The sequence below is a fragment of the Neofelis nebulosa genome, chromosome 11 (genome assembly GCF_028018385.1).
Source record: "Neofelis nebulosa isolate mNeoNeb1 chromosome 11, mNeoNeb1.pri, whole genome shotgun sequence".
NCBI classification, from domain to species: domain Eukaryota; kingdom Metazoa; phylum Chordata; class Mammalia; order Carnivora; family Felidae; genus Neofelis; species Neofelis nebulosa.
In genome coordinates, this window is record NC_080792.1 from 61,227,708 (window position 1) to 61,778,693 (window position 550,986).

A 550,986-nucleotide genomic window follows, 5' to 3' on the forward strand; every position below is an offset into this window, starting at 1 on the left:
GTTGGAAGTCTGTTTCCCAGACTCTGTGAGCTTGGGGATTTCATGTTTACCTTCTTATCCTTGTGCTAAAAACAATTGTCAGGGGAAACATTCCCTCTAGGAACTGCCTTGCTAATGGGAACAGATATTGGCAGTGTATCGATTTCCTTTTCTATTGCACAGTGTTCATTTGGTCACTGGAAAATGCTATTCCCACTCTCCATACTTTTCTATTCTTTTCTGAAGGGCACTCATACTCCAGTCATTGCCCTGTGCTGGAGGGAGAAAGCTCGCATTCCCATGTACTAAATACAATAGGAGATTTGAATCTCATTAATTTTCTATGTCACTTCTGGGAGCATAACTCCATCAACGCTTCCATTTATCAAGAGATCAAGAAATAAGACTTTTTACGACAATACCTTATCTTCTGAGAGAGATTTTGAAGATCACAAGACTCTGCAGATTGATCTTGCCTGTACATGCTTTATATAACAGTATGTCTGTGACCGAAGGTGCATCTATTTGCAGAGAGGATTTTCAATATTTGGCTCTTAGTAACATGGTAAGCTAGAAACTTTCGTCTGGCTTTATTCCTACCTAACTCCCAGGAATGATTTGCAAATTAATGAGATAATGTCTGCGAAGCACTCTGAGCTCTTAAGAGAAAGGAACCAGATAAACACAAGGTATCCTCATCACAGTCACTACATTCTGCTTGACTTTCATGCTTCTGGGAACACAATTAAGCTGCTTCTTCCTTTCCAGCAGTCCTGTACCCAAGTGGCCAGATCCTTGATTTCTGTACAGATTGTGAGCTTGCCGCTCTCTCTGGCTGCATTTCACCTTCATTGTTTTAACAGAAACAAAAATACAAAACTTTAAGTAGCCAACCGTAGGTGGTATAGCTTCTAAGTGCACGCTCTGGGATTTGACTGTTGATACCGTTTAACCTCAAATCCCTTCGTCTCTCTTGTTTTTCTGAGGGTAAGAAATAGCTTCCCTAGCCTCCCCCGCTTCCATGATGAGGAGAGGCTGGAAGAAAGTGAATGAGTTTGAATAACACTGTGTAGCGACTTCCAGAAGGGAGGGGCAGGCACACTCATGTTGTGGTGAGGGCTTGGGGGCAGTGTGTTTTCACCTCACAGCGCGGGTCCTGTCATTCTCAGTGAATTCTTGAGTCCTCCTAAAGCCTGTGTTCAGGAATCAAGATGTCATCCTTCTTGTAGTGGATCTCCGAGGTCAATGCCAGGACATGGGTGCTGAAGGTGGGGGCACAGTCCGAGTCCTCCCACCCCCCACCCCCCAGGATGTGTTTGGTGCCTGCCTGTGACATGCATTAGTGCCTGCTGTCCTGGAGCCACCATAGGGCTGTGGAAAGGACTCTGGTCCAGACTGTCCATCCAGCTGATGGCCCTAACTCTGCCTCTTGCTCACCAAGAGAACTTGAACAAGACAAACCTCTGTGCAACTCGGGTGCTACGTGAGCTGGGGACCAGGTGGCAAGTACATTTTATTTTATTATTATTTTTTCCTGAAAAGTACATTTTAGAGGCAAGGGAAAGGGAGACTAAATCACAGCCTCTTAGCCCGAGGTGCTTTCTCTTCAAAACACACCTGGATGCACTAACCAGTGCACATTTGATGCCGTTGTCATGATCTTCTTCCAGCCTGGAGAGCAGACAGGGCACTAAGGGTGGAGCCAGCATCTTGCACACATGAGTTACCACAAGGAGGCAAATCAGTGGCCAACAATGACAGGACGGAAGTACCAAAGCAGCCTGAGATGCCGGAGGTGTCACCGTTCGCCTGCACCAGCCCAGGACCACCCGTCTCGGGACACTGGGCACATGAGAAAAATTCACTCCTGTTCACTTAAGCCACTACTGTAGGGTTTCCATGAAAGCAATTTTCATTCAATCAGATCTAACAGGAACTGGAGAAAAAAATCAGGTCTACGAAGGAATGTTTGAAATATGTCTTATTAATGACGATCCTTGTCCTAAATTTGTTATGTGTCCTGATTTATTAGTCAGTGATAGTGAGATGTGTACATATATGCCAAATACTAATACCATCTATATAAAATATAAAGATAAATATCATATACATATATTATATAAGTTTACTATTTAAAAATATATAAATATTATGCATATAAATATAAATATCAGACATAAAACATACATATAAATACAAATACCGTATATAACAATATTCATTTAACTATTACCTGATATAGATAAGGCATACAATACCTAAATATTTAATTCATAACTTACAAATATATAATTACTCAGAGTTGGCGCATATGCACAAAATGTTCTACTGATAGCTGTGTACGTGTGCGTGATCCAAAAGGCACGGAGACCATCTTTCCATAAAGTCTCCAAACTCAATGGTAAGAGTCATACAAAGCTTTATAGTTTCTGGTACATTTGATATTCATAATGACTCTGAGACCTAAGGAGTATTAATATTGCTTAGGTTTTATAGCTGCCGAAACTGTATCTCAGAAAGGCTCTGTGGCTTGTGCCGTCTTCCATGGCAAGGAAGCTGTAAGGGCAGCCACACACCCAGATTTTCTGGTTTTTTGGCTCATGTCCTGTTGCTCAGTTGTATTCTTTTTCCATTCTGAATCAGAACTTCTTCCTGAAATCACTATTGCTGACACGTTTTTAGAAATTATCTTAAGAAACATATTGCTCACTCCATGGTGGGGCAGGGTGGGGGGGGGTGGGGAACACCCTAAAAGTCACTCTCCTTGCATCTAAGTTCCTACCACGTTGTCGAATCTCATATGATTTGCTCTCGTACATAAAACAAACGGAGTCAGGACACATGCGGAAAAATATGCTTGATACTTATTATTTGTTACAGAATTCTTCTCAAAGTTGGTGGCTTCGAAAGTACAGCATTAACTGGGGCACCTAGGTGGCTTAGTTGGTTAAGCATCCGACTTCAGCTCAGGTCATGATCTCACCATACATGTGTTCGAGCCCCATGTTGGGCTCTGTGCTGACAGCTCAGAGCCTGGAGCCTGCTTCAGATTCTGTGTCTCCCTCTCGCTCTGCCCCTCCCCTGTTCAAGCTCTCTCTCTCTCTCTCTCAAAAATAAATAAACATTAAAAAAATTTTTTAAGTACAGCATTAATGATGATGATGATATTACATATTGGTTTACATTTCATAGTTTATAGGTTATTAAATATGATCAAATGTGTTTTTTCATTTTATTTTTTCAAGAACCTTGTGTGTTTAGTTGGGCTTACTTATGCCAAATCATAAATCAGCATTACCATATAATTACTGAGAAAATTAAATGGTATGTGAATTTAGCCACAATAAAGAAACTGTGATTGCCCAACAAATACCATAGAATGTTGCGGCAATCCAAGATTAAAGGGGAAAAGACTACAATCTACCACTGACTGGATCAAACTATATTAATTTGTTCTGTTAGCGTATTTCATTTTATATAATGTAATTGTAGCTTAGCTAGAATTTTGTGTTTTTTTAAACATATCAGAAATGTCTTGCTACTGATTGTTTCATAATTAAAATATGTGAATACTATTCCATGAGTAACCTATAAATGAGATCAGATCTATTAATCCATTTCATTATTGCTAGATAATCAGGTGTTATCTCTAGTTTTTCACTAATATTGTACAACGTAATGAACATTTTATGATGGAAATTTCTTCCCTGTTTTGGATTAGGTCTTTAGGAAATGTTTATAGAATTTATGTGGGATATATTTTCCCACATTCCTTTATGAAAGGAGTCTTCAAAGTTACATTTGATTAAACAAGAAACACATGTTTGCATTATCAGCATAATTTTGCCAACTTTGTTTACTACATTTCAAAGTTAATCATTTATTTCATGGGTGAAAAATTGCACTTCATTTTGGTTTTAACTTTTCTAATCTTAATTTTAGTGTGGTTCTGTATCTTCCCATGTATTATTTTTCTCCCAGGTAAATTTCATGAATTATTTAAACAATATGGATAGCAGCTGCAACTCATTGTCATTTGTGTGGTGACTATCCCCCTTGGTCTATTGTTTTCTTTTCACCTTTTCATGATGCTAATTCCTATTATATGCTTTTTTTATCACATGGTTAAAGTCTAACAACATTGAAAAACTTTATGTATGGGTTTGTGCAAGCCCAGCTTCATGAAGGTGTATATGGTGAGATAATGGGGGAACTCAAGGGGTTTTTGGAATGAAAATATGAATGAGAGTTATTTCCCGGGGCCCAGGAATGCTCGCAGGGAACCTTGAAACCTACAGTTTTATGTCAGCAGCTTGCTTTTTTATTTGTTTATTTATTTATTTATTTATTTATTTATTTATTTATTTATATATGAAATTTATGTCAAATTGGTTTCCATACAACACCCAGTGCTCATCCCAACAGGTGCCCTCCTCAATGCCCATCAGCCACTTTCCCCTCCCTCCCCTCCCCATCAACCCTCAGTTTATTCTCAGTTTTTAAGAGTCTCTTATGGTTTAGCAGCAGCTTATTTAGAGCAGAGCCTGGAACTACAAAGCTGAATCCTAAGTGGGACAAGCAGGTGGACAATGATAGATTTTGATTATATGAGAAGTTGGGATTCTTCTGGAAACAGAATTAGATGTCCAGGTGAAGCAACACGAGGGGCCATGCTTGGACACCCTGTTGGAGAGGAGAAGCTGAGTGAAGGATCGGGAAAAGGACGCCGAGGACTGGATTGACTTGTGTGCCACCTGACAAGTCACACAGCCTCTCCCCTGCCCACCCTCAACCAAGAAAAGCTCCATACTTGGTTTAATGCTCCGTTCTTCCTACCTTGAAATTTTTAATAATTTTATCTTTGGGCTTGTGTTTTGCAAGTGAAGTCCATGGGACAATGGAGCATGACGTGAGCAAAGAGATACATGTGATATGCCTGTCCACTGTACCTTGCTGCTCTGTTCACATTTGACGTTCCTGATGCCTGAGAGCACAGAATCCCAGTGGACCACGATGTATGGGAGAAAATGGCAGGTGTGTTATCTATGACTGAGGAAGTTGAGGGAGCACTGACAGCTCCCAGAGTCCACACTTTCTATTTGAACAAGAGGGCAGAAAGAAGGCAATTGTATTGTAAAAACACTAATGGCCAAGGAACCCTATCTGTCGTGCCCTTTCTTATGTTACTTTCCTGGGTTAGCCAAGCACGTACATTCTAAGTGATAACAGAGGGACAGAGGAAAAAAAGACAACCCACAGTTCCTTTCCCTTTTAGTCTGTTCCTACTCATCAGAAAACTGGAAATACAGAGTAATGGTAGCATGCGTGCGCACCAAGAAGTGAAATAAACACAGTTGAATTACAGGTGCCTGGGTGGCTCAGTTGGTTGAGCATCTGACTTTTTTTTTTTAATGTTTATTTATCTTGAGAGAGTGAGACACAGAGTGTGGGTGGGAGAGGGAGACACAGAATGGGAAGGAGGCTCCAGGCTCTGAGCTGTCACAGCACCGAGTCGGATGCGGGTCTTGAATGCACGAATGGGGAGATCATGGACTTGGTCTGGAGTCAGACGCTTAACTGACTGAGCCACCTGAGCTTTTGATTTCAGCTCAGGTCATGATCTCATTGTTTGTGGGTTCGAGGCCCGCCTGGGACTCCGTGCTGACAGTGTGGAGCCTGCTTGGGATTTTCTCTCTCTCCCTCTTTCTTCCCACTCCCGCCCTTCAACATAAATAAATAAACTTAAGAAAAAATACAGTTGAATTAGTTTCATGTTAACAGTTTGCTGAGAACAAAATATGAATGTATATACAAGCTACAAAATGTGAATTATGCTGATTTCAATGATTCTGCATATGATGTACATGCTCTCATATTTGCATTAAAAACTGGCATTGCAGAATATCATGATTTGTGGTTAAATCCATGCTAATTTTTTTTTCATATAAAACATCATTAAATGGCAAATTAAAAATGCTATGACAGTTGGAGAGAAAGGCCATGGAAGAAAGAGAAAAGCTTTATATTCTAGTATTCTTAGTAACACTTTTCTCCTGCTTTTTGAACAAGGAGACCACATTTTGCACTGGAACTTGCAAACTATGTAGCTGGTCCTGGATTCATTCATCCCGGGGGAGACCAATTATTTTAGGGTGTCTCAGAATGCTGCCGCCGTATTAAGATGTATAACATCAGCAACTTGTATTTTAGCAAAGGCATTTTATGCCAGTCATGGTTCGCTCACCTTTAATTTTGTAGCACTCTTTGTTTTTAAAATGTCTACTTTCGGGGCCCCTGGGTGGCTCAGTCGGTTAAGCGTCCGACTTCGGCTCAGGTCATGATCTCACGGTCCGTGAGTTCGAGCCCCGTGTCGGGCTCTGTGCTGACAGCTCAGAGCCTGGATCCTGCTTCAGATTCTGTGTCTCCCTCTCTCTGACCTTCCCCTGTTCATGCTCTGTCTCTCTCTGTCTCAAAAATAAATAAAACATTAAAAAAAATTAAAAAAAAATAAAATGTCTACTTTTCTCAGCTTTTTAACAGGATACAAAAAGAGGCGTTTTCTCCCCAATTGGAAATGGAGGGAAAGCGAACCCTGAGGCTAGCTCTGTGCTAGTGAGAAATAGACCCTGTTCTGCTGGGGGCTTCTGACTTGGATGCAGTGCCTCAGACTGGGGAGAAAGGAGACTGGTGTCTTATGTTTAGTTTAGTAAGAGGGGCCATCTCCTCACATCCCAAAACAAACAAGCAGAACGCTTGTTTGAAGGACCTAAAAAAGTCTTGGAAAAACCCGTGATGTTTATCTCATCTTTGGGCAAGCAGAGACAGTTTCACGCTGATCCACGGAGAAAACGGGATTGAACTTTCCAGAGTCAGGAAGTCACCAACGACGTCTGTTTTGCTTGTTTGGCAAGGGTGGTGAGACTGCTCATAACCACCAGTGTCTTCCATCTACTGGAGTGAATGGACAGCACAAATAAATTCTGGGTCTAAAGAACAGCATCCTATTGGCTACATTGTGGCCACAGGCCCAGAGAACACACATAAATATGCTCTCCCTGTATAAAGGTTTAAAATAAGGTAAATTAAGCACACAGAAACACCAAAGAGGGGAAAACCTCCACAAAATCCAGAAAGGTCAAGCGATTTATAGTCATTTCAACCAAGTCAGCAATTACCCAAGTCTGGAAACTGCCTACCACTATCTCTTTACTGCATCTCAGTGAAAAGCAGCTGAGCTGAGACAGGCTAATGTGGACTGGGGGCGACCATCCTTATTTCTTTAACATGCCAGGCTGTGTCCATTATTCTACTTGCTCTTTGTAAGTGTTTATTACTGTTACAATTGAATTAAAAAGAAGATATAAAGGACATGGATTGGAAATCCCCGTTGAAGCTGAGGAGGACCCATATTGGTAAAATATGGAAATTGACCATGAACTGCTTATAATGCCTTCACATCATGTCCTCTGTTTCCAGGAGGCTGGTTGTTCTTCCTGCCTCCTAATGTTTGTCTTTCTTTCTCCACTCACCTAGAGAACTCTTTTATTCATTCAACAAGCCTTTATACAGTGTCAGCCCATGTCCTATTTTAGGTACTGGGGGTACAGCAACAAACAGAACAAAGTCCCTGCCCTCACGGATCTTACACTCTGGAAAATCCACAGTCACCGTCCAAACTGCAATAAACAACTCAGATTCTTGAGGAATCTGTTCTCCTCGAACTCCCTGGGAGTGAGTTCATTTCACCGTTTATACTCTCCCATGATGCCTAGTACTTGTTCAGTCCTCTGCACATCTCTATTGTTCACTTAATTTTTTATAATTACTTGATTATTGTCTGTCTTTATAGGATGGATGGTCGCTTCCTAAAGGCAGTGGCTACTTGGTTCTGCTTACTGGTGTATTTCTGAGCCTATCAGCATATCTCCGGCTGCAAGAGACATTTGTTGTCATACCTAATTGCTTGCTCTGGACCCTATGGGCTTATATTTTTTTCAATATACTTTTAGCCAAAAGGTGGCACTGCAGGAGAATAAGTGAACAAAGCTTTAAACTAGTTGACTCCCTGGTCCTTGAACGGGATATGTGAGTCCCAGTTACAGGCTAATGTTAATAACTAGAAATAACCAATTCCAAAACTTGCTTACACTCAATGTATACACATATCTGAAACCTCTATTAAAGACTAATGAGTGAAAATTACCTAGGCTTACTGAGAATATCACCATTTCTTTTTGTAAAGTTTTTCTTTTTTTTAAATGTATTTATTTTTGAGAGAGAGAAAGAGAGAGTGTGGGTAGGGTAGGGGCAGAGAGAGAGGAGAACAGAGGATCTGAAACGGCTCTGTGCTGACAGCAGAGAGCCCGATGTGGGGTTTGAACCCATGAACTTTGAGATGGTGACCTGAGCTGAAGTTGACACGATCAACTGACTGAGCCACCCAGGCGCCCCAAGAATGGCACCATTTCTAAGACCATTGAAGAGATCTTGATGGAGTTCCAACAAATACAATTGGCATTCAAATCATTCTGAAATGTGTATTTAGTAACTAATACATATCTACTAGGATATAGGCAGGGAAGCTATTGGTAAAGAAAAAAATCTTGGGATTTAGTTTATGAACTTGCTTCAAACAACTGTAGTTACTGTTAAATTGTTCCCCCAATTCCAGTTCCCTTTTTGAAACTCTTCCCAGAATTTGATAAGCCTTTTAAGACAAAGTGGTGTTAAAACCCATAGTTTTAACAGTACAGACTTTAGCAGCAAATACACAGAAAGCAGCCAGACAACCTCTGAGATAAAAATCTGCTCACGGTGTTGGCTGTGAATAATGAATGGTGGTTTCCATGTTCAGTGTCAACCATATGGGTACCTGTGTGCCCAAGGCAAGGCACCAGCTTTGGTGGAGCACCCTCCCCATGAATTCATAATCTCTTCCTTTATGTATCAACCTTACAAAAAAATAAATAAAATTTTACATCCTCCATTATTTTCATATGAGATCTTTCTTACCCAGTCATAGATATTTGTGTGTGTGCGCCCCAAACTATGTGGTTCCTAACTAAAATAACTTCTCAGTGAATATTATGACTTATAAATGAAAAAACAGAAATGGATACATCTAAAAATGTGTTGGTACATGTGTAAGGAGAACCTATGTTACCAGTGCTAGAAGACATCCTCCAGCTGCCAAGAGGCACCACATCCCCTATGGGCTAGATGGCGCTGAGGAATTCCGGCAGATTTCACTGGGAGAAGAAAATGCCGGGTTGACAACCTTTACGCTCCTCTGGGAAATAACTGGTTTGTAAAGCTACCATCTGAGACAATATCCACCCCTGAGATCTTCTAGTATTTGAGGGAATAATAATCAACATAGGGCAACACACGATATAGAACAGTATTTGCATATTGAGCATGTCAGAGAAAATTAGCACTGGGGACAAAGGTGGTGTTTCTGAATGATCTCATCAATCGGTGTTCAGAAAAGATAAGAGCTAAACCGGTGGGATGAAACCCACCCAAGGCACAAAGTGCCATATTGTTTATGGCGAAAACCAAGCACTTAGGAAAATGTCTATTACTCACCTGTGTCACAGGTTTTAAACATATTACTAAGAGAGGGTGTGTTTCTGAGTGTCGGAGCAGGCTGCTGAACTTCAGCTTGACGGTTTCAGAAATACAGGACCAGACCTTGCTTTCCAATAATAGCCATGACAATGGTAATAATAGTGGTCGTAATGGCAGTTAATATTCATTGAATGATTACAGTGCACCAGGCACCTTGCTTAGCACTCTATAGATTGTCTCTCTCTGCATAGCACTGCGTATTTTGTAGATTTTATTACATTCTTCAACTTAGATGAGGACTCCGAGGCACTAAAGTCTCAGTGGTCATCAAAAGAAGCCATCAATGGATTGTCCACGTAGATACAGAGGCACAGGGCGATTGGTGCTTGATTCATCACCTGTGCTAAACGTGAGGCGATAGGCTTAGACACTCATCAACTATCAAAACAATGTGTGCATGCATGCGTATTCTATGTAGTCGATTTTCTCCCCAAAGTATTTTCTACCTCATGCCAGGTTTCACGCTCAGATTGAGGATTAAGGTCTCTAGCATGCAGGACTCCTGACCGAAGGGATCAATATTCTTGTGGGCTGGAGAGTCCTTAAAAACAAGGCTGTCTAGGTATTAGATACTGCTTCTCAGTTTAGGTAAATGTTAGGGTAAAATAGCCCTTGTAAAGACAATGCCACTGACTACTGATATGCATGCTTGGGTAACCCCATTGTGAAAATGTAGCTCTAGAAAGGTGGATTTGGTTTGGTGATGCTGGTTTTGAAAACCAATAGCACATTTCCTGAGTTCTTTTAAAAAATTTTTTTTAACATTTATTTATTTTTGACGGAGAGACAGAGAGACAGACGGTGAACGGGGGAGGGGCAGACAGAGAGGGGGACACAGAATCCAAAGCAGACTCCAGGCTCTGAGCTGTCAGCACAGAGCCTGATGAGGGGCTCGAACTCATGAACCATGAGATCATGACCTGAGCCGAAGGCGGACATTTAACTGACTGAGCCACCCAGGCACCCTGACATTTCCTGAGTTCTGATATGTAAATGAGGACAGTGATTCTCTACTCAGACTGCACACCTGATAATCATGTAAGAGCTTTCACAAAAATACAGGCATGGAGGGGTAGGTGGGACTATTAAAGCACAGTCTCTGGATGTGGAGGGGCACCTGGATGGATGGCTCAGTCAGTTGAGTGACTGTTAATTTTGGCTCAGCTCATGATCCCAGGGTCGTGAGATCGAGAGCCACATTAGTCTCCACACTGAGCATGGAACCTGCTTAGGATTCTTTCTCTCTCTCCCTCTGCCTCTCTGTCCCTCTCCCCTGCTTGCATGTTTTCGCTCACTCTCTAAAAACAAACGAAAAAACAAACAAACAAACAAACAAACAAACAGAATCTCTGGATGTGAAGACTGCTGAGTATTTAGAGTCCCTAAAAAGCTCCCCAGGTAACTGCTATTTGAAGTTGGGATGGAGAATCCTTTATATGTGTAGTCTAGACAAAGTCTGTGAGTATATGTGTTGGTAAGACTAAGAAGTGGGATGCAGGTCTTAGAATCTCTAAAAACTGAACAGACATCTTGGCACACTTTGTGGCAGAGAAAGCAAGAAATACCCACCTTTCCGCTGGGTTTCTTGTCTCCTAACTTAAGCATCCAGATAGTTATTTTGAGGATACCTACACAGTTGGTATATGGAAAACCTACCAAGAATGTGACAAAATATTCAGAGACAACTGAGCATTCATGTCATTTCACAATACTATTTGAAATCCAGGAAGGCTTCCTGACTTCTTAGTTAGGTCCCAAGAACAAGTTGTACCAGAGAGGGAGGGAGAACGCCATCTATGAACATCAAATGTTAGATATGTCAGAAAGGTGCAGATTCTACCAAACACAAAACATTTCTTGGTAGTAGTCAATGATGTGCTGATTATGTAAGTTTCTATTGTTTCCTTCACTCCTAGGTTTAAGCTCGTGACTGCATTTGAGATTTAGATATCCAGGATTCTTCAGGGCTCCGAAGCACACACAGAGTCTAGGTTTTAGAGTGTCTTCACAAGATTTTGCTACCTCCAGTCTTCAAAGAAAAGTAATGGTTCACAGTTTGTTATTCTCAGAGATTTTGCAAAGGCATCTGAACTTATTTTTACTTTATTACTTTTTTAATGTTTACTCATTTTTAAAAGAGAGAAAGAGAGCACCAGCGGGGCAGAGAGAGAGGGAGACATAGAAACTGAAGCAGACTCCAGGCTCCGAGCTGTCAGCACAGAGCCGGATGCAGGGGCTCGAACCCATGAACTGTGAGATCATAACCTGAGCCAAAGTCAGAGGCTTAACCGACTGAGCCACTCAGGTGTCCCAAGACATCTGAACTTAAAATACAAGTTTACTTTATCTCAAAAAAGGGAGACCTGGTTAACACAAAGAACCAAGGTTTGTATAATTTTCATCAACAGATTTTCCATCATCTCCAACCAATTCAAGCCTAGAATACCGGTGCCGAATGAAGTTAAATTCTTCCCTCTCTGTCCTCTTGATGGAAAGACCAATTCTGAATGGTACCCCCCCCCCCTACAAATTCAAAATTCTGGTTCTGAGAATTCCAACAGTGCTCCAGCAGGAGCAGATCTCCGCAACTCTTGGATGATGGACACATCCCAGATACGCTGGCATCTCCCTGCTGTTACCAGATTTCTCTGGATCTCCCCTGGAAAACAAGAAAACGGAGATTTTTAGGAGAAAAGGGAAACAGTATACTCTCTTTCCCAGGAATCATAACAAGCAACGACCAAAGCTGAGGCGAAAAGAATAGTTCTCCAAAATGTATTAAGTGTGTGCATATCTGAACGCCATACCCCTTCTCAGCAAGACCCGGGATTTCCCAGAGTCCATTCATTCAGAGTTGAAATTTCTCTCAAGTTAAATATGGACGGGATCATTGGTCTGGGTTGATTCCGGTTCTATTCTTCAGCAGTGCAAGTGGGCACGAGAGAACCTGGCACAAGTGACAGTCCCGCAAAGTTGTTCAAGCTCCTGACTACTCCCCGTGCCACGCCTGTGCAGTGTTCCTGGAGCACTCGAAGATTCTCTGGGTTTGGGTAAGCTCAGGGGCACCCCCTGTGGACAGGATGCCAGGAGGTGTGGCTTCTGTTTCTGCAGAACGACGGGACGGAGCAGAGCGGAGGGTCTGCGGGAGCGAGGAGCGGTGGAAAAGCGCGGAGCCCGGACGAACGAACGGTTAAAAGTCCGCGGGGCTGGAGAGACCCGGCTTGTCCGTGCGCGCCGGCGCTGCGGGAGCGGACGTGCCCGCAGCGTCTGAGCCCTGCGCCCGCCTCGAGAGCCGCCGCGCGGGGGGCGGGCTCCCCGCGCGCCGGCTCCGGAGCCGCGGTCCCATTGGCCCGGGGGCACGCCCGTCTCCGAGTGAGGCTTCGAAAGTTTCGTTGAAGGTGGAGAAGTGCGCGCCCGCCCGGGAGCCGGGGCTGCGCCTCCAGGGCGAGGCTGCACGGCGGCGGCGGTGGTGGTGGCGGTGGCGGCGGCGGCGGCGGGCGGGGGGCGCGCTGGCATCCGGACAGCGTTTGGTTTTCATTTTATTTTTTTTTTAAATTGAGGCCGTGGAGGAGGGAATTGGAGTCGGCTCTACTGGCTGTGTGCTTTCGTCTCGATTTCTGCCCACGCTCGCACCATTCCTCCTGGTGAGGGAGGGACTCGCACCGCCACCCCGCGGACCGAGACTCGAGCCCCGTGCAGGCGGGGATGGTTGTGCGCTCCTGGCCGCTCCCTCCCGGGTCTCTTCGGCCCGAAGCTGGGGGACGCAGAGGCTGAGCCGCGTCGCCATTCGGGGATCCGCCGCCAGACGGTTCGGGACCGCCGGCAGTTACGAGAGCCCGGGCCAAAGGTCGCGGCGTGCGCAGGCGGCGGGGCCCCGGCAGCCGACGCACGTTGGCTTCAGAGGGGATTCCGCAAAGAAAGCTTCCCTTCGCCCCTGAGCGACGCCCCAGGAGCCAGACGGAACGACAGCCCCTGCTAGTCCCCTTTCCTCGCCGTGCCGCCCCCCGGGACCCTCCCGAAGTGCCCCCGTCCAGGGCTCTGGCCCCGGCCACCCGCTGAAGAAGCCGCAGCCACCGGATTGGGGGATTTCACACTTCATGGGCCGGCCGAGGGGGCGCCGGGCGCCGGGCGAGGGGGCTACCTAGAGCTTGGTTAGGGGCGGCCGAGCGCCGGGCGAGGCACTGCGGAGGGACCAGCGAAGGGTGGCGGAGAGACCTGATAGGGGCGACCGAGAGCCCGGCGAGGAGCGGTCAACAGCCCGGGGAACGCACCCTCGGGGCGGACAGCGCGGCGGTCCTCTCCGAGGCGATGCCCGGGCGGCTGCGGGCAGCCGGCCGCCCGAGGTCCTAGGTGGGCATGGACCTGGCGCCCCAGTCCTAGGGACCCTCGAACTTCTCCGCTCTGCTTGGACTCGCCGGACCAACGCAATGGCCTCGGAAGTAGTGTGCGGGCTCATCTTCAGGCTGCTGCTCCCCATCTGCCTAGCAGTAGGTGAGTGTGGTCCTCTAGCCGAGGTTACTTGAGGGGTGGGGGGGATGAAGGGGACTCCTGGGGAGGGGGCCAGGCTAAGGAGCAAAGGAAGTTCAGGGCTCTAGGGCTCAGGGACTGGGGAAGTCAGCGCCAAGGTCCCGGTGCCGGCGGAGTCAGACGCTTGCTGCTGTGTCGAGTGCCATAGCAGGGGACTCTCTTCCCGCGCTGGAGCGCAAGATCGGGGTCTCGCTTAGTGACGTGTAGGGTCCTGGCGCCCAGGTTCCGCATGTGTTGGAGACTGTGCTGAATTTAGTTACACGTGGAATTTCTTTCGTGGAGTATTGCCTTGTGCATAAAGGATGCAAATTTAGCTGGAAGGCGTTGTAAACCGTCTTCCCAGATACAGTGCAGGATCCTACCAGGGTCCCCTCAGCCCCCCTGTCCCCAGACGCACAGCACATGGTGCATGCAGAAGGTGTGGACGCCATCTCGCCCCCCATTCTATAGCCCAACAACATGACGGAAGAAGTGAAGGACTCCGGTCGTTCTGAAAAGAAAAGGAGGAGGAAGGTATAGGGAAACAATGTCCTGAGCTTGCTTACTTTCTTTTATTCCACCAAAGCCCCTCCAACAAAAGCGCTGGATGCTGGGGTCCTATGGAGGACCACGTCCCAGTTCCGCCCTCCAGACACCCACCCTAACAGATCTTTAAAGGGTCAGAGAGCCGGACTGGGGCTCCCTGGGACCGGGGAGGGTTAAGGGAAGGCCAGAAGTGAGCCTCTTCCACTCCCAGTAAAGGATCTCACTATTTCTACAGGGCCTGCTGGGTATTAAAAGCAACTAACTGGGTGTCAGGTCTAAAGACTGGCATCCCGCTTGGAGAGTTTCTGCGTTTCTCCTCTAATGGAAGGTGCCTGTTTCGCTGAATCCCACTTCTAGGAATGACTGACAGCATCGAACTTTTCACTTCCCCCACCAGAGCTAGAAAACAGAGCACCTTTTACCAAGTAGCAGTTGCATTTACAAAGAAAACGTGGCCTTCGGAGAAAAGACCAGCTTTTTGCAGATTGCTAGAGGTTGAGGACTCAAGATCACACCTGTGCTGAGGGTTTTATTTGTGTGAGCAATCGACAGGGGGGCTCTAGAGTGTTTCGAGGGGGTCAATCCCAGCTACCTGGGAGGATTTTGTAGTGCCAGAAACTCCATGGAAAAACCAAAGAAAGCTTTCAGGTGGAAATAGTCTGCAGCAGAGATGCAAAATCCTTGAGCAGCTGGAGGGGTCTGCATGCGTGTGCTCACCTTCCTTTGCCATTTATTCGAGTTTCAAGGCAGGACCATTTTTCAGGGATCTTGGTCCTTAATAACCAATAACCAAGCATGGAGAGGAGGAGGAGCCCAGCATCCACGAAGTTGATGTGGACCTCTCTCCACCAGTTTGCTTAAGTTTGAACAGGGAAAAGACTTTGGGAGAGTTATTTTGGGGAAAACAGCACCAGGCTACGTCTGGTGCCTTACATACATATAGGCTCTGGGCATCTTCTGTGTATCTGTAGCGCCTGGCACCGTGCCTGGCATGTTTACTGTTTGCCTAGTGGAAGCCAGTGCCTGAGTTAAACAAGGGGCTTTCAGTATGAGGGTTGATTTGTGGTTGTCCTTGCAGACTGGGCAGGAGGCCTGGGGAGTGGTCAGAGGGTCAAAAGGCAGGCTCTTCCTCTCTCCACAGCTCACCACCCCCCCCCCACTTCTTCCCGCACCCTAGCTTCTTTCCCTCTGGGCCTCTCCTCAGGGTAGCAGCTCCTCCTGGAGTTCTGCAGGTTGTTACCTGCCGCCAGCTCAGGCCACTCTTGCCTGAGCGATGTGACAGCAGGGATTATCCGCCCTTTGCCACACACCTCGCTCTAGGCTTCTGCCCTTGCAGAACCTAGCTCGCCAGCCCGGAATGTTCCGCGGCTGCTGGGGCCGTGTCCTTTCGATAATCCGGGGGTCTACACCGCAAAGCCCGTCAGTGAGACTGTCGAGCTCTGCCCTGCAGATGGAAAGGGGCGCGCGGCACGCCCACCTCCCGCGCCCCGAGGCTCGAGCCGGCAACTCCAGAGCTGCGCGGAGGCTCCCGGGGTGCAGGGCGGAGCGGGGAGCGCTGCCCGCCAGCCCGGTCCGGCAGGACCCCCGCCCTCCGGCTTGTTCCTCTGCGCCGCGTGGGCCCCGCTCAGTGGCTGGCTCGCGGGACCGGACCTTCCTGGAAGGAGAGCTGCTGCTTCCAGGAACTCAGGCGCTAACCCCGGCCCACCCGCCACCCCCAGCCCCAAGGCCTGCTCCCCTAGCTCCCGGGAAGGCCGGTTCGGCCCTGTGATCCCGGGCCACCTTCCCTTTCCCGCTCTCGCTTCTGAATTCCCGTGGGTCTTCTGGGCTAACCGAAGGGAGGCTAGCCTGTGCGCCTCTGGGGGCGGCAGGGGGGCGTGGAGGCCCCCAGCTGGGTCTGAACCTGTTGCTTACCCCACCCTCGTGGAAAGCCCACCTAAGGGAAGGTGAAGGAGGTACCAGGACCTGGGACCTCGCCCCCTGCCTGCAAGAGAGCAAAAGCCCCTTGGGAGGACCTGAGGGCCAATTCCCTGAGGACCCCCTCACCCCTTGGCTTAAGAAAGACAACCACTTCCAGCGAGGAGATGCCTTCTAATCATTGCACTTGCAGGGACAAAAGGGGGCTGGGTAGGTGTCACCTGATTTGGGCATTCAATTCTAAACAAGAAGTGGATCTTTTCAAGGTTATTGGAGGGTTTTCAGGTCTGCTTGCTCCCAAGGTGCTACTAAATCAAATATTCAGGTTTCCCTAATATCCTGGTCACGGAGAGTGCAATGATCTGTTTGCCATTAGAATCGATTTTTACATTTTAGACATCTATTTTTGTATCTGGACAAGGCAGCCTTCAAAGCCAGGCCTTTGCAGAGGCTTGTGTATTTTTTTTTTTTTTTTTTAATTCTCTAACATTGATGTTGAACTTTTTCTGCACGGATATGCTGTAGCCTTTGGGCCTAATGATAGATGCTAAAATTAAGTGCCATTGTGTTTAAACTGATGCTTGAGGTTTTTCTTTTTTTCCTATAGAAAGAAGTTTACAGAGAAGTGGTAAGTGATATCAGACCTCTTTTATGTAGGTCTTGCGTGGCTCTTGAGTGTTAAGAGCAAAACAAAAACTATAGTTTAATATGAAATAATATAAATGTTGCTTCCCTTCAAAATGAACATCCAGTGATAGACTTTCCCACATCGATAGAAACTGAAAATTTTAAAGATCTCCACAATTACTTATCATTACTTGAGTGGCCATTCTGATTTTTTCTTAAAAATAATAAGTGAAAGGGGTGCCTGGCCCAGGTCATGATCTCACTGGTCAGTGAGTTCCAGCCGCACGTCATTGGGCTCTGTGCTGACAGCTCAGAGTGTGGAGCCTGCTTCAAATTCTGTAAATCCCTCTCTCTCTGCCTCTTCCCCACTCTCTCTCTCTCTCTCTCTCTCTCGCTCTGTCCCTCAAAAATGAATAAACGTTAAAAAATTATATAATACATGGAAGAAAAAAACAGACAAAACCTTCCATAATAGTATGAAATCATTAATAATTATAATAATATCTGGTCATTGTTGAGTACTTTAGACATATTTTTATACTTCTTTTAACATGATTGTACTGTCCCACCCATCTTAAAGTATATGATATGAGTCTATTCCTGGGTCAGATCTGGATTTGTACATTTTAATTCACATGCATCTGACCCATTCATTCCATTTTGCCTAGTGTTGCTTGGAGTTTCCTAATGTCTTGCCTAGAAGAGCCAACTTAGCCAATGTCAGGGCAATGGTCCAGGTGCCGCAAGGCCACAGTGGCCTCATACCTTGTGCTTCCCCTAAGTGAAGTGACTGGAGCTTAGGAAAGAACAGAGCAGAACCGCAGACAAAAAGAATCAACCACCCAACTAGTGCTCTGAGAAAAAAAAAAAATCACACTTGGGTAATTGTGCAAATCCCGGAATAATTTCTGAAATTCCCTTTAGAGATAGTTGGATTAACATTAGAGCAAAAACATGGAGTCACTCTTGAAATATGTGTGGGTAGGGCTATCTAAATACAATTTTTTTTCTCCACGGCATCATATGTTTCTCCCTGTGTGGTACGTGCCATGTGGGAAGTCACACACACACCCCAAGAATTCTAGATGATGCCTGGTCAGAGGTCTCTGCTTTGTGCTGCTATAGCTCTCGGTGGTAGGAGGTTTCGGCTGCTGAAGGATGCATTCACAGTGTTGAAAGTTACTTTCTTTTCCTGTTACACCTTCTCAGCCTTATCTAGGTAGATAGTATTTATTACTTTCAGAAAGGAGAAAAGTTAATCGTGGAAAGGGTTGGAAATACATAGTTTAATTGTAAAATAAAATATTTTGTATGCACAAGCGGACATGGTCATTTTGTTACAGGAGTCGTGGAAGCTGGAACTATGTGTCCAGCCTGTGGTTTATCAGTGTGTCTGTTGCCTTACAGGCAATATACGCTTGTTCATAGAGATAAGCAGGATGCTTCGGACTTCACCTTTGGGGGCAGACGTGTTGTGACTTGGCAATTTCAGAGATCTCTGTTCACGTCCCAGCTCTGCCCTTTACCATATGATCATAGAGTTGTTTCTTCCTTGTTTCTCTTTTCTTCCTGCAAAAGGGAATTATTAATGCCTCCTTCCTTGCGTAGTTGTGAGATTGTGGGCACTGCACACCTTGTGTAATGTCTGGCACTCTGCAGGGGCTCAACATGGGAGGTATTATTATTGCATTTATGTAGATGAGCAGAAGAGCAGTGATGCTTGAGGAACAGCTTAGTAGCAATTAAAACTACCAGCTAGTGACCTGGGTCATAAGGATACTGATAAGAGTAGGTAGGATTCATAAGAAAGCAAGTCTGTACCTTCCTACAGCCAAATTACTCCATTGAAAGTTGGTGTGTGTGTTGTGGGAGAATTTTTAATTATCAGGAGTTTTCACACCAGTTTTACTCATCATACTCATGGACAATTGTGTTCTTCTGGTTAAATATGTTCTCCTTAGAATTGTGCTGACAGTGCTTACTGTTGCCTTTCTGATGCTACACCATTATTTTCATCATCTTTATTGAATATGATTTCATTTATTTATTTTTATATGGGCATCTTCCTTTTAGACCCTCTGCTACTTTAATCGTATATGAAGTTGCACGGTAACAGTATATACTGTTACGGCTTTTCTATTCGGGAGAACTTAGAATAGTGTAGGCACACCTGGATATTTAAGAGCAGTTGATTAAGAACTATATGATGATACAATGTATATAACGTAAAACATTAAATTTTGTAACATTTTTAGATTTACATAATTGTTTTTGAGGATATGGAATCAGGTATACAAAATAAAACAAGTGTTCCATTTGAATGGAGGCTAAACACAAAGCTGTATCGGAAAACACTTGCAAGTATTTGGCTGTAAGAGATAAGCGTATATGAGGCTTATCACATTCACCAGACCCTCCACTTGGGCCTTTCAGACCCATCAGGACATGGCAGGATCAAGGATGATGCATACTAAGTATCTGTGGAGAGAGCACATCAGACCTTTTTAATAATTTCATAATTGTGAACCATCCCATAATTATCTAACAGGCATGGAGCATTTAGCTAAATCATTTTTAAAACTTGAGTATAATATAAACTTTTGCACTTTTTTCTATATATTGGTAGATTTTTAAAAACTATAATAGAAATCTAAAATGTGGTTCAAGTTTCCTGCAGAATATACATTTTTTTTGTTTGTGTGAAGTTTTCTGATTGCTATTTTTGAATTCTCCATTCAAAATATACTGGTAGGCACAGTTCTGCATTCAGCTAGGATATTGTGGATGGACATATTTAAACTTTTTGCTATGTGAGTTTCAAATACTTGATATATTTTATTAAAAAAATAGTGGATCTGCTCTGTGTGATTAGTTCTGGCTTCCTGTGGCAAATCCACTAGCCCTCTGGGGGTGAAGGTGTTGCTGAGACTTTATCTAGTCTCTATTTTTATTTTTATTTTATGTTTATTTGCCAGTTTTATTGAGAAATAACTGACCCACATCCTTGTGTAAATATAAGGCGCGTAGCATGAAGGTGTGATTTACGTACATGGTAAAATGATCCCCACAGTAGGTTCAACTAACATCCACCTTCTCAATAGATACTGTACAAAGAGAAGAAAGAAGAAAAGAAGAAAGGAGAAAGATTCTTGTGATGAGAACTCTTAGGATTTCTTTTCTTAACAACTTTGCTGTGTCTCACACAGCAGGGATAGCTGTAAGCATCATGTTGTCCATTACATCCCTAGTACTTGTACATCTTATTATTGAAAGGTTGTATCTTTTGGCCAACTTCCTCCAGTTCCCCTACCTCTCTCACTCTCCACATTTTTTAAAAAAGATTTCACACATAAATGAAACGATACAGTGTTTGTTTTGTGTTTCTCTGTCTGACTTACTTCACTTAGCATAATGCCCTCCAGGCCCATCCATAATGTTGCAAGTAGTATGATTTCCTCATTTTTAATGGCTGAATAGTATTCCAGTGTGTGTGTGTGTGTGTGTGTGTGTGTGTGTGTGTGTGTGTGTGTTTCCATATCCATTCACGGACGCTGAGGTGGTTTCCGTATCTTGGCTGTTGTAAATAAAGCTGCTGTAAACATGGGAATGCAGATACCTTTCTGAGTTAGTGTTTTCATTATCATTGGATATATTCCCAGAAGTGAAATTGCTGGATGATACAGTAGTTCTACTTTTCATTTTTTTGAGGACCCTTCATACTGTTTTCCAGAGTGGCCGCACCATTTTACAATCCCACCAGCAGTCATAAGGTTCTCTTGTCTTCACATCCACACCACTATTTGTTAGCTCTTGTCTTCTTGTTGATGGGATGATATTTCACTGTAGTTTTAATTTGCACTTCCCTAATGATTAGTGATGTTGAGCATCTTTTCATGTGCTTGTTGGCCTCTTGTACATCCTTTTTAGAAAGATGTCTATCTGGGTATTTGCCCATTTTTTAATTGTTTTTTTTTTTTTTTTTTTGTCTTTTGCTGTTGAATTGCAAGGGTTCTTTATCAGATATGTGGTTTGCAAATATTTTTCCCATTGCATAGGCTGTCATTTCACTTTTTTGTTTTGTTTTCTTTGCAGAAGCTTTTAGGTTTGATGTAGTCCCACATGTTTATTTTTTATTTTATTCTTCATGCTTTTGGTGTCATGTCCAAAAATTCATTACCAAGTCTCATGTGAAGGAGCTCTGTTTGGATGTTTTCTCCTAGAAGTTTTGTGGCTTCAGGTCTTGCTTTTTAGTCTTTAGTCATTTTGAGTTAATTTCCTTGAGTAGTATAAAATATGGGTTCAGTTTCATTCTTTAATATGTGGCTGTCCAGTTTTTCTATAGAACTATTTGTTGAAGGGACTGTATTTTCTCCATTGAGTATTCTTGGCTCCCTTATCAAATATTAGTTGACTCTATGTGTTTGGGATTATATTTGGGCTCTTGATTCTGTTCCATTCATCTATTTGTCTGTTTTTATGTCAATACAATGCTGTTTTGATGACTAGAGCTTTATAGTATAATTTGAAATCAGGAAGTGTGATGCCTCCTGCTTTGTTCTTCTGTCTCAGGATTTCTTTGGCTAGTCAGGGTCTTTTGTGGTTCTATATAAACTTTAGGAGTGTTTTATCTACTTCTGGTAAAAATGCCATTCGAATCTTGATAAGGATTACATTGAATCTATAGATGGCTTTGGTGGTATTGACATTTTAACAGTATTAATCCTTCCAGTCCAGGGATATGGGATACGATTCCATTTATTTATATCTTTGATTTCTTTCATCAATACCTTACAGTTTTCAGCATAGAAATCTTTCACCTCCTTAGTATTTTATTGTTAAATTTCTTCCTAAGTATTTTATTGTTTTTGATGCCATTGGAAATGGAATCTGTTTCTTTATTTCTTTTTTGAAAACTTCATCATTAGTGCATTAACTACTCTCTTAAGGAGTTATTTATCCTGTTACCCAAACTCAGGTGGATTCTCCTTTAAGTATTTTTTCCCAACTCTGAACTCTCCAGTTCACTCCCCCGCTCCTCCCTGCCTTTTGACTTGGTTTGGTCAACACCAGGCTTCTTATCTTCCCCCTACAGCCATCTCTGGTGAGCTCAGTGCAAGCTTCCCCTCCTCTCCTTGACCTGCACATTTACAAAGGCTGTTCGTGCCATTGACCCTCAGGTGCAGGTGCTTTACAAATCAAGTATCTCATTCACAGATGCTCTTCCAGGTTTGTCTTTGCTCTTTCACCTCAGTCAACAGAAGGGTTGCCGTGGGTTCACATCCCGTGTGTTCTGCAGTGCTGGAGAACCTCCAGTTGCCATCTTGGCCTCTTGGCCTCATTCAGTCCTTGTCATGTGCTGAGCCAGGTGTGACTTCCCCCTTTTCAAAGCCCTCCAGAATTGATTCTGTAGTATTTGGGGCTTTTGTCAGCATCACTGACATTCCAGCCTCACCCAAGTCAAATCAGGCAAACCAGAGTTGCCATTCTACCTTCCATACCGTACAGGCTTGGTCATCAGCCCAGGAAGTTTGTATTCCTCTCCTGGGAGCAAGTAGATTCTTTCCTCCAGTTGATAGATGGCCCTTTCAGCAAGTTTAAAGCAAATACAATTCAATTCTTCCCAAGTCCTTTTTTTACTTACAGGTTTCCCAGAGTAGTGAGGCTTAGATAAGATAAACTTTATATCTCTCACATGATAGTCAAGATGTAGGTGATCCAAAGCTGGTATATTAACTATTCTCTGTGACGTTGCCAGGGGAAGCCACATTGCTCTGCTACGTTGCAGGTGTTGCATTCATCCCTGTGGTTCAAGATAGCCTGTTCCCATGTTAACGTCAAGCTGAGGGATGGAAGTAAACAGAGAAGGGACACTTCTTCCTCACTCTCTAAGGACACAACCTGGAAGTTGCACGAATCACTTATGTTGTCATCCTGTTAGCTTGAGTTTAATAATATTATTTACCTACCTAACTGCAGGGAAATCTGGGAAATCCATCTTTATTTTGGCTGGTAATGAGTTCAACTAAAAATGGGGGAGGATGGTTCTGTTACAGTGATAGAGAAAGAGAGAATGAATATCAGCATACAAATAGAAGTCTGTGCCTCCTGTAGGTGAAGGTAATTTAATGTGCTTTGCAGACGCTGATTTTCTTACCAACCTTCTCCACTTTGCTTCCAGGCCTGTAACTAGACTCAGGTACCAGCAGGCTCCTAAAGGTAAGGTACAAAGTGTGATCCATGAGAATCCAAAAGAACTGAGTTTTCTAATTTATACAGACGGAAATTTGAGGAAGATGTGTAGGAATGGGTGTTAAGGGTATGGGATAATATAAAGAAGAAACATAAGGTTGGACCTGGCCAAATTTATTGATGTGGAACCACTAAGAAGAAATTCTGGATTCACTGTTGTTACTCTAGAAAGGGCTATGATTGGATGGTTGGTTGGTTGGTTGGTTGGCTGGAGCATGGACAAAAAGGTGACCTACACTAAAAGAAGTTGTAATGCCAGATCTGTTTTAGTAAACTATAGAGGAAGAGATCCAAAGGCTTAGGGAGATTGGAGCCATAGAGTGAATTTACCATGGAAGACCAGTGCACCCACCTGGTCCAGAGGACACATGTTTCTCCACAACTGAGAAATAAAGTTGTGAGGAGACCCTCAAAATTCTTGAAGATCTCTGTGGTTGCTCTTCTCTCTAGTACAATACAGTGGAAACTGCTGCCACTAACTGGGGATCCTTAGATACCATGGGGATATTTGGGTTCCAGGCACCAAGTGGCCCACTTAATTGCCAAAGCCAAGATGGGTGTGGTTATCGTAATGGACAGTGGAGTCAAAGCAGTAATCAGAGTAGTCTGACTTGAGGAGACCTTGGCCTTTGGCTCACCGTTCATGGTGTTCCTAGAAGTTGAATTCTGACTTGGTCTGTATACATGGGAAGAGTTCTAGGTGAAGTGAACTGAAGTCTGACTTGAATCACCAACCCAGAGTCTTGGCCCCTCAATCAGTTGCCAGGCTTGAGCTAGTTCACAGACTCAGAACCTGAGTGAAGGGCTTGTGAGGAACAGAATTATCTTTGCTTAGAAATGGCTCAAAGGGCTCTCTGTCAACTAGAACAAAGACTCTACTTGCTACCAGGACAAGAATACAGACTTTCTGGGCTGATGGCCAAGCTTCGTATTGGAGGTGGAATGACAACACTGGTTTGCCTGATTTGACTGAGGTGAGGCTGGAATGTACTGTGCTGAGAAAAGCCCTAAGTACTCTGCTCTCAGGGTAGCAGGCTAGGTCCCCTTGATGAAGGACCCTCTATACTACCAACTACACTTGCATTTTGCTTTTCCCATTGTATTTCTTTGGGTAGCGAGTGTCTTTATTTAAAATGTAAATATTTGTGGAAAGATAAGATGACTATTTTGTCATCCACATGTTACTATAAGTTAGTTCAAATAGCTTATTTTCCCTTTTTCACTTTGTGATGGAATGGACACTTTAACTGAATGGGGAGGCGTAGTTGTTAAATAGTGGGTGTAGGTATGGTCTAGATTCCAGAGATCTTTTTTTCAAGGATCCATAATACCATGGGTCACTTAGGGGCTTACCAAAGTATGCCAATAACAAACGGAGCACATTTTTCCTAGGGCTAGTCCTATACACAAGAGACAGAACACAAAAAATCCTTCCTCTCCTCTTTTATTTATATTACATGGTTTCAGACATCCAAGGAGAACCTGTTGTGATGAAGTACAGCCCTAAAGTCTCGTTGTTTAGGTACAGATCTTGGCCTGTTGTACAGGCTGTGTGACCTTAATCAAGTTGTTTAACCTCTCTGTTCTTCAATTATTTCATCCATAAAATGAGTTGATAATAATAGTACTTAGCTCAGAGGATTGTTGCATGGCTTAGATGATAGTGCTCATAAAGTGCTTGATGCAGTGCCTGCCACATAGTAAATATTCAATAAATCTTAGAGCTGATGATTAGTTCCAGACTGAGAAATTAGGCATTGCTATTAGCCAAAGGCTGATTTGAGGACCTGCTCATCAGGAACAACATACTTTCAAATGGGCAGATGCTTTGGGGTTCTAATCAACTTCCAGGGGAGCTTTGGAATGAGACCTGTTGTAAATTGAAAACTGCCTTTCTTGGGGCACCTGGGTGGCTCAGTCGGTTAAGCATCCGACTTTGGCTCAGGTCATGATCTGCTCTTTGCGGGTTCAGGTCCCGCGTCGGGCTCTGTGCTGACAGCTTGGAGCCTGGAGCCTGCTTCGGATTCTGCATCTCCCTCTCTCTCTCTGCCCCTCCCATGCTCATACTCTGCCTCTCAAAAATAAATAAACAAAAGAAAAAAGAAAACTGTCTGTCTGGACCCCCTCCTGCCCCCGTCATCTATGCTGGAAGCCTCTGCACCACTGTTTATTGCTACTGCTGGAACAATGTGACATTCGTGTCTTTTCTCTAATTCCCCTTCCCAGGCAGAGTGAGTTGTTCCCTCTGTGTTCACCTGGCACTTGGTTCATATTATCACAGAGTTTTGTACTTCGTTATATGATTGCTCTCTTCCCTCCCATGTGTCTGCAAGTTCAGGGACCTCACGTAATCCTTCTAGATATCCTCAGCACTCACTTACTGCCTAACAAGTAGTAGATATTTAAAAATATATATCTTATTTGAATTATAGGTTTCTTTGTCCCGTCATTATACTTCAGCTGCCTAACAAAGGCTATAACATCCTGTGAATACTGAAGCAATACTTGCCAATTGAATAAATAAGGAATTCATAGGCTAAACATTTTTCTTTTGAAGGTCTCAGAAGTTGGAAAATCCAGTTAGGTCTAGCATCTTATAGCTATTGGTTTCTACGTATTTGACTAGAACATTCCTAACAGTCTAATTTATACGCGCCACAGCTTTTAAACTGTGAATTTTATCAACATGTGGATGAATAAATGGTACTTGCTTTGCAGTGAAGAGGGAAGGAAAAACACGTTGATGGTGGTAAAGCTTGACCGGAATGTCATCCTTGAAGTGCATATTATTTTTGAAAATGTTTTCAGCTCTCTTGGAACCACACAAATCGATCTGTTTTCTGTTGTGGCCAAATCCACTAGGTCAGCAGTTCTGGCCACAGGTGCAGGAAGGAGGAAGAGTGTAGAACCTTAACAAGCTGGTAATTTTGAAGCAGAGCTCCATGCACATGAATTATAGATCTGTGCAGCTTTGAGTGGTTCCTGCTCCTGCCATTTTCTTTGTTCCTTCTGTGTTGCCCAGACTGTACCTGCCTGCAGCATTTGCTCTGGCATCCCCTCAGGAACACGTGCCCCTGCTGGAGAATCTAGACTGCGAGTATTCTGGAAAGGGCCCTGGTCTGAAAGCCTAACGACCAAGTCTCAACCCTATTAATAAAGAGGTTTGTGACTTTGCCAAGTCGCAGAAACTCTCTATTCCTCAATTACATCATCTAGCATATGAGGTGTTCAAGAATGAGAAATATTTTCATAGATTCTCAGAGTAGTATTTTTGCACATAGTTCTTCTCGTTATTAGAAGATATGACTGTAAAGCATTGCTTTTTAACCGGCACAGCAGAATTTTTACATCTAACTTGTTCTCGGCTCTTAATAACCATCATACATAAATCGTTTCACACTTTGACCTCAAAGAACTATTAGGAAAGGAAAGGGAAATAATTTTGTATCACTTTAGGTACTTGAGGGTTTTTCACAACGGTTGGTATGAAGGAGAGTTTAGGTTTTGTAATCCTAACATTTCAGTGACTCTCCCTCACTTGCCCTCGACACGGAATCATGCACACATCATCATTGGTGATGGTAATAACAAGAACCACAAAATGTGCGGTCAGATCTGGTTTAGAATTGGCCATGTGTAGCTTTGCATAACAAAGGAATTTTACCACCCATCACTTATGGTCAGACATGTGCCTATAAGGAAAACCAAAACACACAGTTATTAATGGAAGCTAAATGAAAGTGTAGAGACATAGAATTATGGAAACAAAATTTGAATCAGGAAAAGATTTTGAGCAAAATAGCAAATTTATCACAAAACGTAGCATTTCAGTGACATTGTAGACCTTACGAGATTTTAGCTGGATGGTTCTATTATCCAACAAAGGACACAGGAGAGGCACAAAACTACAGGTGTGTGTAGATAAGAGTCCAAGCTTGGGGGGGGGGGGTGGGAACTGGCGTTGCTCTCTCTTGGCTTCAGGGATAGCTGTGGGGGTGTGAGCTTCCTGTGGTTCAAAGCCTCTACCCACTCCTCCTCTTTTCAGTCTTTTTTAAATTTAAGGTTTTAAAAGCCTTTTAATTTTTCCCAGCCAGGCAAATCCTGACTCTTGTTGGCCTTGGGGCCTGAAGTCACTGCAGCTGATAAGCACTGAGGCATTTCCAGCTAGAGCCAGGCTTGATATTCCCCTGCCAGACCGAATTGCTGTAGCACACAGCCTCTGGTGGGTCATCTTCAGGCAGGAGAGAGAGTGAAAGGTCAGATTACAAGGCAATGGGAAGAAGGATAGTCATAAAATCGGGTTTGTTTCCGGGGAGCCAGTATTTTCCGGAAACCTCCAGCTCCCTAGACTTTATCGTTAACAACCACAAACCTCTTTAACAATAATTTCCAAAGCATCATCATTCTTGCTGCCGCATTGCCTTACAGGCATGCTGTATTCTGACCCACGGTGGCATGGTCTAACAACCCCTACCTCATTTCACACTTTGGGCTACGTTCAAACATGAAAACCACTCTTGGCATGCACAATCTCCTACCGTAGAGGTTAATTAAAAGGGATGTGATATAGGCCCCAAAGGCGTTTGTTGAATTGGATATCAAAATATTTTGAGCAATCATCTTTAGAGTCAGTGTTACCATCCAAAGGTATTATCTTATCCTTATGACATTGATCTGTTATCTGTTCCAATAGTCAGATTTGCATATCAGATCTGGTCCCTACATTTACATTTTAAATGTAGTGCTGGTCTGCCACAGCGGGAGCAGTGTGCTAGTCATATTCAGTTAAAGCATCTCTGCAGTACGAGCCCCGCTACAATCATATTTCATAAATTTGAATATGTGTATAATGCAATTCTCTTAAAAATAGCATATTAAAATTGTCATTTTAATAGTCCTTGGTGACTTTGTTTCCTTCATTATTTTTTATTATCTTCTGATTTCCACTAATTTTTTTTTGCCCTTCTCCTGTTATACATTTCCCAGAATGCACTCAAATAATACAGTAATCCAAGACTGTTTCATAATGTGCCCAGTCTCCCTATCTTAAAATAGCACTGGCTTTTGTTTATTCCAATGTCAAAGAAAACTCATGGTGGGTTTTTTTTTTTTGCTGATTCACCTCTATTACTTTTGACTTTATTGCTTTCTAGGTTTCTTTTTTGGCAAATGCCCAAGAGGAGTTTGACAGTTTCTTAAAATCTTATTTTTAAGGTCTCAGAATATTACCTTTTCGACTTTCCCACCGGTGTATTCCTGGCTCAATTAATAGCACTTCATTTCAATTCCCAATGAGAACATAAGGAAAGATTTTTTTTTTTAAGTCACCCATATTCTTTTTTCTCCTTAAAAATTAAACAACATGGAGGGACACATATAAGAGAGGCTTAAGGGTGATCCATGGTGTGGATAGCTCAGTGCTGACCCCAGGCTGTAGTCCTCTCTAGATCCGTGTGTGTCCCCTACTATGTGCAGTAGCAGGGGACTGGGCTCCTAGGGCTCCTGTTTCTGTGCTGGCAGTAAGCTGTTAGGTGTTCATGAAAGGCCTTTGTCATGGATACACTCATTGTTGTGTGTGTGTTTCAAGCAAAACTAATTAAATTGCAGTTTTTTCATGACTATGCCCATCATTGAGCACCACAGCTCGTCTTCTTGATATCGTTCCTCCATGAGTCCAGAACAAACATGTTTTCTTTTGTTTTCACCATTTTCTCTCTAGAGTGTCCTAGATATCCGTGGCTACGTAAATACGAAGTATGGTTGTCTCTCAGCAAGTAGAGTTCTAAAGTTTAGAGACTCTCAGAGGTACAGGGTTTCCACTTAGAACTACTCCGAGGCAAAAATGGAACATGCCCGAACAAGCTCCATGCCTTCCCTCTGAGCTTTTCTGCCTCCAGTGGTAACTACTTCCTCACCTTCTCTTCTCTCCCTTCCTGCATGGGCTTCCAGGACTGTTCCAGCAAGGTGACAGGTGAGGGAAGAACACGGGCTTTGGGGTTAATCAGACAAGGTTTCAAACTTTTGCCTAACTGCTCATTAGTGGTAAGATGAAGACGAGTTGAAGTTGTATAGCTTCTCTGAGCCTCAGTTTCCCAGCCTGAAGAATAGCAGAAATCCCACGTATTTCAAAAATAATAGTAAGAAATAAAGGAAAGGATGTGAGTCAGGTGCCTAGTACAGTGCAGACAAATGAAGGGCTAACCGAATTTTCTGGTTAACTTTTCTCTTCCTTTTTCTTCCTCGTGCCTGGGGTCTCTGTCTTCTGAACACTTTACCCTGACTGTGGCCTTGGCTCCTCGGCTTCAGAGCCTTGTGGATTGGTAAGGCTTCAAGGGAATGTGGTTGCCTCCCAGGGGTACCTGGTGTCAACTAGACAAAAAGCTGTGGCCAAAAAGAGGGCAGTTCTGACGATAGGAATTCAGTGACTAATGAGGCTAAAAGAAGGCCATTTCTGTTTCCAACCATGGTGATAAAGTGTGTTTTCTGTGGAGCTCATGGTGACTTAAATTCAGTTATAATTCTTTACAGTGGTCACTTAGTCAAATATGCAAAGGGTAGGAACTAAGGTGGATCCACCTTAAATGATGGTAGATGTGGGTGAAGGTTATCCAACAGTGATGCGTCTCAGGTTTGCTGTGTTAAGGCAGTGGTGGTACAATATGCAATAAATAAAACTTAGTTCCAACTCATAAAATATCAGGGCCGTATAATACTTGAGTTGTATTTCTTGATATTTTAATTGTTATTTCAGACACGGAACTTAATAGCCATGAAACGTGTTATGTTTTAAGTTTTGGATATCTTATTTTCCCTAATTGTAATTCTTGTGATACTCAGATTTAGTGAACATATTCCCACTTGGGGTTTAAATGCTAACAGGTAATTTCATAAAAATCTGACTGGAGTTGAATAATTTCCTTTGCCTTTACAGCCTGGTTCCGATTGAGTCTGTTGGGTGTCGAATTAATCTTCCAAGAGTTTCTTTTTTTCTTTTTAAGTTTGTTTACCTTGAGAGAAACAAGGGAGCAAGTGAGGGAGGGGCAGAGAGAGAGGATGAGAGAGAATCAATCCCAGCAGGCTCTGTGCTGTCAGCCCGATATGGGGTTCCATCTCGTGAACCGTGAGATCATGACCTGAGCAGAAATCAAGAGTTGGACACTTAACCAACTGAGCCACCCAGGCACCCCACGAGAGTATTTTTTAAAGGATTCCTTTAAGGATGGCTTATTTAAGTTGGATAGATTTAATAATTATAGTTTTCTGATTTAAACATTTGTTAGCAATTATTGAAAAATGAATGATTTTATCATAGTTGTTAGGTGAGCCGAATATTGAGAATTCTGTAAGGGTATCAAAGACTATCATGTTTTGCACAATTTAAAAAAAAAGAGAAAGAAAAACTTCAAAGACATAATATAAATGTGATTCTCTGTGCTTAGCTATAATATAGAAATTAAAAGTTTTTGTAGTAAGTAAAAGACATTAACCAGAGTAAATGAATATTTGTCGGTGTTAAATTAATTATTTAATCTTATATAATCTTATGTTCTGACGATATTTTAAATACCATCAGGGTGTCAAGAATTTTAATAACATCAGAACTCCCGCTAAAAAGACATTTTCATTATGTGTCACATGGATTTCTAGTATGTGGGGGCAGCCGGCTATGCTATTTTAACTCAGCTCCCAATACAGTCAGACTGAGTGAGTTATATGGCATTTTAATGCAATTGGCCAAAGGTTGAAGCTACATTTGAATTCCTACTAGGTATCTTATGCAGCCTTATTGAGAATTCCGAGTGGAGCTTGTAGGCACACTACAAATGTAGGATTCTGTTAACTTCCAGGAAGAGATGTTAAGGGGTCATAAGCCTCCTCACAGATCTCCTGTGATGTATTGAAATCCATGGAAGCACACCTGTCAGAATGGCTAAAATCAACAACACAAGAAACAACAGGTGTTGATGGGAATGCAAACTGGTGTAGCTATGGAAGCAGCCCAAGTGCCCATGATTGGATAACGAAGACGTCACACACACACACACACACACACACACACACTGGAATATTGCTCAGCTATAAAAAAGAATGAAATCTTGCCATCTGCAATGATGTGGATGGAACTAGAGAGTTTTACGCTAAGCGAAATAAATCAGTCAGGGAAAGACAAATTCCATATGATTTCACTCATATGTGGAACTTAAGAAACAAAACAAACAAGGCACCTGGGTGACTCAGTCAATGAAGTGTCCAACTTTGGTTCAGGTCATGATCTCATGGTTCGTGGGTTCGAGCCCCGTGTTGGGCTCTGTGCTGACGGCTCAGAGCACCTGGAGCCTGCTTCGGATTCTGTGTCTCCCTCCCTCTCTGCCCCTTCTCCGCTCACGTTCTGTCTCTCTCTCTCTTTATTTCTCTCAAAAGTGTATAAACATTAAAATAAAAGAAACAAAACAAATGAGAAAAGGGAAAAAAAATAGAGACAACCCAAGAAACAGATTCTTAATTATAGAGAACAAACTGATGGTTACTAGAGGGGAGAGGAGATTCAAGGAGTGCACTTGTCTGATGAGCACCAGGTGATGTATGGAAGTGTTGAGTCACTATATTGTACACAGGAAACTAACATAACACTCTGTTAATTAGCTTGAATTACAATAAAAACTTATGAACAATCGATGGACTCACTACAGAGTTGTTCTGAATTTGTATGTCTACCAGATGTTAGCCAATTTCTCTACGTGAGAAAGTAACGAGCAAATAAATGAAGTTAAGCTTTGGATATTTTATCAGCATGGACAACAATAGTTAACTCAGAACTAATGCCTTAATTATTGCAACTCATTGACACAATTGGGGAATTCAAGCATCTTTGTAAAAATCTTACACATTTTCTTATATTCACAGGCATTAATCTGAGTGGTTCTAGAGTGGGTCACATCAAGGCAGGCCTTGATTCTGCTTAAAAAAATGAAGTGACTCATTTGAGCTTCTCACACTCTATGTCACCATTTTTCTACTTTTTTCCACCTGCTGTCAGTTTCATCCTATGCCATTGCAAGTCACTACACAGAGTGAAATAGTCACCAGTTCAGTGACGGCTGAGCATCTGGTACAGAGCCAGCCCACCTTGGTCTGATCCCATCTCTGCAACATTGGATCTGTGTGACATGAGGCATGCTACTGTGCTCTCTGCACCTCAGTTTTTCCCACGTATAAAATGGGGAGAATTATAGGCCCGGTCTCACAGCGTCGTTCAGAGGATTAAATTTAGATATGCCTGACATGTTTTAAACCCCACTATGTAAAATATCCGGCATGTATCCTATGCCTTTGCTGTGGAAAACTTGAAGCACCTGAAATATGAAAAATTATTTGGAATAGTTGATTGATTTATTCAATCTTTTAATAAAATGTAATAAGTGACTGTTTTATGTGTGTGACCCTGTGGGAGGCACCAGAACAAATGAGCTGAAGGAGAAACCAGCTGGTCCTAGGTCCCAGGTATTTTGCGTACGTCACTCCTTATTCATTCTTAGAACTCTCCAAAGCTGGCATTAAATCTTACTTTATAGGTGAAAACACTGTGTTTTAGATAGTTCCGGTGATTTTCCCAGGGTCACAGAGCTACCACTTTGTGTTAAAGTAAAACAAAGATTCCAAAGACTCCAGATCTGTCGTGCTCCCTGACTGTTAACTGAAGACACAGGCCAGGGTTTAGCTGCTGGCGGAAGGGGCTCATGGCAGTGTGCTCCCATGGGTTTGGTAGACCAGCTGGACTCTAGACATTGTCCTGCCTCACTGAGGCTCGCTTTGTGATCCTGGCCAAGTCTGGTCTCGAACTCAGCTGATGGAATATGGAGTCCGGCCGTGTATCCCAACGCTAATGGCCTTGTGACTCAGTTGCTCCCAGAGGGGGTGGGGGGACCTACCCCAGCCATTTCAGGGTGACTTTGTGCCTCAGAGAGAATGATGCTCAGTAAATCATCCACTGCTCTTCCTCCCCCATGGGACCTTTTGAATTTTATGATGTCATTCCTGTCGGGAAATATTTTTGTTTTACATAAACGTTCAATATCTCAATCCGGTTTTAGGATAAATACAAAGAAAGAGTTTCATAATTAGATATTTTTGAGAAACACAGGGCTAAATGAATGTAAATGTTTGTTACGGCAACACCATTTAGAGCATAGTATCTGATGCAAAGTGTGAGTTTCTAAGAATTTGGTATAACATGCAGAGTTGCCCAGACCTATTTGACCTGGAGACTCTACAGGTTTCCCTTGGCCCGGGTGTCCTTGGGAGCACATACGGGAACATGCTATAGGAACTTTGGACTAACTGGCAGACTGATGAAGGAGTTTATTTGGGGGTAGGGGTGGCTTTCAGAAGACCCACAATCTCCTTTTTAGGTGTGGCATGAAGCCAAGCCTGACTGGTGGTCCCTGTCAAACCTACTATAGGACAGAATAAACGTGATTGTTCTTTTCTTAACCGTAATTGTTGACTTATGTTTGCACCATGGCTTATTGTAAAAGCAGAGTGGTCAAAGGGAGAGAAACCAGTTAAGAAACTAGACATTCCAGCTGTTGTAGAATGCCTGCAGATAAGCAGGCTCTAAACATTCCAGGCCCAGCAGCACCCAAGTGAAAGGGCAACAAGGGTTAAAATAAGCCCAGCCGCGTCCCGTAACGTCCCATCTGGTCTGAACACTGCAGTGGCCTCCGGAGGGTCTTACTGCATTGTCTGCCTGTGTGCACTTCCTTTTCCATGTGCTGGCCACAGTGATCTTTTACACTTAAGTCAGGTAGTCAGATGTCATCCTCGGCTCTAAGGCCTCCAGCATTCGTTGCATTTGAAAGGAAACACTAAATCCCCGACTTGGCCTCCAAAGCCCATGGTTCCTGCACCCTCTGACCACCCGGGAATTGTCTGTAAAACTCAGATCCAGCTATGTTTGCTCTAAGGTCTTTGCCCTTGTTTTTCGCTCTAAGGAGCAGCTCCCTCTAGGCCTCGGTGTGAATGTCACCTCTTAGGGACATCTTTCCACACCACCTGAGACCCCAGCCCTCACGCACTGCCACACCACGCCACGCCATGCCATGCCACGTGGCTGTAATGGCCTTCACAGTGCTTACTACTCTCCTCTTTCATGTTAGTGAGTTTCTGTATGATTACGGGCATACCTCCTTGTATCGTGCTTCCCTTCACTGTGCTTCACAGATAACCACGTGTTTTTGCACATTTAGAGGCTGTGGCAACCCTGCATCGGGCAAAATGTGTCAGCACTGTTTTTCCCACAGCATTTGCTCACTCTGTGCCTCTGTGTCACATTTTGGTAATTCTCACAATATTTTAAACTGTTTCATCGGTATTACGTTTGTTACGATGGTCTGTGATCGTGATCTTTGACGTTACCACTGTAATCGTTTTGGGGGCGCCACGAACCGCACCCAGACAGGACTGCGAACTTGGTGGATGTTGGGTATGTTCTGACAGCTCCACTGACTGACTGTCCCCTCATCCCTCTCTTTTCCTTGGGCCTCCCTATTGCCCGAGACACGAGAGTATTGACATTGGGCTAGTTAATACCCGTACAGGGGCCACTAGGTATTCAAATGAAAGGAAGAGTCACGTGTCTCTTAGTTTAAGTCAAAAGCTAGAAATAATTAAGCTTAGTGAGGAAGGCATGTCAAAAGTTGAGAGAGGCCCAAAGCTAGACCTCTTGTGTCAAACACTTAGCCAAGTCGTGAAGGCAAAGGAAAAGTTCTTGAAGAAACTAAAAGTGCTGCTCCAGTGAAGACACTAATGATAAGAGAGCAAAACCACCTTATTCCCGATATGGAGAACGTTTCAGTGGTCTGGATAGAAGATCAAGCCAGCCACGGCATTCCCTCATGCCAAAGCCTAATCGAGAGCCAGGCCTTCACTCTCTTCATGTCTATGAAGGCTGAGAGAGGTGAGGAAGCCACAGAGGACAAGTTTGAAGTTGCCAGAGGATAGTTTTGAGGTTTAAGGAAAGGAGCCGCGTAACATAAAAGTGCAAGATGGAGAAGCAAGTGCTGATGTGGAAGCTGCAGCAAATTATCTAGAAGGTCTAGCTAAGATGGTTCAAGAGAGTGGTTCTACAGCTTCCGATATAGACAAAACACACTTATATTGGAAGAAGACACCATCTAAGACTTTCAGAGCTAGAAAGAAGTTAATGCCTGGCTTCAAAGCTTCAAAGGACAGGTTGATTCACTTGTCAAGCACTAATGCAGCTGGTGACCTTAAATGGAAGCCAGTGCTCATTTACCATTCTGAAGATTCTAGGGCCCTGAAGAATTATGCTAAATCTACTCTGCCTGTGCTGTGTAAGTGGAACAACAAAGCTTGGATGACAGGACATCCGTTTACAACATGAGACCCACTGCTTAGGAACAAAAAAAAAAAAAAAGATTCATTTCTAAATATTACCTGGTCACCCAAGAGCTTTGATGGAGATGTATGAGATTAATGTCGTTTTCGTGCCTGCCAACACAACATCAGTTCTGCAGCCCATGGATCCTGGAGTAATTTTGACTTTCAGGCTTTATTATTTAGGAAATGCATTTTGCAAGGCTATGGCTGCCATACATAGTAAACCGTCTGATAGAGCTGGGCAAAGTCAATTGAAAATTTTCTGGAAAGGATTCACCATTCTAAAAGCCATTAAGGACATTCATGATTCATGGGAAGAGGTCAAACTGTCAACATCAACAAGAGTTTGGAAGAAGTTGATTCCTGCCCTCATGGATGACTTCAGGGGGTTAAGGATTTCAGTGGAGGAAGTCACTGCAGATATGGTGGAAACAGCAAGAGAACTAGAATTAGAAGTGGAGCCTGAAGATGGGACTGAATTCCTGCAATCCATGATCGAACTTGAATGGATTAGGAGTCGCTTCTTATGGAGCAAAGAAAGTGGCTTCTTGAGATGGAATCTTCTCCTGGCGAAGATGCTGTGAAGGTTGTTGAAATGACAGCGAAGGATTTAGAATATTTCATCAATTTAGTTGGTAAAGCAGCTGTAGAGTTTGAGAGGATTGACTGCAATTCTGAAAGAAGTTCTACTCTGAGTGAAGTGCCATCAAAGAGCATCTCGTGCTGCAGAGAAACTCTTTGTGAAAGGGAGAATCCATTGACCTAGCCATCGACACGTCAGCAGCCACTGACATTGAGACAAGACCTTCCACCAGCAAAAAGATTATGACTGAAGGCTCAGATGATGGCTAGCACTTTTTTGGCAATAAAGTATTTTTAAATTAAGGTGTGTGTATTGTTCTTTAAGACATAATGCTATTGCCCACTTATTAGACTACAATATGATATAAACATAACTTTTATATGCCCTGGGAAAACAGGGACTTCTTCTGACTTGATTCATTGCAGTGGCCTAGAACTGAACCTGAAGTATCTCCAGGATATGCTTGCATAATCCTCCCACCACCTTTGATGTTCCCCCAAATGCTCAGATTTCAGCATCTTGAATAGGGCCTTGCCTACAGTAAGCATACAATTTAGTACATTACATTAATGTTTATACAGTAGCAATGTAACGGTGTCATCCTGTTCATTCATTCGTGTCTCAGTTTCCTCATCCATAAAATGGAGATAATGATAGTATTTATCTCATAGGGTAACTGGGAAATTCAAAAAATAATGTATTCAAAGTGTTATTCACATAGTATCTGGCATATAGTAAGCACTTAAAATTTTTTTTAATGTCTGTTTATTCTTGAGAGAGAGAGAAAGAGAGACAGAGAGACAGAACACAAGCAGGGGAGGGAGGGAGGGAGAGAGAGAGAGAGACATAGAACCCAAAGCAGGCTCCAGGCTCTGAGCTGTCAGCACAGAGCCCGACATGGGGCTCGAACCCACAAACTGCAGGATCATGACCTGAACTGAAGTCAGATGCCCAACCAACTGAACCACCCAGGCACCCCTATAGTAAGCCTTCAATAAATAAAATTTTGATGATGTTGATATTTCATTGGTTCATTCAATAGTCATTTACTGGTCAAGCAGTATGGCTAGATTCTGTGAATGCAAGAAAATGTATAAGGCATGGTTCCTGCTCTTAAGATTCTTCCCAAACTTTAGGGAGCCCAGATTCACTGCAGTGCTCAGAATGGAAAACTGCTAATTGTGTCCATCCGATTATGCCACTAAATGTTTTGAATGATGATAGGAGGTGAATAAGAAACTGAACCAAAGCTAAGGAAAGGAGTTCCTGGTGTGTGAATGTTAGCTCTTTAATAGCAGTAGGCGACACGAATTTGAAAAAGTCGCAGTACTTGCCAGCTGGGAGCTCAGCCTCCAGTGCAGTACAGGGAGATGAGTCCTAGAACAAGTTAAAGTCCAAGGAGAACAAGCATGGAGGGAAAGTAATGCTTGGCTAATAACAGACCAACCTCACCAGCAAGACTTGTTTTCAGAAAATGTGTAATGGACAAAACTGTGACCGAAAAGAACGCATTGACACTTTTGGGAATATTTAAAGCAGGGGACAGAGACTTTAAACCAAAGAATCAAATGTCAAGGGTGGAGTTTTACACTTGGGTTACCTTGCCGTAGGCCCTTGGTGGGCATAGACAGAGGGGGTGGTGGGGTCTCCCACCTGCCCCCGATGTTGGCAGGGCTCAGCTGCATAGTTGTTCTTCCTGGAAGGCAGATCCAGGGGTAAGTCCAGATTGAAAGCCAGCATATTTGGGGAAGTAACTAGAGTTACACATTCTTTGATTTGGAGTGAGGACAGCACTCCATGCATAAAATCATAGTCACTTCTTCTTTGTCCAGCTTCTGGTAGGCTGTGTCTTCCTCTGAAGTTGTGTGCCAGAATTGCACCGGAAGTCCATGCGGTAGGAGACGTGAATGACTCTATCTGTAGTTCCCTTGAAGGAGCTGATCTTCCCCTTGTCTTGGACATGCCTGGCTGCTTCCTGCAGTCAAACTGCTGAAAAGCCAATGCTGGCCCAGACACCCGAACACTTCAGAAAAATTGGCGTTGCTCCAAAAGAGGATCCAAAGTTACTGTCCGCCCGGGCTAGGAGGTTGTCTGGTCTTGGGCTCGAGTCTCTTTTTTTTCTTTGGCATAGATCTGCTTAATCCTGGCTTTGAAGTTTCTTTCTTTCCTCATGGTTACCACAGGCCTCCGTACAAAGCAGGCTCTTCCCTGAAGGGTAATCCTTTATTTGGAATGGAGCGTGTTTCGGTTTCCTCAGACATGTGGAGGAAACAATGCAAGAGTTTAATGAAGTGTGCTGGTCTTTTAGCACTCAACAGGAGTTCTGTCAGTAAACAGAGTGATCCAGTTGTATATGTGACTGGAATGACTTATTTCCTTCCTTAAGTGTCTTGAGATAAGGGCCAACGTTAGATTTTAACGACAGCTTCATCGTCGCAAGTGTTCTGACCGCGCTAGTGACGAAACATCGGTGTCTTTTATCTAACACATTGCAGGTCACATGCGTTTTGCCCTATAAGTTCAAGAAGAAAAGGGACTGTGGTTTCCTTTTTCACATCCCCTCCCCACTCGGGAGCTGGGGCAGCCTGGCAGGTGCATTCGTATGTATCCATGCTTGTGTTCCTGTGTCTACGGAAGCCTCCTCCTCTCTGGCATACTGCTTGCAAGTGCTATGGTGAATTTACGTTCCGGGGATCGGAAGGAGGAAACCGATTTCACATGGGAAAATGAAAACTTGGAAACATTAACTTTTTTGTGTGGTCCACTACCGAGAAGGGGCTGGGCCTTCCAATATTGGAAGTCCAGTATTGGGCTTCCAATATTCTTTCTGAAGTTTTGGTCTAGTCTGCACAAAAAGTGATCCCCAGCTACAAAATAAATAATAAATAAAATAAAAATAAAAACAAAAAAAATAATTTAATAAAATGAAATAAATCTCAACAAGTACTGACTCTCATGAATGTTCTTGATATGGATCTTTCCATCAGTTTTCTCCATTTCTGCCAGAGTCATCTTTCTAATTGAAAATCTGACCAGGGAAAATCCAATGCATAAATGTAGCTTTAGCTTTTAGAATAGAATGTGTCACTTACTCTGAGGAATGAATAAAGGAGCCCATGTTCCCTGCTTGGATTATCCCGGCTCTGCCAACAGGAAGGGACTTTCTGTGAGGGTCTTGTCCCGCCTGCTGGACGCTTCTGCTGGCACACCCACAGGAGTCCTGGCTGCTGCCTAGAGGGGCAGGTAGGGTGAGGTCATGGTCATGGTGCTTCCTCTTGTCCAGCTGTCCTCACTTGACAGTCTTGGCTTTAGTTGCTAAGATTTAAGCGGTTCAGCATTCTATCCATTTCTTCGGGGGACATCTGTCACTAACACATGTCCTGTAGACATTCAACTAGCATATTTGGATTGTTTTCCATCTCGCACAGTGCTGTTACAGTTCTATGGACTGACACCATAAATGATTACTTGCATAATAGCAGTGCTGGGAGGGACTAGGAATTCAATTCATGAATTCATTGTCTTCATCCATTTTGGGGCATCACATTAGCCATTGTGATCCTGGAGGAATACAAAGTTGCCAAAAGATAGGGTCTCACGTTGAGTAACGTTCATATAGTCAACTGCAGTTTGCCCGAAACGTCCTTTATTAGACTGTCGTTCATTCATTTATTCAAGAAATAGGTGGTGAAAATGCCTCCTGTGTGTCTTACACAGTGCTGCCTATACTTATCTGTGCTCTAGTTGGTTTATCTTTATAGCGAAGGAAACTGTGGGATATCTGCCTGGTGGAGATATTAACTTAATTAAATCTGTTTATGTTCCTGAAAATGAAAGGGTTCCTTCCTAAGTAATCGGCGGACAGGGTTTATACTAACACAGAATGGTCCTCTACCAATTAGCCTAGTTTAGTGAAATTTTACTTGTCTGGAAATTAAAAAGCTCACGGAAGATTTTTCTCTCCTGGAATTAGAAAGTCTCCATTTCACTGGAAAGTGTTTATCTTTGAAGCCATCTACTTCACCTGCTCTGTTTGAAGTTAGTTCATTATTGGATGGGGGGGGGGGGAGTGTAATTGTGTCTCAATGCAAGACTAATCTGTTCACGTTAAAAAATACCCACAAATTTTAGATATATTGATCAACTCTAATTCTCAAGGAATTAGATGGTAAAGACCTTGTTCGCTATGTAAAGATTTTATAAAATTATGTGATCAGTGTATTAGAATGATGCTTCTGGCTGCTCTCGGATGAGTAAAATCTTATCCAAGTGTCTTGTACACACAGCTTGCTACATTCAAGGACAAGACTCTGAGGCTCTCCCTCCCTACTAATGTTACTAATGAATTTTACCTCATGTTTTATGGATAAAAAAAATCCACTTGTGAATAGTTGTTTTGAAAAATTTATTTCAGAACTTTGGTTTGTTTCCTATGCGATATTGCTGCTAATTCTCATGACATTGGATCTAAAATAAAAGTAGACTGACCAACTATATGAGGTGGAATCAGTGTGTGAATGTTTATTCTTGGGCTGGAATTTTAAGGAAGGAAAATGATCATTTTAGTGTTTTGTATAAAATTTGTGAAGTGAAATTCTCAGTGATGGTATTCATTTCCATTTGAATCTGCTGTGAGAGGTTACAAAGTGATTCCTGACTAACTGTTTAAATCATGACTTTTGGAAGGTAAATCCTGATAGTGTCTATCAGAGGCACTGGAAAAGAGGAAAAGTGCCAGGTGAGATTGAAAGAGATCTTCTCATTTAATGCATGATTTTGTCATGAAGTATATACATCAGTTCACAGCATCATTGAAATGGGCCATCGAGAGTTCAGAAAGAAGGATCTATCCACCGTCCTACAATGAAGGGTTGAATATACCTGTATTTCGGTCATGGGAATATGTGCAAATATGTCCGCTCATTGCTGGATCTAATGCTGTAATAGAAATAGTTTTCACTGCTTAGCCACATTTGGCATCAGAGCAGACTTTGACTTTTTAGACTTTTGGAGTTTTTGGCTTTTTGGAATTTGAAGGAAAGACTTGCCAAGAGATATTTGAGAATGTTGGGGAGCATGAGCCACTATGGAGCAAGCCCAGTTCCTCAGATGTGTAACAATGAAATATTGCTGCATCAGCTTTATTGATTAATGGGGAAAAAAAGAGCTGACATGACATTTTGCTGAATTTTGTATTTTTAATATAATTTTATACTTCTTCATAAAGGTGATTTGTTCAAAATAAAATGTGATTTAATTTGCATATTTTTGTCATTAAAAATACATGTAAATTATGAACAGAAAAGATACATTCTGTCTCTGACCATAGGTCCTAAAACTATAGATCAATAGAAATAGTAACGTGGCCTTGCAGAGGTAGGTATTTGATTCATAATGCCATGAATATCCTCAAAGTCCTGTAGTCATGGTTGTAAAGATATGTCATTAGATTTAGATTTGATGTGTAACTAGAATTTCCATAAATTGCTGATAATTTTTCAAAGCTTTCCATTTTAATTTTATTCTTTTTAAGGTTTGGGGTCACAGCGTGCATGGCAGTCTTTTAAATCCATGGCGGGTAGAATTAGCTGTTTATTTTCCTATTTAGTAGCCCTCCCTGACCTCCCTTGCCCCCCGGGCACCTAACATAGTAGGTGCTCAATAAAACGTGTTGCACTTTTCTTTCTGCCAATTCCCTGGGTAGGAACCATGAAGTGGGTAAGCATTTGTCTCGTTTAAATGCTGACATGTCTGACTTCCCTAACAAGGTGAAGAATGCACTGAAGAAAATTTAGCCAACAATGCAACACAACAAACCATGTCTTTTGGAAGAGAATCTAATTTGTGGTAAATATTTTTCAGTAAAAAAAAATTGCCCCCAAACCCACATCTGGGTCATGGTGCTGTGATCTCGCTGGTGCTTTGTAACAGATGTGAAGCCTACAAGAAGGCTGGGTGACTAATTAACCGACTGTGACTTGCTGTTATTCTGGGTCGGTGGTAACCGTGGCTCATGGTCATTTTAACTACACATGGGTCTGGAAGGCTGATTGGTACTATGGTAGAAGCATGAGCCCATAGGTGGGGAGATGTAGTGCCCTAGGCAATTCTGCTGAATGCAGTCTGATTATCCTGATCATTTTATAATGATCCCAAATTAGGACCTGCAACAAACCCAGTCTCTACACTTACATTTTGGGGCACCTGGGTGGCTCCGTCGGTTAAGCGTCTGACTACGGCTCAGGTCATGATCTCACAGCTTGTGAGTTCGAGCCACACATCAGACTCTGTGCTGACAGCTCAGAGCCTGGAGCCTGCTTCAGATTCTGTGTCTCCATCTCTCTCTGCCCCTCCTCCACTCGTCCTCTCTCTCTCTCTCTCTCTGCCTGTCTCAAAAATAAATAAAAACATTAAAAAAATTAAACTTACATTTTGGTGACCAAAATCACTGCAGTTTTATGAGGTATCAACTGGTTCGTAATTCCAAGCTGTGGTTGTTTTTCATTGCATTCACATTCATGAGATTATTTATTTACTGTGAGAAACTCTTGAGACTAGTAGTGTAGTATATTGTAAGCCACGGGAAAGAAAGCCGTTCGAAATAGGCACCTCCTACATTGATGGTCCTGGCATGATCTGGTGCTGGCCATGACCAGGGGCAGTGTTCAGATTTGTTTGTAACAGCTAGATTCAGGTACATGCCGGGTCATGTTCAAGAACCAAGTTTTGTTGCCTTCTCCATATTCTGCAACCCTACTGTCTTTATATTTCATTGTTAGTATAAACCATAGAGGTCAAAATCACTTCTGCAAGGAAAGACGCACACAGTTCTTCTAGAACATAATTAGGCAAAGGCAGTTACCGTTGGTGATTTTTTGTTAAATGAGCCATAATAACTTGGTTTTATTTGTAATCAGTTGCTAGTGTTTTATTCTTTTGCATTTCTCCTCATCCACCCAAGGAACTATTCTTTTTATGTTTTCAGTATTGTTAGTAGTCAGCAAGAATGTAGATTCAACTATCCTAGCTTCGTCCTTGCTCCCAACTATGTAACCACGTGACAGGATACAGGTTTCCCTGGGATAGATTTTATAAGCTTCAGTTGTTCTCAAGGCAAGGATTTCAAAATTCCCCTGCAGGTTAGTGTCCTGTTCTGGGTCTTTCTCTGCCCTCAATCCACCCATTTACTGGAGCTGCAAATTCTTTCAACAGAGTCTACGCTAATGTCTTTTTGGTGTAACTAAACTGACATGATGGATGGATCTGACTTATTCTCTACATTAAAACACTCTGAGACAATGGTACTACAGAATTTCTGTCAGTGATTCATCCTTAGGACACTATTTTATAATAACATAAGGGCGTGTGAGGTGTTTCTTATACTTCTCATTCCACTTCCGGACGGTATTTTTTTCTTTTTACATTATTTCTATTATGAAACATTCTGGCATTGTTTGGCATTTGGATGAGATCCGAAGGTTAGGTGCGATCGATCGTGCCTTACTATTTTGTCTGATGTTCTAATGCTGTTTGGAAAAGGTTTGTTCTCATCTTAGGCCCATTGGAAGTGAATGATGCTAACACATCTCAGGGTTCTCTCTCCAGGCATCTCAGTCAATTGCACAATGAAATAGAAAGGAACAGGTGTGGAAGAGGACGAGCCTACGGGGCAACACCTGCACCCCCAGAGCCCTTCAAAAGCACAGCATTAGTAGAGGCAGATTGTGTAGTGGTAAAGATCATGCAAAGTGAAACACGAGTGCTTGGGTTCACGTCTGCCTCTCGATGGTGGACAGTTGGCATAAGCTGTGCTTCAGACGTGTCCACTTGGAGTGATAACAGTACCCCAAGAAATAATTTACACAGTAGAATGAGGTAAAAATAAAACATGAATTTGGTGGAATGTGTCAAGAAGTTTATGGGGATTGAAGGAAATATAAAAATTGGTACATGTGTGCTGACAACATAAACCTTTAGCCATCCAACTGGTAAATAAACAGAAAGCTTAGTATTCTGAATCAATGGAAGAGAAGCCAACATGTTGGTCTTAAGAACGTCTTTGAATGCAGCCTCTGTATCCCTTGGCGTTGAGCAGCTGTATTTGAGCACGAATATCCTTGTGGAATTCAGTCTTTTGGAAGCAGAGGGCACTGACTTCATGTCCCTCTGTTGGACCTGGTGATGCTCCTGGTGAAGATTGACACCTAAAGAAGAACCCCATTGATTCAGCAGACTCTTCCCATCCAACCTTCTTTTAAAGGTTAGTTAGCTGCGTCTTTCAAGTGGATGCCACATTTTGATCCCGTAGACAAACATCTAAAGGCAAATTTCTGTCTGTCTCAACTCGAAATATTTAAATTCTTAGACTTTGGAAATTTTGAGACTTACTGATGTAGGTGATGAGTTAAAACGTAGGGGAGCAAGTCCTAAGCAACTTGTTTTATTGCATCAAACTTCTATAAATCAGCACAGGATCTAGGTCTCCTTATTTCTAAGGAAAAGTAGCACTTAGGGCCGCCAGTTATGTCTTGCTTTTCGGAATGCCGGGATTAGTTTGTAAATGCTTTTGGGAATTGGGAACTTGAGGATTCCCCAGCCAGCCAGACAAATGCTTTGTGTTGGCTGTTTACAAATCACATTGCAAAATGTGCATACTGGGATAATTTCGTAGAGTGTCCTTAAGATGGCAATGTAAATTATATTTTCCTAAAGTGCTCAATAAAATCGTGACTGCTAACTTCAGCCACGTGGAGTCTCTCAGTCATGTAGCTTATCAGCATCTGTTTTTGCTTGCATTCTGATGACTTTGAAGTTTGAAGACCTCCCTGGGATTTAGCCAGAGCTCTTTTAACTTTAGATATAGTCCTCTTTTGCACAGAAAATGATTTTCAGCTCGTACCAAAGGATAAAAAAAGGAAGTTTGCAAGTCTTACTCATTTACACCCAGGGGGCAAATGAAGCATCACAAAGGGACATATTCACACCTTCTGGAAGCTGCCTTCTCAAGGTTCCAAAGTACATCTTCAATCAGTGCCTCTGAGGCTTGTGTCCACTGCCCATCAGGGGGCCCCCACACCCTTGGAGGTTTCCAAAACCAGATACCATTAGGATATGTAAGGGCAGATACTGAACACTCGTTTTTTTCACTTTTATAATTCTTTTAACATCTCTTATATTTTGGAAAATAGCAATTATTTTAGCTACTGTATTTTTGCAGGGTACTTTTTCAAGCCTTTTATTGTATTTATTACTCAGTGCTAAACACTGTGAAAATGCTTTTCCTGACCCTTGAACAACATGGGTTTGAACTCTGTGGGTCCACTTATACATGTTTTTTTTTTCTTTTTCAATAAATACAATGCAGTACTTTGTACTTTGTCAATGTACTCTGTCTTCCTTATGATTTTCTTAATAATACATTCTTTTCTCCCGGTTACTTAATTGTAAGAATATAGTATATAATACATATGATGTACAACATATGGGTTAATCAAGTGTTTATGTTATTCAGTGAGGCTTCCAGTCAACAATAGGCTATTAGCAGTCAGGTTTTGGGAAGTCTGAAGTTATACACAGATTTTCAGCTCTGCAGGGGTCAGTGTTCCTAACCCCTGTGTTGTTCAAGGGTCACCTGTACTTATGTTTCCTTTTAAAATAGGTCTGTGAAGCTCATCCCAAATCAATGAAAAGTGAAAATATCTATTGGAATTTAAATTCTTTTCAAAACGTGTATGTATTTTGCTATTTTGAGGAATAAAGCTTCTTTTTTAAAAAATATTTTTAAAGTTTATTTTTGAGAGAGAGAGAGAGACGGTGTGAGTGGGGGAGGGACAGAAAGAGAGGGAGAGAGAGAATCCCAAGCAGGCTCTACGCTGCCAGCACAGAGCCTGATGCAGGGCTCGAACCCATGAAACTGAGATCATGACCTGAGCCAAAACCAAGAGTCAGACACCTAACCGACTGAGCCACCCAGGAGCCCCTAAAGCTTCTTTTTATAGTCTGTGATGTTCTTCTTTATCCTTACCATCAACCTAGGACACAAAATTGCTTAATTTAACATAATGCTTAAAATATTTTGAATGCTTATTAGTGCAAGCATTTTTGTCTCATATATGACAGATAAAATGGAAGATTCTCAGTCAAATTTGAATTTCAGATCAACAATGCATTTTTTTTTTAGTATAGTATGTTCCTTGAAGTGTTTTGGAGGGTTACATATGGTTTTATCCATATTCATGTGTTTTGTGCGTAATTGTGACACTACACATATGGGAATTTTGTTTTTTTCTTGTTAGTCTTCCAGCATAATAGTATTTTTATTTTGTTATACAGTCTTCCTAGTTATTATTTAATGTCTGTATACTGTTAACATGAGTTAAAAAGCATGCTTATTTAGCAGTTCCCTATTTTGGACAGTTGAATATGTCTCAACTTATTTCCACTTAGCGCTATAATCGCAAACCCCTCTTAACCTCAAAGGGATTTAGAAAGTGGAACACGGATAGGGATAAACACAAACAAGGATTTTCATTCTTTTGTGATGTTTCCTTAACTTATGTTACAGACTTTTTAAAGCCTGATAAATAACCATTTATACAAATTAATTGTCAATTACCAAGTGTGTAGTCAGTGAGCATACTTTTTAAAATCTCAAACACATAAAGTGTGAGCATTTATTTCTGAGTTCCATGTCTCCATGAGTACTTATTTAACTGTTCATGACTAAATCACCAATCCTGGATGTCTAAGTCTGTAGGTACCACGACCTTCAAAGCTCTTAAATATCATACAGACAACAACTGATTAACCTGTAAGACATTAGCTTTGGGGAGAGAGAGAAGAATAAAAGGAAAAGAATGCATGTTACTTGTTAAGGATTTTTATGTTTGCCCTCATGTAGGACTAGATTTAGGTGATATCAAAATGGCTGACCTATTTAGTTCAAAGTCAAACGAATTTGTCTTCTGTTGTTGATTAGTTAACTTAGAGTTAGAAATGGTCTATGAACTTCTTTGTGGGTTTTGAAGCCCACTAGCCTTATCTGACTCTTGGTGATAATTTATGATAATCTATGAAACTTTTTATGTTCAGTAGGGAACAGTAGAGCCTAGCCACCGTTGACTGTCATCTGCCTTTTTTAAGCAGGGAAGAAAAAGAAAAAAACACCTCTGCCTTGACATTGAAGAGCAAAAAGTAAACAAACCCTTAAGTAGAGTGGATATTTACCTACTGTAACCAACAGTAATATATATATATATATATATATATATATATATATATATATATAACACCTAGGACGCAAATATACGCAATATATACATGTATGTATACACAAATATACATGTATGTGTGTGTATATGTTCTGAACTTCGCTGCCTTATATGTTGAAAACCACCTCCGGGAGTTTCCTGATATATACAAAGACAGAATTTGTATATCTCAGTTTTGAACTACACAAATGAATCTCAGTTTTCAAACCAGCATCATCAGCATCACCTCAGATTTGTTAGAAATGGAAGAAATGTCCCAAGCCCCACCCTGGACACACGGACTCAGAAACTGAGAGTAGTGCTCAGGTACCTGTGTTTTGGCAAGTGCTCCAGGTGATCTGAGAACCACTGGACGAAGACAAGCATGGCCAAATGTTTCCTACCTCAGTTGAGAACCTTTAGGATGACTGTTTTTTAACTGAGATAAAATTGACTTATATATTAGTTTCAGGTGTACAACATAATGATTCAATATTTGTGTATATTGCCAAATGATCACAATATGTCTAGTTAACATCCATCACCACACAGCTATAATATTTTTTCTTGTGATGAGAACTTTTAAGATCTACACTCTTAGTAACCTTCAAATATACAACAATATTGTTAATTACAGTCATCTCGCTATACATTACATCCCTCGGACTTAGTATTTTATAACTGGAAATGTGTACCTTTTTACCCACCGCCACCGTTTTGTACACCCCCCATCCTGCTGGTGGCAACCACCTATCTGTTCTCTCTATCTAGGACTTATTTCTGTTGTTTAGTGACATCATATGATATTTGAGAAAAATGCTTCTAAAGTCTTCCTATGTTAGCTTTGTGCAATTTTATCAGTGTAAGGGCATTCAAAAATGGTTACTCAGCTTCAAGGCTGGATGAGCAACGAATTTGTGGGAGGGAGTCGTGTAGCTGAGATAGAATCAAGTGCATTTTTATTCTTTCATAGAGTCTTGGGGCTATAATTGGCACAAAAAGATGAGGGAAGATGATTTTGATGTTTATTTGGATACTTATTTTTCGTAAGATAACATCAAAAATTTGTTTCCTTTTAAATAGACTGTATTTTAGAGCAGGTTTAGAACGGTTCACAATAAAACTGAACAAAGTATAGAGATTTCCCATACACTCCTGCTCCTTGCACACACACCCCGCCCCCACCTTAACGTCTAGTACCACAGTGGTACATCTGTGCAATTGATGAACCTACATTGACACATCATTATCACCTAAAGTCCATAGTTTACATTAGGTCAAATTTTAAGAAATTCTAAATAATTAATTATTACAGTGAATCTGTACAGTGAATACAGTATTGTTACTGTAGAACATGGTTTTTTGGATAAACTATTTTCACAAAAGGAAAATATTTAATTAGGTTTTTGTAAAATTATTTAAAAAACCTATTGATGTAAAACTATTGAACTACTCTTGCATCCTTGGAATAAATTCCAGTTGATTGTGGTGAATGAATTTTTTAAAGTATTGTAGGATTCGGTTTGCTAATATTTTCTTAAGGATTTTTGCATCTGTGTTCATCAGAGATATTGTCCTGTAGCTTTCTTTTTGTGTAGTGTCTTTATTGAATTTTAGACTTAGGGTAATGCTGGCCTCGTGGAATGAATTTGGAAGCTTTCCTTCCTTTTCTATTTTTTTTGGAATAGTTTGAGAAAAACAGGTATTCACTTTTCTTTAAATGTTTGGTAGAGTTCACCTCTGAGGCCATCTGGTCCTGGACTTTACTTATTGAGAGTTCAGAACCTTCATGCACTGTTGTCAAGAAGGCAAACTGTGGAAAACTGTATGGAAGCTCCTCAAAAGATTAAAAATAGAATTACCAAGGGCACCTGGGTGGCTCAGTAGGTTAAGTGTCCGACTTCAGCTTAGGTCATGATCTCACGGTTCATGGGCTGACCCCCGCATCGGGCTCTGTGCTGACAGCTCAGAGCCTGAAGCCTGCTTCAGATTCTGTGTCTCCCTCTCTCTCTGCCCCTTCCCCACTCATGCTCTGTCTCTCTCTCTCAAATAAATAAACAACAACAAAAACTAGAATTACTATATGATCCAGTAATTCCACTACTATTTACCCAAAGAAAACAAAAACACTAATTCAAAAAGATATATGCACCCCAGTGTTTATTGCAATGTTATTTACAATAGCGAAGATATGGAAGCAACCCAAGGGTCCATCCATAGATGAATGGATAAAGAAGATGTGATAATTACATATATACAATGCAGTATGAACTCAACCATAAAAAAGGATGAGATCTTGCCATGTGCAACAACATGGATGGACCTAGTAGATGTGTCGCTAAGTGAAATGAGTAAGTCAGAGAAAGTCAAATACCGTATGATTTCACTCATATGTGGAGTTTAAGGAACAAAATAAATAACAACAACAACAAAAAATAGACAAAAAAACAGACTCTCGAATATAGAGAGCAAATTGGTGGTTGCCCGAGGGTAGGTGGGTGGCAAGATGGGTGATGTAAGTGAAGGGGAGTAAGAGTACAATTTATCTTGATGAGCACTGAATAATATATAGAATTGTTGACTCATTAGTTGTACACTTGAAACTAATAGAACACTGTATGTTAACGATGATTCAATTAATAAAAGTATTTGGAAAGTAAATCTCCTGAAATCATATGAAAGTTGGATGAACTTAGCCTCGGCAACTACAATTGTATTTATTTATTTATTACTAAAAAAAATTTTTTTACATTTATTTATCTTTGAGAGACAGAGAAACAGAGCGCGAGTGGGGGAGGGGCAGAGAGCAGTGGAGACACAGAATCCAAAGCAGTTTCCCAGGCTCTGAGCTGCCAGCAAGAGCCACACACGGGGGTTCAACTCACAAGCCATGAGATTATGACCTGAGCCGAAGTCAGATGCTTAACCAACTACTGAGCCACACAGACTCCCCAGCAACTACAATTTCAAAATATCTTTATACGGGGTATGATTTTTTATTCTGGTTAGAAAAGTTTAGGTCTAAAATATGACTTGGATTTCAGTTTGTTAAGCAAGAATCTAAAGAATTAGAGTGGTCATGAATCAAGATTTAGATTTATTTGTCTAACTTTATGAGCAAGAGGTAGGAGTTGCCTGTTATTCAGGTACAATGAAATTTATCTTAATTTGAAACAGTGTTCTGATATATTTTTCCTTCTTATATTTAGAAGCATTAAGTTCTCTGAATACATTTCAGCCATATGTTAAATTTCTTCCAGTGCTTTTAGGAAAATTAATTTTAATAGTGAATCTTAGAATGAAGCGTTCTTATTCAGACTAAGTTTTTCAATATAAAATTTCATTTAATCATTTCATTTTCTTCGCACGGAATTTATGGAGAATAATTAAATGCTTTAATCAGAAACTGAATCTTCCATTCAACACATGAAGTCATATCTTGATAGCATTTCATATAGTGTGTGTGGGTTAACTGTAGGTTTACTAAAATGCCTTTTTCTTTCCAGAGTGTTGCTATAGCACATTTTTCTCAATTCTGGAATGACTTCATCAGTACAAAATATTTCTATCTCTATGTGCTTTTTTCCCCAACAAAACAGGCAGCCACCTGCAGTGTTTTCATCTTGATTATCAGCCATTCTTGTTTATAATCTTGAAAATGTACCCCTATATAGGCTCCCTTGAATCTTTTCAGGAAAAAGACAAGGTGTATTAAAAAAACAAACAAACGGGCGCCTGGGTGGCTCAGTCGGTTAAGTGTCCGACTTCAGCTCAGGTCACAATCTCGCGCTCCGCGAGTTCGAGCCCCGCGTCGGGCTCTGGGCTGATGGCTCAGAGCCTAGAGCCTGCTTCCGATTCTGTGTCTCCCTCTCTCTCTGCCCCTCCCCCGTTCATGCTCTGTCTCTCTCTGTCTCAAAAATAAATAAACGTTAAAAAAAATTAAAAACAAACAAACAAACAGGGGTGCCTGGGTGGCTCAGTCGGTTAAGCGGCCAACTTCGGCTCAGGTCATGATCTCGCGCTCTGTGAGTTCGAGCCCCGTGTTGGGCTCTGTGCTGACAGCTCAGAGCCTGGAGCCTGTTTCAGATTCTGTGTCTCCCTCCCTCTGCCCCTCCCCCATTCATGCTCTGTCTCTCTCTGTCTCAAAAATAAATAAACGTTAAAAAAATTTTTTTAAATAAAAAACAATAAAAAACATGGTAAGATAAAAGATCTCCATAACTAAAGAATGTTGGTTGTAAGAAGGCAGCAAATCCTGCCAACTGGGAGAAAACCTGGGGCTTGAGTAATCAAAAAGAAGCAGGCTCTGTTTGGGCAGGATTTAGGGGTAGAGGGGAAGGTAGACATTGGAGGTTCTTTATCCTGGAGTTGAAACCAGGATTGCTTCTTGGAAAGAACCACCAGGATTTTTTTCTGCGTAGATCACCTGGGGCTCATGGCATTTCTTTTGGGTGAAACCAATCCCACAGCCCTAATCTGATGAATCAAATCATGATTCCTTTCTCAGTCAAAGACAACTGTTTACAGAAAAGTGAAACACCTCTATAGTGCCTGGTGCAGAGCTGAGGGGACAGGAAATACTCCATGTGGGATGGTGACCAGCTGACCTGAAAGGATCCTCTCTTTGGGGATCGTGGAATTGGAGCTGCACAGGGAGCAAGCTCACTGAACAGCAGATGGCATTCTGAGAGACATTGAACTATTTGTGTGGGCATCTCCTGAGGACTGCTGACCTTGGAAGTGAGTGTCTATGGCTAAGAAGATGATTCCTCAGATCTTATGTTCTCTGGTAGCTTTAGAAAAATGCCTTATTACTGAAGACAGTTGCACATGCCTCCTCCTTGTAAAGAGCCCTATTTTAATATGGCTAGCATTTCAAGATAAGCTTGAGAAGTGGTTTGAGAGGAGGTGTCTGAGGGCCTTGAGTGGGAGGCTAAAGACCTTGGGAGTTCATGCAGAGGGGACCCATGATAGACTCTCCTTTAACTTGAACATTATAAGGTGATTATTTTAAAGCTGTGCGTACAACTAGACTAGTGTAATGACTTATTAAAAGAGGCATACGCTTTTTGAAGATTATCAGCCTACGATGATATTTAATTACCTAGTGTATCGAATTACATTAATGTAGTGGACTCCAGTGCATATCAGCAGAGTTGTCACAGACTTGGCTTTGTGGTAGCTATTGAAACCACATGAATATTTCATCATAGGGTAGTAGTATGATAAATATTAAAAAAGGACAGTGCTAAAAAGTTGTGTCTGAAAGGGTTATGTGGTTGGGAACACACCAACAGTCTGGGCACAAATCTGGGCATCCTCTGCTTCTGGCTCTGTCTACTTCGGGCCGTTCCTCATTATCACGTCTCCAGGGTTGGGGAGGTGGTGGCTGGGAGCCATTATCTACGCCCTGCACTGTCATAGATAATATGTAAGGGGATAACCTACTTGCTGATATTTGAGCAGTTCCTTCTCTGAAATCAAAAGCCAGATTCACATTTGGGTAAGGAAAGACTTCATTCAAAAAGGCTTGTGGCAGGGGGAAGGACGTCCTGGCTATAAGATCTGCCAGCATCTCGAAGGTCAAGAAGAGAGGGCTTTTCCTTCATAGAGAGGGGTAAACAGATAAACAAGGTGTGGGAAGTGGGATGAGCAGGTGGCATCATGGGACAGCCATCAGTTGCTGGGGACCCTGAGGTCAGTCTGTTCTCAGGAGGCCCCTTAAGAAGTGGGGGGTTCTGCTCATGGGTGAGTCTTATCTAAGGCCCTATGGGAAGGGTAGCTGGCTGAAGTTTGGTCAAGTGAAGAAAGTGGGTATTTTGTCCTGATTGGTCAACGAGGACAAACAGTTCTGTTAATAATTTATGAGACAAAGAATGGGAGCATGGGGGTTCTGTGTGTCACCTTGTTATCGGTAGACAAGAAGAACATCTGAGACTTTCATCCAAATCATAGAGGGAGGGAGATTCTTTGCAGTGAGCCTTTTCCTGAAACACAAAAGGGAGGGGGCTCTTTTTTCTTTCTTTCTTTTGACAATAAATGTCTTTTAATAACATTACTTTTGGTAACTATTTGTACATGCATTTAAAAGTAACTTTGAACCCCTGGGCTCATTACCAATTGAGTACTGAACCATCTTCTCCAGAAAGTGAGCAACTCCGTTACTAGCAAATGTTTGCAAATCTCACTGTCAGAGACAGGTTATTTTACACCGTGCTGGGAAAAATAACTAAGAATTTAAATTGTTCATTGTATACACATACATTGGTTCAGATTTAATGGCTCAGATTAAACAAACATAGACTTTACACGTATAAATATTGTATCATTTACAGTTATGTCATATCTATTTTGAAAGGGTAACATTTGAAAGTTTGATTTTGCATGCAATGCCCAAATCAGTTTCTTACTGCCTGAATCCCCAAGTATGATTGAGCTCCCAGTGTCCTCATGGGCGGGGGAGTGTCTTCACCTGTGCTGTTTTCCAGGAGCACAGAGCTCACCTGAAATTCTATATTGTCACCTTATTTATCCGAAAGGCATATTTCTGACATTCCACGAATCAATTTGAGTCAGCAGTGTTTGAATGTCTGTGCTATGCTGGGTGTGGGATTGGGACAAAAATGAGTAAACAAACCATGACCTTTTTCCTCCAGGTCTGAATTGACTCTGAGAACACCTTAGGGAGGTAGTTAGATGCAGTAGACCCAGAGGCCGTGTTTGAGACCATCGAAGAATCAAGGTATCTGGACTCTGAGCAGCCTTGTATGTTCCTTCTTCTCTGGAGCACCGCCTTCTTCCTGTACGTGCATTATCTACAGGGGAAGAGGCAGCATCCAAATTTCTGGGCAAATCCTGAAGCATGATGTGTTTTCACAGCAGACAGCAGAGCATGCATTTTAGCTTAATTCTCAGAAAGTATTTAGACTTTTTTCCGTACCTGATGTGGAAAATGTTGATTTATGAGTAAATATGTACTTCTTCACAACCCTAGAAAGACCCTGATTGATATCAAATATTTATGTGATTTAAACAGCTACAGCAGTGCCAATCTGGGATAACTTTGTGGAGGTGCAGTGGACTCATCAGTTGGTGTGTAATTTGGAGCCTTGACTCTCAGTAGTACTATATAAGTAGATGATGGAGTTGGAGTATGTATTTTGGTCCTGACACTTAGATTCTGAGGTCGTAGGCCTCTTTGAGTTCCTGGTGGGGGGTTAAAGTATTGAACAGTTGCTCTCAATACAGATGCCCGTGCCTTTAGTTGGACAGATTGGATGGAACCTCTCTAATGGCATTTAAAAAATTTTTTATGTTTATTTATTTATTTTTATTTTATTTTATTTTATTTTTTTAAGCTTATTTATTTTTGACACAGAGAGAGACAGAGCATGAATGGGGGAGGAGCAGAGAGAGAGGGAGACACAGAATCTGAAGCAGGCTCCAGGCTCTATGAGCCGTCAGCCCAGAGCCCGACGTGGGGCTCGAACTCACGGACCGCGAGATCATGACCTGAGCTGAAGTCGGATACTTAACCGACTGAGCCACCCAGGTGCCCCATGTTTATTTATTTTTGAGAGAGAGACAGAGACAGAGCGTGAGCAGTGGAGGGGCAGAGAGAAGAGAGGGAGACACAGAATCTGAAGCAGGCTCCAGGCCCTGAGCTGTCAGCACAGAGCCTGACACAGGGCTTGAACTCACAGACCGTGAGATCATGACCTGAGCTGGAGTCAGACTCTTACCGGACTGAGCCACCCAGGTGCCCCTCAAACAGCGGTCTTAACTGATTTTAACTCAAACCATCTTCTTGATGCCAAAATGAATTTAATTAATTAATTAATTAAAAAAATTTTAAAAACAAAACACTCCTATTTGTTCAGAGTTTAAAAAGTCACCTTTATCTTTGCAAACACTCAAAATCGAATCCTATAGATACAAACTACCTACAAGATAAATTATAAATATGAATATCTGGGTGTTCACAAGAACACCTCATAATCCTCCAAATCCTGTTTCAAAGTTAAATTACTTTTAGTCTGTTTTCATCCTCTCAGTTATAAGGAGTTCTTTATTGGTATTACATACTGTCACGAGTATAAAGAATCCAGCCCAGGGCTTCTCAATCCCAGTGAAGAGCCTCACCCTTCAGTGAGAACTCCTGAATATGCTTGGAGACACCAGCCCAAGATAAAAGTTTATTGGAGACCTTGTGTTTTCCCTTGAAAAAGACACACTTTCCTTGTACGTCATAATTTATCCATAGTTGTTTTGATATAAAAATAATATTTTAAAAATGACTTCTTATCAAGAATAGCGTGCCAGTCAAGAAACCTCAGGGATATTGGCCAAGCTTCTGTCACGGCTGAGTGTGCACAGGTTACCTGCTTCAAGAAGCTGTGTCAGCTTCAAGTTTAAGCAGGGATTCGGTGTGACCTGAGAGCACGAGAGGAAGTAGGGGCGGCAAGAGAATGGACGAGGACTCTCAAGGTCAAGTGCCTGCAGGTACCAGGCAGGTGAAGGTGGTGCAAAGAGTGGCTTCAGTGTCACAGACCTGGGGGATGCTGGCCACTGGAGGACACGTGCTTCTCCAAAAGGGCAAGATGCCAGGACCATTGCTACCGTGTGGCACGTGAGCCTACTTCTGCCAGAAGCATGATGAAAGAAGAAAATTGGAAAACGGGTGTTTATAAGAAATCTTACGTCTGTTCAAAATTTGGTCGGGGAAACAGAGGCGGCTTTCTCTAAGTAAGGGAACTGCAAGTTTGGGTCTCTCTGGAAGGATGTGAGCAAAGAGAGTTCTCACAGACCCACAGTCCTCTGTCTGCAGTACCAAGAAGCAGCCGGCAGCCTTGGCTGATCTCCGAAAGCTCTGAGACTCTGTAGGTTGCCAGCCCCAGTGCTCCAGGAGCCCAAAGAATCTGCCGCCATCAGTCTCAGTGTCTATGGCACTGATGTGGGTCATTCCCGAGGACTGTGGAAGGCTGCTGAGACCCTCAGGTATGCCACCTGATCTGTGTCCCTGCACATCTGTGGGAGCTGCTCCAGAAGTATCTCAGCTTCCCTTCTCTTCTGAGTTTCTGTAGGGTTTCTCCCGATAGACTCTAACACAGACCCTTGTGGAGTAGAAGCTTCTGGGCAGAGCAGTCCTGGCTTCCCCTTCATGTGCAAAGAGGGCCTTAGAAGGGGGTGGCAGTGGTGGGGACTGGATGGCAGACAATCCAGCCCATTCCTGGACTTAGTGTTTTGGCAGATAACTCAAACGTAAAATGCTGTGCTAGCCAACACTGCGTGTTCCAAAGAAAATGCGTGTGTGGGCCAGGGCGCCTGTGGTCAGCTGGACGGGAGGAATGGCAGGAAGTGCAGGACACAGGACGGACAGAAAGGCGTCAGGGCAGGCTGGTTCAGAACAGATGGCAAGGCACTAAGTCAATATGATTGACTTAAGGATATGGCCGAGCCTGGCTTATTGAATTCATTTTGCTCCCCTGTTCCAAACTCCCAGTATCTCTGAGAAATAGTGGAGCCATTACCATTTTCCCCACATCTGTGATTACTGAATAGGTCCGATGTGTGTTTTCCCCCAATACCATCAAGCAATTAAGTGAATTCTGACATGATCTATCTGGAGATAGCATCAGATCCCAGAGGTTAAGGGCTCAGTCCCACAACACTCCCCCTGCCCTTCAGATGTCACTCATAAGTCCCGGTTATCATTTGGGTTTCTGAACAACCAGCTTTGGATGGGGGTTCCAATAACCTCCTGCTTGGGTTCCATTGATTTGCTAGATCAGCTCACAGAACTCAGAGAACCATTTTAGTGACTAGATTACTAGTTTGTTTTAAAGGCTCTAACTCAGGAACACCTATGTTCACCAACCTGGAAGCTCTCTGAACCCTGTCCTTTCAGTTTTTATGGAGGCTTCATTGCATAGACATGATTGATTGAATGATTGGCCATTGGTGATTAAGGAAATCTCCAGTCCTTCCCCTAACCCCCAGAGGTTGGAGGGTGGAGCTGAAAGTTCCAGACCTCCAGACACCTGGTTGGTTCCCCTGGCGACCAGCCTCCATCCCTAGGGGTTTCCAAAAGTCACCTCATTCACGTAAACTCTGGTGTGTTTGCAAGGGCTTGTTAAGAATAACAGAAGACACTGTGTCTCTCTTATCACTTAGGAAACTCCCAAGGTTCTAGGAGCTCTGTACCAAAAACAGGGGCAAAGACCAAATGTGTATTTCTTATTGCAAATCACAATATCACAGTAAGGTAAATGATTGGACTAAAATCACATGGGAACCCATTGGATTTGTGAGGACTCAAGTCCTCACTGCCCATCATAAAGGCCTGTCAGCTAGAATGTGGTAGAGGGTCAGTTCTTAACACAGAAAGTGATCTTATTTTCTTCTTCAATAAAAGGATGTTTTTATAGAGGAAACAGAATTGAGACTTACTTTTTAAGACATTTTATGTGTATGTTGATGGGAAAAGTGGGGATGGGAGGCCGAAATTCTGGAACTGCAGCCTCAGGAAAACGAAAAGCTTCCAGCCACTCTTGAACTTGTCTTCATCCCCCAAAGGTGCAGACGGATTGGGAGGGTGCATGGTTTGAGGGCTATGTAGTTAAAATGGGAACTTTACTTCAAGTCTAATTATCTACTTTCTTTTAAACTTCTGGTAAAAACCAGAATTGACTTGTTCCACTTTCTATGCCTATAAAGTCAAACTTATAAGGTAGAAACAGATTTATGCCAAAAAGTAGAAATTTTAGCAAAAGCAATACGAGAAAAGAATGGTCTGTAAACTAAGATTTTAACATCTCACCTGTATGAAGAATTGACCAAAGCATACAACTTTTTTACTTCTTGGAATTAGATTTTCAATACTACTGAATTAGTAGATTTTCTAACCACTAGATTTTTCAATACAGATTGAATTAAAGATGGCCCTCCTCACCCACAAACATGGCGCATAAACTGCCAAAGGAGTAAGACCATTACAATATATATAGAGTACAGTGATTTTCATCTCACAGAGATTTGCTAATGTTGTTTGATTCAGCAATACCTCTGCCAAAGAGGCTTTGGTCTCCCTTAACGGATCGCATGGACCATAAGGCACTGCTAAAATCTCTAGCTGTTTAGGTGTGAGGTTGGGGGCTCAGTGGAGTTCTGGAGCTGTGTTTTTTGACGTCTTCAGACTGTTCGCTCAGTGTCGCTACTGTTCCCCTGGCACGATGTCACCTTTCCCTGGATCCCTAGAGGCAGGGCACCTCAGGCAGCTGCAGACCTGGCAGGCTGACTGGTCACCCCACTTTGGTGTCCGTTGCACTCTAAGGAAAGGGTACCCTTCCTTGAAAATCTCTTGGGAAGAGTTCCTGTGTATGACAAAATCCACATGGCTCTGTAACACTTCCCCTGGTAATATTGATGTGTCTTTTACCCAGGTGTTGAAAGGCAATGTGGTGCAGTAGAAAAAACACTGGTCTTTAACTTGCTACCCCGTGCTGGTCACTTAGCAGCTATGATGTGGATGTTAACCCTTGGTGCCTAAACCTGCATCAAAAGTGGGACAGGGGTGCCTGGCTGGCTCAGTCGGAAGAGCATGCGGCTCTTGATCTCGGGGTCATGAGTTCAAGCCCCATGTTGGGTGTAGAGATTACTAAATAAACTAAAAAAAAAAAAAAAAAAAAAAAGGAGGGGGTAACAACAAGACCCACCTCACAGGGTTGTTGTGAGAATAAAATTAGAGAACCCATGAAAATCTGGTTTAAACTATAAAACTAAATGTCCGTTGTTATTCTTGGACTTTTGCTTAATGATTTCTTTTCCTCAACACTTTGTACTGTGATGCTTTTCCCTTCTGAAATTCTGCAGGTAGAATCTAGCTTTTTTTTAAGAATCAAAATATCGTGAATTTTGTTTCAGGCTACAGATCTGAATGTGTGTGGTAAATGTGTCCTATTCTGTTCTGTACCTTTTCTCAAGCAAATGCAGAACACAGCGATATGCTGGGCACGGAGTTTCAATGAGAACTTTACATCAGTAATTTCAGCAGCAAAGGAGTGGTTCAGATCTTTATTACATTAATATTATAATCATCCTAGCAAATGTGAATTCTTATGGCTTCTTTGTTTTTATGGAACCCAGGTGACTTGGATTTCCCCCCAGACCTGCTTACTCTACTTGTAGTTAAATCAGAGCAAGTTAATATAAAAGATGCAAGTTTGGTAATGTATGTCGTTTGCTTAAAGTCACTGTCAAACTACAAATATGTGTTCTGGATTTACCCAGTTTTGCAGAAACTCGGAGGGAAAGAATTTGCTTTTTGTTGGCGTTTTTGCTGCTGGCTTCCGTCTTAACCTTCATAATTAAACGATACTTCTCAGCCCCTGTCATCCAAACAAAAACACTGCCTTCTGACTTACCTAAATACAAAGTGAAATCAAAGGGATTTTTCGTGACCTTCCCCAAATTTTGGCAGGGTTAAGGTTTCAACTCACTGGTATTCAATTTGGGTCTCCACAATTTCAAATGTTCTATAATGCCATCATGTAGAACGCCTGTGAAAGAAATCTATTGACAGGGCGCCTGGCTGGCTTAGTCGGTGAAGCTTCCAACTGTTGATTTCGGCTCAGGTCATGATCTCACTAACTGTGAGAGGAGCACAGCACCTGCTTGAGATCCTCTCTTCTTCTTTCTCTGCCCCTCCCCCACTCGTTTTCTCTCTAAAAAAAAAAAAGTAAAAAGAAATCTACTGACTATTGCCCAGTCAACTCCATAATAGTCTATGTAAATTTTTGAAGCTTTCTTTTGAAAAAATGGACCCAACTGGTTTTTTTGAATGTTTTACTTTGGAGAAGCAAAAAAATATTTTCTTACCCACTAGATTCTTATATGTTATTTTATTCAAATACTTAAATTTGATCTGTGATTTTCAATTTATTGTCTTCCACCGCCTTCCCCCCCAACCTCCAAATTCCTGAAGGTTGATAGTCTAATAGCATCTCCTGGCCTGTTTTCTCACACTTTGAGGACAAAGAAAGCTTATGACAATATTTTGAAGTTTAATGATAATAGCCAACACCTTCACCGAGTGTTTTTGAGGGGCTATGCACTGTTCTAAGCCCTTTGCATACATCTAAGCCTCACAACAGCTATGGGGAATGCACACTATTAATAAGCACCTCTTCCTTCCCTTTTGAAATGTGATCTGTCTTTCAGATAATTCAGACAGCATTTTTATCCACTCCCCTCCACCTCCCCCCACCCCCTCAAAAAAAAAAAAGGTGTATGAAGTCACAACACTCAAGTTTGGAGGACAAAACCACCCATAGGTGTTGGCGAGGAACAATTTTATTCTGCTTTTCAAGATACTCTGGCTCATCAAATGATTAAATTGACATGAAACAGATTAACCGGAGAAAATCAAATGTAATTTCCTACATACAGGGAATCCACATACGCATGAGATTTCAAGCAAAATGAGGTATATATGTCATCCTGCACTAAGGAGAAGATTGTAGGGGTCTGGGACTGCAAAGAGAAGGAAAGCAGTTTACAGGAAGATGGTGAAGTAAATGTTTGGTAAGCCACTGTTCGCTGGACCACTCTGAAACAATGGGACATAGAATTTTGCCAGACTTTACTAGGTTCCTCCCTGTCTACCATGTCTAGTTGGCATTATACTATGGTTACCTATGGTGATAGCTCTCTTCCAGTAGCAGGGCCTCTGTTGAAATTCTCTTAGGCAGTTGGTGGGGGGGGTGAGGTCAGAGTTTCTTCCTGAGTCTTTTGGGCCTTGATTGTTTTCACCTTGAAATAATCTACATGCCAAAGTGGCACACCTCGTGGTGACTCATTCTGAACCCCTACACATGTCAACCAAACAGGATTTGTCTACTGAAGCTTTACCTGATTCATAGAACTCTCCCCAGTGGTCCATCTTCTTGGGGCTCAGGATACCCTCTGGGATGGTTTCTTTCTGGACAGCGTTGTAGTCCCTCTTTCCATTCCCAAGAACTGGCAGCCTCTGCTGGAGCATCATTTACAGGAATCCCTCCTGAAAGCCATTCCTAAGTCATTCCTTCCTGGGATGTCTCAGGGAAATCTGCCACCATCATCTCCAGATTTGTTTGTGAAGGCACTCCTTGTATGGGACCCTCCTTATAGTTTATGCATGAAAGAGAAGACTGGATAGGGCCCCATGGTTGAGTGGTCATGAGGAGATGGCCTGTTGATTAAAACAGCTGCCATATGGGGCGCCTGGGTGGCGCAGTCGGTTAGGCGTCCGACTTCAGCCAGGTCACGATCTCACGGTCTGTGAGTTCGAGCCCCGCGTCGGGCTCTGGGCTGATGGCTCGGAGCCTGGAGCCTGCTTCCGATTCTGTGTCTCCCTCTCTCTCTGTCCCTCCCCCGTTCATGCTCTGTCTCTCTCTGTCCCAAAAATAAATAAACGTTGAAAAAAAAAAACAAAAAAAAAAACAGCTGCCATATGAGTGTTGGCCTAAAGCAGCATTTTCCAGATATGTTCAGGCACAATGACCAAGAGATATTTTTTAAAATTTTATTTTAAAGAGATAGAGTCTGTGAGCAGGGGAGAGGGAGAGGGAGAATGCAAGAAGGAGAGAGAAAAAGAGTGAGAGTGAGAGAAGAGAAAGAGAGAATCTTAAGCAGACTCCACACTCAGCATGGATCCGGACACAGGTTCGATCCCACGACCCTGGGATCATGACCTGAGCCAAAATCAAGAGTCAGATATTCAATCTACTGAACCACCCAGGTGACCGCCCCGCCCCCCCCCCCAAAGAGACATTTTTAAAATGGATTCATGAATGACTTTTCCTCCCATGTGCCAAACAATGAAGCTTGAATTTTTCAAATAAACAGAAGGTTTCGGTCCTTTTGAGAAGCCCTTGAGACCACCTAATCGGTCAGATAACCCTACAGCAGAGGCACTAGATGTTCGGGAATCTGTGTGGTCCATTAGGCCACTGCTACTTCCAGCTGAATCTTGCCTGGAGGGAGAATCAATCTAAATGCTTTGCTGGTTGTTGTCCAACATAATTTTGCTTATATTTTATAATGTAGTTTTTATGCAGTTAGGAAACTTTACGGTCAAATCTCAAGAAGCAGTGGCATTCAATGACATATTCCCCAGTTCAGGCCATTGCAGGACATGCGATGCTGGGATACTGTTCTGTGGCTGCTTTCTGATGACCGCGGGGTCATGTGGGTCAGACTCTAGCACCCTGCGGATGATTGGGTCCGTTTTGCTAAAACCGCACACCTAAAGCTTGCTAAACTGTTAAGAGGCTGGGGAGATTGAGATAAACTAAGCTTGAGATCCTTGCCAAGTGGCCATTCTAAGTGTGGGAGCATGCGGTGCTGATGATGTTGAATGCTGGAATAACTTTCTGCATCAAGCTATTTCTTACACAAGCCTAGAAGCATTTTACACATGGGGCATATTCCTACCAATGTACAATAGCTTAGTTTCTGTCTGGTGACAGGCCAGAGGAAGAAGTTTGATTTTCAAGTTCCCTCCCTCTCAGGCACTGTCAGACAAGGGATATGAGTCTATTTTGGTTTGCAGTGTTTTGGCCCAGAACTAGGATTTTTTGGTTGCAAAGTTCAGAAGCAAAATCTTGATTACAGAAAGCGGATGATTCACTGGCACTTCCTTAATCATGGCAAGGCCTGGGGTCCAGATCTCACTTATTTTCCATTCCCTGGGGCTGCTTTTTTCTGTACTGGTGTCATTCTTCGTCAAGCCGTTTCTTGTCAAATGAGGCAAGGGGCAGTTCTCTGCTAATGGACATAGAGCTGGTGAGTCCCATGAAAATAATCTCTTTTTCACCAGCTCTAACAAAGGTCCTGGAGTGAGAGGGGACTTGCTGGGATTTCAGTAGGAATCGCGTGTGAGGGGGCTGGGGGGTGGGGAACTCATTGGCCAAACCAGGTCACAGCCGGCACTGGAGGATCTGGTCTACCACTTTTGAAATATACAAACCATGTTGGAACACAACATTCCCCAAAAGAAGGAGGTGCAGTTGTGCTACAGCAACACACGACCCCAAGGTCTCAGTGGTTTCCAACAACCAAGATGCATCTCTTGCTGGCCCTACGTGTTCAGCACAATTTTGCTGCAGCTCTGTCCTGAGGCCTCTTCGCTGTGGGACGAGCTCACGAAGCAGCCCATAGGGCAGTGCTTGCCTTGTGTCAGAGAAAGAAGGTGGCCAACCGCACAGCGGCTCTTAAAGCTTTCGCTCAAAAGTGCACTGTTCTCTCATATGGCTGTTCAAGCAAGTCACAAGGTCAAGCCTGGTATCCGTACGGTGGATCGTGTGATTCTCCTACAGTGGGGCCTTCTGGGGCTGCAGCCATGATGATGAACAGTCTACTGGAAAGGCAGTCAGAAAATGGCAGCCAGTAGCGGCCAAATGTGTGCAAGAAGGGTCCTCACACACCCCGGGGTGCAGGCCCACAGTAGGCTCTGCTGCTGTGGACCCGTTGGCTACAGTTGGTTCTGGGGCTCACCCTCGAAGAGCATGTAGACCAAGCAGGTGTGCTGAGTCATGAAGAGTGAAAGTATCTTGTCAGGTAAGGAGAATTCTCAGGAAAGGGGTATAGCTAGTTGTGGAATAGATGGTGAGCATCTGGCTAGTGGAAGGGATTCAGGAATAGGCCAGGAGGTTAGGCTAGATGCTTTTGGGGATCCTTTTATACTGAGAACTTTGCCTGGGACCATGGCAGTCCCGGGCAAAACTTCATGAGTACTTGTCCAGTGCTTTGAAAGGCTGAGAAAATTACTTTTTAATACATGCTGTGAAGTCTATTCCTGTGACTTTGGCTTGCCAATGAACTCATTTTGCTCGGCCTTTCCTCAAGACTTTTCTTCCTGGAGCTACTGTGATGTGGGTCCCGAGACCCCCCTGCTGCAGAAGGAGAGGTGAGAGGATGGAGATACTGGCACTTTCTGTGTGACAGGCTGACTGGATACAGCACAGTTACATGACTTTCTCTATGTCACAAACCCAGCATGAATGTTTGGTTTACTTAGATTTTTCTTTTTAATACCCGGAGGTACCACTCTCAGAAAATGGCTGCTTGAGGAAAGAGAATCCTCCAGATAGGTATTGTGGGAGCTAAAAAGAACGGGGCAATTACCTTAGCTATTACCTATTCAGATTTGCATGTTAGAAATTAGGACCCAGAGGCTCACTGAGGCAAAGAAGCCTATCGAGCTTCACCCAGCTGGTTGGTTCCAGAGTCAAACTGGATCTTCAGTGAAATTTGTGGCTATTGCTGGTCTAATCCCCTACTCCCTGTTAGTCACCATGTAGAGATATTAGATGAATCTTCATTACATTTATAGCAATGGCAATATTTACCTCACCAAAGAGTGGTGAGGTAATTGTATATATATTATTTGAACACAATCCCCTGGTACTGCTTAGAACAGGAAGAACATAGGATTCAATTTTGTCACACACAGGTCCATAAGGACCTCTTGCTTCCAAGTCACAGCTGTCTAACTCAGACTGCTTTAGACAAAGAGAAGAAGGCTTTGGAATATTTGTGTGATTGCAGGAAGATTGGCATCAGGGAAATTAGAACCAGGAATTCCAATGCCACCCGATGCTTCCCTCTATTCTCCCAGATCGGTGCACTTCATTTGGAAGTCTAGAAACTTGGCTGATCCATCCCTAGGGCACTGTACTTCCCAGTTTTTCAACAGGGAGTTATGGTGCCTCTTTTTCCAGTTATAACTCAAAAATCCCTTGGGGCGCCCGAGTGGCTCAGTCGGTTAAGCGTCCAACTTCGGCTCAGGTCATGATCTCGCGGTCCATGAGTTCAAGCCCCGCGTCGGGCTCTGTGCTGTCAGCTCAGAGTCTGGAGCCTGCTTCAGATTCTGTGTCTCCCTCTCTCTGCCCCTCCCCCACTCTCACTTTGTTTCACTCTGTCTCTCAAAAACAAATAAATGTAAAAAAAAATTTTTAAAAACCCAGGGAAGGACTCTCACTGGTCTTCTGTGGGTCAGGGATCTTCCCTGGCTCAATCATCCCTAGTCAGGGCCAAGGTATACTAGGATTGGGGCATTAGGAAAAAAATGTTTGGAGAGGCGCCTAAGGGGGCATTCCCCCAAACAAAAGGTGTCGCTTCTGGAAGATGAGAGGGAAGATGTAGAAGTAAACTAGATTTCTACTACATGATGTCATGGAATTGTTCCACTCTGCAGTTTTAAATAGAGAGGCTGTGTGTTCTGTAAGCTTCATATTTAATAATTGGTGCTTATTTAAATGTATAATCCATAATATTCAGTAACTTTAGAAGGCTTTGTAAGTATGCTTCATGCCCTTGGAAACAGTTTTATTAAAAAAATTTTTTTAACGTTTATTCATTTTTGAGGGACAGAGACAGAGTGCAAGCGGGGGAGTAGCACAGAGAAAGGGAGACACAGAATCCGAAACAGGCTCCAGGCTCCGAGCTGTCAGCACAGAGCCCGACGTGGGGCTCGAACCCACAGACTGCAAGATCCTGACCTGAGCCGAAGTCAGCCACCCGACTGAGCCACCCAGGCACCCTGAAAACAGCTGTATTTTAAATATCAAAGAGTTTTTATTTGTCAAGAGTGATGGAGACAGGACTGGCAAGGTCCATTCACTAAGAATCCATCCAACAGGCCAAATCATGTGCTTACTGTTAAGCCACTTAGAATTGGAAGTTAAAAAAAAAAGAGAGAGAGAAATTTTATGCACGACATTGATCCCCATGAGCTAAGCCTAAATCAAATAAAGAATACGTAACATAGTGTAAAGTAAAAAATTTAATTCTTTTATGATTATCTCTTTATAACAATTAACATCTTCATTTTTTTTACTCAGAATTTCCTCCTTCCTTCCTTCCTTCTTCCTTCATTTTTTTTTATTTTTGAGAGAGAGAGAGAGAGCATGGGAGAGGGGCAGAGGAAGAGAGGGATAGGGAGAGAGAGAATCCCAAGCAGGCTGTACACCCAGCACAGAGCCCAACATGGGGCTCAGTCTCACATCTGTGAAATTATGACCTGAACTGAAATCAAGAGTCGGAAGCATAAGCGGCTGAGCCACCCAGGTGCCTCTTACTGAGAATTTCTAAAATGATAATGATCAGGATATGTTCTATGACAACCATAATCCCTCCATCACTGCTGTGTCATGGGTCTAGAAAAAATACAGAGCAGAAATAAGAAAAGCAATGAGTGGGGTGTCAAGGAATTTTAAAAGGATATGGTTTTTACTGAAAAATACAGATGCTTGACCTATTTTTTATTCACTTTCAAAACACATTGACGTATAATTTCACATCTGATGGCTGATAATTAGGGAAGGCCAGTAGAGGGCTTGGGTGGGCTCAGTTGGAAGGAACCCAAAGTGGGCTTGAGTAGGATGAACCTAACCCAGGGTGGGGGTGCCACTTAACCTTGGGAAGCTTGTGAAGAGGTTGAACCAAACCCAGACCCCATGTGCTCCTAGACCGCTGGGGATGCTTCCATCGTTAGATACTCCCCAAAAGTGCATCTCTAGCCCGGCAGGCTGTCCCACCTGGAGTGAACTCTTGAATTTGCTATGGCCACCTGAGGTTACACTGCTCATTTCTACTTGCCTTTGTATGGCCCCAGGTGCCCAAGGCACTTCTTGGAAAATAACAAAAGTGAAAATATGGTGAGCATGTCCCTGGACAGAATCAAAGGGGGAGTCATGATATACAAGGAAACACCTTTTGATGGGGTACAGTTGAAATTCTCAATGGGCAGGACGGACCTAAAAAGATGTTGTCCTTGGCATTTAGGATAGAAGCCAGCTAGATCATCTAAATCGTCACTTTAGTTTCAAGAGTCATTTGATTCTGTTATGTGAATATTTTTATGGTAATTAATTCCATTCCTTCTTAAAAAGCTTTCATATGGAAGGAAAAATCAAATGGAACAATCATTTGAAACATCAGTTGTTTTAGCAAGACAATCAAATGCTTGTGGATTTAAGGCAATGGGTGTATTCAATTAAAAACCTCATTGTTTTTGAATAATTATGGAAACTCTCCCAAGTCTAAACTTTTAAATCTTCCCTGCAGAGCAATATGCAACTTAATGTATGGGTTGGTGAGGAAAAAATGGTCAAGGTATTGACCATTTTATTCATATCTGTTGAAAGCTTTATATTGATGTATTTTAAAATATCCTTAATTTTCTTAATATAAAAATAATAATTAAGAGCTTTTTATGATGAAAGACTTCATAACCAAAGTATAACGGCAAATGGTGTGCTAGGAAAAAAACATTTGTAGGGCATATAACTAAGGTTCACTTGTCATAACATATAAGAGAATGTAACAATTCAGCTGGAATAAAGAAGAAAAAGCCTACAAGAAAAATGGAAAGTGATACTTAGCAACAACTTACAAAAGAAGAAGTACAAATTACCAATAAGTCATATAGAAATAAAACTCATTACTAATAAAAATGTAAATTTACATATATATATATATATATATATACACATTATATAAATGTAAATTACAAGATCTCGTACCTCACCTGTTGAAACATAAATGGCACAAAATAAATGGACTCATTAGGTAGTGCTGAGGATGTATTTAATAAGGAACTTCTATATGGAGCATATGTTTTTCAACTTGTTATGGAGGCAAATTTGGTGTTATTTATCAAAATTTAAAATATGCCCATTTTGGAGGGGGGCACCTGGGTGGCTCAGTTGGTTGAGCATCCAACTCTTGATTTCAGTTCAGGTCATGATCTCACAGTTCTGAGATCAAGCCCCGCGTCAAGCTCTGTGCTGACAGTGTAGAGTCTGCTTAGGATTCTCTCTTGCTTCTCTCTCTCTGCCCCTCCCCTACACATATGCATGCTCTCTGTCTCTCTCTCTCAAGAATAAATAAATTAAAAAAAAAAAAAACTTTAAAAGTATGCCCATTTTTCTTCCACTAGGATGTTAACCTACAGAAATACTGGCTCACATGAGCAGAGACATGTGTATAATATGGTTGAATCCAGGACTGAAATCTGAGATCTGGTCATATGGGACTGGTTCCATAAATCATGGTAACTGTGGAAACTATGCAGCCTTTTAAAAAGGAATACAATACATATTTATGTCCTAACATAATAAATTGCTTGTTTACTGAAAAAGGCAAGTCATAGAACATAGCCTGTAAGATATTCTTGTTTTTACAAAAAAGAAACTGGTTGGGAAGAAAACACACTAAAAATTAATAATGAGTACTTGTGAGGAATGGAATTCAAAGTAGGGGGTGGGGAACTTTCTTTTTATTTTATGAATTTTTTAATGTTGGAAAATTTTATATAGAGCCTTCTGTTATTGTGTAAGAAAAAAAATTAGAAAATTGGAAAATAAAGAAACATGGGGGGAGACAAAGGTCACCCATAATTTCGCCACCTACATGTAACTATTTTTAACATTTGGGATAATACTTTCATGTATATATTTCCACGTGTATGTGTATGTCTCTTGTTTTCAGACGATTTTCCCGTGTCAATATTTTTGAGAAAATCCTGTTTAATAGTGGTTTATGACATCCTCCACCAGAGCAATATCATAATTAACTTAATTATTCCACATTGTTGGACATTAACGTGTTTCTAATTTGTAAGTATTACAGATAACTGTGGAGATTACCATTCTGACAAATAAATCTCTGCCTGCATCTCTGGTTGTTTTCTTAAAATAAATTCTTAGAAATAAGTTTACTGGATTAAACTATGTGAGCATTTGTTTAACTTTCAATTTTATAATTTCATCTTTATTATACAATTGTAATTATAATTTAATTTTGAAAATCCTTGAACAGAAGACTGTGAGGTGAAAAATAAAAGGCTCCCATGTTTCCTTTGTCACCAACGTGTAGTATGTAAAATGATGGGAAAAACATGTAAATTCCCAGATGTCTCTAGAAAACAGCTAAGTGAGTCAACTATTTCTGATTTAGGAATATTCATCTGCCATGAAACAGTATTTCCAACCATTTAATACAAAATAATCTTTCGTAGGCATAAACCAAGGTGTTTGTAATAGGAGAAGAGAGGTAATGTAGGGGTGCCTGGGTGGCTCAGTCGGTTAAGCGTATGACTCTTAGTTTCTCCTTTGGTCTTGGTTTTATGGTTCACGAGTTCAAGCCCCACATCGAGCTCTGCACTGACAGCACAGAGCCTACGTGGGATTCTCTCTCTCTCCCACTCTCCTTGACCCTCCCCCACTCTCTTTCTCTCAAAATAAATAAACTGAGAGAGAGAGAGAGAGAGAGAGAGAGAGAGAGACGTAGTATATTCACGTGAAAATGAACTGGAGCGTTCTGGAATGGGACAAGTTATACAGAGGGGAGAGGTCGATGAAAATGATTCGACTAGTGGTAGTAGGCTGTTTTGCTCATAAATAGCTCCTGCGCTCCTCAAACCGTAAGACAGTTCTGGCCAAGCCCTGTGTTTTGTCAGAGGGCTCCCAGCTCAGTGCTTGCTCTGTCCTAAATTCTGGACTCGATCCCTCTCCATCTGGGATCGGCACACCTTTTCTGCAAAGGACCAGACAGTCAGTATTTCAGGCTTTGCACGCCACACAGGCTGCGTTGCAAAGACTCTGTTCTGCTGCCGTAGCAAAAAAGCAGCTGTAGACAATACCAAAAAGAAACAGCGAGGCTGTGCTGCCATTAAGTTTATTTATGAATGCTGAAATCTGACTTTCATATAATGTTCACATTTCGCGAAATATTCTTTCGACTTCTTTCCCATCATTTAAAAACGTAAAAACCATTTTCAGCTTGCAGGGAGGGTTTGGCCCACGGGATGGAGTTTGCAGGCACCTGTTCACAGAATATGGAACGGGAACCTCTTCCAAGGAAAGGAGGGAATTGCCTCAGATACAAAAGAAAGGTCCTGCACTGGAGACAGGCTTTACTCATGAGCTGTTTTGGCTGGCATTGTCCTACAGGAAAAACCTTGGTATCTTTAGATGTGAAACCTTTCTCAGACAAAGCAGGTGAAAACCTGTTGCCCACTCTCATCTCCTGGGGTGGGGGATGGAGGACGGGCAGAAGCAAATTGCCGATCTGGGGGGCAGTGAGCAGCCGGAAACACAGGAGGATGAGCGCTTTTCATGTCAGTTAGTTCTTCCTGAATTACCGCGGATGACACACGGTTCCTCCTCCTCTCCCCTCGTCTTCCTCTGTCCCAGTTTTCAGACAGACTTCCTTTGAATAACAGAAATAGTGGTGGGGGGCTAGGGGTGAGGGCGAAGTGCAGAAAAGAAAGCATACATGTGAGAAGTTACATTTTCAAGGTTAAGTCGGCCTCCTGTTTCCCTCAAATCCTTGTGAAAAGGACTGGAAGTGGCCACATGGATGGCTTAGTAGAGCGTCTTCATTTAATCGATGAGCAAGCTGGAACCCAGGCACAGTGAGGTGTATGTCTCAGGTTGCCCGTCTCTAGTGGCGGAAGGAGCTCTGGAACTTAGAATTGGGGCTCCTGTGTGCCTGCTCAGGGCCTCCACCCGTTTGGAAGGAATGCCGCAGTAAAAGCCAAGCAAATATCACAGAAGCCAATGACATGGTATTTGGTAGCAGGATATGGAACCCAGTGCCTGGAGCCCGCAGGGTCTGTTTGGTAGACAGACTTGGTTGGAAAGGGCGCTGTGGGCCCTCTCCCATGGCTGCCTCCCTCAGCCCACATGCCGTGCCTAGGCAGGGTAGGTGCCTGGCGGTGGCCCAGCCGCTGTGCCGCTTCTCGGAAGATCTGCTGCCCAGGTACCTTTGGGGATTCAAACAAGGGACTGGAGCTGGCTTGCGGGATTAGAGAATGTGAACCATTTTAAGACAACTCCAGTTTTCTCTAGGCCCTTTATCCTGGAATCGGTGGGGGACGGGGTCAATGCTCCATTGCTCCCATGGTCTTTCATTCAGCCTGAAAACAAGAAAGGCTTTTCAATATTGAATTTGGAAGGATTGACATTTCTCCCTCATGGCATCTGAACTTAATTTATAGTCTTCTACTTCAACTAACTACAAATAAACTAAAGGCCTTACTGAACAGCTGGGCCAGAGTATTATTTTTGGATGTCATGGGGGCCAGCAAAGGAAAAAGAGCTCAATTCACTTCTGTCTCTCCTCTAATCTGCTGCGGGGGATTTCAGGGCTCTTTAGATCAAATCTTCCAGATTGGTTGACGTCCTGATTTAGGATCCAAGAATCCTAAGCAAGAGGGTTCATGTTGAGGTTATTAACTTTTATTAGCCGCGAAACAGGATATGCCTGTTTCTTTCCCACTCCTGTTTGATTCTTGATTGGGATGAATAAAGTAATTTTCACACGTGTTATACGAGTTTGTTATGTGTTCCGTACTGTTCCGAAATGCCTTGGACTACCATTGAGTTAATTTTAAAACATGAAAGGGGAAGAAGCAAAGTTGGGGGATGGAATAAATAGGATGCTAAGTTGATATTGACCTGAGTTCTGGTTTAGCTCTGACCTAGGACAAGTGAGTTTGCCTGGCTGGGTGTCAATTTCCTCGCTTTTCAAATGAAAGCCACCTAGTTCCAACACACCTTGATTCCAAAACACAGAGTGAGGGCCTTTTTCTTTGTAAGTAGCTTGTATCTCCTGTCATGGCAAGGAAGGAGAATATAATTTTTTTCTCACTGGGCCGCAGAAGACAATGGAAGGAGGCCAATGTCTAGACTTCAGCTCCAAGTCCTGATTTGGTATATGCTTTTTATTTGTGACTTACAGATGGGAGAGAAACGGCTACTCTCCCATGGGTCTCCACAGTTAGCAGCCATTTTCACTTAACCGCGGGGCAAACTTTGGAATTTCCCTCCCATTCAGAAGAACATAACCAGTAACATCTTGGCCTGAGCGGGAAGTCCCACCCGAGAGGAGCCAGCATGGGCAGTGGGAGGGGACCAGCGCAGCTCCCTTCCCTACCCCCAAGGATGAGGCCACTTAGACCCTCTTCTGCTGGATGGATTTCAGGTTCCTAGGAAGACCTGACAAGAGCTCCCAAGACAGCTTTCAGTCAAGTCCATCCCTGTGGTGTTTCACTTGACTTTTTATTAAGTGCTTCTAAATTTGCAGACGAATGTTTACATAGGAGAGACATTTTTATGAGAGCTGGAAAATGGTCCCAGGCAGTGTCTAAAGACATTTTATAATTTATGTAGAATAATCAGCTCTTCACCCAGCTCCTGTTTTTCTTTTCCTGTTTAGAATCTGTACAGAAAAAAAATTGAGAGGAATGTCTTCACTTTATTAAGAGACTTAAAAGGACAGCTGGCGTTAGTAGGAAGGCTTGGGGGGCTTGCGGGGGGCTGGTTGGGGGGGGATGTCTGTTTTCAGAAGGTGAATGGCTGGGCTTCTGAGCACCTGCAGAAATTACTTGATTTGGGGCCGATGCTGCTGCTACCTCCAGGCACCTACAACTGTCTGGTCTCCTGTATTCTGGCACTGTCTTTAAGAGGATGAAGTTGCTTCACCTGTTGAGGAAACTGTAACATAGTGGGAAAGTCATCAGTTTGGAGTCAGAGGCCAGGGTTTGAGTCTATTACAGCTACTTTCTCTCCATGTGACTTTATGAAGGTGGCTCTGCCACGGATTCCTCCATGATAACCTTTTCAGAATAAATGGCTTCCCCACTGGCTTGGGAGGGTTAACTATTACATATGCACGTGAAGAGTTGAACACAAAACAGCAGATCAGGTTATTGGAATGGGAAGGTTGAATCACTTCGGCCATCCAGTCCACTCGATTTACACAGCTGTGCATTTAACATTCTGTCACTGAATATCCATGCGTTGAGTGTTTACAATGCACTAGGCTCTATGCCAGGTGCTGAGTGTATGGGGATGAACAATATTATTTACCTTCAAGGTACTTACACTCAGAGAGAAGCCTTTTATTTAGCCTACAAATGCTGAGCACTTAAAACTTTTAAAGTGTCTTTTAAGGTAGTTTAAGATGTTGAGTAAGTACATTGATACCAAAGAGAAACCCATTTTTTTGGCATCTTCCTGGAATCTGTAAAGGGAGAATTTTGTAGAAGAGACTACCTAGTGCCCCAAACTTAAGTTGACTGTAATCATCTAATGACATCATCAGAGCAAGCTTGTTTTCTTCTTGGTGAATTCATATGAAGTTACAAAATGATGAAAAAAACAATTAAACCACATTTAGTTACTGTTTGTTCATTAAATTGTATATGTTAAGATGAAGTGATTTTAGAACTCTTTCGGGATCTTCATATTGGATCAACAGTGTTTGCCATGGAAGGTGTTTGTTGGGCAACAGCTTGAGTGGTGGGACTGGCCACTGCCCCAAAATGGTGGCCCTGCTTTTTTTAGGCTACACAACATTTCTGGAAATGGCAGGTCACCTTACAGACCAAAGAGAAAAGTTACTGTCTTCCCCTAAGCTACTTAATGACCTATTCCATATTATTTTTTCAATGTATCACTGAGAAGTAAAACTACTAAAGTTAGAATGTTTCCAGAAATCATTCTCTGGTTTGAAAATCTTTTGGAAACCAAATGACCTGGGTTCCAAACGTTCAGTATTGTAAATCCTTAGGCACATCAGGCCTTAGGGTAAGTGAGAATGGTGTGGTCTTAAGCAATACCTTAACCAGATATGAAACCATTTTGTTCTGAGGACAGGTTTCGACAGGGAAAGGCAAGAGAAAATGTGAACGTCTGCCACTTGCTGAAAAGATGGGTATGTGAAAATTGTGAGTTGGGGAAGGCAGGTATGGCAGCTCCGTGCACGATAATTTTCTCACTTCCAACCCTAATTATATAGGCAAAATTACTCAATTACTACAGGACAAAAACTGAAGTTCATCTGTGAATCCCTTTCCTGGTTTTACAATTCTCTTTTTGTTCACATTTTTTCAGTATGCAAAGTTGAATCCAGATTGCCCCACCCAGTTAAGTTAATTCTTGGTTGTGAAAAAAATGTGTCTAGGTTTTTTCATAGGGCTTAAAAAATTTTTTTTAATTAATAACTTCTTTTCCTGATTACAAAAATAATCTATGTTAAGTCTAGGAAATCTAAAAATAGACTGAAATCTGTAAATAACAGAATACCAATCAATCGTCTTCTCCTACTGGGTAATGACTACCACTACTATTATTTTTACCTTCCCTTACCCTAGCTTTTAAAAAAAATGAAGATTTAGGTATAACTTTTTATATCTTAATAAAATAATCATATGCTATACATTTTAGATAATTTCTATACTTACCTAGCAATCTCTTGGTAAATGTTCATTATTAACATGATTTCAGATGGGTGAACAGTATTTGGTAATTTAGAATTTCCTTAATATTTTAAACTATATTTAACTATATAACCTATTGTTATTTCCAGTTCTTTGCGTTTATCACTAGTGTTTGAAATGCTGTGTTTTGATCTTGGAGCGGAATATACTCCATGAATCTCTAGCCTCAAATCTCTTTTTACAGCCAAGGTGCCAGGCAGCCTCTTGAAAGCTGACTTTTTAGCCACCTCTCTCAGTGAAATCAAGCCTGCATCAAAAACCACATTTGCCACATACTCAAAGAGTCTTTTATTGGAACACCGGCTGTGTTTCACTTATTGCACGGGAAAACCCGCTGTTGTACCCTTTGCTGAACAGGGTGACAGAACACGTTCTGCTTTAGGAGGGTGTTGGGGTGGAAGGGGAACTTCCCCTGATTGTGCCTGAGTCGTGACTCGGACAGACGGGTGAGATGTGCTTTGTGCTGTTGAATTGGGGCTGCTGCCTTTGGAAGCTAGTGTCCGGTTGGTTCCGCATCCCTGATTCTGAGAGCTGAATCAAGGATTGGCAGTTATCCGGTCTTTATCCCAGAGAATACATTGAGTGCTAGGATTCCAACAGCAGCCGTAGCGTCCCGAACAAACCAAACACTTGTGCAGTGCTCCTGGTCACAGCCCTTCCTGGTGGGCATGCTAAGATCTTATTTAACCCCTCCCATGTCACCCATGAAATGGGTAGTCTTCTTATCCTTAACACTGCAGATGAGATGACAGAACCAATAACGTTTACACGAAATGCGTCATTAGTTGCTAAATGAGTTGTTAAACCATTTCGGTCTTGGAGTAAGTTTTCAATATAAGCATCCCTTATTAATGGCACTGTTCAAAACTTAATCTTTCCTGTAATTTTCCCACTATACCTCTGTATTTATTAGCTAATATTTCTTGTTTAATTTTAAACAGAGGCTGGCGAGGTGACATTTTACATACATTTAATTTTAAACAGAGGCTGGCGAGGCTCCCTGCGTCCCTGTATTTGTGTCTTTGTCAACAAATGTGTCTTCCCTGTGGAAATGTGTGGTGTGGCCTTTTACAGAAGAATGTGTCCTGCACAGACTCTTAAAGGAAGTAGGGGATGTGGTTGTGAAACTCTGATTGGAAAGATAAAATGGTTGCGCATCTATTTTTTGCCTTGTATTTGTACTTTAAGCTTGCATATTGGGCAATTTGCCTAGAAATAATTGACTTCCCTTGCCCTCCCCTCTCCCCTGAGCCCCTGTCCCTTCAGGTCCAAAATAGGTTTCCATGGTGTTTGGCCATCCTAGCCAGTGGATATTGGCAAGCCATTAGCTTGTGGCATTTCGTGCAGCCCACACTGAGGGTCTCCCATTCACTTCCATTTCCAAGCTTAAAGCCCAGTATAAATCCTTATTTGCCCCTTTGCTGTTTTGTACCTCCTTTTCCCTCACCCCTGTCTCACCCCGTGCCGCCTCCCTCCCCCCCCCGCGGCCCCCACCACCGTCCTTGCTTCCTTGCACTTAATCTGGTAGGCCAGATATGGCAGGTAACTGTTTATCAGAGGTCAGAGGGGACTTCTGCCGTCTCTTCCAGGAAAAGGCACCGTTACAGATGCTCTGTAATGGAGAATCGATAGAAAAGAAGAACCTTGGCAAGCTGAGCTGAACAAGAGGCACAAAGCGGCAGAATCTGGGCATCAGGACCATTAGGTTCCTTGCTTGGCCTCACCATCCCGCGCCTTTCAGAAGGGCTCTTCCTGGCTGGGCATTAGCTCGAGGCCCCTTTTCGAATTTCAAATTAAACCCTTCACACACTTCTCTTTTATGGAATGAGAAGAGACATTGGAAAGTTTTTTGACATCTTTTGTCATGATTTTGTGATCCCGTTTGAGACCACAGCTTATGAGATCAGTAGGTTCTCTTTGTAGAACTTAAAATGGCCTGGATTTTGATCAGAGCCCAGAAAGAGGTTGCAGTGAAGGGCCAGGCCAGGGGATGCTCCTTGCACAGAGCTCGGACACCTCTGGGTTTGAAACACTACTTACTCCTCAGGCCCTGCAGACATGGAAAAGAACGTCTCCTCCTCCCGCTAAGCACCTCAGCAGCATTCCTTGATCAATAGAATATTTGAGGAGGGAGATGTACCTTCCACCTGTCAACATTCTTGTGCTATCAGGTCAATAAACCATGTGCCAATTAGAAAGTTCTCTGATGGAGTTTCTAGGGACTTGGCAGGGTCCCTAGTGCACAGCTGGTGTTCCAGAATGCTAGATGGTGGTTATTATTCCTCGAAAAAAGAATGGTTCTCCCCTCCCCCCGGCCCCATCATTTCACCTGAGATTTGGTTACATTTGCTTGTCTCTTTTTTAAAAAGTTTTTTTTTTCTAATGTTTATTTATTCTTGAGACAGAGACAGAGCGCGAACAGGGGAGGGGCAGAGAGACAGGGAGACACAGAATCTGAAACAGGCTCCAGGCTCTGAGCTGTCAGCACAGAGCCCGAAGCAGGGCTTGAACCCACGAACTGTGAGATCATGACCTGAGCCGAAGTCGGACGCTCAACCGACTGAGCCACCCAGGTGCCCCATTAGCTTATCTCTTAAAACAAATTACAAGAGTTTGGGCAGTTAAGCATTGTACATACATCCTTTACCCACTATTTGCAGAGTCCTGGGATGGGAAGACCTCTTGGAAGGTTATGGAGGCTGTTGGTAATTCACTGCATTGGATTCTTTTTTTTTTTTTTAAGTTTAATTAGAGAGAGAGAGAGAGAGAGCAGGGGAGGGACAGAAAGAGGGAGATACAGAATCCCAAGCAGGCTCTGCACCATCAGAGAGGAGCCCAATGCAGGGCTCAAACTCACAAACCGTGAGATCATGTCCTGTGCCAAGATCAAGAGTCAGAGGCTCAACCGACTGAGCCACCCAGGTGCCCCTCACTGCTTTGGATTCTTACCTCTTGATGAAGTGAATGATTTCTTAAATTCAGTTATGGCTTTTCTATTGCAAATGTTTGAGTATACATTGTGTTCTGTTTTAGTTCAATCCAACAGCAGGTTTTAAGTCTTACTAGGGAGATCCTCAGTATATCCTGTTCAGCATTCTATTATCAAGATGCATTAAGACGAATTAAGCGCTGAGAGTTTACAGGGGTGGTCATCAATCATGCACACCCAAATTTCCTGGAACACTTGGGAAATTGTAGTTGTTGAGGCACAACTGCTGCAGATTTGGACTCCGTGAGTGCGAATGGGACTGTCCAGAAGATTCTGACATGTGGCCGGTTGTAAGGACCCCAAGACTTCACTTGCCAGTGAAGACGATACACACATGTGCACATATCATTAACACTAGGCCAGCTAATAATGGCTGTTAATTGATTTACAAACAGTATATCAGGAGCGCAGTTTCTATGATAACTAAATCAAATTAAATGTTATTTGTAGAGTTACCTGGCTGAGTCCCATAGGCAGTCTGTTTCTTGGTACTTGCTCGTCTCAGTGGACATTGGTCGCGATGTTGGAAATTTCCCATTTACTTCTCCAGACCTCAAGGCACCCTTGTGGGCACCGGAGGCTGCCCCGCATGGACTAGTCAAGCCCTTGCCATTCTGGCTTTGTTTGGCCAGTGAGCAGCACTGGCAAGGGGCCGGAGGGCAGGAGAAGAGAGTTCAGGTGCAAGTGGTCCCCCACTGTTAAGGGCACTCTGGTTCTCTGCAATCCTTTTTTTTTTTTTAATGTTTCTATTTATTTTTGACAGAGAGAGAGACAGAGTGTGAGTGGGAGTAGGGACAGAGAGAGAGAGGGAGACTCGAAGCAGGCCCCAGGCTCTGAGCTGTCAGCACAGAGCCTGATGCAGGGCTCGAACTCACAAGGGCTCGTGACTCACAAGAGGTCATGACTTGAGCCGAAGTCAGAGGCTTAACCGACTGAGCCACCCAGGTGCCCCTGCAATCCTTTATACCTTTTTGTAACCCAGACTACCCTACTGGATATGGCCCCTTCTTTACACTTTAGTTGCCTGGTTTGAGGGTACCACCTGTGGTCCACCAGGTCCTTGGTTGACATGGCCTTATGTATTTGTAGTTAGGAAACAATACATATGGTAAAGCATAAATTGATTACGCTAGGGATCAAAGAGTAAAGAAAATTAGAATACAGCAAAACTTCTCAATACAGTTCTCTGTGAGTCTGTCAGGAACATTTCTGCTCTGTAGAGACGAAGAAGTCTTGCTGAGTATGGAAATCCAATTACTAGACAGTCGCAGAGAATGTTCTGGACTTCTCATATAAGGGTGTGGGTCCTAGCACTTCATTTCATCTAGATTTCCTCAACCAAGCAGTTATTGTAAGAGCATCAGAGTGAGAGTTCTTCATTATTCTAATTGTCTTAGAATTTTGCTCTCATGTGTTGCTTTCAGGACTGTCTGTGTTAAGTCCCCAGGGATACAGGAACAAATAGGACATAGTTGATGCCTTTAGGTGCTTATAGTTTTGTGGGTCAGGGGAAGACTTGTAACCAAATAATTCAAGTGTTGGGTACACATACGAGTCTGTACAAGGCCTCATGAGAACACAGCCAAGGAAGTGCCTCATTCAGCATGGAGTGTTCAAGAGATGACTTTCTGAATGAGATACTTGAGTGATTAAGAAGACGACACAGGAGGCAGTATGTTTTAACACAAAGGCAAAGAGAAAGCCAGAAAAGAAGCAACAGCAATGGCAGTTGCCAGCAGGTTGTCGTGCCTGAGGGTTTCAGTGTGCTCAGAAGGGAGTAGGTGGAAAGGCAGAAGGAACCAGCACGCAGGAGTCTCTGGGCTGCATGGCAAGCCCTCCTCCTGTTGCCACACCTTGCTTCCTACCCTGGAGGGGTCTCCCTGGGAGGAAGCTCAAGACTTCATGTTGCTGGGGGCGGCTGGATGGCTCAGTCAGGTAAGTGGCCAACTTGGGCTTATATCATGATCATGGTTTGTGAGTTCAAGCCCTGCGTCGGGCTCTGGGCTGCTAGCTCGGAGCCTGGAGCCTGCTTCAGATTCTGCATCTCCCTCTCTCTCTGCCCCTTTCCTGCTCACACACTGACTCTCTCAAAAATAAGTAAATTAAAAAAAAATTTTTTAATTAACAAAAAAAAGATTTTATGTCGCTAGACAGAAGCACAAATGCAAACCTGTTGGGGCGGGGCGGGGGGGGGTTATGCACTCTTGGAGAAAAGTTGTAGAAAGAGTGCAGAAGAGAAGGTGAGCACAGTATTTTTTAGGGGATGTGAGGAGGTACGTAGACAAAGTGGGAATAAAATCATCAGCGTTCATAGAAAGCCCCAGAGCATAAAGCTGTTCTCTTGTCACTGTACGTCAAGGTTATACCCTCCTTGAACACCAGCCCCATGTTCTTATTTATTTGCAGAGGAAAAACACTTTTATTATCTAGAGTCAGATAAATATATTTACATTATGGTGAAGAATGACCAAGAGTATTGCTTGGAGGAGAGATGCTTATGCACAGACACAGGATTCTGCCTTCAGAGAAGGTACTTTGGCCCTGTGCTAACTCATCCGCTCTGACAGCCTCAGGGCCCGAAGGGACACTGATGGGTTTGGCCAACTTCCTGCCATGCTACAGATGGGATTGTCAGTCATTGTTATCCAAAACACACAAGAGTTAGTTATTCCCTGAGAAGAAAAACCTTGGAGATTGAAGTGCAATTTTGAATGAAAAAATCCTACTTCTCTTAAATGTGACATTTTCAGCTTCTTCACCCTAAAAAAATTCTTCCCATAAAAAAAAAACTTGAATTATTTATTTGCCTCAACTTTTGTATTATAAAAAAGTTTAGCTGGATAAACAGGGATCCATTATCACCACATGATTGTGTTTTGCACGTTGATCACTTCCTTCAGAATAATTTCTGGCAGATTTGTGAATTTGTTCTTATTGTTGGGTATTTTATAATAATATCAAGTTTTCCTCTTACTTATTTTTTCCACTTACTTGTTAGTCTCTTTAACCTGTTGTTAGGGATTCCATACTGAGTTTTCATGACACGAGAACAGGCACAATAATGTTCTTAAAAGTCAACTTCACATAAATTTAATTTTTATGACAACTGATAATTTTAATATTTCCCACTATTGACATACTCTCAATCTTCAAAAATCTGTGTATATGATAATAAATACTATTTTCTTATATGTCCTGTCAATCCAATTTAATACAACATATATTTGTTGGTCACTCACTCCATGCCAGGAAGTTGTATTAGATGCTGAGAGTATAAAGGGAATCATTTATACTCTTTGCCCTGGGTACTTCACAGGGCTCAGATCACCACATATACCATTAAGGTTTTCATTATGGGAAATATGCCTTTCCTCTCCCTCCCTCCCCACACCTTTCCTTTCTTCCTCCCTATTTTTTTTTATGTGTGTTCTAGTAAGCATTATAATTCAAGTGAGATTTAAGTTTCCTGTATTTTCATAGTGATGTGTGTTGTTCCATATTTAGCCTGCCATTAAGGTCTAGGAAATTGCAGCTTTAATAAAGAAGGGAAGAGGGGCTCAGGAAGAAGAAAGGGTAGGAGATTCATAATTTATCAAGCTAGGAGTACTGGCTCATCGTTTATGACCAGGAAATGGTTTAAAGATTTAAAGGTGTGTGTAAGAACCCCGCTAGGTCAGGGCGGGCGTGTGGGAGGCTGGGGTGGAGAGGCTTAGCCAGCTTCTGGTTTCACCAGATACATTTGAAGAGGAAGGAAGAGGAGGGGCTTTCCAGGAAACTCGACATCCCATCAGAAAGAAAGGAGGAATGAAAACTTTTGGGTATTTCAGGAAAAGCAGGCAGGTGACTGGAGCTTGTGGCATGGGGAGGCCTGAGGCTGAGAGGGGTTGTCCAGATTTTAGAGGGGGTGGACCGTTGTGGATGAAGAGTCAGTATAAGGAAGCAAGAAGTCTGAAATTGAGAGGTTGAGCCAGTTTTGATTCTTGTTCTGTTGTCTTCTGGTTACTGACATGACTTAGGGCACGAGATCCTTTGAGAGTCATATCGTGTTCATCTTTAAAAGGAAATGACAGTACAGCACGGGACTTTGTGCAGATAAAAAATATACTCACGTGTGGGTTCATTCTGTCATTGACTCATTTACTTAGCAACTGCTGTGTGGCGACTTCATTCTGGGGGAAACAGACCAACGGAAGAACCAGATGATGTCGAGTCTCTAACATCAGGATGAATGATAGATGATACAAAATGTATATAAATAATAATTGTCATTACTCTTATCCCACAGCTAGTTGAAGGCAAGGGAAGGGGGTGTTCACATTTATATCCTAGAAAGATGATTCTGGGAGCCTTGCACCCCATTCCCTCTGAAACCTGATTTCTTGAAAATGGGACCTGGGGAAGCTCACATTTGCTAGCGGAGTGATGTCTTAGAGGAGTTTCTGCCGTCTCAAATTATTAGGATCGGGGTCTCATTAGATAAAATAGTCAAAAAAGTAGGGTGTAGGCCTCTAAGAGTAAGTAAAATTAAATCACATGGGCAGCCAGACCCAAACCCTGTGCGTTCGAGGGGAAGGATGAGAAAGGAGGAAGTCCACGGGACAAACTCACTGTGGGTGGGTCCCCATCATGATGGATGGCCAGTGTGAATGAAGGAAAGCTTCTGGAATCCAAGGTTTGAGTTCTGGCTCAACGTCCTAACCCTTGTGGGATATGTGCTCTCTGAAAAGGAGTGTTGACAATTCCTACACTTCACAGGACTGTAGGATGTATCAAATGAGATAAAGGCTTTGTAACCTGAACAGCTCTAGCAAATTATTTTCCCCAGAACCTGGCAAATGCTTTTTAAGATATGATTGATTCACCAAAGGGTTATAAAGAGAAAATTAATTACATCAGATATCAAATAACTACCATTCCCTTTTTTACCTCCTCTTTCTCCTAATTGAATTGATTGGCTTTTAAATAAAAAATGGACTATGCAGACTGGTTATTTGGTAGCAAAGACATATACAGTGGCTGTCAAATGAAGCTTCCCTGTCCCCTGAGCCCCAGTTGCTTGGCCTGTGAGAGCCCAGGGCTCTCTGAGGATGATTTCTGCAAAATTCCCCCAGTCTTTCTGCCTGGGGGCTTCTTATATCTGTGGCTTGCCTCAGTTCTGCCTCATGTCAAGTCGGATGCAAGGTGCAATCCTTTTAGGTGCTTTGCACTGAGGCTTTATGAGTTCCCTGTTTCCTAGGAGGAGGTCACACCGTGTCCTGCAAAGCTTACACAGCTGAGTGCCTTCACTTCCATGCTCAGGGTTATCTCTCTAATCTCTCTCCTTTTCTGAAGCTCCATCTAGGAGAGCCTTTGTGCCCTTTCCTGGACTCCTCGGGATCTCCCATTCAATCCCAAGAATCTATCACACAAAATGTCCAAACAAATACAGTTCTTTTTCTAAGAGAAACCCTGGTCCCAGCTACTAATTGAATAAAAAAAAATACTGCCATCTTATAATAAAACACAACAGATTAGCTTTTGAGAGTAGCTAGACATGAAATAAAGTTAAAATATTGAAGTCAGTCTGCCTCATACTCTTCACCCGTAAAGTGATGGTATTCAGATTTTCCTGAGGGAGAGGACTGGCCTTGCACCAGCTGCTGGTCAGGAAGGAACAGGAAGAAAAAAGACTGGCCTGGGCTGGACCCTCCGGTTGTGAATGGTGGGGGACGGGCAGGTAAAACAGGTTGCTGGGCTCACCTGAAGGAGTTCTGCAGAGTGAAGGAGGTGACAGCCACTCTGGTGACTGACGTCTGTGACAGAAAGGGTCACCTCTGATTCACAGGAAGCTACAGATGAATGGATTCATTCCTGTGTGTTTCCACATTCTTACATGCTGGTAGAGGAGTTGAATATAATTTACTAGGACCAAATTGTGCTTTTTCTCCTTTGAAATGCCCCCCCCCATTATTGCAGTATGGAAGAGGACTTGGGGGGAGGGACTTGGGGGCCCCAGGGTGTATTGCTAAAGAAAATGAGTAGGAAGAAGAAAGTTGGAGTTTGCTTTCCTTTACTGTCCCGGTTGTATTTCTAGGCAATCTGCTGCAAAAGTTAACAAAAGTTAACAGGTTCCAGATGATAGCTGAGGGGAAAAAAAAAACACAGAAACTGATTTTTTTTTTTTTGAGACAAGACCAAGAAGGATCATTTGTTCTTCAGGATCCATTTGTGCCAAGGAAGGGCAAGCCTATTTAAAAATACCAAGCCACCTCAGGATTTCAGTGGAAGGTAGTGAGAGCTCCTAATCTCTGTTTCCCTGCCCTTGCCCTCCTACTTCAGTTGTTGCTACGAAGGTTTAGTTGGCTTACTATGCTAGTTCTTACTGATGGAGTGGTTGGGGGTGACTTATTGGCCATTATGTGATTCACCCCAAATCACGTACGTTTCATTTTGCAAATTTCCTGCCCGTTTTTTAAAGTTAATTTTGAGAGAGAGAGAGGGAAAGAGAAGACCACGCGTGCGCGAGCAGGTGAGGGACAGAGAGAGGGAGAGAGAGAGAATCCCAAGTGGGGGCTGTGCTTTTTTTATTTGCTCTTTCAGTAAATATTTACTGAGTGCATACTGTGTTTAGGAATAGAAAGTGGAGGGGCGCCTGGGTGGCGCAGTCGGTTAAGCGTCCGACTTCAGCCAGGTCACGATCTCGCGGTCCGTGAGTTCGAGCCCCGCGTCAGGCTCTGGCCTGATGGCTCGGAGCCTGGAGCCTGTTTCCGATTCTGTGTCTCCCTCTCTCTCTGCCCCTCCCCCATTCATGCTCTGTCTCTCTCTGTCCCAAAAATAAATTAAAAACGTTGAAAAAAAAATTAAAAAAAAAAAAAAAAAAAGGAATAGAAAGTGGAAATAGAGTAATGAACAGGAAGGAGCCCCTGTTCCAAAGTGGCCAAGGGCCTGGTGATATGCAGGTTTGGGGAATGGCTAATAGGGGGCTCTAGCTGGAATGGAGGCATATTTAAGAGAATGCATTGTTGCTAGAGCCTTTGCAAGACATAGGTAATGGTGGCAGGGTCTGCAACCTCCCTATCTTTCAATGAAATATTACCAAGTGACTTAGCAAAGACATTTGTAGAGGTAACCCGACCTCTGTAGAATTTTGATATGAACCACCCAGCTGAGCCTCACAATGGCTCATGAGTCATACCTGCATTTGGGAGATAGACCAAGATACCCAAACAGTCTCATCTGAGGGGACTCTGGGGAAAGTTCTGACACATTGTGGATCATCTTGTAAATAATGGGGCATAACAATGGGTCAGGAAGGGTCAAATGTCATCTTATGCCTGGAAACTTAGGAGATCCAAGACTTCTTTATCTATTGGCCAACAATCAAATGCTTTATCAGGTCAAGGCTGAGAGCTGATGGAAACAGAGTCAGCTTAACCGTGTTACTGGAATTGTTACTCTCATTCTCCAAATAGAGCAGCCTGTCAACGAGTTTTAAAGTATTTAATTTCATAAGTCAGGAGGATGTGGTATATGTTGAAAAGAAGGGTAGTAAGGGAGAGAGTGGAAAAGGCCAAGGCAGTCTGGGGAGTGGGATGTGGTTGGGTGGGCAAGCCTAGAAGTCTCTGTAAGGATTCTTTTGTACCTACTCCTTTGTCAGTGACACAGACTTTGCGTGCAATCGGCATTTGGAGTGATGAGGAAGGGACGAAATCCAAGGTCAAAGATTCTGCATACAGAGCAAAGAGATCTGGCAGAAGACGCTAATCCATTGTTGTTTTGGATGTTGTTCTGGGAGCGATGGTTTGACACTGTGGCCGGAGGCTGCCCTCATTCGTGTGGTATCATAAGCATAAAGCCCAGACATGGTCGAGAGCTGAATCGGTGCCACGAAAGGTGTGTCTGCTTCTCAGGCAACAGAAATATTTAAAGGCAGTAACAATAGCTCCATATATGTCAGAGAAGAAGGTGTTCCCAGGAGGAAGCAGGCAGGATGTCAGAGTAAATTTATCAAGATAAAAATGGTTATCTTTCATCAGTTTTCAGCCTTATTAGTTGTTAAACAAGATCTAGCTCTGAGCAGCATCGTGTGCTGAGGATGAGAGAAACATGAACTCATTGATTTCTTCTTGTGTGAGTGCACATGTCAGTCCAGGAAGGATGCTACTGAGAATAATCCAGACTGTTCTACAGCCTATGGTGAAAGCCTACACACAAAAAAATCTTACTTTACTAAATCTTTCAAAAAAGGAACTGTAGGAGGTAGTAAATTAACCCTGTTATTAAAAAGTCACTGCCTCTTACACAAACCTACTTTTTATACATGCGTACACCTATGTTCCAGCCCTGGCTGTCCCCCTTTTCCATAGTTGTTTCAAGTGGCTTATAGATAGAATAGCACTGTGGCTGATTCTCTTATTTCTGAAATGGAAATATTATTCTCCACTTGTAACACGGTTTGAATCATGAGAACTTAATAATATTTAAACATTAGTGGCATATTAAGTTCAGTGGTTCAACCTAGTACTTTAGAGATGCTGATATCCACATAGATGGAGGGTAAATTTCCAAACGTGAAGTCTCGATGAGTCTGTAAAAGTAAACTTGTTAACAAATCTAAGCAAAGTCCAGTAAGGAACTTTGCTTTATCATTAGGTTCCTAAGCACGTCTTAGTTTTTTCAGAGGACCAATGATGTAAAAACCCAGCTACAGCTATTAAATTTGTAATACAACCCAGCTATTAAATGTGTAATATAATAGAATTTATATTTTTTAGGAAGAGAAGTTAACCTTTGGGAAAATTACAGAAAAGTAGCATTAATTAAAAATCAATAAGATCGAGTTCATAAAGACAGAGTTAATTAGAAGTCAAAAACTGGAAATGAAAAGTTAATATAAAATTAGGCATGAGTGATAATCAGCACTCTTATTTAAAAATAGTGTTTGGGGCACCTGGACGGCTCAGTTGGTTAAGCGTCTGACTCTTGGTTTTGGCTCAGGTCATGATCTCATGGTTTGTGAGTTCAATCCCTGCATCGAACTCTGTGCTGATAGCACGGAGCCTACTTGGGATTCTCTCTCTTCCTCTTTCTCTGCCCCTCCCCTGCTCATATTCTCTCTAAATAAATAAATAAATAAATAAACTTAAAAAATAGTTTTTACTGAGCACAATAAGTTTTAAATTCTTACAAATAATCTTTTTACAGGTTAAGTCTTCATTGCAATCAATAATTTGAAACCCTAGAAGAGGGTCTGCATTCTGCTAGTCACAGCCTGCTAGAGAGGTAGCATGATCCATAGCTTTGTAAAGTGTTTAGTTACACAGAGGTGAATCAAGATGGAGTTAAAAGGTACTTTCCTTCCTTGTGAATAAATGTGTGTATGAAGAAAGGGGAGTGATTTAGTAAACGTGGCGACACACGTTTCATTCGCAAATTCATTCATAAAAGCTTTGTTTTGTTTCATTCGCAAATACAGGAGACAATCTGTGCTGTTATTCTCTCACGTGAGGAGGGGTGAGCAAGGTCAAGCTTGAGCGGAAGGATTTGTATTTTCAATATGACAACTTTCTGTGGGTAAACTTATAAAATGGTGAATAATAGGTTCAAAGATATTTATAAACAAGGAAAAAGTACCATAGTCTTTAGCATTCGTTTTATGCCAACTGTATAATCAATCAGGATGTGTTTAGAAAACTCAGTTAAACTTAGAATTTTTTTTAAATGTTTATCTATTTTTGAGAGATAGACAGAGGGCGAGCAGGGGAGGGGCAGAGAAAGAGGGACACACAGAATCTGAAGCAGGCTCCAGGCTAGAGCCTGATGCAGGCCTTGAACTCACGAACTGAGAGATCATGACCTGAGCCAAAGTTGGAGGCTTAACCGATTGAGCCACCCAAGCACCCCAAGTTAAGCTTTTAATACTGTTAGTAATATTTGGTATGTATTAAATTAATTAAAAAATAAAACGGAATCCTACCTCTTAATAATTTAAAAGGCAATGAATGTTTAAAATCAGAGGCCAAAAAAAAAATCTAACTAAGATTTTAGTGACCGTCTGGTTCAGCTTATGTTTTACAGATAGCACCCCAGGTTGTTTTGAGTTAAGTAGAAAACTCAGACCAAAGGCTTCTATCCTTTATAAATGAGATGCTTTCACCTGATCTTTCCTTAAACTGGCTTAAAATTTTAGCAAACTGAGTAATGGTTATGATTTTCTGCTACTACAGTTTGATTCTAAGACCTTGCAATCCATTGCCATGTAAAAGTCTTCTTTTCTTTGATGCTTTATTCTAAAATTACATCCTTTTAACCGACTTCTTTAATGAAATTAATGTACAGTATAATATTGCTCTTCTAGTTTTTCTGAGATATATTGACATATAACTATTGTATAAGTTTAAAGGTATACATTGTATTGATTTGATACACTTAAATATTGCAAAATGATGACCACTGTAGTGTTAGGTAACACCTTCATCATGTCATGTAATTCCATTTCTTTTTTTTTTTGTGGTGAGATATTTCTATTTCTTGAAGTGTGACAAATACCTGATTGATGGATTCAGGACTGGACTGACGAACTCCGTGGAACGAAGTCAGCTTTCATACATCTCTGGACAATGTTAAAATATAGGGACTATCCCCAAATGTGACGGCATATTCTATTATTTGAAAATTATTTCTATTAGCTTTTTGTGGTACACATGTATGAACATTCTTATGGTGTGCAGAAAGGAGATAATGCAGGTGTTACATGATAAGAATAAGTACGCAAGCATATGTCTTGCCTTTCTGACCTGTAGGGGGAGAGAGACCTTTTGGTAGCATCTTTCTTTTTTTTTTTTTTTTCTTAAATGTTTATTTATTTTTGACAGAGACAGAGACAGAGTGTGAGCAGGGAAGGGGCAGAGAGAGGAAGACACAGAATCCGAAGCAGGCTCCAGGCTCTGAGCTGTCAGCACAGAGCCTGATGCGGGGTTTAAACTCCTGGACTGCAAGATAATGACCTGAGCTGAAGTCGGACGTTTAACTGACTGAGCCACTCAGGCGCCCCTGGTAGCATCTTTCTTGATGAAATATTTTTGAACCTTTCTGAAGGCAGGTGTTCTTGTCCCAGCCTTGTCCAGCCTCTTGTGGACAGACATAAAGGAAACGGGAAGAACTGGGTCTTGACTCTCAGTTCTAAAGCATCAGTACTTGAGACATTTATAACTTTAACCGGATCTAAGACACGGGAGTGTATAATGGGAAAAAGAATTCTACACAAATAGACAATGAATCAGGTGACATAACAGCCTTTTTCCTGTCCCTCTTCTTTGATAGCTTTCCTTAGGAAAAATCCACCATTGTTGAATTTTTTTCCCTGCTCCATTGTAAATACTTGCAGCTGATTCTCTTGTTGTCATTTTTTAAAAATAAAATAACCAGGATTTTGAGAGGACATCCTTTTAAAAGCAATTAAATGGCTCCAGAGCAGAGAAGGAAAAAATATTAAAAGTACGAACAAACAAAAAATTTCTGGAATCACTGAATGGACAGAACTCTTTTGTCACTTGGTGCTGAAGTTGCTTGTAGGGTAGGGCTGAAAAGAAAGAAATGTTCCAGTTGTTTAGATGTGTATTTTGTTTACGGTTGTGTAAATGTCAATTGTGATGTTTTTATTTAAATGTCCATTGTGGTGTGTTCCTGCTGCCCGGCAGGCTGCACACTTGGATAGCCTGCTTCTCTTTCTGGATGCCCTCACGTCTTTTCCATTCCATTTCATTCATTTATTCACTCTTCGTGATTCTCATGGGTCTGAGCACCTCCTGTGCACGGGGCCCTGGAGACAGCAGAGGTGGTCACCGGCATCTGTACTGACGTGTGTGACGCTGAATGAGAAGTGACCTGGAAGAGGCACCAGGGGGTGAAATGCAGCTGTTTGGGAGGCTGTGGACATGGGCGATGAGCCAGAGGAGGACACACGTAAGCCATGTGGCAAGATGCTTGGTGGAGGAAGGATGGGAAGGTGTTGCGGTCGGAGGGAGGGGTGCGGGCGAAGCCTACAGGCAGGAAGCAGCATATGGAGGGTGCTGGCTCTTTAGCTGGGCAGCGGCGCAGCACGCAGGGTGTGAACTGAGGCACGGAGCCGCGGGCGTAGGCAGGAGCTGGGCTTGCAGCCTGGAACTGTGGGTGAGAACCAGCACAGAACTGACATCTGAGAGTGACAGCCAGTGTCTTCTGATCCCTTCCTTGTAAGGTGCACCTGGTCTGGCCCCATCCAGGACTCTGCTGGCACACTGGCGCCCTGTGGGACACTCTGGGGTGGGTCACCCAGGCCGGGCCCGCTTCTGCTCCAAGTCCCCGCCCCGGCACCCTCTCCCACGGGAGACTCGGTCAGCTGGCTCACCTGCCTCACCTACCCCCTTTCCCTGCGGGCTTCCTCTTCACGTAGTGCTTGTTTTCCAACGTTTCTGGTGGTTGACCTTGTGTTTGTTGTTCCTCATACATCTCCTCACCAAAATGTGAGTTCCCAAAGGCAGAGGAGGATCTTTGGGGGTCCCGGCACATAGTACACACTCAATAAATATTTGTTAGCTGAATGAATAACCAAATATCTTTGAATTGTTTTTAAGGAGCTTCAGCTGTGGATGAGAAATAAGAGACAGAAGGAAAAACAATCTAGAAAGCCAATTCAAGCATATGTTTTTATTCCTTTACATTGTCCCATTTATATATTTTCCTATCAGCCCCATCAATAGTGTGAAAGTTTATTCCTGCTTTGGGTCTTTCCATAAAGGAGATTAGGAATGTCAGTGATGGTGTAAACAGCTACAAATATGTGTGCGATTCTTTTGGAATGAAAAAGCACGTTTTCTGAATTCCTCCTTTCCTTAGGATACCATCCCTCACTTTGCCCTACTGTGCCACTGATTGCTGGACTCTAGAGTAAGCCACCAGAAGCGAGGGCTGGGGGCTGGCCTATGCCATGCTCCTGCTGTTCAAATTCTGTCTCAAGATCAGCCCTCCTGGATCTGGTCTCCCTGCGTGGGAACCATGTTTGTGAGTCCCAATGTGCATCCCATACTGGATTGTCCTGTGGTTCCAGATGCTCCACCCTCTGACCAAGGGCACCCAGGCCTTGCCCGTGCCATGTCTCCCATACTCAGTCCTCTCGGGCTCTCCTGACCCCCCCGGACTCCCCTTCTCGCTTCCCACTTCTTGGTTACCACAGTGCTTCTCTTGCATTTACATGTGACAACCTCCTCCTTCAGAGACCTTTGAAGACATCCTTGCTGGTGATCAATTCATCTCTCTGTCATAGTGAACTTTTTTGTGAAAACTTGTTCTCTTGTGAAACTGGACCTTCCTGGATTTTCTCATGTCTGTCCTAAATTCTCTGCCGCTTTTTTTTTCTTGCATACCTACCAGTTTCCCCTCCATCTTTACCCCATATGCAGGCAGCAGTCGAGGCAGATGCTTCTGTCTTGTGTACATCTGTCCATTGCTCTTGCCTTGGGAGAATCTTTCCCTTCTTGTCATTTCTTCGAACACTTTGCTCAGGCTGCACCTCCCTTTCCCCCTAGAGCCCTAAGCAAGGATGCTGTCCATGCTAACGACTGGCTATTTCCATCTGGTCCCCACCCTGTGATTTAATTCTGTGAGTTTGTCTAAAGGTAAACTCATATTTTTTAAAGTTTATTTATTTTGAGAGAGAGAGACAGAACGAACAAACAGAGGAGGAGCAGAAAGAGAGGGGGACAGAGGATCCGAAGCAGGCTCTGTGCTGACAGCAAAGAGCCCAGTGTGGGGCTCAAACTCACGAACTGTGAGGTCATGACCTGAGCCGAAGTTGGGCACTTAACCAACTGAGCCACCCAGATGCCCCTAAACTTACCACTTCTTAAATCACTTTTCTCCATGGCAGTAATCCTTATCATTGCCCGGGTTACAAGCCTTGGAGTCACTGTTGTATAATTTCTCTTCACACCTCTCCATATTTATTTTACAAAATGCTTTTTTATTCCATCTGCTGCTTTTTAAACTTGCTGTCATCACTGCTCTGTCTGGAATCCTCATTTATTCCCCAATTACCACAACTTTTCAGTTTCACTCTCTCCCAGTCCAAATTTCTCACACAGTCACCAGATCATCATCATCATCGTCATCATCATCATTATTAGTATTATTTAATAGTAATAATTGTTATTATGGTTATGTACTAACATCAACTCCATAGTCCACTGCCTTCTATTTTCTCTCCTCCCAACTCTCATTCCAATATGTTTCCATCTGTGTAATCATTAAACAGATTTCCTCACCTCACAGGTTCATATTCAGTCCTTCTTGTCTTTAGTTTTTCTTTAGTCAGCCAGTAAATTTATTTCTTATTGCTATAATGTGCTCATTTTCTTTCTGCATGGAACACTGCACACTTTCTTCTCCCTGGATAATAATGAGGATGATATGATAAATGCTTATATTTCTGAGGGCCTCCTGGGTATAAGACGCTGAGCCATAGGTATTATCATATTATATATTTCTATTTATCCCTCATAATGAGTCAATGAGTTAGAGACAGTTATCATGTGTGCCTCACAGATGGGGAAATGGGAACCTGGAGAGCTAAGGCACGCACTGGAGCCAGTCGTTGGAGCTCTGTGTGTCAGATAAGCGATGCAGAAGAAGGAGCATAGGGTCGGGAGCCTGGCAGATCTGAGCTTAATTCTAACTCGGTCAAATCCTAGTTGGGAGATTCAGGTGAGCGGTTGAGTCTTTCTGAGCCTGACTGTTCCTACTCATAAAATGAGGATTAAATGACAAAATTTGTGTAAAGCCCTGCCATGGAGCGTTTACCAAATATCCTTCTGTTGTCTGTCTCTTCTGTCTCCTCTCTTCCATGGAAAAACCTTCCCCGCGCATCCCAAACCCTCCCCAATCCCGTTGCCTCTATATTTCCGTAGCAATTTTAATTTCTCCAGCTTAACTTATGACTCATTTATGGACTGCCTTCATTCAGGTATGTGGGTGCTGCCTTCCTGGGTAGATTTTAAGAGCAGGGATGATGCATTTTAATTCTGCATTTCTAATGGTGCTCGACAGAGTGAGGAACACAGAAGAAAGGCTGAATTTTTACTTCCTAATTGACTTATCTGCTTAGGTCACCATTTGATCTAGCGACGGCTGATGCAGTCACCCACGCAGGCCCGTGCACCCTGGTCCCATCAGCCTGCCATTGTTAATGACACTCTCCCTCTCATTTCTCTTCCCAACCGCAGCGTGTGCGTTCCGGTACAATGGGCTCTCCTTTGTCTACCTCATCTACCTCTTGCTCATCCCCCTGTTCTCGGAACCAACAAAAGCAACGATGCAAGGTAAGAGACGTGTGCTGTTCTCTGCTGAGGTCGGAATGCATTTCGCTGGGCTTCCGGGTCTGTCTTTATCTGATACGAGAGATGCTGTCTGTGCGTCGTGCTGGTCCCGTTGGGAGCGGGCGTCAAGTGTTTGAGCAGCTGCAAGTTGAGTAGCGTGGAGCTGGTTGGTGACACGTTTTTGTCATTTACAGAGCTATCCTCCCCCACAAGTTCCCAAGTCGGACTTCGTTGGTATGCTTGCAGTGTATCTGGAACATTCTGGCTGGTTAAGGTGAACTCAGGGTATTTTCAACAAAATAAGGCAGAGGGCGGAGCAACATTGGCACACGCTTTGCATATTGGATTGCTGGGGAGAATGTGGTGGCAAGTGGAAAGGAGGCAGAGCACCGTCTTAACATTTCCAAGCCACGTAGCAGGAGTACCGGGTAGGAGGCCGGGTCCTGGTCATGACTTGTTTATACATCAGCTGAGATCTCTTCCATATGCCTCAATCAAGTACTGGAAGAGAGTAATCTGAGTCTGGAGGAGGGTTTCTCAAGCATGTTGCTGCAAAATTTTGGATCCATTTCCCATTGCCCTGCAAGAATCTGAAGGCATAGAAAAGAATGTGACAATTTCTTCTGAGGTTCAAATTAGGAGGCATGGTCTGCCTTCTAAGTTTCCATATTTGAAGTTCTTCCACAAGTATAAACATTAAACCACACCAGGTCAATTTTTCCAAACAATACCGTCAGAAATAAAGACTGTGCCCAGTGTCTCAGGTGAGATGGCTGTATATTAACATGGAAAAAAAAGGAAGTTGTGTTTGGCCCAACCAACAGGGTGGTGCGGGAAGGGCCATTGGTCACTGCCACCAACTTATCAACTTGTGGTGAGTCTTCAGGAAAAGAGGTGACGACTTGGTGTATGCAGAACAGCAAATAATGGCTCTGTCTTTCCTGAACTATTGCATTTATAATGCATATTATGATTCTTCATCTGAATAGTGAGGACTGCAGATGCCGTGTTGACTTTCCTGCCTGAGGGAGAACCGGAGTAACCACTCTTGTTTTTTTTTTTAAGTTTATTTATTTATTTTGAGACAGAGAGCACATGAGAGTGGGAGAGGAGCAGAGAGAGAGAGAGAGAGAGAGAGAGAGAGAGAGAGAGAGAAAGAGAAAGAGAATCTCTCACTGACAGCCCAGAGCCCAATGTGGGGCTCGAACTGATGAACCGTGAGATCATGACCTAAACTGAAATCAAGAGTCAGATGCTTAACCGACTGAGCCACTCAGGTGCCCCCCTAAGTAAGGACTCTTCGAAGTCACTTAAATCCTTACTACAACAAGTGACGAAGAGCTGGAGAAAAGTGAGTGCAAGCATAATCCTTATCAAACCTCAAGATCCCTTGTTCAGGGGACCACACCCACTCTTGCCTCATTCCTACAGTTCAACATAAACGAAGACATTGAAACAGAGTAATTTCTGGCCTCAGAACCAAGGTTATAACATACGGGCAACTTGTATTTCATGGCTTGGCCTGGAGCTCATGTTTAAAAAAAAAAAGGGGGGTATCATACACATTCAGAAACAAGTGCTTTAAAAATGAGTACCTGGGGGCACCTGGCTGGCTCAGTCCGTTAAGCGTCTGACTTCGGGTCAGGTCATGATCTCACGGTCTGTGAGTTCGAGCCCTGCGTCGGGCTCTGGGCTGACAGCTCGGAGCCTGGAGCCTGCTTCTGATTCTGTGTCTCGCTCTCTCTCTGCCCTCCCCCGCTCGTACCCGTCTCTCTCTCTGTCTCTCAAAAATAAATAAACATTAAAAGAAATAAAAAAGGAGTACCTGTATATATTCAATTAAATGATCTGTTACTTTTATATCAAGATATCTCCTTATGGTTTTATCTGAAAATCAGGTAACTGGAATTTTCTCCCTTCATACTTAGATGACAGTGCCCGGCTTTGCCTTCTTCCCAACTAACCAGCCCTGCTTTCTGTCGAGTTGCCTCAGTCTCTGCAGGGGTGGTCGTGCGACTATTTCAGAAGCGAGGGACAATCGGCCCAATGTTTCTACCTGGTGCACCAGGGACTGACACTGTTAGGAGGTGAAGCATGAAATCAAAAGCAAAAAGCCGTTCTTCTCTATGTAAAGAAATATCCCGAATTCACAAAATGTTGCAAGGTCAGTGCCCAGGCAAAGCATGATCAGCACGCATGTCTGCTGGTGCTGCTCCTAATGGGAGAGGGGGAGGCACTGGGCTTGAAACGGAAACCCACAGGCATCTGTGCAGTTAGTATAGGGAAGCACTGTTGTGAGTACTTTCCTCTTTCCTGCACTTCAGGACCAAGGAGCTAAGATACAGGACTGATATTCAGATACAGTAACCTCACTTATTTATTTGTTTGCTTGTTTGTTTGTGGAGACACAGAGGGTCTCTAGGCGAGGATACCCCACATATTTTTTTCTGAACGTGCAGGGCTCACAATCCAGACATTTCTAAAGTCTGTGTTTGGAGATACCCACACTGGGCATTTCTGGCAGTGCGTGGTCCGGGACCTGCAAGCCGACGTGGCATAGACACAAGCAGTGGTGGGTCTGGCAGAGTGACCACAGTGTGGCTTTTCAGGAAGAGTCAGGCTCCGACATGCTCGGACCTCCAAATTCGCGTTCACCTACGTTTCTCATGAATCGGTAGGAGAGCATGTTGTCAAACCGAAAGAACTGTCAGCAGCCTCTGTGCTGCCTGCTCGCAGACTGTCTGCCTGAAGCCACAAGTGAGTTTGGATTGCCCCTGGAGCCAAAGGCGTCTGTGCGCATTGCAGGGACCACATAATGACGTGGACCCCCTAGACTGGAAGCATGGTGCTGACATGTAAAAGTTACCACGTGACCCCGTGCCCTGCATTTGGTCTGTTGGATTTCTTTCACTCTTGTGTGATTATGTTTCCTCTAAGTGTATCCATAGAGGGACAAGCAGGTGGAGAGTTTCAGGGTTGCAGCTTGGAGGGTGTTTCTGTGGCTTAGTTCCCGGCCTCACGATTTCGTGGGTTTGAGCCCCGCATCGGGCATCAGGCTCTGTGCTGACGGTGCGGAGCCTGCTTGGGATTCTCTCCCCGTCTCTCTGCCCCTCCCCTGCTCACACTGTCTCTGTCTCTCTCAAATAAATAAACTTAAAAAACTGTAAAAAAAAAAAAAAAAAAAAAAAAAGAGTCAACAGGGGTGTCTGGGTGGCTCGGTGGGTTAAGTGTCTGACTCTTGAGTTCGGCTCAGGTCATGATCTCGTGGTTCGTGAGTTTGAGCCCACATCGGTCTTTGCACTGACTGTTTGGAGCTTGCTTGGGCTTCTCTCTCTCCCTCTCTCTGCCCTCCCCTGCTCATGCTTGCTCGTTCTCTCTCTCTCTCTCTCTCTCTCTCTCAAAATAAATAAATAAACTTAAAAAAAAAAGAGCTAACAGAGGCTGGAGGACTATAGTCATTAGAAGATTATATAATTACATTATTGCAATATTGTGATGGGACTGTATTAGACTACAGTGGGGGGGAGTCAGGGGTGTCATGAGCAGAACTGGGACACAAGAGCCACTGAGTGTCACTAGAACCACAGGAGGCAGTCAGGGGACCGATCCGTGCGGACAGGCATGCCTGGCACTCTTACTAATAAGAGTCATGTGAGGCAAATGAGACAGTTCCATGTTCGTGGTCAGTGAACTACCCATAGCTTTTCAACTGTCAGGAGGGGTGGTGGAGGGGATCTTTCCCTTCAGTCTGTTTTCTACCAGACAAAACATCCCTAGTTACTTAAAAGTGATTTTTCCACCGCTCCATCCAGATGGACTTGAGCTGGAGGTGCTTCCTCCTGTCAGAATCCCTCCTAAACTGCCATGTGCAGGAAGCTGAGGTGTAAGTTTGGAATTGCCTCTGAGGACTAGGCACCCCATTTCCCAGCTGTCAGGAGGCCTTGGAATTTCTCCCTGGGAGTTGATGTCTGAAGGGAGCTCTCTCTCCCCTCCAATTCCTCCCTCTCTCGCTTTCTCTCTCTCTCTCTCTCTCTCTCACATACACACACACACACGGGTGTGCACACTCAGGCCATGGAGAACAGGCACCTTTCATCTGCCATAGGTCAGCGTGCAATTACTTAACTCAACAAGACCCTCACCCCTCTTCTTGCCCTTCGGATTTCCCAGGCAAGTCATATTTCAGAGCCGCTCCAGGCCCTGGAGCTCACAGGGGTGTCTCTGGGAAGCCACTCTCACTAGGCTTGAAAATCTTTCTAAGATAGTTAATTCTCTCGGCTTCTCCACCATTCTGTTTCATATCCTCTTCGGGGGAAGGAACCACGGGTTGAGAACAAATGTCCTTTGCCATAGCATTCATTACAAAGTGAGGGAGGCTTGGTTCCTCAGCTCTTTTAGGGTTTCCTCTGAAACTGAGCCAGAGTCCCATTTTAATGCATTTATTATCTGAGTCTCTTTCCCTTCTGACATGTAAACTTCAAGATGGAAGGATTTTGCTGTTTTGTTTACCCTGTATTTCCAGGTCACAGAAACAATGTCTGGTGTATAGTAAGGCAGTCAGTAAATATTTATGGAATGAATGAATGAGTGAATTTATACTCACACTTTCTCATTTTAGAAGCATTTATAAACATAGCTATGGTCTTATGCTTACCTCAGTCTCCATAATAACAAACATCATAGAACAGTTTATTGTCTATTTTCATCCCTCGGAGACAGAAGCTTAGGGTACGATGGGCCATGGATTTTGCCATTTCAGACTTAATTGGGGTCAGAAGATCATGAGTAATTTAGTAAATCAAGATGTTTTATGCTCTTATAGGCATTTTATTTAAGCATATAATACTGTAGGAAGGAAAAGAAATCTTTTTCTGCTGTTTCCCTAACGGTGTGCTTTGTATTGGGATTGAGACTGCACTCCATTAAACACTAATATATAATTAGCTTCAAGTGGCTCATACATTTGAAGTCAAGGAGATACTAAGTTTTAAGTTTATGTATTTATTTTTGAGAGAGAGAGAGAGAGAGAGAGAGAGTAGAGCAAGCATGAGTATGGGAGGGGCAGAAAGAGAGAGAGGGAGGGAGAAAGAGAGAATCCCAAGCAGGCTCCATGCTGCCAGCCCAGGGCCTGATACAGCTCAAACCCATGAGCTGTGAGGTCATGACCTGAGGCGAAATCAAGATTTGGAGGCTTAACCAACTGATAATGCCTTAACCAGGTGCCCCAAGATACTAAGTTCTCTAACCAGACACAGATTCCCTATACCTTGTGGCGTATGGAGTATACCACATCAGCCAATATGGTGGAAGAGTGTTTTGTTTGAATGGAATATAAGTAATAAAACATATTAGTTGCAGAAGAAGGCCATGGTAAATGCTCAGTGTATATTGGCTAATAATAATATTATTATTTTGAAGTACACTATCACTTTGAACATCAGAGCGAGAGAGTTTTAGAAATCCTAGCCTCATCTGGATGACCACCATCAATATTTACCTCGGGACTTTTCCAGTGCTCTCTCAATATCTCTAAGAATCACGTGCTTTCCAACATTTCTTGCTAAATCGTATTTGGGTCAAATAACCTGTTAATAGAAAGCCAATAGCACTGCCTACTAAGCACATATTATTTATGTGCATGAACTAGTTTAAGTCTCACAACGACATTTTGAAGTGGCTGCTGCTATTATTAAAAACTGTTACCCCAAATCCTTGTACTGCAGATGGAGACTGAATTCCAGGTGGGTTGAGAATAAGCCCGAGGACACACAGGTGCCCTATGGGTGGCTGTGCTCTTAGCAACTATGTTGTTCTGACTCATGCCCCCGAGAGAGAACAAGGTCCTCTGGGGATTTGCGAGCGACAAGGGAAACCTAGTCACTTAATAAATACTTGTTGGCTGATAGATTACTAGGCTCCAGGTCTGGAGAGATAGTTTGAGTATATTTAAAGGAGATATTTTAATTTGCATTGGTTCAGATTGATAACCTATGCCTTATGTTATATAGAACATATATCTTACGGTGACAGGTTATTTCTTTCAACAAATATGAATTCAAAGACTTCCCTTCGCAAAATACGATGTTTGAATTTGTGAAGGATAAAAAGAAGAAAAAAGGGTTCTTCGCCTCTCAAACACATGGATATTATATATCTCATTGAATGAGAAAGCCATATAATTATTCAGTGATGCTGTCATCTCTCTAAATTCATCTCACACTGCTTTCCTGCAGTTGGCCTTAGGAGTAAGCTGGGTCTGATTTATGCAACATTTGGAGTCCCTTCAAAGGCGGGGGGCGGTGGCGGGGGGGTGCTGGTGATGTAATTAGTCTTGTCAATTTTAAGAAAAGAGATAAAACCCTTGGGTGCCTGGGTGGCTCAGTCAGTTGAGCTTCTGACCTCAGCTCAGATTCATGAGTTTGAGCCCTGCATCGGGCTCTGTGCCGACAGCTCAGGGCCTGCAGCCTGCTTCGGATTCCATGTCTCCCTCTCTCTCTGCCCCTTCCCTGCTTGCTCTCTGTCTCTGTCTCTCTCTCAAAAATAATAAACATTGAAAAAAATTTAAAAAAGAGATAAAACCCAGAATATTTAGTATAAACAAAATATCTTCAGGTCTCTCCTCATTATAAATGAGGGTGTTTAAAGTTTATTTGAATGTGGGGCGCCTGAGTGGCTCAGTCAGTTAAGCGTCCAACTCTTGATTTCGACTCAGGTCACGATCTCACGATCCTGAGATTGAGCCCCGTGTCAGGCTTGAGCTGAGTGTGGAGCCTGCTTGGGATTCTCTCTCTCCCTCTCCCTCTGCACTCTCTTTTTCTCTCAAAAGGCATCAAAAACATAAAGTTTATTTGAATAAGAACACCATTGTTGCTGCACACAAAGGACAAATACACACGGAACATCTTTCCATGATGAATATATGTGGATATAAGAATATATTACATGTAGGATGTTGTTTTCAAATGAGATACCCAGACAAGAAGGCAGCATCCTGAAGGAAGTAGCGATTAACTAGATTTACCCTGGAATCTCGACTACAATAGTAGGCAGTGCTTTCTTGACCCAGACCAGAGAGTTAGATGTCATATCTGGAGATGTCCTTGGAGGGAGGATGTTAATAACAGTAAAGGTAGCCAACTGTTATGTCACAGGGTCTATTGTAAGCACTCCCTATATAGTAACTCATTTGATAAGAAGATAGAAAAATGATTTATTGAAAAGGGAGAACCTCCATTCTGGAATGAAAAGAAAAACCCACATTTATTGTGAACCGGATTATAAATCCACTTAACAAGCTAGGAATAGTCCATAGTGAGGTTCTCATATTACTGTTGTCTCCTCTTATTAAGGAATTGGTGGGGAGGCTGCATTTGTGAGACTTAGATGCCTGTTCTCCTTCTGCCACCCCACCTCATCAAGCCTTTCCATGGGTCCTTCCCCACAAAACTGTGATAGAGTGAGTCCTTGCACGTACCTGGTCATAAATTCTTGGGTCTTGACTGTGTAAATGCTCCGGGTCCAGGGCGTCTTTCAGTTGGTTTTAATAAAAAGTTTTACATCTTTTCATTTACTCTGGATAAATAATAGTTCTGACATTAGAAGCATACATCTGGCTACAGTGTGAATTTGCTGTTCGCTGGAAATTGCTTCTGTCTGCTTGCTTGGTCCTGCCAGCAGGTGTTCTCTTGGGCTGCTGGATAAAAGGCTCTTATCTTAATAGTGTTATTCAGTTCATATAGTCACTTCCTTTTTGGGGGGTCCATGATTAAGAATTCTCCAGCCCCGCCCCCCCCACACACACTAAGACATACGGAGATAATTGTTGTCTAAGATGTATAATTCTCTCTAATGCCAAAGTTGTCTTCTTGTTTGAAGACCCATACTCATTCTGAGAGCCTTCTTCCCAAATGTTTGCCAAGATTGGGCAACCCTGTAGGAGGTGAGAACAGCACTCCCAGTGGTAGAGGCAAGGGAAAGACCTCAGGTGCCTGTGTGGATCTTTCTTAAGTTTTCTGTCTTCATTTATGATGGCTAGCTCCTCCTGCAGTAGGGGAAGCACAGGTAGTGGGTCCAGTCCTGTGCTAAAGCCATATTGCCAGAGGAAAAACAGAACCACATGCTGCCAACCCTTTCGGGCTTTGCCTTCAAATATTTTTCAATACGTGGTTTGTGGAGGAGATTTTTATCTTCCTTGTGATCAAAGGAGTGAGTCCCTGAAATATCTTGTTTTTTTTTTAAAATAAACTTTGCTTTGTTATTTTGAATAAGGTAACAGGTCCCCTGGTATATTTGCTTGCATTTACATGTGTAAATTACAAAGAACGTATTTTTTTTCCTCGTTGTTGGGATGTCTTTCAACATTTGGAAGGGGGATAGAATTAGAGAGGGTAGTAAAGGAGATGAGGCTTCACTGAACTTTGGTGACAGTGGTTAGCAGGCCAAGTTAACTTTTGTAAAGGATTGCCAAAGTTAATTTTAAAATGACAGGGGAGGGGCGCCTGGGTGGCGCAGTCGGTTAAGCGTCCGACTTCAGCCAGGTCACGATCTCCCGGTCCATGAGTTCAAGCCCCGCGTCAGGCTCTGGGCTGATGGCTCGGAGCCTGGCGCCTGTTTACGATTCTGTGTCTCCCTCTCTCTCTGCCCCTCCCCCGTTCATGCTCTGTCTCTCTCTGTCCCAAAAAAAAAAAAAATTGAAAAAAAAAAATTGAAAAAAAAATTAAAAAATAAATAAATAAAAATAAAAAAAATAAAATGACAGGGGAGAAAAAGATATTTTCATCTATCCAGCTCTGAACAGGGGTCCTGCTTTAGGTGGAAATTGTACTAATCATACGGAGACTCTGTGTGTGTGTGTGTGTGTGTGTGTGTGTGTACGTGTGTAAAATAATCATCAAAAGGGCCTTATTCTGAGGTTCTCACCCAGGATGCACCTTAACCAGAATCACTAACAGCACCCTGAGAAAAGAATGATGTTCAATTTTCCTCTATGAAGAGGCGAAGAGGTCTGTTAACTTGTAAAAACATGTTTAGACGTCAGGGAGGAAATAGTAGCAGATATTTAAAACTGCTTGCATCTGGTTTTTGTTAAAAACACTGTTAGTCTTTATACCATTAGACTTATTATTACTATGTTTTATTATGTCATAATAAAGCAAAACCCAAGAAAATATTTAATTGAGTAAATTATTAGGTGTTTTACTATTAATATCTGCTCACCACCAAGAGGAATGCTAACAGAAATAACGAGATGCTTGTTTCTCGAACTTTTGAATGAATTAATTATAGGTCCTTTTTCAGGATGGTTCAGATGTAACATTCTTTTGTTTTAAATTTGGCAACCACTGCTTGGTCAGAGAAGGACTTTCAGGAATACATGTAATTCTTAGCCCAGCAAGCATTGGATCATGTTGGTTTATGACGGGGGATAGGTTTTCAGAAATCCCAAACGCTTTCCTTTATTTGGCTCTGATATACCAAGCCTGTAATATGGCTTTAGCTGTTGTTCAGATGAGGTCCTGTCATTACAGGAAGGCCGTTTACCTGAATTGGTATCAGTTTGTTGATCTCATCTCCAAATTACTATTCTTTTGTTTATTCATTGGACAAACATGTACCATTGCCTACCCTGTCAGGCTTTGTACTGGATAGACTGTATTGGATAGACTGAGGTAAATGGTATGGGCTCTCTGTCCCCAGGATATAAATCCAGCTCTGCTATTTATTTAACTGTGTGGTCTTGGGCAAGGTCCTGAGATTATCAGCATCCTTGTTTCCCCATATGTTGAGTCCTTGGCACTGGTCCTTGACACAGTATTAAGAGATCTACCTGTGGGGGTCACGTGTCATGTACATGGGCACCTACTTATGCCATATATGCTGAACAGATGGATAAAGAGCTCTAGAAATCATAGCTCCTCTCCTACATTTTTTTTATTATAGTTGACATGCGTTGCTATATTAGTTTCAGGTGTACAAATAGTGATTCCACATTTATATGCATAATGATGTGATCACGTCAATCTAGCCACCATCTGTTACCACATAAAATCGTTAAAATATTATTAACTGTGTTCCCGTTCTGTACATTGCATCCCCATGACTTATTAATCATCATGATAAGCGGTAGTTTGTACTTTTCAATCTTCTTCCCCTGTTTCGCTTATCCTTTACCCTCCACCAGCAACCACCAGATTGTTCTGTTTCTCTAGTCTGTTTCTCATTCGTATTTTAGATTCCACATATAAGTGAAATCATACCATATTTGTTTTTCTATGTCTGACATATTTTACTCAGCACGATATCCTCTAGGTCCATCCATGTTGTCACAAATGGCAAGATTTCATTCTTTTTATGGCTGAAGAATATTCCACTATATATCTTCTTAATCCATTCATCTATCAGTGGACACTTAGGTTGCTTCCATATCTTGGCTAAATAATGCTACAGTGACCATAGGGTGCATTTATTATTATTTTTCTTATTTAAAAAAATTTTGTTAAGTTTATTTGTTTATTTTGAGACAGACAGAAAGCAAGTGGGGAGGAGCAGGGAGAGAGAGAATCTCAAACAGTCTCCATAGTATCAGTGCAGAACCCAATGTGGGGCTTGATCTCACAAACCATGGGATCATGACCTGTGTTGAAATCAACAGTCAGACATTTAACCGACTGAGCCACCCAGGCGCCCCCATAGGGTGCATTTATCTTTTTGAATTAATGTTTTCATTTTCTTTGGATAAATACCTAGAAGTGGAATTGCTGGATCATAGGGTAGTTCTTATTTTTCTGAGGAACCTCCATACTGTTTTCCACAGTGACTTTACCAATTTATATCCCCACCAACTCTGCACGAGGGTTCCCTCTTCTCCATGTACACACCAACAGATGACATCTCATTGTGGCTTTGATTTGCATTTCCCTGATAATTAGGAATATTGAACCTCTTTTCATGTGCCATCTATAGGTCCTCTTTGGAGAAATGTCTATTCAGGTCCTCTGCCCATTTTTAAATTGTATTATTTGATTTTTTTGATACTGAGCTGTGTTAAGGATTTACCCCTTATTGGTTATATAATTTGCAAATATCTTCTCCCATTAAATAGGTTGCCTTTTTGTTTTGTTGATGGTTTGCTTTGCTGTGCAGATGCTTTTTAGTTTTATGTAGTCCCATTTATTCAGTTTCGCTTATGTTGCCCTTGCCTGAGGAGACAGATCAAAAAAAAAAAAAAAAAAAAAAAAAAAATATATATATATATATATATATATATATATATATATATATATATATATATTGTTAAGACTAATGTCCAAGAGATTACTGCCTATGGTTTCTTCTAGTATTTTAATTCTCTGGTCTTACAGTTAAACCTTTAATCTATTTCGGGTTTATTTCTGTGTCTGGTATAGAAAATAGTCCAGTTTCATTCTTTTGCATGGAGCCGTCCAGTTTTCCCAACACCATCTATTGATGAGACTGTCTTTTCCCCAGTGTATATTCTTTCCTCCTTTGTTTTTTTTTAATGTTTTTATTTATTTTTGAAGGAGAGAGGGAGACAGACCATGAGCGGGGGAGGAGCAGAGAGAGAGGGAGACACAGAATCCGAAGCAGGCTCCAGGCTCTGAGCCGTCAGCAAAGAGCCCGATGCGGGGCTCGAACCAACAAACTGTGAGATCATGACCTGAGCCGACGTCGGACACTTAACCGATGGAGCCACCCAGGCGCCCCTCCTCCTTTATTGAAGATTAACCGACTGCATAAGTGTGGGTTTATTTCTGGGCTTTCTATATTGATCTATGTATCTGGTTTTGTGCCATTATCATACAGTTTTGATTACCATAGCTTTGCAATATAGTTCAAAGTCAGTGAGCATGATGCATGCGCTTTGTTCTTCTTTCTCAAGATTGCTTTGGTTATTCAGGGTCTTTTGTGGTTCCATACAATATTTAGGATTATTCTAGTTTTGTGAAAAATTGACATTTTGATAGGGATGGCAGTAAATCTGTAGATTGCTTTTGGGTAGTACAGACATTTTAACAGCATTCATTCTTCCAGTCCATGAGCATGGAATATCTTTCCATTTATCTTTGATTTCTTTCATTAGTGTCTTATAGTTTTCAGAGCACAGGTCTTTCACCTTCTTGCTTAAATTTATTCCTACATATTTTATTCTTCTTGATGCAATTGTAAATTAGATTGATTTTAAAATTTCTTTTTATGATAGTTTATTAGTTTATAGAAATGCAGCATTAATGTATATTAATTTTTTTTAAAAAAATTAATGTTTATTTTTGAGACAGAGACAGAGCAGGGGAGGGGCAGAGAGAGAGGGAGACACGGGATGTGAAGCAGGTTCCAGACTCTGAGCTGTCAGCACAGAGCCCAAAATGGGGTTTGGACTCACGAACTGCAAGATTATGACCTGAGCTGAAGTCAGATGCTTAACTGACTGAACCACCCAGGCTCCCCAATACATATTAATTTTTTAAATAGAAATATTTATTTATTTCTGAGAAAGAGAGAGAGAGAGAGCGCGCGCACACGGCAGAGGTGGGGGGGGGACAGAAGATCCGAAGTGGGCTCTGCACTGACAAGCAAAGAACCTGACACAGGGCTCCAACTCCCAAACCATGAGATCATGACCTGAGCCAAAGTCAGATGCTTAACCGACTGAGCCACCCAGGTGCCCAATGTATATTAATTTTGTATTGTGTAACTTTACTGAATTCATTTATTAGTTCGAATGGTTTTTCTGGTGAAGTCTTTAGGTTTTTTTCTATATATAGTCTCCTGTCCTCTGCAAATAGTGGCAGTTTTACTGTTTTCAATTTGAATGCCTTTTATTTCTTTTTCTTGTCTGATTGCTGTAGCTAGGACTTCCAATGCTATGCTGAATAAAAGTGGCAAGGGTGGACACCCTTGTCCTGTTCCCAAGCTTAGAGGAAAAGCTTTCAGCTTTTCACCATTGAGTATGATGTTAGCTGTGGGATTTTCATACATGCCCTTTATTATTCTGAGGTGTGTTCCCTCTATATGCACTTTGTTGAGGTGTTTTTTTTTTAGCATAAGTAGATGTTGACCTTCATAAAATGTTTTTTCTCTATCTTTTGAAACAATAATACAATTTTTATCTTTTTTGTTTGTTTGGTAAGGTGGTTTGCTAATTGGTTTGCTAATATCTTGTTGAGAATTTTGTTTTGCATCCATGTTCATCAGGGATATTGGCCTGTAATTTTACTTTTTTGTCATGTCTTTTCTGGTTTTGATATCACAGAATTGCTGGCCTCATAGAAGAAGTTTGGAAGCATTCCTTTCTCTTAATTTTTTTGGGATAGTTTGGGAAGAATAGCTATTAACTCTTCGTTAAATGTTTGGTAGAATTTGCCTGTGAAGCTTTCTGGTCTAGGACTTTTATTTGTTGGGAGGTTTTTGATTATGGATTCAATTTCATTACTAGTATTTGGTCTATTAATATTTTATATTATTTCTTGATTCAGTCTTAGATTATGTTTCTATAAATGTATCCATTTCTTCCAGCTTGTCCCATTTATTGGTAAATAATCATTTGTGGTAGTCTTTTATGATCCTTTGTATTTCTATGGTAGCAGATGTAACTTCTCTTTCATTTATGATTTTATTCAAGACCTTTCTATTTTTTCCTGATAAACTTACAGTAAAGGTGGTACATTAGCCACCTACACAGCTAGTATGAAGGCTCAAAGATAAAAGTAGTCAAATCATCTATATATACAATAACCAGTCTAGGGATACACAAAATAATAAGATGTAAAATACAACATGAGAACCAAAACATAGGAGGTGGGAGTAAAAATGTAATTGCTTTTATAATGTGTTTGAACTTAAGCCACCATCAACTTAAAATAGACTGCTCTATACATAGATACACAAAGACTAAAGAAAAAGGAATACGAACATAACCCTAAGGAAAGGCACCAGATCACAAGGGAAAAGAGCATGAAAAGAAGAAAGGAACAGAGAAGAACTACAGAAGAACCAGAAAATGATCAACAAAACGGCAATAAGTACAAATCTATCAGTTGTTTTTATCAGTAGTAAGTGTAAATGGACTCAGTGCTCCCATCAAAAGATGTGGGGTGGTTGAGTAAAAAAAAAAAAAAAAAAAAAAAAAAAGACTTGTGTTTGTGCTTCCTGCAAGAGACTCACTTCAGATTTAAAGATGCACACAGACTAAAAATAAAGGGATGGAAAAAGATATTCCACACAAGTGGAAATGAGAATATAGTCCTATCAAACAAAATAGACTTTAAAAGAAAGACAGCAAGAAACGAAGAAGGGCATTCTATAATGATAAAGTGGTCAATCCAAGAAAGGATCTAACATTTGTAAAATTTATGCACCCCACATAGGAGTGCCTAACTATATAAACAACTAATACCAGACATAACATGAGATGTTAATAGTAATACAATAATACTAGGGGACTTTAGTAACCCACTTGTATCAGTGGAAAGATCAACCAGACAGAAAACTGATAAGGCAACATCAGTCTTAACACATTAGGCCAGAGGGATTTAATAGATACTCACAGAACATTCTATACACAAGCAGCAGAATACACATTCTTCTCAGCTGCACATGGTACATTCTCCAGGATAGAGCACATGGTAAGCCCTAAAAGAAGTCTCCATAGATTAAAAAAGATTGAAATCACGTCAAGCATCTTATCTGACCACAACAGTATGAAACCAGAAATCAGTTACACAAAAACAAAAAACGAACCAACAAAAAACATCTGGAAGAAACACAAACAGGTGGAGGCTGAAAAATATGCTACTAAATGCTACCAGTGGTCAATGAAGAAGTCAAAGGGGGAAGTCAAAAAATACTTTGAGACAAAGTAAATGGAAACACAACAGTTCAAAATCTTTGGGGTGCAGCAGAAACAGTTCTGGGAGGGAAGTTTATAACAATACAGGCCTACCTGAGGGAATAAGAAGAATCTCAAATCTAACCTTCCATCTAAAGAAACTAGAAAAGGGAGAACAAACAAAACACAAACTAAGTGGAAGGAAGGAAATAATAAAATTCAGAGAGGAAATAAGTGACATAGAGACTGAAAAAAAACCCAGTAGAAAGTATCAGTGAAACTAAGAGCTGGTTCTTTGAAAAGATAAGGAAAATTGATAAACTTTTAGACAGACTCATCAAGCAAAAGAGAGGGATGGGGCGCCTGGGTGGCTCAGTCAGTTAAGCGGCTGACTTCAGCTCAGGTCATGATCTCACAGTCTGTGAGTTCGAGCCCCGCGTCGGGCTCTGTGCTGACAGCTCAGAGCCTGGAGCCTGCTTCAGATTCTGTGTCTCCCTCTCTTTCTGCCCCTCCCCTGCTCATGCTCTGTCTCTCTCTGTCTCAAAAATAAATTAAAAATTAAAAAAAAAAAAAGAGAGAGAGAAAGAGAGAAAGGGAGCACACCTCCTCTAACTGTTACAATTTATTTTCCCTTTGAACATGTTCAACTGATTTAATATGCTTATGTATGTATTTTGAGTCAGTTTCTTTCAGTTTTGAAGTTGGCTTACTTCAAAGACTGGACAAGACTAATTTCTGTTTGATTCATTTGTTAGGGCGTCTGGACTTTACCTCCTGTGTGACTATTTCTCTTAACCCACCTGTGTTTGCACAGATTTATACAAAATAACCTTTTGAGATAAAAACTTACTTTTAACTTTTAAAAGTTTACTATATGCCAGAAAACTCTCCCAAGTTTTCTAGACAGTACTCACTTAATTCTTATAACTCCCTTATGAGATAGGTGTTAGTATTACTGTATTTTATGGATAAGGAAACCGAGAAACACACAGAGGTTCATGAATAATTCTTGAAATGAACAAGTTGTAAATTGATTAAAGGAGTGAGAGCATCCAGTATAAATAATTCAGTTACCTACATGGACATTTCCCTCATTGGACTATATGATAAAATTAATACAAAGTGAAAATAACTCCATAGAGATTTTGCATGTTGTCTAATTGCTTTATGACAATGTAAGTGGACAATTGTACTGTAAACCACTTTTTACCGTATTTCTTCAGCATTAAGCAGAAAGAATATACTGAGGATATTGATACAAAATATGCGTTAATTTTGCTTGTTCACTGAATAAGCATTATTGAGTGTCTGAAGTGGGCCAGGCATTCAACTTGGCACGAGAGCCGCCAGTAACCGAAAACACTGGTTCTTTTAATCTTATAGCTTACCATTTGGTTCTCCCTCGTTCCCTTCTCTCTTTCCTGCCTCCATCCTATCCTTACTCTCTCCATTAAAAAAAAATTAATGTTTATTTATTTTTGAGAGAGAGAGAGAGACAGAGCATGAGTAGGGGCGTGGCAGAGAGAGGAGACAGAATCTGAAGCAGGCTCCAGGCTCTGAGCTGTCAGCACAGAGCCCGATGCGGGGCTCGAACTCACGGACCACGAGATCATGACCTGAGCCGAAGTAGGACGCTTAACCTGCTGTGCCACCCAGATGCTCCACTCTCTCCATCTTTTAAAATTAATTTTTCCTAAATATATTTTCTGCATTTCCACTTGCCAATACTATGAGCATGTAAGGAGCATTTGGGGAAAGCCACCAGCAGCCTCTTTGGTGGCCTGGAGACAGAGCTGTCAAGCTGTGACAAGTGGCACATGGTGCTCGGCATACTGCCTCTGCAGGTGGCAACGGCTGGCCTGCAGTCCCTTTCCAGAGCTCCAGACCTGAAGGCCAAGACTCCGTGGGCATTTAGGTATCAAGGATTGCATGCATGTATTCTGGAGTGGTTTCAGATCATTAAGATAGCCTCTTTCTTTTTTTCTTTACAACTTGCTCGTCATGATCAGTGCTACAGGGTCCCTTGACAATTGGGTGCAAAGGATTGTCACCCTCATGGATCAACTTGTTCATTGTATATCACACTCCTTTGGGTTTAATGGCATCTGCAAAGTGAAAGTTGCTCTTTTAAAATGCAAGGACACCCGGCAAGGTAGGGCTCCTGTGGTCCATGGGGAATGCCTTAACTCTCTTTGGAGTGGATCTGTAGTGCTCTGCCCAGGTTCCCCCGTCCCTCCCTCTGAGAGCAAGGATGGCAATCATGAGAGACATCACAGAGTAGGTGACCCTGGGGCAGGGCTGGTGGGGAGACACGGGTTGGGAAACAGGGCATCTCAGAGTGCTTATACAGGCTGTGATCCACACGGGCTCTGGCCAAGAGGACTTGTGAAGGCTGAATTCTGGCCCCTGTTTTGCTGACCCCCCAAATACTAGTCTAGTGCAAAATCACTTGCTTCCAGAGGAATGAATCCTGTGGGTGAGCTAAGAATGAGAAAAAAAGTAGGAGAGCACACCGCAGACACATTTTAGAGCAAAGCACAGTTTTCCTGAAGGTGAGCCCTATCTCAAAACGATCCTATAAATGCTCGCTCCTAACTTCTTCAGCATTCTTGAGAAACACCATGACATGGCAGGACATTTGCAGCCCTCAGTCTGTAAGGTTCCTGCCTCCGCCTCCGTGGAGCAACCTCGGTGTGCAGGTCACAGAACTAAAGGGTTGATATGATCCATCACTGCTCTATCACATACTGAGAGTTAGTAAGCGGTCAGGTTGTTAAGAGCAGCAGAGCCAGAATGAGCACAGAGAGTGGCCAATGGTAAGGCAAGGTCCTTGCAGAGGTGAGTAATGGGCAACAAAGTTGCAGGATGAGAGTCTTCTGGATGGTGTGATCTGTTACCACCTGGCACCCTTTCTTTGGTCCACAGTTGCCTGCCAGCAGACTGTGCAATAGGTGAGGATTAATTATCTATTTACTGCCATGTTCATTCAACGCCCAGGTTATTAGAGAGGTATGATCAAAGACGCAGGCTTTGAAGGCTACTTTTTCATAAAAACAAGGGTTTAGCAAACACTTGTCCATCTGAGTGAGCTGAAAAACAGTGACAAGGTGCTGACTGGGCTGCATCTGTCTTTGTATAACAGGCGCTGGTTCTATCGTTCAGCCATATGTTGCTCATCAAATATTCAGCAGCTAGGGCTTTTACAAAGGCTTTTTATACTCTCGCGCACATGCAGCAGGTAATAAGGACACTCGGCTTCTGAAAGCTGTGCTTGGCTTTTTTGTTTGAGTACCAGTTCGTTGGGAGGAGGGAGGGGATTGGGGAATGGTTACCTGGGAAGTTTAAAAATATTTGTGGTCCAGGGTTTTGCGGATTTTTTCTTATACTTTGTAACATCCTAACACAATCTGAGTGAACAATCCCTTCCATTTATTCATGGGACGATCTATTATAGGAAGATAGAACTATATTGAATGGCAGGGCAAGATTGTAGTGTTGGTTGATCGATTGATTTCATCTGACAAATATTGTTGAGGTAGTTACTTTTTGAAAATCATATGTTAAGAACGAGTAATACAACCGTAAGCAATATAAACCATAGCCCTGTAATCCAGAACTTTACTGTCTAGTTAGTGATCCTCAAAGGTAAGTTTTTTATTTAGAAAATGTTCTAGAGTCTAGAGATTCTTATCACTCGAAGATTCTGTGTTTGTGAATTCACCTACCTGCTAAAATTTATTTGTAATGCCAGAATGATGCTCGTAGTGCTTTCATGGTCATTCGTGGACGTGTGCAGAGTGGCAGAAACTTGGAGTCACCCACCATGAGTGTTTCCAGTTGGGGAAGAACAAGGTGAAACTCTTCCTACTTTAGCTCCCATTTGGTAAACGAGTGTCCTTTTTGCAGTCTATTTAGTGCCCCATTTTCCACATTTTGTCCTTTTTGTTGGTGATTTTGGTGTTTAAAATGCTCCCCTTGCCCCTGCACAAACCAGAAGAGACTCTTAAACAGAGAACAAACTGAGGGTTACTGGAGGAGTGTTGGGTGGGAGATGGGCTAAATGGGGCATTAATGAGGGCACTTGTTGTTTTGAGCACTGGGTGTTATACCTAAGGGATGAGTCACTAAGTTCTACTCCTGAAATCATTATTACACTGCATGTTAGCTAACTTGGATTAAAATAAAATTAAAAACTGAAAATAAAATGGCCCCCTAGCATAGTGCTAAAGTGCTGCCTAGTGTTCCTAAGTACAAGAAGGATGTGAGGTGCCCTATGGAGAAAGTACATTTATCAGGAAAGTTTTATTTTGGCATGAGTCATAGTGCTGTTGGCCATGAGTTTGATGTTAATGAATCAACCATATATATTGAATAATGTGTCTTTAAACAGGCACACACATAAAACAAGGTTATATATTGATTGGTTGATGAAAATATTGTAACCAGGAACCTAACCCTATTTTTCCCCTGGGAGCAATGGTTCGGTATTCTGCAATTCAGTGTTCATGGCGGCATTATGGAATGCAGCTGCCTCAAATAACAAGAATTAATTGTATACGTTTACACTAGAATGTGAAGGTTAGGGTTATAGTGATACAGAGCTTCAAGTAGGAGAGTAGAACTATCATATTGTTTGAAACGGATTTCTTAAAACGTTGCAGTTAGAATTTTCTTTAAGGTGAGTTATGCTATGACAGCTTGGAAAATAGTGTGGCTGAGGAAAGCCTCTATGAAGTTGTTACAACTTCCTGTTTGTTGAGGAGTTCTCTGGTTTGCAATTAACTGTGTCTTTTCTGAATTTTTTTTTCTTAAAGGCCTGGAATTTTAAACTTGAGACATAGATCTATCTCTGGGAGTGTGGCACTATGTGAGATATGTGTTATCCTTACAAGATGGGGTGTAGAGGAGGGATGTGAAAGAAGCTTGCAATTTCAAAATTTTCAATGTTTAAATTCTCCATTAATTTAATAATATTTGTTTTTACATTTCACAAAGATTTTTTTTTTTACTTTTTAAATTTCTATAACATTCACAACAATATCCTAAAAGATTGGTATTATTATCTTGCCACTTTACAAATGAGGAATAGGTTCAGGTTAATTTGCCTCTGTGTGTGTGTGTGTGTGGGTGTGTGTGTGTGTGTAATTTTTCTTCTAATATTTCAATCCCCATTTGTGGATCTAATATGTGTGAAAAGATAATGTCAGGACTAGTGTGTTGATGAGACCATTTTCACTAACAATGGTATTATTTTCAAACGTATCAGTAAGCTGTTTATGAGGAATATAGTAAGGCAGAAAATGGGTACTTACACCCCATGAATTTCATGAATGTTTCTTAATTCTCAGTTCTTGCATAATGTATAGGTTTGTTCTTTCTCTTGAAACTTCTGTCTTGCCTACACAGAGGAAAAATGTCCAAAAAACAAGCAAATTATCTATAGTCCATACATGCATACATAATATGAAACATTATGATTACTAGGTAAAATGCAGTATGGCCAGTTACTTTTGAATTTTAGATAAACAACCACCAACATTTTAGTATAATTTTTCCTAAATTACACGAAATGTATACTTAATACTACAAAATTAAATTATTCACTTTTATTTGAAATTCAAATTTAACTAGACTCCTTTCATCTTTATTTGCTAAATCTGGTGACCTTAATGATAAGTGTGTGTGTGTGTGTGTGTGTGTGTGTGCTGTGTGTGTGAAAAGGAAGGAGATATTCCCTACTTTTTCAGATCACCATTCTCTTGACTCAGTATGGGCTTTATACAGTAAGCAATTTGTTAACTTGGTTTTTCAATTTAATGCAAAATGTTGATTTACTCAATCAGCTGTTTATTTGTAGCCTGTTAACAACAAAACAGATTGGAAATTTCATCAGGCTGGGATTATGGTTAGCTGATTCAACATTTATCTAGAATTGCCCCGTTTATATGCCAAAACACTTTTTTGATAATTTTTGGAGAGTCAGAGCCTGCTTACTGATAAAGCTAAAACTTAAAGTTATCAGAAGAAGACTCTAAAGAAGGATTTTTCTATATCTTAACTATAAATTTCATTCAACTGAGGAGGCTGATGAAGGTCCCTGAAGTGCCTCCATGTTACAGTTAATTTCCGGCATTCTTCTTCCCATCTCTCACAGCCGTATGATAACATCCAGGTGTATCCTTCATCAAACACACACATCCTGCTGACCGTAACAGGTGACTTTCTGATAGCCTCCTCTCAGGCCATCAGGAGGTCTGTTTCATCTCCGTCCCTACCCTCCAGATTGCTAACAAACCCATTCTGGGTAGGACTATGTCCAGGTTATCATTGTTCTGTGGACAAGCCACTGACTAATCATGGGTGGTGTTTATTCGCAATCTGGCGAGCGTTGGAATGCTTTTATTGGTGAAACAGCAGAACTTCCTTTTCCCACACTGGCTATCTGACACTTGGCCCCACAAGGGTCAGTGGGGGCTGTGCGTACAAAGTGCACATGGTCAGTGCCCCTGGCCAGGAGGCATATGTGTGTGCGGGATGCTGACCCTGTGTGACTGGCCTGTGAAGGATAGGAGTCCTCCTGAGATCGGAGGGGACAACAGATGGTTGAGGCTGCCCCCCAGGGTCTGTCCTTCCGGTAGCCTTCTCTCCGGTGTACATTTCTTAGCATCTTGCCTTGTCAGGGAGAGGTTTCTTCTTGGCCTGAATGAGAACACGATTTGTAACTCTCAGGAGAGAGATGGTTACAGGGTGCTCCATGTTGCCTCCCCCCAAAACACTGCTAAAAGAAAGCATCTTTCCTAGAGAGAACACTTGGCCTTTGTGAGTAGTAGGAACTAGATGTCATGGAAACAAGACGGCAGCCAGGACCTTGGATAAAATGGCCATCTGGAGAAAGATAGGTGGCACATGGCTATAATCGGTGAAGAGACACTAATTCTGTTCAGCTCCAGGTATCATTTTTGACATTGCTGGGTTTTGCCGAGTGGCACTATAGACATTCAGTGAGCGGATGTTGCCCTGTTGGAGAATTGGATGGAGTAGCAGGCAGATTAGTTCCTCATAGGACTCTATACTTAATTTTCCAAATTGCACAGCATTGTATTGAAGCAGCGCTGATGTATGATGTTTTCTCATGTTAAGAAGGCCTATACAGTTGACATCGCAGAAAGATGGTGAACACGTTTAGTCTAAACGCAAAATGACCACAGATGTGGGGAGCTAATATGGTAAAATAAACAATGACTAACATCGTGATTTCCTCCGGTTCCAACTATTTAGTTTAAGAACCCACTGACCTTTAGAAACAATGAGAGTGGCTGTCGGCAACACAGGACGGGCTCTGTGGTGCTGTTTTTGCTTTGAAATCATGTCTTTGTCCCTTCACGAGCTCAGGGCTACACTGCCCCGCTCACAACTCTTCCAGCCTGTGGGTCATTTGCATCTCCCGAGCTTGGTATTGAACTGTTCTTCCTCTTCATTCCTAGAGCCCTATGATTAAACTTGGGGAACTTGTAAGTCATGACCCGACCATCTCCTCAGCGGTTTCTTGGAACTCGCAATGTGCGTGTTTTGGGGCACACATCACTGTTCCAGATTCCCCCAGCTTGTTACCCCAGAGAGTGTGGGGCAATGATTAGAGAAGTTTAGTGGAATGCAAACCAGTTAATGATCCACGTTTTAGAATGTTCTTCAGTTTTCCCACCTGCCACGGACTATCAGGATACCAATAGCAGACTCTCCCTTCTCACCGTGACACCTGGGACAGTCTCACATTGTGGGTTATGTAACATGTCCCATCAGAGAGAGGATTCTGTTTCCACCAGAGGGAGCCATTTTGCCCCAGACAGCTCACCAACGTCAGTACTTCAAGGCCTTTCAGACAATTCCCACGAAGCCCATTTACTTGGCCTCATTTGTACTTTTCTCTAGAAAAATAAAATTACTTTTCAATAATCCTTTATCTTATCTTGACTATTAGTTGAATTTAGGTTGTGAGAAAAACAAGAATGTTTTTGGAAAGGAGACAAACAGAATACAGCTTCATGAAAATCAACCTTCCTAGAAAGAAAAATTAGCACTAATGCAAGAACCGATCTTAATGATGAAACCAAAAGACACTCTTTCCCTCCAAATTGAGGTTAACTATGGGGGTGGGGATGAAAGAGAAGGAGAAAGAGTTCATAAAGGTAAGTACACTGCTGTAAGTACAAAGCCAGAAAGTAACCCTCATGAGTAGGTACGTAGATGATAGTAGACTGTGTTTTCTTTTCTTTTTCTTTTTTTAATGTTTATTTAGTTTTGAGAGAGATGCAGCTGAGCAGGGGAGGGGCAGAGAGAGAGGGACATACAGAATCTGAAGCAAATTCCAAGCTCTAAGATATCAACCCAAGGAGCTCAAACCCATAAACCATGAGATCATGACCTGAGCCGAGGTCAGATGCTCAACCGACTGAGCCACCCAGGCGCCCCAAATGTGTTTTCTACATGAATGATCGAACCCTGAGCATTATGTGGCCTCCCCAGCCACATCCCTCTGTGGTGTCTGTCATTCAAGAATAGCAGCAAAACGTCCACTTATGTAACAAATTTAATTATATTGCAGACATGGGATGCAATTATTTTATCAACAGTGAAGATGACAGGTCCTCATTATGTTCTTATCACTATACCCATTATCTCTGAGATCTTTATTGGAGAGTTTTAAAGTTAGGACTTAGGATACAAAGAAATAGAAAGAATCAAATGTCTCTAAACTCAAGGAGTTTGCCATCTAATTCTGAGATTATACTTAGAAATAATGTCAGATGATGTAACATCGTGTCCATAATAGGAACTTTAGTTAAAGTATACCGTTTTGTAACTAAAGGGGGTGGGCTTGTCCTGGATGGTGAGGAACATCTACTGAGGGTCCTGATTTTAGCTTGGCATAATTAATGTTTAGCCCCTCTTTCAGACATTGTTTGGCCAATAACAGCTCTGTATGTTTTTACGGCTTCTCCTGAAAAGTGAAAACAGGGCCATGTCATGTGTGACGAGCTGTATCTGTGATTTTCTGGGCTACGGTTCATGCAAAGTCTGCTTCAACTATTACAGCTCTCAGTTAAAAAAGTTTGAGTCTGTTTGTGTGTCTTTAGGGAGCAGGGAGGATTGGGAAGGTTGGAGCAGTTGTAGTTCCTGTTCATAGTAAAGCATCAGGAAAAGACATCCTTGGGGGAATCTTAACATATCCAGTGTGGAAGCTTGTTTTTGCTAATTTTGAATCCTGAAGGTAGTGATGTAAAGGGGAAGAAAGTGTGCATGTGTATGTACATATGTGTATGTGTAAATATGTGTGTGCATGTGTGTATGTGCGTGCATGTATATGTGTGTTATGTGTCTGTGGACATGTGTGTGTGAGTGTGTGTGTGTGTATGCATGCATGTATATATGTGCATGTGAATGTGCATTTTTGTGTCTGTGTGTGTACATGTGGGTGTATGTTTGTGTACCTGTGTGTACCTGAGTATGTGTGTATATGTGTGTGTGCATGCATGTGTGTATTCATGTGTACCTGTGTATTCATCTGTATCTGTGCATCATGTGTATCATGTAGTGCGTACATGTCTATTTAACATAGATCCAACTTAGGAAGTGGGTTATTTCGGTCAAGGAGATGAGAAGAATGGGAAGAATGGGAAAGTCAGGAGGCTTTGCCTCAACATTTTAAAGGAGGATAGTACTGTTCTGTAACATAAAGCCAGAAAGCAGAGCATAACAAAAACCTTGCCCAGAGCAGACTGGTTTTAGAAGAAATCTGTTAAAATGATGTCTCTCCCATATTGTGGAACTTGGCACAGCCTTTTTTTCCTTTCTGCCTATAGAATGTTCCATTTGTCTGAAAAAGTAAAGTCAGTGTTTGGGTGTTACCTTGCAAAGGGTTCGCTACTGTCACCTAATCACTGGTTGAGTGTCACCTAATCAAAGCCCGTGGGCTTTCTGCATGCGGACCAGGCTGTGCTAATGTGTTCCTGCTTATTGCCCTAAGCTGTGCAAGAATACTGGCTTCCTTTCCCTCCTTTCCTTTCCTCTTCAGCTTCATGGAATCATACACGTGATGTGAGTTTTGCTAACACTAATTTTATGAACTAGACACGCCTTAAAAGTATCCCTTGGTCACTTATTTTGTTTAAGGACACATCCAACACCTATCCACCTTCTTCCAGCCAAGGCTACTGTGGTTTCAAAACCACGAGACTTACTGTCCTCTCTACTATCTCAAAGGAGCGGAAAAATGGGAAGTTTGGAAAAAGCGAAGCATAGCCCTTTTGTCCCTTGCAGCTATGCTTATGGATTGCATGGAGGTCTTTTCTTCCCTGTTCTTTTCTGTTCTCTTTCCTTCTCTTTTACTTTTTACCCATGGAGAGATTGAAGTGTAGAGAAGTCTCATAATTTATCTAAAGCCACAAAGTAAGCTAGAGGTGAAACCAACATCGGAACCTGCCCTTCTGAGGTGTGTGTCTCTTTGCTAATAACTCCCATGCTGCTTTGCAGTGACAGGGTGCTCACCTGTCACGTACGGACAGTGGGAACCGTACGTGCTCACGGGAGGTTTGCATAAGAAGCACTGTCTCCCAGACCTCCATGCATGTTGAGAAATGACAGGTGAGGAAGAGAAATTGGATCGGGCCTAACACTTCTGGCATGGATGGAGATTCCTAAATAATGGCCCAACTTACGCTTGGTGTGGTAAATGGCTACCTTTTAATTTCCTGTCATTGAGTAAGTCTGGGTTAAAAACTAGGGAGAAAAATACAACCTAAAAACACTATTGCTCAGCTAGGCAGTTTGAAAGCTATGGGTTTTCCTTGCAAGGAGTTTGTGTTATTCAAATATAATTTGATGAATTCTATGTGAATTGGTGGTATGATGGTTATGGCCATGTTCTTGCATAGTGATTCTGGTGCCTGGGATCTGGGGAAGAGAAAGGCTAGGACATAACAGATCACGGGAGTAAACTCATCTGGGATGCAGATATGTAGCCAATATTATGATAATTCAGCCTCAAGGAGATAAACATGATAATCATTTTATTGTGATTTTGGTGATACTTTCTCCCAGTTTATCCCGTAGGACAGACTTAATAGGACCATACAGGTTACCTGGTGTGAAAGCAGCCTTTAATAATTCAGTGCCTTCAACACTGTCAAAAGTTTTATATAAAATACTTACCTATTTTTATCAAACATAAATATCTGGCTTTTAAATTTATATCCTACTTTATTCCAAATAGGATGTAAAATGGCTTACAAAAGTATATATAGCCTATGAAGTGAAATTAGTCAGAGAAAGACACAAATCATATGACTTTACTCATAGGAGGACTTTAAGAGACAAAACAGATGAACATAAGGGAAGGGGAAAAAAATAATATAAAAACAGGGAGGGGAACAAAACAGAAGAGACTCATAAATATGGAGAACGAACTGAGGGTTGCTGGAGGGGTTGTGGGAGGGGGGATGGGCTAAATGGGCAAGGGGCACTAAGGAATCTACTCCTGAAATCATTGTTTCACTATATGCTAACTAATTTGGATGTAATTTTTTTTAATTAAAAGATTTTTTTTTACATTTCTTTATTTTTGAGAGAGAGACAGAGCACAAATGGGGAGGGGCACAGAGAGAAGGAGACAGAATCCGAGACAGGCTCCAGGCTCTGAGCTGTCAGCACAGAGCCCCACACGGGGCTCGAACTCACAAACTGTGAGATTATGACCTGAGCCGAAGTTGAACCCTCAACCCACTGAGCCACCCAGGAGCCCCTTGGATGTAAGTTTTAAAAATTAAAAAATAAAATTAAAAAAAAAAACTATATATAATATAATGTATAGCATAATACATAGCACGGGAAGAAAGGTAAATCCAGGGATAAAGTTAATACCTGAGGTTTTGCCGGCTTTAGCAGAGGTGGGTTCATAGGAAACACCAAGCATCTTCACAGCCAAGTCAAAGAGGGAAACAGTCATATAAAGTATTCAGAGACCCTAAGATGGAAATCTCAGAAGTATAACAATTCCTGATACCATGGTGTAGAGTCAGTCTTACTCATCCTCAGGAAGGGGACCTTGTGAGATGCTGTGACCCTCGTTCTTCCAATATCTTCAGTAGTTAAATAATGGAGATGATTCCTTTGTGTATCTTACAGATAAGATAAAATGGAGATTCTCCCAGGGAACAGAGGACTGCATTTGTTTGAGCCTGAGGGTCCCCATGCTGCAGTCACATCAGACCGACTTGCTGAAATTGGGTCCAGTTGTCTGGATGAGGACCCAGCGCTGGTGGTTCTGACAGTCCCTCCCATGTTCCGGAGCTCTGCCAGGGCTGTGCCTTGGCATTCAGGCCATCCTCCAGACACGGACTTTTTGCTAACAAGCATACGGAGGGAGTGGTAGAGATCTTGAATTTCTGCCCTCCAACGGATATCTGGAGTGTAGATACTACTGCTACGCATTAGGAGAGAGCCCCATGGGCTTTGGAGTCAGGGCATCATTTTTTTGAAGATAACTTACATACAAATGGGCGCTGTACCCATTTAGTACATCCTCCCACAGTGTGGATTACTGACTTTCTCATCAATATCTTACTTTCTAGCCCTCTGTGGACATTTTTCAGGGGCAAAAGCAATTTCCCATTTATATTGGAGGTCCTGGATATTTTTTCTGCCTCCTGACAGTTAGCCTGTAACCTCCGTCTCCTGAGTAGGCTGCCCATGTCTACCTCTAACAGGTGGAGTCAGAGCGGCCCTCAGCTCATCCACATCCACACGCTGGGATGCATGATTTGTTCTCTCTGGCGAATTGGCTTGCTACACACCAGAAAACTGGGACTGCTCCTGCCTTTGCGCTGTGGGATAAAGACGGTCTTGAGTTCCCTCCTGGCTCATGTCTAGTGTTGGTGGAAGAGCAATCTGCCTGGCACTCAGGAAGTGGCAATTTGGCGAACCCATGATACACGATTTCAAAATGGTTATGACTGCCGGATACCTGATGCTGGAAGACTTTTTCTTTTACATATATTTATTTATTTTGAAAGACAGGGAAAGCATGCATGAAGGAGAGGCAGAGAGGAAAGAGAGAGAGAGAATCCCAAACAAGGCTCTGCACAGCCAGTGCAGAGCCTGATGCGGGGCTCAAACTCACGAACCGTTGAGATCATGACCTGAGCTGAAGTCGGATGCTTAACCAGTGGAGCCACCCAGGCACTTGGGAGGACCACCCAAGTCTTCCGATGCTGGAAGACTTTTTCAGCACATGGATGCCTATGTGTTTGTTTCAGTTCCACTAGCAGGCAGTGGGGCAGTAGGACTGGGTGGAGACAGTCCCAAAAGGATGGCACGTTTAATAAATTTACTGTACTCCTCCCCCACTCCTTCCTTAATAGAGGAAATAATGCTGTTCCTGTTTGAGACAGAAGAGAGTAAAGTGAAACTTTTGACTCAAACATCTCAGGAGAGGGGTAGCCCAGGACCACGTTAGCACTAAAAGACCAGGGTCAGCTCCAGATGCCCTTGGAAATGTGCATGCCCAGCCCTGACTGAGAGGAAGCCACTGCGAAACCCCGCCCAAGTTTTGCACTTTAAAAAATTGTGTCAGAAAATAAAATGTGACTTTCTTTCTCCCTTCAGTTTCAACTCAGCACAAAGTGAGGTTGAGTTTTTCAAGCGTGACGCAGTAAAATCTGCAGATAACGTTTTTGGTAGGATGCAAGGGGGAGAAAAATGTTACTTGTCAGTTTTGCACATTCTTAGCTGTCAGTGATTATGCACCTAATTCAGTCATGTGCCAACTTTAAATCCTATTTTGAGTTCCTCTGAGCGGCCGTCGTAAGAGCGACGCTTATCCTCTTAGCCCGGCGGGTTCACGTGACAAGAGTGTTTCATCTCTGGCGCGCACTGTATGTGTATGACGCTTGTTACACTGTTTATGTTTTGAGACCGGCTTCCTCAGTGAAATGCAGTTATTTTGACATTAGGCATCGGAGATGGTTTCCAGGAGACAAACATTTGTCATGGAAGGTGTTCCTCCAGCATCTCATAGGTCATGCTGTCAAAAACCATGGCAAAATAAGCCTTTCTCTAAGTCAACATCATGCTAGCTTTGACATTAATCTCACTCGAAATACAAATGCATGGCAGAACGCTGGCCTACAGCCAGTGCCGTATCTGCATTAGGTTGGCAAGAAAGAGATTGGCATCGCTAGCCAGAGTCAGCCTTAAACTCACTAGTGGTCTAGTGTCTAGATTCAGACATTCCATGCACTTAGAATCACATCCTGCCTCCTCCACTGAGTAGTCTTAGGGCTTTGGTAAGTCACGTCGTGCCTCTAAACCTTAGTTTCCTCATTTGCAAAATGAAGGTACGAATAGGACCCACCTTGAGTTTATTGAGGATTGTTCTGGGGCCTTACCTGTGTGCTATCCTAGAGCATGTTCCACGTGCACTTGACAAGAATGTTGTATCCTGCTGCTTTTGTTCTGTGAACATCTGTTAAGTCCATCTGGTCTCATGTGTCACTTAAGGCCAATGTTTCTTCATTGATCTTCTGTCTGGATGAGCTCTCCACTGATGCAAATGGGATATATAAGCCCCTTACTGTTATTATATTATTGTACATTTCTCCTCTTATGTCTGTCTGTGTTTGCCTCATATATTCAGGTGCTTCTTGGTTGGGTGCATAAGTATTTATGAATGATATGCCCTCTTCTTGGATTGAACCCCTTATCATTAAGTAGTGCCCTTCTTTGTCTTTAGTTACAGTCTTTGTTTTAAAGTCTGTTTTTTCTGACGTGGGTATTGCTACACTGGTTTCTGTTCATTTCCATTTGCATGGACTATCTTTTCTATCCCTTTACTTCAGCCTATGTGTGTCTTTAGATCTGAGGTGAGTCTCTTGTAGGCAGCATAAAAATGGGTCTCATTATTTTTAATCTACTCAGCTACCCTCTGTCTTTTGGGTAGAACATTTAGTCCACTTATATTTAAAGTAATTATTGGTAGGTATATACTTATTAATTTTTTTCTCGTTGTTTTTGTAGTTCTTCTTTTTTCCTTTCTTCATCCCTTGGTTTCTCCTCTTGGGGCTTGATGGCTTTCTTTAGTGCTGTTTGGGCTCCTTTGTTTTTGTGTGTGTATTTATTGTAAGTTTTGGGTTGTGGTTACCATGAGGTTCATATCTATGTGCATAGAAAGTCACCTAAATGCAACTGCATTCTAAAGGCACTATGTTTTTGCCCCCTCCCCCATTTTTGTTTTTGACATCGTATTTTACATTTTTTTTATTATGTGCATCCCTGAAGTTATTACACATCCCTTGACTTGTAACAACCTATTTTAGTTATAGTTGATTTTATTATTTTTGTTTTTTAACATCAATACTCACTTTTTAAGTGCCTGATCCACTGTCTTTATTATATATTTGCCTTTACCAGGGAGATTTTTTCTTTCTTATGTTTTTTATTTCTAGTTATGGCCTTCTCTTTTCTGCTTGAAGAGCACCCTTTAACATTGTTCGTAAGGCTGGCTTAGTAGTGATGAACTCCTTTTGCTTTTGCTTGTCTGGGAAGCTCTTTATGTCTCCTTCAGTTCTGAACAATAACCTTGCTGGATAGGGTATTCTTGGTGGTAATCCCTCCTATACTGTTGAAAATGTAAATTGGTGCTGTCACTATGGAAAGCAGCATGAAGATTCCTCAAAAAATTAACAATAAAACTACCATATAATTTAGCAGTTCCATTTTTGCAGATTTATCCCAAGAAAACAAAAACACTAATTTGAAGAGTTATATGCACCCATGTGGTCATTGCAACATTATTTATGGTAGCTAAGATATGGAAGCAACCCAAGTGTCCATTGATAGATGAATGGATAAAGATACGGTACATGCCCAGAAACACACATGATGGAGTATTACTCAGCTACAAAAAAGAATGAAATCTTGCCATTCGTGACAACGTGGATGGACTTAGAGGGTATTATGCTAAGTGAAGTAAGTCAGAAAATGACAGTTTTGCGTGATTTCACTTATATGTGGAACCTAAAAAAAACCAGAAAACAACAAAACAAAACAGATGAGCAAACAAAACAGAAACAGCTTATAGATACAGGAAAGAAGCTGTTGGTTACCAGAGAAGAGAGTGAAGCGGTAGATGAAATAGGTGAAGGGGATTCAAAGGTACAAACTCCAGTTATAAAATAACTGGATATATATATCCATATATATGGATATATATTATATATATATATATTTATATATATATTATATATATATTAATATATATGGATAAAATAACTGGATATATATCCATATATATCCATATATATGGATATATATATTATATATATATTATATATATATGGATAAAATATATATATATTTATATATATATAAATATATATATTTATATATATACTATATATATTAATATATATATGGATAAAATAACTGGATATATATCCATATATATATCCATATATATATTATATATATATTATATATATATAGATATATATAATGTATAGCATAGGGAATATAGTCAATAATATTGTAATGATTTTGTATGGTGACAGTAACTAGAGTTATCATGAGGGATCATTTTGTAACATACAAATACTGAACAACTCCTAAGTACACTTGAAATTAATAGGATATTGTATGTCAATTATATTTCAATTAAAAAAAAAAAAAAGAATAGTGCCCGCCTCCATGTTGTAGACGGCATTCAATGACATAATGTGTCAGGCTCAGAATGGAGGCTTACCAGGTGTTAGCTATCATTATTTCCCCACCTGTCCATATCCGACCAGTTGGAAGAGGAGTGGCTGGTCACTGGTCACTTGTATCCTCATTCCTTATCTTCCTGGACTGTGAGTTGAGCACTGCCCTGGACTGGAAGGGGCTCAGGACCTAGAATTCCTCTTTCTTGTGCATATGCAGCCAGAGTGGCTAAAGTATTTATGCTCGCTCTAGGGCAGTCCCAGAATAGCTCTCGGTACTAAGAGAGCAGGGGCTGAGACTCAAAGAGTCTTTATTCCCAGCTGAGGGAAGGCTATAATGGGCAGATGCTATTACCTTCTGTCTGCAGACACGGAAATGAATGGCCACTAACGGTGTCAGTGTCGTTGATTCCTTTGCAGAAATCTCTGTGGCCTAGTTAAGAGACCCCTGAGCTTTGTTTGTTTCAAATGTAGTCCTCAATCCTTCAGACCATCCTGGAGACCTGAAAATCAATGTCGGAACCAAGGACTCTCTGCTGGTGTATTCACTGGGGTTTTAAATTCCTGCCATTCACAAAGGCTTTTTTCACTTCATCAGTTTCTTGTTCAAATTAAATAAAGTAATTAATATCAAGTATTTCTGGCACGGACAGGCCCTCAGACATGTTAGTTCTCATTATTATTGTCATAATCATCATTAGAATCAGCTGTGGGAGAGAGAGAGAGAGAGAGAGAGAGTGTGTGCGCGCGCGCGCGAGAGAGAGAGAGAGAGAGAGAGAGAGAGAGAGAGAGAGTGAAAGAGACACAGAGAGTTTTGCCTCAGATCTTGAAGAGGTGTTGGTGAATATAAAGGGTTGGGATGATATTCAGCTGGCATGCACTTGTGCAGCCAAGTGGAATACAGAATACTAAAATATATCCAATTGGTTAATAAATAGCCACTTCCCTGAGCCTCGACTCCAGTGCCCAGATGCCCCAGCTCTCAACTCTTCCTCCAGGACCATAAGATCACCTTATGCTGTAGCATCTAGAGGGTTACATCCAGCTCATCAGAAGACCGCCCCCCCCCCCCAGAATCCTTTCCCACTGATAAAACTAGCATAGTTCTAAGTAGTTGGTGTTTAGGTCAGACTGGTGGTTAAGTAACTTGAATATTATTCCCGGAAAAATTAGAAAAACATAAAAATAGTCCAATTTGAATATCACCTTTGTAAAGATTATTAAAATGTCAAAATAATATGAGTTTCAGAGTTGTAAAATTCAGCTGCTTTAAGAAATGACTAGGCCAATTAAAAAACTTCTAGGAGTCTTCACCAAATGTTTTTTTTTTTCTGATATAAAATCTGAGAATTAAGTGTGGAATATAATTTTAAAAACCGTGATGTGTGAAATTTATTTTCTTAAAGACAAAAAGTAAGCTTACTCAAGATCCTGATGGGCCAATTAAAAAATTACCAAAGCAAGATTTTATCACCTTGAAATGGTCTATTGACTCTGAAATCCTGCTAAAAGTATAGATGTATTTTGCAGAGTAACTAGAACAAAACCCAAGTTAATAAAAAATACGATTTTTTAGTGAAATCATACCTTTTTTCTAGATGCTCATCTTAATGGGCATACTTTACAGTCTGAATCAGTGAGTCATCTTGAATGTGCCCCCTGTGGATGAGGTCTTGCGCAAAATCCACAAGTGGACAGCCTGAGTCCTCGCCACAGACCCAGAGGAGACCAGAGTTTCTAGCTCTTCACTGGAGAGTGAGCTAAGCTGGCATTGTGTTTGACTTTCAGAAACTAGGACAGAAGTAAAACTTGATGAAGATATCAGGTGAATAAATGCCAGAGCTTTCTAACTGATATCAGGCACTCCCAAGTACACTGAGCAGTTGTCCAGTCTTGGGCCTCTATTTTCTCATCACAAACTGAGGGGTTGAACTCAAGAAGTACATAGAAATATTTCTAGATAAGAAATGAAAGGCGGTCCCAAAATCAAAGGAAGTGTTACAGAGAATACTAAGAAGAAGTGCTGTATTTTCTTGATTTCTCGATACATTTTCTCCTTTATTTTGGAATTTTGAAAATGATGGAATATCTCAGAATGGAGGAGCAAATTGGCTTGTAGTCTCTATTTCATCAAACCTGTGGACTTGACCAAGGGCAGTGAGTATCTATTCAGACACTTGGCACCTTAGTTGAATTCATGTACATTAAAGCACCAAACAGGGCTTGGTTTCTTGGCTGAAATTTTGGGTGGTAACTCGTCATTTAAAATTCTTTATAAATAGCATAGAAATAGCATAGTTTGAGAAGCATTGACATTGAACGGCGTGTAGGCAGAGCGCTGCCTTCTTGTATTTCTTAAAAGCGGTAAAAATCACCAAACTTTTCAGAAGAGATAAAACATACTCAAGCTAATTAAGGTTGTTCAGATCCATTCGTACAGCTTGCCCAGCGAGAGGAACAGACAATAACCAAGGACAGTGACAGCGATGTAGTTACTAATTGGGTTCAGCGCTGTGAAGAAAATGAGGATGGTGATGTGAGAGAGGAGACAGATGATGGAAAGGTCCACCTTCATTAGGGGGTCTGGTTAGGCATCTCTGGTGAAGGATGAAAAGCCAGCCAAGTGAAGAATGGGGCAGAGGTGGGGACATGGAGGGGGTCCCTGGGGCGGAGAGAACTGTATACGAGTGTTGGCCTGCTGAGGAACGGAAGGAGGGCAGAGTGTCTGGCACCAACAGGAGTGAGAGAAGCCAAGGACATCTCTGAAAGATGAGCAGTGTCGTGTAGGCGCTGGCCAAGAATTTAGATGTTCTTCCAAGTGCAGCGGAGAACCATTAACGGGTTTTAAGCAGGAGAAAGGTGCGGTCTTATTTGCTGTTTTAAAGATTATAACTATGCCAGGTGATGGATGTTAACTAAACGTATTTTGCTCATCTCACAATATGTATGCATCTATCTCATCAGTATGTTGTGTACCTGGAACGGATACTGTATGTCAATTACAGCTCGACGACGAGAAAACAATCCACCTGAGGCCAGAGTGGGAAGAGAGATGTAATGCAGCAGGGGCGGGGCCGATGTGACTGGCAGCAGCAGTGAAGGGCAGACATCCACAATCCATTTGGGAGGAAAAAGCAGTGAGACTTGCAGATGCATTTGATATGGGATGTGTTGAGGGGGGGGAGGATTAAGGAAAAGCCCTGGGTTTCAAGTTTTAGCAATTGGCTGGGTGGTGGTTCGCGTTAGCTGAAACGAAGGTAGGGCAGAGTCAGCGGAGGGAAAACCAAGAGTTTCCTTTTGGATGTGCTGTGTTTGAGTTGGCAGGGAATCTGCCCAGCAGTGTTGCCATGGGGGCCGGATTCAGATACATTTTCAAGTGGAATATGAAGAAAGCCTCGATTACATTTGAACTGTGATCGTGAGCATTTCGTGTAATCTCCTGGTAATCTTATTCCATTGTAAATTCGTAAAATCGTAGCGTGATGTTCCCCCAGGTTGTTATTTAAGCAATTGGCGATGCAGCTTATAATCCATGGTGCTCTAGATGCAAGGTAAAATATGCTCTGCCAGCACAGCTAGTTGTTTTTTTTCTTCCCCCAACTCTGCTCCTGTGACACTGAATGTGGTCTTTGGAAGGAGGGCGCTTGAATATTTGCTGAGGAGATGAACTGGTAGGTCTTCTGATAAAGTACCAAGTGCGGGAAAGACCAAGACAGATGATCTCAGCCCCCTGGCCAACTCTGGGTGGCCACGTATTATTCAGAACTGCCCAGACTGTCAGTTCCACCACTCTCCAGAATATTTGAGGATCTATCCAGGGAAACACAGGTGCCTAAAATGGCAGACTTGGTGGTCTGGCTCCACTTTGTCACACGTCGTCTCAGGAAACATTACAGAAAACCCTCAATGACTGTGCCATCACACGTCCATGATGCTACTTCCCTCCGTAAGATGCCCCAGTGCAGCAAAGCCTGAGTTCTTTCCTGGCATTTGGTTCTGAAAGTGGAATACCAACTGGAATTTCTAGAAGTTACAGCTCCTGGTGCCACCACCCATAAATATGAATGTGAGCATCCGATCTATAAACAGAAGTGCCCAGTGCTCGCCCTTCTGTGACAGCCTTTGTGTAAACATAGGGACCCAACTAACCATAAACGGCAAATCTCCTGTTTCTGTGGCGTCCTTCTCGGATAGGGTTTTTGAAGAATTTATCGAAAAAGGCCTTATTTTAGTAAAACTCTTTTAGCCTACGTAACAATTATTTTTAAGTCTGTTCTGCTGTTAAAACAAAATAAAAACCTCTTAAATGGAAAAACCACTTACCAAGTCATAAACTGAAACTCCAGTATTGAACTGAAACTCTTAGTGATATATCAGGATCACTATTAGACCTGGAGTTACAGTGAATGGCTATTTTCAGTTAATGTTAATGATTTTTACGTTTGTTTGTACAGCATAATTGTGAAAGTATACCCCAAATGGAACTTAAGCCCCACTGAACTTGCATTTGTCCATCAACCAATTACCTAAGACAGATGTTTAAATTAAATTTTCTCAGTTTTTAGTTTTTAAAATGGTACCGACCATGGTTTCTGAAGAAAACGAGGCAAAGAAGATATGAAGTTGAAGATTGTTCCAGAAGATTTTTAGGTATGATTCTCATGCCAGGCTTAGATTACTTTGAAAATTAAATTTTAAGTGATATTTCCTATTTCACTGCCAATGTGATTTTTTTTAACCTCTTGAGCTTTATTACCAGAGCTCCCCAACGGGACCATTTGCAGTGGCCCAGTGGTCCCTGTGGTATTCAGTTGACCAGTTGGAGCAGCCCCTCATTTATTCAAGCATACGTTCGACAGAGCAGGGTCCTACCTAGACAGGCGCTCAGAGGTCAGGGTTCACAGTTAGCTCCTTCTGTTCTTTCATCTCAAATGCTGTTCGTTTTCATCTCTCCAAGTTTTACCCACACTCTGGGGGCTGTTCAGACACCGTGCCAACCCACTGTGAATTCTGACACTTCCTTCAGTTTGCCTGAATCTCCATCATAAAAGTGTGGCTGAGCTCACATCCCTTTTCACACAGTTGAGCAGTTGACTACTCGGTGATACTTCCTTTGCGATGGTCTTGTGTCACAACATAGTTTGTAAGATGCTCTCCAGCAGAGTCAAATCCAGTAAGCCTGAGTCCTGTGCAGAACTTGGAAGGGGTTCACACCAGTTCAAGTCTGCCATAGCTACTTACATTTGGTTCTTTCCAGGGGAGTGGGCTTTCTTTCTTTCTTTCTTTCTTTCTTTCTTTCTTTCTTTCTTTCTTTCTTTCTCCTTCCTTCTTCATGATTCAGTTCCACACACGTTTAGCAAATGCCTCTTTGCCCCTCATCCTGTCTGGGGGCTGAACATACACAGCTGAACATGATGTGGGTCCGTGTCTTAAACCATTTACAGGTTAGTTGGGAAGACACATACATCTGGAATTAATTGAATACCTGATACATAAGTAAAGCAGTAGAATTTTTGAAGAGGAGGTTGGGGAGATAGAAGTTAGACATTTGAGCCTTTGGGAATTCAGGAGAAGGATGAACAAAGTTGAATGGGTGAGGGACAATGGAGGGCGTTCTGGACAGAGGGAGAAGCCCCGAGAAGCCATGAGGTAGTTTGGTATGTGGAGTTCAGTCCACAAGGAGTTCAGGCAATAGCATGGAGAACAGAATGCAGATACATTGGTGCCTTGCCCTTAGTTTATCTTTACTGTTTGTTAGTAGATTCAAGACAAGGATTCCTAGAAGATGGAAATGTGGATGAGATCAGGTCACAGATTGTGTCCAGGAGCTTGGAGCTATCTGAGGCATCAGCAAGCCATGGAAGGGTTCTAAGTAAGGGAGCAGAATGGTGAACTTTCTGTTTATGGATAAGAATGAGACCAGGCACAGGGCACCTGGGTGACTCAGCCGGCTGAGCATCCAACTTCAGCTCAGGTCATGATCTTGTGCTTTGTGAGTTTGAGCCCCGTGTCGGGCTCTGTGCTGACAGCTCAGAGCCTGGAGCCTGCTTCGGATTCTGTGCCTCCCTCTCTCTCTCTGCCCCCTCCTCTGTTGGTGCCCTCTCTTTCTTTCTCTCTCTCTCTCTCTCAAAAATAAATAAACATTATTATTTTTTTTTCATTTTAAAGAGTGAGACCAGGCTGGAAGCAGGGAGGTGAGCAGAAACTTTGTTTCAATCCTGGCACACTTTGTCTACTTTGTTTAGTTCTGCAACAGACTCTAAATGCAACCCGGGTTTCAAAATATTAATAAAAATCAGGGGTGCCTGGGTGGCTCAGTCGGTTGAGCATCCGACTTTGGCTCAGGTCACGATCTCACAGTCTGTGAGTTCGAGTCCCACATCGGGCTCTGTGCTGACAGCTCAGAGCCTGGAGCCTGCTTCACATTCTGTGTCTCCCTCTCTCTCTGCCCCTCCCCTGCTCATGCTCTGTCTCTCTCTGTCTCAAAAATAAATAAAAACATTTAAAAATTTTTAATAAAAATCAGCATAATGTGTGAAAGAAAATAAAGACAATCACCCAGAACAGCTCCAGACTAACTACTTCCTCATATCTTTGGTGGCCTTGGGTATTAGCAATGGCTTCTGGCACAACTCAAAATCATGTTCATAAAGAAGGAACGATCCTGAGCACCCCGGTGGAACAGCAGATGGGTCCGTGTAAGCTTGGAGACAATGCATTCTCTTGGTCTCAACCAGCAACCAGTTGGCAAGAATTGGGAAGGACATCACTTCCTACTTGTGTCTGTGCAGAGTAGCTCCAAAAAGGGGGGCCCCAGAAGGGACTGGTGGCTCCTGAGGCTTGATGCTGTTCCTTCTCTGAGTGGAACTCAGAGTGGAAAATCTGCAGAGGTAGGCCAAGCTCCTTCTTTTGCCCTTATTGGCTCAGCGATAGTTGTGCAGTATTCAGCGGGGCCAGCTAAATCCTCCCAGCCACCGCACAGGGGGAAAGTAAATTACGGGGATGTTCTCATTTGCCACACAGTTGTCCTTGAAGGCTCTGATCTGTTTAAAGGATGTGGCTTCGTTCTGTGTCTTCACGGTCTTACTTGGGGCCAGGCATTCAGGAAATGTTGGTCAAAAACAGAGTCTTCTGATTCCAGGAAGGCACAAAATGTGACACTCCTCTGGGGTGGAGAGGGGAACAGAGTTCCCTGAGTTCTGCCAGGATACGATCCCCTGGATAATGGGGATAATGCAATAAGATCCCTGGCGTTCCTCCTGGTCCCTGGAAGCCCACTGTCTCTTTCCAAGTTCGCCCTGTACTCAGAAGAGCACTTGGAGTTCAGACCTGAGTTCCTGGCCCCACCAGGAACTTGTGGTGCATCCCTGGGCAATCCATGCAAACCCCAAATATTTCCTGTAAGACAACAAATACAGATATCTGCCTTTTTACCTCACATAGGATTTGTGAGGATCAAAAGTCATAAGACACATATATTCATGACTTACTATTTAAAAGACACTGTTTCAAGCGTGTTACATATTTTAGTATAACCGAAAGATGAGGGAGATATTTTGGTCATCTTCTTTATTTACCGAGGAGAACAGAGGGCAGAGGTAGTGTAAGGGCTCACCACTCTTTTAAAAAATTGTTTTAATGTTTATTTTTGAGAGAGAGAGAGAGAGAGAGAGAGACAGAACAAGCAAGGGAGGGGCAGAGAGAGAGAGAGAGAGAGAGAGGGAGACACAGAATCCGAAGCAGACTCCAGGCTCCGAGCTGTCAGCACAGAGCCCGACATGGGCCTCGAACTCACGGACCTTGAGATCATGACCTGAGCCAAAGTCAGATGCTTAACCACCTGAGCCACCCTGGTGCCCCAGGGCTCACCACTTTTGACTGTAGGAGCTGAGATGTGAACAGAGGCAGTTTGGCATTGAGTACATTGCTACTCACGACAGTAACCCCCAATGAGAGGATGCTTGCAGAACTTCCGTGACAAGTTGAGTTCCACCTTGTGCACGGTGGATGTGTTCCATGTCCAACTGTAAGGCAAAAGTCACATATTGTAAATGTTATTTTAAAAAAAACCTTAAATCTTCATTTTTTTTTCTCCTTTCAGCCCTCCTTCTTTACCTCTCCCCCATCCTTTTTTACTTTTATTTCCCAGCCAAGTACAGGTATTTTCATTCATATAATTAAACAGAATTGTGTACTGTAAAGGTCCGGAATTCCATTCGCGTGTAAGGTCCCAGTGTTATGCAGTTGTTACAGACTGACTTGTGTCCCCTGAAATTGGTATGTTGAAGCTATAGTCCCCACTGCAACCGTACGGGGGGTTAGGTCCTCTGCAGAGGTAATTAGGGTCGCATGAGGTCATAAGGGGGGGTCCTAACCCAGTAGGACTGCTTTCACAAGAGGAGGAAGAGAGCGGAGCTGTTGCTCACGCAGAGGATGTCACACATCGCTCTGAGGATACCGCAAGAAGGTGGCCGTCTGTAAGCCAAGGAGAGAAGCCTCCGGAGCAACCGTGCCAACGCCATGATTCTGAACTTCCAGCCCCCATGTTTATTGTGAGAAGACAAGTAGACCAGGCCCCTGGTGTGCCATACTTTGTCATGGCAGCCTGAGCGGATGGAGACAGCCCAAACCTGCCTGACACGCCAGCTTGCTCTTTACTGACTTCACTTCAAGCATGGTTGGTTGTTTTATTTTATTTCTTTTTTATTTTCTTCCTTGTCAAGTTAGCTAGCATTCGGTGTAGTCTTGGCTTTCAGGAGGAGATTTGTCACTTACCTGCAGCACCCAGTGCTCATCCCAGCCAGCACCCCTCCACCCCCATCAACACTCTGTATTTAATTTTTTAGGAGTTTCATATTTGTTTCTCAGAACCAGAACTGAGCGGTTTCCTTGCAGAGGCCGCTACTGTCACACCCTGTCCAAAGGCCAGATCTGAGCGGCCAGCGTGCTGTGTCGCTGCATGTGACCCTGCGTGGGCAGAAGGCCACGCCTCTAGCGACCCGCGAACTTGGAAGGGTTGACAGCATCTCTCCAACTGTAAGCGCCCTCCCTCCGTCGCCCGCTTTCACGCAACCAGCCCGCTTGCCGAAGTGAGCCCTGGTAGAGACAGGTCACAGAGCACTTCAAACCTGGCAACTGGAGGAAATTGCGAACACAGGGTGAATGCATGGGGTTTGCTCATGAGCTGCTCTCCTGCTCACCTACCTCATGCTGGAGGCCCTGCTGGGGTGACTGAGGAACAGCTAGAAGAAGGGAAGGCCAAAGGATGCTGCCAGGAACACCGGGCACCTGGACAGTCCTATTAAGGTCGAGAAGAATGGAGGGGGCGCCTGGGTGGCTCAGTCAGTTAAGTGTCCGACTTCGGCTCAGGTCATGATCTCGCAGTTCGTGAGTTCCAGCCCCACGTCGGGCTCTGTGCTGACACCTCGGAGCCTGGAGCCTGCTTCGGATTCTGTGTCTCCCTCTCTCCCTCCCTGCCCCTCTCCCACTCGTGCTCTGTCTGTCTCTGTCTCTCAAAAATAAATAAACATTAAAAATTTCTTTAAAAAAATTATCAAGAAGAATGGAGCCACGTCAGGGCCGGGCATTTCCCTCACTTATGTCTGTAGTCCCCAGTTCTAGAAAAATGCCTGGCACCCTGGAGGTGTTCAAGTGCACGTGCTGAGTAGAATGAGCTAATGAAGGTACGGATGGAAAGGACACACGTTTCTCATTTATTCCACCAACAGTTTTAGCGTGAACTAGATAATGAGAGCTGAGGGAAAGAAGATCCCCAGGTGCCCCATGCAGGGGTTTTCAAGCCACTGTGTGTCATCCTCAAGGGAATACAAGATGGAGGCAGAAAGCCATCAGAGGGTGGAGCGTTAGCTTCCGCACAGAAGCTCAGCCCACATTCCCCTCCCCGCCACCATGAAGACATGCACGTCGAACTTTGTGTGGCATGGAGGAGGAGACCTTCTTTCAGAAACACCCAGACCGCGTGGACTGCTCGCCATGTGATGCGTTCGTTGAAGGGGACAGGAAGTGTTTCCTCCAAAGCAAAGGAGACCAAGAAACGGGAAGTGACATCATGTTCCATTTCACTCTATGAAAAACCAGCTTGAGTCTTTCCTGGAGGGGACTGCCCATCTCCCCGGCCCCTGTGACCGGCACCTCCGGGTTGTGACATGTGAGCTGGTTGAGATGGTGTGGTTCGGGGACAGGTGGAGATGGTTGGAGTTTCCTCTTTTGTGAACCAGAAGATCCCTGTAGACCCCTCAGTGGGGTTGGGGTTTTTCTGCCTAGCCCAGTCACCCTGTTGCCTATGGTGGACCCATGTCGGTCGGTGCTCCTGGGTTAGGCCACTATCTCCACCTCAGGTAATGAAATGGTTTTAATCCCTGTCTGCTCTCTTACCTTTTCACCTCACGCACTTCTTTGTTTTCCATTAGGGTTCATGTCAGTTTGTTTCTTCTGGTTTTGGGTTTGAAGGCTCATAAGAAAATAACTCAAAGCATAAGACAGAAGAATACAGTAGCAGGTTAGTAACTTGGGAATTTCATGTATTCTTAAAGCTACCCGTGAGGCCTCAGGCTTTAAAGAAAGGATGATCGTAGTGAGACCGTTAATTGTTTAAAAAGACAGGGCTCACTTTGTGAAATAGAAACTATGAGTTTGCCTGTCCCTTATTCCCAACTTACATTTAGCGGTTAGAAAATTGCTAGAGACCTGTGATTTTAATATTTTCAAAACACTACTCTGCAATTATTGGGCGGTTTGGACACCAGCTGCCTGCCATGATTTTGTCCACAACCCCAAGAGCTAGGAGAGTTAATTTTTCCAGAAAAAATACAGTAATTCATTAGTGCCAGGCATAGACAGGAAAACAGCTCGTATGCAAATGTGCAAATTAGAAATACCTAATTTTGCATTTCGTTTTGGCTTGAACCAATGATGGGAAATAATTGTACCCCAAGTGCCAATTCAGTTTAGGCTAAGCAGAAATATTACCGTGGGAAATGCCTGGTTGAACACTGTTGAATCGTCTGGAGCGTTGGAACCCTAGAGCTCTGGTGGTGATTTTAAGATGTTAATGGAGCCCATCAGACAGTAGAGGACTGCGGACAAGTATTAAAAGCCATGAAATGGCATAAGATATAATTAAAAGTCACATCTAATCTTTTTGAAAGTGGTCTGTTCTGTGTTGTCTTTCCTTGTGGAGAGAAGAGTTGTTTTGTTTTAAGCCAATCTCCAAATCCCACATTTTGAGAATTAGGAAATTGAAGCCGAAGTGTCTAATTTGTTTCATAGAAAGCATTTTTTTTATTTTTTTTCAACTTTTTTTTTTTTTTTTTTTTTTTTTTTTGGGACAGAGAGAGACACAGCATGAACGGGGGAGGGTCAAAGAGAGAGGGAGACACAGAATCAGAAACAGGCTCCAGGCTCCGAGCCATCAGCCCAGAGCCTGACGCGGGGCTCGAACTCACGGACCGCGAGATCGTGACCTGGCTGAAGTCGGAAGCTTAACCGACTGCGCCACCCAGGCGCCCCCAGAAAGCATTTTTTTTAAAGAGAGTACAATATTGGGTCAAATAAAGACTAAATAAAATCAGTCCCAAAGAGAGTTCCTGCATGCATTCTACAAAGCACTTCATGTGCACAGCGTTGGGGCTGAGATGACTTGTGTCTTCATGGATTTACTGTCTAAGGAGAGCTAATCAACAAGGAAGTGATCAAGTACAGAATTCTATTATAGGTTGTAATTAGTGCTATGAAGAAAGTAAGCAGGATAGTGAGATAGAAAGTGTGTAAGTCAACTTGTGCTGCATAACACACAATCCCAGTATCCCACTGATATACAAAAACCAGCATTTATTGTTCATTTGTGTGTATAGGGGCAAGGATGTAGGGCATTCTGACCAGTTTGAGGCATGGCAAGGGCACCGATACCAAACATTGCTACAAGGCCAGGAGAGGAGCCCAAACAATGTCTTGGTGTGACAAGACAAGGAAGGCCCCTTAGAAGACGGGACATTTAGATTGAAACTTTAGGGAGGGAAAACATCCAGTCATGCTGATGGTCTGGATGAATTTACCACCCAGGAAGTGCAAAAACACTCAGTTGGTAAAAGGCTTACCTGTTCCTGTGATGTGAAAGGAAGCCCATGTGGATGATGGAGAACAGTGTAAGAACAGTGTGGGAGGGTTGTCACTGGGGATCTTGTAGGCCTTGGTAAGGATTCTAATTTCATTCTCAGTGTTGTGGAAGTCTTAAATAAAGGGTTTTATACTTAAAAATCCCCTACTGGTGATTATGTGAGAAGATCTACATCTTTACAAGACCTCCATCAAAAATACATGATAAGGGAGTGAAAGGGGTACCAGGGAGACTCCTTAGAAGGCTGTTGCTTTCCATGGTCCAGGACAGAGGTGGTGGCAGCTTGGGCTCACTGTCAGTGGAGATGGGGGAGGGGATGGATTAGTGGACTTCTGGGAGGTAACTCAGCAGGTGTCGCTGAAGGATTGGATGTGGAGTATGGTGGAAGCAGAAACATCCAGAATTTCTCCCACGCTTTTGCATTGATCAACTAGATGGATTATAGTGATATTTACTGACATGAAATAAAAAGGTGGGGAAGCATTTTGGGATGGAATTAAGAGATTCACTTGTGACATGTTATATTAAAGATAACTGTTACAGACTGAATTGTGTCTCAGAAAGATATGATGGCATCCTAACCCCTAGCACCTCAGGATGTGACCTTATTTGGAAACTGGGGCATTGCATATGTTACTAGTTAAGATGTGGTCATATTGCAGTGGGATGGGCCCTAATCCAAGATGACTGGTGGTGTCCTAACAGGAAGAGAGTGAGACATGGAGATGTATACGCACACACATGTGCACGGACACGCACACAACTCAGTACCACGTCATGACTGAGACAGAGATTGCAGTGATGAGGCTGCAAGACGAGGGACGCAGTGTTGCTGGCCACCCCAGAAGCTGGAAGAGCTTTGGGAGGACTCTGCCCTAGAGCCTTTAGAGAGAGTATAGCCGACAGTCTGACTGCAGACTTCCAGCCTCCAGAACTGTGAGGCAATAACATTTCTGTTGTTTCAGGCCACCCAGTTTGTAGTGCTTCCTGATGGCAGCCACAAGAAGCTAATATAATGCCTAAGGAGGCGATTTGTACAAGAGTCCTTCTGGGCTGAGAGAAAGAGGTCTGAACTGGAGGATGAGAAGACCCTAAGGGAGAATGTTCCAGGCAGAGGGAAGAGCACTCGTTTGGGCAACGTGATGCTATCTCATTTATACTTAAGAATCATTATGCAATGCAACTATCATAAACACTAAGAAAATAAATAGGTGTGAAATTTTATAGCATGTTTCCATCCCTGGAATGATTGAAATAGGTATTATTATGTTATATTATCCCAGTGGACGTAAATAAAAAGCATTCATACTTTAATAAAGATTACCTACTTGTAGTGAAATGTGTTATAGTGAAAGTCATTTGCACTTCCTCAGAGTATTAAAAATACCACCGTTTTCAGAACCGTAAGGGACATTCGAGGTTATCTCTGGAAGAACTCTCTTGTTAAAGCTGAGGTTTCCTGTATTACCATGAACAGGTCACTCCATTTCTACTTAAACACGTCCGGTCAGATAAGGAACTCATTGGCTTCCAGGGAATCCAGCCATTTGACATTTGGAAGTTTTGACCTTAGAGAGGAAGACACGTGTCTTGATGACTTCGGCAACTTTCCTGAGTTCTGTCCTTTGAAAAATCTCAAAGTTAAATTCCATGTCTCATCACCTGGAAAGCCATTTAGATGTGTGAATGCCGCTTGCTGGTGAGAATTTGCCCCAGCTTTGTGTGACCGATTCTTCCATCCAAGGTTGTTTCTGGCTTCCACCAACCCTCTGGGAGCCCCTGACCCTCCCTTCTGCTCACCAGCATCTTTCCCAACTCTATGCTTAAACATCGGCAGGTCAGAGTGTCCTCATTAAAAATCAATACTGAGGAGAGAAGGAAATAACATAAAGGCTTTGAGTATGAAATGATGAACTTTTCACATCTGCAAAATTAAAAAGAAAAAGCTAAATAAATACATAAAACTTTCATGCATGTTGATAAAAACTGGAAGGGAATATGCCTCCAAGAAAAATATACTCTACACCTGGATACAGTTTTTATAATTATAAGTGATCTTTTTAATACCCTGTGTCTGTTTTTACACACTTTTGCTTTTGCCCTTTCTAGGGGTCAATCTACATGCAACTTTTATATCTCTTTCTTTGTCACCTGATCTCTTGTTTTCATGCCTACCTTGTTGCCTGTTCTTCATGAACTACCTACCTACAGAGGTTGTCCTCGTTGTGCCTTGTCTGTGCCTATTTCTTTGCTCTTATTTTCCATACCTTCACTGTTCATATCTGTCTGGTTATTGTGATATAAGGTTCACTGTCATTCTGTCCAGCCCATTTTGGCCCCTCGACTTCTGTTTCTCTCCCCGTGGGAGTCCAGCTCCCTAGAGAGTCATCAAAGGCTCATTTCCTTCCTCCTGCCCACAGTACTGATTACATTTGCAACACTGAGACATAAACATAGGTTAATAAAAGTTTCTGTTGTCCTTGTTGGTTTCAGTGTACCAGAATGAAGGAAAAGAGGGAAAAATAACTGAAGGAGGTGAGGAAGGAGAGGGAAAACAAGGCAAGAAGGAAGAGGGCGTGTGCCAGTGTGTCACCAGCACTGTGTCTAATGCCTAGCTATTTGTCACTAATGCGGTGACCGAAACAAGGAAATGTTACAAAATAGTTGGAAAGGTTTCTATATTCAAAATAATGTCTAAAATATGGAGTTGAGTGGCATGTGGCTGGCTCAGTCGGAAGAACATGCAATTCTTGATCTCAGGGTCGTGAGTTTGAACCCCACATGGGGTATAGAGATTACTTAAATAAGAAAAAAACCTTTAAGTTGAACACTCATGCAGGGGTTTTCATGTGTGTCTGGGTTTTAATTTTCCATAAGAAATTCAAGTCTGCCATAGAGGGCCGTGCCAGTTAACAGAAATGAAGTATTACACATACCAGTTTTTTCTGTTCTGTAGCTTAAGGTACATAAGAGTTGTGCCCTGTGCTCCTCAGGGTCAAACAGCCAAGTGGACAAGGTGGGAAAAGTGATAAATCTTGATTGCCAGAGAATATTCTTTTTTTTTTAATTTCTAATTTTTTTTAACGTTTTTATTTATTTTTGAGACACAGAGAGACAGAGCATGAATGGGGGAGGGGCAGAGAGAGAGGGAGACACAGAATCGGAAGCAGGCTCCAGGCTCCGAGCCATCAGCCCAGAGCCCGATGCGGGGCTCGAACTCACAGACCGTGAGATCGTGACCTGAGCTGAAGTCGGACACTTAACCGACTGAGCCACCCAGGCGCCCCTCTTTTTTTTTTTTTTTTATTTCTAGATGAAATCAGGGAGGTCTGGTGATGCTGGGACTCTCAGGCATGGGACAGGGGCCCAGGTGTCTGTCATTTGGATTTATGGCCACACCTGTTGCAGGTGATGGCGCCTCTGAGCTGCTAATGCCAACAGAGGCTCTGGGTTTCGTTTGGGACTGAGTAGATGACCCCTATATTCATGAGCCAATAAACTTTCACTTACCTTCTGTTCCTTTGGGTTTCTTAGTCCACTTGCAAGGTTCTTAAAGTCCCATTAGCTCTCGGGTATCACTTCTTCTATAGACCTTGGATGGATTTTGGAACTTTGTGTTTTTGAATGACCTCTATTTGAAGAGGAATAACGCATTTGAGGATTGAAACAGTACGGTCTTGGGCACCATCCAGCTGGTAGAAGTCTCTCTGACATGTTTTATCTAAGGGTTAGGTTTCCCATATCACCACCTGAAAGAGATCATTTAGTTTCGGATTGAGGCCCACATCAGACCACCCACGTGCCTTGCAGTGCTCCTAATGAATTAGAATGTTGCATCCCATTGTTCACCATTAGGTGGTTAGCTCTGCAACTGGTAGGGGTAGCAGCCGGTCCATCTGCTCTATCTATTCACAACCTCCCCAGTTGCTCAAAACTGCATATTTTTTTCTGGTATGTGGATGATCTTGAATTAGTGACTGAAGTGTAATAGAAAATGGTAAAGTCAAGATCAACTGCTCTTCTAACAAATTACCACAAACTTAGTGTCTCAGAACAACATGAATGTATTCTCTGATGGTTCTGGAGGTCTAAAGCCTGAAATGGGCTGAAACTAAGGGTTGTAGTGCTTACTGTAGGCTCTGGCGAGAACCCATTTTCTTGTCATTTTCAGCTTCTAGAAGGTTCCAGGGCACTTTTTTTTTTTTTGACTCGTGGCCCCTTCCATCTTTAAAGCCAGAAGTGACTGGTTGAATCCTTCTCATGATGCCATCTCTTTCCTGCCTTCATCTTAACCCGGTAAGGGCCTTTATGATGACACAGGGCATGCGTGGGTACTTCAAGCTCATCTCAAGATCTTTAACTTAATCACAACTATAAAGTTTGTTTGTTTGTTTTGCCAAGTAACGAAACGCATTTTCAGATTCTGGGGATTAAGGTATGGGCATCCTGAAGGGCCATTATTTTGCCAGGTAACTTTTCAAATGGATAATGAAGAAATAAAAGATTTAATCAGAAAATTTTAGGATCTATGAATAACCTAATGTTTTGAAAGAATGCACTGATAATCAGTGCTAATGTATATCAAATTAAACATTACATTCATTTATGGACTAATGGATAGAAAAGGATGGCCGTCTATTTTCTGGCTTAAAGATGTTTTCATTTGCATGGTGTCATATAATGAGGAATGGAGAAAAATCAACTTAAATTGCCACCTGAGCTTGCAGCTTAGCACATCTGATGAAAATCAGACATTTACATTTAAATTGCTCACACAAGTTTTTGAATCTATTTAATTATTAAATAGAAATGAAGCCTAATTAAAGGTTGTTAGCATCTAGAGGCATTTAATAGGCTTTCACAGTGTCTGTAGAAATTAAATATGAGATGAATAAGGACTGAACGCTGTACGTGTCCTAGGTGCTGGGAATATAGATGATTCCTGTACCTTAGTTTGAGGATGTGTGGTACTTGAGAAAAAACATGTTCATTAAACATTGTGGGTAGATGCTCTAGCTCACATTTAGATGTCATAATGGAGCACTTAAGGGAGTTAAAGAGGAAGCTGGTAATGATTTTCTAAAGTTACAAGTAATAATCATTCAGGTTTATATACTTTTGAAAATATTTCACCTTCAAAAATAGAACACAACCTAATTTTTTTTTTCCTTTTGCTAAGTGACAATACACTGAAATCCATTGGTAATGTACCAGTTTTCAGTTTTATGCACGTTTATATTTAATATTTTTGGTGGTCCTAGCTATATCAAGGATTGTGGACTTAATTTTCGTTGGGAGTGCAAGTGAAAGAGCAGCTAACTGCCTATTTCAAGGGCATTTCTTCCAAGGCAATGGTATGGGCTATCCAGGCTGTGAATCTTCTCAGTGAGGTTCTAACAGTTGAGTGCTGGAAAATAATTATGCTAGAAAAGAAATAGGAATGCCCATTGCAAGGTTTTTAATATTCTGTTTAAAATAGAATTCTAGGGGCACCTGGGTGGCTCAGTCAGTTAAGCGTCTGACTTCGGCTCAGGTCTTGACCTCATGGCTCCTGAGTTCCAGCCCCACATCGGGCTCTGTGCTAACAGCTCAGAGCCTGGAGCCTGCTTCAGATTCTGTGTCTCCCTCCTTCTCTGCCCCTCCCCACTCTGTCTCTCTTTCTTCAAAATAAATAAAATTAAATAAGTAAAATTTAATTAAAAATTAAGATAGAATTCTAGTGGTTTTTATATGTAAGAGGCTTAAAGTAAAATCTAGCATATTTTAAATATAAATATTGTGTTAATACATGCAGTAATAAGGTCTTTGTTAGCTATAGATGTAAGTTTCATCCTACTACAAAAGGAAAAGGATTAGCATGCACTCATGCTCTGATTTACATAAGAGAAAAAAGTCTGACTCCAGTTGCCAGGAGAAATGAGTTTGATACTGATGCTTATAACATTAACCCCATTTTTCAATCATTGGTAATATAATTGAATTAAGACTCTTTTTCAAAGTACACTTAGAGGAAACAGAACATGTGGAAACAAATCCTTGTCAAATAGATGAATGAATGAAGAAATAAAAGATTTAATTTGAAAATTAAAATGTCAGAGAGATGAATATATGTTTTGAAAGTTCCTAAGTCCTTTATCCTTGTAGTTTATAGGAAGGTCCTTGCATATTATAGCTAAGGGACTGGGTATAGCAACTTGTAGTTAAGGGCTGTGCCTTCTCTGTTTTGTTTTGTTTTGTTTTTCCACACTGAAAACATAGTGTCTTATCTACTATAAATGTATAATGAATACATGTTGAATGAACAAATAAATTCAGTGAATTAAAGAATAACTTAACATTTCATCTCTTTGTTGATTCAGTAGGAGGATGTTTATAACAATATACTTATTCTTTTAAAAAATATTGATTTGGCTTCCTCTTTGGGCCAAGTACTTCTTTGGACAAGTGTGTGAACACATAGGAAGTAGACAAGAGCCCCATCCTCATGGCAGTTATCAGGAAGGCAAAATAATAGTCAATATAGTAGGTTCTTATATTATTTAATGAACTACAGATGACTATTTGTAATTTTGTTTCTCTCCATTTTTTCAGAGCCACCCATTCCAACTTGAGGTTTTCCAAGAAAACAGAGCTAGAGAATAAGTGAGCGTTTGTGAGTTAAGACCCTCTGAATCAGTGACTTGATTCACTCACACATAGAACAAAGATGAGTTCCATTGGTGCATTTCTGTCCTCAGAGATGTTATGGATGTATGTGAAGAGTGTGAGGTCACATCCTGGGCTTCACTGTGTGATTAGGTGTCTGTCATTCCTGTTTTTTATACAGCCTGCTCCCCTTCTCAGAGCATTTTACAAGCAATAAATCATGATATTGCATAGAATCTGGGGAGCAGATAGGGAGTATTTTGAATGGCTCAATTTGACATATTTGGAAACCAAAGGATGGAGGGATGATCTCTTTAAGGGCCTTTATTTCTCTCTGGTTTATGTGTTATTCAAAGGCAGGTGCAATCCATTGCACCTAGTACATATTTATTGAATTAAAGCTACTTTTTATGTAGCGCTTTGCAATGAGTCCTTTCACTAAGGATCTATTGTTGAAGAACATCTTGAAGTGAAGGTTCAGAAGTTCCTTCATAATCTTTTTCTTTTCGTGCAGTGCCCACAGGTGCCCATTTTCTAGGGCTGCCATAACAAAGTACCACAGCTCTGAAAGCTGGATATCCAAGATCAAGGTGTCAGCACTGCTTGATTTCTTCTGAGGCCTCTCTCCTTGGCTTGCCAATGGCCATCTTCTCCCTGTATCTTCACATGATCTTCCCTCTGTGTGCATCTGAGTCCTAATTTCCTCTTCTTATAAGGGCACTAAGTGTATTAGATGAGCCCTCCCCTATCACCCCGCCCCGACCTCATGTTAGTTTACAGGAAACATTACCTTTTTGTAAATCCTGTCTCCAAAAACAGTCACGGTCCGATGGACTGGCAGTTAGGACCTCCACATAAGCATCTGAGGGGGACACAATTTGGCCCATAACATTTATTTGTATGGTGCCCCACTTGTTGTATTCATCTGTATGAGTACAAATGAAGTTCGGTAATCTTTAGAAAATTAAGAGCTATTAAGACCTCTAAAACACTTCCACAGGTTTACCTTGACCAGCCTTCTTGCCCAGCCAGGCCTCACCTTCCCTCATCCAGAACTTTCTGTATAGGAAAGTTCCTCAGCCCTGGCTTACTGTGGAATTACCCGGGGAGACTTGACAACAAGCCTATGATCTAACCCATCCCAGAGCAATGTAATCATAAGCTCTGAGAGTGGAATCTGGACACACTGTTTGCGAGGGCCCCTGAGTAGCTTTAACGCAGCAATCTCTGCGAATCCCTGCACCCTTCAGAGACTCAAACTTAGTCAATAATTATTTCATAAAAACCCTTGGTGTATGGTGTCCAGTTAAATGACAACTACACCTCAAGAACAGCCAGCCACAATCTCTGCCTTGAGGCAACCTCTGATTTGGTGTAGTAAGAGAGTGTGTCACAGATATTGAAGGACTTGAGCAAAAATCACAAGTCGTTATATAGCAAATTTAATCCTATAAATGAAGCGTAAGGGCTACTATGAGAAGTTAGTAAAAACAATTATTGTATGAAAAAGTTTCTGTGCCTATCTCCCTATTGAATTAATCAGCTGGAAGATTTATTATTATCAGTAGCAAAGCTGGGATATATGGCAGAAGCCAGTGAACCCAATAAAAAATAGGGCCCAGTGCCTAGCCAAAGACAGATGTCCATAGGAAAACAACTGAGGAACTGGGAAAATCATCACTGAGTCATTAAACTGTCCAGGTAGCTGGGAGGCAAAGTGGCCACAAGAGTTAACTAGCCATTGTAGTGTGGACTAATTAAGACAAGGGCATATGTATTTGGAATTAACTTTGATGTTTGTTGGTTAGACAGAAGCCAGCGCTCTGGTGTTGGTTGGTCTGTTTTCAGTCCAGAGACAGCATCTTGGGTGATTAGCACAAGGTCCCTGCTATGGCTGGAATGTGTATTACAGGCTCAGAAGGCAAAGGTAGTTTGGTTGTTTTCTAAATGATCTGGCAAAAAGATTCTTCTTCAAGGGGACATTTCTAAGTTTAGGGAGTTCGATACCCACAAAGTGATTGATGGGAAAAACTATTGGACAAAGGATCTCCGGGTTCATGGATTACTCTGTAGGTACATGTATCACCCCTTTGTCGCTTACACAGTGCACTTGCTAAATGAGGAAGAAGGTGTACTCTCTGAGGGCAGTCAGGAGCCAGTGAGACTCGGACTGAAGTTGGTGTAGGTGAGAGTCAGAATTTTATATTTACTCACATACTTACCATTTCTGTATTCTTCATTTTTTTGTGTAGATCGGAGTTCCCAGGTGGTGCGATTTTCCTTTCCTGAAGAACTTTCAGCATTCCTTACAGTACAGTTTTGGCAGTTGTGAATCCTCCTGGTTTTTGTTTGTCTAAAAATGCCCTCATGTTTGCCTTCACCTTTGAAGGATAGCTTCACTAGCTGTAGAATTTTTGGTTGAAAAACCTTTCCCTCTCTGCTTCTGTATAATAAATATGTCATTCCGGTATCTTTTAGCCTCCATAGTTTTTGATGATGTCAGTCATAAATCTTGTGATTGTTCTCCCTTAATGTGTTTTTCTCTGGCTCTTTTAAAGCTTTTCTCTTTACCTTAGACTCTCAGTAATTTGAGTATGATGTATACCATGGTGATTCCTCTTTGAGCTTATTATGCTTAGGGTGCACTGAGATTTTTAAATCTCTAAGATGGGTGATAATTGACTAGAAAGGGTGTGAAGGACATTTTGGGTGGTGTAAATGTTGTAGATCTTGTCATGATGATTTCACAGATGCAGACATTTGCCAAAACTCACTGAATCTTACACTAAATATGTATTTCACTACTCAGTCTAGACAAGTGACTTAAAGCTTTTATGTTTAAGCATGACCTATGGGAGCTGCGTGTATTTTCTCTAAAAATTGAGTCTGTAATGACTAAATGTGGGAATTCAATTTACTATTTTGTTTCTGAGGACTCTTTAAAAATCTCTGCACGTATATTTTTTTCCTCTAAATGATGTAAGTCCTGGTTAAAATGAAAAAAAAAATAGGTGATATAGTAAAAGTACTTTAAGATTATTTTTAGATTACTTGGGAAGGGTTTTAATATTAAGGATGTACTCAAGTGTCAACAGAAAAAACTAAAAGGGAAGCATCTTAAGAATTTGTGTGTGTGTATGAGAGAGAGAGAGAATGGGGAAGGAAGAAGGAGGGAAGGAAGGAAGGAAAGAGGGAGGGAAGGGAGGAAGGATGGAGGGGAGGAAGGAAGGAAGGAAGGAAGGAAAGAGGGAGGGAAGGGAGGAAGGATGGAGGGGAGGGAGGGAGGAAGGAAGGAAGGAAGGAAGGAAGGAAGGAAGGAAGGAAGGAAGAAAAGAAGGAAAGAAAGATGGAAGGGAGGGAGGAAGGAAGGAAGGAAGGAAGGAAGGAAGGAAGGAAGGAAGGAAGGAAAGATGGAAGGGAGGGAGAAAGGAAGGAAGGAAGGGAGGGAGGGAGAGACGAAGGGAGGAAGGAAAGAAGGAAAAGGATGAATGAACTTGAAGGTGATGGGAAGGAGGGATCTGTGAATTTGGCCACTCTGTTTCACAGCAGATATAGGGATGTCGATATGAATGCAAGGCCAATAAACTAATAGTAGGTAAATTTTTTAGCTCAATGAATTTAACTGGGAGGAGACAAGTTTTGCCTATTTCTTTCCCTTCCATGCACTAATGTCCTGCTTCTTTCAATCTGTTACCCTGGTGAAGGTTAAAGATTTTACATTATGTCCTCCACATGGCTGTGATAACAGCTGTACATCAGCACATGACTTCTTACGTTCACCTGTTGCTTTTCATTCATTCGTTCATCCATTCAACCAATATTTATTGTGTGCTACTTAAGCACTTTTCTGTGCTTTGGGGGTGCAGGGATAATCAAGCAGGGCAAGTAGGATCTTGGACTTGTGAAGCTTACATTTGAGATAGAGATAGAGAGAGCTATAGATAGACAGAGAGAGATAGAGACAGAGAGATAGAGATGGGGAGAGAATAAAAAAAGAAACAAATTAAGGTAATTGCAAGTGGTGAGGTGTGCAAGGCAGGGTAACATGAGCACCTGGGGGCGGGGAGATGGTGTCCATTTTAGCTTGCAGACCAGAGATGGGTTTAAATGTCTGATCTGAGACCTGAGCAAAAGGAAGGAGACAGATGTACAATCTAAAAAGAGAAATTGGCATGTCTTCTTGCCAGTTTCATAGATAAATGAAAACATACCCATGGAGCAGTGGCAAAAAACTAATTAAAAGGCTGTTTTTTGAGAATGTGCTAGGCTCTTTCTGGGGAGAGACGTTGAGGATAATATGTGCCTTTTACTGGAGGACCCACACCCCCCTCCCGCCTTTGCAGATGAGTCATTCCTCTGGTGCTGTGAGCACAACCAACCAACAGAAGGCAGTGCTGGCTGACAAGCTCAGGAACGGGGAACATAAACACTGCAGGTCACAATGCTCTTAGTCATAGCAACCTGGTGCATGTTCCCTGTGGGGAAAACGACATGATAACAGCACAGAAATCTCTCCTGACCAGTCAGCCAGGGCAGAAAGACTCTCCTGGCCAGCAAATCTGGGCGCCTCAAGCCAATGGAAAAGCAGATGTGAAAAAAAGCAGGACGAAGGTGGGGAACAGCTGGAAGCAAGCTGATGGTCACTCATCTACACCTGTCTTTGGTGAGCGCCACTCTCAGGTGTGTGGGGACACCTCCAGTTCTCCCCCCAACTTTCCGAGTCTCTATCCACATGAAGCTGAAGGCAGTAACTCCTTCCTCCATCTATCCATGCCTGACAATACGTGTGGAACTAAACCCGCCTTTTTGAAGAGATGCAAAAGAAAAAAAGACAAAGGTGAAGTTATATGGGTAGATCTAAGAGAACGGAGTGTAGCAGAACAGACATTTTTTTTTTTTTCAGAATTGAATTCACCATTTTCCTGAAGGGATTGCAGAATAACTCTGTACAGAAAACATCTAAAGCTAATTGCTGGAAGAATACTCCACAGGGAACGAGCCTGCCTTGAAGGGGGATGGACTCAATAACCTGATTGTTTTCTCCCATTCATTACCATTTGTGGGTCCCTTGGTGCAGAATTTGGCAAACTGGCTTAGTAAAATAACAAGAAGTATGCAGACTTCTTGCTGGCTTGATGCGAAACGTTCTTGCCAACATACATTGGGATCAGTACACAAGGACCATGTTCTCTCTCATTTGTGTGATTTTCATTTATTAAGTCCTATAAGTAACCATTTAATGGGGACTCTTGTGTGCAAAGTGCTGTACGAGACACTCAGGAGTGTCTACAGAGGTGTGATATTTGGCTCCTACCTTCAAGGAACTTACAGTCTGGTCAACATTAAGAAAGACACAAATCAATGATCTGGAACGAGATGTTGGAAAGGACTTCTCTGACAAGCCTGCGTGGTGTTGAATGCAGTCAGAATTGGGAAGCACAGATTTCAGAAGGCGCTTTTTCTATCCCTGACCAACGAATCATGGAGGTCACTGAAGTTCTTAGAAATGAGACTATTAAGTTCACAATTTCCTTAAAAAAATTCTCCCTTACGATTTGGACAACTTCCCATAGTTGGAATCATCTAAAACATGACTAAGGCTTTTTATTCCCAAAAGCCACCTCCCTGATACATTGAGTTGTTATGCAGTTTCCTTGAGGATAAGTGTGGGGGGACAGCTCAGTCTGGATAATCTGTGAAATCCCAGAACCAGAGGTGGAATGGGGCAGGGTCTGGTAAATATCTAAGTTCCTCTCTTTTTTTTGTTTCACTCTGAAATTTGTGGGATCTCTATCCAGAGGGAACCAGGGGGCAGTGTAGCCGGCCCCCTAATCCCAGTGCTGGGGGTGTTACTACCCACCCCATGGGCAATATGTAGACCCCTGGGAACTTACAGGGGCATGGGGCAGGACATGTCTGCAGTCAGAAGATGTCTGCAGACAGAGAGTTTCTGCAGTGGATAGGCCTGCACTCACAGCCTACACTTCTCAGGTCTTGGCAGAAAAACATGGAAACCATCAGTTGTTTAGAGTCAAAGTTGCAGAAGCCATAACATGGTTTAAAAGACAACAACAAAAAAGAGAGAGAGAGAGAAAAGCTCCAAAAAATAACAACTATTAATTCTCTTCCCTTGTCCTATAGTTTGTTTACTGAATTGGCAGAAAGCCCCAATTCAGAGGTTTCACTTTTACATGAAAGCTTTTCTCAGTGCTCTGGTAAATCACGTACATGTTCTTGAATCTAACTGTATCATTCAGCCTCCAAGTGCTGTCCTCCCCTCCAGAAGGAAGACGTGGAAGGACAAGGACAAGGCTCATTACTGGGGTGGGTCTGCGGAAGGCTGAGCAACTTCCTGTCTCCTGTGTTTGGATCTCTGCCCTTGACTTCATGCAAAGGCATTGACCATTCCATGAGGGAGCCCCAGTGCTCACTGCACTTGGAAATGCCTTCCTCTGTTTGAGTGAGACTGGTTAATCAATTGATCCTCCTAAAGGAATTTCTTCATATCCACATTGGATGCTTGTATTGGCCTGTTCTCTGCCAAACCTGCCTGTGGAGGGACCTGAGAATGTGGACGGAAAGCCATTTTATTTGGGTGCTTGAGTTCTCCAATTTGGCCTCCTTTCCATAGTTCAGCTTTTGAGACTTAAGCAGACATTTTTAAGTGTGCTTACACAAGGTTCTGTGTATATTAATACATTTCTACCTGCCTATCGTTTTTTCTCCTTCTGTAAAACATCACAACAGAACAACTACCTCATAATATTATGAATTAGGTAGGGGCACCTGGGTGGCTCAGTCGTTTAAGTGTCCAACTTCGGCTCAGGTCATGGTCTCGCGGTCCGTGAGTCCGAGCCCCGCGTCAGGCCATGTGCTGCCAGCTCGGAGCCTGGAGCCTGTTTTGGATTCTGTGTCTCCCTCTCTTTCTGGCCCTCCTCCGTTCATGCTCTGTCTCTCCCTGTCTCAAAAATAAATAAACGTTAAAAAAAAAAAAAGAATTAGGCATATATCTACAACCTGAGTTCTGGCTTTTGGCCTGACCTCCTTTTGGAAATGGGGAAATTAGAGAAAGTGAAGTGGATGGGGTGGGGAGGTCTTCTCCAGGGAACAGAGCCACATGAATGGAGACAGGGACACCTGGTATGGATGAGTCATACTGGGCTTTGTTTCTTCTCCACAAATGTGGAAGGACCCTCAGACATCACAGAATCAGTGCAAAGCCTACTAGGAAATTTCTTGACAATCAAAGCACAGTTCTTTTTGACTTCAAATGTGCTTTCTTCTACTAGAGCAGGGATCAGCAAACTGCAGCCCACAGGCCAACACTGTCTCTACCCACCACTGTGGCCTGTGAGTTAATTTAAATTGCCAAAAAAAAAAAATTGAAATTATTTCGTGACATAGGAAAATTCCTTTCATTCAAATTTCAGTCTCCATAAATCAAATTTTACTGGAATACAACCATAACTTGCTCATGGATTGTCTGTGACTGCTTTTGCACTACAATGGCAGAATTGTGTCCTTGCTTAAAATATGTACTATCTGGCCCTTAGAGCTAGAGGGCCTAGAATTTCCAATTCTGATGAAAGTTTTGGCATCTTCTCCACTCTACATGTTCATGCTCATGTACATGTATGTATCGTTGACCCTTGAACAACACAGGTTTGGAGTATGCAAGCCCATGTGTATGTTGTTTTTCCAAGTAAATATGGTACAGTACTATAGATAAATTTTCTCTTCTTTATGATTTTCTTTTTTAAATTTTTTAATGTTTATCTTTGAGAGAGAGAGAGAGAGAGAGCAAGTGGGGGAGGGGAGAGAGAGGGAGACACAGAATCCTAAGCAGGCTTGAGGCTCCAAGCTGTCAACACAGAGCCCGATATGGGGCTCTAACCCATGGACCGTGAGATTATAACCTGAGCCAAAGTTGGGCGCTTAACCAACTGAGCCCCCCAGGCACCCCTATGATTTTCTTAATACTTTTTTTCCCCCTCTAGTTTACTTTATTGTAAGAATACAGTATATAATACATGTAAGGTACAAAATACATGTTAATCAACTATTGTTGGTTAGTCTTCTGGTCAACAGTAGGCTATTAGTAGTTAAGTTTTTGGGGAATCAAAAGTTATATGTGGATTTTTTACTGTGTGTGGGGGGCCAGTGGCCCTGACCCCACATTGTTTAAGAGTCAACTGTATGTTTCAAACATGGTTTCTAATAATTTAAGAAAAAAATGTCATTTCCAGTTGCTTTCTAGTTTTTATTACCTTTCTGATGTACCTAGCATATTTTCTGCTTCTCAATAACATGTTTGATCTCAAAGGTACAATATGTCCTGTTCTATCCAAAGACACTGAAGTTTTTTTTTTTTAATTTTTTTAACATTTTTATTTATTTTTAAGAGACACAGAGAGACAGAGCACAAGTGGGGGAGGGGCAGAGAGAGAGGGAGACACAGAATCCAAAGCAGGCTCCAGGCTCTGAGCTGTCAGCACAGAGCCCGATGCAGGGCTCGAACTCACAAACTGTGAGATCATGACCTGAGCTGAAGTCGATCGCTCAACCGACTGAGCCACCCAGGCACCCCAAAGACACTGAAGTTTTAAACAAGATGTCTCTCGGGGCGCCTGGGTGGCTTGGTCGGTTAAGCGTCCGACTTCGGCTCAGGTCATGATCTCACGGTCCGTGAGTTCGAGCCCCGCGTCGGGCTCTGTGCTGACAGCTGAGCCTGGAGCCTGTTTCAGATTCTGTGTCTCCCTCTCTCTCTGCCCCTCCCCTGTTCGTGCTCTGTCTCTCTCTGTCTCAAAAATAAACGTTAAAAAAAATTAATAAAAAAAATTATTTAAACAAGATGTCTCTCACATAGTAGTTGCAAAACAGTAGTTTCATGAATACGTTTACAAATAAATGGAAGGCAATTCATCAAATAATTCTCCCACTGTTTCTGCTGCTTTCCTGGAATTCCTAATGATCTATGTTGAATTTTTTCGGTCTGTCCTCCATGCTCTCGACTGCTGTTTTACATCTTCTTTGTTACCTTGTGCTGAGTTCTGCATGAGGTCCTCAATACTGTCATCCAGTTCACTGAATTTATCTTGGCCTCCACCCAATCTAGGGGGTAGCTTACCTGCTGATCTATTTCACTAGTTAAATGGCCATATTTTAAATTTCTAAGACATTTCGTTGCTGTTTTCAGTGTCATCTATTTTATTTCATTTCTTCTGTCTTTGAAAAAACAATTTCTTGTTCACTTTTCAGGATTTACCTTATTTCTCTTTTGAGGGAACCCCAAGAAACTTAGTTTAAAGTCAATTTCAGTCTGTTGCATGTTTCATTTTACCTTTGATGAATTCGTGTTTCTTCATGTATTTTGAATTACTGTTTGTTCACTAATATCGAACAAGAAGGCTTCCTTGGTCTCCGCCCCAACCCCTCTTGCTCTGGTTCTAGCTTTCTCCTTCTCCACACCCTCTGTGCTCATCTCTCTAAAACTTTTCCGTTGCTCCCACCTCGACCTATGGGATCCCAGTGGAGACGGAGAGATCTCTCCTGTGATGATGTTGGGGGTTTGGGCTTCCCAGGTATGAGGTATCCATGTTCTCCCTCTTCCCTAAGCACACAGCTCCTTGTAAACTGTAAATCACAAAGTGGTCAGGAGAACATTCTTTCCCAGCATCCTTTTAAAATCTGGGGAGCTGTAACCAAACCTTTATTTTAATCAGTGTTCCTAACGACAGCTCCCTTGCTCATGCCAAGCATGTCATTAGATATTCACCAGGAAGCCAACTTTCATTTTTTTGTGTGCCTGCTTTAAGACCAGCCTGCACTCAGCTTTGCATTTCTCTGCTCATCCTGACCCTTACATATGTTTATCTTATGCTGGTGCCTGGTTATATTTTCCTGGTGATCAGCTTCATATTTTACCTATTGCAATTGACCCTTGAACAACCAAGGGCTTGGGGCAAGCCCCCCCCCCCCACAACTCCATGCAGTGGAAAATCCACCAGTAACTTTTGACTCCCTAAAACATAACTCTTAATAGCCTACTATTGGCAAGAATCCTTACCAGTAACACAGCCAATTAGCACATATTTTTGTATTTTCCATGTCTTCTATGCTGTATTCTTACAATAAAGTAAGCTAGAGAAGAGAAAATGTTGATAAGAAAATCCTAAGGAAGAGAATATATACTTACAGTGGTGTATGTAAATTTTTGAAAAAAAAAATCCATGAATAGGCAGGCCAGGCTGGGACAGGCGCAAGGGCCTGGACTTAGCTTCCAGGGGAACTGCAGGAAGGGACAGCTGCCTTGTGTGCCTGGAGGTACCCCACCAATAACGGGTGGCCATCAGCAGCCAAAGCCACACATGAGTGCACTGGCCTTCGGATGCAGAGATGCTGAGGTGCTGCTCTAGGGTTGGGGGCAAAGTGGGGAGGCGCTTCCAGTGCTATGCCATCCCTGCCCTCTGGGCAAGTTCCTGTGCTTCAGCCCAGCCTCCTGACAGCCAGCCCTGGTGCTCTCCCCGACCTCCCCATCCATACATGGGGTGACCTACAGCCCTGCCAGGTCCTGCCCTTGCCTGGGCTCGCCAGGGGGCCTCCTTGGTCCTCAGAGGTCAGCGGCCATGACCCCTGTGCAGATTCCCTTCCATTGGGTCCTATGGAGAAATGTCTCTGGCTTTTGTGGTCAACTCTTAAAAATTCTGTGTACCAGTGGACCCATCCAATTCAAACCCATGTTGTCCAAGCGTCAATTATATTTCCATGTATTTTGGGCAAAAGGTACCTCAAAATAGGAACTTTCTACCCCTAGGAAGTCCCAGGCCCCTGTGTTTTCTAGAGTGAGAAAGCCCTGCTACTTCATGCTGTCAGTTCTGCTTCTTGCCCCAGATATTTAGCCATTGAGGTCCCCGTTAAGCTTGAGATATTATGTAGTGTGGTGCCTGCTTTCAGGAGGCTTATGCTGCATCTGAGGACAACGAATGTCTAGAACAAGATGACCTAGTTGCTCTGTGAGGTGCTGCCCCTAGCCCCTCCATGATGGTGGCACTGATTCCTCCAGGTTTCCTGGAGAGTTGACTCAGGACTGCTCACAGCAATCACTGTTGTGAACTGTAGGAAGCTGCCTTGCTTAAGTAACACCCATCTCTGGGGACAGCTCACATCTAGTTTCTGGCCAGTGATGGGGGTGAGTGGGATACACAGGCTTAGCCCCCTTGCCTCAATTCCAGACAGTTGTGAAGGGCCATTCCACCTCCAAAGCTCCCCAAGGACCCTCTGAGGGCTCTGCTGCAGCCACATTGCAGTCCAGATTCTCCCCTGGCTCAGTCCTGCTCCCTCACTCCTCTATTGATGATATTGCCCACAGCCCTCTCCAATAATTTCCTATACACCAATCTCAGTCTGAGTCTATTCCTGGTCACCCAGCCTAGGACAGCAACTGACAATATAAGATATACATTTCTGAGTGTCAGATAAAGACATACAGAAAGAGGTCCCATTGGGTCAGAATAGTAAGGAAAGATGTAAAAGATGTGAGACCTGGTCATGAATGATAGATTTAGAAGGAAGGATGGAGTGGACATTTGTAATGCTGGCAGCTTTGTGTCCTTTTCCTGGTCCCTCCTCTAGCATTCTTCTGTGTGCCCAGAGAGTCATCTTTCTCTCTGGCATTCTTTTAACCACCCCCCCCACACCCTCTGATTATATCCATTTCATTGTGAGGAACCTTTTAGAAGAAACTACAATACTTTAAAAGTTATTAAATAATAGCACATAAAGCCAAGGTAATAAATGACGGATCCAAATGGGAAGGCAGAAGGGAAAAAAATATTTTTTTTTGGCTCCAACAATATGTCAATAAAAAAATTGGAAATAGAAACTTGAGCATTTGCAAGGGAGGATTAAGACGTGGGTGTGGTGGGGAATTGCAAGTCCCACTCAGACATGCAGTAGAAGTTCGCAGTCTAATTTGTGAAGGTGCGGAGGACTCCGAAGGCAATGATCTTGTCATCCATTCTTCCGTTGGCTTTGTGGTGCTCCCAGAAAGCCCCTCTTGCTGTTTTTTCGCAACAAAGAGTTCGAGGAGGGTTGGAATGATGACCTCAGTGAGATTTCAAGGAGAATATGTGGCAGACATGTATTTCTTCTCTGCATTTGTGTGAGTCTGATACTAACGAAATGGCCATTCCTGTAGATCAGAATGGTTAGGATTAGCAAGTTCATGTATACTCAACCTACAAGCTTGACGACTTAGTTCATTTTGAAGTCCTAGCACACTCTTTTCCAGCTAAGAGGTATCGATAGTTAACCTCATTTTGAATTGAAGAGAAAAACCTTGGTTTTATGTTATTGACTTGCTTTTCGTTTTTTCTACCTGGCGCATAAAGTTGTGGGAAATCCTTTAAATATGAATACTTGCTTTCCGAGGTATTTTTTTTCTGTAAGTGCCGTTTACATTGGCGACATGGTTAATTCCACTGGGGTCTTTCTAATTAAGTTGCAAATAATAAACCTATCTTGGGTGCTTAAAAATTTGAAATATATGTAGAACTCTTCGAACTCTGTTTTTATGCAGAATTTGAATTCAATTAATTAACTTATCTATAAAGCCGTATCAGTGAAACTTCTTGCTGTTTCATTTTCACCAAAAAGTGAATGACCACAAGGCTCAGAGCTCTCTTGTAGGAATTGTTAAGTTTATGGAATGCCTTACTTCTTTTTTTTTTTAATTTTTTTTAACGTTTTATTTATTTTTGAGACAGAGAGAGACAGAGCATGAACGGGGCAGGGGCAGAGAGAGAGGGAGACACAGAATCGGAAGCAAGCTCCAGGCTCCGAGCCATCAGCCCAGAGCCTGACGCGGGGTTTGAACTCACGGACCGCGAGATCGTGACCTGAGCGGAAGTCGGACGCTTTAACCGACTGAGTCACCCAGGCGCCCCGTGGAATGCCTTACTTCTTAAATGGAAAATTTCAAAATTAGCTTATAAATATCGGCATAATCATGAAAACCGTGGATCTTTCACATTTGTATGTCACACTTTGAATACATTGAAAACTAGAGAATTGGAAATGTTGGCTAAGGCAATAACCTCTGAATTACTTTTATAAGTGTAACAAATTATCATATTTATGTTTAGATTTATACCTAAGTTACCTTTATACCTGTCTTTAAATCCCAGTTCCTGGGGGTACCTGGATGGCTCAGTCAGTTTAGCATCTGACTTCTGCTCAGGTCATGATCTCATGGTTTGTGGGTTCGAGCCCTGCATCGGGCTCTGTGCTGACAGCTCAGAGCCTGGAGCCTGCTTTGGATTCTGTGTCTCCCTCTCTCTTTGCCCCTCCCACCCTCATTCTCCCTCTCTCTCTCTCTCTCTCTCTTTCTCTTCCTCCCTCCCTCCCCCCCCCCCAAAATAAATAAACACCAGAAAAAGTAAAAAATAAATCCTAGTTCCTGGATAAAATCCATAAATAATAATAGTCTTTTTTTTTAGCTCTATTTGAGGAAATATATGACAAATAAACAGAATCTATGAGAAAAAAAAAAAGCTTTAAGTTAAAATTTTTGAAAAAAACCCTCTATGTTTTCTCCTTGTTATTTATTTCTTCTGATAGCACTGAATTTTTTCCGCCTTAGAATTCTAATAATTAGAGAAATATAGTATATAAATACACAGTTTGGTACTCTGTAATTCTGGCCATAAATTGTTCATTTTGTGAATCTGCTTTTTGGGTACTTCTGTAAATCATCTTGAAGTTAGCATATATATTTTTAATCCTTTTAATATATGCCCCATTTTCTTGTGTTTTTAATTATGAGTGATTATTTATTAGGTGACATATCTTTGGATATTTCATATTTCTTGTATAAATAAGAGTGACTATTCAAAACACATGGGCAACATAATACCCCCAATTATTTCTGTTCACACGAAATATTTCCAAAACCACAAAAAAACCCAGGGATCATTTCTAGAAATGCCATGACTTAATTGGAGCATGGTTATAATCAAGAGGGGTGTGTGTGTGGGTGTGTGGGTGTGTGTGTGCGCGTGTGTGTGCGCACGCGTGTGTGAAACAAATACCTTTTTATCCATTTTTTATCCATTATGTCATCCTTCAGATGACAGATACTCTTCGATGTATTTTTGTTTTTGTTTTTCATTTGAAAATGTCTGTGTTTTGCCTTCATTCCAGAAGGATATTTTCACAAGTTAGAGAATTCTGGGTTCGTAGTCTTTCCTTTCGTACGTTTAAAGGTACTGCTCCACACTACGTTCTGGTCTTCATGGTTTGTGGTGACAAATATGTAGTAATTCAAATAGTTGTCTCCCTGTATGTACTGTGACATTTTTCTCTTGCTGTTTGCAGTATTTCTTTACCTCTCACTTCTGGCATGTTGGTTATCATGTGGCAGGGAGTGGTTTCCTTGAGTTCATCCTCTTTAGGGTTTACTAAGCCTATTGAATGTGTAAATTATGTCTGTACCAAATTTGGGGAAGTTTTAGCTATTATCCTTTTTTTTTTTTTCTGCACCAATCTCTTTCTCTCTTCCTTTGATAACTCTAAGGACACAAATGACACAAGTGATAAGCCTTTTGAACTTCAGGTCCCTGAGGGCCTGTTAATTTTTTTAATCTTTTGCTCTCTGTTACTCATATTGCATAATTTCTATTAATCTTTTTAAGTTGACTGACTCACTCCTTTGTTATCTGTCTTCTACTATTAAGCCCATCCAGGGAGTTTTAAATTTCAGATACTGTATATTTTCAGTTCTAAAATTTTATTTATTCTCTGCTGACAACTTTGATATTTCCATGCATTCAAGATTGTTTACCTTTACCTTGTGGAATGTGGTTATAATGGATGTTTTAAAATAATTTTTTAATAATTTCAACATCTGGGTAATTTTAAAGTCGACCTTATTATCTTTTCTCTTGACAATTGGTCAGATTTTCCTGATGTTTTGTATGTCAAGTAATCTGAGATTGTATCCTGGTCACTTTGAATATTATGTTATGAGACATCAGGGTCATGTTAAAATTTTCAGACAACTGTGATTTGTTTTTATTCGTTTCTATGTTTTAGCAGGCAGTTAGTCTGTTTGGTTTTACCTCACAAGTTTATCTCACGTTCTATGGGTGGTGGTACCAATATCAAAATCTTTGCTTTTCTCTTTGGTTCTTCCCTGCATACGCAGCACTCAGAGATTAGTCTGGTACTTGAGTAGTTCGTTGCATCATAGTTCAGTTCTTAAAGGTCTTGTGGGTCCATTCCATGCATGTGTAATTTGGGCGTGCGAACAAGACTTGTGCTGATTTGTAACAGAATTAGAGGAACTCCCCTTCTGGCTTTCTTCTCACCAGTATCTCCTCTTTAATCTTTACCTCATGGTACCCCTTTCCCTAGTTCCTCTGATCACAGAGAGGTAGAATTGGGGGCAGGAGGTGGGGGTCTTTAGAGGTCTTCAGGGCAGTAGCAGCAGTGAAGCTTTGCAACTGGAACAGTCTTTGGTGCAGGATTAGAAGGAAAAAAACAGTTTTGAAAGAGTCTATGTTTGATGGTATTAGATGTAATTATTATGCCGCATTTTATTTAGATAAAGGAATAATAATCTCCAGTTCGTTCAAAAGAGTATATATACACAGTACATGCACACACAATAAATGAAAACCAAAAGTTTGAATAAAAAATGTTTTGAGGGGCACCTGGGTGGATCCGACTCTTGATCTCAGCTTGGGTCTTGATCTCGGGCCCTGCATTAGCATCTGCGCTTGGTATGGAATCTACTTAAGAAAAATAATAAGGGTGCCTGGGTGACTCAGTCAGTTAAGCACCCGACATTGGCTCAGGTCAGATTTCATGGTTCGTGGGTTTGAGCCTTGCATTGGGCTCCATGCTGACAGTGTGGAGCCTGCTTGGGATTCTCTCTCTCCCTCTATCTTTCTCTGCCCCTTTCCACTTGTCCTTTTTTTCTCTCTCAAAATAAATAAACTCAAAAAATTTTTTAAAAATGATAAATGTTTGGAAACCGAAAGAAGACATCAGCAAAAATGGCAGAGAAGGTAGCTTTCCCTACACAGCATGAGGTAAAATTCAAGAAAAAAATAGAATAATTTTTTCAGAAGTGTAGAAAACAGTGAAAGAGTTACAATGGCCAAAGAAATGTTGAATCAAGAAAAAGGTAACTTAACGGCAGGATAATTTTTTGGCATTTTTATTTGCCTTTGCTCCCTGCCCAGCCCCAGCATGTTGGCAGTCCCGAAGACAGCTGCCAACATTACCAATGTGGGATCCTGGTCCCTGGTTCCAGAGGGAAGAGAGAAGACCTATTCTCAAAGACTTGTTTTCGCGTGTTCTAATATGTCTGGGGCTGCCTGAAAGTCACTTGACTTGTTTCACCCAATTCAGAAGTCACTTAAAGCAGAAAAGACCAGCCATTCCTCAGAAACCTTGTGAGGCAGGGGCGCCTGGGTGGCGCAGTCGGTTAAGCGTCCGACTTCAGCCAGGTCACGATCTCGCGGTCCGTGAGTTCGAGCCCCGCGTCAGGCTCTGGGCTGATGGCTCGGAGCCTGGAGCCTGTTTCCGATTCTGTGTCTCCCTCTCTCTCTGCCCCTCCCCCGTTCATGCTCTGTCTCTCTCTGTCCCAAAAATAAATAAAAAACGTTGAAAAAAAAAATTTAAAAAAAAAAAAAAAAAGAAACCTTGTGAGGCAAATGAACAACTCACAGCTGCCTGTTTCAGAAGGTTACAGCTGAGGCAAGGAATAGGGTGCTGAAAGCCTGGGAGTAAAAGCTGAGAAGTAAAATTCCCAAATTTCTTTGGGAATTTTTGGCATCCAAAAGTGCCCATGTATACTGGGGAATATAGAAAGTCATATGCATGCTAAGGGCAGGATGCATACTCTGAAAAAACCCGAGAAGACCCCAAGCTTTCACTTCTGTAAGATCTCTAGTCTCAGCGCAAGTAGGAAGTGAAGGCTAAGGCAGAATTGTAAGCAGCCTCCTCCCTCTCTCCCACTCTTTCTCTCACCATCCACGGTCCCTGATATTTAAAAACATTTCTGTGTAAATACTAGTGAAAGACAACACAGAGGAATGGACCACACATAGAAATGGATATGTATTTCATGAAAACTAGTTTAGAAAAGTAACTAGGTGCACCTTGCTGGCTTAGTCAGTAGAACATGTGACTCTTGATCTCGTGGTTGTGAGTTTGAGCCACACATTGGGTATAACGATGACTTGAAAAATACAGAACCTTAAAAAAAAGAAAGAAAAGTAACTAAACATACAGCTATAGCTGTAATCAACAAAAATAAATTCTGAGGGGGAAAAATCTGGTTTCCAGAATTATCACATGGTAATATTCAAAATATCTAATTTTCAGGATAAAAGTATGAAGCATTAAAAGAAACAAGAAAACATGACCTGTTCACAGCAGAAATCAACAGAAAATTTCCCTGAGGCAACAGACCTTGAACTTACTAGACATTTTATGTTGCCTATGTTGTATGTGTTCCAAGAGGTAAATGAAGTCATGAAAAAGGAACTAAGGGAAATGCAGATAATTTCTAATAAAATAGAGGAAATAAATAGAGAGATGGGAATTATAAAAGGTAACCAAACAGAAATTCTGAAACTGAAAAGTATAATAGCTAAAAAGAAAAATAAGTTTCAAAGTGCAGATCTGAGCAGGCAGAATAAAGAATTAATGAACTTGAAGACTGGTCAGTTTAAATTATCCAGTCTAAGAGCAGATTTAAGAAATAAAGAAAAATGAACAAAGTCTAGGAGAATTTTTTAATTTTTTTTTAAAGTTTACTTATTTAGAGAGAGGGAGAGGAAGAGAAAGAGATAGAGTGTGCAAGTGAGCGTGAGGGGGGTAGGGGTAGAGAGAGAGGGAGAGAGAATTCTAAGCAGGCTCCATGCTGTCAGTGCAGAGCCCGACACAGGGGGCTGAAACTCACGAACTGTGAAATCATGACCCGAGCCAAGATCAAGAATTGGACACTTAACAGACTGAGCCACCCAGGTGCCCCTAAGAGAATTATTAGCCACTGTCAAGCATATCAACACACACATAATGGGAGTCCCAGGGAGGGAGGAGAGAATGAAAGGGCCAGAAAGAATATTTGAAGAATATCAAAACATGACAAGTTTGAAAAAACACATGAAACTACACATTTGAAAAGTCAATAACTTCCAAGAGGAGAAAACTGAATCCCATCATAATCACATTGTCAAAGCCAAAGGCAAGGAGAAAATCTTGAAAACAGGGAGAAAGAAATGACTCACCACAATCAGGGAAACTTCAATTAGATTAAGAGCAGATTTTCATTGAGAAACCATAGAAGCCAGAAATGTGATACTTTGAAAGTGCTGAAAGGAAAACAAAAAGAAAAATAAAACTGTTAACCAAGAATCTTCTATCATGCAAATTTATCCTTTAGAAACAAAGGAGAAGACAAAAATCCCAGATAAACAAAGACTAATTTGTCACTCATAGGTCTGTCCTAGAAGAAATGCTGAAGAGAATCCTTCAGGCTGAAATGAAAAAAAACATTAGACAGTAACTCAAAGACATTCAAAGAAAGGAAAAACTCCAGTAAAGATACTGTGTAAACATAAAACACAGTATTGCTGTATCTTTGGTTCATTACTTCTCTCTTAATTTCCTATATGATTTAAAAGACAAGTGCATAAAGCAATAAGTATAAATATATGCTAATAGGTACACAATGTATAAAGAAGTAAATTGTGACAACTTAAAGAAAGGATGAAGCTGTATGGAAGCAGAGATTGTGTATAATATTATATTTATATATATATATATATATTTTTTTTTTAATTTATTTTTGAGAGAGAGAGAGTGCGAGTCAGGGAGGGGCAGAGAGAGTGAGACGCAGAATCAGAAGCAGGCTCCAGGCTCTGAGTTGTCAGCACAGAGCCTGACTCGGGGCTCGAACTCACTGAATTCATGAAGCATGAGATCATGACCTGAGCCGAAGTCGGCCGCTTAACCGACTGAGCCACCCAGGCGCCCCGGTAATCATTTTTATATAAGTGGTAATCATTTTTATCTAAACTCTCCAGTGAAAGGCAAAGATGGTAAAATGGATAATGAAACATGATTCAGTTGTATGTTGTCTTCAGGAAACTCACTTAAAATCCAAATACAAAGTTGGTTAAAAGTGAAGAAGATGGGGGGCGCCTGGGTGGCGCAGTCGGTTAAGCGTCCGACTTCAGCCAGGTCACGATCTCGCGGTCCGTGAGTTCGAGCCCCGCGTCAGGCTCTGGGCTGATGGCTCGGAGCCTGGAGCCTGTTTCCGATTCTGTGTCTCCCTCTCTCTCTGCCCCTCCCCCGTTCATGCTCTGTCTCTCTCTGTCCCAAAAATAAATAAAAAAAATAAAATTAAAAAAAAAAAAAAAAAAAAAAAAAAGTGAAGAAGATGGAAAAAGGTATTCAATGCAAATAATAACCGAAGAAGTGCAGAAATGGCTACATTAATATTATACAAAACATACCTTACATAAAAAAAAAACTGTTACAAAGGAAGCATTCTATATCAATAAAAGATCAATTCCTCAAAAACATATGACAATTGGGGCGCCTGAGTGGTTCAGTTGGTTGAATGTCTGACTTGGCTCAGGTCATGATCTCATGGTTTGTGAGTTTTAGCCCCGCGTCAGGCTCTCTGCTGTCGGCGTGGAGCATGCTTCAGATACTCCGTCCCCCTCTCTCTACCCCTCCCCTGGATGCTATCTCTCTCTTAAAAATAAGTAAAACATTTAAGGTATGACAATTATAAACATGTACTCACCAAACAACAGAGCCCCAAATATGGGAATCAAACCTTGACAGTTTTGAAAGGATAAATAGACAATTCTACAATTGTAATTGAATATTTCAGTAGATCACTTTCAATACTGGAAAGAACACCTAAGTAGGAGATCAGTAAAGAAAAAGAGGACTTGGACAGTAAAGAAATGCTGGAAAGAACACCTAAGTAGGAGATCAGTAAAGAAAAAGAGGACTTATATATAAACCAATTATATATATACAGACAAAGAGAAGAGAGCAAGAGAGAGAGAGATCACTGCCCTGAGGAGTAAGAGAACACATAATTTTCACAAGTTTACACGACATAGTTCCAGGAGACACCATATGTTGGGCCATAAAAGAATACTCAAGAAAGTTTTAAAGATTGAATCATATAAAGCAACTTCTCAAACTACAAGGGAATAAAGCTAGAAATTAATAACAGAAGGAAAAGTGGAAAATTCACAGATACATGGAAATTAAATAATGTGTTTTTAAAAACCAGTGGGTCAAAGAGATAATTACAAGGGAAATTAGAGAATCCTTACAGACAAAAGGAAACAGAAGCACAATATACCAAAATTTATTGAATGCAATTAATTGAGAATTTGTTGAATCAACAAAAGTTGGTTCTTTGAAAAGATCAACAGAATTGTCAAACCTTTAGCTAAATTCACAAATCTAAAGTGAGACAAGATGTAAATGATAGATTCAGAAATGAAAGTGGAGACAATACTACCAACCTTACAGAATTAAAATAATTATATGTGGGGTGCATGGGTGGCTCAGTCAGTTGGGTATCCAACTTCAGCTCAGGTTTGTGAGTTCGAGCCCCACATCAGACTCTGCTAACAGCTTGGAGCCTGGAGCCTGCTTTGGATTTTGTGTCTCCCTCTCTCTCTGCCCCTTTCCTGTTCACACGCTGTCTCTGTCTCAAAAATAAATAAATGCTAAAAAACATTTAAAAATAATTATATGTGAGTTCTATGAACTAAAGATACCCCAACAAATTAGATAACCTAATTGAAATGGTGAATTTTCTAGAAACATAAATATTACCAAAATTGACACAAAAAGGAAACAGAGAATGTAGAAAGACTTATAAAAGTAAAGAATTGAATCAGTAATCAAAAACCTGTCAGCAAAGTCTCGTACCAGATAGCTTCTCTGATAAATTCTACCAAATATCTAAAGAAAAATTAACACCAATACTTCTCAGTCTTTTCCAAAAACTAGAATAGAATGGGAGGGAATATTTCCTAACTCATTCTGTGGTACCAGTGTTACCAAGTAACAAAGCCAGAGACAACACAAAAGGGGAAAAAAACCAACAAAACTGCAATCGAGTATCCTTTATGAATAGAGATGTAGAAGTCTTCAGTGAAATATGAGCAAAAATAGCACTTTGAAAGGATTATACATTGTGACTAAGTGGAGTTTACTTTATCATGCAAAGATGGTTCAACATAAGAAAGTCAATCAGTGTAACACACAACATGAATAGGACAAAAGGGGAAAAAATGACAATCCTTTCGATTGACCCATATTTGGCCATTAAAGAAGTGAGTAAGTTAAAATGAGGCCATTAGAGTGATCCCTAATCTAGTCAGTCTGGTGTTATAGAAGGGGGATGTTTGGACCCATAGAGATACCACGGATACATGTACACAGAGAAAAGACCATATGAGGGCTTAATGGGAAGGCACCCACCCAAGGGCAAGTGAAGCAGAGAGGCCTCAGAAGAAGCCAGAAATTGCTGACATCTTGATCTTGGATGTCTTGCCTCCAGAACTGTGAGAAAATAAATTTCCGTTGGTTAAGCCACCCAGTTGTGGTACTTTGTTCTGGCAGCCTTAGCAAATGAATACGTCCATCTACTTTTACAGTTGCCAGTCAACATTGTACAGCAAGTTCTGGCCGAGAAGTTGGGTGAAAAAAAGTAAAAGACTACCAAAGTAGAAAAGAAAAAGTAAAACTGTTCTTATTTGCAGATAGCATGTTCCTACATATAGAAAATTTCAAAGAATCTACAAAAATACTACCAGAGTTAATAAAGAAATTCGGCTAAGTTTCAGGACGCAAGATCAACACACGCACACACAGACACAGACACGTACACACACAAAAGATCAATACACAAAAATCAGTTTTGTTTCTGTCCATGGGAAATGAACAATCTGTAGAAAAATTAAGAAAACAATTCTGTTTACATTAGCAAATCAAATAATAAAATACCTACAGATAAACTTAACCAGGTGAACGACTTGTACACTGAAAATGTCAAACATGCTGACACAAATGAAAGAAGATTCAAATAAAGGGAAAGATATCTTGTACTTAAGGTTAGAAGATTTAATATTCTTAAGAATGTCATTATTACCCCAAACAAGCTGTAGATAATGTGCGAATCCAATGAAAATTCCAATGGCCTTTATTTGCAGAAATAAAAAAAGCTAATCTTCAAGTTCATATGGAATTGCAAGGGGTCCCAAATAGCCAAAACGGTTGAAAAAAAGAAGAACCAAGTTTCAGCACTCATACTTCTACTTCCTGATTTTAATAGATTTTAATACTCACCCCAAAGCTACAGTAATCAAAACAATATGGAATTTCTATAAGGATAAAAGTGTAAGCCAATAAAATAGAATTGAGTGTTCTCCATAGAAGATGTGCACATGGCCAACAGGTACATGAAAAGATGCTCAACATCATTAGTCATTAGGGAAATAGAAATCAAAACCACAATGTGATACCATTTGACATCCACTAGAATGACTCATTACTATAGTAAATAATAATTTAAAAAATCAGAAAATACCAAGTGCTGACAGAGATATGGAGAACTTGAAAATCTTGTGCATGGTTTGCAGGAATGTAAAATGTGGGAATAGCTTGGCTGCTCCTCGAAAAGCTAAATATATAATTACCATACGATCATATGCAATTCATTTCCTAAGTATGTACATAAAATAAGTGGAAAAAGTACTCTAACATAAATACATGTACATACATGTCCACACCAGCACTGTTCACAGTAGTCAAAAGGTAGATACAACCTAAATATCCATCAACAGATGAATAAATGAAGAAATGTTCATCCATACAAAGGAATAATACTCAGCCATAAAATGAATGAAGTACACACACAACAACATGGATGAACCTTGAGAACATTATGCTAAGGGAAAAGAAGCCAGACGCCAAAGGCCACGTATTGTATGATAATATTTATATGGAATATCCATAGAGACAGAAAGCTGACTTGTGGTTTCCAGGGAGAAGGAAAAGCAGGAATTGAGAAAAAGTAACTGCTTCATGGATGCTTTTGGAGTGATGAAAATGTTTTGTAAAGTATATAGAAGCAATGGTTTCACAACACTGTGGATATACATATAGGATATATGTATATTCACAATGTGAACCAGGATTATCTTAAAATAGGGAGATAAAATCAATTGAGTATCTCTCAGGTTCAACAAACGCTTAGAGGGATTTCTCGGTAGCCCAAGAGAAGATCCCATCAAAACCTGCACAATATTTATCTTTGAGGCAAAACAGTGTCTTGGGAAACTGTTTGTGTGTCCCACATATGCCATCTATATATCACATACAATATTTATATATTATATACATAATATATGTATAATATATAAATCAAGAAATGTTAATGTAAGGGAATACTTGATAAGTAAAACCCAGTTATTCATATCATATAAGTATACATTATTTGACTGATCTTGAGAAAATTTTATCTCTGTGTGTTAATCCTTAGTTGTCCCTAATGAAAGCAATAAAACAGTAGAATTGAGAAGAAATCAGAAGATTAATTCCCTTCCCTTCTGCTTCCTTTTATTTTGAGCTTTTCATTTTCCTAAAAGGCTAATAAAATTTAACTTCCTTAAGCTATGTTTTTAAGTAACTGACCACATGCCAAAAGTATATTATGTCAAAAGTTAGAGAAACCTGAATAAAATGCATTTTAGAATGAAATGTACATTTTAGCTGTATATATATTTTATGTTTATGACATTTTAAATCTTTATGCTTCATTTTGGGGGGGGGGTGCGGTTCCGTATTTTCCCTGAGGGTATTTTATGGGCTCCTCTGCCTTAGGTCCACGCAAGCAGCATTCACTAATGCTTCCACGTCAACATTAGAAACACAGAAGTCAATACCCTGAGCTCAGAGCCTGGGGAGAGCCATCGCCCCAGCAACCATGGCAGTGGATGGGGGCGGTTAACACAGTTGCTGAAAAGAGTGAGTTAGGACATGTGTGTGGTTTCTCACTTTGCCTCAAAGATAAATATTGCCCAGGTTTTGATGGGATCTTCTCTTGGGCTACCGAGAAATCCCTCTTTCCTGTATGGGTTTGTTGAAAGTAGACCTGAGAGCTATTCAACTAATGGTGTCTCCGTATTTTAAGGTAACCCTGACTCATTCTTCTTTCCCAACATCAGATTAGTAATCAAGGCAGTGAGACTGTGGCAAGCAGTTTTTTAACCACTAAAGAAGGATTTTATGCTGAAATGAGATAATGTAACTTTTGGTTAGATCTTAAAGATGTGTGTGTGTGTGTGTGTGTGTGTGTGTGTAACACAAGTATACTTAAATATAAACTTATATGCACTATATTATATATATAGCTTATGTATTTATCATTATGTAAATATAAAGATATAATTTATTTATACATACAAATTCATAAGTATACTACATACTTATCAGGTATATATTTGTCATATAAATAAATTTTATTTGTACGTAAAACTTTATAGTTTCAAAGGCCTGTGGGCCCGTCTAATCAATTCCCCAGAGTTGCATGACCAGAGGCAGGCCAAGGACCAGAATGTAGACCATCCAGTCCGGCACCTACCTAGTCCTCTCCAGAGCAGAGTTGCAGAAGTGTACTCTTTAATTCACAGAACAGTTTTATTTTAGGATTATTCAGAGAGCATCTCTCATACCCCATTCTCATTCCTATTTCCTGCCTCCCCATAGGAAACTCCTTAAATGTGTTTTAGACATATATTAACTATACATAAATACATTTGTGTTAAACATATATGTTATTTTTCCAGATCTGTGTTCTTGATTCATCTGAATTATTTTGTGGTCTGTGTCCCACAAAATAATTGTCCCATTTTGTTTCTTATTATTTTTTAACCCATTTTTTTTAAGATCTACATAGGTGGTTCTACTTTCATGCACCTGATGGTTGCACATATTTCAAGATGCACATTCAGCACATTTTTACATATTCATCTCTCGACTGGCAGAAAATTAGAATATCTCCAAATCTCTGCTGCTACAGACAAGGATGATGAATGTTATTACTCAAGTCCCCATGTAGACCTGTTGCAAAAATTTCTCTGGACTCAGAATGTGGCTGCCAAGTCAGAGACTTAGGCGTACTTACGTACTGACTTCCAGGAAGGCTGTACCAATTTCACGCTATTACTGTAATATTGTTTCCCCTCGGAAAAAAACTCAAACTCAATGTTATGGAAATATATACATATATATACACATACATATATATACACACATATGTATGTATATATACACATACATATACATATATATACACACATGTATGTATATATACATATACATATATATACACACACATGTATGCTTATGTATTTATAAATAAATATATAATTTATATTTAAATTTATTTATAAATTTAAATATATATTATATATTTACTTATGTTATATATAATTATATATTATATATATTTATATATTTATTTATAAACATATTATATATGTTTATATATATGTTTATATATATATGTGTGTGTATATATATATATATATATATATATATATATATATATATAAATTTGAGAGAGAGAGAGCACGGGGGAGAGGGGCAGAGGCAGAGAGAGAGAATATCCCAATCAGGCTCCATGCTCATGCTCAGTGCAGAGCCTGACATGGAGCCCGATCTCCTGACACTGGGATCGTGACCTGTCGTGAAATGGAGTCAGAAGCTCAACCAATTGAGCCACCCAGGCACCCCAATATTATAGATATCATAATTTTTGCTAATATGATGGGTGTAAGGGGTGCCTGGGTGGCTCCGTCGGTTGAGAGTCCAACTTCAGCTCAGGCCATATCTCACAGTTTGTGAGTTCAAGCCCTGCATCGGGCTCTGTGCTGACAGCTCAGAGCCTGGAGCCGACTTTGGATTCTGTGTCTCCCTCTCTCTCTGCCCCTCCCCTGCTCTCTCTCTCTCTCTCTCAAAAATAAATAAATTTAAAAAAAAATTTTTTTTAAATGTGATGGGTGTAAAATGTTAACCCATTTTTGGTTTAACTCTAATGACTTAAATAATGTCTTTCCACTTTTAGTTTCTCTGTCTAAATATATTGCCCTCTCAAGTTTTCCCTTGTAAGACCTATGTAGATGTTTTGTTCACTTCTCTCTTGGTTCAGTGGTCTTCTTGTTGATGTTCAGGCATTCTTTGTCTATTGAAATATTAATCTCAGTAATGTCATCTCTAATCTTAGATGTCCCAGCTAATCATCTGTCTGTGAATTCTATTTATAGTGGTGTCTATTGAATTTTCTATTTTAATGTAGTCAAACTCATCTTTATTTATTTATTTATTTACTTACTTACTCAATTTATTTATCTTTATTTTTATAGCTTATATTTTGGGTCTTATGTTAGAGACAATCTCCATGGAAATCCAAAGCACAGAGTTATTCTTCCATATTTTCATCTATTGACTTTAAAATGTTATCTTTCACATTTAGGTCTTTATTTACTGGACGATCACCTTTATGACAGGGATTCAGTATTATTTTTATTATTTTTTTATTGAAGTCAATTTTTCACCTGCTAGATAGCCTATTCTTCTTCTCTTGGCTTGTGGGGTCAACTTTGACATTCATCAAGCTCATATGAGTAAATTACTTTTTTTTTTTCTGAACTGTATGTGGTATTCCATTTGACTTTTCTTCCTTTCTGTAAGTGAATTAAGTTTCTGTTTTGTTTTAACTTCCGGGTTTAGAGCATACCTTAATTGTCTGGTAGGACAAATAAACCTCACCCATTTTTTATCTCAAAATTTCAAAATTGGCCTGGCAATTCTGAGGTTTTTGTTCTTCCAAATACATTTTTAAATAAGTTTGTTGAGTTCTTCAAAAATTCTTTTCTTATATATTTTGGAATATGCTTGTTGATGGCCTGAAAGTTTCTCTCTCTTCTCAGACTGGTTTTCAAGACTATCAACTGATTGAATCAGCCCTGCCCAAATTATCAAGGATAATATCCTTACTTAAAGTCAGTTGATTATGGACTTCAATCATATCTCTAAATTCATGACAATGTCTAGATTAGTGTTAGATTAAAAAACTCGGGACTATAGTCCAGCCAAATTGATACATTGGCAAAACCATTTACAATACAGTTTTGGTTGCTAATTTAGGTTGTATCTTGTTTTCTATTTGATTATTGTTAATATAAAGGAACTATATTGATTTTTATATGATGATCTAAATCATTTTCCGAATTCTTGTATCCTAATAGTTGGTCTGTGGCTTCACTTTGGCATTCTATATTGATTATACCATCTACAAATAGCTTCATTTGCTCATATTGTCTGCAAATAATTGTAGTTATTACAATTCTTCATTCTTTTTCTTATCTTATAACGTTGGCCTATGCACCCAGTGATATGTTAAGTGGTGGCAAGGATAGCAAGTGTCCTTGATCATTCTCTGACATTAATGTATGTCTAAAATTCCACCACAAGTAGATTGCTTGTTTTAGCTGTGGTGTAATACCTTCATCATATTAAGGATATTTCCTTCTATTCCTAGTTTATTGAGTGTTACTTTCTTTTGTCATAAATAGAAATTGACTTTATGAATGCTTCTTCTGCATCCATTTAGAAAATTATATCAGCCCACTGGTGTGTGACTTACACATATGCATTTGTTAATGTTAAATACTTGTGTCTCTGTGATAAATAAACCCTAGCTCATTATTATTTTCTTAGTATAGTTGACACAAAATGTTTTATTAGTTTCAGGTGTACAACATAGTGATTCAGTTTTTCTCTGTGTTCAAGTGTAGCTATCATCTGTCACCATGCAATGCTATAATATATACCATTGACTATATTCCTTATGCTGTACCTTTTATTCCCATGACTTATTTATTCCATAACTAGAAGTCTGTATCTTTCACTCCCTTTGATCCATTTTCCCTGTCCCTCTACCCCTCTCCCTCGAAAGCCACCAGTTTGTTTTTGTATTACAGGTCTCTTTTAACCCCTAGCTTAATGTGATGTATTCCATTTTTACTCTGCTAATTCAGTTGGTTAGCAAATATCTTTTTTAATAATTTGTGTCTGTGTTCATAGGTAAAACTGGCTTCAAATTCCTTTTTATTTTCTAGCCTTGTTTTATTTTGAATTTAAAGTTACTCTAACTTTGTAAAATATTTTGGGCAACTTCCCTTCTTTTCCTATTTTCCGAAACTACTTTGATAAGATAGTGTTTTTTTTCCCCTTTAACTTTGGCAGAGCTCTCTTATAATACTTTCTGGGCCAGGGGCTATTTGTGGTCCATTATGTGGTAATTTGTCATATAATAAGTAGGAAAGCATCGTTCTTTCACATTGGATTTTTAATCAATGTTAATTGTACAATTTTACAAAGGGAACTTTGTAACTAAGAATTAAGAGAGTAATTATTACACTTGACACACTTCTGGGTGTGTCTATATAATAGATTCGGCAGAAACGGAATCCACGTGGAATGCTGCAAAGGTCAGAGCGAGTGTGTTGCATCTGAAGCGCCCTCACCGTCTCTGTGTTTCTTACCTTCTAGGACATACGGGCCGGTTATTAAAGTCTCTGTGCTTCACCAGTCTTTCCTTCCTGTTGCTTCACATCATTTTCCACATCACGTTGGCCAGCCTGGAAGCTCAACATCGTATTGGACCTGGTTACAACTGTGAGTGTTATGGTGATTTTTTTCTTCATATTATGTATGAATAAAGCTGTGTGCTGTAATGCTTATAGAAATCTGTACAACAATTACATCATGAAATCCACAATCATTTGTGGTCATTTGGCAATCCTGTATGAGAAATACATATAAGGAAACTGTCATGGAAGATTACAAGTAAATTACTTAATGAATGTTCAACAAAAATTAGGTATTTGGGCCCTATTTGTATGTAAGACATTATTACTGGGCTTAATCTAAAAAAAAGTCAAGATATATATATATATATATATATATATATATATATATATATATACACACACACACACACACATATGTGTATGTATATATGTATATATATGAATATATGTATATATGTATATGTATATATACACACGTACATACATACACACACATATACATACTCACACATATATATGGTGACTATATATGTATACATATATATATGTATAAGTATACATATATATATGTATATGTACATATATAGTCCCTGGAGCATATGGTACAGCTAGTGAAGCAAGACATATACAGTTTCTAACATGATTAACGTGAGTACAGAAATTGAATAACTTATGCTTGTGACCTCAGTCCTATTCTACTATTCTACCTCTATACTATTCTACAGTGTAATGTAAGATTTCATATAACTTTATGGGAAAAATGTAATGACACAGAGTTTCTTTTTTTAATTGGGAGTATTTTATTGCTACTCACAGGGAAATAGTATGTTTGTATGCATTATATTTTGAAGTTATGATCTGAGAAAGTCAACATATATATTCCTCATCTAGGTGACATCATCTTTCCAAAAGTAACGTGCTATCAGATAATTTGAGTTCAGTTTTTATAGGATGTGTGACTGTCATTTGAAAAAACAGAAGCATTTCAAGTAGATGGAATACATTCCACCTGTTTTAAGTTAGGCCTAAAGAAACCCTGAGATATTTGAAAAAGATTATAATAACTGTTTTAAATTGTCAGTTTTTCTTTGAGGAACCTATTTGTAGGTTTTCAACTTCCTGATTTTTCATAAAGGCAAGCACAAGTGATATGAAGTAAACCTATCCTTTCCTGTCAAATAAAAAAAAGGTCAAAATTCTTCATGAATCAAAGACTGTTAACATAAATATAGTGAGATATTCTTTAGCAAAATTCATATTTATAAATTATTCAGTATCCTTCACCATCTAACTTTTAGGAATCTACAGTTTACAGATCTAAAGTTAGTATTCATTTTGGCCATTTTATTGAATTCAAAATTCATTGGATACCAATGCCTATCAAAATGGTTTTGATTTAAAAATCTATGATTGAAGATATAGTTCTTGTTTTTCAAATTGAGATATAATTCATATACCATAAATTTCACCTATGTAAGGAATATAGTTCAGTGGTTTTTGGAGTGTGCAGCCATCCCCACTATCTGATTCCAGAAAATTTTCATCACCCCAAAGAGAACCACCCCGTGCATGGAACAGTTATTTCTCATTCCCTTTTCACCCAGCCCTGATTTAATTTCTGCCTCTGTTAGACTTACCTGTTCTAGAAATTTCATCAAAGAAGTATGTGATATGTAACCTGTTGTGTCTGGCTTTTCTCACGTAGCATGATGATTTCAAGGTCCATCCATGTTGTAGCATGTATTGCTGTTTTGTTCCTTTTTGTGGCCGAAGAATATTCCACTGTTAACAGGAATTGTTAATGATGTTGTTTTGCTGTTTGGTAAAAGTCAGCTCTTTATTCAAAACTTGAAAAAATAAAGTGTTTAAATCATAACACTTTAGTTCCTTTAGTTATGCTATAATGATAAAAAGCGTTTATTACGTTTGGCCAGGTTCAAATCTTTTTGGACTTAGGAGAAATGTCAGCAGCTGTATTTTCTCATGTGTTTCCATCACAAATCCTTTGGAGATTTCTTAAGAAGGCATTCGTAGGATCATAAGGAAGGTTGTCTGAATAAAAGACTGTTTCATGAATAATGAGTTGTCTGTCACTGGAAGTATTTAATCACAGGATATATTACAACTTATCAGATTTAAAAATTTTGAGTTTATAAATATCTTGCCCATTTCTACTGAGTGATATTGTGGAAACAACTGTACCGGAGGGTGTCTAGATTAGGAAGTGCACTTCATCATTTCTTCTGACCCAGAGTCTAGGTATTTCTGGGTTTTTTTTTTAATTTTTTTTTAACGTTTATTTATTTTTGACACAGAGAGAGACAGAGCATGAACCGGGGAGGGTCAGAGAGAGGGAGACACAGAAGTGAAACAGGCTCCAGGCTCTGAGCTGTCAGCACAGAGCCCAACGCGGGGCTTGAACTCACAGACCGCGAGATCATGACCTGAGCCGAAGTCGGCCGCTCAACCAACTGAGCCACCCAGGCGCCCCTCTGGGTTTTTTTTAATCAAAATGATGATTTGCCACAATCCTACAAAAGTCAAAACACAAATGTAATATGAAATGTTAAAACAGTATTCCCCTTTCCACATTTATAAATATATTTACTCTATGTATGGCCTCCCTTATGAGGTAGACACAGAGGCAGACAGACAGGAAGACATACAGACTTACACACCACATACACATGGAAATTTGTTCCTCCCTTGTCTCCTCCTTCCCAGGCAAGGATCCAAATTGCCTGGATCCTGTGGATGGGCCCTGCATTAATGCCATGAGAAGTCCACACTTCTCAGTGGTGAAGGTATGGAGGCCATCTTCGGTGTATTCAAAGCTGGGCTCTTGACATAGCATTCTGTACAACTCAACCTTGAGTTAGGTCTGCCTTTACTAACCTCACATCCTAAATATCTGGGCTTGTAGATACCAAGATATTTCCATGTGTCTGTCAGAGATATTTTTATTCATGCACAATTACCTTCTGCTGTCATTGTTCGCTGCAGTGTAACTTGAATATGTCCTGATCTCACATCCTGCCTTCCCTTCCTTTTTTGACATCTCCATACAAAAGCTCTATTCTGTTCCACAGAGAGCCGATATAATGGAGTTCATAACAGTAAATTTTATTTCTACCACGTTAAATTCTAATGTGAAGTTTGTCCCTACAAAAGTTAATATTGCAATTTGCAGTTGCGGTATTTTTGATGAGGTCACCAACAGAGAAGGGATGCGCTAAAGACTGCATTAGAAAAAGGAATTTGAACTCTTTGCTGTCAGTCATAAGCCCCTTGAAAGTGAGTTTACAGAAATCATAAATTTCTTCTGAAAAACGAGTGATGCATGTAACACTGTTGGCTCATCGGGTGTTACAGAGTTTTTTGGTCCAGTTTCGTGTGTAGCATTTAAAAGCAATACATTCTTGAAAAGGGATAAAAGGGACAGGCAAACAAACTTCAGAGCTTTGCAAACTAGGTTAGTCCAAAATTGACACAGACCAGGTTTTCAGCCTCGAGCATTTTTTAATGATCATGTTATATAAACTCCAGAAAATACTGTTAGAGTGGGTAATGGAAACACTGACTTTTAATTTAGAGTTGACTTCACTTCAGTAATGTTATTGTTCCTTGACCATTTGGAGTTTCGATTACACCATCAGAGTTGTAAACACAAACCCAGCTAGTCTGATATCCCACATTTGAAGGGTAGCCCTTTTTTGGCATCTGTAGACACAAAGCAGCAAAATTTCAAACAAAAAGACACAACGTGTCTTGGCCAGCATTGCTGTGCATTTTGAATGCTTTCTCTCTGCTCCAGACATTGGTAAATGAAAATGCAATAGCCCACACAGGTCAGATTTCCCAATCATATTCAAATTCAAGACCACCATGTGCTCATTTATATGTGTTTAATTTTGTTTTCCTACCTATTCCTTTCCCCATTTGAAACTCATATACTCTTACCCTCATTATAGCAAAAGCTCCCAGGATCCCTCAGGAATCTAAGACACATGTCTGGGGGACAACAGTAGCATTTATAAATATTGAGTCATTGAAAGTTCTCGTTCCCCTAGAGCCCTGTGAATATTAACTGGCAGTAGTAAAGAGTTTTTCAAACCAGCCTATTTAGTTTCTGACTAGCTGGCAGGTTTGTTAAAGGTGCCATTGTGCAGACCTGAAACGTAACCCCCACACCCCCTCTTTCTCTCTCTTTCTTCATTTCCAAAATGGTGCTTATAGGTAAGTGAGGAAATCTATGGGGCAGGGGTGGGGGAACCCGTGTAAATTTTCCTCAAACATGTGTTGTGCCGCTTACTAAAATATTTTCATTCCATCAAACCTATATTATTTAAATAAATGTAAACCCGGTTTCAATTATGTCATTACAGATTCCATAGAAGTAGTTTGTTTGACTCACTGGTGGATGTGTGGCAACACTAGTGAAATTTCAAGGCCAGTCTGGCTTCTTGTGCGGTGCTAAAGCGCGTTATTGATCAGAAGGACCTTTTGAGTTTGAAACTCTGAAGGAGAAATCAGTGGTGATAATAGGTGCTATTTGTAGAGCGTCTACTAACTGGTAGGCCCCAAGGATCATTACGTTCCCTTTCTAATTAATGATTCCTTTTTCTTGTCACAGATGAGCCCGGATATCCTTAAGTAGGGCACTCCATACTCATGGCCCTGGTCCGTTCTCTGAGCAAATCTTTAGGGTAGGTTAGGGTCTGCAGATGGCCAGCTGTGCATTGCCTATGGGCACCCCCTGAAGAGTTGAGTGGGAGCTGCCATCCACTCCAGGCTCTGAGAGCCAGGCTGGAGTAAGCCGGATGCAGGGGATGATTTTATTGCCACAAAGAGGCAGTCTGCTGGCCAAGCCTTGCCCCGGTGGGGCTGTGCCTTTTATGAGCTGTCTGCCCCAAGATGGTGCCTTTCTTTTGTATACGTGCGGTGTCTATCTGCTGGTGGCGCTGCGGTAGGGATGAGGCTAATGATGGATGATACAGGGGTGAGGAGTGAGGGTAGCATTGAGCGTGACGGTGAAGAAATGAGCAAGTGAGTCATCCACGCTGCCACACGTCTGAACTGGGATCTGAGCACTGACCTGCCTGGCTTTCCACCTTCTTTCCTTCTTTTTTTTTTTCTTAACGTGTATATATTTACTTGGGGAGGCGAGGGGTAGAGAGAAGGAGACAGAGAATCCCAAGCAGGCTTCATGCTGCCAACACAGAGCCCGATGTGGGGCTCAAACTCGGGAACTGTGAGATCGTGGCCTGAGCCAAAGCCAAGAGTTGGACGCTTAACCGACTGAGCCACCCAGGTGCCCCAACCATCTTTCCTTCTATTTGGGGAACTCCTGATTCCCCATCTATTTAGGATTGTGTCCTCCATTGCACTTTCTAGGACTTCGGAGTAGTCTAGTTTCAAAGGATTTACATATGTTTCTGGTATGTCCTCATAATATTTCCTTTGCTTTATTAGATTGCAGCATTCAGTTAGAGTCTTTCCTCCTGAATGACAGAGAATCAGATCAACTGCTTTCTCCCTCTTTTGGGGCAGAGTGGGGGAGCATCTAGAGTTCTGATTTTCCACACTAAGAACACAGGAAACTAGGCCTAGAAGCCCATTGACCAAGAGGTTATTATAGGCCTTAATAGTACTTTATCCTGATGCTCGTCTATCCCAAAACATGAGGGTCTCCATGCTGAGACCCAATATATGAAACATTAACATGGGACAAGAACACTGAGGGACAGATGTGGGCCTGGCAGTTCGGCATCTCATCGGATGGGGTGGGTGCATGGAGTGAGCCATTCTTATAGACATTCTGATTTCTGGTGCCAATGCTGACTTTGCTCTTGGCACATGTAGACAGAATCATGCTCATCGTTAATTGTGCTAATTGGAGATAGACCCTTAGATTTGCAGTCATCTGATGAGTCCATCCTTGTAGAAGTAACCTCTATGGATAGTCTTTATTTTTTACATTTCACACAGTACTATGGAGGAAAGAGTGAATATTTATGAAGTGGGAGGTAAAATATGTAAAAGGAAACTATCCCTACACTTGCTTTACCAGTAATTTTTGAAGTTACTTTCTGCTGCTTGCTTTCTTTATGTAATTCTTTTTTTTTAATGTTTATTCATCTTTGAGAGACAGAGAGAGAGAGAGAGCATGAGCGGGGAAGGGGCAGAGAGAGGGAGACACAGAATCGGAAGCAGGCTCCAGGCTCTGAGCTGTCAGCACAGAGCCTGACACGGAGCTCGAACCCACGAACTGAGAGATCATGACCTGAGCCGAAGTCAGATGTTCAACTGACTGAGCCACCCAGGCGCCCCTCTGCTGCTTGCTTTCTTATTGAAGTTAGCCTGGAGTCGCCAACAGGTGACATCGGGGAGAGCCTTGATTCTCCTCTTTCTTCTCTTCTTCTCTCCCCTGACACCTTCGTGAATCGACAAACTGCCCCTCAATACAACAGTTAAAAAAAAAAACCCAAAACTCTGGACCAAATTCCCTGGTCATTTGTGCCAGGATGAGGGTACTGGTCTAATTTTCTCTTAACTAAAATAGTCTAAAAGCGTCTGGATTGTACATACACCTTACGATTGCATTTATTGTAAGTGCAGTTAACCTTAGGTGTTATTTCCTTCAGTCCCTGGTAATTGAAGCAGCTTGCTTTTTCCATCCTCCGACACGCTTAGGCACGTGCCAGCCTGTGATAGAGCCTGGCGCTCGTCACTGCGGGCAAGGAAGGCTGTTCCAGTCTAAGACTAATTTATGATCCGTACTCTCTGGATGGGAAGCATTGCTGAAAGAGAACTCTAGCAACCTGAGATTTGATGGCTTCTACTTTCTTGGAATAACAAATGCATTCAGTTTTTACTGCCAAAAGCCAGAATTCTCCAGGCGAGAGGAAGGATTGAGAGGGTAGCACCATGTGGGAGAGAAACCCCATCAGGATGAGAATCTCTTAGGCCAGTACCTTGTTGACACCCTGATTTCTCTTGGACTAATAGTCAGGCAGTGACGTTCGGTTTACATAGTGTTTTTCAAATAGAATATTCATTTTATTGTGAGAAATATTTGGCATGAGAATTGTGTATACTATTCACTACTGGAGCAGAGGCAGGATCTTATGTGATGGTAGGTAAGTTACTCATTTCTGTGTTTCAGCGTCCTTGCTTGTAAATGTCTGCCATCTCTAGGCCTGTTTGTGGCACCACGTTGAGTTAATACAGGCAATGCCCTTAGCACAGTGCCCAGCCCATAGCAAGTGCTCATTAGGTATAAGCTATTATTACTGTTGTCACTATCATTAGATAATGATAGCACAGCTATCATGTAGCACAGCTACAAGGTGACAGAAATTTCTCAGAACTGAATCCCACCTCCAAATTATACACAGTCACACGGATGCACCTTCGAAATTATGAAATGTGTGAAACTTACATGGTACCAGATAATTCTGTATTCCAATCTTTATCTTAATTTCCTACTAATTCTGTTATATTTGGATTGATGCGACTCTACCCTGTGTGGTCGAAATCATGGCTGATAGGGTGAAATGGTGCTGATTGGAAGGTGGTGTCAATGACACGTGTCTTTAGTGACCCTCCAGCCTCCTTCAGTACTGTTTTTTCCCCTTTTCTTCAAGAGCACGTCCCCCGTTGAGAGATCCCTGCCCCATGGCTGTACTGCTGGGTCTGGCCTGGACTCGTGAATACATCAGAGCCCTCTCCTCATTCCTTCCCTGCCATGAAGCTTGTCACCCACCCCATGCCCTCCAGCAGAGAGGGATAAATACTAACATATTCACTGTTTACTACCTTTTCTATGTTACAGAATTTTAGACAAGGCAAAGGCTGAAAATGTTAGGAAGAGAAGTGCTAACTTTTGTTTTGTTTTGTTTTAGAAAACTAAACGAGCACTTAACTCATATTATCCCACTTAATCCCTCCTATGTCTCTTAAAACATAGTGGCTCTCGCTACCGTGGATGTGAGGACTAGAGGTGAAGAGTGTCTTCCGTTAGGTCACTCAGTTAGTGGCAGAACCAGAATTCAAACTGAGGTCTTTCGGACTCCACAGACCACATCATTTCTAATGTGCTGTGCAGCCTTGTAAGTGTGTGGGGAAAACTTTATGGAGAAATGGGGCTTTGGCTAATTAGATTTTGAGAGATAGATAAGACTAGGACACACACTTTTTGGAGGATCTGTTGAGGGAGAGGATAATTAATCGCACTTACTCTAGGTAAAGCATTAATGGTTGGTAGTATGTTTTACTTGGTAAATATTGGTGTTTAAGAATATCTTCACCCCCAAAAGCGAACAATGTGGACTCTACAGAGGCTTCCTGGTTGGGCGCATGGATGTACGTTTGCCACAGGGAATGCGTATTTCCTGGTCCTTCCGGATCTACTGTCCCTGTCTGCCTCACCTCATGTGGATCCTCTATCAGCTTGCTAACAATGGAGGCCTTCTGGTCTGTGAGCAGTTTTAATCCGTATTTATCAAGCCTGAGAAAATTGGAGTTTTGTTTTGTTTTTTCCTGAAGAGGTAAATCAGTCAATAAATCAAGATTATGTGGGCTGCGTTTCGGTGCACGGACATCTACTTCCCTGAAATGTGAATCTCTGAGATCCTGGGTCCTGAGGCAGTTTCCAGAATGACACATAATACCGTCTGATCTTTTCTTTTGAAGACAACAGTCTTTCAAATATTTGAAGGCAGCTGTGATATCACATCTAAGTATTTGTTCCAGATCCATCCTGAGTCCCTCCCCTGTGCTGTCTGCTCAGCTGGTCAGCGTCTTGTGTGGCTGATCGGATAAGAAAGCATCAATGTCTTATCAGGTGGGGAAACTGTGGTTTCAGTTTCCAGAAACTGGTAACAGACCTCACAGGGCTGTGACTTTCCTTGTTCTCGAAACTGTCCTTTTTTCCCCATCAGCTAAACTTACGGGTCTGTCATGGATTGTATATTTGCCATGTAGATCTTTTCTCACCTAAGATATCAGATCTATTTCTTGTGAATCCAACTTCTAATTCCCTTAAGGCAGATGTGCCCCCATCCCCCATCCTTGACTTGGGATTTTGATTCTCCTTGAGTAGAACTCTTTCCTTACCATGCAGCATCCTCCTCTTATCCCTAAATGAAGTAAAATGTGTGTATCTCCTGGCACGCCAGTAAGTCTTATTTTCTTCACTCTTGCTTTGGCCTCACCGTATCTCACACCCAGCTTCTTCTTCATCTTTTTTTTTTAAATAACATCTTTTTATCCCTTTCTAAGTTCTAAGTTTTGCTCTAAATCAGTATTGGTAATAGCTTTAATGTACAACTGCCCCTTATGGGCCAGGCATAGTTTTTGTGTAATAATCTCAATATCGCATAGTTCTGCAAGGTACTTACTGTTGTACTCACTTGCGGTTAAAGAGACTGAACAGCAACAGAAGAGATAGGTTCTGATTGGTTAAAAAGTGACAAATGTGACTTGCAGGCTCACAAGGATGGTGTTGGCTCCCTGGGGCCCATGGTGTGTGTGTGCACACGCACGCACCACAGGTCAATTGTGCCTCTCTAAGGAGAAGGAGGGGAAGAGCTACAGACAAGGCAGAAAGATGACCTCACCAGCCTTACTTCTCCCGTCTCCATGGCTGTCCTTTCTGCCCCCCCCACTGGCCAGTCCTGCAAGCTTCCAATTCCCCATCTGTACCTTTGCTGTAGTTGTTCCCCTGGGAGAGTCTTCTTACCCACACCTCCCATCCCATTCCTCCTCCGCTGGGCCCACCCTTCAGTGCTGAGCACCTGCTCCAGGAGACCTGGCCGACTGGGTCACGTGCCCTTCTGCTCCCTGAAAGCTCTGCGCATCGTCCATTGATCTTCTTGTGCTGATTATAATCACTGATTGAATATATATTCTCCCATTAGCATGTGATCAAATTGAGGGTAGGGACCATCACATTTTATTTATTTTTGTGACCTGAGTACCTACCACAGTGCCCCGTGCGTAGTACACGGCCTGGTAAGTGTTCAAAGAGCAAAGAAATGAGTTAAGAGCAGGGAAAAAAGGAAATGAAAATGTGACAAAGATGAGAGGGGACGACTGTCTTGTTTTGTCACCAATTTTCAGGGGACTCCTCCCCATCGAGGTCTGTCGTTAAACCTTTGAGGAGAGCAGCTGTCCCGTACGATGTCCCCTCTCCACCAGGAACTTGCTCCGCTCTCTCTGTCCCCTATGTGCCTCCTGAAGATCTGACTCTGGTAGTCGTTGCCATTCCCCTCCTTTCAGTTCAGGCGGAAATAGGAGAATGATCCATTCACGCGAGGGCTTTTGTTTCTTTTTAAAAACGGTATCCCAAACAAAGGAACCTAGTACTGATTTCCTTTGCACAAGGAAATTTGGATTTCCATTTGGATTTGGGGCCATCGAGGATGAGCGTAGAGAAGATGATGCTGGAAGTCGCAAGGAGGGGAGAGGAGAAGGGGTACGTGTGCTGTGGCAGGGTGGCCTCATTAATAATTAGGGAGGGAAGAGAAGTCCGCCAAGGATAATAGACATGCCATCCTCCTCCAGCTCATTGCTCCCGCTCCGTGCCCACCGGTCCTTGCTGTAAGATAAATCACAGGGCAGGGGCGCCTGGGTGGCGCAGTCGGTTAAGCGTCCGACTTCAGCCAGGTCACGATCTCACGGTCCGTGAGTTCGAGCCCCGCGTCGGGCTCTGGGCTGATGGCTCAGAGCCTGGAGCCTGTTTCCGATTCTGTGTCTCCCTCTCTCTCTGCCCCTCCCCCGTTCATGTTCTGTCTCTCTCTGTCCCAAAAATAAATAAAAAACGTTGAAAAAAAAATTTTAAAGATAAATCACAGGGCAGGAAGTTTAAAATGATTTGGGATCGATTGTGTTTGCTTAAATAACAATTTCCCCAGCCTCAGTTTCATGATGCAGCATTTCTAGTGTAAATTATTTACCATAAAAGCACTAAGGCAAGTCTGTGTGGTATGGGAATAAACTTAACCTCAAAGTGATAGACAACATAAAGCTATCAGTGTATGTTTTGAAACTCGTGGTATAATGGAAGGATATTTCAAGGGCATAGAACAAGCAGCAAAATTGGGCCAGATATAGTCATGACATTCCAGAAGATATTAATCGTGTGGATGTAAGTTCACTTATTCTTCAGACTTACAAAGTGATCTATGTCTTAGGGCTGAGGTATGTGGGTTCATAAATGAATACCATTTCTTCCTATAAACAGAAGTTTAGATTCAGAAAATCCCTCTTGATTTCACATGTTAAAAGTATATTTCAAGGATGCAGAAGATCAGCAGAGAAGTTGTTAATATAATTTCTCTCTTATGTTCATTTTTAGGGACATCAAAAACATTTCCTGACGTCTCTATTGTAGGTTATGGGCATATGTAGAATATTACTATCAAAGATACTACTGTAAAATATCTGATAACACTTATCGACAGATGTTTTGCATATTGCTTTACCATTTATTTTCTGAGAAAAGCATTTGCTTTGCAAATATGTGCATCACATTGATAATTATGGCTTCAAATGCTCTTGTTTCATTACTTTGCATTGTTATTTAGTGATAATCTGTAGGTTTAAGGGAGCAATCATTCTCACACTCTGGGGGTGGGGCAGAGAGAGAGGGAGACACAGAATCCGAAGCAGGTTCCAGGCTCTGAACTGTCAGCGCAGAGCCCGACGTGCTCGAACTCACGAGCTGTGAGATCATGACCTGAGCTGAAGTCAGACGCTTAACCGACTGAGCCACCTGGGTGCCCCAAAGAAAATTAGTTTTAAATAATTCAGGTTATTTATAATTCCACGATCCTGTCAGGTATTAATTTATTTGCTAATAAGTGTTTATGAAATCCCTGCTGTGTGCGCTCCTTCTGTTAGGTGCTTCTGATACAGCAGCCAATAGTCACCACAGGCCCTCCTGCCCTTACAGACATTACAGTCTACAAGTGAAAGGCAAAAGCAGACAAATAAATGAATGACAGTAATAGCCTACTGTAAGCACTAGTGTATGGCATAAGCTATACAAAGAACGATAGAAATATACATAGTACTTACCTCCTTTGGCCTGGGTGGGAGACTCCCTCGAGGATGTGATGCTGAAACAAAAACCCGAAGGCTGAGTATAATCCCTTCAATCTGTGTCCCTGTGATGGACATCAAACCTGGGTAACCTTGATGGAAATCAGAATTTTTTTTTTTTTTTTGCTATGTGTTGTGTTTCCACGTTTCTATATAGTCTTTATAAATATTTCACCTCTGGCATAATCTTTCTTCATTGTGATACGTAAGAGTGTCCCAAAGTTTTCCTTGGGTGGTTTTGATTTTTGCTGTTCAGTATCGTTGGTGAGCAGTTATAGATGAGCAGTTGGTGAGCAACTGTTGTTGGTGAGCAAATCTGTTGTTTATTTCCTGAGGATAAGTTTCCAAGCATGGATTTCCTAGGTCAAAGAATTTAAATATTATTATTCCTCTTCTTATACTGTAGCATATTGCTTATCAACATACTTGTAAAGCTTTTGGAATGCCACCTGTAAACATAAATAAATGATGAATAGAAGGAAGGATGGATTGATGGATAGATAGGCAAATAAGTGAGTAGAGAGAGAGAGAGAGAGGGAGAGAAAGAGAAATTTAAGACTGTCTCATAAACTTTGAAGTCTTGGGACCCCTGAAAGCCTCAGAGAAATCCTCACTCACAGCCTCGTTCTGACATAGAAATGGCCAAGGAACATATAAAAAAAATGCTTAGCAGTAGTCATTAGGGCCATACAAATCATACCCACAATGAGATACCACCTTGCAAACACTAGGATGCCTATAATAAAAATGTTAAGACAATAACAAGCATGGGCGAGGCTGTGGATAAATTGGAACCCTCATACATTACTATTACGAGTATAAATGGTGCAGCCACTTTGGAACTCAGTTTTGTGGTTCCTTAAAGTATTAAACAGAATGACGTGGTGATCTGGCAATTCCACTTCTAGGTAGATGCTCAAAAGAATTGAAAGCAGGCGTTCAGATACTTCTATGTGAGTGTTCATGGCAGCATTATCCATGATAGCCAATGATGAAACAAAACCCAAATGTCCATCAAAGGGTGAATGGATAAACCCAATGTGGGGAGGGGCAACAGGGAATGAGTATTTAATGAATGTGATGAAAATGTTTTAAAACTAGAGAGAAGTGAGGTTTTCATAACAATGTGAATGTACTAAAGGCTACTGAACTGTTTACTTCCAGATACTTAATCCTATGTATATGAATTTCATCTCCGCAAAGGAGAAAAATAATAAAGAAGTGTACCATAGTCACTGAAGTCTCATCAGCATTTGAAGAAAGCATTTTTGCTGCCCTAGTCAGTGTTAAATAACCCAGTGCTTTTTCTTCTTCTTCTTTTTTTAAATGTTTTACTCATTTATTTTGAGAGAGAGAGAGTGCAAGAAGGGGAGGGGCAGAGAGAGGGAGAGAGAGAATCCCGAGTAGGCTCTACGTTGCCAGCACAGAGCCTGATGTGGGGTTCAAACTCACAAACTGTGACATCATGACCTGAGCCGAAAGCCAGAGTCCGTCACTTGACCTACTGAGCAACCCAGGTGCCCCTAAACCAATGCTTTTTCTAAAAATAATTATTGGTAAAAACAAACATTTTCCCATATGTTTACTATTTATTTTTGTGGAATAGTATTGCTCATATTATTGTTCATATTATTCTCTGTAAATATATTTTACAAGTTTGATTTTTAAAATTGATTTTTGTGGGGTGCCTGGGTGGCTCAGTCGGTTAAGTGTCTGACTTTTGATTTCGGCTCAGGTCATGATCTCATGGTTTGTGAGTTCAAGCCCCACATGGAGCTCTGTGCTGGCAGCACGGAACTTGCTTGAGATTCTCTCTCTTTCTGCCTCTCTCTCTGACCCTCCCCCACTCATGCTGTCTCTGTCTCTCTAAAAATAAATAAACTTAAAAAAATTTTTTTAAATAAAATAAAATTGACTTTTGTCGGGGTGGTTCAGTCGGTTGAGTGACTCTTGGTTTTGGCTCAGATCACGATCTTGCGGTTCATGAGACTGAGCCCCACGTTGGGGCTCTGTGCTGTCCCCTCTGTGCTTGGGATTTTCTGTCTCCCTATCTCTCAAAATAAATAAATAAACATTTTTTTTTAAATCCTAATTTTGGTTAACTTTCATTACATTGAGTTTTTTCATTTTAATAATTGTAATCCATTTCTCCTAGCTTTTCTTATCGCTTCAATGCTGTAAATTTACAGAGCTGATATTTATTGTACTCCACTTTTTAATTTTTTTACGTGTTAAACTAGATGCAAGTCTTTAATTCCTCTGGAGTTTACTGTGCATAGAAACCTTGGAGAATGGATTCCGCCCCCGCCACCCCCGCCCCAAATGGATAGTAAGTTTCCCATCACTGTTGATTAAATAGTCCTTTCTTTGATACCACTAAATGAACTTTGCTCATGCACAAGGCACTCTTCTCCGAGGCCTGGCGGAAAGGTGGCTTCTTCAGTATCCTGTAGGAGTTCATTTCGTTAATATATCTGCCTCTCCTGCTGCTTCTCTTTCTCCTGCTTTCCGCTCCCCATCCCATGTTTATTTTTATTGTGAAACTTGAAATTCTATTTGGAGGAGATTCTGAATAAGCCTGAAAAACTGAAATGCTAGTAGAAAATGTAGATTCCCCCAAATGCAGATGACCATACCCTGAATTAGCAACTATTGATATGCTCAGTAACCTTCATGTCCAAGTCAGACATCAACTATGTGCGTTTCAATACCAAACCATAAAATTGAGAAAGAGCTTCTGGGAAGGATAAGATTATACCCTATATTTTAGACTCAGCTCACCTGAGTGTATAGATGTTTTTATCTGTCATCCTTCCATGAATTACATCATTATGAGTAAATACATCTATTTGGGGGAGACAGAAGATAAAGGTAGAAAAGAAATTAAACTTTTTTTTTTCTTAGTGTTATCTAGTATAGCCAGTTAATGCGGAAAACCGTCTTTGACTTTTTCCAGATGTTACGCATCTGGTCAAGATCTCGACTTTAAATTTGATATGTCTCTGGTGCAATTCTTCAGTTACCTAGGCAGAGGTACAGAAATGTTGCTTTCAGTTTTATAGAGTAAATGCTACTATTTTAAGAGCTATCCAATGTCTCAGTAAACTGATTCTTTCTGAAGCTATTTCTACTTAATCTTGATTGGAGGAACATTCATGAGAGTGTTTATAGCCCCAGAGCCGAGTCTAAAATTTTTGAGTCCACAACATGATAGAGGGGTGTGCATTTCTTGATTGAATGGAGCTTTCACGGTTGTTACAACAAATAGCTATCAACTCAGAGGGCAAAGTAACCCCTTATGTAGCTAACATGTACTCATAGAATGTGGTCACTAGAAAGGACCCTTCCATTTAAAGAGGTTCAATCACCAGCACATCCTTGGGATGGAATTATGAGTCCCAAAATTGCAGTGATAGAGCATCTCTGGGTGAGTACTGGAAATGTGTCGGTGGAGGAAGGAAAAGTAGAAGGAAAGGTAGAAAGAGGAAGGGTGATGTAGCATAGCTGTATGAAGCACAAAAGTCTGGTTCTTCTGCCATCATAACTGCCAAGACTGCATGAAGATCAACCGTGAATCCCAAGGAGAGGAGCAATGAGTGAATGAATCCTGTGTGCAGCTCCTGGACCCCCAGTCTTTACATGTCTCCACTCACTCAATGAAAAAGTTGAGAATGCGTTGGGAGAGAATGCCAGTTGTCAGGAGGAAGCTATGGGGAGCAGAAAAAGGGCAGTGAGTCCCAGGGAGAAGCTGTGGGCTGGCAGGGGGGAGATGCCAATCAACAGACAGGCAGAGGGGCAATGGTTGGGTATTTGGCCTACCGCACCTACACACGGATGTAGGTTCCTCAGCAGAAGCAGCCCTCCCATTGCAATCCACCAGCCCTGGGCAGGGCCGGGTGGGTGACTCCCTGTCTAAGAAGATGAGAAGGGCTTGAATCTTTGTGGGAGAAATGAGATAAAAGACACAGGTATCACACACACACACACACACACACACACACACACACCAGCCTGGGATGTCATTCTTTCTCACTCCTTTTGAGACTCTGTCATTGAACAGAGCATGTGGAAAGAATTCTCAGTTGCAATTTGGGGAATCAGTATAAGCACACAGTGTAAAGAGCTTGTTGTCTTGCTGAGGTAGTTGATTATAGTCTTTGGTCATAGGTTCTTGGGCAAAAAAAAATGTGAATTGTGAGAATCAGGGTGCATACCTGGATGGCTTTTCATGCAGCCCAAACAGTGAGGGGGCTCACCTGAAATTCTGTTAAGTCCTTCAGGGAAAGCCAATGCTGGTTTTGGGTTGTGAGATATTTTCATTAATGCATCTTTAGGGAAAGTCCTTGTTTCTGTTTCTTTGTTATTCGTTTCAGATTATTTCCTCTCAGACATAGGAGCCATCCGGCCATATTGACTTTTACATTTAAGGTTGGATAAGTGTGGCCTTATATCACTCGTAAAAAAATCCTTCTCTACTGAACTCAAATTCCCTTTGTGGAGTTAGATCCCCAGCAGTGTAAGTAGAGAGTACAAAAATGCCTTAAGAGGATCCCTGGAATCACCTTCTAAATGGCATTTACCCTCCTGGGAATTGTATTCTGTATGTGCCACCTCCTTTTTTAATGTCTATATCCAGAGAATAATGGGCTTCTCTATCCAATGGAATGTATAGTTTATCCTGTCCAACCTTTTCACTTCAAGGATAACCAGAGACGGAGTATTTATGTGACTTTCCCAAGGTCACTGAGAGCTAATTGCAAAGATCATAATAGGGCACCTAGTCCAATGCTCATATAATAATGTTTTTGAGAAAATTGTGAATATCATTTTAAAATTAGGGCTGGGGCACTTTTTCTGGTCTGAGTTGTCAATTCAGGGAGAAATAAATGCACACGCAGTTGATTTATGAAAACCAAATAAAAATAGATGTTTACCATAAAGTTAGAAAATTCATTGTTTTGCAGCCACAGCCATGTAATTACTAATACCCGATTGCTTCTTGATGTTAATGAAGGTGTTTCAATATACTGGGTCTATATGGGGCGCCTGGGTGGCTCAGTTGGTTAAGTGTCCGACTTCAGCTCAGGTCATGATCTCATGGTCCGTGAGTTCGAGCCCGTGTTGGGCTCTGTGCTGACAGCTTAGAGCCTGGAGCCTGTTTCAGATTCTGTGTCTCCCTCTCTCTCTGCCCCTCCTCTGTTCATGCTCTGTCTCTCTCTGTCTCAAAAATAAATAAACATTAAAAAAAATTTAAAAAAATATACTGGGTCTATAAAAGACATTTTTAGGGCTGGAAATGCTACACTTTATGTTTTTAATTACTTCTTAGAGTTTGAAGGTAAGCAATAGTATAAAGACAACCTTTTAGGCTAGAGTTTTGTTTTTGTTTTTTTGTTTTTAACTTTTTTAAATGTTTATTTATTTATTTTTTTTTGATGGATCTGTTATTTAATTAGGTTCTTTGTAAGAAATTTAGAACACCAATTTGTGAGGGTAAACTCCATTCGTGAGAGCAAACACAGAGCGGAGGTAGCCCTGAAGCTGAGGAACGGCTTTGATTTTTGGCAGAATTTGCGAGTCCACAGCTTTCTGATCAACCTTGCGCTGCTCTGTAATCTCATATTTCTCTTTCTCCGTGTCGAAGATCTCACCTTCCTGGTGTCTGGGCTTACGCAGCTTCTTCTTCTTGAAGTAAGCATCAGTGAGGTGTTTGGGGATTTTCACATTGCTGATATCAATTTTGGTGGAGGTGGCAATGACAAATTTCTGGTGTGTTCTACGCAGAGGAACTCGATTAAGGGACAGAGGTCCAGTCACAAGTAGCAAGCCACTGCTCAGTTGCTTCAGGAAAACCACTCTCTTGCCTCTGTGGCGCCCAGTGAGGATGATCAAAATGGTCCCAGGAGTGATGCTAGCTCGCAGTTTCCTCACATGCTGACTAAAAGGTTTTTTGCCGTGGCTCAACAGCTTCCGAGGCACATCTTCAGTAGGATAATACCTAGGCATTTTGCGAAGTTTAACCACTCGGGTACCACCATTCTTGTCACCACCAACTGGTTTTGTGACAGTAGCAAGAACCTTCTCCTTCTTTTTCTTTTCAATCCTGGATTTAGCTGCTGAATACTTCCTCTTGTACATGGCCTTTCTCGAATACATAGCCGATCGGGAATATCTGCCAATTCCTCTGACTAGGACAGGGTTTCGGCTGCAGTGGGGCTTCCCCTTCTTTGGCGTTTTAGCCTTGGGGTTACCCTTCTTAACCTTGCCACCAGCATCAGCCTTCTTGGCTTCAGGTTTCTTCTCCTTAGCATCCGGCTTCTCAGCTTTTTCGCCCGCCATCTTGCAAGATGGGAAAGAGAGCTAAATGTTTATTTTTGAGAGAGAGAGACAGAGACAGAGACAGAAACAGAGACAGACCATGAGTAGGGGAGGGGCAGAGAGAGAGAGGGAGACACAGAATCCAAAGCAGGCTCCAGGCTCTGAGCTGTTAGCACAGAGCTGGATGTGGGGCTCAAACTCACAAGCTGTGAGATCATGACCTGAGCTGAAGTCAGATGCTTAACCAACTGAGCCACCCAGGCACCCCTAGGCTAGAGAATTCTTACTTCTATTGTAGAGTCTGGCTTCCGTGTTTCTTGCAAGAGATCTTCGGAATCAGGCATATAAGAACTTTTGCTTTTTGCTGTCATGTAGCTAAACCTTTTAAAGCTATATTTAAAGCATTTTAAGTGAATTCTGCAGCATTAAAACCGATGTTAATATTTAAAGTACAGATGAATATTGGCTGGTCATTTAAAAAATTTCCTAATTTCAATAAAATAATGAAAAGCACAACTGCATCCTGTAAGATCATGCTCAGAGCCTTGTGATCTCAGTTATTCCAAAGCTGATAAAAAGCTTGATTTACTTCAATTTGATATTTTTTTTACTTTTACAAATATTAAAATGTTAGTATCCATATATATAAGAAACTCCAGATTCTCTGAAACTAGAAATATGGCATCTTCAACAGTTTCAGTACTTATGACACAGAGACATTTCTTTATTTCTAAGTACCTAGATACAATAGGTATGAAAAAGACTTACTGATACATTCTGTGATGAGATTAAAATTTATGTCTTGTATTTATTTATTATGTCTTGACTTTATTGAAGGTATGTCGAATAATATTTTACTTAAAAGAAATATTGATGCTTGTTACATTAGAGCTCTAATTTAAACCGGAGGCTCTTAACTAAGTCTAAAAGTCTTCTGACTCTCCGCCCTTGGACAGGTCACTGTTCCTCAGGAGATTTTGTGATTTCATGAAATGGAAGCGTGGTGGTAGAAACACATGAACTGATTAGAAATCTTGCAGAAGGTGTTGGTATGCACAGGTGTTGTTTAAAAAAGCGCAATGCAGGGGCGCCTGGGTGGCTCAGTCGGTTAAGCGGCCGACTTCGGCTCAGGTCATGATCTCGCGGTCCGTGGGTTCAGGCCCCGCGTCGGGCTCTGTGCTGACAGCTCAGAGCCTGGAGCCTGTTTCAGATTCTGTGTCTCCCTCTCTCTCTGACCCTCCCCCGTTCATGCTCTGTCTCTCTCTGTCTCAAAAATAAATAAACGTTAAAAAAAAAAAAGCGCAATGCAGAGTTGTCTTAAAACACTTTAAGAATTAACATGTTGTATTTGGGTGAATGTGTTACCTCATGTCAACCATGCCTGCAGTAGATTATCTTTATATGATGTTCTGACATATTGGCAATGAACTTGGCCATGTGACATTTCCCTCAGCCCAAACAATTAAGTGATCCAAAACTCGAGACTTTAAAATTCTGACTTTAGATAAAATAATCCTAAGATAAAAGTAAGATGTGAAGTTTTTGATGAGATCTTTATGAAATCACTGACCCTTTCTATTAATTCAGATGCAGGTGAGCATACCATTTTACCATGAAGATTTTGCAAACAAGAAAAAACCAAATACATTTTCCATTTAAAACAGCTTTTTGAGTCACTAGTTCATATTTTAAAATTTGAATTAATCGGCTAGTGAAAAGCAACAAGAGGCATCTCCTTAATAAGACTGAATAATTAACCTATTTTTTTGTTGACAAATATATTCAGCGTCTTTGTGCTACAGTTACAGGTGGACATTATCATCAACAGTATCTGGCATTTATTTTACTCTTGAAACTATTATTTTTCTTGACAGTGAGTCATAGCAGTAAACATTCTCAATAATGATGTAATTTTTGTAAAAATTTATTATGCTTCAGTAACTATGCCAGTAAACTTTATGCTCAATAAGCTACAATTCTCACAGAGTTGGTATTTTTATTTATGTTTTAAAGTCAGAGTGACCAAATTTATTCCCTAGAATATGTCTACAGTTTTATGGCCTTAAGACTTATTTTAAATGATAGGCTGCCTGAAGTACATGCATGCATTTCTGGAAAAAGTAGGCTTTTTGTTTCCATTAGGGTGAAACCAAGGTGTTATTCCAAGGACGTTGGGATTGGCTAAGAATCCTGAAGCTGATAAGACTTATCGGTTGGAAACTCTTTCCCAGGAGGCCAAGTCATTCAAGGACGTATATCTGATTCCAGGAAATAATGGTGGATGTCTAATTTAAATAAACAGAGAGAGGATGTCCCTGTCCCACCCGAAGAATGTCAGAGTCATGGCAAGCACAGCCTGAGGCTAGTCATTCACCCAATAAATATTTATTATCACACCCACAATGTATTAGATACTGTTCCAGATGCCAGGGATAAAGTCGCTTCAAAATAACAACAAAAATGGAAACCCTTGCCCTTGAGGAGCAGACACTCTGTAATGTGGAAGACATATAAATAAGCAAGCTTCATAACATTCTGATGGCAATAGATGCTAAGAAGAAAATTAATCCAAGAAGGTAGAAATGAAATATTGACGTCAGCCATGCTTGAAGTTTTAGATAGGGAGGTCACAGAAACACACAAAGTGGAAACATGAAAAAATACAGCAGCAATTTTCCTCATGCATCACGTCTATTTTCGGATGAGTTGGCATCCAAAGCACACACTCTATGGAGTGGTTTATAGAGCTGAAATGTTAAGTAGCTGGAAGGAAACATGAAAACACAAGCATTTCTGTTCTAGTGACCGTATCTACATCCTTCCCACCTCAGGATCCCAGATAACAGGTAACTGAGAGTCTCCTATGGTTTCCCTCTCTCTGTTTTTATCTTCTTTTTCCTTCCCTTCCCCTATGTTCATCTGTTTTGTTTCTTAAATTCCACACATGAGTGAAATCATATGATTTTTGTCTTTCTCTGACTATTTCACGTAGCGTCATACCCTCTAGTTCCATTCACATTGTTGCAAATGGCTAAATGGGTGATGGGCATGGAGGAGGGCACTTGTTCGGATTGTTGCCCTGGGTGTTGTGTGTAAGTGATGAATCACTGGATTCTACTCCCAAAACCAATACTACGCTGATGTTAACTAACTTGAATTTAAATAAGTAAGTAAAAAAAAAAAACCCAAAAAACAAAACAAGAAACAGGTAACTGAGAGGAAACATGAGACAGAATTAAATAATTTCTGTCAGGCATCTCACAGGCCTCCAGGCCTCCTCAGGGGACATGTCTCTGTCCCCTCTCTCCTGCTAGAGCCCAGCCTCACTCCTGCCACCCCGAGGCCCCGTTGTCAATGGAGATGAAGGTGATCTTGTCTGAATGTAATTTGGACTTGGTTTCTGGAAAGTCTTTTTCTGTTTGAACTTGCATATTTCAATTCCGCCGTAAAAAATACAACACAAGGAAGGACACATGTTCTTCTAGAACTTGAAGGTAAAAGCACGCGCTCACGTTCCTTTCAGCTCTGCTTCACTTCCTCTGTCTCTTTTTCCCTTTCTCTTCTCCTTTCTCATCTTTCTTTCTGCTCCTTCCTTATAGTCCCTTCTCTCTTCTCTGACTACTCATCTTCTCTATTGAATGGTCACAGTGTGTGAAGGATTGTCTCAAGAGCCAGAAGAATGTAAAGAACTTAGCATCTCATGACGTCTGCACCCCTAAGGGCGTGAGGAGTCTGTGTGCCTTTGTAGCAGACACTTGTTACCTGCTGCTGCAGATCCCCTCAGCCTCCCTATCTCTGGCGCCTTTTGTCACCCTTGTCAGCCACGGCCGTCACCATGGCAACCAGTTCTGCGTGGGCTGCCACCAGTCACCCAGGCTTGGACCTCGCCCTCCTGTCTGCAGCTTCTCCTGTGGTGTTGAGGTGCGACTGTAGGGAGGCCAATGGAGAAGAGGCGCATTGCACACAAATGGTGAGGGATTGATACCTCAGGGGAAGAACCTTCCATCAGTGCCTGTCAGGAGGAGGATAGGTTTATCTCACTTTCTCCCAAGATGGATTGTCCTGAGAAGCAGTTTCTACCTCTTGGTAGACAGTCTTGCAAGATGGAGCTATGAGTGCACCTAGGTGGTGGCCAGTTGCTAGAATGTCCAATTCCTGACTTCACTTCCCTTCTTCTTCACTCTTGTTTCTCAAGATTGCCTTCTTGAAAAAAAGTCCCTCAGGGTCTGCTGTCCCTAGTCCTGGAGCTCCTGGTGATGACCTCTTTTCTGTATATCCCTGTCTCACCTGCCGAACAAGGTATTGACCAGAAAATGTGAGCGACTGGCTCAGCACTCCTGGCCTCTGTCCGTTTGGCATAAGAAACAGCCCACTCGATCCCTAGTTGATCCATTTCTGTTACAGGGCTTTCAGTTGGCTCCGGGCTCTGACTGCTGTCATGCCTCAGTCACCACTGTTCCCATGCTCTGACCACACCACAGGTGTGTGGATGGGGTCAGCATGTCCACCGAATTCCCCTTCTTTCTGTTGTGAGTTGGAGGTCCAAACAAAGCCTGTCTCCAATGAGCGGTACATGAACCTGAAGAAAACTCACGTAAGTTACAATGTCACTGTTTTCCTACTGTTTGTTTTTGTGTCCTAAAGAGCATCACTTTTGCTGGGTACACATATAAATGATTCTCATTCCTATACAAACATGCACTCTGTCAGGGACCCTGTCTGTGTAGAAAATTCCAGAAGATCAAGGTTGCAGGATACAAGGTCAGCATACAAAAGTCAGTTGCAATTCTATATACTAGCAATCAACAATTGGAAATACAGTTTTTTAAAATGGTATTTTTAATGGCACCAAAAGAGCACCAGATTTGATACAAATCTAACAACATGTGCGCAAACCCCACTGCTGCTAAAATAAATCAAATGAAATCTAAACAAATGGAGAGATACATTGTATTCATAAATTGGAAAACTCAGTGTTGTTAAGATGGCATTTATCTCCTGAATAATCTGTGTATTCAAAACAATTCCAGCCAGCATCCCAGCAGAGTATTCTTGTATAGATCAACCTGCTGATTCCAACACACACACACACACACACACACACACGGAAAAACGAACTAGAGGAACCAAAATAATTTTGAAAAAGAGAAATGAAAGCTTGAATATTTACACTCCATGATTTCAAGATATACTTATGTCTTGTAAGGTCTAAAGTTTCATATTCCACCTTGACATCTTTGAGCCTCCCCGGTCTCCCCGCCAAACCGTAAGCTCCCCAGCTCTCACTGAATATGCGCCCTGCAGCCAGAAGGCCTCCCTCAGCTGCGCCAGCCCAGCTAGCCTGGGCTTCATTCGCTGCTACCCCACACAATCATTCAAACAAGCCAGTCTCATCCCCCTGGGTAACCATGGCCTACCCTATCCTCTTCACATCACAAAGCCCGCCTCCCACAGCCCTATTGGTTCGCTCTGTTTCTGAGTGCAACCCAGTAACCTTGTGTGTCTACAGTGCCCTCCTTCCCAGGGTTGTGAGTATGTGTCACTGAGAAACTGCTGCCAGTCTGATCTGTCTAGTGCTGTGTGTTGTGTGGCCATCACATACTGTTTAGGGCAGGGGATCCCTCCCTCACCAAGGAGTAACGGGAGGCAGTCAGAACACCGCAAAACCACCCTCAAGTCAGCTTGCTATCGGCGAAAGGGCATATACGTGAAATGACCGGACTAAGAGAGTCCAGAAATCCACCCACATAGACATGATCAATTGATTTTCAACAGCGTTGCAAAAGCAATTTGGTGGAGAAAGAAAAGATTTTAAGCGAATGGTGCAGGAACAGTTGGGTATCCATGTTAAAAACCAAAACAAACAAACAACAAAAAATAACTTCAGTGCTTACCTTGCATCATATGCAAAAATGAACTCAAAATGGCTTATAGACTTAAATATAAAAGTTAAAACCATAACACTCTTACAAAAATACAGAAGGGGCACCTGAGTGCCCCTTCTAGGGATTCTCTCTCTCCCTCTCTCTCTACCCCACCCCTGCTCTCTTTCTCTTTCCCTCTCAGAATAAATAAATGAACTTAAAAAAAACACCTTCTGCTCCTCAAAATCCACTGCAAAAATGAAACAAAGGCAAACCACAAATTGGGAGAAAACTTTTGCCAAACACATATCTGGTAAAGGACTTCTGTCCAGAATATATGAAGAACTTCCCAAACTCAATACTAAAAAAACATGCATCTCATTTTTTTTAATGGGCAAAAAATTTGAAGAGACTCTTCACTAAAGAATATATACCGATGGCAAATAAAAACAGGCAAATACACTTAACATTGCTAGTCATTAGGGAAATGCAAATTTAAAACGTGAGATTAACACTATACACCTCTTAGGTTGGCAAAGAACAAAAAAGAGAAAGAGAGAGAGAGAGAGGGAGGGAGGGAGGGAGGGGGAGGGACGGATGGAGGAAGAAAGGAATGGAGAGAGGGAGGGAAGAAGAAGGAAGGCAAGAATGAAGGCAGGAAGGAAGAAGGAAAAGAAAGAAGAAACAATACCAAGTTCTGACAAAGATGTGGAACTGGAATTTAAATACCTCACTAGTAAGAATGATTATTGTAAGACAATTTGAAAACAGTTGGGTGGTCTGTTACATAGTTAACTATATGCTTATAATTCAATCCAGCAATCCCACTGTTGGGCATTTATTCAGATGAAATGAAAATGTCTGCTCACACAAAAATCTCTAAACAAATGATTATAGCAGTTTTACTTATAATTACCCCAAACTGGAAAAAAGAAACAACAATTGAAAGTCTTTCAGCTGATGAATGGATAAAGAAACTGTGGTCCTCTGGTGGAATATTAATCAGCAACAAAAAGTAGCAAACTATTGATACCCAAAGTAGCATTGATAAATCTCAAATGTATTATGCTTAGTGAAAGAAACCAGTCTCAGAATGCTACGTACTATATGATCACATATATGGTATGAAAAAGATCACCCTCTAAGGACAGGAGATAGATCAGTGGACACCAGTGGTAAGGGGATCAGGGCAGTGGTTGACCACAGATGTCATGAAATTTGGGGACTGAGGAAACTTCTCCACCTCTTGACAGAAGTGGTGGTTACATGACGGTATGCTTTATCAGAACTTGAAAATTTATACACAAAAAAACAGTGAATTTTATTCTGTGTAAATTATACCTTAATAAGAAAAAAATGATTTTAATTTTTTAATGTTTATTTATTTTTGAGAGAGAGCACAAGTGAGGGAGGAGCAGAGATAGAGAGAGCCTGGCGTAAGGCTTAAACCCATGCCTGTAAGATCATGACCTGAGCTGAAGTCGGACATTCAACTGACGAAACCACCCAGGCGCCCCGAAAAAAAAAATAGATTTTGAAAGTCAGTGACCATGATTGGAACAGATTGGACTTTTTCCTCAGTATTAGTTTTGAGGCTTTGATGAGGAGTGGAGGGATCACAGCGGTAGATTCTGTTTCTGGCTATAAAAGTTCTCAAGATCAGTGTGTCAAGAGCTATTATAAAGACCAGATTAGATGATGTTTTTGAAACCGTCCTATATTTTATATTTTCTTTATTGAGTTATTCAACAAATACTTATTGAATATATGGGCATACTGTTTCCCAAGAAGTGTCCCAGCCTCAGGGACTCACAGAGGAGGATGCTGTAGCCCCCTGCCTTGGGAGTTGCACATCTAAGATGTGAGTTCAACATGGAAACACATCCCTGCAGCAATGCACGATAAAGCCCTGTAGATCATTATGGGGTCAAGTGGTCCTCAAAAGAATGATTGAAGAACTTCTCCAGCTATGGGGCCATGGGAGAGAATTGAGAAACTTGGAAGGTCTTGTACATCATTTATAGAATTTAGAATTTAGTGTCTAGGTAGCAGGAGCCACTGAAATTTTTACGGAGTTGTAGAAACATGAGTAAATTATGTTTTAGAAAGATCGTCCTGGCCACAGTGTTAATTGTTAGTGTAGAGGTGGGTGCGGGTGCGGGTGTGGGGTATGCGTGTTTGACAACTGGGGACGATGGAGGTAGAAAGACCAGTCAGGGACTGTTGGGTGAAAAGTGGCGTCTGAGTGAAGCCGATGACAGAGGAACGTTAGAATATTTAGGATTTATTATCTAATTCAAGGAGAAAAGAGAAAGATACCTGACTCAGTGATTAAAGGTACCATTTAAACAGTATAAGACCATGCAAGGAAGCTCGTATTTGGCAGAGGGAAAGGGAAAGCGTGGGAGGGGCAGGAAGGATGGGAGTCAGTTTAGTGTTTGAAATCCTGAGATCGATACATCTGGCCTGAGATCCATGTGCTTTATAAGTGAAAACGTCCAATAGGTCATTGTGTAAGTGGCTCCATGGTTCAGAAAAGACACCTTGGAGACACGGATGTTGAGGTTATCAAGGTGCTGGTAATAGATAAAGCCACATTTACAGTAACATACCTTTCCTGCTCCCTCATTGAAAGAAAGAGCAGAAGACCAGCCCTATTCAATTGGCAATCAGAGATTTCAGCTGAAATGACAAAATTTCATCAGTTTGCACAGTGTGTGTGTCATTCAGTTCTTGCTTTCCATTCGGTTGTTCTAACGTGTGCTTTGTGTGTTTTTCTACCTGCCTCTTCCGTTAGGTGGTGAACTACTTCAGAGAAGCTTACTTCTCTTCCCTTTAGCTTTAAGCCAGGTGTCTGGCACATAGGAGACAGATTTTTTTAAGTGACAAGATGGTATGCTATCGATTGACCTTTCTTCAGTTCACTGTATACTCATTACATGCCCATTAATTTGGGGGGGGGGAGTAGGTTTATCTGCGCTAACCCCTTCACTGGAGTTAAACTCTAATTCGTCATCTATTTTCAATATTAGCTCTCATTAAAATATGTAGAGTGCAGCCAACATACGTCTCCGATGACCTGCTTAAGTTGGCCTTGTTAGAAGTCTGAAGGCAGCGATTTTTCTGCCAGTTGTGGCTGATGTCCCGGCCAGACTGAATGCTTTTCTGAGCCTTTTCATCCAGACAACATAGAAGAGTTTTGTGCAAGATTGCTGCATGGGTCCTAGGAACTGGCATGACTTCTTGCTCTGGCTGAAGCCACCTGAACTCTTAGAATAAGGAGGTTGGAAGAGGGGCTCTTGGAGACCTTCTGTCACCTCTGGGCTGGAAAACACAGCCCTGGGATGATCGCTAGAAAGGGTATTTGAGAAGCGGGGCATCTTTAGCCCCATAAAGTTCTTGCCCAAACTCCTTTTAAAAAATTAATTTAAGGGGCACCTGGGTGGCTCAGTCCGTTAAGCATCCGACTCCGGCTCAAGTCATGATCTCACGGTCCATGAGTTCGAGCCCCGTGTCAGGCTCCGGTGCTCACAGCTCAGAGCCTGGAGCCTGCTTCGGATTCTGCCCCTCCCCTGCTCGCGCTCTGTCTCTCTCTGTCTCTCAAAAATAAATAAACATTAAAGTTTTTTTAATGAAAAAAATTATTTGAGCACATTCAGGTTGGTATTGATGTAGTTTGTTTGATTTTTCTTGTTCTCATATGGCTTGTTGCATTGCTTATGTGAAGGGCAAACGTACACAAGCTCTTCACTCATATCCTGCATTGCTATTGATTTAGGCTGCTACAAAGTGGCAGGAAATGAGAAAAAAAAAGGTTTCCTATTTTTCAGTCAGAAGCCAATTATAAAATTCAAACCTTAGGTTATAGCTTCCTGGGAAATTTTATCTCAAAATAGATATAACCACTATTTTACTAGCCAATAAATGATTATTCCTGTATTAATACTCAAGAGTTCTATTATTCAGCATTCTTTCCAGGACTTTTGGCCTTGCATTGAAATAGACAGGTCCCATCTATTTTCTGGAGCTGATAGTAAGGGCTTGCATAATATCAACATGTTTATAAGAGTCTGGCTTTTAGAAACAGGCTATCACACCCTCACATATATATTGTCATGAGAGTGAATGCACACACATCTACCCGCAGCTTTACAAAACACACCATTTAATTTTTTTTGCATGCTTTGTATTGCTGTAACACACATGCACACACACACATATTATAAAATCAAATCTGAAGTCAAATTCTCTAGAAGTTAAAGTTTGTAAAGAAGATTATATCTTTGTAAATTACTGTTAGAGAATAATAAGACAGTTTGGAAAAAGAATCAGCAGGTCTTTCATAGCCACTTCCAGATATTTTTCCCCATTGGGACTGTAAATCTTTACACAGTCCTCAGCCCCACACACAGTTTTCCTGTTTGGTACCATACTGATCCCTATCATTTCTGACCATCTGTGAATACATTCTCAACACCCATTCCAATCAACAGACCAAAAAATGCATCAATCTTAAAACATCATCAATACAACAAGTTGAGAAGCAGGTCAGATTTTATTAGGATTATTTGATATTTGCTGGTATTCAAAGATTGCATTAATCAAAACACATGCATCATAGGTTTCCTTAAGAACACATTTCTTATAGGGGCACCTGGGTGGCTCAGTCGGTTAAGTGTCCAACTTTGGCTTAGGTCATGATCTCGCAGTTCATTGGGTTCAAGCCCCACATCCGGCTCTGTGCTGGCAGCTCAGAGCCTGGAGCCTGCTTCGGAGTCTGTGTCTCCCTCTCTCTCTGCCCCTCCCCTGCTTGTGGTCTGTCTGTCTCTGTCTCTCAAAAATTAATAAACATTAGAAAAATTAAAAAAAAACACATTTCTTATCGAAAAGTCTTCTAATTTAACAAAGTTAATTATATCTCATAAAGAATCTGAGATAAATAAAGAACTATTGGTCAGCATATAAAAATAATTCCATTGTATATGTATGAATATTATTACAGTAATTGTTAGCACAAGCTTCTCTGAACACCTCTGTGTATTTTAATTATAGATTGAAATCATATTTAAAATAAAAAGATTAACAATACAACTAAAACCCTGCATATATCTTAGAAGCCTCAAGTGGGCCCTTCTACAATCTGGAGATTTAATTTAATGTGGTAATTGATATGTTTAAGCTGATGTCATTTTATGTTTGTTCTATTTTTCCCCCTTTTTTCTTTTTCTACCTTCTTTTTGATTATTTTTTAATTAAATTTTACCTTACCCTGTTTTTACTTATTACCCAAAACTTTTTGTTTTGTTCTTTTGATAGTTTTCTTTTTTTCAGTTTTATTGAGATATGATTGACATATAACATTGTATTAGATTTTGTGGTACAGCCTAATGATTTCATAAATGTATATATTGTGAAAGGGTCACCACAGTAAGTTTAGTTAACATCTGTCATCACATGTAGCTACAGTATTTTCTTCTTGTAGTAAGAACTTTTAAGATTTACTCTCTAAGCAACTTTCAAATATGCAATATAGTATTATTAGCTATAGTCAATATGCTGTACATCACATATATATGGCTTTCTTTGGGCTTATAATATTCACCTTTAGCCTATCATAGTCTATGTTCACGTGATGTTATAACACTTCATTTATTATGAACCTTGCTGTAGCATACTGGAATGTATGCCCTCCTAGCACTTACACTGTTCCCATTACTTTTTACTTACATATGTTTAAAAAAGTCCACAATACATAGTTTTGTTTATCCAGTCATCTTTCAAAGAAATATACGTAATACATAAAACATCTTCTATATTTACTCATGTAGTTATCATTTCCGGTGTTCTTCATCCTTTTTTTATATTTTCACCTGGATCATCCCCTTCTGCCTCAAGGACTTCTTTTCATATTTCTCATAGTGACAGTGTCCTAGTGTGCAAAAAGTCTATTTCACTTCAAGTTTCTATTGCTGCCCACAATATTTTATTTTTACGCTCCCTATATTGTATTTGGGATGAGATGCCACAGACAGCATATTGATGAATCACGTTTCTTCTTTTTCTTTTCTTTTTTCTTTTTTAGCCACTCTGCCAATCTCTCTTAATTGATGTTTTTAGACTATTTGTATTTAAGGTAGTTATTGATATGTATGTAGGGCTTAATTCAGCCATCTTATTCTTTGTTTTCTGTTTATTTCTTGGGCTTTTTTCTCTCTCTTCTTTTTAATTTTCTTGTGGGTTATGTGAAATCTTGATTTATTTACAGTATTTGAGGGCATCACTTTACAGTTTTCTCAGTGTTTTCTCTAGGTATTACAGTATATAGCTGTGATATGTAACATATCACAGATTATTGGTATTGATGTTTTTAACACTTCAAAATGAAGTACAGATAGATTATTTCCATTTAAGTCCCTTTATTACCCTGTTAAAATATATAATTGTCTTAATTATTTCCTGTACCTATGTTGAGCACCATATCAAATGGCGTCATGATTTTTACTTCAATCATCAAATGTGACTTAAGAAACTCATTAGAAGGATATCTGTTACATTTAGCCCAGCTGTGGCCCTTGCCATGTTCCTATCTTTCTGAAGTTCCTAGCCTTCCTCTGTTATTATTTCATCTCTGTTAAATAGGATCATTTAGTCGTCCTTAAAAGGTAGAGTTGCTAGAAAGAAATACTCTTAGTTTTTCTTCATCTGAGAATGTCTTTATTTCTCCTTCATTCCTGGAACAAATTTTTACCAGACATAGAGTTCATGATTGACGTTTCTTTTCTTTCAATGCTTGAAAAATCTTGTGTTGCTTCCTTCTGGCCTCCATGGTTTCAGATGAGATATATGTTCTGATTTGAACCGGTCTTCCCCAGAGATGATGCATGATTTCTCTCTGGCTACTTTCAGAGGGTTTTTTTGTCTTTAATTTTCAGAAGCTTAATTAAGGTGTGTTTTGGCAAGAGTTTCTTTGGGTTGAACCTTCTTGAGGTTTTCTCAGCTTCTCGAATCTGTAGGCTTCTGTCTTTTGCCAAAATTAGGGAGTTTTCATCCATTATTTCTTTGAACACTTTCTCAGTTCTTTCTTTCTGTTTTATCTGGGATCCCAAAATATGAATGTTAGTTCTTTTGTTCTTGTCTCAAAAATCCCTGACATCTGACTCCTTTTTTCCCCCATTCCTTTTTCTGTATTTTTAAGATTAGACAGATTCTGTAGGTTTTGTTCTTCAAATTCATCATATTGAAAAGTCTCTGACTTTTCCATGTCATCTACTACCGAACCCATCTAGCAAGTTGTGGATTTGTATTTTTTGTTTTATAGTTTCCATTTTGTTATTTTTTTATGATTTTCATTTTTAAGTGATCTCTACATCTAATGTGGGGCTTGAGCTCACAATCCCGAGATAAAGAACCGCATGCTCTACTGACTGAGCCAGCCAGGTGCCCCCATTTAGTTCTTTTTTTTTATAACATTTCTTTGTTGAGGTTTTTCATTTTTCGTGTGTTTCAAGATAATTTATATTTGTTTAATAAAGTGTATTTGTGATTGCCGACTTAAAATCCTTGCCAAATCATTTCAAAATCTGATTCATCTTGGTGTTGGTCTGGGATATATATTTTTTTCCTTGTTCAAGTTGCGGTTTTTCTGGCTCTGATGCCAATGATTGATTTTCACTTGTATCCTGGACATGTTAGATGTAATAGATAAGATTCTGGATCCAAATTAACCTTTAAAAAAAAAAGTAGTCTCCCTGTTGAGGTGTAGCACAAGGCCCAGGTGGGTGTGCAGCTTCCCACAAAGCCCTTCCAAAACCAGGCCAGAGAACCACGTGGAGTGTTGAGTCACATTGCCTTATTAGGGATATGTGAGATCAATTGCAAATTTCCATTGACCCCACTGGCACTTTCCCGGTGAAATTTAGTGTATGGCCTCATACTACCTCGTTCCTTTCAAAATGTAAGCTCAGCTCCTTGCTGAACCTGCAAGAATACCAGGGAATGGGAAACACTGCTCTGCTGTTGCATGGTGGGAGTGAAATTGCTGTTCCTCACTAAGCATCCCTTCATTTTCGGAAGATCTCTTTGCAGGAGACACAATTAGAAGTGACAGGTTTTTCCTTTCCGTCCTTTAAGTACGTTGTGCCCTTGTCTTCTCACTTCATTGCCACTAGTAACAAATCTACAGTCATTCTTACTTTGTTCTCTGTCGTGAGCGTGTCTTTTTTTTTCTCTGTCTGCTTTTAAGATTTTCCTTTTTCATTGATTTGGAGCATTTAAATGATATGCCCCAGGGTGATTTTTTCCCATCTCTCTTGTTCCTGGACTTCATTGAGCTTATTGGATCTTTAAGTTTATGGTTTTCATCAGAGGTGGGAAATGTTTGACAATTATTTCCGGGTCCAATTACTTGTGTACTATTGCACTTGATGTTGCCTACAGTTCAATGGTGCTTTTTTTTCATTTTTATTGATTGTTTTTCTTTTCTGTGTTTCAGTTAGGTTACTTGCATGATGTTACTCATGCTCACTAACTTTTTCTTTTGCAACATCTAATCTTCTAATCACTTTCAGCGTATTTTTCATCTCAGACATTGTATTGTTCATCTCCACAAGCATAATTTCTTGTCCTTTTCTATCTTCTACCTACCTATTTAACTTCTTGAATGTATCGAATACAATTACAACAACTGCTTTAATTTACTGGTCTGCTAATGTGAACATCTGTGGCAGCTCTGGGATGCTTTTGGTTGATTTTTCTGCTAATTATGGGTCATATGTTTTCTGATTCTGTATACATCTGGAAATTTTTGATTGGATGCCCACCTTGTAAACTCCTATAAAAGCTCTTAAGCTCTGTTCTGGAATGAAGTTAAGTTTTTTGGAAACATTTTGATCCTTTGGGTCTTGTTTTTGAAATTTGTTAGGCACGACCAGAACAGCATTAAGTCTGGGTCCACTTTTCTTCATTGCTGAGGCAGGCCCCTTTTGATTATGCTACTCAACGCTGCCTGGTAGGAACAGGAAATATCGTTGGCCTTGTAAGATAGGTAGGCACTGTTCCTTTTAATCCTTTCAGATGGGTTTTCCCTCAGGCTCATGGAATTTCCTCATACACATGTGCTGTCTAGTACTTGACTGAATCCCCAAGCAGAACACTGGATATCCAGGGTACTTTTTCTGTGCCGATCCCTACCTCCTTGTACTCTGTCCTGTGAACTGTACCATGCTTGGTCTCCCTGGACCCTCAGCTCTGCCTCCTCCACTCAGGGGGTCCCCTGGGCTAAACTGGCCCCCTGGCCCCTCCATGCTCCATTCTCATGGCAGTAATCTGGGAACAGGGGTTGTGCTGCTTAGTTTGTTTCCCTTCCTCAAAGGTCACTGTTAAGGTATAACCCATTATACCTGGGGCCAACTTTATCCCGATGCCCTCATTTGGATTCCCTTTTATGTGTGGAACCTGGGATTGATAACCATTTCACACTGCTCTGTGTGACTCTCCAGCATTCCAGAGTGTGGCAGACATTTCTGGAGCACAGACCTATGCCTCGCTCATTCTCTGTCCTCAGAGGATTCCTTGCTTTCTCCTGGGAGAAAGCATTTAAATGCTTTCAGAGGTGCATGTAAATGTCTTTTGAAATGTTGTACTCGACACTTTTTGCTTTTATTTAGGGTATCTAGTTGGCTACACTGCCAAAAATAGAATTCCTTTATGTTTAGATATGTAAATTTGAGACATTTTATGTTTTCAAATCAATGTGTCAGACTTGTAAACAGGCCCAAGTAGATTTGGTCATGCACAACTATTAAGTTATTAAATAGCAGTAGTCCCTGATATTTAGAGAAATCTAGGGCCATATGTCTTTTCTCTATATCCTTGGTTGGGGTATGAGTTCTCAGATTCCATCTTTTAGTATCTTAGATTGAATGTTTTGTTTCTAAAGTTTATTTATTTATTTTGCGAGAGATAGAGACAGCACAAGTGGGGCGGGGGCAGAGAGAGAGACAGACAGACAGACAGAGAATCCCAAGCAGGCTCCTCACTGTCAACGCAGAGCCCCACACGGGGCTTGAACTCACAAAACCGTGAGATCATGACCTGAGCTGAAACCAAGAGTTGGATGCTTAACTGCCTGAGCCGCCCAGGCGTCCCTTAGACTCAATGTTTTTAGAGATGTAAGCATTCATTATCAATAGGCACAAAAGCAGTGACATATCCTGTCCTGTATTCTTCCCAGAATGCCTGGCCCTAGAAGGAGCTGTGAGCACAGCATGCATGCCATGTTCACTAGAGGAAAACACTGTGTCTACAGGTAGGATGACTCACACCTACCATTGGCATCGGTGCGCATGAACCCTGAGGACTCAGTAGGTAGGCCCGGCACTATGGTGCAATCAGCTCTCCCCCTGCACCGTGGGCCAGGCCACTGGGAGCACCAGGAGGATTACCTGTGGGTACCAGGGCTCCGCCATGTGTCCATCAGTCGACACAGCTCGAACACCCAACACTTTCACCTGGGAGTCCTCACTTTAACACTTATTTTGATTAATACCAATCCCTGTGTGAATCAGAGATAGAGATGGCCAAAGAAGCTCCTTGAGGGTGTGGCTGTAGGAGATGTTGGCTAACCCCCCTGGAGTGTGTGTGTCTGACAAGGGCAACTGACTGCCCCTGAAAAGCCGCTAACATGCACGTATCTCCCATGGCCTGTGCCAACATATTTATAGACTAAACTGCCGAGCCCTTTCCACAGGTACATTTTTCTCTTAGGGTCATCACTTTCGTGGTATGTGATGATCGTTCTTTTTGGATTTTCGTCTGTCTCAGCCCTTCAGCCAGCATAAACACACATGCATCTATGAACTGAAAAATGGCTCGGGATTACAATTTCAGTGCAATCTATAATATTAACTAAAGCTCCTACATTTTATTTATTTTATTTTATTTTATACAGTTTTTAAAGTTTATTTATTTTGGGAGAGAGAGAGAGAGATAGAGAGAGAGAGAGAGAGAGAGAGAGAGAGAGAGAGAGAGAGAATCCCAAGCAGGCTCTCTGCTGTCAGTGGGGATCAAACTCACGAACCATGAGATCATGACCTGAGTTGAAACCAAGAGTCAGATGCTTAACTAACTGAGGCACCCAGTCTCCCCTTGAAACTATGCCTTTTGAAATGTGAAAATTAAACCCTCATTATCTCTTTTGTGTGTTAGAAATTTGCTGTTTGGTTCTTCATTTATAAAATGAATTAATTTATAAATTCATTCATAAAATGCGTTGACTAGTCTCTCTTTTTCTGGTCATGAAGAATCTTTCAATATGTTTATTGTTGTCTTTTAGAACGATATATTTTATTCATGACATGTGAAGCCTAAATAATTAATTTTTAGTATATTTCTGGAGTTGTTCAAGGGTAATTAAACTGAAAGCTAAAAATGTTTAAATCTTCGCTAACTTCCTAAGGAGACTTCTTAAGGAGACTGATTTATGGGCCTTTCCTTCCTCCGTCTGGCCCTGGATTTTTGGCACAAGTCAGAGCTTAAAATAGGTGTTTGCCTGTGGTCAGACATTGCTGCTATTAATACTTATTAGATGCCTAGTATATTAACTTTTATTCAGCTTTTCACATTTCTGGAGCACTGAGCAATTTGCAAAGCACTCGCCACACTATTATTTCAATTTAATGCTAAGAACCACATAAAGCAGGTATTGCTAATTTTGTCTTACAGATAAGAAACCTGAGGCCAATAGCCCGCTGTCACAGTTGGTCAGGGTTGAATGGAGATTTAACCATATGTCTTTGAATCCCAAGTATGCTCCTTCTGTTATTCCGTAGATACCTCACTTCCCATTTTGGTGAATTACGACGTGGGATTAAATATATAATGGGCCTTTTACATGCCATTTCAGATGGCTAAGTTATTTGCATGTTGAAAGCAAAACATGTACAAAAGCAAAACATATATAAGCTCACATATATATAAGACTTATTTAAAGTCTACCTACATAACTTCTCACTGAGAGTTATTTCTCTCACCTCTGCTCTCTGAAATCCACTCTTTGTGCCTCAGCCAATTGAATTAAAGCTTTTTTTTTTAAAGGAACACTCTAATGTGCCTTAATTTACTATTTTCCTACATAAGCACAGCCAAGGCAAAGCCTTTGAGAATTTGGAGTATAACTTAAGAGAACATCAGGGAAGAAGGTGACAAGAAGGCCATCTACAGCCTAGCAAATTGCTCAGGAGGGACTGGAAGTAGCTGGAAGGTGAGGTGCTTGGAAGGAAGTTCCCACAATTTGGGAGACAGAACACTAGTAAAATGAGAGGAATAAAGAAAAAAATCTGATTCTGTGGAAGTCTGGTTATGATTCCAGTAGAAGGCTGTCTTAAAATTGCTTCCATCTATCACATGAAGCATAAAGACACCATTATAATGCATAGCTCTGTATATAGGGGAGATAACATCTAGAAATTTAGGCAAATCTGTCAGAATTCCCCAGATCTGTCCAATCCCAGCCACAGGGTGATGACCATTGACCCTTTCTTCCCTGTATGAAGCTCTCCACCAGCATTACAGGCTTAGAACATGTGAAAATATCACATGCACAAGCTGGTTTAAAGAGCATACCGCCAATAGGTCTGGGATGCCTCGTTTAAGATGTTTAAGATGCCAAACTCAAAGTCAGAAAAGAATGAAGACTTCTAGTGTTTGTTGTGAAAGAAGGCTGAAATCAGTAAAATACCAAACAAACGGGAGGTGGCTTTTCATTCATTCCCGTAGTAGCTCGTGGCAAGGCTCCATTCAGCAGCCTCCGGGAGCTGTGTTTAATTTCATGCCATCTCCCGGTCATTACATGTAATTTTCTAGCGAATAGTTTACTCTTCACAAACTAAATATTCATTTCTCTTGATGACAGTAAGCTGGATTGTCTGTTTAGAAGTTGTCATTGCAGAGAAACCAGAGTAGACTAAAATGAACATTGTAAGCGAGTTTAAAAACTGCCCGGATCTCCAGGGATGTCAGAGAGAAGGGCTGGGGGGGGGGGGGGGGGCATCCATAAGGAGGAAGCTGGAGGGGAGGAGGGGCCATAACTCTGTCTTGCAGAGCTGGGGAGAAGCCTCATCCTCACGGGATTCAAGCAGCTGCAGTATTGACAGGAGCACTATTGGTTTGTGTCTACACATGCCTGAAGGCAGAACTCAGTGGAGTTAGTGTTTTGTTTTTCTTATCTCTAGCGAAGATGTATTCTGTTGGGTTAAGTTTTTGATTGCCTGGCCTGTAGTGATGACATCTGACTATTTCCTTCCTACCTTCAGACACTATTAATTCTAGCCCCAGGAATTTTAATCTTGGCAAAACTGCTACAATTTAGCTGCCAGGCCTTGAACTTCCCCTGGCCAGGAGGGTTAATGCCAACCAGCACATCAGCAGAAACAAAGGGACGGTGAGGGGCAGGACTTTTGTATCAGTGATACTGCACTGAGGGCTTGCTACAGCCTGGTTGTGGATGAAGCTTCCTTTCTGTGATTTTAACCCATCCATCCTCCTTCCCTCCCTCCCTCCCTCCCTCCCTCCCTCCCTTCCTTCCTTCCTTCCTTCTTTCCTTCCTTCCTTCCTTCTTCCTTCCTTCCTAGCTTCCTTCCTTCCTCCCTCCTTCCTTCCCTCCTTTCTTTCTTTCTCTCTCTATTTTTTCTCTTTCTTTCTCTCTTTCTTTCTCTCTTTCTTTCTCTCTTTCCAGCCTGTGTTCAAAAGCGATCTCAATGTGCACAGACTGGAGGAGACGTTCAAAAGCAAGCTTCACCTTTGTAAATCCAATGAAAGTGATGAGCTGTGAAGTTTGCGTTAGTTTAAAGAAAAAAAAAAAAAAGAAGGAATTGAGACGTTTCAGTTGCAGAACTCTGATCTGCAAGCTGTTCCAATAGAAAGTAAAACAGGGCCGCCAAAGAGGCATTCATGCTCTGAGAAAGCAAAAGCCTCATTTTTAGCAGGAGTTTCAGGGAAAGCCGGTGCCAGCTAACAATGCTAAATGTCACCCCACAGAGCCTCTCTGCTGTCACTCTGAGAAGTCATTAGAATCTGCTCCCTATGCAGACTGCCCAGAACATCCTCATACATATCAGCTAGGGATAATGTGTGGAAGAGAAGGGTTTTTTTTTTAATTTTTTTAACGTTTATTTATTTTTGAGAGAGACAGAGATAGTGTGAGCAGGGGAGGGGAAGAGAGAGAGGGCGACACAGAATCCAAAGCAGGCTCCAGGCTCTGAGCTGTCGGCACAGAACCCAACGTGGGGCTCAGACCCATGAATCATGAGATCATGACCTGAGCCAAAGTCAGACACTTAACCGACTGAGCCACCCAGGTGCCCCAAAAAAGAAGGTTTTTAAGGGGACCATTTAAAATGGATCACTTCCCATGAGCATACCCCCCACTAAATCCTTCCTCAAAAGTGAATGGAAGAAGAAAGTGTGGAGAGTTGGAATCTCCTTCCAGGTAAATGTGGGCTACAGAGCTCCACGCTGGGCCATGCCTAGTGCTCCCAGGGATGCCGTGGGTGGGATGCCACTGCGGTCAGGGTGGCGAGCAGTGGCCTCAGTGGTGCTGGAGATGGGCGAAGTCTCAGTAAATGGGGGGGCGGGCAAGGAGGCGGCTTTGACCGCAATAGAATGAAGAGTCCTGGCTCTTGAACAAGCCAGATTGCTTTTTGAACAAAATGTGCCTTAATTGAAGCCAGAATTTGTTCATAGTTCTAATTTAGCAGATTTCTGTTATGTGCACGAAATCTCCTTTTCCTGGAATCTTAGGTTTGGAAGCGTGCTCTCTTTCATTCCCTCCACCTTTGCACCGAATTTTATCCACTTCATTCAGAGTCTAGTTCACAAGTGGTGTCCTTTTAGAAGGAGCCACATCAACCTCTGCTGTCATGGTCATCCACGACTTCTAATTCTGCCCTCTGAGTAGCGCTGCGCAGCCTAGCTTCTCTCCTTTATCACTGCATTGGAATGTTCCCGGGGAGTTGTCAAGCTTCCCTTCCCCTCTGTGTACTGCAGGCTAAATAATCCAGGTTTCCGCCGGCCAAGTAAATATTCCTGTTCTTGAGCATGGTGGCATCGTAGGGAGGCTCTCTGAGAGTCTGCATGGTGCACTGTCCCCAAGAAGAAAACTAGGAATTCGACCATGATATTCTCCTCAGTTATCAAAAAATGACATACCTTTTCTTTTTAATTGCAACAGCCATGCAGGGCTATTTACTGGGGGAATAGCAACACCAAAGCAGTGGTTAGAACACAGATATTAGAGCCAGACAACCTATACTGGAATCCTGGTTCTTCCACAATGGCCGTGTGACCCATGGCAAAGTAGTTAACCTCTCTGTGGCCCCAGCTCCCACATCTGTAAAATGGATCTAATAAGAGTCTCTATCTCACAGAGGAGATCTAACAAAATGAATGAAGATTTGTAAAAGCCTGCAATAATACCTGCTACATGTTAAGTGATATAAAATGGCTTATTAAATAAAAATGAAGAAAGCAAGGGAGGAAGGAAGGAAGAAATGAAGTTATTTAAGAAGAAAGACCTTTTCTTTCTTTGCATGTTGATAGGGGGGCAGTTAAGCATGGGCTCATAACACAGACCTAGGGTGAAAGCATCCTATTGGACCAGGTCTCAAGAGGAATGGAGAGTTGGACATTAAGTTAAGCGATTCTTCTGAGTGTTTAGGTTTTGAGGCTCTTCGCTGTGCCCAACAAGCCTAACATACCTTAAAAAAATTATCAATGAGGGTATTGTATGTTTCCCAAAAGTAGTATATAGTCTGTAAATATATATTTATAATATTAAAAACTCCTAACACTTCTCGTCTCTCAGTCTTTGCATAAGATTCAAGTTACCCAACTGAAATTAGTCAGAATTCCTTAGCATATTAACAGATGCTTTCCGCTATCTAAATGCATGAATTAAAGTGGATTTTCTGCCTGATTGGAGGTGGGGGTGGGACCACAGAAATCTCTGTCCACACCTGCTGAAATACACTCGCCGTGAGAGCCACGTGGGCATCCAGTGGTCACACTGTCCAGTCTTTGACCTCGGTTCGCCCCCTGGGGACACAACGCCGCTGTCCTCCGCTCAGGTACTAGGAGATCACAGTAGTTAATTCTGCTGGGGGACATAGAACATGACAACGAGCATTTTTCAGACTGAAAAGTAGTTACATCATGCCATCAGTTCACCTGAATTAGAGCTCGGGAAAAGAGATCCTTCTCGTGACATGTCTGCGTGGCAAATAGCGGTCCTCTGCAGGGTTCCCAAACCCCTCCAGGAAGTGTGTTGGATGGATAGAGAGAAAGTGTAATTCCATCATCTCAAATAAATAACAGATGATATGTGTGATGTAGCCTGTCCCCGTGCTGGTGGATACCCTTGCGGTACATAGCCTAGCACACACTAATTAACTCCATATCCAAAGATAACAAGTTGGGGGGAAAAGTCACAAAATAAATGGAAAATCATTAACATTCTTAATATATAACCTTAGGAATGAATAAGGAAATGATGACTCCAATAGAAAAATAGAGGGGAAAAAGGAAAAAGAAAAGAAACATAGAGAAAAGACAACAACAAGCAATTAAAAAGAATTTTAAATGGCCAATGTAATGTGAAGAGAAGTTCAGTATCATTAGGATTAAAGAAATGTAAATTCACGGGAGAGTTAGGTAACGTTTTCTTTGCCTGTAGAACTGGGACAGACTTAAAAAGTGAATGGTGGCTCTCTGCTCTCCCATCTTGCAGCCTGCAGCTTTATCCCCCAATTACAACTTTCTCCGCCCTTCTGCCCTTCATTCAGCAAGTTCTCAAAGGTGCTAATGGACAACTTTGCTCCAGGTCTTCTGAATCTTATTGTCTCTGCCTGGAAAGTCTTCTCCCGACTCCTCGTCTGCTCTGCTTAAAAATATCCCTTCCCCAACGCCCAGTGGCTCAGTCACTTAAGCGTCCGACTTCAGCTCATGATCTCACAGTCCGTGGGTTCGAACCCCGCATCCGGCTCTGTGCTGACCACTCAGAGCCTGGAGCCTGCTTCAGATTCTGTGTCTCCCTGTCTGTCTGTTCCTCCCCTGCTCATGCTCTGTCTCTCTCTGTCTCTCAATAATAAATAAACGTTAAGACATTTTTTAAAATAAAAATAAAAATGTCCCTTCCCCTCCTAGTTTAAAGTATTCTCTCTCCCAGCTTTTTTTCACCTTCTTAAAATTGGCTGTAATTTTTAATCATATGATTTTCTTCATTGTGTCTCTTCTGCTCTGGACTGTAAACTGCAAACAGGCAAGAAGCATAGATGGTGTGTTCCCCGATTTATACGCGGGACCTGATTTAATGCTTAGCGTGCAGTAACTGCTCGCTTCATATTTTCCAGGTGTCTGAATACATTCATGAAGTGGGGTCTTTAAGATTTTTAAAATAATGTTACGCTTATGGTATGTTGAGTCCTATGAAATTGCCTTTTTTCAACTATCATTATTTTTGTCAACTATCATTAATTTAACATGGTTTGACTTGTAAATTAATGTGATTTCTCAGGGGACATTTTCAGTTACAGTATTAAAAGATGTAAACATACCCATACTCTTGCTATTTCTTTATCTAAGGATAGATAGACATATAGATAAAGATGCATAGATATAAATAACCATATGCAGAGGGGTGGCGACGCTCACAGCCTTATTCATAATTTAGTAATAATAAAAAAAGATTGAAAAACAAAAGATTGAAACAGACTAAATGTCTATTCCAAAAGAAGAAGCTAATTAAATTAGGGTACACCCGTGTACTGGAAGTTTAAGAATATGTGTTAACCAGGCACATTTTACCACATGAAGTTAAGAGAAGTACATTATGTAACAGTGCCTGGAAGGATATATACCAACATACTAACAATGGTTAATTTCTGGAAGGTGGGGTTACTTATGATTTAAATGCACATACATTCGTGCTATAAGGAAAGATCCTTTGAGAAGATTAAATTCTAGAACCCATTGAAGTTGTAGATAAATGTATGTTTAGATTGTTGGATGGCAGATAAAGATGAGAGAAATAGAATCATAATTCAGTTGAAATCTACACTTCAGACCCTCCCAAATTGTAAGCAACTTCTATTTACCACAGTTACAGAACAGAGTTCTTGATTTTATCACGGAAGTCTGGGGTAGTAAGTGTGAGGTTCTGCAATTTAAAATAAACTATTCTCCGTTTTAAACTAAAAGGGCTGAGAAAAATCAAATGAAGCATTCCTAATACCACACTGCGGTGCCTTTAGGAGGTAGGAGATTACCTACAGGGACATCCATTTCTCTGAAATTAAGGCACGTTTGAGCTTGATAACAGAATTATAAAAATGTTATCTGTCATAGCTCCTTAGATATATTTTTAGAAATAGTATCTTAGAGTTATAACCTTATTCTTCCCAAAGTATAACAAGAACCTGAAGAAGCACCTGTGACCAGACAGTGTAGGTCCAGCCGTGCGCGTACTGGGGGCTCAGTAAATATTAGTGCCCTTTTGCACCCCCAGCGAAGAAGTCACTAGAACTTTGTACACTCAAGAAGCCCTCCGGTCAAGGTGTTTACTCTAACATCCCATCCGTGTACCAATTTGTGTCAAACCCCAATAAACACTGCAGAAGAGCTTTAAACACTTATGGGTGAGATTAGCAGCCTGTGTCCTCAGGGCCGGCCGTGAACGAGGTCTGAGAGAGTGGGGGGTGGGGGGGGGCGGCGCGGACAGCCTCCTCTCAGCACCTTGCCAGCAACGTTCTGCTTCCCAGCTCCTCCGAGGTGAGAGCATGTGCAGCCAGCGACCTACCTGTGCCTTACTTGGAAGGGCCCCCAAGTGTGAAACTTCTGAAATGCAAAAAAGCCTCCTTTACACTAAGCGACCAGTAAGAGCTTTTTCTTCTTTGGTTCAGACTGTGCAGTCTTACTGGAAGATGCAGGGGCAGGTGTAGGGATCGAGGCAAAATCATTCAGACCTTCTGTGCGCCTGGGGTGGTTCTGCACCATTGTGATTTGGCTCGGGGAGGGGAGCCTGCCGTAGGATGTCCCCATTCACACAGCAGCAGAGCGCCTTAGTGCTGTCTGTGAGCGTTTGCAGCCCCTGCCACACCTTTTTCAAGATTCCTTTTTTGAGCTCTGTCAGTTGAGATGCTCCACCTCGCCACATAAAGAAGGATATTTTCTGTGGCGCTAATTTACATTGCAGCCATGGTTAACGCTGGGAGTGTTTACATGAAGACGGATGCACGGATACCTTTTGAACAGCAGCTGGGAGACGACAGTCAGCCAAAACCTCAGCAAAGCGCTGTAAATCTTTTGAGTCGGCACTAAGACAAACCAAGAATCCTTTTTCCTCCTCCCATTAATGCATCCGAAGTAAGCCATTAAACAGGGTTAAAGGTAAATTGTCGTAAAAGTTTTGCAGAAAGAGGGAGGGGCTGTGTCCAGCTTTGAGACATTGCGACCAGGCTTGGCTTACTCTCCACCTTTTATCCCAAATGCTTCATGGGGCTGTTTGCAAAGGTTCCTTTGCTTTGAATTATGGCCTGGGAAGAGAGGTTTTGGCCAGTAAAAGAGGGGACAAATGGATGCTCTAGGGAAGGTGGCCACAGACCACTTTAGGTCACTAATAAATAAGGGGAACTCTTGGCTCTTGGCTCTTGTGATGCTGGATCTAGAATAGTCTCCTGGTTTTAATCTGTCCCCGTGGACCAGAACATGATGGCATTGCGACCAGGGACTTGTGAAGTCGTTTGTTCCATGCTTGTCACATTTAGTCTTTTATAATACCCCTTTTTCATTTTTTATTTATAGCATTTATGTGCCAGGCACTGTTTAAGAACTGAGGGTTAAAAAATAAAGTAAAACCCTAGCTCCTCCTCTCAAAGGGGAAGTGAGAAGCACGTAGTGAAGCAGAGAAATCACCGTATAGTAAATGAGGCGACTTGTCCTCCTGGTCTGTGTGTGAGCCTGACCTTATTGCTTCCACGTGAAGTCACATCTGAAAGGCTGCTTTGGGCAGGGTGTCGCCATGCAAAGGTATGGTATTGTTATTAAGGAACTGGATGCTTATGACATTTTGAATCCTCCCTAGACTAAATATATTAATCCATGTCTAAGTTCTTCAGGGTTTGGTCTGCTGCCCTGGTCATAAACATTTTATTCCCCTAAAAATGCAGTTTTTATATCTCCAATTTGACCTAAAGCATAGAGAGTATACAATAAAATAAAGGAAGCCTGCTATAGTTATCAGCCCCCAGAAAAGCTTACGTCTGCAAGTGTTAGTCTGGCTTGATTTGAGCTGGACTACTGGAAAACCACAGAGAGACAGGAAAATTCTGTGCTTTGTCCAAGAAAGCTTTGCCCTTCATTTTAGGTGTTACTAAATACCTCAGATTTGAAAAAAATGATATTTATCTATATATATATATACACATTTAAAATGTCTGATATTTGCTGCATTATTTAAATGGGTATTGATTGCTTTTCAGCTGGTTCAAATTTAAAACTCGGGGATTCTGCTTTGTGCCAAGAAATTAGTCAGACATTCTTAAATGCGAATGTAGTGTTCACAGTATTTATCAGTAAAAAGCATGATTCTGAGGGATAGGCTTGGCTGCTCCGGAACTGTCTTACATCAGCCTCTCCCCATGGCCTGGGGGGTACGGGGGTAGGGGGGCGGAGCCAGAGGAACCCTATGGGGGGGGCCTGGAAACTCCCCATGGAGCTCCCCATCTAACCAATTTCAAGTTTCTGTGTGGGAGACAGAGCACCCCCACAGATGCATTTTTGAGCCAAGAACTCAAGCTTTGAAAGGGATCTCATCAAAAAAAAAAAAAAAAGTTAAGAAAAAATCGTGACGTCTGTGAGAGTCAGATAACAATACTTGGAAAAGTGGCTACCAGTCTCTGGGGAGAACAGAGGATGCACAGGAAGGACATTCGGGAAGTTTGTAGCTTGCCGCCTTCTCCTGTGTGTGACCCAGATGACAAGCATATGCCTGCCCCTCCTTCCTGGTGGCTACTAAGTGAAAGATCTTCAGGAAGAAAACATTCTCATTGTTTCTTTCACAGAAGCAGATTGGAGGAGTGCGGTGTGGCCTGTGCGTTTAGCTGTCAGACTACATAGTTGCTTAGTTGTTTCCAATAAGACCTCAGGAAAAATAAAGACTAGTTCCTTAGTGTGTCCAGTTTGTATTTTCTAGTCAGCTAATGGTTGGCCTTGTAGACTCCTGCTTATTGCAGATCTTCGAGGGAAGCTCTTGTCTTCCTGCTCCAGCAAGAACATCTCAAGTCATGTTGCCTGTTCAACTTTGCAAGCTGGTGCTGGAGAGAGGATGAGGGTATTTGCTTAAGGTGCAGGAATTAGCCCAGACTCTGTTCTTTTCATTAAATCTGGCGTCCAGTTTGTTTCAGTTATTTCTTTTTTCCTAAAAGCAGAGTATTAGAGGGGGAAGCGCACAATTTGGCCTCCAATGAGAGTCTGGATTATGGAGGTTTCTACCTAGTTGGGTTCATTGGAACCTGCTTTCCTCTCTAGTTGATTTATTGGACTCGGATTTTCAAAGCCCCCTCTTTTGACGTAGTCCATCTGCCTGATTGAATTGAGCCTTTGCAGGTGCTAAGACGGCCACCTAAATATGTCCCATCTAGTGGTGCACTGGGGAAGTTGACATTCAACCAGATATTCAAGGAAGACCACCTGCTTTGTAGTAGTCACTGATTTCCATGGCATAAATACCCTAGCCCTGGGTGACCCCAAGCTGCGAACATGATGCGACTGACCAGGGAGTTAGGAAGAGACCCTGAGCCGGTGCCAGCTACCTCCAGCTCACCCCTGCTCCCCAGGCTGTGATCAGCCCAAAACAAATGTCTCTGAGGGTCAGACCGTGACCTTCTGCATCCTCAACTCAAGCTGCCATTGGAAGACACTTGTTTTCTGTACCTTTCCCATTACAGGTCTCTACCCTCGAATGCAAACTGAATCAGAGAGGGGGTCCTGAGGACGTATTTCCTAATATCTGAAATGAAAAAAATCAGTATTAGTGTTTCTCTAAGTAAAACGGGCAGCCAGTTGCAGAGGAAGTGGCTAGCCGAATGAAGGAAGGGCACCACAAAGTCAAACTTTAGTTTTGATTCTTCACCCACCTTGAATGTGGCTCAAAAAAATTTACAAACATAAAAATTTCACTTCACTATAAATAAATTCTTCATTTATGTACTTAGCACTTTTATCCTTAAATCCTCTTAAAGATTTACCCTTTTAAATCTGTGACACTTTTATCTCCCTAACCCTACTCTCTTCTTTATTTTCTCCATAGTATGTATGCATGTATATGTATGTATATGTGTATAGCCTGATTTTTGTTATTTTCCCCCCAGTAAATGTAAGATTCACATTTGCTGCTCTCTTACCACTGCTTAGCATGTAATAGGGCTTCATAAAGCCTATTGAATACTTTGAATGAATACCTTACTTTTACCTGTTTTCACAGGTATTATTAAATAACGACTGGATTTTATTACCGTATTAACCCAAAGATAATAGGTGACATTTAACAGCAAAGATAACTTAAATAATTACAGAATGAATCATTTAGAAATATACAGTGTTCTCAGGAATAAGGTAATCTTGAAATAAAAATTTTTAAATGTATGACAATGAGAGGAGGTTTTTCTACATACATTAAATGTTTTATGACATGATAAAATTTATATCAACTGTATTAAAAATGAAGAACTACAAGCTACCCAGCACTCCATATAATAAATAGGTATTATGGACTTTTGTCTGCACTTTATAGTTGATCCATGCTCAGAGGAAACAACTCAATTGCTGCTATTGCAATTTTAAGCTACATATGCTTCATCAGTTTTTCTTTTTCATAAAATTTCCAGCTATCAAAATGTCCGCCAGTGTTTATTCTGTTTTTACAAGTGAACATCAGTCTTTGGCATACGCTTCTGGCAATGGGAAGTTTGTAGTTAGCGTAAAGAAAGCCACAAACCATACAAAGGAACTGTAATGTTATAAAAGACGCCCAAAGGCACATAAAAGTGAAAATCCTCATCCTACGAAACTAAGCATCCTCCACTGAGATGCTTGCCAGTGTTCTATAAATACTGGCAAATAAGAAACCTGAAATAACTCTGTTTTCTTCTTCCTTTTCTCAGAAGAATACTGTAAGTGCATTTTTAGTGGAGAAAATACAGTTGTGTTATAAAAGACCTCATGGGTCAACTTTGCGTTTCATTGTTCCGCCACCTACCTTGCACATGTGGCATACCCCTGGGACCAGTAGCGCAGGAAGTGACAAGATCTCTCGCACACAATTCATGTTCTCACGTGTATCTTTCAGGGACAGCCTCATAAACACCAACCTGAAAACTTTTATAAGCTTGGTAAGCTCTTTGTGAAGTGCTTAAGTGTAAACGAATAAAGTTATTTATTGGTTTAACCTAAAGACACATTCTGCGCCTTTCCCCTGCGATAATGTTAGGAGAGTTTTGGCAAACGTGCGCTAAAAGGAAAAGTATGTACAACATGATATCGTGAAACCAACCACAAAACACAGTGATGTACCAAATTAAGAAGAGAAATGCTGACGTTAATTGCTCTACATTTTAATGTATGCCTTTGTTGAAATCTGTGTGTGTGTGTGTGTGTGTGTGTGTGTGTGTGTGTGTGTGTAAGGAGAAATTGGGCTGTGGTTATTCATGCAATTAAGGTTCTCAGGCTCCTCGGTGCCGCCTGCATTGTGACATCGTACGTTGAAATGCTAGCCAAGAGCCTTATAATGTAGAGGCTACCAACTGTCTACATTTGTCTGGATTTGTGTGAAGATGCTGCTGATCGCATTGTAGAGATGCCTTGACTAACCTGAGGACCCAAAGTGAGTATACCAGCATCATGGCTGACCGTGCAGGCATTGGAGAAGGGATTCAAGGCTAAAGTCATTTTGCTGCTGGAGCTGAGTTACTGCGATCGGCCCTGCTGAAATTTCAGATACTTCGTCTTTGGTTTTGAGAGGAAACCAACACCCCAAAATGGAGAGAAGTTAGCTTCGGTGGAGCCGTCTGGTCAACGTATACAAAATAGCAGACTAGTTTAAGAAAGGAGACAAGCTGTGTGTCATTGACTCTGACATGTAAAATTTTATATTTGAGGCCTAGAAAATAAGGGCATGTGAATTAAATATTAATTTATGAAGATGTGACATATACAGACCCAAGATTGCCAGGCTCCTGACGCCTTTTTTTAAGGTGACTCCAACTTGGTCTCCTGCTACAACTCAGGCCTTACCTCTGATGAGCTGCTCTTGAATTTTCACAATGTTGTGACCTACCGTGTTCCCTAAAGCTGAACACCCTCAGGGGTGGATAGCAGACTGTGAATTTTAACAGTTAGCACTTTCTAGTGATTTTCCACTCATTAATTGATTAGATCTTATCTCCTTAAATTTTTATGTCAAGCCATATCATGAAGTTCCTGTAAGAATGAGCAGGATGGGGTGCGTAAGTGGTTCAGTCGGTTAGGCGTCTGACTCTGGCTCAGGTCATGATCTCATGACTTGTGAGTTCAAGCTGCACATCGGGCTCTGTGCTGACAGCTCAGAGCCTGGAGCCTGCTTCGGATTCTGTGTCTCCCTCTCTCTCTGCTTCCCCGCCCCCCACTCATGCTCTGTTTCTCTCTCCTTCCAAAATAAATAAACACTAAAAAAATTTTTAAAAAAAGAATGGGCAGACGGGAATTTTATGAGAGCATCTAAGAGTTTCAGGCTAACTAGGGAACTGACACATTATTTTATTTTTAAAGTCAATTTCAGAGCATATCACGAGACCAATTCAGAGGTAGCCCTTCATTCTAAGCTTTCCACAATGAAGGTCGTTCTTCATAGTAAAGAACATGGCCAGATCCTTAAGTATCTTCTCATTTGTGTAATTTCAGTGTTCTACATAATATCACTCCCTGAAGAAAGTAACCTATATATGGATGTGTAGTGTCTGCAGTTCTTGAAGGAGGCAATCAACCAGGATGCTTTTTTGTGCATCCATCGCTTACATTTCCTGCTCCCTTCCTTCTTTAAAGAGTGCTGTCCGAACTGCCCGGCATCCTACGTGGCCTCTACTGCAGACACAGTCCACGGATTCTCCCTCGTCTGTCTCCTGTGGTCTCAGAGTCCTCTGCCTGCTCAGAGCCTTCTCTCCTGGCTACCTTGGAATCTGGCAGTGTCCTTCCTGTCTGTGTCTTCATCCTTGCTTTAGTTTATTAGGACCTCCATACAGCTTAACCTGAAGGAGCCACGTTGTCCATGACCTGGCTCCTCCCACCCCCTTCTCACCCCTCCCCACCTCAAAAAGGCCTGGCTTTTATTTATTTTTTTTAATGTAATATTTTATTTTTTAAAATTTACATCCAAATTAGCATAGAGTGCAACAATGATTTCAGGAGTAGATTCCTTAATGCCCCTTACCCATTTAGCCCATCCCCCCCCACAACCCCTCCAGCAACCCTCTGTTTGTTCTCCATATTTGTGAGTCTCTTATGTTTTGTCCCCCTCCCTGTTTTTATATTATTTTTGTTTCCCTTCCCTTATGGTCATCTGTTTTGTCTCTTAAAGTCCTCATTTGAGTGAAGTCATATGATATTTGTCTTTCTCTGACTAGTTTCACTTAGCATAATACCCTCTAGTTCCATCCACGTAGTTGCAAATGGCAAGATTTCATTCTTTCTGATTGCTGAGTAATACTCCACTGTATACATATATCACATCTTCTTTATCCATTTGTCCATCGATGGACATTTGGGCTCTTTCCGTACTTTGGCTACTGTTGTTAGTGCTGCTATAAACATGGGGGTGTGTGTGTCCCTTTGAAACAGCACACCTGTATCCCGTGGATAAATGCCTAGTAGTGCAATTGCTGGGTCGTAGGGTAGTTCTATTTTTAGTTTTTTGAGGAACCTCCATACTGTTTTCCAGAGTGGCTGCACCAGCTTGCATTCCCAAAAAAAGGCCTGGCTTTTAAAAGAAGTCTGCCCTCACCACCTCCACTTCCTGACCATCCATGTAGTTCTCAATCACTCCTTTTCTGCACGATCTTTTCTGTAATTCTACTGAGACTTTGCTACACACGTTACCTGTCTTATCCAACAGCTAAAAATATGTGAATGCCCTCTTATCAAAATTGGTCCCTCTACTACATTTGATTCCCTCTTCCCCCTCTTTTTACATTCATTTAACTTTTTTTTTCTTAACTGGATCATCTTTCTGAAACTGCTCTTTAAAAATTAATTAATTTCCCCCAATCGCCATCCCTGATGATCTTATGTCTCTAAACACACTTGCTGAAGAAGCAGCAAAAATAATTTGGCATCGTGGAAACCTGGATTTGAATGAATGGGACATCACATCAGCTATGATTTCAATTAGGTTATATAAAGATTCTGAGTCTCATTATCTCATCAATTTCTATTAAAATTTAAGTTTTAGGGGCGCCTGGATGGCTCAGTCAGTTAAGCGTCCAACTTTGGCTCAGTTCATGATCTCGCGGTTTGTGAGTTCAAGCCCCACGTCAGGCTCTGTGCTGACAGCGTGGAGCCTGGAGCCTGCTTCAGAGTCTGTGTCTCCGTCTCTCTCTGCCCCTCCCCCAAGTGTGCTCTGTCTCTCTCTGTCTACCAAAAATACATAAAATGTAAAAAAACATTTTTTTAAGTTTTAAAGTCATATAGTATCCTACCTTGTAAAATAGTGTATTTAAACATTTTATAATCATTGCATGTTTAGGCTATTTGTAGTTCTCAGAATGGGTAATTACCAAGTATTTTCAGATCCTAAGTGTTCCTATAACTTTTCCCTGATAAGGACTATGTGCCCGAAAAGACACTGAGCCAAGAGGGTTGGGTCCCTTCCCTCCTGTCAATCACTTTCCACACATGTGAACGTGCACACACATGCATACACACACAAACACTCCTGGTGTCAATTGTTTCTGAGGGTTGGAGTGGATGTGGAAAGATCTAGAAGGCAGGAAGGGCAGGGAAGGGCAGGGTGATGGTGACAATGACAGGGCCAGAAATCTGGCCTCCTCAGAGGCACTGTGTGCAGGGAAGGCACACTACCACTTCCTGTTCTGTATGGATCTGTGTTTCTGAACCAGGAGGAGTATGGTGGGAAGAGAATGGAACATGTTTTTACCTTCTGAAGGGCCAAGTGGTTTGTTTGGTAACCATGGGAAACAGATGCACAGAACACTACATGCTGAGTTTCACAATTCAGTTCAGTTGACCTACTTGTGAAAGTTCCTCTTAGATCCTTGAAAATAGATTTACTTTGTGTGTGTGTGTGTGTGTGTGTGTGTGTGTGTGTGTGTGTATGAGTTCCCTGGAAGTTGGTAGAAGAGACATCACAGGCTGCCAATCAGATCCAATCTTTTTTTTAAAAAAAGATTTTATTTTTTTTAAGTAATCTCTACACCCAACGTGGGGCTCAAATCCACGACCCCGAGATCAAGAATCACATGCTCCCTTGACTGAGCCAGCCAGGCACCCTAGAGCCAATCTTAAACCAGAAATTTTGTGCTCAACAATTCATTTTAAAAATCCATTCTTTGATGAGGGGATTCATTATTTAGGAGGTACATTTCATTTTAGAGTACTTTGAAGATAGTTTCTCAAAAGAAAATCTTTCACGTGTTGTAACAGCCTCCATTCATAGAGGAGAGTGGCATATTTGTGAATAGACTTGTTGACTATGTCTGAATAGGCTAGTCTTAATCTCCACAAAGAATGAATACGGGTAATGGATTTTGTCGCATACTGACCAGTCAGCTCAGATGACAGCATGAAACATGTATGGTGCTCCTTCAAAACCTCCTGGACATGAGATATTTGGATACAAAAACACAAATGTAATATTTGTTCCTACTTACTGAGGCAACAACAAACTTTCAAATTGAGAGACTGAAAAAGCTAAAATGATAGAAATTAATTAATAATGCTAACAGTCATCAATTCTATTCAGGAAAATAAAATGATTAGGTATTCAACATTTTAGTCTAAAAAGCAAATTATTTCCTGCAGACATACTGTATTTGGGATTATGAACCCTAATATATAAAGTGTTGTTATAAATCAATTGGATAAAAGACAAACATCTAATAGGCAAATGGACAATGAGCGTGAATAAGCGATTCATAATAGAAAATATTAAAATCTTAAATACCTAGGAAAATTTATTGAATTTCATTACTAATTACAAAAATGTAAGTTAAAATGTTTTATAGAAGGTAAAAGGAATTCAGTCAGTTACATGTATCTGAATAAAATTTGGGGGTAAATTTTTGATTAATATTATCAAATATACACATGTATATATAATATATGTATATACTTTAATATGCAGTATATATATATATATATATACAATGTATATTAATACATGTTAATGTATATGCATAGATCATGATACATTAACTCTTACTTTTAGGAATTTATCTTAAGTATTAATTGAACAAATGTTTAAGATATATGTAAAAAGGTATTTAACACATGCTTATGGTATTAGCAAAAATATAGATATAGTTTACATATTAATAAGGACTTACTTTTTTTGAAAAATTATAGAATATTATATGGGCAATAAAATGATTACATGCCTACATTTATTGACACGGAAAAGCTATATTACATATTACTAAGTGATTAAAGCAGTTTTCAAAATAGGATGACCCTTAGTTTATATGTGCAGGTATGAATGTGAGAGTCTTAGCATGGGGGTGGGTGTTAATGCAAAAATAAAAGATTATAAGTATTTTCATGTTTTGTGATGATCTGCGGTTGGTTGACCCTTTAATGACAACACAGGTTTGAACTGTGCGGGTCCACATATACATGGATGTTTTTTGGTAAATGCAGTACAATACTGTAAATGTATTTTCTCTTCCTTGCGATTTTCTTAATAACATTTTCTTTTCTCTAGCTTACTTTATTGTAAGAACACAACATAGAACACAGGTAACATACAAAATAGGTGTTAATGTCATCAGTAAGGCTTCTGGTCAGTAATAGGTTATTAGTGGCTAGGTTACTGGGAAGTCAAAAGTTATATGTGGATTTTCAAATGCACGTGGGTCAGCACCCCTAACCCGCACATTGTTCAAGGGTCAACTATATATTATTTTACAAATAAGGGAAAAAATAAAGTCACTTATTTTGAAAAACATACTGTTGATGATGTGTTCTATATATGCCACCATATTGTTCGTGAGAATTATGAATTCTGACCCTTACCACTCATGAGTGATCATCTCTAGATGATGGAAAATTAAGACCTATTATGGGGGTGCCTGGGTGGCTCAGTCAGTTGAGTGTCCGACTTTGGCTCAGGTCATGATCTCGCACCTCGTGGGTTCGAGCCCCGCATCGGGCTCTCTGCTGACTGCTCAGAGCCTGGAGCCTGCTTCAGATTCTGTCTCCCTCTCTCTCTGCCCCTCCCCTGCTCTCACTCTGTCTCTCCCCCTCTCTTAAAAATAAATTTCTTTTAAATTAAAAAAAAAGACTTATTACGAAAAGAACTGACAAAGGGTAAATGTAATAAAAACCAAAGTATGCAACTAAATGACACTTACTGTGTACATAAAGTGGTGTGTCACCTATTTACACGACAGAGCAGGACATGATGGGCATTACAAGAGTATTAGGTGGAGGGGAAAATGATATTTTAGAAAATACATGTCATTTAATATGAAAATTATTAAATAAGGGATGGTGAAGAATTTTTTTTCTTTATCTTTTACAATGACTTTTAACCAATTAATAGCAAATCTCATCTGGGAGTTAGGATGCCGAAAATTTGACGGATCTCTCACCATGTAACCCAGAGTGCTACAGGCATGCTCAGTGGCTGGGAAAATTGCATTACTTGGGTTCATATCATTCATTATAACAGCCATTTCTGTGGTTTAAGAGATTTTTAGCTACAGTTCAACCCAAGAGCATCTTCATATTTGCAAAGTGAACTGTCACTGCTGGCCAACTGAGAAGAATCTATTTTTCTCCTAGAATTTCACATTATGTTCAACGTTAGATGCATGGTACAATCTTGACTTGTGGCATAGATGTGAACATCTCTCAGGAGTTAAAAATAACGTAAATGAAGCTTCCACCAGAAAACTTGTAAGCGGTCTAATTTCCTGGTATTTGTGTTTGATCACCGAATTCTGTGCCAGGCCACACGTTCAGCTGCCTGGCGGCCCCTGCGATATATAAAAAGTACTTCCATTTTTATAGGAATGTGCTGGCAAACATCTACCACTTCTATGAATTATTAGTCCTTTTCTGCTAATTATTTTGGAAAAAAAAAAGCAGAGGTGTAGGTCCAAGTTCAAGTGGCTCTCAACATCTGAGACATACTTGGGCTAAAACTGTTCAGTTGGAAGAAAATCTCTGCCCCATATGGCCACCAGGTCTACCAGTGCATTATGAAGCCTGTAGGAAAAATCATGTTACTTTCTTTTTGTATTAGAAATTGAGCAACAGATTGAAAGAATGACTGATAAAAGTAATCGCTGAGGAAACATAATAAAGCGAGTGACCAATTTATGACAGAAGGACGTAAATTGACGTCTATGAAAAACAGAAAATTACGAACTGAAAGGGACCTGTTGGACACCCTGGAACTTGAATGGCTGGTTTCAAACAACAGGCCCAGCCCTGCGATTTTACACTACTACTAATAAACAAATTTGAAGACGTCAAAATTAATCGACCCCGTCCCATCATCTTCAGGTTACATTTTGGCGTGTGGCCTTCTGTCTATGTATATTTGTATAAATCGCACTCCTAGGGGTCATGCTGAGTGCTAAACAGAATTAACATAGTTTTGGAAACTCACAGGTCCTAGATGAAAGATCATACGGGAAGGTGTTTGATGATATATCTTCTACTGGAGGCTCTCACATGCTTCTGAAATTAATAACCAGACACAGAAAACTTTGTAAAATTAAAAAATTGTTTTGAATTCCATACTGAGGCCAGATCAGGGTGAGAGACAAATGATAGCAAGGAGAGTAAGGAAAGGAAGGTGAAGAAGGATGGAAAGGCAAGAAGACAGGATGACAAAGCAATTAGTGAGGAAGTTCAGAACGTTGACCCTGTGGCCCCAAATCTAGATTTCCCTGCCTCCTGGGCCAGGGAGCCCCAGCAGAACCCACCCATTTGGCTTGGGGAAGATGGTTCCCAAGAAAAGAAGTTTCCATAACTTCTTTCTCTTATGGAACGAACGGGAACTTGGATCTTCAGATGCCAATTGGAAAATGGGGGTGAGAGGGAGAGAGAGAATGGATAGTGTTTTGTTTGTTCTGTAAAGGAGCAATGGTTGATTCATTTCTTCAAGGAGGAAATGTCCTGCACTTCTCTGCATGGTGGTGCCTCCCTTGGAGAGTCTGTGCTGCAGGATGCTACAGGGCATTTTGTTAACCTTGGGCACACACAGCATAGATTCGGGAACTTGCTGTACAGACTGAATGGCCTTGAGTCTTGGTTTGTTTGCAGCTTCTGGACGCTGTCATACCCCATTCCAGACTTCAGTTCTGCTGTTGGATGTTGGTGCTATCAAGGGCGATTTTTAGAACTAAAGAATCCTAATTCATTATTTCTGACTCCATCTACAATCAGAAAGGAAAAATGCCCCTAGGCTTTGTATCTGATATTCTACGCCATATATTTTTCTTTTTGTTGTTGCTGTCCTTTGCTTTCCCTTGAAGAATGGAACATGTTTTAGACTTCTCCATATTATAAATCTCATTTGAAAAGTGTTGAATCAAGGAAGTCTGCCAGCTACTTTTGTTTTCCCTACTTTTCTCTCTCCCTGTTGGACCGCTCCAGCAAAGGAGAATAATATTACCTTACCATGTAAAACATGGTTAATGGCTTTAAAAGAATTCCCCAACAACTGAATAATGAGCTGCCAAAAATATTCCTGGTGCCAGAGGGATCTGGATATGTCTGTTTCATTTATTGTGTGTTTCTCATTTCATCATGACTAAGTGCTCACAAAAGACATAAAAACCCAAACCTCCAGGGTATGTGGTGTTGGAGGGCAGAAACCGTATTTTAATATATTCGGTCGTATAACGAACACAGTAAGATGATTAGTAGAGTATCCACAGCAAACAATGATGAATGCCAGTTGTAGGTAAGATGCTCAAAGTATCAATTAAGTTAGTATCTAGCCACTAGAAGGAAGTCGTTTTTCAACCATCTCTATTGTGCTTGGTTGAGTGGCTGAAGAAAACTTATTCCAAGGAGTGCTGGGAGTCTTGCACCAAAAACTTTTATCTTGTTCTGCTTATTTGAGTGAGTTTACTAAGAAATGTGAAGAGGGAACCTATTTCTTTCTTTTTTAAGTTTATTTTTTTGGGGGAGGGAGGGGCAGAGAGAGAGGGAGACACAGAATCCGAAGCAGGCTCCAGGCTCTGAGCTGTCAACACAGAGCCCGACACGGGGCTTGAACTCACGGACTGCGAGATCCTGACCCGAGACAAAGATGGACACTTAACTCACTGAGCCACCCAGGCGCCCCTGGAACCTATTTCTTAACTAAAGTTTCATGTTTTAAGAGCCTGATAATAGATAATAGAGCCTGATAATAGATAATAGATCTATTAAAAAGGGGAGTTTTCTTAAAAATGTATTTAAAAAATGAGTTTAGGGATGCACGCAGCAGATCTGGGCAAAAAAAATGAAAATGTACAAAAAAATGTAGAGGTGCTTTGTTTCTCACCGGAAGCAGGTCAACGAGAATAGCGTCCGGACCCTCTCATGAATCCCTTCAGCCTCCCCTAGACCCTTGCCACTCGGTCTGAGCTCAGACTGTCTGGTTCTCACTTGGCAGGAGACTCTTAATCTCTCCCACTTCTCTGTTTGGGCCAGGCTGTTGCCAGCTGTCTTTGAATACAGTGTGGTTTCTGACTCAGGTTCTGTTATGTTTTGCCAGGGTCTTAATTGCTAGTATCTCAGGGGCAGGATAATTGTCTTCCAAGAATTCCTGAGATAGGGATTTTGAATTGCCTGTGACTCACAGGACAGATGACATTCATATGGGCCCACTCCCCTGGATGAGGAGCCATGGACATTCCTGGGCTGGTTAACTAAAATTCCACGACTCCTACTTTTACTCCACAAAGCATACTGGAATTCAATTGGATAAGAGTGACTTCATCCAAAGAGATAAGCCTGAATCTGCTTTAAATCTTTGTGTGTGTGTGTGTGTGTGTGTGTGTGTGTGCATGTGTGCTCATAATTCATAACAAAAATGTAGTCCTTTATTATGTAGAATACTTGTTTAAAATGCTTCATCATAACCAAGTATATGAACCGAAGGCAAACATCATATTCATGCTCTCTTGGGACTCAGTCTTCAGAGAGGGCCCAGGGAAACCACTGTATAATCCCCTGCCTTTCCAGGAAGCCTAACCCTAGGAGACGCTGAGTTGCCACCAGACAGTAAAGCATCTGAAGCCGAATTCTCCAGAAAGAGATACAGCACTATCGTAGTTCGCTGTGACTTGGGGGAAAACAAACAGGGTAGACTTTATCTGCCTCTGGAGACCCAGTGCTGAATCTCCCATTTCCTGTTTGCAGAAATCAGTTGTACAGAAGGGCAGTGATTATCTGCTGTGATTAACAAGCTAATGCAAAGCATAACTCACGAATTTAGGGCTAAGTGAGTGAGTGCTGAACTCAAAATGTATTTGCCACTGACTCATGTAAATCGTCAAACCATGAGTTAGTACAAACCCTGAACTTCTATTAATGCAGTTTTTATTAAAGTGGTCTTTGATAAAAAACAAAAAATTTAGCACTCTTCTGTCTATCAGGTTCTCAGGAAATTATTATACCTATAAGGTAGGGAAGAATTATTACATGAAAAATATTATAGAAAATCTTTTTTTAAAGCCCAGCTGTTCTTTTATGGATTTGGATATACTACTCTTTAAATCATGTCACTGGAAACAGTATGTTTTGCATGCAAGAGACTTCTGATTTAAATGTTTAGCTTTAAAAAGAAAGAACTGTTCATCCTTGTGCTTCAACACTGGTGAGATAAAGGCCTGATGTTTAATGAATTAGACCTTGAGGGCGCCATCTTGCTTTCCATGTGCCACATGAAATTAAAAGTTGAATTTTAGAGACTACAACTTACAAGATGCTGTTGCGTTAATTTAGACAGAAGAGTTTTACTCCTGTTATTCTGATGCATTCGGACTCTTAGAGTGTGATTTTGTGGCCTACAGTATAACCAGAGGAAAGGGAGGTAGAGCTTTGTCACTTGTTCATTGTGTGGAATGTTCTCTAAAAGGGCCATTTGGGGACTGGCGGTGGGAACGATGCGTTTGAGGGAAAACTCATCCCATGTAACTGTAAAGCCAAGTATCTACCAGGGTGTGCAAAAAGAGGACAAAACTAACTGCATGCTTGAGGTACATCAGTTAATTATGTTCTTTCGTCTCGTTTACAGGCTCAACATGGGAAAAGACATTTCGGCAGATTGGCTTTGAAAGGTAAGCAGCATTTAGCATGGCTTCACTTTTCGGTTCTCCTGTCCTATTTCACTCTAAGTAATTTACTGATGATAGATCAGTGGTCTCGTCACCACTGCTGTAGGGACTCTATGCCCATGAGGAAGTCATCATTTTGCCCCCAGAGCCTCTGTTTCCTTGTAAAGTAGCCCTTTGAATGATAAAATTCCTGCCAGCCTGCAGGGTGAACATGGAGATCAGATGGAGGAATTTATATGAAAATGTCTCTTAAATCAGGAAACAGCATCAAACGTGAGTTGTCGAATTGGAGAATTATGGGAAGTCGTTTGCTCTTTTCTACCTTTATCACCGCTCGTGTCCCATTAGTTGTACAGTTTTAGCACAAAGAAATGTACATTGATATTGACACCTTTCCAATCATCACAACTGTTAGATCTTAGTCGCTGCAAGTTAGAAGCTGAGATCATGTCTCTCCTAGCTAAAAGCACTCCCACACCAGCATCTCCGCAAAAGAAAACAAAATGGACTTATTATACCATCAAAGTAGAGGTAGGGTTAATAAGGTTGCTAACCAACCTGCCTTGGAACTGAGGGGCAGCTTGTGTGACAGATGTCTCTCATTTGGTGTCTATTATGGAGCTTCCCAGGTCGGTACAACTTATTGGAATAGAGGAAAGTGACTTTATTTTATTTTTTACTCTAAAAGCAGATTTTGACTAGTTCTTTTTATCACATTGGAAATGTGTTTTTAGGTGTATTAATCAAGCTGCCAGAATGCTTAGAGAAATAATAAAATACTTTAAAATGCATTTCTCCGTTAACAAGAGACAATAAGAATAGCTCCTCGCCAGGCTAACTATGGTGGCATTTCCTGTATCATTTGTTATTTGATTTAGAGATTTATTTCTCTCTCCACTTAAACTTCCACCAAAAATCAGCACCATCGCTGTTGGTCTCCCCGTAAATCTTTGTGGTTTATTCTGAAGGTTATTGCACGAGGTTGGCTTGAGATAGGCAAATATCATGGGCCAACTTAAAACAGAGAATGGAAAATCCTATCATTCTTTCATTTTGTGTGAAGTCTTTTCCCAAAGTATCTTTCTCTCTCTTGATTCTTCTTTCATGTTAATGGCAAACAGCAAACATAAGCAAAGGGGTGAAAATAATAAATTGAAAGTCATTATCCAGCTTCAGTGGGAAGCTGGATACTTCTTTTGTCTGTTTTCTTTTTCTTGTCTATTTTAGGGAAAACCTCGGACATCGTGTCACTTTTTCCCTACATAAGTTGAGGATACATCTCTGAAAAAAAAAATGGGTGTTTTCTTCCAGAATCATAATACCATCATACCAAATGCAAATAACACTAAGTCCATGGCGGGAAGCCTGGGTGACTCAGTTGGTTAATTGACTTCCGGCTCGGGTCATGATCTTGGGATTCATGAGTTCTAGCCCCGAATTGGGCTCTGCACTGACAGCACAGAGCCTGCTTGGGATTCTCTGTCTCCTCTCTCTCTGCTCCTCCCCAGCTCATACTCTCTCTCTCTCTTTCAAAAATAAATAAACTTAAAAAAAAAAAAGCCCTTGGTATCAACGCTTCCATTTCCTGATGATCTCAAAAATGCCATCTTAAAGGTACTGGTTTGAATCAGGGTGCTATTGAAGCACACACATTCCTGTTTGTTGTTACATCACAGACAACAATTCCCTACCAACTTCATTTTGTTTTCTTCATGTCATTGACTTATCAAGAAACTAGGTCAGTTGTCTTGAAGAATGTCTCACGTTCTGGATTTGTCTGTTTGTGGGATTGTGTCTCTATTCATTCTATTTCATGTCAATTCAGCATGTTCCCTTTCACTCACTGGGAACAACTTCACCTTGGCTTTTTGTCCTTTTGACACAGGACCATCAGTCTTTTATAGTTTCCATGTTCCTAGTACAGTTCTATGTACAACCCCATCTGGTATTCCGGACCCGGAGTCACGCATTCTTCCAAGGAGCCCTACTTTCTTTGTGGAGAGTGGTATTTTGAAATCACAATCTAAATACTTGGGATGCCCATCATTTCTAGACTATCATTGTTTCCGGGCAGTTTATTCAATACATGTTAGAGATAGAAAATACTTTTTTTTTAATTAAAAAAATACCCTAAATTCATACATTATTTCCAGATCAAATGTAGCCTTACAGAATTTTTAACTTCTCTGGTACTATATTTGTATTTATTTTATTTTTCACTGAAAAATAAAGTTTTGTTTGGTTCTTAACAAAACTTATTTCATTTTAATGTATATATATATATAATATATAGTATATATAAAATATTATATAAAATAATTTTAAAATAATACACTAATATTACAATTCATACTAAGAATGTTAAATGAAGTCTTTAAAACTTGCATTGTCTTGGGGTGCCTGGGCGGTTTAGTTGATTAAATGTCCAACTCTTGATTTTGACTCAGGTCATGATCTCAGGATTGTGAGATCCAGCTCTGGCTTGGACTCTGTGTTGGGCATGGAGTCTGATTAAGATTCTCTCTCTCTCTCCCTCTCCCTCTCTGTCTTTCCCCCCACCCTGCTCGTGCTCATGCTCTCTCCCTCTCTCCAAAAAAACAAAAATGTAAAATAAATACATTAAATTAATTAATTAATTAATTAAATTTTCATTGTCTTAACTCTGTATTACATTAAGGATGTGCAATCAAAGAATGAAAAGTAAAAGTAAAGTTGCTTAAGGTTTTTTTCTATGTGATTGTAGTCTAACTTTTTATATATAACTTGGCTCATTTGTTTCAGAACCTTTTTAATGTCAATGGATTTTTAACATTTCATTTTTTTTTTTCAATGTTTTTTTTTTTTTTTTTTAATTTATTTTTGGGACAGAGAGAGACAGAGCATGAACGGGGGAGGGGCAGAGAGAGAGGGAGACACAGAATCGGAAACAGGCTCCAGGCTCCGAGCCATCAGCCCGGAGCCCGACGCGGGGCTCGAACTCACGGACCGCGAGATCGTGACCTGGCTGAAGTCGGACGCTTAACTGACTGCGCCACCCAGGCGCCCCTTAACATTTCATTTTTGAATACATCGCATGTATATATCTCCATGTACCAATTATATTGTTTTTATATGTATAACATGTTTGCAGAGAAATGTCACATGCATCTTCTTCCCCTGTGCCCCACGCCTTCCTCCTTCTACAATTACCATGTTTATTAGCTTTTGGTTTAACCTTTTGGTGTTTATTTTCACACGTGCAAGCCAGTCCTCGTGTGTATCTGTATCCTTGCCCTATCTTGCATGAAGAGTGGCATATTATACCCATTATTCTACACTTTGAGAGTATATTGTGGAGATCATTCCCCATCAATGTCGATAGGTATTCATCACTCCATGAACCTGCCGGTGGCACTCCTTTGTGTGGATGAGCCAGCAGAAAGGATGAGACTGGGATCTTATCCAGTATCAAGCTTTACTAATCATTTCAGGGATTCAAATGACCAAAGGACACTGGTAATGTAAGGAGAAATCCAGGATAGCCCATGTGACTCCTCAGGTCCTTTTTCATACCGGCTCTATCCCCTTTGACCCAGAGTGATAGTTGAGGTTTCTAATGAGATTTGTAAGCCCCTCATGTAGGAGGAAGCATTTGATTTTGCAACATGTCTAGTTTTATGCCTAAGAAATGTGACCTTCTCCAAAGAGTCATAACTCATCCATCTATGGATTGAAGATTTGTTTATTGTAACATCTTGAACCAGGGCTTTCCTGCTTGACACATTCCATTGATGAGGACTCTCTTCCTAGCGAAAGAAAAACTAATTAATTAATCTGTTTGCCCGGTGATCTAGTTAATATGTTTACACAGAACCTAAACCAGGTCACTTACCTTCTTCCCTCAACCCCAGTATCTCCTTCGTATTCAGGAGAAAATGGATCACAAGCAACTTGCTTCAGCTCCTTCTTTGCCAGTACTCTGTGGGTGGACCTTCAGGCTATTTCCAGTCTTTTGCTCTTCCAAAAGAACTCTGTAATGAATAACCCTGTGCACACTTGTGCTTTTGCCAGATTATCTTAGGGATTAGATTCCCAAGGACAATCAAAGGGTAAATTTATATGGAATTTTGCTAATTTTGCCAAGTTTCACTCTCTCGACTTTTGACAGTTTGCACTCCCACTAGCAATGCAGGAGAGTAATTATTTCCCCAGTGCCTCATCAACAGAACATGCTGTCAAACTTGAGATTTTTGCCAGTCTGATAGGTGAGAAATGGCATCTCACTGCCCATTTAATTTGCATTTATCCTGCATCATTTTCCCATAAGAGTAAAGAACAGGTTAAGATCTTTGCTGTCAACTACATGAAGCAAGAGCACTTTGGGCAAGAGCTTCTTCTCAGATGATTAAGGATTCACTGATCAACAGGATTTGGCAGTTGAAACATTTTCTGCGTGTTTCTGTCATACACATTTGTATGACCTTAACCTTTCCCTCCTTACTTGAATAATGATCTAAAGAAACAGCTACTGTGTACCAAGCACTATGTTAAATAATTTCTAGTCCATATAGCAACCACACAGACCAGAGATTGGCAAATGGTTACTATAAAGGACACATAGTAAATATTGCAGATTTTACAGGCCATACAGTTTCTGTTACCTCTAAATTTTGCCTTCTAGCAGAAAGCAGCCGCAGACAGTGATTATGGCTATATTCCAATAATACTTTATTTACAAAAACAGGCAACTGGCCATTATTTATTGACACCCATCCCCCCACCATAGACTGTGGTTGCCATCTCACAGGTAAAGAAACTCAAGAAATCCAGTAATTACCCATATAGTCATGGCCATTGACTTGCATTAGTACTCACCTATATTCATTTCCAGGTTTGCCTGGTTCCAAGGATGAGGATTTTTACACCAAAACACCCTAAATTCTTCATTATAGGTCTCTTTTGTGTTGTGTTGTTTTATTTTTCATGTCCTTATAGCTCTGGGGATATAATCTCCAGTCACCATCTTATTGGATATTCTTATCTGAATAAAACTAGGCAGTATAAAGTTCATGCTGCAATGCCTCCTTAAAATTGTTATACTTCCAAACAAATGTGCAGATAAAAATATTGTTAAGGAATATATCAAGCACGATACTTTATTGTTTAACGTGTAATCTCAGCTGGGTGATCATCCTGATCTTTAGGTGTCACCTTAAAATGTCATCTTGTGTTTTCCTATGTTATCCTATGTTTTCTCATTTATGCACAGGGAGTATTCTCTGCATTGCAGGAAGCATTTAAAAAAATTTTTAATGTTTTATTTATTCTTGAGAGAGAGACAGAGTACGAGCTGTGGAGGGGCAGAGAGAGAGGGAGACGCAGAATCTGAAGCAGGCTCTGAGCTGTGAGCACAGAGCCCGACACAGGGCTTGAACTCATGAACCCTGAGATCATGACCTGAGCCGAAGTTGGACGCTTTACTGACTGAGCCACCCAGGCACCCCGCATCAAGCATTTTAAAATATAGAACAAATATTGATTTTGGAGGTTATTGTGCATTTACAGTTGCAAAGACTGTCGAGCAGTGCTGTTAAATGTGGCTGTGCTTTTTTCTTCTGGAGTTTAACCTCTTCTTTCTCTTAAAGGTAATTCCAATTATATCTTAAATGAAGCGATCTTGTTCTTTAGAGAAATTGTGTAGAGATATTGATCTTTTCATAGCTGTGTCCTTTGAAGTTTGTCCATCAATCTATTTGCTAGCAGATTATTTTAAAGTGGCCACATCTAAAGAAAAGTGACTAAGTCAGCTAAAGCTTCAAAGTTTTCTCCAAGAACAAGAAAGCTAAGACGCCCTTTGTTGTACGTTTTGTAACCGAAAGCAAGACCTAAGGGATCTGCCCTGCCTGCTCTCCTTGCAGGAACACTTGCCTGTGAGATGGTGTTTAGCCATTTCCTTTCTGGAATCTGTGTGATTATATACATTATCTCAGAGTAAATACACATCGTCACAGTTTATGTGGTTGAATTCGTGACAATGTGTATTTTCACCTTGCAGACAACCACATTGCCCCTCTGTGGAGGATATCAAGAGTTTATTTTAGGATTTCAGCATAGGAGTGTGTTGTAATGTACAAAAGGTATAGGTTCATATGTCTTGGATCTGACCTTCGTTACCGCCTTCTCAGCCCTGCTACAATATTGATATTTGCATAACAAAAGCAGACATAGGGTTTTTTGTTGTTATTATAAAAAAAAAAAAATCTGTGCCTAACAGTTTGACTTCAGTCTGAAGCTCAGCTTCCTGTGCAGATCGTCTAAATTAATGATTGTAAATGTTTCCAAAACACAGTCCTTCATTAATCTCTGTTCAAGTGATGCATATGGGTGGGGCTTTGGAAATTCACTGATACTCCACATGTTCTAAGCAAATGTATCAGCTAGGGAATGGCCCACATTTTCAGGGGCTTCAACAAATGTTTCTTTCTCACTCAGGCAAAGTCTAATGAGGAGGCCAGATTGATCTAGAGGGCAGCTTGCCTTGTACATGGCCTGCCATTCTCCGGCTTCAATCTTGGGGCACTTATGCCTCAACAGGACGCTTCTGAGTTTGCTTAAGCCTGGAAGGAGAGCTTGCAGCAATGCATACTGGCCCTTAAATGTTTCCACCTGGAAGTGGCATTTGTCACTGTGACTCACAGTTTGGGGCCCAAAGAGAATCACCTTGCTAATAATTTAGGGGAAAGAAGAGGTGTCACTGTGACAGAGGTAGAAGGCACTTGTAATATCTGTCACAATAAGCTCTGAGCAAGGTCTGAAATGGCTTTCTCTTTCCAAAGCTGCACTTTTCATCTGAGCAAAAAAAGAAAAAAAAAAAAGAAACTTTTTTAGCAAGTAAATAGGTTCCTGCAAAGTAACTTGCCAAAAGAAATAAAAGTTCCTACTTTCTGGGAAGTCTTATTGCTGCCTATTTTAAAATAACAATCTTGTACTGATATTCCACCCTTTTTTTTTTTTCACTTAAAAAGCAGAGAGCCTATTCTTAATGAATCTGTATAATCAGCACGGTACCTCAAATTAGATTATTAGTAACAGTATTGCATGTGACTTTATTTGATGCTCTACTTGAATTGTGGAATGAAGTATCTTTCCCCTTCAAAGATTATTTTCAAATATAAATCACCCTAAAAGAGCCTGCTGTGATGAAACACAAATATTCCAAGGATTTTTTTTTGCCAATGTAGACATAATTCAAAGAACATGGCTTTGTCTTCGGGGGGTTCACCAGCCTCCTACCAGCTGCCTGTCTGTTGTCAGCCTCCTCCCTCGCATCTAGCCCGTGAAGACCATCTACCCACCATTCTAATTTTAAATATTATTGTTTTTGCAAAACCTTTCCTGATGGCTTCCTCCCAGGGCCCCACCTCTTCCATCATACCTCATGCATTCTTCTACTCTGCCGTATTAGTACCATACCTTATTGGATGAAATGTGGGCATAGTTGATCAGTTACCTCATATGGTGTATACATGGACACTTTGTATTGAACCTTACTTCCTGTGTTTCTCTCCCTTTGGACCTTGAAGTCTGTGAGTGTGTGAAGGATGGAACTGCCTTGATACCCTGGTGCCCAGGACACTCTCACAATGTGCTAGCTCAGCAGACGCGTGTTGTGTGTTGAGTACAGAACTGAGTCCTCTGTGGCGAGGAGCTCAGGGGTTAGGTGGAAAGGGACTGTACAAGAGTGCGCTTCTTAGGAGGCAGGAGAGCAGGGTCCCAGCATCTCCTTTATCCTGCACTGTGGTGGCCTGTAGGAGGAGCCTGCAGCCGGAGCCAGCTCATCCCTGAGAGCATCGGGAGGAGGATGTGGCTTTATTCTCTGTGTCAGTGTGAGCAATTACTTAATTCGCTGACCTTCGTATTAACACGGAGCATCCCGAGTCTCTCTTCTCGAACTACTGAGTCTCATGCACCGGGTTTGGCACCCACTGCCTCCCAGCATAGAATTCCCTCTGATAGGACTGAGAGTTCCACGAAGGCAGGAGCTGTGTCTGTCTTGTTAACTGAGACACCTTGCACCTAACTCACTTCGTGAAGTGGTTGGATAAAGGAAGGTAGGAGTGAGGACCTGATTCTGGCAACAGAACCAGGGGAGGGCTTAGCAGACTCTTTGTACCGCGTTTCATTGGCTTTCCCCCATTCCTGCCTCTGGTGCCTTTCAGGACACTCACGGTTGTTTGTGCCCAGCCCCCACCTCCTCCCAGAACCTTCCCTTCGCCCCACTGAGCACCACCCTCAGGGTCCTCTCCTGTCCTCTCAACCCCTCCTGCTCTTCTGTTAGAACAAAGCCACCAGGTATGTTCATAATCTTATATGTACTTATCAGTGCATATCAGGTCAGACTAGACCTATCCTTCTGAGGGCAGGACCTCTGTCTCACCATCTTATGGCCTCTAGTGCTGGCCCACACATTGGCAAATACAGGCATTTAATAAGTGTTCGATAAATGGCCTTGCAAATAAATATTAGTATGGCATTTCTCTGTTGGCCCAGCCCCGTGGAATCTGCTTGTCCTGATAAATTTTAGTTTCTTTTGGCTTCGGAGAATTAACTGATTCCTTGAGAAATTTAAGGCAAATTTTCAAATTCTTTTCAATCCTCCTGCTTTATGTGTAACTCACTAGCTGTGCTATTGAAATTAATGCTGTTTCTGCAGATAATGCTCTATAAAATGTGGAAAATAATGGAAAGGTGCACTCCAATGATGGATCTATGATGTGCTTTTCCATATGAAAACTTGCATCCAAGAAATGTGATGGTTAAGGGAAATCAATTTTGACAGAAACAAAGATATCAATGTCTAGAGTCACTATTTATGTTTCTTAATTGTTTAAGGTCATAAGTCTGTGGGATAAAATGGATGATTTTGAATACCTATTCATTTAGATCAAGACAAGTATTTCCTTATATTGCCTTTCAGAGAAGCCTACAGAAGGAAAACACATTAAATTCAAATCACAGCATTGTTATAGTCTTGTGGTCTATGGAGTAAATCAAGGGAAATCATAGCTGGGCTTTAGCAATGTGTTTTCACACTCACAGCATTTAAGCCAATGGTATTTTTGCATATAGATGTAGGTGCACAATAAATGTTTCTCAATTAAATGATTTGCCCTGTTTTGGTTTTCTGAAAGATGAGCTACTGAGTTCTTGAATTCCTTTAGACCCCATGTAAATATTCCTGGAAGCTTTAGCAAGCTGTTTTGAAATTACGATCTAAAATATTTGTCAAAGTAATTTCTTAATGTTTTTTATTTATTTTGAGAGAGAGAGAGAGAGAAAGCAGGAGTGGGGGAGCGGCAGAAAGAGGGAGAGAGAGAATCCCAAGTGAGCTCTGCGCTGTCTGCACAGAGCCCTACACGGGGCTCGGTCTCATGAACCATGAGATCATGACCTGAGCCAAAATCAAGAAGCTGGACGCTTAACCAACTGAGCCACATAGGCACCCTGCCAAAGTCATTTATACACAGGAAATGACTAGATGAAAAAGATGTGTCTGTATTTTGGTATTTAAAATTAAGCCCAACATATGCATTTATTCATTTATTTGACAATTTGAACATTTTCAAACCTCTGCTTTATGCCCACCTCTGGGATAGATTTGGGTTTTCAGAGGAACATGACAGGGTAAGGGAGTTAGATTTTTCAAAGACCTATCGAATGGTTGCCTGTCTGAGAAACACTTTGCGTATCTGATTTATTGAATTCTTACAACATTCAGGAGTTGGATTCTACTGACTTATGCTAGGCTAGCTAACAACCTCATATCCCAGTGACTTACAAGACCAGGGGTTTATTTCTTGCTCATATTAGGTGTTGGTTTCAGAGGCTGTGGACCAACTGTGGCTCTTCTCCAAAAGCCTTTTTCATTCTGGGATCCAGGCTGAAACCAAGCCTTCATTTGGCACATGCCCTTCTTGTGGCTGAGGAAAATAGCTATGGCCAAGGCAAGCGGTGGCTCTTCCAGTGTTTGCTCAAATGGGAGATGAGCCACTTCCGCTTACTTTTAGTTGCTCAGGCAGGTCCCGTGGCCAAGTGACAGTCTGTAGGCAAAGCAGCACACTCCTCCTGCAGAGGTGCACTATAAGTCACACGGGAATGGTCAGGAGTGTATACTACTGTTTCAGGAAAGGAGAGTGTCCCGTTGGAAGAAGTTATATAATCTACCAGAGTATGCCACCCGCATTTAGTAAATGAGCAAAGCAATATCAGAGTGGTTAAGTAATTTGCTCAAGACCACACAGCTAGTGAGTGTCAAAGACAAGATATGAACTCACTTTTATGTGACTCTACCTTCGGGACTTTCACATTCTACCGTGCCAGCATTTATGATGCTTCATGCTGACAAGCATTGGTTGAACACACATTATTCTTGCTATGCTGAGGGCTGGGGGGGGGGGGGGTGGGCGGGAGGGGAGGGGATGGAAGAACACGGTCTTGGTCTTCTAGAAGACACCAATATGTAAATATAAACTATAACGCAGCGATTATGTGCTACTGTTTAGTGTAGCCGTTTGAAAATGTGTTTGAGGGGCTACTATGTACCAGGTATGACAATAATGATGCAAATAATTACAGAATGGAGTAGAGACAAATGGGGCAATGTGTCTGCTTGCGGGGGCATGAGCAGAGGCCTGGCTGCCTAGTTGAGAGGCAGGGAAGAGTGGTTTCTGAAACGTCACTGCAGCAACTGCCCCAGCGGGGTTTACAAGGGCGATTTTTTTGGAGACCAACCATCAGATGTTAGAGACAGAGCACAAAGGGCACAAATGAAGACAGAAATGAAACTGAGAACGGGTGGGAAACCCATCAGGATAATCTTTTTTTTTTTTAATATATGAAATTTACTGTCAAATTGGTTTCCATACAACACCCAGTGCTCATCCCAAAAGGTGCCCTCCTCAATACCCATCACCCACCCTGCCCTCCCTCCCACCCCCCATCAACCCTCAGTTTGTTCTCAGTTTTTAACAGTCTTTTATGCTTTGGCTCTCTCCCACTCTAACCTCTTTTTTTTTTTTTCCCTTCCCCTCCCCCATGGGTTTCTGTTACGTTTCTCAGGATCCACATAAGAGTGAAACCATATGGTATCTGTCTTTCTCTGTATGGCTTATTTCACTTAGCATCACACTCTCCAGTTCCATCCACGTTGCTACAAAAGGCCATATTTCATTCTTTCTCATTGCCACGTAGTATTCCATTGTGTATATAAACCACAATTTCTTTATCCATTCATCAGTTGATGGACATTTAGGCTCTTTCCATAATTTGGCGATTGTTGAGAGTGCTGCTATAAACATTGGGGTACAAGTGCCCCTATGCATCAGTACTCCTGTATCCCTTGGATAAATTCCTAGCAGTGCTATTGCTGGGTCATAGGGTAGGTCTATTTTTAATTTTCTGAGGAACCTCCACACTGCTTTCCAGAGCGGCTGCACCAATTTGCATTCCCACCAACAGTGCAAGAGGGTTCCCGTCTCTCCACATCCTCTCCAGCATCTATAGTCTCCTGATTTCTTCATTTTGGCCACTCTGACTGGCGTGAGGTGGTATCTGAGTGTGGTTTTGATTTGTATTTCCCTGATGAGGAGCGACGTTGAACATCTTTTCATGTGCCTGTTGGCCATCCGGATGTCTTCTTTAGAGAAGTGTCTATTCATGTTTTCTGCCCATTTCTTCACTGGGTTATTTGTTTTTCGGGTGTGGAGTTTGATGAGCTCTTTATAGATTTTGGATACTAGCCCTTTGTCCGATGTGTCATTTGCAAATATCTTTTCCCATTCCGTTGGTTGCCTTTTAGTTTTGTTGGTTGTTTCCTTTGCTGTGCAGAAGCTTTTTATCTTCATAAGGTCCCAGTAATTCACTTTTGCTTTTAATTCCCTTGCCTTTGGGGATGTGCCGAGTAAGAGATTGCTACGGCTGAGGTCAGAGAGGTCTTTTCCTGCTTTCTCCTCTAAGGTTTTGATGGTTTCCTGTCTCACATTCAGGTCCTTTATCCATTTTGAGTTTATTTTTGTGAATGGTGTGAGAAAGTGGTCTAGTTTCAACCTTCTGCATGTTGCTGTCCAGTTCTCCCAGCACCATTTGTTAAAGAGACTGTCTTTTTTCCATTGGATGTTCTTTCCTGCTTTGTCAAAAATGAGTTGGCCATACGTTTGTGGGTCTAGTTCTGGGGTTTCTATTCGATTCCATTGGTCTATGTGTCTGTTTTTATGCCAATAACATGCTGTCTTGATGATGACAGCTTTGTAGTAGAGGCTAAAGTCTGGGATTGTGATGCCTCCTGCTTTGGTCTTCTTCTTCAAAATTACTTTGGCTATTCGGGGCCTTTTGTGGTTCCATATGAATTTTAGGATTGCTTGTTCTAGTTTCGAGAAGAATGCTGGTGCAATTTTGATTGGGATTGCATTGAATGTGTAGATAGCTTTGGGTAGTATTGACATTTTGACAATATTTATTCTTCCAATCCATGAGCAGGGAATGTCTTTCCATTTCTTTATATCTTCTTCAATTACCTGCATAAGCTTTCTATAGTTTTCAGCATACAGATCTTTTACATCTTTGGTTAGATTTATTCCTAGGTATTTTATGCTTCTTGGTGCAATTGTGAATGGGATCAGTTTCTTTATTTGTCTTTCTGTTGCTTCATTGTTCGTGTATAAGAATGCAACTGATTTCTGTACATTGATTTTGTATCCGGCAACTTTGCTGAATTCATGTATCAGTTCTAGCAGACTTTTGGTGGAGTCTATCGGATTTTCCATGTATAATATCATGTCATCTGCAAAAAGCGAAAGCTTGACTTCATCTTTGCCAATTTGGATGCCTTTGATTTCCTTTTGTTGTCTGATTGCTGATGCTAGAACTTCCAGCACTATATTAAACAGCAGCGGTGAGAGTGGGCATCCCTGTCGTGTTCCTGATCTCAGGGAAAAAGCTCTCAGTTTTTCCCCATTGAGGATGATGTTAGCTGTGGGCTTTTCATAAATGGCTTTTATGATCTTTAAGTATGTTCCTTCTATCCCGACTTTCTCAAGGGTTTTTATTAAGAAAGGGTGCTGGATTTTGTCAAAGGCCTTTTCTGCATCGATTGACAGGATCATATGGTTCTTCTCTTTTTTTTTGTTAATGTGATGTATCACGTTGATCGATTTGCGAATGTTGAACCAGCCCTGCATCCCAGGAATGAATCCCACTTGATCATGGTGAATAATTCTTTTTATATGCTGTTGAATTCGATTTGCTAGTATCTTATTGAGAATTTTTGCATCCATATTCATCAGGGATATTGGCCTGTAGTTCTCTTTTTTTACTGGGTCTCTGTCTGGTTTAGGAATCAAAGTAATACTGGCTTCATAGAATGAGTCTGGAAGTTTTCCTTCCCTTTCTATTTCTTGGAATAGCTTGAGAAGGATAGGTATTATCTCTGCTTTAAACGTCTGGTAGAACTCCCCTGGGAAGCCATCTGGTCCTGGACTCTTATTTGTTGGGAGATTTTTGATAACCGATTCAATTTCTTCGCTGGTTATGGGTCTGTTCAAGCTTTCTATTTCCTCCTGATTGAGTTTTGGAAGAGTGTGGGTGTTTAGGAATTTGTCCATTTCTTCCAGGTTGTCCAATTTGTTGGCATATAATTTTTCATAGTATTCCCTGATAATTGTTTGTATCTCTGAGGGATTGGTTGTAATAATTCCATTTTCATTCATGATTTTATCTATTTGGATCATCTCTCTTTTCTTTTTGAGAAGCCTGGCTAGAGGTTTGTCAATTTTGTTTATTTTTTCAAAAAACCAACTCTTGGTTTCGTTGATCTGCTCTACAGTTTTTTTAGATTCTATATTGTTTATTTCTGCTCTGATCTTTATGATTTCTCTTCTTCTGCTGGGTTTAGGCTGCCTTTGCTGTTCTGCTTCTATTTCCTTTAGGTATGCTGTTAGATTTTGTATTTGGGATTTTTCTTGTTTCTTGAGATAGGCCTGGATTGCAATGTATTTTCCTCTCAGGACTGCCTTCGCTGCATCCCAAAGCGTTTGGATTGTTGTATTTTCATTTTCGTTTGTTTCCATGTATTTTTTAATTTCTTCTCTAATTGCCTGGTTGACCCACTCATTCGTTAGTAGGGTGTTCTTTAACCTCCATGCTTTTGGAGGTTTTCCAGACTTTTTCCTGTGGTTGATTTCAAGCTTCATAGCATTGTGGTCTGAAAGTATGCATGGTATAATTTCAATTCTTGTAAACTTATGAAGGGCTGTTTTGTGACCCAGTATATGATCTATCTTGGAGAATGTTCCATGTGCACTCGAGAAGAAAGTATATTCTGTTGCTTTGGGATGCAGAGTTCTAAATATATCTGTCAAGTCCATCTGATCCAATGTATCATTCAGGGCCCTTGTTTCTTTATTGACTGTGTGTTTAGATGATCTATCCATTTCTGTAAGTGGTGTGTTAAAGTCCCCTGCAATGACCACATTCTTATCAATAAGGTTGCTTATGTTTATGAGTAACTGTTTTATATATCTGGGGGCTCCGGTATTTGGCGCATAGACATTTATAATTGTTAGCTCTTCCTGATGGATAGACCCTGTAATTATTATATAATGCCCTTCTTCATCTCTTGTTACAGCCTTTAATTTAAAGTCTAGTTTGTCTGATATAAGTATGGCTACTCCAGCTTTCTTTTGGCTTCCAGTAGCATGATAAATAGTTCTCCATCCCCTCACTCTCAATCTAAAGGTGTCCTCAGATCTAAAATGAGTCTCTTGTAGACAGCAAATAGATGGGTCTTGTTTTTTTATCCATTCTGATACCCTATGTCTTTTGGTTGGCACATTTAATCCATTTACATTCAGTGTTATTATAGAAAGATACGGGTTTAGAGTCATTGTGATGTCTGTATGTTTTATGCTTGTAGTGATGTCTCTGGTACTTTGTCTCACAGGATCCCCCTTAGGATCTCTTGTAGGGCTGGTTTCGTGGTGACAAATTCCTTCAGTTTTTGTTTGTTTGGGAAGACCTTTATCTCTCCTTCTATTCTAAATGACAGACTTGCTGGATAAAGGATTCTCGGCTGCATATTTTTTCTGTTTAGCACACTGAAGATATCGTGCCAAGCCTTTCTGGCCTGCCAAGTTTCAAAGGAGAGATCAGTCACGAGTCTTATAGGTCTCCCTTTATATGTGAGGGCACGTTTATCCCTTGCTGCTTTCAGAATTTTCTCTTTATCCTTGTATTTTGCCAGTTTCACTATGATATGTCGTGCAGAAGATCGATTCAAGTTACGTCTGAAGGGAGTTCTCTGTGCCTCTTGGATTTCAATGCCTTTTTCCTTCCCCAGTTCAGGGAAGTTCTCAGCTATAATTTCTTCAAGTACCCCTTCAGCACCTTTCCCTCTCTCTTCCTCCTCTGGGATACCAATTATGCGTATATTATTTCTTTTTAGTGTATCACTTAGTTCTCTAATTTTCCCCTCATACTCCTGGATTTTTTTATCTCTCTTTCTTTCAGCTTCCTCTTTCTCCATAACTTTATCTTCTAGTTCACCTATTCTCTCCTCTGCCTCTTCAATCCGAGCCGTCGTGGTTTCCATTTTGTTTTGCATTTCGTTTAAAGCGTTTTTCAGCTCCTCGTGACTGTTCCTTAGTCCCTTGATCTCTGTAGCAAGAGATTCTCTGCTGTCCCCATCAGGATAATCTTTGACAGTATTGGGAGCCACTGAAGAGTGTGAAACCCAGGGAAGGTACTGTTAGATGTACTTCTAGAAGGATCCTGTGGGCAGTGACATGGACCAGAGGATAGCTTAGGCGAGCAAGATGAACTGGAAAACACTGCAGTAGTTCAGGGGAGCGATTACTCCTGCCTGAACTGAGGCAGGGGCAACTGAATATGATAGAGAGGATGTGTGCCAAATGTGTTTTAGGCTTTAAAATGGGAAGTTACAACTCAGTGGGTGATTGGATGTGGTGTGTGAGAGAAGAATTCTGAAACGGGCCACGTCCAGTTGGCTGATTCCACTCTCTGGCTGCTGTCTCTCCATCTAGTGCCTGCAACACTCTGCTTCTCTGCCCTGGGGCTTTCTCTAGCCTTTAGGAAATTTGCTCCATCCACAGGCAGGGCAGCCCGGAAGGGCCTGCAGTGAAAGGCCCGGAAACATCGGTGAGCAGAAGAAATAAGTGGATATAGGGATATAGGTGCTGCAGCTGCCGTGGAGAATCCAGAAGGCATCGCTTGGAGTGTGCAAAAGCTTCCTAGGAAGTGACCTGTCAACGGCACGCCCTTGTGGGCTTCTCTTTCTCCATCCATCCCTGTCACATTCTTGCAATTTCCAGAAGACTTCCCAAATAAACCACCTGCACCCAGGGCTTCCACTCCAGGCGGGCTTTTGGAAGACCTGAAATAAGATACCAGTGCTAAACTATCTTAATTGACACTAAACTAAAAAAAAACTTAGATTCCAATTTTATCTTTGGTATTGATTTATTTTGTGAGTACAAAATAGCGCTATTATTATTTGTAATAGTATGTAAAAAATTTTTTAATGTGTATTTATTTTACGAGAGAGAGACAGGGCAACTGGGGGCGGGACAGAGAGAAGGAGACACAGAATCCGAAGCAGGCTCCAGGCTCTGAGCTGTCAGCACAGAACCCAGTGCGGGCTTTGAATACACGAACCGTGAGATCATGACCTGAGCCTAAGTCGGACGCTCAACCGACTGGACCACCCAGGCACCCCTGTCATATTATTATTTTAATGAAAAAATTATGAACCATTAGCAATCTTTGGTTTAAATTTTTGGGGGACATAGGTGGTGACATGTCATAGATTGCTAGAAAATCTGCTGAAAGTAACAGGCTTACTTTCCAGAAAAATGCACATACTCACATAAACAGAACATTTTACGTGCTGAAGATTCAGGGGATTCAAAGAGCCTTAGAAGCACAACGCAGTAAATGAACCTCAGCTAAAAAGCCCTGTTTTAGATGAAGACATCATTGTATTTCTTTCTCAGTGTATAGAATCTGCAAATGTTTATTCTCCTCCCTCAATTACCCAGAGGTACAGGCCAATAGGAGTTAAATTGGGGTCCTAGAATCATGCCGTTTGAGACTCCAGAGACCCCAGAGGACCCTTCTCCCTTCTTTTGCACATGGTTACATTTAGGCATAGAGAAATTAAGCAGGAGAGCTAGAAATCAGCTTTTAAACTCAAGATTGGTCAAAGCCCAGATCTGTGTCCAGATCCAGATCATTTCATAAAACTCCGTGAAATGGAATTTTATTACTAATGAAATTATTTTGCCACCATTTACTAAGACTAATTATGTCATTATTCAGCCAAGTAATAATATTCAGCCAAGCGCTCTAGACATCACTGTGTGTGCATCACCCGCACACAGTCTCCTGCAGTGGCTGATAGCACCAAGCCAGTTTATGCGTATAGAAACCAAGACGCAGAGCCCCTCCCCTCAGTGGCCACGTGGCTCGGAAGCAGCAGACAATGGATTTAGTCTCTGAACACCACCACTCAACCTACTTTCTTGCTTTAGGTCTCAATGAGAGTTGCCAAAAATAACTGTGTTGACCTTCACTCTTCATGTGCCCTGCTGGATGGGTGTGTGTGTGTGTGTGTGTGTGTGGTGTGTGTGCGTGCGTGTGCGTGTGTGCATGTGTGCATGTGTGCAAGCATGTATTAAGAAAAGCAAGTGACTTACCTTTCCTGCTTCAGACCCACCTACCGCTGATACACAGTCCAGAATTCTTATCACACCGTTAGAAAGGCTAAACCAAGAGCCCCAAGGGTCAAAGAAGGGCCTTCATGGTGAAACATTCACGGGAATCTATTGATATACTCCGCCTATAGAATAAAACAAACAGCTAGGCTCCTTTTGCCTGGAAACAATGTGGCAAGCGTGGAAAAAACACCAGAGAATCAGGTTGATTCTCCCTGCGTCTCACCATCAATCTCCGACATTGGCTGAGGTTTCGTTAAAGTCACAGGATATCAGTTCTCTCAGATGAGGTAGTATGCATATATCAAATAGTCTCTGTCAGTAACAGTTTTGTTTAATAAATATTTTCTAACTCTCCCTTTATCCTTTCCTTTCAAAAATTTATCTTTAAAGAATCAAGCACAGGACTAAGTAAGGATGTTGTTTTGGGGATCCTGGGTGTCTCAGTCAGTTAAGTGTCCAACTTTTGATCTCGGCTCACGTCATGATCCCAAGGTCGTGGGATCGAGCCTCACGTTGGAGTCTGTGCTGACAGAGCGGAGCCTGCTTGGGATTCTCTGTCTCCCTCTCTCTCTGCCCCTCCCCCACTCACTCACATGCTCTCTCTCTCTCTCTCTCAAAATAAATAAATAAACAAAACAAGGAATATTATTTTCTATAACCATGTAACCAGGGAACTCAGATTCATTGCCAGTGGCTGACTGAAACACTCAACTTAAAAGTTTTTAGGCAAAAATGAGTGCCATTGGCGGGCAGAGATATCTGCCCTGGGTGTGGAGGGGGACTAGAAGCACACCTGCCTCTGTTTCCCATTCCCAAGGGGACTGTGGACTGTGCCAGGGTGACCATCTTCACACCCCCAGCCTGGCTTAGCAGGATGTTACTATTTGGGAGCAGAATGTGTACATCAGAGATTTGCAAGGCTGTGGTGAGTAGCAGTCCCCCTAGGCACCTTGAGAGAAGACCACTATGTTCTAAGACCGACTGCATAATTTTATCTTGGTCTAAAGTCCTGTAAGATGAGGGAACTCAGTCTTAGCTTTTCTTTAAACTCCCTGTCATGAGATAGCCACATTTCAGCATAAGATAGTAGATAGAGGTCCCATTCATTCTTATTATAAGCACTTACTCAGTGTTGCCTTAGTCCATTCAAGCTACTGTCACAGAATACTGCAGACTGGGTGGCTTAAGCAACAAACTTTTATTTCTCATGGTTCTGGGGGCTGGGAAGACCAAAATCATGACGCCGGCAGATTCAGTATCTGCCAGAAGAATTGCTTCCTGGTTCAGAGACAGCATTTTTTTCACTGTGTCCTCACATGGCACAAAGAGAGCAGGAGAGCTCGCTGGGGACTCTTTTATTAGGGTATTAATCCCATTCATGGGGGCTCTGCACTCATGACCTCATCACCTCCCTAAGGCACCCCTTTTAATACCATCACATTGCTGGTTAGGATCTCATGAATTTTGAGAGGACACATTCAGTGCATAACAAGTGCCTGTAATTCCCACACAATTGGAAGAAAAGCCAGAAGATCTGAGGCTTTACGTCTGAGGCTTTACGTCTCTATATAACATATAGTTACATATATATAACATATAGTTACATATAGTTATATATAACATATAACATATAGAAATGCATTAACATTTCTTTTGCAATTGATCAGATTTGCTGTTTTCTTTGATCTGCCAAAATATCTTGTGTATACTTGAAACAAATTAAAAGCCACAGACTAATATATGTACATAGGTGTGTGTGTATGTGTGTGTATCACAAAAATAGGTGATTTGCATTTCTTACGTTATTGAAAGCTTTACCATAGGAATTTGGCTCACAACTTAGAAAATGACTTTAAATTCAAGTATAGTGACATCAGTCAGTAAGTATTTGGTGAACAGATCAATTTTTCTTCTAGAAAAAAAAAGATGTAATCCTTCATTGAAATTTATCTCTCTCTTAAAATATGGCTGGAAAAAAAGATTTTCTGATTTGTAATCCCCATTTTCACTAAATCAGGTCATTGAGACTAATATAAACAGTCTGAGTTAATGAGTGATAAAGATCAGGTCCTATGGAAAATGATGCAGTCTTGAACTAAAAACCTAAATTCTCAGGTGGTTACCTTGGCGCCTTGTTCCATACAAAATTAGAGGTACCAGAAGGAATGTTTTAGATTTCATTAGTAACATGAACAAATGAACTGTGTAATATATCACTTAAAGGTTTCAAGTCTTGGTGTAGACAGCATGATGAATAATAGGAAATTGGTGCTGTTTGATATGGACGTAGAATTTGGATGTTGAGTCTATAAAAATGGAATGTTTTGGAGACTTATGCTAATAGTCCGATACAGGCATGGGGTTCAGATTTCTTATTTGCTCTACGTCTTACTTGCAATTCTGAAATCAGCTCTTTCATAGCTCAAACTACTCTGAAATGTCTTTTCCAGTTAAACACCTTAGCTAGAGGCCAAGCCATTATTGCTTGTGGAAAGTTGCAGTTTGTGTTAAGTGTATGTCATAGGAACTGTTTGAGTGTTCCATCGGACCCTTAGAAATGCATCATCCTGGATCACCAAAGTGGAAACAGTTCCTTCTGACTCTTCTTTTTCCTGATCTATCTTTACACATGCCCGTAGGCACATAAATGCGTCTGCACACAAGATATGTGAAGTGGCACACAATTACAGTTTTGCACCATTTTCTATAGCTTGGTCATTTCATTTCCATAGTGACCTGTGAGTGAAGAGTGAAGTAACTTCTTTTCACACGAGCAAGTGGCAGTTAGGTCTCTCTGATCGGCAAGCCTGCATACTTCTTTGCTAGCCTCTCAGATGTGGATCCGGGTGGAACCCGTCAGGGGGAATCCCGCCGCCAGAGTGGTGATGGTGTAAATGTCGCTGGTTGTGTTCTTTATGCTTTCCTGGTCTCAAGTGATTGCATCCCTCTTCTCACCTCACTCCTGCACTGCACGGATTTACACACATTCGAGGAACGCTTCCCAACATCTGAAAAGGCTCTGAGGTTCATTTCCTCCTTGCCATACACTTCCTATTGTCATTACTTCAGTTTAGGCCCACCTTACTCCTCCTTGGGAATGTGAAATGACCTTCTCTGTCTTACCTTCCTGCCGTGTTCCAATTTTTCCATATCCCCTTGCTTCAAGACAGGAAAACTAAGTTGTTTTTACTAAAACAGATATAATGAAATTATTCATTTGCCCACTGAATTAATGTCTCTCCTCAACCTTAATTTTCTACATTTTCCCAAATTGGGGACCCACCCACATTTCCAAATTGTCTCCCAGTACTTCCTTCTACACACATAACTCAGGTTTTCTGAAGATTGGAGTCAGAATCCACCCCATACTTTCTAGACTCTGTTTCTATCTGGAACACCCTTTGCTTCGTGCTTTGTTATCAAAATCTTGCCATCTTGGAGACATTTCCCTTATGTCACCTCACCTCTTTCTGGGCAGCACCCCCCCACTCCCCGTCCTGAGTTTCCATGTGATATAGTTTCTCTTCATAAAACTTTTACTTCAGATAGCATCCTTGCCAAACAGACAACCATATTCATGGCTGAGTGCTCAGCCGGATACCAAATGCAAAGCAGATACAAAATAACATTTGTTGCACTGAATCTCAGAGACAATTGGTAAGCTAGAACTTTATCTAAATCAATGTTTCCTCTGCATAATTAATAAGAATTTGCAGTGTTTGCATCTGCCCATGTGAATATCATTTCACAGCAGGGAAAGCTTTAAAGACAGAGTATTAGGGGCACCTGGTGGCTCATTCGGTTAGATTTCCCTTCATGATCTCAGGCTCCGTGAGTTCAAGCCCCACGTCAGGCTCTGTGCTGACAGCTCAGAGCCTGGAGCCTACTTCAGATTCTGTGTCTCCCTCTCTCTGCCCCTCCTTTGCTCACGCTCTTTCTCTCAAAAATAAACAAACATTGGGGCGCCTGGGTGGCTCAGTGGGTTGAGCGGCCAACTTCAGCTCAGGTCATGATCTCGCAGTCCGTGGGTTCGAGCCCCACGTCAGGCTCTGTGCTGACAGCTCAGAGCCTGGAGCTTGTTTCAGATTCTGTGTCTCCCTCTCTCTGACCCTCCCCCGTTCATGCTCTGTCTCTCTCTGTCTCAAAAAGAAATAAACGTTTAAAAAAAATTAAAAAAAAAATAAACAAACATTTATAAATATAAATAAATAAATACAGACTATTATATGAAGATGTGTCATCTGCTCTTCCAGTGGAGAAGGAAAAGTACTTTAGAAATCCTTAAGTCATTGTATTACCAAAAGAGTTAGTTGCGGTCCTTATTTCAAAAGGATCATATAAAATAATTACAATTTGTTGGCAACACAGATTGTATTTTCCTTTGACTCTAAGAGTATGGTCTCGTCCATTGCAACATATGTTTAAAGCCATTGGAAATGGGAAAAATCATGAATATTTGTGCATGTCAGTGGTCATGGCTATAGGAAGGAGCAGCGCTATTTGGTATTTTTAGTTTTTCACATGACGGTCTTCGGACTTGGGAATCAATACTGCATCACTCTGTTGCGGCAATGAGAGCCTAAGCGATTTTTTCTTGTGCAGAAATTGTGTTGAAGGCCATTACCTGAGAAGGAAATAGTTCTGGACCTCTACCCCCACAACTCTTAATGGTACAGTCGGTGGTGAGGAGAAACAGACTCACAAACCTGCTCTTCAAACAAGAGATGGAAACAGGCAGTGACAGACTCCCACAGTGGAGCAGTTAACCAATACCATGCATTTCTGCCCTCATCTCATAAGCTGTGAACAATAAAAAGCCTGGGAGCATAGTATTCACAAAGCAAATGGAGAATGCTGAACAACGAACAAGTCAGTAGCACAGAGAAGTATCGACATTAAATGAGAGAAGTCAGGGCTGACTGGGTGACTCGGTCAGTTAAGCATCCGGCTTGGGCTCAGGTCATGATCTTACAGTACGTGAGTTCAAGCCCCACCTCAGGCTCTCTGTTGACAGCTCAGAGCCTGGAGCCTGCTTCGGATTCTGTGTCTCCCTCTCTCTCTGCCCCTCCCCTGCTTGTGCTCTATTTCCCTCTCTCAAAAATAAATAAATGTTAATTTTTTTAAAAATATGAGACAAGTCAGAGAAGCCATAGATATGGCTCCAAATGGATTCTACTGGATGCTGTTCATTGACCTGTTTCTCATAAACAGAGAGAAAATTGTTTTCACTTGGTCATCATGAGAACTGTTAGGGTTTGAAATCTTCTCTGCACTCTGATCTGACTAGTGAAATGTATTTACTTAGAAATCCACACAGATACTTGAATTCCGCACTGGAATGAATACCATTTCAGGGAATGTGTGTCTTTTGTATTAGAACACTAATGGATGTAGACCATTGTCCGGAGGAATAGGATGTCCTTGTCCCTAGAAATCCCAAACCAAATGCTCAGGCTTTGCCCTCAATTATTGGGTAGTCACCAGCACTTTCCAGGAAACAGGTGCCTAACTTCTTGACGGTGAGGTGTGAATGTCGTTCTGCTCGGCTCATCCATTGTTACTAGGATACATCTGCTGAGTGGTTGAGTGGCTCGTGTTGGTCTCCACCTCTTCCACCCAAGGGATGCTCGTATGGTTTACAAATTATCCACACGTTTGCTCTAAGTTACTATTAGGGCAGAAAAATAAAAAAGCCAAAACAAGCAAACAAACAAAAAACAAAGACCCAGGCCATCTGTTGCAGAGAGCCATCAGGTAGAGATAAAACTCGTGTGTCAAAGCGAGTATACTCATTCCAGTGGGTAAGCTAAAGTTTGTTTCTGGCTCTGTCTGAATTAGGCACCCCATGGTCACCAGTCCCTCTCAGGCCCTGACACTGCCCACTATCTGACCAATAGCACCATCCCCCAAGCCATGTGTTCTGTTGGTGGCTCTGGTGTGGGGGCCAAGTAGTTTCCCAGGGTCATTGGCTTTCTCTACGAAGCAAGCCAGGAGTAGCCCAGTGCTGGTGGCTAGGAAGCACCTGAAAGACAGACGTTCTCTGGGCAAATGATAGTCCATGAAGGCTGCAGGAGAGGAAGAAGCAGGTCAAAGCATGAGCCAAATGCTTTTCTCTATTAGAGAATTTCTTCTTGGGGCGCTGGGTGGCTCAGTCAGTTAAGTGTCTGACTTTGGCTCAAGTCGTGATCTCCCGGTTCGTGGTTTCGAGCCCTGTGTCAGGCTCTCTGCCCCTCCTGGCTCTGTCTCTCTATGTCTCTCAAAAATGAATAAACATTAAAAAAAAAGAATTTATTCTCAGTAAGGAAGGGATACTGAAATCTGTAGACACATAATATTAAAACACGCTCTAGAAGGACGCTCTAGAGCCATCACAGTGGCTCAGCACTCAAAAATACTGAATTGAAGTGCTTGTTGAATTGCATGGTAAAATGAGAACTTCATTACAGCATAAACAATGACCTGTTATTGAACATCCAGTCCCACCAAAGTTATCAACTCTAAAAAATGATGATTTCTTGTACAGTGTGATAAAGGTGTTAATTAAATAAATACTTCATACCCAGCCTTGAGGCAGGCATGAAGAGGGTAGGAAAGAAACATAAGAAATGGCCTCATTCTGAACTGTTCACTCATTCTCAAATAGCTGCCCCAAAGTTGACCGTTGGACAATATCAACAGGACAGCTTTTGCATTCGTATCAAGGAACCCAAGTGGAGACACCATGGGTCTGGACTCAAAGGAAGAGACCTAACGTGGAACGCTGGTTACATCTTGATGAATCATGGGGGTTAGTTAGTAGTTGCAGGGGGTGAAGGGAGAGTCTGGGAGGGGCAGTGACAGCAACAAGGATGGGGTAGGCGTGACCTGTATGAGCACTGCTGAGAAGTCTGGCTTGGCTGGGGCAGAAGACTAGTATCCTGAAAACAGGAGAGAAGCACCCGGTGTTCAGATTTGTAGGTTTACAAATGGCCACAGGTCACTTGAAGAGTGTTGATTTTATTTATTTATAAGAATACTAAATCTTTGTTTAGGAGAAAGTCTTTCAATAACCCAGCTGTAATCCCATAAACCGGGGATTTGGTAATAGGTCTCGGACTGTTTGAACATAATTTCCCAGAATTTCGAGCAAAGGGATTCACAAAAGAAACCATTTCCTCTGCATCCAGCAGTGTTAATTTTATCCTTGCCATAAATTTTTCTATTAGGGAAACCCCCTGGGAGAAGCAGCCGATGAACAGCTTCTGTGGAAGTACAGTAGCCAAATGCTCAAGGACCTTTGGGACCATCTTTCTTGTTGAATGTTGAGACGTCACAGAGCAATGGCTACCATTCAGTACATTTTCTGTGTCATTCAGTTAACAGATTTACAGATGCAGCTTGTTTAAAAAATGCCAGTTGTACCGAGTGCTTTCTTAGTTTGGTTGCAGTGTTTCTTCCTTTCCTTTGTCTCAGATGTTGGTTTTCCTCTTGAGTCCTCATAGGTCATTCTAGATTGCCTTTGTCATTTCATACTGGATTAGTCCAGCTTGCTCTCACGCTCTCTGTCAGTCTCAATCTCTCTCCCTCCTCTTCTCTCTCTTATTGGGTTTACTGAGGTATAATTTACATTCAGTGAGATTCACCCCCCCTTTCAGGGTATAGTTCTGTGACTTTCACAAACAGATACATCATGTACCCACCACCACATTCAAGATACAAAACATCTCTGTCATCTCAGGAAAGTCTCCTTCTGCCCCCTTTGTAGTCAGCCATCTCCCTGCTCAACTGCTGATCTGATTTTTCTTTCTGTGGTTTTATCTTTTCCACATTGGCCTATGAATGGACTCATGGAGCACGTGGCCTCCTGTCTGCTTCTTTCACTTAGCATAATGCTTTTTTTGGTTCATCCACAGAGTTGAAAGTATCTGTACTTCATTCTCTTTTATTGCTAATTGCATTCCATTGTATAGATCGTTGCATAAATCAGAAGTATCTATTGACCAGTTGGTGGGTGTTTGGGTTGTTTTTAGTTTGGGGTGATTATGAATGAAGCTGTTAAAAACATTTGCATCTAGGTCTTTGTGTGACTATATATTTTTGCTTCTCTTATTCCGGGAGTCTCTAAATTGTCTATTTTGCCTTCAGTATGCCTGCCAGTTAATGAATTCTGCATTACTCAAAATGCTTACTGAACAAACTTTTGAAAACTAAATCACATTTTAACTGCATGGGGAAGTATATTTAGAGATACTCTTCGGCAATTCTATTTGCGGTAGACCAGCACGCTCTAATCTTTGCTTTATAGATTTATATTTTCATGTTTTTGAATCTATATGGGTACACTTTTTTGACAGTTAAAACTTCAAAGTTTCTTTCTTTTTTTTTTTAAACTCACGTGATTACCTGGAACAATTTTGATTTGTTTTACAGCTTAGTACTCCTAGTTTGCTTTAATTTGGTAGAGTACAGATCCGCAGCCCTTACCTGCAACCTCAAATTCAAAAATGCCTGGGAACTTAACGTTTGAGTCTAATTTGTTGATGGGAAAGCCTAACCTGACCTGAACGCACCTGGTAGCCAAGGGGAGACCACTGCAGTTAGTGTGGCTTGTCCCAGGCGTGTGTGTTTGGATCGGGCCACAGCCCCAGTGCCGGCTGCCAGCACTAAATCATACAGTAAGAGGGGCCTCTCTTAAGTCTGGAACAGTATGAATTTCGAAATACATTTGGCTCCAAGAGATTTGGAGAGAGGATTTGTGTTATTTTCATCTGTTCTCTACCTGGGTATCATCTTTATCTGTGCTGTGCCCTATACAACCGCCCCACCTGTTTGACGGAATGTGCTAGAGAATCCTTCTTCTCCTGTGACCACGCTAGTACCCTTATGCCAATGGTACAATACAACGCAAATATATGAAATTTCAAAAAACAATGGCCGCTCTTACCCCATGCGGTACACTCCTATATTTTTGTTCCGTTTCGTTCTTCTGCTTCACGAAAAAGAAAATGCTGATTGATGACCACTCAGTGTATTTGCTAATAAATGAATTAGTCACGACCTACAGTTGGAAACGAAACAAAGCAAAACACAACACTGAGCTGGAGGGTGAGGCCCAGCATGATATACAGAAAGCTGGCAGCAAATTAGTGGAAGTTAATCCCTCTTTTAGCTGCTTACTGGGAGACATTACAACAGTGACAAATGCTTGTACCTCATGGCATTTGAAGAGTGTCACACTGACGAATGAGAGTCGCCCTGCCTCAGAAATGTGGATGAGATGCTCCATCCTCACACCTGAGATCAAGCAAATGGAGACCCCAAGGCTGTGGATCCTCCAATAATGTAGAGTGAATCCCTGACCTCCAGAGTAGATTTTGCCTGGTCCCCATTTTGCAGTAACTCAAGAGAGCTTTGCAAGCCCACGAGAGAATTATAGCAGGAATGTGCCACTCAGGGCTTTTGTGGGGCACCAGAGCTGCTCTGTGATACGACAGAGAATTTGTTCCAGGAACGAGACTGTATAAGTTGTGGGCGGAGCCAGGGAAGCGAAGTTCTGACGGGAAAGATGGAGGTGAGCCAGTGCGTCTGAGGAGTGGGCACATCCAGGACTGGAAGTGGGACCTGGTGGGAAGCTTCTGGAAAGGCCTATGGGAAGCTCTGTCTGTGCAGCCACAGTCTGTGCTGGGCCTGGTCTGCTTGACCTGAGGGGCCAATTTCCAGGAGGAAGGGCTGGGTGTGGAGTGGAGGAGAGCCAGGGCGAAGGACTCCTGCATGACACCTCTCTGCTCGTCTGTCACCTCATCCAACTGTGAGAAGCCCTGGGACACAGCGGCCCTGCTTCTCTTGTACTCTCCAGCTCACACACAGGTATCTCCTGGGACATTTCTGATTCAAAACTCTGAAGGGTCAGGATTCCAGAAACAGCCCCACCTTAACCAAGTTGAGGCAGCACAACCCAGCAGCTAGGAGGTTACCCTAAACTGCAGATTGTTATTCTAAATACCTTTAACTGTGGTCTTCGGAAACCATACTGTTAATGTTCATCATTAATGTCTCCAGTCTACAGAGACATTACAGTCATATTTGATTGCTCAGAGGGGTCAAGCATTTGGTCCAAAGCCTGAAAACAATTCATTATCAAAACACAAAGATTTCTCAGTCTGACCTAACCAAACTACTCTATTAATAGGCTGTGGCTTAGAATAATTTGCTGCTGTTTTCCTCAAACATTGCTCAGTGGTACTTTATTCAGTAGGCAAAGCTCAGATTAGGGGGTGGGGGAAACTGAAAGAACATGGGAGCTAGATTGGAACCCAGGGCATTGCCCAACAGAAGTACCTATGTGCATAGGTGCTGCCCCAGATGCATTTCACTTCTCTCCTCCCTGTTGTCTTTTCTTAAATCTGCCCCATATCAGGAATCAGCAGGGTCCTTTCCCGTCTTTCCCGGCCTCCCCATCTTTCCTTCTCCCCCTTTGCAATCAAGCATTTAAATGTTACTGCCACAGAGTGTGCCCTTAGGGGTGAAGGGCTGCCTTGAAGTGCTAACTGCTGGAGTGTGGGTGTGGGCAAGCCAGGACCTGGGGAGCAGGTTGTATGGAGGTACTGGAGGGAGTGTCCCCAGTATAAAAAAGTGACCCTGTACCAGGGATTACATAGCTGCAGGTGGATGAGGCAGCTGGTGTGGTTTGGAAATTAGTTCCATTAAACAACAACAATAACAACAAAATGATTGAGCATATAACTAAACATATAAAGCGCACTGAGAGCCAGATTTCTCACTATCTGAGCAAAGACTTATAAACAGGGAAGGGGCACTTGGGTGGCTCAGTCGGCTAAGCGTCTGACTTCCACTCAGGTCATGATCTCGTGGTTCGTGGGTTCGAGCCCATCGGGCTCTGTGCTGACAGCTCAGAGCCTGGAGCCTGCTTTGGATTCTGTGTCTCCCTCTCTCTCTGCCCCTCCCCTGCTCATGCTCTGTCTCTCCTTCTCTCTCAAAAATAAATAAACATGAAAAAAATATGAAACAGGGAAGGCAGAGACTAGAAAACATCCCGAGGTGTGAAATTGAAAGGGAACGTATCAGAATGGATTCAAGTCTTTTAAGAATGTATATGCACAGAAAGATGTAGAAATCATAATCAATGTACATTTTTGTGTGTTAAATACACCTGTTTCCTACCCTGTCGAGTGGGATAGCCCAGAAACAATGGCCAAGCACCCAGACATCTGAGAACCCAGTTCTGAATACCATGTTCCACTAAGAGAAAACAGGGCTCTCTGGGGACCAGAGAGTAGAAAGGGTGGAAGAAGAGGAAATAGGGGACGGGCCTGAAACCTCACTGTGTCAGAAAGTTGGAAAATGCTTCATGGACGATAAGGACGTCACAGGGGCCGGCTTCCAGGGACTCTCCAGCTCAGGGGCAGTCTGAGCCTCAAAATAAATAATGGTAGTTTCAAAATACAATGTGGAATTCTTGGGTCCACTCTGATGTCAGTTGGCTAAGTAATTAATTAATTGGGGATAAGGGGGGAGGGCTTGCTTGGAGCGGAATGGCAATTAAGTACAGGCGCAGCTAACCAGCTTTGGCAGCCATCATAATGGTAGTTGATCCTGGCAGGAGATGTTGATGAGGGTTGAGGTTGGGATATGGAGGTTTGACAAGGAATGGGGTTTGTGTAATTTTGGAATATCTGCCCACAAAATACGAGTCGAGTACAAAAGGGAAAATGGCAACAGTGACCCAACCAAATGACTCAGGTGGGATATGGTGGAATCACGTGCCCCCCACCTGGTACACAGAGACCAGATAGCATCATCTCTGTGGTACTTTTCACAAGAAGCATGAGACAGATTGAGGGTTATCCTACATAATGAAGACTGTACTCATCCACTGTCGAGATCATGAAAGACTAAGAATGACATCGAGAAGTTGTTCCAAATGGGAGGAAACTGAGGAGACATGACAGCTACATGCACTTCCCGTGCCTGGGGAGGGTCCTGGCCTCAGAGGAAGACAAGGCACTGTCAGGACATTTGGTGGAATAAGAACGGGGTGGTCATTGGATAGTGGCATGTCGGTGCTGATTTCTGCATGGGAAGAATGCATGGTGGTAACGCGGGAGAGAGCCCTCATTTGGGTGAAGTATTCAGTGGAGCAGAGAGAAGGGGTGACACAGATGGAGATATCCGGTTCTCTTCTTTTATAACTTAGGAAACGGAGAAATTAAACAACTTGCCTATATGTACATATAAAAACAAGTGGCTTAGGCGCCTGGGTGGCTCAGTCAGTTAAGCGTCCGACTTTGGCTCAGATCACGATCTCGCGGTCCATGAGTTTGAGCCCCGAGTTGAGCTCTGCGCTGACAGCTCAGAGTCTGGAGCCTGCTTCAGATTCTGTGTCTCCCTCTCTCTCTGACCCTCCCCCGTTCATGCTCTGTCTCTCTCTGTCTCAAAAATAAATAAACATTAAAAAGCAAGTGGCTTATAAATATTGACCAATAACCTCGGCACATGCCTTGGCATTGACATATGAACGTCCAAATGACATTCAAGGTCATTCCTGGCCTGGATCCTGCTACCTTTCAAGACCTTCTCCCACCATTCATTCTCATCTTTTAGATCACAACAAAATGAATTTTCTTGGAATTCCCCAGACACACCATACTAATTGAGACATCCTTTGAAACCCATCTCAGACGTTCAACCGAGGGAGCAGCCCCTGTTGCCTCCTTGACAAATAGAGCTCACCCATCGTTCCCTCTTTTTGCTGACACTTCTACACATGGGTAATATTGATAATATTGACTTCACCCATCTTTAGGAGTTTATTGGCCTCCTACCGGCCTTTCTTACTTGCTACAGCCAGGCACAGGGTCTTTCTCTGCACCGTCTGCCTAGGGCCTGGCAAAATGCCTGTGAGCTGATACATACTCATACATATTTGTTGAATTAAATTAACAGGAATGGGGTTCACTTCAAGGTCTTTAAGTCCAAAGTTCATGCTGCTTTCTTTATTCCGTGTTAGCTTTCCGTAGTGACACACAAAGCCTTTTGCTTTTTTTGGATCCAGTGTTTATCAAGACGATAAATGAGCTACTTGGTTGCAGCCACGCATCGCATGTCTTACTTTCTTTCCAACAAAATTAATTGTAGTTCATTTTCCCCAAGCTGTTCAACACGGGAATTCAAACAAAGGGGAACCTCTGATGTGGCACGTTGTGTTTACTGCCAGTGTGGTTTCAGGATGAAGACCTCTGATTGTTTTTAATATTATCCTTGTAGCCCCACCTCCACCAGAACCTGGTAGCTCACCAGCTGGACAGTGTGACCAGTGCTTTGTTTTCAACTTGGAAGGCACGCCACTTTGGGATATGCTCCAGGTGGTGCAGTTCTGGTTTTTGTGAATGTTATGACGGAGTTTTCTCCTTTGTTATGAATACATGACGTGGAGACTCCAAACAGTGATCTATAGGATTTAGTGGTGGTGGACAGACTATCCTCTGAGGGCTCAGAGAAAGTAAGTAAGAAGAAGACAAATCCAAGAGGCGGGCATAGGCAGTTCCCCAGCAAGGAATAGAGGACAGCTGGAGGAAGTTCTTGGTCACTGCATTTTTATCAATATTTTTGATAAACCATAAGAAATGATTTCTGAGGGGGTTTCACCAGGACCTTGCCTTGGTGGTAGCCTTTTTGTGGCCACAAAATCAATAAACAGGAGGCATATGAGGAGCTCTCAAATGCATGGAGAAGTGGACAGGAAGTGAGACCAGTGGATAGAATGTATGATCAGTTACACAGAGGCTTCTATCAACAAGGTCAAAAGAGCACACACGTGAGTTTTGATTGGAACAAGTGCAGAAGATGCGGGTGAAAATTCACGCTGATAGAAACTGCATCAGCGAAGGTCCAGAAGTTGGAAGAAATATGTCCTTGTCATAGGATGGTGAGACCCCTCGAGGAAGGTCACAAGTTCAGGAGGAACCAGAAATCAGATTAAAGATAGGGAAACTTGAACTTCACAGAGAGGATTTTGGATTTGATGCTAAGTTTTAGGGTAGTTTTTAGAATATTGTCCATGAGAGTCATGTGGCAAAAGGAGTGCATTTTATTGTCTGTTTTGGGGGGTTGTTTTATTTTGGATTTTGTTGTAGTGTTTTTGCTTTTATTTGAATTCCACTTAGTTAACATACCGTGTAATATTAGTTTCAGGCATACAGGTTAGTGTTTCAACACCAGGTGCTCATCACAGCTAGTGCCCTCCTTAATCCCCATCTCCTATTTAACCCATCACCCCCACCCACCTCCCTCCTGGTAACCATCAGTTCTCTATAGTTAGAAGTCTGTTTCTTGATTTGCCTCTCTCTTTTTCCCCTGCTGGTCATTTTTTTTTCCTTAAATTCCACATGAGTGAAATCATATGGTTTGTCTTTCTCTGACTCATTTCACTTAGCTACATCCATGTGGTTGCAAATAGCAAGATTTCATTCCTTTTTATGGCTGAGTAATATTCCATTATATATAATACATATTAATGTAATATATATTAGTGTATTAATACAATATATATTAAAATAACATAGTATTATACAGTATATAATGTAATATAATATAATATAATATAATATATTAATATAATACGATATATTAATATAACTTACTAATATAATATATTATGACATATTTATATAATATATTATGTAATAATATGTATTATTACATAATATATTATATTAATACTATATTCAGTTATATAATTTATTTATCTAAACTTAATTATATATCATTGTATAATTTAATTATTTAATTATAATTATTATAATTTATTTAATTATAAATTATATAATATATATTATATTATATTAATATATTACATAATTTATATATTATTTATATGATTTTATAAATAAATTTTAATTATTACAAAAATTAAATTTAAATGAAATTTAAAAGATTTATAATTAAATAATTTTATACAGAATAATAACTCTATATAAATATGATTTTATTATAGAATAATATATTATTATATTAATATATTTATATATTATATAATATGTTATTATATATCATGCATTATTAATATTATATATTAATGTATTAACTGTTATTATGTACTAATATTATGTATTTATATATATATATACGTATATATATATATATGTATATATATATATCACATCTTCTTTATCCATTCATCAGCCGATGGACATTTGGGATCTTCCCATAATTTGGGTATTGTAGATAATGCTACTAGAAACACCGGGTGCCTGTATCCCTTTGAGTTAGTGTTTTTGTATTCTTTGGGTAAATACCTATTAGTGTTTAGATAGCAGCAGTGGTGTGCCGGTAAATGTGGAACAACCAGCTCTCTGGGGGAAAAGTGCACTATTGGCAGCATTTGCCAACTTCCATGATGTAAATACTCATACTGTAGTCAGTTTCAAGCCAGTAATACATCGTCACTGAACACAGCTGGAACCAGCCAGCTCCAGCACACTCCTGAACAGCTAAGTACATAAGGGCAAATGATTTGACAGTCACCTAACCCTACCCTTCCTTCCCTACCCTTTTGTGAATGCCCTCCATCAAAGCAAGAACCTTAGGATTCTCTTAACTGACCTTCTGCCTCATAAATAACAGAAGTGAAAAGCCATCCGCACACTTACATGAGAGGGAAGTGTGTGTGTTCCAAATAGAAAGTAGCAACTTGTCAGATAAGTGGATCAAAATATTCGAGTACTGTTTCACCTTTAAGGTGCTCACAAAAATCTTGCCACTAATAAAAAAAAAAAATCCTGAAAATCCAGCATCAGCTCATACCTTTAGGATATTAGAAATTGGTATGCAATTGCTATTTTAGGGTAGAAAAGGTTTCAAAGTTCACAGAAATGAGCTATTTGGATTCTCCAGTCATCAACAACTGTGGAATTCTATTTGAATTCCTTGATTTGGATACTGAAAGTGATTCTCAAAAAGTGGTACATTTCTTTCTAGAGTTTCTCATCTATACCTTGATTCATTGACATCAACTCTATTGGTTTTGGTTTATGTGACTTGCTGTATGAAATCATATATTCAATAAAGAGATAGCCTCCATCCATATTTTCAAGACATATGTGGGAAACCATTGAAATCAGAGTTTTATATTTCACATTAAGGTTTTACTATTAGATATACATTCACTCTGTTCTTAAAGTGGTTTACTAAATCTGAGAGACTGATGGACGTCAGAGTACTTGAGCTTAAGAAAATCAAAAAAGTCTGACTGCTAGCGTGTGAACTTCAGAGGCCACTAGAGAACAAGGTAAACCGTATTTATAGCTTGTATTCATTTAAATAATGCTCATCTGATATTTTAATCATCTATTGGAATTCAATTGAAGCTGACCTTTCTACGAACTCTGAACCGAAGGACTTGCCTCCCCAAAGGAGTTGCACAAATTAAATTATTCTTCTTGAACTTCTGGAGGTGACTGTGGTTGCTTTTGTATCTGGATGTTTCTTCTCAGCAATACTGAAACTTCACCATTTTTCTTCTTTCCCAGTCCCATCTCAATTCCACTGCCTCTTTATTTTGGATTTTTCTAGTTGGAATGAAATTTTAGAGTTCGGAAGACCCTGAAAAATCATTTCGTAGATGAGAAAATCTGAAACTTAGAAAAATTTCCATGTGCCCATGGAAATACCCACATGCTGCACTATTTCTCTGCACCTTGATGGGAAGGATGGCGATTAAATTTGATTAATGAGTCAGACCAAATACAATCATGGTCATTACAGCATCAATTGGTCACTATTCCCTGAAATCATAAAACTCCTAGGGAGAAAAAATAGGACATGAGCTCCTTCCATCTTATTGTTGAATTTTGGGATCTGACTCCAAAAGCAAAGGTAACAAAAGCAAAACTAAACAAGTTGGACTTCATCGGAAAACAAAACAAAACAAAACAAAACAAAACAAAAAAACTTCTGCACAGCAAAGGAAACCATCAACAAAATGAAGTCAGTTCACTAAATAGGAGAAGATATTTGCAAATCATATATCTGTTAAGGGGCTAATATCCAAAACACATAAAACTCAAATAACTCAATAGCAAAAACCCAAACAATCCAATTTTTAAAAATGGGCAGAGGATCTAAAAAGACATTTTTCCAAAATAGACACGCAGATGGCCAACAGGCACATGAAAACATGTTCAGTATCACTTATCGTCAGGGAAATACAGATCAAAATCACAGTTAGATACCACCTCACTCCTGTTAGAATGGCTATTATCAAAAAGACAAGAAATAACAAGTGTTGAAGAGGTTTTAGAGAAAAGGGACCCCTCCTACACTGTCGGTAGGAAAGTAAATTGGTAAAGCCGCTGTAAAAGCCAGTATGGAGGCTCCTCGAAAAATTAAAAATAGGTCTACCATACGATCTAGATATAGCTAATCCACTTTGGGGTATTTATCCAAAGAAAATGAAAACACTCATTTAAAAAGATACATATGCACCCCTGTGTTCATTGCCAACAGTAAGGAAATAAGCATTCATGGATAGTTGAATGGATAAAAATACGACACACACGCACACACACACACACACACACACACACATGCACACACACATAATGGATTACTTTTTGGCCATAAAAAAGAAGGAAATGTTGCCAGTTGTGACAACATGGATGGACCTTGAGGATATTGTGCCAAGTGAGATAGGTCAGACAGAGAAAGACAAATATCATATGATTTCACTTGCATGTGGCATCTTAAAAAAACGAAACAAATGAACACACAAGACAAATGAACAATCAAGACAAAACAAAACTCATAGATACAGAGAACAGATTGGTAGTTATCAGAGGGGAAGGAGGTTCGGAGGTGGACAAAAAGGATAAAGAGGGGTCAACTGTATGATGATGGATGGTAACTAGACTTACTGTCATCACTTTGTAGTATGTACAAATATCAACTTATTGTACACCTGAAATTAATATGTTATGTGGCAGTTTTACCTCAATAAAAGTCATTATCTTTTCCAGCCAAGGTAATTGCCTTCATGTTTTTCACATATGTTCTACACAAGGAATTTTAGGCAGTATGACTATTCCAACTTTGAAAAATAATGTGAAGAATTAAAGATAAACTTTTGTACCTACCAACTAGCTTTCAACCAGTTTAAGACCTTGAGCATTACCAATATTTTATTATTGGTATTTATATAATAGCTTATGATACCCCTCTTACCTGCCCAGAAATAAGTATTTGTCATTTTCATGTCATTCTTTATGCACGGATCCCTAAGTGATCTGGATTCTCTACTTTTGCTTCTTCTTTTTTGTTCCACATTATGTTTGTGGGATGATATATCCCTATTTAGATCTGTCACACACACTTTTGCTCTAGTTTATTCATTTATTGTATTTTATTTTGTGGAGGCATACTAATTTAACCAATTCATTTTCCTCTTGAAGGATATGCAGGTTATTCCCAATTTTCAGCTTCCTCAATTCCTTTGCTTTTCTTTTTTTAAAACTTTTTTTTAACGTGTTTTGGTTTGTTTTGGTTTGGTTTGAGAGACAGAGACAGAGTGTGAGTGGCAGAAGGGTAGAGAGAGAGGGAGATACGGAAACCGAAGCAGGCTCCGGGCTCTGAGCTGTCAGCGCAGAGCCTGACACGGGGCTCGAACTCACAAGATCATGATCTGAGCTGAAGTCGGACACTTAACTGACTGAGCCACCCAGGCGCCCCCTCAATTCCTTGTCAAGAGGTAAAATCATTCTCAACAAATAAGATCAATGTGACTATAGCACGATTGGAAAGAAAATGTTTGCCTTTTTAAGAGAATATGGTGTTTTAAGCAGTCTAGTGTATGCCTTTTTATATGAAAAGTATCATTGTATGCCCGGAAAGCAACACTATCTAAGATAACATTTTATAGGGAAATGTATCTATTCATCTCGTTAATTTATTAAAATGGTTCTACACAAAACATGGTTAGCCTGATTTCAAATGTAGAATTTATTTGAAATACAATTTGCTTTTTTGTTACATGCCCTGTATGTATACTTATAATTAGTTTAGAGAGCCTTATACAAAAATGTATTCTATACAATGCCCCATCCGTGGACAACCTAATTTATTCTATTGCCTTTAGCCAACACACATGGAAGAAAACTCTCAAAACTATCCCTTCAGCCATGATTTCTCTCTCAGGCACAAATTTCATGGGACTTCCAGCATGAAATATCGCCTCTGCACTACACATCACACCCGCCATGAAAACACGGCTTCCATGTCCCACTTCCTGCAACCAAATCACAATCTCTCCTGCGATCTCTCAGTTTCCTTGGTGATTATGTTCCTCCTTTGTTCTAAATCCTTCAGTAGTTCCGGTTATGTGGGTTCTTTACCAAAAGTCCAAGCCTTGGGCCCAGCCTTAACCCATCTCTCTGACTTTATCATGCCCCTTACCTACCTTCATAAAACCAACAGTCAATTGCCAGGCTAGTACTTGGCACATGATAGATGCTTAAAAAATATTTTTTTAAATGAACAAATGACAAATTCTGCCAAACTGAGCCATTTAACGTTCATTAGATGCACTTCTTATCTCTTGTTCTAGAAATGTTTTCTCCAACGTTTGTATTGGACGAAACCACATGTATATATTTCATGGCTTATATTTTCCAGTTTTGACAATTACATCTTTGTGTCCAAGTAACTGAGACTACTCATGGGCTTCTGATCTCCAGCTAGTCCCAGACAAAGAGACATTTCTTCCTGTCTGGGTTTGTATTTTATTTTTCCTGAGTGAAATTATCTAAATGAACTAAAATATCTCATCTAATGCCTCAGCGGTACTTTGCACAAACCGCTGTGGTACAAAGCAAAGTGTAAATATTTGGAGATAACATTTATTCTGCCAGCTTTTATTCAGTGTGTACATTGTACCATATATATGCATATGTATATATAGAGAGAGAGTATATGTATATATGTATATAGATAGATAGATATGTACATATATAGATATATATGTATATATATAGATACATATGTATATGTATGTATGTATAGATATAGATATAGATACATATGTATATATAGATACATAGATACATTCATGCATATATGCACATACATACCTATACATATATATATACACACATGCATGCATATATATACATATATATGTATATGTATGTATATGTATGTATAGATATATATGTATCTCTATATATAGATACAGAGAGGAAGTAGATAGGAAGCCCTCCTTTGGTAAATAATCGAGTGACATAAAATGTTAAACATTTTATGATTGAGTATGTGCAAGGTATGGCAGGCTTCTAAAGGAGGGAGTGGTCAAGGAAGGGAGATGGAAGGGGTTCACAGTGGAGATGTGGGAAGTGGGTTTGAGAGATGAACAGAATATAAAAGTGTCATGGGAGAAAGACCACTGTTGCCTGTGGGAAAAGATTGCACAGTAGCTCATAGGGGAAAACACTTGCAGATTCTGGTGCTTGCCTTCAAGATGGATGGAATTTGAGATACAAGGAAATCATAGCAAGAGTTAGGGCAGCCAGGCCCGGAACACAGAAGGCCTCATATGTCACACTCAGCGATATGGACCTTTCCTTTAGGCATCACAGTTGACATGCTCGACCTTATGCTTCTAAAAATTAAGCTCTGGTAGCAATATGGAGACCTGACTGGCAGAGAGGACAACCTGAAACAAAATAGTAAGGATGCTATTCCAGTAATCGAGGAGCAGAACTGAGCTGTGGGAATAAAATGGCAGTAAGAGAGACAGTATGGAGACAGAACCTCCAGGTTTTCAGTGAGAGAGTGGTAGGGTCCAGGTTCTCTCTTGGCTGCTGGATGGATAACAGCACCCTTTTTCAAGGTGAGGAATATCACTGGAAGGACAGATTTTGGAATAAAGATAGCATTTAGTTTTAAAAGCTGTAGAAGTGGAGATATCTGGTAGGAAAATGGGTATCTGTTTGTGTGTCTCAGGGGACATGTTAGGACTGAGTATGTAGATTTGTAAGTCATCATGTTGGTGCCAACTGGAGCCTGGGGAATAGATACATCATCCAGGTCTACCATGTAGAGTTAAAAGAGAAATAATTGAAGAGTAGAACCGTGCAGACTCATCAATATTTGAGCAGAAAAGAAGAGTCTGGTGGGCACAACCCATCCCGTGTTTCTGAGTGGGATTTCCCAGCAGAGTGAGATTTCAAGAACATCCATGGGTAGGTAGGTAACTGGAAAAGAGAGGCGAGAACACCGAGTAGATTTGAGGGCAGCAAGAGCTGATCTTGCTTGCCAAGTGCAGCGCAGAGGTGGAGTAGGATAAGAATTAGAATGGGTCATTTGGGCCTTATAGCTGGGAGATCACTGGTGACCCTCGACAGGGCGTTTTCTGAGCAGTGTGGAGAAAGGAGCCTGTTGCACTAGGTGGAAGACAGGTGCCGGACTATCCGAGCAAGGACAAGTGCAGTGAGGGGTGGCTGTACTCACCAGACAGCTTGGAACAGAAGTGCTCTGCCCCTAGGTAAGAAGTTGAGCCAGTCATTTAACCTTTCCCCTTGTTGGCTTCCAGTCTGTAAGATGAGGAGGACTGGACTATTTCTAGTTATCTTCCAGCTGCATAATTTCAATGACTTACGGAGTCAATGGATGGTTGGTCAGACAATTGGATGCGAGAAGGGACTGAGATGCCACTGACTTCTAAACTCATTTGAGACCTATTAAAAATCGAATTTATAAGGATTAGCTACGCATTAGGGTAGCTTCCAAAGTATCTATTAATTTCAACCAAAAATCTAGACCAATAAGCAGACTGTAACCCAACATTTCCTAAGACCTGTTCCATGAACACCAGCTCAGTAAAATGTAATAGGTATTAGATAAAACTTTCAAGAAATGATTTTTGGTCAAATAAACTTGGGAAACAGAGTCTTAACTAAATCAATTTTTTTCTTCCAAGGTTTTATTTAAATTCAAGTTAGTTAACATATAGTGTAGTATTGATTTCAGCAATACAATGGAATATTACTCAGCCATCAAAAATAATGAAGTCTTTCCATTTGCAACCATGTAGATGGAACTAGAATGTATTGTGCTCATTTGAAATAAGTCAGTCAAAGAAAGACGAATACACTCTGATTTCACTGATATGTGGAATTTAAGAAACAAAACAGATGAACATAGAGGAAAGGAAGGAAAAATAAAATAAGATAAAAACAGAGAAGGAGGTAAATTCAAATTTCTTGTTTTGCTACATAACTTATCAAGTTCTCTACTACAGTAATATGCACTGTGATTTTCTGACACTTATTTGACCACTTTGTTTTCTTTTATTTCGTCTTATTATATTCAATTCACAGCATTTCTGGGGACTAACATTCTGATTAGCGTACTTTAGTAGACACTGGTCCACTACATTGTCCAAACAATGAAGAAGGAAACTTGATTGATGAGACGATCCCCAAATGACATATCAATTAGACTGTGACCTGTTCGTTGTATATGCTCTTCAGATTCTTCAGAAGTTTCATTGTTTCTTCAACGGTTGTATGAATGCACTGCTTTGTTAACTCAGCAAGCCAAGAGTAGTAGTTAATAGGTTAGCACCTCTGTGGCTGAATGATTTCATTGCAAATCGGGATCACAGCCCAATCCTGGATCCAGTAGCTGAATTCTATCACAGTGAGTGGAGTGATTGCTTTTGCAAACAGCATTCATCTCCTCCCGTGATGTATGTATGCTATGAAATGTGTCTTTGGGGACCAAGAAACACAAAGCTGAGACTGTTGCCTCAAAGTGACTGCAGACTGGGAACTTAATGCAGTCCACAGGTGGGAAAGGCATAAGGCTCTGCTCTGGCTTCCCGGTCTCTGTGCTGTGAGGCAAGAAGCAGCTGAGGCCAGACCTAGAATCCTTGTTACCTTTCCTTTAAGAATTCTTTTCCTCTCAACTCCGCTTGGTTGGTGCTCTTCATAAAATGCCACAGTCAACGTGTTTCCCGGGAAAGAGCTATAATAATCTATTCCCCCAAACCCCCCTGATTAGGACTGGTGGGTCTCTGGAACTTAGCCCCACACAGCACCAAACAGCCGCTGGATCCTGGCCTTGTTTCCTGGTCTCTCCCCTGGACCCCTTCTTTCTCCTTCTTTCTTCTTTCTTTTTATTCTTATGCTTGTTTGCACTGTTTGATCACTTTTAAAGTATACAACAAACCTCTCCCTTTTTCCTGAGATAAAATCAATCATTAGATCTCATGCTGTAAGTTTCGTTTGGGGTGAAGTTTTCTTAATTAAATCCTCTTACCTTTCCCCCAAATGAAAGGGATTTGCCATTTTTAAATACCTCTGCCACAATCATGTCTGTTTCATTTATGGAGGTAAAGAGATCTCTTAACTACTCATGCTTCTCTATTCAGAAGGGTTTAGAGCCATGTATAAAAAAAAGAAGTTTATGTGGGGCATGCCCTATTCCGGACCATTCTTTAAAAAGAAGATGTGAGGATTTTTTTTTTTTTTCCTGGGAGATCCTAGATGGGAAGATTCTTTAGGTAATTAACACTTAACTTTTACATATGCTATAGTGACAAATAAATGGAAACATTCTAAATGTACAGCAGTAGTGGAATAGTTAAGTGCTGTCAGATCATGAACATGGTGATGTTTAAAAATAATCAGTGAGTTGATGGGCGCCTGGGTGGATCAGTCATTTAAGCATCCGACTTCGGCTCAGGTCATGATCTCGCGGTCCATGAGGTCAAGCCCCGTGTCGGTCTCTGTGCTGACAGCTCGGAGCCTGGAGCCTGTTTCAGATTCTCTGTCTCCCTCTCTCTCTCTTACCCTCCCCCCGTTCATGCTCTGTCTCTCTCTGTGTCAAAAATAAATAAATGTTAAAAAAAAAAATTTTTAAATAATCAGTGAGTTGAAAAACTATTAATGATCTATTACAGGAGCTAATCATTTTCAAAACATAGTATGAGCTTAGTGTTGTAAACCGTCACTATGTATGTCTAGAAACAGAGGAAAACTGGAAGGAAAAGCCACGCAGATATACATGCGAGAACCCAGTAGTTGAGAACATAAAATCTGGTCCTAAAGGGAGCTTGAGTATACTTCTGTTCTCTCTCTATCTGTGTTGACTTGAGGGAAGTATGTTTACCTTTTGGAGACTTAGTTGTTGTTGTTGTTGTTGTTGTTGTTTTCATATGTAAAAGGAGGATAAATAATAATACCTATCTCCATATGGTGGTTGGTTGGATGAAATACTATATACCAAGCTCTTAATACAGAGCAATTGCTCAGTTGTAGTAGATATTATTAACAATGCTTTCATTTACCAAAATGTTAACAACGATCATTTCTAGGCAATGGGGGTGTTGCTTTTTATTATATTTTATGTTTTTTTTAATGTCTATTTTTGAGAGAGAGAGAAACAGAGCATGAGTGGGGGAGGGGCAGAGAGAGAGGGAGACACAGAATCCGAAGCAGGCTCCAGGGTCTGAGCTGTCAGCACAGAGCCTGATGTGGGGCTCGAACAAATGAACTGTGAGATCATGATCTGAGCCAAAGTCAGACACTTAACCAACTGAGCCACGCAGGCGCCCCACATTTTATGTTTTTATCAAAATATATAATGCATACAATATAAATGAATACAGTATGTATTTGATCATGTACTTAGTTCCTAAACGAGTTTATCTCTGATAAACATTGAATCATTTTCATTTGACTTCTATAAAGAAGGCAAAGAGTAGTATCTCTTTGACATGGAGAAGGAATGCATGGCCATGGGAAACCCCCCAGTGAATACAGCTTGTCAGTGTCAGGCTTTACACTTGAACTCAAATCTTCCAATTCTAAGTTCACTGTCCATTCTCCAAGGTTGAAGGAAGAAACATATTAGATCTACCTTTCTTGGAACAGTATGGAAAACAAAATCAACTAAGTATTCAAAATAATGAAGAGGTCTTGCATTCAAGGACTGCTTTAACATTTTCTCTATTTTTCTCTAGCTTTGATTTACGTCTAAGGTAAACTATCTCCCAGCTGCTAGTATGTGCTTCAGCTAGATTGCAGACACCTGTATCTGTGCTGCACATGTGGCTTATTTAATAACAATATGGATCATTAGCATGTTTTAGGAGTGAGAATTGGGTTAGGATCCTTTATAGTATTTCAGAAACTCCAGTGAAATCGTGGAACATTCCTGAATCTTAGTACATTATATAAGATTCTGAGATGGAGGGAAAGCTTTCCAGTCCCTTCTAGGCAGAAACTGAGGATCCCTTTTTTAAAACTCATTAAGAAGATTCAGAAATACTTTAAGATAGTGTAACCATAGAAATAGAAAAACAACTAAATTTCCTCCCTCTTTTTTTTCCCTCTGTAGCTTAAAGGGAGCTGATGCCGGCAATGGGATCAGAGTGTTTGTGCCTGATATCGGGATGTTCATTGCTAGTCTGACCATCTGGCTCGTCTGCAGGAACATCGTTCAGAAACCCGTGACCGAAGAAGGAGCACAGTATAACTCGGAGTTTGAAAATGAAGAATTGGTAAATCTGACGTCCTGCATCCCTCTTCCTTCTTTCATTTCTGAGAGCCTTGACCCTTACTAAGTTGTGGAGAAGTGAAATGTGGATAGCACTTAGGCTCTGCAGAGCTTGGCTTAAATGTTCACAGTTACTTTGCACAACCCTCCCTCCCCCGGTGTAGTTCTGATGGGTAGGCAGTCTCCTCCACACCTTGGCCACCAGGAGACAGTTCAAGGAGTGTGAACACTGCCATTCGTGAGGCATTCACCCCAACCCAGTGTTCTTTTTACTCTCATCTAATATTATCTCTGATGGTTAACCTTTTAAATTCATTATATTGTGGCCCGTTGTCTAGATACCTTAGTCAATACAAAATATTTAGAGAAGTAGCACCTGGTAGTTTTAGGAGAAAAAAAGTAATTCCTTCCTGAAGGGAAGCTTTCTGGTCTGTGTACTTTGCTCTTCAGAGAAGAATTATGTTCAGAGCATGCTTTGATCATTATTTTAAAGCAATCGGGGGGGGTGGGGAATACACACACACACACACACACACACACACACACACCTTTGGAAAAGTATAAGAATTGGAAAAAGGTAAAAATAATGAGGAAAATGTATGTTAATTTTTATCTATGTGTTTTAGTAGAAAGAGTTTCAGGAGCAGCAGGGAGCACATCAGATCTCACTCCATGTATGAGAGCAAGTTAGACAGCTCATCACTGTCCCCAGATCTGTTTCAGAATGTTGCTCTGTTCTAACCACTGTACTTTGTTATGTGAGTTTCAGTGACGTTGATTTAAAAAGCAATTGATTTGGTAATTGAAAGATGAAATTTGCAAAGGAAAAAATAATGAAAAGACTTACTCTGGACATTTGACACAAGAGACACAACTAGCAAATGTTTTTACTCAGAAGTTGGGCAAGAACTTTCACCTGCAAAACTGGGGTGAATTGAAATCAGTTATTTTGAGAATGGTAATCACAAAGGCATCAGGGAAGACAATTCTCAGTTATAGCAAATGACTTACTTATGTGCCTCAAAAATAGGTAGCAAATTGCCTTGTATAGTTATTAAAAAAACAATAAAGAAAGCGAGGATATAATTCAATAAATCCATACAGACTAGAAATGATATTACTACCTAAAATCATTATGGGTAAAAAATAAATGATCACATTGTATATCAATATTCTGCTTTTTTAAAGGCAGACGTTAACAAGTACTTGGTGTAAAAAGCTATTATAGCAAGATAGCAACTAACCTTATCTTTCATTTATGTCTACAAACTCTGTAGGACTTATCAGTGTCTTAAAAATGGGTAAAACTATGAAAGTGCCTTTTCTTCTTGTTGGCTTCACAATTTTAAAGCAGAACTTAAATTTTAATTTCTAGTTTTACATTTGAATTTTATTTACAATAGTTACAGTTTTGAAAATAATCTGGCTTTGATAATTACTGCCCAAAATTGTCCAAGTTTGGTGAAAGTAAACCCAGGAACTTGAGCTCTCCAGACTTAGGATTTTTCATTACTATTATTTATAAAAGCAAGACTGGTTTTCTGTCATCCTCATATTACGGATAGAGGGTAAAGGATGCTTATTGCAAATTGACTGGACTCAGAAGGCAGACTTGGAAGCTACGTAACAGTGTTGGTGTGATGTCGAGAAATGTGTTTATTCTCTTTCTTCTGCAAAATGAGGATGATCATAATCCTACGTCGTAGAGTTGCTGCAACCACTAAATGAAATGTCAAATAAAACACACCTAGGGCAGCGCCTGCTCATTGGGCTGCTTAATAAGATGCTACTTGCTCTCCGCATCCTGCTCTTCTCCAATTGGAAAGTTACTGGAGCAGTTTCAAATTCAGAGTCCTCTTAGAATGATAGAAAGTTAAGCTGGGCGGTGCGTTTGAGGCCAACCTACTCAGTAAGAGTCTCTTATTCGTCACTGAGCCATAAATGAATCACAAAGCTTCTTAGGAAAAGAACTTCTGTCACCGAGGACAAACGCTCTCTTGCCATAAGACTAAAAGCCTACATTGACTGATGGAAGGTCATGGATATCAGGTTATGGTTGAGGTCACACATCTGGTGAAGAAGAGAACACAAAACCATCACATGGATTAATTCTAAAATCATGTTTCCTTCCTGATTTCTCACAGCTCTCAAAGATACACTCAAGATACCTCTCTCCTGTTTAAAATTTGTTTAAATATCTGTACTCCCTATATTATCAATCACATTATTAAAAAATTACAATAAATTGGGGCACCTGGGTGGCTCAGTCGGTTAAGCGTCCGACTTCGGCTCAGGTCATGATCTCACTCTCTGTGAGTTCAAGCCCCGCGTCGGGCTCTGTGCTGACAGCTCAGAGCCTGGAGCCTGCTTCAGATTCTGTGTCTCTGTCTCTCTCTGCCCCTCCCCTGTGCTCTCTCTCTCTCTCTCTCTCTCTCAAAAATAAATAATAAATATTAAAAAATTTAAAATAACAATAAATTGATAGACATTCTATATTATTTATTTGGGGATTTGAAAATACTAAATATTATTATGAGGTCGATTTCTTTCTCATTTACATTTGTTTTGGCCTCCTTTAGATATTAATTTCCATCCTCTTAGCACATTCCAGCCCACCAGGTGGCCAGGGAGAAGCAGGCTGGTGTGTGAATCTTCTGAGACAAATCCACAAAGAAATTTTTCTAACATGTGAACAATCTTGCTCAAGTCTGAAAAGAATAGAAACACACAGCCAAAATAAGTAGGGAAGTTATTTTGTTTTGGAAGGTCCCAACATATTTCTTCCCTTTTATAAATCTTGACATTTGCACCATAGAATGTTTGTTTTTTGAGGATCCTTTGAAAGAATAGTGTTTGTGGGCATTTCTTCTCCTTTCATTTATCTCAATAGAGAAACGGCGAGATTAATCCATTGGTGCCTGAGAGACTTTTTTTTTCAAATCCAGCATTGTTTTAAACTAGCAACTAATCTCTGGAGAAGACTCCTGCGTCTTTTGTAACCTTCCTCGACTGGATAGTGAGGCTCAAGTTTGGTGTTTTAAAGTGCATTGCAAATCCCAGAATTCCCCCCAGAAATCCCCAGGGGAAGTCAGTGAGTGGGAGAACCTGTTTCGCTTTTGCATTGTACAGAGAACAGACCTCAGTAAGGGAGCCAACTCCTCAAGTACCAGGAAGGTTCTCTTTAACTGACACATCTGTGGACTTGTTTACCTGTTCATTGTAACTCAGAAGCACATCTACAAATCCTAACTGGAAGAAAGATTCCTAATCTTAAATCTTAAAAAAAAAAGTTACGTTATGAAAATTAAATTGTGTAGAAAAGGGCTTCCTGCTCAAACACTTCGTAATTTCACCAAATTGCTATTACCTTGTGTATTTCTGTAAAACTAGCTCTTTCTATTTAATGAGATTTCAGGCTTTATTTTTTTGGGAAACAAATAGTATTTTAATATATTATGAAAACAAATTTATGATAAACTAAATGTTTATTCAAATAGGAATTTTAGTCATGACTTGGTCTGGTTAAATAGTCTGCAAATCAAATGTGAAGCATAAAAAAGAATATTTCAGGGGCACCTGTGTGGTTCAGTTGGTTGAACATCTGACTCTTGATTTCTGCTCAGGTCATGATCCCAGGGTCATGGGATCAAGCCTTGCACTGGGCTCCATGCAAGCGTGGAGACTGCTTGAGATTGTCTCTCTCTCTTCCTCTGCCCCTCTCTCCTGCTTGCGTGCTCTGTCTCTAAAACAGCTTTTTTTTTTAATATAATTTTTAAAAAAAGAATATTTCAGTGTAAGTCATCCGCCATCTGTTAAAAATTTGGGGATTCAACATTTGGATCCTGCTAACGTTATCTGGAAATTCATTCTGAACCTCAAAACCTGTGCCCTCCTTTCTAAAATCTAACGTGAACCAGGCTCCTGTGGCATCCACATTCTGGCACATAAAATGACCAATGGGGCTATGCCTCAAGTTTCAGCTTTGAGGTTCAAGTTACTATTTTTTTTTTGGAAGAACAACAACAACAACAAAAAAGAATGAAAGAAACCCATCGTTTTGTTGTCACCTTCTCAATAAGCATTCAGCATCTCCCCTGAGATGTAGTCCAAAATCACTTGCTTTAAGTGATCAGATTTAAGACAGATCACTGTCTTTTCAGGTCTTTCCAGTGGCATTTGGAATGTTAGCAAGTGGGGACAACTGCCCCCCCCCTCCAAAATGCAACCTGTTTGGTCTGCCTTCTCTGGGTTAAACACATTTACAACTTGGGGGAACCTTAATGGTGGTGATTTTAGATGCCATTCATTTAAATAAAGAGAAAGTTTTTAACTGGAGGAAACCATTGGCCTGTTGTCTTCAGAAAGCTCCAGGAGAGCTCAGTATTACAGTCTGAGCAACAAAGTATCACAGGGACAAGTTAACTTCAGATCCCTGACTAAATTTACCCCCCACTGTCTTCCAGATACATCTTCCTGGACACCAGGTGAGAGCATGAGGTCCCTCTCATCCTTTCCTCTGATAGAAACACACGTGAGGAGCATACCCATGTGACAGTCAGAGGCGTCCTTATCACATAGAAAGGCAGGGACATTCTATTATTGACAGTATGTTAATTGAGTGAACTTTGTCTAGACTGGACTTGAATAAGTGACTGATAGTAAAAATAAAAGAAGCAGCATCAGTTAGGAAGAGAGCTCAAATATTTTTAAATTATTAAAGTAAAATGATTTCAAATTAAATACATCTTCATTTCTCTCACCCATTTGTTCATTTGACAACATTTAACAGTGTGTGGCTAATCTCTGCTTTTTTTAAAGAAATCAAAGCTTCAGGGGCGCCTGGGTGGCTCTGTTAAGCATCCAACTTCGGCTTAGGTCATGGTCTCACGGTTTGTGGGTTCGAGCCACGCCTCGGGCTCTGTGCTGACTGCTCAGAGCCTGGAGCCTGCTTCTGATTCTGTGTCTCCCTCTGTCTCCGCCTCTGCCCTGCTCACACTCTGTCTCTCAGAAATAAATAAACATTAAAAAAAAATCAAAGCTTCAAGGTAAACTTTTACCCTTAAACAGTATGTCTTGATCAATGTTTTTAGAAATTCTCGGCATATTTTGTTCCGTGTTTGGAATATTTGATAGGTGATTTTGTGCATCTGAAGTGCAAATAACAACAAAACGGTCCCAAGGGAAACTGGCGTGGGGAAGTTGCAGGGCCTGGTGTCCCTCCAGTGAGGGCGTGTGGTCAGGCACACATGTGATGGGAGGAACCCACGTGCCCCAATCCTGCCACCTGCTCCTGCTCCAGAGGCTCCGCGTCACCCTCACTCCTTCCAGGGTGGTCATGTTCTCCATCCTTCTCTCAGCTGCAAATACCCCTGACATGGAGTTGTCACCAACTTGGTTTCATTGAACTGCCCAGGTTTCTTTTTTTTTTTTTTTAATACATGAAGTTTATTGTCAAGTTGGTTTCCATACAACACCCAGTGCTCATCCCACAAGGTGCCCTCCTCAATACCCATCCCCCACCCACCCCTCCCTCCCACCCCCCATCAACCCTCAGTTTGTTCTCAGTTTTTAAGAGTCTCTTATGCTTTGGCTCTCTCCCACTCTAACCTCTTTTTTTTTTCCTTCCCCTCCCCCATGGGTTTCTGTTAAGTTTCTCAGGATCCACATAAGAGTGAAAACGTATGGTATCTGTCTTTCTCTGTATGGCTTATTTCACTTAGCATCACACTCTCCAGTTCCATCCACGTTGCTACAAAGGGCCATATTTCATTCTTTCTCATTGCCATGTAGTACTCCATTGTGTATAAACCACAATTTCTTTATCCATTCATCAGTTGATGGACATTTAGGATCTTTCCATAATTTGGCTATTGTTGAGAGTGCTGCTATAAACATTGGGGTACAAGTGCCCTTATGCATCAATACTCCTGTATCCCTTGGGTAAATTCCTAGCAGTGCTATTGCTGGGTCATAGGGTAGGTCTATTTTTAATTTTTTGAGGAACCTCCACACTGTTTTCCAGAGCGGCTGCACCAATTTGCATTCCCACCAACAGTGCAAGAGGGTTCCCATTTCTCCACATCCTCTCCAGCATCTATAGTCTCCTGATTTGTTCATTTTGGCCACTCTGACTGGCGTGAGGTGATATCTGAGTGTGGTTTTGATTTGTATTTCCCTGATGAGGAGCGACGTTGAGCATCTTTTCATGTGCTGCCCAGGTTTCTTTCAAAGTATTGGTGGTGTGTTTGAGGGCAGGAGCAAGACTTCCCAAGACCTCCCAGCCCTGCCCCCACCAGCCTGCCTGCTGACTGCCCACCCAGTTAACAGGAGCACCGTTCACTGTCACTGGAGCCCCAAGCCCTGGTACAACACTGGGTCCCTTGGGCCGCTTATCCATTACCATCAAAAAGTCCCATGGGTCCTCCCTTCACATTGTGTCTAAACTGTTCACTTTTCTGTCTCTACTGCCACGATCCTTCTCCCACCTCTCAACTAGACCACTGAGTAACCTCCTACCAGACCCCCTCACTTCCAACTTCCGTTCTTACCCTACCCCACGGATACCACGCATAGCATCTGGATTATCCTTGTAAAATTATAAATCGAACTGTGTCACTTCCTTAGGTAAAACACGTCATTGGATTCTCATGAAAGGAGAACAAAATTCGGGCTCCTAACGCTGAGGGCTATGGCACTTCCTGCCTTTACATCCTCACCCTGTGCCCTGCCCCACTCCCACTCTGTGCTGTGCCCACACTGCCCCCCTCTCTGTGCCCAGCACCGGCCAGCTCTTTCCCTTCTGCCATGCGATTCACTCCCTGCTCATTGCATGGCTGATTCCTCCTCCATCATCAGGCGAGCTCTTTCGCATAGATGCCTTTGCTGACTAACCTCCCAGATTATTCCCCATCTCTGTATCCACCTTGTTGTACCCATAACATTTATCATAATCTGTAATTATTCTGCATAATGCTTTTTTTGTTATTTACTTTCTGTCTCCCTCAGTAAACTATAAGCTCTCTGAGGGAGAGGATCACATCTGTCTTGTTCTTTGTTGCAGCAAATCCTAAGTTAGCAAAGTGATCTGAAATTGTACACATGGTAATACTCAAATACTTATCAGGTTAATTGGTTAAGCACTGGTTGATTAATATGGAGGCTTGCACAATGCAATCCAAAGTGTAGAACTAAAGGAACAAAGTGTAAAGTGTCAGTCCTGGGCGAGGGTTGTTTGCAAAGAGCTGCTTCTACCACAAACTATCAGAAAAATCCACACGCCTGTCTTGAGTGGTCTCTCCTTGCTGTGACTGCACCAAAGGATGTGTATTTATCCATGGGCATGCTTTTTTATTCAGTATCTGCTATGTGCCAGGATGGGCAGAAACTAATATCTAAGAGGGACTGTTCTTTAGTTTTTTTTCTTTGCTTTCCAAGACACTTGCTCTTTTTTTTCTATCATGTTTGCTTTCGGAATAACTGGTATTGGGCATTCCAAATCCCTGTGGTCAGTTGCAACCTCCCTTTCCCTCTCAATGTTCTTAGGATCTTATAGTCACATCTTAGAAACAGTCGTATACACCTGGTTTATTTCCTCTGAGTGAGTGCAAACCTCTCTAGATCTTGCACAGTGCTCAGAGCAGAGCTCAGGGTCAGGAAAAGTTCTGAGAGGAGGGAGGAACAGGAAGGGAGGATGAAGAAGGAATACTGTGGATCCCAGGGCAGCTGTAGCACTGTTCAGCCTTGTAAGGTTTTAATAACAAAAGCATGCATTTTATTTGCATCTTAGTCCATCAGAAGGAATTCTACAGAAGGAATTCTGAAAGATTCAGGAACCGGACAGGTTGTGTGCCCTCAAAATGCTGCTTTGTTATCACTCCCTGAATTCTTTATTTCTAGAGGGAGCACCGGGTGTGTCTGTTAGAAGAGCTAAACTCAGCTGCTTCTTATAAGAGAAAATGGGTGGTTCAGGGTCAGGAATAATCTCTACAACCAAAGACAAACTGAGTAGATGATATCAGGGTGTGTGTGTGTGTGTGTGTGTGTGTGTGTGTATGTGTATTTTAATACTGACTTAGTTTTACAGTGTTCCACTAAGTGATTTTTTTTTTAAATAAACCTTAAAGAGGACTTGGCAGGTCCTTTAAAAGATACACACCTTTAAAATAATGGTCAGTCCCATTTGGCTCCTCTCCATTTTTGTTCATTTCCCTTTCTAATGACGTTCAGGTGATTCTCAAAGACTGTTGCAATTTCTAACTTGGGGACTTGACCTGGGAAGTTTATGAAGGTTCTGATGCAAGGCCCATCCCAGACCTATGGAATCAAAGTGTCTGGGAGGCCGAGAAATGGGCATGGTGGCCCCAGGCTCCACTGCTCTCACAAGTTTGGAAAAATCGCCTTTCTAGAACAAGGGTAGCAACAGAATGAAATATTTGCTTCATCTGCATGATGTTCTCACAGTAGGCTTGAGTAACATACATGACATCATAGAGACAAGATTCTCTCTGCTCACTTCATAGGCAGCGCTGTGCCTACAGCGTCTGTCTGTCTTCTGCAATGAGACACCACACTTGCTTCTTCCTTTCTTGGGCTCTTCTGTTGAGATGAGCCCATTCTGTAAAGATAAATTGTTAATTTTCAATAATAAACAATAAACAACTTGTGACACTTTAGAAAAATGTTCCCTTTGCCTCCCAGATCCTTGGCTCATTGTTTGTGACTTTGATACACCCCCATTGAAATGTTTTTAATAGCCTGCTTGTAGCCACAAAGAAGAAAGCGGATTCATCTAACGAGAAGTTCTGGGCTAACGCGCAAAGGTTGCCTGAAACCGGAAGGAGGTCGCACAGATAAATTACTTCCATGTATTTTCCAGTTAAAGGAGTCTGCCCAGCGTCTGAGTCCAACAAAATATCTGCAGTGTGATCTAGTCTGCCGAGTGTGGAATCAATTGGGGGTTGCAAATGTAGCCTGTGCATGGATTCTAGATCGGCTGCTTCAAAATCACGTACGGCAGCTCTTTGATTGTACAGATTCCTGAGATTCACTCCCAGAATTTCTGATTTAGGAAGTTTGAGGTGAGGCTTGATACCCGTCCCTTTAAGCGTTCCCAGGTGATCTCCAGGACTTACCCCAACCCAGGATGAATCATGGAGTGCTCAGAGCTACAGAAAAATGGATGTTTGTGCTCCACCCTGAGGCACTTCCCTGTCCCATTTGAGTGGAAATGGCTGCTGACGCTGTGCTAAGTGTGGATGTGGCTGTGGTGGGAAGCAGCTGCGGGTTGAGAAGGGGGTGGCTGCTTGGTAAAAGCATGACCTTGCATGCATTTGGTCCCAGAGCAGTGAGAGCTTCCTCTTGTGAAATGAGAGAGTCTATCGTAATATGTGCTGGAACATTCGAAGTCAGGAACTTTCAGCAAAGGCAAGTTAAAGGATTTACATGTCTTCCAATAAGTTTTAGATGTTGACATGGGCGGTAATGATATGGAATATTTTATATGCCTTTCTGAACTGTAAAGGGTTCTCTTTGTCTTTAATTTCTAAGACAGCTCTGGAACCAGGGGGATTAAGTCTTCATTTACAGCTACTCCTTAACGCCGGGACAAATTATGGCTCCCCCAAACAAGGGTGCTTATTAGTAAATACGGTTAAGCAAGTGGATGCTGTTCCAGAGGATCGGTGTTTATACTTCAGCAGAGGAATCATTTAGGAGGAGAAAGCCTGCCCATTAATAGGCAGACCTGCCATGACTAATGGCTGTTCTGGCCCCAGCCTGGACAGTGAGGGCTCACGGAGGCCAACCTGGCTCTCTTTCGGCCCTCTCTCAGCTTGGCAGGTTTAGAAAGCATTTCCAACTGAGGTCCCCAGGGATTCCGGTACAAAAATGCTGAAAACCCTCCAGTACAGTGGTATGTTTATAAAAGTCACAGGGGCCCCGGTCCCACCCGAGAGAGGTCAAGGAAATGCATTTGTCTAACCTCACAAAGTCTTGACCAGAGAATCGTATTTGATTTAATCTATATCCGTAGCAGTTCTGCAATTGAATAACAAGTCATTTATTATGAAAGTTAGGAGTGTGTTTCTGACTGGGACCCAGGCAGCACTGGCTGTGTTCTCTCTCCATGTCTCCTTTTTCAAGTACAGTGACTGAAGGTTTTGGCCAAACTTTCTTCCTCAAGGAGGATTTTTATGGGTCGCCTTGTTGTGAGGGGGATATTAAGCAACACGTGCCCCATGAGTGCATGGTTTGTATATAGACAGCAGTGTCAGCCCCATATCAGCAGTCTCACTGGGCAGATCCCCATAGAAACTCTGCTTGGGGGAGCTGGAGTAGATAGAAAGGCTTAGGAGATGGAGAGAGGATCATATTCCATGTGTATTCCAAGGCCAAGAGTGTGGATTCTGGATTCTCCATATGCCTGCTTTCCCAGGGTGCTTCTAGACAGAAATGAGAATAAGCCTGGAGAGACAGACTGGTTCTACTTGTGGTAGCATCTGAGGGGTAGTCAACCTCTGTATTCTCTCTAGGTAATCTCACCAGACCCCTGACTTTAAAACCATCTCTATGTCCCTGAACTTCAAATAGACCTCTCCAGTTTTCCACCTCCCTCCAGCATTCCAGATTCCTATCCTGGCTACCCATATAACCCCTCCAACAAGAATGCTTGAAGGGCATCTCAGAACTGGATTTCCCCCAACCCTCTCCACCCCTGGTTATCCCTGTCTCCTCAATAATGACAGAAATACAGGAACTTTCTTTGCTTCTCCTCTGTCCCTCCACCCTCCACATCAAATTTACCAGCAAGTCCTGCTGACTTGACCTTTAAGACAAACTGCGAAGACGTGAACCTCCCTTCAGCTCTGTGAGTTCCTGTCTCCTTGACCACAGCAATAGCCTCTTAGCTGCAGTCTGCCTTGGCATCACCATGTGAAACAGACCACATGAGAGCCCCCACTAGGTGGAATGGTTGGTGATCAAACTCCCTTTAGAGTGAATTCAAGAGAAGTTAGGCATAGGGGAAGTGGTGCCATGTTTTTAGCCCAACTCTTGGGAGAGTCACTTTGAGAGGCAAATGTGGTTTGGAGGCCATGTGGGTTGGAATCGGTGAGGCGTATTTGTTTGTTGATGGGGAGATACGGGCAGAAGGGAGCAGGAGGTGACGCAGGGGAAAGAGAAGGATTGCCCTTCTCCCTGGTCTCCCAGGGCATACGACTCATCCACAGTCACAGGACAGGGAATACGAGTGCCCACTGCACAGGTTAGCTCTAGGTCTGTAGGCTAATGTGCTTGATGTGGTTTTGGACTGGTGGTGGGGGTCCAGAGCCAACAGCCATGAAAGAGTTCTTGAGACACCTTTGGTGCAAAAAGGTGATTTTATTGAAGCAGTGGGACAGGACCTGTGGGTAGAAAGAGCTGCACTGGGGTTGTGAAGAGTGACTGATTATATACTACAGAATTGGGGGGCCAGGTAAGGAAAAAGGGAGGTTTCCAAAAGGACTTTCATATGCTCAAGAGGACTCATAAGATACTGAGTCCTTGCTATTGTTGAGCTGGTTGATTTTCCCTCTAGCAAAGTGTTAACATTAAGACAGTAGGGGGTTCCTGGAGGAATGTTATACTCTGTATTTGCCTCAAGTATTTGTCAACGGGCTGCAGGTTATAAAGAAATTTAACGTTATTTACATTTTCTTCCTGCCTTTGTTCTGCACATCACTAAGGAAGGGAAGGTGATGTTAGGGCTCCAGGTAACTGAGTCTGTGGATTTCTGGAAGTCTGGCTGTTATTATAACATTGCCTTTTTTTGTCACTTACTAAGACATTTGCAAACTGATTTCTATCAGTTAACCATTTGTTTTCCCCTTTTCCCCCCCTTCCTTTGTTCTTGGACAGCCAGGAGTGTCTGAGGAATGTCACTTTGCGGGGGGGGGGGGGGGGGGGGGGGGGGGGGGGGAGACAATTGTTAGCTTGTACTTTGTCCTCAGCATGTCTTTGGCTCCCTGTCATGCTGGTGGGGTGCTCTCCCCCCTTCTCTCAGTGAAGTAGGAAGTAGGCTCATCAGCTGACTGACAAATGACAAGGAGGAGGGTGAATTAGTAGAAGAGGCAATGTGTCAGGGAACACATGCCTTATTTCTGAAGATACCATGGACTCTGTGACCTGCCCTTCCCTCCATCTGGGATGTTCTTGAAGAGGATTTTCATATGGCTGATGACTTTGTGACATCTGGGCTTAAATGTCACCTCCTCAGAGAGGCTCTCCCTGACCTCGGAATCTAAAACAGTCACCCTGCCATTCACAGTCATATCCCCCTATTTTCATTCCCTGACTGGCATTTGTTACTGCAAGAGATTCAACTTGTTAATTTTCTACTTGTTTACATGTTTATCACTGTATCTCCTATGAGATATTAGCACCTACTAGGCCCTGAACAGCGAGAGAAGTCTTCATGAAGAAGCATGAGGCATTTCTTTTCTTTCAGGGAAAAATACAAATGTGTCATGATAGAAGAGAAGAGAACCCAGTTTGGGTATTTAGACTTGAATAGGCCCTAGATTAAATCTGTGTGTGGGAGGGTGCGTTGTAGAGGGTAAGGGTACATCCTACACCCTTGGCTTTATGGATAGATAGCTTGTCACAAGCAGCCTGTATCTTCCTAGGCAAAGGAAGATGTCTGAGTTCTCAAGGCCACTGGGCACTAACTTGAGCTTTAATACCATTCTCTGCAGGCTTCCTTTCATGCCCAAGGGCATAGTTAGAGGTTCAGTTACCAGCGGTGAATATCATGTGAATATCTGAGCTAAGTGTATCAAGGTAAAAAAAAACAAAAAACCAACCTTTAAAATAGGAAAATGGAGAGGCTTGGCTGGGAAAGAAACCTTTAAGTGGGAAAATAGAGAGGCTGGGATGTACTCTTTAGGCCTTAAATGGGTGTCTGAACTGGGCCTAAAAGACCCTTCTGGCTCCGCAGCCAGTGTGGTCTTTTCAATTGCGCTAAAAGAAGTCTGCCAGCCTAGGGGTGCCTGCGTGGCTCGGTTGGTTAAGCGTCTGACTTCCGCTCAGGTCATGATTTCACTGTTCAGAGTTTGAGCCCCATGTCAGGCTCTGTGCTGACAGCTCAGAGTCCGGAGCTTGTTTCAGATTCTGTCTCCTCTCTCTGTCCCTCCCCCACTCATGCTCTGTCTAGCTTAAAAACAAATAAACATATTTTTAAAAATTAATTAAAAAAGGGGTACCTGGGTGGCTCAGTCGGTTGAGCGTCCTTGCTTCGGCTCAGGTCATGCATGATCTCACAGCCCGTGGGTTCAAGCCTCGCGTCGGGCTCTGTGCTGACAGCTCGGAGCCTGGAGCCTGCTTCGGATTCTGTGTCTCCCTCTCTCTCTGCCCCTCCCCTGCTCATGCTCTGCCTCTCTCTGTCTCAAAAATAAATAAAAACATTAAAAAAATTTTTTTAATTAATTAAAAAAAAGAAATCTGCCAGCCTAGGGGCAAAAGCAAAGAGAGTCTGAGCACCTAAAACAACCTTTAGTCCTTAGGTGATGGTTTATATTTCTAACAACTTAAAAAAAAATCCTAAGACTTCTAGGGAAAGACTATAATTAGCCAAAAAAAAATATTTCTACGTAGTCTCTAAAAACAAAACAGACAAAACACATCAGTATACCCAGTTTAAAATAATATATAAAAAATTGTATGTTCTACCCCTGTATTTCTTCCCTACATCTATGAGGATGTTACTGAGGTGCCGAATCACCCAGGATCAAACCAGTATATCATTCTGTCAAAGGATAAATTAGGAAGTGACTGTATATCTAGTCAGGTGACCTAAGAGCACTCACCCTCCTCTGACCAGGAGATACTAACATAGTGGACAAAATTTACTTCAGAAAGAAAAGGGATTGCACAAGCACAGATTTGATCCACCATTTTGGGTAAAGCCATGGACACTTTAATCAAACTACCTATCCCCCTGGTGGCAAACACTTTAAATGTGAGGAACCAAAACCAAGATTGATGAAAGCTAAGGTTTTAATAGACATCTCAGACAGTTTCTTCCTCTGACTATAAAAAGTGAGTTCATGTGGCTCAGTAGCATGTTGTTATGGGTTCTATGATTGGTGATGTTTCCTGTTTACTTCTTCAGGAAAGATCCAAGTGACTTGGGCTTACACAGGGACTGGCAGAGACCTGGGGGGACTTCGGTGGTTGTCTGCATTTTTCCCCTGGTTTGTGAAGCTCACCTCACTGACTGACCCAGAAATTACAAACCATATAATCTGCGGGGTGGTAGGCAGAGTTCTGGACTGCAGTGTTTTCTGTTTCCCCTTTATTTAGGCCAGAGGAGAAAAAATAGATCCAGAAGAGGCACTGATCTACGAAGAGGATTTAGATGAAGGGAACGGTGTGGAAGGCGAGGTGGAAGAGAGCACAAAGTTAAAAATGTTCCGCAGACTCGCCTCGGTGGCCTCCAAGCTTAAGGAGTTTATCGGCAACATGATAACCACTGCTGGAAAAGTTGTGGTGACCATTTTACTCGGTTCATCAGGTGAGAGTTTCCAGTATGGGTTGGAACACAGGTAGCACTTTGGCGAGTCATGAAAGACAAGGCTGAGGAGAAAATGCCGAAGGAAACAGCCTCATTCCAGAACACCAGACTCATAGCCATAACTTGTAAAACTGGCCACGTGTACACACCACACACACAAATAATTTTTCCTGTTCAGTTCTCATGTTTGTGTTTTTAGTCGGTTTCTTTTTTTTTAATTTATTTATTTTTTTTTTACTGTTTATTTATTTTTGAGAGTGAGAGAGTGCAAGAGTGGGGAGGGGCAGAGAGAGAGAGAGAAAGAGAGAGAGGGAGACACAGAATCCGAACCAGGCTCCAGACTCTGAGCTGTCAGCACAGAGCCCGACGCGGGACTCGAACTCACGGACCGCGAGATCATGACCCGAGCTGAAGTCAGATGCTTAACCGAATGAGCCACCCAGGTGCCCCTTGGTTCGTTTCTATTAACCTCCGTAAAGCAATCTTTTTCCATATCTAGGTGATGTTATGTTTTATACGTGGATCAGAAAGACCACCGTTCTCCTCCCCCAGAGCCCGTGAATGGCGATCAGCTACGATGAACAATGTCAGTATACTCTCCAGAGAGCCACATGTGTGCATTCTGAAAGCACGTCTGTTTACACTGGGTCATTAGGAGTCTTAATTTAACTCTCCAGGATATACTATTTTTCTTCCTCGGTTAGATTGTAATCTTGCAGCACAGACACTCACTTCCTTTAAATCTTGGCTGCTGACTGCTTGTTCCATAATAATGTTATCTCCATTTTCTCCCTCCTTCCATCTTGCTGCTGGCGGCTGCTCCAGAGCCACTGGGAAGTTGGGTCCATACCGCTTCCTTGAAATTGCACAAGATGAAACAATGTGACCGTTTTTTAAATAGCAAAATAAAAAGTGGAAAAGAGAATTGAATTTCTCAAGAAATATCCCAATATTTTAATGAAGAGTCATTTCAACACGCCCCCTACAAAGGTTTTTAAATGCCTATAAAAAAAAATTCCCTCATTTTCCATGTCCCCTTTTGGTAATAGTATGAATCAGATTTCATTGGGTAGGGCAAAGTTTTAGTGAGACTTTGCCATAGATGGAATAATTTTATGAATCCAACTTACCCCCAAAAAAGTAAGTTATTATAAAAAGTGATATCAGGGAGGGGCTCCTGGTGGCTCAGTCGGTTAAGCCTCCAACTCTTGATTTTGGCTCAGGTGATGATCTCAGGGTTCGTGAGATCAAGCCCCATGTCAAGCTCTGCCCTGGGAGTGCGGGGCCTGCTTGGGATTGTCGGTCACTCCTTCTGCCCCTTCTGCACTCTCTCAATCTCTCTCTCTCACAAAAATAAATAAGTAAACATTTTTAAAAATGGTATCAGGGTAAGTTGCAATGGGCACACAAGTATCCCGGAAAAAACTGGGGGGAGAAGTAGAAAGATGGAAACAGGCAAGTAACTGTGCTAACTTTACTGTATGAAAAGTAGATACTTGCTCTGCTAAACAGCACGGGAAGAATTTCTGGCAACATCCTGTGTTTCCCTATATTAACAAATACCACTTTATGTGTGATCTTTTGCACAACAAAAATAGTATTAGCTCTGATTTTATAAATGAAGTGGGATTCCCATTTTAATCACTGGATCCACACCGGAAAGCATATGAAGGAAATGTCCATCATCTCCAATAGGAACATGTTTTGAGCGGTGAATGATTTCCCAGTTCCATGCGATTTTTCATGATCACATCTCTTCTTCCTTAGGTATGATGTTGCCATCTTTGACCTCATCTGTGTACTTCTTTGTATTTTTGGGTCTGTGCACCTGGTGGTCCTGGTGCCGGACGTTTGATCCATTGCTGTTCAGCTGTCTCTGTGTGCTGCTGGCTATTTTCACTGCGGGGCACTTGATTGGACTTTATTTATACCAGTTCCAATTCTTTCAAGAAGCAGTTCCACCCAATGACTACTATGCAAGGTAAGACAAAACGTTAAGACATTTCAAGGACAACTCACTCTCCTTTATGATCTTGTTTGAATTTGCAAGGGTTCCTCTTGATGCCCATTGATGTGTTCCGCAAAGAGTCGGTGGGGATGGGGGAAGCAATGTAGCACTTTCAAGTTATTGAATGACAAAGTCCAAAAGGAAGTGGGAGGTCTCTTCAAATGGAGGTGCTGCTGAGACATGGAAGAGAGGGGAGGCTGCTGTTTGGTCTCAGCTGTGGAAAAAGATCCCAGAAGAACATTTTGCATCAAAGAATAATAACAACATGTTAAAGCATCCAGCTGGAGGATGGTCTCACACACCAAATAGAGCATTAAAAATAATAACAAGGGCAGGGCGCCTGGGTGGTTGAGTGTCCGACTTCAGCTCAGGTCATGATCTCACAGTCCACGTTTCGAGCCCCGCGTCGGGCTCTGTGGTGACAGCCCAGAGCTTGGAGCCTGCTACAGATTCTGTTTCCCTCTCTTTCTGTGCCCCCCACCCCCACCACTCACGTGCACACGCATGCACACTCTCTCTCTCTCTCTCAAAAATAAATAAACATTAAAAAAAATGTTTAAAGAAAAGTAGTTTAAATGACTCCAGAGGAAAACAATCAGAGAAATCCAGAATGTGGATTCTATAAAGCAAATGATCTGGTCTCTAAAAAAACTCAGCATCATAAAAAGAAGTGTGTGTCGAGGCAGTGGGGGCAGGGACTCCTGTAGTTTTAAAGGAGAATTTGGGAAACCCAGCAACCAGATGTGAAGCCTGACTCTACATTACATCCTGGTCAACCGCAGATCTCTAAAAGACATTTTAAGGTTAAATGGAGACATTTCAATATTCACTGGTTATTAGCTGATTGTATAGAATTATTGTTAAACTATTTTTAAATTTATTTATTTTGAGAGATAGAGAGTAAGCACTTGGGAAGAGGCAGAGAGAGAGGGAGAGAAAGAATCCCAAGCAAAGCCCCATGTGGGGCTCTATCACATGAATCATGAGATCATGATCTGAGCCAAGATCAAGAGCCAGATGCTTAGCTGATTGAGCCACCCAGGCACCCCTAGAACTATTGTTAATTCTTATGTGTATGATTATATTGTGGGCATACAGGAAAATGTTATTATTTTAGGAGATATGTGGTGAATTATTTAGGAGTGAAGTGTCATGATGTCTGCAACTTTCTACTGGTTTAGCAACAGACATGAGAGAGGGAGAGAGAAAGGGAGGGAGAGGCAGGGAAAGAGAAGCAGGAAAGAGAGACAAATAAAATTACTTAAACCAGGGGATTGGCCATTGGGGTATCCATTGTCCTGTGTTAACTTCTCTACTTCTGTGGAAAAGTTTATGCCTGGAAGTTACAGGAAAAGTAAACGGGGGCAGAAATGGCAGAAGGGAATGTGAGGGGGGTGAACAGTGTGTGAACAGAGAAATGAGGAACTTGGAATTTCAAAGAACATGAGTCATGCTATCATGTTGATGGTATAGATTTGCATCCTTCTTTTGAGGGATCCCCATCTGTTTTTTATGTGATAGTAAATATGAAGCAGCGATGTGTGTGTGCAGACCCACTCACCTTGCTCTTACTGATTCATGTAATAAAATCTGTCTAGTTTGTAGCTATGTCTACCCAACACTAGGAGAAAATTCAAGTCCTAAAACCTCTTATATTCTGTTAAAACAAGTTAGTACCCAATACACACACAGAGTAACTAATTCTAAACCTATTGGCATAATGTGGAGGTTTAACAAGTGTAATTCAGTCTATAAAGAGAAGAATGTTTTATAGACACATTAAAACTAAGAAGCCACAATATGGAAACGACCTAAGTGCCGGTCGACAGGTGAATGGATCAAGAAAATGTGGAGTGTGTGTGTGTGTGTGTGTGTGTGTGTGTGTGTGTGTGTATCTGTGTGTATGTATGTGTATACACATGATGAAATATTATTCAGTCTTAAAAAAGAAGGAAATCTTGCCATTGATGATAACATGGATGAAATTTGAAGACTTTCTGCTATTGAAATAAGTTAGAGAAAGACAAATGCTGTCTATTTGTCCACGTATATATGGAACTGAGCAAAAGAGTCAACTGATAGAAACAGAGTAGAAAAGTGGTTGCCAATGGTGGCGTGTTGAAAGGAATGGGGAGAGGATGCTAAAAGGGTATACACTCATTAATAAGTTTAATAAATTCTGAAGATTATAAGGTGAACATTATAAGGTGAATAAATTGTGAAGATCTAACGTACAGCAGGCTCACTCTACCTCATAGTACTGTATTGTATATTGTATGCTTGAAATTTGCTAAAAGAGTCAATCTTAAAAAAAATTTTTTTAAATGACTAGGTGAGGTCATTGATGTGTTAATTAACTGGATTGAGGTAATCATTTCACAATGTCCACATATGTCAAATCATCACATTGTACACTTTAAATATATTACAATTTCACTTGTCAGCTATACGGTCAGCCTCTTTAATGGTGCAGATTTATGTAATATTTATTTATTTTAGGCAGTAGTGAATAAACGCTAAATTTCAGTACAGACATTCGTTCTAGGCTAAATGAACCCTTTGGTTTCTTTGAGGCATTTAATTTGGGGCTTATTGAACAGGTATAGAAAAAATGTTTTGTGCTGTCGGAAGGGGTGACTTTCAGGGGGTGAGTTAATTGGGAATATAAAAATATTCTATATGCCAGTAACCCCCAGTTTAAGGATCTTTTCTGCCATCTAGAGACTGATGATGGAAAATACAAATAATATTCAGAACCACCTTGAAAGCATCAGTTTCTGTAAAGGATCAACTAACAAATATTTGAGACTTTGTCGCATTTCTTTCAAGAAGCCGTTGTAGTGCAAAAGCAGTCACGGACAGATTTAAAAGAATGAGTGTGGTTCTCTTCCAGTAAAACTGCGTGAACACTGAAATTTGGATTTCATATTAGCTTTCGCATTTCATGAAATATTCTTTTTCTTCTGCCTTTTTCCAGCCACTCAAAAATATAAAAACCATTGTTGGCTCACCAGCTGTACTCAAATAGGTGGTGAATGAGCTTGCCAACCTACGGTGTAGATAATAATAGTCCCAATAGGCTAATAACGTACCATGTCGATTATTCACTTGACTTGTCCCAAACAAAATAATTATAACTTATTACAGGTAATAATAATTATATTACCTGTAATTAATAATTACATTTTGTAGATGATCCGTTTAAACATTTTAAAAAGTCCATTACTATGATCTCATAGAGCTAAGTCATTAAAAGTTAAGTTGCTTGTCAGGCTCTAGACAGTTTGAGCTAAGCAATTAAATATAGATATAGATAGATATAGATATAGATATAGATATAGATATAGATATAGATATAGATATAGATACACTGCCATGTTGTAGATTCCCACCCTCCCCCCGTTAACTTGGTGATAACAAGACATTGCATTTTAGTCCTAGAAAGCTTGGAAATTTACATCTCTAAAACAATAGCTTTTTCATAAGGCACAATTCCAGTGCATTGCTATTAACCCCAAATTATGAGTTAGAAGAAAAAACTGGAAAGTGGCAAACAAACACTCATTTTGCGTGGGCATTTGTCACAAATTTCATAACCACAGAGACCCCAGCGCATATATCCAGCTTCGGATGTGGCTGTTCGTAAAACAATCCAAGCCATTTTTGTCTTCTCAAAAGCTTTCAAATGCGTCTCTGGTCAGAATTACCTTTATTTTTAGAAAAATTGAATTGATTTGTTCATCATTAGGATAATACATATTTTTTGGTGATTATTTGGAAAAATGTAATGAAGGATAAGGAGAACCACCTTTTAAAAATGTAATCCTAACTTCCAGAAATAAATACTATTTATTTCAGGATCTGTATTCTCCCAGAATTTTTCCCAGGCATATATGTGCCTTTTTAAAACAAACTTTGAATCATAAGGCAAGTACTCTTTTATAAGTTGCCTTATTCAAGTTCTACATTTTCCCATGTTATGAAATATTCTTCTAAAATGTGATTTCCATAGGCAGCGAAGTCTTTGCATGTGTAGATATAGTCAGTCCCTGATTTCTGACCATGTAGATTTTTTCCCCATTTTTCCATTAACTTTATTTTTTTAAGCTTTTAAGTTTTTACTTAAATTCCAGTTAGTTAACATGCAGTGTAATATTGGTTTACAGTGTAATAATGACTCAACACTTCCATATGGTACCAGGTGCTGCTCACAACCAGTGCCCTCCTTAATCCCCATCACCTATTTCACCCATCCCCCCACCCACCTCCCCTCTGGTAACCATCAGTTTGTTCTCTGTGGTTAAGAGTCTGTTTCTTGGTTTGCCTTTCTCTTTTTTTCCCCTTTGCTCATTTGTTTTAAATTCCACATATGAGTGAAATCGTACGGTATTTGCCCTTCTCTGACTGACTTACTTCACTTAGAATAATACCCTGTAGCTCCATCCATGTCATTGCAAATGGCAAGATTCCATTCTTTTTTTATGGCTGAATAATATTCTCTTGTATAAATATGCCACGTCTTCTTTATCCATTCATCAGTCGATGGGCAAGTGGGCTATTTCCATAATTTGGCTATTGTAGAAAATGGTGTTGTAAACATCAGAGTACATGTATCCCTCTGAATTCGTATTTTTGTATTCTTTGGGTAAATACTTAGTAGTGCAATTACTAGATCATAGGGTAGTTCTATTTTTAACTTTTTGAAGAAACTCCATACTGTTTTCCAGAGCGGCTGCCTGTGTTTGCATTCCCACCAATAGTGCAAGAGGGGTCCCCTTTCTCTACACCCTCTCAAATGCCTGTTGCTTCTCTTGTGTGTTGCTGATTTTAGGCATTCTGACAGGTGTGAGATGACATAATGTTTTAGTTTTGATTTGTATTTTCCTGATGATGAATGATGTTGAGCATCTTTTCAATGTGTATTTCGGTCATCTGTATGTCTTCTTTGGAAAAGTGTCTCTTCATGTTTTCTGCTCGTTTTGTAATTAGAGTATTCATTTTTTGGGTGTTGAGTTTTGTAAGTTCTTTATATATTTTGGATACTGACCATTTAGCAGATATGTCATTTGCAGGTATCTTCTCCCATTCCGTAGGTTGCCTTTTAGTTTTGTTGTTTGTTTCTTTCACTGTGCAGAAGCTTTTTATTTTGATGCAGTCTCAGTAGTTTACTTTTGCTTTTGTTTCCCTTGCCTCGGGAGGCATATCTTGTAAGAAGTAGCTATGGCCATTGTCAGAGGGGTTACTGACTGTGTTCTCTTCTTGGATTTTTATGATTTCACTGACCATGTAGCTTTAGATCATTCTTCATTTTTGCCGTCTTCAGTAAAACTGTGGTGTGCACCCACATTACTTCTAAATTTAAGTAAAACTCCTGATGAGCAAGGTGCAACCTCATGTACCCTCAGTTGGGAAGGAGCCTCTGAAGGACTGTTTGGGGCTTACCTCTGCTGTGGGATCTGGAAGTTTCAGTGGTCCTGGGCCAATGTTAGGATAACGTACTGGTTTGTGATTCCCTCACCAGGCTGGTATTGTACATTTAAATCCCATACCTAGGTGTAGCACAGATCTGGGGTTTTATTTTTCTCTAGAGAGAGCTCTTCTTTCAACCAAGCGATCATGAGCTTCCTTGTAGCTCCATCCAAACCTGTGATGGAATTTTTCCATTACGTTTATCCAGGGAGGGGTGTTGAGAAGGTGAGTGGGGACCAGCAGCCATATGGGATGGACAGGAGACCAAAGTTCACATGGAGGCAGAGTAGGAGAGTGATGTTGCCTCAGGGGGAAAATTAGTGATTCTCTTCCATTTTTTCACATAGGAGCCACTTGACCAGATGTTTCCGAAACAAAAGTCAGGGCTCATTATTTGATAGTTATGATTGTACTTATGGAAAGGTGAAGACACTGCATTTGAAACGATTATATTTCTCAAATCTAAAATGTTGTAGCATATTATAACCATATAAAAACATTAGTGATCACACTTCTGAAGTTTATCCAGCAAAATAAAACTTCAGAACAAATCCACAAACTATATAAGATCGAGAATATACCAGTCAACATAGTGTGTTTAATAGAACAGAGCCCTGTGACAGCTGTTCTTCTAGAAGGTCTCCCTAACACAAATGGTGAGCTACACAAAATTTGGCTTGGCTAATGCAGTGTGTAATCTCTTCCAAAGAGATTTGTATTTTCAAGTGAATTTTTTAAATTTATTTATTTAAATTCAACTTAGCTAACATACAGCGTAGTATTGATTTTAGGAGTAGAACCCAGTGATTCATCACTTACATACAACATCCAGGGCTCAGGTGAATTTCTGTAGACAGCAAACCCCTCCCGTTTTGAAAGACGAAGCAAGAGTAAAGGTGGTGGGCTCGTGTTCACATTTCTCCAGTTGCACATGTGTTTATCCTCACCTGTTTCTCTACTTGTAGGACTGGCTACATTTATGAAGCTTTGAGTCTTAGACCATTTCTCCGCAGGTTTTCTGTATTAAAAGTGCAGAAGGTGTGCTGGGTAGGGATGGGGCCAAGGGCAGGGTTTTTTTCTGTTTTTTTTTTTTAATTTTATGTTTATTTTTGAGAGAGAGACAGACAGAGACAGAGCGTGAACAGGGGAGGAGCAGAGAAAGAGGGAGACACAGAATCCAAAGCAGGCTCCAGGCCCTGAGCTGTCGGCACAGAGCCCGACACGGGGCTCAAACTCACTAACCAGCAAGATCATGACCAGAGCTGAAGTCGGACCCTTAACTTACTGGGCCACCCAGGTGCCCCGGGTTCCCTGTTTTTTAATCTTGAGTTATCTGGATAGAACAGGTAAAAGTTCTGACTTAGACCAGGGTGGAAGATGTGGCAGGAGACTAAATGCCTACTCTTTTCTTAATTATGATGGAAGCACTTGGAATGCATACATTGAATTTTCGACCCCATTAATGAACATTTTGTGTATGTCAAGCATTGAGATGAGTGAGTAGGCCATTCTTTTTTGTTTATTTGTTTATTATTCATTTAGGATTTTTATTTATTTTTGAGAGAGGACGCATGTGGGGGAGGGGCAGACAGAGGACAGAGGATCCGAGGCAGATTCTGCTGACAATAGAGACCCCCACGTGGGGCTTGAACTCAAGAACTGTGAGATCATGATCTGAGCCCACGTCAGATGCTTAACTGACTGAGCCACCCAGGCATTCCTCGGCCATGCTTTAAATTGTCTCTTTTGAACTTTGACTGGCTTTCATTCCAAGTCCTGAACTTTCTCAAGAACATTCGCAGGAGTGACCGCAGTCATTGGACTCTTGTTTGCCCAATTCAATGAGTTCATTTGTTGCCTTCTCCACTTTAAGATCTGAAGTTTGAATATGAAATAGGGGGAAGGAATGAGAGAGTTTCAGGCCATTCTCTGTGAAAGTAGGATTCTGTATAAAATAAATACACAACGACTTGTCCCATGTTATCCGTTTTATGTTCTATTTCAGTAAATCATCATGATAAGAAAATGCGTTATGTTTAGTGAAGGAAAAGCTATGTTTATTTCAGTGTAAAAACAATGTAAAAAAGAAAAAGCAAAATCTAAAATTCCAACATCATGAGTAAACTATTCTATGAAAAACATTAAAAAACCAACATTAAGAGTACGATCTCATTAATTACATTTATACTATTTTTATGCTAGTCATAAAAATGTCAGTAACATGTAGGAATGTCAGTTCTTGAGTTCGAGCCCCCATGTGGGGGTCTCTACTGTCAGCACAGAATCCGCCTCAGATCCTCTGAGGTCCCAGTGCTGTATGTCTTTCTCTCCCATTTGGAGAAAGCCAGTGGGTCCTTTAGAAAATGAAACAGCACAATCAGTTTTTATGTTGGGTCGACTGTGGTTTTCTTCGCAAACTGTTATAGAATTCAGGTTATTTAAAAGAATGCACTTTTGGACCCCAGCCCCAGATGGCTATGTTGTGCCTGCCTGTCTTGCTTTGGGGTAATCTGAGGTTTAGTTACAAAAACAGCACAGAAAGACTAAATTGTTTTCAATGGAGACCAGTTGGCAAGAATTTCATCTGACAGCAGTCCAGCATGTGGGGAAAAACAAAGGTAAAAGCAGGCCATTTTCACAGTAAAAAATGTAAATTCACCCAAAGAAGTTGACCCTTTTCCTTTGCCTTCCTGCTGAAAGATGGCACTGGTAGGTATCTATCGAACTGTAGAGTTAGTAGGTGATATAATGATAACCAGACTCTGGGTTTCGTTTTTTAAAGATTCTTAGTGGTTAAGTGACTTGTTCAAAGGTCTCAGGCAGAGTTCACTTGCATTTGTCTGAAAGGTGAACAATAGAAGCCAGAAGAGAAGTTGACTTTCCACAGAGAAATGGGAAATCCGTCGAATGCAAATACTTGAACCCCTGAGTCCATCTGGGCAATTTGCACAACCTTATGGCCACTTAGGATGGTGTGTTGTGGATCCCGGATCCCTGGGAAATGGGGTGCCCTGCCCAGCTGTGACACCTGATATTACGTGTGAAGCAGCTACTGCTTCTGACCAGGTGGACAAGCCTTGGCACAGGATGTCTATCTAACTTAGAGACCTAAGACTTCCCAACATCGCTTTCCTGAATTTCAGTCTTGATTAAATGTTGTGGACCAAACTGCTCATGTTTTACTTACTGAGAGCATCTCTCAGGAGGGGTCTCCTTTCCGTTTTCATAGAAAATCTACTCTATTCTCTGTGAGGATTACAGTGATTGACCTGACAGTTGTGTCTCACTCTGTTGGGTTCATATGTACAAGAACAGCTCACCACACACGTGCATACACACACACACACACACACACACACACACGCACACACACGCACGCACACACTGCAACAGGGCAGGACCTTTTTGCCCAAATGCTAGCCCTGTTATCGAGGATAAAGTGGGGGGTCTACTTTCTCCTAATGTGATATTGAGAGGATTACACTGATGCTTGCAAACCCATTCTCTGGAGTCCAACAGCTCAGGAGTGGCCCTGTTGCTTTCTAAACAGAGAATCTGGTCACCACATTACCAAGTGCTCTGTGCTTGTATTTCCTAATCTATGAAATAGGGATGAGAATACTGCCTGTCTCAGAGAAGAGTATTGTATCAAACAGGAGAAGAGTCAACAAATGCTGGGCAATGTGGAGCTGATTTTATTATTGTAAACATCATATTAACACACATAAAATATTTTTCCTATTCAAACTAACTTCCCATGTCTGGTGATTGCAGCCTTATCTGGCATCTCATACGCAGCTCCCTGAACTCATTAAGCTACTCTGCCCCTTGTGCTGTTTCCTTCCCTGGAAATGTCCTTCTACTTCCTCATCCCACTCTCTCCTACTCTTCCCTCAAAACCTAGCACATACACCTCCTTCTGGAACCTTCCAGGTTTCCTTCTGTGAGGAACAAGGATTATCTTCTGGGCAATTACTCTATGCAAACTTGGTTCCTCCCATTTGTTGCACTAGACCATAATGATGTGTCCATGAATGTGTCTCCCTGCTAGGTTCTGGTCTGGGTGGCCTGGGGACTCTCAGCCTCTAACACTGCTGATCACATGGTTTTCAGGAAATCCCTGTTTAATCTGTTTTGTGCGCTGTCTCCTGTACCCCTTGCATTTTGTGTCCTTGTGCACCAAAATGAGGTAAAATTTGTTTAGGCTTTTCCTGAACTCCCAGCCACAGATGGAACCACTGCTTATGAGATGTATGGGAAAATTATTTCCCAGAAAGGTCACTGTCACTTTCAGTGCACCCAGTGTAGCCCCACTGCTGTGGTCTGTGGTACATGTCCCCAGTTTGTGAATGTCAAGTTCAGTGAAAAACTAAGGTGGCTACAGTACATGTGGCTCCTTACTTGTGGTGTTGGCAAATATTTAGTTTTTGCTTGAGAAAAAAACTGATACTTTTACATGTATTTATTTAGAAAATTAAAAAATAGCTTTGTCCCTGGTGGTTAAAGTTAACACAGCTAAAGCAGTAAGCAGCTTTCACTTTTGAAGAAATTAGAGATTTCGGTTCACATTCAGTGTTTCTCGGGGATCCAGTTTATCCCTTATTTGTTGAGAGACTTTGATTTTTGTTTCTTAATTCCCCTAGACTTTGTTTTAAAAATAGGAGAGCCATGGTAATATTGATGAGAAGATGCAAATAAAGGTCTGCCCAAGCCCGGCAATCCAGAGGCGATTCAGAAATGTTAGTTCTACTTTTCTCTGTAGTATTTTGTGTAGAAAGCATACACAGTACGGTTTTCTTCTCAGTTTTAATGAGAGATATTTGACATGCATCACCATAAGTTCAAGGCATGCAGCGTGGTGGTATGATTTATGTATATTATGAAATGATTAACACAATACATTCAACTAACATCCGTCTTCCTATATGGATACAATAAACAGAAAAGAAAGAAGTAAAGAAAAAAAGGAAACAAATGTTCTCTTTGTGATGAGATCTCTTAGGAATTTACTCTCAACAACTTTGCTATGTATCACACAGCAGGCTTAGCTACAGTCGTCAGGTTGTGCATTACATCCCTAATATTTATTTTAGAATTGAAATTTTATACCTTTTGAGCACCTTCCTCCAGTTCCCCTCCCCCTCCCCACATCTGGTAACCATAATTCTGATATTCTTTTCTGAGTTTGGGGTTTTTTGTTGGTTGGTTGGTTGATTTTAGATTTCACATGTAAGTAAGATCATACAGTATTTGTCTCTCTATGTCTGACATATTTCACTTAGCATAATGCTCTCAAGGTCTATCTGTGTTGTCAAAAATGACAGGATTTCCTTGTTTTTATGGCTGAAAAATATTCCGTGGCATATATATATCCTACAACTTTATCCATTCATCAATTGATGGACACTTAGTCTGTTTCCATGTCTTGGTTATTGTAAATAAAGCTTCTGTGAGTATGAGGGTGTAGATATCTTTTACAGTTAGCATTTTCTTTACCTTTGAATATATTATCAGAAATGGAATTATTTTTTTAAATATGAAATTTATTGTCAAATTGGTTTCCATACAACACCCAGTGCTCATCCGAAAAGGTGCCCTCCTCAATACCCATTACCCACCCTCCTCTCCCTCCCACCCCCCTTCATACAATAGTTCTATTTTTAACTTTTTGAGGATCCTCCATACTGTTTTCCACAGTGGATGCAGCAATTCACAATCCCATCCGCAGTGCGCAAAAGTTTCCCTTTCTCCACGTGCTCCCCAGTATTTGTTATCTTTTTTTTTAATGATGGTCATTGTAACAAGCATGAGGTGATAACTCATTGTGTTTTTAATTTGCATTTCCCTAATGACTAGTGATGTTGAGCATCTTTTCTTGTACCTATTGACCTTTCATATATATATATTTTTTTTGAAGAAATGTTTATTCAGGTTCTTTGCCCATTTTGAAATTGGGTTATATTTTTTATGGCCATAGACTTGTGGTAGTCTCTTATATATTTTGGATGTTAACCCCTTACCAGATATATGGTTTGCAAACATTTTTTCACATACCATTGGTTGTCTTTTCATGTTGTTGACGATGTATTTTGCTGTGCAGAAGCTTTTTAGTTTGCTATAGTCCCAATTTTTTATTTTTTATTTTCTTCCTCGTGCTTTAGGTGTCATATCCAAAAGATTGCTAGTTCTCATGACAAAGAGCTTTGTTCCTAAGGTTTCTTCTAGGAGTTCCCTGTTTTCAGGGCTTAAAGTTAAGTATTTAATCCATTTTGAGTTAATTTTTGTGAGTGGTGTAATACATACATCTGGTTTCATTCTTTTATGTATGAACATTCATTCATTTTCCAAGCACTATTTATTGAAGAGACGGTCTTTTCTCCATTGAGTATTCCTGGCTCCCTTTTCAAATATTAGTTGACTGTACATACTTGGTTTATTTCTAGGTCTCGGTTTTGCTGCTTTGATCTGTTTATCCATTTTTATGCCATTACCATGCTGTTGACTATAGATTTAAGTATAGCTTGAAATCAGGAAGTGTGGTGCCTCCTGCTTTGTTCTTCTTTCTTAAGATTCCTTTGGCTATTTGGGGGTTCTTTTGGTTCCATGTAAATTTCATGAGCATTATATCTACTTTTGTAAAAACAATGCCACTGATAATCTTGATAGGGATTGCATTGAATCTATAGATGGTTTTCAGTAGTATTGACATTTTAACACTATTAATTCTTCCAATCCATGAATGTATAATACCTTTCCATTTATTTGTGTCTGTTTTGGTATCCTTCATCAATGTCTTAGTTTTCAACCAAGAGATCTTACACCTCCTTAGTTCAATTTGTTCCTAAGTATTTTATTATTTTTGATGCTATTGTAAATGGGATCAATTCTTTATTTCTTTTTCAGAAAATTAGTTGCTAGCATATAGAAACGTTGCTGATTTTTGTATGTTAATTTGTGTCCTGCAACTTTACTGAATTCATTGTTTATATCTGACAATTTTTTCATTGAGTATTCAGGATTTCTCTAATAACTAAATCAGTCTTTAGGATTCTCTCTATATTTACTATAATATAGATAGTAAATAGAGACAATTTTACTTCTTCCTTATCAATTTTGATACATTTTATTTCTTTTTCTTGCATGATTGCTGTAGCTAGGACTTCAGGTACAGTGTCAAATAGGTATGGTAAGGGTGGGCACCTTGCCTTGTTCCTGATCTAAGAAGAAAAGCTTCCAACCTTTCACCATGGAGTATGATATTAGCTCTGGGCTTGTCATATATGCCCTTTATTATGTTGAGATATGTTCCTTCTATGCCTAATTTGGTAAGAGTTTTTATCATGAATGGATGTTTAATTTTGTCAAATGCTTTTTCTGTGTCTATTGAGATGGTCCTGTGGTTATTTTCTTTCATTCTATTCGTGTGATGTATCACATTGATTGATTTGCATATGTTGAATTGTCCTTGCATCCCTGGGAGAAATCCCATTTGATCATGGTTAAATGATCCCTTCAGCATGCTACTAAATTCAGTTAGCTAGTATTTTATTGAGAATTTTTACATCTATCTTTATCAAATATAATAGATAGTTTTCCTCTCTAGTAGTGTCTGTTTCTGGTTTTGGTATCAGGATAATGTTGGCTTCACAAAATGAATTTGGAAGTGTTGCCTCCTCTTTGATTTTTTTTTTTTTTGGAAGAGCTTAAGAAGGATTGCTGTTAATTCTTCTTTAAATATTTGGTAAAATTCACCAGTGAAGCCATCTGTTCCTGGACTTTTGTTTGTTGGGAGATTTTTGATTGCTGATTCAATTCACTTACCAGATCTATTCAGATTTTTTATTTCTTCCTGATTCAATCTTGTTAATTTGTATGTTTCTAACAGTTTTTACATTTCTTCTAGGTTGTCCAGTTCATTAGTGTGTAGTTGTATGTGGTAGCCTCTTATGATTCTTTGAATTCCTGTGTTATTAGTTGTAATGTCTTCTCTCCATTTCTAATTTGTTTGATTTGGGTCCTTTCTATTTTTTCCATGTTTAGTTTAGTCTAACTAAGTGTTTGTCAATTTTGTTTGTCTTTTCAAAGAACCAACTTTTAGTTTAGTTCATTTTCTCTATGTTTTTTCAATTTTTAATTTATATCTGTTCTAATCTTTATTAGTTTCTTTCTTCTGCTAACTTTGAGATCCATTTGTTCCTCTTTTCCCAGTTCTTTAAGGTGTCAAGTTAGATTGTTTATTTGGGACCTCTCTTACTTCTCAAAGTATGTGTTTATTGCTGTGAACTCCCCTCTTAGAACTGTTTTTGCTGTACTCATAAGTTTTGGTATATGTTGAATTTACACTTTCATTTGTTTTAAGAAACTTTCTTATTTCTTCTTTAATTTCTTCTTTGATCCATTGGTTGCTTAGGAGAGTATTGTTTTCTTTCCATGCATTCATGAATTTTCCAATTTTCCTCTTGCCGATTCCTAGTTTTATGCCACGGGTCAGAGAAGATACTTGGTTATGATTTCAGTCTTATTAAATTTTCTCAGACTTGTTTTATGGCCTAACATATGGTCTATCCTAGAAAATGTTCCATGTGCACTTGAAGGAAATGTTTATTCTGCTTTTGTTGAAGAGAATGTTCTGTATATGTCTGTTAGGTCCATTTGGTCGCTGGTATTGTTCAAACCTGTTGTTTCCTTATTGAGTCTCTGACTGGATGATCTCTCCGTTATTGAGAACGAGATATCAAAATCCCCAACTATTATAGTGTTACTGCTTATTTTTCCTTTTAGCTCTGTTAGTTTTTTGCGTTATGTATTTAGATGCTCTAAATTGGGCTCTTAAATATTTACAATTATTGTATATTCTTTTTTAATTTTTTTAATGTTTATTTATTTTTGAGAGACAGAGAGACAGAGCATGAGTGGGGGAGGGGCAGAGAGAGAGGGAGACACAGAATCCAAAGCAGGCTCCAGGCTCTGAACCGTCAGCACGGAGCCTGATGCACAGCACGGAGCCTAATGCAGGGCTCGAGTTCACAAACTATGAGATCATGACGGGAGCCGAAGTTAGACACTTAATTGACTGAGCCACCCAGGTGCCTTATATATTCTTCTTGATGGATTGGCCACTTTATCATTGTATAATGATCTTCTTTGCCTCTTTTTACTATTTTAAAGTATTTTATCTGATGTAAGTTTAGCTACCCTTCTTTTTTGTTGCTGTTGGTTTTTGGTTATCATTTGTTTGAAATGCCTTTTTCCATCCTTTCACTCTCAGTCTAGTGTCCTTAAAGCTAAAGTGAGTGTCCTGTAGGTAGCACGTTGTTGGATCTTGTTGTTTATCTATTCAGCCATTCTGTGTCTTTTCATTGGAGTATTAATCCGTTTATGTTTAAAGTAATTACTGACAGGTAAAGACTTACTATTTGCCTTTTCGTTAGTTGTTTTCTGGTTATGTTGTAGAATAATTGCTCCTTACTTCTTATGCTGTTGTCTGTGTGTGTGTGTGTGTGTGTGTGTGTGTGTGTGTGTTGATGTCTTTTGGTATCAGTATGCTTTGGCGTCTTTATTATGTTCTTTTGTATGATGACTACAGAATTTTCCCTTGTAGTTAGTATGAGACTTACATAAAATATCTTAAACTTATAACAATTTTAAACTGATAACGATTTAAATTCAATAGAATTTGTAAACTTTACACTTTCACTTCTACTCCCCATTCACACTTTAGGTTATTGCTGTTACAGTTTGCATGTTTTTATACATGCAAATGTACATATAGTTACAGAGTAGTTACAATTGTGGTTATTTTTACCACTTGTTTTTACCTTTTAAGCTAGAGATATAAGTGAGTTACGAACCACAATCCCATACTGCAAAACTAACTATGACCATATGTTTACCATTACTGGTACAATTTACACTACCTTCTAATTTTAACATTTTTATGATGTTAATTAGTGTTCTTTTACTTCCATTCAAGGAACTTCCTGTACCATTTCTTATAAGGTCGGTCTGGTGATGATGAACTTCCTTAGCTTTTGTTTGTTCAGGAAAGTCTGTATCCCTCCTTTATTTCTGAAGGACAGCTTTGCCAGATAAAAAATTCTTGGTTGACAGTTATTGTCTTTCAGTACTTTGAATATGTCATCCCATTCTCTCCTGGCTTAAAAAGTTTCTGTTGAAATACCTGCCCAGAGTCTTATAAGCAGATGTCACCTGGATGGTGACATCTCATGGACCTAATGTCCATTTCTCCAGGTTTGGGAAGTTTTCAGCCATTATAGCTTGAAATATACTTTCTGTCCCTTTTTTTCTATTTTTCTTCTGGAATTCCCATAATGTAAATATTGCTTATTGTTATTGTATTCTATAATTCCCATAGACTTTCTTCATTCTTTTTTTTTTCTTTTTGTTCCTCTGAGTGGGTATTTCCAGTGTCCTATCCTCCAAGTTGCTGATTCTTTTTTCTGTATGGTTGAGCCCACTGTTGAAATTCTTTTTTGAATTCTTTATTTCAATTATATTTATCAGCTCTAAGACTCCTGTTTGTTGGTTTGTTTGATGGTTGCTATTTCCTTGCCAAACTTGTTTTGTTAATGCACTGTTTTCCTAACTTCATTTAGTTACCTTTCTGTGTTTCCTTGTAGTTCATTAAACTACCTTAAGAGGATTATTCTGAATTCTTTGTCCAACAGTTCATGATCTCCATTTCATTAGGGTCAGTTACTGGAACTTCATTAGTTTCCTTTGATGGCCTTATTTAACTGATTTTTTATGATCCTTGATTCCTTATGTTGTTATCTGTTCATTTGGGTGTTGACCACCTTATTCAGACTGTAGAGGTTTGCTTTGAAAGAGACTCTTCTTCACAAGTCAGCTGTTTGTTTTTCTGAGTGTGCCTGCTGATAATGTCTTTGGGCAAGTGGGACCTGCCCTTGTAGTCTATTTTTAGGTGAGATAATTGTTCAAGCTCTGATGATGGGGATGGTAGGCATGTGCCTCTGGCTAACAACAGTAAAATAAAACTGTTGACTTGGTTTTCTACCTAAGTAAGGCTGTAGGATGGGCTCTGCAGTTGCCTGGATTTTCTGGTCAGGCTTACTAGATGGTCAGGACTGCGTACTATATTTAGTAGTATAAGGGGCTATGAATTATCTCCCCTACCCTGGCAGGGCAGCAAGTTGGGACTCGGTGCCTATGTAAATCATTGTTTGGAGACCCAAATCAAGCAAGTGTCCACTAAATTCTTTCGTCACGTGAAGCTACTAATTTTGCTCTGCCACTGGGGGAAGCCATGGACTCTGCTTTCTCTTCAAGTGCTGCTGTACAGAGGGCCATTAAATGGGCTAGCCAGATTCCCATGTGCTCTGTTAGGTTCCCTGGGCAGACAGGATGAAGGCTGTTTAGTGATGAGTGGGGCTACAAATTAGATTCTCTGCTCCAGATGCAGCTGGAAAAGCAGCTCTGAAGCCAGTAAAACTCTTTCTTGTCCCAAGTCAATCTACAGCCTAGTTTCTCTGAACAGGCCGACCAGCTTTGTTTTGAAAACTCAGTTTTTCCTGCCCTTCTCTTGACTCGAGCGCCTGTGGGCATCACAGCTTCCAAGAATTATGCCAGCCTTCCTGGTGAAACGAGGCTGGGAGACACTCCACAATTGGTGGTGCTATAAATCCACTCTTGGCATGAGCATGGGCACACTAGGCTCTAGGGCCAGCAAAACTCTTCCTTTGAGGATCCATATCAAGCAGATCTGCACCCCACTGAGTTCCCTGGTCAGAGTGCACCTCTGACTTGATTCTCTAAGTGAGCAAAACTGCTGGTTGAGACTGCTACTTGGGCATGGCTGAACTCAAGTCTGCCAGGATCTGTGTACTGGTTTTTGCAAGCTCCTCCCCCTGCTCTCTGTCATAGTCAGATTGCCAGTGGTTGAGTCCCACAGATCCCCCTGTAGTCCCCGTGGGGTGAGATCAGAGTAGGGGCTCCTTCAAAGTGGCCATAACACCTAGGTGGTGATGGTTGTCCCTCTGGGTTCTCTTTTCCCCCTGGAGGAACTGGGAGCTCAAGGGGACCTCTCCATGTGGCGCTGCACTGCCTTGGAGAAGGGGCAATGCAGTCAACTACAGCTGCTTCTCTTACCCTTCTTAGGTAGCCTGTCTTGGGCTCTGTGGTGCAGCGGTGCTTCAGACCCCTGTGTTCTAGGATTCTCTCATTGGTGCCTTGTTCTTGAGTAGTTAGTTATCAGTTGTTCTTCTTATGAGTTGTTCTTCCTGTGAAGTCAGGAATGACCAATTTCGCCATCTTGGTGATGTGATTTTTTTTTTCATTAAATGAACTATTTATTGTATGCAAGGGGTAGTAAGTAATGATGTTTTCTCCATCTGCTGATTTCCAACTTACCCGGCATCTAGTAGTTTAGTGAAATCCATTCTAATAAAATAACGCTTTTTCATCTTCCCATAAAAGTCTCATCACCATCATTGTATTATTGATACCAAAATCAGCCCTGGCTCTGGGAAAACTTAGCACTGTTTATTTCAGTGTTTTGGTATCCTCCCTATAAAACAAAACACATTCCTTAGGCAAACCTAAGGAAATATGTATTTATATACATATAAATATATATTTATATGTAAGGAAATATATATTTATATGTAATATATATATTATGTTACACATATAATAATATATATATGTATATATAAATATATATATTATATGTATATATAAATATATACATTATATGTATAATATGTAATATATGTATATAAATCTAATATATATTTATATGTAATATATGTTTATATGTAAGGAAATATATATTTATATACATATAAATTTATTTATATACATATAAATATATAATTATATATGTTTTTATATTAATATATATAATTTATGTATATAATTCCTATACATAAATATATATTTTGCAAATATGTATACAATGGGGATAATTATGACAGCTATAGTACCTTCCCCACGAGTTGTCATGAATATTAAATGAGTTAACATTTGTAAAGAATGACTCCTAGCACATAGTAAGAACTGTAAAGAGGTATTTATTAAAACTTATTAAATAAATTGTCAATAGTTAGTCAAGGATTAAAGTCTTTGATCAGAACTTTAATAACAATATATAGCTATAATATTTTATATATTTTATTTGTAAACTTTGAGCTCAAACAACAATTTTGGTTTTAGGCAACATAATTGTAGGTGTTTGTTGCATGACTTAAAAATAGCTTTTATTTTTGGTATGTGACTTTGTTGGCACAAAGACACTTGGTTTTACTGCTTTGCACCTCTTATTGTATTTAATTTTGAAAAAACCTTTAGAGGTAGGTACTGTTATTTTTATGGCCATTTCTTAAAAGACAAAACTGAGGCTTACAAAGGTTGAGTAACCATCAAGGCAGCAGGTTTATTACGTGACAGAGCCAGGATTTTTACCTTGATTCTGTCTGACTCAAGCTTGTGCCCTATTAGCCATCCGGAGTATCACCGCCTTCATAAAATAATGTTTCCACTACCTTTCTAGAATATTGATGAACAATCCCTTTTATACTGTACTGCCAGGGCCCAAAATGGCTTTTCAGTGACCCAGTCTTTGTACTTTTTTCCTGTGTCAGAGGTCCGGGGTCTGTAGTTTGAGCCCATATGTGGGACATCTATCTATAGTCAGCAACATGAGGCAGCCTGTTGGTCTGGACGTAACAGAGGTGGACTGAACTAGTCCTTTTGGGCACATAACATTTACATCTGGGCAAGGAGCAGTGCTAGAGGATTTGCCTAGCAACTCAAAGGCAGAAACCACATCTAATTTATCTTGGTGTCCTCTCAGTAATGTGGAGCCATGCCCAGCATGCCGCAGCCTCCACTGAACACTTGTTAGGTGAAAAAAAAATGACTCTTGTTACATTTAATCTTTCAAAATATGAAGAAGACTGAAGATATAGTTCGTAGTTATATTCTTTTCTAAGTTTGCTCCAAATGACTGGTATTAATGAACATATCACATACCATGCCTGGATGGTGCATTTAGATTCTTTCAACTTTAAAAATTAATATCAGATTAAATATGGTAGGATTTCTTGTAAAAGAAAGATGAACGGTTCCTTCAAGTTATGATAACAGCTTATGAAAAATTAAATCTAAAATGCCCTTTTGAGAAAGGGCATTTTGTAACAAAACATGTATTTAGTTGTCAAGCTTTTTATTGAAAAGTGTAGCCATCTTGTTTATTAGAGTTAAGATTCTCATCCTGGTCTGGGTTCTCATTAATTGCAGTAACACTTCGTTAATTTTTTTTGTTTGATTCTAGAGAAGCCAATTTGGCTGACTCGTGAAGTATTTTGAGAATAAATATAATGAACAATATTGCCTCATAACTGCTTGACTTACGAACATTCCAAATGTTGCTTATGCAGTAACTTCTGCAGTTGGGTCTCCTTTTTAGATCTAAGCAACTCTGATTCAAGCACAAGAGATCAGCCCCGAAAATGAACCAAGATGTTTTGATTTTCTCTTCAGAGTTTCTATTCTCCAAGGAGGCTTTTTACTGAGAAGATTTGACAGAGGTTTTTATAAACTTGCTAGTTATTCATTATTGGTGAAAGGAGTGTGATTGTTTTTCTTCACAGCTTCCTTGAGGTATAATCGATAATGTGATAAATTTCATATACTTAAAGCATACAATTTGATAAGTCTGATATAAACATCCCCATGAAATCATCACCACAGGCAAGATAACGAACATGTTCATCAAACCCAAGTTTCCTCTTACCTTTTGTAATTTTTATTTCCTGACCTTTATCTTCTTCCCATTCCATCTCCAGGTAACGGCTGGTGTGCTATTTGTAACTACATTAGTTGACATCTTCTAGAATTTATATAAATGGAATCATACATTATGTACTGATTATGATTGTGATTTGCCTGTTGGGTAGGGGGTAGGGACTCTTTCACTGTGCCTAGTTATTTTGAGATTCAGTCACATTCCATTGTGGGAACTTTAGTTCTCTATCCTCACTCACTCTTAATATGGTTGATCTTTTTTTAATTTTTAAACATTTTTAAAAATGTTTATTTACTTTGAAAGAGAGAGCATGAACATGCGTGCATCAGTTAGGGAGGGGCAGAGAGAGAGAGGAAGAGAGAGAGAGAATTCAAAGCAGGTTCCATGCTCAGCATAGAGCCCAACACGGGGCTCTATCTCACAACCACAAGGTCATGACCTGATCCAAAATCAAGAGTCAGACGCTTAACCGACTGAACCACCCAGGTTCCCCTCAATCTTTTTTTTAAAGCTGTGCCTTCTAATAAGTGTGTACTGGCAATTCATTGTGGGTTTAATTTAATTTTAATCTTCCTAATGACTAAGGAGCCTGAGAATCTCTTTGTGAGCTGATTTTACATTTCACATACTTTTTTGATGAAGTGTCTCTTAAAATATTTCCACCCAATTTTTTTAAAAAAGCATCAGAACTCTTTGTTTTCTTGGTAGTGAATTCTAAGAGTTGTTTAGAAAACCAAGATACAAGTCATTTATTATTTATCAGATAATATGTTTTTGAAAATATTTCCCCAGTCTATGAATTTGTAAGAGTAGATATTTTACTTTTGATGAGGTACAATTTTTAGTTTTTCTTTCAGGAACCATGCTTTTTGGTGTATAGTTAAGAAATATTTGCCAAACTCAAATTATATTTTCATCTGGAAGTTTTATGGTGTTTTTTTTGTTTGTTTGTTTTTGTTTTTTTTGTTTGTTTTGGGGTGTTTTTTTTGCCTGTGATTTCAAATAGTTCCACGGTCACTTATTGAAATAATTATTCTTTCGGGATGCCTGGGTGGCTTAGTATGTCAAGTGTCCAACTCTTGATTTCGGCTCAGGTCATGGTCTAGCGGTTCGTTGATGGAGCCCCAAGTCTGGCTTCATGCTGACAGTGCAGAGCCTACTTAGGATTCTCTCTCTCTCTCTCTCTCTCTCTCTTTCTCTCTCTCAAAAATAAATAAACTTGGGGCACCTGGGTGGCTCAGTCAATTAAATGTCCAACTTCAGCTCAGGTCATGATCTCAGTTTTGTGAGTTTGAGCCCCGTGTCAGACTGAGCTCAGAGCCTGGAGCCTGTTTTGGATTCTGTGTCTCCTCTCTCTCTGCCCCTCCCTCACTTGTGCTCTGTCTTTCTCTCTCTTTAAAAAATAAATAAACATTAAAAATTTTTTAAATAAATAAATAAACTTAAGAAAAAAGAAAAAGAAATATTCTTTCTACACTGAACTGCCTTTGTACTTTGTTAAAAATCAAATGCCCATGTATATGTCCTTGCGCTGTACCATTGATCTATTCATTTTTATACCATTGTCTTGATTAAAGTCGTCCTCCCTTATCCATGGGGAATACATTCAAAGACCATCAGTGGGTGTCTGAAACTGAGGATGGTACCAAGAGCCATATATATATATTATATATATATATATATATATATAATATATATACGTATAATATTATGTTTTCCTATACATACATACATACGATAAAGTTTCATTTATAAATTAGGCGCAATACGAGATTAACAATAATAATAAAGTAGAACAATGTACTGTAATAAATACATAAACGTAGTTATCTGTCTGTCTGTCTCTCTCAGAATATCTTATTGTATCCACCATTCTTATTCTTGAAGTGATGTGAGATAATAAAATGCCTATGTGATGAGATGAAGTATGGTGAATGAGCTAGGCATTGTGACATAGCTTTAGGCTACTGTTGACTTTCTGGTGTAGATCAGAAGGAGGGTCATATGCTTCTGGATATTGACTGCAGGTAACTGAAACTGTAGAAGTTGGAACCACTGATAAGGGGTGACTGCTATAATGTAACTTGATAATAAGTTGAACTTAGGTAGTGTTAGTTCAGTTTTTGTTTGTTCAAGCTATTCTAAGACATGTATGTTTCCATATGAGTTTTAAAATTTATTTTTTTGAGAGAAAGAGTTGGGGGCAGGGGAGCAAAGGGAGAGGGAGAGGGAGAATCCCAAGCAGGCTCTGCACTGTGAGCATGGAACCAGACTCAGGGCTCAATTCCAAGACCATGAGATCATGACCTGAACTGATATCAAGAGTCAGATGCTCAACCAATGGAGCCACCCAGGTGCCCCCTCCATATGAATTTTTTTTAATTTTTTAAATGTTATTTATTTTTGAGAAAGAGAGAGAGAGAGAGAGAGACAGAGATGGAGTGTGAGCGGAGGAGGGGCAGAGAGAGAGGGAGACACAGAATTTGAAACAGGCTCCAGGCTCTGAGTGGTCAGCACAGAGCCCAATGCGGAGCTCGAACCCACAAACCGTGAGATCATGACCTGAGCCAAAGTTGGATACTTAACCAACTCTGCCACCCAGGCGCCCCAATTTTAAATCGGTGTGTCAATTTCTTCAGCAAAGCCTGCTGGGATTTTGGTTGGGATTGTGTTGAACCTGTAGAATGGTTTGGGTAGCATTATGTCTTCTGATGCATGAGTATGTTATATCTCTCCATTTATTTAGGTCTTTCAAATTTCTCTCAGCAATGCTTTTTAATTTTTAGTGCACAGGTTTTGCACATCTATTGTCAGTTATCCCTCAAGTATTTCATGATTTTAATGCCATTGCAAGTGGCAGTTTTAATTTTTATTTCTGACTGTTCATTGCTAGTATATAAAAATACAATTAATTTCTGTATATTGATCTTGTATCCTGCCCCCTTACTAAGCACATGTACTAGTTCTATAAGATTTTTTTATTGATTCCATCAGGTGTTTTCTTTGTTTTGTTTTGTTTTGTTTTGTTTTGTTTTGTTTTGTTTCTTACCATGTCATCCATGAATAAAGATAGTTTACCTTCATTCTCTTTAGTTCAGATACGTTTTATTTCATTTTCTTGTTTTATCACACTTGCTAACACTCCAGTTCAATGTTGAATTGAAGTAGTGAGAATGGACAGCCTTGTCTTTTCTCTGTCTTTGGAGGAAAAGCATTCATTCTTTCATCATTAAATATGATGCTGAGTGTAGGTTTTTCATAGATGCTTTTTTCTCAAGTTGACATAGATCCCCATCTATTTTTGTTTTCTGAGAGGTTTTATCCACAATGCATATTAGATTTTGCCAGATGCTCTGTCTGCATCTATTGAAATCACCATTTTTTAATGATTTTCCAGTCAGTTAATATGGTAAGTCGATTTTTTTAATATTAAACCGTCTTGGTATTCCTGGAATAAGTCTCACTTGGTCAAGCAGGAATATTTTTTTATGTGTATTGTTGAATTTAAATTGATAAAATTTTGTTTAAAAATTTTACATCCATATTTATTTCAGATAATGCCCAGTCATTTTCATTTTTTAGGGTGTCTTTGATTTGGATATGGAGTAATGCTTTACCCCAAATATGACTTGGAATGTATTTCCTGTTTTTCAGTGATCTGGAAGAGTTGGTTTAGAATTTGTATTTTTTTTTCTTCTGTAAGCATTTGGTAGAATTCACCAGTGAAACCATATGGGCTTGAAGTTTCTTTTGCAGGAAAGTTTTTAACCACAAATGTGATTTATTAAATAGATATAAACTGTTCAGGTTATTTTTTCTGGAGTCCATTTTGGTATTTTGTGTCTTTGAAGGAATTTGCTTTTGTAAGTAATATGTCAACCTTATTGGCATAAAGTTATTGATAATATGTATTTATTTTCCTTTGAATATTAGTAGAATCTGTAATGATGCCATTTAATTTATTCCAGAAATTAGTAATTTGTGCCTTTTTTCTTTTCCTCCTGTTCAGTCTATCTAGATGTTATCAATTTATCATCTCAAAGTACTAGCCCTTGTTTTTTTTTTCCTATTGATGTTCTATTTTCTATTCACCGATTGCAACTCAGATATTTTTAGTTTCCTTTTTTCCACTTCCTTTCTGTTTAATTGACTTAATTAAATTAAACTTTGGCCTTAGTAGACTCTTCTTTTTATTTACCTTCTCTGTTGCTAATCCAAAAGTGGAAATTGGAGCCATTAATTTGATATCTTTTTTTTCTTTTCTACTATAGGTGTTTAGAAAATTTTAATTAAGTTGAAATCTAAATTTCCACCTAAACACTACCATAGCAACATCCTACATATTTGATATGGTATAGTTTTTTTGTTTTTGTTTTTTTTTAGTATAGTTGACACACAATTTTATATTAGTTTCAGGTATACAACATAGTGATTCGACAAGTTTATACGTTATGCCATGCTCATCCCAAGTGTACCTACCATGTTTTATTTTTTTAATGTTTTTTTATTTCCAATTTAACAGTGTTTTTTTTTTTTTATTTTTGAGCAATAGAGGGAGCAGGGGAGAGGCAGAGAGAGAGCAGGACAGAGGATCCAAAGCGGGCTCTGTGCTGACAGCAGAGAGCCCGATGCAGGGCTTGAAACCATGAACTGTGAGGTCATGACCTGAGCCAAAGTTGGATGCTCAACTGAGCCACCCAGGCGCCCCTACCATGTTTCATTTTTCATTCAGTTCAAAATACTTTTTAATTTCCATCTGAGTTTCTTCTTTGATCTATTGGTTATTTATATATGTATTTGGTTTCCAAATATTTGGAGATTTTCCAGAGACGTTTCTCTTTTGATCTTAATTTACTTCCATTGTTGTCAGAGAATGTAATTTGTTTTGTAATCCAGAATATGGTCCATTGTTTTGTAAAATTTCCACATGGAATTATAATGACTTTGTCCTTTAAATCATGTAGAAAATTTAAAAACTGGAGTCATAAACCAAAATTGCTTTTAAATTGCCCATGTATTTACCATTAATGGAGATCTTTATTTCTTCATATGGCTCCAAGTTACTATTTAACAGTTTTCATTTCATCCTGCAGGACCCCTTTTAGCATTTCTTGCAGGGAAGGCCTAGTGGTAATGAACTTTGTCAGTTTTTATTTATCTTAATTTATATTAATTTAGCCCTCATTTTTGAGGGATAGTTTTGCCAGATATAGAATTCTCATTTGACAGTTGTTTTCTTTTAGCATTTTGAATACATCAACCCACTGCCTTCTGGACTCTAAAGTTTCCGATGAGAAATTAACTGATAATCTTACTGAGGATTGCATGTATGTGATGAATCACTTCTCTCTTGTTGCTTTCAAGACTCCTTCTTTGGCTTTTGACAGTTTGATTATAATTTGTCTCAGTGTGCACCTTTTCAAGTTTATAAGCTTCTTGAAGACTCATGTCTTTCATTATATTTGGGAAGTTTCCAGACACTATGTCTTCAGATATTCTCTTTGTCCCTTTCTCTCTCTCTCCCGTGAGTCCCCAATGCATTTGTTGGTTCTCTCTGATGACGTCCTGCAAGTCCCTAAGCTGTGCTCATTTTACTTCATTATTTTTTCTTCCTCTCCTTCAGACTCTATAATGTCAATTGTTCTATCATTAAATTTGCTGACTCTTATACCCTTTCAAATCTGCTTTTGAAACCTTCTAGTATAATTTTCATTTTAGTTATTGTACTTTTAGCTTCATAATTGCTTTTTGATTTCTTTGTAATAATTTCTCCATATTGATAATGTTATTTTTTTCATACATTAGTTTCTTGTCTTTTTTCATGTCTTTGTTTAGTTCTTTGAGCTTCTTAAAATAGTTTTTAAAAAACCTTTGTCTAGTAAGTCCAGTGTCCACACATCTTCAGATATAGTTTCTCTCAATTTATTTTATTCTTTTGAATAAGTAATACTTTGCTGTTTCTTTGCATGCCTGTGATATTTCGTTGAAAACTGGACATTTGAATCTTATAATGTGTTAACTCTAGAAATAAACCACAGGGTTTGCTGGGTTTTGTTTTTCTTTTTTAATTGTAGAGTGTCTTGGCTGGAGATCAGTCTGAGGTGAAAGCTTAAGGGCTTCCCTGGTCTTTTATGAATCTGAATCTTCCTGAGTACCTAGTAGCTTTCTAAATTCCTTCTTATACATGGTTGCTCTTGAATGTCCCCTGGATCTCCTCAAAAAAAGCCCAGATGTGACTCCTTTAAATCCCCTAGAAGCTGTTTCACTCAGTGGAAATTGAAACAATGGTGGTTAACCTCTCTCCCTGAACTTCAGTGACCATGAACAGCAATCTGCAATTCAGATACAAACTCTGATATTAGGAGATCGAGATCCATATTGCCCACCCTAGCCCCAACAAGCCATACCAGGAATGTAGGCTGCCATCCCCATTGCCACCTTTCATGGGGTTGGAACGTGGGAGATGTGTTGCTACTACCATTGAAAGATGAATTGACCAGTATTAACTGTGACTTTTAGCCAAGTATTTCTCTTGAAGGGTCAAGCCTTTTAGTAAACTCTAGAGTTCCAAAATAATTACTTCATATATTTATATACTGGTGGTTGCTTTAAGGCCTAATTAATTCAAATTTGAGTGATATTATACCACTTCTTATGTAATATAAGACCTATTCAATGGTAAACTACAATTTCTTTCTTCCCAACATTTGTGCCAATGCTGTTATACATTTTACTTTTGTATATATTCTGAGCTCCATACCACATTGTTATTATATTTAAGTGTGTCAACCATATTTTCAATATTTTTAATTAATGAAAGGCACATATTTACTCATGTGTTATCATTTCTCATGTTATTCATTTCTTTATATACATATATATATTCTTTATATATATATTTCTTTATATATATTCTTTATATATATATATTTCTTTATATATATATTCTTTATATATATATATATATATATATATATATATATATATAAATTCTTTATATATGTCTATATTTCCATCTCATTATTTTTCTTCTGCATAAAAGAATTACTTTCACATTTTTTGTATTGTGAGTCTGCTGGTGATAGCTATTTTTGCTTTTGTAGACTCTAGGGTGACAGTTTTTATTTCACTACTTCAAAGATGTTGTCCCACTCTCCCACTTTTCAGGTATACTGTATCTAATAAGAAATCTGCAGTTCTTATAATTGTTCCTCTGGAGCATGCCTTTTTCCTCTGGCTGCTTTTAAGATTTTCTCACAGTCATTAGTTTTGAATAGGGTATAGTTTTTCTTTACTTTTCTTGTTCTTGAGGTTCATTGAGTGTCTTGCAACTGTTAGTATATAGTTTTCATCCGTATCTGGAAATTCTGAGACCATCATTTAAAAAAAATTTTTTTTGATGTTTATTTTTGAGAGACAGACAGAGCATGAGCAGGGAAGGACAGAGATGGAGGGAGACACAGAATCCAAAGCAGGCTCCAGGCTCTGAGTTGTCAGCACAGAGCTCAATACAGGGCTCGAACCCATGAACTGCGAGATCATGACCTGAGCCGAAGTTGGACACTTAACTGACTGAGCCACCCAGGCACCCCATGGGACCATCATTTATTCACATATGCATCCCTTTTTGAGAACTCTAGTAACACATATATTATGCTAATTGAAATTATCTCTCAGCTCACTGATGTTCTGTTCACTTTTTCGCTATTTTCTTCTCTCTTTGTGTTACGTTTTGTATACTTTTGTATACTATTCCTGTGTCCTCAAGTTTACAGGTATTTTTCCTGCAATATCTAATCTGCTGTTAATCTCATCCACTGTATTTTTCTTCTCATACATTGGTTTTTATCAACAGAAGTTTAGTTTGGATTTTGTATCTTTATATCTTCCATGTCTTCATTTAATTTTTTGTATATTATGAAATATTTGACTTTGGTTACTGATTTGGCATCACACTCCAATCTAGGTCAATTTCAGTATTTATTTTTCTCCTTTTTATCAGGTTATAATTGCTTGTATTCTTATGCCTGGTAATTTTTCTTGGATGCCAGACATTGTTATTTTTACTTTGTTTGGTGCTGAATGTTTTGTGTTCCTAAAATTATTCATGAAGGGTGTACTGGAAAGCAACTAAATTGCATGATAATATTTGAGACTTTCAGGTCTTATTTTTAGGATTAATTAGGAGGGACAAAAGCAGTGCTCAGTGATGGATGAAACATTCCTCCTTATTGAGGCAAGGTTTTTCTATTTACTCTACCCAGTGCTCCATGATCATAAGGGTTTTTACTCTGGCTGGTGAGATAGGCACTATTCTCTACCCAGTAGGAACACTAGGTGCTGTTATCTCTAGCCATCTTCCAGATGATTCCTTTGTCAGTGTAGTGTAGTTTCCTCACCTGCATGAACGTATTTGCATTGGACTATACTCTGCAGAGTATCAGAATGTTCCTCTTTTACTCTCTGGAGTTCTGTCTATAGTTTCCTCCTCTCAGATACTCTGTCCTCTGAAACTTAGCTACTGCAGCCTTCTGAAACTCTCCTCAAACATCTCTTCAACCGAGAGAACTTGCTATCTTCTGCCTGTGTTTCTCCTGCCAGCCCCAGAGGAGGGGATGTCAGTGCAGTAAGCGTGGGTAATTTACGAGATTATCTTGTTTTCTCTCATTTGTTTTCAGAGATCACTATTCTGCATTCCCTGATGTGCAGTGTCTATCAGATCATTGCTTCATATATTTTTGGTAGCTCCAGTAAAGACAGTAAATCCAATTGCTGTCACCTTGACAAGAAACAAATTTCTGTGTAATTATTAGTGCTAATGACAGAAGCTCAGAATGTTGTTTATCCCTCCCCCTACAGTCATCCTAGACCCTGATGCTGACAAACACATGAAGGAGCCTTTTCTCTATCAGTCATATGCAGGCTGTCCTCTCACCCCACATTTAACTAGTGTATCTGTATCATCACTGATAGGAAGGAGCTGGATAATAATCTGAACATCCAGTGGAAATTCATTGGGCAAGAAAAAAGTGGGTTTTTTTCCTCACATTTTTCCAGCTACTCTGAAAAATCTGGGCTCCAGCCCCCAAATATAGTTGCCAGGAAGAATCTGCAACCATGACAATTATGAGCCTGGTTCAAATGGCAGATCTAATATGTTTATGGAGAATACCTTTTAAATTGACTCAATGAATTCAGTTCCAGTATTTTCCCATTATGCCTTTTAATGGGAAATGGGCCCTTTATTGTTGAAATCAGATATTTTGAGTGCTTGTTTATAAACTATACATATTTTACTTTTATTGAGCTAGATTTTTTCCCATCTGTTTTTAAAAGGACTGGTTTCACTGAAAGTTCTGGAAGAAATCATACCTGAAGCTAATATTAATGAGAAATTGTTGTGGTCACCTTCTTGACCACTGCCCAGAGTGAAAAAGAAATAGATCCAACATTCATTCCCATGATTCATTGGGTTTGGAAGTGGTTAATGTAACCACTAAGCCAATATTTCACTCTTCTAAACCTTTTAATCCCATCTGACACTAACATGCATGACATGAAAGAATGAACCATATATTAATTTTATTTCTGTGACAGTAGACATAAATAAGAAATTATTTTAGGATTAAATGGAAAGGGACTTTTTTCATAAAGATAACCTTTGCCTTTCTTTAAAATTACTTTGAACGGGGGCACCTGGGTGGCTTAGTCAGTTGAGCGTCCAACCTCAGCCAAGGTCATGATCTCATGGTTCATGAGTTCAAGCCCTGCATCAGGCTCTCTGCTGACAGCTCGGAGCCTGGAGCCTGCTTCGGATTCTGTGTCTCCCTCTCTCTCTGCCCCTCCCCCCCTTCATGCTCTGTCTTTTTCTCTCAAAAATAAATACAAACATTAAAAAAATAAGTAAATAAAATTACTTTGAACAATAGTTCCATGATACATCTTGTATATTAAAATGTTTAGGTTTACTTTTTTTTTTTTCCCAAAAAAGAAAATTCCCAAGGATGATCCATTCAGCTTGTACTTTTTGTTGGGTCATGTTATAAGGATATTTCATGGGAAGTTATGGTCATTTCCTATGACATGAACCTTAGACACTTAGGACTTTATCCCAGCATTTATGGAAACATTTTACCTAGACTTGCAGTGAGAAGATCTGGGTTTTAGTTAGACTTATACCAATTGTTTCCTTGTCTAGATTTGTTAGTTTCTTTCTTCAGTAGTTTTCAGTTAGCTACTTTTCTTACAGATTTAGGGCTTTCCCTGTTAGAGTATGCCTCCATTAGTGGATTATCCAGTCTTCTTCCTTTTATTTCTCTGCATTTTTAGCACTACCTGAACTCCTCGATTATTAATTTGCAAGTTTCTTATTCGTGCCCTTCCTATAAACTAAAATGCAAGAGCAGGTAAGCATCCACTCTCTTGGGAAGTGAGGTTCCCTCCTGTGGGGTCAGTGAGGAGCCTCTGTGCCCTTCCAGAGTTAATTCTTGCTGCTTTGCTGCTCAGACGGAGGTGGGGTGAGTCATCATCTCCCTCCACCCACCATCCAGGCAAAGCAAATCTGTAAGGAGAAAAGCTTGACAACCATCTTCCTATGGAGTGAGCAAGTCAAAGCCAATTTCCTAAAAGCATTCCACCATACCTCTACAGCGTGGGGCTCCTTGTATCTTATTTATCTGGGTGTCCCCAGCCCTGACTATAGTAGCCAACACAGAGTCAGGATTCAGCAAATAAAAGGATGAATTCATAAGTGAGTCCTGTAATGGAACTTCCATTAATGCCCTTTCCTTAAGGTTTGTCCTGATACTTTTAGGATGTTCTTACACCACCACTCATTGCATTTGAGAAATAGGCAGCGCAATTTGAAACCAGCCGACCTGGATTCGTAAGCTTCACCACTTACCGCCTTTTTAGTCATGTGTGCCCCAAATCTACACGTATAATAGAACTCACAGGAGATACCCATCAGAGTTGGTGTAAGCCTTTTAACAGTACCTGATTCATTGGAGGAGCCACTTACTGGGTATTGGTCTCCTTCTTTCCCACTTTGCAACTTTATTGGTTATTAACTATGTAGGACTTCAAAATGAGGTATTTAAATTCATGTTTACATTACAGCTACTTAGGGAAACTTATACTTGTGTGTGATAGAAATGCCTACATTTACTACTTCTTGTGCTCCCCAGCACAAAGGGTCACAAGGTTTATGCATCAAATTTGGTCTTACTGTCCTAAGAAGCAGCACAGGAAGGAGCCCGGATGAGCAGCTAGCCCTGGGAGTCCTGGTCCTGACTCATTTCTCACATTTCTTTCAGAGGTGAAAATGTGTTCAGGCAAGGGAAATAGACCATAAATTTGAAACACTCATAGAATATAAATGTTCTCTTATGAAACCTAGATGTGACATCAGAGAAGGCTAGAGTGCCTTAATAGTTAAATGGAAACTACCTTTCAGATGGCCTCAGCTTGTTCAACAACAATCACAGTTCTGAAGGCAGCACACCTTTTACCTGGTACAAAATTGTCCTTTGGACAGAATGCCTTTATTACAAGGCACTGTTCCGCACATGTAGCCTCAAGCCCAATTATAGCAAATTGGCAAACAGTTAAGACCCATGTGTGCCAAAAAAGACTTCAAAGCCATGATGCAGAGCCCAGGGGACTCAGTGCAAAGTTTTTCCAAGCTTAAAAAAACAATGTAGTGCGAAACCTGTCAGAATTCAATTTTCCCACACACACGAAAAGTGTCTATGGGTTTGGCATGGAAACGTGTTTAAAGCATAAGTAAGAAACTAATGAAAAAAGATCGTTAAACATTGGCTGTGTTTTTCATATGATGCAATGCAGAGGGAAAAGGGGAATTGGAAGCCAAAGTAGCAAAAACTCATGTGTAAAAAGCAGTATTATACTCATATGGAGGAGATGCCATAAGAAAGAGAGAGAAGAATCTTACTGGGAAGATCACTTACAGATAGAGTCCATCTTGTTCCAGCAAAGGCATTTGTCTAACACTGAAGGCATTTCTTAAAAGGGTTGGAAATACAAACATCGCTTTTTGTGCACATCTGATCTCCCTGGCTTTTTTGACAGTGTGTCCTTGCTTTCTTTCACACGTAAAAGCTAATTCTGTTTCCCTGCTGGTGCCAGTAGTCAGCCCTGGGGCCTTTGCTCTTGCTGATCACGCCATGCAGTGTTGGGTTGGGAAGAGATTCTGCCACCATCTAGCATCTGCCACCGTCTAGGCAAACAAGCTTAAGTTTGTTGGCTGGCCCCCGTTATCTCAAGGACAGTCCTCCCTCCGTACCACTCCACCATCCCACCCCAGGAGACAGGGTGCCGGAGCAGCCCGCGGGGAAATGTATCAGAATGATAGGAGTGGGGGATGACCACCGTCAATGTGGGTGCAGTTGGGAACGGTGACCTCAGGAGTTTCTGTTTTGCCCCCTTAGTCAATTCCTGTGTCCAGTTGATGTCCATACAAGACTTACACCACCATCACCTCATTCACGTTCTCCTCGGTTTGGAAAGTAGTTGCAGGACAAAGAGTATTTCTTTGTTTGATACAAGAAATTAGCATACAAGTTGTAGGTGTATAAGAGTGCATATATGCCAACAATGGAAGAATGTATGTTTTGTAGAAACCCATCTACAGTTTTGAGTATTCTCCCTGGCCTGCTTCTCCCTTCTGTGATTGCATTACCGGGATGAAAGACATAGATTTCTTTCTTGGTGAATAACCTAATTAATAACGCAATGGGGTAAGTTTCGCACAACCCTCCCTACCACTTCAGCAAGCTGCCCGAACCTGTGCCAAATATTACCAGCCTTGAAGAGATCCATTTTACCCTGGGGAGGATTATCATTCTGTTCCGTCTTAAAGAGGGCATTTGTCTACTCTGATTTGCCAGCAACATCATTATGATTTTATAAAAAAGCTGTGACCCCTGCCTAAGCCAGGTTCCTGTTATACTTTATAGGAATGACAGTGATTAGTACCAATAGCCAGAACTTCATGAGCAGCTGTTATGTGCCACAATCTGTGGTATTGGTTCATATGCATTATATCATACCCCTCATTACCTCAGTCTAGTTATTAACAACAAAGTAGAGGAATTACCAATGGATTGGCAATAGTTCTCCAAAGTTCTTTCTTCTAGATCTAGTCCTTTTCTTCAGTATGGTATGTGAGCTTGAGCAAGTCATATCTGGACCAGAAAAGAAGGGAGGGGAGGGCAGTGGATAGAGAGAGGAGTGGCAGAGGTAAAGGTCAGTGACGGCTAAGATCTTTTCCAGTTCAAAAATATTTATGAGTCAAAATAGAACTCCAAGGCCTAAAATAAAGGAGTCAATAGGCTGTGGATTGTTTGCTGCCATGGGACAGCTTTATCATTCACTATTAAGGTATGGCATTAGAAATTCTAATAATCACCAGTCAGGCAGGAGGAAGTGAGTATAACTCAGGACTCTTTAAATTTGGAGATGCAGGGAGTGATTCCAGAAAGTAGTTAAGTCTGGCTTAGAGTTATTTTCCATTTGGGAGGAATTTATTAATGTAATCCAGTAACCAAGAGAATCACAAAAACCATTTAGAAAACCAGAAGTTTTACTTTACATTCTACTAGGGAGAAAATTGAAGTGTAAGTGACGTTGGCTAAGTTTGAGTCGTTTATATTAGTTTCTTGCAATGACGTTAATTACACTATCAGAGTAAGCGAACGTTTTTTCATAAAGGAAGTTCATGTAAAAACATCAGTTGGGTCTTTGTAATGGAACATTTGCTAGGATACTGCTAGTCAGAACTGAGGTTTTGTAAGAATTACTAGGAATGTAAGTTATCAATGTACAACCTTGGTTAGGGGTTTTACCGTGCACTCCAGTTATATCATAGGCATTTTGCCAGTGTTGACATTATATACATTTTTAATGTGATGCTGGTGTAAAAAAAGCTGGAAAAACATTGAATAGATATCTGGAAAGTGTCTGTGTCTTTCTAGAACGATGCTTTATATTGGACCCTGAACACTTCCGTGGCTCCTTGCTCAATATTCTAAATCTGGAACGTCTATTTATCATCCTATGTCTTCTACCTCCTTACCACGTGGACGGAGGTCGTTCATACAACCTTCAGCCTAGAAAAGCCTATGACGATGTGCCTGTAAAAATGAAGAGATGGAGATCTTGTGAAGAAAGGAAACTGGGTGCTTCTTGCTTAAGTGAGATGGGAAGTCTTTCTAGTGCAACCAGTCCAGGAGCTGTCCCTTTTCTCGGCAGTGTGGCCTCCTGAGGGGAGGGACTTTAGCATTCAGACTGGCCTGGGTTCCCACGTGCCCTGGCTCGCTCTCTGGTTTGCTTCTCCATCCTGTAATTGGTTGGATAATACCCACTTCATGGATCCACAGGTTGTGGATATAACGGGCCTGGCAGGAGAGCTCCAGAACTCCATGAAGACATAGGAAAGGAAAAGCAGGCACCTAGTATACACAGTGGGGCTAGGTTCCTAATCACAATAGTTAAGGTTTATTGAAGACTTACTGTTGTCAAGTTCTAACCAATGCGTTGAATCTCCCCCCCCCCAACAACTTTGTAAGGTAGGTTCTAGAATCCCCCATCTTAAAGATAAGAAAAGTGAGGTGTAGTTAACTAAGCAATTCATCCCAAGTCATGTGATAAGAATGGCAAAGGAAGGGTTTGAAGTCAAACCTAACTGAAGCCCATACTCCAAATCTCTGCCCTGCTTTCCTACTGCACGGAAAGGTAATGGGCTCTGTAGAAAAACAGTAAAAGTAAGCATCCAGGGGCGCCTGGATGACTCAGTGGGTTAAGCTTCAGACTTTGGCTCAGGTCACGATCTCTCGGTTTGTAAGTTCAAGCCCGGCATGAATCCTCTGTCTCCCTCTCTCTCTGTCTCTTCTGCGCCCTCTCTGTCTCTGTCTCTCTCTCTCAAAAATAAATAAATAAACTTTAAAAAAAAAAAAAAACAACAGCATTCAGAAGGAATGTTAGCCAGTGCCAAGGACGTGTGTACAAGGGCAACCTTTGCTTTGGGGAAAGAGTAAATTAATGAGTTTTGCAAACAAAGGACTTGCAGATACACTTTTGTAAGCAGGGTGTTGAGGTTCCAAGCTGAGGAGAGAAAGCATATTTGAGCTAGAGCTGAGGGGAAAGAAGGAGGCCTCTCTCCAGTGACCTAGAAGCCTGAGGAGCTTGGTCTAAGCCCAAGGGGCCGAAATAGGCGGAAAGAGCAAGACTGGCTCTTGAAGCCTCTGTGAGGTGAGGTCTTTACAACTTGCTCCATTTGTGTATGGTTTCTACTGTAGGGCTGCCCATCCTTGTGGCGAACATTGTCGTGGGCAGGTCACTGTCAGCTCCAATCGCAAATGCGAACCCACAGAGGAGTTCGGTAAATGCTCTGCCACCGTTAGCCCCACCTGAAGAGATTCCAGGTGGTTCAAGACAGGGCCAACCAGTGGTACTTTGAAAGGTCCCCAGGTGACTCCAAAAGAGGAGAGAGTCTACAAGTGCAGCAGTGGGTTTCGAGTACCAGAGGAGAAGAGAAAAGTGGGACAAAGTGAGCCCAGAGCCTCAGGTCTCTGTTTCATCCTGTACCCCTCCACGGCACGGTGGCTTGTATCATCGACCAGCATTCTCCGAGCCCTCGGCCATTCACCAAGTGCCACCGCCGTGATCGCTGCATCCCTCAGGTGTGACGACCTTCCAGCCACACAGAAACACAGTCGCCCACTCCAGGCCGAACTTTCTCTCCGAGGCAAGTCTGACCACAGCTGCCAGCAAGCAGGTTCTAAAGAAAATACCTCTCCTGTCCCTTCAGTCCTGCGGGGTTACGAAGGGGGCTCATCGGAGCAGGCTGTGGAGGGCGGGGAGACGGGCCCCAGGAGGAAACATCAGGCCCTGCAGCCTGGGGAGCTGCCCATCAGGGTCTTTCAGGGGGGGTACTTAGGGATTACCCAAAGTGCTGATCCCCAAAATATGCCTGTCCCTGAGCCCCACGTGAATTAAAATCAAGAATTTTCAGAGCTGGGGCCTGGAAATTTGGCATCCTAACAAGTTCTTCCGGTATACAAGGAACCACAAAGAGATGCACATCATACCAGATTACAATGGACAGGCTAGTCCACCATTTGTGCCATGGTGGATGGATCATTTAGGATTACAGAGCTCTATTTGTTTGAATTCCCCATGTCCTTCCTTCCTGCTTTTGCTCACCCAAGAAATATTGTCAATAAGCACCAACCTTTTGTGTTCTTACTCAAGAAGACAAAATGCCTCACCCCCCTCTTCCAGGGCCAGTTTGGTCTGTATTCAGATGTTGCTTAACCACTTGGCAGGAACCATGTGCACTGGGTAAATTAACACTCTCTATGGGTATGGCTTCTTCCAGTACCTTGTCTGCCTGTAGGAGACCTTTCCTTCACATGTATTCTCCCTTCCTCTCAATGCTAACGAGAAATCAAGAATTAGAAACGTTCTTGGTCTAGTGAGAATGTCTCCAACTTCATTTCATCAGTAACTATTCATTTTTGACTGGCATTGAGCTGATCAGAGCTCAGCTCTGATGGTGGCATAAGAATTTCAGGGATTGGGGACTAGAGGACAAGTTTAAAAAAGGCTTTGGGGCGCCTGGGTGGCGCAGTCGGTTAAGCGTCCGACTTCAGCCAGGTCACGATCTCGCGGTCTGTGAGTTCGAGCCCCGCGTCAGGCTCTGGGCTGATGGCTCGGAGCCTGGAGCCTGTTTCCGATTCTGTGTCTCCCTCTCTCTCTGCCCCTCCCCCGTTCATGCTCTGTCTCTCTCTGTCCCAAAAATAAATAAAAAACATTAAAAAAATTTTTTTTAAAATAAAAATAAAAAAATAAATAAAAAATAAAAAAGGCTTTCCCCTGGGCTTCACTCAGTCGTAGGGATGCAGAATGCCTAGAGCTGGGACCTAGGACCTGACATTTTACCAGTCTCTCCAGGCCATCAAAGAACATTTCACCCAGTAAAAGGCTGAGTTACATGCTCTGTGTGATGCAAAGAGGCATACATTTTAAACCTTATTCTTAGGAGAGTTTCAGAGGTCACTGAGATGGGTTCTAGACTCATGCAAGTATGAAACGTATACCCATCAAATAAGATAAGGCATGTGAAGTACCTTTGGGTACAAATCATGTATGGCCCTAAACATGCAAGGGAGCTCTCAACAATTGAGGTAAATAAGGTATAAAAACTTGAGAGAAGAGAGACCAGTGTGGACACATCCTTGGAGCGAAGGTGAGCAGTTGGAACCGGGAGTCAGGATCGTTCGTGAGAGGAAAAGATCTGAACAACTGCTGGAAGATGGAGGTTAGCTAGAGATGCTGGGAGCAGGGATGAGGCTTCCTGACCAGGACTGAGGCTCATTTGGCAAATCAGATAGGAGACAGCAGGACTGAACCATGAACCGCTGATGGCCACATGAAAAATGAATGTACGTTACTGCTCATGAAAGATGAGTTTGCCTGTGAACTCCTGCCTCTGTGTTATTTCACATACGTTGAACTCACTAAAGCATTGAGGAGCAACCACCAGAACCCTGAGGGCACAGCACTTTGGCACTGATAAGAGATGTGATGGAATGTTCAGCCTTAGATAGTAAGGGAGGGAATGTATTATAAGGCTCTGATACTTTTGTGGATGCTGAGACGGTAGACGTTGGAATTTCTCTGAGCATATGGGCGCACATTGTCACATGCATGGTGGTAATGCTGGTGTGTTTGGTGGTGAGAAGAAACAGAGTTTGCAGTTCACCACATGAGATCCAGGGTCCTTTCTGGACATCAACAACTCACGCCAAATGCAGTAATTCCATAATCTCCCTAGAGCCCCTTCTTTCTGTACGTTTTACCTTCTGTTAATAGCTCTTCCAGGTTCATTTGCAAAATGGTGGGGGAGGGGGGAAATGGGCATTGAGGAGGGCACTTGTTGGGATGAGCACTGGGTGTCGTGTGTAAGCGATGAATCACGGGAATCCACCCCCAAAACCAAAAGCACACTGTATACAATGTATGTGAGCTAACTTGACAATAAATTTTATATACATATAAAGAAAATGACGGAAGGAAAACTTGGCTCCTTTAATAGAAGAGAGTAGTCACAATGCACCAAAAGTGCCAACCATTTTATTAAAACAAAAATCCCTACGGGGCAGCAGCTCCGTTTCTCATTTTGATGAGTTTATTGTCCAATACCCAGTTTAGTCAGTGGGTATTCAGACTCCAACAACTTCGACTTGTAAAAGCCTGGGAAATTTTTCCATTATTAGCACACTTTTCAGAAAGTGGGGAAAGTTTATATCACGTAGTACTTCAACATCCTGTCTCCAACTATTAAAGTTTGAAGTTCAGTGACATTTGACTGTCTACAAGATTGGTTTTATTTGAATTGGATGCCATCGTGCTATTTAAACTTTTTGTAGATTTATTTGTTGTTAAGCTTGCTGTGGAATCAGGCAATATTTTATGCCTGTGTTCTGCCTTTTGCTTATAAAATCTGCTTACATAATAACTTGCCCTTGAGATTTAGCTGCTTAGTTCTTTTTTTTTTTTTTTTTTTTTGCATAGGAGATTTATTTTTTCCAGAAACTTTTTCTCCCTCTTGACAATATCAGAGAAAAAGATAGTTACAGTACTCAGATAGAAGTTGAAGGCTTTATTTGTTTCATGTACATCAAGAAGCCCCTCAAAATTTTAGTTCCCTGAGCTGAAGAAGGTTTTGGAGGTTTTTTTTTTCTAATTTTCTTTAATGTTTATTTATTTTTTGAGAGAGAGAGAGAGCATGAATGGGGAAGGGGCAGAAAGAGAGGAGACAGATTCTGAAGCAGGCTCCAGGCTCCAAGCTGTCAGCACAAAGCCTGACATGGGGCTCGAACTCATGAACTGAAGGATTATGACCTGAGCCAAAGTTGGACGCTTAACTGACTGAGCCACCCAGGCACCCCTCATTTTTATGAAGCAAAGAGAAGAGCGAGGTACACGACTGTGGTCTTGCCCAAGGTTATAGCTGTCTTTATCTGTAACTGCTGCAAAACTTGTAGCTGAAATTGTGGGAAGATGATGCCATGTTTTGAGGTCTTTTTCTCAGAATGGTTGATGCAATCAATTTGGGCAGTTCTCAGAGTAATTCTTTCGAAAACTGCCCTTGTAAACCTTGTGTGTTGCCCGCTAACGTGTAATGCCTGTTAGGGTTCAGTGGAGGGAGTGATACAAAAGGAAAACAAGGAAAAAGGGCAGAGAGAGAAAGAAAAGGAGGCAAACGCTGGTTTAAGCAAAGAAAACTAGGTTCATTTAAATTATTTTAAACATCAAAACGTTGGAAAAATGCATAATAAAAGAAGTTCTAGGTCTATTCTGTATACAGAGTAAATACTTTTAATCAAAAATCTTAACATCAATTATAGTAATGAAAAATCTAAGAAATATATAAAGACATGAACAAAGAAGGAAAACAAAGGTGGTAGAGAATGGAATATCTTTTTAATAATCTTTAAAATTATAGTGGTAATGCATGTTCATTGGAAAAAGGCTAAATCAATAAGAATATAATATATATATTATATCAGAATATATATTTTTACCCCTATTATATATTCTGATTATTTTACATATCCTGATCCCTCTACCTCGTTGCTATTTGTAATTCAGTTCCTTTCTACCAGAGGTAGCTGAGTCCAATACTAAGTCTCTTTCCAAATATTTTCCCGGTATATTTATACACACATAAGAACACATGTAAGGTCAGAGTAAGCTAGAAGGATGATGCATATTGCTAAGTGAAAAAGCCAGTCCAAAAAGGCTACATACACTATATAATTTCATTTTAGAAAAGGAAAAAACTATAAAGATGGTAAATATATCAGTGGTTTCCAGAAGTTTGGGGGGAGAGATGGCAGAAGGCTGAATAGGTGAAGCATGGGAAACATTTTAAGGTGGTGAAATTACTCTGTACGACACCATAGTGGTGGGCACATGACACCAATAGCATAAATAGTGAGCCTTAGTGTATGCAAATTTAAAAATAATCAACTAACAGGTTAGAAGATCCCACCGTGGAATGCGTATGTGGCAAAATAATGTTACAGATGTATGATATAACCTCCCTTAAGGGGATAAGGAGAAAGGTGCCTACTTAAGTAACTTTAGATATGAGTAGAGATCATAAAACTAGAGACAAAGGGAACTGTGCATAAGCACTATACTCCGGTTGATGAAGTTGTTCACCATGGAGCTACGTGTTAAAATTCTAAGGCTGCTATAGTGTATACTGCGATTAAATAAGTAATTGCAAGGCAGGTTGGAAGCCAGGTTTGTCACTGTTAAAGAGGGAGTTCACAGATAAGCAAGGGCAGAAGGATAGAACCATTTGATAACAGAGTAGAGTTGGAGACATCAGTAATGAACTCCCATGGACTTTAGTGAAGACACAGATGGCTACATACACAAATATGTCCAGATATGTGTATATGCATGAGTAAGTATGCACACAAGTACTTCCTCGCTTTGTCAGCTGAGAGGGCATACAAGCAGTGACACCCCAGTGGAAATTAGCACGTCGAGTGCCCAGGGCTTGGTTTCTAATACCATTCTCAAGCAAAAGGAGCCTTGGAGAAATGGCTGACTCCAGGGTTTGGTCAGGGACTATGAGTCTGGAGCGTCTTGTAGTGCCAAAAAATAACAAAGTAATGGTACTTGTCAAAGGAACACAAGAGCATACTGAAAGAGCTCCCAGTGGTCAAAGCTGGAACAATTTGAGCAACAAAATAAATAAAGCAGTATTGGATTAAAACCATATCTGTGGATATGGCTGGAAATACATATAAAATACATATCCATGAGTCCTTATGGATCTAATAAATGATTTAATAAATAAATAGAGAAAAGACAAGTCTTCCCATATGAGAGAATGCCAAATAATACATGTTAATACTAACCCCTCGGGAAGGTAGGGCGTAGCCTCCCACCCCTTGAGTGTGGGCTGAACATAGTAACTTCTTTCCAAAGTTTAAAATAGGGAAAGGAGGAAAAGAGCAACTTTAAAGTGAAAAAAACTAGCAAACCCTTCTTCAGCTGGTTGGTCAGAGTTAACATCATCATTAATAAATCCTGTTGATGGTATGTATCTTTGATGTGATGTGATGAGAATGACACTTTACCTCTGTGGTCGTCCTCCCCGCAAATCCATAAATCTTGCTGACCATAGCAAACAAATAAACCAAAATTCAGGGGCATTCTACAGAATGCTTTATCAGGACCCAACACTGTCAAGGTCATCAAAAACAAGAAAAGTCTGAGAAGATGTCGCAGTCTGCAGGAGCTTAAGGAGACATGATGACCAACCATGATGCTCTACTCTGGATGGGATTCTAGAACAGAAAAAGGACATTAGGTAAAAACTAATGAAACCTGAAAAAAGCATGGACTTTGGTTTTTAAAAATGTTCTAGTATTGTTCATTAGGGGTGACAAATTTAAGATGTTAACGATAGAGGAAACTGGGGTGGGGAAACCTCTGTGAAGTCTTTGTAGCTTTTCTGTAAATATCAAATTATTCTAAAGTTTAAAACTTATTTTAAAATAATCCCCTGCAACATTTTGTCAAATATGGCGAGATATTCTTTATTATTATTAATTTTTTTAAGCTTTTAATTATGTTGAGAGTGGGAGGGGGAGAGAGAGATTGAGAAAGAAAGCAGGGGAGGGGCAGAGATAAAGGGAGAGAGAGAATCTGAAGTAGGCTTCATAGTGTAGAGCCCGACAGCAGTGCTTGAACTCATGAACCATGAGATCATGACCTGAGCCAAAACCAAGAGTCGGTCACTTAACTGACTTAGCCACCCAGGTGCCCCAATATTCTTTATTATTTTTAATGGCTACATAGTATTCCATAACATATATGGATATGCCATGACTTATTTGGATATACCCTGTCATGTTCATTTAGAAAGTAGTAGCTTTGTCCTATTACTGTCCATGCCCAATAAACATCCTTAAATATACACATATACAAGAATTTGTCTCTATCAAACACATAGATTCTAAAGAAGCTTTGAAAAAGTGCCAAAGAAAAAGCTGCATATAAGAAGCAAAGGCTCTGAAAATATTGAGGACTTGAAGACCTTTATGTCACCTTAATGTTGCCTTTATTTTTAGTACATTTTTCCCACAAATTAATGAAACTTGTATTTTTCTACTCCTGTCAGATATTCCATTTCTGGATTTTTAGAGTACTCGGTTTATTTATACCAAGAAATAATACCCAGAAATTAATATTATTATTATAGGGGCACCTGGATGGCTCAATTGGTTAAGCGTCTGACTTCAGCTCAGCTCAGGTCATGATCTCATAGTGCGTGAGTTCAAGTCACATGTCAGGCTCTGAGCTGACAGCCCAGAGCCTGGAACCTGCTTCAGATTCTGCTTCCTTCCCTCTCTGTCCCATCTCTGCTTGTGTTCTCTATCTCTCTCTCTCTCTCAAAAAATAAACATTAAAAAAATGAACTCTATTATATATGTGCATAAGAGTATATGCAAATACGACCACTGATATGAAGTCAAGCTCACATAAAAATAGTATGGATTATTTATAATTGTAGACATATGTAGCGAGTGAGCAAATGCTCATGGAAATGATACACACTAATGTCTACATAGTGTTTGAAGAAGGTGGGGGAGGAGTGAAAGAATAATGGGCAAGGCTTTAGGTATGCCACTAACCTTTTTTTTTTTTTTTTTTTTTTGCTTAAATGTGAGAGAAGCAAATATGGCAGAACGCTAATATCTGTTTTATCTAAGCAAGGGGTATCTATGTGTGTTTTATAAATTCTGTCTTTACACCCAGTTTTTAAAATTTAAAATCATTTTATTTATATGTGGTTTCGTTCAGCCCCTTGCATTGTGGGCAAATTATTATAGGATTCTTCTTCCCTCTGATACTTCAAAAATGGACTTTATCTTGCCTGTATTGGCACCTGTTGAATGCGCCTAAATTTATTCCTTTCTCTTTTTCTTTCCTCCAGACACATTGCTCTTTTCAATTTAAGCAAGACTATAAGAGAATGAAAACTAACTCAAGGAAAAATTGTATTCCCTCAAGCATTCACCAAAATAGTACACAGCTTTTGGCCTTTTATTCCCACATTTACTGGATAATAGATGGAGCTTTAGTGCCTTCAGTACTGTGTTTGAGTTTTTAACTCTTGATTTCAGCTCAGTTCATGATCTCACGGTTCATGAGTTCACACCCCGCATCCAGCTGGCTGCTGTCAGCATGGAGTACACTTTGGATCCTCTGTCCCCCTCTCTCTCTCTGTCTCTGCCTCTCCCCCTCTTGCACTCTCTCTCTCTTTAAGAAATAAATGAAACATTAAAAAATGCATCACAGTTCTAAAGGGGATAGGAAAAGAAGCTTCAGGTGGTTTTTGTTAGAACTCTCCAAAATATGCAATAAGTAAATAATTCAAAGTCACATATACAACAGGAAAAATCTGAAAGCTAAAATTGATTATTTTTAATTAAAAGGACAAAAATACTAAGACAAATTACCAGAAACTTCATACCTCTATGAGTGTACTACCATATAATGGACTGAGTGTTCGTAACATTGGCTGCGAGGTCATGAAAGATCTTAAATCTTTTACAAATCTTGGGGAAAAAAGTCATAGCGTGTTCAAAACCATCTTAATTTAAGATGGCTCTATTTACTTAAAAATAGTGACTTATACCACATATAAGAAGCACACAGATTTCACTGTGGTCCAGTTCCAGAAGTCCGTGGAGCTCCTGATCTATTTGGGTTAGATATAGATGTTAGCTTTCAAGTTTTATTTATGAAAGTTAGCTTAATCCAAATGATCAGGCCTCTGTTTTTTGGCTGTCTTTTGGCTTGTGCTATTTTTAGAAACTTTGGAGTGGAAGGATAGACTCTCCAGCCTATCCTCACTAAATACAAAGTTGCAAAGAGAGATGTTGATCACATCCAACAGGAAATATGGCCGTGGGTAGTCACCAGGTCCCTGCCTTCTTCTTCACCCATGAGAGCTGATCCCCTTGGTTGGCCGGAGGCCAGCAGATCCTGACCTGGTTCCTTCTGTTCTTTCCAGGTCAGAGATTTAAGCAGGAAGTGCTTTGGGGTGCCAACATTCCATCTACAGTGCTGGATCAGGGAGCTTCTCTTCTAACTAGCTGTCAGACACCCTGATGACACGAAGCACAACAGAAAACATGTGTTAGCGTTTCTTCAACAATCTTAAAGAATCTCTCTCTCTCTCTCTCTCTCTCTCTCTCTCTCACACACACACACACACATACACACACACACATACACACACACACATACACACACACACACACACACACACCTATAAGGAAATTTTAGTTATCATGGGTTATATTGGTTGTGTTAAGAACATTAATTATATCGGGAAGAAAAGCTCTAAATGTTTATTTTGAAAGACGTGTCTGAGGAAAAGGTTAATTAGAGATGGTCAATCCATAGTGATAGACTACTGACAATATTCGGACAAGGACTTCTGTATACTCTATGTTGCAGATCATTGCAGGCCCACGACTTGTTTGAAGCAGATTTTCAACAAGTTAAATACACAAATCTATTTAAAGAGAGAAAGCATTTAAAACCTATGTAGCAGTTTGGCATTGCTGTGGCATTCAGGCATGGGATTATTTTCTGTTAATTGCTTTTTCTTATATTTTACACATGTATTTGTACACAATGGGTAGGTATTTCCTGAATGGTCCTCATAGATAGTTTGGGAAACAAGTTTTAGAAAGTGATTGAACTTGGCCTGACACCTATTGTCATTACAAAATATGTAACTTTTGATTTTCCCCAAAACACACTTATCGTTAGCACTGCTGTGTTTATAATTTGTCATGTAAATCACTTCAAGATTTACAAATAATATGGAGATAGAGTGAAAAGAAAAGAAGAAATTTTCCTGGGGCTCTTTGGTAAGAGTTAAAGGAAGGTGAGCAGGGAGGGATATATAGGAGAATGTGCATTCATATCAGGTATATGTTGTCAAGGCTGAGACACACAAGAGGAGAAGGAATCTCAATGAAAATGTTCCTCTGGTGACACATGACCAATGCTCCTGCTGACAACAACCTGGAAAGCTTTGGGGTTGTGTCTGAAATGAAGCCAGAAGAGAAAACATGAGCCAAGGACACAACCATTTATTTTTATGCATGGGTTTTTGGAATGGAGGTATTTATTATTCCCATTGTGTTTACAGATTAGTAAATCTATGGTAAAAATCTTCTAAATAGAATACCCTACTTCTGGATAGATAGGTAGACAGGTATCATTATGCCAGTATATGTGTGTATTAGCCAGGCTGGTGGTTTCTTTTCAGTATATGAAATTTATTGTCAAACTGGTTTCCATACAACACCCAGTGCTCATCCCAAAAGGTGCCCTCCTCAATACCCATCACCCACCCTCCCCTCCCTCCCACCCCCCATCAACCCTCAGTTTGTTCTCAGTTTTTAAGAGTCTCTTATGCTTTGGCTGGTGTTTAAAAGTTATATAAAGTATACAGGACCAGCCTTCCTGCCACAAGGCGAAAACTAGACAACAGATATGAAACAACTGTTTTTGAACACTTCACAGTTGGAAGTATAGGAGTGTGATGCTTGGCAGAAGGGAAACAACCAAGATGAGCTCTGTGATGCCCCCAGCTTTCCACCTTTTAGCATTCACTGCATGTTGTGTTGAATAGCGAACCTAAGAAGAGCACGGTGGTCTTGCTGGGCTGTAGAAAGAGAGAAGCTGAGGGGGCTGAAACTTGCGGTAAAGACTAATGGAAAGAAGGAAGCAGGACAGAGAAAGCTCTGGAAATCTGCACGGGGTCACCCAGATACTTTAGCTGGATTCTAAGCTGTGCATGCACAGAGTGAGACTCCATGAAACCAGACAAATCAAGACTCCTGGGGGAAGGAACAAATATTGAGAACGTATAAACTCAGTAACTCCTGGAGTTCAGATAGGATTGGGAAAGCATTTTAGTTCTAGCTAGTCAGAATAGAGAGACTGCTGAGTCTAACCGTTAAAAGTCTGACTGTTGGGGCACCTGGGTGGTTCAGTTAGTTAAGTGTCTAACTTCAGCTTCAGGTCATGATCTGGCAGTTTGTGAGTTTGAGCCCCACATTGGGCTCTGCACTGGCGGCATGGAGCCTGCTTGGGATTCTCTCTCTCCCTCTTTCTCTGACCCTCCCCTGCTCGTGCTCTCTCTCCCTCTCTTTCTCTGTCTCTCTCTCTCTCTCTCTTTCTCTCTCAAAATAAATATTTTTTAAAAGCCTGTTAAACTAGTTACACAGTAAAGGCCACTCCACACCCACAGTGATCAAACTTAAGAACAAGCCTGCTAGAATAACACTGATCTGCAAGGAACTTAACTACCTGCCAAAACAAAACTCAACATTCTTTTTTTTTTTTTTTTTTTTAATTTTTTTTTCAACGGTTTTTATTTTATTTTTGGGACAGAGAGAGACAGAGCATGAACGGGGGAGGGGCAGAGAGAGAGGGAGACACAGAATCGGAAACAGGCTCCAGGCTCCGAGCCATCAGCCCAGAGCCTGACGCGGGGCTCGAACTCACGGACCGCGAGATCGTGACCTGGCTGAAGTCGGACGCTTAACCGACTGCGCCACCCAGGCGCCCCAAAACTCAACATTCTTTAAAGGAAGACAAACAAATCCAGACACTCAACAATATAAAACTTACAATGTCCGGGATCCAGTTGAAAATTATTAGACATATACAGAATCAAGGAAAAATAATCAATCAAGAAATGACCTAGAAATGACAAGCTCTTTGAAACAGCTCTTCTAATTATTTTCAAGATTAAAGAACATGAACATAAAGAAGACAGAAATGGAATCGTTAAAAAAAGAATGAATGTACAAAAAGAACAAATGGAACTGGGAGAGGTTTAAAAAAATACCGTAGATAAAATAAACCCATCAAATGGGCTTAAGAGCAAATTAGATACCACAGAAGAAAAGATCAATAAACTAAATACAGGGTAATAGAAGCTATTCAAACTGAAACACAAAGAGAGAAAAGAGATAAAAAAATTAATAGTTGTAAACAGAACCACAGTGGCCTGTAGGATAGTTTTAAAAGGTTTGATATAAGTGTAATTGGAGTCTTAGAAAAGTACGAGGACAGAAAAAAATATTTTCATAAATAATGAGCAAGTGTTCCCCCCAAATGGTGATGTATAGAAACCCACAAATCCAAGAAGTTCCGTAAACCTCAATACAAACACAAAAAAGTTCCACCAACGTGCAATATAATTAAGTGTTTTAATACCCATGGCAGAGAAAAATATTAAAAGTGACCCAACACAGTTGGTTGGTTTCAAAATACAGTACCAAATACAGTAGGTTCAAGGCAATAATGATAAGAATTGTCACAGACTTCTTGCCAGAAATGATGTACATCAAAAGGCAATGGGACAACGTCTTTAAAATTCTGCAGAAATAAAAAAAAATTTTTTTATATCCATCAGTGTATAATTTTGTATTGAAGGATGTAGGTGGAAAAAATAAAATTCAAATAAAGATATTCTTAGAGAAACAACAGACACTATCCAAAACATTACAGGGTGTTTTGCAGACTGCAGAGAAGTGATTCTAGGTAGAAACTTAGAGCTGCAAATATAAAGCTCTGGAAAGGAGATTCCCCTTTTCTCTACCTCTCAATGAATTTTTGTGAAGATATTTTGTCTGAAGCTGAAACACTTACGTCATGCCCATGAAAGGAGAATCATGAGAGGACAATAGCAGGGAAAAGAGAATACACATTACTGATTCATCACAGATTCAACCACCCTGGAACCATTTACCTTTGGGCTGTTAAGTGAGGTATGGAATCTGGTAGAACAATCAGTGTCAAACTGATTGGAGAAACAGCCATTTTAAGAGCTTCATACCTGAGTCTTTGGAACCATTTGCAATGCTTGTGAATACGGCATTAATTTTACATTGATTACGTGAATGAAATCTAAAACATGTAGTCAATATTTTGAATTACTCTTGAACATGTTTTAGTAAGGCTACTCTTAGGGCCACGCTTATAATTATTCTGAGTATGGGCTGTTCATAAAACTATTGTAGATGCTATAGAAGATGCTAAGAACTGCATGATATTGGCTCTTAAGATACAGTACACAGACATATCAAAGAAGGCTAATACTATAAGACATTGTGATCTGTGGTTAAATGAAGACTCTCGATGTTAAATAAACCAAAATGTCAACCACACACAACATTCGAGATGGGTCTGGGGAATGAATGGGATTCATATTGGCAGAGATCCAACAGGTCATGAGAGACAGTGGGCAAGGAAGTCCCTCCCAGTGAGAGGAACCAAGAACTTCCAGCAAGAGACTTACTGGTCTGCCGGGCAGGAAGATGTCTCAGTTCATGCCCAGCATCTAGCAGGATTTGATAATAACTATAGCCTGGTGGCTGTAGTGTGTTGTCCATATTCCATGTTTCCAATGGGAGATTTTGCTGTTGTGGTGTTACTGTTCAGTGCAATTTTGCAGAACTATATGGAGTATTTCTTGAACTGTAAGAAATGACCAAGCATCACATAGGGATCCAGCTGGTGAGTTGTATAACTGGGTAGAATTTTGAAATGGTGTTCCTTGGGGCAGGAAAGTTATGTTCTCAGTGTGAGAAGAAAGTATATGTGAATATTTAGATTATAACCTGGATATACCATCAAGAAACTATTCTCCATTTATTTCTCATTCACATCACCAAATCCAAATATTAGCTATATATACTGCTGTTCAAAAAATAGATATATCATTCCAGCTTGAACTATCTGAGTCTGTATTTTTATACAAGAAAGAAATTAATACCTGTCTGATTTTAAAAGAAATGTACTGGCCATATTGCTTGCAATCTGAAACTATTTTACACAAGATATTTGCAAACCCCATTTCAGCAATTCTAAGTTGAACTGGCATGAGAAGTATTTCCAAGTCTTACAACTATCATTTCTAATCCTCACGGTATCTTTTCAAGATATGTATTTGTAGGGCGCCTGGGTGGCTCAGTCGGTTGAGCGTCTGGCTCCTGGTTTCGGCTCAGGTCACGATTTCTCAGTTCATGGGATCAAGCCCCACATTGGACTCTGCACTGAAAGCATGGGGCCTGCTTGAGATCCTCTCTCTCTCTTTCTGTCTCTCCCCTGCTTGTACATGCTCTCTCTCTCTAAATAAATAAATAAATAAACATAGAAAATATTTTTTAAAGATACATATTTACTAGCCTCATTTTCCATGTGAAGAAATTGAGGCTCAAAAAAGTTAAAGGCCATATGCAAGGTCACACAGCTGATAATTGAGGCAGGATGTGAGTCTTTACGTATATTCCTGTTCTTTCCATTAGCCCTATAGCTTTTGATTATTTTCAAGTTTATTATGAGTTCATGCTAAGGCCATTTAATTCAAGGGATTCATTTTATAATCAAAATATTATAGAATATATACCACTGACTCTTCATCACATTTTTTTAACCTTTAAAAATAAACCCACATTGGGGCGCCTGGGTGGCTCAGTCGATTGAGCGACCGACTTCGGCTCAAGGTCATGATCTCAAGGTTTGTGAGTTCAAGCCCCGAACCAGGCTCCGTGCTGACAGCTCAGAGCCTGCTTCTGATTCTGTGTCTCCCTCTCTCTCTGCCCCTCCCCCACTCATGCTCTGTCTCTCTCTGTCTCAGAAATAAACATAAAAAATTTTAAAAATAAAAAATAAACCCACATTTTGTTACCCTTAGACTTATGGTCCTTAGAGTCGGGAAAGAGTAGGCAGAGATGGAAGAAAAAGAAAAGTCAGTTATTTTTAGGCGGTTGGTGATTTTCCCCTGAGTTACTTCCACAAGCTTCTTTAGGATACCCATGTTTGTGTAAAGTGTCAGGTCCCCGAAGACCTTTTCTGGGCAGCTGTGGTTATGGCTGGCTTTATACTCAAAGGCTCTGTGCTTCCCTCTGAACCCCGACTGGTTTACAGAGATGAGGCTTCACCTTTCCCTCTTTGAATTCTACTTGCTACTTGTTCCTGGATACTCACCTGAGTCAGGTAAGTGTGTACAACTTGTCAGTGATAATGACCGCTGGTTGGCTTCTTGTATTTCGTGAACCTCCACAATACTCAGCATGGGGGCTCTCCATAGTGAGCACTGGGACCCTTGGCATCTGCCATCAAACTCCTTAGCAGGGAAGGGGAGAAGTCTGAGTGAGAATAGAAATGGCTGAGCACCCTGGAGTTCTGACAATGTGAAAATCTTCATCTTGATGGAGCTGCGCGGATTCTTTAGGAAGCCTCCTCCTTTCTGAGCTTGGTTTCTGCCCTACAGCCTGCACTTGGCACGCAGACTCCCTGAGAAATAGCTTCCTCTCCTTCCCTTTCTATTTCTTCCCTCCATTCAGTCCCCCATTTATTTTCATTAAAGGATCTAAATTTAAAATGCGAAGATTGTTAAAAGATAGTTTCTCCAGACAGTTGTTACCCCAAAACAGTCATTTTACTCTAGTTGGAAAGAATAGATTCCCTGGTTTCATAAGAGGATTTAAAACCTGCCCAGGCTTCTATCAACCTAACTGTGTACTAATCCATTCTAGTTAGCAGTGTTTATTTAACTGAAGGATATGCCTCCCTGTATCATAAGAGGTCTAGATGATAAAGAGCCCTGAGCTCTGGAGAGGAAAAGGCTAGATAAAAAGTGTGTTGCCCAACCTCACACCCATTAGGATGGCTACTATCAAAAAATAGAAAATAACAAGTGTTGGGAATGATATGGGGAAACTAGAGCCCTTCTGCTCTGTTGGCGAGAATGTAAAATGGCACAGCCATGATGGAAGGTTCGAAGGTTCCTCAAAAAATTGCAGATAGAATTACCATATGATCCAGCAGTCCTACTTCTGTGTATATGTCCAAAAGAATTGAAAGCGAGGACTTGAAGAGAGAATTGTACATGTGTGGTCATAGCAGCATTATTTATAATTATTTAAAGGGAAAAATGTCCATCTATAAAGAAATGGATAAATAAAATATGGTCTATACATACAATGGAATATTCTTCGACCTCAAAAAGGAGGGAAATTACGATGCATGCTACAACATGGATGAACCTTGAGGACATAATTTAGCTCAGTGAAATGAGCCAGACACAAAGGACACATACTACATGATTCCATGTGTATGAGGTACCTCGAGAAGTCATATCCATAGGGACAGAAATTAGAATGGTTAGGTGCCACGAGCTGTGGGAAGGGGGGAATAGGGAGTTATCGTTTAACAGGTACAGAGTTGCAGTTTTGCACGATGAAATAGTTCTCGAGATTGGTTGCAGAGCACTGCGTGTATAGTTAATATGACTGCACTGGACCCTTAAACATTTAAGATGAAAATTTTTATGTTACGTGTATTTTACCACAAATAAATTGTTTTAAAACGTGGTATTTTTTTCAGTATTACATAGTGGTTTTTTTTTTGTTTGTTTGTTTGTTTTTTTTTCAAATTGCTGGGTGTCTATATGACTAGCGACCAAACAGATATGGTCTGGAGTAAACCTGAAAACAGGTGGAGTTTTTATAAAGTTGCCAACATGTGTGAATCAGAACAAATATGCTGCCAATTCACATTCACCGAATGCTTTCAGATGTTATGAGTGCTTTGGAGGCAGAGGAAAAAAAGTGCAAAGCAAGTGCTCCCTGGCAGGTGGAGAGGCATTGACAGTGAGCCCCCAGAGCCCCAACGGAGCTGAGAGAGCCAGCTGCACACTGGGGCGGGGAAAGAATAACCAAAGGGCTGTGGTCAGAGACACTTCCTGTAGCTGTGATGTCCTCTTCTAGCAAAAGGCTTGGAATGAATTTTTAGACATAATAAGCTGAGTAAAGTGCAGTTTGGGGGTCTTGAAGGAACCACCCAGGCTGCTCCATATTTTTCTCTTATTGGATATTTGAATCTCCCATTGCTTCTTAATTGGAGAGCTCTTGGGCTGAAAAAAATGTTACTTCTTGACTATATACATTTAATTATTGATCCATCCAAAAGGTGAAGTTCAAGATTCTTCTTGGCAACCTGTAGGGAAAAAAATAATTATCCGTTCCATATGATGCAAGATATTGTTTAGCGAAAGTGTTCTTGTGATGCCTTTGTTATGCTCTTATTCTGTGTTCTTATTTCCCGGACCGAGGGCACTAAAATCATGGATGGTGTGGCCTAAGCCACAGCAATGTTTCTCTAAAATTCTAGAATGCACATGTGATATAGTTCCTCTCCATCCTGTCTTTCTCTTTTTCTTTTTCCAAAGCAGGAACTTTGCTATCCCTTAGTCTCTACTTCTCCTATATAACCATGGTCGCCTATGATAACTTTATGGTATAACTTAGTGTTTAGTGCTTTTAATTCAATTCAGTAAGCTTACACTTAATACTTGCTATACACTAGGCACATCCATCAAAGCAAGGTGGCAAAACACATACCTTTTTTTTTTTAATTTTTTAACATTTATTCATTTTTAAGAGTGAGAGAGACAGAGCATGAGTGGGGGGGGGGGTGCGGGGCAGAGAGGGAGGGAGACACAGATTCCGAAGCAGGCTCCAGGCTTTGAGCTGTCAACACAGAGCCCAACGCGGGGCTTGAACCCACGGACTGCGAGATCATGACCTGAGCTGAGGTCGGATGTCCAAGTGACTGAGCCACCCAGGCGCCCCCACGTATCCTTTTTTGAAGAAAGTAGAATCGAGCTGGGCAGAGACATAAGCACATAAGCTAACAATAATGCAATTACAAACCGTGACTACAAATAGTTATTGTGGATACACTGGGAAGGACAAATTTATTCCAGTTAGAAATCATACATTTCCCAGAGGTTGGTTCCCTAGCTCCCAAGAGCTAGGCCTTGATGATATCAAGGCTATCCCACCAAAACAGAAAGGAATAGGAAAAAGAAGCCACAATGAAGAGGGATGGAGATTGGTTTTGGAGTATTAGTTCACATTTACTGTAGAGACCATCTGGGCCAAAAGAAAGAATCAAGAATTGATGCTTTCAGCAAAAACAACTACCATAAATTAGCATGAGGGTTCAGGGGATGGGCTATGGTGGTAATATAATTATGTATTCCTGGCCACTGGTATCCTGGGGGACCTCTGCAATAATTCAAGGTGGAAGGAATACATGGATATGTATAGATTATGAGATACGGTTGGGGTGGGCCTTGTCCTGGAGTTGTCCAGAGAGATATCTGTCTGAGTGTCTGTGAACCCTGCCTGGCCTGCTACCTTGGATTTGCATTGCCAAGGAGTGGACAACGCTTACCTGGCACATACACCTCAATCATTGATTGGGCAATCCCCCCCCCCAAAAAGTCACAACTACCTGGAAATAACCCTGGTAAAACAAGAAGTAGCAAGACCAAGGGGACCAACATTTTACGATAACCCCCATATAGTCTAGTGCAGCTTGGGTTGATGGCGTCAGGGAGAAAGGAGAGGAGACCTGGCTGCTAACGCGCGCAATACTTTGCTGGCATTTGGGGGTATTCTCCAGGAAGTGAATGAATAGGAAGTAGGAAGGGGAAGGTGGCATGCTGAACCCGAACCTTCTTGAAGGTTACTCTGGGAATGGTCATGCTGTGGAAGGGAGAGAAACTAGAGACTGCCCTTTACGTTGTAATTGTGCAGGAAGAGAAGCTGAGGACCTGTTCTGTGGACAGGATGTTGGGAGTGAAATAGAGCAAGACTGGCCAGATACCAAGCCAGGAGTGTGTAGCCCAAGAGGCTGATCTGTTTCCACTGGGAATTGACTATCACACAGGAAGCTGTCTCCAGCCGTACTCTGAAAACTAGAAGAGTTTGTGAGATCTTAAGCAGTTAGCATAAAATCGCCAGGAAAATGTCCTTTCTTTGTCCACGTGCTTACACCCTCTGCCCACCCCCAATTCCATTAGGTTTTACAAGGAACTGGATTTTCAGACACTGTGAGCCATCTACCAAATGCACTCCCATCTGTTATTGATAGACCCGGCCTGGGGTCCAAGGATAGTCCAAATACACAGAAGATCTGAGAAGCTTTATCTTTCTGCTTCTAAATAAGCAGTAAACAGGAATTCATTACTCCAAAGTTGTGTCATCATATACTTCTCTGGCAAAGAGACATTTCTATGGAGAGAGAGATAAAAGATAGTCATTTTTACATACTTTAATGACTGAGAAACAATACAGATACTTTTATTCAACCAGTTTGAACTAGGGCTACTGCAAGGGCACTAGCAGTTGTGTGGGAATCATCAAGACAGGAGGAAGCTTATAAATATCCAGTGATGCTCCCGTAACAAAAAATAGGGTGCTCTTCTCACTGTGCCCAGTTTCTCTCTCTTCCCAGCCCAGTCCCACAGCCTGGCCATTATACAGGACTCCTCTTTTCTCTCATTTACTCATCTCCCCTTTTTGGACTATCCTGACATGCCACATTCTTCTTCCTGACTACCCTTCCCAGACAGAAACAGCCACAGACAGGAAAGGTTTCTGTCACATCTTGCTCTCCCAAAGGAGCATGTCACGTTACATCACTGCGGTTAGATCAAGAGTCACTTCCTGGAGGCAAGGCCCTCCGGTTTCACTTTTCTTTGTATCACCAGTACTACGAAGCAATTCTGGACTATGTGAGGTTCCCAATAAAAAGCTAATAAGCAAGTCAAATAACAGTTGGATGTTGCACAGCCTCCTAGAATTTTAGCACCAGACAGGATATGAAACTTGAAGTACAAACTTCCCATCCATCTTGTATAGGAATTCTTTCTATAGGAGCTAGCCTACTTAAATAAAAAAAAAATTCTTTCTTTCTTGCAAGAAAAGAGAACTCTTAGGTCTTAATGATATTTCCATAGCTCTGTTAGAAAAAGTTCCTTACAAGTACAACAGTCAGTCATTCTGTAGCTTGTATCCATGTCTGTTAGTCCGTACTCATTGTACAGAACGTGAGACTGATTCTCAGTATTCTTATAAAATGTGCAAAATCAGTTTGGAATAAACTATGATATCAACGGTAAGGTGTGGGGTCTCGATGTGATACCGAGTCTTTTAGGAGGCACGTGGTTCAGTTTACAGACACCTGCAGAAATCCCTACAGACTTTCAGAGGGGGCAAGACAGGTATTTGGAAACTGATGATCGAGGAGGTCATTTCTAGCATGTGTGCTAGCTGTGGGACAGGAAGACGAGAGACTTGGGGGCTGAAACCTACCGCTTCGTTAAAACAGAGACTTTCAGCTAACAATTGATTCTAAATGTAAACACTTTCAGTTCTGTGCACTGTATACAAGAAATTGACGTTTTAATCTGGGACTGCAAAAACAATTTCCCAGTGTTCTACCACTCTAAGAGGGACATAAGTTTTGTTAGCAGGAAATTTTCTTTCTAATGCTAACTGTAAAAAAATCTGCCTAGACTTGGGAAGAAAAGACCTATAGGAAGAGCAAGTTCTAGTTAACTTATTTTTTTCTGATAAAATTGAAGAAAGTTTAGTTTCTATTTAGCTCTCTTTAAAATCTATGTCGAACAATTCACTAATACGGCACTAGCCTCATAAGAGAAAACAGTAGTAGCCCTGAGAGGTTTTCCAAGTGGTTTTACGAGTGATGGGCATGCAGTCCTTGAAGAGCTTATAACTGAATGAAGAATGTAACTTAAAAATTAAAGGAAGTTCACATATGAAAGATACAAACAGTAGAAAGACATGAGACTCACTTTTTGTGTTTTTTTAATGGTTATTTATTTATTTTGAGAGGGAGAGCTCACGTGAGCAGAGGGAGGGGCAGAGAGCAAGAGAGGGAGAGAGAATCCCAAGCAAGCTCCATGCTGTCAGCACAGAGCCCAACAGCGGGGCTTGATCTCATGAACCATGAGATCATGACTTGAGCCAAAATCAAGGACATTTAACCGACAGAGCCGCCCAGGCACCGAGAGACATACGAGACTCATTTCATGTAAAAGTTTTATTCACTTTGTAAAATCCTTTCTTAGAAAAAGTCCATATAAAGTGAATTTCTAAATGAATCATGTCTATATAATTTCCCAATATCTAATCAGATTCATTCTGTTATATAGTAGAAATAACATAAAATCATTTCAAAATTTAATAAGCCTCATAAAGTTATATTTCAAAATAAAGAATTAATTATAAGGCTTTAAGATAAATTGCCCATAAATAAAATTTGACAGAAACGTATCTTCCAGAAACTCTAGTATATAATAATCTGGCTTTTATGACTGAATCACAGAACTGAGTCCAATTTCAATATTTGCCCAATAACATCAGCATTAGCTGAAGAGCTAATGCTAAAACCTGCTAAAAACAAAGTAAGTGCTCATTTAGCTGAACTTAGTAACATGTTACCACATACTTGACATTTCAGTAATGCGGGGATTTAATAGGGCTGAATGGCAATTAAAATGTAAATTTCTAGGGGCACCTGGGTGGCTCAGTCAGATGAGCATCCGACTTCGACTCAGGTCATGATCTTGTGCTTCGTGAGTTCGAGCCCCACACTGGGCTCACCACTGTCAACCTGTCAATGCAGAGTCCTCCTCAGATCTTCTGTCCCCCTCTGTCCCATCCCCACTTGCACTCTCCCAAAAATAAATAATATTTTTAAATGTAAATTTTTAAAAGGAGCAAGGACTTAGATTAATGGTATTAATATTACATAGTATTGGATTAGATAGTATTAGATTTTTCAACCAGTATGAAAACAATATTGGCATCGATTTTGCATACATGCACACATACTAACACACACACACACACACACACACATATATGTGTGTGTGTGTGTGTGTGTGTGTGTGTGTGTGTGTGTATGATTTCAGGATGTATATTTTATATGTATATTATGTACATGCATACATATGTCATTTAAAGATGTAGTTGTATAGGGGGACCTGGGTGGTTCAGTTGGTTAAGTGTCCGACTTCATCTCAGGTCATGATCTCATGGTCCGTGGGTTCAAGACCCACGTCGGGCTCTGTGCTAACAGCCCAGAGACTGGAGCTTGCTTTGGATTCTGTGTCTCCCTCTCTCTCTGCCCCTCCCCTGCTCATGGTCTGTCTCTCTCTCAAAAAACAAAACAAAAAAAACATTAAAGAAATTAAAACTAATAAAGATGTAGTTGTATATATAAGAGTAATGAAATATCTAGAGTAGGGTGGATTAACCTAGGACTAGCTCATGAGTATATTAAAAACAAGATTTTTTTTTAATTTTTCGTAATGTTTATTTATTCTTTTTTTTTTTTTTTTAAATTTTTTTTTCAACGTGTTTTATTTATTTTTGGGACAGAGAGAGACAGAGCATGAACGGGGGAGGGGCAGAGAGAGAGGGAGACAGAATCGGAAACAGGCTCCAGGCTCCGAGCCATCAGCCCAGAGCCTGACGCGGGGCTCGAACTCACTGACCGCGAGATCGTGACCTGGCTGAAGTCGGACGCTTAACCGACTGCGCCACCCAGGCGCCCCAATGTTTATTTATTCTTGAGAGAGAGAGAGACAGAGCTCGAGCAGGGGAGGGGCGGAGAGAGAGGGAGACACAGAATCTGAAGCAGTTCCAGGCTCCGAGCTGTCAGCAACAGAGCCCGACGCGGGGCTGGAACCCACGAACTGCGAGATCATGACCTGAGCCAAAGTCGGACACTCAACTGACTGAGCCACCCTGGCGCCCCCAAAAACCTGCTTTTATTTTATGTTAGGGACATATAGTTTATTGTATTTTTCTGATATTTTTCTTTGTTTTTAAACAGGTTGTTTGGTATCAAATCAGTCATTCAAACGGACTGTTCCAGCACGTGGAAGATCGTAGCAAACCCAGACCTGTCATGGTATCACCATGCCAACCCCATAGTCCTGCTGGTGATGTACTATACGCTGGCAACTCTGATCCGCATCTGGCTACAGGAACCCCTTGTAAGGATAAAAGGGTTTTGGTGATCTGATATGCCAAGGAACCTGGAAACTCCAGGAGAAGTGGCTCATTGCTACTAACTACTGAGCGGTCAATGCTATATTCCAAAACAACTGGAGTGTTCTAGTTCTGGTGCCTTATTTCAGCACAGAGCACTATGCAAATGCAAGTGCTCTCATAACAAAGCCTGGTCTCTTCAATACATCGCCACGTGCTGCTGAGAATGGTCCCTGGTGAGGAGAATGGAAGACATTTGCATTGAGCACTTAATGCCATACGATGGGTTGTCCATAGACATTATCTCACTGAATTCACTGCATAACTCTGAAAGAATTAGAATAGTATCATACCCATCTTGGAGATGAGGAGAACGAGGTTAGAGAGGTCCATTGGTCTGAGTGGTAGAAATCAGATTCAAACTCATGTTTGACAGCAAAGCGAGAGCTTCAGTGACTACACAGCCTGTTATCATGGTGACTGGAGTTTCAGAAACTTCTCTGACCTCTAACGTCTGAGGATGGGATAGGGACACCCCAGCTCTCAGCAGGGCCTGTAGCCTTCTGAGTACCCCACTGTGAGGCATGGGGACTTGGGGGTCTCCTCCAGGCACGACAGAAGAGTGATTTATTCCTGTGAGGTATTAACAAGGGCAAGGCACTTTTGAGGGCAGGACCAGAGAGTCTGGGTAGCTTCTCTCTTTTCCTTTTTTGGTGACAGAAAACTTCAGCCCCTTTCATTTTTCCCCATAATTGACTCTAAGAAGCTCAGTTGTAAGGGAGCTTGTTGGCACATGAGGCAGGAAAGTAGTGTAGACAAGGATGGTCACACCTCTCATCCAACACCTTCTGGGGGGCGGGGGGAGCTCACTGACTGGAAGCCCATCTGCGTGAAGTCACGCCTCCTCTCCTGTCACTTCTAGGTTAGGGCCTTTTCTGTGTTCACACCCACAAGACTGTATCTACACATCCATTCAGTTCATCTGACAGGCAGACAGCAAATATTTATTGAAAGCCAACGCTCTCAGACATGAAGCTGGGGGCCAGGCATAGAGCATCGCCCTAGGCAAGGTGCCCCGGGGGAACTGGACGTTCCAGAAGAGAAAAAGCAGTCCAAACAAGTAAGTGGGATCCAAGTCACATAGCACAGTGGAACTGGGTGAGACGTGTGTCTCGTCCGTCCCCAGCAGAACTGCTACCTGCAGAAATGGGGCGCTGTCCTGTGCCCCACCGGTGATCCATTGTCCCCACTGGGCAGGCAGACCCAAGGGCCACAGAGGCAGCCTTGTTCACAGGATTCTCATATGGTGTCTTTCTTTGGGCCATCGATAGCAGCTTCATGTAACAAAATGTTTTCTGGGGTCATAAGGGATTTCCATCATTTTATGGTCACAGTTTCCTCCAGTTCTCTCCTCGAAGTTTGAGTGTGCCAGTAAAATGCTCTCAAGTGAAGTCATTGTGTTCATTTCATCCACAAACACACAGAAGGTAAAGGGTGTGCACATTGCACAAATGAAAGTGGATACAAAAGAAATTAAAATATGTTATGGAGATGGTCTCTGAACAGTGTCCAATGAGGGATGGAAATTAAGGCATTCAAGTTAATAAGAGTCACAGGTGTCCTTCACTTTCTCTGGGGGGTATCTCAGCACCCCCAGCATGCCAGGAGCATGTGACCCCTGTTGTCATGCTTCCATAGTGGGTGAAGGCCGCATTATAGTCCCATAGGCCCAAGAGACATTTGGCTTCCTCAGTCTTGGGCCATCTGGGGAAGGTAGAGTTAATAGCAAGATTACAGACCACAGTGTCTAGAAGGGTGTGTGGAGAACAGGGCCTAATTCATACCAGTGTCAACATTTCAAGGGGCCTATATTTTAAATGTGCTGGGACACAGCACTTTGTCATTGAGGCACTGATGGAAGACAGGTGGCTGGTTATATCATAGTTCCAGATGACCTGGCACCCTTCATGAAAAATGTCAGCTATCAAATGTGAGTCCTGAGGTAAAAGTCTATGATGCATGTTTGAGAGAGAGACAGAGAGAGAGAGAGAGAGAGAGAGACAGAGAGAGAGACAGAAACAGAAACAGGTGTCAAGAGTTAAATAATATATGGGCTCCCACCAGGGCATTTGGGTGCTTCCCATGGCTACTCTACCCTGGCACACTAGAACCAGGAAATTGGGCACTAAGGCTAGGTTCCCTTCCTGCCCTCCGGTGTCAACGGTGTGTTAAAGCCCTTTTTTGGAGCACTTTTGTTCAGAAACCATACAAAAGCACCCAGTGTATTCTGCCCCTTACACTCTCTCCATCATCATCATCTCTTCTAGACAAATTGCCTAATTTAGGCCAGTGTCCCATAAGGAAAAGTGACAGTTTTGTGCATTAGATATGTTCTTCCTTACTCATGTGTATAAGCTCTAGATGATTCCACCTTTAATAAATTTCTTCTTAATTAAAGACTGTCCATGGATGGCTTACATAGTTCATTGAGCACTTTTTTGGAAGTTTTTCCTTTAAGAACCCTGTACATAGCTGCCTTCTACTACAGTTTGGAATACACAGCGAGAAACTGTGGCTATTTAACATTGAAGCGTATCTCTGTGATTTACGGGGCCTAGGAGGGATCAGGAACATTTAACATTGATGTACTTAGCATTTACAGGGTGGTATTGGTGTCATGCCCAAAACGTCTTGATAAAACCCCACATATTGTATACATTAATTTAAAAACTGGAGCAAAGATGAAAAGCTCTCTCTGGGTCGCCCAAGCCACAGAGGGAACTGCTCCAGGAAGCAGAGCTGGCCCTGTGGGTTATTCTGTGTCTTAGGTGCAGGATGACAGGACCAAAGAAGAGGACAGAGCCCTGGCTTGTAGCCCCATCCAAATAACAGCTGAGAGGAGGCGAAGCCTGTGGTATGCCACACAGTACCCAACGGATGAGAGAAAAGTAAGCCACAAGAAATCCGTTTCCGTTTTCCTAACTAATTTTGCTACTTTTGTGTTAATGTTGCTGAACATGAGCCATGTATCACGTGCAAAGTCAGATTGCTCATAGTTTATAGAAATAGTTTGATTTTGATGTCTTGAGAGCAGAGCGCTCTATTCAGAGAGGAGAACCCAGTGCTTCTGAAGGAAATACATGGTTCCATAATACCCCATGAGAACACCGTTTTATATTGCAGCACTTTCTACTGAAGTCTCTTAACCCTAAAAAGAAAGATTGTTCTTAATTTAAAAAAAACTTTGTATTTTAAACTAACAAAATATAACAAAGCGATCCAACCGGCAGGGAAAGTCTTAGTGTTGAAATACATTGCAGAAAATGATTTCACTCTATCAGGTAGCCAGCCCCAATAATAACTCAAGTAACCACTTAGAGAAGAACAAAACAGTCGATACGAATATGATTAAGTATCTCCTACCACTCTGAGGCAACAGTATGGGTTGATGAGGAAAAGTGAGTCACAATGGGTAATTCATGTAACCTTTTGATTATTTATTGACCATTTTGAACTCAACTCAGCGCCATATTGACTTGTTAAAAATTGCCCATTTGTAACGTGGTAATGACAAACACAAAGCATTTACTTCCTGGCATGTTAGAGAATTGAGGAGTAGATTCTCTGACGTATTTGGTGGCAGGCTAGTTTCCCTAAGGCACATGGTCTTTCTTATTCTAAGCATGGCTGTCATGTCATGTCATGTCATATCAAGGGAGAGGGCTACACAATGAATGGGCTGCTTAAGATAGCAGACAGTTGTGCGGAGTACATGTGGTTCCCTTAGATGTGTGAGGATTTCCAGGGACCTTTCTCTCTCTCTCATCACGTCATGTGTCAGGTTATCCTGGCCCTTTTACTAAGGACAGATAGCGATAGAGGATGGCTCAGGAGTTTTTCAAATTGAAGTCTGTGGACCGCCGGGGATTCCTGAGACCCTCACAGGGATCCACAAGTTCAAAACTACTTTTGAAATAATATTTAAAATATGTGCCTTTTCCCCCTGTGCTGACCTTTGTTCTGATGACACAAAAACACAGACCGAGGCCGTGGCATGAAACCCTACAGCCGCGGTCCTGCCCTTCCCCACCACGCACTCACAGAAATCAGAGCAGGAAGGCCAATTTCATTTAAGAATATCCTTGATGAAATAAAATTAATTAAAAAAAAAGAATATCTTTGATGAACCAGAAATAGTTACCAGTTCTTTTTTTAAATCTCCACATCAGAGCTCACATCTGTTTAATATCCCATGTGGTAAAAAGGGAAGTCGCCACAAAGTACCACCTGCAAACGTGTGATGACCATCTTGACGAAAAGCACTTGGCTGGTTGTAGGAAGCATGAACTGAACTAGCCGTTGCCCACCGCACACCAGATTCACTTGACAGAGCTGCTAGGAGACAAATTATGGTGATTCAGGGATGGGTATTTGGCAGATAGTTACTGGAAAAGAAGAGAAGTGAGCCCGTCACTTCAAGGCACGCAACAGACAGCACTTACTGCCAATGGTAACACTTGAACTTATGAGTGAAAATTAGAATATTAGAAAACTTGCGTCCACTCTTCGGAGCTGGAAAACTTCCCAATACTGAGCACCTCTCTGATGAGATCAGTGGTGATATTAACACGTATGTGTTTTAAATATTGTGTAACAAAATGTGTCAGTATTTGGGAGACTGTATAACTCACTGGAGCAAATAACCAATACGTGAAATGCATCATTGGACTTTAAGGCAACAGAGTGTAAAAAGTTCACTGATAGACTTTCAGATTCCATGTTGCAACTAATCTTCCAGTTACTACCACTTGTTGAGTTTGGTGTAGTATTAAAAACAAAACAAAACAAAAAAAACTGCCCACAATTGCCTGGCTAGACTTTTGAAATACTCTTTCCTTTTCCAACTGCATAGCTCGCTGACGCCATATTTTCCCCATATACTTCAGCCAGAATAACACCTCATGGCAGATTGAGCACACGAACAGATATGAGAATCCAGCTGTCTTCATTTATGCCAGATATTAAAAAGATACGCAAAAGTATAAAATAATACCACTTTTTTCGCTGTTTGGTTTTTTTAAATACAACTGTTTGAACAAAATGATTTTTATTAGCATGTTAAATTTTAAGAAAAATTGAACAAACTAACAAATATTTTTAGATGCCTCAATTTTAATTTCTAGCATAGTAGATATTGATGGATAGGAGCCATATTATTAAAACTCTTTGGGACTCTCCGTGATGTTTATAATTATAAATGAGTCCTAATCCAAAATGGTCAGAGAATCATTCAGAACGCAGAACAGCAAACGCTTATTATTTGAGGAGGGTCCAAACCACCTGGCACTAATATAGTTTAAAAGCACAGTCATTAGGGCCCCTGGGTGGCTTGGTCGGTTGAGCCTCCGACTTTGGCTGAGGTCATGATCTCACAGCTCGTGAGTTCGAGCCCCGCATCAGGCTCTGTGCTAACAGCTCAGAGCCTGGAGCCTGCTTCTGATTCTGTGTTTCACTCTCTCTCTGCCCTCCCCCTCTCACATTTCTCTCTCTCTCTCTCTCTCTCTCTCTCTCTCAAAAATAAATAAACGTTCAAAAAAATTTAAAGCACAGTCATGTAATAATTATTTTGTGGTAGACAATATGCAAATCTTAAAAATAATCTCAACCCACACATTACAAATCAATTTTGCTTTATTATGAAACTTCTATTCCTTGAAAAGTAAATATTTTCAGAATTTTGCAGACGTCTCAAAGGGTCTTAGGAGTATTAAATGAAGCAGCTTATTCTATTAGAACAAAACAGTTGAAAAACATGATCAGCTTTTGAAGTCATGTGGTTTATGACTGGTTGCTTGCTGTCACAATTAAACGTTAACATCAGCAGCTGTAAAACAGTTGTAATAAACAGGAACAGCCAGTTCAATGACTTGTCCCTTTATATTCTGCATGACAGTTTTAACATACTAGCATCCAGCTAGTTGAAAGAATGGGTATGTGTAAAGTAAAACTTTATAGATATGTATAAACTTTACCATGCTTTTTGCTTACATATTAACATTGCTGTCCTGCATTGCTTTTTGCAGCTTTTATCCATGACCCAAGATGACTACAAACCATCTGATGTTAGTATATTCTTAGAATTATCATTTATGCTCGTGTAAGTGATGTAAAAGTGATATAAATGGAATTAGCTCCTTTGAGTATATTTTAATAATCTATAAAATTTCCAGAAGTTTTTGAATAATTTTTTGTAGAAATTATATCTGGTTTATTGGTGTTAAAACACTAACTCATATAACATGAGTGTGCGTACAGTCATACAAAATATATTTAAACTTGTAAAAAGCCACATTGGAGAGTTTGTAAAAGCATTTTGCTCTGCAGGTAGACCTATTACATAATTTGAATAGGAAGTCTTGCATGTTCATGGACACACACACGTATATTTATATCGTAAAGCCAAAGAGGCAAAAAAACAAAAAACAAAAAAAACAAAAAAACAAATCGCACTTAGTGTACGAAATGCTTCAGCACAGAAATTGCAAAGCATCAGCAATGATCTCAAGAGGGGGTGCCAGCTAATGAGACTACATTAGTCCTATGCGCAGATGTGCTAAGTGTGGACAGGGGTGCTCTGGCTTGGGCCTAGGAACGATCTGGAGTTGCACTAGCTGGAGGGATGGCTGGGAGAGAGGCCATCAGAACAGAGGCTGGAGAGATGATCACACCAGATCAGCAAGGCTCAGCCAGCCTTTTCCAGGATTTACACTTGATACCTAGAACAGAGGGTGCCTTGCATGGTGTTTAGCAGAAGTGCAAGACAAGATCAGATTAAATTTTTACTAGGACCATTCTGTGGAAAATAGATTTGGACACAGGAATGAGTGTACGCGATTCATCTTGCTAAAGCGGATACTTGATTAGTTGTCCGGCTTCCGTTTAGTTCTTCGCTGTTGAGTTATGCCTTTCTAGCGTAAGGGAAGGAGGTCGTATGTCCACATTGAAAACTGGAACTGATGTCACAGCTGTGCCTTTGCCCCGTGCTCCCCTGGCAGGGCCTGCTGGTGACCGTGAATGGCAATCCCGTAGACTACCACACCATCCACCCCAGTCTCCCCGTAGAGAACGGCCCCGCCAAAGCCGACCTGTACTCCACCCCGCAGTACCGGTGGGAGCCCTCTGAAGACTCCTCAGGTAAGGGGTGCACATCATACCTCAACTTTGATCTCTCATGCACACGCTCAACATCTCTCTGTATCTTGTTTATTGTTTATTGTGTTGGTTCTTTCTCCTTTTAACACGGGCATTGTCTTCCATGGTCAGTATCATTAAGCTCATTTCCTCAAGTTCTCTATTTTTCCCTAGCGTATTTCTCTGTGTATTTTACCCTTGTATATAAAATAAATGGTATAATTGGGGCAAACTCTGAAAAATAAAAGGTAAACAGTTATTTTAAACACATCAACTTACAATCTTAAACCTTTGTGTGTGTGCGTGTGTTTGGGTTTTTCTATAATTTGATATTGTAATCATGGTTAATAGTTTTGCTGGTTAATGGATGACCATTTTTAGAAAGAGTTTATTTTGTCTATAAAAAAAAAGGAGAGGGCTCAAACTTGTACTAGGCCTTTTTTCGCGTTTCTCTCAGTTTATTATGTTGAAGGAAAGCAGGCGGATACTAGAGATGACAAATTGGTGGCTTTGACTTGGGTTGTGTTTTATTTTGTTTTGTTTGGCCTATGCAGCATTTTCTAAAATGAAAAAAAAAAGTAACCCACATTTTAAAAGCTGCAGCTCTGAGATACTGAAATTTCTGGAATCTCTTGAAGAATGTGAATATCTGGCAACACTAGCCCCCCACTCCTGCGAAGCAAGCGTTCACTCAACCACTGTTGTCACTTCCCTGATGGGGACCATGCCAATCACCAGTTCATAATGACAGAATTAGCTAAGTTTACTGTTGGGTGGAAAAGGCAGAGTACACAGTTTGCGTCAAAGTGGCTACAAAACTGTACTGGATTTTTCTGTCTATTTATATGGAACTAACCCTGGAGTTGTTACACCTGATCCTACCTTAAGTAAATGGCAAGCTACTATCCAGCCTGTGATTGGTACATTAAGCTTAATGTATTTTTTGTTCATAATTCTTCATCAGACTTATTCTACTGTATTGTTCTGCATAGTTATCAGTATACCCCGAAGTTGCCTCTGACCTGGCATCTACTTAGCAATACAAAGGGTTAGTCACACTATCTAGCCTTCCTCAGTAAGGTCAGACCAGGTTCACTTCCCTAACCCAGCAGCCCACACATACCCCCAGCCCTAGATTGCACCTGCCGTCTCCACAGAGCCCCAGACTCTATGGGTTAATTACCCATTTCTGCTTCCTACTTGCATGTGTTTTAGTTTGCAAGTGTTTTAGTTTGCAGTTCACTTGCTGAATATCTCAAGAAAATCCAGTACTTTCTGCAATGTGGTCTTCAGTGCTTTGGCATCAGAATCACACAGGGCAGGCCGAGAGCCAGCATTTGTGACTTTTAAAGTCTGGGACGCTCAGGTCACAGCCAGATACACTTCTCTTTACACATAGCTAACGTAAAAAGAGATGAACACAATTTTGGCTGCTGACAAGGCACACTCACACATACTCACATCACAAGTTGAACTTTCAAAGGTAACATAAAAGCTGGACAGTTATTTTAAAATTTGAATATATATATGCAGACAGTGTTACAAGCAGAGAGGTAACGCCACGAGCTGTAAAATCCATCAGATTCCGTTTCTTCATCACTGTGTCCAATCTGTGGCCTTCCCCTTATAATCCTCAGCCCCCACAGTGGAAGGGTGGAAGGCAGCAGGCTTCTGTAGGAGGAAATACCAGCCCCTCGCTTAGAGACTCACTTCTGGAGCCTGCACAAGGTGCTGTGCATGGCCACTGGTTCTTCACTGGTTTCTGTTTCCTTGGCATGGTGTAGAGCAACTCCCTGGTGTGACCCAGCTATACGTAGCCCATTTAATTTAAGCAGGAGGACAGAAGGGATGTGGCACTCATTACTTCATCTTTGAATTCAAATTAGTTCTCCTGACAAGTAGAGGAGGATCTTGAGAAGAAATCCTTCCTTAAGTGCTATGCCCGTATTTTCCGATTGCTGGTCCTCTTCTCCTCAGCCCTCCGCACTGTCTTTTGCTTTTTAACATGATCTTTCATCCTTAGTATGACTTGTCTGCCTCGGCATAACCTAGGAAACCATGGGCCACTGAGCTCACACTGGCAACGTGGTTGGATGGTTGGTTGGTTGGCTGGCTGGTTGGTTTTCTTCATCTTCATTCTATCCATACTCTAGATACTGCTTGTATTAATTATCTGTTGCTGAGTAACAAATTATGGCCAAACCTAATGGCTTAAAACATTTAGTGTCATAGTTGCTGTAGGGCAGGAATCGGGTGTGACTAGGATGGGCTTCTCTGACTCAAGGTCTCTGATAATGTTGTGGATAAGCTGCTGGCTCGGGCTGTGGTCTCATCTGAAGGCTCACCTGAGGAGAATCTACTTTCACATCTACCCATGTAGTTGTTGACTGACTTCAAGTTCTTGCTGACTGCTGGCCAGAGGCACCAGTTCCCTGTCACCCGGGCCTCTTCTTAGGGCAGTGTACAACATGGCAGCTGGCTTCTCTCAGAATGAGTGAGAAATGAGAGAAAGTGCCCAGGTGCCTAAGGCAAGGCCATAGTCTTTTTAAACTTAATCCTAGAAGTTATATTCCATCCCTCCTACTTTTTAGAAGCTCATCAAAGGTCCCACCCACACTCAAGGGATGAGGACTACACAAGGGCATGAAGACCAGGAGGTAGAGATTATTAGGGACCATCTTTGAGGCTGCTTTCCATTCCTCTCAAATTGAAATTTTCTGTCCGGGATTTCTGAGTGCTAGGTTCCATTATGCTGGCCAGGCCATTCTGTTTGAATTTGAAGGGCTTTGTCAGTTGGAAAGAATCTCTGAAGTCTTAAATAAAAGTCTGTGTTAAAACCATATATGTGGTGCAGCAGTTGGGACCCTTATCCAGAATTCACATATTAGCATAAATAGTTACATAATTTTTTTTCTCCATCTAGAAAAGAAAGAGGAAGAAGGGGAGGAGAAGGAAGACTTTGAGGAAGAAAGGAGCCATGAGGAGAAACGAAGTGTTAAAGTTCATGCCATGGTCTCTGTGTTCCAGTTTATTATGAAACAAAGTTACATCTGTGCCCTTATTGCCATGATGGTATGTATGAAATGGGACAGCAGCATGCTCAAGAAATGCCCCATCATCCTCTGTGACTGGCACAAATACCTAATCTTTCCAGTATCTTGGCAGAGAATGTTTGGGTATTTATTTTTTCCAGCATCTTTATACTACAGATTTCAAAAATCAGGTTTTGGGGCACATGGGTGGCTCAGTCAGTTGAGTGTCTGACTTCGGTTCACATCATGATCTCCCAGTTCATGAGTTCAAGCCCCACGTCAGACTCTCTGCTGTCAGAGTAGAGCCTGCTTCGGATCCTCTGTCCCCCTCTCTTTCTGCCCCTCCCCTGCTTGCTTGCATGCTCTCGCTCTCAAATAAATAAATAAACATTAAAAAAAAATCAGGTTCTGGGGTGCCTGGGTGGCTCAGTCGGTTAAGCGTCCGACTTCAGCTCAGGTCATGATCTCACAGTCCGTGAGTTCAAGCCCTGTGTCAGGCTCAGTGCTGACAGCTCAGAGCCTGGAGCCTGCTTTGGATTCTGTGTCTCCCTCTCTCTCTGCCCCTCCCCTGCTCATGCTCTGTCTCTCCCAGTCTCAAAAATAAACAAAAACATTAAAAATTTTTTTTAAATCAGGTTCTGTTCTATTTAACCTCCTTTTAAATATTAATGCATTTCTCTCAAATTAGCCTTAAAAGTGAGACAGTTGCCTGTTTTGCCAGTTTAAAAGGATCTATTGGGTAGTTTTTCTATGTGATGCTGAAGGTGTTCAAGATTGTCCATAAACTTTTATTTTCTTCACATGGGAGAATTACATTCACATCTTATCTTAAATTTCAGTGAAACTGTAGTCCATCTTAGCTGCAATAAATTTTTACTGATATGAACATCCAGCAGCCAGAGTTCCCAAGAGCTTTTCCGATTTTCAGTGCTCAGTTGATGCATGTTTGTACTCACTTCTAGGTACATCTTCCGTCCCCAGCATCACAGTTTCAGAAATCCTCATCCTCATCCTCATTATCATCATCATCACCATCATCCTTTGGCCTAGAGAGAGGGGATATAAGAAAGTCTAATTTGTCCCCTTCCTAAAAACAAACTTTTATGGGAAATCTGATTTATTTTTGAGACACCTAACGCTTACCTAACACAAGACTCTTCTACATTTTGTGGTCAATGGTGAGATCCCATGAACACCTTTAATGATAATAGAATGAAGATATTCTATACCTCTGGGGGGGTGGGGGGGGGGTGGGGGGGAAATGCCTGAACCCGGTTTCTCCAGGCCTCCCCTCAAGATGTCTTCCAAATGAACCAACCTGTGTGTCCAATCAGCTTCAGCTTCTAGTAAGGACAGCTGTACATCTGAGAGAGGGGTGGCAGAAAGAAAGCTCCTTGAAATGAAAGATGGCTCAGGGGTGCCTGGGTGGCTCAGTTGGTTGGGCACCCAACCTCACGGTCCGTGGGTTTGAACCCTGTGGCAGGCTCTGTGCTAAAAGAAATGAAAGATAGCTTGTTAGGTGATTGCAAACTCTCTTTTTTAATGTAAATTCTGTGCTCTTGGGTGCTTTCTGGCATTTTCGACATGTCATCCTCTAAACTGTAGCAAAATTCCAAATTCAAACTATTAAATGTAAATGCAGCTTACAATTCTGATTCAGAACTCAAAAGAGTATATACCTTTCTTCTCTCTTTCTAAAAACAAGTCTGGTCTTTTTTTTTTTTTTTTTTGTAAAGCAATAGAGCTTAAAACGGAACCCCAAAAACCTTGATTACACATTTTGCTACTTAGTATAAAAAAGAATCTATTGTAAAAACAACTTAAGAGAGCAGATCCTTCATTAAAGACATGCCCCTGTCTGGTGCCATATTCATTGTTTTAACGGAGCCATCATATTAATGTTTTAAAAGAGCCTGCGTTCCATGGAAGTGTCCCATGTGACAGACTTTTAATCACAGACAGAAAAAGTAGTCCTGAGGAGCCAAATCTCTTAGAATGGTACTTGTATTTATTCAAAAATATAAAGTCGGAATACACTAAACTGTCAGACAATCTGGAAATTGAACATAGTGCAGAAGCATCCCGAATACGGCAACTGAAAGGCATATGTCACTTAGGCACTACACCGGAAAGAGGTTTAAAAAAATCCTCATAACTTGTTTTCTTCCTCTTCCACCCCCACCTTCCCAAGAATAGGGTGCAGGGGAACAGACTTGCTGGAATTGTAATATCTGTGAAGATGATTTTCCTGGGTCACACCCAAACAAATGGCCATTACATCTGTATTTCGTACCGGGATAAATGAATTAAATACACTACTTAATGCAAGTGCATTAACTGTTACCTACCTAACCTTTGATAAACAGTATTTCCAAGAAATAATATTTTCATGAAAATAATTCAGACTTGCTAATAGTTAGCAGTCACTCACCTAATTTCAGTAAAAGCAACTTTAATTTCCAGTTTATGTTTATCATGGGTTTCTTTTTTTTTTTAATTTCTTTTTAACGTTTTATTTATTTTTGAGACAGAGAGAGACAGCATGAACGGGGGAGGGGCAGAGAGAGAGGGAGACACAGAATCGGAAGCAGGCTCCAGGCTCTGAGCCATCAGCCCAGAGCCCGACGCGGGGCTCGAACCCGCGGACCGCGAGATCGTGACCTGAGCTGAAGTCGGACACTTAACCGACTGAGCCACCCAGGCGCCCCATTTATCATGTGTTTCAACCAACAATTTTAAATAAATTTTAAGTAAGTTCACCACTTAAAAAGCTAGCTCTCCTATAGGACAAATTTGCAAATTGCCGAGAAGAAATAATATGAGGAAATTTTTATGGCCACGTTTCCTTGGCACTCTTAAATAACTCCCGAGTCTAGTTTGGAAAAAGAAGGGATAGATCACTTACAGTTGCTTTTAATACTGCAAAGTAGGGTGTACCTTTGTATCTTTGTACCTAAAGTGAAAAATATTTAGAAGGAAGACCCGCCATACATTTGCCGTTGACTCTGTTCCCTGCAGGAAGTTAAAAAATAATGCTCTTCTCAGCAAGATCAGCCTTTCTCTTCGGTTCTCTCCCTATGCCCCAGGTTGGGGTATCTCTCTATGATATCACTGTCTCCTCTCCTTAGTTTGAATATTATTGACTTTTTCCTTTTAGATAACTTTTTTTAATTTTTTTTAACATTTATTCATTTTTGAGAAAGAGAGACAGAGCATGATAAGGGGAGGGGCAGAGAGAGAGAGAGAGGGAGACACAGACTCGGAAGCAGGCTCCAGGCTCTGAGCTGTCAGCACAGAGCCCGACATGGGGCTCGAACCCGCAAACCGTGAGATCACGACCTGAACAGAAGGCTGACGTTTAACTGACTGAGCCGCCTAAGTGCCTCTCCTTTTAGATAACTGTTAACATACCAGAGCGGGGGACTATACATTGTAGTGACCATCATTGTGTTTTCTCTTCCTTTCACCCTCAAGGCTTGGAGCATCACCTATCACAGCTGGTTGACTTTTGTGTTGTTGATTTGGTCATGCACCCTTTGGATGATTCGCAACAGAAGAAAATATGCCATGATCAGCTCTCCTTTCATGGTCGTCTATGGAAATCTGTTGCTGATATTACAGTATATATGGAGTTTTGAACTTCCTGAAATTAAAAAGGTCCCAGGATTTTTAGAAAAGAAAGAGCCAGGAGAACTTGCCTCCAAGGTAAGTGAATGGGAAAATAAGAAAACAAAACATTGAAACAAATCCACAATAATCATAATAAGCATATCCAGGCACAGACTTACAAAGGTAGGTTCCAAATATTCAGTGCTTTACAAAAATGAATACGTTAAAAGCTCTAAGAAATAACTCATATTCCTTAGAGGTCTCTATAATTTAAATGTGAATAAATATTACACCATGCCTTTAGATTTTATTTAAAATAACAGTGCTTTCCACTGGAAGGAAAAATATAGGCTGTTACATTTTAATGTCAATTACAGTGTGGTAGAAATTAGAGGGGGAAACAGGAAAATACAGTATAAAATGTATCAAAGGGTTAGGAGACTTTGATCTCAGTTTGCAAAGCAGGCTGAACACATTGCTATTACAGATAATCACCGATTATTCATAAAAACGTTTTTTCTTCAATTATGTCTTAAAAACACTGTAGCAGCAAAAATTAAATAGGACACTTATTTTTCTCTTTCTGTGGATTACATGATGTGCCTTCATTTGTAGTGAGAAAGCTCATGATCTGTCACTACTCATTATTTTCATGCCCCATTTTAATAGTTTTCACTTCAGAAGATTATAAATTGCCCCAAACTTTGTTTTGTGAACTGGCAGACTCTAAACACATTCTATTTGTGTCAATGACTTTGCAGTAAGACGGTGAAAGCAGTCCTGTGTAATTCGTGTAATTACTCCATGAGCCTTGAACATCTTTCTCCTCTAGGCAGAGAATTGGTTTCTGCCTAGAGGGACATTAATTTACATTGCATGAAATCCACAGTTCTTGAGAGCAACCACCTTTTTTACAGGTTACCAGACACCAGACAGCCCATAGCCAAAGCAACCAGGCATCAACAGGACTTTAGGAGACACCAAAGATTGGTTCTCATAACAGATTTTTGGGTGAAGGCTATTGGGGTAAGGGAGAAACTCCTAACAGGTGAATTCTAAAGAGTTAGAAGTTAGATCATAATCCCCTGTGTTCATGGGCCATGGCCAGTTCATTTATTGATTCATTCATTCATATAAAACTCCCATGCCCACCTTACTCCACTTTCTCTCTCAAACCCCACTCCACGATGATAGTCCCACAGCGTATTCCCATTTACAAGTCACTTCTGCCTCCCACTCTTCCCTCTCATTCTCTCCTTCCCTGGACTTCCTCTTAAACACACACACACACACACACACACACACACACACACAACTGATACGTTCGTCTTTTTTTTTTAACAAGAGAAATTCGAAATCTCATCTTGTGACTGTGCAAATCTGTGTCAGCCTGGCTCAGAATATTGGGGAGGCATCTGGAAATGTATGCCACCTAACTGGCTGAACTACTTCTTGCCCAAAATCAATAGCTCTTGGGGGGCACCTGGATGGCTCAGTCAGTTGAGTGTCCGACTTTGGCTCAGGTCACGATCTCAGGGTTTGTGGGTTCGAGCCCTGTGTCAGGCTGTCTGCTGTCAGCACAGAGCCTGTTTTGGATCTTCTCTCTCTCTCTCTGTCTCTCTCTCTCTCTCTCTCTAGGCCCCTCCCCCACTTGCACTCTTCTCTCTCTCTCAAAATAATAAATATTAAAATTTTTTAAATCAACAGTCCTTGGGATGGGGGGACAAGTAAATTTATTACTTGTAAGAAAAAAAGCAGTGTTATTCTGGGGAAAGCAGGGTCTGCATTTATATTTTAATGTACTCAGGAGCTAAAAAGAAAACAAGTTTTGTCATAGATAAAAACATAACCCAAGATCATAAAATCTCTATCACGGTGACATTTGTCAGAGCACATTATTAAACACAGTGTTTGCAAAGTACTGAGTGGATCATGGAAATCGAGAGAAAGAATATGGCCTGGATCGTCAGAGGTCTGACCACTCTGGGGGAGCCAGACTCAGCTACTTCATAGTATCTATCAGCTGCTAAAATGTCTTCCACATCCGTCAACCGTGCCTTCCAAGCCTGGCCTGTAACTAACTTAGGAAAAATGGCCCATCTGCCCTCAAGTATCCCTAGACTGTTACACATATGCATTCGAGAAACAGATTTCTTTCCCAAATTGCAGTTACAGTTCAGTGGCTTGTGACTTCCAGAAGTGTTCTTGACTACAGTTCTTTAAATGGTCCTTGACTTTCTCAGGCCCTAAACATGTTGTCCAGGACTTCCTGGGATTGGTTTATGTTGAAGGCAAATGAAAAGTGGATATTTAGGGATAGTTAAGTGGGCAGTTAGTCAAAGTAAAAAGGACCCATTCGTTTGCCGATTTATGTTTTCATTTCTTTGGCAAATATTTATTAAAATCCTACTATAAACCACAATGAGATACTACGTCACACACCAGGAAGGCTAGAATAAAAAAAAAAAAGCAGACAATGATAAGTATTAACAAGGAAATAGAGAAACTGAAGCCCCATACACCACTGAAGGAGGGGGAGCATATAAAATGCTGCAACCATTTTGGAAAACGGTCTCTCAGTTCCTCAATAGGTTAAACACAGAATTACCATAAGACCTAGCAATTCCACTCCTAGGTATTATACCCAAGAGAACCAAAAGCCTATGTCCACACAAAAACTTGCACCTGAATGTCATGGCAGTGTTATTCTTAATAGCCCCCAAGCGGGCAACACCTAACTGCCCATCAACTGAGAAATAAAATGTTGTCTATCCATCCACACAGTGGACTATTATTCAGTAATAAAGAGAAATGAGGCACCAATACAGGCTACAACATGAATACGCCTTGAAAACATCATGCGAAATAAAAGAAACCACTTATAGAAGAATGCTTGTTATTAATTCCATTTATATAAGATGCCCGGATTAGGAAGTGTATGGAGACAGGAAGTAACGAACTATAGAAATGATCCTTGAAAGTATAGTCTTTGGATACAGGAAGTAAATTAATGGTTGGCTAGGGCTGACGTGGGGAGGGACGGGGTGACTGCCAAGGGTCTTCTTTTGGGGCGATGAAAATATCCCACAATGGATCGCGGTGATGGTTGTACAACTCCGTGAATTTACTAAAAACCACTCAGTTGCACATTCTAAATGGGTGAATTGTATGGCATGTAAATTACATTTCAATAAAGCTAGTACAAGAAAAGAAACTGCTCTGTGCCAGGTCCCATATTCTCTGAAGAACGGAGCTTCCCTAAAGCGTCAGCTATTTTTTTCCTAGCCCTCCACAAAATATTAATTTGCAAGCATGGACACTTAGAACAATTCTTCCTTCAGCTCTAGGAGCTGAATGGGATGTTAAAGGGCTCTGTTCTCCAGGATGCAATGTACATTTTCCCATCTGTGGAATTCTTCATAACAAGGAACACTGCAGAGTCCAGGAGTATTATGGAAGAAACATGTCTTCCTTCCTCTTACAATTGTGCTGATGTCACCGTCAGGACAGGAAATCGAGGACTAAGGAGTGGTCCTATCGAGGACCGGTCTCCAGGGAGACCAATTGCCAAAGCTGATTTCCAGCCCAGATGGAAGTGGTTTGGACTGTCCAGACATCTCCCCCTGGGCCTGTGCACACTGCCGAATGGACTCCTGGCCCTCGACACGCTTGCTCGTATCTTCAGCAAAGGGGATTTAAAAGCCAGTGACTTTCAGGTGAAAGCAAGTGGGTGCCCGACTCTGTGTCAGATAGAAAGGCTTATTTATCGTGTTCCCACTGAGAAGTGGGCAAACTATTGTATATGCTGAAATCCATGTATGCTTGGGATGGTGGCTTAATTCTCGTTTTGCTCATTCTCTGCTTTCAGATACTTTTCACCATTACTTTTTGGCTACTGCTGAGGCAGCACCTCACGGAGCAAAAAGCTCTTCAAGAAAAGGAAGCTCTTTTATCTGAGGTCAAAATCAGAAGTCAGGAAAATGAAGGAAAAGGTAAATTAGCGTGACTAGAGATTTTCGTGCTCCGCTGAATTACAGAGAAAGAGCACCCAAAACGCATCAGAAAGCCTCTGTGCTTCAGACCAGATAAAAGCCAGACATTAACCTGGAGCAGTAGACAACACTCTGAGCCCACAAGGAGCTTTAGAAAATGTGCTGTCGTTCGATCCTCACAAAATGGATTCCCACGTAAGGGAAGAAGAAACAGGTTCAGAGAAGTTAAATGGTTATCCATGGTCACACTTTTCGAGCCGTGAAACAATCAGAACTAGAAATTGATATACTAGTTTGGGTTTGTGTTGTTATGTACAGGGGACCCCTTACTCACAGAGACCATGTTCCAAGACCCCAGTGGATGCCTGACACTGTGAATAGTACTGAACCCTAAATATGCCGTTTCCTACGCACACATACCTATGATAAAGTTTAATGTATAAATTAAGCACAGTAAGACATGGACGACTAATAAGATAAGACAATTATAGTAAGAAAGGGTAATAAAAGTTATGTGAATGTGGTCTCTCTCTCAAAACATCTTATGCTGTGGGGCGCCTGGGTGGCTCGGTCGGTTAAGCGTCCGACTTCGGCTCAGGTCATGATCTCACGGTTCGTGAGTTCAAGCCCCGCGTCGGGCTCTGTGCTGACAGCTCGGAGCCTGGAGCCTGTTTCAGATTCTGTGCCTCCCTCTCTCTCTCTGACCCTCCCCTGTTCATGCTCTGTCTCTCTCCGTCTCAAAAATAAATAAACGCTAAAAAAAAAAAAAATTAAAAAAAAAAACATCTTATGCTGTACTCACCCTTTTGGTGATGTCGTGAGATGATACAATACTAATGTGATGAGACAGAGGTGAATGACGTAGGCATGTGACATGGCATTAGGCCAGTATTGTCCTGCTGATGATACTTCAGGAAGTGCATCATCTGCTTCTGGGCTGTGGTTGACCTCGGGTAACTGAAATGGTGGAAAGTGAAACCATGGAACAGAGTTGGGGAGGGGGGACCACTGTAGTCACTTTTCTAGATCTTGCAGTTCTTCTTTTTTTTAATTTATTGTTTTTAATTATTTTTGAGAAAAGGAGAGCCCAAGTGGGGGAGGGGCAGAGAGAGAGGGAGACAGAGAATCCGAAGCAGTCTTGACATTGTCAGCACAAAGCCCAGTCCAGGGCTCCAACTCACAAATTGGAGTGAGATCATGACCTAAGCCGAAGTCAGATGCTCAACCGACTGAACCACTCAGGTGCCCCTAGATTCTGCCGTTCTTAAATCTGTCCTTGGATGTCAGAAATCAAATTAGGTGTTATAAACAGATTAGCATAAAGTATTACCAGGTTTATTTCTCTGAAATTATATTTCACAAAGGCTATGAAAATTGATTATGATTAGTCATAAATGCTGCCTTGTTTACTAGGACAGTCTGAAATCATTCAAATCATACAGTAACACATAAAACCATGTGCTTCTAAATCCCACATATGACACCCAGTCAGAGTGTGGCTCCGGGCAGGGAACCAGCTAAATGTAACAGCAAAATCTTCTGTTTTAAAGATGATGAGCAAGATCTACAAATGGAAGGAGAGGCTGAGGAGAAGGAGGGAGAGGAAGCAAAGGAAGAAAAGCAAGAGAGAAGGAAGGAAGAAGAAGAAGAAATGGAAGAAGATGACAACCAGGACATCATGAAAGTGCTGGGCAATTTGGTGGTGGCCATGTTCATCAAGTATTGGATCTACGTGTGTGGAGGAATGTTCTTCTTCGTCAGCTTCGAGGGTAAAATTGTGATGTACAAAATCATCTACATGGTGCTGTTTCTGTTCTGTGTGGCCTTGTATCAGGTAGGTAAATGATTGTCTTCTATTTTTCCGATCCTTGTGGCAGCCCCAGAAATATATGTGAGCTTCCTTTGACAAGATCCTAAATTAATATAATGCCGTGAACCCATTATATAAAGTGATCAATGTGATTCAAACATTACATATTAAGAAGGCCTAAAATGGGAAATGACTATCTTCAGCTTGTTCATTGTTTTAAAATTTGGGGTTCCTAAAAAGTAAAAAAAATATTCATGAGTTTTTCAAAAATTCTTGATAAAAAAAAAAAAGCCTGTATAATTAAATTAATTTTTGAATGATAGTTTAAGAACAGTGGCTGGAAAATCTAAAATACTGGTTGATTCTCAGTTCACTTATTCTTCAGAGTTTAGAATCAGAAAACTGTATGTAAACATATATGCATATTGTATCAACTATTTTAATATTTTATTAATTAGAATATATAAAAGATTCTGCTAAAATAATTAGCCTCTCCACAAATTCAGTCTTAACTTCCAGAGAAATTTTAACTCAGTGATAAAAACAGGTGCCATAGGACCATCTGGGTGGCTGAGTCGGTTGAGTGTCCGTCTCTTGGTTTCAGCTCAGGCCGTGATTCCAGGGGCGTGAGATCGAGCCCCGCATCAAGCATGGAGCCTGCTTGAGATTCTCTCTCTCTTCCTCTGCCTCTCTCCCACACTCACACTGTGTCTCTCTCTCCCTCTCTCTAAAAGAAAAAAAAGAAAAACGCGTGCAACAGTACACTAATCTTGCAGGCAGCCAAGCAAATAAAGCAACTGAAATAAGCAAGAAGAATTCACTGATAGAGATTAAAATCGCTCAACCAAAACTGATAAAAATTTTGAAATACCTTTGAAATTCAGGGTAGGGAAGCACCTAGGTGGCTCATTTGGTTGAGCATCTGACTCTTGATGTCAGTTCAGATCTTGATCTCAGAGTGGTGAGTTCAAGCCCCACATTGGGTTCCACAGTGAGTATGAAGCCTACTTAAAAAAAAAAATCAGGGTAGATGTTCTCAGATGAAAATACACAGGCTTTTGTTAAAGAGGTGGTAAACCTCTCTTTACTGGCTTCACATTTTTCTCATATAGTACCACTTAGAATTTCAAAATTGGCACAATTTTCTCTCAGTGATAACTACCATGATGGCAACATCTTCCATGCTAATGCTTGAATGCCTTTTATAAACTAGGTACCATGCCAAGAGCCTTATAAATATTCTGATTTCTCCCTCTTAACAGCACTCCAAATAGGCACTTAGGGAGTAAGAAACTGAAGCTCAATGTGGTCTGGCGACTCCCCAAGGACCTAGGTAGCAAGTCCTGTAGTCCTGAGATTCTAATCCAGATCCAACCAGCTCTTTGAGGAACAGAGGTTCAAAAAAAAAAAATGCATTAGATTTGATTTTTTAGTATTTGTAAATATCACCACCTGTCATACTGGAATAAATGATATATATTTTTTTTAAGTTGCTGCTTTTTTTTAATAACGAATTCTTTTTTTCTTCTTTGTTTTTCAACATCTGATTCACAGGTGCACTACGAATGGTGGAGGCGAATCCTAAAATATTTTTGGATGTCTGTGGTTATTTACACTATGCTGGTGCTTATCTTTATATACACATATCAGTTTGAAAACTTCCCAGGCCTGTGGCAAAATATGACAGGATTGAAAAAAGAAAAGTAAGCAGTTTGGTGTAAAATGAGCTGTGGAAACCACAGACAGGATGAAGACTTGCATGCATGTGGTTCAAACATTTTTGTGGAAGGTTTTAGTAAAACATGGTGTCGTCAGGGTCTGTAAGTTCCTAGAGAGCAGGTCATTTTATGGTCTCCCTGCCAAGCCCTGAGCCTGACACCCATAGTACATACTCAATGAATATTGACTGAAAAGTGAATTTTCAGCCCCATTTTAATGCCATAACTTTTTCTAATGGCCATTTCATCTGAAACACCTGCTTAGTACTTAACCAGGCATGCCTTCTGCTTTCCAAAGGGAAGTTCAGTTCTGCGGCTCAGTTGGTTCACAGGCTCATAATATAAAGCATCAGCCTCTTCTCATTTAAGTAGCAGGCGCTAAGATTCTAAGGAGCACTCGATGCCGTAGAAAAAAATTTCAGGGGCGCCTGGGTGGCTCAGTCAGTTAGGTGTCCAACTCTTGATTTCAGCTCAGGTCACGATCTCACGGTTTGTGGGTTCAAGTCCCTGGTCGGGCTCTGTGCTGATAGTGTGGAGCCTACTTGGGATTCTCTCTCTCTCTCTCTCTCTCTCTCTCTCTCTCTCTCTCCCTCTCCCCCCTGGCCCCTCCCCTGCTCACACTCTCTAAAATTAAATGAATAGGCTTAAAATTAAATGAATAGACTCAAAAGAAATTTCTGTAAGTGCTAATGGAATGATGATGATGAAATCATTTTTCTTGTATGTGTGATATATCTGTACATGTACCCTGTCTTTTTCTAATTTGCTGCTATAAACTTCTGAAATTAGTTACCAGAATTGGGCAGAGGGCTGAATGCATATACTGAGGTGGCTAAGCGAAAAGCTGAAAGGGAACGGATCGCCATGTAGCTAGGCTAACACATCTTGAACATTTATTCAACAAATATTTATCAAATGCCTCCCATGTGCCAGACACTGACTCTGCCTTGGGACACACACAGGAAGCGAGACGGATGGAGTCTAAGCACTACGGAGTTTATATTCTAGTAGAGGAGACAAAAAAAAGCCCTACTTAATGTGCAAATAAATTAATTGCTAACTGTGGCAAGTGTATGAAGGAAAACCAACGACAGATTGAGGTAGTAAACCGTGGGGGATATGAACTATAAATGGAGTGATCAGGACAGGCTTCCCTGAGAAGGTGACATTTAAACTCCACCTAAAGGGCTTGTCTTAAGAAAACTGCATGAGTTGGGAGCCGAGTTGCGGAAAAGCTTCCCAGGCAAAGACAGCAGCAAATGTGAAGATCCTGAGGCAAGACTGAATTTGACACAAATGAAGGACCAGAGGAAGGCTCGCCTGCCAGGAGCAAGGGGGAGACTGGAAGCAGAGGTGGAGAATAGAGCCAGGCACCCAGGATGTGCATGGCCTGTAGGTAGTGGTGTTGGCATTTTATTCTTGGGGAAATTTTTAAGTCTTTAAGTAACCCTTGACTGGCTGAAAAAAAACAATGCTGTCAGAAGGCAAGCGTAGAAACCACAAGGCAGGTGAGTCGGCAACAGCAGTGTTCTTGTGAGAAATGATGGTGGTTTCATCTAGAAGAGGTAGTTCAGAATTTGGCACAAGGTGGACAGTTATTACCAGGAAGACTCGAGTGGGGGGCCGGGGTGGAGAGCAGCGTGGCCAAGCAAAACTGGGAAATCAAGAATACCGTTTGGAAAACACTAAATATGAAATAACTGTGGGGGAAAAAAAATCCTTCTGGTAGACATGCGGGCACAAGAATCCATAGGAGAAGCCGGAACTCTGAATGTGCATTTGAATCATTGGTGTTAAGATGGTGTGTAAATCCCCAGGACTTGTACATTACCTAAGGGAACATAAGCGGGAGAAGAGACTCAGTACCGAGGCCTGGGGCTATTTCACATCTGGAGGTCCAATAAAGGAGGAGACAGCGACAGAAGAGGAAAACCAGGACAGTGTGGCAGCACCAAGGCCAGGACAGTTTCAAGAAGGATTGGAAGCTGAATTAAACAAAGAGAAGCAGCCACTCTGGATTGGCGATACTGAGGTTGTTACCGCCCGATGTAAGAGCGGGTCCGTTGGATTGGTGGAAGCAGAAACCAAAGTGGAACGCATGGAAGAGAGAGGGGAATTCAAGGAATGGTATAACTGAGACAGTGAAGACTGATGTAATTTATGATGGGGGGGGGAAAAGTGCCCTCATTGCCTAAGAAAAGTTCTTGCTTTTCGTGTCGTTTTGTTTTACAGGCTCGAGGATCTCGGCTTAAAACAGTTCACCGTAGCAGAACTATTCACTCGCATCTTCATCCCAACCTCCTTTCTGTTGGTGTGCATTTTACACCTCCACTATTTCCATGATCGGTTCCTGGAGCTCACGGACCTGAAGTCCATTCCCAGCAAGGAAGACAGCGCCATCTACAGGTGAGTGCGAGCAGGAAGCACGAGCCTCTTGCTCTGGTCAGGGCGGCTTTGATTCCCCACCTCAGCTTGGCGGGGGGAGGGGGGGGGGTGGCCTGCAGGAGGCCAAGAACTAATGTAGAGTTTCAGCCTTGAACTTGCCATGAGTACCAACCTGGGGGGGGGGGGTGGAATGTGGAGTATTTGATGACACTTTCTGTAACAATTGGTGGTGACTCATGACTGGTTAATGCGAAGTGATCTTCACCATCATGTGAGTGGGTTCAAAATAGCTGCGCAGATGCAAACACTTCAGAGGTGGCGGTGGATATTTCGTGTCTGGGCTGGTGATGTGTTTTAAGAACATTTACGAAATCTGGCTGATTCAGAGCGTGGGCTGACAACCAGTAAGGAAGTGAGAGCATACCAAAAGGTGAGGCGCAGGATTTTCCCTTCCGCTTTGGAAATAAAGAACCTCAGCTAAGAAGGATAGGATCTCCAATCTAGTGATGAGAATAACAAGTAAGGGAATAAAGTGAAGACAGTAATTGCTGTGATCATCTCTCTGTTGTCTTCTCATCGATAAATATCAAGTGTTTACAAGCAACAGATGAGATATCTCTCTCCCTGCCCATGTGTGTTGAAACCGTGATGGATTTATTGCAAATCTCTCAGTCTGGTCCCTCACAGGGAAATTTCAAGCATTCTTCTAGTGAACGTTCACACTGATTTTCCTCTTTTGTTTCAGATTTAGCCTTACCATTCAGTTCCTGGAAAAACACTTGTTAAGCAACCAAGGGGGCAAAGGGCTGTATGAAAGGAGTGTAGATGCCAGCTGACAATCCCATTTAGCCTTTTTGGCTTCCCTCTGAACTCTTCTTTAAGGGAAAAAATGAGTACGTCAAAAGAAGTTAGAGTAGTATTTCATCACGCACAGTTGATGAAATACCGAGCGTTCCGTTTTCTGCTATAGTAAGGGCTGGAGTTGCAGATAACTCCAAAACTCTTTTATTTGGTGATGAAAACCATTTTATAATCTTTATCTATGTATTTAGCACATTTATTTTCCGTATCGCGTTTTGCTGAATCTGAGTTCACATGTCGTTCTCATTCTGAGTGCGCTCCAGATGACCAACCAGTGGAATGCAGAGATAGCAAGCAGCTGTTATTTCCTACCCTGTCTTACCACCATCACTAAGAACTCAGCTAAACCCTGTCTCCTCCCAACGCCCGGCCAGGAAGAGGGTACGAATGGGGTCAGTGGCTGCCTTCAGTGATAATCAAACATTAGGAAAAATAAGGTAGTTATTAGAAGTTTGGGAGCCCCCTAGGAGAGATTGTTTATAGGCAAATTTGTTAGCAGAAGAAGTCACTCTAAGGTTAAAAAGCTTGCAAACATAGTGCTGGTCTAGGAAAGTAAGATTTACCAACAATTAGAAAAAGTATTTTTTGATGACCTTTTTGACATTGCTTGGCACACGTGGGGCTAAAATTAGTATTTGGTATTTGACTCTGGCAAGGTAACCTGCTTTATTTAATTATAAACCCTAAACCCTCACCATCTGTTCGAAAAATCATAGTCAATAATCGAGAAAAGCCTTTTAGTCGGCATGTTTGTATGTTTGTAAAAGAAATGTAATTATTGGTGAAAGCTAATGATACCTTTCAATTTTTTTTTTCTTCAAAATGCCTTTCTTCCCTCAAATATTTATTTTCTGTTCAAAGTTTCTCCAGGATATAGGAGCTTTTTTTTTATGTTTATTTTATTTTTGAGAGAGAGAGAGAGACACAGCTGGGGGGTCGGGGGGGCAGAGAGAGAGAGGGAAACACAGAATCTGAAGCAGGCTCTAGGCTCTGAGCTGTCAACACAGAGCCCGACGTGGGGCTTGAACTCATGAACCATGAGATCATGACCTGAGCCGAAGTCAGACACTTAACCAACTGAGCCACCCAGGCGCCCCGCCATTGTTCTTATTGTTATCATAAGCCTTTAAGTCTAATGTCACACAATCAAACAAAGATATAGGTTACAATTTTCCAGGAAGATAGAGATTTTCAGGGCCACAGTTTTGCAGAAGACAATGCAGCTCAGCAAAAATTGTACCAGCCAAAGAATCACCTAGGGTACATGAAAACTGAATTTGTTCCTCAGAGTTTCCTGGAAGCATATAGAGCATTATTTAATTATGTAGATTCTGGGGAAAGACTACAGTTTCACATGAAGATGTTTTCTCCCCATTGCCACGGCTGCTCCATTCACTGCCCTCACCCTCCATGTCATGGCAAGAGAGGAAAGAAGATCTAAATGATCTGTAGCCATTTGAGGTCATTGCTTGCCATCCTCATGGCCATGGTTTAGCCCTAAAAATGCCCTGAACAGTTAATTTTCCAAGAAAACATAAACAGTGATGAGAGTATATAAGGCCAGCTATCTAAAGAGGTTAGGAACATGGGATTTCACTTTTAGTTCCTCAAAAAAAAGAGTTGTCTAGGACCTTAAAGAGCTCAAAGTTTGGTTCAAACTCAAGTTCAGTGCTTTGGGATTTCCTGCAAGAGTTTAATATAAAGGTCCCCAAATTTTAACTTTGAACCTAGGATACATATCCCATCTTTTTAGGCAACTTGTTTCCATTCTGGTATTTTCTTTACTAATAGTTTTCACCTCAGAGTATTTTTTTGTCTCTGGATCCCTAATAAATGACCATATTAGGATAAAACTGACGAAGAAAAAAATATTTACAGTGTTAAGATGGACAGTCACGCTTTGCCTTCTCTGCGCCCACCATGGCCCACGAATTGGGAATAATCAATCCATTATATTCCTTACATTGATTCTACTGCTGTTGTTTCTGTAAATATCCAACTGTTCTTTTCCTATTTGGTTCACTACTTGTGCGAGCTGTGTTTTTGTGCATAAATAGGTCATACAGGCAAATGTCACATGTGACTGAAGCAGAATCTATTGTGGTTAGCCTTACGGAATTATCAAGTTAGTATTACAAAAAAGTTTTGTGATATACATAATAATAGAAAAAACTATATTTATTTCTAAGCAGGTGTTCTCAGGAATATTATTCCACTTACCTATTGATAAAATATATAATATTAGAGCATAATCACAACATAATTATTATAATATATATACTTAATACTAAGGTACTAGATATCCATTAGGTATTTAATATCCATCCCTGCAATTCCTCCATGCTCCGTTTTAGAAAGTATTCTAGGGGCGCCTGGGTGGCTCAGTCGGTTAAGCGTCCGACCTCAGCTCAGGTCATGATCTCGAGGTCCGTGAGTTAGAGCCCCGCGTCGGGCTCTGTGCTGACAGCTCAGAGCCTGGAGCCTGTTTTAGATTCTGTGTCTCCCTCTCTCTCTGACCCCTGTTCATGCTCTGTCTCTCTCTGTCTCAAAAATAAATAATTTTTTTTTAAAAAAAGAAAGTATTCTAATGCATATGGAAACAAAATGGCTTTTTTCTACCTTCAGTCTTAGAAAACATAGAAAACAATATTACTTAGTTAGGATCACTTAGTTACTTAGTAGGATTTCATTTCTTTTTAATCTGGGGGAAGGAGCAAGAATTAATCTATTAGATTGTATTTTCTTTGATAAATTTGCTCCGAGAATTGAAAGGTTACAGATTTTTAGCGAAGTGTGTGAGATGGGGAGGAATGAGAAGAACGGACCGGACCTTGCCACCTTCCAGCATTTTTCCTGAATACATCTAATTTCACGTTGCTCCTGAATCTTTCTGCCCTGACTTGTCTTCGTGCATCAAAGTGTCCGTGATGACGTAAAGCTTGCAAGACGGTCTACTTCTTTCCTCTCTAACAGTCTGCTCTTTCTCTCTCCTACCTGTCTCCCCGTCGCCACCGCATGCTACCTCGTGCTCCATCTTTCACCTCGTAGCCATGCCAAAGTCAATGGGCGCGTATATCTAATAATAAATAGGTGGGTACTTCCATGTTTTCTCTCTTGTTGTTTTTTTTTTTTAACGGTCACTTAGTGTGTTAAACACTTTACTATGTTGTAAACGGAAAATGATGTCATCAGATAGTGCACAGTGGTCTTCAGGTGTGCTCATGGATGTATTTTGCCAACACAACCATTTGGTGACTATTCTGAATGGTGCTACAAGTGGATTCGGAGGTTGCCAAGGGTCTTCAGCTGGTGCTCGGCCTTGGGTCTTGGTTCAAACGTATGCCCCATCGATTTCATTCTTTGGCGAATTAGTTCAGGGCTCGCGTGAGAGCTTATCTCGCTCCTCCACGAACGTGCCCACCAATGCCAACTTCCCCCGCTAAAAGTAATCCGCCCTCCCTCTGAATATCCATAACACTTTATGGTTGCTGCCTCCTGATACTTGCCTTCCAGCCGCCCCCCCCCCCCCACCTGCCTGCCTGTCTTATCTCCCCTGCCGGAGGCATCAGCCCCTCGGGCCTAGAGTCCCTGTATAATTCACCACTGTGTCAACGTATCATCTGCCTCAGGGCCTTGCCCGTTAGTTGACCTTCCATCTGTACATATGTCGTGAATGAAGTGAAAATAGTCACAACAACATATGGTTATAAGAAAATTAAGACCTCAATAGATCAGCATACTGAAGAAAGATAGTTGCCATCACTAGAGTTCACAACGGATGCAGAGCTGGGCACTGAGGCGTGGCCCTTGCCTTATAGCCATATAACCCAGCTGGGGAGATAAAACATGCAAATGACCACACATAATAAACAATAAGCTTTGATAAGTGTTGTTTGCAGAATTATCCTCAACTTCCCTAAGAACACAGAGAAAAAGATCCTTAGGGAGTGAATTTACTACAGCGGTCCTTACTTTATTAAATAGGTGAATTAAAATATCCCCTCCTATAACTTTATGTCATTAGTAATAAAGCCAGTCATTTAGGTCATAGAAACGTGTGTTTTGCAACAAACCCAATCAACAAAATAACTTTTTTTCGAAAGATCTGTTGGTTTTATAAGTAAGATCTGTTGGTTTTCTACTTCACTCACTATTCTCTTAAATAAAATCCTAAAGCTGACAACCGAGTAGCAAGCCCTGGGAGGCAAAACTTCTAGGAGGAAGTGTGAAAAATTAATGCACCGCTCTGCAAATCACTGAAGAAGGAGGGGTGAGGAGTGACTGGTTCCTTTGGGGGGCGGTTTTGTTGACAGCCTGAGGGAGAAAAATCAACCTCAGGTTTTTAGCTAAAAACTCTAGCTGGAGATCTTGAGCAACTATTGAAATTTCATCTCTAAAACATAAGGAACTTTTCTCTCAACCTCTCTCTCTCTCTCTCTCTCTCTCTCTCTCTCCCCCCTCCCATCCCTCCCCCTCTATCCCTTCCCTTTCAGCCTCCCTCCTTTCCACTCCTGGCCCTGCCCTCCATCCCTCTCCCTTTCTCCTTCTTCCCCTGTCCCTCTATATCTTTTTCTCTTTCACTGTGTCTTCCCATAAAGTATTTACCATCTGCTATGTGAGGGGATGGCTTGGATACCTAAGGAGGCAGGAGTTGGTTTGATGGGTTCCAATAGCCCAGGCTAACAGAAGTTATGGTTCTGATTGTCTCAGACTTCTCTCTTGAGAGAAAGCCCATGCCTGTTAAGTCACAAGGCCAGGGGATACATTCAGGAATTCTCAGAATTCAAAGTCCTCTGAAAGAATTAAAAACTCAAAGAATTCCACTGTTAGCACTGTCTTCTTTCCAGTGGAATCTTTCATTTTTGTGTGAATGCTAACATATTAAGAAAGGCCAGATTTATGCCCCAGGGAAGACATTCCCCAATAAACTCTTCCCTCACTATGCTTCCGAAAGGCTGTGTGTAAAGCCTAATTTTGAATAGGGCCTAGTCTTGTTGAAAGTAAGAAATAAGTCAATTCTTTTATTAAGTGAGCTTTCTTTCTCCCATAATTTCTTCCTTAATGCTCAGTGTTATTTCACAGGGAGAATAATGTGTTTGTAAACGTGAGTTCTGGGTGGAAGAAAAGACATACCTACATTCAACTTCTGGGTTGATCAACATTTAGACATGACCTAAAAAGGTGTAGGCAAGAGTGTTGGGGACAGTGGGTGACTGATAAAATTTTGATGATATGAATCATTGTGGGGAAGTTCCCACTGAATTTGTAAATAGAATAAATTGGAATGTTTTGACAGGAGTAATGGTCATTTCTGTCACATATGCAGATATTAGAGTCATCATACCCAATCCTGTCTAGTAGATTTTTTTTAATGTTTATTTATTTTTGAGACAGAGAGAGACAGAGTGTGAGCGGGGGACGGGCAGAGAGAGAGGGAGACACAGAATCCTAAGTGGGCTCCAGGCTCTGAGCTGTCAGCACAGAGCCTGATGCGGGGCTTGAACTCAGTAACCTCGAGATCATGACCTGAGCCAAAGTCGGATGCTTAACCGACTGAGCCACCCAGGTGCCCCATGTCTAGTAGATTTTTTGAAGGAATTACTACCACACACATTCAATATGTGATATTAAACTTACAAATAAATTGCTCATCTGTGTCTATAGTCTTCTAAAAGTACACATTCTAGAAAACAAGCAGTATAGATATTCTTTAAATATTACTTATAAACACTAGAAATTTGCAAGATATCTCTTTTTTCTAATAGTCTAATGAATGGGGTGAGTGCAGTTTATATTACCACATATTCCGAATTAGAATAGTTATAAATAAATAGAATTTAGACTAAAGAGATTTTACCGTGGTAGGCTCCATTTTCTTTAATATGTGGCTTAATATATTGAGTCACAGTCAGTTCCTAGTATAGAATTAAGCCTCTTCAGCTGTCCGTGTATCATAATTTGTTTCTTCTGTTTCAAATAAGAATGCCATCCAGTACATAGAATCCATTCATCAGACATTCAGTCAATCACATTTTGCAAGCGAGCCCAGTAGACTTAAGACTGGGTTTCTGCCCTTTAAAGGAAGAATCCCCAGAGCCATAATTAGAATAAAAGTATGTAGATACAATTGCAGAGATGCACATATTATGGACCGTATAAAGAGCTGTGGGTGCACGAAAGAAAGAGTGAGTAAAGACACAAAGAGAAGAACATCACCTGCTTTATTAGAATGCAGAAAGAGATATGGCCAGTCAGTGAGAGGATTACAGCTCAGAACCTGCCTAGATCATCATAAAAGCAAGGTACAGAAGTTATAGGTGTAGATAAAGACAATGCAAAGAAAATAAAATGAACTCCTTGGTGGGGAGAGGCTAGGCATGCAAAAAGGTGGGATTTGAGGAAGTGCGAGAGGGGGTTCTCTGAGAATCCAGTTCATCACCCTATTTATAAGTCTCCTTCAAGTGATGATTAGATAATTTGCCCATGAGGATCAATACAGTAATACCAGTATTGGAAGTTTCTTTGCCAGAAGTTTCAGGGAGCGTGGTTACTAATTTAATTTTTGGAAAACCAGGATCCCTTTTTAAAATTTACTGGGGGGGCGGGGGGTGGAAATATCTAGATTGAGGTACACAGGCTTTCCTGGAGAATCAGTCAAGCTGTTCAGGATGGCAGACCAGGGGCTAGTTCTGCCCATGAACTCCACATTGTGCAGATGGCCCTACCTCCACAGGAGCCCCCCCTCAGCACATGTGGTGGGAGCGGATGGCAGACAGCAGAGGGTGCAGAAGATTGAGAGGGGTGGAGACAGACTCCCAAGGAAGAAACGTTTGCTCTTTTTCTTCCAAGTGGCCATTTTAATACACAAGTTATGTTCAAGAATGTGCTGATGACAGAGTTATGGTCCAAGTTGAGCACCTGCCCCAGTGTCTAGTGTCCCTTACAAAGGCATGTTTCTAATTCTTCTTCATGATGGAGATTATCAAAGCAGTGTATGAAAATCTATCGTTAGCAGGTGGTTCCTTACTTTAAAAATACTCCCTGTGTGCTAAACGCTGTTAAGAGCTTAACAGAAATCACATGGCATCCTGTGAAGTAGGTGCTGTTACTCCATTTTATAGATCAGCAAACTGAGATTTAGGAGGCAGGGTGGGGAGTTTTGCCAAGTCACCTGGCTAGTAAGTTCTCTAGTTGAGGCCTGAATCCAAGTCTTTCTGATTCTAATGAACATGCTTTAACATTCTTCTGTATTGCCTTCAAAAAAACTGCTATGAAAAAATGGAAGAGAAAATGAAAGGCTTTACACAGCTGTCCTTTGGGCACTTGTTGGGCTGAGCACTGAGTGTTGAATGGAAACCAATTTGACAATAAATTATATTTAAAAAAATAAAATAAAAAATAATAAATGAAAAAATAAAAAATAAAAAAATGCAAAAAAAGTCATAAACTCCAATCAGGCATTAAAACCATTTTTGCCCGTACACATTTTATGCATGTAGATTTTCTCATGCAATTTTTCAGTTAACAGACTCCTAGACTCTAGTCAATGACAGCCTGATAGAAGTCTCCCCTTTTTCCTTTGCCATTTACCAGCTCCTGAGGTTAGTCTGCTCCTGCAGGCAGCCAGGTGCCCTGTTTCCTCATAAGGACTATGTCAGACAGAAATGTGCAGATATTTGGTTTAGACACTCATATCTGATTCTCTTCTCTCCCCAGCATTATCTAGTCCCAGATCTCTTGTAAACTGTTAATGGGTTTCGAGAAGTCAATCTTTGGGACATACTCACACCAGGCTTACTCTAGTGTTTTTCTTTGATTCCTTCCTTAGCTAATCTCCCCTCAATCTGCCCCGCCTTTCGTACCACGACACTTTGGGGGCCTTGTTGCTCAGGACGTTTTGTTATGTAGGCAGAAGCAACAGCCTCAGGTCTGTAAGTTTCATTCCATAAACTAGCTCTAATTCTTGACAAGTTGTATTTCATGTCAGTATCAAGTCATGGCAGTGTTGACGTAGATGTTAGAAATGCACTCTGACACGGTCATACTTCCACCAAATGTCATCATGAGAAGTATCTTCTCACTTATAAGATGCATCACCTGGCAATGCTGACGAGAACACATAAATATCGACGGTTGTGTGACACCCGGTTGCTTTTACGTTGGATACCATTTCATATGCAGAGTCCTGACAAAGCAGGAATAGCACGTGTGCCCCGTGAGATCTGACATGCAGTGCTGGTGTACAAAATATGGTACCAGAGTTTCAAGAGTGGAAGACGTTCTCAGAGACAGGAGGGTGAATTGCCTAGCTTTGGAAAATAAGAAAGTAGTAAGTCAGTGTAAGCCCTTCCACCAATGTTGAACCATCCCCGGGATGTTGTGTATTCATTCGATTAACAGTGTTTCTATAGTTTACCTGCTTGACACCCTGTTAAGAGGAATTACTTTTGAACGATAACCGCTCTGAAAGTCTAAGGGCAATGCAAATGCGTCACCAGTTACCCAACATTGCAGGTGTGTTTCACATATAAAACCAATGAGTTGCAAGTAAGCTTAGATTTTTTTCTCTAGCCAAACTTTCTCACTTTATAGAACATAAAGTGAATTCCAGAAAGGTTAAATAATATACTCCGAGTCCACAGTTACACAAATAAAATAACATTATTAATTGTCTATCCCGTTACACCCAAGCTGAAAGGTATACATGAATTTTTACAAATGGGGAAGACTTTTGGTATTTCCAGTAGACTTTTTCCTAATATCTAATTTATTGCCCACAAATATTCCTTCAAACTGGCGATGAGCCCAAAGATAACAATCTTTAACGATTTAGGAGGAAGATCGTACTCATTATTGTCCAGTATGAAATAAGTTGTAATGCTCTGGCTGCTGTCTGGGCTCAGTGAAACTGCCTCCCGGTGCCTCACTTGGGCTGTCACACACCGTGTCTTTATGACTGCGTGTCCTGCCGCTGATACCCGTGCCCACGGACTGGGATGTGATGCAGACTTCTTGCTCCTGAAAGCATTTCGCTTCCACTACATGTGCTTTAGATGATGGCAGAATGAGATGAGTCTATGCAAAGGTTGACTACGATTACGTATCATTTAAGAATGGTTTTTTTAAAAAGCCTATTAAAAGCGTGAAGTGACTGGATTCTTGCGGGATGGTTTGCTACGTTACCAAAAAAAAAGCATGACATGATTTGCCTCTGTAGTCTATACGTTCTCCCCTTTATAACCTGCAGTCCTGTCCACTCTCAACTCAAGTCGCCAAGCCTAGAGTTCATAGCACAAGCACGCTATTGACGCCATCCTGGAATGCACTTGGCATTAGGACTTACTGCAACCGGCATACAGGAATGCGATAGTGGATGATATGTAGCATGATGTGTGATCTCTGACATTCCTTATAATTCTTCTGTTCTCATCTCCTTTTTTTTTCCTTTCTATTTCAATTACTTTGAGCAGCATCAAGAAAAAATTACCAATCCACCAAAATGAGTAAGTCCCCCGTGAAGCCATGAAATGCTTGCTCTACATGATGCCATTTCATGCTTCTACATCCTAAACTCTGACCATTTTCTCCTCCGGGAAAAATGTCAAGTTTAGGTGTCGATAGCTCTCATTACTGACTAATCACTAGAACCTGAATTGGAAAAGCTAACAAGACCTAGCTGAGTTTACAGTTTGTTTTTAGAAAGAGCTTAAAAAAAAAAAAAAAAAGCGACCAGACGCTAACCACCCCACATTGCAAGGCCTGTGTACATGCACTGATTTTCATTTTTGTTTATCCTCCTTTTACTTGCCCCTCACTCAAATCTCCCCTGGCGTTCTTTCCTCTCCTGACTCGGCTGCTCTCTGCCAACAGACTGGCCCACCCTGAAGGAAGCCTTCCAGACCTTGCCATGATGAATCTGACCGCCAGCCTGGAGAAGCCAGACTTGAAGAAGCTGGCTGAGTCTGGGGAGGACAAACCAGAGGGATGCCCTGAAAAGGCTGAGCTTGGGAAAGACAGCGAAGAAGAGGAGGAAGGGGAGGACGAGGAGGAGGAAGAGACATCAGGTAACCCGCCCACTACCAGTAGCTGCTCAGAAAATCCTGGCTGACTGATTCAGTGAATGAAACTGACATGTGCCCGATGGATATATATTTGAAACAGTCTGAAATAAAAATTGGGGTGGGGTCTTTTTTGCAATTGTTACAACATTCCAGTTCTAGTTGCTCCCATCATTTCTGTGTGGTTCTGATTTAGAAGAAGAGAGCAGATGACTGGTTATCAACTACTGATCTGCCAGAGGTGATCCTGGCCAGAACCAGAGGGGTGTGGCTCTAACCTCTATTCAGTAGAAAACCTGGGCAGGACATTTCCTACTGGCAGCAGAGGCAGGCAGCTGTGTAGAATTTCAGAAAGTTCTAGACAGGGCCTTTTCAAATGCATTCTCAAAAAAGCCAGGCTGGGACTTCTCCAGGGAACTGGTCATTGAGAACATATTTGTAATTCGGCCCTAATGTTTCAGGACCTGGGAACCAGTGGAGCACATAAGCAACAGGATGATTATCATTTGAAGCCAACTCCTAGAGGTGTTTTTCTTGTTGTTGTTGTTGTTATTTTAGGTTTTCTCCCTCCTTCTTCTTTAGGCTCTTTTTTCCTGTTTCTCTTCGTAGACTTGAAATAATGTTTAATAGGGCATGACGGAGATCTGGACCGCCGTGGTGATCAGGACGCCTTATCTGACAGCGAGCAGAGAACACCAGGCGCTTTACTCTGTTTAGCAGCTCCCAGACACTATGGGAGGAAAGACTGCATAGCCTTTGGGGTGGTGGCCTGGGGCATGACAGTGATGTGCTGCACTTGACTTTGTTGGTGTTCTGTGCTTTACGGGCTTAGAAAATGAAAAAGCACAAGGCAGAAGATCCCTCCCAAAGGCACACTCCCCAAAACCTGGTCCCTTTACTCCCTCATCTCAGAAGACCCCGAGAGATGCCCAGAACTGCCCTTTCCATATCTAAGCACTGGCTGTTCCTCAGGGTGAAGGAGCACCGAGCTCGGTGGGACCAAGGACCCAGGACTAAGATTTGCTGTCCTACTTCATGAAGGTTTTGAGCGTTACTAATAGGATCTCACTAAAGATTGGATTTCATTTTTCTGGCATCCCCCCACACACCTGCCGTCCACACCTCTAAAGTATGCTCAGTTATGACTGAAATCTTTGTATCGACTCTTATCTGAGTCACTTTGTAAATAGCCATTTTTCACGACGACGACTGAAACTTCACTTAAACTTTTTGGACCAAGTACAAGAACTGTTACAACCACCCCAGCCACATGAAGAAGCTACTTAGACACGCTCGGGTCTTTATCTGCCTGGGCTCGTGAGCTTTTGTCTACATGTGTGGTGACGTGCTGATACGACAAAATGCTTCTGTCCTGACCTCCATTTAGATGAACCAAGACAGCCCTTCTAGACAAAAACATGACCCCAGTCTGCAAAATATTACTACCTGGCACAAGGTGGAAAGAGGGAAATGACTAATTTGCTTAAAAATTTTGATTAGAATTCATCTGACCACATTTCATGAACTGGGACCAGGTCATTCGGACCCTTGGTGTTCATTCCCAATTTTGAGGAGGCTCACTCCCCCAGAGCCACTGGTGAGCTTCAGCCAGGCCCTCTTTAAGCCCCGGGTTGGGGGGGGGGGAGGTGGGGGTGGACAAAACTGGAACTTATGGAAGCCTGGTTTTGGCAAGGAAGATGTCATTTAGAGGGAGCTCGGTTACTGAATATTCCCAAGAAACTAGGGAATTATATCTCTCGGCCTTAGAAGTAAATAAGGTCAAAATTCCTCTTCACACTAACTTAATTAACAGGTGGATAAAAATCCTCATCCCTCCGAGTCTCAGCGTATGGTGTCTACATCATCATGATGTGGGATTCTTAGACCGCCCTTCCTCCAGATTTTGATATTCTTAGAATTCATCCACTACTGTTATTTTGCAGTTTCTCGTTCCAGTCTGCATAAGATATGCTTTAAATAATAATGCAAACAAAAAAGCCACCCACATTTTTTTACGCTCTTGGGTGAATTTAACTATTTTGCAGATTTAAGAAACAAATGGCATCTGGTGATTGACCGCCTCACTGTGCTCTTCTTAAAATTCCTGGAGTATTTTCACAAACTGCAGGTGTTCATGTGGTGGATTTTGGAGTTGCACATCATCAAAATTGTTTCATCGTACATCATCTGGGTCTCTGTGAAAGAGGCAAGTGAATGTTTGTTGTATCTTCAGGCCAAGCAGAACCCCAGTGGGTCAACATTTCCCATTTCCAACTGTCCATGATTTTGTTTTAAGCATAATTCCCACTACCTTAGAACACCAAGTCTCTAAGAGGGCGCATACCCTTTGACATATGGAAAAATCAAAGGGCAGTTGCCCTGAGAGGTGGGAAAGATAGCAGGGCAGAAAGAGGCTCCTGGCTGAATTCCTGATTGGCTTGTTCATGTCAGAAAGGTTACTTATTTTCATGTAGTCTTTGGTGGAAGTGTGTGAGAGCAGGCTACTGTTCTGCAGAACCTGCGGAAATCTAGCTCCATAAACTGTGTGTGAGGAAAGCAAGAAGATTCCAGTTTACCAAGGAGTAAATTCGGCTTCCCAACTTTTTTTTTTTTAATTTTTTTCATGTTTATTCCTTGAGAGAGAAAGAGAGCATGAGCAGGGGAGGGGCAGGGAGAGGGAGACACAGAATCCGAAGCAGGCTCCCAGGCTCTGAGCCGTCAGCACAGAGCCCGACACAGGGCTCACGCTCATGAACCGTGAGATCATGACCTGAGCCGAAGTCGGACGCTTAACCGACTGAGCCGCCCAGGAACCCCTCAGCTTCCCAAATTTAATAAAAAGCGTGGTAGAGTTCACCTTGTTGATTATTGGGTGTTTTGTGATAAGACACAGTGTTTCAACATTGGACTGCAGTTCTGTTTTCTCATTTGGAAAGGGGAGAGGCATCATTCCGCCAACAAATCTATGATGCATACGGTGGAGAGGTTAGCTCTCTTTCAGTTTGTTCAGCAGATAATTTCTGCATGTTTCTGATCTGCCTGGACTAGTTTTGAGTGACAATTCGAAAGAGTCTTTGCCCTATGAAAATTAAGTCAAGGAACTACTGCCTCTAATTTTTTTAAAAGTTAAATAATAACATCATACTACCTGAAATATTCACGAGAAGGTCACTAGGGATGCACCTTATTTGAGCTCCCCAGTCTAAACTAGACCTTTCTCCATTTTATACAAACCATCTGGAATGGATCTGTGATCACTGCCAGATGGGAACAAAAACAGAATCTCACTTCATTAATTAGACTTGTCCAACCACAGAAAAGAAGCAAACTCTCATCTCTCTCTCTTTTTTTTTTTTTTTGCATGAAGATGGAGTGGTCCTATTTTTTATTTTTTTAAAGCTTTTGTTTAAATTCCAGCTAGTTAGCATACGATGTATGTGCAATATAGTGATTCAACCATTCCAGACAACACCCGGTGCTTTTCACAACAAGTGCAATCCTTAATCCCCATCCCTTATTTCATCCACCTTCCCCCTACCCCATCCCCTCTGGTAACCATCAGTCTGTTCTCCATAGTTAAGAGTGTGTTTCTTGGTTTGCCTCTCTTTCTCCTTTTCCCCCCTTTACTCATTTGTTTTCTTAAACTCCACACATGGGTAAAATCATATGGCAGTCATCTTTCTCTGACTTATTTCACTTAGCAGAATACTCTCCAGCTCCATCCACGTCACTGCAAATAGCAAGATTTCACTTTTTTATGGCTGAGTAATATTCCAGTGTGTGTGTGTGTGTGTGTGTGTGTGTGTGTACATATATACATATGTATCCATTCATCAGTCATTGGATAGATACTTGGCCTGTTTCTATAATTAAGCTATTGTAGATAATGCTGTTATAAACACCGTGGCGCATGTATCCCTTTGAATTAGTGTTTTTGTATTCTTTGGGTAAATACCTAGTAGTGCAATTGCTGGCTCCTAGAGTAGTTATCTTTTCAACTTCTTGAGGAATTTCCATACCATTGTCCACAATGGCTGCACCAGTTTGCATTCCCACCAACAGTGCAAGAGGGTTCCCCTTTCTCCACATCCTTGCCAACACCTGAACTCTGATCTCTTTCCAGATAGAAGCAAATCCTTTTCTAGTGGCTTCTTTCTTTCTCACACATACCTCCCCTCACTGCCTTCCTCCTTACCCCCACTTCCAGTGAACTAACTTCCGTTACGTGACCTCCCGGGCTGAACCACAGCGTCAGGCAGGAATGGTGGTGTGCTATCGTAGGACGGCCTCACACTGAGCTGGAGGGGATCAAATCTTCCCTTTCTCTCATGGGGCTCTTCTACCTCCTGGTTTCCCAGCATCCTCTCCTTCCGGACACTTTCCATTGGAGTCTCGTCACCCGTGCTGCCAGTGTCCCTGAGCGGGACTTAGAATAGCTCTGGGCAGTCTCTCTTTCTCTCTCTCTCTCACGATTCAGGTCCAAAGGCAGCACTCACACTGCTAGTGTATGTGGGTCCCCATGAGGCAACTCCTGTGCCTACTCACCAAATCCCTGGCAGCCGGATTTCCTGGCTGAAGTTGGACATCAGTGTCCAGACCTCAGAGTACACACATCAGCGTCTCTGCGTGGTGCTGCTTGGAGCTCCTTGCTCGCTTGGGGTTTGGGTGAAGAATGTAGCGTCCCTTCCTTCCCACCCCATCACCTCGTAAGGGGGGACTGACAGAAGCACCTCATACAAAGAAATTTCTTCATACTCTGTCCTGTCACCTTCACCATCTTGACCCATCTGTACCCTCTCAGAGTGCCTTAAAGACCTCTAAACAGATTTCCATCAACGATTTTGATTTGAAATGTCTACATGGCTGGCTAATACTTCATTTTGGAATCTTTTACTTCCATCCATTCTAACTTGGTGCCTCATGTGGCTTTGACTGAAGTCTTTCTATACTGAGTACAGTTGGGGAAGAAAGACAACCATTGACTCTTGTAAGGAGCTGCATGCCAATCCAGGCTATGATGTGTCTAAATCTTATCTGATTATAACAGAGGCAAGTGTATGGGGATTCTCATGGTGGGGGAATGGGCAGGAGGGGAACCATGTTGCACAGTTCCGGGGGCAGTGTTCACCTGCAAACAGCAACCCCCCAACGTTGTGCACCTCTGAGGTGCCGATTTATACCTGCAGGGGCCTCTTCTGCTTTGAAGGCTTGGCTTATCCTCAGCCAAAGAAGCCCATCAGCAATGACATTTGCTACATATATTTTCCATTTGTAGCTTATTGATTTTGATTAGTGCAAAAGATACTCTTTCTCAAACATTGCTGATCAGTAAATGGCAAAATGAGAACAAAGTCAACAACCCCAGTGAAGTCTTCATCCTTATCTAAGGTCATCAGCAAGGCCACTTGTTTTCACAAACTTTCGGGGTCATTTCTCAGGTCATTTTGGAATCAAACATTAAACCTTTCCAAGGTTATCATCATGGGCATCTGAGGAAGAAGAGGCCATGAGAAAGAATTTGTTGCAGAGGCCTTTCTTTTATTTTATTTTTTTAAGTTTACTTATTTCTTTTGAGAGACAGAGACAGAGAGAGTGAGCAGGGAGAAGGGCAAAGCAAGAGGAGAGAGAGAATCCCAAGCAGGCTCTATGCTGTCAGTACATAGCCGGACACGGGGACGCGGGACTAGAAATCATGAACGGGGAGATCGTGACCTGAGCCAAAACCAAGTGTTGGATGCTTAACTGACTGAGCCACCCAGGCGCCCCAACAGAGGCCTTTCTTTTACATCACCTCCTCTTACCAGAGCAACACCACATAGGAAGGACCTAGATTTTAAATATATATGACATTGTCTTCTTTTTGTATGTGCAACTACATTCCTAGAAAGCTCTGAGAGATCAGGTTATTCTTTGAGGAAGGGGCCACACCTTATTTTAGTACACTGACCAGCTCCTCCGGAGGCTGACCAATTGTGGAAGCTCAATAAATGTTTACTGACTGAAGGAAATAAATAAAACCTTGAAAGCTTGAGATTGTCCCCAGATGTCAGTTGATGTTTCATTATGATTCTCATTCTCACTCACCATTCATTTAGCCTTTGTTATGTACTTAAATTAAATTATAATAAGCTGAATGCTTATACTGTGCTAGACGTTGGCACAAAAGTATGAAAGACACATCTCTTGTCTCTCTCGCAGTCTGATGGTCATGGCTGGCAAATGAAGCCAAAGTCCCATTAACGGCCAGATTAGAGGGGCCCCCAGGAGGCTGTGAGTGCAAGGGAAGGGTGTCATGCAGGGGTGTGTCACTGTGAAAGTGATCACCGAAGCTGCAGGTGCTCTGAAGGAGGAGGCCAGCTGGGCCAACACACAGCTGGGGAACCACGGTTTTCAGGGACCCCTCTTTCAAGGCAGTGGCCTCAAGCCTTACAAGTTTATATTCAGAGAAAATGGCAATTTGTGGAAAAATGTTTTGTGAGGAAGGCTTGAGGCATAAAATTACTTTCCCAAGTTACTTGATAATAAGAATCACCTGGATACTTGTTAGGTACATGGATGACCCAGCTCTTTCCCTACAAATTCTGGTTCATCAGATATTGGTTGGGTTCCAGGTATTTGTCTTTGTTTTTTGCTTTTTAAAGGACATTTCACGAGATTCCTACCACCAGGGAAAGGATGAAACCGTTGTCAACCATGATTGTATTGAACAAAGTATGGTCCTTCTCCAAGTCCCTGTTTTCCCACCTCACAGATGCTGTTCAGTCCTCATTTTCCTGATTCTCTATGACATTGGATATTGACAATCATTTCCTTGTCCTTGAAGCACTGTTGTCATCTTCCAAAACAGCACACTTCTGTGGCCTCCCTTCTGCCTCATCCGTGGCCTCCTTCTCTTCCCACCAACTCCTCTCTTCCCTAGGTTTCATCCACAGCCCCCTTTTCTGATTCGAGACCCCCTGTGGGTGGTCTCATGAGCTCCTGTGGTTCACTTGCTATCTACGTGCAAGAATTATAAATCTGTGCCTTCATCCTGTCCATTCTTTGAATTCCAGGCCTGTTTCTCCAAGTGACAGCTGGACATGACCTTATCCCTGAATGTTCCCAAAGCACCTTCAACTAAATATGTCTCAAACTGAGTTCCCTACCTCCACAGCAGTTCCCTATTAGATTACTCTTCCAGATGTCCAACCCTGTTCCAATCTCTTTTCCTGCCAGTATGTATTCCATCATGCAGCCAGAACCTCTTACCAGTGTATAAATATGATCCTGTTAATCCTCAACTCAAAAACCTTCACGAGCTCTCCTGTCCTCACAAACATGAGATATAGGACCCCCATGATCTGGCCCTAGAGCGCTTCGCCATTTTCTTTCCCAAACACCCTAGCCTACCTAGGTGGATCCCAAAGCCTTCTACAGGGACCCTGATCACAGTCCTCTCCTAGTGAGCTTCTTGCTGCACCAAGGACATCCACTCCATGCTCGCTCTCTCCAGAAGGCCCCACCCCTACAGTTCCTCTGCCTGGCTAACTCCTATTTGTACCTCTGGCCTCAGTTTAGATTGAATGCCCTTGAGCAATCTTCCCTAATCCCTGACTAGCCATTCAGTCCTGTGCTCCTGTACAGCCAGCATCAGCCCAGGCAGATATCCCCTCCACCATATTGTCATGAGCCCTTTATGCAGTTCTATTCTGCGCTGCCTCATATGTTTCTTGAGGCCGGGGATCCACACAGGATATGATACTTTGAACCTAATTAAGACTTAATAAAATAGATCTTTCTTCTCTTTCTCTAACACTCAAAAGATGAAGAGTTGTATGTAAATTCATTGTGCTGTTTTTATACTCGGTGCCTTAAATACATAATAAAAGGAATAATGAAGAGCCTTAATGTCATAGTAGCTTTACTAGGCTTACAGAATTAATTGAGGAGGAAAGGATGTTTTTTAATATCCCAGTTAACATGACACTTGCTGATGACTGAGGATGAGTCACTTAGCCATCAAAGTATTTTGTTAAAATGTAACATTTGTTGTGTTTGTGAGTGTTGTATAGTTCATAGGGCAATATTTCTCTCCTCCTCAATTAATTCTGTAAGGCAGTTCTTACTACCCTAATATTTCAGCCCTTAGTTCCCAGAGAGGTCCCTTGCCTTGGACAGTGACAAATAATTAAGTAGAAAAGTAGTAGCTAACAAATTACAGAATTAAATACTGTCCTGGAATCTCCACACTTCCTGTTCTTTAGTTTTATAGACCAAACAGGCATCCATGTTTTTGATAGCCCATAGTGTGCTTAGCCCTTTGTACCTGTTGAATTTTATCAATTGAGCACATGCTGCTAATGTTAATTAATTCATGCCGATAATATTGAATGTTCTTAGGACATTACTTTAACAATATTAAGATATTATTTTAATTACATGAGTGTTTTCCATGGATGAGTAAGATGGCTGTGCTTCCATATTGTTCAGCGAACCATTGGCTATGGAGAACAGTTGGAAATGAGTGGACATATCACCTGATTGATAAACATACATGGAGTCTACACCCAAGCTTCAGTCACTGCCTTCCCTCTTTACACCTGCCCCCTCCCCCCACAAGATCATATCTCAGTAGGGCACTGTCATCTTCTCAAGGCTCTGGCTCCCAAGCCAGAAACCTGGGAGGCATTCTTCTGGCTCCTCCTTTACCCCACCCATCACCACCTCCAAGCCAACCAGCCAACAACTCCAGCTAGTTTTACGACCCATCTCAAATCTGTGACTCATCCCCGTCTCTGCTCCACTCACTGCCCTAGTTTGGGCTCTGGTCATGCTCTCCTGGCAGCACATGTAAGCTGGTCTCCTCACCTCTCATTGAAGGTGATGTACCTCCATTCTTCAGTCATACTTATTTCAACAAATTAAAGTCTTTCCTGAAGATTTTCCCTGGGAAGTCTTGGCTCTCTATTTTCTTTTTGTTTTTTTTTTAATTTTTTTTAACGTTTATTTATTATTGAGAGACAGAGAGAGACAGAGCATGGGCAGGGGAGAGGCAGAGAGAGGAGGAGACACAGAATCCGAAGCAGGCTCCAGGCTCTGAGCTGTCAGCGCAGAGCCGGATGCGGGGCTCGAAGTCACGAACCGCAAGATCATGAGCTGAGCCGAAGTCGGATGCCCAACCGACTGAGCCACCCGGGCACCCCTTGGCTCTCTATTTTCTGCACAAGGTGTTCATAGGCCATAACATGGTTTAAAAAAGGTCCATAAAAGTTCAGCACCCAGCTGCATCTTGAGCCTCATTTGCTGCTGCAGCTCACTATGTTCAACTCCAGAATTTCCAGTTGTTTGTGATCATCTGTCCCTACCATGCCACCTCATGCTTTCCTGCCTTTTCTTATACATCCTTTACCTGGAATATGCTTCTCATCTTTCTTGGCTTGGCTGGCTTTATGCATCTTTCAAGGCTTCACTCAGGCAGTATCTCTTCCGGGAAATGTTCTGGAAGTTCCACATTGGCCAAGGACCCCCTCTGGGTATTCTCATAGAAGCCTGTTCCCATCTATAGTTGAGCCACTACTACGCTGTATTAACATATCCTGGTTATGTATCTTTCTGCCATGTGAGATATCTCCACACATACACACATAGGGCAATGCCCTGTGTGTGCTGGGAACTCCATCAAACTCTGCTGAACTGAGTAAGTTGAGTTGCCGCATTGTGTGGATGTTATGCCGTATTATGTATTTTTGTCCCCATTTCTGATTTTTATGTTTTCAGGTATCACTGTTCAACTCTGTATTTTTGATTTCTTGGGCTTTTGCTCTGCCATATGCCAAGCTACGCCGTCTGGCTTCAAGTGTCTGCACCGTCTGGACGTGTGTGATCATCGTCTGCAAAATGTTGTACCAGCTGCAAACCATTAAGCCTGAGAACTTTTCCGTTAACTGTTCCTTGGTGAGCCTCAAAGAGAGGGGAATCTTCTTGACTGGGGCTTAGGGAAGCTAGGCGGTTATTGGGAAACCCATACCCCCAGGCACATTCTGCCTGGCTTTTCAGTCACCTCAACCATGTTGGATATGTTCTGACCCTTCTTCTCTTCTCATGCTAAGTAAGATCTTCCCCCTGAAGTGGATCTTTCCCTCCCTGCCCCCACCAGGTCCCTTTGCTGGAAGCTGAAGGAGAAATTTTTAACCCCATGTTCTCTTCTTTTCAGCCAAATGAAAACCAAACGAATATACCCATCCACCAGTTGAACAAGTCTCAACTCTACAGCACTCCTATTGACCCAACAGAATGGGTCGGCCTGAGGAAATCTTCCCCTCTGCTCGTCTACCTGAGGGTAAGGCCTCCGTCATGCTTCGCTTGTGCCTCTGCACAGTTAATGCCTGAGATCCTCTGCCTTGAGACCTCTGATATCACATTTGAGAGGAAGCTAACCTTTTTATGTGACATTTGGGGTCACCTTTAAAACAAATGACTAAACATGACCATCAGTGTTGCATTGTACCGAACAAATTGATCAAGTAGTTTGAAATTGATTGAATAAAGTATAACAAATGTAATATTCACTGGAATATGATGTAACCGCTAAAAGATTGTAGACTGATACTGTGAGATGTTGAACGATGTCCAAAATATATTAACTTTTTTTTTTAAAAAAAAAGCAAATTTCAATACACCATATGCATCATATGATCTCTTCTAGATGCAAAGAAAAACATTGAGTAAAATATACCAAATTGTATATAGTGGTTATTTCTGAGAAGCAGCTGTAGATTTATGAGTAATTTTTGCTGTCTGAGTTCTATGTCTCTATAATGTTTAATGAAAGACATGTATTATATTTAAAGGGAATACAATTTTAAACAACATATCTTTGAAAAGAAACTTGCAACCAGTCCTAACAAACAGAATGAAAGCAGTATATACTTTAGACTGTTCCTATTTTAGTTTGATTGGATGATCTGAGAAGTCTTCCTAACACACTGACAGAAACACTTTTTAAAAAAAAAAGCATTTATACTCAATGCCTGGAATTTTTAAATTTTTTTTTCAACGTTTTTATTTATTTTTGGGACAGAGAGAGACAGAGCATGAACGGGGGAGGGGCAGAGAGAGAGGGAGACACACAATCGGAAACAGGCTCCAGGCTCCGAGCCATCAGCCCAGAGTCTGACGCGGGGCTCGAACTCACGGACCGCAAGATCGTGACCTGGCTGAAGTCGGACGCTTAACCGACGGCGCCACCCAGGCGCCCCAATGCCTGGAATTTTTAAATGTACAAGGCATCCCGTTTTTGTGTGTAGCTTTCTCTTCTCATATGACAGACATCATGTGCAGCAATACAAATGCTCTCCACCATCAAGACCTATTATAAGGGTAAAAGGAGCTGGTATTTGAAAAGAGCAATCAGAACAGTGTCTGGCCACATAAGGTTCCATAAATGTTAACGACTTTCAGTAGGATTATGATTACTTTGTCATAAGGAGCATGCTTGTCAGCGTGCAGCTCTCTCTAGCCAGATTTCCGAGGTGTTAAAAGATTTCTGCTCCAGCTTTAGTGTGTTTCCCAGATGGCCCTGTACTGTTTTGCACCTTTACTTGCAAACGAGGTGGACTACCCTCCACAGGCAACCACTCACTGCATCTTCCTATGGGTAGTGTACTTTTCCAGAAACAGGTATGAGCATCACCAGCCCTCTGTCTAGAGTTTCTAGATCCTAGTATCACGGGAATCACCCTGATTGGCAGAATGCACATAACTCCACCTCATTACCGTACCATAGGGAAAATGAACATTGAACCCAAGGCTTTTATAGAGGGGGGATTTTATAAAGCATTGTTCTTCTAGACACCACGAATGGGAAAAGAAATAATATATTGTGGGGATTGTTTAAAATTACCCAGCTCAAGCGTTTGGCTTCGCACAATTGTGTTTTCTTGCTTTGTAGAATAATCTGCTGATGCTGGCCATTCTGGCCTTTGAGGTTACAATTTACCGCCATCAGGAATACTATCGAGGTCGAAACAACCTCATGGCCCCTGTGTCTAAAACCATCTTTCATGACATTACAAGACTCCATCTAGATGATGGACTTATTAATTGTGCCAAATATTTCATAAATTACTTCTTCTACAAGTTTGGTCTGGAGGTGAGTTTCTTTGCTGACGTATATTTTTTTCTGTTTTCTGTGAAAATCCCAATCGCTGTTTTTGGCCAGTTGGCCACTGGAGCTTACTTGTACACCTCCATGCTGTGATGACTGTCTTCTTCAGATCAGCAGAAAGAGATTCTCCTAAAGGGTTAACCTGGCCTGGCTGAAAGTTTTCTAAGACCAAGGCCAGTGCTCCATACTCCGGAGCCATGAACTTGGCCCCTCTGGATCTCTGTAGCCTTACAGATGCATGAATACCACTTTGTCATTTTAACTGGTTTCTTTAATGTGTTACAAATCTTCTTTGTGTTCTGTGCATTCTTTCTGAAAGTTTAACTTGAGCCAAAATGAACTGCTTTGACCTGAAAGGGTTGCGGTAGGTGCCTGTCTCTTAACGGAGCACATTTGGAACATGAAGAGATCATAGCTGTATTCTCTTCACAGTGTGAAGCGGCTCTTGTTAACAGTGATGTAGTCAGTCTTTCCCTTGGCAGTAATTTATATACTATTTCAGTCTTCATGCTGAAAGACACCCCAAAGAGGCAAGACTTGGTGAACGTGTGTAGACAGACCTACCCTCAGGAATGCAGGTCTCTGAGGCACCTGCCCAGGGCTGACAGGTGACACCACTCCCCTTCTCTGTAAATCCGATTGTTTTTTGTTTTTTGGTTTTGTTTTGTTTTTTTTTTCTTCTTTTCATCCTTATACAGACCTGTTTCCTAATGTCAGTTAATGTAATCGGTCAGCGAATGGATTTCTATGCCATGATTCACGCCTGCTGGCTAATCGCTGTCTTGTATCGGCGCAGAAGAAAGGCCATTGCTGAGATCTGGCCCAAGTACTGCTGCTTCCTGGCATGCATCATCACCTTCCAGTATTTCATCTGCATCGGCGTCCCTCCGGCTCCTTGCAGGGGTGAGTGGGCTCTCCCCAGGAGCCCGCCGCTCTTGTAATCAGCCCTTATGTTGTGGACAGTTGGGGCGAGGGCAGTGAAGAAGTGTATTGATTTTGCTCTTTACCACTTCCCTCCCTGCAGATTACCCATGGAGATTCAAGGGTGCTAGCTTCAACGACAACATCATAAAGTGGCTGTACTTCCCAGACTTCATCGTGCGGCCCAACCCCGTGTTTCTTGTCTGTAAGTGTTGCAGCCCCGGGGCCACGGAGCACTGGGGTTTGGTTTTCTCTTTGCGAAGTCTTCTTCGTGTGTTATGCATTAGTGCCCCCCCGCTTCTTCCACTGCACTTTGCGATCATGTAAAAGCTTGTCTTGATGCATTAATATCACAGGTCCTTAATGGCTTCTACTTGCCCAATTACATTTGCAAAATTAATAAATAAACATTGGAAATACCATATCCACTTCCATGATTTTACCACCCCCCCACACACACCCAGTCTCCAGCGCCACCCCCCACCCCCGCACACACACCACCACTCCTCCGCCTTCCAGCAGGCAGACCGCAGAGGGAAGCCTTGTATTTTGTGAGGTGGGTTATTTCAGGCCGCTAGAACAGACAGACGAAAGCTGAAACTGAGAGGGTAGAAGCCAGGAAGATGCTACCCAAACTGCAGTTGCTCTGGTGCCGGGCTGTAGCCCCTGGCCCTTCCAAGGGCAGGCTGATGGTCCCAAGGTTGGAGCAGCCCCACCTAAGATGAGAGGGTCACCTACAGAGGGACCATGCTGCCTACTCACACTCAGGTTGAACATAAAGTACGACGAAGCCACTGGTGCTGGAGGCTGCCAGCCTGTAACTGGCCATGATCTTCACCTGAGCTCCCTGCCTTCGTTGCCGTGTCCACTCCGGAAAGGGTCTGGTTACAAGTACAATGGGGGATCCCATAGAGGATGAAGAAAACCGGAAGTACCTGCCTCTACCATAAGTAAAAAGATAAAGATGGAGAAGTGTACTCGATTAGCCTCCTCAAAATTCTGGTGGGAGATAAATGCAAGTAAACATCATCCCATAAGCAAGTCCTAAGACTAGTGATTATCACCTGATACTCATACCCACCAATGTGTAAACAAAATCCAGGCTCCCCTGTGTCTGTGCCCCCCTCTTGCATCTTCCATGGTGGGCAAGGTGGGACTTGGCCCCAAGATGAGAATCCAAGGAGAACTGCACATTGGGAACTTTGGGAATGCAACTCACTCGGGATCTGGGGAGCCACTCCTGCCATGTGGGGACTGTTTCCTATATCATGGAAACCCGGATGAGGAGAAGGTGACTCAGTGATCTCTCTGTCCTGCCAGATGACTTCATGCTGCTCCTGTGCGCCTCCTTGCAAAGGCAGATCTTTGAGGATGAAAACAAGGCTGCAGTGCGGATCATGGCAGGGGACAACGTGGAGATCTGCATGAACCTCGACGCGGCCTCCTTCAGCCAGCACAACCCCGTGCCAGATTTCATTCACTGCAGGTGAGGGTGGCTGTGCGGGTCGAAAGCCATTTTGCATGTGTGTTTCACTTGGAAGACGTACCTCGGCTCACAGTCCCTTCTCCCCATTCTTGGGAAACTGGGCACCTACCTGTACATGCCAAGCTCATAAATGCAGAGGGTTTGGCGATCGGGAGACTGGGTCTCAGAATTACAGTTCTGCTTCTGCTTTCCTCGGCATGACCCACACACGTCCCCTCTGTTTCCCTCCGCTTCGTCACACACAAACTGACTGGTGCCCATGATACTGCTTCCTGGTGCTCCAGCAGAGACCCCCTGCTCTTATTCACTGTCCCCCATCTTTATCTTCTGTTCCAACTCCTCTTCGTCCCTTGTCCATCCTGATCCCCTGTTCCTCATCTTTGTCCCCTGTCCTTCTTCCCCTTCCTGGCCCCCCATAGCCAGTGGGCTCCGTGGGAACCACAGTGTGTCCTGTGCTGGCACCCCCCACTTATGTGCCATCTCCTCGGGTGTCCGGCTTCCCCCCGGCAGCACCTCCTCTGTCCTCCACCATCCTCTGCAGTCTGGCAGCCCATCTGGGCAGCCTGATAGTCCCCTCTGCAGAGTGTGTGTCTGAACCTGACGAAATTTCTCACTATGCATTCCTTCTGTGTTCTCTGGGTTCCCAAGACCTCATGCTTTTTCCGCCTGATGCCACTTTGTGGCGGGCATCCCACTGCCTCCAGAGTCAACTCTCACAGTCCAGCTCCACCCCTGTGGTCGGGGATCTGACAGGCTGGCGGGATGTTCTATGCCTCCTCGCTAGCTGTGTGCCCTTGGACTTGCCGATCCTCACTAACTAGCATCCACCCTCCAGTTCTGCTGTCAGGGCCCCGGGGAGCCTGTGCATCAGTGCCACGTGGAGATCAGTCTTGTTCAAGCCAGCGTGCCTCTCCTCACCTGAGATTTGCTCCCTAGCTTCTGGCTCCCAGAGTATCGTGTTTGCATGGGATTGTTATTTGAAGAATCTCAACCTATTCCACCCCCAGTCTAAAATATAGGCAACTTAGGGCAAAGTCCACTTCTAACTTACTTTTCGTGTACATGCCTGCCCCCCATCTGTACCGATAGTCTTTGGCCTATAATGCATATAGCAATGTTAATAACAGCGGTAACTGAGTGCTTGCAGAGTGCCAGTCTCTGTTCCAGGTGCTTTACATGGATGAAGCCATCTGACCCTAACGACCACCTATGAGATACTGTTATTGCCATTTTGTGGATCAGGAATCTGAGCAAGGATCTGAAGCCAGTCAACCCAGCTCCAGTACCTGGGAGCTGAGGCCCTTCTGCGGCCTAAGAGCTCAGCATATACTGAACAAACCAATAAGTGAATTTGCTTTAAAATGATAAGCTATGTAGGGGTGCCTGGGTGGCTCAGTCAGTTAAGCATCTGACTGTTGATTATGGCTCAGGTCATGATCTCACGGTTTGTGAGTTCAAGCCCTGTGTCGGGCTCTGCACTGATTGGGATTCTCTCTCTCCCTCTCTCTCTCTGCCTCTCCCCAGCTCGTGCTCTCTCTCTCTCAAAAAAAAAATAATATAAATAAATAAATACATACATACATACATACATAAATAAATAAATAAAATGATAAGCTATGTAGACCTATAGATTCCTTCTAGGAATAATGTATCATACTAAACACGAATATAAGCTAGGACTTCCACTTTCTACCTCTTTTCTGTGATACTGGGGGGAAAAAAATCAGTGCAGCTCATCTTTTTCCCTATTTTAAAGGGAAAAAGACATGTATTCAACTCTACAGTGCACTTATGAAAAGCCTAAAACATCAACAAGATAATGCTTGTGCACCACTGATTTTTAAAGTGATATCTTTTCAAGATGGAGTTACTTCAAGCTTTTAGTTCTGTTTCCCAATTAGGGCTGCCGGACAAGTACGCGTCAGGGAGTGACCCACCACAAAGCACAGTCACGAGCTGGAAGCTAGCAAGCACTTGGCGGTCAGGGGCACCGTGGAGTCCCACACACCCTCTCCGTGGGCACGTGCTCGGCCGCTCTGGAAAGGAACCTCTTAACCTCATGACATGCCACCATGGCTCATTCATGTGCTCCGGGGCCCATGAGGCTCCTCTTCAGGGCACCTTGACTAGACTTTTCCATATGGCCCTCACACGCTTGGTCTTAATGATACCTGAGACTAAAGCAGGTGAAGTGCTGAGGAGTGGAGGCCAGGACCCCTGGAGCAGGAATGAGAAGCAACTGCAGGCAAGGAAGGGAAATCCATGGAAAGCACATGGTGCACTACCACACACGTTTCTGTACACACACACGCTCACACCCAGAATGCCAGTAGGCTGATTCTGCTGACTCCAGAGCGCACACACGTACACACACACACCAGAAGGCCCTGTGGGCCTTCCCATGTTACCCCTCGTCTGAATCATTAATTTCACCTGCAGTGCTTCCGGGATCCTGACATATACTTACATGTTATTCATTCTCCTTTGGGGAGGAAGGTAAAGAAGAGTGAAATAGATCTGAGATGAACATTTCAGGAAACAATTTTAAAGGATTGAGTGTTTTAGTCCCCAAAGGGTTAAGTTCAAAAGGTTGCTTATGTGACAGTGTACTTTTAGGAACGATGTTCTCTAATGATGCTGAGTAGTGGAGTCCAGATTTTATCAAGAAATTACTTGTTAACTCTTACAAAATCACAGCTCATTCATCAAATAACTGACCTACAATTGGTTCTACTATGCATTTGCCCTTACCTGGGAAGAGAAATAGCTAAAGCAAAACATTCAAGTTAAAGAAGCTCTAATTAAACAAACAGATGGGTCTTGGCCTGTGGGTACCACTTCCCTCAGCTGTCAGTGACCCATGCTCCGAAGCTCCCAGCAGCTGCCATTTATTGCACAGTGAGTGACCTACAGGCTGCCTCACCTTTCATCAGGAAGGTCACAAGGAAAATTACTCCCCAAAAAGGAATCTTGATGCCATCCAAAGACACAATGTTGGACAGAGCCTACAAGCCTCACCATGACCGTGTATGCTTTGTGAGAATTACTACTCATCTGCAGGGACAGACTTCCATCTCCAGTAAGACCTTCGGGTAGAGCACGGATTCGTTTTATCTATTAATGTCTAGTTCATTGAAAGTGAATCCATTCTTCCCTGTTCTCTTGCTTCAGAAGGCATCTGTATCTTAGAATTTCTTCTAACATATAATTAATTTTTCATGCCTCCCACAGGAAGATAGGGAGGAATTTTGAGTACTCCAGTAATAGGCGGAAAATCCTGCTGTTTGTGGGAAATTTGGCCCAAATAAGATACTAACAAGTATTTGCGCAGCTTACCTCTTCGTCTCTTACTAACTGGGCAAGAATCTCCTACAGACCTGGCAGTGTTGAATGAAAGATGAATACTGAGCCCACGGCCTGCCTTGCTTACAAGAGAGTCAAATGAGTAATATGAACTCCTACCCTCATTAAAGCAGAATCTCTCTACTTAGTTTTTTTGTGTGTTTGTATCGTTGCCCTTTGATGGTTCGGTTTTGTTTTCCAGATCGTACTTAGACATGTCCAAAGTGATCATCTTCAGCTACCTCTTCTGGTTTGTCCTCACAATCATCTTCATCACGGGGACAACCAGGATCAGCATCTTTTGCATGGGTTACTTGGTGGCCTGCTTCTATTTCCTGCTCTTTGGGGGTGATTTGCTGCTGAAACCCATCAGGAGCATCCTGCACTATTGGGACTGGCTGATTGCATACAACGTTTTTGTGATTACGATGAAAAACATATTATCAGTAAGTGCCTCCCACTGTATAACACATTTGTGGTTTCAGCACAAGAGTAAACAATCCATTCAGTGGTTATTAAAAGCCCAATTGCCAGTCACCCTGCTCTCTTAAAAGCCCCAAATGAGATGCTGCAAGGTCAGCATCTCAAGGTCACATGACAAGAGGATGTGTATTTGCATCCTAAAATGTACTTTTCAGTTAAAATCCCCTTTCTTCTGAGGGATAATTTATCACCATTCACACTTTGTGCTACAAAATGGCTCTTTCATGAGCTGAATTAGTCACTGAATCTCTTCCAAAGGCATATCACGTTGGCTTGCCTAGAAAGCATTATGGAAGTACAAAATAAAATGAGCATAGTTCTCTGTAACACTGTAGGGTGGCGAATGAGGCAGAATGGGCTATTAAATGCACATTTCATGTACCCATGAGATGTAAACACACAGGAGAATGCAACTTTGTGGTTACCTCAAAGGGCAGAAGGGTCCTGATTAGGGCTCAGCTAAGCCAGTAGAGGGTTGAGGCAAAACAGATGTCCTTCCTCTGCAAAATTTAGCTGCTCTGCTATTAAATATCCATGTTTCAGGGTAAAACTTGTCCCTTGGTCTGGTAGGTAACTTAGACTGCCCGCTAGTAATCCTAGAATTGCATCAAATATTTTGGCTCACAGGACAGCTTTTAAGTTACTTACTTGTTTCACGAAATTAAACGGCAACCTTGCACGAGCTGAACGAGTTAATACATTTCTAGCTGGCCTAAGTCAAAGCGAATCCTTGTGTCCACTACTCTCTCGTAGTGATAGTGCATTAGAGGAGACGTGATGTGAGAATTTCCTGCTTCTCACCTTCCTGGCTACTTAAAGATGAGCTCGCCGGGCAAGTCTATGAAGGCATTTAAATTTTTTTTGATAGATGTACTGCTGTGTTTAGAGGTCTTGGAAAGCCAAGTGTAGGTTGCCATGAATATGTATTCAAGTCATTTACTTTGTCTAAGACCACCGAAATTTTGTCTAAGACCAGTTGATAGTAAAAGTGACTTTTATGCAGCAATTTTACCCCACTGATCTTTATTTACGTTTGGGGTAGTATTGAAAGCTCTTGGAGAGGGTACGAGACAGGACTACAGAATAACATTTTATTTTATTTTTTTTTTTAATTTTTTTTTCAACGTTTATTTATTTTTGGGACAGAGAGAGACAGAGCATGAACGGGGGAGGGACAGAGAGAGAGGGAGACACAGAATTGGAAACAGGCTCCAGGCTCTGAGCCATCAGCCCAGAGCCTGATGCGGGGCTCGAACTCACGGACCGTGAGATCGTGACCTGGCTGAAGTCGGACGCTTAACCGACTGCGCCACCCAGGCGCCCCTAGAATAACATTTTATTTAATAGCCAGTGTGATGGTGAGGGATCTGTTGCCAGAGGCCGATTCCTACAACCAGTCCTGAAAATGGTGTAGCTACAAAGTCCATTCATTCATTCATTCATTCTGTAAACCTATATTGCAGACTTGTTCTTTGCTAGACATTACTTTTCTCTTGAAGAACTAGGTACAGTATTGCCTTCAAGTTTTACCCTAATGAACTCACACTCTAAAAGGGAAAACAAACCTACTTATTAGTTATTATAATTTGGTCTGTTAATGCTAATTATCACAACATCTTCGGAAAACCAGAACAAAAAAAAGGAGTGACTCACACCTTGCTTAAGTAAGTTGGGAGCTGACTTTCCAGACATGATACCATTTGAACCTGTCAGAGACTTGAAAACCAGAATCAAGGGTGTCCAGGGAGGCAAAGGGAGGAAGAGATTCCCAACCTAGAGAACCCAAATGAAAGCATGACCATGGAGGACAGGTATCGTCACGTGGAAAGTGTGTTCCAATGGGCAGGGCAACTCAAGCTGGGTAACTGCCAGTTTGGAAGCAAATTCTAATGACATTTTCCTACCTCACATATCCCCAGGAAATACACACAATTCAGTCATCACCTTTATGTTTTGGCTGGCAATGATTGTTTGTTTAAACTCCTTTCCCCTCAAGATGTGAACTTAACATGCATCATTGTTATGAGACAACTACATGCCAATCGACAAAGAATAATCCTTTTCCCAGAGAATTGGCCAAAAAAGGCTCAGAATACATACTCTTTTCCTATTCTAAGAACTGAACCATGCAGCTGATGTTTGTGATGATCTTCTGGCAAACAGCATAGGTGTAATTTGTCCGATCTTGTGGGAAAGTGACTGTACCAAAATCAAAGTCTTGGGGGTCATTGCTCACCCATTTGGTATCACAGAGTTCATCTTGTTCCTGCAATAGTCCAAGATTTTCTCTGTGAAAAGACAGAGGTTTCTAAGTGCTAAAATCATCACACTAAAGACTCTTCCTTTACTCATGGGATTTATCTTCCCCCAGGCAACTATGGTACTTCTAAAGCATCAAATGCATTGCCCCATGGTGACTGAAATTTACGTACTACAGGTTACCTCTGGAATCATTAGCACAGAGACTTCATGAATTCTTGCACTTACGGAGATCACAAGACACCAACCTCTTTTTCTGGGTGCAGGGTTTCACAGTTTGCCACTCCCATTTGTTTTTCAGATAGGAGCGTGTGGATACATTGAAAAATTGGTTCAAAATAGTTGCTGGTTGATCCAAGCGTTCAGCCTGGCCTGTACAGTCAAAGGCTATAAAATGCGTAAGTATGAAAAGCAAATTTGGAAGTGGGAGGGCAGGGAAGGAAGAACAGTTGTATTGTTCTAATGTTAAAATCGGGCCACAGGGGCACCTGGGTGGCTCCACTGAGCTTTCAACTCTTGATTTCGGCTCAGGTCATGATCCCAGGGTTGTAGGATTGAGCCCTACGTACTTAAGATTCTTTCTCTCCTTCTGCCTCTCTCACCACTTGTGTTATCTCTCTCTCTCTCTCTCTCTCTCTCTCTCTCTCTCTCTCCCTCTCTCTCTCTCTCTCTCAAATAAATAAAATGAGGGGCGCCTGGGTGGCTGAGTTGGTTAAGTGTCCAACTTCAGCTCAGGTCATGATCTCACGGTTCGTGACTTTGAGACTCAGGTTAGGCTCTGTGCTGACAGCCCAGAGCCTGTAGCCTACTTCAGATCCTGGGTCTCCCTCTCTCTCTGCCCCTCCCCGACTTGCATGCACATGCGTACACATTCTCTCTCTCTCTCTCTCTCTCTCTCTCTCTCTCAAAAATAAACAAACACTAAAAAAAACTTATCTTAAATAAAGTAAATAAAATGAAAAAACAAAACAGAACAGAAAAAAAGAGGTCAATTCCCTTTCTAGATGGAGGCTATAGGACTGTAGTACATTATGACTCTATTGCCATACCATGAAGTGCCCCTATTCTAGACATGTTTAGTCATGTTCTGGAAGCGTACAAGACTTGGCAGGTCTGGGGATTGTATGTGGCCTGTAATAATTCCCCAAACTTCTTTGAGTTACATTAGGAAGGGTTACAGAAGTCCATAGACCTGTGGTGTTTGCAGCTAGATTCTTGGGTAGTCAGAGTACCTCTGACTTCCAGATTTTTCTCTCCTCAGGAAGCTCAGGGAACCTCAAACTCAGGAAAGCAACTAGAAGAACCTCCACGGTTTCTGCAGTTAGACTCCCAGGGCAGAGGCAGAAGTTTCCATTCCCATCCTCTGCCTCTTGTACCAGAACCCAGGACAAAACCACACTTGGTCCTCCATGGTGCCCGAAATGGGGGCTACTTGACCATGGCACTCTCTCCACCGTGGCTTCCAATCCAGGCTACCCTTTGCCCAGGATGAAGAGCAACTGGGAATTTGTTTTGATTTAGGATAAGATATCTGTTGATAACCTCTTTTTCTAACAGACCATACTGTGTTAACTGCTCTTCTGGTTATACTCGGATTACCATTCTCAGAATAGCCAGGGCTTTTTGTTTTGTTTTCTGTTTGTTTATTTGTTCATATCAGAGCATTGCCTCTGGCATTGGGACATAGAGACATTATTTCTCCATGGCCCTTGTTCAGGGAGAAAGAAACCTCTCTCTCCCAGAGAGAGAAGTCCTGAGGAGGCACCCTTGGTGAAGAGTCCTGTCTGTGCTTTACACTGTTACTTGTGGTCAGTCTTACAAATCAGTGTTGACATTGGAGTTGAAATGTGTATCTTTGCTTGTAAATAAATCCATCCATAAGTGAGTCCATGCATCAGAATATTGTTCTGAGGCCTGTGGGATTTCCCAAGCCTGATTATGCCACAGATATTATAAAATAACAATGAAAATGGATGCTAATTTTAATTTGTTTTTTTTTTCTACTTTTTGACCCCAGCTGATGATGATTCCTCATGTAAACTCCCCAGTGGTGAAGCAGGAATTATTTGGGACAGTATATGTTTTGCCTTCCTCCTACTGCAGAGAAGAGTTTTCATGAGTTACTATTTCCTACATGTTGTGGCTGATATAAAAGCTTCACAGATCCTGGCATCAAGGTGGGTCAGGCCATGAAATCAAGTGGTTTCTCTTTAAGTATCTGTCTAGAAGTAATATTGCACTGTGCTCTTGTCTGAGCTTGCCTGTAGAACCTGCAATAAGTTAAGAAACCCCTTCTGGAGAAACCAATCCAAGAAGGGTTTGGCACAAGGCCTTGAAAACCTAAACTAGAAGAGTAACAAGAAAGTGTTTGGTACCAAGTCACCCTTACAAAGATCTGGGATGCTACGAGAGGTCAAAGACAGACTGGTCATCTAGAGCCCCCTCTGGGCACAGACCACCTCACTGGACATCGCTCATTTTGGCCTCAGGAAGAGCAGTAACACAGACCATGTTGATCTCTATAGAGACTAGTCCACATTCCCCCTCTCTGGCTCTGTCCTAAAAACGGACAAAAGCACACTTACATATTATTTTTCAGATCTTAGGTTGAGAAGGAGTGTGATAGATACTGAAGCTCATTCTAAACCTTCCTATCCATCTTTTCTTATCTTTTCCTTCCCTTCAACCTCTTTTCCCCAACAACCTGATTTTCTCTTTTAACAAGAGGTCACCGGGCCACACTACCTTCTTCTTCCTAGACTCCACCCTTCTTCCAGTTTTTGCCCCAATCTTGTAGCTTTAAGGGGAAAGACCGGGAAGAAAGCTAGGTATTAAAGGCAATGCCTAGACAGCTCTGCCCATGTCAGGGACACCAGCCTTGCTGATTCCATCAGACCCATGGTGCTAAATAATCTGATAATCATCAGCTTGTCTCATATGGAATTTCCAGAATCTATCATTTTGATTTGTGTTTTAGGTTAACACACTTCTGTTTATACCACCAGTGCTCTTAGAGACTATTCCTTCCCTCTGCCAGGATAAACAAAATGTTTATTTCAGAAGCCATTTATAGGGAAGCAGTTCCTGGCCTTTGTTCACTAACTTGGAGCCCAGTAGAAAGAATTTCCAGTAGGGGACCTACATTTACTCTGAGGAGCTTTGTGCCACCACGGGCCCTCACTATGTGCATGAACAGGGACTTCATTTTCTGCACAATATTGGCCCTAGAATTTACCATTGTAATTGTTTTTCTAACACCCAGCATATCAGTTTCATTAGAGCACAATGTCTTGTTCTTTTTTATTTCTTTTTGTTTCTTTTTCTTTTGGGGGGCTCATCCAAGATATTTTATCCTAATAGAAATTTTATTTACTTGTAGAGCAACTGGTATTTGTGCTGATAAATACGTCTTTTTTTTTTTTTTTGGCTTTTCCTAAACATTTGGTCCTTAGACATCCAGATCATAATAGTAAGCTGGTATTTTTCCCTCAAAGTTATCACAGTTATTTAGAAAGCCATATTCCTCATGTTATAGAAACTTCTGGCTTTGGTTCAGAGTACAGCTCGTGCTTGTTCAAGAAGAGCCATGTCTTAACAAACGTTGAATTCACAATGGAATTTCCAAAGAAAAGACATTCATTCATTTATTGATTTGTCCACAGCCTACTGTGTTACAAGGAGGCAGATGGTTGGCCTTCCCCTCACAGAGCTTATAGCCTTGTGGGCAGAAGGACATATCAACAGGCAGTCACAATGCCATGTGACTAGTGTGATGGTAGGAGAGAAGCCGTGGGGATTATATCAAGGGTACATAAACACCTGCAAATGGCAGGAACCACGGCAGCCTGAGGGATGAACAGGAGGTAGAGGAGGAAGGCCGGGGACACAGCCCAAGTGAAGTTACCAGGGGAAGTTTTCATGAAGAAACCCTGAGAAGCTCAGCATGGTTGAAAAACAGAAATTTGAAGGTGAAGATAATGATGACAAATAAGCTGGAGAGATAGGGAGACGTCCGATTATCAGGGGCCTGAGAAACCATGTTTATGACTTTAAAAGTAATACCACAGATAATAAGAAGCAAAGGAATGGTGTGGCCTTAATGATGTTTTAGGAGCTCACTCTGCTTGTGGCGTGTACTCAGGACCATGGGCAAAGGGAGCGGTTAGGTGGCTTCTCTGCTGATCCAGAAGAGAGACAATGTCTCAGACCAGGATGGGATAAACTAGGAAGATATTTAAGAGTAAAATCGGCACAACTGGAAAATTGGAAGGAAGGGAGGTGCAGCTGGAAAGGAGAGGGTAGAGGATGATATGCCCAGGGTTCTGGTTGAAGCAAATGGTGGTACCATTCCCAAATGTAGAGATGCCAAGAAGCTCTAGACTTGGGAGAACACTGACCACAGACCTGAGTTGTTGGGTTGGTGAACTTGTAAAACCGAACCCGTTGGCAAGTCCGGCAAGTCCAGTGGGAGGACAGGTACGGAGGTGGGAGTAGACTCGAGGGGCCTCATGACCCATATGGGATTAGAGCAGGTGAGTGGTTGGAGGGAATGTGAATGAGAAGAGGGCCCTGGGGAGCATCCACACTTAAGAGATGGGCAGAGAAGACCAGCAACTCTGATCCAGAAAGGAGAAAAGGAAGCTAAGAGAGCATGGTGCCTTTGGAGCCCGAGAAAGGCTGTTTCAAAACAGATGTTCAGCAGACAGAATGTACAAACACAAGACTGAAAATTGAACACGGAAATTGGTGACCTCAACACCTGGGCACCAGAGCCAAACATGGGAAAGCTGAAGTTGAAGGGAAAGGCTTAGGGACAGTGACTGGGAGATATTCATGCACGGACATAGAAGACGATGAGTGTACGCGGGTTTTTATTTGCTAAGATTAGCAGGATGTGAGCACGTTGGCATGCTTGTGAGGAGGACTCAGTGGCAGTGAGAAGGCTGAGAATGCAGAAACGGAGCAATAAGGGAAGGATGGAGCCACTCTGGCTGCAGGGATGGGAAGGGACTTGTGCACAGGCAGACCGTAGGCGACAGTGTCACCTTTCCCACTGTCACTGCAGGAGAGTTTCCGCAGGGTAGGTGGGAGGCAGCTGAGCAAACTATTGCCTCATGACTTACGTTCTCTCGGGAAGTAGGAAACAAGGAGTGAAGAGCCCTTGACAGAAGTCTAGATTCGAGAAAAGTAGAAGGGGTTTTAAATAGCTGCTGTAGGGAAGAATTCCGAGGGCACATGAGGAGTCAGCAGATAACGTGCCCGGTCACGCCTGTCCTGCACCTCTGACCATAGCCCCAGCACAGGGCTAGCACACCACTGGGTTCCTGCTGACTTGGGATTTACCAAGCGGATATGATCAGATGACAGTGGAACCAGAGTTGAAGATATTAAGAGAGGTTGATGAAAGAGATCTAGGAGGACCCAAAGTTGGCTTGAAAAGTGAGAACAGGCAGAGGGATTGGAAGGAGGGAAGCAGAGAGGCAAAGAGGCAGGAGACAGAACGTGCCAGTGATGGAGCTTGAATTCCAGCTTCGCCTATTTCCTTAGCCCAACTCACTCCATACCTGCTTCTGCTCATTGAGTAGGAAAGTAATCTGAACTCACTCCTTCTTCCAAATGGTCCCTCATGGGGCAACTATATATAATAAGGTCAGGTGAGTAATGCTTCGCTAAGATACGAGGTTCAGGAGGACAGGTTTGAAGGGATGCATTCTTTTCAATGTCTTGAAAACCACAAACCATTTTTTCGTTTCGTTTCGTTTCGTTTCGTTTCGTTTCGTTTCGTTTCGTTTTGTTTTACTGACCTCCTGTGGTTGTGAGCCGGCCCACTCCCTCCCGCGGGTGGCTGTGCCATGTTCATCCACTGGGAAGGGGCCTCTACACGGGCTTTTGAGACGCCCACTGCCAGCCAGAAGAATCCAGTTGATGACCTAAAAAGAAATGTTTTCTAATCCTCATAATCATTTTCAGGGGAAGGTAAGTAAAAAAGGGTAGAAATACTGATTTTTTTCTCTATTTCTGATTTTTGTCTAGAGGGGCTGAACTTTTCCAGGCCACAATTGTAAAGGCCGTAAAGGCAAGAATTGAGGAAGAGAAAAAATCAATGGATCAACTGAAGAGGCAGTAAGGAGGCTTTATTTCACTCTTCTCCTTTCCTTTTAATTTTGGTTTGCCTGATCCTGTTGGGCTGGCTCTCCACTCCCAGGTACCCTTAATCCCCTGAAAAACCCATTTGTGTTAACTTTTACAACTTCTTGGTATTTGCTCTGTGTCATGGCAGTAGCTTATGCTCACTGGACTGAAAATGGAAGTAATTTAAAAGAAAGATGGCTGCAGCGTGGTAGAAAGGGGAGCCATGTTGGATAAGACCGATGTCAAGTCTTGGTTCAGCTGCTTACTCTGGTGCCATGAGCACATCGTTCAGATTCTCTGAATTTCAACTTCCTGTTGAAATTAGGGCTCACAATCATATCTTGGTTTTTATAAAGATGAAAAGAGTTCATGAATGAGACAGGGCCTTTGCCAGTACCATTGAGGTGGAGCAAATGTTCATTATATCTGTGGATTAAAGGAATAAATACAGAGTCCTAGCTTTGGAAGGATCTCTAAAGATAGTATGATACAGTCTCTTTGGGAAGAAACTGTTGCCCCATGACATTAGATGACTTAAAATCCCCAACAAACTAGAGGCAGTACTAGAAATACAACCCCCGTTTCCCTGTGTTCACTTCAAGAGCTTGTTTTCTGCCACAGCGTTCTGGGGAAGTCGAGTAAGGGACTGACTCCACTCAAGAGCTTTGAGAATTTCTTTTTAAAATTAATTAGCTAATTTTTAAATGAGCCCTTGAAAAGAATTTTCTTGGAGTGAAATTTTCAGCAGTAAATGTCACTTCCGAGGATTAGTAGCTCTTCATTTGGGGGGCAGGTTTAAGAGCTGATGGCCACAGAATTCAAAACCTAACCACTTTCTCCAGGAAAGTGGAGACTCCATCAGCCCACCAGGAAAATCCCCCAAGTTTGCTGAGACTACTTAATTCCCTTATGACCTCATTTCCCAGCTCCTTTCCCCATGCAAAAATGTTTGCTAGCATAAATTACACCATCCCATTGCCTGGCTTATTCCACAATTGACGATATGAGTTACATAGAGTGTCATATAAACAGTTATGGTATAACTGTTGCCATTGTGGTCTCTAGTCATCAGGTCAGAGAAATAATAAATTTGGACCCACATGTAGAATGAGTTCCTAATTACCCATAGGGGAAACCTGTTACTATCATTCACTTTACTGAATTTTTCCATTTGCTTTAAGAATGCATCCTCTTAAGTGACAGAAAGTCAGAATATAAAAGAATGTAGGTAATGATCATTGCCAAAGAGAAGCTAAAAGTGCTGTATAAGTTCCGGGAAGCAGAAACCAGCTTAAAAACTTGAGCAACGTATCCAGAATTTTAAGAAACTTAAGAACTGAAACACCGCAGGAGGACAGGTCTGGGAAACAGAGTTCAGCACTGCAGTTTCTGAATAGTTGGACTTCCCAATTAAGCAGACAAGATAAAAGGCTCTAACTCAGTAATTAAAGATGCAATAATACATTTTTCCAGAACCAATAGGAGATTAGATTTGAGATAGAGAAGAGTCACGTGGTCTGATAGAATACTTAAGAGCGTCTGAAGAGCAACATGCTTTTTACAAAATAGTCCTCACACTTACATACCTTTTCATTTGATTTTCACAACTATGTGAGATACACGGGTGTCAATTTTTAAAAATTGCAAAATCTGGAAGAATAAAGGACTTCCATTTCATCATCTAGTGTGTTCAAAATGCCTTTGATACAAGGTGTAGGTGGACATAAAGTACTGTGTACCAAACTTTAGCATAACTGTGATCATATTATTAAGACCAGCATCTGTGTAGAGCAAAATAACAGGGAGATGTGGGGAGACACATATATATACATACATATATGTATACATACATATACACATATATGTGTGTGTAGACATGTATATATTGTCCCCCAAGAAGATGCTTGTTGCCAATAAAAAAAAAAAAAACATTCAAAAGTCCCAAATATTGACCACTTTGTGATTTTACCCACATACATACAAGTGGAAACCCAAACTGATCATGTGGTAACTGTGGGTGTGTTCTTGGCATTGCTGCTGCTACTTTATCTTATAGGATGGATCGCATCAAAGCCAGGCAACAGAAATACAAAAAGGGTAAGGAGAGGATGCTGAGCTTGACCCAGGAATCAGGGGAAGGCCAAGACATCCAAAAACTCTCTGAAGAGGATGACGAAAGTATGTCGAGACGTTTCCCTCTTGTTCAAGTAGCTTGGCATTGAATAATAGCATGATAAGGGCTAGGGCTGTAAAATAACATTACTTTTACTCTGCCGGTATTATGCATGTTTGTTTGTTTGTTTTTTTAACTCAGCAAGTTTTACCTTCTGATTGTGAGTGGGATACATGTATTTATTTCACAAAGTACATATGTAATGACTCCGTGACTTTATGAGTATCTCTTCTTCAGCACAATGACTTTAATCAACACATAGCCTAGCTTCTGTCTCACAGAGATGTGTTTCTGAAGAAAATGAGAATGAATTTGCTTAATTTATTCCTTTAGGGAAAATATTTTAGATATTTTAGGTACACAGTCTATTGTTGTCTTTGATTTCTACAAATGTTATACAAAAATGAAATATGTATGCATATTTTATGTGGTATCTGAATAATGGTAGTTAAGTATCCTTCAATTATTGTCTGTTCCAATGAAGTCTAAAGTGAAATATACATTATTATATCTGTAGTATATCTGCAGATTTACTATATCCAATTAAGTTTAAAAGGTCTTCTAATAGAAGTTTGCATGCTTTTCTATTTGAAGGGGAATGGCAAAATAATACACGGTGTTTTCTAATATATAGCACCTATTTAATAACCAATAAATTTGTATTTTTCCAACCATGCATGAAAATAATCACAAGGAAACTCCTGGTTATTGGAATATATGCATCTTCACAAATTATCTGCCACTATATTGTTTTATAAAGTTTAGGTGATGCTTCTTTTCTGTTAATTCACCAGAAAATTCAATGTGTGATGCCTTTTTGAGAGCTAACCTTCTTTTTTATATTTCTTTATATGCACCCTATTACTAAAAAGAAAGCAAAAATGTGGCATAATGTTCATAGAACATTAGTATTTGCCTTGTGAAATCGACTGCTCATGCGTGTAAACATTTCAGATTTGATATAGTTTCTTTCCCTGACGTCTGATGTACTTTTGCAACTTACCTAGATTTTGACATTTGAGTTGTTAAAGCGTGGTTTTCAAAATTTGTTTTCTCACTTCATAAGAATTAATATTTGGACATATTTTATTTTAGGAGAAGCAGACAAACAGAAAGCCAAGGGCAAAAAAAAGCAGTGGTGGCGGCCTTGGGTTGATCATGCTTCCAGTAGGTTTTCTTGATCCTCTTACAATTTCATCGATTCTAACCCTTATATCCTTGACCAGAATTCAGGCGTCCCCATGACCTGTGTGTTCCATGCATGGTTTGATCCTTGTGACTTGATAGCGGGTCAGAGTGTAGGAAAATTTTCATGGAAATGGGTCTCTGGGCCCTGGTGATGGAACCTTCCAGAGAAATCAGCTGATTACCATGCTGTCTGAAGAAAGCCCCACATGTGGCTGACACATGCCTGAGCATCCTAGGGGCTCAGAAAGCGAAGAATTGCTACCTTTTTATCTAATTCTGAGGTCCAGAGCACTGCTGATACATATTTGTCTTGTAACTGAAAACCCTTATTGAACATGAGTTTTGGCTCCCCCTAGGAGGATACTCATTAAGTTCAAAGTGTTTGTGACCCTCTTTGTAAGGCACTAGGCATGGATGCCGATGAGTCTCTCCTCCCCCTTCTTCCCAGAGCTTTGATTTTATTTGCATGTAAGGTCTTTTGGCAATTTATTGAATATAAAGGTGAGGCTAACGTAAAATGTGTTCACTTTCTCATTCTGCCTCTGCCCCAGTTTCGAAAGGCTCTCGTACTACATTCCACATTCGAAGCCTAGCATGTGGCATGGCTGTAGAGCCACCAGCCATGACCAATTCAGAGCAGAGGTGGACAACAGTTTTTGAAAAGCAGAGCTTCATGGCCACATAGAATTAAAGTTTCCCTCCTGATCATTAAAAGAAATGAAGGGGGTGGCGCCTGGGTGGCTCAGTTGGTTAAGCATCCTCCGACTGTTGATTTCAGCTCAGGTCACGATCTCAGTCATGGTCATGATTTCACAGTCATGGGATCGAGCCCTGTGTCAGGCTCAGCGCAGAGTGGGGAGCCTGCTTGGGATTCTGTCCCTCCCTCTCTCTCTGCCCCTCCCCTGCTATTGTTCTCTCTTCCTCTCTCTCTCAAAATAAATAAACTTTAAAAACAGGAAAAAAGGGATGAGGAATTATGGAACTCAGTGGCTATATTTGTTCTGCTTAGCAAAGGAAATATCACTCACGATTGGCCAGTGGACGGTCTTAGAATGGAATGATCCATTTCAGTCTGACCCTCCTTGCGTTTGTTCAAATATTGAATAATTATTAATTATGTTGCAAATTACTAATAATACCTTCAGGCCTTTATGCCTTATCCTGTGGCTTAATAACTTCAGCTAATGTGATCAGACAGGGACTATCACTGAGGCCCACAGTGTCGCACGATGGTGGGAGAGACTCTACTGACGGGATCTTCAGAATCACTAGAAAATCAAGTTGATCAGAATGTTTTGCTGTGCCTGATTCTTCGTGTCTCTGAGATATAGTGTTGGCTTCTCTCACCCCAAAATTAACTTTCTAAAATCAGCAAGCCAATTTAAGGAAGTATTAATTCAAAATTTGCTCAACACCTGAATGATACTAAATTTAATCCCAAACATTGAATTTATAGCATTATGTGAGGGGAAAAAAAACATTTTCAATGAGTTTTGTTTCACCTGCTGCCAAGTCAAAAGACAAAGATTCACATCGAAATTCTGTGTGACTCTTGAATCTTTTGTTCATTGGCATGTTCGTCATGCTAACGATCCAATAATGCAGCACACTGTAAGCCTGTTTCTATCAAGTCACAAGAAAACTGTGCTTATCTTTCTGTTTGTAAAGGGCCCTTTGCTAGTTTAGACAGACCTATCCATTTCGACATTGTGTCCTACTGAATGTTTTCTGTCTCACCTGGGGTAAATTCCCGTTGCAATTGTAGTTGTCTTTCCTTTTCTCATCTAAACATTGAATTTTGGAAGGAATTGGATATGGTCTTCGATAATCATCTTACAAGTTGATAATAACTGAAAAAGAACTGCTTATGAAGGTTATTGACTTTAGTTTTCTGATTCATTTCACCCTCATTATATCGAGTTCTCGAAGACTGGTATTAAATTAAATGTGCCTTGTTACAACACCTCTTGGTGCAATAATGCAGGAATGTGTGTAATTCATGGTTTGGAATCAGATTCTGACCGTGGTGTTAAAATTTTTCCGCAAAATACATTTCCTTTTACCAGCTCATGAGGAAAGGAAAGGAATGACTCTGTGGATTATTTCTTAGGCCATGATGAGTTCCAAAAGTTATCTTTAGATCTGGAAGCACTTTATTAAAAGCCCTTACTTCAATCTCTTGAGTTACTGGGCTTTTGCCTAGATGGTTCCTTACAGGTGCGGAGTGTGAGAATACATGTAGTTGAATACCCTTGTGTAAGTCGACAGATGATACAGTGATATGGCCAAGTTGTTCATAATACTGGCAAGCAGTCAAGATCTTAACATAGTCTGTAGGTGGCCAATCTTCCACTTCCACACCTATGTGCACACATGCGATTGCATTATTGCTGTTCAATGATACCTTCCATTCCAAGGTAGTATGCCTCCATGCCAATTCAGTACCTTCCTAAAGTAATGACAAGCCTCACTTTATTGTTAAATATCTGAAACAGAGGTCTGGGCTTCTGGGGATACAGGTGGTAGGTTTTAAAAGTTATTTTCGCACTCAGTTCAGCAATCACATCAATATCCACATGTTTCTGGACACAGGCTGGGGGCAGGATCGCTCTCTGAACAAACAAATGTGTATGTAAGAGCTTCTCTCCTTATTATTAGCAGATAGCACCAAAGAAAACACTCTCTGTTGTTTTCGTACTTTTATCTCAGTAACATTTCATAAACGAATAGGGGATTTTCCTAAGCATTTCCTTCTTTGTTTTAACGTGTCAATTCTACTTCTCGCATACAAATTGATAGTTTGTTTTTTTTAAAATGATCAAATCGGTGTTGTGACTGCTTGAGAAGAAAACCGTTTGGGCTCACTGTGTCCACACGAGTAAAAGTCACAGAAGGTATGATTGAATACAGTTGAAGCTATTGTTGATTTTAGAGCCTATAATGAGGGTAAAATGCTCAATCCTGTAATACTCTGTTTTTCACCAAATGACCATGTGACATAGAGTCCATGTAACTTTCCTGCAAATGTCTGAGCTTACTTGAAGGCATTACTTTAATGGTCTTCCTCACTGTCAAACGTAATGCTGTGACTTTGGTTTGTTCTTGCTTATTCTTACCTTCTGTTGTATTGCATTTATTCCCTCAGGCCTGGACCCAGTACTCTGGGCCTGGTTCTTTCTTCAAAATAAAAATAACAAACTACAGTGCTTCTGTTCAAGGATATAAGGCCCAATTCATTCCGTGTGCAACTTCACGGATGGAGGCTTCAGATACGGTCTGAAACCATTGGGCAAAATTACCTACCTTCTGGCCATGTTTAGTGATGGTCACGCAACTAATTTTAAACAAGCCAAGGTGTTCCATTACCTTACAACGCACGAATCCAAAAGATCACGGAAGACATCATGTTATGTCGTCCAAAAGACACCTCAGCATTTGAAAACTTGAATATACCTTGAAAGTGCTACTATGTTTTTCCCCCGCAATGATGGTACAGTTCTTGTAGCATCGGCAATACGTACGCTGGGTCTCTTTTCTCTGATAAACTTAACGTAACACTCAAGCCGACAAAGATGGGATTCTCAAATTTCTTTGAGTCTCTGGACATTTCAGCTTCCTCTGCTCCTTTTAACACAGCAATATGTTCTTGCAGGGAGAAGATCAGGCAAGGCAAGGCACGGACAATCCAGACCGTCTGTGCTTTGTGTCTTCTGGTCAGTATGGTTCTCCTCACATTTCAGTGAGCAGCCGGAGTTCCTTGTTGACCAGAAGCCCAACAGCGCTAAACCATATCGGCCATGTCTGCCGTGCCTCAGTCTGTCCCGTGCTACGTGTAGAAACAGCCAGAGTGGTGGTGGTGGTGGTGCTGTTTTTGTAGTTGTTTGTTTTGTTTTGTTTTGTTTTTTTAATGTTACCTGCCCATTTCCTCCTTGTGGCAATGCGTGTGTGTGTTGTGTGTGTTGGGGGGGGGGATGGTTTTTGTGTTTGTTTAACTCTTTCAAATGTCTTGCCATGTATGCTCTGTCCCCTGTGTCACATGCGGAGCAGCCAGGTCTGCAGAGTGTAAAGTGAAGTCGAAGTCGGTGATGCCGATTCTTGGTCCTGAATCAGCCTAATTGGCGTCTCTACCACACGCCGGACCCATTCAGACAACACCAAATCCTCTACTTCACTTTGGCCTCGTCTAAAGGACCCAAATTGCCGACTGGTCTGAGTTGTGAAACTGTAACCATTTTCCATCCACTATTTTGGCCATCTTGGTAACAAAACTGGTTGCTGCAGAGTTGATCCGGTGTTATCTGTGTAAAATTTACAACGAAGAAGGAAGAGAATATCAGATGAACCCAGCAGTGGCCAGTTTTCTTACATGGCATAGACAAGGCCTCATGCTCTGTAGACCCGGCCACACCAACACCATGTAGTGTTAGCCCAGAATGAGTTCTCTTCATCTCTTGTTTTTCCCCCCCTGCCAACATCTCTTGCTGGTCTTTTGTGGACAATGTGTATATCGGTGGGGGGGCAGTTCACTAATAAGCCCTTAATGATCTCATCTCTCTTGCAAGAAATAAGTAAATATTTTGTTTTGCTTAGTGGTCAGGAGTGGAGATTATTATTTGTTTGAAACGGATAGTGAAGAGGAGGAAGAGGAAGAACTGAAAAAGGAAGATGAAGAACCTCCGAGAAGGTCCGCTTTCCAGGTAATTCTGGGGTTGGGAAAACCATGCCCTTTGCTGGTTGAAGGGCTTTTCTTTCCGACAGACCTTGAATGCAGGCCTAGACTTCTTCTGCCATGTTCACGTGTGTTATAGCTTCCAGAAGCTTCTAATTTCCACCTGAAATCATCCATCTCTCATTAAACTGTAACGCTGCTTGCCCTCAGCTTCAGTGTAATTCCTGCCATTCAAGAACACTGTTCCCACCAGGTGTTTGCTCCCGTTCATCAAAAACCCTTCTGATGCTATAAACCAAAAATAAAGCTTCCCTGGGTGAACTTTATTTTTCTGTTACAAGTAGAAGGTGAAGAAGACTTCTCTGGCATTGCTCTGGATTGCTTGAGCAGACTTCCCATTTTGAGACGTGAAATAGTTGATCATAAAAATAAAGCACTTGCTTTGTTTTGAAACCAACGGCCACTTCCATGTTACCTCAGATTTTGCAAATCCATTTCATTTGTGTTGTCAAAGGTTTGAAACTGTACTGCAGTCATGAAAACAGCCAGCACAGTCTTAATTTTTTCATCTTAGCTGCCTTTCCTTTTCAGAATGTGCCACCTCATTCTTGGTGACATAGCTCACCAGCCTAATACGGTGTACCCAGTGATTGTCTAAGCAATGCTTGTTAGCGATGAGGACTTGTCAGTAGAGTTACACATGGGGTGAAAGCTTGGCATATATTTCTTTTACCAAAGAGTCACTTATGAGGACTGTTCTTTCCCGTTCATTACAATCCAAGACATATGGAGCGATACCCATCAAGCCACATGATGTGTCCATGAAAAGGTCTTTGTCACTTTGCTGACCGGGTCTCCTCAAGCTGCAGGGTTACATCCACCCCTGTATTCCCAACAACATTGAAGAACTAAATTATTTATGGAGTCACCTTGCTCTGATGCTTCCTCGCTGGCCCCATCGCTACTTGAGTTGTGTCTCTTAAAGATGGTGTCTGTGCGCGTGGCTGGCTCGTCAAATACCGATGACCTGACGTGTGTATCTTTATTCTCATGAGTTTCCTTATAACCATCACTCATTCAGCCAAGAAGAGAACATTCCTCACCGTGTTTATGGATTACATGCAATGGCTGACTATTTTCCTATTCCGAACCGACAAGCAAAGCACATTTGTTCCAGCTTCAGTGATGGGGCACATTTTAACCTAGCTGATGTAACTGTAGAGACAAATTCATACTGACGTCATATGTAAAATTGTTAGTCTTTGATGTTTTTCTACTAATCACTCTCGCTTTGTCCTTCTTTGTAGAGAGCTATTGGGAAGTTTGCGTCGGCCATTTTAGCCTTGCCAAAGTCTGTCATTAAACTTCCCAAAACTATTCTTCAGTATTTAATCAGAGCTGCAAAGGTATTTGATGTTTCACTGACGTGTGGTGTGTGACCCTCCGCTCTGTAGAAATTTAGACAAGCAGATCCCTGTCGCCTCCATCTGCATTTTCCCTGCTCTATAGGTCGTACAACGGAAGAAGTATAAGAACTTAAAATATTAGGGAAACATTTCCAAGGAGAGTTTTGAGAAGCCAAATTTCTTACTATTTCATTCTTGTTCTTCAGTTGACACGAGAGCCTATCGAGACATAGAGAGAGAAAATGCAGATACGTATCTACTCTGTCCTTCTTGTAGTTTGGCCTACGTCACATCTCATTTGAAAAGGGTCACATCTGGTTGCATGCGTCAGTCATGATGTGTAAAATGTGTGATAATCGTTCTCAGAAAGCTGGTAAAATTATGACCAAGGTAATAGAAGACTCATTTTTCTCCACCTTCTTGTTGGCTTCCCTTTCAAGTCTCCATCTTCCCTCAATCAGATATCATCTTCCGTTTTACTATCCTGCCTTTGGTACAATTCCTCACAAGACCGTGCTGCCATGTACGGTCTGTGGAGTTTCTCACGCCCATGTCACCAGAGAGAGTGCGGGATAAACTGCGAAGAGGCTATTTGTCAATTAACCTAATGCACAGCAGAAAGTATCCAGCTACCTGGGCGGTAGCCACCCATTATTGAAAATCATAAATAATGAATTACTGTTCATGTACTTTATAGAAAGCTGGTTCTGTGCACTTAGTCTGGGCAGGCACTTAAACTCTCAGGTCTTTATGCTCATGTGTTAAGCAAATGTTTGGATAGTGAGGGGGACCAGCGCTTCTCCCATTTTACCTGGGACCTTATTTAAATGCAGGTTATGGAAATTAAGGAGGTCCTTGAAATTCTGTATTTCTCTCAGACTCCCAGGGGACAGACAGCTGGGGGTCTATCTTGAATAGGAGGGTCTAAGCTTCTAGGTTCCTCCCATCTTTAAAATGCCAGCGTTCTGATTGCTAGTTTAATATTCTATATTTTAACTTCCCTAAGATTCTTTTCCTTTTCTCTTTTATGACTACCATATAAGTCTCTCCATTCATATTTAAGAATTTATATGAAAGATTGCAATGTAATTATCCCCGTCTTACTTTAAAAACAAAAACAAGAAACAAAATAACTTCTTTCATACAACATAAAGAAAGTCCTGGGTTACACATGAATCAAAGGACAGTTTATTAAATTTAACCAATTTCCGTTAAGGATCTCCATTCGCTTCAATAAAGGCCTCTCCTGTTTGAAAAATTAAATGCTTTTTGCATAGTACATTTTCAGGAAAATGAATCTCATTCCCCCCCCCACTAGGTAAGATAAGCTTAAGATAAAAATCATATGATAAAACTTAAGATAAAATTTAGGATAAAGTAAGTGAGTGAATAAATGAATGAATGAATGAATGAATAAATAAGTAACTAGAATTTAAGATAATGTTGAGAATACAGACTAATAATGGCAATTTGAAGAAACCAAAGGTCATTTATGGACATTTTCTTGTATTTTTTGTACTTATGGTTAGTGGTGTGGGTGTCCCATGAACTTGAACAGTGGTTATGGCTGCAATGTGAGAATTGAGAAGTTTCAGTAAGAAACTTCCATTTCTCCACTCAATAAGAATTGGGATTTTTCCTCCTACTTTGTCATCACCATTTCCTGAAACAGACTGACCCTCTATCAAATGTTCCTGGCACTATACTGAGTTTGTAGCTCCAAACGTCAACATTAAGATAATTTACCTACAAATAGAGACTCCTCATAAGATTTTCTTCCCCTCTCTTTTTCCCCCTTCTTTGAATTATGTAAATTCTCATCTTAGTGAGAAAGCTTCGTCATTTGGGATTATAGGTAGAACCAGGAGTTTTCTTTTAATAAGGCAAAATCTTTTTTTTTAATTTTTTTTATGTTTATTCTGAGAGAAAAGTAGAGGGAGAGAAAAAGTGGGGTAAGGGCAGAGAGAGGAAGAGAGAGAATCCCAAGCACAGACCTGATGCAGGGGCTCAAACTCACAAACCATGAGGTCATGACCCAAGCCCAAACCAAGAGTCTGACGCTTAACCAACAGAGCCACCCAGGTGCCCCAATAAGGCAAAATCCTAATGATACTCCCCCATCTACAAGAGTTCTGCAATTCTGTCCTAAATGACCCTTGTCTCTCTCCTTCTCACCCTCCCTCCCCATTTTTCTCCAGTGTAAAAGAATTCCTCCAACTTGTATACCTAATGCATTCACAAACCCTGAATTACTCTTTTATTTTCTATCTTGGGGATTCTGGCATTATCTAAAAGCAATATGGTCATAACCCATTTTTTTTTAAGAAAATGTCACCGTATGTTTCTCTTAAACCTGAAAATTTCTTACATCTAGCAGTTCAGATTTTTTTTAAAGAATCAATATTTTGTGGAAGCAATTTGCTTATTAATTTACTAAAACTCAAAGATATTCTTTTTGGTAGGTGACAGGTTTAATAAGCAAGGGAACTTACATATTTGGCAAAGATATTCTTTCTTCTTTTTTAATTTTTTTTAATGTTTATTTTTGAGAGAGAGACAGAGACAGAGACAGAGCATGAACAGGAGAGGGGCAGAGAGAGAGAGGGAGACACAGAATCCGAAGCAGGCTCCAGGATCTGAGCTGTCAGCACAGAGCCCAAAAGGGGGCTTGAATTCACGAACCACGAGATCATGACCTGAACCGGAATTGGATACTTAATCAACTGGGCCACCGAGGCACCCCCAAAGATATTCTTGATAGAGTTCCCAAGTAGCATGCTTGGTAAACATCTACCATAAATTCCTTCATGTGGTCCTTCTTTGTCCAATGTCAGTTCATTTCTCATTTCTCAAAATACATTTTTGGCAGAAAATAGGATTATTTTTTGCCTCTTGGATTTATTATTATTCAGAAACAATACAGATGTTACACTTGTGTTAGTTGCCATTAGATTCAGATTTCTACCATTGGGAAAAAAGAAATTCTCTTCCTTAGTCACCCATGACTTTTACACTTCCGTACATCAAAAAGTTGGGTCCCTCTTTATTTTTACTGACCTCACAATGCCTGTGGTTTGCTTACACTGTGTTTTCCAAGGATTCCTGAAATCTGAAAGTCATACAGAGTACAGTGAAAGTGTCTGGGTTTACAAAGTGCCCCCACAAAACAGCCCTCCAACTTGAACATCATAATAGAAAACCCAGCTTCCCTGAGACCCAGGTGGCTTTGTGGGTGCATGAGGAGCATGCCTGCTTGGCTTCGTGATTACAGATGGCTGACTTTGCTTACCAGGGTTTTCTTTTTGTTCCTTCTGCATGATTTGGGAGACTATTGGTGGGTGGACTGTTCAACATTGCTCTGCGGTGGTTATCGGTTTTATCATATTAACGTAACCGTTTTCAGCTCTTGAATGAAAATGACAAAAGGCAACCAAGGTCACCACAGTTTTCCTTCCAGAACATTCTGGAATAACTCTGTAACCTTAATAGCGCAATCATTTTTCCTTTCCAAATACTAATCAGTCTACAGAACCCTTTCTCAAGTTGCTGGTCATAGCTCTTTTTCACAAGGGAGAGCATCAGATGTACTAAACTCTTTTCCCAAAGTAAATGAGTAAACGATGTTTTGTTTTTGACTCAAAGTTTATTAGTGAGGGAGAAAACCACTCCAGTGACACTTAGCAAGAGGTCCAGCTTATTCCTATTGTGTGTAATACAAAAGAGTCAGTCACTGTCACAAGTGGTGGTGGTACATGGGGACTTGGGGGGAATGATGGTCACCCAAAGTATCTCCTGACTGTGATACCAAATGAAATACACTCCTACAACATCTGTTTTCATATTTTATTTCATGATCATGGAAATAGCACAGGTCAACTGAGAATACTGAGGGATGTGGGAGCAGAAGATTTAGTTTGTGCTGGCAGAAAAATATGTATATATTTCCAAAAGTCAGGAAGCTTGGTGTTGGTCCCTTTTCTTTTCATTTAAATATTAAAAAGGCAGAAAATAATTTAATTTTCTCCCTTCAGTTTGTTTATCAAGCCTGGATCACGGACCCTAAAACAGCACTCCGACAGAGGCGCAAAGAAAAAAAAAGGTCTGCAAGAGAAGAACAGAAAAGAAGGAGAAAAGGATCTGGGGATGGTGAGTGTTGAGTGAGCGCAGGGCCCAGCCAGCACTCTCTGTCCCTGTGGCCCTGGTATCCCAAAGGGAACCACAAAGGACAGAAGCTTTGGAGGAATGACATTCTTACATTCTGAGGAATGCACAGAGTTCTACTTGTCCTTCGTTACTTGTGTCTGACCCTTGGAATAAATAAAAATGTAAATTTAAGTTAAGGTACATTTTATAAAATAAGAGAGAGAGGAACAAATTAAACTCAAAGTAGAAGGAAGAATTAATGTTTTAAGCAGATGTTAAATTATAGAAAAGAAATACAAGACAAGATCTATCATTAAGTGAAAAGCTGTTCTTAGAAAAAACTAGTAAAATGGGTAAACCTTTGGAAGTTTGATTAAGAAGAAAAGGAAAAACACAGTATCAGGAACCAAAAATGGAACGTAACTACCAATGCCATATTCCACATTACATTTGAAAACATACGATAGGAACACATTTCTAAAGAGGGGAAAAACTCCAAGCTACAGCTAAGCACCAAAAGTGGAGTGAAAGTTCAAGTGGGGCACTCAGAAAAAATATTTGCATTATATATGTCAGACTAAAAAATAGTATTCTGGATATATTAAGGACTTCTAAGAAGCAGTAAAAGAAAAGTTCAACCCAACAGATGAATAGATGTGAAAAACAATTCACAGATCAGGAAACTTAAATAGACAGAGGAGCTCAGCTTCACTACTAATAGAAGAACCACAACCCATATTTTGACATACTGTTGTTTTGTTGTTGTTGTTGTTGTTGTTGTTGCTTTACCTATTGGATTGGGAAAAACCCAAACATTCGCTAATTTGTTAACATCACCATTTGGAGTTAGTGGGAAGAGAAGTGTTTGTATGAGTTACAACCCATATAACACGACGAGCGGTGTCGTAGAGTAGTGCGTCCCCTTTGAACAGCAATGTGTTGATATCTGTAAAAATGTTAAATGTCCATCTCCCACTACAGATCTATCCCTCTTCTAGACATGTGGTTCAACTTGAAGCAACATCTGCACATGTGCACAAGGACCCATGTCTAAGAATACCTATCAAACATCATTTGTTTTGTTAATAACAAAAACTTGGAAGCATTCTCAATGTCTACATAAAGAAGAGTCAAGTAAATTATGTTACTATATATTATAAAATTCTATTCAGTAGTTAAAAAAGTGAGATGGATTATAGCTGATCCTAGAACAATGTGGGGGTTGGGGCACTGACCTTCACACAGTTAAAAATCTTGTATAACTTTTAACTTCCCCAAAACTTAACTAATAGTCTACTGTTGACCAGAAGGCTTACTGCTAGCATAAACAGTCGATTAACACACATTTTGTATGTTATATATGTTATATACTGTATTCTAACAATAAAGTAAGCTAGAGAAAGGAAAATGTTACCAGGAAATCATAAGGAAGACAAAATATATTTGCAGAACTTTACTGTTTTATTTAAAAAAAAAAAAAACCTCCACGTATAAATGGACCTGCACAGTTCAAACCTGTGTTGTTCCAGGGTCAGCTGTACTTTGAACTTGACATACTGTTAAATGAAAAGTACTGTGTTACAAATGGCAGCACATTATGAAACCATTTATGAAACAACGGAAACCAGCGTTCCTCAAGACAGTATTTTGCATTTTTAATGCATGCATATAACGGTGTATAAATGCAAGAGAAAGATCAGGAAGCATACTTATCAGTTACTAACGGTGGTTACTTCTGGGGGAGGAGTGGGGAGACTGAGATTAAGTGGTATGATTATCTGTTATATTTTGATTCATTACAAAGAACATATACATCGATTTTTGTGTGAAATTAAAAATGTATTCAAAAATCAAAGAAAAGCATAATTACTAATGGAACTCTAACTGCACAATCTGTCTCCTTTTTGACCATTCTGCCCCCTGCTGCCTCCTGGTAGCTTTAATTTGATTTTACTTTATTGGTTTGAAAGACAACATGAAGACACAGCCAATGTAACAAGTAAGCAGTCAAGAGCTAGGTGCAGAATCTCCCTTGGAAACCCACCCCCACAGGTGCCAAAGCCTCACAATATGTAGTGTTCATTTCCAGTCCTTACTCATGTGTGTATGTAAATATGCAGGCACCATTTCCTTTGTTTACTTTCAAAAATGAATCCGTGCTATACAAATCACTCTGGGGTAATCATTAGCAATGTATCGTAAACATTTCTCATATTAAGTATTTATAAAACTATATCCTCCTTTTTTTAATGGCTGCAAAATACTCTACAATATGGATATGCATAATTTATTCAACTATTCCATCACTAATGGACATTAAGTTTGCTTTCAAATTTTTGCCACAATGAATAATGCTATCATAGATATTCTTGCACAGAAATTCATACAGTCATACATACATGTGGGTGTGAATGTGTGTGTGTGTGCATGTGTGTGTGTGTGTAGTGTAAAGCCACAAAGAACACAAACTTTCCACAGAAAAGTCATCAAAAGTGGGATTTCTGAGTTAGGGGGTGTGACTTGTTTTTTTTTACTTTAATCTAGTTTCCCAAAAGGTTTTAGAAATTTATACTCCTACATGTAAGGGATAGGAGTGTCCATTTCCCTGTACCCTTACCCTATAGGATGTTATTACTTTTTTTTTTTACTGTTGGTCTTTCTTAGGGATGACAAATGACTTTTGTTTTCATTTGAGCTTTCCTAACTAATAAGACTTAACATTTTTTATTTCCTATTTTTCATGGCATTTTGCTTCCCAATCTAAGATTTAAACATTTTTATCATTTTCCGTATTATCATTCTACTGGGTTGTTTGCCCTTATTAATTTAGGGACTATTTATATGTTAGGGATAGTATCCTTTTTTCATGTGTTACAAGTTTGTTTCCCCATCCAGTTTTTATCTTTTGATTTAGTTTATGGTATCTATTATCTAAACAAGTTTTAATTTTTTGTGATGTCAACGAGGTCTCCATGTCTTTTTGCAGTTTCCAGGTTTCCATGTTGCTTAAGAAAGTCTTTCCCCCACATATAATACAAATGGTCTCCCTTATTTCCTCCCAAGTCTATTTACATGTTGAATTTTTTTTCCACTTGTATAGTATTTTTTTTATTAATATATGAAATTTATTGTCAAATTGGTTTCCATACAACACCCAGTGCTCATCCCAAAAGGTGCCCTCCTCCATACCCGTCACCCACCCTCCCCTCCCTCCCACCCCCCATCAACCCTCAGTTTGTTCTCAGTTTTTAACAGTCTCTTATGCTTTGGCTCTCTCCCACTCTAACCTCTTTTTATTTTTTTCCTTCCCCTCCCCCATGGGTTTCTGTTAAGTTTCTCAGGATCCACATAAGAGTGAAAACATATGGTATCTGTCTTTCTCTGTATGGCTTATTTCACTTAGCATCACACTCTCCAGTTCCATCCACGTTGCTACAAAAGGCCATATTTCATTATTTCTCATTGCCACGTAGTATTCCATTGTGTATCTAAACCACAATTTCTTTATCCATTCATCAGTTGATGGACATTTAGGCTCTTTCCATAATTTGGCTATTGCTGAGAGTGCTGCTATAAACATCGGGGTACAAGTGCCCCTATGCATCAGCACTCCTGTATCCCTTGGGTAAATTCCTAGCAGTGCTACTGCTGGGTCATAGGGTAGGTCTATTTTTAATTTTCTGAGGAACCTCCACACTGCTTTCCAGAGCGGCTGCACCAATTTGCATTCCCACCAACAGTGCAAGAGGGTTCCCGTTTCTCCACATCCTCTCCAGCATCTAGTCTCCTGATTTGCTCATTTTGGCCACTCTGACTGGCGTGAGGTGATCTGAGTGTGGTTTTGATTTGTATTTCCCTGATGAGGAGCGACGTTGAACATCTTTTCATGTGCCTGTTGGCCATCCGGATGTCTTCTTGAGAGAAGTGTCTATTCATGTTTTCTGCCCATTTCTTCACTGGGTTATTTGTTTTTCGGGTGTGGAGTTTGGTGAGCTCTTTATAGATTTTGGATACTAGCCCTTTGTCCGATATGTCATTTGCAAATATCTTTTCCCATTCCGTCGGTTGCCTTTTAGTTTTGTTGGTTGTTTCCTTTGCTGTGCAGAAGCTTTTTATCTTCATAAGGTCCCAGTAATTCACCTTTTGCTTTTAATTCCCTTGCCTTTGGGGATGTGTCGAGTAAGAGATTGCTACGGCTGAGGTCAGAGAGGTCTTTTCCTGCTTTCTCCTCTAGGGTTTTGATGGTTTCCTGTCTCACATTCAGGTCCTTTATCCATTTTGAGTTTATTTTTGTGAATGGTGTGAAAAAGTGGTCTAGTTTCAACCTTCTGCATGTTGCTGTCCAGTTCTCCCAGCACCATTTGTTAAAGAGACTGTCTTTTTTCCATTGGATGTTCTTTCCTGCTTTGTCAAAGGTTAGTTGGCCATACGTTTGTGGGTCTAGTTCTGGGGTTTCTATTCTATTCCATTGGTCTATGTGTCTGTTTTTGTGCCAATACCATGCTGTCTTGATGATGACAGCTTTGTAGTAGAGGCTAAAGTCTGGGATTGTGATGCCTCCTGCTTTGGTCTTCTTCTTCAAAATGACTTTGGCTATTCGGGGCCTTTTGTGGTTCCATATGAATTTTAGGATTGCTTGTTCTAGTTTCGAGAAGAATGCTGGTGCAATTTGATTGGGATTGCATTGGATGTGTAGATAGCTTTGGGTAGTATTGACATTTTGACAATATTTATTCTTCCAATCCATGAGCATGGAATGTTTTTCCATTTCTTTATATCTTCTTCAATTACCTTCATAAGCTTTCTATAGTTTTCAGCATACAGATCTTTTACATCTTTGGTTAGATTTATTCCTAGGTATTTTATGCTTCTTGGTGCAATTGTGAATGGGATCAGTTTCTTTATTTGTCTTTCTGTTGCTTCATTGTTAGTGTATAAGAATGCAACTGATTTCTGTACATTGATTTTGTATCCTGCAACTTTGCTGAATTCATGTATCAGTTCTAGCAGACTTTTGGTGGAGTCTGTCGGATTTTCCATGTATAATATCATGTCATCTGCAAAAAGCGAAAGCTTGACTTCATCTTTGCCAATTTTGATGCCTTTGATTTCCTTTTGTTGTCTGATTGCTGATGCTAGAACTTCCAGCACTATGTTAAACAACAGCGGTGAGAGTGGGCATCCCTGTCGTGTTCCTGATCTCAGGGAAAAAGCTCTCAGTTTTTCCCCATTGAGGATGATGTTAGCTGTGGGCTTTTCATAAATGGCTTTTATGATCTTTAAGTATGTTCCTTCTATCCCGACTTTCTCAAGGGTTTTTATTAAGAAAGGGTGCTGGATTTTGTCAAAGACCTTTTCTGCATCGATTGACAGGATCATATGGTTCTTCTCTTTTTTTTTATTAATGTGATGTATCACGTTGATTGATTTGCGAACGTTGAACCAGCCCTGCATCCCAGGAATGAATCCCACTTGATCATGGTGAATAATTCTTTTTATATGCTGTTGAATTCGATTTGCTAGTATCTCATTGAGAATTTTTGCATCCATATTCATCAGGGATATTGGCCTGTAGTTCTCTTTTTTTACTGGGTCTCTGTCTGGTTTAGGAATCAAAGTAATACTGGCTTCATAGAATGAGTCTGGAAGTTTTCCTTCCCTTTCTATTTCTCGGAATAGCTTGAGAAGGATAGGTATTATCTCTGCTTTAAACGTCTGGTAGAACTCCCCTGGGAAGCCATCTGGTCCTGGACTCTTATTGGTGGGAGATTTTTGATAACCGATTCAATTTCTTCGCTGGTTATGGGTCTGTTCAAGCTTTCTATTTCCTCCTGATTGAGTTTTGGAAGAGTGTGGGTGTTTAGGAATTTGTCCATTTCTTCCAGGTTGTCCAATTTGTTGGCATATAGTTTTTCATAGTATTCCCTGATAATTGTTTGTATCTCTGAGGGATTGGTTGTAATAATTCCATTTTCATTCATGATTTTATCTATTTGGGTCATCTCCCTTTTCTTTTTGAGAAGCCTGGCTAGAGGTTTGTCAATTTTGTTTATTTTTTCAAAAAACCAACTCTTGGTTTCGTTGATCTGCTCTACAGTTTTTTTACATTCTATATTGTTTATTTCTGCTCTGATCTTTATGATTTTTCTTCTTCTGCTGGGTTTAGGCTGCCTTTGCTGCTCTGCTTCTATTTCCTTTAGGTGTGCTGTTAGATTGTGTATTTGGGATTTTTCTTGTTTCTTGAGATAGGCCTGGATTGCAATGTATTTTCCTCTCAGGACTGCCTTCGCTGTGTCCCAAAGCGTTTGGATTGTTGTATTTTCATTTTCGTTTGTTTCCATATATTTTTTACTTTCTTCTCTAATTGCCTGGTTGACCCACTCATTCATTAGTAGGGTGTTCTTTAACCTCCATGCTTTTGGAGGTTTTCCAGACTTTTTCCTGTGGTTGATTTCAAGCTTCATAGCATTGTGGTCTGAAAGTATGCATGGTATAATTTCAATTCTTGTAAATTTATGAAGGGCTGTTTTGTGACCCAGTATATGATCTATCTTGGAGAATGTTCCATGTGCACTCGAGAAGAAAGTATATTCTGTTGCTTTGGGATGCAGAGTTCTAAATATATCTGTCAAGTCCATCTGATCCAATGTATCACTCAGGGCCCTTTTTTCTTTATTGACCGTGTGTCTAGATGATCTATCCATTTCTGTAAGTGGGGTGTTAAAGTCTCCTGCAATTACCACATTCTTATCAATAAGGTTGCTTATGTTTATGAGTAATTGTTTCATATATTTGGGGGCTCCTGTATTTGGCGAATAGACATTTATAATTGTTAGCTCTTCCTGATGAATAGACCCTGTAATTATTATATAATGCCCTTCTTCATCTCTTGTTACAGTCTTTCATTTAAAGTCTAGTTTGTCTGATATAAGTATGGCTACTCCAGCTTTCTTTTGGCTTCCAGTAGCATGATAAATAGTTCTTCATCCCCTCACTCTCAATCTAAAGGTGTCCTCAGATCTAAAATGAGTCTCTTGTAGACAGCAAATAGATGGGTCTTGTTTTTTTATTCATTCTGATACCCTATGTCTTTTGGTTGGCGCATTTAATCCATTTACATTCAGTGTTATTATAGAAAGATACGGGTTTAGAGTCATTGTGATGTCTGTATGTTTTATGCTTGTAGTGATGTCTCTGGTACTTTGTCTCACAGGATCCCCCTTAGGATCTCTTGTAGGGCTGGTTTAGTGGTGACAAATTCCTTCAGTGTTTGTTTGTTTGGGAAGACCTTTATCTCTCCTTCTATTCTAAATGACAGACTTGCTGGATAAAGGATTCTCGGCTGCATATTTTTTCTGTTTAGCACACTGAAGATATTGTGCCAAGCCTTTCTGGCCTGCCAAGTTTCAAAAGAGGGAGCAGTCACGAGTCTTATAGGTCTCCCTTTATATGTGAGGGCACATTTATCCCTTGCTGCTTTCAGAATTTTCTCTGTATCCTTGTATTTTGCCAGTTTCACTATGATATGTCGTGCAGAAGATCGATTCAAGTTACGTCTGAAGGGAGTTCTCTGTGCCTCTTGGATTTCAATGCCTTTTTCCTTCCCCAGTTCAGGGAAGTTCTCAGCTATTATTTCTTCAAGTACCCCTTCAGCACCTTTCCCTCTCTCTTCCTCCTATGGGATACCAATTATTATTTCTTTTTAGTATATCACTTAGTTCTCTAATTTTCCCCTCATACTCCTGGATTTTTTTATCTTTCTTTCTCTCAGCTTCCTCTTTTTCCATAACTTTATCTTCTAGTTCACTAATTCTCTCCTCTGCCTCTTCAATCCGAGCCGTCGTCGTTTCCATTTTGTCTTGCATTTCGTTTAAAGCATTTTTCAGCTCCTCGTGACTGTTCCTTAGTCCCTTGATCTCTGTGGCAAGAGATTCTCTGCTGTCCTGTATACTGTTTTCAAGCCCAGCGATTAATTTTATGACTATTATTCTAAATTCACTTTCTGTTATATTATTTAAATCCTTTTTGATCAGTTCATTAGCTGTTGTTATTTCCTGGAGATTCTTCTGAGGGGAATTCTTCCGTTTGGTCATTTTGGATAGTCCCTGGAGTGGTGCGGACCTGCAGGGCACTTCTCCTGTGCTGTGGTGTATAACTGGAGTTGGTGGGTGGGGCCGCAGTCCGACCTGGTGTCTGCCCCCAGCCCACCGCTGGGGCCACAGTCAGACTGGTGTGTGCCTTCTCTTCCCCTCTCCTAGGGGCGGGATTCACTGTGGGGTGGCGTGGCCTGTCTGGGCTACTTGCACACTGCCAGGCTGTGGTGCTGGGGATCTGGCGTATTAGCTGGGGTGGGTAGGCAAGGTGCACGGGGGCAGGAGGGGCAGGCTTAGCTCACTTCTCCTTAGGTGATCCACTTCAGGAGGGGCCCTGTGGCAGCGGGAGGGAGTCAGACCTGCTGCCGGAGGTTTGGCTCCGCAGAAGCACAGAGTTGGGTGTTTGCGCAGAGCGAGCAAGTTCCCTGGCGGGAACTGGTTCCCTTTGGGATTTTGGCTGGGGGATGGGCGGGGGAGATGGTGCTGGCGAGCGCCTTTGTTCCCCGCCAAGCTGAGCTCTGCCGACCGGGGGCTCAGCAGCTCTCCCTCCCTTTGTCCTCCAGCCTTCCCGCTTTCTGAGCAGAGCTGTTAACTTATGACCTCCCAGACGCTAAGTCGCGCTTGCTGTCGGAACACAGTCCGTCTGGCCCCTCCGCTTTTGCCAGCCAGACTCGGGGGCTCTGCTTGGCCGGGGAGCCGCCCCTCCGCCCCGGCTCCCTCCCGCCAGTCCGTGGAGCGCGCACCACCTCGAGGCTCTTCCTACCCTCTTCCGTGGGCCTCTCGTCTGCGCCTGGCTCCAGAGACTCTGTTCTGCTAATCCTCTGGCGGTTTTCTGGGTTATTTAGGCAGGTGTAGGTAGAATCTAAGTGATCAGCAGGACGCACGGTGAGCCCAGCGTCCTCCTATTCTACATGTTGAATTTTTATTCCATGAAGTAGAGATCTACTTTGTTTACTTTTACATAGATAGGCAATTATGCTATAGCCCTGCTGACTACATGATCCTCCCTTTTCCGAGGGAGTTTAAATGCCACTTTTGTCAATATTAAGTTCCTAATTATTCTTTGGTATGTTGCTGGACTCTGACTTTGATCCACTATCTTACTGTCTAGCTCTGGGTCAGTGTCATCTGTTGAGTTCAGTAGCTTATAGAGGTTTTAATATTTAGTGTTGCAAGTTCCCCTCACTACCCCATTTATTTTTCCAAACTTGTATTTGCTCTTTTCAGACATTTGTGCTTACAAAATTCATTGACTGGCTCTAAAAATGTGTCTTTTAGTCATCTTGTAAATATCTCATTGCTCTGTGTCATAGCGACTATTTCATGCACAGATGTTGACCTTCAGATTGAAAACAGCAATAATTAGAAGATACCAGGACTGAAATAGATGTTTATTTATTTCTTTAATAAATATTTATTTAGCCGCTTCTTCTTTGGTAGAGGGGCTCATCTATTCCAGATTACTTTCAGACAGAAGAAGCACACCTTCCTAAGTGCCAGGTGTTGCCATAAGTGCTTTCTATGCAGTAACTCATTTGTCCTTACAACAGTCCAAGGCATTTTACTCTCCCTGTCCCACAGATGAGGAAATGAGGTACCAGAGAGGGAAGGAACTGGCCTCTGGTCACACAGCCATCCAGATGGTCTGGAATTCATGCAGGCATCGTGGCTCCAGACCCTCTATCTTGACAAATGGGAACACAAGTATAGGGGAAAATCCCTTATGGTGTAGAAAGTGCAGAGTTTCACTTAAAAAATTAAGCACAGATAAAATAGTGTGGGACTAGAAGGAAAAAGGAGAACTTATAGCTGGGAGTATTAAGGAATGCAGTGCTTCATGAAAAACTCTTTTAATAGAGCCTGACATCCTGCCAGAAGAAAGCAAGGCCATGGAAAACTAAAGGGCAGGTCAGCTTAGTTGATAAAGACAGGATGTGAAACAGAGTAGTGGAAAACAGCATAGAAAGTAAGTTTGAAAAGATTAATTGAAGTTAGATTGTGAATGGTTTTAGTACCATTAGATAAAATACATGGGGCCCAGTGAAAGTTGGATTTTCTTTTTTACATAAACAACAAATAATTTTTTTAGCTTAAGTATAATGTGGACATATTGTATGAGACCTACACTAAAAAAAAAAAAAAAGTCGTTTTTCTTAAATTCAGATTTAACTAGGTGTCGCGTATTTCCATTTGCTAGATTTGACATCCATAGCCTGGAATAAAAGACTAAGAAATAAAATGAAACCCTATAATGCCGTTTTATGGGGTGACACACTAAAATATGTAACATTACCCCGAGGTGCTCAAAATTAAAATTTAATGGTATGTCTCAGGAGTCAGCACACTTTTTCTGTAATGAGACAGATAGGAAGTAAATGATTTAAATTTCGCAGATCCTAAGTCTCCATGGCAACACATCTCTGCCAGTGTAGGGTAGAGGTAGCCACAGACAATATGTAAACATATGGGTGTGGTTCTGTTCACTAAAATCTGAATCTCCTATCATTTTCACATGCCAAAATATTGTTCTTTTGGGGTTTTTTTTTCACCTATTAAAAATATAAAAACCCGGAGTTCATAGGCCATTCAACAGTGCGAAGCTGGCAGGGTTTATCCAGTGGATTATCATTTAGTCATTCTCAGTTACACCTGATTCTTATTCTGGAGTGGAGTAAAGAGAATCTGAGAGCTATGAATTCTTACAGCTTTCCCCCCCGAGAACTCTTAAATTAGGCAGAATATTCCAGATTTAATTACAAAATTCCTTTTAGTCCAGGAGGGTAGTGTTGACATTTAATTTACCCTAAAAGGGTGTAACTCATGTTTGTTCAACACACTTCGCAGGTCCTGTGGAGTGGGAAGCCCGAGAGGATGAACCAATCAAAAAGAAATCAGATGGACCAGGTAAAAAAATAAAGACAAATATGAGCAGGGGGAAATTTGAAAATGTTGCTTTCCCAGAAGGTATGTCGTGGAAGGCTGCCTAAAAACAATTAATCAAATACCGTTTCTGGACTGTGATTAAATAATCAATGTGTCATAAAATCTCATTTCTAGTGAAATTTCAAAGTGACTCCTAAAGGTAGATCTGGCCTTTACACTGTTGGCTCAAATGTTGGATTAGAGTCAGTTTGTAAATTCTTTTATCCAAATACCTATGAAAAGGGACTTGGAGGAACACATTATACATATCCCATAGAAGCCATCAAAACAAAACACAAAAGATATTGGCAATTAATTTTAAAGAACATAGAATGTGTTAAGTGAGAGGTAAGTACAGTTGGGGAAGTGAGAGGTACTCTGGAAACTTAGGTCAAAGTCCTCACTTGATGAAGGGAAAACCAAATCCCAGTGAGTTTGCTCAGGACTCTAACAGCTACTACGTGACAGAGTCAGGGACAGAATCCATGTCTTCTAACGTCTAGGTCAGTCATGGTGTCACTTGGGCTTCCTGTCAGATGTGACTGGGAGGAAGATTTCTCCATGAAGGAAAAAAAAAGGCAAAACAAAAGCCTCCAACTGAAAAAAACTCAAATGCCTCTCCAATTCCATAAACATGCCATTTCCTCTGTGTCCCCAGGTTCGAACTCCTGTGTGTATTATTTATCTACAGGCAAGATTTTGAGGCGTTCTGATTCTTTTCACAAATACTGCCAAGGATGCCATTTGCTGACCCAAAATGAGACTTCCCGAAGGCTGTCACACTATCTGTAGCGCAGTTACTTTACCCTGAACCCCCATTTCCAGATTATTTCACTCATACATATGTGAAGCCAGATAATTCTATTATTGCTGCAAAACTTCATAGAGTAATAGTAGCTAACACTTTAGATCACACATCTTTGCCAGGTGCTTTTCCAAGAGCTTTAAGGCATGTTAACTGTTTACTTCAAAAAAAACCCTCTCTCCCATTTAAGAGATAAACTGAGGCAGAGAAAGATTAATTAACTTTGCCAAGTCTTTCCAGAAACCAATATTGCACTGTCTAGTAACTAACTAGAATTTAAATAAAAATTTGTAAAGAAAATAACTAGAGAAAGAGAGGAAGGAAGGAATGGAGGGGAAAGAAAAGAAAAAAAAAGGAGAAAGAGGAGAGAAAGGAAAGAAAGAAAAGAGGAGAAAGAATGTAAGAAAGAAAAAAAAAGAAAGGGAAGAAAAGAAAGAAAAAGAGAGAAAGAAAAGAGGAGAGAGAAAGAAGATAAAGAAAATAGATGGAAATAAAGAAAAGAGAGAAAAGAGAAAGAAAGAAAAAAGTAAAAAAAGAAGAAAGAAAAAAAGGAAAAGAAAAGAGAAAGAAAAGGAAAGAAGGTGAGAAAGAAAGGAACTTTGCCAAGTCTACAAAACTACCACGGGGTAGAGTTGGAATGTGAACACAAAAGATCTAAATCCAAAGTGTGTGCTCCTAACCATTATGCCTTACTGCCCCTATGGCTAAAAAAATAAATAAAACTTAAAAATGCAATCTCACATGTTAGTTTGTGATCACCAAGTTAATAAAGTATGTTATTCGTGTCTCCAACACAGCAATTTTAGTTTTACCATCAGGACCAGCCTTAGCAAAACTGGAATAATCATATGTATCATCACCACCTCTCAGGCAATAATTGTGAATATGAGAAAAAAATAAATTGTCAGAAATATAAGACGCTAAGTTTATTAATAGGTGTAACCTCCAAGTCCCTCAGCCTCTCGGGCTCAGACTCTCTTTTGGTGTCTACACAAAGCGACTACAGATTCCATCCAAAGCACTGTAGGAAATACATATCTTGGTCAAAATTAAACCCAAAACGGGCTGGGGGGGGCGCGGGGGGGGGGGGGGACAATATAGGTGTCCCTGGCTGCCTCTGGCTCAGAACTGCTCTTCAGGGGCATCTGCAGGACCTCACTCTATTCAGCTTCATGTAGCTGCTGGTCCCTTCCTGGGCTTCTTTGCTCAACAGAGGATACTCTCATTTCCTTCCTTCCTCAAGTGCGCCTCTTGAAAGACTGTTAGGTCTGACAACATTTAATGAGGCTTTGGGGGAGAGCAGGGGTGGGGAGCAGCAGAGACAGGAAACAACTTTAAAGGGAAAGTCAGTGATCACTACTCCTACCTCAGTGTCTCTGCCCAGCTGGTGCCTCTGGAGCCTGGCTCATTAGATCATTCCCGCTTTCTTCCCCAGGTACCAGCTGGCAAGTCCAAGATCCCTGTTCCTTCAGTAGGTAGAACTGTTCAACTTCTTTGTCTCTGCCTTGCCCACCTGGACTCTGTCCTGAGGCCACGCCACTGTTAGCTCAACTTCCTTTTGATGGTTTTCCTTTTCAGAGCAAACCTTTCCCTGAGAGAAATTCTGCCTTCCTCCTAGGCAACCCAATTCACAAACATTTTTTTTTCCTATTACAAAGTTAAATGCTGAGTCAGACTGTGGGATTTAGAAAGAGAGAGGATTAGTGGTGAGTCATGAAAGGGTCACATCTGATTGCACTGGCTGGATTCGAGATTAGGTAAACTATACAACCTCCGGGGTCAGATCCCGCCTGCTGTTTTTATATGGCTTGTTAGCTAAGGATGATTTTGATTTTGATTTCATTTTGTGGTTAAAAAAGTCAAAAGATATGAAAATTATGGATTTTAAATTTCATTGTCCGTAAATAAAGTTTTATTGGAAACCCAGCCGTGCCCATTCATGGACAATGCAAACAGTCTACAGCTGTTTACACAGCACACCAGAAAAGATGAGTTATAATAGAGACAGTATGGCCTGCAATCAGATCCTGTCCAGCAAAAGGATCTTACATAAGTCCATAAAGGCTAACGCCCTTTTCTGCATGCTACGGTCATGATTTTAAACGAGAATTACAGACTATCATCATTAATCATGAATTTTCTGCATGCTCTAGTCATGATTTTAAACGAGAATTACAGACTATCATCATTAATCATGAATTTTCTGCATGCTCTAGTCATGATTTTAAGCGAGAGTTACAAACTATCATTAATCATGAATTTTCTGCATGCTCTAGTCATGGTTTTAAACGAGAATTACAAGCTATAATCATGAATCATGAATTCATTTTACTATGGCAGTTGAATATGGTTGTCTGTTTCTTTTTTTTTTTTTTTTTTTTTTTTTTTTTTTTTTTTACTTTTTCTTTTTTGGTGGGGAAAGGTTAAGGGATACAAGTTGTTTTCCTTGGCGGTGGTGGTGGTGGTGTTTTGTGTTTTTACTAATAAACATGAAGACAATTTGTAATTCATTGTGAGGTTCACTAAGCGTTCACTTTATTGCAGCTGATGTGTGAAGTCGCTAATAAAACTAAATGTTTTTAATGCCAAATTAAAAGAGAATTCACATGGGCTCAAAATTTGGCAGCATGGCTTGAAAGGTTCCTCGTGTGCCAGTTGAAAAAACCCACTGGCTTGCAGGAACGAATGAGTAGGGCAGGCAGTTAAGATGCCATCTTCACTCTTTGATTTTGATTCTGCCCTAAAATAATTCAGGCCACAGCTGTGGGACTGCCTCAAACTTAGCAATGATCAGGGAGCTCCCGAAGAACTCCGTGAGGGAACCAGAGAGACATGCGTGTTGCCCTGAGATAATGTCACACACACAGTGCCAATCTGAACCGAGCTGCAGCCTGCCCGGGCTCCCTACATCACGTTCGCAGATAAGGAAGAGAACCCAAGTACATCAGGAATCTCACAGCTCCTGCTGGTTTGCACAGGACTGATCCCATGTGCAGAATTCCATAGTTAGCCCATCGCAGTATAATTAAATAAGAATGAGGAAGATGATTCAGGAGTATGGATATACTCCTAGTATGTGTACTGAGCTCTTTCCAAAATAGCTTGAAGGCGATTTCACTGAAATGTAGCTGCAGTGGGAAGCATCGAAGTCTTACTGCATCAATAGAATTGTTTCCAACGATAATTATTACTTAAGAAAAGAAGAAATTTATAGCGAAAGCATGAAAGGACCCGGTTTCCTGGATAGATACAAACTGTTTCCACCCCTGTGTCAACAAGAGAAATCTCTTGGAATGTGATCTCTACTTCTGTTAGCTGTATCTGGACCTATTCTGACTGATGTTTTGACCAAGGATTAAAAATTCTATCCAAGTTTGGTTTTGATACAGCCATCAAAACCAAGTGCATGTGTAGAAAGACCCACCCATAGCTTCCTATACCGCCCGTCCTCCACGCCCCCCATGATGCTGAGGTCCACACGCCCCACACCATATTGGGTATGCAGGTCTGAAACCACATCTGCCTTTGGTAAAACATCGCTGTGATACACGACGGCAAAATGGCTGATGGCATTTTGCTCCGTTGAAATCTCGTTGCTTTTCTTCCTCTTAGACAACATCATCAAGAGGATATTTAATATTTTGAAATTCACCTGGGTCCTGTTTCTGGCAACAGTGGATAGTTTCACAACTTGGCTTAACTCCATCTCAAGGGAGCATATTGACATATCTACGGTTCTGAGGATTGAACGATGCATGCTGACCAGAGAAATTAAAAAGGTAACACTGTTGGTATAATTCTTTTTGCTTCTTCTCACACTGTAAACATTTTAAAAGTCAGTGTCTAGAACTTCAAACAGGATAACACAAAACCTACAGTCTTTCAGACAGTCTTAACATAACCCCTTTGTTTTTCTGTATATCTCAATCTGTTCCATGCTCAGAATTAAAATAATCAGACACTACATGCACGTGCACACATGTACACTCACATACACACACGCACATGCAAATGCACACGCACATGCAAACGCACACGCACACACACAGCCCTGGGACAGTGGCCAGTTGATTCGTTCTGTTCCCTCACTTCACCAGTTTGCAGGTGCACAGACGCTGCCGTCTCATGACGGATTATGTTGTTTAGTCTGGGAAATTTGGTCTGAAACTTCTCATAGGGGAAATTAAGGTATATGCAGAGCAACAAAATATGGTAACGTGGTTTATAGATAGTATTTAAAACTGATAGTTTGTTTCTGAAAAAGTTACTGTCACTTAACAAAATTATCTACATATGAGAAGGGATTTGTTTTTTTAAAAGTTTCTATTTTTATTGAGATAAAATTGACATACAACGTTATATTAGCTCCAGGTGTGCAACATAACGATTCGATATTTGTATATCGACATGATCACAGTTAGTCCGCTTAACGTCTATCACCACACATAGTTCCAATTTTTTTTTTTTTTTGCGATGGGAACTATTAAGTTCTAGATTTTTAGAAACTTTCAAGTATGCAGGACAGTCACCATGCTCTACACAACATCCCCAGGACTGATGTATTTTACATCAGTAAAAGTTTGTGCCTTTGACTCCCTTCACCCACAACCGAGAGGGGATTTCTTGTTAGCCTTGCCCAGCGATACCGGGGGCCAATAATTCAATGAGTCAACATCAATCCCCACCTTGAGTAGCTTTGTTTTAATCCTTGCTTAAGGAGCGCGTGATGGCTGAGAGTTGTTGGTATGGAGAAACTCGCAGGCAGGTGAGCACTGTGGCAATGTCTTCCCCTCCGCAGGGCAACGTTCCCACCCGGGAGAGCATCCACATGTACTACCAGAACCACATCATGAACCTTTCCAGAGAGTCGGGACTGGACACCATTGATGACCGTCCCGGCACGGCTTCAGGTGCACAGACAGCCCACAGGATGGATAGCTTAGATTCACATGACAGTATCTCCAGGTATTTCACGTTCTAAACAATGGGTTTGCTTTTGACAAAGGTAAAAGAGGTGGGCTTCGCCAATATGAGGAATGAATGTGTGAAATGAAAGTTAATCAAAAACTTACATGGATCCCCACCCCCTTTGGGCTACCTCCCTGCATGCAACAAAGCAGAAGGAATACTGTCCTCCCCTTGACTGAGCCAGACAAAATCAGGTATCCATAATAGACTATTAGAAGTATTGTTATGACGCACAGGCACAGGCTAGAGCTTTCTAAGCTGGAGGCAAGTAAGAACGAGCCTTCCTGATCACAAAACACTGTGTCAAGGGCTGCGTCTTTAATTCCTTTGAAAACTGCTGCCCCATCGAGTATCTTCTATACTAGAATTGTCATCTGGTGCTGTCTTTAATCTTTTCCTTTCAGAATTGTTACTTTGTGATTCATAATAAAAATTAAGAAGGGATTCTGTCAGCTTCCATCTTCCCTGGCCTGTGTGATCGCGTGCGTTGTTCTCACAACACGGACCCTGCACCTGCCACACACGGGCCAGCATCACTCACTGTACATGGGTTACCTCTTGGTATCCTTCCAAGACCCTACAAGATGCATACTATTATCGTCCCCATTTTACAGAACATGAAGTTCACTTACAGAGAGGTTAAGTAACTTACCCAAAGCCACACAGCTAGGAAGTATTATAGAGCAGAGCCAAGATCCAAAACCACATGGTTCAGCTCAGAGCCCCGTCTCTCAACTTCCATGGTACCCCGCCTCTCGTGGCCTCTTTCTGCACTCCAGGCCAACTTTGAGAACTGACCTTTCTTACTGCCTATCCCAGTAGACTCCCCATTCTCTGCCTCGCTGTTCTAGACAGCTGCTGCTGATGGCACAGAGCTAGCTTCTGAGTTAGAGCAGAAGTCCCGACATGACTAGGATGATTAGCTAGGTTGGATGAATTACACCTTGCACATATCTTCATAGGTAAAGAACATCATCACTGAGGACATTTGTCGCTTTCATTAAACATGTTTAATGTTTAATTAAACATGGGCACTTGTTCCATGCCAGGCCCCAAGATCAATTCTGACATAGACACATAAAGATAAGTCATCTCTAAGTAGTTTGAGCCTGGGAAGAAAGACCTACCAATAGGGTTATCCATAGACTCCTGGGTTGAGGTTCCTGCCGTAAGGGTGGCTGACTTAGAAGCTCTTAGAAAACCCTCAGTCCCACTTCATACACTGTGCAAGGCATCAGAGGCCTGGTAGAAAATCTGTCCTCCACAAATACTGGATATGTTAACAGATGAAAGAGAGGAGAGAACTGAGACTATGTTATCGATACCACATCCAAAGTAGTAACGTCAAGTTGAAATTGCAACTTGAATGGGGAGAGGTGGGTAAAAAAAAATGTTTTACCTTGAAGAGCTATGTTTAACTGTTGCTGAATTGCTATATTTGAGCTTCTCCAATCATGCCAGTTCTTCTGCTACCCAATAACTACCTATTGATGCAGATCTATATTTATTAGTATGGAAAGATATTCATTGCATTGAATAAAAAGTCGGGTTTTAAAATAGAATGTATGCTAAAACTTCATTCTCATTTGTTATGCATATATTGATTTAAATGTGAAATTTGTACAGATAAAATTCTGCTTGGATATATCCCTCCCTGTCCCCCAAATAAGTATTGATTCTTTTAAAGTCCTTTGAGGGATAATAAAAGGCATTATATTTTTCCTTTAATTTGGGGATAATCTTTGCTCATTTGTCAGTTCCAAAGAAACATAATATTTTAGCTATTGTAGGTTTTTATGAGAAGAGATACTCAGGGCAAAAACTCTTAAGAGTTTCAAGGTCAAAGGGCGCCTGGGTGGTTCAGTCAGTTTAGCATCCGACTTTGACTTCGACTCAGGTCATGATCTCACAGCTTGTGAGTTCCAGCCCTGCGTCAGGCTCTGTGCTGACACCTAGGAGCCTGGAGCTTGCTTTGGATTCTGTGTCCCTCTCTTGCTCTGCCCCTCCCCTACTCATGCTCGGTCTCTGTCTCTCTCTCTCTTTCTCTCTCAAAAATAAATAAACATTAATTTTTAATTAAAAAAAAGTTTCAAGGTCGAAGCATTTATTTGCTAATTGAGATCCTGTTCAAGATGCTTTTAATTTCTAGAATAAAATATTTAATTGTTAGAACAGTGGGTATGCTAATAAAATTTTCTCATTCTCTTTCCACCCAGGCGTACACACATTTCTCAATCAGTAGTTTTTGAAACCATTAGTAATAGCAAAGTTACAACGTGAAAATTTAGTTTTCATGTCCTTTGATTGGCAAGTGCTGACAGCGCCCCCTTGTGTGTCTTCACTTTCAGAAAAATAGCATTTTTGAAAGGGGAACTTCATTCTCTTCGGACAGACTCCACTGAGACAAAAAATCATTATGGTTTATATTTTATTTTCATTTTCTGCAAATGATAATAACTCGTCTATTTGGAAGCTTCCAACTTCCTTAAATTTGTTCTTGTTGCAACAGTTTTCTATCTACAAATCAGTCATTTAAACAGAATTATTTTCTCTCGATTCATTTTGATGCGAAAACTGAAAATCCATTTCTGTCTACCTTCTACCCAGGCTCTTACATATCCCACGTTACTTCGTTACTTCGTGGTAGCTATTCCCATAATAATAAATAAAGCCTGCATGAGCGTGGGTACAAAAGTATACAATGTGTCAACAGGGAGGCAGAGAGAGGCAAGATTTGTTTGAAGGTAGTGAACATTCAAGATGCTGACGGATGCTACTTTCTAGTGAGAGGGGTCAACGAAGGCCCCCGGGGGATCACACAGTTTCCAGATCCACACACTCTGTCACCTATTCATGACCAAACAACTGGTTTGAAAAAAAAAAAAAAAAAGGAGAATGGTAAGATGTATACTTCTCAAGATACATCTTAGTTACTTAGTGAGTTATTGCATACCATGTACAAATGTCCCGCTGCATTCAGCTTCGGACAGCACTGCTCTGTATTGCACACTGGGTCTGACGCAAACCGTTTTCCCTTATCTGCATTCCAGAATAAAAGGCTTCAGTCAGCTCTGGTTAACTTAACAGAAAGTCATGTTCATATTCAACTGGGATGATTTCCTCCCACACAGCGAAGAATACACTTAACATCCACCCAGGGTATATAATGTGGTTATTCCGTATTTGCATCTGTTCTTAAAAAATAATAATAATAATAATGCCCATAATAAGACTTATTTTTTTCGAATGAACATTTTTTTAACCTCTTCCCTCGCCTAGTTTCATAATACAGAGGGTGTTGTTGTTGCTGTTGTTACCTGGGTCCCTAAGCTTGGCAAGTAAAAAGGAGAATGGATGGAATAACTTTCCCTCAATAATTTGCAATGACACTGCTAGTAATTGGCAACATTATTTTTCATGAACCGCTTTTCTTTTGAAGTTTCATGAAGCTATGTCCTATCTCCCAAAGGGGAAAACTACCCAGAAATATAATTTTTTTTTCCATAAATTTTTGAGGCTTTCTGGCCTGGCTGGAAAATAGCTGCTCAGGAACCAAACTGAATCAAATAAATCAAAGAGAATTAGAGAGTAGACTGACAACGAGTTGTCCATAAAATAAACATGTGATGCCTATATTAGTGACTTGTAACTGCATAATAATTGACAACAAGCCCAGTTAAGAAATCAACTTAATATTATAAATCACAACAGAAGAGGGATTAAAAAAAGGAAGAAGAAGATTGATCAAAATGAAATCAAGTAAACTACCTTTAAGTTGGACCCAAGATTACAAGTGTAAAACCTATCCCGTGATTAAAAACCGTGAGGTAGGAATTATTTAAATCCATTGATTTAAATAAGCAATAATATCTGTAGTTATTTTCATCACAATGAAACCTCTTCTGATTCTTAGAGAGAGAGAGAGAGAGACCTCAGAGAGGAGAATGAATTTCTCTCAACCCCCAGAGCCAGTTCATGTCAGCGTGGGGACTTGAGCCCAGCCCTCACTGCACTTGGCCAGTGCGTTTCTACTCGATCTTGTCCTCCTCTCCTCATTGTATAAAGGATTTGGTGATATCTAGAAGAGTTGGGGCCTTTTTAAAAAAAAAAAAAAAAAACAGTGGCTATGGCCTTATTAGAGACCATCTGGTTGTCTGGTTGTTCCCCAACTCTCCTCTGTCACTGCCCTGCATCTTGACCACACGCACAGCATGTTACCTGCACTGCAGGGGGGCCCCACCCAGCACTCATGGGCTTGGTGCCACAGCTCTCGGAACCTGAAAAGCCCTTTAACTGGTCCCGCAAGTGAGTGACTCAGATATCCCTACACTCCCTGAGCCCTGGACGTTGTCACTTCCTGAATGGTTTCCATTGCTGCCTCACAATGTCTGACTGAGCACATCTGGCTGTGTGGGCTGGGCACACAGTAGGCCTCAGTCACTCACATGATAATGGTGTTCGGCCAGGGGATCAGCCATCCTGTGTCACAAAGTCCTGTCCCGCTGGGTCAGCCAGGTCATTAGTGCTCAGGTTAGAAGATTCTTCATTCCAGTAGTCTCCTGCATAGGTTCTTCGGGTGCCTGTACCCCTTTGGGTTAAACTATATGTCAGCACTGAAATTCTGCCCACGTCATAACTCTGTCTGCTTCTTCCTCAGTTGCTCACGCAGTCCTCAGTCCTGAATCAACCAGCCTTCTCTCCCCCAGTGTCGCTCCGTGGGGTAACAAGAAGTGAGGATTTTAGCCCATGGGTTCTCGCCCTAAATAACATCTGCCAAGACCTAAAACGTGATCCAGAAGAAAAAATTCATTAGGCAAAATGAGAAGTTAACAGACAAAATGACCCTGCCATTGCTAGACTTCCTCTGTTGTTTTCTTTGTACCATTTTCTTTCTTTCTTTCTTTTTCTTTTTCTTTTTTTCCGATGTTGGTTTATATCTGGTTGCAGATCAAACCAGCATCTCTTTCACACGCAAGGCATCTAGTTTGGCTTCACTGAATGCCACTCAGAAAATGGGGTGGATAATTCAGTTTGTCATGGTCATTTCTGAGCCTCACTCCCTCTCTCGTCTTGGAGACTGTTACCTTTTTTCTAAAAATGAAATGTTCTATATAAATGTTACCCAAGCGGGTATTTCTGCTTAAGCCATTTGGTTACCAAATGGTTTCAATGAACTCAGGATTGGGAGCTCCAAATAAAACATATCGTCTCTAATTTAAAACAAAACAAAACCAAACTCAGCTACAAAGTCATGAAGTATGAATTCTGCTCTGCGAAAGAAATATTGGGACTTGTAATTCTTCTATTTCCCTGTCCCACCCAGAGAGTGACGTTTCCTGATTTATTGCCAGCCGGGATACTTTTGTAAAAACCTAGTACTGCTGTGTTTTCTCGTCCGGCCAAACAGGTCCTTCCCCATCCTTGAGCCCCGCTGTGGCGCTCGTTGTCCGTAGTATTGGTGTCGTGTGTGATTTGCTGCATGACCGTGTGTTGGTCAGTTGAGCCGTGCGTAAACTGATGTACCGCTGGTGTTTTAACACTGTGTCTCTGTAACTGTTTGCGCTGCTAGCTGCTACACTGAAGCAACCATGCTGTTCTCAAGGCAGTCTACCCTTGACGATTTAGATGGACCAGAAACTGTTCCTAAAACAAGTGAGCGTGCTCGACCTAGGCTTCGTAAAATGTTCAGCATGGATATGTCCTCCTCATCAGCTGACAGTGGCAGTTTAGCATCAAGGTGCTTAACTCGTGCATGCTTTGTTTTTTCCCTCACGTTACCACTTTTCCCCCTTTGTGTCATTGCAAACATAAGCTCTCGTGATGTCCGTTTGGTTTTGGTTTTGGTTTCTTAATTTTTATTTTAAGAATTTGCATGACTAACCAAAAGCATAACCGCCGCTCATTCTGGGACATGACTGGTCACTCCCAGGACAGCGTTCTCTTACACTAACCGCTCTTTGGTTTTTGTCTGTTAGGAGTTTCTTAAAAATCCTTATTACAAACGTTGTCCTCCATTTTGTAAGTATCTTCCACTCCCTAGGCGTAAAGAGATAAGCATGCTCCCTCCTTGATGGAGAGCTCATGTAGGCAGTCCTCACAGAGGAAAAGGGGCCAGGAAATATAGAAGACTTTTTCTCATGATTTCATCAAAAGAGACATGCAATAGAAGAAAAAAAAATTTAAAATCTGCCACATGGAGTCATTTTTAGTGGATAAGACCAAATCTACAGAACTTAGAATATACTTTACCATTGGCTTTTGTAAAGAATATTATCGTGCGGTAGAATATAGAGCCTTTGCCGACTGGAACTTATTTCTTTGGGCTTGAGTTTTCTCATTAAGTCCTACCGTAAGACAATACTCATTTAGAAATGAAATGATTTACATACAGTCCCAAAGCTCTTTGTGGAATTGCCTTTTTGAATGGTCCACGGGGGCACAGAAACATCAGCTGCATTGCGCTTCTCGTGACACCAGAAAAATCACCCGAACCAAGACAAATTTCAGTTTTGACCATGCACAGTGGTAATTCAGAGGGGTGTTAACTTATTCTCTTCCATTGCACTCGGTTGAGTCCTGAAGGTACCAGGACTCGTTGACTCCCTTCAGGGCCAGACCTGACCCAAAACCATAAAGAACGTGCTTGTAATTGGTTAGAGTCCAGGTGGAAGTTAGACTTGATGTGGGGTTGGCTCCACTGTTCTGAAAATTGCCTGGGGTGATCAATTTCATGGCCTTCCTAGGAGGTAAGTCCTAGAAAAATACCCAGTTTGCCTTGGCATTCCAAGAGCTTTCTATGCGATGTCCCGTACTGAAGTCCAAGGTCCTGGGAACATAAACACATGAGTGGGCACCAAGGGTTCACATAAAAGTTCCTCGGTCTCAGGATGCCATGAAGGGCTCTGCCAAGGCCTGTTCATCTGTCCATCCACCCACCCATCCACTCACTTATTGACATGTCTACTGTCGTCCATGACAAGAAAAGTGGGTACGACCTGTATATTTAAGAATCTCTATGTTTATAGGCCCAAGCTGCTCACCGTATGCCATTCAGATAACAGTACAATTTCAGAGTCTAACATAGTACTGTCCTCTATCTACCAGATTCCACATCTCCAAAACATTTTTGCCTTTCTGCCCTTCATGGGCTGGGGTAGACAATAAAGACAAGCAGGCCATGAATTTCACTGTTACAGCTGCTGTATTTCATTTCCAAAGTCGCCTACACAGACATGGCAGGGAAAGTTAGGAGATAAAGGACAGAGAAGGAGAGGTACAAGAGAGATGGTCAGGTTGCCAAAACTAGAGGGTGGAGATAAGTAGGGAAGCTTAGGGAGAATGAATACTCCATGGGGAACAAGTAGAAAAGATAAGGTGCAGTCACTGGGGACAGAGATAGCAGGGGTACACCCTGAGGGTGCAGCCTGCAGGATCCATAGCCCTGGGGAGAGTCCATAGCACTGGGGAGGACAAAATGGCAGGCCTTCCCATGTGCAACACAAAGAACCCAGCGGGGGGTGGTTGGGAGCCAGAGAGATGGTGAAAATTCAGTCATATGTAATAAGCACCAGTAAGAAAGAGGTAAAGGATGGAAAAATAGGGAGGAGGAACAGATATCCAAGAAATGAGCCATTTTTTCCATAAAGCATGCAGGTTGTTTAATTCAGCCAATATTTTCTCATTCCTATCCTCCCCTTATGGGTAGGAGTGGGTCCATTACGTAGAATTGGGAGTAGAGTACCTCCTGGCCAACACCCACGGACCCAAACTGGCAAAGTTTCGTCTCCATAGGCACCATCCTTTAATATAGTGGTAGGTATGCTATACTGTCTCCATTTGAAAAGAAACACCGGAAACCATGGCTGCAAATCTTGATACGATTTAGACAACCTCTGTGCATAGGTGGCTTTAGCAACGTCTGAGCCATGTCGTGTGACTTATTCAGGGTCTCAACCGTGCGCGTGCACTGTGGGCTTTTGCATTTGGAGGCTGCTGTTTGCAGTCTGTGCAGACCAGACATGAATACTCTGAAGGAACAAAGCAGGTGGATGGAATGTCGGGGGCGGGGTGGTGGGGGCAGGGGAGGGAACGGGGTGGGAATTTTCTCGCCCGCCTTGACGTTTGTATTGGGGAGTGTTGGGAAGGTGTCTCGAGAATCGGGAGGATGCTAAGAGCGGGGTGTGTGCCCTCCCTCTCTCCCGACAGCGAGCCCACGCAGTGCACCATGCTGTACTCGCGCCAAGGGACCACGGAAACCATAGCGGAGGTGGAGGCCGAGCAGGATGACGAGGCGGTGGCCAAAGACGCCGACCAGGGAGGGGAGGAGGCCACGGACTTGGGGCCGGAGGAAGCCTCGGAGGCCTCGGAGGCCGGCCTCACCCCAGATGCCGAGCTGCCGCACTACTCCACCGAGGATGGGGACGTGGAGGCGCCTCCCTCCTACAGCAAGGCGGTCAGCTTCGAGCGCCTGTCCTTCGGCTCGCGGGACGACTCTGCAGGCCAGAGCCACATGGCCGTGAGCCCTGACGAGAGCCGCTCAGACAGGCTCGAGTCCAGCATCTTACCGCCCCTGACTCACGAGCTGACGGCCAGTGAGCTGCTGCTGAACAAGTAAGAGTGCTGGGCGGGTGGTGGGGGGAGGGTGTTCCGCAGGTTGTGGGTAGACAAACTCCCATGGACAACTGTCCACCTGGACATTCAGAGCAAACAGACCCAATGTTCAGTGCTCCCATCGTGAAGCACAGAACTAGCCAAAGCCGTCCGTGATAGACACTTGTGCACACATTTCTTCCTCCAGTAGGCTATTAGGTTGACTCCGCCAGAACTCTGGCCACATGGGAAGGAGGGGAGGGACAAGAGGGATCATGCAAAGCAGAAATCAGTGATTTGGAGAAATGAAGACGAGTTTATTCTCATGTTGTTTATTTGTTTTTTTTTTATTTTTTTTTTAACGTTTATTTATTTTTGAGACAGAGAGAGACCGAGCATGAACGGGGGAGGGTCAGAGAAAGGGAGACACAGGATCTGAAACAGGCTCCAGGCTCTGAGCTGTCAGCACAGAGCCCGACGCGGGGCTCGAACTCACGGTCTGTGAGATTGTGACCTGAGCCGAAGTCGGCCGCTTAACCGACTGAGCCACCCAGGCGCCCCTCTCATGTTGTTTATTTGAACAGGATGTTCCATGATGACGAGCTGGAAGAGTCCGAAAAATTCTACGTTGGCCAACCCCGGTTCTTGCTGTTGTTCTATGCCATGTACAACACTCTGGTGGCCCGCTCAGAAATGGTGTGTTATTTTGTGATCATCCTCAACCACATGGTCTCTGCCTCCATGATCACCCTTGTGCTTCCCATTCTGATCTTCCTCTGGGCCATGCTGTCTGTGCCCAGGCCCAGTAGACGATTTTGGATGATGGCCATTGTCTACACAGAGGTAAGCCTTGAGTGGGAATTGCTAATAAATCGCTTCCGGCATTCACTCGAGGCAGGCCAGCCCTGTCTCCCAGACAGTTTCGCGCAGGACATTCAAGTAAATGGATGTTCTTAGATAGGCAAATGACTAAACTAACAGTTATTTATTGCTGGCGATTGTACATGTCTTTTCACAGGTCACACCACACCAAGATAGGCACCAATATCGTTTGGTTTAACATATAAGGAAACAGCTTTAGCCAGATGAAATAACTGACCCAGGCTGCCCAACTGGCAAGTGATGGGGGAGGCTTTTGAAATCTGGTCATCTGTCCTATGATAGGAACTACTGAAATAATGTGTTATTTATGCAGAAGTTAGTGTCTTGTGCCAGTGGATGTCCAGTGAATGGATGCTGAATTAAACAACACAGTAAGCAATTTGAATGTAGTTTGATACAACATGCATATTTCCCATTTTTAAGCTTTAAGCCAGTTTCAACACACAAAAACACAAAGTCACATAAGCACCTACCTAAAAATCTGAAGAACACGAGGGTAAATTACCATTTCATTTTCATCACGTGTGAGGGGACAAGAGACACTCTTCCCAATTATATGAACCTGTTTTTCTATCCTTCCCCATCAAATATATGCAATGTCACAAACTCCCATGACAACCATAAAATTGGGAATTAAAAGGGAGGCTCAATAGCCTTTTTTTCCTTGGGTTATTGTAGTTCTTTGTGTTCTGAGGTCTTTGAAGAAGGCGAATTTTCTTACCTGGCTCATATAGGAAAGTTTTCACTAACATTGGTAGTGTAGTTGCTTCTTAAAGGATGGAATTCGTGACGGATATACATTGAGATTCCAGAAATTTTGTAGGTTTATAGGTAATTCACCAGTAAAATAAAGCAAAGCTTTTATCAAAGCATCTCAAAAGTATCAGTGTAAAGTATCATGTATCTTATTTCCATAGTAATTATTTAAATATATTTAAATACTTATAAAAGGTGGAAAGCCAACTACCTAGCTATCACTTTAAGTAGACTGTCTGTCATGATCTTGCCAAAATAATCATTTTTAAGTCTTACTTCCATCACATAAACTTTGTGATCCGGGACATAAATGACCCCCTATTTGGGGAATGGGTCCATTCTCTGTACCACCTCTGTACAGAGGTGAGGGAGTTTCTAACCTAGAAGTGAAGGAAGGGAGTTTCTAATGTAGAAGTGAAGGAAGAAGGAAATTCTCTAAAAATTTAGAGAAGGGAGCAAGAGCTACTTATGTTATTTCATCATAAAATGAAATCTTCCTAGTTAAGTTAAATTGGGGTTCCCCATTTTCTCTGTCACACCAAGAAGGGAGGAAGTAGAAGATTAAGGTGATGTTAATTCACTCTACAAGTTAGACTATGCACCAAAACCCAGGAACTATGCCAAGCATAAGAAGAGGACAATAAATTTAATAAAAAACTTTTTTTAAAAAAAAGTTGTTTCTGTTTCTCAATGGCTCACAAACCAATATGGTGAACACATAGGATGTAAACAAAGAATTGCCCTACAGTACAACACAAAACCTCATTAGAGAGCATACAAGAAATACGGATATGATCTGTGCCTCATGCAGCCTGGGTGGTGTGGAGAGAGGCCATCATAGCATCTTCTCAGTAGAAGACAACTGAGTCTTAACGGATGAGTGTAAGGTCATCAAAGGACAAAAAGCAAAGGGTCAAACAAAGGTATAGACACTCTGACATGTGCCCAGAATGACACATGGCTTGTGATGGCTGGGAGGCAGGCTGTGAGTGGACGGCACGGTAGTAGGCTCTTGGGAATGTCAACAGGGTGTATGCTCAGGACTTTCTCCCCTTGGTATGAAAGTTTTTGAAAAGACGGTGAGAGGTCATGGGATGTGAACTGACCCAATGGCCACGAGGCTGAAGATGAATGGGGTAAGCGAGAAGTTTTAGTAAGTGACCCAAACGGGTTGGGGGTGCGAGTGAGAAGGAAAGAGGCAAAGATAGTCTTCAGGTATCTGCTCTGGCATCCGTTTGTGGCAGTGCTGCTCAGCATGGTAAGAAACACAGGACTGTTCTTTGCGGAAGCTTGGCTATAAGAAGGAGAGAGACGGGAGGAGGGTAAAGTGACTCTAGGTCGAAAGAGGACTTCGAAAAATATTTTTTATGGATGAATTGCGTGAATTGCAATTGATCCCCGGTGACCCAGCTGTCAGAGGGATGTTTAGATGAGGCCTGTCAATTTTCTCATGTGTCTTTGTCACAGACCGCTTCTCCCCAACATTTGTACCCTTAACTAGTCACCACAACCGGCAAGTTTTTATTTCTTTTTATTTCTTCTTGAGGAGAACTTCCAGGGAGCAACGAAATGGTGAGAACAGGGGCACCTGGGTGGCTCAGTCGGTTAAGTATCTGACTTCGGCACAGGTCATGAGGTCGCGGTTCGTGGGTTCGAGCCCTGCATCGGACTCTGCTGACAGTGCAGAGCCTGGAGCCTGCTTCAGAATCTGCATCTCCCTCTGTCTCTGCCCCTCCCCCACTCATGCTCTACCCGCTCTGCCTCTCAAAAATAAAACATTAAAAAAAATTTGTTTTAATGATGAGAACAAAGAGGTCAGAGGAAAATGAAAATAGGCATCAAAACTGCCTGAGATGCTCAGGAAGATTACAAATGAAAGCAATATGTAAAATATAGAATTATTTTTGTTCAAATTTGTCCTCGTTACCATATCTTAATAGCTGAGTAATTAAACCTTATTAAATCAGTATAAACTAGCCAAGTCCTGAAAAATAGAAAAAATCATAAGTAGGTGCCGTGAGTAACCTGGCCAGCACTGATGTATCTACAGTCCTGCCTTGGCAGCAGTAAGATATTGCTCTTGGTCTAAAGTCCATGTACGAATGATAATGTTATTTTTCCACATCATTGTGTGTGATCTTATCACCAAAACTGTGAAATGATCTTTTTCATTTTTATAGAACCATAGAATGGTTCTATAAAATAGTGATATAAAATAGTGATATAAAAGCTTTTATATCACTATTTTTCATATAGAGCCATTCTTAAAAGGAGTGATTTTTTTTTTCCATCATCTGCATGTAGGTGGCAATTGTGGTCAAGTATTTCTTCCAATTTGGCTTCTTTCCCTGGAACAAGAACGTGGAATTGAACAAAGATAAACCTTTCCACCCACCAAATATCATAGGAGTGGAGAAGAAAGAAGGCTATGTCCTTTATGATCTCATTCAGCTCTTGGCTCTTTTCTTCCATCGGTCCATTTTGAAGGTACTGCACGTTAACACTTAACCGGGTCATGTTGATCATTGCAGCCCCCCATGATACTCCTGGAGAACCTGAACATTACGATTGGCGATGAGGCCAAGGCATATGGGGCTCAATAAGGGAAACTGTAATAAACTTGGAAGAGAATTCCCCCATATTTCTACTTCTATTATGAACATACCATAATTAATCCATATTTGTGGGAATTATGTTAGAGAAAATGCATAACCTTGCAAAGGTATGTTATCCAAGGAAACCACTTAGCCAAAACTGAGTTTGCCTGAATTTTCTAGTTCTTCTGATAAATTACCTGAATTCATGCAGTTTACTAATTCTTGTTATGAATATATTAACAAATGTGTTAACATTATGTTTTCAGTTCTAGAAATTGAAGTTTAAATTTCTGCATTTAAGACATGGTGGTATTATGTTGTATGTGAACTACACCTCCGTTTTAAAAAAAAGACATGATTGTACAAATTTGGTCACTTCACAACTCTCTTGCAACTTGTATCCTTTTTCACATCATTTAAAAAATGTATAGAAACCTTTAGGCATTTTGCTGCCTTCTCATTAATATTTCAGTGGTTTAGCAGCTACAGTTGAATATTTAAAGCATAGAATAAACAAAATTTTGGCGTTTCCTATTGATATACTTACTCTGGTTTCTTAGAAAATTTCGTATCTATTGTGAATGTATTTGAGGTACTCTTATGCTGAAATTTTGGCTAATGATATGAAAAATCATTTTTAGAATGACGAATCTTTTCATAAGGAGACAAAACTACCCTACAGCTTTGGAAATCTAGGAAACCAAACAGTTCAAACTACGTGGAAATTTCAAATGTGGTTAAAACTATCCTATTTGGTATGGATTGCTATAGATCTTATAAATAATTGGAAGAATTCACTAACAAATACACTACTATGAAAGTAGTAAAAGAATCTAAACATGTTCCAATGTTGGCCAAAGAGAAAACAACTTTTAAAAAGATTTAAAAGAAAAAAAATGATTTAAAAGAAATCAATATAAGTTGGAAAATCCCATTAGGAAAATCTAGAATGTTTGTTATGTTTTCAAGAATGCATCCACTGACTTTTCTTCTTGAAATAATATACCTATTAATATTTAAGAATAGGGACGCCTGGGTGGCTCAGTCAGTTAAGTGTCAGACTCTTGATTTTGGTGCAGATCATGATCTCATGGTTTATGGGATCATGCCCCACGTCAGGCTCCACACTGGGCATGAAGCCTGCTTCAGATTTTCTTTCTCCCCTTCTCTCTGTCCCTCCCCACCTCAAAATAAATAAATAAAATTTAAAAAATTAAAAATAAAAGAATAATCTGTGTATTAGGTGACATTGTCTTTTAGTGAATTGATCATGCTCCAAGTTATTTTTTGACCAACTGAATTTTGGCAAATTGGACTGGAGCTCTTATCCTCTACAGCATGTGTCAGAGGGAGGACTGGGTGAGCTCCTGGGGAATAAATGCATAGCCTGGCAGTCTGGGCACTCAGGAGGCAGTGGGCTCACTGGGGAGCTTCAAGAAATGGCAGCAAGGTCATTGTAAGGTGGATTTGCTGTCCAGGTAACCTCTTGCACCAGCAAGACCCCTGGTTTTTCTCAGCCTCTCCTGCTATCCTTCCTCCTGCTGTCCTACCAGCCCCTTTTGCCCATTTCTTTGAAGCAAAATGCAGGCTCTACAGAGTGCATCACAATCTCTGTCTCATATGTGGGCCAACATTTTTTGAGTAGAGTATTTGCAGCTCTGTTCCTGACCCAGCCGCGGGTGATGCAGGGGTTCACAGCTTACCGTGGATGTTCAGGGAGACACAGCATTTGTATTCAAGTGTAGGTATTTGATGAACATGGACGGTGGGGCTAAATTCACCCACTGATATTTAAAATGCTACTTGTAAGCACAGAGAAATATGTTCTAGAAAGTGCTTTCCTCAGGAACGAGTTAAGTGATTATAACTTTGCCTTTACTCCATCTACCAGACATGATCTGCATCCATGTCAATTAGTTAGCCAAACTCATGATCTACACCAGCCTGTCCCCGCTCTCTGGGACTATCATAAACATCTAGATAATAAGCTATCCTAGAGTCCCTTCATTTTCCAATCCTTTTTCTACTTTATTGCAGTATGAGTGACAAAAATAATTGTAATATATTTAAAGTGTATACATTGTGGTGATGTGTTTCACGTAGACACAGTGAAAGGATCACCTCCATAGGGTTCATTAGTTCCCATCACCTCCCATATATATCTGTTTTCTTTTTCATTATTTTTTTCCTCCCTTCCTCCCATCCCCCACCCTGCTTCCTTCCTTCCTTCCTCCCTCCCTCCCTTCCTCTTTCTTCTTTCTTTCTTTCTTTCTTTCTTTCTTTCTTTCTTTCTTTCTTCTTTTTCTTTCTTTTTTGTGAGAACATTTAAATTCTAACTATCTAGCAAATGTCAGTTTTATGATGCAATATCACAGCCACAGTCACCGTATTTCACATTTGGCTTTCTAGTCGTGGGGGATGCGATGCTACCTCACCGGGAATGGCCGTCTGAGTTGTCCCTTATCTTTCTCAGTGCCACGGCTTATGGGATGAAGATGACATCACCGACAGTGGCACAGACAAGGAAGAGTCGGATGATGAGCTGTCCCTCAGTCGTGGCAGGAGAGCCTCCTCTGATTCTCTGAAATCCATCAACCTGGCCGCGTCAGCGGAGTCGGTGCACGTGTCCTTCCCGGAGCAGCCCACGGCCATCCGGAGGAAGCGATCGGGCAGTAGCTCCCAGATATCCCCCAGATCCAGCTTTTCTTCCAATAGGTCCAAAAGAGGTATCTGTCGCATGATTTCCTTAGGCTGGAAAAACTCTGAGTTTTCTGGTTGTTCCGATGCCAGTGGGTCTGGGTCTTGGGCAGGGGCGTTTACGGGGTGCTCTCAAGGAGACAGATGTGGTGATGTGAGAAGAAAGTGCTTTGACATCACAGACTCAAGTTCAGTTCGTAGCTCAACTGTGTGACCTGGGGCAGCCATATCGTTCTTTAAAACATCTGGTTCCTTCCCAGGACGAGGATTTGGGGTCGTTGTGAAAAGTGGCCAGCACACTGCCTCGTATAGTAAGTGCTGGGCACGTGGTAATTTTTAAATCATATCCAGAGATATGAGATATTTCAGGGTGTGTCCAGAATGCTATACATCACAATTTATTTTGAAAATATTTTTAGATTTTATCAGTGGAAACTTTTAGCAAAACCACCTATTTATTCCCTAAGCTAGTTAATTTCTAACTAAATAGTTGGGTATTATCAGCAGATAGATAAGCTCTCCAGTTTCCACTCTTGGAGAAATTGGGTTTTTGTATTTATAGTGCTCCTGCCTGAAGCTTTCCAAACACCCGTGTATTCATCTTCAGAATACACTTTTCAGGCAGGCACCAGCAGTCATCCATATTCGTTTTACAATTAGAGAAATCTGGACATGAAAAAGGCATGGGGCATGGACCCAATCTGGAAAACCCACAACCTGGGACCCCGTTTAGCACGATAAAAACTATTCTTCCAATCTATTTCTTCCTGGAATAAAGATCATATAACAGGGGCGCCTGGGTGGCTCAGTCTGTTAAGCATCCAACTCTTGGTTTTGGCTCAGGTCTTGATCTCTGGGTTCCTGGGTTTGAGCCCCATGTCAGGCTCTGCACTGGTAGAATGGAGCCTGCTCAGGATTCTCTCTTGTGCCCTTTCTCTGCCCCACCCCTGCTTGAGCTCCCTCTCTCTCTTTCTCTCTCTCTCTCAAAATAAATAAATAAACTTAAAAAAAAAAGATGGCATAACAACCCCAGAAGGAGCCAGTGTTGGGTGTAGAAACCCAAATACATTTCACTGTGGAGGCAGAGTTGAAACTGCAGATTGCAAATCCCCAGTCACTATTCTTACAGTCCATAGTATATAGTCACCGTCTCAATCTGCTTCAAGCCATCCTCTGCTCTGTGGGTTCCAGGGGCTTCTGTGGTGTTTATGTCAACAAACCTGTAACTCAGCACATCTTGGTTTTTTTTCTGTCTCTAGGCAGCACAAGCACCCGAAACAGCAGTCAAAAAGGAAGCAGTGTTTTGAGCATCAAGCAGAAAAGTAAAAGGGAACTTTATATGGAAAAGCTTCAAGAACATTTAATCAAAGCAAAAGCATTTACCATAAAGAAGTGAGTCCATGAAGACACTTGGTGTGGGGTGTTTTATTTTAGGGTCAGGGAGCTGATATCAATTATTTCATATAAACTAGGGATACAGAGCAGAGAACTTACCTCTCATATCACAAGCATCATCTGCTTAAGGCATAAGAAAATGACTTGTTATTGTATTGTTCTTAATGGAGATGTAATTGACATATAAATTAAGTTCAGGCATACAATATAATGATTTGATAGATGTATACGTTGTGGGATGATCACAATAGTCAACATTCATCACCACCTGTAGTTACAGATTTTTTCTTATGATGAGACCTTTTAAGATTTACTCTCCTAGCAGCTTTGTAATGTGAAGTACACGGGGCACCTGGTGGCTCAGTTGGTTAAGCGTCTGACTCTTGGTTTTGGCTCAGGTCATGATCTCACAGCTCATGAGTTCAAGCCCCACATCGGGCTCCTCGCTGACAGCATGGAGCCTGCTTGGGTTTCTCTCTCTCCCTCTCTCTCTCTGCCCCTCCTCTGCTCTCTCTGTCTCTCAAAATAAACAAACTTAAAAAAAATTTTTTTAATGAAATGTAAAGTGCAGGATTATTAACTGCAGTCACCATGCTTTGCACCCAGGACTAACTTTATAACTGGAACTCTGTATGCTTTGACCCCCTTCACCCTTTTGCCCAACCCTCCCTCATGGCAATCACCTATTTGTTCTCTGTATCTCTGAGTGTGGGTTCTTTTTTCTTTTTTTAGATTCCACGTATTAGTGATATCATACGTTATTTGACTTTCTCAGACTTGTTCCGTGTGTGTGTGTGTGTGTGTGTGTGTGTGTATGTATTCATCCCAATAATATATATACTTCATTATATACCACTGTGCAAACACACACACACACACACACACACACACACACTTTTTTTTTTAATCCATTCATCCATTGAGGGACACTTGGGGGCCGTGAGTTGGCTATGATAAATAATGCTGCACTGAACCTGGTGTGCAGAGATCTTTTTGAGTTAGTGTTTTCATTTCCTTCAGATAAATACCCAGAAGTAGAATTGCTGTATCATATTGTAGTTCTGTTTTTTAATTTTGGAGGGGAGCCTTCATACTGTTTTCCACAGCGACTGCACCAATTTGCATTCCCACCAACGGTGCACAAGGGTTCCCTTCTCTCCACTTTCTCACCAACATGTTATTTTTCTGTCTTTTTGTTTGAGGTAATGTATTGTTTTTAAAAATCACTTTTCAGTGTGATTCATTTTTATATCCATTACATTTATAAACATAGTTTTCCTATTTGAATAGAATAAATAATTTCAAGGATTCACAGTATGTATTTCCAAGCATCATCATGCTAAATCCCACCTAGACAGAGAGGTGTATGATGTCAAAGTTGGAAGGTTAGAGAAACACTCTCATCCTGGAGAGGGGAAACTGAGGTTCACTGGCACACAGCTGGTCTCCAGCAAAATGCATGAACCCCTCCTCCAGTGCCAGGGACCTTGACAGGCAGCAGACAAGCAATGGGAACGGAGGAGGTTCGGCAAGGCTGGCCTCGAATGTGGCCTCTGAGACCAGGAGGGCCATCCAACATGAACATGGCCTTGAATTGAAGGCAGAACCCAGAAAACAAGGAAGACAGAGCAGAGGCTGGACAGAAGAAGTCAAAAGCCCAGGGCACTATGTAGGAATCAGAAGGGGCACAAGACCCATAAAGGGGAGGAGCAGGGGCTACCTCATGTGTTCAGGGTGCTCAGGTCAGACTCCAGGTCTAAGCACCGTTATGTAGTCCCATCTAATTCTCACCCCAGCCCTGTGGGGTTTTACAACAGAGGAAACAAAAACACAGAGAAGTAAGTAGCATGCTCAGGGGCTCACAGGCAAGGAGTAATTGAATCAGGTGACAAACCCAACACCTCATTTCTGGGGCTTTCGACCATTCTCTTGTGCTTCGAACAACACAGGAGGCCTGTGGTCTCATCAGCACAAGGAGGCAGAGTGCCAAGGAAGGCACTTGAATGTGTCTGCACTTGCCATTAGAGCAGAAGCCTCCCCACCCCACACCGGGCTCTGCTGAGGCTGAAAAGGGAGGTGTGACCTGCTGGGAGAGAGGGATACGGAGGAATGGAATGATGGAAATACCCGGTCATCCCTCCCATCCTGCCCTCCTGAAGCAAGTGCTGGGGGTCTCTGTTTTGCAGGACTTTGCAAATATATGTGCCCATCAGACAGTTCTTCTACAACCTCATCCATCCAGACTACAGTGCTGTGACCGATGTGTATGTGCTCATGTTCCTGGCTGACACTGTTGACTTTGTCATCATCGTCTTTGGCTTCTGGGCCTTTGGGGTAGGTTGGGGGGTGAAGGCCACCACACTTCTAACGAGTAAGAGCGATGCTGTCCTGTGAAGTGCCACTTGTGCCTAAACCTGTTGTTTCCTTCCCAGAAACACTCAGCAGCAGCAGACATCACCTCTTCGCTGTCAGAGGACCAGGTCCCTGGGCCTTTTTTGGTGATGGTCCTAATTCAGTTTGGAACCATGGTTGTGGACCGAGCACTATACCTCAGGAAGACCGTCCTGGGAAAGGTCATTTTCCAGGTCATTCTTGTGTTTGGAATTCACTTCTGGATGTTCTTCATCTTGCCGGGTGTGACTGAGAGGTAAGGTGGAAGCCGGAGGCACGCTCCCACTTTAATACAAATATGTTCCAGGAGGTTATCATGCCATACGCATCACCACAACAAAATCACCAGGTACAGGCAGAGGCACGGCCGAACAGCACCATGGGTTGGAAAAGTTAGAGATCTTCATCACTATCAGATTCAGTGTGGCTCAAAACGTGAACTGATTCCTCAAACACATTTTCATTGTGTGTTCATACGCATTCATAGAAATCGGGTTTTTCAGGGTGGGAGAAGTGATGACCTTGGCGATCTGAGAAAACCAGAGGCTTTCCACTGTGATTGTCTCTACCCCTTAATAGACAGAGATGAACCAGAGATGGTCTTACAGGCACTGCTAAGAGAATGAGAGGCTCTCAGACTATGTCCTATGAGAAAGTGGGACATAAAAAGAGCAGCCTAAAGTTCAATGGGGAAAGGGCCAGTGAGATCCTTGGAGGTGGCTGTCTGCTGCCTTTCCCTGTCTCCTTGAGCTCTAAGGTCCAGTCATATTGAGGGCACCATGTCCTCCTACACCTCATGGGACCTTGTTCACTGCCCTTCTCTACTGCCTCAAACCCATTTAGATTTCCCAGGTTGCTTCCACCAGAAACACTACTTGGGACCGAGTCGGTGCCAAACGCATGAACAAATGGATGCGCCAATGAATGAAAGAGAAACAAGGGAGACTGCTATAAATAGATTATGGGAACAAAGGGTGAACAGAAGGGGACATGGAAGCACCCATATAATGTAATAGGAATGATCTTTTTAATCAACATACATTAAAAGTCTTCATGTTTTACAAGAAGCTGATCTTTTTATCATACCTCAAGGGTCATTCCTGGCCAAGCCTTGTGAATAACATGGCAATCTGGCTGGCCAGTGCCATTTTCCAAAGAGTGACTAGAAAGTAATGAAAACTGTTCTCACTTTTATGTGGTTCATAACTTGACTCAAATGGCATTCTTAACGAGGAAATTCAACTCTCTCCTGACAATGCTTCAGCTACCTGTCTACTCTCACCTGGATGGTTAGGCTGTGACCTTTTGATTTTGGTGGCAATGCAAATATTGTAAAAGCAAAAATGGAGTTAGGATATTTCCCATGAGTCTGAAGTAAAACTAAGTAAATAAAGAATTGTTACCCAGAAAAATACCAACAGCCAAATAAGTCCTTCACACTATACTGCGTATGGGGAGAGTAAACATATCTCAGCTGATAAAAATAATTCAGATTAAGGCAAGCTTTTTGTTAAAATACTAGTATTTTGTTAAAATACTTTGTAAGGACATTGTGGATCTTATTTGTTAGTCTTTAAAGTGAAATAAATGCGCTTTTCTCTATAAATAATTCTATATACATATCAACTCAGAGAAGTAAACCACATTCAAAAGCCATGGTAGTTAGATGATGAATGTTATTTCTGTGACATTTAAGAGCATCAATGGGCATTCTCCACCAGCCTTCCTAGAAACTCTTAATTTCAGAGATGAAAGGGACCTTAAAAAGCTTTCTAGACCTGCTAACTTCACAGATGAAGATAGGTAAAACCCATACAGAAGAGTGGTGTCCCCAAAGTCACTCAGTTGGCTAGTGGTGAGACAAGATCCCAATCACAGACCTCTTGACCCTACTGTATGCTACACCCCACCTCCCATGGGGGGGGGGGTGCTCACTACCAACCAGATTTCTTGAAATAATACAACCTACAATTTGTTGTGCAGTGGTGAAAAGGATTAGATTTTTCCATCCCCAGAACAGAGTTCCAGAGCATGGATGTTGCCGTGTCCTGATAGAAAAGTTCATAGAGACTGGTGTTTCCAGAAATAGGGCAATGGAGAAGCCATGGAGAATCCTTAAGCAGGATCAAATTACCAAAGAGTTGGGTTATTCCTGCTGGTATGAGTTTCCAATTGGTGCTGTAACAAATTGCCACAAACTTAGGGCTTAAAACAGAATGAATTTATCATCTTATGCTGGACTAAAATCAAGGGGTAGGCAGGGCTGCATTCCTTTCTAAAGGCTCTAGGGGAGAATCCCTTTCCTCGCCTTTTCTAGCTTCTTGAGGTGCTAGCCTTCCTTGGCTCATGGCCCGGCCTCAGTCTTCAAAGCCAACATCAGTGAGTGGAGTCCTCTTCTCATTACTTCAGTCTTTCCCTTCCTCCACCATCATGGTTCCCTCTGACCGCAGCTGAGAAAGATTTCTTCCATTAAGAGCTCATTGATTAGATTCAGCCCACCTGGATAACCTAGGCGATCTCCCTACTTCAAGGTCCTTAATCTAATCTCAACTATAAAGCCTTCATTTTCTTTGAAAGTTAACAGGGGCATCTGGGTGGCTCAGTTGGTTAAGTGTCCTCCTTCAGCTCAGGTCATCATCTCACAGTTGGTGAGCTTGAGCCCCACATCAGGCTCTGTGCTGACAGCTCAGAGCCTGGAGCCTGCCTCAGATTCTGTGTCTCCTTGTCTCTCTGCCCCTCCCCTACTCATGTTCTGTCTCTCAAAAATGAATCAATGTTAAATAAACAAAATTTTAAAAAAAAAAAATGAAAGGTAGTATATTCACAGGTTCTGGGGATTAAGCAACAATACCTTGCAAACCGAATAGAGCTGGAATGTTTGTTATAATACCTGAATTAATGAAAACTTCAACTCGGTTTCTCATTTATTGAGTACCTGCTATGTCCAGGGCAGTAGACCAGGTGAAAAGGGGCATAACACTAACGTGAATAAAGCAGAGACCTATCCCCATCTGGGAAGGACCACATGATGGGATTCCAGAGATTGAGGCACTATGATAAATACTAACACTATGCCCATAGCTGCACACCTAAGACTAATATAATGTTATATTATATTAGTATAATTAGTATAATTATATTATATATATTATGTAATGTTATATATAAAATCTCCTATGCCCTTTGTAGACAGAGGCTTATCCCTCACCTCTAGCTTCTGGTACATCCATTTTCTGTCCCTACAATTTTGCCTTTCTCAGAATGTCATTTAAATGGATCACACATCCTATGGCTTTTAAGGCTGGCTTTTTTCACTTGGCATAATATATTTGACATTCATCCATGTTGTTGCATGTATCAGTACTTAATTATTTTTTGTTGGTCAGTAGTATTCTATCATGTAAATGTACCAAAGAGTGTTTAAATATACAAAAGTTGAAGGACATTGGGGTTGTTTATAGTTCTTTGGCAATTACAAATAAAGCTGCTATAAATATTACCAAAAAGAAAAAAAAATGGCCACAGAGATCATTTCTGTCTCATTGGATCTCACTTTTGAGCCTCACCTAATGGTCATTCCTAGTGCAATGGATTACCCTATCTTTATTTTTGGACATTTAATTCAAGATATATTAGGACTGGTGAGCCTTGAGTCTACATTGTCAGCATGTCAGTGACAATATAATTTCATGTCATTTCAAGCCATGCTGCCATCACTTGTTAACATCCCAGATTCATTTTTCCTCCTCCAGATATTGTTGCTAAAAATTTTACTCATTACTGTGCAAAAGAAAGCAGTCATTAATAGTTATGTTATCTAAATCCTTTTCAAAACAGGAAAAGAATAAGAGAAGGAACAGATTAGGAGTTGAAACTATACAGAAAAGAAAAATATGGCTACCAGTTATAATATTCAGCATCAGGAAGCTCCAATATTTTAAATAATTCATCTGATAAGTGATTTTTTCTGTGCGTGGGCACGTGATTTATTTAGTCCACAAACTTTCAGTGGTTGCCTATAGTCTACAAAGTGCTGTGTGGCTGGTGCCATGGGGGACAGATTGGTGAGTAAGGCATAACTCCAGCTGCTAGTAATAAAGCATGGAGAGACCACCAAAAGAAAAAGTCCTTCACTGTGGGACAACCTTAATGTTCCTATTAGATTTAACAGGATTACTTACTGATTAACTTATTCCAAGTTGATTCACTTTAAGGTTGAAGGAAGGGAAATGCTCATTTATTTTTTCAAGTTTTTATTTAAATTCCAGTTAGTTAACATAACATACAGTGTAATATTATTTTCAAATGTATGATTTAGTGATTTTGAAATTTACATACAACACCCGGTACTCATCACAACATGGGTTGGTCCTTTTATAAGGGATGGAAGACAACACAGTTTTATAACCTTTTTTTTTTAATGTTTATTTATTTTTAAGAGAGACAGAGACAGGATGAGAGTGGGTTAGAGGCAGAGAGAGAGGGAGACACAGAATCCGAAGCAGGCTCCAGGCTCTGAGCTGTCAGCACAGAGCCCGATGTGGGGCTTGAACTCACAAGCTGTGAGATCATGACCAAAGCCGAAGTCGGACGCTCAACCAACTCAACCACCTAGGCGCCCCACAGTTTTGTAATTTTGATTATAATTTTGATAGATAACAATTTTTCCTCATGCAGTTTTCATATAAATTATTTGTAAAATCCAAGGACATTTCCCTGGAAAGCTGAAAGAATGTTCTTTCTTACTATTACACCAATAGAGACAGTCCCTAGAAAGGGAAAGGGAAGGAATAGTTGATATTGGCTCTCTGTAAAGTTCTGATATGTTTATTAATAACTTGTCAAGTGCTAGATCATGGTCAAGTGTATTTAACACATTAGGACCTGAAATACCAAAGCTGGTTTCTCTACAGGGGAAGACACTTCTAAGAACTACTTTTAAGATTTCCAGTTGTTGAGATCCACGTAGAGGTCCCTAGGTCCCTGAGATACATAGGCCAGTGCATCCCCGGCTGGTTCTTAGATCTGGTCAACTAAATAGTATTTTCAGTTTAAAAAAAAATAACACGTCTTCTTCTAATGTCAGAATTAAAAGTTAAGACGACGAATCTGAAACATAAAGAGGAATAAAGAGGAAGCTTTAAGTGTTGCTCTTAACTTTAAACCCAGGGAAGATGGTACAGAAGTCTTGGCAAAAGGGACTAGCATTTCGACTGCTGAAGATGTCATTGGAGAAAAGAATGTGAGATCATGGAATCATAGATTTTCAGAGCTAGGGAAAGTCTTCAAATGAAGACAGATGTCTTGAGCATGATGGCTTGAGGAACAAACGCAATAGGTTATAAACACAACTGGAACCAAGGGTGTTGAAACTTTGTTAATCCACGACCTGCCTTTATAGATGGATAGCAAAAAAAGGGGGAATTCATTCCTCAGGATACCTCCTCCTACACCTTCCAAATGACAGGTCCTTTGAAGTAAAAAAAAAAAATACATCTTTTTGATGAACTTTAATTTGGATCACGGTAGCAGCATCTTTCACATTGTGAGAAAATGTTCATTAGTAAATTCGCTTAAAAAGAAATTAGTTTATTCATGGCCTAAACAACTGAATTATGCACTAACACATTGGAGGCACCATTTGTAGAATTTTTTTTAATTATTAGACTTTCTTACCCTACTGTTTGCCTTCGAAGTGATCTACTACTAGGTGCAGAGAATTCCTTACAATTGACTGAACTGGCTCTACCTGCCAGAGGGGCAATTCGACTTTTTTTTTTTTTTTTTTTGAATCCTAAACTGGTATGCTCTTATACCAGAAGAATATTCCATTATTTCACTTTTATGTTTTTGCGCTTTAGGAAATTCAGCCAGAACCTGGTCGCTCAGCTTTGGTACTTTGTGAAATGTGTTTACTTTGGGTTGTCTGCCTACCAAATCCGTTGCGGCTACCCAACGCGAGTCCTTGGAAACTTCCTCACCAAGAGCTACAATTATGTCAACCTCTTCTTGTTTCAAGGGTAAGGAAGGACACTCTGTGTTGTCACAGTCACTCACAGAGGGGAGGCTGGCAATAGAAAGGCACTTGTTTCCTCGGGAAGAAACAGGAAGGTGAAAAAAGGCTGATGTGGCAATTTAGATCATCACAGAACTCTTACGACTTTTGGCAAAAGACAGATACGCCTCTTGAAATAGCCTTTCTAGGTGTAGTTGCCACACACCTGGTCAGCATAGTGTTCTAGAATTAGCCACATGGGTTAATTTTCTATTACTGGATCCTGCATAATTACTGTGCTAACATTTCAGGATGAAAACCAGGGATACACGATCCTTAGGTATTAATGTATTTCTGGGCACAATGGAACAGAAATTCGGCATTTGTACTATTTGAAGATCCCCATGGAATTTTGCATATACAATGAGTTCCTCCGTTGAAGAGGGCCATTTATTCCACCTAACGTCAACCTGAATGCCACATGACTTGCTTGTCCCTGGTAGTAAGTTAGCTACTAGACAAGCCCTATCGGCTCTTCCGTGTAAGAATTTCGTTGGTAGTATCTCCTCTCTGTTCCAATGAAGATCATACCACAGCCCGGAAGGTGAGGCTGTTCATGGCACCGCTGGCTCCTTGGTTGTACCAGACCTGGCGACAGGTGACTTAGTCACAGAAGAGGTGTTGAGTGTGCTCGGTCAGTCACTTAGTGGTGTTCTCTGTGTATGGCCTGATACTTCTTCAATGGGCTGGATTAGTGTTCACTTGGCAGAGCTGAGTGGCCTAGGGGAGAATTTCCGAGTATAACCCAAGCTGCTCTGAAGAGCCTAGGGTGAACCTAGGTCTCCAGCTGGGAGAAGCTCTGTGTTAGTCAAGAAACAGGGAATAGTTCCTAGGCCAGAGAGGAGCCCACGCCAACCCATTCCCAAATATGAGAACGTAAGGCCAGAATCTTGTTAACCTGAGGCAGCTACTCAGTCCACCGTCTACTAAGTCTACTGTGTGCCCCCAACCCCATGTCCTGCTCCCTCTGACATCTCTCATCTCCCCTCAGCTTTCACGTATCAGGTGTACAACTTTTCCTCGCTCATTCAACAACAAAACCCCAGTACTCAATAATCCCGCGACCGACAGATTCTCATAACATAAACACATACACGTTTTTAAAATGTAAAATGATGGGTCTTTTTGCAGGAGATATTACCTTAAATGTAGAAAGTCCTAAAGAATCAACCTAAACACGGTTGTAAGTAATCAATGAATTCATCGTAAAGTTGCAGGACATAAAACCAACATGCAGAAATCAATGGTGTTTCCATACGCTAAAAACAAAACATCAGAAAAAAAAATAAAGAAAACTATCCCATTCATAATAGCACCAAAAACAATGAAATACTTAGAAATAAATTTAACCGAAGAAATGAAAAGATCTGGGCAATGAAAACCACAAGACTTTGATGAGAGACATGGGAGAGGACACCTTCAAACTTATTTAAAAGGCAATCCTAATTTGTTAAGACCATCAGCAAAAAGAAAAAATAGAAAAAAGAATGGAAAATACTAATTCATACATTGACTTAAGATGAGAAGCAGTTGTATTCCAAGTTAATTTTACCATAAGGGTCACCTTGAGAATTTTTCCCAAGTCATAGGGGCTAAAACGATAAGGAACTACATGAGCTCCCGGGGTTGGGAGGATGACGGGGGCCACCCCACCCTCTCTAGCCTCTCTAGCAAGATGTGGTTTCTGGCAGGTTCCGCCTCGTTCCCTTTCTGACTGAGCTGAGGGCTGTGATGGACTGGGTGTGGACAGACACGACCTTGAGCCTCTCCAGCTGGATCTGTGTGGAGGACATCTACGCTCACATATTCATCCTGAAGTGTTGGCGGGAGTCTGAAAAAGTAAGCCAGTAAAAATGCCTTACCCCTTTTCGTTTCCCTTCCATCCAGGCTGGGTATAAGATTCATGTGAATCTCTGCAAGCTTTGTGGCCAAATACATGGAGGCAGGGGGCAAAGATGGTGAGGACCTGTGACTGTCCCATTGGTTTCCACCCCAGTGGACTTGGGAATTTTGGACTCACTGCTGCCTTAGTCAGCAATGGCATCCAGATGTGTTCTTCTTTGGCCAGCCTATATTGTAGTTATTTTTAAAAGAAGAAATGATATATTGCTCTGTGACCCCATAATTCTTAAATGGCTCATTTGGGAGCAGAAGGGAATGTGGTAGGATGGAGAAAAGTGGGGTCAGGTGGCTTGGACTCAGGCTCACCCTCTGATTCACTCTTTGACGAGCGACGGGACAATATAACTTCCTTGTGCAAAGGAAATCGAAGTGCAAATATTTGCTTATTCTGTTAAGTTGAATATTAAAGTTTGAATACGGTTACAATTACTGTTATTTATTGGATTTTTTGCAAAAGCTTAACGTCGGAAACAGGAGTCATAACAGCAATGGAAATGCTCAACAAGCATTGGCTGAGGTGGTAGAAAGTATCCCGTTTTTTTCTCTCTTCTTGATAATACCCTCCTTGAAAAAGTTCCCTCCAGTGTATATAATTTCTAGTATGTTCTGCTGCTGCTTCTTGGAGTTCCAGTTTCCTAATCACGGGTCCCACTGACCTGCGGCTCCTGTATTTGTGGGGTTTGTGAGAGTAAAGGAGACAGGGCTGGCAGTAAACTTAAAATCTGCTAGCTTGTCCTCATTTGTAAGGAGCAGAGAAGCTGATAAAATGACAGAATATGGCAGATATTCTACCAAAGGGACTTTGAAGGTAACAGTCATGGCGATAAAGCATCCAGAAATCGTGACCAATGAAGAAAAGCGGGAAGAACCAAGCATTGTTCTGTCGGAAGTAGAAAAACAAACGGAAGGAGGCAAAGATAATAGCCGCTTTTAACTACTTGAAATAGTGGGAAATAGGGGGAAAGTTTGAATTTGTCTGGAAGACGCAAGATAACAGAGTTGAGACAGGTTGGCAAAAGCTCTAGTAAGCTTCAGTGGCATCTGAAGAACTTCCTAACAGTCAAAGCTACCCCATCACAGACTGGCTGCCTCAGGAGGTGGCCGCTGCCCAGAGGTGTCCACATACACACCGTCACACAGAGGAGAACTTACATCCCGAAACCTCTGTGCTGGGAAGCGTACGTCCTAGATCTATTCATTCAGCAGTTTATCATATCAGTTGTCTATTGCTGCTTATCAAACTACATCAAACTTAGTGGTTTAAAAATAACCACCGTTTTGGGGGCACTTGGGTGGCTTAGTTGGTTGAGTCTCTGACTTCGGCTCAGGTCATGTGGGTTTAAGCCCCACATTGGGCTCCCTGCTGTCAGCACAGAGCCCACTTCAGGTCCTCTGTCCCCTGATCTCTCTGCTCCTCCCCTGCTCGTGCTCTGTCTCTCAAAATAAATAAACTTTTAAAAATCACAACCATTTTCTTTGCTCACAATTCTGCGGGTCGGCAGTTTGGGCTGCATGTCGCTGGACAGACTTGCCCAGGGTCATCCTGTGGCTGCTGTTCCAGAGGGAGCAGGCACAGGCCAGAGAAAGGCCCGAGAGAGAAGCGGTTCAAGAGACAGGCAAGTGGAGAGGGTAATTTCGGAATAGAGAGGATCTGAACCTCTGTAGATGGCAAGGAAAAGAACAGTAGAAAAAAAGAAAAAGAGAAATTCTTAGCATGGAAGCCAAAGGATAAAGGTCTGGGTGGGGGCCTTGGGAAGCGTGGGACCAGAGACGTGGGTGAATAAGTTAGAAGTGGCAAAGAGGAGTGGCCATCCTACGGGAAGCTGGGGAAAGATGTGGTGAGCCGACTGCACACCACATAGCCTGGCTTCCGCATGAAGTAGACGAACTTATCTGTTGACAGCAGGAGGGAAGGACGGCATCCTAAAACCCAGAGCCTGTCCACTGAGCACTGGAAACCGTGAGATACTACTTCCTCTGGATGAATGGGAGGGGAGTCCTCAGGTGGGGGTTTCTGAATCAGAGCTCGCGTTACTGTCCCACATCGACACAGGGCCACCTTTCATGGGAGCAGCTGTGTCTGCCCCATTTGTTAGCTCTTACAAGCTTTTCACTGCCTTTGAGCCGACAGGTGACAACCATCTTTTTTTTTCAAGTTTTTTTTTTTAATGTTTATTCATTTTTGAGAGAGAGAAAGAGCCAGAGCGTGAGCGGGGGAGGGGCAGAGAGAGAGAGAGGGAGACACAGAATCTGAAGCAGGCTCCAGGCTCCGAGCTGTCAGCACAGAGCCCGACGCAGGGCTCGAACCCACAAACCGTGAGATCGTGACCTGAGCTGAAGTCAGATGCTTAACTGACTGAGCCACCCAGGCGCCCCGACAACCTTCTTAATACTCTAGTGAGGAAGTCACAGCCATTGCCCGTCATCCTTGTGAAGGACAGGGTTTGCTGTGCCCTAGAACACGAAGCATTCCTCCCCACAAAGTGTTTACGATTATTGTTGTCATTTTATCTTCAAGAAATAAAAAGCCTCATTTCAGTGTATCACCTTTGGTGATACATGCATCACCTCTACTTCAATATATACTTCTATCTTATGCTCAGTCGCTGGCTATTTCAGAATAAGAGCCTTTTAAATCACACGTAGTACAATTTGCTGAGAAACTTAGGTGTGTGGGAGGTCAGTGTCAGGGGAGTCCAAGCGAATCTGGCACACGTTTTTACTCCGTCCCATCAGAGACAGAAACGTTACCAGTGACCGTCTCTTGTCCAGTATAAAGCAGAAGAGTAAGCTGCTTTTAAAAGTAAATTTTCATGGGGCACCTGGGTGGCTCATTCGGTTAAGTGTCCGACTTCGGCTCAGGTCATGATCTGGCGGTTTGTGAGTTCGGGCCCCGTGTCGGGCTCTGTGCCCACGGCTCGGAGCCTGCAGCCTGCTTCAAGTTCTGTGTCTCCCTCTCTCTCTTCCCCTCCCCTGCTCGTACTCTGTCTCTCAAAAGTAAATAAATGTTAAAAGAAAAAATTTAAGTAACTTTTCTTGGGGATTCTTCCAAGTCGAATGTGCTGTGCTCCAGGGCCTTTATGAACTTTATGAAGCCAGAACAATTTCCTAAAAGGCAGAGTGTTGGCACAGGAGCACACACAAATGCAGGCCACTGGGTCCCAGTCCTCGTTTCCAATGATTTCCAGGCAGCCACGTCCCAAAACACTTTAGGAAGCTGATTGGAAATGTAGCCTGGAAGGTTATGCAAACTGGGAGACCCAGAAGAGCATTGACTTACCCAGGAAAGGGGTGACAGGCAGTGCAGGACAGGAAGGGGATGGTCCCTTTGAAAGGTGAAGGGGGAAGTAGCCTCAGAGTTAGAGAGAGGTCCAAAGGTCCTGGCCGTGTCCTGCCCCGGGGCTGAGCAGGAGAAGGGGGAGAACGGAGGGGGAGGTTCTGGGGATTTTAGCAGTGAGCCTCAAAGGGTGGCCTCCAGGAGAGGAACCGATATGGCACCACTACAGTCAGAAGAGACCCAGGCTGTTCTTAGCAGAGAAAAGTCTTGAACCAACAAAACACTTCGCCACCTTATGCCTGAGCGCTCCTGCGTGAGGATGAGAGGCCGCTTGTCTAAACTTGCCTCCCGGAGAAAAAGATGAAAAAGCAAGCCTGTGTGTGTGTGAATATATATCTGAAATTCTCCAATACTGCAGTTTTTCTTTTGCAATAGAAAATTATAATCAGTGGCCTCAAATTCCAGCGCAAAGATACTGAAATACAGTGCTGGATCTGAACATCATGCCCTAACTCGGAGCACAGCCACTGAGAGGCACTATCTCCTGAGCACAGAATCCATAATGCTGCCCATACTGGCTCCCGTGCCCCCACCCCCGTCCAGCCCCCGCCCTATACTTCCAGGCCTGACTTCAGCAATCACGGACGGCCAGGGCCCATAGAGCCATTGTAGCAGTGCTGGCTCCCAGACCTCTGTCCTTGTATGTCGCTTGTCACATGAGCTCAGCGCCTGCAGGCAGAATGTGGATGAGTTTTCCTTACCTCACCTCTAGTGAAATGAATGGCTGCCTCCTGAGGGATTGTGCCCCCCAGGATAAATCTCACAGCCAGGCTGGGGAGTGGGGGTAACCCCCATATTGTGTGTGCAGCCCAGCTTCAGGGGCTGACCCTGGAAGGCAAAAAGGTCACGGAGAAGCAACATTTAAGCCAGGATTACACGCGCATATCTGAAGCCCTCTTGATTCCGGACAGCAAAGCTGGCTCCTGGTGCCTTGCTTAGGAGCAGTGCTTGGTGGGTCCCTAACAAAGCTGATGGAAGTGATCCCATCCCTACCAAACGCACTGCTTTTGTAGGAGAGAGCAGGTCCCTCACGTGACGCACACTTCTGCCACCACCCCCAGTTCCTGCTGTTCAGCACAGCCCCCGCTGAGGACCCGCGTGGAGTCCTGGCGGCCGAGAGAGAGGGCTCTTCTGACCGTACAGATCTTATTGCAGGGCTTGAACCACACTGCCTTCTGACAACGTGTGTCATGAATGAAGTGAGAAACTTTTTTCCACCCGCCAAGAGCAGGTGGTTGATAGGCACAGCTTTGGAATATTCAGGAATTTGCAGTAAAATGTCTTTCTCCCACATGATCCCTTGAGAGCAGAGGCTTTGTTCAGCGGTATTTGATCCATCGGTCCATAGGTTCATCACCAGCCAAAACCAACACAGTTTTAAGGAGAAAGTCCCTCGGGTCCATTGGTCCCTCGTGGCACCACCGTGGGGACGTGTTGGGTGCTCATTAGAGCTTCACATCACTACTTAATTTCGTAGAGTGGCCTGAGCGAACTGAGCAGAATCAGGACTCAGTCGGGTCCCGCGGCAAGAGCGCGCACCCCTCCTCCCCGACCCAGACCCCGCCGGCGTCTCGGGGCCAGAAGCCTGAGCCCGGTGTGACCCCTCTGTTGCAGAGATACCCGCAGCCCCGGGGGCAGAAGAAGAAGAAAGTGGTGAAGTATGGCATGGGAGGCATGATCATCGTTCTGCTCATCTGCATTGTCTGGTTTCCCCTTCTCTTCATGTCCTTGATCAAATCTGTGGCGGGGGTCATCAACCAGCCCCTGGACGTCTCGGTCACAATCACCCTGGGAGGGTACCAGGTAACCGCTGTGCACCTCCCCCAGGGCTCACTCACCTGCCGGCGCCTTTCCCAATAAACAGCCACAGGATGTGGAGTTAGCTTTGGTGCTCCACATTCCTCCCTACATTTCGGCTGGTCAGCAAATACGTGATGTATGAGATAAGTAAAGCACCGAAGACAGTGAAAGAATCGTTTTGTTCTGGTTGGGTAATCACTTCAAAAAGAGATCTCTGAGGCCAGCTGCCCTCGGGTGCCCGGCGGGGGGGGGAGGGGGGGTGATAACGCGGCGGAAATATTGTTCTTTTAACCCAGGACGCAGAGACGGGCCTTGGAGGGCTAACGGCACCTTGTTTCTTTGTTTTCCAGCCTATTTTCACAATGAGTGCACAGCAAAGCCAGTTGAAAGTTATGGATCAGCCCAAGTTTAATAAATTTATGAAAGCTTTTTCTAGGGACACTGTAAGTAAATGCATGTAGTAGAGCTCTGTGAAGACCTTTCTAGACGAAAGGTGAGCTTACTGCTTGTCATTTTGTTCACTCCTCTTTTGTAGCCTGTGGTGGTGGGAGGGACTTGTCAGGGGTTACCAGGGGTTCGCAGCGCATTTCTGGCCACTGGCCCCTTCGATACTCTGAGCCATTATGTCCGTATCATTGGATATGTGTTAATAAACGTAATTGTAATTCGGGACATTTTAATGTAAGCTTAACAGATGTAGGTCCTCTTTCATATTTTTAATTTTTTTTTTTAATTGTAGTAGATACTGACCCCTTTGATGGGTAGGTCTAATCTGAGAATCTATACTAAGGGAGTCATTCAAAATGTTGGAAAAGCTCTATGCAGGCCCTTGCTTGTGCTGGCATTCTCTGCATTAGTAAAAGCTGGAAGCCACTGAGGGCTTCATAACTAGGGACCGGTTAAATAAGTTATAGCAAATGTATCAAGTGAATTTGATAGGCACTGGCTTCCCTAGGGCGTCGGCGTGCATTTTATTTACGTGCTATGTCGTCTGAATATTTTCCGAGCAGCGTCTTTCATAATACAAAATAGTCATTGCAGAGACTCTGCATGGCGTGAACATTTCTCAAGATAAAACCTAAGTGAAAAAGGACACACATTCCTATTTTTTAAATTAAAACAAATGAAATCTACATGTCCTACCATATATCACAGCGGTGATGCCCTGGTGGTAAAGTTGTGGCTGATGTATTCTCTTCCCTACATTACAAACTTTTAATCACATGATAAATCGAGCTTTCAGAATTAAAATTTGCCTTACAAATAATACTTTGTATTTAAAGAAAATGATTAGACACACAGATGCTTATCTCCTTTATAAAATTATCAGCCTCTAATGCACACTGCCAAAACTAATCTTGAGGGATGTGCAGCTGTGAGACAGGACCAGGATATTGTGGGTGGATTAAATTTGACTGGGTGGTGAGAGGGAACACCCCAATAGTTGATACACTTCCTTCTTAATGGGGAGGAAAATGACACCAAGTCATTTGTCTTTTCTTTATTGATGAGTTGGGATGATCCCATAGCTGTATTGGCGCGGCAACATCACCAAGATTGCTCCACGGCACTCGGGCTGCCCATCCCTGTGGGGAGGGGAACAGAATAGTGCGATAGAGCATGAAGACCGTGCACTGTAAAAATTGCCCTTCCTTACTAAGAATTCCCCTTCATGTAGCCAGTTACAAAGAAGAGTAATCACTGTTTTTGTACATCACCACAGGGGGCACATGGGTGGCTCAGTCGGTTGGGCCTCTGACTTCGGCTCAGGTTATGTGATCTCAAAGTTGGTGGGTTCGAGCCCCACGTCGGGCTCTGTGCTGACAGCTCGGAGGCTGGAGCCTGCTTCAGATTCTGTCTCCCTCTCTCTCTGCCCCTCCCCTGCTCACGCTGTGTCTCTCTCTCAAAAATAAACAAACATTTTTTTTTAATTTTATTTGTACATCACCATATATATGATCTATTTATGCATGTGTATTTGTGCACATACAGGGTGCTATGCAATTTCTGGAAAATTATGAAAAAGAAGACATAACTGTAGCAGAACTGGAAGGAAACTCAAATTCTTTGTGGACCATCAGCCCTCCCAGTAAGCAGAAAATGATAAGCGAACTCATGGACCCCAATAGTAGCTTCTCTGTTGTTTTTTCATGGAGTATTCAGAGGTAGTTACTGTATTTCCATGCATAATTTCCCCTTTCCCCCCAATCTAAACTCGGGGTGGGGGTGGGTGGATAGAAGTAAAGAAAAAGTTGATGGATGTGGTTTATAGCTGACATTACACTTTGGGAACATTCATTCGATGCTACAGCTAACATCTGTGTTTACTAAATAACAGTTTGCCTAGGAATCTCTGACAAAAATAAGAACTTCTTAGTTTTCCTTTTTTCTACTCCAGTTTTTAAAGAGAGGCTGGCAGTGAGTTTTGTGAATGAGAGAGAGAGAGAGAGGTAAAGCAAAAAGAAAAAGTGTCATGACTTATAAAATGAAATGGTCTGGATGATTGTAAGATTTCCCTGATCTAAGATTTGGTCTGAGCAATAAAGAATTGGCAGTCTCGGGAACCCGAATTCTCACTCGAATCCCTCCAACGTAGGGAGGTCCTGTCAGATCTTTTCTCTAAGCAGGAGATGTGAGAGCAGCCTGGGAGTCCCAAGATGGGGAGAGCTGAGAGAGATTCCTTCTCACCTAACCTGAGCCCATGGCCAGCACGTGGCCACTACTGCACTTGTTGATCTGTGTTAAGTTTGTATTTAAATTCAGTTAGTTAACATGCAGCGTAATATTACTTTCAGCTGTACAGCATAGGGATTCTTCACTTCCATCCAACACCCGGTGCACCTCACAAGTGCCCTCCTTAATCCCCATCACCTATTTCACCCATCCCCCCACCCACCTCCCCTCTGGTAAGCGTCAGTTTGTTCTCTGTGGTTAAGAGTCCCTTTCCTGGTTTGCCTCTCTCTTTTTTTCCCCTTTGCTCACTTGTTTTGTTTCTTAAATCCTGCACATGAGCGAAATCATATGGCATTTTTCTTTCTCTGACAGACTTATTTTGCTTAACATAATACTCTCTAGCTCCATCCATGTCTGTGCAAATGACAAGATTTCATTCCTTTTTACCACTGAGTAATATTCCATACACACACACACCCCCCACATCTTCCTTATCCATTCATGAGCGTGTCTTAAGAAAAGTTCTTGCATTCAGAAGCCCAATGTGCTAGTGAAGCAATCGGGGAACCTCAACACAATACATTAGTTGGTTGGCTTAGTGTTTGTTTGTTTGTATTTGTCATAGTCTTGTGACTCAGGATTCTATGCCAGCAGTCAAGTGATAGGTTCATTGGGTTCATGGTTCCTGGCTTCTAGGATAAAATTAAGAAAGAATTATGATAGGTACAGAAGAAGGCTTCTCCAATCTAAAGTGAATTTACAAAGAAACAGTAAAGAAATATCTGAAAGGGGGCTGTTCAGAATTGAAAGAACTCTTTCTTTCATTTTATTTCCTCCTTTAGAACATCCCAAATTCCTCACATGAAATTCTGTACTGCCAAAATTCACTTTCTAGCCTTTTCTTTGAAGAGCTACCAAAATAATAATAATAATAAATAATAACAACATTAAAGATCAACTCTTGATGGAACATTCTTTTAAAAGCATGGATTCTATTAGTCACCATGGAGACTAACCTCACTAGATTAATATAAAAAAGTGTTTCAGAAACTCATTATCAGAGCATCAAGACGGTTTCTCTTCTAGTCAACAGACTCTGCCCTCTCACCTGCCATCTGTTTTAAAGGTGTTTGTGGCCTCCCCGGGCTTTACTAACTTGGTTGTCTAAGAAGCTGGACGTAAAGGTGAGGTGGACAGAAAAGGTTGGGGGTGACAGTTGTGGATCCAAGGAAGACTTGGTGAGATTAATAAAATGAAGAGTCAAGTGAATTTTTGAACGTCTCTTCTAGACTTCCAAGTAATCACTGACATTGAGCCTTTTTATTTCTCTTCACAGAAACATGAGTTTGGGTGCAAAGGCAGAAATTGCAACCGATAAGCTTTCTTTTCCTCTTAAAAATACCACACGAGAGCATATAGCTAAAATGATAGCCGGCAACAACACGGAAAGTTCAAGAACACCGGTGTAAGTGATTGCTCCTGTTAATTAGCTTTAATTGATGGATATATCTGGTACAAAATCTGCATCTGCAAACTCACGTATACCAGAAATGCAACTTTCTTCAGTAACTCAAGTGAATCTCTACTTGGAGGCCTCATTGTGTTACGTTAAGGCAGCTCTGTTTTCCTCCCCCGGTACTCTGTCCACCTAGCCCTGGGAGTACTGACCTTGTTCCTGGGTAGCAAACTTTGCTCTTATCTGACCATAATCACCAAAAGCCAGATTAAGCCCCTGGGATACCCCTCTTCTACTATTGCTCCTGGCCTGGGGTCATTGAATGGATGGGAGATGAGGGGAAGATAAGGGGTAAAAGGAAATTTGGGGGGGGGGATCTACATCTTAATATATTCTCCTGCCATGTAAGTACTCCACTTCAAACAGATATAAGCTGTGATGTCTAGATTCTAAGCAGGAGGGGGGAAAAAATGCTATTGGTGCAAAACCACTAAATGAAGTATTCCAGACGTCCACCAGCCAATGCCTAGTTCTGACCTCCAGTCTGCCTTGGCCCCACTTTAATGCAGTGAATATAAGCCGACATGATGCAGTCCTCAGACGTGCTCCCTACGACAGCCTTTGTTAATCACTAAAGTTGAAGGAACCTCAAAGACTGTCAGTTCCTCCCCCATTATTTCATGAGAGAACAGGCAGGCCTAGAAAGACACAGCGACCTGCTCAGGTCACTTAGCTTGTCCTTGGCAGAGGGAGGGTTAGGTCCAGGCCACTAGTTCTCCCCTCAAGCCTCAGTCTTGTCCTAGATAGATTCATGCTGTCCACTTGATTATAGATATATCTAGAGAGAGAGAGAGTACAGACCTAGATCCTAGCAAGAAAACAGTCCCTTGCTTCAGAAACAGTCACAGACATGGAAAATCTCTGTAGCAGTTTTCAAGTCATAAACTGCTCATGTACAGAGTTTACTTGAGTATTCGAATAGAAACAGGTAAAATTTTTTTGGCTTCAGAGAATTCTAGTTATAATGGAACCCATAAATTGCGATGACATCACATTGTATACATATACAAAGATTCACCATTATCGTTTGATATGAGGTCAAAGTAGCAACAAAAAAATCAATTTTATGTGGGTAAAACAACTAAAACTTAATTACGCTTCCCCTCCTTTTTTTTTTTTTTTTAACATACAGGACTATAGAAAAGATCTACCCATATTACGTGAAAGCACCTAGTGATTCGAATTCAAAACCTATAAAGCAACTTTTGTCTGGTAAGGCTGAGAAGGAATTATTTAAGAACTTTTTTTTAACCTTCTTTTATTCAACTTCTACAGTTTGCATTTTCAACCTTTCTCGAGCTTCTTTCCAGTTTTCTGTCTCTGTGACACAGAGCTTATAGGAAGCATGAGACTCCCAGCTGCGTTCCACAGCCAGAAGGAATCAGTCAGTCACCAGAAGCCATATTCTTCATTGTTTTCATTGATATAGAACTTGATGGGCTTAAATCCACATTTAGTGCCTTAGTCTGTTTACTTGTTTCTATTAACATCCATATCTTGGGCAGAAAATGGCCTCATGCAGTATTAAATATGAAGGCCCCACGATAAGAGCAATAAAAAGGTAGCAGGAAATGTGCGTGATTCAGCCCAAGGGTCGTTAAGTATCAACAGTAGTCCCTAGGGACTGTATTTACCCCAAATAACAGAGATGGTAGTAAGATGATGCTTTGGAATTCTTAAGCATTAATTATGAAGCATTGTTTGACTTCATCAGTTGCCTGGACAAGAACAGATGGGTATGGATGGTAAAAGAAGAAGGACAGTGCAGTATATATCCAAGTCACATTCATTCCTTTGCCAGCATGGGTTGCTCATTGTCACCAGGCAGTATGCCAGGCACTGGAGACGAGGTTCTACATGGTTCATGTTTAGCTGGAAAGATGGAGATTGCGTAGGTAAACAGGTAGACGCCCCCATGGAGATCTCAAGAAGTAGAGGCAGCATAGAGGTTCCGAAGACAAGTGGGGGCGGGCCCCCACATCTCTATGCATTTCTTCCTCACGAGGTTCAGCCTGTGAAGGCCCCCTTCCCCACACCACAGGTCTTGGTGTTCTCAGGTCCTGCCAACGCAACAACTTCTCTGATTAGCTTTACTGAGTTCTCTCTGATCTTTACCATAAGGCCTATTTAGCGTACGTTGGTGGTTATCACCAGTTTACAAAGGGGGAACCAAGGCCCAGTGTGTGAATTACTCAGCAAAGGTTATACAACCAGTACGTGGACAAACTAGATCCAAACATGGGCCAGATGTCCCCCTTCAGAACGCTCTAGACTTCAGAACCAAGGTTCTTTTTCTTCCTGAGCATTCTCAGTGGCTCACATTCTTCTTGAGGAGGGGTTTCTTTATCTTTGTGAGTCTCCTGCCTCACGCTCCATCCATCCATCCATCCATCCATCCAATAGACTTACATTGCCACACACTGTCCTAGATTCCCTTGATCTAGGAATTTAGCAGGAAATAATGCAGCCACGGCCCCCACCCTCACAGAGTTTATAGTCCACCACCATGATTCTCAGTGGAGGCCGTATTATCATTGGCAGTGGTGGTATTTTCTTAGAAAGGCCTACACAGAGAACTCCAAGCTTTCTGTTGGCCCTTTTACTGTTTTATATTCACCCTAAGCTCCAACACAAGCAATCATTAACCACACATCATGGGTTTTCAGAACTTTCCTGAGCTTCATGCCATCAATCCTTCCTGAAATAACCTCCTCTCCCTCTCCATCTCCACTTTACTGATGTTCTCAGCAAAATTCAACTCAGAAGTCGTCTCATCTGGGAAGCCCTCATGGATCCTACCAACCAGAATTGTTCTCTCCTTGTCAGCACAGGTCTAATAGTGGTTGCCACGTGCCCATAAGTTGTGCTCATGTACATGGCCTGTTCCCATTGAGATATGGAATTGTGCTGTATTCAACTCTGTAACCCCTGATCACCTAACAGAGGGCCTTCCTCCCAGAAGACACTCAATAAATGCTAGTAATATGATTGGATTAGTCAAGTCAATAAAAAGTCAGTGATTTGGGTTTTTAAATGTCTAACTAGTTGCTTAGAATTATTAGCAAAGAAATATACTCACGTATATTAAGCGCGTGTGATACTCACATATATACTCACGTATATATCACGTGGGTCTTCGCTCTCTCCCTGTGATATGGCTGCCATGCTCACTTAGCAACAGTGAGCGTCCTCTTTAGTGACAAGGAGAAACCTTATGCACACCTGCGGCCCACTTTTCTTTCTCCACTCACACCGTTAACATGTGCCCTACTCATCTTGGCATCACACGCTACGGATAGTGGTAATCAGGTTCTGCCATCTGACAATTGTTTACGTGCATTGAATCTTAATATGCTTATGCTAACTTGGTTTCATTTCTCTCATCTTGCAGAAAATAACTTCATGAATATCACCATCATTTTGTCCAGAGACAATACAAGTAAATCTAACAGTGAGTGGTGGGTTCTCAACCTGACTGGAAACAGAATATACAATCAGCACGCTCAGGCCTTGGAACTGGTGGTCTTCAATGACAAAGTCAGCCCGCCCAGTCTGGGGTTCCTGGCTGGCTATGGGTAAGGACGCATTTCAGTTAGCAGTCACAAGAGCCTACTTCTGTGTCATATAAAGTTGATGGGAAGCTTTGTACCTTCCTAAAATTCTTGAACTTAACAGCTGCAGTGTTAAAATTCATAGATCATTGGCCCTTCAAGAACCAGAGTCCCAAAGAAGTCAAAATTCCTGGGGTGAATAACACCATTAAGGACAGGACTAGAAGTCATATTTCTGGTTTCTTGACTCCACGTCTTCCTGTTACGTTTGATGTAATTCAATGTTTAAACTTAGAAATTGGTGTAGGGTTATCTCTTTTCCGTATAGATTGCCTTCTGACCTGAGCAGATGCTCAGTCAAGCATCGCAATTTTGGACATGGTCCAATGTCCAAAATGGTCTGATGCTATCATTTCACCGTGTTCTGATGCTTACATTCTAAGACACATGCATCCCCTACAAGACATGAAAGTCTGTTAAGAAGTCAATGTCTATGCAGAATTATAGTATTAACATAAATAGCTGGTGCAGAAAAGTATATATAGTACAATTGCATTTCTATCAAGTATATCATGCGGTTTCTTTATATAATATTTGCAGTAAAACCCCCTGAAGTTCATGCATGAGACTACTAGCATTGGTTGTTTCCAGAATTGAGATTTTTTTGACACTTTTATTTTTCAAGTCTTACAGCACTGTAATGTATAAAGTGTGTTTACACAAGGAATATGAATTACCTTTTTTAAAAAAAATTTTTTTTAATGTTTATTGTTTTTGAGAGAGAGAGAGAGAGAGCCAGAGAGCAAGCAGGGAAGGGGCAGAGAGAGAGAGATGGAAACACAGAATCGGAAGCAGGCTCCAGGCTCTGAGCTGTCAGCACAGAGCCCTATGCAGGGCTTGAACTCACAGACCGCAAGATCATGACCTGAGCTGAAGTTGGCTGCTTACCCAGCTGAGCCACCCAGGTGCCCCTGAATTACCTTTTTAATAAACAGAGTAAATGTTTTCACCAAAGGGAAAAACTCTAGAGAAATTTTGTTATTTTTTTCTTTTAGACGTGTTCTATTAACTGTGTTTAACTGGTAGATACAATTTCTAGCTACCTTTTTTTTTCCCCCCAGTATCATGGGATTGTATGCTTCGGTTGTCCTTGTGATTGGGAAATTTGTCCGTGAATTCTTCAGTGGGATTTCTCACTCCATCATGTTTGAAGAGCTTCCAAATGTGGACCGAATTCTGAAGTTGTGCACAGATATTTTTTTAGTTCGAGAGACAGGGGAGCTGGAACTCGAGGAAGATCTCTATGCCAAATTAATATTCCTGTACCGCTCACCAGAAACCATGATCAAATGGACTAGAGAAAAAACAAATTGATGCTTTAAGACACAGACTGCAGATCAAATTAACATTTGAATTTAAAAAAAAGCACAATATCCTCATAAGAGCTAAGCATTTCTAGTTGGATGGAAGTGGTTTCTCTTCTGACAGGTGGTCAAAAGGAGCTGACTTCCTTCTGCAGTCTAAGCTACCTTGTAAATGAAGGCGCTGTTGAAAATGTTATTTGTAATTCCATTTCTCCAAAATCAGGGCTATTTGTTTTATGATATAGTCAACAGTGTCTTGCATTCTAATTGACGATGCAAAGGAATCATTTATGGGTCTCCTCCCTCAGAGAAACAGGAGAGAAGAAGGGAAAAGGAAAGTTGCCCATGGTTTTCTGTGCGGAGCCCGCACACTTCCTGAAGAGACGCTCTAGTTCAGTAGGCCGCACCCTGTTGCCAACGGGGAAGCTGCCGTGGGGAGAACAGATGGGCCTCAGCATGCCCCGAAAATACGCAACAGCAATAGGAGGCTGAAACTCCTGAAGAGATTTCTGGGGCAGTGGGGGGGGGGGGGGGGAGGGGAACAAGAGAGGGAGCCAAAGACCCATGAAGATACCAGTGGACGAACGAGCCTCATTCTAAGCAAAAAGTTAACATTAGTGACACTCTTACTGCCTTATCTTAACTGAAGACTAGTAAAAAAAAAAAAAAAAATCTTTCCATTAAACACCAGTGACTTCTCAGGAAAAAAGAAAAAAAAAAAGCAGCAAAACAAACATGGGGACACCGGTTTTGTCGAGGCCCAGCAAATGACTCGCTTCTGTGGTGGCTGTTATGCTTCAGAGTTCTGCTCCTCCTCAGACACAGGCTCCAAGTAAAAGCATGAAAATGGCACCCAGCTGGGTGTGGAAATCTCTGACTCTGTAACTCTTTCCCAACTGAGGTCATGAACGCCCTTCTACCTTTCTCCCCATCCCTCAACACGCTTTTTCCCATTTCGATGATTTAAGGCAATGGTTTTTTCCAGTATGTGACATTTTCCTTCCTGTTTTTCAGGTATATCGAAGAGTTTACATATTCCAATTCACATTTTTACATCTGAGACGGGTTTTTTAAGTTCATAGTTATGGAAGAAATATGTATATTGAGCTTGGGGAAATAAAAAAAACGGCCTTTTCTTAAATTATTATTATTGGTAATACAACCTCTTCATTAAATAACAATGTAGCATGAAAATTTATGATTCAAATGTAGTTTTCATTCTGTATTAAAATACAGTTTCTGAGGAGTCATTAAATGGACTAGAACATGTCCAAAAAAATGATCCTATGTAGTCTGGGTTCAGGACTGACTTAAAATAAAGCACATCTTGCAAAGCCATTTCAAGAATAGTCTTCATTCTGCCTCCTTTGTGTGAAGTAGGAAAAAATTACTATTTTCAATACTGTGTACAAGGAGTTAAAAAAAATCATGGTAAGGGAATATGGAGCTTTAAAAAAAAAACAGAGATCAGACGGTGTTCGGTGTCTTCTAGAGAACTGGTGCATATTTTTCTTCAGGCGGCGGGAAAGCCAGCGTACTTCCCACCCTGTGGCAATCAGCTCCTCCATTCGTAGCAGTAAACTCAGACCACAAACTGTGGCCCACACTCTGATTTCCCAACAACACGAAGAATCATTGTGCGTATTCCGGGTTGTGAACTCTTTCTTTGAAAACAGGGCAGCTCAAGGGAATTTCCAGAGAGCAAGTTATGACACATTTAGGAAAGAGGAGAAGTAGGAAATCCTCCTGAGAAGAAAGTGGAAAGTCAAACTATACCAGAATGGTAATGCTCTTCAAGAGAGCAATTTCCAGGGTTCAAGAAGAAGCTTCCTGTGTGTGTGTGGGGGGGGGGGGGGTATAGAAGGAAATATAAAAGATAGAAATAAAGGATTGTAGAAAGGAGGCCCTTCCTCCGGGGAGGCATGTGCTAGAGTGGAAATGGCAGACACCGAGGAGGTCCGCAGGCCTGGCCAGGCCACCGTTGGACAGGGAACCCCCGGGCCAGCAGGCCCTGTCCCCTCTCAGCCCCACGTATCTGACAACAGGAAGGGATCGTCGTACTGTAGCCAGCCACGTTCCAAGCCCCGGCCCAGTGGACGCTCCTTGTGAAAGTGGCCTGCCACCTTAGATTGGGTTCTCTGGAGACGGCCTCCGAAATGAACGGCCTGGACCAAGGACGTTTGGGGCAGTGGTCCCGGGAGTTACACTGGTCAGCAAGGAAGGCAGAGGGACGTGCTGTCCCATCACGCAGCTGCAGCTGAACGTCACCCAACCCTTCAGGGCTCTTGAGATCTGGGGTGGTTCTGCCTCGTCCCGGGCAAGGGCATGGCAACTGGATGCTGGAACAGCAAGTTGTTGCCACCGCCACCCCCTGTGCGGGTTTCACCTCTGATGAGGCAGGAGCCTACTCCCTGGAAGGAGGGGCACAGCCTTGACCCATGAGCACGGGCGTGTGGGCGTGCAGAGGGCATTCGTGGAGACTGCAGTATCCATCACTGTCTATCCTTGGGCCACTCAGACCCGCTGGCTTCTTGTAAGATTGTGAGGACTTAGTTCCCTTATGAGGGAAGAGTAAGACGCAGGAGATCCGGCCCCTGCTGCCGCAGCTGGTTTTGAAGCCAGACATAATACTCAGCATCTATCCTCCACCACCTGTTCTAGGTTCCCCTCACCCTCATCTGGTCCCTGTCCCAATGAGGCAGGGAGCCGGGCAGGGTGAGCCAGACCCTCGGCCATAGGGGCCCAGCGTCCTCGTTACCAGCCTTGCTCTGGTCCCAGCTGCTGCATTTACCTCTTTTACTGTTCAGTCTGGTCCCCCCGGGACCCCTGAGCACCAGCGTCTGCCTCCCTCCCCCACTGTATAGCCGCAGCCTTCCTCTCTCAGCCTACCCTTTCCGTAAGGTGACCCTGTGCATAAGGTGACCCCATCTGTAATGTGTAAGGTGACCCTGTCCCTTGCCAGAACTGTCATATTGTCCTTCTAGTTTAGCGATCCTTTCTAAAATGATTATTTTCCTTTTTCACTAGCTTTCAAATCCTGATTTCCTATTGTTCTTTGGTGTCTTGTATTAATTGCTAATTTATTTTCGTCTATTTGAAATACTGGGTTATAGCTTTCACCCGTGTTGTTGCGGCCATCCCTTTCTGGTAAACTTGTATTGTCTCTAGGGACCTGATTCTGCTCTTTATTCTTTTTTACTGATACGAATTTGATACTGTATTTAAGTACAGCCCTTTTCTGTGGCTCCTTGGGGTGTGGCACTAGGTTTCCCAACTTTTGGGTCAGGGGATGGCTCTTCTGGCTCTGCGACTCTGGAGACCCCTCCCACAGTCCCGGAGTGTCCACAAATGTGTCTTCCATTCTGAAGCCCCCAGCTCTGCTCACCTCTCCATGAGGCCCACCCAGCCTCTACATGGTTCTCTCTTCTCATCGGCACCTGTTCTGCCCCCTCTATTCCTAGCAGTGTCCCCGAGGCACGGGGCCTGGTCCTGAGAAGCAGTTTCTATCTGTTAGTTTTGTTGTTGTTGTTGTTTTGAGAAAGGGAGAGGGAGCAAGCAGGAGCAGGAGAGAGGGGCAGACAGAGAATCACAGTATTCAACAAGGAAGAATACATTTAATGTCACAGTTAGGGATAACAGCCTTACATTTCCCTGGCCTGCTTAAATGAATTACTTGCGATAAAGCTGCTTTAGGACAGTGTGCACAAGTGGTTAGTTCTTGGAAGCCTACATTGTTTGGAGGAAGAAGAATTTTTTGTAAAAAAATAAGCTATTTTCATTAGCTTAGAGCATCATTTCAAGTTACAAATACCTGTGGTATTTAATGTGGGTGCACCCACATTAATGAGGCCATCCTTCAACACCAGCCACACTGCTTCTTGGGACATCTTCATGGGACCTCCAATGGTTAGTCTAGATTTTGTCCCCGGAAGGTTCTGAAGTAGCTCAGAACACTCTATTCATTAAGTAATTTCCATTACTCTATACCTAAGACCAAAATTTCAATCTCTAAATAATTTTCCACTACAAACTATGTCCCAGTACTTTGGCTGACATCACCCAGGTGAGGTTCTGCAATGAAATAAGGTGGCAATATTAAGACACTTGACAAGTAAAATGCTAATATGGAATTGTTCCAAATTGAAATATAAGCCTCCTGTCCTTTTTCAGTGAGAAAGGGAAGTTAAAATATTAACTATTCATTTATTAATTAACTATTGATTAACTATTAATCAAGTCAATGTCCAAGAACCCAAGAACACTAATAGCTTTCTTATCTTCACGAATTAAAAGTCAAAGAGATTAAAGCCCTCCATTTCTGATTCTGATCAGTCTCAGGCAGAGATGTTCTCAGCCCCTTAGAGAAATTGAGGTCACTTCAGGAAAGCAGCTTGTGTTGTCTTCACAGATTCTTTTGGTCCTTACGATGGCAATTCAATTCGGGGCACCTGGGTGGCTCAGTTGGTTAAGCATCTGTTGACCTCAGCTCAGGTCATGACCTCACGGTTTCATGAGTTCCAGCCCCGCATCGGGCTCTTCACTGGCAGCATGGAGCCTGCTTAGGATCCTCTCTGTCTCCCTCTATCTCTGCTCCTCCCATGCTCACGCTGCCTCTGTCGCTCTCAAAAATAAATAAATTCAAAAAACTGTTTAAAAGACAACGATTCAATTCAACACCAGTTTTCTGATTGTGCTTCATTTTCTAAAGAGCCCCCAAATCAAAAAGGACCCACAGAACTCACCCATCATGATCAAAGGTCCTGCCTCCCCAGTTATCTAAGGCAAAAGCATGTTCTCGGAACCACCAAGAGTACTGCAAACCCAGAGCAGAAACTCAGGGGAGCTTGAGTGAAACCGATGGGGAAAGTCATGCTGATCCAAGACTGGCTGAGAAGGCAGTCAGTCCGCACCAGGGAAGCAAAATCCACAGCCATGATCTTAACTCAACAGAGAAAGATCTATCCCAACGAGCGGTTACCTTTGGCTCGGTGCATTTGCCATATTGGGGAGGAATCCACATTTGCACCCCGTCCCCTCTCTCAGAGAGACACGGCTGGGAGGGAGCCGGGGTTGCCCTCTTTACAGAGTGTGGAGATTGGCAGCGTTGACGGCTCCAGCCATAAAATGCATTAGAGATGCTCCTCTTTCCCTCCCGGTCAATGAGTAACTTCTCGGTTCCCGTTTGTTCTTCACGCCCATATTACTACTGGCTGGGATGTTATTGGGTCTACTTTCTATTTAGTTACAAAGAGGCGGTATCAGTCCTGAGCTGCGGTAACAGCTTCCACCATCCCCTTGGCATGCAATTATCTGGACCTCCAAAATCAGCCTCCTGCGCAAGGGCTCTTCCTCATGTGCAGTTAATTATCCAGACTACGGGAGGGGTGGACTGTGCAGCCCTTCATGGAGCAGCTACACGAATGCAAGGTTAGCCTCTCGACAGCCCGTTCTGGGAGCAAATCCAGACGGAATGTCGAGGCACCTGACGTAGTGCCACCGCTATCTGCATATGTCACCAGCACTCAGTGGTGCCCATAGAATGAAGCTGTTCTGCGGTTCTAGAGCAATGCATCAAATGTGTCAAGATTCACCTTCGGGGTGAGGGAAATTGGTAGCTTTTAGGGAAATTGTTTAGTAGGTTGCAGGGACACTTTCCCCAAAGTCTTTGTTGAACATTGATTTCCACACCATCCGTATTTCTAATTCTCATTCTCTCCGGCAGTGAGGGTAAGTAATACCAGCCAGGAGGATAGAAGGTGCTGGGTGGGGGACGCAGCTCCCCAGCCCTTGAGTGCCACAGCCCCCAGCCAAGCACCTGCTGCGCCCTCCTTCCACCCTGGCTGCAGCACCCATGTACCCCAGAGCTTAGGACTCAAGACAAGTTCTCATCGTCTCGGGGGACGGTAGGCAAAGATTTAGAGCTACAGCAAAACATTAGTTTGAAACCTTTTGCCAAAGGAAGGAATTGAAGCTAAATGTCTCAGGTAAGGATGCCATGGGAGGAATGGAAACTGCAGATGTCATTTAGGTAGCTCTGGGCCCCTATTTTCCTGCCCTCTGTCCTGCACTGAGGTCTGGGAAAGTGCTTCTGAAAGGCTACCTTCACCCAGGAGGCTGTCAGATGCCTAGGTGTTTCCATCTGCCCACGGAAGAGTGGCATGGCCAGGGATCGGTAGCAGTGTGGGTGAGGCCCAGGCCGGTGACCAGAGCTGAGACACCAGAGTAGGAATTCTGGAAAGAGCCCGAGGATTAGTTATGAGAAAGTGCTCTAGAACAGCCTGGCAGCTTCATTTCAGTGAGCTCGTTGGGCTTGGAGGTCGGAGCCCAGCCTCATGTCAGCAAACACATGGATGCTGGAAGAGCATTTAGTCGTTGAATTACATCAAGCAATGAAATGTATAGAGAAACGTGGAGGGGTTGGACTGGGAAGAAGCCACCTAGTATATTTCCCATATCCTCGGGCTTGGCGCAGGGGTGCGGTCTCAAACACCTCTAAGCACCCGGGTCAGCCCTCCACACACCTCGCCCCCTCCCGCAGCCTCTCATCCTTTCTAGTTTGCTCACGCTTACCTCACCATGGCCCCGTCTCGGTTCTTCCTGGCTTTCCGTGTACGTGGCCATCACCCTCTGCTAGGTCGGGCTTCAGGTGCCACTTGGAGAGAGAGGAGACGGATTGGCCAAAGGCTGAGGAAGTGAGCTTAGGTTTTCCAGAATGGAGGAGATGAGGGAGAAGAGACCCTCACGTGATCTGCCCTCCAGGCAGTTCCTTGACAGAGGACGGACCCTCCCCATGTGAGGATTCACACTCACTGGCACATCTGTGCTGTCTTACAAAGAATTCCCACCTCATTCCTGGCTGATGAGATACATATTTTTTAATAGACACATAGTCCACAGTGTCACATTAATGTCAGGTGTACGGCAAGGTGATGACAAGTTATGCCGTGTTCACTACAAGTGTGGCTCCCATCTGTCACCACACAACACTATTACAATACCATTGACTATATTCTCTATGTTGTGCCTTTTATTCCCGTGACTTACTCATTCCATAACTGGAAGCCTGTGTCTCCTACACCCCTTCACCCACTTTGCCCATCCCCTCCCCCCTCCTCTCTGGCTACCATCAGTTTGGTCTCCGTCTTTATGGATTTGTTCCTGCTTTTGGTTTGTTTTGTTTTTTAGATTCCACATATAAGTGAAATCATACGGTATTTGTCTTCCTCCGTCCGACTTATTTCACTTAGCATAAGACCCTCTAGGTCCTACCTGGTTGTCACAAATGGCAAGATCTCTGTAGTTTTTATGGCTGAGTAATATTCCGTTGTATATCTATACCGTGTCCTCCTTATCCATCCGTCCGTGGATGGACACTTGGACTGCATCCACGTCTTGGCTGTTGTAAATGATGCCACAGAAAACATAATATTCTCCAATTAGTGTTTCTGTTTTCATTTTCATTGAGTCAATATCCAGTACTGGATCACTTGGTATTATTGTTTTTCATTTTTTTGAAGAACCTCCACACTGTTTTCCACAGGGGCCACATCAATTTACGGTCCCACCAACAGGGCATAGGGGTTCCCGTTTCTCCACATCCTCGCCAACACTTGTTATTTCTTGGCTTTTTGATTCTAGCCATCCTCACGGGGGAGAGGTGATATCTCATCATGGGTTTGATTTGCATTTCTTTGATGATGAGTGATTTTGAGCATCTTTTCATGTGTCTGTTGGCTATCTGTAGGTTTTCTTTGGAAAAATGTCTGTACAGGTGTTCTGACCATTTTTATTTTTTTTCTTAATGTTTATTTATTTTTGAGACAGAGAGAGACAGAGCATGAGCAGGGGAGGGGCAGAAAGAGAGGGAGACACAGAAGCTGAAGCAGGCTCCAGGCTCTGAGCTGTCAGCACAGAGCCCGACGCGGGGTTCGAACTCACGAACTGTGAGATCATGACCTGAGCCGAAGTCGGACACTTAACCGACTGAGCCACCCAGGCGCCCCTGTTCTGACCATTTTTAAATCAGATTATTTCTTGGGTTGTGTAAGGAGTGTGTGTGTGTGTGTGTGTGTGTGTGTGTGTGTGTATAGAGTTGTATAAGTTATTTATATATAGTTGGGTTATATTTTTAAAAGATGTCTTTCCATTACTTAGGAGGTATCAGGCTCTAGGCTGATTAATGGCATTGTTGCCTTGGGTAAGAGGTCAGTCTCCAAACCTAACTGACAGGTGACCACTGAAGTTCAGAACAGCCCATGAGTTTCATTTAGGGTCACAGAAGGAATGTAAAGAGCCTGGCTCTTAGTGGAGGATCAAGTATATGAGCTCTTCCTCATAAGTAATCCAAGTCCCAGGTCATAGACAAGACAAGCCATCATCTAACAGGGACAAAAATTCTTCTGCAGATCCCCATGCACCCAAGACATAAAGTCACCCTTTTACTTATGGGAAGTAATGCCAAGTTTACTTCCCTATGGTCCCTTTTTCTTCTGAAGATTCTCTCTTCCAAGTTGACTTCGTGGATGATGCATGTCACCATCAATGATGAATGTCACCCTTGTCCACATTCAATGTCCCCACCATGAAGGCAGTTTTAGATGTATAGTCTTAATTCTTTTCTATCCATTCTGCTTTTTCTAACCACAGAGGGATTTCTTAACCACTCAGAGGGATTCTACGTAGAGGGATTCTACGTTAATAATCCATTGGCATCTCAAATTCAATATGCCCCCAACCAAAATCATGATTTTCACCTCAGCTCTCTTTAACTTTCCTGCCTTATATTTGTTACTAATACTGTCTCAGGCTGAGGACCTCAGAGAGTCTGACATTCACTCAAGCCACCGAGTCGAGCAGACACCTGTCTGGTCCAGTCCCCTAAGCCTCTGCTATGCCGGTATTGTGGCTCTGCCCCCACACTTATTCTTGCTGACCGCAGCGACCCCTTCTTGGGCATCCAGGCTTCTACTCTCCATCCGTCCTCTCTGTTCCAGCAGCTTCTAGATCTTTCTGATGATCAGAATCGACAGAGAGCTTTGAAAGCCAGAGTTCAGAAGCCTACAAGATTAAACCATCAGATCATAGAGATCTAGGACCCAGAAATACCTTTTTTTTTTTTACCTGCACCCAGCTGATTCTGAAGCATTGGTCATGGATCTGTGTTTAAGGACGTTACATCTAACCCAAAGGCTCCTAAAACTCCTTAGCTCCTAAACTGCTTAGAATCATCTCCAGCTCTTGTTTAAAAAATACAGACTTCTGGGGATGCCTGGGTGGCTCAGTTGGTTGGGCATCCAACTTCAGCTCAGGTCACAATCTCTCAGCTTGTGAGTTCCAGCCCCACGCTGGGCTCTGTACTGATAGCTCAGAGCCTGGAGACTGCTTCGGATTCTGTGTCTCCCTCTCTCTGTCTCTCCCTGACCCTCCCTCTCTCTCTCTCTCTCAAAAACAGGTAAGCATTAAAAAATTAATTTAAAAAAATATGGACTTCTGGACTCCATAGGACTCTGACTTAGAAGGCCAGGGTCTAAACCTTTTCAGATGATTTCAACCTCAGCCAGGTCAGAAGTACTCCCTTCCCTTTCTGCCCTCGAGTTGAGCCTTGCCAGATACGTCTATATCTAAGGCATCATGGTAATGTATAGAAGATGCTCGATAAAGGCTGGTTCTGCCATCCTTCCAGCCACGCTGGCTCCAAAGTTTTGTCCCCACCACTCCCCATGAAAAGGAAGTCTGAAGCAATTGGGGAACTAGAGCTCCAGAGACAGAAGGTAGGGGTCCATTCCCTTTCATTCACTTCCTAATCAGTTACACTTGCTCCGGTGTTGGTCAAATGCCTATTGGGAAAACTAGGTCAAGTTTACTGAGAAGAGTGAAGAAAGTTTGCAGCCTTCTAAAAACGATGGCTGACAAGGGAAGTCTCTAGGCTCAGAACCAAGTAGCCAATAATTGGAAATGCCTGGCTGGACTCATCAATAAATGATAATCCAGGAGGCACAATTGGGGGCCCTAAGCGTGGCCTCAAAGATAACTAGAAAAGGCCATGAGTCTCCCACTTGGAGTAGATTCAGTAATACTAAGCAGGCTCTCACACCTCACATGAAATCAGCCTCCTCCCCCTTGGATTACAGGAGAGATGATTTTGAAAAGAAAGCATAAATTTTTCTATCTTCAGCTAGGGAGAATTCATATACGCAAGTCCCACCAGGAAAGGTGACATATTGTCTTGAAATTATGCCAAGGGGTGGATCATCTCCAGGCATCCGTTTTGATATATGGAGGGCAGATGAATAGGAAATATGAGAGGGTGAGAGTAAAAAAAGGCTTAGAGTCACCAGGGAAGGACATCACCCAGAGTGATGTTCAGAGTACCTGGACCAGGGCAGAATATAGTCCCTGACTTGTCTACAGGATGGAGTATTCAACCAAATACACAAAACTTAGGGACCATGATGGCTTTTTGCAAGCCTAAAGCCAAGCCAAATCATAAATGTCTATACTTCCAAGTGTGGAAATATCACTGCTTAAAATCTTCCTAAATAAAATCAGTGTTCATCTATTAGCTGTTTTCATAACGCATTCATCTTTTTATGTTTTTGGTACGAATTCAATCGCAGCGAAGTCCTTTCTGAAAACATTTTACGTCCATGAATGTTGTTCCATCTCTGTGTAGGAAGGCTTCGTGCAAACACCGAGGTGGATTGAGCTATGGAAAGTTCTGAGGTAACCTCCCTGAACTCCCAGTGCCTTTGGCTAGCGGACAGCTCAGCTGGGCTGCTCTGTGCAGCATGTTCTCCCCTCCCCTGGTGCGGAAGCGCTGCCCAGAGCCTGACCTCTGAGGTTGCCAGCACATATGGAACGTAGGCTCCATGGGCCAGACCATCCTAAAACACTAATGATGCATTAGGGAACTGCACACCAGCAATATTCAGTTATGAGTTATGCTGCTTCGTGGCACCCAGACTGATGCAAGGCAGTGAGATATTCATGAACCTTGCAGATAGCTGTGCCTCACATTGTTCAGCCCTGCCCTGAGCCCGCAGCAGTTAATAACCAGCTTTTGTCCTGCATTGCACTTGGGACAAGAAACCCAGGAAACATTTGTTTTAAATAGGGGAAAAAACAAAAACAAAAAACATAATAATGCCAGAAAACAAAGAAAAAACGTCTGATGTAAGTTGATATACTAAAGTAAAGCCTGTCTGCAGAACAGACAGAACAAAGATGCTTGCAGACAGCAGTCGGCTTGGGAGCCTAACTGTGCCACCAGGCTGCCTCCCCACGCTGGGGTCTGGCAGAGAGAACACACTGGAGTCAGGCAGGCTCCACAGAAACACCAACACAGGATCGGGCCAAAAGCTTCACGAGGCAGAGGTATAAACATGAATCAACAGACTCAGGGCTGATATATGGGACCCCTCGTGAGAATAACCTGGGAAATGTGCTCCAGCAAAGGGAATGCATATTTTAGGGAAGGAATTAGAAGGAGGAAGGTTTACAAGCTAGGAAAACATCTCCACTACATAGCTCGTATTCTTTTCTCCCTCATCACGACGGTGTGGCTGAGGGCCACTGTGTGCTCCCAGGTGCTAACGGGGTCCAGGTAAATGAAAGAGCAGGCAGGTGCTGTGCAATCTGGCAAGATACAGCCGGAACAACTAATTGCTAGTACAAATTTTTGCCCCACAGAGATCCGTCAAAACAGCTTCCGAGGGGAATGGATTTTGCACGATTGTTTTGGCCTCAGATGTTGGCTTGCTTTTTTTGAGACAGCATGGGCTTAGGAAAGAGCCCAGACTTTGAGGTTCTGGTGCGGGATCCATGTATGCTGGAGTAAATCGGGAATACCAATATGTCTATGGCCTCACAACGATAGCGTTAGGGTAAAATGAAAGCATGTACATCAGCAACAAATAGCTAACTAGTGCCAAGTCCTGTCAGTTAGGGACGATCGCCAGATGGAGGAAATTTATGTACCCTTTTGATCAGTAATTTTATCATTTTTGGTAGAGACAAGCATACAGAGCCAAACGACATAGTAATAAGTTGGACCTAATCATATCCCCTTCAAAATATAGAAACATGATTGCAAGGAGAAATTGATAAAACCAAAGTCCCAGCCATAGTGGGAGATGATCCTACAGCTCTTTTAGAAACCTACAGACCAAGTGCAATAAAAATAAGATTTGAACAAGGCAGCTCAGAAGTTTGAGTGTGTCCGTTATTTATGGAACAAAACCATCTACAGATAGAGAATATATAAACTCTCCAAGGACCCATGGAACAATTACAAACCAAGAGCGTGGAGCCTTGCAAGGCCACAGTGAAAAGGCAACTTTCCTCCTCCCCTCCAACTCAGCACATTCAGTTTTTTTTTTTTCCCACCCTCAGCCCATCTGTAAACACTGGTAATTTTCTAAAGGACTTTAATAATATGAATACACTTGGAAAATCAACGAAGAAAAGTCAAGTTTATAAAGTTTAGGTTTCCTGCCCTGAAATACCTAATTATTGCTTCTTGCTTGGATTGTTCACCATGAAAGCTTAGCTTTCAACATCTCTAATGACTTACCCTTAGTTTACCCCTCCCTTCCTCCGTCAAAGACCCTAGCAGCAAGAGTCACAAGTTCAAATCTTGCCTGCGGGGCCAGGCAAGAGACGGAAAGGGGTCCAGCCATTACCTGCGGCAGCCATCACCCAGCAAAGAGGTCCATTTTTGGCCTGTGCACATACATGCCCCAGGCTTCCTGGTCTTCTGGATTTTTCAAGGGAAGTCAGAAACACAAATTTTTGTGTGGAATGCCCCAACATTTAAATGTCTTTAGCCAATTCACACTTTCTTAACATACTCTGTGAATCAACCAACTCATCTCTGTTGCTCGGGTGGACAGGTGGGGTGCCAGCTTACGAATTGCTACTGAGGCCCCTCACGTTGCCTGTGGTTTAGGTTGTTGGGCACCCACACACTTCCCCACCCCAAGGGGGATGATTTTCCTATGGTAGGAACTGTGGGAGTCCATTCCCACAGAATCATGCAATTGAAATAGGGATCTATTCTGTCTCTCTTTTAAGAGACATTGAAGGCTTGTCCTGAAATTTATTGATCTTATTTTCATTCAGACTAATGTTTTTGTTAATGTCTTCCATAGAAAGTTAAGAATCCCACCCCCTTTGTTTTTCAGAAGGATGGGGAGCACGGTGGTAGCAAAGGGGTAGATAAGTTTTAGTTCTAAATTACAGCTCCCAAAATACAGGTGTTTTAGGACCACAAAATTCTTCTAATACCATTGTAAGATGAAGGACGAAAGGTTGTCCTTTTCAGTTCAGTTCAAGGAATATTGATTCTGCTCTTACTACCACGGGCGTAAGTATGTGCCCCAGGACTGCCCCAATCTCAGGGAAGCTCACAGAGTCACAGATGACTTCTGACCCATCCAGCCACCACGCGACCTCATGTCATACTGGTGCCGTGGGACACTCATTCCAAGGCAGGAGGAGGACTGAGTCCTAGAAGTTTTTTAAATGTATCCCGATGGATTTCAGAATTGCTATGGGCCAGTGACTCCCATATAGCCCCCTTCTCCCCGGTTTTTGGACAGGAATGTCTATAGCAGTTATCCTGCACCTGCTGCCCCATCACTGAATGTTGGGTGTGAGAGGCAAATAACTTGTCTCTTTACTTCACAGATCTTCAGACTGTGAGGAACTGGGCCTCATTTAGATAATGAAACCCTGGGTTCTTGGAGGAGATCCTTGGGTGGGATGAAACCCTTAGGGGGCATTGAGAAGAGAGGTGTATATTGCATGTGCAAAGGACATGAGTAACATTGGGAGGCCAGAGGGTCAACTTCGGTGGCCAGCCTCCAAGATGGCCCCCAGTGCTCCTCAACTCCTGGTGTTCATGCCCTTGTGTCTTGCCATTTCACAGTGAGCAGGCCCTGTGTGTGGAACCAGTAGAAATCACAGCATATGCCTTCCAAGACTAGGTCATCAAAGACAATTTTGAGTTCCCCTGAGCTCTCCTGTAACACTCATTTTGAGGGAAGCTAATGACCATGCCATCAAAACATGCAAGCACCCCTGAAGGGGGGTCCATATAGCAAGCAACTAAGGGCTCCAGCCAACAGCCAGCCCCCACCTCATGGTCATGCAAGTGAGACACCTTGTTGTTGTAAGCATCTAAGTTTTGGGGTAACTTCTTACACAGTCATAGATAACTGATAGACTTTGGAACTCAGTAGTAGGGCACTACAGAAACAAAAACCTAAGATGCAGGGGCAGCTGTGGATTTGGCAGTAGGCAGAAGCTGGGTCCTCCACCCCCTCCACAAAGCTTTCTGACAACTGCAGGGCTGGCCCAGGCCTTGACTACAACCTTGTGAGCAATTTCAAGCTAAGCCACTCCCAAATCCCTGACCCCTCCCCGCAAATCAGTGTCAGACAATAAATACACCCCTGAGCATTGTTTAAAGCCACTTAGCATTGGGGTAATTTTTCATGCAGCGACAGATAGTACGTCTCATAGGAATCATTTTACAAGAGAACAGCTTTACTGAAATGCAAGGGAGACGTAGAATAAAGTCGGGAATCAGTAACAGAGACGGGGCACGTGGGTTGCAGACTTGTTTTACACAAATAAGATCAAACTGCACTTTTCTATTCTGTAGCCTAGCGTGCACCTGAAGCTTCTGTGATTTTTCAGAGGAGAGGGACATGCTACGTCAGTTGTATGTTTTTGAAGAAAGCAATTTTTGAAGGAACGGCCACTGAAAATTATATTCTGGGTGGTTTGCAAACGGAAACACTTGCTCCAGTGAAAGAAGAAAAGAAGTGTGGAGTGGGATGCCCTACCAGAAAACAAAATGGAAATAGGACTTCCACTCATCACCTTAAACATACCATAATTAATAAAATGAATCCGTTAATAGTTTCATTTTATCAGTAATACAAACTTTGTAAAAATCTATCTATGTGACCACGGCACTGGTAACTTCATCTCCCTGTGCTTCTTTCCAGATTTTTACTCAAATGCATATAATTTTCAGTGGTTAAAATCAAATACAATGTGTATTCTTTGCTCACTTAATATCACATCCCATAGGGTTTTTTTGTGTTGATCCACAGACTATATTTATTGTTATCATGAATGTATATTTTCAAGTATTTTAAAGGCCCTTTTACAAGACACTTGTCTTGTAAAATGTATAAATTTCTCACATCACACTGACGTGTGCAAAGAAAATGTGGGGTTTTTTTAATCTTCTGAAACTACTTGAATATTCTTAACACGCTACACCTCCGTGAGAACAGGGACAACTTTCAACCTGACAATTTATGTCGCCACGGTCCCTGCCCAATGATATGAGCTCTTGTGGGTGACTTTTGGGGGTGTATAAGAGTGCCCATGTTCTCCCACTCCCTTGCTCCTATCCAAGAGGGAGTCAGCACTTGGAGGGGTCCTGGTGCCCTCATGGCATCGGAGGCCTGCCCATGCCTTCACCTCGGACTCCACCTTGGACTGGACGTGCTGGCTGGGGTGCACATTGGGGGGGGGGGGTCACTTAGCAGGGTGGGCTGGTCTGACCCCTAGCATCCAGCTGGGAAAATGAGCCTTTCCTTCAGCGTGGGCATTCCTCTCAAAGGGCCTGTCCACTGGCTCATGCTGATACACCCCTGTTCAGCCCTTGCTGGCACTAGGGGCCCCTTGGGGTCCCCTGTCACAATTACAGTACAACCCCCACCCCATCCCTTCTCCAGGCAACTCACCCGGCCACCTTCATCTACAGGGCCCCTTCGCCACCCCCACTTTGGCAGCCATCACGCCTCTGTGGATGTGGGTGCATGTCTGGTCCCCAGCCCCCTAGGCCACACAGGAGCTGACGGGGTGCAGGCATGCCGACTGGTGCTTTTCCTATTCATACACCGTTCCATCCACCCTAATAAATGTCCCCCGACCCTCCACCTACAGTTTGGAACTGAAAACAAGGCCAAGTTCCCTCCACTTTTGCTTTTTATAGCCAACCTACCCAAGACACCTTCCTCTCTGCTCTTGCTTCCCCGTCCTTCTGTCCCCGTCTCAACAGGAGAGGGTGTGGAGCAAACCAGAAAAGCATCTAGGACAGAACCCAAAGGAAAGACAAAAGTGGCAGGACCCCAAACACCAGAAATAAACAGCCAAAGAGAGAGGAGAGAAACCGGTAGCATCCAGTGTAACCATTAGTCAAGCGAGGAGAGAGAGGCTTGCGGAGGGAGAGCGGAACCATCTAGCCTTGGGAAGACAAGAAATGCCAAGTATCCACTGGCCTTAGCAACATGGAGGTCAGTGGGGACTGTTTCAGGGGAGTGGAATGGAGGGAGAAAACCACACTGAACAGGGGGTGAGTGGGGAAAAGGCCCTCAGGGAGACAGTGAATGTAGACACTGCTCTCAAGACATTTGGCTGTGAACGTGAGGAGACGGAAGATACAGAATGGGGATGTGTCCTCCAGGAAGAGGCTTATTATTTTTTTGGATGGGGCAGACATGAATAAGTTCAATACTAGTGGGAGTGGGCCAGCCATGAGAGGGAGGCTGGCAGTGTAGGGGCATTCTTTACCAATAGCTTCTGTCTTCCTCTGTGAAGCAGGAGGGAGGCAGATTCGTCTGTGAAGAGTATGGTAACAGGCGACAGGATCAAAGGACTGGGGCAGGGAAGCTTTGAAAGAGCTCTCTTGCTCAATGGAAGGGAATGCTGTGTAGGGATGCACACAGGAATTGGGAAGGAGTGCTGGATGCCCAGGTGACCTCAGCCAACGTTGAGTCTATAGGGTCAGTGACCAGGAAGGAAGCATGTGTGCCCGCGCGTGTGTGTGTATGTGTTCAGTCACAGACGTGGCCATCCATCCATCACGTCAGATCACTTCACCCAACCAGCCATGCCAGCCCATGCACGTGCTTTACCGCAGTAGGTCCAGTAAATGTGCTACTTGGATTATAAATTCCTGGAAGGCAGGGATGGTGCTGCCTCCAATAGACACAAAGCTGGAAGGATCCTTAGAAATCATCTAGTCAAACGACTCTATTTTTCACAAGGAAAAACCCAGCTTAGGGAAGGAGCCAGGAATCCAAGGCTGACCTCCCCACTGCTAAGCCCAGCACCCTTTCCTCAGCACCAGCCACCCCCGTTTCCCTCAGGGCACACTGCCCCTGCTTTGGCTTCTAGGTAAGTGTGGCTTTTCAAAGGACACCTTCGCTGAGTGCCTGGGTCTGGTAAAATTGTAAAGCAGAAATACCATTTGATTTCTAAAGCAACACGGCCTCCCCCAGTCATGCTAAGCGACTTACTAAAATAAAACCTACAGCTTTGGAGAGGCGGCCCAAGGGACATTAACCTACGTCTTCGCATTCCCAAGAGGCTAAGTTTCTAGATTCATGAGAAGCCATTTCTTCTTCCATTAATGTGACACAGAGCGGGTTAAACCAACCCTCTCTGCGGTTCTGAGTGAAGCCAGCAGAGGGCGCTCTACACCGCTGTGTATTACCTTGCCAGCACCTGTTTTCCTCCAGGATGAAATCATTCCCGTGGCATGGGTCACGCTTTATACAGATGGACCGCACTTCTCGGCTCACCTCTTATTAATTCAACAGTAGAAAGGTGATGGAGAGGAAAAGAGGAGAACGGGCGAGCTGGGTCTGGACAACGGGAAAATTACGAGGGTGCTGCTCTTTGTCTACTAAAAGCTGATAGAAAAGAGAATTTGCTGATGTCACAGTAAAAGGGAAATTTTGTTAGCAAGTTCAGTGTCTGGTCTTTACAGCTGAGCAACTCTTCTGAAAATCCGAGGAGTTCCGTACATCCAGAAAGTACTCAGTGGGAAACCCTGGGAATACAAACACATAGGAGGCGTCGTCCCACTCTTCAAGGAACTGAGGACGTCAAGGGGAAAGAAGACATGGGGTCCAGAGTGCTCCTGAGGGCAGTTCAAGGCGATTCTGCCTCATCTACTCTGCAGAGCTAGAGTGGAAGTTTCCCTGCCAGGAATCAGAGGTGAGACCAGCCCCGTTGTGAGGAGTCGGAAGTCAAGAGGGAGCCTGCAGCAGTGATCGTGTTTATGAATAACTATTATCCTTCTATCTACTCCCTAATCGTAACTCCGAGGCACAAAGTTTATATCCCTCATAAATGAATTCACTGGAAGTCCCACAGCACTAAACCACAGCTTCCAGATCAACACTACTCCCTCCCACAAGGGCTTCAGGCCCACTAGTGGGGCATCTCAACCAGACACAGCTCAAAACGAGGCCATTCACCAATAGAGTGGTTTGCGACAGATTTTATTCCAGACTTGTAAATCCCTTGAATCTCTGTTTTCCTCCAGGATGAAATCCCAGGAGGGGATTCCTTCCTAGGAGGGCCAGTGTCCCTTAAAGAGCTTCTCATAGAAAGCTGTCTGTGAATGGCAAGACTTCATTCATTTTTGCAGCTGAGTGGTTTTCCAGTGTATATATACCACTTCTTTGAATTTAAGAAACAAAGTAAATGAACGCAAGGGGGTGGGGGAAGGGGAAAGAGGCACACCAAGAAACAGACTCTTAATTGTAGAGAACAAACTGATGGTTACCAGGTGGGGGGTGGAGGGGTGGGAATGGGTGAAATAGGTGATGGTGTTTAAGGATGGCACTTGTTGTGATGAGCCCAAGGAAATGTATGGAATGATGAATCACTATGTTGTAGACCTGAAACTGACATTGCACTGTATGTTAACCAACTGGAATTTAAATAGAAATTTGGAGGAAAAATTGTCTGTGGTTTGTCCAGGTATAGAGCACATTTAGCAAACTCAAGCCTCCAGATGTGGCCCAGAGAATGTTACCATCTTTTCTACAACAAAGGAGCACAGACAAGAGATAGGGCCAGTTTCCCCCTCTGATATGCATGCATTTGGGGCCTTCCTGTGCCAATGAAATCAAGCTCTGCCTCCCACCCCTCCCCATCCCCATCCCAATGTACAACTACAAAAAACAAGAAAATGTACTTTGTTCTAAAGGGTATGGGGGCACCTGGGTGGCTCAGTTAAGCATCTGCCTTCGGCTCAGGTCATGATCTCACCTTTCATGGGTTCAAGCCATGCTGTTCAAGCTGTGCTGACAGCTCAAAGCCTGGAGCCTGTTCCGGATTCTGTATCTTCCTTTCTCTCTGCCCCTCCTCCACTCACAATCTCTATTTCTTTCTGTCTCTGTATGAGTGTCTCTCTCTCTCTCAAAGATAAACATTTTTTTAATTAAAAATAAATAAAAAATAAAGGGTATGGGCTTTGTCGCTTCAGCTATGAGGTCATGGGCATTCCCAGAAAGCGATTTCTTTTTTTTAAGCCAAATTTGAGATCTCTCAACAGGGGGCAGAGAAAAGTAGTTTGTGAAAACGTTTTGAACGGAAAAGCTAAGAAGGTGGGAACAGTGTCTCAGATGCTCATTAGTATACTTGAGCCCAGGACGACCTTCGGTGATAAGGCAGGAACATTGTGCCTCAAATATCTGCACACGCTCTTGAGAAAGTGACCACCGTCTGTGCTGCTGGTTGAGGTGGCCAACTTCTCAGGGAACATTTAGGAGCTGGCTAACTCCTCTGGGTCATCTTTGTATCATGGAACCTAATAAATACCTCTAAATGTCCCCCCACCCCTCCAGCATTTCTTACCACCATGTAGTGGGTGAACTTATCTCAGACGTTTCATCGGAGGCCACCAGTCAGGAACTCCATCAGATCCTGCCCACCACCTTATCCGAACCAAAGTGCGGCCATTTCTTGTTCACCCTCAGCCTCTCCTTGCGAGCTCTCTTCCCAGCAGCCTGCGGACATTCTCCTGTCTCTCCCGCCGTGCGCCTCCCCAGTGGCCCCTGCCGCCAGTGCGACATCCCCATCTCTCCTGTCTCAGCCTCCCTCTGATTCATGCCCACTCCCCGTATGCTTTTCCTCAGCCCCCACTACTTCTCCCGCCCTCCCCAGTTGGCCTGCCCTCCGCTAAAGCTCTCCTTTAGGTCAGCAATGACTTTGCCTCTTGATAAACTTGCTGCCTGGAGGGTCTCGATCTTCTGGACCTCTCAGAAGCCTTGGGCACCGTTAACCATTTTGTTCCTTCTTGAAACACTCTTCCCCCGGCTTCCTGAGTGACCACTCTCTTTGTTTCCCTTCTGAATCTCCGGCCAGTGTTTCTGAGTTTCCTCTTGAGAGCTCTTCCTTCTCCTCCAAAGCTTTAAACATCGGAGTTCACCGAGATGCTGTCCTAGACTCTCTTCTCTCTAGGGGCTCTCCTTCGAAGGTCGAACCACTCCCGTGGCTTCACAGAGATTCATAATGTCCCGATCCCTAACTCCAGGCCAAATCTCTGCTCCATTTCCAGTCCGCCCCATGAGCTACCTAATTTACCTCTCCACGGGAGGATTGCACATCGCCCCAGCCTCTGCAAATCCAGAACGCACACATGGCTGGGTCTCTTCCTTGCACACAAACAGCTCCTCCCTCTCCGCCCTGCTCACCTCCATGAAATGGCAACTCGGTGCCGAAGCCCTTCATGCTAAAACCTGGAGCTCATCCTTGACCCTTCCCTGAACCTCCCCACTTGCACCCAACAGGTCAGGTCGTTGAGCTCTGCCAGTCCTGTCTTCTAAATATCCCTAACCCGTCGACTTTTCTCCATTTCCGCCCCCTCCGTCCTACCCAAAGCACCTGTAACTTTCACTGTAGGACACTCCCAGAAACCTCCCAGGGGTTTTCCCCTGTGCACATGCTGCCACACGGCAGATGGTAGTGAGAACACAGCTTCCGTTTCAATCACCGAAGACGTGGTCCTTAGCATGGTGCCGGGAGCAACCTGGCCCCAGCCTCCACGTGCTCTCACCCCCATCTAACCCTCCCCTTGGGTGCCGGGCCCCAGGCTCACGGCTGAACTTCCTGTCATCTTGGACACCAAATTCCTCGCAGCCAGGAGTCTTCTGCCATGGCACCTGCCCTGCCCAAGACACTCTTCTCTCCTGCCCTGCCCCTTCCCTTCTCCCTCCTTCATGCTTTCCTCCTCTGCCCAGCCCAGCCTGGCCAATTCCGCTCACACTTTATTTAGTGTCTCGCCTTTAACATTACTCCCACAGGGACATTTTCCTGATTGCCACTAGCCCCAGAAGACATTATAACCTTCTATATATTTACAGCATTTCTCCACAGCACCAGACGGGTAATTAAAAAGTTACTTAATAATTGCGAAGTGGGTATGTGCTCTCTTAAACTACAGACTCCAGGAAAGCAGAAACCTGTGCATGGCTTTGCTCACTCCTGTCTCCCTAGGACCCAGTGCAGCGCTGGTATTAGAAGACACTCAATAAATATTTGTGGAAATGAATGAATGAACCCTCAACTCACACTATCATGTGGGTGAGAGTCACAGCAGAGCCTCTTAGGCACCTCTTCAGAGCCTCGAGACCTCATGAGTCCTGGAGCCTGCTCTTCATGGGCTCTGAGGAGGATGGGCATGCATCCCAGTTTGCCCAGAACAATCCCAGTGTATGGCTGTTGTTCTGACATAATTATTGTGTCCCCTTTCACTCTCAAAGGGGTTCCTGGTCTGACCTTTAAAGCCACGATCAGCAGTACACCAACCATCTCGATGCAGGCACAACCTGACAGTGCTGCCCACATGCCTCTTGTCCCCAACCCTGGAGAGGTCACTGTTCTATACCACCACGCGTCCACACCAACACATGAGTGGCTGGCGCCCAGAGTGTAAGGGAGCTGTCCCCCCAGTAGGAGACCCAAACCAATGCGTGGATTCTCCCCCTTTCTCATTGCCAACGGAACATCCTAGGGCTTGGCCGGCGTAGCCCCTCAAAAGCATGGTCCTGTGGACTGGGACATCAGTCATGATCAAGAACAAGTTCCCGGCTATGGACTCCCTTGCCTCATTCCTCTTTATCCTCGGCCCCTCTTCCTTCTGCGTCCAGCTTTGATCTCTAGAGAACCCAGGCTATTTCCACGGTGCCCCAAAGGGAAGAATTAAATTCAAACAGCAGGGAGAGAGCCAAGTATGAGAAGATGCATTTGGGCTGAGTAAAAGACCTGCCTAACACCAAGCTTAAGCCTGTCTTTCTTCAGAGGTAATGAGTTCTCTGTCATCAGAAGTGTTCTCAGACAGAACACCAGAAGGGAATTTCAGCACCAGGTAGGGCTGGGCAAACGTCTAACTGCCTTCCTCCCCGAGAGCCCCGTGGTTCTACATCGAGTAAAAAATGATCTCCCACGTTTATGTGGTTCGAGACAGTGTGGATAAACAGCTCTTTGGTTTGCAAACCTTATCCACAGAGCTGGATGTTTTCCACAAATATTCGTGCTTACCGCGGGCCCACGTAAAAGTATAATGGCCGAAAGATCCAGACTTTAAAATAATGAAAAACACACATAATTTCCCAAACACTCCCAACTGGCATAAACATGCACAATCCATCTAAAAAACAGGATCCTGACCACCCCATTGGCTGATGGGGTGGTAACAATTCAACTTTTTTTTTTTTTTCAATGTAACAATCCTAAAGTCGCCAATTCATTTCATTTTTAAGTTTGTTTGTCTCAGGCCTCGGACCGCCAAACGATAAAGTTCAAGTCAACCTCCCCTACGACTAGTAAGGCGTTTAGGATCGCTTTCAAACGTGAGGTTAATTTCCTTTCCCGGGGAAGGTTCGCCCTGAAGCACGGTGTGGATGCGAGGACAGTTGCCACGGGGCCTCAGCGCCTTGAACTTGGAGGAAGGGAAAGGAAACGAGTCCTGAGAGTGCGCTGGCGGCCACGAAGCCGACCCCCCCAACCCTCTCCCACCCCCCCTCCCCCACCCCCCCACCCCAGCCTCGGCCAGGGCAGACAGATTCATCCACCTAAGACGTGTACAAAAGGAAGCCCAAAGGTCGTGGGCCCTCGGGCTTGCCGACGCAGAAGTGGTTGGCTGCATCTGTCAGGAAAGGACCACTGCATTGGGGGGGGGGGGGGGGGGGGGGCGCGGTGGCAGCGCTGTTGTTTACACAAACGGCACTCGTGGCCGGACTCTGACCGCAACCAGAGGGAGGGGTCCGCACGGTCCTGCCAAGGGGACCAAGAAGTTAGGCCAGGGCGTCAGGATCCGGGGCCAGCGGCATGTGCTAGACAGGGAATGGGAGGGAGAAACCTACTTGAACAAGACACCGTGACTTGACCTGGGGGCGGGGAGCACCCAGCACCCTGGATAGAAGGCTCACCAGGACTGTTTCAGAGCCCCCAGCTGTGACCTGAGAGCACGCTCACTAGCTGGGCCCCCGGGGAAGATTCGCCAGGAACGGAAGGAAGAGGAATGAGTAGGTGGGAACCAGCAGAGGCAAGGTGGGAGCAGCTGAGGAAGGCGCGCTGGCACTTTTTCCAACCCCAGGCACTTTGGGCATGTGCCCGCATCTTATTTTCTATCCATGTTCACAAGGAATATGCCTTAAAGCCATCCAGAAACACACACACACACACACACACACACACCCTTAGGAAGCATACGATTCGTGCTTTTGAAGGGTATCGGCTGAAGCATTCGTTCAAACAATTCGGGAATCAGCTTTTCCTTTCCCTCCACGGAGTCTGTGTTGAAATTGTGCACCACGATGTGGCCCGGAATTAAACTTTTACTTCTGTCTTTTCTTTTCTTTTTTTTTTTTTCAGAATTAAACTTTCTTTGCAGAATTAAACTTTTGCCCATCAGTTGCCCTCCTCACCTCCATCACCAGGTTGCTTTTCAAGGTCAGTTCTCACGAATGAATGATGCGGCACGTTGAGAGCATTCACTTGAGCAACGAGCAGGGAACAGCTGGGCAGGACCCAGCTATGGGGTTCTTCTCTTGCCTACACCTCCGGACCCAACTTCTCAGTGACATATCTATACCTCTCGCCTTTGTACCTGTTCTCTGTCCTGGAAAGAACGATGCTTCCCACAGCATAGGATTAAGCTATCAATATCAGTGAATATTCAAAGAACCAAGGGGAAGAGACCTGATGAGGGGATGTGCTGGCCTCAAAGGACGCAGGTCAGAATGTAGAGCTGGGAGGGAGCCCAGATCCTCCCTCACCTAATTCCCATATTCAGAGGTATGAGAACTGAGGGTGTCAGGCTAGGAGGCTCACTCCCTTGCAGAATACATGAGAATACTTCCTCAAGAATGCACAGCTGGCTAGTGGTAGCAATGGAACTAGAAGCCAAGTCAAAGCTTGCCCCATGTCACATGCTCCCAATCTGTATGTGTACGAGCAACTTCACAGCACCACCGGGAAACTTGTTACCCAGATGCCTTCCTCTCCACCAACCGGTGTCCACCAAACGAGAGCCAACCACATTCGATAACCTATGAACGAATGCATGCTCACCGGGCACTGCCTGTGTTCCAGGCACTTTGGAGAAGGAATCAAAGCAAGGGCAAGCTGTTCCAGTGCTCAAGAGCTTACAATCTAGTTGGAGAAGCAAGACATTTGTCCCATAGGGTTTACTGAGTGATTACGTGCCAGGCACTGATGCAGGCACCGCTGGAGAGAACTAAACCAGACCTCTCTCTGCTTGCCACCCCACAACGGGGGAGACGGGGCAAAGGCGGACAAATAAGACGGGTCAAGGCGGAGATGATGAAGGCTGATGCGGTGGAGAGCATCTGCACCACTCTCAAAAGACTGGGGTGCTGAACACCATCTCTCCTCTGAGGTGTGATGTGTGAGTTGATGGAGCTCATTACCACAAGGGGAATGGCCTGAGGGGAGAGCTTTCCCAGGGACAAGGACGCACAGGTTGGCATGGCCCACATATAGGCCAAAGACCAAAGGAGAAGGTAACCCAGGAGAAGAAGAGTCTGAGTTGACCTCAAAGAATCAGGCACAAACCAGACCATGCAGAGCCCTTAAGTCCAGGCAGGGAATTTGGATTTTGTCTGACCCTACAGTCACAAAGTCAACCGAATAGAAACCAGCATATGTACTGTGACAAATGCACCTGCCACGTTCAGGGGAGGGACTACATGGAGGTGACAGACTGGCTGGCGACGGGGCACTGATTCCAGCCACAGGGAGCAAAGCCAAAGGCATTGGAAGTAAAGCGCACGCCTGTCTGACTTTTGCAACGTACAACACACATTTATTACCGGTTTGGCAGGGAAGGGCAGCTTTTTATGATCCCCTGTCAACTCTACATACAGGACTTACATATACAGGTCGAATAATTGTTTTCACTTTTTGTTAGAGGTGGTAGCACCCGGAAGAGGTTGCATTTGGGAAGAAGAGGTAAGCAGCCTTCTAAAATGTGAGGAGAGCGTGTGCAAAGGCACACTCAGCAGAGGGGCCGTGTGCGGGGCGGGGGGCGGAGGTGGCAGTGAACCGGAGAAGCGGGTGCACTGCCCAAAGTCCACAGCCAGGTTTCCACTGAAATATCCACCTGGGCATAAGGGGTGAGGTACGTGTGTTCGGATATCATCGTGGCCGTCACAGAGGCGACTGGGCCACCTGAGGCAGGATGGAGTCAGGGCCTCGAGGAGGCAGAGCTGTGATTCAGGATGGAGTCAAGGAGGTCTGAGTTCAGGCAGCTCACAGGTAGTCAGTTCATCGCACCCTCAACCACCGGAATATCCCACTGCTCACTTCGCGCGGGTCCCCCAAATAACTAGTACACTTTGCACAGCCACCTGGGACTCTTTTTAAAGCACCACCTGGCACTTATTGTCCCCTTTGCTGTTCACAACAACCCTGTGGGGTAGAGAGAGCCTGTCCTTACTCGTGGTTTGCAGGCAGAGGAGGCCGGAGCAACAGCCCCCCCCCCGCCCCCCCGGCCCCCCCGCCCCGGGGAAGAGCCAGGCCCCGGGCCTGTTTGACAGCTAAAGCACATTTGGACTGTCCCCAACAAAGATGACGACTGGCAGAATCTCAGTGGGTGAGACTGACACTAAACTCTACTTTTAAACGAGGGGAGGAGAAAGCCTCTACAATATGCTGGTGTTGCCACAGGGTTTCAGACAACAGGACATGGGTAGCGTGGACACTGGACCACCTTTGACCCCCTTCCCCAGCTTCCTAGCTGACAACCACTCTGACTTCCTTATTCTTTCAAACCCCGAAAATCAAGAGCAAATGTGACAAGCATTAGCAGAAGGCGACTTCATACATCTGCAACGCCCTCTCTGAGACGACAACCTCACAAGACAGACCTGGAACCACATCCCGTCCCCCGCCATCCCTTCAAACCTACCACAGGTTGGAAACCTAAGCCTCCTAACGCTCATCTGTGGAGACTCCCAGACAAGTCCCTACTTCGCGAGTGCCCATGCTGTCTGCCCCTGTGGTCCCCACGCCCCCAGGGTCACCCCACCTTCCCCCCACACCCCGCCAACCCAAGTCATGAACCTTAACGTTTTCCCCAAGCTGCCCTGAAAGAACCAACTTACACAAAAGCCTTGGTGAGCCATATGGATTCCATAAACTATTCCTCTGTAAACATGGGAGTACGATCTTGATAGGAAACCCAAGGCCTTTGTTCTAGGCCCTTTCCCATTCCCTCAGCACCCCGTCTGGTAGGCTGTAAAGTCTTCCCTTTCCAGCCATAATGCAGAGCCCCCCAACCTTCCCATTCCCTCAGCCCAGGGCTACACGTGAAAACCCCACCATCCATGCAAGACGCACCGGGGTCCCCTCCACACAAGGCAGTTGTGGTCTTACGTTACAAATAAAGCTTCTAACTTTTATTATCCTATTTTTGCCTCTGTTTATATGCAGAAATACAGGGTTCGCTTTATTTCTTGCCCAAAAAACAAGTCGGCACGTGGAGGTCCATGGCTACAGAAGAACACACAAAGGCTAACAGTCAGATCATCACTTGGCAAGTCATATTTAACTGTCACTTCTCCTAACTAGGAGGAATTAAGGCCTTCCAACTCCAAACCCAAGGGGTCTGCTGAAGGGAACAGGCCTTCGGGGCTCAGGAAATTTTTCTATTGTTTCTCCTGACCAAAGGGCCAGTTGAGATTTCGAGAAGTCAGACAGGAAAGAAAAGTGAGTGGGCTTGAAGGGCCTTTGGAGAAAACATTTGGAGAGAAGACCCAGAAGAGGCGTGACAGGGATTTGAGAAAGAGCAAGACAGAGAAAGGGGTGTTAAAAGTGAGGGAGTCCCTTCATTTCTCCTCAGAACCTAAGTAAGAGCCAGATTCTTCATCTGGCTCAGTAAATGTTTGTTCTGCAGAAGCAAGAACACGCCAGATCTGCCCTGAAGGTGGGCAGCGGGTGCAGAGTGGAGGTAAGGAGGGTGAGGCCTTGTGCTTCCCTAACAGGAACTGTCCCTGAGCAAACAGGACCGGGCTACATGTGGGGTGGCGTTCGCCTGGGATGGGCACCGGTACCCATTAATTCACCCACACAAGCACTGAGCTAGGATTCAATAGCAGTCACTAAATGTCCATCCGGGGCTAAGCCAAATCTTGACCTATAAAATTATTTCAAGGTTCTTCCTGAACCGCGAAATTAAACCGGTACACCCTGAATAAGTGAGAAGTGAATTCCCAAGCCATATTATCAATCTCTTCTCTTCTAAAAAGTTTTAAATAAGCTTGGCGTGCTCCCACCACAGCACATACACCCCTCCCCGCTATGAAAACATCTCACAATCTTCCTAAGAACACGAAAAAAGGAACTTCTTGCCTCCGTTCATCTGAGCTTCCATTTTCCCTTCGGGTTTTCTTTCTTTTATATCCCTCTCTGCCCCAGTCTTCACCAACCAGCTTTTCTCTCTGGCTAATGTGAATAAAGGAAAACTGACCGAAAAGAGAGGCTAAGAGGACCCTCACGTCTCCAGTGGCAGGGAGCAAGGAGGTCTTGTGTGGCGCCCCCTGGCGGCTCCCTGGATCCTTTCTGAACCAAGAGCGCAGAACCTTGCAAAGGCCACAGTGAAAGGGCAACTTTCCTCCTCCCCTCCAACTCAGCACTTTCGGTCTTTTTTTTTTTCCCCCACCCTCAGCCCATCTGTAAACGCTGGTAATTTTCTAAAGGACTTTAAAAATATGAATACACTTGGAAAATCAACGAAGAAAAGTCAAGTTTATAAAGTTTAGGCTTCCTGCCCTGAAATACCTAATTATTGCTTCTTGCTTGGATTGTTCACCATGAAAGCTTAGCTTTCAACATCTCTAATGACTTACCCTTAGTTTACCCCTCCCTTCCTCATCAAAGACCCTAGCAGCAAGAGTCACAAGTTCAAATCTTGCCTGCGGGGCCAGGCAAGAGACAGAAAGGGGTCCAGCCATTACCTGCGGCAGCCATCACCCAGCAAAGAGGTCCATTTTTGGCCTGTGCACATACATGCCCCAGGCTTCCTGGTCTTCTGGATTTTTCAAGGGAAGTCAGAAACACAAATTTTTGTGTGGAATGCCCCAACATTTAAATGTCTTTAGCCAATTCACACTTTCTTAACATACTCTGTGAATCAACCAACTCATCTCTGTTGCTCGGGTGGACAGGTGGGGTGCCAGCTTACGAATTGCTACTGAAGCCCCTCACGTTGCCTGTGGTTTAGGTTGTTGGGCACCCACACACTTCCCCACCCCAAGGGGGATGATTTTCCTACAGTAGGAACTGTGGGAGTCCATTCCCACAGAATCATGCAATTGAAATAGGGATCTATTCTGTCTCTCTTTTAAGAGACATTGAAGGATTGTCCTGAAATTGACTACTGATCTTATTTTCATTCAGACTAATGTTTTCGTTAATGTCTTCCTTAGAAAGTTAAGAATCCCACCCCCTTTGTTTTTCAGAAGGATGGGGAGCAAGGTGGTAGCAAAGGGGTAGATAAGTTTTAGTTCTAAATTACAGCTCCCAAAATACAGGTGTTTTAGGACCACAAAATTCTTCTAATACCATTGTAAGATGAAAGACGAAAGGTTGTCCTTTTCAGTTCAGTTCAAGGAATATTGATTCTGCTCTTACTACCACGGGCGTAAGTATGTGCCCCAGGACTGCCCCAATCTCAGGGAAGCTCACAGAGTCACAGATGACTTCTGACCCATCCAGCCACCACGCGACCTCATGTCATACTGGTGCCGTGGGATCCTTTAGAGCTCCTCACCAAGATGACCTGTTAATCTTTTGCTTCTAGAAAACAACTTTATTTATTTATTTATTTTTTAACGTTTATTTATTTTTGAGACAGAGAGGGACAGAGCATGAACGGGGAAGGGTCAGAGAGAGGGAGACACAGAATTTGAAACAGGCTCCAGGCTCCGAGCTGTCAGCACAGAGCCTGACGCGGGGCTCGAACCCACGGACCGAACTCACAGACCGCGAGATCATGACCTGAGCCGAAGTCGGCCGCCTAACCGATGAGCCACCCAGGCGCCCCGAAAACAACTTTTTTAAATAGTCCCTCCAAATGGAGAAATTGACTGAGGTTTCTGGAATTCACATGTCTCTTATAGAAGTGGTGTCCTCATCTCAGCCAGACCCCAGCCATGAGTGACTCCTTGGCCTGTCACACATCTGCTTTAGATCTGGTGGGGTGCCTAGACCCAAGATGAGAAGCTTTTGAGAGCCCCCAGTCATCCCTGTGGGCTCCCTCCCCTGCATGGGCTACTCTGCGCCTTGCTCAGAATCATGATGTGCTAACTTATTTAGGCAGCAAAAATAGGGTGTTATATCTTGACTGAACAGAGATGTGGGCTTTATAAAGTGGACAAAACATTTAAAACACTTAAGATAAGTTCATTCACTCACACAAACACTTGGGGGCATACCATTTATATATTAGTTTAAATTCTTAAATATATGACCTTTATCCATGTAACTATTTGATTTTATGAAAGCATTCTCCCATGCATAATCTCATTTGATCCCCACAAAACCCTCTCAGGTAGAGGAGACTGATGGGCCCACAGCCATCTTACCAGTCGGGACAGAGAGGTGAAATGCCTAAGCAGCCGTTACCCAGATGTGAAAACAGAGGCCTAAATGTGACCCCCAGGTTTCTGACTCGAGAACTCAGGCTTTCCCTGCTTCACTGGGCAGTCTTTGGACACAAAATGGCACCAAGCTTGTTCTTAAACGTTTACGAGAAAATGCACTGACCCCGCTTGCAAAGAATGTCTGTCCCACGGTTTGTTGCTTCTCAACAAACACTTTGGGAGCTGAGAGAACAAAACACCTGAAGCAACAACACATGAGGGACACAGGATGTTAAGCCCGTCCTGGAACCTTGGGCACCTCTGCCTTCCTCCTCAAATATCAAAACAACTATAACCTACGGTGCAAGAACATCTCCCATTCCTGGGGGGTTTGAGAAGAGGCATCAGATTCATTAATTCTATAACTAGGGATGTAACCACTTTGCCCAACCCCCATTTGGGGACCCGCCCCCTTCCCATTTAATAGTCCTTGTGCCTTTGGAGTGGCTGAGCCCCCTGCTCAGTGGATGTGTGCCCCCCCGGGCCCCACTCTACCCTACCCCCATGTTACGGTTATTATAAATGGCCTTAATCCTTCTTATTAATAGAATTGTTACTAGAAATGTTGTCTTGGTAAATTAGGGGAGCATGATTACAAAAATCATGCCTCAAGCTTGGCTGTGCAAAGAAAAAATGTCTTTCATCTCACCAAAGGAAGGAAGGAACGGAGGCAAGATCGGGAGTCAGTCCTTCGTGGAAAGGACAGATTTTATATGAGGACACTTTTGGTTGTGCATGAAAGGGGGATTGGTGGCCAAGCAAGTTTGGGAACCTGTGGGGCATCATATCTGCCAGTATGTCCTATCAGTAACAGACAAGTACTCTGGATGCACAAAGATTTCTCTCCGAACTATCACCAATAAAGGAGGCCCTAGGCTGAGAGATGAGCTTCTCTGCCCAATAGCATTCATGCAACCATTAGCTCTGCAGCGCGGTGGCCCTTCACCCTCCGCTGAGCCTGCCACCAACAAAGAGTATCAAGTCGCCATCCCAAAGAGGGTAAGATCAGGTCAAAATGCATCTGCTACCTAGGATTTCAGGGATGCAAAATTAAATCACAGATCAGTAGAGCTGAAAAGGAGGTTGAGGACCGGCTATTCCAACTCCCTTACTCTACAGGAAACCAGGTCGAGAAGTGTCATGTCTGAGTGAATTGCGCCAGTCACGACTCTAATGCCATACACTTAATCGTGAAACTGGGGGGCGGCCTGTCACAGGGTAAAGAATTAAATTTAAAACACTATATTCCTCTTTTTCCCTGCTGCCTTTCTTTTGTAGATTGTTTTAATTAACTATGTGCCATTCTGCACATGGCTCATCTCCCCGAAATCTTTGGAGGCCTCATCTTCGCTACCTCCTGGTGGAACCTCAAGGCCTAAGTTCTGGTCATCAGCTATATAGGCCCAGAAACTCAATTTTAAGGTTAGCAAGGGCTCACTTCATGTCTTATCTGTGCATTATGGACTTCTGTACTTCTAAGTCCCTGAGGTTAAGCTTAAGGTCCCGCTATGTCTTACTGTCACCCCACGGTCTCAAGGGTCCTGGATCTCAGTCCAGATATTTTTCCACTACCACAGGGTCACCTTCAGAAGCACCTGATATGATCCAGAAATAAACCCCCCAATGTTAAAACTAGACAGAATCTAACATAACCCCCTCGTCTTCATGAGGCAGCAGAGTGCCAGAGAAATTAAGTTCTTGGTCCAAAGTCACACAGCTGGTTCACCACAGAACTCAGTCTGGGACAGGTCTCCTGACTCAGACCACAGTGCTTTCTCACGAATCCCACTCCCCCTCTCCACCAGACTGTGTTAGCTACACACTACTTGCCCATCGGCTTATAATGGTGGACTGTAATGCAAATTTCTATAACCAAAATGCTACTTTTTCATTGTCCTTTTTGACAGAAATGGCAAAGCAACGCTGTTAGCCAATTCGACATGATCGAGATGAGCTGGTACATTGAAGGGACATTCAAAATAACTCAAAACTGTGGAATGTTACTTCCATATTAATTTCTTATTACAAAATATGAACATTTTATGGGATAAGGATATTTTCCCCACCACATTTTAAAAGATTAAGTCATTCAACCAATACTTATTAGTGTACCAGGCACGACTCGAGGTTCCAAAGATACAAGAGTGATCAAAACAGTTTTGAAAATCATTTTTTTCATGCAACCGCATGCTCTTATAGTCCAGTAGGAATCACACTTTTTTTTTGTTTTCCTAAATTCAAGGTTTTATTGAGGTTTGATTTGCTTGCAAGGCACTGTGAAAAGTACAAAATTCATAGCCTTTGCCCTTTAAAAACTTAAAAGTACTGGAGGGAAGATAGACAAAGCACACAGTCACAGAAATAGTTATCAATGAGTGATATGTGACTGGGCCACCAAAGTTAATGGTCTCAAAATGAATCCTTAAAATAATTCAGAGGAGAGGACATCAGAGAGCAAATTAAAAAAATTTTTTTTCAACGTTTTTTATTTATTTTTGGGACAGAGAGAGACAGAGCATGAACGGGGGAGGGGCAGAGAGAGAGAGAGACACAGAATCGGAAACAGGCTCCAGGCTCCGAGCCATCAGCCCAGAGCCTGACGCGGGGCTCGAACTCAGGACCGCGAGATCGTGACCTGGCTGAAGTCGGACGCTTAACCGACTGCGCCACCCAGGCGCCCCAGAGAGCAAATTTTAGAAGCAACTGGCTTGTCAAGGGAAGACAGAGAGGAGTTCAATATGGGAAAGGCACCGCCAGAAGACATGATCTAGAAGAGCTAGCTCGTTCAGAGAGGGATGGGAAGATGTCACCCCTCTCCCCAGCCCAGCGGGCCAGAGTGGGAAGAAACGCCCCGACCCCTTGCAAGCCTGACTGAGACGCTGCAGATTCAGTCTGTAAAAATCAAGGCTGCCAACGCTTGTAAGCACTCGGCTAACACAGGAGTGGAGCCTTCCTCCTGGCAGAATGTATAGGTTGTAACGTCAACAGGAGACCCAAGAGTCCGGGTGCCCCCTCATCAGACACACACCGTGCACGCTGTGTGCCGAGTGCTGGCTGAGAAATCCCGTGTGACGGCCACCGCCTCTAGGGACACAGACTGAGCAAATACACGGCACACCTGGTGAGGGGTGAGAGCAAATGAACAGGACACCGAGACAGAGCCTCTCAGGGAGACGCTGCCAGCTCGGTCACAAAGCCTCTAAGGGAGTGGTGGTTTTGCCGGGACGCAGACGAAGGGTGAGGAGCCCCAGACAGAGGTAAGGAAGGTTTCCGGGACAAGGCAGCAGACTTGGAGGTCTGAGGCAGGAGCAGCGGGGTGCTCCATCAGTGGTGGACAGCCCCAGACCACCGGGGGGCCACGTCAGACCTGGCCTACAGGCCCCATGGGCCTAAGAGGACGTTAGGGAGATTTGATAGGAAATGCCAGGACGACTACTTGGGTTTTTTGGTTTGCTTTTTGATGTTTAATTTTTTTTTAAGTTTTGAAACTATTTTGTAGAGAGTAGATTGGAGTCAGGAAAACAAAACAAAACAAAACAAGAAAGAAAGGCAGTAGATATATCCCCATAGAGAAGTGTGTAGAGCCCAGGGATGGCTGGGAGAATCAGGGAACGGTGGGTTTGAATCACCCCCGTGGCTCTGGCTCCCTTTCGGCCAGCCTCAAGGGGAATAGAGGCCAATGCTAGAGTCCAACACACCCAACAGGTGCTGTTGTCCAAGCCTAGAATCTCTCTAGAAATGGCTCCTCTGCCTCTTCACTCCACTGGCCAGCGGTGCTGAGGGTGCAGAGAGCCGGCCTGATGGTGAGAGGTGAGAGAAGAGGGGAAACTTGTCGTCTGAGGCCTTCACCCCACCCGAGCCCTGCCGGCTGCGTGGCCAGGAGGAACTTCCTCCCAAGCCTGTGACAGTGGCAGGAGCGCTCTGCTCCCGGTTCCCCGCCGCCCCCCCTCCCCCCGCACCCGCCCCCAGCCCTGCTCTTTCTCGGGTCCTTGCAACACCAAACTGTGAGTCAAAGACTGTAAAGCGCAAAGAAGGAAGAGTCAACACTCTGTCCTCCGCCTCTGCCCAGCCCGGCTCCCCACAGGCTGCTTCTGGCCTTGGAACCGCCTCTCCTAACTGCCTTGGGGTTCCAACGGCTGCCCTGCCCATCAACCGCTTCCACCAACTGCCACTGACTCAACCGCCTCCGGATCCTCAGGGCCCCACCCCGGACCAGCCCCGCCCTGGACTAGCTCACTTCCTGAGACACTGTCAACCCTGCCCCGCGCTGGTGATTGTCTCCATCCGAGCCTGGAGCCTTTTTTTTTTTTTTTTTTTTTTAATATATGAAATTTACTGTCAAATTGGTTTCCGTACAACACCCAGTGCTCATCCCAACAGATGTCCTCCTCAGTACCCATCCCCCACCCTCCCCTCCCTCCCACCCCCCATCAACCCTCAGTTTGTTCTCAGTTCTTAAGAGTCTCTTATGCTTTGGCTCTCGCCCTCTCTAACCTCTTTTTTTTTTTCCTTCCCTTCCCCCATGGGTTTCTGTTAAGTTTCTCAGGATCCACATAAGAGTGAAAACATATGGTATCTTTCTCTGTTTGGCTTATTCACTTAGCATCACACTCTCCAGTTCCATCCACGTTGCTACAAAGGGCCATATTTCATTCTTTCTTATTGCCACATAGTACTCCATTGTGTATATAAACCACAATTTCTTTATCCATTCATCAGTTGATGGACATTTAGGATCTTTCCATAATTTGGCTATTGTTGAAAGTGCTGCTATAAACATTGGGGTACAAGTGCCCCTATGCATCAGCACTCCTGTATCCCTTGGGTATTTTCCTAGCAGTGCTACTGCTGGGTCATAGGGTAGATCTATTTTCAATTATTTGAGGAACCTCCACACTGTTTTCCAGAGTGGCTGCACCAGTTTGCATTCCCACCAACAGTGCAAGAGGGTTCCCGTTTCTCCACATTCTCTCCAGCATCTCTAGTCTCCTGATCTGTTCATTTTGGCCACTCAGACTGGTGTGAGATGATATCTGAGTGTGGTTTTGATTTGTATTTCCCTGATGAGGAGTGACGTTGAGCATCTTTTCATGTGCCTGTTGGACATCCGGATGTCTTCTTTAGAGAAGTGTCTATTCGTGTCTTCTGCCCATTTCTTCACTGGATTATTTGTTTTTCGGGTGTGGAGTTTGGTGAGTTCTTTATAGATTTTGGATCCTAGCCCTTTGTCTGATATGTCCTCTGCAAATATCTTTTCCCATTCCGTTGGTTGCCTTTTAGTTTTGTTGATTATTTCCTTTGCTGTGCAAAAGCTTTTTATCTTCATGAGGTCCCAATAGTTCATTTTTGCTTTTAATTCCCTTGCCTTTGGGGATGTGTCAAGTAAGAAATTGCTACGGCTGAGGTCAGGTCTTTTCCTGTTTTCTCCTCTAGGGTTTTGATGGTTTCCTGTCTCACATTCAGGTCCTTTATCCATTTTGAGTTTATTTTTGTGAATGGTGTGAGACAGTGGTCTAGTTTCATCCTTCTGCATGTTGCTGTCCAGTTCTCTCAGCACCATTTGTTGAAGAGACTGTCTTTTTTCCATTGGATATTCTTTCCTGCTTTGTCAAAGATGAGTTGGCCATACGTTTGTGGGTCTAGTTCTGGGGTTTCTATTCTATTCCATTGGTCTATGTGTCTGTTTTTGTGCCAATACCATGCTGTCTTGATGATGACAGCTTTGTAGTAGAGGCTAAAGTCTGGGATTGTGATGCCTCCTGCTTTGGTCTTCTTCTTCAATATTACTTTGGCTATTCGGGGCCTTTTGTGGTTCCATATGAATTTTAGGATTGCTTGTTCTAGCTTCGAGAAGAATGCTGGTGCAATTTTGATTGGGATTGCATTGAATGTGTAGATTGCTTTGGGTAGTGTTGACATTTTAACAATATTTATTCTTCCAACCCATGAGCATGGAATGTTTTTCCATTTCTTTATATCTTCTTCAATTTCCTTCATAAGCTTTCTATCGTTGTCAGCATACAGATCTTTTACATCTTTGGTTAGGTTTATCCCTAGGTATTTTATACTTCTTGGTGCAATTGTGAATGGGATCAGTTTCTTTATTTGTCTTTCTGTTGCTTCCTTATTAGCGTATAAGAATGCAACTGATTTCTGTACATTGATTTTGTATCCTGCGACTTTCCTGAATTCATGTATCAGTTCTAGCAGACTTTTGGTGGAGTCTGTCGGATTTTCCATGTATAATATCATGTCATCTGCAAAAAGGCAAAGCTTGACTTCATCTTTGCCAATTTTGATGCCTTTGATTTCCTTTTGTTGTCTGCTGATGCAAGAACTTCCACCACGATGTTAAACATCAGCGGTGAGAGTGGACATCCCTGTTGTGTTCCTGATCTCAGGGAGAAAGCTGTCAGTTTTTCCCCATTGAGGATGATGTTAGCTGTAGGCTTTTCATAAATGGCTTTTATGATGTTGAAGTATGTCCTTCTATCGCGACTTTCTCGAGGGTTTTTATTAAGAAAGGATGCTGAATTTTGTCAAATGCTTTTTCTGCATCGATTGACAGGATCATATGGTTCTTATCTTTTCTTTTATTAATGTGATGTATCATGTTGATTGATTTGCGAATGTTGAACCAGCCGTGCATCCCAGGAATGAATCCCACTTGATCATGGTGAATAATTCTTTTTATATGCTGTTGAATTCGATTTGCTAGTATCTTATTGAGAATTTTTGCATCCATATTCATCAAGGATATTGGCCTGTAGTTCTCTTTTTTTACTGGGTCCCTGTCTGGTTTAAGAATCAAAACAATACTGGCTTCATAGAATGAGTCTGGAAGTTTTCCTTCCCTTTCTGTTTCTTGGAATAGCTTGAGAAGGATAGGTATTATCTCTGCTTTCAATGTCTGGTAGAACTCCCCTGGGAAGCCATCTGGTCCTGGACTCTTATTTGTTGGGAGATTTTTGATACCTGATTCAATTTCTTCACTGGTTATGGGTCTGTTCAAGCTTTCTATTTTCTCCTGATGGAGTTTTGGAAGTGTGTGGGTGTTGAGGAATTTGTCCATTTCTTCCAGGTTGTCCAGTTTGTTGGCATATAGTTTTTCATAGTATTCCCTGATAATTGCTTGTATTTCTGAGGGATTGGTTGTAATAATTCCATTTTAATTCATGATTTTATCTATTTGGGACATCTCCCCTTTCTTTTTGAGAAGCCTGGCTAGAGGATTATCAATTTTGTTTACTTTTTCAAAAAACCAACTCTTGGTTTCATTGATCTGCTCTGCAGTGTTTTTAGATTCTATATTGTTTATTTCTGCTCTCATCTTTATTATTTCTCTTCTTCTGCTGGGTTTGAGGTGTCTTTGCTGTTCTGCTTCTGTTTCCTTTAGGTGTGCTGTTAGATTTTGTATTTGGGATTTTTCTTGTTTCTTGAGATAGGCCTGGATTGCAATGTATTTTCCTCTCAGGACTGCCTTCGCTGCATCCCAAAGCGTTTGGATTGTTGTATTTTCATTTTCGTTTGTTTCCATATATTTTTTAATTTCTTGTCTAATTGCCTGGTTGACCCATTCACTCTTTAGTAGGGTGTTCTTTAACCTCCATGCTTTTGGAGGTTGTCCAGACTTTTTCCTGTGGTTGATTTCAAGCTGCATAGCATTGTGGTCCAAGTGTATGCATGGTATGATCTCAATTCTTGTATACTTCTGAAGGGCTGTTTTGTGACCCAGTATGTGATCTATCTTGGAGAATGTTCCATGTGCACTCAAGAAGAAAGTATATTCTGTTGCTTTGGGATGCAGAGTTCTAAATATATCTGTCAAGTCCATCTGGTGCAATGTATCATTCAGGGCCCTTGTTTCTTTATTGACCGTGTGTCTAGATGCTCTATCCATTGTTGTAAGTGCCGTATTAAAGTCCCCTGCAATTACCACATTCTTATCAATAAGGTTGCTTATGTTTGTGATTGTTTTATATATTTGGGGGCTCTAGTATTCGGTGCATAGACATTTATAATTGTTAGCTCTTCCTGATGGACAGACCCTGTAATTATTATATATGCCCTTCTTCATCTCTTGTTACAGCCTTTCACTTAAAGTCTAGTTTGTCTGATAGAAGTATGGCTACTCCAGCTCTCTTTTGACTTCCAGTAGCATGCTGGATAGTTCTCCATCCCCTCACTTTCAATCTGAAGGTGTCCTCAGGTCTAAAATGAGTCTTGTAGACAGAAAATAGATGGGTCTTGTATTTTTATCCATTCTGATACCCTATGTCTTTTGGTTGGAGCATTTAGTCCATTTACATTCAGTGTTATTATAGAAAGATATGGGTTTAGAGTCATTGTGATGTCTGTAGGTTTCATGCTTGAAGTAATATCTCTGGTACTTTGTCTCTCAGGATCCCCCTCAGGATCTCTTGTAGGGCTGGTTTAGTGGTGACCAAATCCTTCAGTTTTTGTTTGTTTGGGAAGACCTTTATCTCTCCTTATCCAAATGACAGATTTGTTGGATAAAGGATTCTCGACTGCGTATTTTTTTCTGTTCATCACATTGAGGATTTCCTGCCGTTCCTTTCTGGCCTGCCAAGTTTCAAACGATAGATCCATCACTAGTCTTATCGGTCTCCCTTTATATGTTAGAGCACGTTTATCCCTAGCTGCTTTCAGAATTTTCTCTTTATCCTTGTATTTTGCCAGTTTCACTATGATATGTCGTGCAGAAGATTGATTCAAGTTCTGTCTGAAGGGAGTTCTCTGTGCCTCTTGGATTTCAGTGACTTTTTCCTTCCCCAGATCAGGGAAGTTCTCAGCTATGATTTCTTCAAGTACACCTTCAGCACCTTTCCCTCTCTCTTCCTCCTCTGGAAAACCAATTATGCATATATTATTACCTTTTATCACATCACTTAGTTCTCTAATTTTCCCCTCATACTCCTGGATTTTTTTTATCTCTCTTTTTCTCAGCTTCCTCTTTTTCCATAGTTTTATCTTCTAGTTCACCTATTCTCTCCTCTGCCTCTTCAATCCGAGCTGTGGTCGTCTCCATTTTATTTTGCAGCTCATTTATAGCATTTTTTAGCTCCTCCTGCTGTTCATTAGTCCCTTGATCTCTGTAGCAATAGGTTCTCTGCTGTCCTCTATACTATTTTCAAGCCCAGCGATTAATTTTATGACTGTTATTCTAAATTCACTTTCTGTTATATTGTTTAAATCATTTTTTGATTAGTTTGTTAGCTGTTGTTATTTCCTGGATGTTTTTCTGAGAGGAATTTTTCCGTTTCATCATTTTGGATACTCCCTGGAGTGGTGGGGGACTGCAGGGCACTTCCCCTGTGCTGTCTTGAATATCCTGCGTTGGTGGGCGGGGCCGCAGTCAGACCTGATATCTGCTCCCAGCCCACCACTGGGGCCACAGTCAGACTGGTGTGTGCCTTCTCTTCCCCTCTCCTAGGGGCGGGATTCACTGTGGGCTGGCCTGGTGCATCTGGGCTACTTGGACACTGCCAGGCTTATGGTGCTGGGGATCTGGCGTATTAGCTGGGGTGGATCGGCAAGGTGCACGGGGGCAGGAGGGGGAGGCTCAGCTCGCTTTTCCTTCGGAGATCCACTTCAGGAGGGGCCCTGCGGCACCAGGAGGGAGTCAGACCCGCCAGAGGGATGGATCCGCAGAAGCACAGCATTGGGTGTTTGCGGGGTGCAAGCAAGTTCCCTGGCAGGAACTGGTTCCCTTTGGGATTTTGGCTGGGGGATGGGCGGGGGAGATGGCGCTGGCGAGCGCCTTTGTTCCCCACCAAGCTGTGCTCTGTCATCTGCGGCTCAACAACTCTCCCTCACATTGTCCTCCAGCCCTCTTGTTCTCCGAGCAGAGCTTATAACCTTCCAGATGTCAAGTCGCGCTTGCTGTCAGAACACACTCCGTCTGGTCCCTCCGCTTTTGCCAGCCAGACTCAGGGGCTCTGCTTGGCCGCCGGGCCGCCCCTCCACCCCGGCTCCCTCCCGCCAGTCTGTGGAGCACGCCATGCCCCACTGCCCTTCCTACCCTCTCCCGTGAGCCTCTCATCTGCACTTGGCTCTGGAGATTCCATTTTGCTAGTCTTCTGGCAGTTTTCTGGGTTATTTAGGCAGGTGTGGGTGGACTCTAAGTGATCAGCAGGACGTGGTGAGCCCAGCGTCCTCCTACGCCGCCATCTTCCTCGTGAATCTCCAGCCTCGAGCCTTTTGAAGTCACACTTAAATACTTTTGTCAAAGACTCAGGATCACACAATAGCTATTTCTTAAAGAAGGAATCCAGTGCTGCAGGGCGTTGTTCTGGCTAGGCCGGCCACCCAGACAATTTGTCTGAAGTCTAGTCCTGGGCCTGCCATTCCCTTCGGCCCCAATGCCAAGGTGGTGACATCTGGACTCAGTGTCCAGAAATCTATCATTTCAAATTTTGCACAGTCAGAAATGGGGCTTCTAGGTAGCTGTGCTCTGCCACGGTGCCACCAACTTTCCCCAGGCTGGGCTCACCTCCTGGCCATCTCTGTGTCACTGACCCTCCACCTTCACCCGGGTACTACATTCTCTTTCCCACACAGCCAGATTTCTTGAAAATTTTGCTCGGTTTATTCTCTCCTTTCCTTGCACCCCTCCTGACCTCTCTTGAATCCACTGCATCCTGGCCTTAACCACGTGGCCAACACCAGCTTCTGTCAAAGACACCAGTGAGCTGCTCATTGTCAAAAGTTATGGATACATTTTGTCCTCATCCTGGAACATCCCTTGGGCCACTTATTCTGTCAAGCACTCTGTTTTAAAACTCTTGTTTGACCTCCTCGTATTGCCTAACTCAAGAATACACAGTTGGGCTACAAAGATGAATTTAAGATTTAGGCCCCTTTAAGGAGTTCTGAGTCTAGTGGGAAACACAGACTGTTTTGTGGTAACACAGAAGGGGAGCAGCAGACCCAACTTAGAAAGGTCTGGGAGGCTTTTCTAAAGGATGAGGAGGAAGTTCTCAAATAGAGAAAATGGGAGAGACAAGAAGGAGGGCTTTCCTTGCACAGACAGTGGTCTGTCTTCTAGACCCCAAAGCCAAAATCACAGCTGGGCCTCCAACAGGTCCTGGAAACAACCTCTGAGAAGCCTTCGGCCTTCTCCGGTCTTACCTGGGGTCCTTTCTGAACGTCTGTTATGTTCTTTTCTTTCTGCAGACTGGCTTCCTCTGACTACAGGTCCCTTGGCTGCCTTGAATCAGCACATTAGATATCAAAACAGAGAATGGCCATCTTTCTTGATACTAATTCTTGACTTTGTCATTGACTCATCCAAAGTTAAGGCTCCACGCAACCCGTTTAGGCGCGGAAAAGGGAAGAAATCACACGGTAAGGATGTGCTGGCCAGAGCCCCCCGCCCCACACCAGTGGAGGGGGGACCATGGCCCACAAGCTAGGGTGACCAGAAACTAAGTCCACCTATTGAGGTCAATGGTAGACCAGAGCTACCACCAAGTAGGTTTTGAATTGATCTTGTTGCTAATGCAATAAACTATCTCTTAAGGAATAGAATTAAGCTCCTATGCCTGTCACCCGCTCTCACTCTTGAGTCTTCTTGGCCAGCAGTCACTCCTGGGAACCACTATGTTAAGAGTGAGCTGAATCTCTGTTCGGTTCCAGGGGCCTGGGTTCTTCTTGATCTCCTCCTGGGAGTCTGACTTGATTCCTGGGACCACAGAGTCACTCAGGCAGCAGTGCTGTGGTGCACGGGGACAGGGAACCTTCCCAATATCTTTGCAAACCTGCTTCCTTGCAGCGGAGTTGCTGTAGGCTAAGGGTGCGGCTGCTATCAACAGCGATTCTAATTCAGACCAGAGCCATCCTGGCTTCCACAGAGAGCCCGAATGGGTACTCTGTTCTTGACAGCTCCCAGAATTCTGCCAAAGTATGCCTTACCCTGCAGACCCGCCACAATGCAGACTGCCCAGGCTCATCCCGGAGTCCCCCGGGGCCAACTTTTGCGGCAGGATGCATTTCCTCTATATCCCTAGGGAGTGGGTTTCTGCCTTGCTCCTTCTCTCCTCTAGGCTCGTGTGGTCCCTTCCTAAAATCAAAACCCACCTGTGCCACTGCAACTCCCCCAGCACACACACACAGGTGCTTCGGGTAAACCTGTAATCTTCAAGCATGCTATGTGTCCACATGTTGTAATTGGTATCAATCTCCATCCGACACGTTCAAGTGGGCACTTATGGGGCACGTGGAAGTGTGGGTGGTGGGGGTAAAGGAGGAAAAATGAGATAGGGACCTTGCACAGAGGTAGGGACCTTGCACAGACCAGTGACGTTAATGGGCCAAGAACCAAAGAGGATGAATAAATCAGTCTCGTCTTCCAGGTGCTACCCTGAGTAGGTGCTCTGCTACTCTGACTATATCCTCAGGACACAAGCCTGTCCCCAGCTTCTGCTTCTGTAAGCTTCTTCAGAAGATAGCCTTTGGGCTACTAGAATGGCTTCATTAGACATGCTGATTGCTGGAAGTACCTGGGAATTTGTGGCCCTCTGAGCAGCTCGTGGCCAGTGGCTGATCACTGAAGTGCAGGAAAGCCCCTCAGGCCTCAAGGCAGGAATAAGACGGTGATGTGACATAGGCTCCAGGGCTTCCCTTGGGATCAGGCCAAAGATGAGCCATCACCTAAAATCCCACCTGGCCCAGCTCCTTCCTACCTCACTTCCCCTGCTCTTTAACCAGCTTCTCCGGAGAGCACTGCCTTAACAAATCACTTGCATCCAAATCTCTGTCTCAGGGTCTGTCTGCCATTGGGTAACCCCACCGAAAACGATTGCCAAAATGAAAATTGCTATCACATGCATGCAAAGAATAACAGGTATTTTCTTATAACCCAATGAAATTTCTATTGGGAGACTTCATTCGACCCAGATTGAAGGAATTCCTTGGTCAATTACTGGTTTGTTCCCAGTGGTGTACAAGTAAACCAGGATGTCCAGGAAAAAGAAAAAGCAAAGGTCTTGATCTCTAGCATTTACTATTTTCCATGATATAAATACTCCCATTATGACCAATCCCAGCCTCCCAATATGATGTCACTGAGTGGGAGCTGGAAAGAGCCCCACAAAGTGCTCTCACCTGCTCTCACAGAGGACCAGCCTCGTGCTACCTTTCCATCCCCACCCCCTACTCCTGGGGTTTTGTCCATGTTACTGGAAACAAATATCATGCTGTGATTCCAGGTGTGGTGGCTACCTGCCCCTGAGTACCCTCAGAGACTTCTCACGTGTGGCCACCGAGTCCCTTGGATCTGCTGACTCTGTCTGAAACTTACAGACAGAGCTGTCTGTGGCCCTGTTTTCAAACTGCAGCACCACCCCATAACTCTCTCCCTCTGGGTTTTGCTTGCATCCCCGAGTTGCAGCCAGAAAGCAGGACACTTCTCCTAACTCCTCTGTCTCTCCTTCTCCATGCATGGAGAGTCTACTCTGGGGATGGAAAGTGAGGAGTAGGGGCAAGAGCACCCCACTTTCTTTCTGAATGCTCCTCAGTGCTTTCCCCCATGTCTTCTTCCTTTGAGACACTGTGGTTAAAACAACTCTAGTTCATTCATTCACTGACCTGGACACAGGGGATACAGGGAATTAGAAAAACTGGGTTCTTCCTCCCACAGAGCCTACATTCAGTTCCCATTCCTTACTCCTGGCCATTCAGCGATGCTAGCTAGTGAAAGGGCGGGCCTACGCCGGCCGACTCCATCTTGTTCTGTGTCCTTCACCTTGACCACACCTCCTCCCCTTGAGTAACCCCCCCCCTCACCTGCCTAACAGGACTCGGACCCTTCCCCAGGACCCTTCCCCAGCCAATCGGCTGAGGCCATAGCCATTACCTCACCAACTGCCCCTAGGCCCCAATAAAACCTTTGTCCTTTTGAAACTCGCTCTCTCTCCCTGGTATCTCACCGCTGCGTCGGTGCAGGTAGGGGATTGAGCTCGAGCTAGCTCGAATAAAGGCTCTTTGCTTTTGCATCGGACTCGGCTCCCTAGTGGTCTTTGGGGATCACGAATTCTGGGCATAACAGCTAGTAGCTGCCTGGGAACGCTATCTAGGCAGAGGAAAGGGCAGTTGCAAAGGCCCTGAGGCAGACATGAACTTAGTGTTTGAGGACCAGAAAGCCAGACACAGTGGAACTGCGCATGTTATAGGAAAGTAGTAGAAGACGCAGAGAGGTAGGCAGAAACCAGATCATGCAGGGCACATAAGTCGGGGCAAGGAGGTGGGAGCTTTACTCTCAATGCAAAGGGAAACCACTGAAGGCTTAATAGAGTGACATCACTGGATTTATGTCTTTAAAAGATTGCTGCCGCCACATTGTAGTGGAAGCCAGGAAATCATTTTGATTAGGCTCCTGCAGAAAACCAACTGAAAGAAGGCAGTTGTTTGACCCAGGGTGCAGGCGGTGGAGACAGAAGTACTTGAGGTACACGTGAAGGTAGAAGTGACAGGGCTTGATCACAGACCGGTGTGGAGCATGAGGTAGAGGGACAGAGGAGGCCTCCTTAGTCTCTGTCTTGAGCAATGGTTGGTCTGTGGTCTCCTTATCTGACTTGGGGAGGACAGAAAAAGGAATCCGTTAAGGGGGCAGGAGTTTCATTTTGCACAAGTTAAAATAAGTTGACTAGTAGACATGCAAACACAGTTGCTGAGTAGTTCATTAAGTGTTAGAACCTGGAAGTCGGGAAGAAGGGTGAGCTAGCGCTAGAAATCTGGGGTCACGAATGTGGAGGAAGGATTCAAACCGTGGGCTGGATTTTAACCACGATCTGGGAAGAGAGAAAGGGCTGAGCCTGAGGACTCACACCGTTTAGAGATTAGGTAAAAGAAGTAGGGATGGCAAAGGAGAGTGAGACAGAGCAGCTAGAGAAGAAAATTGGGAGAGAGTAGTCACAAAAGATGAGAGAAGACAGACTCTAAGAACTGTATCGAATGTAGCTGAACTCGATGTTGACACGGGAAATGCCTGATGACTGTGTTGCATCCACACGACTCCTGAAACAGAATGCTACGGGCACCAGTGACAGTCACAACAAAGTTTATTGCAATGAGAGACAAGGCCGACCGATCAAGACCAACAATCTTGATAAGAGTGTGGCCCGGAACAGCCGGAGTACAGAGTTTTTATGGCCGATCACATCGTTTTATCATCACCTGGGAACAGAACAAACAGTTCCCAGATGAGTTAGAAACAGTTGCCGGATGAGGTGATTATTTTAAGTTGCAACCAGTGGATCTCCTTGACCTTGCCTCTGATACTCTTTTCTTTGAGCTTTTGTTTCCTTCATTGGAGAAGCCTGATTTACAAGAGTATGAAGCGTTATTTACAAGAGTAAAGCAAGGCTGTTACCTTTTGACCTTCAGTGTCAGAACAAAGCCGTTATTTTTTAAGCTACCAGTTAGCCCTACACTACAATTTAACCCTAACAACTGTAGCAACAAGCGGGTCCCTGCTGACATTGGCCAGAGCTGTTTTCAGTGGACAGTGGGCACAGGTGCCAGAAAGCATGGGGTCAGAGAAGGAATTGGACCTGAATTCCTACTGAGGATGATTGAGTAGAAAGCAAGACATGCGGTGCAGGAAAGAGAGGCGATAATTGTGGGAAAGATGCTAGAGGGCGTGAGAAGGGAGCAGACACAGAAGGACCTTGATAGAAGCAGACACCCCTCCCGAGGAAGAGAGGAAGCACAGGTATCGATGAAAATGGGTTTACACCTTTGTCCGGGAGAAGATGAGGCTTCTGTTCATTGTTCTCTAGTTTCTTGGTGAAAGGAAGCAAGATCTCAGAATTCATCGTTCTCACACAAAGAAGGACCTATGAAGGACCATCTTTAACAGTAGAAAAGTCCTTCTCCCTTCCCTGTTTCCTCATCACCACTGGCACCTCACTCAAGACCTCCCCAGGGTAGTCGGCAGTAAATGTTTACTGAACACACTGCACCTGTGCTAATCCACAGAATATATAGCTGTAGGTGGGCCTAAGGTCACTGTTTCATAAATCTGAATATCATTTACGCATAGGTTATTGTACTATTTCTGGGTGAACCAAACTGGCCCCATAGCCATGATTGTCAGGACAAAAGCTATCCTTGACTGAGTTCTTCACTTCACAAGTTAAAAGGAGCAAGCTGGGTCTGACTGATATTATTGCCAGATGACAAAGTCTTTTTTAAAAATGGAGTCACAGGAAGGCATTCGTCAAAGCATTACATGTGTGTGTGTTGTGGTCCAAGGTGCACAGAGAATTTGATACTTGCTCATTTTTATCTATATTTTGAAACTGACCAAGTGTGCTTAACATCTGCTGCCTCCCTAAACTCCACTAGGCTGATATAAAAAAAGAACAAGACAGTGGGAGCAAAGAAAACAAAACTTTGGAAGCCAGATCAGAGGGATCAGCTCAAAGAAAGCTGTACCATAAAACAGCAGTGGGAAATCAAGGAAAGCACCTGGTTGACATCATTAGACACCCAAAGACTCAGGAATATAACAGACATGAACATAAATCTAGAAATGAGGGTAATCTTAGTGCTAAAAAGTTTTTAAAAAGCAGTAAAACCCTTGGAAGGCCTGGGTGACTCAGTTGTTTAAGTGTCCCCACTTTGGCCCAGGTCATGATCTCACAGCTTGTGGGTCCAAGCCCCGCATCAGGCTTTGTGCTGATAGCTCAGAGACTAGAGCCTGCTTCGGATTCTGTGTCTCCCTCTCTCTTCTGCCCCTCCCCTGCTTGCGCTTGCTCTCTCTCTCTCTCTCTCTCTCTCCCTCTCTCTCTCAAAAATAAACATTAAAAAATTTAAAAACAAAAAATCAGTGAGACCCCAAATCCTCTCCCCTACTCTATACAGTTAAACAACTGCCCCTCACCCCTCCTGGCAGAGGCCTCGAACCTTGTTCTTTGCAGAGGGTAAATCAGGACATCTGACCTGGGCACAGCTGAAAGATGGATTATGGAACTGAAAATAGGGAAATTAACTGAAAGTTTACACACTGAATGATAAGATTTCCCACTCAACCATCACAATGCCAGGAGCCAAGATCAAGCTTAGACCCTCTGGGAAAAACATGGGAGAAACTTCTGGAGAATCTAATCATTCAGGAGAAAAGGCCTGAAGATACTTAATTGGAAACTCCCCCCGCCAACCCCCATAAAACGTTCCAGCCACATCACCCTACAGGGAAGACAGCACAGTTGTATAGTAATGCCCATGTGCACAGAGATTCCAATACACTTTTAAGTTCAAAGGGTGACCACATAATTTGGAGGAAAATGTACAGAATGAAAGACACTAAGGCAAATATATGAAGAGAAACATGGAAAAAAAAAATTCAAGACTAAGAAAACTTTGAGCACATCTGGGTGGCTCAGTTAGTTAAGCATCTGACTCTTGATTTCAGCTCAGGTCATGACCTCATGGTTCATGACATCGAGCCTCACGACCAGCTGCACATCGACAGCATGGAGTATGCTTGGGATTCTCTCTCTCCTCTCTCTGCCTCTCTCTCTCCCTCTCAAAAAATAAATAAATAAACTTCAAAAAAAAAAGCGTGTGGAGAAATTGGGACTTCCATATATTACTGGTAAGAGTATAAAATGGAGGCAGCCACGGAAAAAAACCAGTTTGGCAGTCCCTCAAAAAATTAAACATAGAGTCACCACATGACCAGCAATTCCCGGGAGAAATGAAAATGTGTGTCCACACAAAATGTGTACAGAAATATTCATAACACTGTTATTCACAATAGCCAAAAAGTGAAAATAATCCAAGTGTCCATCAACTGATGGATAAATAAAATATGGTGCACAATAGGTGGAATGAAGTAATGATACATGGATGAACCTTGAAAAGAGTATGCTAAATAAAAGAAACCCACACAAAAGGCCACATATTATATGATTCTATTCATATGAAATATCCAGAATAGGAAAATCCATCGAGCTAGGAAGGAGATGAGGAGTGGTTGCCAGAAGCTGGGAGGAGAGAGGAGTAGGGAGTGACCTCTAATAAATACACATTTCTTTGGGGGATGATGAAAATGTTCTGGAATTAGGAAGAGGGGATGGTTTTACAATTTTGTGAATATACTAGAAAAAAACACTGAATTATACAATTTAAAAGGCTAAATTTTAGGACATGTGAGTTATATCTCTACGTATCTGTGTATTTTTTTAAAGCAATGAATAGGGAGTTAAAACTCCCACAAAAAGTAAAGCAAAAAGACGAATAGCTGGAAAATAAAAGAGGAATGGGGTGCCTGGATGGTTTAGTCATAAGCGTTGGACTCTTGATTTTGGATCAGGTCATGATCTATCTCACAATTTGTGAGATGGAGCCCAGTGTTGGGCTCTGAGCTGACAGTGCAGAGACTGGTTGGTATTCTCTCTCTCTCATTCTCTTTGTTCCTCCTCTGCACTCTCTCTCTCTCTCTCTCTCTCTCTCTCTCTCTTAAAAATAAACATTCAAATTTAAAAAAATAAACTGCATGCCTTAAACATTCTAAGAAAAAATATTTCAAATACAGAATTCTATATCCAGCCAAACTAGCAATTAAGCATGGTGAAGAAGCCATTTTTAGATACACAACTGCTCAGCAAGTTTACATCCAATGTACCTTTCTAAAAACGCTATTACCAGATGTTTTCTACAAAATAGAGGAAGTAAAGCAAGAAAGAGAAATTCATAGCATCCAGAGAATAGGGAATCCTACATAAAAGACACATGATATCACACAATTTAGCAATCGTGCTCCTTGGTATTTTTACCCAAAGGACTTGAAAACATGTCCACACAAAGACCTGCACACAGATGTTTATAGCAGCTTTATTTATAATGGCCAAAATTTGGAAGCAAGTAGGTGAATGGATAAACTTGTGTATCCAGACAATAGGATATTATCCAGTGCAAAAAAGAAATGAGCTATCAAGTCATGAAAAAACATGAAGGAAACTTAAATGCGTATTTCTAAGCAAAGAAGCCAATCTGAAAAGACAACACACTGTATGATTCCATCTATATGAAATTTTGGTAAAGGCAAAACCACAGTCAGTAAAAGGATAGTACTTGCCAGCAACTGAGGGAAAGAAGAAATGAATAGGCAAAGCACAGAGAACTTTTAGGACATAGAAAGTATTCTGTATGGCACTTAGTGGTGGATACATGGTTGTTATATATCTGTTAAAGTCCACATAAAGTACAGCACCAAAAGTGAACCACCATGTAAACTATAACATATAGCTGATAATAATGTGTCAAAGTAGGTTCACCAGTTGTAACAAATGCATCACTCTAGTTAAGATGTCAGTAATGGGAGAGGCTACCCATGCATGGGAACAGGGGATCTATAGGAAATCTCTGTAATTTCTGCTCAGTTTTGTTTTGAATCCACAACTGCTCTAAAAAATAGTCTTTTTATAAAGTTAATTCATTTCAACCAGTAACACTGCTTCTAACGATATTTCCTAAGGAAAAAAATCAGAATGATTAAGAAAAATAATATCCATCGGGCCACCTGGATGGCTCAGTTGGTTGACTGTCTGACTCTTGATTTCAGCTCAGGTCATGATCCCAGGGTTGTGGGATTGAGCCCTGCATCCACACTGAGCATGGAGCCTGCTTATTAAGATTCTCTCTCTCCCTTTGTCCCTCTCCCCTACTCACAAGTGTGCTCTCTCTCTCTAAAATAAAATTTTTTTAAAGAAAAAAGAAAATGAATGTATGTCTAAATGATGAAATGCTATGTAATAATCTTTGTTTTTAAACATTATGTAATAAAATAGGGGTGGGTAGGGGAGGGGAGGCCAAAAGAAGTGAAATAATACCTGGGCTGAGGAATTTTCTAGCAAAGGGAAAGCCCCAGCAGTACCCAGGCTGAGAGAGAGAGAGAGCAGCCAGTCCAGATAGAAACAAACAGTGGAATTGATAACACTAATATGTTTGAATGTGTTTGGAGGTGATTCCTACAATGGAGGGGAGAGGAGAGCAGAAGGTAGAGTGGAATTAGTGATGAAGATGTAGAAAACCAGAGCAGACAGAGGATTATGCACTCTAGAGGAAATATAACACCATACAGAAATGGAAAAGTGATACTAGTATAGTCAAGTGGCTCAACTATAAAGAGAATTTACCTAGTCATAATGATGTAAATGCTAAATACTGACCTAAATTTTAATAAAATGCTATGGGATTTTTGAGAGGGAATGAAGAATGGTGAAAATATATTTGCACCCCCATGTTTGTTGCAGAATTATTTACAATAGCCAAGACATGGAAGCAGTCTAAGTGTCCATGAATGGATGAATGGATAAAGAATATATATATACAGTGAGATATTATTCCACCATAAGAAAAGGAAATCCTACCATTTGCAACAATATGGGTGGACCTTGAGGGCAAAATGCCAAATGAAATAGGTCAGATAGAGAAAGACAAATACTGTATGATATTACTTATATGTGGAATCTAAAAAACAACAACAAAACAAAACAAAACAAACAGGAAATGCAACTCATAGATACAGGGAACAGATTGGTGGTTGCCAGAGGTGGGTATTGGTAGGGGTGGGGGGCGAAATGGGTGAAGGGAGGCAAAGGTACAACAGGCCTGGGGATGTAACATACAGCATGGTGACTGTAGTTAGTAATACTGTATTGCATATTTGAAAGTTGCTAAGAGAGCAAATCTCAAAAATTCTCATTACGAGGAAAATAATTGTAACTGTGTATGGTGACAGATTTTAACCAGACTTACTGTGGTGATCCTTTTGGAATATACATACAAATTGCAAATCATTATCTTGTACACATAATGAATGTTACGTGTCAATTACACATCAAGTCTTTTTTAGAAGAGTCAATGTGAGGGGTGGAGGGAGCAGGCAGGGGGTGTTAGCAAGAGCTGAAGTCCCAACTTCCCTTCTGGGAAGACCACAGACTGTGCCTGAAATTGAACAATCGAGGAGTAGCAGTGGAAATTACATATGTAAATTACAGGAATAAGATAAATACTAAAAAAAAAAAAAAAAAAAAAAAAAGCTAAGAAAGTTGAAATTGGCTGCCTCCTGAGAACCAGAAATGGGTGGGAAGACTGGCAAAGGAAAGCCGTTTTTCATAAATTAGAGAACAATTTCCCTCTAAAGTATGTGTATATGATTTTGATAAAAATAAAACTAAACAAAAAGGAGTTTCTGGGAGATGATGTGTCACACACAGATGGCACTGTAGTGGATAAGCACAAATGCTTCCTGAGTGCTCACTATGTGCCAGGCGTTGCTCTAGAGGCGGGAAGCAATCACACACTCACACACACTCTTCCAGAACACATATACATACACGTATTATCCAGTATGTTCACACCGTGGATGATGAGCCAGTGGTTAATCCTGTCTGTTGCATCGTTCAATGATTATCTTCATCAGACCCAGCATATTCATGGCTGAATGTTTACAGTCAGTGGTTACATTTGAAGACGGGTAATCAGTGAATACCTCATTTTATGAATGCAGTGCTTAAGTAGTATCTTCATGCACAATTCAACCAGATAATCTCGGAACAGGCAAATGAAATTGCAGGAAAACATCTCATTTGAGATTGTATTGTTCTAACGTTTTACCAATCATTAAAGGACAGTATGGTAATTATGTTCTCCCTTTATTTCCTGATTTCTTTCTTCTTGGAGCTCTAGAGTTTGGTCATTAGTTTCAGTTTTCTAATTGTTGTTTTCTCAGCTGTGTCTAAATATGAAGAATATCAAGAATATAGGTCCATTTCCATGAATGTCCTTTGATATGAGTGACTTCACTTCTTTATGCTTCACTTTATCCATCCATTACCCAACTGCAGAAGACTGTTGAACCATTTGGGATACTATTTTAAAACAAACAGCTATTTTGTGTAGGAAATACTATTGGCTTTATTATTAGAAATTAAGTTGGCTACATGTGGGTGTTTTAAAGGGGCATCAAAACTGCTTGTAAGATACAAGCTATTCCACTTAGCAAGATACACTTGAGCTCCATTCATGTCACTACAAATGGCAATATTTCATTCTTTTTGATGGCTGAGTAATATTCCATTGTGTATATGTGTGTGTGTGTGTATATATAAATGCATCTTCTTTATCCATTCATCAGTTGATGGAAATTTGGGCTCTTTCCATACTTTGGCTATTGTTGATAATGCTGCTACAAATATTGGGGTGCTCATATGTGGAATTTAAGAAAACAGATGAGAACAGAGGAATTTGGGAATATGGTGGCGTAGGAGGACGCTGGGCTCACTGCGTCCTGCTGATCACTTAGATTCCACCCACATTGGCCTAAATACCTAGAAAACCGCCAGAAAACTAGCAGAACAGATTCTCCAGAGCCAAGCGTAGAAAAGAGACCCACGGAAGAGGGTGGGAAGGATGGAGAGGCGGTGCATGCTACAAGGACTGGCGGGAGGGAGCCGGGGCGGTGGAGGGTCGGCCCGCCCGGCAAGACAGAGCCCCCAAGTCTGACTTGCAAAAGTGGAGGGGCCGGACAGAGTGAATTCTGACAGCCAGCAGGACTTAACATCTGGAATGTTATAAGTCAACAGCTCTGCTGAGAGAGAGGGAGGGCGACAGGACAACAGGAGGGAGAGTTGTTGAGCCCAGGAGGACAGAGCTCAGCTCAGAGAGGAACAAAGGGGCTAGGAAGCACCATCTCCCTCGTCCATCCCCCAGCCAAAATGCCAAAGGGAACCAGTTTCCGGCACCGAACTTGGATTGCACCGCACAAACACCCAATACTGTGCTTCTATGGATCGTCCCTCCAACAGGTCTGCCTCCCTCCGGGTGCCACAGGGCCCCTCCCGAAGCTGACCACTGAAGGCAAAGCAAGCTGAGTCTGCCCCTGCCGCCCCTGTGCACCTTGTGGATCCACCCCGGCTCATACGTCAGATCCCATAAAGCCGCACCACAAGCCTGGCAGTATGCAAGTAGCCCAGACAGGGGCCACACCACTCCACAGTGAGTCCAGCCCCTGGGAGAGGGGAAGATAAGGTACACACCAGTCTAACTGTGGTCCCAGCGGTGGGCTGGGGGCAGACATCAGGTCTGACTGTGGCCCCGCCCAACAATGCAAGTGACTCCAGACAGTACAGGGGAAGTGCCCTGCAGTTCCACACCACTCCAGGGACTATCCAAAATGATGAAACATAAGAATTCTCCTCAAAAGAAACGCCACGAAGTAGTGACAGTTAATGAATTGATCAAAAACGATTTAAGCAATACAACAGAACAAGAATTTAGAATAATAGTCATAAAATTAATCGCTGGGCTTGAAAAAAGCATAGAGGACAGCAGAGAATCTATTGCTACAGAGATCAGGGGACTAAGAAACAGTCAGAAGGAGCTAAAAAAAATGCTATAAATGAGCTGCAAAATAAAATGGAGGCGACCACAGCTCGGATTGAAGAGGCAGAGGAGAGAATAGGTGAATTAGAAGATAAAATTATGGAAAAAGAGGAAGCTGAGAAAAAGAGAGATAAAAAAATCCAGGAGTATGAGGGGAAAATTAGAGAACTAAGTGATGTGATAAAAGGATTCCAGAGGAGGAAGAGAGAGGGAAAGGTGCTGAAGGTGTACTTGAAGAAATCATAGCTGAGAACTTCCCTGATCTGGGGAAGGAAAAAGGCATTGAAATCCAAGAGGCACAGAGAACTCCCTTCAGATGGAACTTGAATCGATCTTCTGCATGACATATAGTGAAACTGGCAAAATACAAGGATAAAGAGAAAATTCTGAAAGCAGCTAGGGATAAACGTGCTCTAACATATAAAGGGAGACCGATAAGACTAGTGATGGATCTATCGTTTGAAACTTGGCAGGCCAGAAAGGAACGGCAGGAAATCCTCAATGTGATGAACAGAAAAAAATACGCAGTCGAGAATCCTTTATCCAACAAATCTGTCATTTGGATAAGGAGAGATAAAGGTCTTCCCAAACAAACAAAAACTGAAGGATTTGGTCACCACTAAACCAGCCCTACAAGAGATCCTGAGGGGGATCCTGAGAGACAAAGTACCAGAGATATTACTTCAAGCATGAAACCTACAGACATCACAATGACTCTAAACCCATATCTTTCTATAATAACACTGAATGTAAATGGACTAAATGCTCCAACCAAAAGACATAGGGTATCAGAATGGATAAAAATACAAGACCCATCTATTTTCTGTCTACAAGACTCATTTTAGACCTGAGGACACCTTCAGATTGAAAGTGAGGGGATGGAGAACTATCCAGCATGCTACTGGAAGTCAAAAGAGAGCTGGAGTAGCCATACTTCTATCAGACAAACTAGACTTTAAGTGAAAGGCTGTAACAAGAGATGAAGAAGGGCATTATATAATAATTACAGGGTCTGTCCATCAGGAAGAGCTAACAATTATAAATGTCTATGCACCGAATACTAGAGCCCCCAAATATATAAAACAATCACAAACATAAGCAACCTTATTGATAAGAATGTGGTAATTGCAGGGGACTTTAATACGGCACTTACAACAATGGATAGAGCATCTAGACACACGGTCAATAAAGAAACAAGGGCCCTGAATGATACATTGCACCAGATGGACTTGACAGATATATTTAGAACTCTGCATCCCAAAGCAACAGAATATACTTTCTTCTTGAGTGCACATGGAACATTCTCCAAGATAGATCACATACTGGGTCACAAAACAGCCCTTCAGAAGTATACAAGAATTGAGATCATACCATGCATACACTTGGACCACAATGCTATGCAGCTTGAAATCAACCACAGGAAAAAGTCTGGACAACCTCCAAAAGCATGGAGGTTAAAGAACACCCTACTAAAGAGTGAATGGGTCAACCAGGCAATTAGACAAGAAATTAAAAAATATATGGAAACAAACGAAAATGAAAATACAACAATCCAAACGCTTTGGGATGCAGCGAAGGCAGTCCTGAGAGGAAAATACATTGCAATCCAGGCCTATCTCAAGAAACAAGAAAAATCCCAAATACAAAATCTAACAGCACACCTAAAGGAAACAGAAGCAGAACAGCAAAGACACCTCAAACCCAGCAGAAGAAGAGAAATAATAAAGATGAGAGCAGAAATAAACAATATAGAATCTAAAAACACTGCAGAGCAGATCAATGAAACCAAGAGTTGGTTTTTTGAAAAAGTAAACAAAATTGATAATCCTCTAGCCAGGCTTCTCAAAAAGAAAGGGAAGATGTCCCAAATAGATAAAATCATGAATTAAAATGGAATTATTACAACCAATCCCTCAGAAATACAAGCAATTATCAGGGAATATTATGAAAAACTATATGCCAACAAACTGGACAACCTGGAAGAAATGGACAAATTCCTCAACACCCACACACTTCCAAAACTCCATCAGGAGAAGATAGAAAGCTTGAACAGACCCATAACCAGTGAAGAAATTGAATCAGGTATCAAAAATCTCCCAACAAATAAGAGTCCAGGACCAGATGGCTTCCCAGGGGAGTTCTACCAGACATTGAAAGCAGAGATAATACCTATCCTTCTCAAGCTATTCCAAGAAACAGAAAGGGAAGGAAAACTTCCAGACTCATTCTATGAAGCCAGTATTACTTTGATTCCTAAACCAGACAGAGACCCAGTAAAAAAAGAGAACTCCAGGCTAATATCCCTGATGAATATGGATGCAAAAATTCTCAATAAGATACTAGCAAATCGAATTCAACAGCATATAAAAAGAATTATTCACCATGATCAAGTGGGATTCATTCCTGGGATGCAGGGCTGGTTCAACATTTGCAAACCAATCAACGTGATACATCACACTAATAAAAGAAAAGAACCATATGATCCTGTCAATTGATGCAGAAAAAGCATTTGACAAAGCATCCTTTCTTAATAAAAACCCTCGAGAAAGTCGGGATAGAAGGAACATACTTCAACATCATAAAAGCCATTTATGAAAAGCCCATAGCTAACATCATCCTCAATGAGGGAACACTGAGAGCTTTCTCCCTGAGATCAGGAACACGACAGGGATGTCCACTCTCACCACTGTTGTTTAACATCATGTTGGAAGTTCTAGCATCAGCAATTAGAAAACAAAACGAAATCAAAGGCATCCAAATTGGCAAAGATGAAGTTAAGCTTTCCCTTTTTGCAGATGACATGATATTATACATGGAAAATCTGATCGACTCCACCAAAAGTCTGCTAGAACTGATACATGAATTCAGCAAAGTCGCAGGATACAAAATCAATGTACAGAAATCAGTTGCATTCTTATACGCTAATAAGGAAGCAACAGAAAGACAAATAAAGAAACTGATCCCATTCACAATTGCACCAAGAAGCATAAAATACTTCTTTGGTTAGGAATAAACCTAACCAAAGATGTAAAAGATCTGTATGCTGACAACGATAAAAAGCTTATGAAGGAAATTGAAGAAGATATAAAGAAATGGAAAAACATCCCGTGCTCATGGGTTGGAAGAATAAATATTGTTAAAATGTCAACACTACCCAAAGCTATCTACACATTCAATGCAATCCCAATCAAAATTGCACCAGCATTCTTCTCGAAGCTAGAACAAGCTAAAATTCATATGGAACCACAAAAGGCCCCGAATAGCCAAAGTAATATTGTAGAAGGAGACCAAAGAAGGAGGCATCATAATCCCAGACTTTAGCCTCTACTACAAAGCTGTAATCATCAAGACAACATGGTATTGGCACAAAAACAGACACATAGACCAATGGAATAGAATAGAAACCCCAGAACTAGACCCACAAACGTATGGCCAACTCATCTTTGACAAAGCAGGAAAGAATATCCAATGGAAAAAAGACAGTCTCTTTAACAAATGGTGCTGGGAGAACTGGACAGCATCATGCAGAAGGATGAAACTAGACCACTGTCTCACACCATTCACAAAAATAAACTCAAAATGGATAAAGGACCTGAATGTGAGACAGGAAACCATCAAAATCCTAGAGGAGAAAACAGAAAAAAACCTCTCTGACCTCAGCCACGGCAATTTCTTACTTGACACATTCCCAAAGGCAAGGGAATTAAAAGCAAAAATGAACGATTGGGACATCATGAAGATAAAAAGCTTTTGCACAGCAAAGGAAACAATCAACAAAACTCAAAGGCAACCAACGGAATGGGAAAAGATATTTGCAAATGACATATCAGACAAAGGGCTAGGATCCAAAATCTATAAAGAACTCACCAAACTCCACACCCAAAAAACAAATAATCCAGTGAAGAAATGGGCAGAAAGCATGAATAGACACTTCTCTAAAGAAGACATCCGAATGTCCAACAGGCACATGAAAAGATGCTCAACGTCACTCCTCATCAGGGAAATACAAATCAAAACCACACTCAGATACCACCTCATGCCAGTCAGAGTGGCCAAAATGAACAAATCAGGAGACTATAGATGCTGGCGAGGATGTGGAGAAACAGGTACCCTCTTGCACTGTTGGTGGGAATGCAAACTGGTGCAGCCACTCTGGAAAACAGTGTGGAGGTTCCTCAAATAATTGAAAATAGATCTACCCTATGACCCAGCAGTAGCACTGCTAGGAAATTACCCAAGAGATACAGGAGTGCTGATGCATAGGGGCACTTGTACCCCAATGTTTATAGCAGCACTCTCAACAATAGCCAAATTATGGAAAAAGCCTAAATGTCCATCAACTGATGAATGGATAAAGAAATTTTGGTTCATATACACAATGGAGTACTACGTGGCAATGAGAAAGAATGAAATATGGCCTCTTGTAGCAACGTGGATGGAACTGGAGAGTGTTATGCTATGTGAAATAAGTCAGGCAGAGAAAGACAGATACCATATGTTTTCACTCTTAGGTGGATCCTGAGAAACTTAACAGAAGTCCATGGGGGAGGGGAAGAAAAAAAAAAGAGGTTAGAGTGGGAGAGAGCCAAAGCATAAGAGACTCTTAAAAACTGAGAACAAACTGAGGGTTGATGGGGGGTGGGAGGGAGGGGAGGGTGGGTGATGGGTTTTGAGGAGGGCACCTTTTGGGATGAGCACTGGGTGTTGTATGGAAACCAATTTGACAATAAATTTCATATTTAAAAAAATAAAATAAAACAGAAGAACAAAAGAAAGAAAGAAAGAAAGAAAGAAAGAAAGAAAGAAAGAAAGAAAGAAAGAAAGAAAGAAAGAAAGAAAGAAAGAAAGAAAGAAAACAGATAAATGTAGGGGAATGGAAAAAAGAGGAAGACAAACCATAAGAGACTCTTAATGATAAAGAACAAACTGATGGCTGCTGGAGGGGAGGTGGTCAGAGGATGAGCTAAATGGTTGATGGGTATTAAGCAGGGCACTTGTTGTGATGAGCGCTGGGTGTTGTATGTAAGTAATGAATCACTAAATTCTACTCCTGAAACCAATATTACACTATATGTTAACTAACTAGAATTTAAACAAAAATTTGAAACAAATAAAAAAACCAGCTATTGAACATGTGGATTTAGGTGAGCTTAGGGTAGAAGCTCTCCTGATTTCTGTTCTACTTCCATCAGGTTGGGGACAGTCCTCATGACATCAGTTTGACTGTGGCTGTGAGCAGCAGACTAATCTCTGTTCAGGGACCAGCAATCAGAACCCCATGTCATTTCAACTCCCCACCAGAGACCCACTCCCAACAGCCCAGGAAGACCCCACCCACTTCCCTGGGCCTCCCAGAGTGACTAGCAAAGAGATGTCCAAATGGCATAGCCGGCCAAATATCCTCTAAATCAGTATCTCCCAGTGGTTTTGTTCCCCCAGTCAGTGAAAAAATATTTCAATTCAAACCTTTGACATGTGCATGCTATCAGTCATACTAATATATCATGATCATTATAAAACACACACACAAAACTGATATTTAAAAAATTGAGATATAAAATACAAATTTGGGGGGCCACCTGGGTGGCTCAGTTGAGCGTCTGACTTCGGCTCAGGTCATGATCTCACGGTTTGTGGGTTCCAGCCCCGCGTCGGGCTTTGTGGTGAACTCTTTGCTCAGAGCCTGGAACCTGCTTCAGATTCCGTGTCTCCTTCTCTCTCTGCCCCTCCCCCACTCGCGCTCTGTCTCACTCAGTCTCTCAAAAATAAAGAAATGTAAAAAAATTTTTTTAATACAAATTTTTAGAGATGTTTTTTTTTTTATTTTTTTATGTTTATTTATTTTTGAGAGAGAGAGAGGATGAGAGGTGAAGGGGCAGAGAGAGGGAGACACAGAATCGGAAGCAGTCTCCAGGCTCTGAGCTGTCAGCACAGAGCCTGACGCGGGGCTCAAACCCACAGACCATGAGATCATGACCTGAGCCCAAGTCAGAAGCTTAACAATCTGAGCCACCCAGGCGCCCCTAGAGATGTCTTTTTATTTTCTCCTGGAATTCCAGCAAACCACTGTGCACACTCCATGGGTATATTAACCCACTACAGGCATACCTGTCTTACTGCACTTCACTTTATTGTGCTTCGCAGATACTGTGTTTTTTACAAATTGAAGGTCTGTGGCAACCTTGTGTCCAGTAAGTCTGTCAGCACCATTTTTCTGACAGCATTTGCTGGCTTCATGCCTCTATGTCATATCTTGGTAATTCTCTCAATATTTCAAACTTTTTCATTATTATCGTATTTGTTATGGTGATCTGCGACCAGTGGTGGCCACTTGGTGAAAGGTCAGATGATGGTTAGCATTTTTTAAAGTTTTTTAAATTTATTTATTTTGAGAGAAAAGACAGTGAGAATGGGGGAGGGGCAGAGAGAGAGGGAAAAAGAGTGAATCCCAAGCAGGCTCCCCGCTATCAGCACAGAGCCTGATGTGAGGCATGAACTCACCAACCATGAGATCATGACCTGAGCTAAAACCAAGAGTCGGATGCTCAACCAACTGAGCCACTCCGGCGCCCCAATGGTTAGCATTTTTCAGAAGTAAAGTATTTTTAAATTAAGATATGTACATAATTCTTTTTTACATAATGCCTGTGCACACTGAATAGACTACATTAGAGTGTAAACATAATCTTAGATGCACTGGGAAACCAAAACATTTATTTAACTCAAATTTTTGCCATATTTGCTCTGTGGTGGTCTGGAAATGAACCTGCAATGTCCCTGAACTCTAAATCTCTCAGTAACCTAGAATCTGGTTAGGAGAAGCAAATACAGTAAAACCTTGCTTTGCGAGCATGATTCGTTCCGGAAACATGCTTATAATCCAAAGCACTTGTGTATCAAAGCAAATTTCTCCGTAAGAAATAGTGGAAACTCAGACGATTTGTTCCACAACCCAAAAATATTCAGATAAAAATGATCACAATACTGTAACAATAGTATAAAATAATAAAGAAAATACAAAATATAAAGAAAAATAAATTAATCTGCAGTTACCTTTGAAAACCTTCGTGGCTGGTACAGTAGACCAGAGAGAGGAGGGTTGTTGTGTAGGACTATTTTCACCATCACTAATGGATGTTGACTACAATACAGTATTAATAAACTCTTGTCATACACTGTATTTAATGTAAGTGGCAAAAAAGCAGCTGAGGAAAGGGTCTATAACTGCAGGCAGCCTGACCTAGAATGAAGCAAAGCATTCCTAAGCTTACTCTTGCATAGAAAAGCAAAGGACTGTCCATAGGTGCGTCGAAGTGACAGAAAATACACTCGTACCAGTTGTGGGCACCTTCCAACGTTCTGAAAAATCACTGATTTCTGCCAAACACCCTTGCCTGAGACTGAGCATCTGAGCATGGGAGATGATCACCCACAATCCCAAAGAGAGAGAGAGAGAGAGAAAGAGAAGTGTGAGGGAGACAGAGAAAGAGTGATCATGTGACGTTCAGCGGTACATAGTACTTGCATTGCAAGACATCGCTCCTTTATCAAGTTAAAATTTATTAGAAATGTTTGCTTGTCTTGCAGAACACCCATAGAACAAGTTACTCGCAATCCAACGTTTTACTGTGCATACTTCCTGGGTCTTAGGTTCACCTCAGGGCCCTTTTCTGCATCAATAAAGATACAAAATAACCAAATGCCCAGACCAACTTTGGATTGAACTAGATGTCAACTACCTACATGAATTACAAGAAAGATATCAATAGAATGATGAAGCTATACATGCTCACTGAGGGGGGGGGTGGGGGGAGAGAGATAGAGAAGAGCACAAATAACAAAAAATTACCTGTAATTCAACTATTAAGAGAACATTGCTTACACTTTAGAATGTAATTTTTCAGTGACTTTCTATGCACTGAGTTGTTTCTTTTCACAAGGTGTTGCTGTAGAAGTTCCTTTTTTTCATTTATAATATTTGTGTGTCTTAAAATTTGTCAACATTTTTCATTGTCATAATGTTGCATAATATATTTAATCTGTATCTGTTCATGATTTTTAAACATTCTATTATGGAAATTTCAAACATACACAAAGTAAAGAGAATAGTATAATGAACCTAAATGTATTCATCACCCAACTTCAATAGTTATAAACATTCTGCTATTCCTATATTATCTGTATCTCTACCCACTTCCCAACACTCCACTAGACTTTAGGGGTTTTGTGGAGGGGTGGGAGGTGGGTTGTGTGTTTGTTGTTGTTGTTTTGGAGAGACAACACATGAACACTTGAGGGTGGAAGGAGGTGTGGAGAGGGGGAGGTTTGGAGTGGGGCAGAGAAGGGAATCTTAAGCACGTTCCATGCCCAGCACAGAGCCTGGAGCCCAACACGGGGCTCAATCCCCCCGCCCTGCGATCATGACCTGAGCCAAAATCAAAGAGTTGGACGCTCAACCAATGAGACACTCAGGAGCCTGATTTTTTTTTAAGTAAAATTTACATACAATGCACTCTCACATCTTAGTTGTACAATTTTGAAAGATGTATAACCCCACATCCCTATCGTATTGAACCTTCTTCATCCCCCTGAAAATTCATTCAACGCTGTCCAACAGAGGCAACCATTGTTATAATTTTTTTCAACTTGATTTAGCTCTTTTCTAGAACTTAAACTAAGCAGAGTATGTGGTCTTTCGTGTTGGCTTTTTTCACTCAGCAAAATGTCAGTGAGGTTCATCCACGTTGTAAAATTCATTAGTAGTTTCTTCTTTTTTTTTTTAATGTTTATTTCTTTTGATAGAGATAGAGAGTGAGAGAGAGAGAGCACAAGTGGGCAAGGGGAAGAGAGGAGAGAGAGAGAGGGAGAGAAGCCCAAGCAGGCTCTGAGCTGTCATCACAGAGCCCAACATGGGGCTTGATCTTAACAAACTGAGAGATCATGACCTGAGCCGAAATCAAGAGTCAGTAACTTAACCAACTGAGCCATCCAGACACCCCTAGTAGTTTGTTTCTTTCTAGTCAAGAGTAATACTCCATTTTATGAATATCCCACAATTTTTTTAGTAACCATCCTGACGATGGGTATTTGTGTCAAGTCTTTCTGTGGACACAATCTTAAATCTCTTTTGGACGAATACCTAGGAGTGGAATTACTGGCTTAAAAGATAAGTAAATCATTAAGTTTATAAAATAAAACTTCAAAACTTTTTCTAAAGTGATTGGACCATTGTAGTTTCCCACTAGAAAAACATTAGTGTTCTGGTTTCTCCACATCTTCACCAACACTTGGTGTTGAGTATCTTTTTAATTTTAGCCATTTCAGTTGATATGGGCTAAATTATCATTTTGTGGTCGACTAAAGATGTTGATCACTTTTTCATTTGGTTATTGGCCAAACACTCTCCTTCATAGAGTGTCTAAGTATTTCACAGATTTTTTAGCAATCTTATGTTTGTTAGTTTGTGGGAGCTCATTGTCAATGTAACTATTGCAAATACTTCATTTACTCACTTAATAGCATCTTTTGGCGAGCAGTTTTTAATTTTTTGAAGTCCAATTTTTCTTTTATGGTTTATTTTTCTTTGTCCCACAAAAGAAATCTGTCTACCTGCATGTCACAAAGATATCCATTTATGTTTTCTTTTTAAAAAGCTGTAGGTTTTATACGTAAGTTTACATTTAATCCCCATTTCTTTTGTGTATGTGGTGTGAAGTAGGGAACAGGGCCCATTTTGTTCTAATGTGGACGTCCACTTGTTCTGTCACTGTGTGTTGAAAAAACTTGTTCCCATTAAATTACTTTGGCACCTTTGCTGAAACCCAACAGACCATGTGAATGTGGGTGTATTTCTGCTCTCAGCATTCTATTTCACTGATATATTTGCCTGTCCTTGTGTGCTACACTATCTTGATTACTGTCTTCTTACAGTGAGTTTTGAAGAAAGGTAATGAAAGTCCTCCAGCTTTGGTCTTCTTTACCAAGATTCTTACGGACAATCTTGGTCATTTGCATCTCCATATCAATTTTACAATCAGCTTATCAACACCTATAAAAATGGCTTCTTGATTATAACTGATATTGCATTGAACCTATAGACCAGTTTGGGGAAAATAACAATACTGAGTCTTTCATGTTGTGCCTCTCCATTTATTTAGGTCTTTAATTCCTCTCAGCAACGTTTTTATAGCTCTCCGTGTAGAAGTTTTTTACATCTTTTATCAAATTTATTCCTATTTTGTAGTTTGGGGTTCAACTATAGATGGAATTTTAAAATTTCATGTTCCAATTGTGGTTGTTGTTATTGTTGTTGTTGTTAGTATATAGTAATATAATTTATTTTTGTATACTGATCTCATATCCATAGACCTGGATAAACTCACATTTTAGTTCTAGAATGCTTTTAAGATTATTCCTTAGTAATTTCTATGTAAACAATTATGTCACTTGGAAATCCAGAGAATATGTTCAATCAACGTTTCATCATGGGGATAAATCCCACTCGATGGTGACATATTATTTTTCTACATTGCTAGGTAAGATTTTGAAAGCTTTTTTGCATTTATACTGATGAGCAATATTGGCCTAAAATCTCCTGGTCTTATATAAAATCTCCTACATCTGTCAAGTTTTTGTATCAAGGTTGTGTTAGCTTCAAACAAGTAACAGAGTTTTAAATGTTTTTCTTCCTCTTATTGTGAGAGAGTTTATTTAATATTGGTATTATTATCTTCCTTAAATGTTTTGTAGAATTCACCAGTGATCAGTACTCGGGAGTTTTCTTTGTGGGGACATGTTCAGTAACAACTTCCATTTATTTGCTAGATACACCACTATTCACATTTTGTTTCTTCTTGTATTAATTTTGTTAAACTGCATTTTTCAAAGAATTTGTCTATTCCACCTAAATTGCCAAATGTGTTGATATAAATTTGTCCATAATATTCCTATTTATCATTTTGACATATCTAGTTCCTATAGCATTTTTCCTCCTTTTTTACCTGGTATTGATAATTTGTATTTTCTCTACCCCTTGCTAGGAATTTATTACCCTTATTGAACTAGTCTAAGAACTATGGCTCACTCAAAAGTTGGTTGTTTGATTTCAAATATTAGGGGATTTTTAGATACCTTAATGCCCTTCCGACATAATTCCATTGTGGTCAGAAAGCACGCTCTAGAAGACTTTTAGTGTTTTATAATTTGGTGATAGGGTTTTTGGTCTAGTTCTGGTCTATCTTGGTGATCATTTCACTTGAACCCGGGAGGAGCATTTTGCAATTGTTGGATATAGTGTTCTATAAATATCAGTTAGATAAATGTGGCTTGGGATGTCATTAGGACCTTTCAGTTTTTTCTGTTAATGAGACAAGCATGTTCACCTAAGATTGTGGATTTTTTACTTTTCTATGTTTTGTCAGCTATAACTTCATGTATTTTGAAGCTCCGTATATATATTTATATTTATGTCTTCCTGATGTACTGGTCCTTTCATCATGATGAAGTAGTGCTCTTTATTTTCAGTGAACCTCCTTGTCTTGAATGCTATGTTGTCTGGTATTAATGTAGCCATTCCAGGTTCCTCATGACTCATATTTCCATATGTAGTGAGTTAAGCAGTGTCTCTCCAAAATTTGTGTCCCCCTAAAGCCCTAGAACATGGCCTTAATTGGAAATAAAATCTTTGCAGATTATCATTAAGGGAAGGATAGAGATCAAATCATATTACATTAGGGTGGGCCCTAAACCCAATGAGACCATGTTTATAAGAGACAGAAAAGGACACTCAGAGACACAGGGCAGAAGGCAAGTGAACACAGAGGCAGAGACTGCACAGTTGCTGCCACAGTCAGTAGGCACCAGGAGCCACGAGAAGCTGGAGGAGGCCAGGAAGGACTTTGCCCTAGAGCTGCAAAGAGAACATGGCCCTGCCAAAACCTTAAGTTTGACTTCTGACTTTCAGGACTGTGAAAGAACGAACATCTGTTGTCCTAAACTTCTCAGCTTGTGGTAATTTGTTCCTGCAGCACTAGGAACCTCACACACCATCTATACATTTTCCCTTCTTTTTACTATCTACCTACTTGTGTCTGTGTTTACAGTGTGTTCCTTATAAACAGCAGAAAGTTGGATCTTCTTTATTCACTCTGACATTCTCTGTCTTTTAATTAAAAGGTGTAGTCCACTTACATTTACTACAATAGTTGGATTTACATTAGCCATTTTGCTATTTGTTTTCTATTTGGTTCATTTGTTCCCTTTGTTTCTTCTTTCTTTGGGCTTAATTGAATACTTCTTGGTATTTCAACTTGTTCCCCAATTAGCTTTCTAGGTATCCTAATTTTCACTATTTTTTACTGGTTTCTCTAGTGCCACATTGTGCAAAATGGTAGCCACTAGCCACATGTTACCATTTACATTTATTTTGATAAATTATTGAAGTATAATTGACGTACAGTGTTCTATTCGTTTCAGGTGTACAACACAGTGATTCGACAATTCTATACATTATTCACCACGGCAAGTGTAGTCACCATCTGTCACCATACAATGTTATTACAATATTATTGACTATATATTCCCCATGATGTACCTTTCATCCCCATGACTTACTCATTTTATAACCGGAAGTTTGTACCTCTCAATCCTCTTCACCTAGTTTGCCCATCTCCTCACCCCCTTCCCCTCTGGCAAACACGAGTTCTCTGTATTCAAGAGTCTGTTTTTTTAATTAATGAAAATTAAAATTGAGTTCTCCAGTGACAATACCCACATTTCAAGTGTGCAGGAAGTAAATACGACTAGTGGCTACCTTAGAAAGCAATGCAGATATAGAACATTCTTATCAGTGCAGAAAATTCTATTAGTAGCTTATCATAATCTACTTATGGTTAGTATTATACTACTTTCCATAAAACATTAGAACTTTGTGAGAGTCTAGTCCCTTGCCCACCCCACTCTTTGTAACATTTCCATAGATTTCACCTGAGTGCATTATAAATCTACAATACACTATTAATAGTTTTCCTTAAATAGGCGTGTTTATAAAAGAAATCTTAAAAAAAAAAATACAGATAGTCTTCATATTTCCCATTTATGCTGATCTTTATATTTCCTCTGGATCTGAGTTATCATCTAGTGTCACATCCCTTTAGCCTGAAGACTCCCATTTGGCATTTTTCCACAGCACAGGTCAGCTGATGTTTAGCCTCTCTTATTTTCTTTAATCTTATTTTTTTCACTTTTATTCTTGAAGTATAGCTTCAAAAGATATAAAACAGTCAGTTGGTAATATTTCTCTGTATTTCAGCACTTCAGCCATGCTGTTCTCCTGCCTTTCAGCATCCACCGTTTCTGATGAAAAGCCAGCATTTTTCATACGCTGCTTTTTATACATAATGTCTCTGTTTTCTTTGGCTACTTTTATTCTCTCATCTCTCTTCATATCTGAAGGTTCACTGAGGTTTCTTGGATTTGCAAATTAATGTTGTCTCATCAAATATCAGAAGTTTGGGGCCATTACTTCTTCAGATATTGTTTCTATCCCAATTTCTATCTATTTCTAGGACTTTAATTGCTCTTAGTTTAGACCACATAGTATTGATCAACAGTCCTCAGAGGATCTGCTAGTTTTTCTTCAGTTGTCTTTTCCTCTCTGTTCTTCAGATTGGATCATCTCTATGGATAGATTTTTAATTTCATCAATGTGTTCTTCTATCTTCAACCGGCTGGTAAGTCCATCCAGTGATTTTATTTCAGTTGTTGTACTTCTGAGTTTTATTATTTCCATTTGCTTCCCTTCTACAGTTTCGGTTTCTCTGTTTCAATTCTCCATGGGTTGCTTCATGATGTATACATCTTCTTTTAACTCTCTGAACATGTTTTTAATTGCTACTTTAAAACACTTGTCTGCTGATTGTTACATCTGGTTCATCTAGGCATTAATTTATATTATTGCTTTTTTCTTAACTATGGGTCACATTTTTCTGTCTGGGTGCTTGTCTAATGCTCTTCATTGGATGCCAGGAATTATAAATGGTATCTTGTAGAGACTTTGTTTTCTGTTGTATCTCTCTACTGAGTGATTTTTGTTTTGTTTTGTTTTGTTTTGTTCTATAACCCAGTAATTGTGTTGGACTCAAACTCTATCTGTCCTGAAGAAAGAAGACCATGAAATCTTTGCTCTGTCCCTTTGTATATTTTAGGTGTTTTTGTCAGGCCCCCAGGGTCTCCTCCTGCATTATTGTTTAATAGTCAGCCAAAGATTTGAGTGGATTTTATATACAGATTTGTGGGGCTCATATTTCTAAAGTTCCCTCCCTTCTAGGATTTCACTACTAACTTTCTGGCTGTTTCCCAAATTCTATTCTCTAATATCTCAAGCCCATAAGTAGGCCCAGCTCCACAGGCAAAGTCACACAGGACTTCAGGCCTGGTTTAATATTCTGTTATTGTCTTCAAATTAAATTTGCAACAAGGGGCATAGGATTTTCATTTTGCCCTGGGCCCCATAATTGTGGCTTTCTGCTGCCCACTGATTACAGATTGGGAAATGTCCTCAAGCAAAAAGCCTTAAAATCGCAAATCTCATCCATCATATTTATCTTTCAAGGGTAGATTCATTCTGGTTACTCTCTAGTACATTCAAATGGGAGATATTTTTAATTGATTAGTCCAACTGAGTTGGTTCCTCTGCCATTCTATTGCAACCATGGTTTTGAACAAGGGGCAATTTTGCCTAAGTACATATTTGGCATAACTGGAGACATTTTATTGTTGTTGTCACCATTGAGGAAGAATCCTACTGGCATCTACTGGGTAGAGAATACACAGGACAGCTCCCTGC

At 41.8% G+C, this 550,986-nt stretch overlaps 2 protein-coding genes and 1 long non-coding RNA gene across 5 annotated transcripts; 1 reads left to right on the forward strand and 2 right to left on the reverse strand.

Moving 5' to 3' along the window:
* The first annotated feature begins 13,131 nt into the window (after positions 1–13,131).
* LOC131490416 (piezo-type mechanosensitive ion channel component 2) lies at positions 13,132–484,080 on the forward strand. 3 transcript variants are annotated; one of them, XM_058692724.1, is made up of 56 exons: positions 13,132–14,100; positions 93,236–93,331; positions 172,374–172,499; positions 231,257–231,299; positions 274,451–274,613; positions 288,944–289,154; positions 290,922–291,135; positions 349,289–349,451; positions 352,275–352,394; positions 355,530–355,568; positions 356,502–356,640; positions 359,561–359,709; positions 363,144–363,374; positions 367,147–367,270; positions 368,821–369,104; positions 370,635–370,783; positions 373,031–373,204; positions 377,093–377,134; positions 383,515–383,547; positions 383,915–384,108; positions 386,148–386,308; positions 393,859–394,035; positions 394,295–394,420; positions 396,032–396,232; positions 396,946–397,150; positions 397,272–397,373; positions 398,489–398,654; positions 402,199–402,442; positions 405,040–405,136; positions 406,756–406,915; positions 410,772–410,861; positions 412,927–413,048; positions 414,139–414,210; positions 418,822–418,928; positions 420,208–420,306; positions 424,338–424,452; positions 435,387–435,446; positions 439,882–440,048; positions 441,068–441,234; positions 446,807–446,974; positions 449,443–449,847; positions 450,411–450,669; positions 453,769–453,951; positions 456,535–456,787; positions 458,018–458,150; positions 460,340–460,487; positions 460,586–460,800; positions 466,406–466,564; positions 468,291–468,438; positions 473,453–473,641; positions 473,989–474,081; positions 475,631–475,803; positions 477,648–477,776; positions 478,960–479,039; positions 481,219–481,402; positions 482,500–484,080. In XM_058692724.1, exons 1-56 carry the CDS (start codon positions 14,037–14,039, stop codon positions 482,750–482,752), a joined length of 8,568 nt encoding a protein of 2,855 aa, XP_058548707.1. In that variant the 5' UTR covers positions 13,132–14,036; the 3' UTR covers positions 482,753–484,080. The 3 variants fall into 3 exon arrangements, with proteins under 3 accessions (XP_058548707.1, XP_058548708.1, XP_058548709.1); XM_058692725.1 differs by lacking the exons at positions 420,208–420,306; positions 446,807–446,974; XM_058692726.1 differs by lacking the exons at positions 377,093–377,134; positions 383,515–383,547; positions 420,208–420,306; positions 446,807–446,974.
* LOC131490414 (large ribosomal subunit protein eL6) lies at positions 189,962–190,877 on the reverse strand. Its single transcript, XM_058692723.1, has one exon. It carries the CDS (start codon positions 190,856–190,858, stop codon positions 189,992–189,994), a length of 867 nt encoding a protein of 288 aa, XP_058548706.1. The 5' UTR covers positions 190,859–190,877; the 3' UTR covers positions 189,962–189,991.
* Positions 465,356–468,296, reverse strand: LOC131490417 (uncharacterized). Its single transcript, XR_009251092.1, has 2 exons — positions 467,741–468,296; positions 465,356–467,319 (listed from the first exon to the last, which is right to left on the reverse strand). It is a non-coding gene; the product is annotated as an uncharacterized LOC131490417 (long non-coding RNA).
* Positions 484,081–550,986: the final 66,906 nt, after the last annotated feature.

Coding starts and splice junctions, on each gene's coding strand:
- LOC131490416 (XM_058692724.1), top strand. CDS start 14,037: ATGGCCTCGGAAGTAGTGTGCGGGCTCATCTTCAGGCTGCTGCTCCCC. Junction 398,655..402,198: donor CCAGATTTCATTCACTGCAG/GTGAGGGTGGCT, acceptor TTTGTTTTCCAG/ATCGTACTTAGACATGTCCA. Junction 460,488..460,585: donor TTGGCTTCTGGGCCTTTGGG/GTAGGTTGGGGG, acceptor TTTCCTTCCCAG/AAACACTCAGCAGCAGCAGA.
- LOC131490414 (XM_058692723.1), bottom strand. CDS start 190,858: ATGGCGGGCGAAAAAGCTGAGAAGCCGGATGCTAAGGAGAAGAAACCT.